Source organism: Podarcis cretensis, assembly GCF_951804945.1.
Source record: "Podarcis cretensis genome assembly, chromosome: 5".
Lineage (NCBI taxonomy): Eukaryota > Metazoa > Chordata > Lepidosauria > Squamata > Lacertidae > Podarcis > Podarcis cretensis.
In genome coordinates, this window is record NC_137174.1 from 7,776,943 (window position 1) to 8,267,200 (window position 490,258).

The 490,258-nt window shown below is 45.0% G+C and overlaps 15 protein-coding genes across 30 annotated transcripts; 7 read left to right on the forward strand and 8 right to left on the reverse strand.

Moving 5' to 3' along the window:
• Positions 1-15,154: 15,154 nt before the first annotated feature.
• On the reverse strand, positions 15,155-25,097 carry LOC307216106 (potassium voltage-gated channel subfamily A member 1). Its single transcript, XM_079975962.1, has 2 exons — positions 24,547-25,097; positions 15,155-24,012 (listed from the first exon to the last, which is right to left on the reverse strand). The coding sequence occupies exon 2, from the start codon at positions 23,293-23,295 to the stop codon at positions 21,814-21,816; it is 1,482 nt and encodes a 493-aa protein (XP_079832088.1). The 5' UTR covers positions 23,296-24,012; positions 24,547-25,097; the 3' UTR covers positions 15,155-21,813.
• Positions 25,098-84,285: 59,188 nt separating this feature from the next.
• LOC307216564 (potassium voltage-gated channel subfamily A member 6-like) lies at positions 84,286-86,001 on the reverse strand (the record flags this gene model as incomplete). Its single annotated transcript, XM_079976964.1, has 1 exon — positions 84,286-86,001. The coding sequence occupies one exon, from the start codon at positions 85,999-86,001 to the stop codon at positions 84,448-84,450; it is 1,554 nt and encodes a 517-aa protein (XP_079833090.1). The 3' UTR covers positions 84,286-84,447.
• Positions 86,002-95,230: 9,229 nt separating this feature from the next.
• NDUFA9 (NADH:ubiquinone oxidoreductase subunit A9) lies at positions 95,231-115,099 on the reverse strand. Its single transcript, XM_079975386.1, has 11 exons — positions 114,974-115,099; positions 112,891-113,055; positions 111,183-111,280; positions 110,937-111,028; positions 107,779-107,920; positions 105,011-105,113; positions 101,333-101,400; positions 101,113-101,189; positions 100,246-100,341; positions 97,769-97,835; positions 95,231-95,502 (listed from the first exon to the last, which is right to left on the reverse strand). The coding sequence occupies exons 1-11, from the start codon at positions 115,035-115,037 to the stop codon at positions 95,329-95,331; spliced, it is 1,146 nt and encodes a 381-aa protein (XP_079831512.1). The 5' UTR covers positions 115,038-115,099; the 3' UTR covers positions 95,231-95,328.
• A 2,436-nt stretch (positions 115,100-117,535) lies between these two features.
• AKAP3 (A-kinase anchoring protein 3) lies at positions 117,536-129,168 on the forward strand. 3 transcript variants are annotated; one of them, XM_079977337.1, is made up of 6 exons: positions 117,541-117,666; positions 118,842-118,956; positions 119,255-119,281; positions 122,281-122,373; positions 123,724-125,838; positions 128,857-129,168. In XM_079977337.1, the coding sequence occupies exons 2-6, from the start codon at positions 118,954-118,956 to the stop codon at positions 129,010-129,012; spliced, it is 2,394 nt and encodes a 797-aa protein (XP_079833463.1). In that variant the 5' UTR covers positions 117,541-117,666; positions 118,842-118,953; the 3' UTR covers positions 129,013-129,168. The 3 variants fall into 3 exon arrangements, with proteins under 3 accessions (XP_079833465.1, XP_079833463.1, XP_079833464.1); XM_079977338.1 differs by lacking the exon at positions 119,255-119,281; XM_079977339.1 differs by lacking the exons at positions 118,842-118,956; positions 119,255-119,281 and having other exon boundaries at positions 117,536-117,666.
• Positions 129,169-132,654: 3,486 nt separating this feature from the next.
• Positions 132,655-184,307, reverse strand: DYRK4 (dual specificity tyrosine phosphorylation regulated kinase 4). Of its 3 annotated transcripts, none has more exons than XM_079975139.1 (18): positions 183,808-184,307; positions 180,969-181,068; positions 177,500-177,584; positions 174,133-174,224; positions 172,269-172,406; positions 163,540-163,683; positions 160,040-160,189; positions 156,953-157,073; positions 153,992-154,155; positions 152,801-152,937; positions 151,570-151,710; positions 149,035-149,173; positions 146,226-146,313; positions 143,609-143,781; positions 140,880-140,940; positions 138,401-138,530; positions 135,978-136,141; positions 132,655-133,016 (listed from the first exon to the last, which is right to left on the reverse strand). In XM_079975139.1, the coding sequence occupies exons 1-18, from the start codon at positions 184,095-184,097 to the stop codon at positions 132,748-132,750; spliced, it is 2,586 nt and encodes an 861-aa protein (XP_079831265.1). In that variant the 5' UTR covers positions 184,098-184,307; the 3' UTR covers positions 132,655-132,747. The 3 variants fall into 3 exon arrangements, with proteins under 3 accessions (XP_079831265.1, XP_079831264.1, XP_079831266.1); XM_079975138.1 differs by having other exon boundaries at positions 156,953-157,076; XM_079975140.1 differs by lacking the exon at positions 163,540-163,683 and having other exon boundaries at positions 156,953-157,076; positions 183,808-184,305.
• A 1,658-nt stretch (positions 184,308-185,965) lies between these two features.
• On the reverse strand, positions 185,966-202,064 carry RAD51AP1 (RAD51 associated protein 1). 2 transcript variants are annotated; one of them, XM_079975496.1, is made up of 7 exons: positions 201,932-202,064; positions 198,830-198,885; positions 193,182-193,317; positions 192,753-192,862; positions 192,118-192,276; positions 190,595-190,705; positions 185,966-186,627 (listed from the first exon to the last, which is right to left on the reverse strand). In XM_079975496.1, exons 1-7 carry the CDS (start codon positions 201,949-201,951, stop codon positions 186,500-186,502), a joined length of 720 nt encoding a protein of 239 aa, XP_079831622.1. In that variant the 5' UTR covers positions 201,952-202,064; the 3' UTR covers positions 185,966-186,499. The 2 variants fall into 2 exon arrangements, with proteins under 2 accessions (XP_079831622.1, XP_079831621.1); XM_079975495.1 differs by having other exon boundaries at positions 190,595-190,735.
• Positions 202,065-202,773: 709 nt separating this feature from the next.
• Positions 202,774-227,270, forward strand: FERRY3 (FERRY endosomal RAB5 effector complex subunit 3). Its single transcript, XM_079975235.1, has 14 exons — positions 202,774-202,891; positions 207,214-207,403; positions 208,553-208,698; positions 211,149-211,330; positions 212,591-212,690; positions 212,768-212,886; positions 213,833-213,939; positions 215,348-215,545; positions 215,990-216,118; positions 216,428-216,502; positions 218,038-218,240; positions 225,216-225,273; positions 226,235-226,302; positions 227,013-227,270. Exons 2-14 carry the CDS (start codon positions 207,226-207,228, stop codon positions 227,103-227,105), a joined length of 1,656 nt encoding a protein of 551 aa, XP_079831361.1. The 5' UTR covers positions 202,774-202,891; positions 207,214-207,225; the 3' UTR covers positions 227,106-227,270.
• Positions 227,271-237,416: 10,146 nt separating this feature from the next.
• Positions 237,417-254,161, forward strand: FGF6 (fibroblast growth factor 6). 2 transcript variants are annotated; one of them, XR_013838609.1, is made up of 4 exons: positions 237,417-238,825; positions 241,734-241,837; positions 245,909-246,148; positions 253,961-254,161. XR_013838609.1 is itself a non-coding variant. In XM_079975483.1 (3 exons), the coding sequence occupies exons 1-3, from the start codon at positions 238,303-238,305 to the stop codon at positions 246,083-246,085; spliced, it is 804 nt and encodes a 267-aa protein (XP_079831609.1). In that variant the 5' UTR covers positions 237,417-238,302; the 3' UTR covers positions 246,086-251,398. The 2 variants fall into 2 exon arrangements, 1 of the variants encoding a protein (XP_079831609.1); XM_079975483.1 differs by lacking the exon at positions 253,961-254,161 and having other exon boundaries at positions 245,909-251,398.
• A 9,978-nt stretch (positions 254,162-264,139) lies between these two features.
• TIGAR (TP53 induced glycolysis regulatory phosphatase) lies at positions 264,140-295,552 on the reverse strand. Of its 3 annotated transcripts, none has more exons than XM_079975477.1 (7): positions 295,452-295,552; positions 294,259-294,296; positions 290,018-290,139; positions 287,784-287,861; positions 285,948-286,058; positions 285,019-285,222; positions 264,140-264,160 (listed from the first exon to the last, which is right to left on the reverse strand). In XM_079975477.1, the coding sequence occupies exons 1-7, from the start codon at positions 295,496-295,498 to the stop codon at positions 264,155-264,157; spliced, it is 606 nt and encodes a 201-aa protein (XP_079831603.1). In that variant the 5' UTR covers positions 295,499-295,552; the 3' UTR covers positions 264,140-264,154. The 3 variants fall into 3 exon arrangements, with proteins under 3 accessions (XP_079831603.1, XP_079831602.1, XP_079831601.1); XM_079975476.1 differs by lacking the exon at positions 264,140-264,160 and adding an exon at positions 281,470-284,488; XM_079975475.1 differs by lacking the exon at positions 264,140-264,160 and having other exon boundaries at positions 281,470-285,222.
• Positions 265,255-276,451, forward strand: FGF23 (fibroblast growth factor 23). Its single transcript, XM_079975498.1, has 3 exons — positions 265,255-265,934; positions 273,442-273,545; positions 274,739-276,451. Exons 1-3 carry the CDS (start codon positions 265,712-265,714, stop codon positions 275,135-275,137), a joined length of 726 nt encoding a protein of 241 aa, XP_079831624.1. The 5' UTR covers positions 265,255-265,711; the 3' UTR covers positions 275,138-276,451.
• Positions 295,553-300,594: 5,042 nt separating the features above from the next.
• On the forward strand, positions 300,595-308,886 carry PARP11 (poly(ADP-ribose) polymerase family member 11). Its single transcript, XM_079975541.1, has 8 exons — positions 300,595-300,661; positions 301,318-301,464; positions 302,501-302,621; positions 303,739-303,814; positions 305,139-305,211; positions 305,299-305,429; positions 306,953-307,104; positions 308,511-308,886. The coding sequence occupies exons 2-8, from the start codon at positions 301,321-301,323 to the stop codon at positions 308,822-308,824; spliced, it is 1,011 nt and encodes a 336-aa protein (XP_079831667.1). The 5' UTR covers positions 300,595-300,661; positions 301,318-301,320; the 3' UTR covers positions 308,825-308,886.
• A 4,708-nt stretch (positions 308,887-313,594) lies between these two features.
• Positions 313,595-367,751, forward strand: CRACR2A (calcium release activated channel regulator 2A). Of its 2 annotated transcripts, XM_079975195.1 has the most exons (19): positions 313,595-313,682; positions 329,286-329,393; positions 335,425-335,676; positions 335,826-335,937; positions 338,257-338,422; positions 340,294-340,440; positions 342,500-342,590; positions 345,323-345,418; positions 348,357-348,544; positions 349,634-349,705; positions 350,095-350,140; positions 352,346-352,434; positions 353,360-353,687; positions 358,426-358,558; positions 359,544-359,625; positions 360,362-360,476; positions 362,503-362,604; positions 364,768-364,844; positions 366,554-367,751. In XM_079975195.1, exons 3-19 carry the CDS (start codon positions 335,503-335,505, stop codon positions 366,642-366,644), a joined length of 2,109 nt encoding a protein of 702 aa, XP_079831321.1. In that variant the 5' UTR covers positions 313,595-313,682; positions 329,286-329,393; positions 335,425-335,502; the 3' UTR covers positions 366,645-367,751. The 2 variants fall into 2 exon arrangements, with proteins under 2 accessions (XP_079831321.1, XP_079831320.1); XM_079975194.1 differs by lacking the exon at positions 313,595-313,682 and having other exon boundaries at positions 329,005-329,393.
• Positions 367,752-375,495: 7,744 nt separating this feature from the next.
• On the reverse strand, positions 375,496-447,537 carry TSC22D1 (TSC22 domain family member 1). 6 transcript variants are annotated; one of them, XM_079975121.1, is made up of 3 exons: positions 444,706-447,537; positions 381,474-381,525; positions 375,496-376,863 (listed from the first exon to the last, which is right to left on the reverse strand). In XM_079975121.1, exons 1-3 carry the CDS (start codon positions 447,513-447,515, stop codon positions 376,606-376,608), a joined length of 3,120 nt encoding a protein of 1,039 aa, XP_079831247.1. In that variant the 5' UTR covers positions 447,516-447,537; the 3' UTR covers positions 375,496-376,605. The 6 variants fall into 6 exon arrangements, with proteins under 6 accessions (XP_079831247.1, XP_079831249.1, XP_079831252.1 ...); XM_079975123.1 differs by lacking the exon at positions 444,706-447,537 and adding an exon at positions 427,600-427,673; XM_079975126.1 differs by lacking the exon at positions 444,706-447,537 and adding an exon at positions 381,907-382,193.
• A 4,034-nt stretch (positions 447,538-451,571) lies between these two features.
• On the reverse strand, positions 451,572-474,513 carry NUFIP1 (nuclear FMR1 interacting protein 1). 2 transcript variants are annotated; one of them, XM_079975291.1, is made up of 10 exons: positions 474,333-474,513; positions 469,801-469,870; positions 467,408-467,512; positions 466,577-466,639; positions 465,522-465,598; positions 462,613-462,705; positions 460,546-460,787; positions 458,546-458,680; positions 457,546-457,781; positions 451,572-453,402 (listed from the first exon to the last, which is right to left on the reverse strand). In XM_079975291.1, exons 2-10 carry the CDS (start codon positions 469,858-469,860, stop codon positions 453,070-453,072), a joined length of 1,344 nt encoding a protein of 447 aa, XP_079831417.1. In that variant the 5' UTR covers positions 469,861-469,870; positions 474,333-474,513; the 3' UTR covers positions 451,572-453,069. The 2 variants fall into 2 exon arrangements, with proteins under 2 accessions (XP_079831417.1, XP_079831416.1); XM_079975290.1 differs by having other exon boundaries at positions 469,801-469,892.
• A 111-nt stretch (positions 474,514-474,624) lies between these two features.
• On the forward strand, positions 474,625-486,130 carry GPALPP1 (GPALPP motifs containing 1). Its single transcript, XM_079975414.1, has 8 exons — positions 474,625-474,778; positions 476,636-476,774; positions 478,850-478,942; positions 479,708-479,789; positions 482,838-482,969; positions 483,053-483,217; positions 484,857-484,955; positions 485,462-486,130. The coding sequence occupies exons 1-8, from the start codon at positions 474,700-474,702 to the stop codon at positions 485,675-485,677; spliced, it is 1,005 nt and encodes a 334-aa protein (XP_079831540.1). The 5' UTR covers positions 474,625-474,699; the 3' UTR covers positions 485,678-486,130.
• The last annotated feature ends 4,128 nt before the right edge of the window (positions 486,131-490,258 follow it).

The window sequence follows — 490,258 nt, forward strand, 5'->3', positions numbered from 1 at the left end:
AAGTCCGCAAAAGTGATTTCCGGCGTCTGTGCATGCGCAGAAGCGATTTCCAGAGCTGCAGAAGAGAGTCCCTACACCGCACTGTGCCAGTTTAGCGCAGCGCACGGGGACTCGCCGAGCAGGCGGCTCATGGGCCAGTTAAACGGCCTCCGTGGGCCGCTTCCAGCCCTTGAGCCTTAGGCTGCCAATCCCTGGGTTAGGGGTTCGCATGCCCCCTTTGCCCCCTTCTGCTCCCCAACATGCAACGCCAGGGAACGGCAGGGCTCAGGAGCGCATATGGAGGGGGCAAGGGACCAGAGGAGTGACCCAGGAGAGGGGACCAGTGATTTTGGGGATGTGACACCACCTGCAAGGCAGAAGCCAAGGGAGGAGGGCGAGTCAAGGCAGTCCGAGAAAGAGGAAGGCACACGGGATGTGGCAGAAGAAGGAGGGATGGGTCAGGCAAGGGATGGGTCAGTAGATTTCCCCACCTTCCCCCGCCTCACTGTTTTCTAGAACCAGGAGGAGCTTGGAAAGTGTTATGTACTGAGTTGAACAGGATCCAAAATGCAGCAGTCTGATTGGTCCTAGTACAATAGGATTCAGAATGCAGCAGTCTGATTGGTCCTAGAACAATGCAGCAGTATGATTGGTCTGCAGGAGCCACCCAATCCAGCTCCAGATGGAAGTGAATCTGCAACCTGATTGGCCTACAGGAGAATCCCGGAATTAGCCAATCACATGCAGCCCATTGTGGAAATAATGTATATAAAGCAGACGTTCTGGGGGAACTTCCTATTGCTGCAACTGGTCCATAGGCCACTGTCCTGTGGACAGCCGCCTCAAGGCTAGAAGCATGAGCTTGTGTATCCAGAGCGCCATGGAAGCTGCTGTGTTTGTCTTGCCCATAAAGAGTTTACTAGACATCTGCCTTCCTTATCTGGGAGGGACCACAACAACCCACTCCTCCTGTTCCTTTCGCCATCTATAATTTTTCAGGTTTTTTCCTCCTCCCCTTATATTCATATTTTGCCTATTCCCCCCTTCTCCTAATTTGTGCCAAGGTCTTACCAGGCAGTTTAGGAGTCTGTTTTCAATAATAAAGCTGAGCCTCAAGTATGGGAAGAAAAGTACTCCTGCGCCCGTGCAGAGTGCCTTTCCCTTAGGACTAAATAACTACAGTCTCCTGCCTTTTCTACACCAAATGCTCAAAGACAGGGGTCAGCAAACTTTTTTCGCAGGGGGCCGGTCCATTGTCCCTCAGACCTTGTGGGGGACCAGATTTATATATATATATATATATATATATATATATATATATATATATATATATATATATATATTGGGGGGGGGGGGAATAATGAACAAATTCCTATGCCCCACAAATAACCCAGATATGCATTTTAAATAAAAGCATATATTCTACTCATGTAAAAACATCAGTCAGGCCCCACAAATAACCCAGAGATGCATTGTAAATAAAAGGATACATTCTACTCATGTGAAAACACGCAGATTCCCAGACCGTCTGTGGGCTGGATTGATAAAGTGATTGGGCCAGATCCGGCCCCCAGGCCTTAGTTTGCCGACTCATGCTCAAAGACCTGGAAGAGCAGATTACCTCTGAGCAAACATAGGAATTTAAAGATAATCTTGCCTCTTATTCTTTTCCTCCACAAAAAAACCAGCATCCTCTTCTTCACTTCCTTCATTGCACCTGGTTCCCTAACTTTTGTCCCCTCCTCTCTCTCCTCTGGGAATGCATGAATGCCACTGAACAGTCACTGGTGGAAGAGATAAACATAGATTTCTTCTTTAACTGTTCTGGGAAATATGCTTCAATTATATTTTTAAAAGCTTCATAAACCTGTAATTTATTTTGTCAATATTTATGTAAATGTAATCAATTAGTTTATTGACTAATTAACTAGAATTACAGCTATTAATGAATTCAAAACGTTTTTCCCTCCTTATCTCTCTTTTCAAAATGTTTGTTTATTTTATTTTGCAGTATATCTCTCTTGAATACGGGGAGCAGGCAACCCTATTTTGTCTGCGCCAGTCATAAAATATTTTCCTGCAAGCTGTTTTGGAGGATTCTTGTGAGGCTAAAAAAATGTATTAAAATATTACTGTAAATAAACAAAAGGGAATTATGTCTATTTCACATAGACATAGGGAATTATGTCTATTTCACATCCTAAAACTTTTCAAGGCAATTCTGAGACCAAAACTTTTGTGTATTTACTTCACCGTCAATTTGCACAATATCAAATTTAGAGAAGTAGCTCTTCAAAGGGGTTGGAGGGTGGGTGTCTGTGTGAATGAATGAAACTATTTATATGGTACTATGAAGGGACATTAAACTACTTCTAGATTTCACAGCAGAAAGAAAAATATATAGCCAAACAATAGCATCTCCACAGAGACAGAATAATTCTCAGCGCTGTCAATGAAAGGCAATGATATGTGTTAGAAAGGATAATCATATATGATGCAACATTAACTGGTTGTCATCAGCCTTCTTAATTAATAATTAAGATTTCATACTATATTCCTTCAAAATATATTCCAATAACAATGGATATGTAGCATCTTTTCTCTAGAGCATTCCAAAAACACCTTATAGATATAGCAATCTTCATTTTTTTAATACCTCTTAAGAAATAATTGAAACAGATTGAAATTACAGAGGTGATCCCAAATCAAAGTACAGTATTATTATTATTATTATTATTATTATTATTATTATTTCATTTCTATACCGCTTTATATTTTCAATAAAAAATCTGAGTAGAAACTCAGAACAAAATTTATTCATCCAGAGTACCAAAAACCCATTGCACACTATTGTGCTTCACAGCAGATTAAGCGAGTCATTCATTTCAAGGAGAATTTCCAGAGCATGGATGTTGTCTTCGCAGCAGCTGATCATTTCAACAAATACACACCATCACATTCTCACACTTGTGAGAAAATCTAAATCAGCCCTGCATCTCATGTAGAAATTAAGCATCAGCTGCTTATACCGTCTTCCGACATAAAATGTTCAAAATTGCAAATACTTTCAAAGAACTGAACTAACCAGCGTATGCAGCCTAAGGAACTTTGAAATTCCCCACAATTGATTTCTCTACTCTTACTGATTTTTTGCCCTCACCCTCAATTCCCATGATTTCCAAAGATTTCAACTAAGCAGGAACCTCCACAAATTTCATTTTAAATGAAATCTGAGGGAACCTTTACAGCTAGATCTTCTCAGTTTTCCTCACTGAGTGCAGACCATCCTACTTAGTCCCAGAATTTCAACAGAATATCCAGTGGTGATAAGAAAGACGTGATATCTCACAACGTGTGAGTTCCAGATAACAATGAACAGACATGGCCCTCCTCCAGAGAATTTTTGCTGGTCTCATCAGAAATCTTCCCTTGAAATTTTTCATATATTTCAATGAAATATCTTTAAATATTCTATCATATACAGTATAACACTTCACATTCATCCTTAGATGTTGTTGAAGGTGAACCTGAGAAGTCTGCAAAACCAGAAAGTTCTATAGCAGTTGTAAAATATTTTACCAAATGTTAGCAAAATATTTGCCTGAAATAACTTTCTAATCAATTTTTCAGATGATTGGGGGGGGGGGGAGGGACTTTCAATGAATTTTGAGAGAAACCAAAACAAGCAAAACATCTTGAGATGGACACTTGTCCCAACATAATTGCCATTGGATTTCAATCCGAAACAAATGGAGAGGTTTCTGACTGGACACAACATATACAAAAATTCAAGGGAAGACTGATTAAAGGAGCTTTGATAAGACTGCTGGATTTTATTAGGAAGTCCCTCACACACCTAGCATAATGATATGGTCTTTCCTAAGAAGACATAAACTATCAATTTAAGCCAAAATGTATATAAAGGTAAAGGTAAAGGTACCCCTGCCCGTACGGGCCAGTCTTGACAGACTCTGGGGTTGTGCGCCCATCTCACTCAAGAGGCCAGGGGCCAGCGCTGTCCGGAGACACTTCCGGGTCACGTGGCCAGCGTGACATCGCTGCTCTGGCGAGCCAGAGCCGCACACGGAAACGCCGTTTACCTTCCCGCTGGTAAGCGGTCCCTATTTATCTACTTGCACCCGGAGGTGCTTTCGAACTGCTAGGTTGGCAGGCGCTGGGACCGAGCAGCGGGAGCGCACCCCGCCGCAGGGATTCGAACCGCCGACCTTTCAATCGGCAAGCCCTAGGCGCTGAGGCTTTAACCCACAGCGCCACCTGCGATATATCAGCTCATTTCTCAGCTCCTGCCACTTCTCTAAATGCCTGAGAAAGCAGCCTTCTGTAACAGGTAGCATTTCAAAGAACGCTTTATTCATTTTTCAAGATGCTGTTTTCCAGAAAGCAGTTCAGGCAATTACCACCCAGAAAACAAGGTCCAGCAAAAACTCACAGACAACCTAAGGAAGAAAAGACACATATTTTACAATCTGTTAACACCAGCAACATGATCACGAGATATCATCATGTTGTCTCTTCCGTCTCCATCGGATATGGAATGCAGAAATAAAACACAAGTCTCACTAGTGGGGGTGGAAATAATGAAATAAAGCAGCAATGGCATAACTAGTGATTTTTACAACCAGGCCAGGCTTCCAGTTCTCTGCATATGTTCCACCCAGTGCCAGATTTATGTAGCATGGTGCCTCGCAAGACAAAAAGAATCCGTTCCGCGATTCTCTTCGTCTAGCAGTTTTTTCGTCTTGCGAAGCAAGCCCATTGACGGCTTAGCGGATTAGCGCTATTAGCGGCTTAGCGGCTTTTAGCGGCTTAGCGGATAAGCAGATAAGCGGCTTAACGGCTTAGAAAAAGGGGGGGAGGGGGAAAAAGTCGGAAAAACTCGCAAGACATTTTCGTCTTGCAAAACAAGCCCATAGGAAATTCGTTTTGCGAAGCACCTCCAAAACAGAAAACCCTTTCGTCTAGCGGGTTTTTCGTCTTGCGAGGCATTCGTCTTGCGGGACACCACTGTATAGGCTAAGTAGGCTGAAGCCTAGGGCCTCTAAATCTAGGGGGTCTGCCCGCCGCCCCCCCCCCCAGTGGGCAGTCTCCCCTCTCCCCAAACTGCAAACCCAAGATTTCATGCGAGGGCAGGGCAACTTGGGCCCAGCAACTATGAGACTCAGGGCCAGCCAGTGGGGCCCAATTTGAAACTCTAGGGCGCAACTTGAGGGGGGGGAATTGTGGGGCCCTAGTTCACAGCCAAAGTCTGCAGAATCTTAGAGATATAAGTGTGCTAGGTCATTTTCACAAGGTCAGCAAAGCCCTTCAGAAAGCAGGCCTGTTCTTGAGTTCTTGTCCAAGCTTGTACAGTTCACTTCTGGGGTTTTTTTAAAGGAAAATTAAAGAAGATTTTGATGAGCTTGAGAACCAAGCAAAAGCCACTTTGCCAAATGTTAGCTACAACAGCAGGAGACAAATAGTGAGGGAACAGCAAAGAAATGACAGAAGTGCATCTGATGTCTTAGAAGTACTTTCTTCCAGAGATAAGTTTGGGATAAAATCCTTTATTCCTACATTAATGCATTTGAAGCCAATTTAAAAAGAAGTAGTACTGTGTACAGTGATGTTGCACAATTGTTTTCCATTCTTCTAAGCAAGAAATTCAGCAAGGTGTGAACTGTTGATGGAAGCAGACCCAGAAGATATTGACCTGAAACTTATTGATCAACTTTTGCACTTTCATCTGTACGTGAGACAAAGCCATAGGCTTACAGCAGAGCACTCTCTCTCTCATACAGACCTTTATCAAATAGTATACAAGGTAAAAATTCAGATGGCCTTTCCTAACGTGAAAGCAATCCTGCGGTTATTTCTTAGATTTATGGTCACTAACTGCTTGGGAGAGAGGAGTTTTTCAAGACTCAAAAGAATTAAAAATGAATTAAGGGCCGCAATGTGTCAAGAGAGGTTGTTCGCACTGAGCATTCTGTACACTGAAAGTGACAAACTGAGACAAACAAATTTTGACGAAGATTTCTGATGTCCTTTAGAGGAGAAATTGTGAATTGCAGAATTTTAAATACCCGTCATCATCCTTGGCTTCACTCAATTTTGTTTAAAACACTTTTCCATTTTCTTCTAGTCGTATGGGTGGGGGGTGGGGAGGGACCTCACAAGTGGAGTAGCCACTAGGGCCACTCTTCATCTAAATCCCGCCCTGGTTCCACATACATCCCTACAGCAACCAACACAAGCAAAGTCTGGTTGTCCATCAGGTTGCTCCATCTGGTACGCAGGCTGAGACCCTATCTGCCCGCGGACTGCCTCGCCAGATTGGTGCATGCTCTGGTTAACTCCCGCTTGGACTACTGCAATGCGCTCTACGTGGGGCTACCTTTGAAGGTGACCTGGAAACTACAATTAATCCAAAACGCGGCAGCCAGACTGGTGACTGGGAGCGGCTGCCGAGACCATATAACACCGGTCTTGAAAGACCTACATTGGCTCCCAGTACGTTTCCGAGCACAATTCAAAGTGTTGGTGCTGACCTTTAAAGCCCTAAATGGCCTCAGTCCAGTATATCTGAAGGAGCGTCTCCACCCCCATCGTTCTACCCGGACACTGAGGTCCAGCACCGAGGGCCTTCTTGCAGTTCCCTCGCTGCGAGAAGTGAGCTTACAGGGAACTAGGCAGAGGGTCTTCTCGGTAGTGGTGCCCTCCCTGTGGAACCAGATGTCAAAGAGAACAACAACTACCAGACTTTTAGAAGACATCTGGAGGCAGCCCTCTTTAGGGAAGCTTTTAATGTTTAATAAACTATTGTATTTTAACATTGTGTTAGAAGCGGCCCAGAGTGGTTGGGGAAGCCCAGCCAGATGGGCGGGGTATAAATAATAAAATTATTATTATTATTATTATTATTATTATTATTATTATTATTATTATTATCCCTGCTCAGAAAACAACCACCCCATTTTGCTGGCTGTTGGTTTCCAGCACCATTTATCACCAGTTCTCAAAGGGTAAAAATTCAACTTGGAGCAGCAGTGCTGCTGCTCTGCCTAAGCCGATACCCTCACTTGATTAGTCATGTCAGAAATGAAGGCATGCATCTTCGGGGTCAGGCCTTAGTGGCCCTTGCTGCAAATAGCAGGTGTGGAGGAGCACTGAGGATTGCAATCAGTACTGTAAGGGGTGTTAACCCTTTCACTTGCGCCTAAGCCCTAATCCATATCAGGCTCACTGCAGCTGCCTTTATTTTTGCTTCTCCCCCCCCCCCCCCGCCATCTGATTTGGCTCAAAGCTTCTGAAATCCACGTACCATCTTGAAAGCATGAAACATTATTCCACACTAAAAAGAAAACAATGCATGAGTTATTTGAACCAAGTATCGAAACAATATTTAAACCAGACAAAGTCAATACATCCCAGCATAAACAAACAGTAGACGAGGTAATGAATGCAATTGACAGATAGGACAATATGATGTGTTGCAGCAATGATACACAACAGCTTACGCAAAGTAAGCTCACATGGTAGCTAAAAGGCCGAAAATACAAATTTCCCAGTGAAGTTCAATCTAAGAATATTGTGGGTGAGATCTTCAGGTTACGTTTTATTTCATTGCTTCACCAAAACCAACTTCAAAATGAGGAATGTTTCATGGCTGGAAGCTGAAAGTAAACCAAAACTGTTTCTTAAAAAAAAAATAGGGCTTGTTCATACCAGAACAAAATGTGCATTTGCATCTGCTCTGCCTGCTCCCCATTAATATAGGGGTGTCCACATGACATTTTGCCCATCCCAGTGTTGCCCTGGAATTCCCCCCTCCACACCCTTTTAAGTGCAGGTGTTGTTATCCTGGTTGGCTGGTTTGGACTTTCTAAGGATTGAAATGGCCTGCAAGAAGATCAAACCTATCCATTCTTAAGGAAATCAGCCCTGAGTGCTCACTGGAAGGACAGATCCTGAAGCTGAGGCTCCAAGACTTTGGCCACCTGATGAGAAGAGAAGACTCCCTGGAAAAGACCCTGATGTTGGGAAAGATGGAGGGCACAAGGAGAAGGGGACGACAGAGGACAAGATGGTGGGACAGTGTTGTTGAAGCTACCAGCATGAGTTTGACCAAACTGCGGGAGGCAGTGGAAGACAGAAGTGCCTGGTGTCCTCTGGTCCATGGGGTCACGAAGAGTCAGACACGACTAAACAACAACAAGGATTGAAAAAGTCTGCATTTAAATAAGGGAAGGGACCAGGTCAACACCCAGGTGGGGGGGGGGGTCATGGAGATGCTTCCTGCACTCATGAGGAGACAGGCTGGTGTGAATCCAAAGCGGACAAGCCCACCATCTGACACTAATCATCCAAAGTAACAGAACCAGCAGAAATTCCCCCAAAGAGGTTTCTTATTCATAAAATTAGAAAATGCTACTAGCATAAAAGAATCACACAAAGCTGACTTTACAGGACAAGATGTGCGCAGAGGCAGAATGACTTGACTGTCCAGCATTTTCCAAGCAAGCGCCTCTAGCCTAGCTAGTAAACCATGCATGTGGGGAACTACAACTCCCATCATCCCTGGTCACTGGCCATGCTTGCTGGTGTTGGTGGGAGTTGTAGTTTGGCAACATCTGGAGGGCAACGAGTTACCCACATCTGCATTACTTCATCATCTGTTTCCCAAAAACACTTGGACTGGAAGAGCCCTGACAAAACCACTCAAGTTGGAAGTGAGGTCAGTTCCGCCCCTCTCTTGACTCTAGCATTTTCTTCATATGGCAAGTCTGAGGAGGAAATATTTCCAATTCTTTCAGACACGCTTCACACTCTGAATCTCTGAGTGGGCCCAAATCATGTCGAAGGCCCCTGATTCAATGGAGGGAAACATGGAGGGAGCCTTCTTTGAATGGGTGGCCATTCGTTGAGATTCCTGCTTTGCAGCAGTGGCCCTACAGCTCTACAATTCTATGATTCTCTACAACTCATGATTCTATGATTGAGACAAGCCCAGAATATTCCCACCAGTACCACACAATTCTGTGTGACAGAATATTTTAGCTTGCCTTCGATTTATGATGGTTAAGCCTTTCCTCCTTCCAGAGGGGAGGAGTTGTGAGCGGGGGCCATTTCCCGCATCAGCAGGGGGCATTCCGGCCCCTGCGTCTGCTGTCCCGGCTGCCACGTCGTGCCCCTCAGCGGCGTAGCGTGGGTTGTCAGCACCCGGGGCAAGGCAAGTAATTTGCGCCCCCTAACCCGGGGCAAGGCAAGTGATTTGCGCCCCCTAACCCGGGGCAAGGCAAGTAATTTGCGCCCCTAACCCCTAACCTGCTGCCGCTGCCAGCTTCTTCTTGCTGCTGCCTGGGCTGGTCGGGTGTGGTTCTCTCCCGCGCTCAGCGCTGCGCTGGGCGGCCGCTGCACTGTCCCTCCCCCAGCTAGTCCCTCCCTCGCTCTCTCTCCGCTCCGCACCACAACGCACGCCTGGCACCCTCCCCCTCCACAGTGGGCGGCGACCCGGCAGCTCGGATCGGATTCGCACAGCCAGCACTGCAGTGAGAGAGAGTGAGTGAGCCAGGTAGGGGCAGAGAGCTGCGAGTGCGAGCGCGCCCCCCCCCAAATGTTGCACCCAGTGCGGCTGCCCCCCCTGCACCCCCCACGCTACGCCACTGGTGCCCCTGGCCACCAACCAATCACCCTCCCTTTAGTTCATTTCTATGTTTTTGACCTTGCTATGGACCTGTGGTTGGTTGCCTTGGTTGTCCAAGGGGCCTGGTAAGAATTTTTATCCAACTGGCAAATTGGCAGCAGCCACTTCGTTTTTCGCTTACCTCGTAGAAAAACATCACAACTTTTGGGGTATTGGGGGTTAGGCACTGGAATATGTTTGTGTACTGGAGGGCAGAGTGTGGCCATTGCCTACCCCGCCCCATTTTGGGTATTTTGGTTATTCCGTTAAAGGAATCCGGCGGTCATGGATCCTGTCCAACACCCTTGCTAGTGGCTAGGGCCATGGCATGGCCCGGTGACATCAGGGGGAGCTTCCAGTTGTATTTGCATCAACAAGCTCCTCCTACTGGTGGTTAACCCTTGATAGACTCACCCCTCCCCAAGGGGGTGGAGTCACGCTCTGTTGTTTTATCCAGTGCCTAAGCCAATACCTCTCACATGCTGTAATCAATAAAGTTGTGGCCTTTTTTAGTCCATTAACCTAATATACTGTGTCCTTTCTTATCCTCAAGCAAGTGGCGGGCCCTCGACTCACAACGTATGTTTTGCTTTGTTTTGAACTAGCTTTTCCTTGCCACTACTGTAGCAAATAAACTAGAGTGGGGAGGGAAGCAGTACTGATCTGAATCTTGGATTGCCATGAATTTCTCAACATTTCGGGGGCTCATGAAGGAGCAGAAACCCAGCCAAAGGTGGGTAGGGAACAAGGATGTTTGAAAGTTCAGGAGAAACAGTACTTGCATACTATGATATAAGGCAGTTCAAGGCCTCTTCTATTTTCTTAACTGTAAAAGTGAGGCTGCAACACTCAGCTGATGCAACAAGCTACAACTACCCTCACCGGAAACTCCTAATAATTTCTCCACCTTCATTTCAAAGAAAGATCCAATGGGTAGCAGGACTTACCCAAATCTACCACCAGTACGACCAAATTATTACAGGACCGAACCCCATAGATCTCTCTCACACAAATCCCAATTCTTTTGGGATCAAGGAACTGTGGATTTTTACAGACCAAAGTTTGTATCCTTCCATTCTTATCTTGTGCCAGAAATTGTTCAGTGAATGAACCTATTTGATCAATTGCTTTTCTTCTCTGCGACTTTTTGCAAAATGTCTTGAACTGCGTTAAATGCAATATGTAAACTCTTGGAGAGATTGTGGCCTAGTGGTACCTAGTTTTTCCACAATACAATGATGCATGTCAAATTTCTAATTTAAGACAGTGGTTAAAATTGGAGGGTATGGAGGAATGTGAACATATTTGACCATATCTGTGTTTCAAGAATACAGTTATGGCATTTTGCTAGAGAGCCAAACTATCCATACCACAATCAGATTGATCTGTGCAGCCAATATTTCAAGTATGGGTTAGGTATGAAGCAAAATATGGATTATTGCCATTTACACCATGTGCACATTGTGGACAGATAACTCAAAGAGGAGGGCTCAACAATTTTCTGTTTTGTAAGACTACTTGGATTACAATGTGATAATTTCTTTTGAATCTGCAAATAATCTGTTCCTAAATTCTGTAAATATTATGAAGCATGCTGTGTTTGAAAATACTGATACAACTGAGGAATAAATGGATACATTCTTTCACTTGCAGATTTAAAAGAAATAATTACATTGTTGCCCAAATAATTGTTTAACACAGCATGCCACAGTTGCACTGATTTAAGAAATATGGTGCAGTAATAGAGGAGTTTGTTCATGTATTGAGAAGGAGGGGATTAATTGGGACTATATACAGGGCTTAATGAAATGCAACACAAAGGACCAGAGAATGATAAAAAGAGTGGGGGCAAGAGTTAGTATAATTATTTCAGGTGTAGTATGGAATTAAGGTATTAATTGCTGCTAAAGTAAAAACTTGTTAAAAATATGCATCAAATTATAACATTTTAATATTTCACATTATATAGATTAAAACAGGTAATCTGTCTCAGGATAACTGATGGAGTGGAGGAAAACCTCGTGCAGATTATATATGTATCTATATATAATGAGATCAAATGGCTTTGGTGGTAGATTATGCACACTAGATTAAATGAATAATGGGTACAGTATCTCATACAGGCTCATTTAGTGTAAAGAAACTGCCTAGAAGTACGGGTTGATTAAAAAAAAGATGTTGCATTTGTTCAGAAATTTATTGACAGTGGCAAAAATATCAACTGCCATACGTTGGGGGAAAACATGTTATCTGAATGATTTTATAGGCTCTGGGACACAGCTATAATGCACAAATTGCAGCTTCAATTTTATTGAGGCCTGCTTTATGCATGAAAATTTGTTAAGAAATGGTCAATATTCATTCAATTGCATCTTATAAAGAATACAATTGCTGTGGAGTAAGAAAATTGCAATCAGCAGCCTTAAGAAGAATATAGTTATAAGTAAGGATGAAAGAGTTCTGCCACTTTCAGTTCTCTCCATCTTTTATTTTTCCAATTTTCATTTCTGGCCCGCCCCCCCCCCCCCGCCCCCATTTCTGTAGCAACCTGTTATTGTTTTAATCCACATGAAAATTCTTTGGCATTTTAGTGTGAATTTCTCCTAATAAACGTATTTTTGCGTGCAGTTTTGACTAATGTACATTTTTTTGCAAGCAATTTCTAATTTACTGCATTTTTCTATGTTATTTTCTCTAATATATTCATTTTTATGCACATTTCCTCCTGAGGTGTTGTGGCGAATATTTAGCACTGATATTTAGCACTGGCTCTGTATTCAGAGTTTTTCCTATGGTGTTGTACTATAATGTAGGGTAGTCTGGCTCAGACTGGAAGGACATGAGAGACTGTCCTAAAGAATGCCTCGTTGGTTTTTTTAAAATAACCGATCTCATAAAGTGACTCATGGACCCTACAAATAAATCATGAAATCAACTGCTGAAAGTACAGTATTCAATATTCCTATCCTCCATGATGATGAATCCCTCTTTAATAAGAATGTAAGATCCCTGCTGAATCACACCAAGTGTCCATCTAGTTCATCATTATTTCTCGGAGGAGCCAGCTAGATGAACCTGAGAAGCTCAAACACAGGTCTAAACACAGATCCCTGCGGAACGCCCTCCCGTCAGATGTCAAGGAGATAAACAACTATACAACTTTTAGAAGACATCTGACATTGGAAAGTTTTTAATGTCTGATGTTTTATTATATTTTTCTATGTGTTGGAAGCCGCCCAGAGTGGCTGGGGTAACCCTGCCAGATGGGTGGCGTATTATTATTATTATTATTATTATTGAGGCTAGCTCTTATGATTGTCTTCAATGCCTGGTATTCAGAGGTAGCCTCTGAACATATGGACCAAAGAAGAAGCCTTCTGGGTAGGGCTGAAGTTCCATTCATTCAGGTATGCTGTTTCACATTCTGGCCAACCAGTTGCTTCCGGAAAGCCCACAAAACAGGCTACGTCTGCTCTTGCCCTCAAGGAACTGGTATATGGTGGCCGGCATATCGCCAGAGAACATGGTGTTCCACTTAGCAATCATGGTTTAATAGCCACAGACAGACCTCTCCTCCATGAAGCTGATTAAACCTTTTTCTAATGGCCCATCCTGACATTTTGTGGTATTTTTTTATCTATTTGCACTGCAGTAAAACATTGGAGTTCATTGAAGCCTGCAATAAAGATATGTTCCTCAAAGAAACTGCAGTCTAAGCAAAAGGTGGCAGACCATAGTTAAATATACAACAATGATGATGTCACAAAGTGACTGTGAGGGCATGAGAGAGACAACAACACAAAACTGATGACCAAGTTCATTGGTCTAAAGTACTTACTTTGGAATCATTCCAAACTTTAACAGAAATACTCGGGAGTAAAATGAACACAACATATAACCCCAGCATTGGGCCCTTAATTAGGGGCAATGACGGAAAAATGATTTTAAGAAAGAGACCATAAGAGACCACGGTGGGTAATAATTGCTATGTTGTTCTCTCAAATAAGGGACAATTATTGTTAGAGACCAGGCAGGTGAAGATGAACTAATTACACATAAGATTTCATTTATTATGGATAGGCCATAAAGACTATAAAATAGAATTTGAAATGGTTCTTATTTTACGCAGAGGAGAAATAGATAGCACTGTGACGCAAAGAACATAGATCATGGTTCAGACTTCATAAATGTTTGGTTTGGTTCTTAAGGAAAGTGTGTTCCTAGCCATGGTTGACCATTGATACTACTCCTCATGGGGACGCGGGTGGCGCTGTGGTCTAAACCACAGAGTCTAGGGCTTGCCATTCAGAAGGTTGGTGGTTCAAATCCCCGCGATGGGGTGAGCTCCCGTTGCTCAGTCCCAGCTTCTGCCCCAAAGCACATCAAAGTGCAAGTAGATAAATAGGTACCACTCCAGTGGGAAGGTAAACAGCATTTCCATGCGCTGCTCTGGTTCGCCAGAAGCGGCTTAGTCATGCCAGCCACATGACCCGGAAGCTGTCTGAGGACAAACACCGGCTCCCTCGGCCTATAGAGCGAGATGAGCGCCGCAACCCCAGAGTCATCTGCGACTGGACCTAATGGTCAGGGGTACCTTTACCTCATGGGTTACCAAAAAAATTAAATATAGCAGTTATTCAAACTATTATACACATTACTATAACCAAATATAAGATTGTCCCCTGATATCACAGGTAGGATCCAAAATTATTTGGAACAATATCGACTGAACGTTCCATATTAGCAGGTTAGGAATCTTCCAGACTTCAAGGAATGGTTCCAATGCATCTCCAAAAGCTTTAAAAAGTTTCAAATTTAAATGCCATATGGCCCAAAAGGTATTGTCTGATCCATTCTGTACCCTGCTCATCTCCCTAGTGGAACACAAAGAAATTACTTCAGTGTTTACTCTTAATATTGCCCATCTTTATCATTTAAATTCTAAGGAGCAAGGTGGAGGAGGAACACCAGGTCATCTGTGTCCGATCATATTACCTTATTTTGATTCAGCAATCATAGAGATTAAGATGTTACACTCGCACAGGAGCAAAGGACCAGTGCTTTTGTTTGATGACTGCAGATCTATCACAACCCAATGTTCTCAACCCCATCCATCACCTCCTGCAGCAGCACAGCCAAGTGCCAATCACTAGCACACACAAAAGCTCTTTTGAAAGAATATAGATCAAGTAAGGGGGGAAAGCCCATTTCACTTTTACTACAGGCCTGTAGTCAAAGATTTGGTATCAATATGCTGGTTGAAATCTCTGCAGGTCTTCACCACTGTACAGTTTTCTTCTCTGAACATGGTCTCCTTTCCCTCCCAGACTCCTCTCTCGCATTTTCCTCTTCCTAACATTTCCATGGTCTAATATCCCACCAATCTTGTTTTCTAAACCCCTTTTCTTGCCATCCATGTACTCCCAAAATCTCCCCAAGGGAAGGAACAGGAGAAAAACAGGACTCCAATAAACCAGTCACAGTATATCTGAATAAGATCCTTAAAAATTATCTTTAATAGATGCCAAGTATGAACAGATGATAAAAGTGACAGAAGCAAGTAAAATTGCATAGATGAAAACTATGCATTTTATATGTTTTAAATATAAACTCATAACATTTGCTGTCTCAAAAGTTGACAAACCAAACCATTTCAGCTATGGTTAAGTCAAATCAGCAGTAATATGACAATGAGGTACATACTTGACTCAAAGTGTAAGCAATTTGTAAATTACGGAAATCAATAGACCCATGTCAGCTTCCATGGTTTGTTGCCCTGATGGTGCACTTTTCTGCAAAGAACCAATCTGTGACCTTGTTCAACAGTAATACTGCATCGTTAAAATGAGAGGTATGTCAAAGAATCCATATACATTCCTACCCACAGCTGTTATTTACATAGTTTCAAACCAATGTGCTGGGGGGGAAGTGTGTTTAAGAAATGTCTTGGAAAACCAAAGTTAAGTTCTAATGTATTCTTCTTTGCTAAATTTAGTCACAAAAATATCCTCTTTTTTTTTTACTTTTGTACAAAAGTAAAATATACATTTGATTCCAGTCACATTTATAGAAATGCTACTGAAGCAACAATTTAATCAAATATAAATATACTCCCAAAGAATTCAGTTGTGTTCAAATGACAGCTGGACAGGGAAGACTTTAAAAAGTATAAATCATATATAGTACGACTAGAGGAGTGGAACAACTGATCAACATAGATATGAACAAGGATTTGTTTTCCCAACAAAATCGGAGTAAAAATCTCAAATTCATTACAATTCTTTGAAAAAAGGCAAGGCATGCTATTTCCTGATCATATGCACGTTTGTGGCCTAACTTATTCAGCACCCACAGAAAGAAAATGGGGGGGGGGTTACAGATATTTTTAAATCTGTCAATTAAAATAAAGACAGTGGTTAATTCTGATTTATATCTAGAAGTATTTCAGAATATAAAAAAAATTATGTCACCTAACTGTCTTTTAAAAAGAACTGTCCTGAAATTAAAATTTAATTTAAAAAGACCAACTATAGAATCGTCAGTTCTAACTGCATATGGAACCAAATGGTCCCTAACAAGGGAAGTGAAATTTAACTTTTAATATGATTTTACTTTTCTGGATTATGTCTGACAATACTACAGAAATTACACATAGGAGAAAGTGTTGTGTGTTCAGCTTATACCCTTTTAAAGTTTTTTTTTTAAAAAAAATAATAATATTGAAACCATAAAGAATATTCAGCCTTCTGGGCAAAATATTTTTTGTTAACTGACAAATTTCTTAACTCATGTAACAAAGTTTGTGACGTGTTGCAGGGCTTGCATTTTCTATCATATGAACTGTGGTTTGGCAAGATGTACTAAACGGTCCCTCAATTTTATTTTTAAATCGTACATTATGCCTCATCTTTCACATGTGCTGTAGTTTTAGTACCCCACAAAACACCCCAAAATCCTGCACTAATAAGTGAATGCATGTCTACAAAAAACTTAAGGGGAGAGGATAGAAGACATTGCTCCACTTGTCTTTCTCAGTGCGCTTCCCCAATAAGGACTGTAATGCTCAGCTCCAAATACTCCGTTTTGTAATTATTTACATGCCAGCTGAGAGCTTTATTTGTATGGTGGACTTGAACAGATAGGTCAGGACTCAAAAAAAAAAAACCTGAATAGGTATAGAAACCGCTATTAAATGTTTAGGGGACAGGACTCTGCTAGACTAATTAATTTGTTCAGGCCCCAACACCAGATATTTAGTATGAACAGAGGGCTGGCCTACCCAAACAGCAGGTGACATGGCAAAGCATTTATTTTCTGGACAGTTCCACGTAAGACTAGAGACAGGAGGAATCACATTATTATGTTTTGTAAAAAACAAAACAAAAAAACACAACTCCCTGCACATAGAAAACTAATTGTCGCCAAGGTGATAAACCTTGGCTTGGCTTCCAACTGTAGACAAGAGCTTGCATGATTCAGTGCTCCACCATGAAAAAGTAAATTCTTGGAACAAGGAAAACTAACATGTTAAGAAGGTTGTATTAGAAACTTTCTTCCCAATAGACTCATTTTCCATGTGCAGGGAAGGTTTGGGTCATTCAGCCATATGCAGACTCATTTGCAGCCTAAAAATGTACAGCAAGGTCCAGATATGAGAGAAATGGTTTGCAGCCATGTCTTGTCCCTGATAGATTGTGTAATGACATTGGGGGGGAGGGGAGGTTTCCAACATACTCCCTGCCCACACACAACTGTGACCTGTGGTCTGAAGTGGTATACATAGGCTCTGAGTGAGTTTACCTTTCCCCCTGCCCTTAGCACAGATCAGGCCAAGCAGTCATCAAAATAAATGGGTCTTTTAATGGAAATAATCGACAATATTCAATGTGAGTTGAACTCCACTTGGAACGAATAACACACATCCTCTTATTTCCATGTCACCTTTTAAAAGTATGTCAGTAATGGTCTCCATAATAACATGTGATAAGAAAATATACTGATTTCACAGGAGCTAAGGAGATAAGGACTCCCATTTCAATTAAAATTTGCTTTGGGGATTTTTATTTTGTTTTATAATAACAGTGATAGAATGTGGCCTTATGTACCTTTATCTCCAATCTTTCTATATGGCATTACACAGTTAGTTCTATTTCTATACGTGTTTTGGATCAGTATTTGGGGGGGAGTCACTAACTTCCCTGTCCTTGGAAGAGAGACTGCATTGTATCCCTGCAGTGTGTTCCTATTCAGTGATCTCCCGCTTATGTCGCCCAGTTGATTTTAGTTGCTTCCATGTCCAAAAAAGAGCCATTCCAAGCCTTTTTGGTATCTAAAGCAGAACATCCAAGCAGCCTCCCCCGCCCCCACAACGGGCACTAGCCTAGCGCTGGCCAGTTATCCTGCGCAGGCCACCCTGAAATGAATGGGAACAGCACAAGAGCACTGCAATGACCTTCCACATCTCTGTTCACTTCCATGAACTTTGTGTTGAAGAGCTTCCTGGTGAATCGTACTTCAGGAGTCAGCCCCTTCCTCTGCTCTTACTTAAAGGCCACCTCTGTACCAAGGTCAAGATTAAGGTAAGACCAATGTTAAGGAAACGCCCGCCAACTACCGTAATTCTAGGCCTTTGGAAACTTTGCCCTTGCCCTTCCTTGAATTAAACCTGCTAAGCCTACAGCCTGATTCGCACCCTTGCTGAATCAGCAAATAAATACTGAACAGCCAAGGACTGTGTCAGCACAACATCGCAAACCATGAGTCCACACCAATGGATGAAGAGACATTGCTACAGCACTGCAGTAACCAAATGCCAGCAAATCCATGAGGTTTCTTGCCTCTAGTTTGATTCGCCGTGTCCATTTTCAGATCACTCCTACTGGGGGCAAGCTACAGCCACTCACTTTTGAGAAACCATCAGTCACCAAAACAAAATATGGCAGAAAAGGAAATTAAAAACAAAAAGGTGTATTAAGAATCAGGCAGTAGTTTAGTGCACCTTCAGACCTACAAACACATTTCAGCACGTATTAGTGCAAAGGACTGAGTCTGATTTTAAGGGGAGGAGAAACCTTGCTGGAAGAAATGCATGCCTATGCTACATGAAGTTATTCCCTGCACTCCATATTTGCCTAGTCCCTTTGTTATAAATGAGTAAGCGACAATCATATTCCCCAAGCCACCCCACAAGCCCTAAAGATCACCTATCCCTGCCAAAAGCAAAAGGGGGAAGCCATAAACCAAACCGCTGCGTGGCATGCATACTTTCTCTTAAACATGCAGAATAAGGATCAGTCCAGCAGATAAACTAAGGTGAGGATAACCCAGCCAGTCAACACAGAAACTCACCAAGCTGCCCAACTGAGGCCTCATCCTCTCTCAGGTAGCACTTCCTGATCAAAGACCCCATACGGCACTGAGCTGATTATTGCTGAGATAACTACACACAAGGTTCAAAGTCAGTTTAACAGGCAAATACCTTCCCTAAATTTAGGAGTTTGGAGGAATCAAGGTAGACCACCAAATCTAGCACTCTAGCAGGGGAAACTGTGACTAAATTGGGGAGAAACTAGATACTGAGAATGGAAAATAATGTAGAGTTTCCTATCAACTACAATTTTTTTTCCTGAATATGCTGCAGTCAAGTATTTAAGAGGTCCTTCTGTTCTTCCTACCATTTTGAACCAAACAAGTCACAAAGTTGCATCTTTCTGTCTACCTGACATATCAGGTTTGGGCAAAGCTGCAGAATTAATGCTCCTTTTCCAATGTAAATGCTATATATCCGTAGCTGCTGAGAAATAGAATACTGAGAATGGAATGGAGGCCTGGGATCTATGTAATGGAAAAGAGGGTTCAGTGTATAAGGCCACATGCTAGGCGTGGAAGAAAGAGCCTCAACTTTGACTTTTAGAAGTAAAAAAAAAAAAAAAAAGATTAGTGCCTATATCAGTAAAAAAAAAAATGGACTTATTGATTTCTATGGACTATAGCTTCAAGACTTGCATAATTGCAGAAAATGCCTTCTCAGAAAATGCTGCAACCTTCAACCAACACAACAGTAGGAGAGTTGTTACAATGGATGGGAAAGCTTCAGGCGAATCAAATTTTAAAATCCAAGATAATTTGGGTGGAAAGGATGAGAGCTCCGTGGGAAAAGCAGAAGCCTCTAAGAGGAGCAAGTGTACAGATTCGACGTGCCTCCATCCAACCTGCTCCTTGCATAGCTAAGGCGACCGCAAAGGATGGCCCTTTCTTCCTCTAGTGTAGAATGCCAGGCTGCCAAAGTCCAAACCAGGGGAAGAATGGGCCAATACAAAAAAACAAACAAAACAAACACAGAGTGCAGCGAAGTCTCTATAAACAAACTGGGGGAAGACTGGGTCTTGCGGGAGTAGCATTTGTCAAAGGCAAATGTTAGGTTGCAATGTCACTCAGCTGCAGGGTGCAGAGTACAGGAGGAAATTAGGTCTGCAAGAGTGCTGGTAGTCTGTGCCCTCTTCTTCTGCCTCTCTGCTTTACACATTGTCCCTCTCCCTGGCTTTTTCTGCTGTGCCTGCATTTGGCATGGTTGAATCCTGCTATTGTCCCAATTGACTCATCCATGCCTACTCAGGTTCAGCTCTTTTCATAGAGGCACTTTCACCAGTCCAGTGGCTGTAAGGATAAAGGCACTAAGCAACTATCTAAAATCAATTGGTTGAGTCTCTTCAGCAAGTCCTAGGGGAATACAAAAGTCTCTAAGGTTCAAACAATGCCTGCGAAAATAACTGGGCTGCAATTTGGATGCATATAATCGATAAGTTTCATTTTACATTCTAAGAATGCACCAAAAGGCATGCTTCTGCACCTTTTTTCTGCTCTAGGAGATACAGAATATTTAGACATTGCTATATATAAACTGGACTTAATTTTCCATATAGCTTTCCCTTTAAGGGATGGGATATGTTACTTTCTATTAAGGCCTGGACAGAAGCCAACTCATTTCCCTGAGCAATGCAGGAAAACAACAAGTCTCTCTAGTATTCTCTTCCTGGCCTTCATCCTAACAAGCTTTTTTTTTTTGTATTTATTACTGAAACCATGCATTAATTAATGTTGAGTTACACCTTAGTCAAATAGGCCATAATGCTGAATATTTGAAACATGCTTTGATCTCCAAAAGTTATTGTTCCCATTTGACTAACATATGCACTTAAATACAGTACTTTTAAGTTACTAATCAGATACTTAACAAATAAAAAGGAGTGCACTTTGGTGAATGCAAAATGAAACAAAAAAAAGGGCCTATTATAAGAAGATCAATTCAAACAAAACCTTATCCCCTATCATCTGAGGTAATGTTCCAGGCATGCAGTTATAAAATAGATAGTATCAAAGTCAAACATGCTTATATTAAATTCTATTGTGCTATCTTGCAACAAAGGGGCTAAAAAGTTTTGCATCCATTTCTGAAGAAGGGAAAGAAGTATGTTGAAACCATCTGCACTTAAGAGACCTTAGCAGCATTGCAGATGTTCAGTCTTCCCCCCGACACACAGAATAATTCTTCGATTTTAATAGTGTATACAGCAAAAAACAAACAAAAAAAAAATCCTGGCATATTTTCATAAGGTGCTGTCTGTGAATCTGTAGATCAGAACTACAAAACTTTTCACAAAGGAAGGAAATGTATATGTCGGTCAGTCTAAAGAATGACAAATACTTACTGCACATTACTGCTGAATATTATTTTGATGCATTTTCTTGGATGCACTGTGCAGTTTTGTAGAAATGTTTCCTTGAATCCATGCATATTTTAAGTATTTTTTTTAGAGTCCCCTTGAGCTGATTTTTTAAAACGGTTGGAAACTTAAAAGTTATGGGGAAATGTCTAGGGCTAGAAGCATACAATTTCTATTTATAACTAGGCTAGTCCAAGGAGTTATAAGTAACCATTTCCACCACTTGGAAAATACCCTTTTAAAAGAAAACAAAAGGAAAAGTGAAATTCTTTCATGGATCCTGAAAGCTTATTGAATCGCTGAGCAAAAATTCGCAATGCAACAATGCATTTACGAGGTAAAGCATTCGAAGAGTAAAGCATCTACAAAGTGTGACTGCTGGTCACTTAAAGTCTTCAAGCTGCCAATGTTTCTCTTTTCTACATGTTTTTAAACATCAGTCAGCAGCTTGCTTTTATTAACACAGTTTTGGTTGGCTATGGTGTAGTTGCCAGTTCTGAGGTTAGCCTCTCTAAAATTGTCTATGCTATTATTCATATCCTCTTCAATTTCCATGTACTCAGATTTGCTGATTGTGGAGGAGCTACGGCGACTCAGATCACTGTCAGATGCTAAATTAGGAGAGCTAACTTTAAGTAACTGAGCCTGTTCTTCCCCTTCTGTTTCTCGGTGGTAGAAGTAGTTGAAGTTGGACACAATGACAGGTACAGGCAGGGCAATTGTCAGCACACCAGCAATGGCACACAAGGAGCCCACGATTTTGCCTCCAATTGTCACAGGGTACATGTCACCATATCCTACAGTGGTCATGGATACCACTGCCCACCAGAAAGCATCGGGGATGCTGTCGAAATAGGTGCCAGGTTCCTCAGCTTCAGCAAAATACACCGCACTGGAGAACAAAATCACCCCAATGAAGAGGAAAAAGATTAGTAACCCTAACTCCCTCATGCTCGCTTTGAGGGTTTGTCCCAAAATCTGGAGGCCCTTAGAATGTCTGGAGAGTTTGAAGATTCTAAAGACTCTTACCAGTCTGATGACTCTCAGGATAGCCAGAGAAGTGGCCTGCTCTCCCTTTTGAGGCCCCTCCTGCTCAGCCATCTCTGTACCCAGAGTGATGAAGTATGGGATGATGGCTACTATGTCAATGAAGTTCATGATGTTCTTGAAGAACTCGGCTTTGCTGGGACAGGCAAAAAAGCGCACCACCAATTCAAAAGAAAACCATATGATGCACAGAGTCTCCACCACGAAGAAGGGATCAGTAAAGATATTGGACTTGTAATAGACTGTCGAGTTGTCGCTGCGGTTTCGGGGTCCCATATACTCCCTGTCCTCTTTCAACGCTGGCAAAGTTTCCAGGCAAAAGATCACTATAGAGATGAGGATCACCATGACGGAGACTATAGCAATGATCCGAGCTGGCCCAGAGCTCTCGGGGTATTCAAAGAGCAGCCACACTTGCCGCTGGTACTCCTTCTCAGGCAGGGGCCTCTCTTCCTCTTTGATGAAACCTTCATCTTCTCGGAACTTCTCCATGGCCTCCTCTCCCAGTTCATAAAACTTAATCTCCTCCGAGAACATGTCTAGAGGCACGTTAACAGGCCTGCGAAGCCGCCCTCCAGACTGGTAGTAATAGAGGATGGCATCAAAGCTGGGCCGGTTCCGATCAAAGAAATATTCATTCCTCAGGGGGTCAAAGTATCGCATGCGTTTCTTGGGATTTCCCAGCAAAGTGTTGGGAAACTGAGCGAGGGTCTTCAGTTGCGTTTCAAATCTCAGGCCAGCAATGTTGATCACAACCCTCTCACAACATTCGTGGTCATCGTGGGCCCCAGGTCGATAACTGTCCTGGGGGTGACCTGGCAAAGCAGAAGTCTCGTCCATATTGTCCCCGGCCATCACCGTCATGGCAGCTACAGGGTGGGAACGACAGACTCACTAGAAGACGTGATGGAATGCGGAAGGAGAAGAGTTCTGGGATCAGAAGCCGCCAGAGCTGAAGGAGAGTGAAGAATTGAGGACTTCAGAGGAGACCGATACTGGGTATAGATGCAGAATCACAGCATGGAGAGGGGCTAAGGAGAGGTGAGGCCCTTGGTGTGGACAGCTCCCAGAGCAGGAAAACAGGATGGAGAATGGGGATTAGGGCTGGGAAGCTCAAGGGTAAGGGAAGAGAGGTAGGTTGAACGGCATCCAGGCTAGGCGGGGAAAGGACCTATAGGGCGCTGGTCATTGGGGAGGGTGGGAAGAAAAAAGGGAGAGAGGTTTTCCAGCTTCATCAAAGGACAAAGGGATGGCTGGGGTCTCTTAACACACATGCAACACAGCAGACTGGGGTCCCTTCGGAGCAGTTTCCTTCTGTCTTTTAATGCAGTCCTTTTGTTTTCCTCCAGGATGTGACCATGCTGCTGCTGCTGCTGCTGCTGCTGCTGTATTGCGGCTGCTGTCACACACTTCCCCTCAATAAAATAAATAAATAAGCACGGTGACTGGAAGGAGACTGCTTGAAATGCCGACTCAGCAATATCCGCGGACTTCTCACTTTGCTCTGGAATGGCCCCTTCCTCTTTGTTTTTATTTTATGTTTTTAAGGAATAAAGCTCACTTCGAGGCAACTGGTAGATACTGTAAAGGGACAAGAAGCAGATGCATAAAAACACCTCTCTCTCCCCTCCCCAAGACACAAATGCACAGCAATTCCAGCGCTGTCCAACATCATGCAACTCTTCCCAGGCTGCAGCCCAACCCTTAAAGCAGCAGTCCGGTAACGTAAATTAACATACTTCCATGCACACATGAATTTCGAATGGGTGCCCTTCACGAAGTCCTGTGTTCCTGCTCGTTGCAACTTCTCAATCCCTACTTAACAAGACTTCCTCCGCTTCGCAATTTTTGCCTTACAGCCCACATCCGCCTGAACGAGCAAAAAAACCAAAAAACAGAGGGGTTGGAATACCACGATCTTTCTTAAGAAGAACAGAATCCGGGGAGAAAAATCCTCTCCAAATATTTATTGGAGGAAAGAGCGCGCGGGAAAGAAAAGGCTTTGCAACTAGTAACTGTGCCACCGCACACACTTCTTTGAGCAGCGCCCCCCAACCCGAAGCCAACCCCGCGCTGCAAGGAGCAGGCAAATTGCCTCGGTGGAGCCTTCCTTACCTGGCGCGGGGAGGCCGGCGGGGGTCGTGGCAGCAGCAGCAGCAGCAGCAGCAGCAGCAGCGCAGGCGAGGAGCGAGCGAGCCCCGGCCGGAATGCGTCAAGGCGCTTCTTCGCCTTGCAGTTGCAGCAGCAGCAGTAGCATCCAAGGCGCAGCGGCGCACACTCGCCGCCGCCGCCGCCTCCTCCTCCTCCTGCTCCCTCTCGGGGAGAATCTACGGATCGCTTTACAGAGCCGCCTGCGAGATGGTGAAATATTCATACAGCGAAATATTCATTGGACTGCAGCGAGAGGAGGCTGGCAGTTCAGGAGGAGGCATGGGCAGGCAGCGCATCGAGGGGGTGGGCGAGGGGAGGAGGGGGAGGAGGAGGAAGAGGAGGAGGGACCGGGTGGTGGTGGTGCGGGGGGTCCCCTTCTTTTCTCCAAACCCAGCGGGATCCGGGAGCCTCGGCAGCCGGCTGCCTCTCCTCGCTCGCCCGTCCCGGACGCGGCTCAGGCGGACACTGGCCAAGGCGCATTGCTGCTCCTGCGCGCGGGTCCCCCCGGAGCACCGAGGGAGGGAGGGGCGGGGGCAGCCGCCGCCGCCGCCGCCGCAGGACACGCGGCACCTGGCAGGCCGGCAGGCGGCGGGGACGGCGCGCAACGGCGGCGGCCAAGGCGAGCCACCTCCGGGCGCACAGACCTGGGCGCAAGGCGAGCGGGCAGGCGGCCGGGGCGTTGCGAGAGCCGTCTGGCGCGGGGTGGGGGGGCTGGGTGGGGGGCGTCCTTTCCCCAGGCCACGCCAGCCGGCCGAGACCTTTGGCCGCGGGCTGGGGAGGCTCCTTCGCGCCGCCTCCCCTCCGCGACCTTCGCGCGGATTCGGCATTGCGCACCGGAGAGGTTCCCCCCCGCTCCCCGACGCAATGCAGGCAGCGCCGCCAGGCGCGTTGCGGCGCCGGACCCGAGGGCGCCCCCGCTCGAGGAGAAGCTGCCGCCGCCGCCCATCTGCCCTGCGAAGCCGGGGGGCGCCTCGCACGGCACCCCCGCGGAGCAAGCCCGTCGCAAGGACCGGGGGAGGGGCGGATGGCAAGGTCGGCGGCGGCCCCGGGTCGAGTTTGGGCGAAGGAGAGGTGCTTGGGTGAGTGGGGGGCCGCTTCTCCCCCACCCCCAAAGGGGTAAGCGCCTGTTGCCTCTGCGGACGTTTGCTGGAGACTTGCGGCGACCCCCCACCCCACCCCAATACCGCATTGCCCTGCTCCGGCGCATCTCCTGGAGCGGGCCCTGTGCCTAGGCGCGCAAGAGCCGCTCTCCGCCTTACATCCTCCCTTTTCTCGGGATTCAGAGACCCCCACCCCACCCTGCGGCACTTGGGCCGCCCCGTCGAGCGCCCCGTTAGCCGCGCTCGTTTGCAAGGCGCCCGTCTGTTTATGGGACTCTAGCTGGTCGCAGCATATAGGTTAGTGGGACATTCCCGCGTTCTCCGGCCCGAGAGCGACGGTGGGGGCGCCGTCAGGCCCGCGGCTGCTTCGGCTGCCTTCTAGCCGCTCCCTTGGCTAGTGGTTTCACGAGGGCAGGGAAACCTGCAGAGACTGCAGCAAATGCGCCTTCTCCCTCCCGCCGCAGCAGCAGCAGCAGCAGGCCCGGGCTGGCCAATGAAGAGGGATGCACCTGCAGAGCAGCTGAGCTGGTGCAATTCTCTGCGCCTCAACACCACCGCCGCCCCCCCCCCCCTCCCGCCTCCACTCCGGCAAGGAGCTGCTGCAATGGAAGAGCCGCACAGGAGCGCATGCACTCCCGCCTGCTGCGGGGGCTCCGCACAGAGGCATTGCAGCTAGATCGGATTCTGCCACGTCAGCCAAGAGCAGCCGCCAACCTGATCTCCACTTGGTGCTAGTCCGCGCTGTTCTCCTGAGCCGCCGACCACCTCGAATTGAGGTCATCGACTTCCAGCCTCTGAATCACGTGCTCGCTAATGGACTGCTTCCCTCCCTCAGGGACATGGCAATGGATTCAGTAGACTGGTGGATACTGGGGTGGGGGTGGGGGTGGGGATAGGTGGAGAATGACTTAATCCATAGCAGCAGCACATTTGAGGGGAAATTGCCTTTCTCATGCTGTCATATCATTTACTGAATTCATTGAGTCAATCGGATCATTTGGGTGGTACATGCGCTGGTTATCTCCCGCTTGGACTACTGCAATGCGCTCTATGTGGGGCTACCTTTGAAGGTGACCTGGAAACTACAACTAATCCAGAATACGGCAACTAGACTGCTGACTTGGGCCATATAACACCTGTCTTGAAAGACCTGCTTTGGCTCCCAGTACATTTCTGAGTATAACTCAGAGTGTTGGTGCTGACCTTTGAAGCCCTAAAGGAGTGCCTAAAAGAGCATCTCCACCCCCATCATTCGGCCTGAACGATGGACACTGAGGTCCAGGTCCAAGGGCCTTCAGGTGGTTTGCTCATTGTGAGAGGTGAGGTTACAGGGAACCAGGCAGAGGGCCATTGCAGTAGTCACACCTGCCCCAAGGAACACCCTCCCAGCAGATGTTAAACAGATAAACAGGCAGCCCTGTTCAGGGAAGTTTTTAGTGTGTGATGTTTTGTGTGTGTTGTTTCTTTGTTTGTTTGTTTTACAACCGTGTCAAATGGGCAGCATATACATAAATAAATTAGTAGTAGTAGTAGTAAAAAGGTAAAGGGACCCCTGACCATTAGGTCCAGTCATGGCTGACTCTGGGGTTGCGGTGCTCATCTCGCTTTACTGGCCAAGGGCGTACAGCTTCCGGGAGATGTGACCAGCATGACCAAGCCACTTCTGGCGAACCAGAGCAGCGCACGGAAACACCGTTTACCTTCCCGCCGGAGCGGTACCTATTTATCTACTTGCACTGGCGTGCTTTCAAACTGCTAGGTTCGCAGGAAGTAGTAGTAGTACACCTATATTATTTACTGTGCCATGGTGACTTGCTCCCCAAGTAACCTCAAATGGAAGGGAGATGGCAATTTCACAGGGTGACATCCATAAATCATCATTGTGGACTGCCAGTCTGGATTGAATCTAGGGGCCACTATGTTGTGGTTCCAGCCTTCCTGGAGGGTAGGGCTCAAAAGATGCTGCTAGACTGCAGTAGAATTCCATGGCTGTTACTTTATGGTCTACTGTGGGATGTGAAACGCAGAGCAGTCAAATACAACATTCCTAGAGTGGACATAAAAAGAGGATGTCTGGACCAGCCAGTCAGAACTTCCTGTTTCCTCCTGGGCTGGGACAGACTTCCTCTACATGTGACTAGAGGTGGGCGTGACCTCACCTGCACAGGTAACAAAATAGCACAGGGGAGGCAGCCAACTCTCTCTCTCTGACTCCATTCCTTGAAGAAGCAACATCTTCTTAGTCTGAGATGCTTTCTTGGCTTCCAGCCAAGAGAGGAGAAAGGAACTATCTCCTTATGGGATAGATTCCAGGTGTATATATTTTGTAACTTAAGTCTGCCTTCTGGGATCCATCTGTGAACAGAATGTGTGTGAGTAAACTCTTATACTTTTATACAAGACTGTGTCGTGTCTAATCTTTTTATGAGGGAATAAAGGTGACTTAAAGGTAAAGGTAAAGGTACCCCTGCCCGTACGGGCCAGTCTTGACAGACTCTGGGGTTGTGCGCCCATCTCACTTAAGAAGCCAGGGGCCAGCGCTGTCTGGAGACACTTCCGGGTCACGTGGCCAGCGTGACAAAGCTGCATCTGGCGAGCCAGAGCTGCACACGGAAACGCTGTTTACCTTCCCGCTGGTAAGCGGTCCCTATTTATCTACTTGCACCCGTAGGTGCTTTCGAACTGCTAGGTTGGCAGGCGCTGCGACCGAGCAGCGGGAGCGCACCCCGCCGCAGGGATTCGAACCGCCGACCTTTCAATCGGCAAGTCCTAGGCGCTGAGGCTTTAACCCACAGCGCCACCTGCGTCCCTCCAGGAAACTTATTTTAGAGGCTTAAACAAGCCTGGCAAAGACATTATCCACAAGTTTTAAAACGGGAATGTTATTCTGCTAAATTGTAGAACTTGTTAACACAAGTTGGGAAGGATATAATTAAACAATATATCCTCTCCTGCCTCCCTGAACATTCCCACATGTACCACACCCATGGATTGGGGTTGTAGTATTATCTAATTCAATACATCGATGATCATGATACATTGATTGACTGGCCAGCTAAACCAGATGAAAGTAGCCGACTGGTCTCAAACCCTCAGTGAGTTAGAGCCTGCATGCAAAAGGCAGGCACCAGCAGATTGAACGGATGAGACCAAGAGTGCATCCAAGAAGGTGGTTTCTGCACATGCTTACAGAGCGAAATGAGGGGCAGATGGGGCTCATCAGCCTGGGAAGGTAGCTTATCTAGGAGAAGGGAAGCTCTGGTCCTAAACCTCTGCTGCCAATCAAAAGGCTAAGGATTAAACCCTACACAAATCTGGAGTGGAATCCCAAAGACAATTGGATGGCACTTTGTACACCTCCTTCAAGTAACTCCTACAGCCAGGCTGGTGCCCGACGTATTACTTTGCTTCTGTCAGGGAACTGACATCAGAGTCAGAGGTGGAGGCAAGGCTCCCAAGCGATGCTGGAGAGGGGGCCAGCAAGGAGAGAGGGAGCTCATCGGCTGGGGAAGGGAATCAGCGCAACACCAGTAGAGAAGGGGAGCAGATGGGGGATTCGGAGAGGAGTCTCCAAGACTCTTCACCCGAAAACAGTGAGGAGAGCACGGGCACTCCTCTGCCCACTCCCTCCCTGCGCAGAAGACTACCGCGCAGGGAGAGTAGGAGGAGACTGGGCGTCAAACAACTTATTTGCTGGAAGAGGTTCAAAAAACGCCCACTGACGGATTCTGCTAGCGACTGAACAGCCACGGAGTGAAGGGCTGTCAGCCAGGACAGGCTAAACCAGGCAACCGGGCCCAGGAGTGGCGGTAACTTACCCACGAGCAACCCCTTATAACCATTACAGCTTCCTTTGGACCACATATACAAGGCTGGGCAGCCCAGGCCCTCCATACACACTGCCTAGGCTTGCACCCCAGGGAAGTCACTTCAGTGCTGCTAATGCAGTACTGATAGTCTTGCTTTCTCATTTGATGAACTGACAATAAATTGTAAGTCGGGAACAAAATCAGATGTGCTTAGAGCAAAGAAACATATGTTGATTGAGTGTGTTACATTTGTCGTCAAAACAGATACTTCTTGTCCCCTTCAACAAATGAAAAGAAATACCATATAAAAGGTGTTTTGCATACCACATTTACTGTGACATTTATCACAACACCACAGTGGGGCAACTTAAACAGCAAAAACGTGTTGTCATGTGTGGCATTTAAAACTTGTATTAGGACTCTGATATTTTCTTCTCTGGTATTTTAATCATGTTTAATCATGAGTAAGTTACAATGGAATATTTTTGACTGAGCCAGGATCGGGGACTTAATTCCAATGGGAATTTATTTATTTATGTAATTATTTATTATTAAATTTCTTTACAACCCCTCATCTGAGGATCACAGGACAGTTTACAATATAAAAACACAAAAAATACATAACATTATAACAAACAAAACAATAACATAGTGTTCTTCTTCTTTGGCAATCACTCATAGCAGAGTAAGATTGTCTTCCATGAAATGGCCTTAACAGTGAGTCCGTAAGTGAATGTGGAGGCCAATTCCGGATCCACACATCCTTCCACAGTGGGGACATAGGTTTCCAGGAAGGAATTGATCACGGTGAGGATTTCCCAAACATGCCTTCCTCTTAGCTTGTTTCTCCCTTTCGTCCTGAGTTCATGCTTCTTCAAAGTCAATGACACCTTTGGTAGAGGCTATTCTCCAATATAGGGATGTGGGTGGCACTGTGGGTTAAACCACAGAGCCTAGGGCTTGCTGATCAGAAGGTCGGCAGTTTGAATCCCCGTGACGGGGTGAGCTCCTATTGCTCAGTCCCTGCTCCTGCCAACCTAGCAGTTCAAAAGCTAGTAGATAAATAGGTACCACTCCAGCGGGAAGATAAACAGCGTTTCCGCACGCTGCTCTGGTTTGCCAGAAGCGGCTTAGTCATGCTGGCCACATGACCCGGAAGTTGTCTGCAGACAAACACCGGCTCCCTCGGCCAGTAAAGTGAGATGAGCGCCGCAACCCCAGAGTCGGTCACGACTGGACCTAATAGTCAGGGGTCCTTTTACCTTTTACTCTCCAATATAGTGCTCGCAGGCCAATGTTTCCCAGTTGTTGTTCTTCAACATCAACTTCGTTGGACTGGTCATGTTGTTTAGATGGCTGATTATTGTCTTCCAAAGCAACTGCTCTATTCCCAGCTTAAGAATGGAAAGCGTAATGCCGATGTACAGCAAAAGAGGTTTAAAGACGCTCTCAAGGCAACTAAAAAGTAAATAACATAGTGTACCTTGATTTCGTTAAGGCTTTTGACAACATCCTCCATGATGTTCTTATGAAGAAGCTGGTAAAATGTGGGCTGGATGAGGCAACTGTTAGGTGGATTTGGAGCTGGTCATTCAGACCAAACTCAAAGAGTGCTCACTAACAGTTCCTCATCATCCTCCAAAAATGGGGTGCTGCAGGGTTCTGTCCTGGACCTGTTGTCATTCAAAGTCTTTATAAAGGACTTGGATGCAGGAATTGATGGGATGCTCATCAAATTTGCAGATGACACCAAACCAGGAGGGGTAGTTAATGCCACAGAAGACAAAAATCAGCATTGCATACGATCTTCACAGATTGAGAACAGGCCCCAAGTTAACCAAATGAATTTCAATGGGGACAAATGTAAAGTTCTGCACTTAGGCAAGAAGAACCAGCACAATATAAGATTGGGGGGGGGGGGAACCTGGTTTACCAATAGTACATGTGAAAGTGATCAAGGAGCCTTAGGAGACCACAAACCTAACATGTGTGATGCAGCAGCAAAAAGAAAAAAAAGAGCTAATGCTATCCTAGGCTGCATCAACTGAAGTATATTGTCCAGGTCAATGGAAGTATTAATAATTCTGTCTTGGTCAGACCACACCTGGAGTCCTGTTTCCAGTTCTGGGCACCACAATTTTTTTTTTATTTGAATAATATTTATTCAGGTTTTAAAACATTACAAAAAAAAAACCCAACAGAAAACACAATACAAAAAAAACCCAAGACATTTCCAAGAAAAAATGCAAAACAAAAAACAAAAAACAAAAAAAACCAGATAAAAAGGAAAAAGAAATAATTAGAAAATACATACAATCAAAACAGGAAAAAAAACAAGTTAAACCTTTACATAATTTTCTTTCTATGACTTATTTCCTTGACCTCCTCACACCTCCCCTCTTTGTTTTCTAGTTCAAATACATATTTCAGCAAATCCTGCCGATGGCGCTAACCCGGAAGTCTGTGCCTACCATGGTGACCTGGGTACCAAAATTTAAGAAGGGTGTTGACAAGCTGGAATGGGTGCAGAGAAGGGCAACCAAGATGATGGAAGCCAAGATGATGGAAACCTAGAAGCCAAACCTTATGAGGAACAGTTGAAGGAGCTGGGTATGTTTAGCCTGCAAAAGAGGAGACTGAGTAACTCCATTAGCATTTTAAATCTGTCTGAACCAAGTTGCTGTAAATCAGGCTTCCTCAAACTTGGCCCTCCAGATGTTTTTGGCCTACAACTCCCATGATCCATAGCTAGCAGGCCCAGTGGTCAGGGATGATGGGAACTGTAGTCTCAAAACATCTGGAGGGCCGAGTTTGAGGAAGCCTGCTGTATATATTATTCTTCAAGACACAGAGTGAGTAAATGTTATTTTTACCTTTTACAAGACTTGTGTGTAAGTGGTTATTATTTTAAGGGTGAGAAAAGTGGATAATACCAGAAAAATCCAGCCTGCCTTGAAATATCCCGAGTTACTTAAGCTAAAAAGGCTAAAATGATCCAATCTAAGCTTCCCTTTTAAGCTACAAAGGGATAGCACTCTGCTGAACTTACAAACGTGAAGAAGGAAGGATAATATCTAATAGATATATCCTCTCCTAGCATCTAAGCAAATCCCAACATGGACAGGGTCATTAGGGTACAGGAAACCTAGTCCCAAACCACTTAGGGCATTAAGCATTGTGAACTGGGCACAGGAAGAAGAAGAAGAGTTCGGATTTGATATCCCGCTTTATCACTACCCGAAGGAGTCTCAAAGAGGCTAACATTCTCCTTTCCTTTCTTCCCCCACAACAAACACTCTGTGAGGTGAGTGGGGCTGAGAGACTTCAAAGAAGTGTGACTAGCCCAAGGTCACCCTGCAGCTGCATGTGGAGGAGCAGGGAAGTGAACCTAGTTCATCAGATTACAAGACTACTGCTCTTAACCACTACACCACACCGGAATGTATCTGTAGCCAGTGCTGCAGGCACAAATATGATGTTGCATGTTCAAACCTTTGTAGCCCTCATTAGCATCCTGGCAGCTACATTTTGCTACATGGTATTCAGAGGTCTGGGACGCGGGTGGCGCTGTGGGTTAAACCACAGAGCCTAGGACTTGCCAATCAGAAGGTCGGCAGTTCGAATCCCCGTGACGGGGTGAGCTCCCGTTGCTCGGTCCCAGCTCCTGCCCACTTAGCAGTTCAAAAGCACATCAAAGCGCAAGTAGATAAATAGGTACCACTCTGGCAGGAAGGTAAACAGCGTTTCCGTGCGCTGCTCTGGTTCACCAGAAGCAGCTTAGTCATGCTGGCCACACAACCCAGAAGCTGTATGCCGGCTCACTTGGCCAATAAAGCAAGATGAGCGCCGCAACCCCAGAGTCGGCCACAACTGGACCTAATGGTCAGGGGTCCCTTTACCTTTACCTTTATTCAGAGGTAGCCTCAATTAAAGCTGTTTTTCTTAAAGAGAATTTTAATCCCATCTATCATTATCATTATCATTATCATTATTTGTATACCACCCTGTAGCCGTAGATCTCAGGGTGGTACACAACATAAAATCGCAATATAAAAAAACAAAAAAATGCATAATAAAAACAAAAAGCAGAAGTATCTTTATCCAGATCAACAGATCTTCCAGCCGACAAAATTTCTATATCTTTTGGATTAGGTTTCAGAAGATACCATGGTCAAAAGCTACTAAGAGAGTTAGAAGCCCACCATTAAGTCTTGGGTGTAAGTATTTATCAGGGCTTCTAAAATGGTTTCTGCCCTTGCTCTGTTGTCCTCTGAAAGAGCTGCTTTACTACAGGTGAGATGACATCATTTACCACTACTGATGTATGGACATCCAAGTCTTCTACTCTCGCCTGGCTGCTTTTAAAAAACACAAGCAAAACCATGACCCAGAGAGCAGGTTATTTGTTTCAAACTTCCAAAGAGCTTATCTACTTCCTCAGGTTGTACAAGCTGTTAAAGATCCATAACAGTATAAGATGGTCCACAAGCTACCAACATCTTCAATCCTGCCTTAATGGGGGCTTCTAATTAAGTATATAGGCAAATGATGCTATCCACAAACTGCAAGGCAATCAAAGTGAGCTTTCAATGGTTCCACCACCTGCCCCACCAGATTGCTTGTGAAAAGGGCAAGTTCCCAGCAAAAACAGCTAATCTGGCCAATATTTCATAAGATGCAATGATATTGAAGTCCAATTTCTTCACCATCACAGACTGAGCATTCAGATGAGATCATACCTGTGATTGGTTATGTGCTTAGTGAGTCACCTGCGCTCTCGAGCTAGACCCATTTCGTTGCTTTCACTTCCTCTGAAAACCAAGGCTCTTTGATGTGGTCAAAGACACTTGGGAACTGTGGGAATGTTGAGTGTGGCAGGACTCAACATTGTTTATTAATATCCTTCCTAACTTGCGCTAGTAAGTTCCATTACTTAGCAGTGTTTACATTCTCCTTCTCATGCACAGCAGAAAACTAGTTGCAAACTCATGTGAGTTTCTTAAGACAATATGCAATTCAATCTGGCTTGTCCAGATTGAAATGTGTTCTAATATTTTCCTGGTAAGATCCCTTGAATCCCTCCTAATAGATTAGAGACACCACAGTCTTATTCATAAGCAATAAAAAGAAAGTTTACTCACGATCAGGCAGAGCACAGTGTGATACCTGAAGGCAGGCTTAAGGCTTAAAGTTATAAGCATATGAAAAAAGGCTTACCCCACATGTGGGCTGACCTAAGGACTGCAGTTAGCAGTCTGGGAAGTTCGCAGGACAAAAGGAGGATGGAAAAGGGAGTGGTGGCATTCCTTGGCCTTTTACCAGGTCTGGAAAGGTCATGCCCACCCACTAGTCACATGCAAGGAAGGATGCTCTAGGCCAGGAGGAACAGGAAGTTTCGACTGGCTGGACCAAACATTCCCTTGCATGTCCACTCTAGGAAAACAAGGAATGTTGTATTTGACTGCTCCCAGTGGATTACATCCCACAGGAACAATTGTGTCTAAGAATCAACTCATCTCCATGTTTCAGGCACAAACCTGGACCTCAACAGGATTGCTGACTAACTCTGCAAGAAAATCACCCCACCCCACCCCCCCAGGACTGCAGAAAAGCTTCAGCATTCATCAGCCTCTAGGGTTGGAACATTATAACAGGTCACAAGTAGTCAAAAGGCAGGGTTAAAGGAGCTGTTGCCATTGTCCATAGAAGTACCACCTCCTTTGACAGAAAACCTCGATCTTGGATAGGATGCAGTGGTTCTCAACCTGTGGGTGCCCAGATGTTGTTGAATTACAACTCCCATCATCCCTGAGTTCTGGCCTTGCTAGCTAGGAGTGATGGGAGTTGTAGTTCAACAACATCTGGGGACCCACAGGTTGAGAAAGGCTGGATTAGAGGATTTGCATTTGGTGCAGGGCCAGAGAGAGAGGCTGCTGGTATATCACCTTGATGTCCATCAGCCTTCATGGCTGAGGTGGTGTCTAGCATGGTCTTAGGGAGCCCCAGGGCAGTAGTTAAGGACAACTTTAATATCCAAGTGGTAGCTACTGTTGGGCTGGCTCAGGACTTCACACTCTCCATGGCAACCACAGGACTGACATTGGTCCAGCACAACAGGGAGGGCACACCCTGGATATAATCACCCTGAGGGATGTCAGGGATTAACCTAAGATAGGGGTAATGGTGGGATCATTACTGGGTAAAAGATGGATTGATTGAACCAATAATTTAGTGTGACAGCTCCCACAATCTGGAGCTCCCTGCCCATGGACATTAGGCAGGAACTTTCACTGTCTTCTTTTCTGCAAAAAAGTTTGCTGCTTATGCAAACCTACCCAGACATGTAATGCTGGTGTGTATTTTAATGCATAATTTTAACTTAAACTGTGTCCTTTCAACTGTTGATTTTGCTTTTCTTGTAAACTTGTTTTTAACCTTGATTTTTATTGACAGTTTTAATGTATATTGCATATTCTTTGTAAACTGCTAAGAGTACTCGCAGTTAAATGGTATACAAATTTTGATAAATAAATAATAAGGGTCTGATCTGATCAGATAATGACCTGTTTATGTTTACAGAAACATCACTGGCTCCCCTAACCGCAGATCTCTGTCCTTAGACTTGAACATATAACCAGATCAAGAGTGTGACCTGCCACATCTGTAAGGTCTGAAATTATATGAGGTAGGCCCATGGTTGTCACAGCAGCCATGTTGAAATTCCCCAAGAGCAACAGTGTTGTGGTCCTCTACGCCAGCCCTGAAGCTGCCTCAAGAGAGACTGGTGCTCAGTTCCACTAGCAGAATCCCCACCCTATCGCAAGACTCCAGTGCCATGTAAAGGCATTGGAAACTCGTAGGCTGCAGAATGGGGAGTCAGGTCAGGAGACTGAATCTCTGTAGACCAATGCTTTGGAAATTTAACAAATAAAATAAAACAAATAGATATTGCGCATGTTTAGCTTGAGGAAGAGGAGGCTGAGAGGAGATATGATAGCCATCTTCAAACATCTTAAGGGCTGTCACATGGAAGATGGAGGAAGCTTGTTTTCTCCTGCTCCGGAGGGTAGGAATCAAACCAATGGCTTCAATAGACAAGAATGGAGATCCTGACTACACATATGAAAAAACTTTCTGATGGTAAGAGCTGTTTGACAGTGGAACAGATTCCCATGAGCAATGGTGGACTGTCATACCTTGGAGGTTTTCAAGGCAGAGGTTGGATGGTCATGCCATGTGTGATCTAGCTGAGATTCCTGCATTCCAGGGGGTTGGACTAGATGACACTCAAGTTCCCTTCCAACTCTCTGATTCTATGATTCTATTTGGGCTAAGCGAGAGGCGGGTTCTGAGTCCAGTCCGAGGTCAAAGGTGCAGTATGGAGGCAGTCCATAAAAGTTGAAGCTGGGTGCAGGGCAGGTAGTCGAGTGAGGTCAAGAGCTCCGTCAGGATAGCAGGACAGGGTTCAGGCAGGAACTGACAACCCACGAACTTGCTCCCGCAACTTGGGACTGAGGCTGGCTGGCTTTTATCTGCCCTGAGGCACAGGGCGGCCCCGGTCCACAGGTGACTCGCCTCTCCTGGCCTGGAGGCGAGCACTCCTCCTGTGGGAACTTAGTTCCCTCCACCTCTCTGCCCTGAGCCTCTGCAGCTCAGGAGATGCTGGAGGGTCACCAGACCCAGAGGCAACCTCCGCTTCCTCTGACGGGGCTGAGAGGGGAGCACCTGCAGGCAATGGGTCCTCCATCACCTCAGGAGCCAGAGCAGACTCAGCTGATGTCTGCACCTGAGGATCCAGCACAGGTGAGGACCCTTCAGGCTCATGCCCCAGCCCCGGCTCAGCTGGTTCTGGAGGCGGGGAATCCTATGCAGGCTGGGATCCCTCAGGTTCAGCATCTGAGTCCGAATCCCAGGCCATCACACTATTATTCTTCCACACCCATCAACCTGTGGCTGTTCCTGCCCTTGATTAGCAAGGCATGGAGACAGTCACATCTCTACCTTCCTCCAACCATGTCTTAGTTGTACAAGCAAGATTAGTTCACTCTTCCTGGAAGAGATTATTGATGATAAATGTGTTTACATTTACTGATCTGGCATCTGTTAACAGTGCTTCAGGCCTAAGGGGCCTGGAGACCAGCCAGTGACATTACCAAGGCAGGGACAGGCATAAAAGCAGAATAGCAATGTCACTCCCTGATGCCTGAGTGACAGAAAGGAGGCAGAATGACAAGATGGTTTACACAAAGTACTAGCAGAGAATGCCTGCCACTGCCTGGAATTGTTTTGGCCAACCATCTTGATTCAAAATGGTGCACAATGTGCCAAGTTTGGATATGATATCTCAAGAGGCAGCTGAATCTATGCCCCAAAATGGACGAAGTCATGGCAAAATCACAACTTGGTCCACCATCTTGATTCAGAATATTGGCCGGCATCCAAATCATAGCTGTCAACGTTTCCCCTTTTTTAAGGGAAATTCCCTTATTCCGAAGAGGATTCCTCACAAGAAAAGGGGAAAGTTGACAGCTATGATCCAAATGTCAATGAAAACTGCTTTCTGGTGATGATATTTCATGAGGCATCTGAACAAATGGGCGGACAGACAAACCACTTTCCAAAATATGTCGTAGACTAAGGTAGTATTCAAAACTTAAGCACTTTAAAACCCCACTCATTTTTATTAGTGAGAGAGCACATGACAAATCTAAACCAGTTCTTTTGCCAGTTCCAGGGTGTTGGAGCAGGTAAAGAGCTTCCTGGAATCATCCAGGGTGCAGCTGTTGGGAAGATAGTGTTAAGGAATCTCAAAAGTCAACTGAAACAGAGTCACACACTGTCAAAGGCATAGAGAGATGCAGCTGCAACCCAGCACACTTACCATTGATTTCATGGGGCTTGCACCAAAAAACCTCCCAGTAACTTGTGCCCCCTGCTTGCATCTAACCTTTGTGCCAAAATTCCAGTTTTGGAATGTTATCTAGCTCATCTTTAATTCATGCAAAAATCTATTGAAGCAGAGTAATTGCTCCTGTGAAACAAAAAGCTCCTTGGTTGGTAGCCACATACTGAATCACTAAAAATTATTTCTGCTTCCCCAGGAAATTGAACACTGAAAGCATTGCTTGCAATGCAACATTGGTAGAAGGGAATCTCCTTTTGGTGAGCACACAAGTCGCCTTAAGAATGCCAAAGAGCATCTTTAACTCACTTTTTCCTTGTTGCTCACGTGAGATGCCTCATTAACCTGCCTTCTGCTCATACTTTGCTTTTTATTTTAAATAATAAATATTATTGGAGTTTTCAAGAGAAAGATGAATAACCAAAACAAACAAGAGCAACCAAACAAGAAATACTTATTAATACAATGGCTGATTAATAGATCTACATCACTGTGTATAATTGATTCATAAAATAGTCAAGTCAATATAAACAAAATAAGGTGAATTTTTTCTAGGATAACCAGCCACATATAACCAAAATGCTTAAGTCTAATTAATACATGAAGGGGTTAATGTCATAGAGTAAGCTGTCCTGCCAGGCTTAGGTAGGTCTCTCCCCCTCACCTTGAGAGGAAGTCAATCCTATTGTTTCCCTTAGTCTGTCATGTGACACCACACAGAGCCTTCTCTACCAGTTACATTTCTATGGTCTGAGTCTGCCTCTCAGCCATGTGGCCCTGGGGTCTTGACCCCTTCACATGCTAACTCGCAATAATATGCATTGTTAGATTTGGCTGCAAATCTCCCACAATGGACTAGATGGCCTTTGTGGTCCCTTCCAACTCTACAGTTCTAGTCTATAAACTTTTATCCTAAGATCATTTTCTGTCCTAGGAGGAACATAGCAGCTTGAACATACTTTGTCGGCAGGCTGCCAATGGAGATAATTATGTGGTGATTGATGATAGCCAAACATAAATCTTGGCTATGAAATTTACTCTGGGGAAAAAGAGTAAACAGGGGATTAACCTCTAATCAAGAGACTGAGAAGCTGTCTGCTCCTGGGAACCCTGACAACTTGTGAGTGGAGGAAACATATTACCCAAAAGCCATGTAAGAGTCCTGATGGGAATTTCTTACTTATTTCTGAGACAGTTATAACTGAGAGAGATTTCTCCATCTGCCGGTGGAAATTTACATTCCGTCAGTGAACTGCTTTCTGGCTTCAAGAAAAAGGCAAAGGAAGTCAATTGTTCAAGAACTAAAGACAGAACAAAAATCCTGCTTTTAATGTTTGACTCCATACAGTTTTAAACAAACAGGGGAGTTCTGTATCTTAAGAATTTTTATTTTCTTTATTTTTTGTTTTCTCAACAAAAGTGCTGCCTAGAAATCAAAAGCAACTCTGCCACTTGGTACTTCTTCCATGTGAAAGGAATGTGCTTACCCTAATAAGAGATAATGCTGTGAAGATCTTACGGTGGAGACAGGATGTAAAGGTGGTGTCTCCCCTTCTCATTAACACCCCGGCACAGTTGGCTGGATATTTACAGTTTTTATTACATATGTACAAGAAACAGCTACAGTTCAGGATTATGTGTCGGAACCTGTCGAGTCAGATTCAGGGAGCGGCTTCCTTCGATTCCCCCGCCAACAAAGGAGGCGGGGAAATCGCACAAGATGTCTTTAACCCTTACATTTCATTTCCCTGTCTGTGCTGATTTCAAAGTCTCCTCCCTTCCAGAGTCTGAGCTCCCTTCCCAGGCCTCTGGGCAGTGGAAGGGCTCTGCAACATCCCTGAGTCCTTCCTCCTCGTGGCTAATCTCCGCCTGCTCTTCCGCTTCCTCTGTCCCTGGGCAGCATCCCTGTCCACAGCATCCCTGAGTCCCTGTTCCGCCTCTTCTGTCACTTCCTCCTCCGAATTCTCCCTGACACAGGAGATGTAATGAGACTGAATTGCTCATAGGATCAAAAACATTCAGTATGGCAAGTACCCGTATTTTTCGCCCTATAGGGTGCACCGGCCATTGGGCGCACCTAGTTTGGGGGGGAATAAAGAAAAAAAATATTTCCCCCCCAGGCATGGGGCTGGGGCGGGGGAAGCCCGAGCTTCCCCCGACCCCAGCCCCCAGAACAGGCTGCTATCCGCAAGCCTTGCGGAGAGCTGCCTGAAGCCCGGGGTGCACTCCGCTGTGCTCCTCGGGTTTTGGGCTGCAGGCTGCTGTCCGCAAGCCTTGGGAGCCTGGCGGGAACTCCCAAGGCTTGTGGATAGCTTCCTGAAGCCTGGAGAACGAGAGGGGTCAGTGTGCACCGACCCCTCTCGCTCTCCAGGCTTCAGCAAAAGCCTGCATTCTTTCATAGGATGCACACACATTTCCCCTTCATTTTTGGAGGGGGAAAAGTGTGTCCTATAGGGAGAAAAATACGGTATATCTTTGGACATTCCACTGACTGTTGGCATCTTTTAGCAAATGTTTGGTGAGCAAATAAAATTGATTAGATAAAAGTTTGATCTAATGGAGAATGAATAGCTTAGTTGGTTACAGCATGGTGTTAAATAATGCCAAGATTGGAGGATCGATCCCCATATGGGATGGTTGCCTATTCCTGCATTGTAGGGGGTTGGACAAGATGATCCTGAGGGCCCTTTCCGACTCTAAAATTCTATGATTCTTTGATTCAAAAATAAACCAGAGAAGATTGAAATGAAAAGCAGATTCAAAGATGATACAGCAACTTCAGAGGAGAATATAGATAAAGGACTGGCAGAATAGGAGGGTGAAATGGAAAAGTCCATCACACATGTGGTTGGAGGAATAAAACAGCAAAATGGTGCTGTGCTGCTGGAGGAGTAGAATAAAGCTGTGAATTGAGAGATCTGACATCAATAGAGCTGAGACAGAAATGGCTCTGTGCACAAACTGGAGTGAATTCAGAGGGGAAAGCTATCAAATCTCTGGTGCTTTTCTTGGGAAAAGAATGGAGACGCATAAATAGAAGAGATCATTTTTAGATAAGGATGGACAACCACAGCAAACACAACAGGAAATGAGAATGGAAGATACATAATTAACAATACATAACAATAAAAGAACTATGGTATAATATCTCGCGGGTGGCAAGCCTCTTGGGCTTGCTGATCGGAAGGTCGGTGGTTCGAATCTCCATGATGGAGTGAGCTCCTGTTGCTCTGTCCCAGCTCCTGCCAACCTAGCAGTTCAAAAGCACGTCAAAGTGCAAGTAGATAAATAGGTACCGCTGTGGTGGGAAGGTAAATGGCGTTTCCATGAGCTCTGGTTTCCATGCGCTCACGGTGTTCTGTTGCGCCAGAAGCGGTGTCATGCTGGCCACATGACCCAGAAACCTGTCTGTGGACAAATGCTGGCTCCCTCGGCCTGAAAGCGAGATAAGCGCCACAACCCCATAGTCGCTTTGATTGGATCACAGCAGAGAGAGATATAGACAATGATGGAAAGATTTATTGTTTAATATGGATGAATGGTTGTTGAAGTTATTGGAGGCAAAGTTGGTATGCTTGATTAGAGTAAAACCATTGCTGACTTATAATAATTAGAGAACCCCTTGTGGATTTTTTGTGTGAAAAGGAAAATGAACCAGCTTGAAACATTTGGGTCTGAAGAATGGGAAAAGGTCGCTTAACAGAAAGTAGAAGAGTTGGATGCCATCCTTGTGTGAATGTTTTGAATTGTTTCTTTCAAGTAATGGACAGATAGAAAATCAGAAATCCTTTTTATTTCTCTTCTCTTCACTCCTACTTTTTATCCTCTTTCTTCTCTCCCCACCCCCTTTTGTTTTCCTTTGGTGTCCTCTCCTTTGAGCCATTATTGAGGTCCAAGGATTACACACACATGGAGGTGGCAGCTGGATGAAAGACCTCCCAAGGTGAGAGACTGGGAGAAGAAAGGAAAGCTCTCAGGTGAGAGCTGGGAGAACCCACCTCTTTCTGTGGGTGACAAGAGCTACCTCTAAGAGAGGACTCTGCATTTTCTTTCTCCTTCCTTCCTTTTGTTTTTGTTTTTGTTTAGATTAGGTTTTTATCTTACTGTGTTATGAAAAAGCGTTAATGGAATCTTGGGCGGTGGGAGAACGTTTTCCATCATTTTAGTAAACTTTTAATCTTAATTCAGAAAACCCTGTGGTCTCTTTCAATTTAAACCATCCCATATCTAAGAGCCAAGTTTCATACTACCTTGAGGGTTCTCAAGGAGGCGCAAGGAAGTTTTAAGCTGCTTGGTTAAAGGCAGCCTGGAGAAATAAAGTCGTTTAATCTGGTGGTAGCCAAAAAGGTTAATGGAAAAGCTGACCAAACAGAGGCACGCACTCTGTCTGGCTGGATCTCCCTTCCTCTAATGGAACCTGGCCCAGGTTGCAGCTGGGGGTGCTGTGACCCACCCATAGCACACATCTACAGGCATTAATCGATTTGCCTCAGGGTAAACATGTTCACTTGGTAGTTCTTCACAGGTGTGTGTTCTGACCATGCTCAGAGCTGTTTCCTTGAAGGCTACACCTACCCAGCTAGGGCTCAGGAGAGTGTTTGTTTCCCAAGCCACCTTGCTGGTTTGCTTCTTTGACTTTCTGGGACTTTTTGTGTGTTCACTGAACACACACTGTGCTTATCTTGTTTGTGAAATTAATGTGTGTGTTTTTTACTCATACCATTTTTTGTCCTGGCTCCCAGTTGCTGAAGAAGAAGGACCTGAAGGAGAATTCTTTCCAAAGGCATTAATCTTTAGGTTGCTGCAGCCCAAATGCTAATTGCCAGCTTAAGGCACTTCAGGCAATACACATAATCAATCCTAGATATAGCTGCAACAGGGGGGTATCTAATTCCCAAAGTTTTAGATGTTGATCTGACACTGGCACACACCCTTGCTATCTTTTACATAGGAATAGGGGAAGGCTCAGCTTGGTGCCACAAGCAATCTTCTCTGCAATCTCTCACTAAGCCTAGTAGGCAAAAGCAGTTAGCATAGCTATGATGGGGCTGGCCTGGAGTTTTGCCCTGAGTGAAGCCTCCAGAGGGGCACCACTGATTCTTCCAGCCGGTGTGTGTGTGTGTGTGCGTGCAAATGCATGTGGGGTGTGTGTGCACCAAACTGGTTCTTTGACCCAGGTGAAATAGTGCCACTTTCGCCCCTGGGTGTGCTGGTCCCGGGGGGTTTCTGTGCGGCGAGGTCCAAGTCCAGTCCGAGGTCGAGGGTGCAGTATGGAGGCTGTCCATCAAGGCTGAAGCGGGGTCCAAAGCAAGGAGTCGGGTGTAGTCAGGAACTCTGGCAGGATAGCAGGACAGGGTGCCAGCAGGAACAGGTTACCAACAATGTTGATCCCGCCACCTGGGACTGGGCTGGCTGGCTTTTATCTGCCCCGAGGCATAGGTCGGCCCCGGTTCACAGGTGACTTGCCTCTCCTGGCCTGGAGGTGAGCACTCCTCCTGCGAGAACTTAGTTCCCTCCGCCTCTCTACCCTGAGCCTCTGCAGCTCAGGAGAGGCTGGAGGGTCACCAGACCCAGAGGCAACCTCAGCTTCCCCTGACGGGGCTGAGAGTGGAGCACCTGCAGGCAATGGGTCCTTGATCACCTCCAGAGCCAGAGCAGATTCAGCTGGTGTCTGCTCCTGAGGATCTGGCACAGGTGAGGACCCTTCAGGCTCATGCCCCAGCCCTAGCTCAGCCGGTCCTGGAGGCGGGGACTCCTGTGCAGGCTGGGATTCCTCAGGTTCAGCCTCTGAATCCGATTCCCAGGCCATCACACTGGGCAAAACCATCTGTTTTCTCATCCTTTGGTGCCTCCTACATCTAGGTGATCAGAGAGGGGTCGATGCCCCCCTGCGTGGAACCCCCTCCCAAGATGTATGGCTACTCCCAGTGTTTGATGGTGATGCAGTGCTGTTTTTCTAGAAAAAAGAGGTGCTGGATCTCACCATGAACACCTCCCTCGTTCAGTTAGAAGAGCAATGGTGCCCATTTGAGAGATCCCAGAACCCACCCAAGAGGTGCTAGAACTGAGTTCTGGTGAGTTCCAGCTAAAAAAAAACCCTAGTGACAGCGTAGGTGAAGTGACAGGCACCATGAAAATGTCAGAGATGCTTCAATCGCTCTGGAGAGGGAGGTGGGGACAGAAACGGAGGTGGGGCTTGCAGCTCTCGTCTTGGAGACAGATGAGGCCAGAAAGCAGGATCACCCAGGATCTTCATTATCAAGCCACCCCCATTCTGGCAGACCTCCACATCCCACAGGGGTCCTCAGGTCCCTCTCTCCCAGGACCTTAGAACCCCTCCACCTGCCCGCCCAACTTCATTGTCCTGACTCAGCCAGCCACTAATGTTTTTGTTCATGTATGGGGATAGGGGGAAGACTAAAATCATGCAGCTGTTTAGCTTCATTCATAGTTCCCGGAATTAAAAAGTTACATGTTGAGACTGAGCGGAGGGGAGATTTTAAGCCTGCCCCATCCCAAAAGCTTGGGTGGGGTGACAAAATAAAACAGAATAAAAGAAAAACAGAATATAAACGGAATCACATTCTTTGTTACCCCGAAGTTTCCTGTATGATCTCGAAGAGGTAGATTCTACAATGCTTGCAGGAAGTGATTAGGCTTGGACTTGGGAGAGTCTGCAGTGGGAGGGTGTATGAGAAGGCTTCCCCTCCTTCTGGAGGAGAGGTGTTATGAGCGGGAGCCGGCTCCTGCGTCACACAGGGGGCGTTCTGCCCCCTGCCCAGCCATCTCCGCTGGCACGCCACGCCTCCCAGCCGGTTACCCAATTGGGGACACCGCGGGGGGCGTGGTCTAGCCATTCAAATGCAGCCACGCCAGCTCTCCCCCGCCATTGCCCTGCCGATTTCCATGAGTCTCCCACCCACCACTCCCTTTAGTGCATAGTTTCTCGCTTGACCTTGCTATGGACCCATGGTTGGTCGCCCTGGTTGCCTAGGGGGCCTGGTAGGAGTTTTTTCCAATTGGCAATTTAATTGGCACCGGCCTCTTGGTTTTTTTTCTGCCTACCTCGTAACAATCATCACAACTTTCTCAGTATTTGGCGGTTAGGCATTGGAATGTGTTGTTGGTGTATGGAAGGGCTGGGTGTGGCCATCGCCTACCCCTTCAAATTTGGGTATTCCGTTAAAGGAATCCGGCAGTTGTGGATCCTGTCTGATGCCCTGTGTGTCGGGGGGCCATGGCACGACCCCCGGTGACATCAGGGGAGAGCTTATAGTTGTATTAGCATCAACAGGCTCCCCCTACTGGTGGTTAACCCCTCGTTAGGCTCACCCCTCATCCTGAGTGGGTGGAGTCAATTGCTCTTGTCCAATGCCTAAGCCAATAACTTCTCACATGCTGTAATCAATAAAGTTGTGGCCTTTTCTAGCCCATTAACCTTATATACCGTGTCCATGTGTCTTTATTATTCCCAAGCGGGGGATGGGTCCTCGAATCACAAGTGGAGAGCACCCAACATAAATGCCTTTGCATTATTGCTTCCAGGATGTAAAAATATAAGAGCGCTTGTCAGGGAACTGACATCAGAATGAGAGGTGGAGGCAAGGCTCCACAGCGAGGCAGGAGAGGGGACCAGCAGGGGGGGAAGGAATTCAGCGTAACACCGGTAGAGAAGGGAGGGAAATGGAGGATGCGGAGAGAGGTCTCCAAGACCCTTCACCCGAGACTAGTGGGGAGAGCGCAGACACGCCTCTGCCTTCCCCTTACTTGCGCAGACGAGTTCCGCGCAGGGAAGGTAGGAGGAGACTTGGCGTCTGTCAGGGGCTCAGGAGCAGAGGCACAGGGAAGAGAGGAGATGGAGAGCGAAGGGGAAGAATCCGAGGGGAGCGTAGGAGAAGAGGACAGTGGACCGAGGGATTCCATGAGCCTCTCCAGCGAATCGGAAGATTCACAGAAGGGGGCGCCAGTGGCCAGGGGTAGGGGGTTCCCAAGGGGAATGCCCCAGGAGCAAGGGGGCAGCAGGGACTCCCAGAGCAGTAGTTGGAAATCAGGACCAGCTTCCCCACCAGAGCAGAGTGGGGGGGAAGAGTCCCAAGGATCGGGGCCAGTGCATTCCCCACCAGGGAGAGAAGATGAGGCAGGGCTGACCACGCCTCCATCAGAAAGTCGGACAACGGAGGGGAGGTCAGATCCGGCCAGTATCCCGGAAGAGGGAAGCAGTGACCGAAGTAGTGTAACGGTTAGGAGAAAGGTCACTGGGTTGGCGCGAGAGGCAAGTTCAAATGTACAGGAGCGCGGGACAGCAGAGAATGAGGATTGGGAACCGGGTCCTAAAGCCCGCAGGAGGCAGGGAGAGGAGCTAAGCGACTCAGCGTCGGAAGAATCCAGAAAGGGCAATGCCCCAGCGGGCAGGAGGACCCAGAAGAGGAGAGAGCAGCGGAAAAGGTGGAGCAGGGCTAGGATCTTAAACTGGTGTCAGAGGGGAGGAGACTCAGACGGGACTTCGCCGATCTAGGGTTTAAGATGTAGGGCTGCGCGCTGCGGCTTTGAAATGGAAATTGAACTTCAATAAAGACTTTTGTACATTACGACAGCCTAGCGTTGGTCCTCTGTGAGCTGGGACCTAGAGGCAGCTCTTATGCTGGAAGAGGTTCAAGAAACGCCCACTGACGGATTCTGCAAGTGACTGACCAGCCACGGAGTGTGAGCTGTCAGCCAAAGCATGGTTGGCCAGGCAATCTAACCAAAACTGAAGGCAACGTACGCACAAGTAACCCCTTACAACCCATTACAGCGCTCTTGAATCGGACAAAGGCCCGTCTAGTCCTCCATTCTCTTCTCACTGTGGCCAACCAGATGCCTGTGGATGCCCCCAAGCAGAGAGGGAGTACTATCCTGCTCCCTCCAGCAACTTCTTCAAAGGCATCTTGGGACATGTATTTCTATTTACATGGGAGGCAGATGGGGAGAAAACAAGACCAGCTGACCCCACCCCTGTAGCCTCATTGTCCAAGACTTCCTGATAGCCCTGCCAGGTCAAGTGGCCTTGAGCTATCACTGCAGTTTGCAGAAAGCCTAGTGCCAGTATGCCAAATGGATTATATGACAAGTAGCTTATGCACGCCAATCTTTCAAGATGTGCCACTGGAAACTGCTGCCTTGAAATGAATTTTTGCTGTATCGGTTCATACCACGCTTCTCTCTAGCCCAGTTTCATATTGTACATCTTGCAGAAGCTTTTCTATAGAAGAGTGAATTTCATCCATAATTGATGGACAATCCTCTCTGCAGCATGACTGTACATTTCCTACAAACACTATAACTCTCTGCAATATTTTCAGGCAGAGAGATAATCAAGCATTATGCTCCAGTGTACAAGATGACCAGCGTGCAAGCAGTAAGGAATTATTATTGCCTTCACCAATCACACAGCACTATATAATTGGCACCGGGGTAGAATTCAATATTGCATTGCTGTGCCAAACACCAGCCAGTGATCATGGAAGGAAATAACAATTTATGGCTTACTTTACAGATCTAACACCATGTTTCCTGTGTGTTTGGCGGAAAATATATGTGTGTTTTAGCCATTTGCTATTAGCTGTGTTTCTGCTGCACTCCCACTAGAATGGCAAAGAGGCACAGAATTCAGCTTCCTGAGAATTTCTGCTTTCAAGAAAAAGCTTCTATCCTTGATGGCTAAGATATATGATTGAAAGTGTGGACCATGCCTTCAGGACCAGAAAGCTGCCTAAATAAGATTTTCAGTGGTGTGAGGTAGGGTTTCAGTTCACTCCAGATTGCCTTGATCATCTCCACAGTTAGCAAAACTAGAATTATACAAAATCAAAATAAATTACATCATAAACAATGCAAAGATATGCAGATTTTTATTGATTTGCATAATTTATTCAGGAACCATTGAGATTTTCCTGCAGATAATTTTATTTTATAATTTTGTATTATTTTACCATGGACTAGAGGTAACCCCTGTCATAGTCATTTTGTTCCATTGTACAGAGTGAAGAGATGGCCATCTTAGCAGTAGTAGTAGTTGTTGTTGTTGTAGTAACACGGTGCCCATCTGGTTGGGTTTCCCCAGCCACTCTGGGTGGCTTATAACACATAAGAAATTGGTTGTTTATTTCCTTGACATCTGAAGATGTTCCACAGGGCAGGTGCCACTACCAAGAAGGCTCTCTACCTGGTTGCCTGTAACCTCACTTCTCGCAGTGAGGGAACTGCCAGAAGGACTTTGGAGCTGGACCTCAGTGTCCAGGCAGAACAATGGGGGTGGAGACACTCCTTCAGGTCTACAGGGCCGAGGCCGTTTAGGGCTTTAAAGGTCAGCACCAACACTTTGAAATGTGCTCTCAAATGCACTGGGAGCCAATGTAGGTCTTTCAGGACCGGTGTTATATATATCTCACCATTAGCATTCTTCCAAGATATAAGTAAAGGTAAAGAAGCCCCTGACCATTAAGTCCAGTCATGGCCAACTCTGGGGTTGTGGCGTTCATCTCGCTTTACTGGCCGAGGGAGCCGGCGTACAGCTTCCGGGTCATGTGGCCAGCATGACTAAGCCGCTTCTGGCAAACCAGAGCAGCGCACAGTTTACCTTCCCGCCGGAGCGGTACCTATTTATCTACTTGCACTTCGCGCTTTCGAACTGCTAGGTTGGCAGGAGCAGGGACCAAACAACAGGAGCTCATCCCGTCACAGGGATTCAAACAGCTGACCTTCTGATTGGCAAGTCCTAGGCTCTGTGGTTTAACCCACAGTGCCACCCACGTCCCTCTTCCAAGATATACTTCAGGCCAAAATGGAGGGATAAAAGAATGCAAAATACTCCTGGCCTTCAACTGTGCCCTTCGATTTATTTCTTCTGTGTTTATTCACAAACATCACAGCCACAGAACTGAGTTGCAGAGCACAGCACTCTAGCAATCTGGAAGTTTTCCCATACACAAACCCACATTACTATGGTGGCTCGCAGGCACGGCGCAGTAAGTCTTTTTCTACTGTGCTGCAAGCAACAACACAGTACTAAAAAAGCAAATCACCTGAATTTTCCCTTTCTTCCACCCAGCAGTGTGTTTCAATTACAGGGGAAAGCCATGGGAGAGAGAGGAGGGGGAAATGACCTCCATTCTCCCTGCCCACAACACAGTGAACAACCTATTCCAAAGCTCAGTGGCTTTGTTTCCTGCCCTGCATTTCACAGCTCTTTCCCCCAGCCATTCACATCGGCAGGGTATCACAGCCTCAGACTCATTTCTGTTCCTGTTCACACCAGCGAGCATGGATGGCCTGGGTAGGGATGATGTGACCCTACGCAGAGGTGCTTGAGAAACAATGCATCAAGCAGTCATATTTTGTTGTTTAAAAATGCATGGTACACATGCATTTTGGATCATGTAATGCAAACGCAGATTAAAAACAAGGAGTGTGCAGCAAATGAAAGCGTGAGCACAACCTACCAGTCTTAGGAGTCCAAACTCAACGAACTTTCGTGAATGTGGTTTCAGCGGTACACAGAGTATATGGTTACACGCACCCTCATTCTCCACAGCAGTGCACAATTCCGGGGGTCCCAGGGCCAGATTTAGATTTGATGAGGCCCTAAGCTACTGAAGATGTTGTTGTTGTTTAGTCGTGTCCGACTCTTCGTGACCCCATTGACCAGAGCACACCAGGCACTCCTGTCTTCCACTGCCTCCCACAGTTTGGTCAAACTCATGTTGGTAGCTTCAAGAACACTGTCCAACCATCACGTCCTCTGCTGTCCCCTTCTCCTTGTGCCCTCCATCTTTCCCAACATCAGGGTCTTTTCCAGGGAGTCTTCTCTTCTCATGAGGTGGCCAAAGTATTGGAGCCTCAGCTTCATGGTCTGTCCTTCCAGTGAGCACTCAGGGCTGATTTCCTTCAGAATGGATAGGTTTGATCTTCTTGCAGTCCATGGGACTCTCAAGAGTCTCCTCCAGCACCATAATTCAAAAGCATCAACTCTTCGGCGATCAGCCTTCTTTATGGTCCAGCTCTCACTTCCATACTTCACTACTGGGAAAACCATAGCTTTAACTATACAGACCTTTGTTGGCAAGGTACTGAAGATAATGGGGCCCTTTATATGTCCAGCTGTCCTTTGTCAACAACAAATTGTCGCTTATTTGTGTTGAATATATGCTATATGGTAATTTATGGAGCTAATAGGTACCTAAAGCCATTTGCACATAACAAAATATGCATTTTATCAAAGTAATTGTTGAACTGAAATACAATTAAGAAGAAGTATATTAATAGTGAAATGATTATTAAGCTCTAACTTAAAATGATTGGGGGCCCATTACTTACACCATAGGAGCCTACACAACACAAAACACTGTTGCTATATGTAGGTTTGATTTTATTTGTTTTTTGTCTTATATTCTGGAAATGTACATCCAGTGGTTTTTTTCCTTTAATTTTTTTTCTGGGGGGCCCAAGAGAGTGGGGCCCTAAGCTATAGCTTGTTTAGCTTATACGTAAATCCAGCACTGAGGGGTCCAGGTGTTTACCCAGGGTTCGTATTTCCTTTGGAGCTGTGGCACAGCGGAGACTCTGGTATCTTTATGATATGTGGTTTAAGGTAAAGGTAAAGGGACCCCTGACCATTAGGTCCAGTCGTGGCTGACTCTGGGGTTGCGGGCTCATCTCGCTTTATTGGCCGAGGAAGCCGGGTCACAGCTTCCGGGTCATGTGGCCAGCAGGACTAAGCCGCTTCTGGCGAACCAGAGCAGCGCACGGAAACACCGTTTACCTTCCCGCCGGAGTGGTACCTATTTATCTACTTGCACTTTGACGTGCTTTCAAACTGCTAGGTTGGCAGGAGCAGGTATCGAGCAACGGGAGCTCACCCCGTCGCGGGGATTCGAACCACCGACCTTTCAATCGGCAAGCCCTAGGCTCTGTGGTTTAACCCACAGCGCCACCCGCGTCCCTGATATGTGGTTTATTTGCACATATATACAACCTGAGCCTGCACTGGAGCTTTAGAGGGTTCCATGTCTCCTATTGCTGCAGCCTCCAGCTCAAACTGTCAGACCACATTGTGCTCTACTGCCTTCCACCAGCTTACTTCATTTAACGGGTGAACTATCTGTTTTTCCCTCCCCAACCCCAGTGGCATGGTGTGGGGGAGACCATAGGGGCGGCTGCCACAGGCACAATATTTGTTATGGGCGCATCTTAGGCTGTGTACATACTAACATATTTTCATGGAAAAAATGTCCGGGTTTGTCCTCAACATGCTGCTTTCAATCTAGATTTATTCTAGATCCTGCCATCCACAAGGGTGGGTTTGGTTTTACAGGTTGAACATTTGAAAACCCTCCCCTTGGTGGGTTTAAACCATAGCTGTCAACTTTTCCCTTTTCTTGCGAGGAATCCTATTCGGAATAAGGGAATTTCCCTTAAAAAAGGGGGGAAATGTTGACAGCTATGGTTTAAACCATAAAGAAGGCTGATCGCCAAAGAATTGATGCTTTTGAATTATGGTGCTGGAGGAGACTCTTTTTAAAAAAATAATAATATAATATTTATTAACATTTTAAAGACTGCAAAAGAAAGACAAAGAATTAAACAAAACAAAACAATACAATACAAAAACAAAAACACAACAAAACACCAACCCCCAAACATTAAATTAACAAAACCAAACAAACACAATTTAAAACACATCTAATAAGATCAGTATCTTAACTTTCATTTACTTGTTTCAACGACCTCCTCACACCTCCCTTTTTGTATTCCACTTTAATTAACTGTTTCAGCAATTCCTTTCCATCTTCCTCTGTTTTCCGTCCTGTAATTTATCTTAACATATTCTAACCTTATTTTTCCCTTTAATATATAATTGTCTTAACATATTTTAACTTTATTTTCCCTTTAAGTCTGAGAGCCCTCACAGTTTTAATCTCTTCTTGACCCAAGTCCCGGTCCCAAAAGTCATCAAATTCCTGTGTAAGGAAATCTATCAAACTTTCCTTCTCCAGTTCAGGTAGGGCTCTGATCCTCGAAATCTGATTTTCTTTAAACTCAATCATAGCAGGCATCAACTTTTGGTCATCAAATTGCATCTGTAAGGCTGGGACTCTCTCTCTCTCCAATTGTGTTACTTTAGGTTCAACGGCAATAACTTTCTCCCTAGCCTTCTCCGCAGTTTGCCATGTCAAAGCAGATTCCTGTGTCAGTTTCTGAATAGTTTCTATATTGGTGTTCACTTTTTGTCCCAAATTGTCAATTTTGGTAGTTACCACATCCACCTTTTTGTGAAGCTGTTCCAGTGAGTCACTTATCTTACATAATACAACCACTAAGGCCTCTTCTGTCAACATTCTTAACCGATTCAAGGTCCCCAGAATCTCACAGGTTTTTATCTTGCAGCTGGAAATTCCCCCAGCTCAACTCTTGTGACAGTTTCAAAAGCTTCTTCTACAGGGAAACAGTTCCTCTACAGGGAAACAGTTTCTATTTGTATTAGTCCTTTTAAACTCAATTCAAACAATAAAGTTAGTTTCAATTTTCTGTTACTTTTACTCCTTTTTAAACGCAGACGGAGACCATGGAAACAATGTATTCCTCTTATTTAACTAACTGTCAGTGAACGTTCTAATCACGGTCAGTCCTGTTGGTAGCCCGTTTCCAGGATCGGAGCGGTGGTATATTAACTCTGTTCGCTCTCTCCTGCAGGTATACTCAGTCCAAAACTTTCCCCCCTCTTCTCCTGCCACCAAGGGGGGTTTAGTATTTTTTGCTGATGGAAATTTAGTCCTTTACAATAGGCTTTCTGAGACTTCAGCTTGCATCCTCATTGCTTCAATCTATTTACAAAAGGGGAAGGTGTACTTCCTGTTTTAGACCTCCCCGTTTCGGCACCAAATTAAGACGTTTAAAAATCCAATTCTCCGCTCTACTCACGGGTAGTTGCTTTAAGATCAAATTGTCCACAGGAAAAAGTCAGCCCTCTCCGGCAACAGCTATGCAGCTTCACTCCGTGGAAGAAGCAGTCAATTCGAAGCACCGCGCCGCTCACCCCACGTCGCTCCGGATCCCCGAAACCAGGTTTCCCCGCAAGTAGGGGAGGCGCAAAAGGTGCCAGCCGAATCCCACGTTCACAGGCTTCACCCGCCTGTGATTTCTAGTGGGTCTCCCCCTTCGCCGTGGCGGCCAGACCTGGATTCCTACGAAGCAAATTCCTCCCGATCAGAGGAATTCCACCATTACCGGAGGCGCTAACCCGGAAGTCTCTATGGTGCTGGAGGAGACTCTTGAGAGTCCCATGGACTGCAAGAAGATCAAACCTCTCCATTCTGAAGGAAATCAGCCCTGAGTGCTCACTGGAAGGACAGATCCTGAAGCTGAGGCTCCAAGACTTTGGCCACCTCATGAGAAGAGAAGACTCCCTGGAAAAGACCCTGATGTTGGGAAAGATGGAGGGCACAAGGAGAAGGGGACGACAGAGGACTAGATGGTTGGACAGTGTTCTGGAAGCTACCAGCAAGAGTTTGACCAAACTGCGGGAGGCAGTGGAAGACAGGAGTGCCTGGCGTGCTCTGGTCCATGGGGTCACGAAGAGTCGGACACGACTAAATGACTAAACAACAACAAATGGTTTAAACTGCTTTCAAACTGTGTCTTAAATTGTTGAAACTCTCCCTGGTGCCTTAAAGTGAAGGACACTTATATTATTAATCATCATCATCATCATCATCATCATCTATATCCCGCCTTTTCCCCAGACCAGGACTTAAGGCCTCTTTCACAGATAAAATAGAAAAAGCTTAAACAAAACATAGAAAAGATCTTCTTTCAAAAGTAATTAAATGCTAATAGCACCAAAACAATATAGAAAATATCTGTTAAAAATACAGATAACAAAAAGTAAAAAATAAAATAAAGCCCACATCAAAGTACTAGCCCTTTCCAGTCAGATCCTAAAGGAGGTTGTCACCTGCTGGCAAAAGGAGAACAAGGAGCAGATTGTACTATTGTACTATTAGTAGTACAATAGTAATAGTAATAGTACTAATAGTACTAATAGTACTATTACTAATTTTAATAGTACTAATAGTAATAGTACTAATAGTAATAGTAATACTATTAGTATTAGTACTAATAGTAGTAATAATAATAATAGTACTAATAGTAATAGTACTAATAGTAATAGTACTAGTAGTACTAATAGTAATAGTAATAATGGTAATGGTAATGGTATGGTAATAATAATAATCTCTTCCATATGCAGAACTAAGATGCAGAACTAACAGTAACTCTTATTCAGCAAAACATTGTGGGAATCAATCTGTCATGCTATGGAAGCAGCAATCATTTTGTGAAAAGTGCTCCATTATAATGGGGGGAATGTACAAGATGGATTGAATGATCTAATAGACCTCACCTCTTCATTCTGTGATTCATCGGGTGCTAGAGCACTTCGAGTCTTAATTCCTCCCCCTGAGGCCTCCCTCTCATAATTTCTTTTTAGTTAACATCATCTTCCTAAGGTACATTAAAACAGAAATTATCCTACTGTTTTTAAAAAGAATTTTCTCAGAGAAAGTACATCTCAGCCAAAATGGGGGATGAATAATACTTAATAACTATACTTAGCATTTTATCTAACAAATTGTAAGTATTCCACATTTCGGTAACCTTTGCAACAACCTCGTATTATCATCCCCATATTCCAAGCACCACATTCACTCTGCTTTGCAATATTCAAAGTAATGTAGAAGCAGAGCTCCCCACCCCCACCCCTGTACAGAAAGTTTGGGGACTGAGTAGGCAGGGCTGGCGTACATGGGGACAGATCTTATATGCACATTCCTGTACCCATTCACATGTTCAGGTCAGTGGAGGCTGGTAGACTCTGGACCTGGTGGGGTGAACTGTGAGCGGGGCCAAGAGGCTCTCGTGGGCGGGACCAATGAGGTCACATGGGCTGGGGCCACATGGTTCTGGTTTTTGTCCCATCCTCCTCCCTTTGAAAGGTGTGGAGACAAAAGCATTGTGACTGTATAAGCACTTATATACAGTGGTACCTCGGGTTACAGACGCTTCAGGTTACAGACTTCTCTAACCCGGAAGTAGTACCTCGGGTTAAGAACTTTACCTCAGGATGAGAACAGAAATTGCGCGGCAGCGGGAGGCCCCATTAGCTAAAGTGGTGCTTCAGGTTAAGAACAGTTTCAGGTTAAGAACGGACCTCTGGAACGAATTAAGTACGTAACTAGAGGTAAAGGTAAAGGGACCCCTGACCATTAGGTCCAGTCGTGACCGACTCTTTGTCAATGGAGATTTCTTGGCAGGGATACTGGAGTGGCTTGCTGGTTCCTGCTCCAGGTGGATCACATTTGGTCAAAACTCTCCACTATGACCTGTCCATCTTAGGTGCCCTGCATGGAATAGTTCATAGCTTCTCTGAGTTATTCAAGCCCCTTCGCCACAGCACGACAGTGATCCATGAAGGGGAGAGAAGTACTATTATGGTCAAATAGTCTAATGATCTAATAGGGACGCGGGCGGCGCTATGGGTTAAATCACTGTGCCACTTGGGCTTGCTGATCAAAAGGTTGGCGGTTCGAATCCCCACGACGGGGTGAGCTCCCGTTGCTCGGTCCCTGCTCCTGCCAACCTAGCAGTTTGAAAGCACACCAGTGCAAGTAGATAAATAGGTACCGCTCCAACGGGAAGGTAAACGGCATTTCCATGCACTGCTCTGGTTTCACCAGAAGCGGCTTAGTCGTGCTGGCCACGTGACCCAGAAAAACTGTCTGTGGACAAACACTGGCTCCCTCGGCCTTTAAAGCGAGATGAGAGCCACAACCCCAGAGTCATTCACAACTGGACTTAATTGTCAGGGGTCCCTTTACCTTTATTATGGTCTAAGCCACAGAGCCTAGGGCTTGCTGATTGGAAGGTCGGTGGTTCGAATCCCCACAAAGGGGTGAGCTCCTGTTGCTCAGTCCCTGCTCCTGCCAACCTAGCAGTTCGAAAGCACGTCAAAGTGCAAGTAGATATATAGGGACCGCTTTGGTGGGAAGGTAAACAGCGTTTCCATGCACTGCTCTGGTTTCGGTGTTCCGTTGCACCAGAAGCGGCTTAGTCATGCTGGCCACATGACCCAGAAAAACTGTCTGCAGACAAACGCTGGCTCCCTTGGCCAGTAAAGTGAGATGAACGCCACAACCCCAGAAACATCCACAACTGGACTTTACTGTCAGGGGTCCTTTACCTTTACCTTTATTACTTCCCTTGATCGGGATGTTAAATTCCTTGTTGATGCAGCCCAGCCTAGCATTTTCCCTTTTTTGCTGCTGCTGCCACTGGCAGAGGAAGAGGCATGCGGGGGGAGCATACCGCCCCTGGCAGCACGATCCCAGCGGGGTGCCATTGTGGCTGCCCGCCCCCGCCCGCGCTGGGTGCCACGCCCCTACGGGCGCCACGTAATGCCCCAGGATGTGCACTATGCCCCTACGGGCAGCGCACCACGCCCCCAGGATGCACGCCAACCCTGCCCCCGTCTGCTCTCCGCCCCCCAGTGCCGGAGCATGAAGCTCCGGCACTGGCTGCTGCATCACACTGTTGACTCATGTTAAGTTTGTGAACTACCAAGACCTGTAGATCCTTTTCACAATTGTTGTTGTTTAGTCGTTTAGTCGTGTCCGACTCTTCATGACCCCATGGACCAGAGCACGCCAGGCACTCCTGTCTTCCACTGCCTCCCGCAGTTTGGTCAAACTCATGTTTGTAACTTTGAGAACACTGTCCAACCATCTCATCCTCTGCTGTCCCCTTCTCCTTGTGCCCTCCATCTTTCCCAACATCAGGGTCTTTTCCAGGGAGTCTTCTCTTCTCATGAGGTGGCCAAAGTATTGGAGCCTCAGCTTCAGGATCTGTCCTTCCAGTGAGCACTCAGGGCTGATTTCCTTCAGAATGGAGAGGTTGGATCTTCTTGCAGTGCATGGGACTCTCAAGAGTCTCCTCCAGCACCAGAATTCAAAAGCATCAATTCTTCAGCGATCAGCCTTCTTTATGCTGTAGCACAATTTCAGGGCATTAGCTACCCCACCCCGTATGATATCATCTGCAAACTGGATGAGCATCTCCTCAGTTCCTTCATCCAAGTCTTTTATAAAGATGTTGAACAACTCTGGGTCCAGGACAGAACAGTACAGCACCCCACTCGTCACTTTTTTCCAGGATGATGAGGAACCACTAGTGAGCACTCTTTGAGTTCAGTGAATCGACCAACTACAAATCAGCTACCACACACCTACTATCTATGTTCCTAAATTTGGTGTTTCCTAATTAGTAGTATCCTCAGCATCAGAGGATGGCTGCTTTTTCTCCAAAGAACGGGTCCGTTCTAAGTCTACTCACCCCTTTGGGGGCTTAAGCCCCCTCCGCCTATCAGGAACTGGATCCTAGCCTGCACCCAGCTTTGGCTAATGGCAATGTAGGCTGGGGACTTGGGCTGTGCCAGAGGGCAGAGCCAACAGAGCAGGTAGGCTTCCCTTGGATCCACCCCTTGCCTATTTAAGCAGCCCACGCTTGGGCCACTACCTGTTTGTTCCTTTGCCAGGTTTTTTCCCTGCCCACCCACCCTCACTTTAAGCTGATTGTCAGTGACTTTGCTGTGGCTATGGTGGTTGCCGTTCTTTAAGGGGCCGGGTAGAAATTTGCCCACCGGGCTAATGGGCACCACCCTGGTGGTTTTGCCTACCTCATAGCAATTGTCAGAACTGATTGGGCATTGGAGCAATCCTTTGTTTTGGATAGAGGGGAGGTTGTAGTCTCCGCCTGCCCCTCCAAACTCTGGGGTATCCCGTTAAAGGGATTTGGGAGGAGTGGCCGTGTCTGCGGGGCCAGGGCTGAAGGCACTCCCCCAGACAACAGTTCCTGCAGGGGTCACCCTAAGTCTTGGGAACCCCCACCTGAATTGATCATGCATCACTTCCGGCAGATGGGCCGGAAGTATTTAGATTGCTCCATGCCCAAGCCAAACCTCTTTCATCTGCATTCAATAAAGTTGTGCCCTGATTTGACCCCAAACCAGCTTCATTGGTCTCTTATTTGCATGGGTGGGGTAGGGGAACCCAATTCCTGGTCCCGCAAGGGATAATTTCCCTCTTTCTCAGAGTGGCATCCTCCTTCCCTGAGACCCTCATTCTCCCTCCCAGCAAGGGAGCTAGGACACAGCTATAACGTCCCCAAAGACCTCGTCCAGCAACCTCTCTGTGCCTCACAACTTTTCCATGTCAGACACCTTGGCCTCAAGGGAACAAACTCATCGCCAGAAAGCAAGAGCTCATTGCATTGCTAGGAAGATATCTGCACATGTGGCAGACAATGCAAAACACTGGGAAGCCTTCACCAACCCACTCTTTATGCTGGCTTTCTATTGGCATAACTGATTTATTTTTATTTATTTTTTAAGAGTTTATGGAGTTTGTTTGGGTAGAGGAGAAGAGAAGCAGCTGGGGGTGCCCAAGCCTCCTTGCCCTGCTGCCAAACTCTCTCTGCAATTTCCAAGGGGTTAGACTTCCATAAACTGGATGTTGTTTCGCAGAAGAAGGGATGTTGTGAGTTGGCCTGAGATAAACTCAGCCTGTTCTCCCCTTGTTCTTGTGAGCTGCCGCTGCCACTACTCCCTGCTTATATGCCTCATGATGAGCAGCTTTCATTGGAGAATAGAAGGAGGCTCTGGCAACAGCATCAATTCTTCAGCGAAGAGAATTGATGCTTTTGAATTCTGGTGCTGGAGGAGACTCTTGAGAGTCCCGTGGACTGCAAGAAGCTCAAACTGATCCATTCTTAAGGAAATCAGCCCTGAGTGCTCACTGGAAGGACAGGTCCTGAAACTGAGACTCCAATACTTTGGCCACCTCATGAGAAGAGAAGACTCCCTGGAAAAGACCCTGATGTTGGGAAAGATGGAGGGCACAAGGAGAAGGGGACGACAGAGGACGAGATGGCTGGATAGTGTTCTCGAAGCTACCAGCATGAGTTTGACGAAACTGTGGGAGGCAGTGGAAGACAGGAGTGCCTGGCGTGCTCTGGTCCATGGGGTCACGAAGAGTCAGACATGACTAAATGACTAAACAACAACAACAACTGGCAACAGCAGGTAATCCTGCTGGGACATCTTCAGTGGACATAGCTGTCAAGTGTCCCTTATTTGAAGGGACAGTCCCTTATTCCAGCGCCATGTCCCGCTGCTGTCCCTTATTGATGGATGTCCCTTAAATGTCCCTTAAATTTCAAAGGAAGCAGCTCCTCTCCCTCCCTCCCTTCCGGCCAGGGAGGAGGGAGGCTCCAACTGTGTTGCTTGGCTGTGCTGCTCACCCAATAAGAAGTCTAAGAACAACTGGGGGGTGGAGCTTGCATGCCTTGTGTGTGGCTAGTTAATGCAAGCTGAGGAGGTTTTTGAATGCTGGACACCATTTTGTTGCACGTGCTGCTGCAAACTTTGCAGTGCAAAGCCAGGCTGGGGAGCCATCTTAAGTTGAGGCTGCATAGGCCTTGTGGGGCATGTGATTCAGATTCTATTCAGTTGAACCTCTGGTTACAAAGTTGGTTGGACAGTGTTCTCGAAGCTACCAGCATGAGTTTGACCAGACTGCAGGAGGACAGGAAGACTGGAGTGCCTGGAACAGGTGAGGCTGCAGGTCCCTTATTTTGGCTGCTGGTCCCTTATTTTCAAGGCTGCTGGTCCCTTATTTTCAAATCTGTAAGTTGACAGCTATGTCAGTGGAAATTACATGACGGACATTCATTTCCAGGTGGAGATTCTGGGTCTGGAATCTCATAGCAGGGGATGTTCTGCCTGGAAACACCTGTTGCCCCTGCAACTCTGTCTTGGGATATGTTTGAGGAAAGGTCTCCTCAATTCTGATCCATTCTTTAAATCATTTCTCTGCCTTCTTTTATAATCTCTCTGCCAGCTCAAAATACCATTTTGAAAGCCTGTGGAGGTTTTGTTTAGTTGAACTTCATCCAACAATTCTGACAAAACCAGAGGAGAATGAATTATAGGAAGATTAACACAGGTTCAGAAAGTATTTTCCAGTAATTTTGTAAAGTGTAGGTGTGTAGTTATGTCCAGATTCTGAGTCAGCAGATACATCACTGGTTTCCAAAAATAGGCACCACTCTTCTATTTCACATGTGCTACACGTGCCCTATTTCTGTGCTTATGGTTTCCAAAAATAGTACTCATAGGTGATTGGCTGTCATGAACACACTCATGAGGATTTTTCTGTCATCTGCGCTGCAGAAGTAGTATTAGTGCAGGCATTCTCAAAATCTTTTTATAGCCTGTGCTCAGCAGGGAGGTTATCTCATTGACCATTCACAAATGCACTCTCCAGCCACGTGTGGTTGCATAACAGCCCGACAGCAATTGCAGCAAACGCTCACGTGGAGGAACACTGCTAGGAAAGCGTTTTGATGTTTTGTTTCATTGAGCAGCTGGAAGCTGAGCAAACACCACTGTTCCTGGGTGGCAACTGCATGTTCTCTGCAGTTGGTGATGCGGTCAGTGGAGATCTCTCAGAGGAGGGCGGGAAAAGACAATGAATGAATTAAAAAGGCTTTCGGCTTAGAAGCTTCCTTCTTCTGTGGTTGATCACACAGTCATAGAATCAAGGATTTGTAGAGTTGGAAGGGATCCCAAGCGTAACCTAGTCCAACCCCTGCAATGCAGGAATCTCAGCTAAAGCATCCATGACAGATGGCCATCCAACCTCTGCTTAGAAACCTCCAAGGAAGGAGAGTCCACCACCTTCTGAGCGAATCCGTTCCACTGCCAAACAGCTCTTAATGTCAGGAAATTTCCCCATTTGTTTAGTTGGAATCTCCTTTCTTGTAACTTAGAATAGAATAGAATCATAGAGTTGGAAGAGACCACAAGGGCCATCGAGTCCAACCCCCTGCCAAGCAGGAAACACCATCAGAGCACTCCTGACATATGGTTGTCAAGCCTCTGCTTAAAGACCTCCAAAGAAGGAGACTCCACCACACTCCTTGGCAGCAAATTCCACTGTCGAACAGCTCTTGCTGTCAGGAAGTTCTTCCTAATGTTTAGGTGGAATCTTCTTTCTTGTAGTTTGGATCCATTGCTCCGTGTCCGCTTCTCTGGAGCAGCAGAAAACAACCTTTCTCCCTCCTCTATGTGACATCCTTTTATATATTTGAACATGGCTATCATATCACCCCTTAACCTCCTCTTCTCCAGGCTAAACATGCCCAGCTCCCTTAGCCGTTCCTCATAAGGCATCGTTTCCAGGCCTTTGACCATTTTGGTTGCCCTCCTCTGGACACGTTCCAGTTTGTCAGTGTCCTTCTTGAACTGTGGTGCCCAGAACTGGACACAGTACTCCAGGTGAGGTCTGACCAGAGCAGAAGACAGTGGCCCTATGACTTCCCTTGATCTAGATGCTATACTCCTATTCATGCAGCCCAGAATTGCATTGGCTTTTTTTGCTGCCGCGTCACACTGCTGGCTCATGTCAAGTTTGTGGTCAACCAAGACTCCTAGATCCTTTTCACTCAAGCCATTGGTTTGAGTCCTATCCTCAAGAGCAGGAGAAAACAAGTTTCCTCCATCTTCCATATGACTGCTCTTGAGATATTTGAAGATGGCTATCCTATCTCCTCTCAGTCTCCTCTTTTCTGGGCTAAACATACTCAGCAACTTCAACCATTCCTCATAAGGATTGGGTTCCAAACCCTTGATTATCTTGTTCGCCCTCCTCTGCACACCTTCCAGCTTGTCAATATCCTTTTTAAATTGTGATGCCTAGAACTGGACGCAGTATTCCAGATGTTGTGTGCCCAAGGCAGGATAGAGTGGTACTGTTAGTTCCCTTGATCTGGACGCTAGACTTCTGTTGATGCAGCCTAGAATAACATTAGCCTTTTTTTATGGCTGCATCACACCGTTGACTCATGTTTGTGGTCCACTAAGACCCTTAGATCCTTTTCACCCAACTTATATTTGTGCAGCTGGTTCTTCTTGCCTAAGTGCAGAACCTTGCATTTGTCCCTACTGAAATTCATTGTGTTACTTAGGCCCCAGGTCTCCAATCTGTTAAGGTCATCTTTTTCTTTTCTTTTCTTTTCTTTTGCAGCATGGAACAGAATCATAGAGTTTGAAGGGACCCAATGGTCATCTAGTCCAGCCCCCTGCAATGCAGGAATCTCAACAAAAGCATCCATGGCAGATTGCCATTTATGAAGACATTGAACAGCCATGGGCCCAAGACAGAACCCTGTGGCATGTCACTTGTCACTTTCTTCCAAGATAATTAAGAACCGGGTGGCGCTGTGGGTTAAACCACAGAGCCTTGTTGTTGTTGTTTAGTCGTTTAGTCGTGTCCGACTCTTCGTGACCCCATGGACCAGAGAACGCCAGGCACTCCTGTCCTCCACTGCCCCCCGCAGCTTGGTCAGACTCATGCTGGTAACCTCGAAAACACTATCCAACCATCTCGTCCTCTGTCGCCCCCTTCTCCTTGTGCCCTCCATCTTTCCCAACATCAGGGTCTTCTCCAGGGAGTCTTCTCTTCTCATGAGGTGGCCAAAGTACTGGAGCCTCAGCTTCACAATCTGTCCTTCCAGTGAGCACTCAGGGCTGATTTCCTTCAGAATGGAGAGGTTTGATCTTCTTGCAGTCCATGGGACTCTCAAGAGTCTCCTCCAGCACCATAATTCAAAAGCATCAATTCTTCGGCGATCAGCCTTCTTTATGGTCCAGCTCTCACTTCCATACATCACTACTGGGAAAACCATAGCTTTAACTATACGGACCTTTGTTGGCAAGGTGATGTCTCTACTTCTCAAGATGCTGGTGGCGCTGTGGGTTAAACCACAGAGCCTAGGACTTGCCGATTAGAAGGTCGGTGGTTCAAATGCCGTGACGGGGTGAGCTCCCGTTGCTCGGTCCCTGCTCCTGCCAACCTAGCAGTTCGAAAGCACGTCAAAATGCAAGGAGATAAATAGGTACTGCTCCGGCAGGAAGGTAAACGGCGTTTTCGTGCGCTGCTCTGGTTTGCCAGAAGTGGCTTAGTCATGCTGGCCACGTGACCCAGAAGTTGTATGCCGGCTCCCTTGGCCAATAAAGCGAGATGAGCGCCGCAACCCCAGAGTCGGTCACGACTGAACCTAATGGTCAGGGGTCCCTTTACCTAATGTGCACTGAGGTAAAGGTAAAGTATGGATTCGGTCATTCAACTAGCTGCAAATCCAGCCCACATTTGACCATCTTCTCTACAAGAATACCATAGGGGACTTTGTCAAAAAGCCTTACTGAAATCAAGATACACTACATCCAACACATTCTGCTTTTCCATCAAGCTTGTAACTCTATCAGAAAAAGAGATGAGATTTGTCTGGCATGATTTGTCTTTGAGAAACCCATGCTGGGTCTTAATAATCACAGCATCCTTATCTAAGTGCTCACAGACTGACCATTTAATTATCTGTAAAAGATGCCTGCTTCTTGGGATAAAAGCAATGACAAACCTAGACAGCACCTTAAAAAGCAGAGACATCACCTTGCCAACAAAGATCCGTATATGGTTTTCCCAGTAGTGATGTATGGAAGTGAGAGCTGAATCATAAAGAAGGCTGATCGCCAAAGAATTGATGCTTTTGAATCAGCGGCGTAGCGTGGGTTGTCAGCACCCGAGGCAAGGCAAGTAATTTGCGCCCCCTAACCCGGGGCAAGGCAAGTAATTTGCGCCCCTAACCCCTAACCTGCCACCGCTGCCAGCTTCTTCTTGCTGCTGCTTGGGCTGGGGTATTTACGGTAAGGTAGCCACGGCGGCGGGTCCGTGTCAGGTGATCTGAGGCGAGTTGCCGCTGGTGCTGCCTCCCAAACGACGCCGCTTGCCTGGAGGAGGAGGGCAGAGAGGCGAGGAAAATACAACATGGCCCAGCAGCTGCAACAGCAGCGGCAGTGGGGCTGTGAGGGGGGGCTGCCTGGCGCGCCCTCCGTGGCCCTGTCGCCCGGGGACCGCGGCGAGCGCTGAGAGCCGCTGCCTGCCGGACGCCTTCAGCCCGGACGCGTGCACAGCTCGTCGGTTCCGCAAGACATGGGGCTCTGCTACAGCCTGCGCCCGAGGCTCTTCGGCGACTCCGGAGGCGGTGAGCGTGCCCCCCCCCAGATGTTGCGCCCGGTGCAGCCGCCCCCCCCTGCACCCCCCATGCTACACCACTGTTTTGAATTATGGTGCTGGAGGAGACTCTTGAGAGTTCCATGGACTGCAAGAAGATCAAACCTATCCATTCTTAAGGAAATCAGCCCTGAGTGCTCATAATTTTCATGGGGTCATGAAATTCCAAAAAAAAAAAAAGTGTCCCCGGATTCCTTGAAAACAATCTGGTAACCATAGGCTAGTCAACCTGCTCTGTGCCTCTTCTTCCTCCAAGGCAGGCCTCGGGTCATGGCCCAGCAGAATTGGCCCATTGAGAAGCAAATGCCAGGGGAACTCAAGATGAAGCAGTAGCAACTCCTGGTGGATCAAATTGCTCCTGTAAGCAGAGCAGACTGTTGGGGTTTTTTTTTGTTTTTAAACTACTTTTCCGTGTGGTTATAACCCCTGTGAGAAGGGTGAACTTGAAGGGCACAAGCTGCTTTGAAAGTGTGTGAGAGTGAGAAAGAGAAAAGTACCAGGGAGAGGGGGTTGGGGGGGAGAGAACAGGCAAGAAGAGAGAATTGCCAGTGCTTTCTAAATCCCTGCTTAGGTTACCTACCACCACCACCACGCTTTTGGGGCATTTTTAGAAACCATCATAGTAAAGTTTAATGAAACCTGTGTCACTGGTTTGTTGTCTGTTTGTGTGCTGGTGTTGCATGACACCCAAAATCCGAGAGGCGCAAGATTCGTCTGTCCTCAGATGTGGAAACAAACAGCAAAATGCAGCTTCCCTGTAGAAAAATATCAGACAAGCTAGCAAAGACATTAGAACACACATCATCTAAATCAGATATTAAAACACAACTACATTTTTAACCTGACACCCATTAGGTTTCCTTTCAAGCAATGTTTCCAGTCCTTCAGAATCTCTTGGGGCCTTCCTTTTTCGCCTGGTACACATTCCCTCGCTGTCGTTTTTCTTCTTCTGGCTGAAGGTCTCTCTTCAGAAGCTGCATCCACTCCATAATTTAAAGCACATCCCCTCAAATATCCAGGACACTGGATAGTTTGTTAAGCATTCCAGGAATTGTATCGCTGTAAAGGCCACGAAATTAAAAGACGCCTGCTTCTTGGGAGAAGGGCAATGACAGGCCTAGACAGCATCTTGAGAAGTAGAGACATCACCTTGCCAACAAAGGTCCGTATAGTTAAAGCTATGGTTTTCCCAGTAGTGATGTATGGAAGTGAGAGCTGGACCATAAAGAAGGCTGATCGCCGAAGAATTGATGCTTTTGAATTATGGTGCTGGAGGAGACTCTTGAGAGTCCCATGGACTGCAAGAAGATCAAACCTCTCCATTCTGAAGGAAATCAGCCCTGAGTGCTCACTGGAAGGACAGATTGTGAAGCTGAGGCTCCAGTACTTTGGCCACCTCATGAGAAGAGAAGACTCCCTGGAGAAGACCCTGTTGTTGGGAAAGATGGAGGGCACAAGGAGAAGGGGGCGACAGAGGACGAGATGGTTGGATAGTGTTTTCGAGGTTACCAGCATGAGTCTGACCAAGCTGCGGGGGGCAGTGGAGGACAGGAGTGCCTGGCGTTCTCTGGTCCATGGGGTCACGAAGAGTCGGACACGACTAAACGACTAAACAACAACAACAAAGGGTAGTTCCCAGGATTCTTTGAGAGAAAGTAATATGTGTATGCAGCCAAACTCAACTGCATGCATGCTTATCGTTATCTGACGAGGGAAGCCTTTTGACAAGACACTGCTGCATAATTTTATTGACTCTCGCAGTGTGATTTTGTGAACATAAATATCTGCAAGCAAGAGCTGATTGTACACAGCTGAGTCAGGTTTGAACGGCTACTAATCCACTTCACTTTACTCAAATGGGATTGAAAGAAGGGAAACCTTTTATTTTATAGCAACATCCTAACCGTGTCTGCTCAAAAGAAAGTCTTCCTGAATTCATGGGGCTTAGTTGTTTAGTCGGTTAGTCATGTCCGACTCTTCGTGACCCCCTGGACCAGAGCACGCCAGGCACTCCTGTCTTCCACTGCCTCCCGCAGTTTGGTCAAACTCATGTTGGTAGCTTCCAGAACACTGTCCAACCATCTAGTCCTCTGTCGTCCCCTTCTCCTTGTGCCCTCCATCTTTCCCAACATCAGGGTCTTTTCCAGGGAGTCTTCTCTTCTCATGAGGTGGCCAAAGTATTTGAGTCTCAGCTTCAGGATCTGTCCTTCCAGTGAGCACTCAGGGCCTACTCTTAGGTAAGTGGAATTAGGATTGAAGTCTTAACCTATTGAGAGGGAAACCTGATGGGAGTTGTAGCATCTGGAGGACCAAAGGCTCTCCAGCCCTGGAATAAAGGAACACCTGAAGACTTCTACTTCGAGTGCTCAGCTGGTGTCTGAGAGCAGGACTGGATGAAGATCAATAAACTGAAGCTTAATCCAGACAGAATGGAGGTGCTGTTGAAATATGTTTTGTCTGAGTGGGGAGGTGGTTCAACATGTCTTGAATGCTCCTGCCGTTTTGGCTGATTAACATTCTATGTTAATGTGCTTGTGGGAAAGGGGTCAAAGGTTTGTTTTTGTTTATGTTATTGTTATGCATTTTGTGTTCTCATTTTCTATTTTTATGTTGTGAATCGCCCTGTGGTCTTTGAATGAAGGGCAGTATACAAAATAATAATAATAATAATAATAATAATAATAATAATAATAATACTTTATTTATATGCCACCTATCTGACAGGGTTGCCCGGTCACTCTGGGTGGCTCCCAACAAAAAATAGTAAAAAAAAACCAAACAACACCACACACTAAAAACTTCCCTGAACAGGGTTGCCTGTTTATCTGTTTGACATCTGCTGGAAATAATAATAATAATAATAATAATAATAATAATAATAATAATAATAGCTGATTGGTCAACCTTGTTGCTGATGAGTCCCTAAGTCACTGAGAGTTTGAGGCCCATCAGCTCCCCTCACCTGGTTTAACAGACCAGTCAACGCCATTCCTGAGGTTTGGCCGCTGTTGCATGCTGACAGCTTCTAGAAGCCACAGGTGAGAGCTGAGTGCATGGTGGGGACCAATGGTGGATGACCAAAGGTGGACGAAATACCCTAGAAGGAGCATGATGTGTCCCCCACCAGAGGTACTGCCCCTCCCCTAACCCCCCATACACCCATCCTGTCAACAGCATATAATAGAATATAATACCTCTGCTTTGGAAAATGCATTGGCTGCCAATATGCTGCCGGTTTTGCTTTTAGCATTTAAGTCCAGCAAGTGCATTTCTCAGATATAAGTACTGTATGCTCCAAAGTCATGCTTGATTTTAGGGTTGTTGTTGTTTTGGGTTTTTTTTTAATTAAGGCTTTCAAAGTTGTGACTCCAGTCTCTGGAATAAGTTTCCAGTTGGAATTAGACAAGCACCTCTCATTCTTGGTTTTAGATGAAAACTTATCCTTTTCCCTGAACTGTGACTCAGCCATTTCATAATGTATACTAAAAAGTGTGCAAGTTAATGTGTTTAAGGCTTGCTTTTAAATAGTTTTGCATGTATTTATTTCTGCTATGTGATTTGTTTTTCAAAACCTTTATTGTGCATTACTTCAGGAACATTTTGTGGGGAAGCAGATCATAAATTATTCAAAAAGTAAGTAAATATACATTTAATATGGAACAGGCTTATCACCCCTCAGTTCTCCAATAGGTAGGGAAAGAAGAAACTAGAAGTATACTCCTTCTTTTCCTCTTGGAAGGTGTTCAGCTAGTAGCAGTAGCTTCCATAAATAGATACCTAGGTGATAGAGATAAATGGGAGAAGAGCTATGTCAGCAGAAAATAGACAGATTTCTGTCTGACCTTTATTTCCTCGGAAAGTCATCCCACTGCAAAAGTAGACTGCAGCATTAACTCAAATCTCATGCACATTCAAAGAACTTGCTTTCCCTCAAAGAATTCTGGGCACTGTAGTTTACTCCACATAAATTTACAGTTCCCAGCCAACCCTTAAACTACATTTTTGCTTCTTTGAAACATCACTTTCTTTTGTAGACATCTGCTTGCATGATTTCTAGCAGAACAGTTGCAGGGTTTCAGAATAATCCTTGAAGGAATAAAAAACATGAAAAGTGTAGCTTTAAGGGCCAAACATCAGAACTACATACTGAGGTTCAAGCTACATGTGATTCAAAAAGTGTGTTTGCGTGTCATATCACTGCTCAGTTTTACTCTTCCTACCCTGCGCATATGGCTTGATAGTCTTCCTGGATGGCTGCTTTCGGCTTGCCTCTTAAGTTTGTGTGGGGATGTTCAGGGATGCAGGAGAGGATATATTGTTTGATTATATCCTTTCCAACTTGTGTTAACAAGTTCTACAATTTAGCAGAGTCACAGTCCCCTTTTTAAACTTGCACAGCGGATGCGTTTGCTCAGGCTTGCTAAAGTCTCTAAAATAAGTTACCTGGTAATTTCCCCTTTGTTGTTGTTGTTTAGTCGTTTAGTCGTGTCCGACTCTTCGTGACCCCATGGACCAGAGAACGCCAAGCACTCCTGTCCTCCACTGCCCCCCGCAGCTTGGTCAGACTCATGCTGGTAACCTCGAAAACACTGTCCAACCATCTCGTCCTCTGTCGTCCCCTTCTCCTTGTGCCCTCCATCTTTCCCAGCATCAGGGTCTTCTCCAGGGAGTCTTCTCTTCTCATGAGGTGGCCAAAGTACTGGAGCCTCAGCTTCACAATCTGTTCTTCCAGTGAGCACTCAGGGCTGATTTCCTTCAGAATGGAGAGGTTTGATCTTCTTGCAGTCCATGGGACTCTCAAGAGTCTCCTCCAGCACCATAATTCAAAAGCATCAATTCTTCGGCGATCAGCCTTCTTTATGGTCCAGCTCTCACTTCCATACATCACTACTGGGAAAACCATAGCTTTAACTATACGGACCTTTGTTGGCAAGGTGATGTCTCTACTTGTCAAGATGCTGTCTAGGCCCCTTTAGTCCCTCATAACAGAGGGACTTTTATAGAAGACAACACAGTCTTCTATAAAAGTATAAAAGAGTTTACTCACTCACATTCTGTTCACAGATGGATCCCAGAAGGCAGACTTAAGTTACAAAAGTAATATACCTGGAAACTATCCCATAAGGAGACAGCATCTTAGGCTAAGCAGATGTTGCTTCTTCGATGAATGTAGTCAGAGAGAGAGAGATGGCAGCCAGTCCTATGCTTTTGTTACCTGCACAGGTGAGGCCACGCACACCTCTTGTCACATATAGAGGAAGTCTGACCCAGCCTAGGAGGAAACAGGAAGTTCTGACTGGCTGGTCCAGACATACCCTTCTTATGTCCACTCTAGGGATGTTGTATTTGACTGCTCTGTGTTTCACATCCCCCAGTTTGGTCCTGATATGTCAAGCCTTGCAACTGGGAACCGTGGGGTGATGGGCAGCTGAGTTTGGCTTTTCCCTTTCCTGATGTGTTCCCAATGAAAACCACCCTATCCCAGCTGCTTGTTACCCAAAAAAAAGCACCAACACCTGGGAGATTTTCATTTGGACCACGGCAAAGAAAAGAAGAGACCCCTGTTTCCCTGTATACCACAGTCCTCAGCAGTATTGGAATCAGGTGTGCTGGTCACGTTTTTCAGGGCTTTATATGCAGGTGAAGTGTTAAGTTTGCTCCAGAAGGAATCGGTCCAGCTGAACCCTGTTTTGGAGATGTTCTCTTCAAGGGTGCCAGAATGGAACTGTCCACACACAAGACCAAAGATGTAGTAATCTGTCTGGCAAAAAGCAAGTATGTTTGGGTTCAAAGTTGTTTGAGTACCAAGGTGTTTGAGAACCAAGGTACCATTGTAATGAGGTTCACCTCTCTAGGTGAGCTGCCTTTCTGGCAAGTTGGCGATGAAATGCTTTGACTGGTTTTGAAACATGGCAGTGATGCCCAACTGAGGAGATATATGGAGATTCCCCACTTACCTTCTTCAGATAGGTATGCCAACTACAACAAGCTATTCTTCTATTGCCGCATATTCACTAAGTGTTTCAAGTTAATAAAAGTTGTGACTTTTTAGACCATATTTTTGTTTCTCATTTTCATGCCGGGTATGGGGGCAACCAGTCTACCACTGCCCAGTGGCTATTTTTATTTGCTTTTTTGCCTGTTTCTTACCTGTTTCCAGCGCCCTGAGCCCTTTATAGTGATGAATGAGGTAAGGAAATGCCGCCACTCCTTTCAAGCCTTGGTGATAAGTCAGGATGTTAATCTAAATTATTTAATAAAGTTTTAAGAGTACTGCCAAGGTAGCTCTGTTCATTTTCCTCCCTGGATCCACTAAAGTTAACGGCAACAACAAAAACTGCAGCAATACAAGCTGGACAGGAAGAGAGGAAAAATTGGGTTGCAGCTGTGGGTATAGTAAAGACGTCATTGTACCTTTTGTGCTGTGTGATTCATCAATTACTGCAGTGGCATGTAAAACAACATCCAGGGGTTCTGATCACATGGTGCTCCATGGACTCAAGACCCCCTTGGGCAGGAGAACTGTGAGGGCAATGTTCCTTATGGGGGGGCAGCTATTGTCAGGGCTGGTTCAGCTGCAGGTCAGCACGGAGACTCAGAGAGGAGCAGTAAAATGGATTCTTTATTCAAGTAAACAGAATACAAACAGAGAAATCTATGGGCATTTGCCAGAACTGATGATCTGGGCCTCCCACTTCCCCCTAGGTCTCACCAGCTGTTTCCCCAACAGTCTTAAACTCCATTGGGGAAGGGGGTCTTCCATTCTCTATGCTCTTTGCTCTGCTACCTGCAAAACTATTGATGCCCTTGAAGACAAGGGAGGGCTTTATACAGTAGGACTGACAGGGTCCTATGAATCTGTTGCAACCTCAGCGCCCACCTCCTCTTCAGCTGCCTGTCCTATGTCTGCAGTGCCTTCTGCCTCTTCTTCCTCTCTCTCTCTCTCTCTCTCTCACTCAAACCTAATAAATAAATTCCTTCCAGTAGCACCTTAGAGACCAACTGTTTGTTATTCATAGGAGCTTACGTGTGCATGCACACTTCTTCAGATACACTGAAACAGAAGTCACCAACGAGAGGGTGGGGAGGGGTATTACTCAGAAGGGTGGTGGGAATGGGTGATTGGCTGATAGGTGTGGTAAACCTGTTGACGACTATTAAGGACTGCAATTGGTCTTACAGGAAAAAGCAAGGAATGAGATGGCCAAAAATAGCTTTTATCATGTATAATGAGATAAGAATCCAATGTCTCTATTCAGACCAGGTTTCTCCATGGTTAAAGTTTGGTAATAAGTTGTAACTCAGCAACTTATTTTTTTATTTTGTTTCGACTACGGCAGACCAACACGGCTACCTACCTATCACTCAGACCTGTTGCTTGTTCAGTATCCAACATTCTGCCCCTCCATCACCCTCTGACCTGTCTTCTGTGTCCCACCACCATTCCCCTGGCTCTGAGCCTTCCTCTTCTGAGTCTTCCCTAGGGGGTTCTCCTGCTGGAGTCTCCCACCACTCATCATTGTCCAGCCCATCCCTGACAGCTAATGACATACTTTTTACCAAACCATAAATAAATAAGTAAAAAATGTGGTTGGGGCTTGTTGTTTAGTCATTTAGTCATGTCCAACTCTTCGTGACCCCATGGACCAGAGCACGCCAGGCACTCCTGTCTTCCACTGCCTCCCGCAGTTTGGTCAAACTCATGTTGGTAGCTTCGAGAACACTGTCCAACCATCTCGTCCACTGTCGTCTCCTTCTCCTTGTGCCCTCCATCTTTCCCAACATCAGGGTCTTTTCCAGGGAGTCTTCTCTTCTCATGAGGTGGCCAAAGCATTGGAGCCTCAGCTTCAGGATCTGTCCTTCCAGTGAGCACTCAGGGCTGATTTCCTTCAGAATGGAGAGGTTTGATCTTCTTGCAGTCCATGGGACTCTCAAGAGTCTCCTCCAGCACCATAATTCAAAAGCATCAATTCTTCGGCGATCAGCCTTCTTTATGGTCCAGCTCTCACTTCCATACAAAACTACTGGGAAAACCCTAGCTTTTACTATACGGACCTTTGTTGGCAAGGTGATGTCTCTGCTTTTTAAGATGCTGTCTAGGTTTGTCATTGCTTTTCTCCCAAGAAGCAGGCTAATGACATCCTTTTTACCAAACCATAAAAAATAAGTAAAAAATGTGGTTGGGGCTACCAGGAGGCAAATAAAATTATTGAGGAGCTTGTTCTGGTCTTGTAGGCCACCAGTAGATCACCTCTGCTTTTACCTAATAGTGAAATTCTGTCTAAAAGACCTTGGATTCCTTTGTACCTCAGTTAAGAAACACTGAACTTGTATCCACAGTTGCCCGCCTGTAAATCAGGTGATCTGCCCCAATTTCTTGAGAAAATTAACATGGTGAAAATTATAAAGCATTTTCTGCCATAGCAAATCTGGCAATAAATTTAGCGGACTGCATTACTTTATGCTGCATTCGGTACCTGGTCAATTCATAATCATCATTATATTCTAAAGAGTAAATTGCTCAATTTGGTTTTGTTATATATTTCATGTTTGTGGTTTTGTAAGGACATTTGATAGCGTGTGCCAGTCCTGTGCGTTTCTACGATATCCTTGAGTAGACGGTATTGATTAGGCTAGCATTATAAAAGCAGCAAGCATTTACCAGATTTATTATTTATGCCACTAACCCTTTCCCTCTAGGCAGAAAAATAAGCTGAGCAAAACATTTTAAAACCTTCTGTTACGGCTCCTCCTAGTGGTACAAAAGCAAAAATCACCCATGAAAATTTCAGTAAGTGGTACCTCAGTTTACAAACTTAATCTGTTCCTGAAGTCTGTTCCTAAACCAAAGCCGTTCTTAAACCGAGGTACGCTTTCCCTAATGAGGCCTCCTGCTACAGGTGCCCTTCCACCATTCAGCTTCCATTTGTAGACCGAGGTAAAGTTCACAAATAGGAACACTACTTCCGGTTTTGCAGAGTTCGTAAACCGAATAATTCGTTAACAGGGCTGTTCGTAAACCGAGGTACCACTGTATACATAAATAACTAGAATTTTTCACTGAATATTTGGCAGATTGTTTATTTGCTAGTACTGTCCAGAATTTTTAGAAATAAAAAATGTATTTTTAAATAGTGTAATTTGTGACTAGGTGTGACCATTACACCATCTTGATTCAAAATGGCGCCTGTCACCCAAACATTGACCAAGGAACCCTCATACCAAGTTTAGTGATGGTATCTTGTGGCAGTTAAATCTATGCCAACAAAAAAAGGGTGAAGCATACCCTCCAACATTTCTCTGATGAAAATAGGGATGTCCCATTCCATAATGATAATTTAGCTATTTATACCCCTCACATCTTACTGGGTTGCTCCAGCCACTCTGGGTGGCTTCCAACATATATAAAAACATAATAAAACATTAAACATTAAAAAAAAATTCCCTATACAGTATTGCCTTCAGATGGCTCAGGTGTCGGATAACTCCATACCCTCCAACATTTCTCCAATGAAAACAGGGACATACTAAGGAAAAGTAGGACATTCTGGGATCGAATCAGAAAAAGGGGTGGCTCATCTAAATCAGGGATGTCCCTGGAAAATACAGTGGTACCTTGGGTTACATATGCTTCAGGATACAGACTCCGCTAACCCAGAAATATTACCTTGGGTTAAGAACTTTGCTTCAGGATAAGAACAGAAATCATGCGGCGGCAGTGGGAGGCCCCATTAGCTAAAGTGGTATCTCAGGTTAAGAACAGTTTCAGGTTAAGAACGGACCTCCAGAACGAATTAAGTTCTTAACCTGAGGTACCACTGTAGAGACATGTGGAGGGTCTGGTGAAGTCATGCCAAAGTGGTTTTTTTGGTTCCCCATCTTGATTCAAAATGGCACCCAGTGTCCAATCAGATACTAGATCTGCTGCCTCACCTGTTGTGCAGTGACAGTGGTGCCAGGGCTGGCAAGACAAGAATGACCCAGAGGAGGGCAGCAGTGGCTACTTGGGCTCCTTGAGGATTGGATCAGGACCCCTCAGCACTCTCGTGGAACAAGAAAAAGCACCAGAGAGGCTAGGGGCCTAGGGGCCAACAGGAGAGCAGGAAGACAACATGGGATACTAGGAGCACAGGGAAGAAGAGATCACAGAGCCCTCCAACACAAGGGGGCTGGCCCCTGGAGGAACCTGACTCCCCACCGAAACCTAAGGATCAGCAGAGGTGGAAGACTGCAGCATAGCTAGCCAGTGTGCAGCAGCCACCAGCCCTGACAATGTGGCTGAGAACATCTCCAGGGCCAGCACAGCACATGGTCCCAACATTGGCTCCCAGGACCCACTGAAACACACCCTCAGAATCCTCCATGCTATGTTTAGAGACAATATCTTAGGTAAAGGTAAAGGGACCCCTGACCATTAGGTCCAGTCGTGATTGACTCTGGGGTTGCGATGCTCATCTCGCTTTACTGGCCGAGGGAGCCGGCTTACAGCTTCTGGGTCATGTGGCCAGCATGACTAAGCTGCTTCTGGCGAACCAGAGCAGTGCACGGAAACACTGTTTACCTTCCCGCCGGAAATATTTATCTACTTGCACTTTGATGTGCTTTCGAACTGCTGGGTTGGCAGGAGCAGGGACTGAGCAACGGGAGCTCACCCCGTCGCGGGGATTCAAACCACCGACCTTCTGATCGGCAAGTCCTAGGCTCTGTAGTTTAACCCACAGCGCCACCCGCGTCCCAATATCTCCCAATATCTTGGGAGGCAGCAAAACCTATGCCGAATAAAGGAAGAAAGTCAGCCCTAATTCATGTTTCAGTTTGCCGTCTTGATTTTGAATGGCAGCCAGGGTTTCAATATTGATTAGGATTGCTGCCCCCCACCTCAGGAACCCTCGTGCTGGGTTTGGCAATATCTCAAGAGATGTCCGAATGCATAGAGAACAAATGAACAGGCATGCCATATTCTGTAATATATAGTGGATTGAGTAGAAACTAAAAATGTTGGCATCAGATTTTGCAAATACAGTGGTATCTCAGGTTAAGAACTTAATTCATTCTGGGAGTCTGTTCTTAACCTGAAACTGTTCTTAACCTGAAGCACCACTTTAGCTAATGGGGCCTCCTGCCGCCACCGCCGCCGCACGATTTCTGTTCTCATCCTGAAGCAAAGTTCTTAACCCGAGGTAATCTTCATGGGTTAGCAGAGTCTGTAACCTGAAGTGTATGTAACCTGAAGCGTATGTAACCCAAGGTACCACTGTATTCATCATTTTTAAAATCCAGTTTAGTGCGATGGTTTCCCTTGTTTGCTGCTTCCCCCTCTGGCCTAAATTAGCTACATAGACGATCTAATCTAGTCAGGGATACTGTAATAAACTGGGTAATCTGCACAATGAGATGAGCTCCTGTTGTTCTGCCCCAGCTCCTGCCAACCTAGCAGTTCGAAAGCACACCAGTGCAAATAGATAAGTAGGTACCACTGCAGTGGGAAAGTAAATGGCATTTCCGTGCGCTCTGGCTTCGGTCACAGTGTCCTGTTGCGCCAGAATCGGTTTAGTCATGCTGGCCACATTGTCACCTTTGACTGGACTTAACTGTCCAGGGGTCCTTTACCTTTTTTACTGTTACCTAATAAACTGTGTTATCTCATCATGCTATATTTCATGCTGTAATGTCATTGCCAGTGCCGGATTTACGTATAAGCTAAACAAGCTACAACTTAGGGCCCCACTCTCCTGGGGGCCCCAAAAATTTTTAAAGGAAAAAAAATCGTACTACTGAAGTTAATTCAAGATTAGGGCAAACACTTTCCCCCAGAAGTGCTGAAAAATCAGCCCCAATAGGAGGTGCTTGGGGCAGTGATGCTGAAAATATACCGTATTTTTCGCTCTATAAGACACACCCGACCATGAGACGCACCTAGTTTTTAGAGGAGGAAAACAAGAAAATAATATTCTGAATCTTTTATTTCTGTAGAGCCTCTTTTCAAAAGCTTGATTTTGCAAATGAACAGTAGAAGCATTTTAACAGGCATTAGTGCTTGGATTTCATTCTCTCACAGAAAGCCCCAGAAAAAAAATTGGATCATCTGGCTGTTTGGAGAGACAGAGGCACGTGGTTTGGGCAGTGATGGAATCCAAGACTGACTGAAGAGAGAAAACAAGAATAATGTTCTCCTGTCTGTTTGTCAAGCTGCTCAGGGGGCTAAACCAGGGCTATCACACAACCACCTCACAACAACCCAGTGAGGTTAAGGTGGCCCTCTGCGCAGCGCCTCTCCAGCGAAGCGGGAGGAGAAACGAAGCCCCTTCCGTTTCTCCTTCAACTTCGCTGAAGGGGCGCTGCGCAGAGAGGGGGAGCTGCGCAGCGCCATTCACTCCATAAGACGCACACACATTTCCCCTTACTTTTTAGGAGGAAAAAAGTGCGTCTTATGGAGCGAAAAATACGGTATGTTAAAAACCATGGTTGGGGGATGCGGGTGGCGCTGTGGATAAAACCTCAGAGCCTAGGACTTGCCAATCGTATGGTCGGTGGTTCGAATCCCCGCGGCGGGGTGAGCTCCTGTCTTTCGGTCCCACCTCCTGCCCACCTAGCAGTTCGAAAGCACCCCTAAGTGCAAGTAGATAAATAGGTACCACTTTCTAGCGGGAAGGTAAATGGCGTTTCCGTGTGCTGCGCTGGTGCTGGCTCGCCAGAGCAGCTTTGTCATGCTGGCCACGTGACCCGGAAGAGTCTGCGGATAGCGCTGGCCCCCGGCCTCTTAAGTGAGATGAGCGCACAACCCTAGAGTCGGACACAACTGGCCCGTACAGGCAGGGGTACCTTTCAAAACCGTGGTAGCTGAAATCTAGCAACTGATACTGCTGTTGCTAAGTTTCACACTTCCTTGCTTGGTATTGGCACCTCATCGCGCTCACTTCAAATACAATGCAAGTATTTCCACTCTGAAAGTTCTGGTTTGAGTGAGATTTCAATCCCAACCCCTTTTTGAGCCCCCCAGAACTCTCTGTACTCACATGTCCCAAACCTGCCACACCTTTGCTTTTGAATCAGAGTTTGACCAATCCCTACACGGGTGTAAATGCCATGGAAATAAATGGACTTGCATTTTCAAAATAGTTAAGAGTTGGGTTGCTGTAGGAGAAACGTAGACCTGATTGAAAAAGAGGGGGAAATCAGACACCAGGGTATCACAAAATAATAGTTCAGCACAAAAAGGGATGTTTAATGACCTGTACTGTTCAAAGTGACACTGGCCAAGGATTGGAAAACATCGTCCTTGAACTCCTTAGAAACCTGGAATATAACGCAAACTGAAAAATTAACCTACAAATGAAGAGTCATGAAGAGAGGACTTGAAAAAGACAAATTTGTGGCTACTTGGTATTGTTTTATTGATCCAACAAAGACACTGATTTTACACCACCTCAAACACATGGAGATCTTTGGGAAACTGACTTGTGATAACTGCTGTATGCAAGGAAGATTCCAGGAGAACAGTGGACTATAGACCAATTCCTCGTGTCATTCCAAAATGCATAAACTTTTTATTCCCCCGGATTATTTTGACTGGGTATAAGGAACTTTCCTATGTTCCTAACCAGTTTAAGCGTATAGAGTGTATATGCACACGAGATACAGGTTGCTCTCACATCAGGCATTATTATTGTTGTGGAATAGCTACACTTTATATGTTCACTATTTACAGGGCGTCTGCACAAAACAATCCGCTCCAGGAATCAACTGTAACTCTTCTCTTTCAAAGAACATTGCCTTTGTACCAGGCATAGGCAAACTCGGCCCTCCAGATGTTTTTTGGGACTACAACTCCCATCATCCCTAGCTAACAGGACCAGTGGTCAGGGATGATGGGAATTGTAGTCCCAAAACATTTAGAGGGCTGAGTTTGTCTAAGGCCGGCTTTATACCGTTTCCCTGTTTTTGTTTCCCTAAATTGAAGTGGGGGGAGATTATGATCAGGAATACAGCAGAGACAGAGACAGAGACAGAGACAGAGACAGAGAGAGGGGGGCGGAGATTTTAACCCTTCCTGCACACAGAGTTGTCTTCCCTCCACAAGCTGGCACAAGGAGGACTCATCACCTGGCCACAGAAAGTTAAAAGTCTGGAAGCAGAGTAACTATTACACTTCTTGCTTAAAACAGAACAGCAATGGCAGGGAGCTGTTACATTGTCTACATTTAGAAGAGCCCACAGATACAGCACCTGGAAATCAGTGACAAAATTATTCCCCTGCTGAAATAAATGAAATAACATGTACATTCTTTCAATGTCAAATGTCTGTTGCGTGCAACCTTGTACCTTTTCACATTTTATGGCCTCTTGAAACACAGCAACACATGCTGCTGTTCACATGACCACCAGCCAAACCTTTGTGATGCAAGATAAATTTTGTTGTTTAGTCGTGTCCGCCTCTTCGTGACCCCATGGACCAGAGCACGCCTTTTCTTTGTCCATGGAGTTTTCTTGGCAGGGATACTGGAGTGGCTTGCTGGTTCCTGCTCCAGCAAGATAAATTTATTCAAGCCCAAGTTGCATTTCCGTTCTATATTTCAAATTGTTCCTTTAAATGTTCTAAAGCGACTTAATCTCAAATTGCAATAAAACTGCAGGCTGGTCCAGGCTTCCCTTTGCGCTTTGAGGCATAAGTCCAGGTTTTTAAAGCTCTGTGCCTAAGTGTTCTTTCCTTTTCCCTGTCCCTGCGCTTTCTCTGGGAAAATCCGTCTTTTACAGCTGAATCAGAACAAACAGCAGTCAGGTTTTCTATGAATTGCTGTGTGCTCCGATTCAGTGGTAAAATGCAGGTTTTCATGGGAAAAGCACAGGGACCAAAAAAAAACACCACTCAGACATATAGCTTTAAAGCACAGATCTGTGTCTGAGAATTGCGGCGCAAAAAGAAGTCTGGATCAGCCTCAAATGGTTTTCTAGAACATACACCAGCTGAAAGTTTCCTTGCGCAAGCTCCCACTGCTGTCTGGATTTGATTTCAAAAGGTATGGCACAGGATAACTTTCTGCTGCAGTCCTGAATGCCCATGCAGAGATACAGCCTATTGAACTCAAAAGGCCTGGCTTCCAGGTAACTGTGCTCAAGATTAGTTTGTTGGTGCACATAAAAGGAAGAAACAGGGCAGAAATTATTTTTATCTATCACAACCTCTTTGGAGTAGTTAAAAGTAGTTGGTTTCTGGAAGCCGGGATGTTTAGCCAGCCCTTTCCTTGCTTGGAAGCCAGAGTTAGCAAGGTATGGAAAATAAGTCTGGGAGGTTGTTATGGAAACAGGTCCCTGAAGATGTTTTCTTTCCACAGACATTTCACAAGGCTGTACTCTGTCTGGCAGGCAGCTAAAAAGACACTTTGGGTCAGGATATTTTGGAAAGGACTTCAGATCCCACCAGCTCCATGGGAACTAAGAATTCTTAGGCCATGTTTCCCTAACACTCAGGGCAATGGGAACTGTGCTGTGTTACTGGCAAGCTGATCATCAACAGCAATCCTCAGACCTGTATCGCCTGAAAGTCACATTGGCACAAAGGCCAGCACCAGAGCCAGGTTATTTTTAATGACTGGAGGTATCGGGTAAAATGGAGTGGAAGCTATTTTAAGTCAGCGTGAAACAGAAAACGTCTAAATACAACATGCTATGTTAATTCTGGTTAATTTTGGTTGTTGTTTTTTTTAAATACTTTAATAGAAAAAATTATGTTGATTTTAAAAGGCGGGGTCTCTGGGGCATATCCCAGTGCTTTTGCATTCTTGGGGCAGAACACTGGAAAGTGGGAAGAGGTTTACTTCTTAATGGATAAATTAGATAAAATACTGATGGCACGTTTTGTCTTAACTCCCCAAGTAAACAGTCAATTTATTCAAGTGTTTCCCATAAAAGCAAAAAATTAAGATACCTGGAATATTCCTAAGGAATAATCCCCAGCCATTGGTTGTTGATGTTGGGGTGCGGGAGGGGGTTCAATTTCCAGAAATTAAAAAGGAAGAGCCAGGCAGACGGTTCCTATTTGCAGCAGAATGTCTAGTTTGATCCAAAGGTACAAACACACAAGGAGGCAAACTAGATCCATCATGTTCCTATTTGGCTTCAGTGAAAGCAAGATTACATTTTGTTAGGCCTCGGTTTCCCCTTGATAACCCAGACACTCTTATAAAAATCACCTAGAAGACTTCTTCCAAAATTCCTGGGATTTTTTTTCTGACAGAGTTCCTTGTTTTCCATCATCTGCGTGCTGTGCCCCTGCAAGGACAACAAGATCCAAAACACAACGTGCCCATGGAAATGTGGACTAGTATCATGATCCATCCAGTAGTGATGTATATGGAAGTGAGAGCTGGACCATAAAGAAGGCTGATCGCCGAAGAATTGATGCTTTTGAATTATGGTGCTGGAGGAGACTCTTGAGAGTCCCATGGACTGCAAGAAGATCAAACCTCTCCATTCTGAAGGAAATCAGCCCTGAGTGCTCACTGGAAGGACAGATCCTGAAGCTGAGGCTCCACTACTTTGGCCACCTCATGAGAAGAGAACTCTACCTGGAAAAGACCCTGATGTTGGGAAAGATGGAGGGCACAAGGAGAAGGGGACGACAGAGGATGAGATGGTTGGACAGTGTTCTCAAAGCTACCAGCATGAGTTTGACCAAACTGTGGGAGGCAGTGGAAGACAGGAGTGCCTGGCGTGCTCTGGTCCATGGGGTCACGAAGAGTCGGACACGACTAAACAACAACAAATCATGATCCATAACAAAATAGTGTGTTGGCAGGTGGTGGAGAGAGGGTTAAACACCCCCACCTCAGATACTGATGGCACTCCTGCTACACCCATCACTCCCCTCTCAAAACTGATTCTCCTAAAAATATTTCAAAATATATTTTTTAAATATTCACTTACAGAACAGGAAGTTCTCCCAGAGGTAACTAGAGCTGCGACGTTTTCATCTCTTGAACAGAACAGCAGCCTCAGAGGGGCTGCAACTCGCTCACACATAAGCACAGAAAGAGAGGGTCTCCTGTCTTGATAATAATAAAAAATAGTTTGGTCCACAATCCATACTTTAAATCTATATTCTTATCTCATTGTCAATACAATTAATAAATAGACCTAAATCAAAATAGAAGAAGGATTACTGCAATGTGTTCACTGTGGGCCTGGTTCGGAAGTTCCAACTGGTGCAAAATAACCTTTGCTATTGCTCATCTGCTAAGCCAGAACAGAGTAGAACTATTACTTCCCTTGATTTGCAGCCTAGCCTAGCTTTAGCTTTTTGCTGCTGCATCACACTGTTGACTCATGTGAAGTTTTTTGCCTACTAAGACCCCTCAATGCTTTTTACATGTACGAGTGGCAAGCCGGGTGTCCCCCGCCTTATATGTGTGCATCTGATTATTTTTTCCTAAAGAATAGAACTTTACATTTGTTTCCGATTTTAAATTTGTGTTCGTGTTTATTATAGATATACATAATGTTGTAAACCACTTTGGTATTTTTTATGATATAGTGGTAATATACATATTTTTATAAATAAATAAGAATAGTAATAGTATGGTATAGGGTTCAATTTTGTCTTATGCCCTTATCCTCTGCTAAACCACCTTAGACCTCAAGCAACACTGGCAGGAATCTACTCAGTTTTTTTCTGCTTTATCTCAATCTCTCGAGGTAGATTCTTCTTCCAAACCCGTGAATTTTTCAGCATTCAGTCAATTCTGGGTAGCTTCCTCAAAAACAGGCACAGGAGATGCGATAGCTGTCTTCAAATAGCTACAGGAAAGATGGAGGAAGCTTGTTTTCTCCTGCTCTGGAGGGTAGAACTCGAACCCATGGCTTCAAATTACAAGAAAGGAGATTCAGGCTAAACATCTGGAAAAACCTTCTGACGGCAAGAGCTGGATGGCAGTGGAACGGACTCCCTTGGGAGATGGTGGAGGTTTTTAAGCAGAGGTTGGATGGCCACCTGTCATCGATGCTTTAGCTGAGATTCCTGCATTAAAGGGGACTGGACTAGATGACCCTTGGGATCTCTTAATTCTATGATTTTCAAAATAATCTTTTCCAGTGTTCCAGTGCCTCTCTCAGTGATGAGCTGCAAAACCTCTCTCGCATTGTTAAATTATGTAAACTGTTTTGCATATTACTTATCTTAATGGAATACTACACAATGCATTATTTATGGTGTTTTCTGCTCACCTCTTTCACTCATACACTCGTTTTTTTGGGGTCGTTTGCCAGCAAACCACCTGGACTTCCCCCCCGAATGCGCACTCGGCACATGAATGTATGCTCCACTGAAGCACTGAAACCCTTGGCTCTCTCAGGAATACATGTATGGCACATGCATTTTCAAAAAGACACATGTGATGCTTTTTTAAAAAAAATAATGGTGTTTGGGTTTTTTAAAAGGTGGACAGTCTACTGGAAGCATGTCAGAAAGGGCAAGACTGATAATGCATGCCAGCACTCAGTTTGCTGACAGGCTATTAGCACTTTGGCACAGTGAACGAAAGGAGGGGCATCGCAGCAACAGGCCTACTTGCATTCATTATAAGGCCCTTTCCCCGTGAATACAACACAAAAGCAGGATTCCCGGGCAATTAGAGAAAGCTCCCTTTGGGAACAGTTGTGTACACAGGAACATTTTCAGACTTTAAAATGAATGTGCTTAAGTCCGGGGCAGAGCTTGCTACGGCAATCACTGTCACACAAACACACTGCATTCATTTGTACATGTCAGAACATCTGGGTGGTGTGTAGAAAACCCACTGCCAGCCTTCTTTCAATTTGCGTTGTGTTTTTCCTCCTGCTCCAACATACTGCATACAACCACTAACAGAGAGAATTCCATGTACATTGCATTCCAATTACTTTACTTTTTTCTTTTCTACTAGAAAAGAATCATCTAGTCTCCAACCATGTTTTTTGGGGGGCAGGAATGAAATGGGTTTGAAAGTTTTAACAGATGCACCGCTAATATTTTTTCAGTGTGCACCTGTTAAACTTTTAAACTCAAAGACCTACGGTGCTGATTTTCATCCACTCTTTCTCACAGGCCTGTCCCAGCAGACTGAATGGTGCTGGCAGCCCCTAGAAGCAAAATTCCAGCTACTCCGAAGGCACAGAAGGGCAGCTTGCAAAATTAACCTTCAGGGAAATCAGCAAAAATATCATGAGCTCCTCCTATTTTTAGACCAAGCATGGTTGATCATAGACTTTCGTCGCAAATATATTAGCTTCTCAGAGCTGTGTGTATTCACAAACAAGCACAACATGACACAACATGAATACAAAGGAAAATTTGTGAAATTGCATGCTGAAATTCTGGACGTCAGCTTTCGTTACTCAAAGGCATTATCCAGTGGTTAGGGCTGATGTGGCTGTAAGAAATGTAAGGCTGGCAGTAGAACTTGAGGGCGTAGCAATTCCTAGCCTAATTGCAAACTTGATGTGGCATATTGCTTTTGCTTCTGTGAGTAGATAAGATAATAAGTTCCATCCGCAGGCAACCGCTGGAAGAAAATCTTCTCCACCCCCCAGAAAAATAAATAAATAACGGATACACAACAGGTAACGCCCTGTGATTGGGGAAGGAAATTAAGCAACTTATTACAGAAGTCAATGAAGCAACATAAATGAGGGAGTCGGTGTCCAAATCACAGCAGTTTTTATTCCAAGGAGCACAAATCATTTCCATTCAGACAAACAAGTGTTGTCATTCTTCTCTCTTTCTCCAATGCGAAGATGATCAGCTGCAGTTTTCGTCTACACAGCTTGAAGCCAGCAGGTTCAACTGAGGGCGATGGAAGTGATCACACCTCTGTCAACAACTTGTTCTCTTTACAGGCGTGGTTGCTGGTTGGAATAAAGTTGGAGTATTTTGCAGATTCTAAATCTTCCGCCTCCAGGAAGTCTGATTTACTGAGTGTCCGGTTGCTGTCACCTTTCTTGGGCTCCGAAGAAGGAGACTGCTGCTGTCCACAAGTGACGTGAGTATAGCGGGACTGCTCCTCCTGGTCAGTTTCTCGGTGGTAGAAGTAGTTGAAGTTGGAGACAATGACAGGCACAGGAAGGGCGATGGTCAACACGCCAGCAATGGCACACAACGACCCCACAATCTTGCCCCCAATTGTCATTGGGTACATGTCTCCATAGCCCACCGTGGTCATTGACACTACTGCCCACCAGAAAGCATCTGGGATGCTAGTGAACAAAGAATCCGGGTCATCGGTCTCAGCAAAATACACGGCACTGGAGAAGAGAATCACGCCGATGAAAAGGAAGAAGATGAGAAGGCCCAGCTCCCTCATGCTCGCTTTCAAAGTCTGACCCAAGATCTGCAGCCCCTTGGAGTGCCTGGAGAGCTTGAAGATGCGGAAGACCCTGACCAGGCGGATGACCCTCAGGATGGCCAAGGACATGGCTTGCTGCTGGCCTCCGTTGCTGCTGCTGCCCTGCGACTGCTCCTTCTTCTGCTGCTCCTGAGCCAGCTCCGTCCCCAGCGTGATGAAGTAGGGGATGATGGCCACAATGTCAATGATGTTCATGATGTTCCTGGAGAACTCGGGCTTGCTGGGGCAGGCGAAGAAGCGCACCAGCAGCTCGAAGGAGAACCAGATGATGCAGAGCGTTTCGATGAGGAAGAAAGGGTCCGTGAAGAAGGGGCGGGCGCTGGAGGGTGGGCGCACGGGCGAGGGGGTCCCTCCGTCGGGCTGCGACGAAAGCAAGTCGTCCTCTGGCAGCAGGTCCCGGGGGGGCTCCTCTCCGTAGCTGCCGCCCTTGCTCTCCAGGCGGAACTCGGGCAAGGTCTCCAGGCAGAAGATGACGATGGAGATGAGGATGACCAGCACGGAGACGATGGCGATGCCCCGCGCGGGGCCCGAGCTCTCCGGGTACTCGAAGAGGAGCCACAGCTGGCGCTGGAAGGGCTTCGAGGGCAGCGGCTTCTCGTCCTCGGCGATGAAGCCCTCGTCCTCGCGGAAGGCGCCGATGGCCTCCTCGCCCAGCTGGTAGAAGCGCAGCTCCTCCACGAAGAGGTCGAGGGGGACGTGCGCGGGTCGGCGCAGCCTGCCGCCCGACTGGTAGTAGTGCAGCACGGCGTCGAAGCTGCTCCGGCTGCGGTCGAAGAAGTACTCGTTGCGCAGCGGGTCGAAGAAGCGCGCCCGGCGCCGGGGGTCGCCCAGCAGCGTGTCCGGGAAGGCGGCCAGCGTGCGCGGCAGCGTCTCGAAGCGCAGCCCGGACACGTTCAGCACCAGCCGCTCGCCCCCGACGCCCGGCGCCTCCGGGGAGGAGGAGGAGGAGGGCGGCGGCGGCGCCGGCTCCGCGCGGCCGGGGACTCCCCAGGGCGCGTCCTCCGGCCCCGCCATCGCAGCCCGCCGACCCAGCGCCCTCGCTGCGCTCTCCGCCCGCCCGCCCCGTCGGGGCTCCGCCCGCCTCCTACCTTGGCGCGCCTCCCAAGGATGCCTCGCCTCCTGTTGCTGCTGGCGGGCTCCGGGCGCGTCTGGCGCTGGCTCGCTCCTCGCTCCACGCTCCCCGCCGGCGCTTCTTCGGCTCCTCCTCCCGCTGCTCCTCCCCGCCGCTCTCCTCCGTCGGACCGGCGGCACTCCGCGCGCCTTTGCGCTGCCCGCTTCCTTCCGCGGAGGCACCAAAAGGCCATCTATTCGGACCCCGGCTCAGGATCACCCGATCTCCCCGCTCTCTCCCTCTGGACCAGGCAAGGCAGGTGAGAGCTGGGCAGCGTCGCTACCTTTCTTCTGGCAAAATACAGGGCGATTTTTTGTTTCATCTGGTGCTGAAGTGACTTTAAAGCAATCCATTACCGTCTATCGCAGCCTAACGGGATGACCCCTCTGGAATTTGTCGCGTGTGCACACACATACACGTGAATTTGTATTTACAGGTAGGTAGCCGTGTTGGTCTGCCGCAGTCAAAACAAAATTTAAAAATTCCTCCCAGTAGCACCTTAGAGACCAACTAAGTTTGTACTTGGCGAGGCGATTGTAAGACGAGCTGTTTGTACAAAGGTTACCAGTTGCGGAATGACCTTACTAAATGCAAACAGAGGCTCCTCACTGGTGAGGCAGCAGGTGCACTCTGTGCATGCTCATGCCCTTTATTTCTGAGGCTTACATTTCCTCCTCACGTCTCCTCTGCTCATGTCTGTGGAAGGAGGTTTGCAAAGAGGAGGCGTTTGCCCACCTGAGTGATGGAAGTGGCGCCTGGCAAATTCTCTCCTTTGCTAGCCCTCTCCCTTGCTGCTTTCCGGCCCACGGGGACAGGGCAAATGAGGGCACCTTGGAGGTGGCTCAAGAAGAAGCAGGGACTGCTTTTGTTTCTTTGTCCACCTGCCCTTTCACTCTAGGTCAGGCAGGGAGAACCTTCAGATGTTTTACTACAACCATCATCCCTGACCGTTGGCTCTGCTGCCTGGGCTGATGTCCAACAGCATCTGAAGACCACAGGTTACCCATCTCCTCTTCTATGAGGGGCAGAAGTAAGGGCTGGACCCAATAATCTGAAAGTAGGTGGGGAAGGAGATAAAGGGAGAGCGAGAGAAGCAGAGACAGGAGGGCAAGTATTAAATTGAAGCTAACTAAAGAATGAGGGGGGCGTGGGGTTAACCACACAGCCTAGGACTTGCCGATCAGAAGGTTAGCGGTTTGAATCCCCGCGACAGGGTGAGCTCCCGTTGCTCAGTCCCTGCTCCTGCCAACCTATCAGTTCAAAAGCATGTCAAAGTGCAAGTAGATAAATAGGTACCACTCCGGCGGGAAGGTAAATGGCACACTGCTCTGGTTCACTGCTCCGTGCATTGCTCTGGTTCGCCAGAAGCGGCTTAGTCATGCTGGCCATATGACCTGGAAGCTGTACGCCGGCTCCCTCGGCCAATAAAGCGAGATGAGCACCGCAACCCCAGAGTCGGTCACGACTGGACCTAATGATCAGGGATCCCTTTAACTAAAGAATGAGGAGTCTTGAGCAGAGATGAGAGGAGAGGGGCCAGGGCTTAGCAGGACATCACACTGAAGATTGGTTGGGTTCAGGAAGAAACAATGTGTTTCTTTAGCCAAAAACATGCCAGAAATAGATATGATTTTATACTGGACAAAATCAGTCAACTCTTTGGGGCTTTGTACACACATTGCCAGGGACGCAGGTGGCGCTGTGGGTTAAAGCCTCAGCACCTAGGACTTGCCGATCGAAAGGTCGGCGGTTCGAATCCCTGCGGCAGGGTGCGCTCCCGCTGTTCGGTCCCAGCGCCTGCCAACCTAGCAGTTCGAAAGCACCTCCGGGTGCAAGTAGATAAATAGGGACCGCTTACCAGTGGGAAGGTAAATGGCGTTTCCGTGTGCGGCTCTGGCTCGCCAGAGCAGCGATGTCACGCTGGCCACGTGACCCGGAAGTGTCTCCGGACAGCGCTGGCCCCTGGCCTCTTAAGTGAGATGGGCGCACAACCCCAGAGTCTGTCAAGACTGGCCCGTATGGGCAGGGGTACCTTTACCTTTACCTTTACACACATTGCCACTTGCTCTGTCTCTGGTGTGTTCCCATTGTTGATGTGCCAAGCAGACTACACATGACATTAGCCACGATTCATACGTACCCTGTAGTTTCTTGAGAAATGCTGTTGTTTGGAGCATTTGCCTTCAAGCCAGCTTCCATCCAATTTGCGCAGGTAAGTCACAGTTGTGCTGTTTGAAGCAGCCATTGCACATTTGCAGCTGACCCCTTCATTGAAGGGAGTTCTGTGTGGGGAAACAAATCAGGCAATTAATGCTCATTGGGTGAAAATTCCCCTGCTCCCTCTCTGGTGTGTACACCAATGTAAAAAACGGAGTTGATATTCAGCAGGAGGAAATGACCTTGAAGCATTTTAAACCAGTAATTTGTACATAGCCTTTTTCTCCTCCAGAGGGCATGGTTAGAGATACTCAGTCTTCTGTAAAGAGACTGAGCCATAGCTGGAGACAAGAGGGCTGAATATCCGGTACGTCATTGGAATAAGAGGACAAATATGTCAAGGGGTTGAATGTGAATTAAAGGCAGAAGGAGATAGCAGAAGGGGTAATGATTCAGAGAATGCCACTAGATCAATGGGATGCAGGTCACAGAATGAGCATGAAGCAGAAATGTTCTGTACATGAATGATGTTCCTTGCTGAAGGAGATGAGGCATTTACCAGACAGAAAATTCTGCATTAGAGGTCAGAGATGGCTGAGCAATCGATGAAGCCAAGATCCAGAGTGTGTGGGGGAGTCAGTCCAAAGTTGAAGACTGAAAGAGGAAATTATGGAGAGGGGCTGGAGGCAGCTGAGTGAAGGGATTCTCAACATTGTAGCTAATGCTGTAGAACAGTGTTCCCCAACCTTGGGCCTCCAGCTGTTTTTGGACTACAACTCCCATCATCCCTTGCTAGCAAGACCAGTGGTCAAGGATGATGGGAATTGTAGTCCAAAACAGCTGGAGGCCCAAGGTTGGGGAACACTGCTGTAGAAGACAGAATCGGGATTCAAGCTGACCTTAACAAACTAACAAAATTAATTACTATTGGGACAAAAGAAACGTTCTGCACTTAGGCAGGAAAAACCAGATGCACAAATATAAGATGGGGGGTCACCTGGCTTGCTAGCAGTACATGTGAAAAGGATCTAGGGGTCTTGGTGGACCACAGGCTTAATATGAGTCATCAGTGGGATGCAGCAGCAAAAAAAGCTAATGCTAGGCTAGGTTGCATCAACAGAAGTACAGTCATACCTCAGGTTATGAACACTGCGGGTTGCATGTTTTTGGGTTGCAGACCGCGCCGAACCCGGAAGTACCAGAATGGGTTATTTCTGGGTTTCGGCGCTCACGCATGTTCAAAAGCACAAATTGACATCATGCACAGAAGCACCGAATCGTGTCATGTGTGTGTGCAGACTTCAGTTCGTAGCTTCAGGCTACGAACGCTGCGGGTTACGAACGTGCCTCCCACACGGATCACGTTCGCAACCGGAGATATGACTGTATAGTGTTCGGATCAAGGGAAGTAATAGCAACATTGTATTCTGCCTTGGTCAGACCACACCTAGAAAACTGTGGCCAGTTCTGGGTGCCACAGTTTAAGAAGGATATTGACAAGCTGGAACATGTGTTGTTGTTTAGTTGTTTAGTCGTGTCCGACTCTTCGTGACCCCATGGACCAGAGCATGCCAGGCACTCCTGTCTTCCACTGCCTCCCGTAGTTTGGTCAAACTCATGTTGGTAGCTTCGAGAACACTGTCCAACCATCTCATCCTCTGTCGTCCCCTTCTCCTTGTGCCCTCAAGGGCAACCGCTCTTTGAATCTCCAGTTTCCAGAGGTTCCATGCTGCTCTTGAAGCCTTTGAAAACCAGAGGTTCAAGAGCAGTGTGCTTTCCACTTACAGAGCAAGTCCCACCCTCCCCAACTATCAGCTGATGGGCCCCAGCAAAGGAATAATCCGGAGCTCATTTTCAGTCCCCAGTTGTTCCCTTGAAGCCACAGCAGTACTTGCCCCAGAACTGATGTCACATGTGATGTCAAAGGTGGGGTGGGTATGGTTTGAGGGGAAAGGCCTTGCAGACCATATTGGACACCTGACAGGCCAGGTTTGGCCTGTATGGTGCTTTCCTGCATTGTAGGGACTGGACTAGATGACTCCTTCTATCCATACAGTTTTATGAGTCCAAGTTCCCTGGCCCTTGAGTTTGGCAGGGGGTGGAGACTAGAAGTGGCAGAATTTGGCAAGAAGGCCAATGCTGCAGCAGCAGCCTTTGGGGTGTGGTTTGTGGGAAGAGGGGCTTTCAACAGAGTCAGTAGCAATAGTGTCAGAGAACATGTAGCTGGGGGAAATATAACAGAATTAAATAATACATTATCCTGACTGTGTGAATGCAATGGAATAGCAGCTGAGGACTTTTTAAAAAGCCTTTGTTTACAGGGCAACTGGGCGCACTGTAAAGCACAATGCCAGTGAGATTGCATCCCCCTCTTATCTCAGTTTGTGGAGGTCCCAACCCATGTACATTGCCATGGGTCCTGTGGACACTCCAGAGCTCAGAGTAAGCCCTGATGGGAAGAGCCAGAGTCTTCCCCAGCCCCCCTACAAAAGTTCACCTAAATGTAAAGTAACAAATGGAAATTTGTGCCAGGGGACCAGTGGCGTAGCGTGGGTTGTCAGCACCCGGGGCAAGGCAAGTAATTTGCGCCCCCTAACTCGTGGATTTGCGCCCCCTAACCCTAACCCCCAGATGTTGCGCCCGGTGCGGCCGGCCCCCCCTGCATCCCCCATGCTACGCCACTGCAGGGGACTGTGCCCCAAGTCTTTCAAGTGCTTAGCACCTGAAAGGTGTCTGTCCCCTACAGAGCCCTCAGTGGAGAGCAGTGTGGAGAAGTCCATGCATGGAAATCCATCTTTATAGATCAAACCTGGAGTCCAATGACATTTGCACAAAGGGCAAGCGGCAGAAGTCCTCTGAGAATCATCTCTCATTTCATAGACACTCGTGACACCTGGATGCCAAGTAAGGAAAGCCAATGCTTTCAGCGAACTTTCAAAGACAAGAGGAGGAAATAGCTACAGATTGGTTTACAATTTAATTTTTATTTTAGTCCAAGGTTGAGGTCAGTAACAATGTGAAGATCCTGAGACAAGTCTCACTTTTGTGCCATGATAAACCTGCTCCTGTGCCTTAATGGGGAGACAGATGATATTTTCAGATGACTGGGATACAGCTCTACATAATTCATCCCATTTCTCTTGTAATTCCTTCCCAGAGCTTTGAGAGAGGGATTCTTGTGCCATAATGGAACTGTATTTTTTTTTTTAATATAAGAAAAACCCCTTAATCTTTTATGGGAGGAGCACATGTCAAATGGCTGGGGGCTGTTGCATTTTTAATGCAAACTGCATATCCCAGGTTTGCTTTGAAATATTGAGAATGGTTCTCATACAGTTCTGCAGGCTTTGTAAATAAGGGTTCCAAAATAAGTGTACTGTATCTTTCTCTCTTTGCAACGTTTAACCAGTGCATGGCCACTGCAGTTGTGGAGTAACCATTCTTCCATCTTCTTGTCTATATTGTGGGAATGTTGAGGGTGGCAGGAGAGGATATATTATTAATATCCTTCCCAACTTGTGCTAGCAAGTTTCTTCACTTAGCAGAGTGCATGCCCCTTCTTACGCAGCAGAGAGCTGGTTGCAAACTCATGTGAGTTTCTTGAGACACCTCAATCTGGTTTGCCCAGATTGAAATATATTCTAATATTCCTGGTAAGACCCCTTTGGATCCCTCCTAAAACAATAAAGACACAACAGTCTTATTCATAAGTACCTGTTTTTACTCAGGTTTACCCCATATGGGAGATAACCTGGGGGACTTGCCCTTTTATCAGGTCTGGAAAGGTCACGCCCACCTACCAGTCACATATAAGGAAGGATGCTCCAGGTGAGGAGAAACAGGAAGTTTGAAGGGCTGGACCAACACCCCCTGCATGACCACTCTAGCAAAACAAGGAATGTTGTACTTGACTGCTCCCAGTGGATTATACTGTATATATATTCCAGAAGTTAAGAAAAAATGACTGGAGATTTTGTATGTGATTCAAATATATCTGCATCTTCTTTTTGGCACTTTTACATGTATTCTTGCCATTGGTGTGAGATCCATGGGGGAAAGGCACAATGAAAGCCTCATTCTCCTCGATCCATAGATGCTTCAAGAAATGAGGTAACTGAAGACCATGCAAAATAGGTTATGCTAAAGAGGTTAAAGGTAAAGGGACCCCTGACCATTAGGTCCAGTCGTGACCGACTCTGGGGTTGCGTGCTCATCTCGCTTTATAGGCCGAGGGAGCCAGCGTTTGTCTGCAGACAGCTTCCGGGTCATGTGGCCAGCATGACTAAGCCGCTCCTGGCGAACCAGAGCAGCACACGGAAACGCCGTTTACCTTCCCACCGGAGCGGTACCTATTTAGTTACTTGCACTTTGATGTGCTTTCGAACTGCTAGGTTGGCAGGAGCTGGGACCGAGCAACGGGAGCTCACCCCGTCGCGGGGATTCGAACCGCCAACCTTCTGATCGGCAAGTCCTAGGCTCTACCCACAGCACCACCCATGTCCCACTAAAGAGGTTACTACACATTAAAAGGGATTCAAACAGGCCCTGGACAGATAGCTCTCTGTCCCTAGTCCCCTTCAAGGTTTTCTCTTTCTTATGGATAATATGACACTCCTTCAATAGCTATTGTACCCCCAGAATAGAAGACTGAGGCCTTCTAACTGAGGTCGTTTCTCAGTTGGGGTCCCAAGAACCTGGGTCCTAGTTCTGGTTTCCGGAGCACCTGCTAATGGGGAGGTGGGTATGTGTTAGCAAATAAAACCAGAATAATGGCGGGTTTCTAACATGGTGAAAACGTCAGAAACAAACCCAGGAAACTCCCCCCAAATCCATGGAAGATTTATTTGAAGAGAATTTTGGAAGGATTCCTACTCAGTCTGATTTTTATTTGGGGGGCAAAAACTGAAGGAAAACAAGTTTTGACTGTGATTCCCTGATTCAGGGTGGCATTGTTCTTTCTTCATATGCTCTTCACTGGAGTTAAGAGCAGAAAACACAAGTCAGTTTTAGACCAGACGTACCAATATGGACTGCAATGAAGTGTCTTCTCTTATCCAGGCTAAACCACTGTTCCTCATAAACTTGATTTCCACACCCTTTTCCATCTTGGTGACTCTCCTTTGCACATGTTCTAGCTTGTCATTATCCCTCTTAACCCGAAACTGTTCTTAACCTGAAGCACCACTTTAGCTAATGGGGCCTCCAGTTGCTGCTGCACCGCTGCTGCGCGATTTCTGTTCTCATCCTGAAGCAAAGTTCTTAACCCAATGTACTATTTCTGGGTTAGCGGAGTCTGTAACCTGAAGCGTCTGTAACCCGAGGTAGCACTGTACTGCTGTCAGGCCAGGTGTCCCTTATCCTATATTTGGGCATCTGACTATTCCTAAGTGCAGGAACTTAGTTGTCCCAATTGAAATTCATTTTGTTAGTTCTGACCCAGTTTCACAACCTGTTAACCTCATATCGAATCCCGATTCCATCTTCTGAGGACGCCAATTTGGTGTCATCCACAAATGTGTTGAACGTCCATCAATTCCTTCATCCAAATAACTGGTCAGATAGTATAGCAGGGCATCTGTTGCTGAAGAAATAAGGTTGCCTTCAATTTCTATATAGGAGAGCCAATGCAAATAAGTGTAAATAGTGTTTGACTTGGATCATGGAGGTTATGATTCAAATCCTTGTCCAGCTCAGTAGGAGCGCCAAGTCAGTCTCAGAATGGCTAAGGGAGCTGGGCATGTTTAGCCTGGAGAAGAGGAGCTTAAGGGGTGATATGATAGCCATGTTCAAATATATAAAAGGATGTCACATAGAGGAGGGAGAAAGGTTGTTTTCTGCTGCTCCAGAGAAGCGGACACGGAGCAATGGTTCCAAACTACAAGAAAGAAGATTCCACCTAAACATTAGGAAGAACTTCCTGACAGTAAGAGCTGTTTGACAGTGGAATTTGCTGCCAAGGAGTGTGGTGGAGTCTCCTTCTTTGGAGGTCTTTAAGCAGAGGCTTGACAACCATATGTCAGGAGTGCTCTGATGGTGTTTCCTGCTTGGCAGGGGGTTGGAATCGATGGCCCTTGTGGTCTCTTCCAACTCTATGATTCTATGAATTTAAGAAATGCAGAAGAAATGATATAAATGGGGGATCATCAGAGGTGTTGATGGAAGTCCAAAAGATTGTATAAGATGTGAAATTTTGTTGTATGTATGACAATTAATATGTTTTAAAATGAATAAAAATTATTTTTAAAAAAGAGAGAGATCATCCTCTGAGGCCCTTCTCTGTACATGAGAGATCCGGAGGATGGCAACACAAGAATTGGCCTATTCTGCAGTGACTCTCTGCTTGCAGAATTCTCTCCCCAGGGCATTCCTCTTCAACCAGGCCTTTTAAATGTGTTTGTGGGAGGGGGGTTACTGGTTTTTGTTCTTTATTCTTGCTTCATTATGCATTTTGTGTTTTTAAATTGTATTTTATGTCGTCAACCATCTTGAGATCTACGGATGAAGGGCGGTATACAAATTTAATAAACAAACAATGGCCGAAACTGTTCAGCATCGCTGGCACTGGTTTGGGACCAGTTGTAAGGATAAAAGAAGTGTAGACAAGCAACTGCCCTTGCAACCCAGCCTTGCTAATTCTGATACTGAAATCTGGAATTGCAGAATTCCACTGTATACAGGAGGAACAATGCCTTTGTCCTACACACTGATAGAATTGAGTAAAAACCACCACCACTCACGGTTAGGTATATGGAAGAGAAATCAAAGGCAGCATCATTTCTAAAGTATTGATCCTCTGCTGATCTGGAGTGCTTAGCTCAATATTTTTAACATTTCTGAAAGCAAGGGACACAGATCCAATAGATACATACTCTTGAGCTGGGGTCTAGCACCCTCATTATGAAAATCTACAAAGGGACAATACAGAATTTTCTTCACCTATCGTACTCCGGAATAAAACAATTGACACCAGTATCGTAAAGGTTACATGATTTATATAGGGTTTTAGCTTTGTATGTACAGATTTCTTCAGAAATGAGTGCAGTGTAACCAGTCTGAAAAACTCTCAAAGTAGATTACATGTCGGTAACAGGCTTGGCTATTTTTGCTTCCTCAAGCTCAGCTTCCAACCAGCGGAATGTGCGGTGGCGACGCAGGACTTCAATTGCTTTCTGTTCTATGGGAGTTGGGACAATACCTAAGTCCTCCAAGCCAGGAAGATCAGGGAACTTCATGTCTGTGGTATGGAACTTCAAACAAACAAACAAAGAAGAAATGAGTGAACAGTGAGCCATCTTATAAATCCATCTCTCACACAGCTGCATCTTTACAAATCAAGTATGCAATATTATATCTTATTTTTTGGGTGGTTCTTTGGATTCCAAAGAGTTCATTAAGATTTTCACATGAAACAGTCTGAAATCAAAAAGTTAACTTCAGCTACAAAATATACAATTAGATTTTCCCTATTTCAACATCTATCTCTTATACCCGGTCAGAGGCAAGAATATTTATTGAGTGTATTACCAAATGACAGTTTGGATTTTATTTTCCTATCTGTGATTAGACTAGAGTCACAATTGTGACAACTTTTGTGTCTGGATTTAAGCTCCTGCACAGCAGAAGACATACCTAAGGCTCTTTGCAAAGTTTCCACATTTTGCATTTATCATATGCAACACCCACCCATTCTTATTGTGGGTTTGCAAACAATAACTTCTGGGGAATACCTGATCTCCGGTGGACCCACCACCAGGAAGATGCATCCTGCTTATTAAGAAAAAAAGGAAGGGTAACGGGAGAGGAAGGCTTTAGAACTACACAGGTTCGAAAGACTAGAAAACAAGAAAGATGCAGGAAAGAAAACTGCACTAAAGGGGAGGGGAAAACAGTAGCTCTTTAGGACCCCAGGGATTCCACTTTTCTGGCATCCAAACAATTCTCTTGCTGATCACAGCTCTGACATTGCTCATTGGCTAGAACACCAAAAGGTGGGAGCAGCCAGGCAGATTCATCCCACAGTAATAGCTTAGAACGGTCTTTACACATTTGCTTTACAGTGGTGCCCCGCAAGACGAACGCCTCGCAAGACGGAAAACCCGCTAGACGAAAGGGTTTTCCGTTTTGGAGGCGCTTCGCAAAACGAATTTCCTATGGGCTTGCTTTGCAAGACGAAAATGTCTTGCGAGTTCCTGCAGGTTCCCCCCCCCCCCCTTTTCTAAGCCGCTAAGCCGCTTATCAGCTGATCCGCTAAACCGCTAAGACGCTAAACAGCTGATCCGCTAAGCCGCTTATCATCAGATCCGCTAAGCCGCTTATCATCTGATCTGCTAAACTGCTTATCAGATGATCCGCTAAGCCCCTAAGCTGCTAATAGCGCTAATCCGCTAAGCCGCTTATCATCTGATCCGCTAAGCCGCTTATCAGTTGATCCGCTAAGCCCCTAAGCCGCTAATAGCGCTAATCCGCTAATGGGCTTGCTTCGCAAGATGAAAAAACCGCAAGACGAAGAGACTCGCGGAACGGATTAATTTCGTCTTGCGAGGCACCACTGTATAACATTTTCTCTAGGACATTAAATACTTTTTTTAAAATGAAAGCTCAGAGTCAAGGCCCCCTGCTAGCTTTGGATCTGGTACATCTGTACCCCCTGCATCTACCTCTTGGCAGTCTTGAATGGACTCAACAGTCTGAAGCCGTCTTTCCCAACCTAAAGATCTCCAGATGTTTTGGACACCAAGCATTCCTGACTGTTTTTCATTATGGCTGGAGTTGTAAACAGAAACATCTGGAGGGCATCACATTTAGGGGGGCTTGTCTGAAAAAAGAGTACCTCTGCTTCCCCGCTCTCTACAAATAAGAAGTCTGCTTCAAGTAAGGCACATTTCAAGATTTAATTCATGGGTAGGCAAACTAGGGGCCGGATCCAGCCCAATCGCCTTCTAAGCATGTTTTTACATGAGTAGAATGAGTCCTTTTATTTAAAATGCATCTCAGGGTTATTTGTAGGGCCTGCCTGGTGTTTTTACATGAGTTGAATGGGTGCTTTTATTTAAAATGCATCTCTGGGTTATTTGTGGGGCACAGGAATTTGTTCATACCCCCCCCCAAAAAAAAATATAGTCTGCCCCCCCCCCACAAGGTCTGAGGAACAATGGACCGGCCCCTGCTGAAAAGTTTGCTGACCCCTGATAATTGATACGTTGCAACTCAAAAACTAAACACTGATTCCATCCCATTAATAAAATAAAAAACTACATACGTATGTAATGTTAAGAATGCATTCAACCCTAAAAATAACACTGAGAAAGAACACACACAGATAAACTTGTTCTGTATTCATATATATTCATATATATTCTGTATTCATATATATATATATAGAGAGAGAGAGAGAGTTCTTATATTGATTATCATTCTGATATTTTGTATTAATTTGCATTTTGTTCCATCTTAGCCACCTTAGGATTCGCAGGTGATAAGCAATAAATGAGATGAAAATGAAGGCAATCTTACCCGATCCACTTTGTCCCTTGTTATCCATGGCTCAAAAGGACTTATCTCAAAAAATCTTGCAAATAAGCTGTAATTCAAAGTGCCACAATAATTAATACCATGGCTGAACATAGGCAATGATCTAACTGCTCTTCTCTCAAATCAGCTAGTGAAATTTCACTAGCTTCGAATTGCTCCACCAGACAAAACAGACTACTTTGTATTTACTAATTCTATCAACCAAAGTAAAAGTAACTGTTGAAAGGAAAAGTTAACTGAAGCCACAAGAAGTGCTGAGAGAACTGAGCTGAGCTTGGAGAGGACGGGACTGGAGCGACTTATGAGCAGAATTTGGCAATTCCCTTAATAACGTTCATTATCTGAAACCTGAAAATGTTGTAATGGTAATTTCTGTTCTGCAAGTCTCATGGAGGGCATCCATCATGTTTGAGATGGTACCACCCTTTGGAGTACATATAAGCTAAAGGTAAAGGGACCCCTGACCATTAGGTCCAGTTGTGGCCGACTCTGGGGTTGCAGCGCTCATCTTGCTTTATTGGCCGAGGGAGCCGGCGTTTGTCTGCAGACAGCTTCCGGGTCATGTGGCCAGCATGAGTAAGCCGCTTCTGGTGAACCAGAGCAGTGCACGGAAACGCTGTTTACCTTCCCGCCGGAGCGGTACCTATTTATCTACTTGCACTTTGACGTGCTTTCAAACTGCTAGGTTGGCAGGAGCAGGGACCGAGCAACGGGAGCTCACCCCATCGCGGGGATTCGAACCGCTGACCTTCCGATCGGCAAGCCCTAGGCTCTGTGGTTTAACCCACAGCGCCACCCACGTCCCTGGGAGTACATATGGGCAGGGCCAATTCCAGACGACTTCACCAGGTGGGATGACAGATAAGGGATGAAGGATTATGAAGGATATGATTTGGGTCTGCTGCCCTTCCTGAGCTTATTATTAGAGTGGTCCTTGAATCCATGTCTGCTCTTTACTGGATGAGACCTGCCACAAGGCTCCCAATTTCCATTGATGGAAAGGGCTTCCTGGAGCTGCTAAGTCATCAAGTATCTTGTGGCTACTGCATAACCTAGGTGAGGGCCTCATATCCAGAAAGGTCAGGCCAAGGAATGAAGGAGGGAAGCCATGGCCAGGGTTCAAGGCACCTTCCCTAGGACGCCTCTGGAGAAAGCCCCTTTTTAAAATGATGGGGAGGGGGACTATTTCTTCTCAAAACGCATCACGGTTCCCTCAGTGCGAGAAATGGGGTTACCGGCAACCAGGCAGAGGGCCTTCTCGGTAGTGGCGCCCGCCCTATGGAACGCCCTCCCATCAGATGTCAAGGAAATAAACAACTATCTGACTTTTAGAAGACATCTGAAGGCAGCCCTGTTTAGGGAAGTTTTTAATGTTTGTTGTTTTATTGTATTTTTAATATTCTGTTGAGAGCCTCCCAGAGTGGCTGGGGAAACCCAGCCAGATGGGCGGGGTATAAATAATTTATTATTATTATTATTAGCCAGTTAAAAGCTTTCCTGGGAGCATTCTTGTTGCCAGTTCAAAGGGCCCAAAATAAGAGAGCCTACTGCACATGCTCTTGCTTAGGGCTCTCTTCACCTTGAGTGACGGAAGGCAGGCAGATTCTCCTGGCACATATTTCGAATGCCACCTCCCTAACTCAACATTCAGGCTGCAGAACCTGAGCCCAGACTGATTACGGCTCAAGCTACACATGACACCTAATGACGTCCAGTTCTCCTCACTCCCAAAAGCAAGCATACAGCAACTGCAAGCAAACTGACAGAGATAGTAAATAGAGAAGAGGGATGTCTTAAGTTTTTCTTCTTTTTTTTTTTAATAATATTTATTAAAGTTTCAAAAAAGTTACAAGAATAAGAAAAAAGAAAAAAAGAAGCAAAAAATACAAAATACAGAAAAGTAAAAACAATTAAAAACAAATCAACCTTTCCAGGTCTTGTCTTTCATTTGCTTGTTTCCCTGACCTCCTCACACCTCCCTTTTTTGTATTCTAGTTCAATTAGCGATTTCGGCAAATCCTTTCCATTTTTGCTTTTATCTTAATAATTTATCTTAATATATTATAACTCTACATTCTCACCTATTAACAATCCATTTTTACATACTCCTTTGTAACATTACTGCTAAAACCACATAACTTCATTCCAACATCCTTCTAACATTCCTTAATTTTACCTTAAGTTTTTCTTCTCTGCCAGCCATCTACCTCCCAAAAACATTCCCCATTCCCAAACTACTTTGGGCTTGTGGAGAGAAACAGAGGTGCCATCTCTCTTGCGTTCCCTCCACAATCCAGGCCTAGTCCCCTGTTGAAGAATGCAGTCTGCGCACCTGCTTTCAATGGCAGAGATGAACAGATCTGTGTTCGCACATAAGGGAAAAAAACCAAACAACCACCACAGGCAGTTAGAGCCTCAGAGTTAACAACTCGTCAACAAAAAAACATATTAAGACTTACTGATACAGAGGACGGGGCATAGGATACGGAAAGAAATTTCTGTGGAGTACTGAATAAGCATACTCTACGAGGTCGTGAAGGAGGTATCTGTTAGGGCTGCAAAGGAACAGACATTAAGTTGTAAATTTGAGAAAGAGGCCTTGGTCTAAAATGGGGGGCTAGTACCACCAGGAAGGATGTGTGGCAGCCTTTGTTTTAGCCACGGTGGTCACTCGTAATGAGCAGCGTTCACCAACCCCTCCCCCCAAACCTTAATTATGTAAAAATATAGCCAAAAGTATTGTCACAAAGGTTGCACGCCAATCTCTGCCGAGTGGTAGCAAGGGGGGTTCCAGGTGGTCATGTTTCCATAGGGAATCAAGAGGCAGTGAAGATGCTGCGTCTTTAAGAAATACGGTTTATTTTACACATACCTTGGTTCTTGAACTTCTCACAACTGACTAACACAATATTCTTGTAAAATTATGCAGACTTTAAGGGTATAATAAAATTAGGGGTTCAGGTATGTGAATAGGGAAAAGAGCATTCTCCCCAAATGCTTACACAACTGCCTTTTGAAACTGCAATTTATGGAAAGCAAATACTGGCTGATGTCCAATAAAAGAAGGAATCTGCAGTGAACACAAACCTTCCTCAAACTCGGCCCTCCAGATGTTTTTGGCCTACAACTCCCATGATCCCTAGCTAGCAGGACCAGTGTTCAGGGATGATGGGAATTGTAGTCTCAAAACATCTGGAGGGCAGAGTTTGAGGAAGCCTGATCTACATCCACTGCAAGAGTTTTTTAAAAAACAGCAGGGGGCCAGGAAATGCATGTAGTGATTTAAGGTGGTTCAGTAAAAATAATAATAGTAACCAACAACCTACCCAGTCAGTGCATAAGTTTTTCCTTTTGAATCGGGGTCCTTAATAGCACTAATTATAGCCTTTGCTACATCAACAACCTATGGGATAATATTTAAGAAAAATTAGCATATATTTTAAAGTTACCTTTTTCTAAGCAAGGTCAAAAATGTAATGAAATATATACAAAAGGAAAAGAGGTATGAAATATGTATCATAAACTATATTTTCCAACAATACCTACATAGATAGGCTGCTTCACAGTTTTCTTGCCCATAGCAATCATAGGCACGCCCCAGAACCAGCGCATGTCTGAATGAAGAGAGATAAATTATTGGAGGATAGAAGTGAGGCTGTTAAGAGGTCAAAGAGCAATAACAACAGTACTGGAAAGTAAAGACCTCAAATGCACCTGAAGGTGACAGGAGAATTGCCTGCACGAATCTCCTGCATCTGCCCCAAGAAAATGTAAACGCTTTAACTGAGGATGCTCAAATCTTTCAGCAAGCTAAAGCTCAGTCTTTGGATACCAGCTACTAGATTTGGCAATTGAACATTATTGTTTGAAAATCTTATGCCAATGCAGTGGGTGGCAAGAGAGACTGATCTATGAAGCTGGAAGTCCCTGATTCAAATCTTGTCTCTGCCATGAACATGAAAGTGGCCTCAGACAAGTCATTCATTCCTAGCTCCATTTCCCATCTGTACAATGGGTATAATCTGTGATAAGGGTTGCTGAGATAGCACTGATCACTTAAAAAGGAGATAATAATAATAATAATAATAATAATAATAATAATAATAATAATAATAATTTGTTTATACTCCGCCCATCTGGCTGGGCTTCCCCAGCCACTCTGGGTGGCTTCCAACAAAATATTAAAATACAGTAAAATACAGTAATGATTTTTCATATCAAACAGTGTCATCAATGCTATAGAAATTATCAAGGAGGAAAGCACTGTAACTTAATTAACAAGCCAATCCCATGAGCCTATCTGCATCTCCCAACTTTGCATTTCTATCGCTTTCACCACACTCCACTGCCAAACTCCTGGAAGAAGACTAACACTGGAATCCTATACAGTGGTACCTCGGGTTAAGTACTTAATTCGTTCCGGAGGTCCGTTCTTAACCTGAAACTGTTCTTAACCTAAAGCACCACTTTAGATAATGGGGCCTCCTGCTGCTGTCACGCCGCCAGAGCACAATTTCTGTTCTCATCCTGAAGCAAAGTTCTTAACCTGAAGCACTATTTCTGGGTTAGCGGTGTCTGCAACCTGAAGCATATGTAACCTGAAGCGTATGTAACCTGAAGCGTATGTAACCTGAGGTACCACTGTACATATGTAGTCAGAAGCAAGTCCTATTGATTTCAGTGGAATTTGCTCCCAGGTAAGCAAATACAGGACTGCAGCCTCAGTGAAAGAAAAGGTAAAGGTACCCCTGACAGTTAGGTCCAGTCATGGACGACTCTGGGGTTGCGCGCTCATCTCACTCTATAGGCCGAGGGAGCCGGCATTTGTCCACAGACAGCTTCCGGGTCATGTGGCCAGCATGCCTAAGCCGCTTCTGGCGAACCAGAGCAGCGCACGGAAACGCCATTTACCTTCCCGCCGGAGTGGTACCTATTTATCTACTTGCACTTTGACGTGCTTTCAAACTGCTAGGTGGTAAGAACTGCTAGGTAAAGAAACATAATAAATAAACCCATCAAAAAATTATAGTCATGTTGCTCCAAAGCTGCATACTCATAAGGAAACTATCAATAGGAAGCATATGTTCAGTTTATTTACTTACTACAAATACATGCTTCACTCACTGTAATAATCTGCAACTGTTGTTAATATTTGTAATGAAAATGGCTGGCATATATTTGTCTAGTACAATATAAAATAGGTAAAGGTAAAGGTACCCCTGCCCGTACGGGCCAGTCTTGACAGACTCTGGGGTTGTGCGCCCATCTCACTCAAGAGGCCAGGGGCCAGCGCTGTCCGGAGACACTTCCAGGTCACGTGGCCAGCGTGACATCGCTGCTCTGGCGAGCCAGAGCCGCACACGGAAACGCCGTTTACCTTCCCGCTGGTAAGCGGTCCCTATTTATCTATTTGCACCCGGAGGTGCTTTCGAACTGCTAGGTTGGCAGGCGCTGGGACCGAGCAGCGGGAGCGCACCCCGCCGCAGGGATTCGAACCGCCGACCTTTCGATCGGCAAGTCCTAGGCGCTGAGGCTTTAACCCACAGCGCCACCTGCGTCCCTACACTATAAAATACAAAAGGGTTAAAAGACACATTTTCTAAAAACACCTTCCATTTCAGAGGTCATCATGTTCAACACTTTAACAGAGTTTCCCCAACTTGGTTTCCAGCTGTTTTTGGACTACAAGTCCCATCATCCCATCATGAGCAGTGGTCAGGGATGATGGGAACTGTAGTCTGAAAAACAGCTGGAGTCCCAAGACTGGGAACCACTGTTCTAGAAGAGGAATTTGGAATCTTTTGCCAAATTCTGACTGTCTGAAATTCCATTTCGCCTGGGCTCAAGGAAATCTTAATTCCATTTCTAGAGTAAATAATGCAAACAATTCTATTACCTGGTCCTGCGTCTCTCTGTATGACAAAGATGGGGATAAGTGCGGGCGGGGCGGGGGGAGATCTACTTAGAGAGGAACTCAGGAATATGATTTCATTTAAAAAAATTAAAAATAAACCAAGCAAACATCTTCAGGAAGTTATACATATTCTGTACTGGCTTGGCATACTTTACACTCACAATGCTAAACTTAAGTCTCAGAAACAGATAGGATTTTCTGGTGGGCTGGAGCGAAATTAGTTCACTTAGCTATGCAAAGCCCATGCAAGACAATTAAGGTAAAGGTAAAGGTACCCCTGCCCGTACAGGCCAGTCTTGACAGACTCTGGGGTTGGTGCGCCCATCTCACTCAAGAGGCCGGGGGCCAGCGCTGTCCGGAGACACTTCCGGGTCACGTGGCCAGCGTGACAAAGCTGCATCTGGCGAGCCAGCGCAGCACACGGAAACGCCGTTTACCTTCCCGCCAGTAAGCGGTCCCTATTTATCTACTTGCACCCGGGGGTGCTTTCGAACTGCTAGGTTGGCAGGCGCTGGGACCGAGCAGCGGGAGCGCACCCCGCCGCGGGGATTCGAACCGCCGACCTTCCGATCGGCAAGCCCTAGGCGCTGAGGCTTTTACCCACAGCGCCACCCGCGTCCCTATATGCAAGACAATTAGGATTCTGCTATTTTACAGGAAAGCTCATCTGTTGGCCCATGAATACAACACATTTCCCGTGGAATAAAAGGTACAGTAGGCTAAAATCCAAACACAATCTTTCCTGGCACCATAAAGGTAAAGGTAAAGGTACCCCTGCCCATACGGGCCAGTCTTGACAGACTCTGGGGTTGTGCGCCCATCTCACTTAAGAGGCCAGGGGCCAGCGCTGTCCGGAGACACTTCCGGGTCACGTGGCCAGCGTGACATCGCTGCTCTGGCGAGCCAGAGCCGCACACGGAAACGCCGTTTACCTTCCCGCTGGTAAGCGGTCCCTATTTATCTACTTGCACCCGGAGGTGCTTTCGAACTGCTAGGTTGGCAGGCGCTGGGACCGAGCAGCGGGAGCGCACCCCGCCGCAGGGATTCGAACCGCCGACCTTTCGATCGGCAAGCCCTAGGCGCTGAGGCTTTAACCCACAGCGCCACCTGCGTCCCTATAACAAGTTGCTAATATCTGAAGCAAAAGCTCAAGGATGATTGATGAATAGATTTGAATAAGATCTTAATACAGATTTTCACAATTATTCTACAATTCTAATTAAGTACAAATGTACTTAATTGCATCCCTTGCTCTCTGATATTACTTTCTCCCAAGGAAACAAATTTTATGCTACAAGGAATGTACTTACTTGCATAATGGTTGAAAAACGTATCCTCTCTCCCGTACATTTCAGAAGGCTTCATGATGATGGCATCTGGAAATTCTTCCCTCACAACCTTCTCTCCAACGGCCTGCCATCAGGTCATTAGAAAGTGATTAATTTCCCATGCAAGTTCAAGATGCACAGTACTACGAAACTATAATAAAATTTAGAGATACCCTTGGGTTTCACATTACATACACTTGGGCTCTTTGGCATATTTTTTTTTTTTTTAAATCCAGCCTATGTTTACAAGAATATACAAATCTACATATTAACATATGGCAATGTAACAGTATTTTCTCTTTTCTTTTTTCATTCTCACACACTTTATTTTCTTTCATTCTTTCTTCCTCTTGCTCTCTTTTTATAAATGAAATTCTCTTAATAAAATATTATTATTAATAATAAAATGTTCCACTCTATCGGACAGAACACATATTTAGCACCATGAAATATGTAACCTTGGAAAAACAAGAATTAACAGCAAACAGAATGAAGTCCGTGCAGGCAGCAGGGTAACTACAATGAATGTAAAGACACAAAATCCATCAATGGGCTTATCTACACTTCTTTTTGGGGATGCGGGTGGCGCTGTGGTCTAAACCACTGAGCCTAGGACTTGCCAATCAGAAGGTCGGCGGTTCGAATCCCCACAAATAACCCAGAGATGCATTTTAAATAAAAGCACACATTGTACTTATGTAAAAACACCAGGCAGGTCCCACAAATAACCCAGAGATGCATTTTAAATAAAAGGACACATTCTACTTATGTAAAATCACACTGATTCCCGGACCCTCTGCGGGCCGGATTGTGAAGGCGATTGGGCCGGATCCTGGCCCCGGACCTTAGTTTGTCTACCCATTAGCTAGATGTTCCCTTACCACCTCTTTTCCTATCTTTTGCTGCCGCTCTCCCCTTGCATTGTTTAATCTGTTATCACCATGTTGGGCCCTGCTTTCCTTTAGGGTGAAGACCACGCAAGGAAAACCCAACAACTATTAATTCAACAAGGGATGCGGGTGGTGCTGTGGGTTAAACCACAGAGCCTAGAACTTGCTGATCAGAAGGTCGGCAGTTGGAATCCCCGCGACGGGGTGAGCTCCCATTGTTCGGTCCCTGCTCCTGCCCACCTAGCAGTTTGAAAGCACGTCAAAGTGCAAGTAGATAAATAGGTACCAGTCCGGTGGAAAGGTAAACGGCATTTCCGTGCGCTGCTCTGCTTCGCCAGAAGCGGCTTAGTCATGCTAGCCGCATGACCCGGAAGCTGTACGCTGTCTCCCTCGGCCAATAAAGCGAGATGAGCGCCGCAACCCCAGAGTCGGTCACGACTGGACCTAATGGTCAGGGGTCCCTTTACGTTTACCTTTTACACTTCCGTTTGCTCCAGCACTTTTCCCTAGGAAAACCCAGTTTAGGACTGAACTGGAGCAAACAGCAGTCAGGTTTTCAATGGATTGCCGTTTGTTCTGATTTATCGCTAAAGAGCAGGTTTTCTAGGGGAAAGCGGAAGGACAAAGGCAAAACTGCTCAGACCAGTACCTAGAAAGCACTGCTCATATCTTTGCCTTCTAGGCCCAGGACAAGCAGGATTGTGAATGAGCCCATAGACCATGTCTTTCCAAAATTCCTCTTTGCAACCAGTAAGGTAAAGGTAAAGGGACCCCTGACCATTAGGTCCAGTCGCGGACAACTCTGGGGTTGCAGCGCTCATCTCGCTTTATTGGCCGAGGGAGCCAGTATACAGCTTCCAGGTCATGTGGCCAGCATGACTAAGCCGCTTCTGGTGAAGCAGAGCAGAGCACGGAAATGCCGTTTACCTTCCCGCCTGAGTGGAACCTATTTATCTACTTGCACTTTTGACGTACTTTCGAACTGCTAGGTTGGCAGGAGCAGGGACCAAACAACGGGAGCTCACCCCATTACGGGGATTCGAACCGCCGACCTTCTGATCGGCATGTCTGATCGGCAAGTCCACCCGCGTCCCTTGCAACCAGTAAGAAACACTGAGCGATTCCGATTACTTAAATTTGTGTACACTTGCAACCAGTAAGTGTACACAAATTTAAGTAATCGGGGTCACTCAGTGTTTCAAAAAAAATATTTTTTTGAAATATTTTTCAAAAGCAGCCTTATGGCATCTAGGAAATCTATATGAAAGGTGCAGACATACACAATCACACAATCACACACACACAGACACACACACATAACTACAGATGACACTGTAATTAATCATAGCAGAAAGTGAACAGATTAGTGTTAGCCACACATAAGAAAGGACAAAAGACACTCAAATCAATAGTTAACTTTCCCTACAAATTTACACAAGAGTTTTAAAACTGTTCAAACACTATGCAAGCCTCATTTTCCTCTAGAAGAGTTTTTGGATTAGGAAATTCACTGAGTACCCTGAATCTATGTAATGACTACTTATGTGGAATATAGCGTCATATCTTAGCAACTAGAAAATCTCAGCAATAATTCTTGAAGAGTTTCTCACCCCAGAGGTTAAGAAGTCTCCATTCCTTACATCCCCTCAAGTCTTTTTGTCACTCTTTTCCTTGTCAAAACTGAAACAGCAACTATTGAGGGACCAGCAGGATTTAAATATACCTAATTGATATTTCGGCTTTAAATATACCTAATTCATATTTCGGCTTCCTGTTGGGACCATTTTGGGTTTTTTTGCACAGAATACCCTGAATATGGAATTGCAAAACACCAACATCTAAAAACAAACACAAACTTACTTTATTTCTAAGGTATTTTGAAGGACTTTTCATGTCTGCATTCAGATGAGAAATGTGAACAAAAGTTTCTATCCCAGCTTCCTTTGAGAGCTGGGCAATTTCCCTGGGAATATTAACAAAGACGTCTTCATACTTAAAGTTTCTGGAATAAAGCATAAAGAACAGAATAAGAACCAAGCTCCTTCCAAAATTTAGCAGGTCATCATATCACAGTCTTGATATCCTTGGTATTTACGGGACCATCTCTCCTGGTATGCCCTGCAGAGGACCTTTAGTTCCATGAATAACCATAGTTTAGAGGTCCCGGGCCCTAAGGAAGTCAGACTATCCTCCACCAGGGCCTTTTCAGTGATGGCTCCGACCTGGTGGAATGCTCAGTCCCATGAGACTAGGGCCCTTCAGGATTTAACCTCCTTCTGTCAGGCCTGTAAGACAGAGCTATTCCGCCTGGCCTTTAATTTGAATTCAGCCTGATCTTTTATCTCCCTTCTCTTCCCTCCCTCTCCCCTTTTATGAAGATTACCCGTTCTGAGACCCCACAGCTAATTCTCCCTTGGCCTCCTCGGTGGCCCAAGTAGGGCTAATTCAGCCAGCTAGCCCTGGTGATTATCTAATGCTTATTAGATGGATTTCCCCTAAACTGATTTCTGAACTTTGAATTTTGTTATTCATGTTTTTATACTGTATTTTATGCTGCTTTTACAATTAAGTGTTTTAAATTTGTTGTTAGCTGCCCTGAGCCTGGTTTTTGAACCAGGAAGGGCGGGGTATAAATAAAAATTGATTGATTGATTGATTGATTGATTGATGGTGAAGCAGAGTGTCTAAGGGTGCAATCCTAAAGGAGTACAAAACCCCACAACTTACCGGGTAGCTTAAGTTAACTCAGTCTCTTTCAGCAACAACCATGTGTGATTTGTGCAGCTCTGTTTTTGTTTGCTTTGCTCATTATGGCAAGTGTGCCACTGCCCTCTTGTGACCACGACAAACCTCAGCTTTCTTCTCAAAGTCAGTAGCTGGTCTTTATCTGCACAATTGGGGGATTACCTGGGGGTTATCCTCGCTGCGAGATCATGTTCACCCGGTGCTATACCAGCTGCACTGGCTCCCGGTGGGGTACAGGGTCAGGTTTAAGGTGCTGGTTTTAACCTTTAAAGCCCTATACAGCCTAGGACCCTCGTACCTACAGGACCGCCTCTCCTGGTATGTCCCACAGAGGAACTTACGGTCTTCAGGCAAAAACATCCTGAAGGTCCCAGGCCACAGAGAGGTTAGGCTGGCCTCAACTAGAGCCAGGGCTTTTTCGGCTGTGGCTCCAATCTGGTGGAACGCTCTGTCACAAGAGACTAGGGCCCTGCGGGACTTGACATCTTTCCGCAGGGCCTGCAAGACAGAGCTGTTCCACCAGGCCTTTGGCCAGGGCACAGCCTGACTCCCTCCTTTGGCAATCTTCACAGAACTTTAGCCTAATGGTTGCCATCAATTTGATTTGAATTAATTTTATAATGACATGATTTTAGAATGTTGTACTATTTTATTGTTGTTAGCCGCCCTGAGCCCGGCTTCGGCTCGGGAGGGCGGGATATAAATAAAATATTATTATTATTATTATTATTATTATTATTATTATTATTATTATTATCTGGCTGCAACTCAGCAGCACAGGGCCAAACCAGAAAATCAGCTGTTACCCTATCTTACCAAGGACAGCCAAAAATTGTGAGCTGTTGAAAAATGAAGGTAAGATATACTGAAAAGGCCTTCCAGGCTGTTGCAAACACCTGACAGAACCCAGTCCCTCAACATGGCAGAAACATACACCATCTCTGAAGTTGAGAGAGTACTAAAGAATGAGTCCTAAAAAACAACAGCAAATAGAAAACCACCCACCCCTCCTTCACTTTCCACCATGCTGGTACAGGATAATTTATTATTTATACTCCACCCATCCAGCTGGGTTTCCCCAGCCACTCTGGGTGGCTTCCAACAGAATATTAAACAGAATAGAACTTCAAACATCAAAAACTTCCTTAAAAACACCCTTCAGATATCTTCTAAAAGTCATAGTTGTTTATTTCCTTGACATCTGATGGGAGGGCGTTCCACAAGGCAGGTGCCACCACCAAGAAGGCCCTCTGCCTCTACTTCTGGTCCGCCCCCCCCCCCCCTTTTTGGACTTTTGGCTGGTTCCTAGATCTGGTTTACAGATTTCCACAGATACAGCAGTTTCTTTCATGCGCAAAAGATGAAGGAATCTGAGCAGACAAGAAGGTATGAGAACTGTACATGCTTACAGTATACAGGGTTGTAATTGCCTAATGCTGTCAATTTTTGTGTTCGAGAGAGGAAAGGGGCAGCTAAAGTCTTTTAAGTTTTGCCTCAAGAAGTACATCGCTCATTTTAGACTTCATAAGTGTGTTACAGTTTTCTATTCAAAAACATCTGTGCCAGGGGAATAAACTTTCCTCGTGCCTCCCCCCCTGGGTCTTCGTTTTGCTAGGTTGCATCCACAAAGAACATGTAAGGCATAAGAAACACGTTTTTTCTTTGGAAAAAAATCAGATTGGACCCTAAAACCTCATACGGTTTTAGTTTTCTCTTTCTAGAAGAAAAAATTATGATACAGTGGTACCTCTGGTTGCGAACGGGATCCGTTCTGGAGGCCCATTCGCAACATGAAAAGAGCGCAACCCACATCTGTGCGCCTGCGCACACGCGGGTTGTGATTCACCACTTCTGCACATGCGCATGACGTCATTTTGCGCTTCTGCACATGCGGCGAAACCCGGAAGTAACCCTTTCCGGTACTTCCAGGTCGCCGCGGGACGTAACCTGAAAGAACATAACATGATGGAAACTCAAGGCAGTAGAAACATAAGATGATTGGAACACCACTGAACTTGAAGCATGGGAAGCCCCAACAAAAATTTATAATTTGGCAGAATATTTGGACAATATGACATGTATTTGTATAATTTGGAATACTTAATGTGATTTGATTGGATTGTTAAAATGGAAAATTTAATAAACATTATTTTTAAAAAAAGAAAAAGAAAGAAAGAACATAACATGAAGCGGACGTAACATGAGGTATGACTGTAACTATCTTCAGTCTACGTGACCTCAATCTATCCAAGAGAGCCAAAGGAGAAAGTTACCTTGTTTCCCACTCTTTGCCAACAAGATTGATGACTACGTTGCTGTGCTCAAGAGCTCTTCGGGTAGAATCTTTGTCACGCGGATCCCATTCCTGATAGCCACAGCACAAATCAAAAGAGAAATGAAATAAAAGTACAAAAAGCCTTTCAGGAAGATGTTATTTATGGCCCATACCAAACTTTCAACTATTTAGCAAGTGAAGCTAGCCAATCATGAACCAGACTGGATTATTACAAAGAGCATACCATTAACAGGAGCTGTCCCAGGTCACCCATGGGTCGAAGGTACATGATGTCATAAGGCTCACAGCGATGTGGGACGATGACTTGGGAGCCGATACGCCCTAAAATTAGAAAGGGCTTTTAAAAGGAGAACTAGGGCATGATATTAATTGAGGAAGTTCTATTTTAAGCACTCGGAAAACATCAATGCTTGGCTATATAACTCTACCTGCTGTAATCAATACAATAACTTTAATTCTTTAATGGTGTTTTCAAAGGGGCTTCATGGAAGCCACAATCCTAACACTACATACCCTACAGCAGGGGTCAGCAAACTTTTTCAGCAGGGGGCCGGTCCAATGTCCCTCAGACCTTGTGGGGGGCCGGACTATATTTTGAAAAAAAAAAATGAACAAATTCCTATGCTTCACAAATAACCCAGAGATGCATTTTAAATAAAAGGACACATTCTACTCATGTAAAAACATGCTGATTCCCGGACCATCCGTGGGCCACATTTGGAAGGCAATTGGGCCAGATCCGGCCCCTGGGCATTAGTTTGCCTACCCATGCCCTATAGACATTTTAATTTTGGTTTCACAGCTTCCCACAACACAGCAAGCTACTCTGGAAACTGGGGGAAATTTCAAAAGGGAACAGGGGAAAGGAGCGGCTGGATCTACTTGATTGATTGACCTACTTAAAATGTTTTTAAAAGTCTGTTCCCCTGCTGGGAGTAACTCAAGTTCTTGAACACACTTAAAAGATGTCTGTTGCAAAACCAACATGGTGTTATTGGTTTTGGGGTGGGTGTAAATTAATAAATGGTAGGATTTTGATTATTTGATTATTATTAATGCAGAGGCATTAACATGACAAAAGGTTTGATGGCCCATTTTAGAGGTATCTTGGGCCTGCAGGGACAGAGGTTGCCACGGTGATGGGTGGGTAAGAGAAAGGTAACAAGAAAAGTGTATTTAGCAAGGTGTGCCTTGGACTCCAGAGCTGCACTGCTGTGGAGAACAATACAGTGCTGGAAGATCTGTAATCCCTCTAGACTGAATGTGTAAATATGTGAATAAATCGTATTTCTGAGGACAGCCTCCACCATATCTTGATTCTCAAAAAAAACCCCACAGATCCTGGGTGAGTGATCCCCCTGGAATCTTGCCACAGCTTGGCAGAGATTGAAGGTGGTATTCAACCTTTGTAAGGGGGGGGGACCTTTAAGAGGTGAACTCAGAGAAGAAAATCCTCACTTAGTACAGGTGATAAAAGGGTTGAAAACTACCATCTTGAACCATCATGGCTACTTGGGGATTTAGCCTGTTTCCCATCCCTATCTGCCACCAGCATCTTGACCGAAGGTCATTCATTTTTCATCGTACTTGAAATAGGTAACAGAAAGAAAAAAGAAGTTTGGTATTTAGGCACACAGTAACTATTGGGACATTTAGTGAACAGCAAGGCATGCAATCAGCTACAATGGGTTAAGACCTTCACATTTCAAATATGTGTAAGCAGTACAAGATGTTGAGTCCCAGGTCCCAGGGTCAAGCAAGAGTAGGAATCGTAGACCTGCAGAGTTGGAAGGGACCCAAAGGGTCATCCAGCCCAACCGCTAAGCTTTGTGAACTTACACATTGGTTTACATCTTGCAAGAGGCACTATGTCAGATTCATTTTCCTGTTAAATATCCAGACATCTCAAATTTAGTTTTGGAGAAAATTACCCAGGCGATTGACGACGTATCGTCCCAGGAAGCCTGAGGCCCCAAAGACAGTAGCGGCAATGCCACTGACAGAGGAGCGCCCACTCCTTCCATGAGGAATCACCAAGTGATGAACTTGACGGTCTTGCTGGACAACAGGAAATGCAGCTGGAGAAGCACCATAGCCTAAAATACAAGAAAATGGAAGCGAAACGTGAATAATAATAATAATAATAATAATAATAAATTTATTCCCCGCCCATCTGGCTGGGTTTCCCCAGTCACTCTGGGCGGCTTCCAATAAAACAATAAAATACAATAACCTATTAAACGTTAAAAGCTTCCCTAAACAGGGCTCCCTTCAGGTGTCTTCTAAAAGTTTGGTAGTTATTTTTCTCTTTGACATCTGATGGGAGAGTGTTCCACAGGGCAGGTGCCACTACCGAGAAGGCCCTCCGCCTGGTTCCTGTAACTTGGCTTCTTCCAGTGAGGGAACGGCCAGAAGGCCCTCGGCACTGGACCTCAGTGTCCGGGCAGAACGATGGAGGTGGAGACGCTCCTTCAGCTATACTGGACCGAGGCCGTTTAGGACTTTAAAGGTCAGCACCAACACTTTGAATTGTGCTCGGAAATGTACTGGGAGCCAATGTAGGTCTTTCAAGACCAGCGTTATATGGTTAAACCACAGAGCCTAGGACTTGCCGATCAGAAGGTCGGCGGTTCGAATCCCCGTAACGGAGTCAGCTCCCGTTGCTCGGTCCCTGCTCCTGCCAACCTAGCAGTTCGAAAGCATGTCAAAGTGCAAGTAGATAAATAGGTACCACTTCGGCGGGAAGGTAAACGGCGTTTCCGTGCACTGCTCTGGTTCACCAGAAGCGGCTTAGTCATGCTGGCCACATGGCCCGGAAGCTGTCTACGGACAAACGCCAGCCTATAGAGTGAGATGAGTGCGCAACCCCAGAGTCGGCCACGACTGGACCTAATGGTCAGGGGTCCCTTTACCTTTACCTTACCTTCAGTAGCTTAGGGCCTCATCAAACCAAAACCCAGCCCTGCCTCTGAGACTGCCCAACTACCCTACCAGACACCATTGAGGGAGTCTGGAAGGTTTTATTCGGATGAATAAAGCAGATAAACATGGGAAAGTTTTTTTGGGGGGGGGAGGGAAGGTATGTGTACATGCACAGTGGTACCTCGGGTTAAGTACTTAATTCGTTCCAGAGGTCTGTTCTTAACCTGAAACTGTTCTTAACCTGAAGCACCACTTTAGCTAATGGGGCCTCCTGCTGCTGCTGCGCTGCCGGAGCACGATTTCTGTTCTCATCCTGAAGCAAAGTTCTTAACCCGAGGTACTATTTCTGGGTAAGCGGAGTCTGTAACCTGAAACGTCTGTAACCTGAGGTACCACTGTGAATAAAAAGAAGCAAGAAGCGGCTTTCGAGAATTTGCCACAGAAGTGTCCCGCTGCCTCTCGCCTAGCAGAGGGAAGGCGCCTGCCTCCATAGAAGCATAGAGTCATAGAGTTGGAAGAGACCACAAGGGCCATCGAGTCCAACCCCCTGCCAAGCAGGAAACACCATCAGAGCACTCCTGACATATGGTTGTCAAGCCTCTGCTTAAAGACCTCCAAAGAAGGAGACTCCACCACACTCCTTGGCAGCAAATTCCACTGTCGAACAGCTCTTACTGTCAGGAAGTTCTTCCTAATGTTTAGGTGGAATCTTCTTTCTTGTCGTTTGGAACCATTGCTCCGTGTCCGCTTCTCTGGAGCAGCAGAAAACAACCTTTCTCCCTCCTCTATGTGACATCCTTTTATATATTTGAACATGGCTATCATATCACCCCTTAACCTCCTCTTCTCCGGGCTAAACATGCCCAGCTCCCTCAGTCGTTCCAGTGGCAGGGAGTTCCGAAGGGCAGGCGGAAAGCTTCCCAAAGAGGAGGGGGGGGACCTCGCAGGCTCAGAGCGCCGCCGTGACCTTCCCGAAGGGCGGCGGCGAGGAGACCCCGGTCTCTCACCAACCCCCCCACCCCCCGGTTACGAAGAGGGAGAGGAGGGGAGGGAGGGACCCCCCCCCCACTCGCTGCCCCCGCCGCCTCTTACCCGCCCTCGGAGGAGTCAGCAGGGCCCTGCAGGGGAGCCGGGAGACCCGAGCGGAAGCCGCCATCTTGCTCCCGTCGCTTCGCCCCGCCCCGCGACGGGTGCCGCGCGAGGCCAATCGAGGAGCGATCGAAGGGAAACGGCCTCTCCGAAAGCGCGTCGGGCGGGGACGACAAGAGCGCGCAGGAATTGATCTGCGGGATTTCGACAGGGCGCGCGGGCGGGCGAATCTGTTTTCGGTGTTGTTGTTGTTGTTTTAATAACAAAAACCGACGGAATTGGGGGTTAACTATTTTATATGAGGCACAGGTATCAAAGAAGGACCAGCATGTTGTTCTGTTTTGATATTATTATTATTATGCATTTTTATCATTAAGGTAACTGATGCACACGAATGATGTTAAGAGTAACATTTCTGAAAATAAAAAATGCAGAATACAGGACTATAAGGTGTTTCCTAACATTTTAATTGAATTTGAATCCAGTTTCAGAAGCGGGGGGTGGAGAATCAAAGACTCCCTCGCCATCAGGACTTTCTAAATTATTTACTTTCTACAAAAAATGACAAAACCTTAAGTTACCCAAAATCAAAGGGAAGTCCTTAAGACATGAGCATCGCAGAAGATGAAATAAAATAAACAATTAAGCAGCACCCATCGCCAGGTGAAAATGACAGGTGAATTTTATAAATAAATAAAAACCCCTATATTAATATTTTGATTCCAAATTTAGAACTACTTTTTTAATAACTACTGGAAGATGAACCTATTACAGGTGCCTGGTGGAAATCTAGAAAAATATTACTTTTGAAATCAGGTAAATATCCCAGTTGTATGGATTGTTGTAATTAATCAAGATGTGGAAATAGGTTTTTAAAGTTTGATAGGTAGACTAAGTCATATAGCGCCTAAGGTTATTAATTTGAATAATTAAATCAAGACAGATAGCTGACTCTATAAGGGGAGCATTAAATATAATTAATCACTGCAGCACTCCTACAGTGGTCCTTTCTATTCAAGCAACCAAGGCTTTTAATAAAGTTAATTGAGATTTTCTTAAAAGCTTATTAAAATTTCAGAAATTTTGCCCCCCCCCCAAATATAGGAATCATTAATCAACTTTAAAGCTACAATTTGGCTCATCTTCATAGCAATGACAGGGATTGTAATATTTTTTTCAAATTCTAATGGTATTAAACAAAGCCTTATCTCCACTTTTATTTGCTTTTTATCTAGAACCTCCTGCTGAACTATAAGAAATGACCCAGAAGTAGAGAACATCCAAATAAATCACACACAACACTGTATTTGAATATTTGCTTATTCTTTTATTATTAACAAATCATGGACAATCAACAAAGTAATCTATGTCTTTGATTTCGGATTTTGGCAGACGGTCGGGTCTTCAAATAAACTTAAAAGATATCAGAAACACTACGTTTTAACAGAAACAGTTGTTTTCTGGGAAAAGAAAACAACTTATGCTAGAAATTACATATATATCAGCACATTACAGTCATACCTCGGGTTAAATATGCTTCGAGTTGAGTGTGTTCGAGTTGTGCTCCTCGGCAACCCAGAAGTAACGGAGCGCGTTACTTCCAGGTTTCGCCGCTTGCGCATGCGCAGACGCTCAAAATGATGTCACACGCATGTGCAGAAGCAGCGAAAAGCGACGCGCGCGTGCGCAGACGTGCCATTGCTAGTTACGTTTACCTCTAGATGCGAACGGGGCTCCAGAACGGATCCCGTTCGTATCTAGAGGTACCACTGTACAAGTCAATAAAATATTTGGTAGAGATTCTCCCTAAAAAAAACTTGTAATGCTAGAAAAGACATGTGAGGGGATGTTTGGTCCAGCCAGTCAAAACGGCCTCTTCCTCCTGGCTGGAACATCCTTCCTTTTGCATGTGATAGAAGGTGGGCGTGACCTAACCTGTCCAGGTAACAAAAGGACGAGTCACGCAGCACCCTTCCCTCTTTTTGACTTCCATCTTCGTTTCACCAGCTATTAGCTAGGATTGCTCTGCTAGCTCTCAGCTAGAAGCAGCACTGGGATTATTCCCCCATACGAGGTAGATCCACATGTACATATTTGTAACTAAGTCTGCCTTCAGGAATCCAACTGTGAACTGATGTGAGTAAACTAATTTTATCATCTTTAAATAAGATTGTGGCGTCTTTATTCTTTTTAAGAGGGATTCAAGGGAATTTACCAAGAGCGTACAATTCAGTCTGAGACAGATTGAATTGTATAATAGTGAGAGGCTCACACGAGCCTGCAACTAGCTATCTGCTGTTCATGTAAGAAAGGGGAATGTAACTCTGCTGCATAAAGGAACTTGCTAGTGCAAGTTAGGAAGGATAGTAATAAACAAGATATCCTCTCTTCCCACATATTTTAGGAGCAGAGGGCTTCTCTCTTCCACAAGGGAATGATTAAAGGAGCCTTTAATTTCAGATCTCATGCCAGGCTTGGGCTAGCCTGGCCCCCTCCTTGCAGTGTTGACTGTTGCCATGGAAAAGCCAGTTTCTCCTGGTGCTTTGTGATGTCAGTCTGCATTCTGGCAAGTGGAGGGTAAGTGAGGAGACCACAGCGTGGGGAGCTTTCAAAGAATATCCTGGAAGTTTTGGCCAAAAATTCTGCTTTTTTGGTGGGTGGGAATTCTTTTGGATGGTCACGTTGATGTGATAGAGGTAGGCAAAGACCCTTGGTTCTGCAGTGAGCACATTTTGGGGGATTTAAAGGTGTGGAACTGGGTGGTGATAAGCGATATCTGCTGAAATTCCTTTTTCTCCCTGACCTCTGAAGGCATGTTCTCTTTTCCACTTGGTGACCCTACTGAAGAGAGCCCTTATTTGACCAGGGGGCACCCAGAGAAAAAGAATGAACTCATGAATTCTTACCAGCTGGGTTGTACTTTTCTGTTCATCCACTCCAAAGATCTATCCAAATGGCCTTGCTGCTGTTTCGTCTGTTGTGTAGTGGGCGTTAAGGATCAGGCAATTTTCCTTCTAGTGGGGCCCACCTAATTAATGAGAAGTGAATGAAAAAGAGAATATTTGCATTTCTTCCAGGTGCAACTTTAAGAGAGTAAAGGGGAAAGTTCCTGTTGCTCTCACTCTTTGCCCTATTTCTGAGGTCACATGGGGAAATTTCTCAGGTGTGCCTTTGTGTCAACCTAGCCCACAGATCTTGAATATTGAGCAGCTGTTATTATAAACAGCTCCTTCAACCATTCCTCAAAAGGTTTGATTTCCACATCCTTGATCATCTTGGTCACCCTCCTTTGCACACCTTCCAACTTGTCAATATCCTTCTTAAAATGGTGGCCCCCATAACTGATCACAGTACTCCATGTGTGATCTGTAAATTTCTTTAGCAAGTTAACAATAAATAAGCATTAGCTTTCGGGCACGAATGTGAATTCTGCATAGCAGATGGGGGGCACAGGAAGAGGAGAGGGAAGTTTTGTAGTGTAAGTCAAGGTTAATACACAGATCAATTTAATTAATAACTCTCTTCATCAAAATATCTGCATTTTATGTCAGAAAAATTCTTTGTGAAGCGAGATGGCTGAGATGCACAGGAAATACATGGGCAAAAGTGTGTAATTTTAGAAAATCTCTGCTGTTTCACATTCTCATTTTGCTCAGTTAGTGGCACTCAGAATTGCAAAGGACAATTCCATTAGAGTAAATGGGAGTTGCAGAAGAGCATCCTGGTACTTAATTTCATTTCAACGGGTTTGGAAAAGGATAATTCTCCAATGGATTATGCTCAAGGATATTTGCTGTACTGGATTTGATGTTAATGCCCTACAACTTAGTGGAGAGCTGTCAACAGCAATTTTCTTTTCCCTCTCTCATAGATTCTTTTATGTATATATATATATGGCAACTTATGGAAGCCACTCCTGGAAGTTGAGAGTGTCAGCAGCTTTTCAGAGACATCCCTTGGGCCTACAAATCATATGAAAAAGAATGGTGGGTTTTTAGAAAAGGAAGAAAAAGGACAGAAATGTTACCAAAGTATAAGAGACTGAAAAATAATATTGGCATTCGTGAAGATGGTTGATAACTTTGTTGTATTTTTCTGCAGCTATTCCTAATTAGTTCATTTTCTGCTGGGGTTTTAGGTAGCTAATTTTTCTAAAGTTGCTGGGGTATTGTGATTCATTGTTAGAGTGCTTTGATAAGTTAATAATGAGTTTTGTAGTTTCCTTGAATTATTTGCATTGCTGTTTTTGATATGGTTCTGCTTTGGTTTTGCTGTCTCCTTTAGGCTTTCTCCGGACTGGAAAAGTGGAATGTAAATATAGATCTTTAAGAGAATCTGCTTCAGACAGTGATTGTAATACTGTTTGTTTAACACTTTTTTATTATCCTCCAGGGACGCAGGTGGCGCTGTGGGTTAAAGCCTCAGTGCCTAGGGCTTGCCGATCGAAAGGTCGGTGGTTCGAATCCCTGCGGCGGGGTGCGCTCTCGGTCCCAGCGCCTGCCAACCTAGCAGTTCGAAAGCACCTCCGGGTGCAAGTAGATAAATAGGGACCGCTTACCAGCGGGAAGGTAAACGGCGTTTCCGTGTGCGGCTCTGGCTCTGGCTCTGGCCAGAGCAGCGATGTCACGCTGGCCACGTGACCCGGAAGTGTCTCCGGACAGCGCTGGCCCCCGGCCTCTTAAGTGAGATGGGCGCACAACCCCAGAGTCTGTCAAGACTGGCCCGTACGGGCAGGGGTACCTTTACCTTTACCTTTTATTATCCTTCAGAAGCTAAGCTACACAGGGCGGTATTCAGTGACACAATTCTGCAAAGTGCAGTGAACCTTCCAATCCACTCTTGTACTCGCTAAATCTGTTCTGGCGTCCCCGCCCCCCCCCCCCCCGTTCCCCTTCCCAACCCTCCATAGCAGATTGGGGGACACAGGAAGAAGAGAGGGTAGTTTTGTTGTGTAAGTGTACATTCTTTGCACTAGTGAAAATACTTGGTTACCGCCCAGTCAGAGTAGCTAGCTAGAGCATGCGTATTGTACCTAAAATAGCACAATTTCTCCCTTACATTTCCTTGTTATTTAAAGGGTTTGCAGAATCTAGGATGGCATTTACCAAAGCATAGTTAAATGTGATATCTTGAGCTATTTTAGAAGGTACAAAAATGGTGCATACCCAGTACTTTTTTTTCTTTTTTAAAAAAATGTGTAGGGGGTACTCTAATTTTGACTCAAGAAAATCACCATTTTATAGTTCAAATCGGGGGAAATAAATAAAGTAAATCCACAAAAGATTCACAAAATGTTTAGGGGTATACATACCCCTGCGTCCCCCCAGAAAAAAGCACTGTACATACCTGTTCTTGTGGTTTAAGATCTTGTGCATGTTAATATCCCTTGTGTAGAAGCAGCTTGTCTGGTGGAGCAAAGCTGCCGTTCTAGCTTCTGGCCAGGGGTCTTGCTGTTCCTTAAAATGAGGGATGGAAAGTGAGGAGGCAGAAAGTGGGGAGGAATTAAAGAACCTTTTATTGAGGGTGAAAGAGGAGAGTGCAAAATATGGTCTGAAGCTCAACATCAAAAAAGCGAAGATCATGGCTACTGGTCCCATCACCTCCTGGCAAATAGAAGGGGAAGAAATGGAGGCAGTGAGAGATTTTACTTTCTTGGGCTCCATGATCACTGCAGATGGTGACAGCAGCCACGAAATTAAAAGACGCCTGCTTCTTGGGAGAAGGGCAATGACAGGCCTAGACAGCATCTTGAGAAGTAGAGACATCACCTTGCCAACAAAGGTCCGTATAGTTAAAGCTATGGTTTTCCCAGTAGTGATGTATGGAAGTGAGAGCTGGACCATAAAGAAGGCTGATCGCCGAAGAATTGATGCTTTTGAATTATGGTGCTGGAGGAGACTCTTGAATTATGGTGCTGGAGGAGACTGCAAGAAGATCAAACCTCTCCATTCTGAAGGAAATCAGCCCTGAGTGCTCACTGGAAGGACAGATTGTGAAGCTGAGGCTCCAGTACTTTGGCCACCTCATGAGAAGAGAAGACTCCCTGGAGAAGACCCTGATGTTGGGAAAGATGGAGGGCACAAGGAGAAGGGGGCGACAGAGGACGAGATGGTTGGATAGTGTTTTCGAGGTTACCAGCATGAGTCTGACCAAGCTGCGGGGGGCAGTGGAGGACAGGAGTGCCTGGCGTTCTCTGGTCCATGGGGTCACGAAGAGTCGGACACGACTAAACGACTAAACAACAACAAAATGAGGGATGAGGCATTGTGCGAATGCGCCAGCAGAGCCAATACAGCACTCTAGCTCAGTGGGTAGAGCATTAGACTCTTAAACTCAGGGTTCGAGCCCCATGTCCGGCAGAAGGTTGGACAAATGACCCTTGTGGTCCCTTCCAACTCTATACCTCCCCTCCCTCTCTCCCTCCTGGTAAACAACATGAGACTCTGCCCTTATATCATATGCCAAGAGAACAATAAATGGGACAAATTTTTGGGTGGTATATTGAAAGTTTTGTCCATGAGACTGTAATGAATCCACATTGTGGACTTTTGTAGATATGTAACTTTGAAAACCCTGTGTTTCCTACCTCCAGTAATAGATGATAGGGATTATTATTTTTTTAAGGGAGAATGTTGCGTCTTGCCAGGGAGCCTCAGAATTTTAAGTGAACGCTTTGTTTTATTTAGGGTTTACATAATTTTAAAGGGATTGAATGTTGTGGTTTTGAAATCCAGAATTTTGCTTCTGCTTTTACAGAGTTTTATTTGAGTCTGTGTTTGTTTTTACTGACATTAACTTCTGTTGATTTTTTACAAGTACGTAATTCCCTTCTACGGGACGCAGGTGGCGCTGTGGGTTAAAGCCTCAGCGCCTAGGGCTTGCCGATCGAAAGGTCGGCGGTTCGAATCCCTGCGGCGGGGTGCGCTCCCGCTGCTCGGTCCCAGCGCCTGCCAACCTAGCAGTTCGAAAGCACCTCCGGGTGCAAGTAGATGAATAGGGACCGCTTACCAGCGGGAAGGTAAACGGCGTTTCCATGTGTGGCTCTGGCTCTGGCCAGAGCAGCGATGTCACGCTGGCCACGTGACCCGGAAGTGTCTCCGGACAGCGCTGGCCCCTGGCCTCTTAAGTGAGATGGGCGCACAACCCCAGAGTCTGTCAAGACTGGCCCGTACGGGCAGGGGTACCTTTACCTTTAATTCCCTTCTGATTTGTAAAAGGTCTGATGACTAGATACAAATAAACAAATCTGAATTACGCTGAATATGGCCCCCTGGAAATTTAACTCTAGTTGTAATTCCTCTTTATTGCAGATGACAGAGAGTATCGACTGGTTGCAGAGCCAGAGTGGATTGTGTAAAGTTGATCGTTACACCGCAAGTGATGAGGAGGACCAGAACTGGACAGTAAGAAATTGATAGTTATTTCGGCATAATTGCTTTCTGGAGACTAATCTTGTTGCTTCTTAATGTGCTAGGACTGAAGATGTGTTTGATCCTTTACGTTTGAGCTCAGGTGCCGACGGTATTTCCTGGGTTCGGTACACTATATGTGAATTGGGTTCTCTGACCCAGTGACAAAGAGCTCACAGATTTGCATAAAATGTGTTTTCCTTTGCAGGTGGAGTAGAAGGCCCCAAAATAAGCCAGCAGCCACAAATGTACAGTCATACCTCAGGTTGAATGTGCTTCGGGATGAGCGCGTTTGAGTTGTGCTCCGTGGCAACCTGGAAGTAACGGACCGCGTTACTTCTGGGTTTCGCCTCTTGCGCATGCGCAGACGCTCAAAATTACGTCATGCGCAGAAGCGCCAAAACGTGACCCGTGCACACGCAGATGCACGGACACGGGTTATGTTTGCTTCTAGATGCGAACGGGGCTCCAGAACGGATCCCATTCGCATCTAGAGGTACCACTGTAATGTCTAACAGACAGAATCTGAACTGGTGAAGCTTTTCCCCATAGTTCTGCTTCCATGTCAGAAAAGGCCTGTTGAATTCTGCCTGCCACAGGGGTGTTAAAGGCACAGGAACACAGCTTCTCCCAGTACTAGCTCTATGCCAAGGCCTAGGTTCCCATCCCGTATCTACTTATCTGGGAGTAAGTCCCATGAAACAGAAAGAGACTTCTATTATAGCCTAGTTGCATCACACATTGTGGTTACATTCCAGAGGCAGCACGTATACACGGAAATCATATATAGCTATTTTTTTGGCTGACAAGGGGCGAAAACCCCACAGGAAGCCCTACCCCGTTGTCTCCCCTGCCTTCCCTCACTCCTCCACATGCGAGCAGGGGCGGAGGAAGGGGGTGCAATGGATGCGGACCACCCCGGGTGTCACCACTGAGGGGGGTGACAAAATGCCGGACGGCACACTTTTCCTGGACCAGGCAATCAATATCCATTAGAATGGCACTTGTGACATTTCAGTGTTTCCCAGAATCAAAAGAGCAAGGACGTTGTACTTACTGACTACAGTGGTACCTCGGGTTAAGTACTTAATTCGTTTCGGAGGTCGGTTCTTAACCTGAAACTGTTCTTAACCTGAAGCACCACTTTAGCTAATGGGGCCTCCTGCTGCTGCTGTGCCGCCGGAGCACGATTTCTGTTCTCATCCTGAAGCAAAGTTCTTAACCCGAGGTACTATTTCTGGGTTAGCGGAGTCTGTAACCTGAAGCGTATGTAACCCGAGGTACCACTGTACAATAACCAAGGGGACTAAACCGTTGTCAAATTGTCTTTTGTTTGCTGTTTAGACTGACTCAGCCAAGCTTTTTCAGCAAACTGCCTCTGATCCGCTCAAAGTCTTAAGCTGGCTCCGAAAAGATCTGGAAAACTGTGCCATCGGAGTCCAGAACGTGTTGAATGCCAGTAACAACGCAGGGGGTGCAAAATCGAGGGACCCCTCCACGACGAGGCAAAACATGCCGCAGCGCAATGTGCGTTCCCCGGGCGGTTTCAGTGTCTGCGATGAGGAATTCAGTGTGAACGTCAGCTCCAACAGGGCTTCACCCACTTTTCACTTGTCCATGAAGGCTGCGTGTCAGAAGGAATCCAAGGATGAAGAAAGCGATGGCTCTACTTCACCAAACACAAATCCTGATCCGGATGACGTATCTTTTTATTGCAATAGGCTTTCCAACCTTGCCATAGCTATGGCCCGGAAAGAGATGAACGACCGGTCAGATGGCAACAACACATGCATACATAAGTCGCTTTATGGCCCTGCTGGGGACCACGGCCACAGGTCTATCGGAGTGGGTACGGAGGACATCAAGCACAATGTGCCACCCAAGATGTGTGAAGGTGAATATGAAGAAACCCCAGCTTCTAAGAAGAAGACCGCGTTTTATTACAAAGAAGAAAATGCAGAAATACCTAATAAGAGTGACCCTTACAGGGACGGGATCAAAGGCTGTAACCGCAAGAAGCGCTTTGGTCCAGACGAGTATGGCAACTCACTGAGCAAAGGCATATTGGTTTACGCCAACAACGTGGTTTCCGATATGATGGTCTCGGTTATGAAGACCATGAAGGTGAAGGTGAACGACTCAAACATCGCTTGTGCCGTGTTGAAGAAGGTTCTGCTGAAGCACTCCAAAGAGGTTGTGTCTGATTTCATAGACTCCTGCATGAAGAACTTACACGATGTCACCGGAACGCTCATGACCGACTCTGACTTTGTTTCCGCCGTGAAGCGAAGCCTCTTCACGCAGGGAAGTCAGAAGGCCTCTGAAATTGTCCAAGCCATGCTGAATCGGTTACACAATGCTTTGATTGTGCAGAAGCACGTGAGCGACAGGGGAAAGTCTCAGAGCATGGCCTTTGCCAGTGTCAAGACTGGGTCTGGACATGATGGAAAGTCTCAAAACATGAGGTTTTCTGCCACGAAAACAGAATCTTGTAAAGAGAAAGAAATGACCTGCGCAGAAACCGTGGGCAACCACATCATAAAGGAGGGCCTCACCATGTGGCACCAGAAACAACACGACGACTGTTCAAATCCCCAGTCATCAAAGGCTGGGTGGAATCCAGAAAACCAAGATCTTGCTAACCTCTCAACAGATTCTTGGGCAAGAGACCTGATTGTGACAGCATTGCTGCTGATACAGTACCATCTAGTCCAGCAGGAGAATGCATTGAAGGAAGCCGAATGTGGCAGGAGCGGCAAGGCAGGTGGCACCGGGTTCGGGTTCTTGTCCCAAGAAAAAGGTGGCAACGCCTGTACACTGCCTTTATCAAAACAGTTTGACTCATTGAAGCAAAGTGACGACGAGCAGTCAGAGACCAATGCCGAAAATGACATGTCAAGTGTCGTAGTCATGCTCATGCAAAAGCTCATCAATGAGACGGTCAACAAATTAGGAGGAAACGCCGGAACTTTGATGGCCGACGAGGCCTACAAGAGCACTTACAAATGCCCCGAGGGACCTGGGCCTTCAGGCGCTTCCGAAGTAGACCACTCCTACGAGGAAGCCATTTCTGGACTGACCAAAATGATTCTGGATCAGTTTGATGTCAACAGGAAGGAAGGAGGCAGCGGGCCCTTCATTGACAACCTGGTGGATACAGTGACCAAACTGTGTCTCATGATAGCCAAATACAGCAATCCTGAGTCAGGTCTGGGGGATATGGGAGATGGGGAAGACGCTTGCGGGCCTCTGTATGCAAAGGGCACAGATTCTGCAGAAAGCCGAATAGGGTCAGGGGAAGACACGGTGTCTGGCCGCAAAGTGGTTGTAACCAACCAGAATGCTCCGGAGAACATTCAGAACAAACAGCTTCAAGCCATCCTTCAGTGGGTAGCAGCCTCTCAGTTGAACGTCCCCGTGTTGTACTTCATGGATGATGATGAAGAGACCCTGAATAAGGTAAATGGGAAGAAACTAGTGGGGGCATTTGCGTGGGATAGTATTAAGTTGTGCGTGTTATTGCAAGAAGTTTTGTTGCCTCTGTATTTCCCTGATATATCACAGATAACCTTTCAGGGTTAGGGCAGGGGTATTGGGGAATCACCTTCCAATTTTGATTACTCTCCCTTTTGCCCATCCCCTTCTCTCATCTCTTTCCCTCCTGCTGCAACCTCTCCTTCTGCTCAGGCTGGTTTCATGCAGAAAAGAAAATTGTGCAAATGGAAGGAGCTCTTTAGAACCCCAATGATTCCAAATAATTCACTAATCATCAGTCACAGTTTTGACTTCTTGGTGAAAAACACTGAAAGGTGGAGCAGCCAGACGGGCCTCTTCTCATACAGACCACTTAGAAAGTTGCCTGAATGTTTTGCTTCCTAACTTTCTTTCCAAGCATGCTAGAGACTTTTTTTTTAAAAAAAGTGAAAGCACAGCATCTGGGGCCCCTTGCAGGCTTGAGCCCTGGAGCAACTTATCCAACTGCACCATTCTAATCAGTGCTATTTTTCTAGAAAAAGAGGTGCCAGAACTCACCGTGAACACTTCCCTCATTTTTTTAGAATAGCAATGGCATCTACCTGAGAGATGCAGGAACTGAGTTCTGGTTAGTTATGCCTGAAAAAGCCCTGCTTATAATGTTGCCATTGGATGAGTTTAATCTTGTTCAAATGGTATTTGGTACCATTAGTCACATTTAGATATTTAGTTGATACAGAACCACAGAACACAGTTTTCTGGTGGTTCCAGTTCTAGGTCTGTGAACGGTCCAAGAAGATGGTGATACTATTTTGCCCCATGGCCTTTGTCCTATGGGATCCCCTGTACTCTTTAATAGCTACTGGCAGTGGTCATCTGGGTTTTGCGAGAAACAAAGCAATAGTGGTGCCAATCTTCAAGAAAGGCCAACCCAGTGACCCAGAGAAATATAGACCCATTAGTTTGTTATCAATAAAGGGAAAAATTATGTCTGCCACCTCTGCACTAGATTGCCTGCCTTTCTGAATGCTAATAGCATCTTTACTGAGGCACAAGCTGCATTTAGAGAGAACTGTTCAACTTCCAATCGCTGTATAGTTCTATTCCACCTTGCCGAGAAATATTCAAGACCTCTACAAGCAAACTGTATGTAGCTTTTATGGCCCTAAAAATCAGCCTTTGATTCCATCACCAGAGCCAAGTGATGGGGAAAGTAGGAAAAGGTTCTGGTTGACAATAGACTTTTCTGCCTCATCAAGGCCCTTTATAGTAATAGCAAGCTATTAGTCAGATGTGGTACCCAGGGACAGCTCTCAGGTGAAATATCTATGTCTAGAGGAATCAGACAGTGCTGTATCCTTGCACCCTCCTTGTTTAACAGATTTATAAATGACCTAGAGGATGACTCACTTGGCCACATGCCCAAACCTAGGGTCAGGAGGACTCCATTACTACTGTATGCTGACGATGCAGCTATTCTGTAACGTTCCAGACCAGGAGAAACTAAGGAGGTTCATGTCTTATTGCGTACAGAATGATCTAAAAATTAACTTTGGGAAAACTAAAATCTTGGGTTTTGAGAATAAATTTTCCCAATGCAAATGGATACTAGACAGGCAAGCTTCCAATACCTGGGGCTGACATTCCATCACACAACAACATGGACCACCCATCGATCTGTGGCCCTCCAGAAAGTACAAGCTAGTCAGTTAGCCACTCTTTACTAAATATTCCACCTGCCATCAAAGTATTCAATGCCAAAGCAGCTGCCCAATTACTAGCCTCTAATATCTGGGGTGGAGGAATAATATTTGAGTTGAATAACCTCCAGGCTAAATTCTTGAGGCTTCTCCTCCAGATCTCCAGATATATGCCTAACACAGTCAATTTTCATGGAAACTGGGGAATGCCCTCTACTGACCAGGACCTGGTGGGCAGCCTTAAAATACTAACTTAAGGTCAATGTTTTCAAACTGGGCACAGGACTACTCCAACATGTAGCTCAGGACAATTTCGTAAGTTGCTGGTCCAAGCTCAACGCCCGAAAAGCTTCCTCAGTTGGGCTGTCCCCATCTCTTCTTGAACACTTGGGCTCTGAACCACAAAAACAAAACTGTGAGCCGTTGCGTATGGTGATCTTCAGGCCCATTCACACTTACCCTGCTCACCAAGAGCTGTGAGTTTACAGTATGTTGGGACACTTTACACAGCTGAATATCTAAAGAACTTGACAGTGGTCAACTACCGCAGACTTTTTACCAAGGACAGACTGAATATCTTTCCTTCTGAATTGCATCAAAGCAGATTTGTGGATATTCCTTACTCTGCTAGATTATGCCCCTCTACAAATCAGGTAGAAGAATCTATACAGCATATTCCACTGGCCTGCAGACTATACAAGCAGGTCAGACAACAAAAGATTATTCCTTTAATTGCAAACCCACAGAATTTTATGTTAGGCACCTATTAGACAATAGGATTCCAAGCATATCTTTGGCAGTTGCCAGTTTCTTTCTGAGGCGGTCACGATCAGAAAGCACTTTTTATTAGTTAAAGGTCTGGGACAAGCTTAGTTTTATCCGCTCAAGTAGTACGTATGTATTTTGTATTTTTATGTACTGGAATCTATTTGTGGGTCTTTGGACTGCACTAAAGAATTGACTGAATAGGCAATGTTCTGTTTCCAGATGTTTTGGACTATAACTCCCATCAGGCCCAGCTAGCATGAGTAACGGTTAGGGATAACAGAAGTTGAGCTTGGAAAAGCTGGATGACCCTATGTTGACTTACCCCTGTGCTGCAGTATAGCGGAAGCTGGGCCTGATTGTATAAACTGGGCTTCCATCTCGAGTAGAATATGATTTTGGAAATTGGCTATTGGGCAGGTGCTGCAGGTCAGTGGGAATGTGAAAGTTCTGGTGGGTGAATATGAACCAATACCAGCCCCCCACCCACGCTCCCCAAATAAATCGCACTCATCGCTGTCTTCCCCCCCCCCCACAGCTTCAGCAACTCTCCACAGTGGCCGTGGACAGGGGCTACAGCGTCGGAGAAGTGATGCAGGCAGTTCTGAAGTATGAGAAGGAAAGGCAGCTGGGCGAGGCCTTGGGCAACTTTGTGCGGCTGCCAGTTCTGGACTGGCTGCTTCAAAACCTGTGAACACGACGGCCTCTCCCTGCGCCCTGCCCTCCGAGCGCAGGCTTCTCTTCCGTCACAGCATTAATTTCCACAGCACTCATTTGTCAGATATGATGTTATGAGTTTTACTAAATCTTCCCCTGCTGAGCAGTCAAATGAATAAAAGGAAATACTTAAGTGGCGGAGCAGTCTTCATTCCTAGGCATTTCAACTAAAATGGGGCATTTGAGGCAAACTTTGGAACTTGCTCCTCCAGTGATGGCCACCAACTTGGATGGCATTAAAAGATTAGACAAATTTGTGGAGGAGAGGGCTTTTGGTGGCTATGCTCTACCTCAGGCTTCCTCAAACTAGGCCCTCCAGATGTTTTGAGACTACAGTTCCCATCATCCCTGACCACTGGTCCTGCTAGCTAGGGGTCATGGGAGTTGTACAGGGGGCGTGCAGGTGTGGGGGATTCCCTGGTCCTGAATGGGGTAACTGTGCCCCTGAAGGACCAGGTGCGCAGCCTGGGAGTCATTGTGGACTCACAGCTGTCCATGGAGGCGCAGGTTAATTGTGTGTACAGGGCGGCTGTCTACCAACTCCACCTGGTATGCAGGCTAAGGCCCTACCTGGCCGCGGACTGTCTTGCCAGAATGTTCCATGCTCTAGTTATCTCCCGCTTGGACTACTGCAATGCACTCTACGTGGGGCTATCGTTGAAGGTGTCCCAGAAACTGCAGTTAATCCAGAATGCGGCAGTAAGACTGGTGACTGGGAGTGGCCGCCGGGACCACATAACACCAGTCCTGAAAGATCTGCATTGGTTTCCAGTATGTTTCTGAGCACAATCCAAAGTGTTGGTGCTGACCTTTAAAGCCCTAAACGGCCTCGGTCCTGTATACCTGAAGGAGCATCTCCACCCCCATCGTTCAGCCCGGACACTGAGATCCAGCACCAAGGGCCTTCTGGCAGTTCCCTCATTGCGAGAAGTGAGGTTACAGGGAACCAGACAGAGGGCCTTCTCAGTAGTGGCGCCCACCCTGTGGAACACCCTCCCTTCAGATGTGAAGGAAATAAGCAGCTATCCTATCTTTAAAAGACATCTGAAGGCAGCCCTGTTCAGGGAAGTTTTTAATATTTAATGCTGTATCGTTTTTAACACTTGATTGGAAGCCGCCCAGAGTGGCTGGGGAAACTCAGCCAGATGGGCGGAGTATAAATAATAAATTATTATTATTATATTATTATTGTAGGCCAAAAACATCTGGAGGGCGAAGTTTGAGGAAGCCTGCTCTACCTCCACAGCTGGAGGCAGCAATGGTTCTGAATGCCAGTTGCTGGGAGCCACTGGAGGGAAGAAAAGTTCTTGGTTTCATGTCCTGCTCCATGGCTTCTCACGGAGATCTGGTTGACCACTGTGACAGCAGGATGCTGGACTTAGCTGGGCAGTTTGATCCAGCAGGCTGGATCTGAATTGTTTTTCTTGCAGCAGTTATTCTGTTGCAAATGTTTTAAATACTGCATTCTTTGCCACCAATGCAATTTGAATTATATTCCATCTCTTACAGTTTCTCTAGAGCAAAGAGGCTTATTAGCGAGGCTACAGAGCCCTTGAAGTCTTCCTGCACTAATGATTTATACAGTGGTGCCTCGCAAGACGAAATTAATTCGTTCCGCGAGTCTCTTCGTCTTGCGGTTTTTTCGTCTTGCGAAGCACCCCTATTAGCGGCTTAGTGGCTTAGCAGCTATTAGCGGCTTAGCGGTTAGGAAAAAGGGGGGGAGGGGAAAAAACTCGCAAGACGTTTTTGTCTTACGAAGCAAGCCCATAGGAAAATTCGTCTTGTGAAGCACCTCAAAAGACGGAAAACTCTTTCGTCTAGCGAGTTTTTCGTCTTGCGAGGCATTCGTCTTGCGGGGCACCACTGTAGTTTCACAGGAGCACAAAAGTTATTTGACGGAGGGACCAGCCATACCCTCAAGACTTCAAGTTGACACTGCAAGCCATCGTTTATGAATGCTTACAAAATTATGCGGGTGATCTGAGTTCAGATACCACTCCCATTGAAAGCATAATAATTTCCTCCTCTGAGCTCAAAATACTTTTTTTACAGAGTTCAAAACCACATGGCTCCCTCCAGTGCTTCAATTAGAAAGCAGTAATTTCAATATTATCGCAGCAATCAAGATTTTATGGCTACCTTAATCATTTTGCGACATCATCTGTGTTGTGGAACCTTGTGCTATTATGAGATTCCAACCAAGTCATGGCTAAACCAAATTTGGGAGCAAACCCCTCCCCCAGAATTGAGGTTTTCTGGTGAAAGGCTGATCCAGATATCGTTTTGTTCCAGGAAACTCACCAGAAACATAAAAGGTAAAGTTAAAGGACCCCTGGACAGCTACGTCCAGTCAAAGGTGCAGCACTCATCTCACTTTTCGGGCCACGGGAGCCAGCGTTTGTCCACAGGCAGCTTTCTGGGTCATGTGGCCAGCATGACTAAACTGCTTCTGGTGCATGGAGGACCATGACGGAAACCTGTCACGTGTGGTGACGTTTCTGTGGGTGGCTTCTAACACCAAACCCCTACTCCCATTTGCTTCTCACCTGAGCACAAGCTGGCCATTTTGCTTCCAGTGGCCTTGTGGTGTCAGTCGCTGGTTACAGAGGGTGAACTTGAGATTTCAACAACACATTTAGAAAAAGTTGTTTTCTCAAGATCTCTACACAATTCATGTGAGAGCTTATCTTGGAAACTGGAATGGTAGCACATATAAGGTAAAGGTAAGGGACCCCTGACTATTAGGTCCAGTCGTGACCGACTCTGGGGTTGTGGCACTCATCTCGCTTTATTGGTCGAGGGAGCTGACATACAGCTTCCGGGTCATGTGGCCAGCAGGACTAAGCCGCTTCTGGCGAACCAGAGCAGCACACGGAAACGCCGTTTATCTTCCCGCCGGAGCGGTACCTATTTATCTACTTGCACTTTGATGTGCTTTCGAACTGCTAGGTTGGCAGGAGCAGGGACCGAGCAACGGGAGCTCACCCCATTGCGGGGATTCGAACCGCCGACCTTCTGATCAGCAAGTCCTAGGCTCTGTGGTTTAACCCTCAGCACCACCCGCATCCCTATCCCATATATAACAGGCATTTAAAATGTGTGTGTGTGTGTGTGCGCAGGGGTCTCACACAATGCCCCTTTATCACTCTTGTGCAAATTATAGGGCTCCTATCAATTGAATTGGGGTCACAATGCAGAGCTCTGGTACCCCTATCTTGCTGCTCTGATTTTTTCTTTCTATTTTCTGGGAAATGTTTTAAGTTGTGGGGGTTTTTTAACACCTGTCGCTTCTGGTGTCGTTAACCACCCTGAGATCTATGGATATACGGCGGTATACAAATTTAATAAATAAAATACAATACGAGACTTTAAAAAAACCAAACCCCTGACTGAAATAACAGCCCATGAGCTGTGCAAGAAATGCCTTGGAGGTTAGACAGAGGTCCTATGTCTTCACCTTGCATTACTCACAAGTAAAATGATCAGCCACACCCTTGTTCTGATCAAAATTAATTTCTGTCCCTCAAGAGAGCAAAATATATTCTATTTGAACTGTAAAAGAGTACCCATTTCCACTCATACAGTCTTCCTCCACACCAAGAAATGTGCACAGACCGTATACAGACAGTTATGTTAAATTTCTGTTCTTGAACATTTTACAGCAAAAAAGTTACCTAAAAGCAGACCACAAATGATATGCAAAGAGGACTAGTCATTGCTTGTACTTGATGGGTGGCAAGACGCTTGTATTTTTGTGCATGACCTTCTCAGTCCTATGGTCTCTCTGTTCTCTTTTAACAGTTTTGTCCACCATGGTTTCCAGTTCTTTTTCTGGAGTTTCTTGCTTGTTGGAATCCTCCTTTTCCTCTTGGTTTGCATCTTGGGAGGTTATGATGGGAGATAATTTCTGAACCGCAACGGATAACTTTTCAGCGGGATCAGATTTTATTTCTCCGGCAGATTGGTGCCGTGTGGTTTCATCTGCAGAAAAGGGGAGACACAAAATTTAAGAGAAAATGCAAATCCAGACTTCAATAAATATAAAGAGGAGTGTTCAAGTAAGGTTTTGGCACCTGCTTAAAACACTTTTGTATCCAGCCTTGTGGATGCTGGCATAGTTTAGAATTGCTTTTAACTGTATTCATCCTTTTAATATTTCTTGCAAACCACTTATTTTATATAGAGGTTATATATCGGTTATATATCAAGCAGCATGTAATTTGCTCAGGGTTTGAGCCCCACGTTGGGTGAAAGATTCCTGCATTACAGCGAACTGGACTAGATGACCCTCTTGGTCCCTTCCAACTTGACAGTTCTGTGAATCTAAGTGTTGAAAGTTGCAACACACACAGAGGCCACATTTCTCCTCTCACCTCCCCATTCACAAAAATAAACGCAAACAATTAAGCAAAAACCTAGAAACATACAACTGTCCGCCACTGCTCTCTCTTGACAAATATTATAAAAACCAGCTATCGAAACTGACAACAACAGCCTTCTCCTGGCTAGCTGCAACGAACGTGCTTTGAGGTGTGGCCTTAGGGAAACCAGCACTGAGCGTGCTCAGACTGTTCTCCAAGGCAATCCTACTGGGCCAATACTGAAGCTGCTGTTTAGCCCTGGCAACAAGAGATAAGAAAAGAAACCTCCAGCAAACACATGCCTTTTTCTCCTCCTAAGACACAAATAATAGGGGCCTCTTTCTCAAAGTGCTGCTTTGGGATTGTGATGGGCAGAGAACAGCAGGTTGACAGAAATGTTTGCAGAGCTTTCCTGAATTTGGACAGAAGAGTAAAATGCATGTTGTACAGGGAAGACTGTGTGGCTCTGAGATTTGTGGGGAGGGCTATGCCTCAGGGAGGCAGCCTCTGCTAGAGATACCTGTACCTGCTTGAGGTTTCTGTGAGTGGTGCAGGTAGTAATATAATGATTTATAATAATTTATTATTTATACCCCGCCCATCTGGCTGGGTTTCCCCAGCCACTCTGGGCGGCTTCCAGCAAAACATTAAAATACAATAATTCATCAAACATTAAAAGCTTCCCTAAACAGGTAGAAGTGCAGTGGGCTGAAAGAACAGGAAGGTTGAGATGTGTAACAAAAACCAGTATTTCTAGTACACCACCCGGCCGGCCTACCCATGAGGCTGATGGAAGCCGCCATCTTGGGCGGCAGAATCCCATGAAGACCTTTGCTCACCAACCGCCAGAGAAGTAAGGAGAAATGGCGGCGGCAGCAGCTTCCAGCGAGATCTCAAGATAGTTCTGCGAGATGTCTCTGGAAGCTACCATCACCGTGCAAGTGGAGCCGAGAGCGTGGGACCTTCGCGTTTTGTCTCTCCACACTACAAACACGTAGCTGTCCATCACTGATGGACTCTCTCCACCTTAATAATCGATCACTGGGGAGATAATGCTTCCTCTGTTCTCAGTCCCTCCTTTCTCCCTCTCTTTCCACGGCAAACATAGGCGACCAACCTCTATCCCTGAAACAGCTGGTGGCGAGGGGGAACTGGGCTCAGGAAACAGACATCAAATGGCCGGTGTTTTCTTAGCAAATGCATCACAGTGATGGCTTCAGTAGCAGAAGACAGACTTCCTCCAACCCGAAAGCAAACAGCGTGTTTGTTTGTGTGTACATATCTTGACGTGGTCTCGGAACTGGAGGGCACACTCAAGGAAAATGATGTTTACATTTTCAGTTCATTCCACCTGCCACCCCACATCAGTCTGTGGGCTGACGGAGGCTGCTTTGACATCCAGGGAACAATTGCAATGGGCTGAGAGAATTTAGGAACCGGACGGTGGCGGGGACTATGCGGTGTCCTTTCCATGGTCGAGGGGCAGGCATGGACACCAGAGCTTGAGAGCACTTGTGATGTGGCAATTGCACGGCCCTCTGCTTTCCGAAATTGCCCACACAGGTTCAACTACTCCCTGGGGGTTACCTGAACAGAGAGGCATGGTCACATCATACTTTTTATCCTGCTCGCCACACTTTAGGGGAGCAGAAAACTGAGCTGGGTAGAAAGCAACAAAATGCACAGAAAGGTAACCAAATAGATTCTGTGAAATGTATAGGTTATGCAAATTCGGTAAATGTGCATTGTTTCTATTCTTTTGTAAAATCTGTTTTTCAAAACGCTATGCAATTTTGCAATAAATTACATGAAAAGAGTTTTATTTTTCATATTTTTCCCTGCTTCTGCCCATCATGGGGAAGGGCAAGGAGGCATATATTGTGCTGCAGCCCCACCGTACAATCATTGAAAAATCTTATGCTACAAGTCCTCTGGCACTGACTATTTCAAACATATCTTTTCGACCATAAAAGATGGAAACCTGCTGCTGCTGCTTCTTTATTTGGAGCTGGAATTCTTTGGAAGCTGGGTTCAGCTACTAGTATCCCATAACGTAGCCTTTCTGGTTTCCATAACATGCAAACTGTTAGGGTGTGAAACCTTAGACGCTGGCAGGTTAGCAATGTCATGTGACTTTAAGTAGTCAAGCTCGTTAAGTTGTTAAGTTGCTCATTATATAAAGAGTGTTTGTTTTCTCTGCCTGTGGGGCGTGAAGCAAAAATGTCTGAAAGCTCCGGAGGTGTTTCTGTTATCTTTCCGCAATAAACCTGTCTTTGGAAAGACAGGCTTCCCTGTGTCGTTATTTCTTTGCTGCTGAGACTCTGAAGCTTGTACTGCAACAAGAATCTCTGCAATGCTCTGCAAAGAGAACTGTTGCTGGTTGCGCAGTGGAAGCGTTTACTGGACCAGTACACAGACTCTCTTACAAACTGCCAAAGAGAAAGAAGCAGACCTCAAGATGCTGCTGAACTTGGCAGGGGCTTCCTGGTGTTTTGGTTTTGGTTTGTCTCCCCCTGAAATACCTATTTAAAGACAATTCATTGGGGGGGGGGGGAGAAAGAGCCAAGAACTATGAGTCCACCTCGTTCTGGCTGAGCACTCTTATGAGTGCTTTCCTTCTTCTTCTCTGCCTCGCCTGACTTCGTAGTAGCCTTGGGCTTTTGTTTTGCTTTATGTAACCATGGGTCCTGCATCCAGGAGTGGTGCATTGCATCTTCCGGAGTCATGCGCAAGGAAGGTTTCCATCTTGACATAAAACATATGGAGAACATCAGTATGGAGCATGATTGTATTATACACATACAAACCTATGTGCATATGAAGCTTATTACTCACATTATCCTACATGTGACAGCACATGAAACCACTACACTCATATGGTATGACCTTAAAAAGTAAAGGTACCCCTGACCGTAAGGGACGCGGGTGACGCTGTGGGTTAAACCACAGAGCCTAGGACTTGCCGATCAGAAGGTCAGCGTTTCGAATCCCTGCGATGCAGTGAGCTCCCGCTGCTCGGTCCCTGCTCTTGCCAACCTAGCAGTTCGAAAGCACGTCAAAGTGCAAGTAGATAAATAGGTACCACTCTGGTGGGAAGGTAAACGGTGTTTCCGTGCGCAGCTCTGGTTCGCCAGAAGCGGCTTAGTCATGCTGGCCACATATCCCGGAAGCTGTACGCCGGCTCCCTTGGCCAATAAAGTGAGATGATTGCCGCAACCCCAGAGTTGTCCACAACTGGACCTAATGGTCAGGGGTCCCTTTACCTTTACCTTTACCCCTGACCGTTAGGTCCAGTCGTGGACAACTGATCAGCAAGCTTCTGATCAGCAAGCCCTAGGCTCTGTGGTTTAGACCACAGCACCGCCCGTGTCAGTAATTGCATTTTCACAGCAGTTTCATCACTGCATGTCACATAATTTGCTCTGCAAAAATCTGAGAGTCTAATATATAGGCGCTGCATCCAAAAAAAAGGCAAAGGCCCTGTTCTCCTTAGAGCCTGAAAGGAGGCAAAATGAAGAAGAAAGATAGATGAGGGAGATCAGTTTGAGAATGCCAGAATGCATAGGTAAGTTTTAAACAGGCATTGAAAGGGGGGTCCTGGGAGGCAGAGCTTCAAGGGCAATAGATCTAACTTTAGCCACCTTTGCAGCCAGCCACCAATAACTCCCAAGGCACCAAGTGACTGTGGCCTTACACTTCTAAAATCATGTGTCAGGGACTCAGCGGGAGCGCAGGGAGGAGAGGAGATGGAGAGCGAGGGGGAGCAATCCGAGGGCAGCGTAGGAGAAGATGACAGCAGCCCGATAGATTCCATGAGCCTCTCCAGCGAATCGGAAGATTCACAGAAGGGGGCGCCGATGGGCAGGGCAAGGGGCGACCCAAGGGGGACACCCCAGAAGCAAGGGGCCAGCGGGGACTCCCAGAGCAGCAGTTGGAAATCAGGACCAGCTTCCCCACCAGAGCGTAGTGGGGGGGAGGAGTCCCAGGTGTCAGAGCCCACATATGCACCACCAGCGAGAGAAGATGAGTCAGGGTTGACCACGCCTCCATCGGAGAGCGAGTTAACGGTCAAGAGGAAAGTTGCAGGCTGGGCACGCGCGCCAAGTTCAAATGTACAGGCGAGCGGCACAGAAGGTAGCCCGGATAGGGAACCAGGTCCTAAAGCCCGCCGGAAGGAGGGGGAAGAATCATCAGGGTCAGCGTCAGAGGAGTCCAGGAAGGATGAAACCCTAGCGGGCAGGAGGGCCCAGAGGAGAAAGGAACTTAGGAAGAGGTGGAGCAAGGCGAGAGTCTTAAACTGGTGTGGAAGGGGAGGAGACTCAGACGGGACTTCACTGGTCTAAGGTCGAGACGTAGAGCTGCACGCTGCGGCTTTAAAATGGAAACTGAACCTCAATAAAGACTTTTGTACATAACTACAGCCTAGCGTTGGTCCTCTGTGAGCTGGGACCTGGAGGCAGCTCTGACATCATGTCTTTAAATCTGCCAATTCAGCTCACATGCTGACTGTGATCCCATCTAGTATCGCCCTAACCTAGTGGTTTTAAAACTTGTCTATCAACGAACCTCTTCCCTGCATGTCTGCCATGGGGCCCAAGCAAGTTTATGGAAAACATAGATAGGATAACTCTCCATTAGCGCATGGTGTGAACCAGCCACTTGGAACACGTCCAATATGTTCTTTAAAGTTGCACATTCTTTGGGGAGATAATGCAGGGGTAGCCAAGCTGCCTTTCAGGAAAGTTTGTTCACCATGACTGATATACTAACTGAGAAACCTCTGACAAACTTCCAAAGAACTCCTGGAGTGCCGTGTGAAATACGCTGCTTCCTTCCGCAAAACATTTTCATTACATACTCTGGCAATATGGGGAATTAGCAGATCAAAATAAACATTGCTACCATAACTGAGCTCCAGACATTTAACCAACACTTAAGGACAGAAAAGCAGGATTTAAGAGCCTATATATATGCAATGGGCAAAACAAATGAAAGGTATCTTACACAAGGCACTTTTTCAGAAAATCCAGAAATGCACCATCGTATGTTTTCAATACAGCGCTCAGTTCCCTGGTGTTCGGGTTTCTTATTCTCCCCCTACTATTTGTAAGATTCTTTGGAGTACCGCTGGAATCTTTAAAACAGAAAAGCAACATTTTAAAACTGTATACACATTTGCATAATATTTAAAGTTTTGATGCTGGAAGGGTAAGTCCACAGAAGACTTAAGTCTGCCCAGATAATATTTATTTAGAACAGGGATGTCCAGCGTTGTAATGTTGGGATCCACCCTATTCAATTGGAAGTGCATTTTGCCATAAAAACCGATTCCTGTAGCAAATGACCCCAGGTGCAACTTTGCTTAATTCACATGTACAGAAAAATACCTTACAGTGCAGAGCTTACATGAAGCTTTTTGCTCTGTGGGTAAACTTAAAACCCACCTTGATTAAAAGATTAGAAGAACCATCAGAGACCTGGGAAGATTTTGGCAGCACGACATCTGACTTTTAGACTAACAGTTTGCATCCCTGATCCAGAAGAGTGCCAATGTTGTTCACAAAACCAGTAATTTTCACTCTAAGAAAAACCTCTCAGAGATTAACGATTTAGTGCTTGAATATTTATGTATTGCAGCCAAAAGCTGCAACAAAAGCCTCAAGCAAATGAATAAATACTTAAAACACATCTCACCTTTCCATCTCTTCAAGGTGATTTACAATTCAGAATAAAACAATTACATTCAAAGCCACATTTTTTAAAAAAAAAAAACCCCAACCATCGGTCTAAATGTATTACGACAAAGGAAATTCAGTGCAACAGTAAACTAGCAATAGATACTTTATTATTGCTTTCCAAAAGCACAAGAGAGTAATTTGGTGCCTAAAGATAAAATAAATGATATTTCTGGGAGGCCTATTCCACAATCCACAAGGCCAACACAGAAATGCTTGATCCCCAGCCCATGTAATGCTTGAAGGGGCACCTGGAGTAGAGCCTAAGGAGATTTTAGAGGGCAACCACGTTTATATGGGAGCAGGCAGTTCTTCTGATTCCCTGGGCTCCTGGGTGCAGTAAGAGGTACTTTGAATTCAACCTGGAAATGCACTAGAATAGGAAGGGAGCAACTGGTTTTCTGTGGGAAATTTGTGTTCCAATACTAGGACATGGCTTTTATTGGAAATGGCGGACCTTGTTTTGGAAACCCCACTAAATTAGTAGCAAAATACTAATTTTATTTTATTGTAAGATAAAATACCTGGATAACTCTGGCAAATACAGCAACAATTAAAAGATTAAATATCCATCCTTGAGGGAAATGACGAAGGTATTTTAGGTACTCCCATCCAAGAAGAAAATGCTGAGTTGAACTATAAATGAATACTGTTTAGATGTTTGTGTCATGAAGGCAAAAAATAATAATCCAGGGGTGAGATTGCTGGTTGAAGTGAAGGGGGGCTGGAGCAGGGTTTCTGTATGTGTGGATAGTAATGCAGACTCTCAAATAGAGAGACAGCAAATAAATACTATTTAATTTGTGGAAGGGGTATTAATTTATAAACTGACTTAATTAAAGCAACTGCCTATAGTATTATGGAACATATAATATAGAAAGTTTTTAAAACAAACACCATTCTTCTTCTCTGTGCCATTTCTGTGTGCTGCGTGGGCAGATACCGTACTTTTTGCACCATAACACTCACTTTTTTCCTCCTAGAAAGTAAGGGGAAATGTCTGTGCGTGTTATGGAGCGAACGCCTGCGGGTGGCGGGGGGGATCTGCTGCAGTCGTGAGCAGAGGATCCATGGTTCCTCTTCCTTCCCTCCTCCATGGTTACAAAGCATGGATCCACATGGATCCTCAGGATTTTTGCATTGGGCTACTCCAAACTCACTGTCAGATCACATGTCTGTGGCCACAGCATGAACCACAAAAATCATATATCCACTATTTTGTTTAGAATCTTTTTTTTTCTTGTTTTCCTCCTCTAAAAACTATGTGCGTGTTATGGTCTGGTGCGTGTTATAGAGCAAAAAATACGGTAATTTACATTAGAGTTGACACTAGCCGCAACATTTTCAAGCTATAGCGTGATATTTTTCGGCTTGACAGACCAAAGCATGGCAACAGAGTCAACATGCCCACTATAGTCCGAGCCCAAACTGCAAAAGCAGGCTAAGCATCAGCCCAAACTCAGATGGTGTGATAAGAACGAGCACTAAATGAATGTAGACAAGCTGCAAGACCAATCCCTAGTCTGCACTGCTCTTGATTCCAAGGAAATGAAACCGAAGGCGTGTGCTAGCACCCTTGAAATCTCCGCCACTCAGAGGCTGGGGTGTGTATCTAGAGCAAATAAATATGCATTGTGATCCCTCTTGCACAAAGCACCATACAATATGAAGGTCTTTCTTCCACAAATGCCCTATCCACCATAATGATGGGCACTATGCGAGTAAGTCAATAACAAAAAGGGACTTACCAAAGAACGTTCGTCTTCTTGATGCACTCTGAATGAAATCAGCTGGTGGAAGACCTAGTATCTTTAACACACAAAAAAGTTAGCCTGAAGAGCACCTCTGTTAAGTATTGTCAGGGGTTCAGGAGCAGAAGCACAGGGAAGAGGGGAGATGGAGAGCGAAGGGGAAGAATCTGAGGGCAGCGTAGGAGAAGATGACAGTGGCCCAAGAGATTCCATGAGCCTCTCCAGCGAATCGGAAGATTCACAGAAGGGGGCGCCGGTGGCCAGGGCAAGGGGGGTCCCAAGGGGGACACCCCAGAAGCAAGGGGCCAGCGGGGACTCCCAGAGCAGCAGTTGGAAATCAGGACCAGCTTCCCCACCAGAGCATAGTGGGGGGGAAGAGTCACAGGTATCGGGAGTAGCGTCTCCCCCAGCAGGGAGAGGAGAGGAGTCAGGGCTGACCACGCCTCCATCGGAGAGTCAGACAACGGAGGGGAGGTCAGATCCGGCCAGTATCCCGGAAGAGGGAAGCAGTGACAGAAGTAGTGTAACGGTCAGGAGGAAGGTCACTGGGTTGGCGCGAGAGGCAAGTTCAAATGTACAGGAGCGTGGGACAGCAGAGAATGAGGATTGGGAACCGGGTCCTAAAGCCCGCCGGAGGGAGGGGGAGGAGCTAAGCGACTCAGCGTCAGAGGAGTCCAGAAAGGGGAATGCCCCAGCGGGCAGGAGGACCCAGAGGAGAAGAGAGCAGCGAAAAAGGTGGAGCAGGGCTAGGATCTTAAACTGGTGTAAGAGGGGAGGAGATTCAGACGGGACTTCGCCGATCTAGGGTTTAAGATGTAGGGCTGCGCGCTGCGGCTTTGAAATGGAAATTGAACTTCAATAAAGACTTTTGTACATTACGACAGCCTAGCGTTGGTCCTCTGTGAGCTGGGACCTAGAGGCAGCTCTGACAAGTACGTATATAACAAATTAATGGTCTTACACCTTTAACATGAAGGACATGTTGATATAATGGCTGAGCTCTTTTTTTATTCTACCGCAGAGTCAGTTGAAAAGAGGGGGAAACTACCACAAACAGTAAAAATAAATGTTCTGAGGAACTCATCAATGGTTCCAATCTAACTGGTGGTTTCTACCTGTACTGGAGCTGATACTCCTCAACACTGTTATCAACGCCTAAAAATGAAAGTTATGCCTGGCACAAAACTGGGAGGGAGAACTAACGTATCAGGAGACGGAAATAAAGTTCAAAACTATATTAAAAAAACTGGGCTGGAACTAATAAAATCTCTGTACATCTAAATCAATTTAGAAACTGACTTTTATAATCAAATGAGAGAGTATCTGTTAAATGGTACATTTTGAATTTCATGTTCTTCACAAGGAGTGCTGCCCTCCTTTTTCTGGGTCAACTCTATGGGCCTGTTGCATGCCATAAAGGGGCTTTTAATACTTGGAAGTTAGAGTGTTTAAATCACTTCACACCCACAATCTTCTTGTAATCATTGAAACACCCAACAAGTCTGTGTTATTATCCCACATTTCAATTTCCCATCACTGGGTGGTATTTTGGTCTTTGTGTTCTGGGTTGTATGAGTTCCTGTGGGGATATTAAACATTTTACAGGCACTCTAATGCCAGTGTAATGCCACTTGTATGCAAGTCATTTCTGAAATGCAACATTTTATTTCATAAGGACGTATTTTGTACAGAAAACAATTGTGTGTGTGCATCTTCGGAGACATACGCTAGCTAATTTGTGTTTAAAATGTTTGTGGTAGACATAATTTTTGTTTGACACATTGAATTCCTCAGACTTTAACAGAGGAGCACGGATAAAATTCACAGGTAATGAAAGAGATGCCTTCATTTCATGCGAACAAGCATGACTGAAACCTGGTGAGATGAGGGTGAGAACCTGTTCAAAAGGCATGGATCAAACAGAAAGGAGGAGGAGTAGTGTTACATGTAAATGATGTGTATGCCTGGAAGGACATTCATGACTTGGAGCATGGAAGGTGGGTTGAGAGTATGGGGGGGGGGGATTGTTGGAGAGGGTATGAACTGTGACCACACTTCCATGGGGTTGTGTCTCTGGAAGATTAAACCTCTGCATGGCATCTGATTCACAGTTGGAGGACCGATTGTCCCACCCCCTGGCTTTTTGCAGGAAACCCCAAGAGCATCTCTCACAGATGGCTGTCCAGCCGCCGAAGACCTCCATTTAGGGAGACTGCAGCACCTCTCAAGAGAATTGTTCCCATTGCCAAATGCTGTTACCTTTAAGAAGTTTCTCCTGATAGTCAGCTGAGATCTACCCTCCTGTACCTTAAGTCCACTAGACCTAATCTTGCCTTCTGGAGTAGTAGGCAACAAGTCCTTGCTGTTTTCCATGTAAAACCCTTTCAGATATCTGAAGAATGCTATCACCTCAGCCTTGTCTTCTCCAGGAGAAATCAGCCCAACCTTCTTTCAACCTTCCATATTTGTTGTCCTGCTCTGAACACTCCCAACATCTACATATCCTTCTAAAAGTGCACAGTTTTCCAGATGAAGCTGAACTAGTGAGGAATAAAGTGGAACTTTATGTGACAAATCTTAGAGGAGTTTTAAAAACTACTTGCGATGTTGCAAGAAAGAAAGAAATCCCCTTTGTGAGCATGCGTAAGTTCCTGTGTATAGCTAAACTTGTTCTTTAGAGCCTGGGTTGTTTCTGCACACCTGCTAGTATTAAAATCAGAAGTTACCTCCATAATGCATGCAAGCTGCTCCACTTCATTCTCCCCAGGAAAAAGTGGATACCCTGTGTAGAGTTCAGCCATAATGCACCCTAAGCTCCACATGTCAATAGGGGTTGCATAGGGGTGACCAAGAATCACTTCTGGGGAACGATAAAATCGACTCTGGACATACGTATACACTGGAATAAAAAGGCAGGAAAAAAACATTGGACGTGTAAATTATCTCCTCTTCCATTGCCACCGATCCTCGCCTCGATGCAAGTCCCTGAGCTCCTTATCTTAAGTCCCATCATTTTGGTCTTGACCAGAGGTTTCCAACCAATTTGAGTCCAAGGCTCCCTTGACCAACTACATTCTTTCTGCAGTCTATTTATTTATATATACCGTATGTTTCTAGAAGACAGCGTGTTGAACTATCAATATAGCGAAAGTTGATATTCTAGCTCACAGGTTTTCAACCTTTTTGGGTCCATGGTTCACTTGACCAACTACATTCTTTCTGCGGCAACCCTGTGGGGCTCAGGAGCCCCTTGACTGCAGAGCTGGCAGCCTCTCACTCCTTTTTGAACACCCTCCCTTATGGAGTGTTCCCTCAGCCTCTTCTCCCCTCTCTCTGGGAGTCCTCTGGGCAACAGCCACCACCGACCCTGGTCTCTGAGCTGCCCCATCCACCGCAAAGAGAGGTACCGCCTCACAATGCCCCTCAGGAATTTGGGAAGAGGATGCCCCCAGCCTCAGGGGTCCAACAGAGACTGGTCAAAGGTGAACATGAGGCCTGGGTAGGCAGCCATGGGCGCTGCCTAGCCTGCATGGTGGAAAAACTGCCCTTCAGCGCCGGGAAATCCGCTCCGCTTCCCAGTGGGGAGGAGTTGCAGTGGACCACGTGACCACCCGCTCCCCTCCAGGGGCAGGGGACAAAGTCCCGTGTCCCCCGGAGGTTCCCAGCCATGTCATTTGTCTGCCAGCCAATTCGCTGGCTGGGGGGGGGGGCGGCCCACATTTGAACTGAGGCGTGAGCCGGATTGGAGAGTGTGTGAAGGGTTGGTTGCAGGTGTGAGAGTATTTGGTGGCGAGCCTTGGGCTCGTGTGGCAGTTAGGCATTGGTTTGAAGAAGAGTTTGGATTTGATATCCCACTTTATCACTACCCAAAGGAGTCTCAAAGCGGCTAACATTCTCCTTTCCCTTCCTCCCCCACAACAAACACTCTGTGAGGTGCGTGAGGCTGAGAGACTTCAGAGAAGTGTGACTAGCCCAAGGTCACCCAGCAGCTGCATGTGGAGGAGCGAGGAAGCGAACCCGGTTCACCAGATTACGAGTCTACCACTCTTAACCACTACACCACACAGGCTCTGGGGGAGGGGAGGTGTGGCCATCACCTGCCCCTCCAAGCTTAAGGGTATTCCGTTAAAGGAATCCGGGGTGTGGATCTTGTCCAAAGTCCAGGACTGGGCTAGGGCCATGCCACGACCTAATGGGAGCTCCGAGTTGGTTTGCATCAACGGGGCTCCCCCTACTGGTGATTGACCCTTACTGGACTCCCAGCATGACAGGCAGGAGTCAAAACAAAATAAAAAAATTCCTTCCAGTAGCACCTTAAAGACCAACTAAGTTAGTTCTTGGTATGAGCTTTCGTGTGCATGCACACTTCTTCAGATACACTGAAACAGAAGTCACCAGAGCCTTCTATATAGTGAGAAGGTGGGGAGGGGTATTACTCAGAAGGGTGGTGGGATTGGGTGATTGGCAGATAGCTGTGATGAGCCTGTTGACGACTCTTAACAACTGCAATAGGTTTTACAGGAAAAAGCAAGGGGTGAGAAGGTGAAAAATGGCTTTGTCATGTATAATGAGATAAGAATCCAGTGTCTTTGTTCAGACCAGGTCTCTCCATGGTTTTAAACACGGCTACCTATCTGTAACTGGAACTATGGAAGGCAGGAGTCAGAAATAGTTGGGTCAATTCCAATGCCTAAGCCAATACCACTCACATTCTGTAACCAATAAAGTTGTGGCCTAAATTTGCCCAATAACATTAACTTAATATCTGTGTCCTTGTGTCTTATTCATCAACGAGGGGGTGGTCTCAGGGTCTTGACACGCAACTCAGCTTCCAGGCAGGCTCTGCACACAGTAAGCACAAGAAAGGCTTGCGGAACACCTGCTTGCCAGGTATCCCACTAGTTTGTCCATTCCCAACTGCAAGGACTGGCGGACTGGCTGGCTGGGCACCCTGGCCCACTGGCTTGCTTGCTTACTCCAAGGCCGCCTCCGCTCCCGGCACTCTCCGTCCCCCGGGCAGCCCCAGAGGCACCATTCAGCTGAGAAACTTATAGCCAGGGCTGCTGCAACAAACAGCCATGCAAGCCAATGGGGGACAGAGATGTGAAAGGGCATCAGAGGAAGGAGGGAAGGAAAGAGGGACAGAGGCCAGTGTTGATTTCCCTTTTTACTTTGAAAAACGATTTTAAAAATTCATTGTGCCTTTGTTTCTTACTCCCTTGTGAGCTGCCCCAGGATTATAAATTTATACTGAAGATGTGGAATATGAAGTATATAAGTAAATAAATCAAAAATTAAGAAATCTAATAAAGAAAATTACATCTACTTGACTTTTCTGCAAACCTCTTTGGTGTTCATAGCAGCTTGATCCAAAGTCGATAACTTTAAATGAAACCTGCCCAGGTTGGGGTTGGTTTATTAATATGTTCTCCTAAAATGAGGGAAAGCAAAGAAGGGGGAGAGAAAATATCAACACACATCTATCAGGTTAGCAGACTAATGGCAGAAACATTTTTACAGAGGAAAAACAACCAGCCTGCAAATATATGGTGGTGTCTGGTGAGAAATGCCAGCATCTTTGACCTCCTCTTTTAGGTGTGACTTAATTTGTGGATGGAGTGCTCATATAGGAACGCAAAGGTCATTCATTTGCTGATATATCAGCAAGAACTAAAACAATGCTTATAAATTATAGGTTGCCATTTTGCAGAAGTATTGACCATTCCCTAGCACGTGGGTAGGCAAATTAAGGCCCGGGGGCTGGATCCGGCCCAATCGCCTTCTAAATCCAACCTGCAGACGGTCCGGGAATCAGCGTGTCTTTACATGAGTAGAATGAGTCCTTTTATTTAAAATGCATCTCTGGGTTATTTGTGGGGCCTGCCTGGTGTTTTTACATGAGTAGAATGTGTGTTTTTATTTAGAATGCATCTCTGGGTTATTTGTGGGGCATAGGAATTTGTTCATTCCCGCCCCCCCCCCAAAAAAAAAGAGGGGCCACATAAACCTGCTGGGCCAATCTGGGAAGGAATTAGAAAAGCCTTCCTTTATGGGGGTCATTGCCACCAACTTCAGATCTCAGTTCTCTAACATTGAGCATACAGAACCCTGCATGAACAAATATGCATTTTTTAAATACACCGAATGGCACATTTAAGCCAGGCTAAGGGTGGCAGCAGACCAATTACAAGGGAAAGTACTTTTAATATAGACAGTGTCTCATAGAAAACAGGCCTTAATCAGGAGCCTGTACTAGAGGAAACTGAAATAAGCATCATATCTCTAACATAAACTAATCCTTTGGTGTATATATTTGGTCATTTGGAAAATTCACTGAATGGTTAAAGCTTTCCAAACATCACTGCTCCATCAACATAAAACAGCTATTGTGATGTTGAACGCTTAACCATATGAGAGTCATCTATACCTCAAGATTTCATCACTTCCTTTTACTTTCAATGAGGTCTAGTCAAGCTAGGTAAAAGGTAAAGGGACCCCTGACTATTAGGTCCAGTTGTGACCGACTCTGGGGTTGCGGCGCTCATCTCGCTTTACTGGCCGAGGGAGCAGGCGTACAGCTTCCGGGTCATGTGGCCAGCATGACTAAGCCGCTTCTGGCAAACCAGAGCAGCGCACGGAAACACCGTTTACCTTCCCGCCGGAGCGGTACCTATTTAACTACTTGCACTTTAACGTGCTTTCAAACTGCTAGGTGGGCAGGAGCAGGGATCGAGCAACGGGAGCTCACCCTGTCACGAGGATTCGAACCACTGACCTTCTGATCAGTAAGTACTAGGCTCTGTGGTTTAACCCACAGTGCTACCCGCGTCCCTTGGGTAGACCCGCATCCACCCAATGAGGTCTAGTCAAGCTAGACATAACATTAAATAGTGACAATGGGAGTTTTCCTTCCAATGCAAATAGCAGTTCAGAGGAACAAATATTTTTGCAAGGATAGAAATCAAGAAGATAAAGATAAACTCCCCTTTGCTACTTGCAGCAGTTATCACCCCTAGCACCTATTTGCATTTTTTTTTAAAGTGCATGTTAAATGCAAATACACACATAATGTCCCATTTTGTTAGGACCTAACTGACCCCATTCATTGAAATGAACTCATTACACAGAAATACACACACACACACACACACACACACACACACACACGGGGGGGAGTACTCAAATGCCATAGACTTAACCTCCATTTTGCAGTAGGGAGGCATGTTCTCAGTGTGGCTAACTAACCCACCCTTCTCTGACCTGGTCTCTGCCCTTCTGAGCCAAGCATTCAAAGGTGCTAGGTTAGGGGTCAGCAAACCTTTTCAGCAGGGGGCCGGCCCACTGTCCCTCAGACCTTGTGGGGGGCTGGACTATTTTTGGGGGGGGGTGAACGAATTCCTATGCCCCACAAATAACCCAGAGATGCATTCTAAATAAAAGCACACATTCTACTCATGTAAAAACACCAGGCAGGCCCCACAAATAACCCAGAGATGCATTCTAAATAAAAGGACACATTCTACTCATGTAAGACACAGAATATGAAACAACACAGTTTAAGGGGGGAGAAATGTTTACATATTTTTCTACTCCTTGGTGTAAATAACAATCCATAATGTGCATGAGAGTTAAAAATTAGCCACTGACAAGGGGCCCAGAAGATCTCAAGTGAGGGAGAGAAAAATAATGTTATGCAATTTTGGGAACAATAATCTTTAGTCTTGTCTAAAGACTTGGACTAGAGGGGCACGGGTGGTGCTGTGGTTTAAACCACTGTGCCGCTTGGACTTGCTGATCGGAAGTTCGGCGGTTCGAATCCCCACGATGGGGTGAGCTCCCATTGCTCAGTCACCAGCTCCTGCCAACCTAGCAGTTCGAAAGCACACAGTGCAAGTAGATAAATAGGTATCGCTGCGGCGGGAAGGTAAACAGCATTTTTGTGCGCTGCTCTGGTTTGCCTCATGACCCGGAAAAACTGTCTGTGGAAGCAGACAAACGCCGGCTCCCTCGACCTGTAAAGCGAGATGAGTGCCGCAATGCCAGAGTCGTTCGTGACTGGACTTAACTGTCAGGGGTCCCTTTACCTTTAAAGACTTGGACTATGCTTCATTACACAAAATCTGCAGTGATATATAAAAATGGTTGTACTTACAGGCTTTAGATCACAGTGAATAATCTTTTCTGTGTACAACAACTGTAAGCATCTTAATATACAGAGGGTGAATCTACGAATCAAACCCAGTGTAAAACCTTGGAAATTATTTTTCTTGATTAGTTCATACAAATTTATACTGCGGGATGAGAAGGGGAAAAAAATTACACATTATACTGTGAACAGTTTTAAACGGCAGAAAATATATAGTCCTTTATTCTACTTCTGACTGAAAGGATAAAATCTGAACACAAGGCACTTAAGTCCAAGACCATGTCAGAATATTTACATCCTTCAGAGAAAAAGTATGGCTATCTAGTTACCTCATAATAGTTTCAGCATCTCTAATGGCAGCTGCTGAGCACTGTGATCAATGAAGCACAGAAGCTAATGATGAATGGAGTAAAAACTGAAATGGGCAGTTACCATGCATTAAAGCTTTTCAAATGCCTGGATAGGTCCCCTTAATGACTTCTGATTTTTGTATAATTTATTTATTAAATTTTCACCCTGATCTTCCTTCCAAAGAAGCCCATGGCTGTAAATACCGTATTTTTCACCCTATAGGAGGCACTTTTTCCCCTCCAAAAATGAAGGGGAAATGTGTGTGCGTCCTATGTGGCGAATGCAGGCTTTCGCTGAAGCCTGGAGAAAGAGAGGGGTCAGTGCGCACTGACCCCTCTTGCTCTCCAGGCTTCAGGAAGCTATCCGCAAGCCTTGCAAGCCCGGCGGGAGTTCCCACGGGCTCGCAAGGCTTGCGGGCAGGAGCCTGCAGCCCGAAGCACGGGGCGCCCTCCGGAGGGCGCCCCGTGCTTCGCGCAGGTGTCCTTCTCCCCAACGCCAGCCCCACAAGCTCGGGGGACAGCGGGGAGGTGCAGCGCGCCTTCCCGCTGTTCCCCGACCTGGTTTGGAAGCTGCCAGCCCCACAAGCTCGGGGGACAGATATCCACAAGCCTGGGGAGACTGGCGGGAGTTCCCGCCGGGCTCCCTAGGCTTGCGGATAGCAGCCTGTTCTGGGGGCTGGGGTCGGGGAAAGCTCGGGCATCCCATGCCCCAGCCCTGCGCCTGGGGGAAAAATATTTTCCCCCCTTTATTTCCCCCCCAAAAAACTAGGTGCGTCCTATGGGCTGGTGCGTCCTATAGGGCGAAAAATACGGTACTTTGAAAGTTTCATCAAAAAAGATCACTTCCAAGGGATGCAACACTGGAACACCATAAATATCTTCCCGATAGGAAATTAGTTCTACCATACCAAAGCAAACCATACCAGAACAGCTTGGGTTCTCAGATGACAGAAAACCACCATCTTTCATTATGGTTATTTAAAAGAATAGAACCGTAGAAATGTGGAGCTGGGAGGGACCCGAAGGGTATCTAGTAAAATGCAGGAATCCCGACAAAAGGATCTATGTCAGATGGCCATCGAACCTCTGCTTAAAAACCTCCAGTATCAACTTCAAATCATTATCTTATGTGTATTCATTTTAAAGACATAAAAGTTGGAGTTTCTAAATATTTTAAGTGCTCATAATACATGCATTCCAGTCTACACAAAAAGAAGAGGGACAGGAGGGAGGAATTAGATTGTTTTTTAGACTCTGGAAATAAATTTTGCATGATTTACCAGGAGCGACTGGAAATGCCAAAGATGGTGAGAACCTGTTTCAGCGACGGGATATGCCTCAGGCCAGGCTGCTCAGAAGCTAGTGAGGCCCTAGCCCTAGCCCCAGCCTACAAAGACACTGAGACCAGGCTGAACTCTGGGCATCTACAGTGTCTCTCAAAAGAACCCCCCTGGGGAAAGTGTATAGGAATCCTCAATTAAAGCCAAAGGTACTGCACTATTATGAACCTTGCTAATAACTGGCACTCACATTTGGGCCTATTCCCTATGGAACCCATGGATCAAGGGACATCCAATGGACTACTCCCTCAGGATTGGCACAATGAACGATGCTTGAATGACCAGGCTCCATATAAGGCAGTTTCATACGTTCGAAAATTGTAAGTGGCTCCGCAATATGCAACTAGATACAGAGCAATGATCAGATCTCCATTATACTGCTTAAAGAGATGTCTATGCTTGTGGAATGGAAATGTGAATACAGTGGTGCCTCGCAAGACGAAATTAATCCGTTCCGCGAGTCTCTTCATCTTGCGGTTTTTTCGTCTTGCGAAGCACGGCTATTAGCGGCTTAGCGGCTATTAGCGGTTTAGCGGCTTAGCGGCTATTAACGGCTTAGCAGCTTAGCGGCTATTAACGGCTTAGCGGCTTTAAGAAAAAGGAAACAAACTCGCGAGAACTCACAAGACGTTTCGCCGTGCGAAGCAAGCCCATAGGGAAATTCGTCTTGCGGAACGACTCAAAAAATGGAAAACTCTTTCGTCTTGCGCGTTTTTCGTCTTGCGAGGCATTCGTCTTGCGAGGTACCACTGTACTTAGTGATTGCTTCCCCTCCCATGCCCCCAATTTGGGCATAAATATACACAACGGTTTACATAATTGTTATTATAGATAAGGAAAAGTTGTCTTACCCTAACAGTTCAAAGGAAATGCAGAAATGATTACGGAAGTAAAAATATTCTTTCATGTGGACAACATTGTGAGCATTGTCTTCATCCTTTTGCCGTAGAGCATTGAGGATGCTGACTTCTACCAAGGCTTGATTATGAAATCTAAGTGCAACAGAAGGGTTTTGGTTTTCATTTTTTTACACAAGCTGAAGCTAGATCATTCCCGTGTGTTGTTGAAAATAGCACTTAAGGCAAATTACTCTTAGTGCAGGCACACTACACAAAATACAAAGCAGAATGTGACGTTTCTGTTAAGTTGTGGGTGAACATATCAGACGACACAGCGATTCTTCAAACAGCTCTTGTTTATTCAGAGGCCAGAACAGAACTGACTGAAGGGCACAGTCAGCCTGCTTATACAGTGGTGCCTCGCAAGACGAAATTAATTCGTTCCACGAGTTGCTTCGTCTTGCGATTTTTTCGTCTTGCGGAGCGCGGATTGCCCGGGTATTAACGGTTTTACGAAAAAGGAAGCAAACCCGCAAGACATTTTCATCTTGCGAAGCAAGCCCATAGGGAAATTCGTCTTGCAAAGCACCTCGAAAAACGGAAAACCCTTTCGTCTAGCGAGTTTTTCGTCTTGCGAGGCACCACTGTATAGAGCTCCAGTACAACGTTACTGTAGCAACTTTCTAAACTATCCAATCACTGAACGTCACTTTCGATCCTTCATTTGCATAAAAACTATCCAATCACTGAACGTCACTTTCGGTCCTTCATTTGCATAACTATCTACAGTATCCCCCTGCTGGCCCAGGGTGAGAACATAACAGTACATAACAGCTTCTATACTTGTCTGATCACAGGAGGGCTTGTCCCATGTGCACTATGCGTGTTCCTCATCATGTGTTTAGTGTGAAGTCCAGAGGGGGCTTCTAACCATGCCAAGCAGTTAGAAACCTCCCCAAGATCTTCACACCAAAACCAGCCCTCAAAACAACTTACAATTTTGAAAACCTGAATATGAATTTTGTTTGTTTAGTCAGAAAGCTGTAACAATAATTTCTTCAATTCTTGTTAGCTGAAAAAAATTGTACAGGTTTTCTGGCTAAACACTGATTACAACCACTCCCATCTTCTGCTAAAATAATAAAACAAATCACAATTAAATAAAAAAAAATTCTTTCTATTCAACTAACATCTAACATTGTGGTATCTTGATAAAGTTTACAAAACTTTTGACATACCGTACCTCTTTTTGTTCCTTATTATCTTCACTGCTACTTTTTCACCTGTCTTGTGGTCCAAACACTTCACAACATGCCCAAATGATCCTTTCCCAATAACAGCCAGTATTTCATATCTGTATGCGATATGATCACTTAGAACCTACACAAGGTGACAAAAAGTGGGAAGCAAAAGTAGTACATGCCCTTGTATCTCTGGTGCTAAAAGGACCTAGGGTCCTAGCAGATCACAAGCTGAACATGAATCAACAGTGCAATGCAGCAGTGAACACTATTCTAGGCTGCATCAACAGATGTCTAGTGTGCAGAAATAGTACCTCTCTCTTCTGTCACACCTGGAATTCTTTGTCAGGTTTTTAGCACTACAATTTCAGAAGGATATTGACAAGCTGGGATGTGTGCAGAGGAGGGTGACCAAGATGACCAGGTCTGGAACCTAAGCCGTATGAGGAGTGGTTGAGGGAACTGGGTATGTTTAGCCTGGATAAGAGGAGGTCGAGAGAAGATGTAATAGCCATCTTCAAATATCTCAAGAGCTGTCACGTGGAAGATGGAGCAAGCTTGTTTTCTCTTGCTCTGGTGGGTAGGACTCGAACCCATGGCTTCAAGTTAAACAAAGTAAATTCCGACAAAACATCAGAAAGAATTTCCTGACGGTAAGAGCTGTTTGACAGTGGAACAGACCCCCTTGGGAGCTGGTGGACTCTCCTTCTTTGAAAGTTTTTAAGCAGAGGTTAGATGGCCATCTGTCATGGATACTTTAGCTGAGATTCCTGCATCGCAGAGGGTTGGACTAGATGACTCTCGTGGTCCTTCCAACTCTACAGTTCTGTGATTCTGTGACTCCATAAACAAAACACAAGTGCATGTTCCATGCATTCATCACCCGGTGACACGTGGGTAGAAGGAACGCAGGGATTACAATAAAGACTCTGGCTCAGATTAAAGTCTTCCTCCTCATTTTAGATCAAAATCCAAGCTGAAGAAGAATATAGGGCTGTAAATGCTCATCTCATATTTGAGGTGAGCATTATGAGTCCCCAGTATTCATATTTCTGAGCCAGGATTTATTAAATGCAATGAGAAAATTACTCTTCACTTCCTCTCATTGGACAGCTCTTACAGAAGATGAACACCAATAGTTCTGCATTGTTTCCACAGTCACGGATGCCAAAGCAATACTGCACTTACGGTACCTTTTTGTAGGAGCCATGATCATCATCATAGGAACTGTTGTTCTCTGCATCAGGATAGCCTTCAATCTTTTTAGCTCCCAGTCCAAGAAACCACAGCTCTCTATATTCCTTAATCTCCCGCTGTTCATACGTTGTTAGCTGGTTTTTAAAATGTTTCAAGGCTTCTGATTTGGAGACAAAAATCAAACACTGAATATTGTGTTTATTTATTTATTGCACCTATATATTCTAACAAGGAACCCAAAGCAGCTCATGATTTAAATACTAAAGCAAACAAATTGTACAAAATATTGATGGACCAACTTCAGGAGCTGGTGGCAGTATCTTCCTGGCCTGGACGTCCCTTCTCTGCATTCACATAACTTAACCATCATGCAGGTAATAAATAACTCGTTTCCTCATTCTCCCCATCTCTCAGAATATGCTGTTTAAAGCAGTTCCCCAAAAATGCTGGTTATGGCTGCTGAGAGGTACAGAATAAAAACATATGGAGACCACAGCGTTAGAGGAGGCTAGTTTAATATTAGTGTCCCTGCATCAGTGAGCTCAGTAAAGGTAAAGGGACCCTTGGCCATTAGGTCCAGTCGCAGACGACTCTGGGGTTGCGGCGCTCATCTCGCTTTACTAGCCAAGGGAGCCGGCGTACAGCTTCCGTGGCCAGCATGACTAAGCCGCTTCTGGAGAACCAGAGCAGCGCACGCAAACGCCGTTTACCTTCCTGCCGGAGCAGTACCTATTTATCTACTTGCACGTTGACATGCTTTCAAACTGCTAGGTTGGCAGGAGCAGGGACCGAGAAATGGGAGCTCACCCTGTCACGGGGATTTGAACCACTGATCTTCTGATTGACAAGCCCTAGGCTCTGTGGTTTAACCCCCATCACCACCCACTATTATTATTATCCCTGTAGTGCAAATTGGAGTGGGAAACTGAAAGGCTGGCCTGAGATCTGCAAGTAAGTTCACAGTTGAGATGTGGTTTGAACCAGGGTTCCCCCCACCCCATTTTATAGCTTATATATTTACCCACTCCAAGTCTCATTCAAGCAAGTTTATGCTTAAAATTCTACAAGGCAGGCTTAAGCAGTATGTGGACCGAGAACTCCCAGAAGTGCAAGCTGGATTTCGAAGGGGCAGAGGAACCAGAGACCAAATTGCAAACATGTGCTGGATTATGGAGAAAGCTAGAGAGTTCCAGAAAAACATCTACTTCTGCTTTATTGACCATGCAAAAGCCTCTGACTGTGTCGACCACAGCAAACTATGGCAAGTTCTTAAAGAAATGGGAGTGCCTGATCACCACATCTGTCTCCTGAGAAATCTCTACGTGGGACAAGAAGCTACAGTTAGAATTGGATATGGAACAACTGATTGGTTCAAAATTGTGAAAGGTGTACGACAAGGCTGTATATTGTCTCCCTGTTATTTAACTTATATGCAGAATTCATCATGCGAAAGGCTGGGCTGGATGAATCCCAAGCCGGAATTAAGATGGCCTGAAGAAATATCAACAACCTCAGATATGCAGATAACACAACCTCGATGGCAGATAATGAGGAGAAATTAAAGAATCTTTTAATTAGGGTGAAATAGGAGAGCACAAAATATGGTCTGAAGCTCAACATCAAAAAAACTAAGATCATGGCCACTGGTCCCATCACCTCCTGGCAAAGACTCTCCTCCCTGAAAGAGAGGGGAGTGGTTATGGGCGGGAGCCTGAACACCGCCCCTAGCAGGGGGCGTAGCCCCCTGCCTCTAGCTCACCTGGCTGGCGCTCACGCCCCCCCCCGGTGGCCGTCCAACCAGGTGCCGTGGGGGGGCGTGTCCAGCAGCCTTGATGCCGCAGCGTCAGCCTCTCCCGGTGGGTAGGTTAGGCATTGGAATAATGTGCTGTGGTGTGTCGAAGTGCTAGGTGTGGCCATCGCCTATGCCTTCAATGTTTAGGGGTATTCCGTTAAAGGAATCTGGCGGTCGTGTATTCTGTCCGATGCCTGCTTGGCAGGAGGCCATGGCACGACCCTCGGTGACAGCAGGGGTGAGCCTATAGTTGGATTAGCATCAACAGGTGATGAACCCCTGGTGAATAAACCCACTTGTTTCGCGATCCAATGCCTAAGCCAATACCTTTTCATTGCTGTAATCAATAAAGTTGTGGCCTTTTCTAGCCCATTAACCTTATATCACGTGTCCCTGTGTCTTCTTTTCACATCGCGGTGGTCGGGTCCTCGAACCACAAATAGAAGGGGAAGAAATGGAGGCAGTGAGAGATTTTACTTTCTTGGGCTCCACGATCACTGCAGATGGTGACAGCAGTCACGAAATTAAAAGACGCCTGCTTCTTGGGAGAAAAGCAATGACAAACCTAGACAGCATCTTAAAAAGCAGAGACATCACCTGGCCAACAAAGGTCCATATAGTTAAAGCTATGGTTTTCCCAGTAGTGATGTATTGAAGTGAGAGCTGGACCATAAAGAAGGCTGATCGCCGAAGAAGTGATGCTTTTGAATTATGGTGCTGGAGGAGACTCTTGAGAGTCCCATGGACTACAAGAAGATCAAACCTCTCCATTCTGAAGGAAATCAGCCCTGAGTGCTCACTGGAAGGACAGATCGTGAAGCTGAGGCTCCAATACTTTGGTCACCTCATGAGAAGAGAAGACTCCCTGGAAAAGACCCTGATGTTGGGAAAGATGGAGGGCGCAAGGAGAAGGGGACGACAGAGGACGAGATGGTTGGATAGTGTTCTCGAAGCTACGAACATGAGTCTGACCAAACTGCGGGAGGCAGTGGAAGACAGGAGTGCCTGGCGTGCTCTGGTCCAGGGGTCACGAAGAGTCGGACACGACTAAACGACTAAACAACAATTTACCCACTCCAAGTCTCATTCAAGCATTTGTCCAAATTTTGTCCTCATCAATTTGTTTCTGTTATATATATAAAAAAATAGCATTCAAAATTTGTACCTGCTGAAGTCAGAGGCAGCTTCAGATTGTGGCCTTTTTCTGTTTCTGTTTTGCTGGACAGAACTATAGCACTGTTTTCACGAGGAGCTGAAGGAAATGATTGGCCTGGGGCTCTGTTTTCCTGCTAAAGAGTAATACAGTGCTGTGTAAAATACTTGCCTTAAGTCCATACATCTCAGCCCCTTTTTCTCAGTCCATCTCTACAGTAAAATAATTTCAAACGAGTAATTCTCGTCTGATTAAAACAACAACAGAGGCCATCTTTAGACAGCTGTAAGAAAGGCAATGAAGAGCCTTCTGCATCCTTAGGCATATAGGCACATATGTATGGACAGGAAGTGGTATTTCTCTGCTGGGGGGGGTCATATTTTCCACACCTTCAGTTTTAAAACGACACACACAAACATGCCTCTAAACCCGAAAAAGATTTCCTCTTTCTCTTCCTGCTACTTCCACTCCTTGCCTCATGCTTCAAGTCTTAAAAATATTTTTTTCAAGCACCTTGAAAGTTTACCCAATTAAAGAAAACATTTTAAAACTTAAAAATAACACCAATTGTTTAAATTTTAACAATTGTTCCAGAGGAAGGTTAAAAGGAACTTTTTTCATGACACAAGAGCAAACCAGTATCTACTGTGTACCATCAGCCACCAGACCTCAGCCCTGCAGGGACGACTGTAAAGTATTGTTCCACTTGATCACGCTTACTATGTATGGGCTGTCAGAGCACAAACCTGTGCTCTAAAAGTGCTGGCTAGTAGACTGTAGGATATGGTAGAAACCCAACTACACCTTCATATCTTGAGACAGCAAAGCATCTCTAGGTATATGCCAGCACTAGGTAAAGAACCCCTGGACAGTTAAGTCCAGTCAAAGGCGACTTTGGGGTTGCGGCACTCATCTTGCTTTCAGGCTGAGGGAGCCGGTGTTTGTCCACAGACAGCTTTCCAGGTCATATGGCCAGCATGAGTAAACTGCTTCTGGCACAACGGGACACCATGACGGAAACCAGAGAGCATGGAAGTGCCATTTGCCTTCCCGCCGCAGCAGTACCTATTTATCTACTTGCACTGGTGTTCTTTCGGCAGGAGCTCGGACAGAGCAACGGGAGCTCACTCCGTCGAGCAGATTTGAACCGCCAACCTTCTGATCAGCAAGCCCAAGAGGCTCAGTGGTTTAGACCACAGCACCACCCATGTCCCAAGTATGCCAGCACTACTCCATTCCGGTGCATCTGCACCACTACGGTGCAGCTCTGCTAGGAGGGTGACCAAAGCAGGAGCAGACTTAGTTGGGAATGGGGAGCAGCGTATACATGCCAAACCCTGTATCTTATTAGGTCCTCTGTCCACCTCTGACACAAGTGCAACACTGAGAATCAGCTTCAGATGCACATTAATCTCCAATGTAGTCCTACGTATTATGAGGCTCACGGCTAATTGTGATTATGGCTAAGAGGTCACTACTTATCCAGAGAACTCCAGTTCCATCCAGCTGGAAGTTTAGTGTAGGGAGGCAGAGGGACCCCCTGATACCAACTATAATGGTGGCATGTGTGTCCCATCTCTCCCACCTGGAGGGCCAGGGCTCGACATTCCTACGCTAGAGGCAAGGGAATTTAGGCCACAACTTTATTGATTACAGAAATGAGTGGTTGCATAGGCTCTGGTTCGACTAGCTCCCTTCACCCTTGCAGGTAGCACTGACCCTTAGCTCTATCATAGGTCAGCCAAAGGCAAACACCTGAGGTGGGTGGAAAGCCTGGGAACGGACTATGTCCACTCCCCAGATGCTCCCCTGGACTCAGGCACGGGCACAACCCTCTCTCAAGGGTTGACCAAACCAAGTTGAGTCCCTGGATTCCTTTAATGGAATACCCTTCACATAGGGATGGAGAGAGTGTTCTCCCATCCCTATCACCTGAGCCAGAGCCTATCCGCAACCTTACAAGTTGTGACGATTTGCTACGTGGCAGGCGAAACCCAAATGGTAACAGCCAATCAGCCAAGTGGGGAAAATTCCTGCCGTGCCCCTGTCCCGACGACAGACAACAGATGATGGCATAGCAAAGTCAAGCGCAACAAGCCCTAAAAAAGTAGGGAGAGGTGGGCGGGTGTTCCGAATGCATGCGCCAAAAGAGGAAGCTCTGGGTCATGTGCATAGGTATATATAGGTCCTTTGGCCCGTTTAGACAGCTCCCCATTGGCCAGATTAAACCCAGCAACGAGGAACCTACCAATCAGGTGTTGTGGCTGTCCAATATACCTACCCACAACCAGGAGGTTGGTCTCCAGGTCTCACCGCAACACGTGCCCTCTTCTAGGGAGGACACACTCTACAGAACACACCCCATGTTTGTCTCAACCACCACATTCTCTTGGGGCCCTCTGTGTGTGTCTGTGCTCTTGTCTTCTGCAAGAGGGCACCACATCCTGGATTTGGAGGCGAGGGTTACTGTATATAAGGCCTGAGCTTTTCTACCAGGTTAGGTAGGGCTCCTTCTACAATCAACATAATCTCCATTTACTAAAGAACTCAGAATTTCCTCCTGCAGTTTTGAAAATCTTAAGAATGCCTGGTAGGTAAAGGTAAAGGTACTCCTGCCCGTACGGGCCAGTCTTGACAGACTCTGGGGTTGTGCGCCCATCTCACTTAAGAGGCCAAGGGCCAGCGCTGTCCGGAGACACTTCCGGGTCACGTGGCCAGCGTGACATCGCTGCTCTGGCCAGAGCCAGAGCCGCACACGGAAACGCCGTTTACCTTCCCGCTGGTAAGCGGTCCCTATTTATCTACTTGCACCCGGAGGTGCTTTCGAACTGCTAGGTTGGCAGGCACTGGGACCGAGCAGCGGGAGCGCACCCCGCCGCAGGGATTCGAACCGCCGACCTTTCGATCGGCAAGCCCTAGGCGCTGAGGCTTTAACCCACAGCGCCACCTGCATCCCTGAATGCCTGGTAAACGTCAACGTTTATTTAAAAAGAATTCTGACACCATGAGATGCACGCATCTACATACACGACATTCCGTAACTTTTCTAACCACAACAATGAAACGTAAAAACGTAGTACGAAGCTCTGTTCGGCTTACCTGATGCAACGCATTGACATTCTGCAAGTTCTTGGTGGTTATTTGCGGAAGGGTGGCATCTTGCTGCTGCGGCTTCACAGCACTTGAAACCAAATTGCTCTTAACTTGGCACTCCAGGTGAGGGAGCACACTTATGCTGCTATTTAATTTCTAATGGGATAAATAAAGTTAGCACAAAAAGAAATTGTTTGGATTTGGTTCCATAAAGTATTTAAAACATTAAAAAATAACTTTTGCGAGGTACAGTGGCGCCTCGCAAGACGAAAAGAATCCATTCAGCGAGTCTCTTCGTCTAGCGGTTTTTTCGTCTTGCGAAGCAAGCCCATTAGCGGCTTAGCGGATTAGCGCTATTAGCGGATAAGCGGATAAGCGGCTTAGAAAAAGGGGGGAAAGGGGGGAAAGTCGGAAAAACCCGCAAGACATTTTCGTCTTGCGAAGCAAGCCCATAGGGAAATTCGTCTTGCGAAGCACCTCCAAAACGGAAAACCCTTTCGTCTAGCGGATTTTCCGTCTTGCGAGGCGTTCGTCTTGCGGGGCACCACTGTATATGTAATCATGAGCAAACAGATTTACACAGCAAATTGATTAACGAGTTTTGCCTGCTACAAGAAGTGAACTAACTGCTTCCCTTTGTGTCCTTTAGTATAGGAAGATCCTGGATCCTGGACAAGCCAGAGGATTTAGAGGAGTGGAGTGTGTTTCTCCCGCCTGGCACTAAACAATAGGGCCACGGGGGTTGTTTAACCGGCCCCTGAGATGCCCCTGAACCGAGCCACCCTCTCTGTGAATCTCCGCACGCTGCACCGGAAATCACGTCTGAACGTGCGCAGACACCGGAAATCGTGTCTGCACAGATGCGTGTGATCCAGCCCAAGGAGGGATCTCCATTGGAGTGAACCAGCCCAGGCGAGGTAAACCTTGCAGACCCCTGCAATAGAATCTAGACCCTTCCCACAGAAGTTAGGAAAATAGACTGAGAGTGTGATAGACCAGTAAGTGATTTCCAGCAGCAACCTGAACTCCACATATGTGGAATCCTATTTGTAATATATTCAGGACAGGAAAGAAAAAAAAGATTTTTTCAGGAAAGGGGAAATGACAAGGAATGGAGGCTAATTTTTTAAACAAAGTCCCACAGTTTCTCGGATATTAATAGCCCAGAGACGGAAAAAAGACCAAGTCCCGACCAGAGAAGAATGGCAGATTAAGTTGACAGATTATGCCAAAATGGCAAAAATGACCGGAAGAATCAGAAACCAGGAATACCAAAATTTTAATAAGAAATGGGAGGAAATTATAATTTATCTTAAAAACCATTGCAAACAGTTAAATTTTTTAGTAGGATTGGAATAATATTTGTAGTTTAATGTTGAATTTTGAATATTTGGAGATGTAAAAGATTTGGATCATTATAAAAGATGCAGGAGAAAATGGTTAACAAAAGGACCCACAAAGGGGAGGAGGGAACTTCAGGAAATGCTTTGGAATCTTGTTTTTATGTTGGTTGTTGATAATTGACTGCAAAACTTTAAACTGAAAAACTAAATAATTTTTTTTAAAAAATTAAACAAAGTTTCCCTCTCAGTTTATTTCAGAGTTGGCAAGTTTGCTTGGCTTTGCTTTATTATATTGTCATGCAGTTTTTCTTTCAAATGAATCGCAAAGCGGTTTACAAACCATACATAACAATAACAGAACAGAACATCACAAACACAGCATAAATCTCACCAAGCAATTAACAAATCATCAGCGAAACAATTACAATCTACAAAATACCATTAACGAAACAACTAAAAAAGATAGCTAAACAGCACAATTGCAGCAAAAGTCATATTACAGGGTGAACAAATTAATACGGCATTTAGAATCAATAAAACAATATTAACAGATTTTACCAAAATAGCAACCCAAAAATAAACTAAGCACCCCCATAACTCATTATCTTTCACTCTGTTCAGTCCATTAAAAGACACAAACGCAGCACAGTAAAACCAACCGGTTGTAATGTAAAGCTGTTTGAAAGTGTGCTATATTATCATTGCCTGGAGATAGATGGAACTTGCCTTTTAGACTTCAGGATAAATAGACCTATATGTTTACTTGGATCGCTTGTCCTGCTTTAATAAACTCATCAAGTATTTCCTCCCTCTTTTTTAAAAAAAAAAAGTGCACCTTTTTCTTTTCTTCAGAAATCATAGTAATAGTAATTTAGGACATGATTTATGAAGAGTTTTAAAAAATGCTAAAACATACATTTCAGAAAAAAACAAAAAACCAGAAATGTTTTTATTAGGCATTTTAACAATAAACATTCTAAACGAAACCAAAAGACTGTTTCTTTATGCAGTTACAGCAGCCAGAATCTTAATAGCGAAACATTGGAAGAATGAATCAACACCAACAAGAGAGGAATGGCAATTAAAATTATGTGAGTACTTGGAACTCGCTAAAATGACGGAGTTAACGAGAAACAAATCGGTAGATAAGGTTGAAAAATAATGGGAATGTTTTAGTAACTATTTGCCAAACACGGTTCCAATAATAACACTTGGCTGTGTCTAGCATAAATTTCACAGATAGAAAAATGTTTTTTTTTCACCCCAAGGTGAGGATAAACAATTAAATACAGATTAAAATAGGACTAAGTTGAATTGAAACCGCAAAGAGTTAGACGGAAGTCAACAAAACAATAAACTGATAAGGGATTCAATCCAACACAAAGGATTTTGTGTACAAAATACCCTAGTATTGGTTTGAATTGGTTGAATATTGCTTATTGATCGATAGGAATTTTTAATTTTAACACTTTTCCGGTTGTTTTTCTTTTCAATGTTATTATAAGTATATATTTATATCTATATACATATCTTAGATTTCTAAACAATTTTACTACGTATATTGTAACATTCATCTTAGTCTAAGAATATCTACTGTAAGATTGACTTATCTTTCTCTTTTTTATGTTTTTCCACTTTTCTTTTGTGAAAATTTTGAAAATTAAAACTTTTTTTAAAAAAGTAATACAGTGGTGCCTCGCAAGACGAAAGGAATCCGTTCCGCGATTCTCTTCGTCTAGCGGTTTTTTCGTTTTGCGAAGCAAGCCCATTGACGGCTTAGTGGCTTAGCGCTATTAGCGGCTTAGCGGCTTTTAGCGGCTTATCAGCTTAGCGGATAAGCAGATAAGCGGCTTAGCGGCTTAGAAAAAGGGGGGGAAGGGGGAAAAAGTCGGGAAAACTCGCAAGACATTTCGTCTTGCGAAGCAAGCCCATAGGGAAATTCGTTTCGTCTAGCGGGTTTTTCGTCTTGCGAGGCATTTGTCTTGCGGGGCACCACTGCAGTAATTTAACTAAATCATAGCAGCTTCTACTTAACACAGAATATACAAGTTAAAATGTACTTCTTTTCCCATACTGTATAACACTGCAACAGCCGTATTATGAACCAACATAGACACATACTGTTTGCAGGAAAGAAGCAAAACAAACTTCCACAAGGGTTACCTTCGGCTGCACTCTGCGGTTCCTCCTCATTGGTAAACAACAGACGTTGAAGACACTGAGATCACAAAAGTTTGGGGCACGTCTTTCACACCCCATAATGACAGAGCTCCATGATTTAGGCCTGTCTCCATTAAAATGTTCACTCTGAAAAGTGAAATCCAACACCACTCTTTTTCTAATCCAAAAATGTCACAGCAAGATGGAATATATGAATAATATTAGTCAAGTGTTCTATTTAAAAAAACACAAAACAAAACAAAACAAAACAAAACAAAACAAAACAAAACATCAATCTTTAGTAGATTGATATTTTAATGTTTCTCTCAGAACATGAGCTCAGTAAACATGAAGGAAATTGTGAATATTAGCATATTCTGTATGCAGGTGTGTCAAGGAAAACTTGGAGAAGTTAACAGGAGCACGTTTGTCAGTGAGAATGGATGAATGAATCTTTATTTGTGTCAGCCATCAGTAAGATGCCAGTGAGATTCATTTCTACAAAAATGTTTCCTGAGAACCAATATGTATAATTTCTTCTCTTATTATTAAAATAAATATTATTCTGTTTCAAAAATAACAAGCACCACAGTCCAACTCGGCCTCTACAGAAAAATTATAGGATTAGAACAGAAACACATATGTGCCTTTTTATAACTTTTGCTGCTTAATTTTTTTTTTTAAGCAGACCTCATTGAAAGCTTCTATGAAACTTTCTCATTTTGCTATTTTAAAAATGTTTATGACATCAGGAACATAAAAAAATTCACATACACCAATGATACTGCTGCAGAACTGGGAAAAAATTTAGGATGAGAAAGCAAAAGACAAAAGAAAATTAAGAAAGTGTTAAAGGGCAAGGATGAGACAAAGATGAAGAGCAACATTATCAGAACATAAAATCAAGTTTGGTTTCAATTTTGTCACGAATATCCCAACCTCCTGAATATTTCAATGAATTTCCACAGCTATTTATTCAGTTATTTTAAAGCTGAACTGTTTTGCAGGGGCACTGTCACAAACTGGCTGGATGTAGAGTGGTAGAAGGAACTAGAATTTAGGAATTTAGGAACTAGAATTTAGGAACTAGAATTTAGGAACTAGAATTTAGGATGAGAAAGCAAAAGACAAAAGAAAATTAAGAAAGTGTTAAAGGGCAAGGATGAGACAAAGATGAAGAGCAACATTATCAGAACATAAAATCAAGTTTGGTTTCAATTTTGTCACGAATATCCCAACCTCCTGAATATTTCAATGAATTTCCACAGCTATTTATTCAGTTATTTTAAAGCTGAACTGTTTTGCGGGGGCACTGTCACAAACTGGCTGGATGTAGAGTGGTAGAAGGAACTAGAATTTAGGAATTTAGGAACTAGAATTTAGGAACTAGAATTTAGGAACTAGAATTTAGGATGAGAAAGCAAAAGACAAAAGAAAATTAAGAAAGTGTTAAAGGGCAAGGATGAGACAAAGATGAAGAGCAACATTATCAGAACATAAAATCAATGTTGGTTTCAATTTTGTCACGAATATCCCAACCTCCTGAATATTTCAATGAATTTCCACAGCTATTCAGTTATTTTAAAGCTGAACTGTTTTACAGGGGCACTGTCACGAATTGGCTGGATGTAGAGTGATAGAAGGAACTAGCTGGGGAACCCCCAATAAAAGAAGGCTCAGAGTCAGGGGGTTGGTGGTGGGATGGCAATGGGAAGTCAGAAGGAGAAGAGGGAGGAGGTGGTGTCAGAAGCTGAAGATGTAACAGGGTTTAGTGAGCAGGGAGAGTCTTCTTCTTTGGTGATCACTCATAGCCAAGTAAGATTGTCTACCATAAACACGGTTTTAACAATGAGTTTGTAAGTGATTGTGAAGGCCAGTTCTGGATCCACACGTCCTTCCACAGTGGGGACATTGGTTTCCGGGCAGGAGTTGATCATGGTGTGGATTTGCCAAGCGTACCTTCCTCTTAGAATGTTTCTCCCTTGCGTCCTGAGTTTGAGTGTCTTCAAAGCCCATGATAATTTTGGAAAAGGCTGTTCTCCAACTGGAGCGCTTGCAGGTCAGTGTTTCCCAGTTGTCAGTGTTTATACTACATTTTTAAAGATTTGCCTTGAAACAGTCTTTAAACCTCTTTTGTTGACCACCAGCATTACGCTTTCCATTTTTAAGTTCGGAATAGAGTAGTTGCTTTGGAAGACAATAATCAGGCATCCGCACAACATGACCATTCCAACGAAGTTGATGTTGAAGAATCATTGCTTTGACACTGGTGATCTTTGCTTCTTCCAGTACACTGGCATTAGTTCGCCTATCTTCCCAAGTGATGTGAAAAAATTATTGGAGACACCGTTGATGGAAACTTTTGAGTTGAAGATGACGTTTATAAGTGGTCCATGTTTCACAAACATACAGTAAGGTTGGTAGTACAATAGCTTTGTAAACAAGCATTTTGGTTTCCCTGAGAATGTCCCAGTCCTCAAACACTCTGCACTTGAACCGGGAGAACTTTCAGAGCTCAGGAATTGCTGGCTTTCAACATCAGTGTCGGCCCTTGTGGAAAGATAACTGCCCAGGTAGGAGAAGTGATTGACATTTTCCAACATCACAGAGAGCAGTCCAGAATCAGAGGCAAAAGTAGAGGAGGGCTAAAAGGCAGAGATAATGCAGGCTGATGAGGAAGCCAGGTTGTCTCCCCCTCCTGCTGTGAACAGCTTCACACACACACACACACACACACAGAGTCTCCCAGGACCAGAAGAGATATGAAGAAGACAGACAAGGTGACAAAGTCTCAGATTGCTTAGGAAGGACCTGGGGAAGAAGGAGACTTCAGGAACTGTGGCAAAATTCAGATTTGTCAAACAAGCCTGAGTATTTGCCACACAGCACCATGCAATTAAAAATAGAAATTTACACCTCAGACAAAAGCAGCCATCCCAAAAATTCTAATGTAAGGTTTGAAGATTAGAGTTCTGAGGTCCCATGTGGAATATCAATTTGCAGAGACACTTTAGATTAATAATAATAATTTTATTATTTTTATGCTGCCCATCTGACTGGGTCTCCCCAGCCACTCCAAATATTAAAAACACAATAAAACACCAAACATTAAAAACTTACATTGACATTTCCTTGATGTCCGATGGGAGGGCATTTCCACAGGATGGGCCCCACTACTGAGAAGGCGCTCTGCCTGGTTTCATCTTATTATTTAGGCTTCATATTTTAACCACATATTTTAAAAATATTTAGCATGCGCTTTACGAAAAGGCACCTACACAGAAAAGGGACAACAGGGCAGTCTGGTCTTGAAAGTCAAGGGGGAAGTACTGAAGAGATCTGGTGTGAAACTAGGGGAGCTTTAAGACAGAGATTGTAAGTGGGTCCTGGGATAGGAAGAAGTGACCATCTGTCTGTCTCAGGAATGACACATAATTTACAAAGGAGAGGTATAATTTGCCGCATGTGTTCTTCTGCTCTGCAGGTATTTTCCATTAGTTGCTTGTGCTGCTATGCTTAAATAAAGTGATTTGTGAACTTCTAGAACAAGAAGGTGTGGTTGCTCCCAGTTTGATTGTGGCTGCTCTGATAGCTTTCCGAAGGGCAATGGTGTCCACTCTGCAAAAAACATCTTCTGCGCTACGGTAATGTTGACCAGTTCCTAGGCAGCTTATCATTGAGAAGCGCCTTTGATGTGACAGTCACCACTGGTGTGTTGACTTTGGGAACAGCTGGAAGATATGTCCTTAGGTAGATGGTGGAACTTACTGCAGAAGACATGAGTAGCTTTTTGAAAGTTTATGCCATCCTTTGCATAGCAGCTTGTGGAAGCATATCAGAAACAGAGGTGTTGTGGAAGGAGGTGCTGCTGAATAAAGTAGATACTATCTTTGCAGGCTGGATGCTGACTGTGTAGCTTCTTACTTTGCCAGCCAGATTAATCCAGCCAGATATTTTCCACTACCCAGCAAGAAGCCTGGGAAGGTCTGCCCCCGAGTAGTTCTTCCATGACCTGCTACTCCCCTGAACGCTCCTCTTCCTTTCTGGGATCCAAGCACAGCTGGAACTGAGGAAAAGTTAGAAAGGTGTTGGATCTTCCCCAGGTTTTTCCTTTTTCCTGAGCATGTTCATCAGGATCCCTGCCTTATGAGGACGATTTTGTGGGTTTTCAGGGTTCCTCTGTTTTCTGGGCAAGTTAAAAGGTACACGGGACAGTTCTGTTGGATAATGCAAGCTCTGTGCTCACAGCATGGTCCAGAGGCCTGGAAGTTCTTTGGTTTACTGCTGGTTGTCTCATGATGGTGTCTGTTTCCGGAACCTGATTTAGAAAGGCTACAAGATTGCTAAGTTCTTTTTTTTTAATTTTTATTGATTTTAATATATAAATTATAAAATGTACCACAAAACTTATCACTTATACAATCTTTTTAGACTTCCATCAGCACCTCTGATGATCCAATGTTTTAACCACTTCTTATGCATTTCTTAACTTTATATTGCCTTTACATCTCTTAACAAATCATCTTTCCCCTTCTCCATTTTTGCAATACTTCCAATAATACTCCTCACAAAACTTACAAACGTCGTCTTATCTTCACAAATACTTTTCAAATAGTCCGTAAATTTACTCCAGTCTTCCGTGAATTTCTGGTCCCGCCGGTTTCGAATCCTTCCTGTTAGTTTATCTAGCTCTGCATAGTCCATTAACTTCATCCTCCATTCTTCAATCATCGGTAATTCTTCTTGCTTCCATTTTTGGGCCAATAATATTATTGCTGCTGTTATTGCATATAAAAAGAGCTTACATTCCTTTCTATTTATATCACTCCCCACAATGCCCAGTAAAAATGCTTCTGGTTTCTTTATGAATGTATATTTCAACATTTTTTTCATCTCATTATATATCATCTCCCAGAAGCATTTCACCACAAGATTGCTGAGTTCTAACCGCCTGTTCTGTGCCTACAGGGTGAGCAGTTTTCGGGCAACTCCTGCTCCCACTCCTAGAACAGCCTTCTGTTAGGGGATTTAACTCATATTCCCTTTGTTTTGTCTTCAGGTGTAGTATTTGTTTGAGCTGATATGAGGGAAGCACTTGTCCATTGGCAGCTTCCAGCCCTCACGTTCTTTTAGTCACTCTGCTGGTCTCGGTTGAGAGGGCCAACTGTGACATGGGGTGGCTGGAGGTAGATGTTGGAGGTGAGCCCGTTTGGAGCTTGTCTCTGGCAAAGAAGGCATGAAGTCCTTTGGGGAGCAAGGGAGAAAGCCCTTCCACATCCAGTTTTATTTCATAAGATTGTTCTCCCGATCCCAGGCAAATGGCCTTTCTCCCATGCTAGTTGTCCTCCTACAATGGAAGGGAAAGCTACCTCTGAAATCAAACTTCTACATCCAAAAAATCAAAGTTAGAAACAGAACTGTTAGAACCCAGCTCTAAGATACTTTCAAGAATGTATAACTTGCTGTTAAAATGGAATACACAGGATGAAACGGTTAAATCAGCCATGATAAAATGGGCACAGGACATAGGGTATAACATCATGTTTGCTGACTGGGAAAAGTTATGGACCACAGGTTTGAGATTTACGGCATGTAATGCCTTGAGAGAAAACATTATGAAAATGATATATAGGTGGTACATGACTCCAGTCAAGCTTGCAAAGATATACCATGTGTTTGATAATAAATGTTGGAAGTGTAAAGAAGCTGAAGGAACATTCTTTCACCTCTGGTGGACTTGCCCTAGAGTGAAGGTTTTCTGGGAAATGATTTATAATGAACTGAAAAAGGTATTTAAGTATACCTTCCTTAAGAAACCAGAGGCCTTTCTCTTAGGCATTGTTGATCAGAGCGTGCAAAAGAAGGATCGAATCTTTTTTATGTATGCTACAACAGCAGCAAGGATACTCATCGCTAAAAGCTGGAAAACTCAAGAATTACCCACACTGGAAGAATGGCAGATGCAACTGATAGACTATATGGAATTGGCGGAGATGACTGGCAGAATCCGAGACCTGGGAGAAGAACTGGTGGAGGAAGATTGGAAGAAATTTAAGGACTATCTACAAAAACATTGTAAATTGTATGAATGTTAAGAAAGATGTAAGATTAGCAAAAACATGGCTTCAACAAACTAGGTATAAAGAATACAAATTTAAATTCAATTGGAAGACGAAAAGATAAATTTTGGATAAGTAACATTTTATGATTAAGTTTCAATAAGAGTATGTTAAATCCCAAAATTTGAGATATTAATATTGGAAAATTATATTATATGAATTAAACCAAGTTAATAATTTGCTGGCAAAATTTATGAGTTTAGAAGGCAGGAACAAGGGTTGTGAGGAAGTCCAAAGATGAATATGAAATGTGGATATTGGAAAAGATTGTGTTATTATCTATGTATTTTATTGTTAAACTAAAATTTAATAAATATTATATATAAAAAAAAATGAAATCAAACTTCTACATCCAGCTTTTGAAAACTGCTTGTGGAAAACGTAGAAAAGGAACAAGAAAAGTGGTTTGAGGCTATGTTGAGTAGACTGTTCTGTGGAAGCAGGCAGAAATTCTATGTCAGTCAGAGCATAATGGAACTCCACTGCGTTGGGGCACCCTGCCTCTTTAACCATGCAGTCTAGATTGGAATATAGAATTTGTGCAAATGCTTTGTTTTTCAAGAGATAGAAAATAAAACAAATCCAAATTCCGCTATATAAACTGAAAGTGAATTCTGCTTCCATCTCTACGGTCTAAGACCAATTACAGTCCTAGCCATGTTCTTCATAATGGCAGAGATGTGGTGGGAACCCAAAGGGGAAGGATGGTTCAGGTATGGAGCACTTCTGCACTCAAGGAAAGGTTAAAGTTTATTATGGTTGCATAGCCAAGGACACGTCCACAAGTCGGATGTGAATATGAACATAGATTGCTGTTTCTGCACTTTTATCTGCCCTGGTTCACACATAAGCACTTTCCATTTTATGCCTCCAAGATTTATCTAATTGTTTCCGATCCACACTAGTGGATGGTACTTGATGTGGAGCTTTTGTGCTGTATGTTTTTTCTTTCCCTCAGTTAGTGCTTCCCCATCCTCAATGAATTCTGGAAGAAGAGTTTGGATTTGATATCCCACTTTATCACTACCCAAAGGAGTCTCAAAGCAGCTAACATTCTCCTTTCCCTTCTTCCCCCACAACAAACACTCTGTGAGGTGAGTGAGGCTGAGGGACTTCAGAGAAGTGTGACTGGCCCAAGGTCACCCAGCAGCTGCAGGTGGAGCAGCGGGGAATCGAACCCAGTTCGCCAGATTACGAGTCCACCGCTCTTAACCACTACACCACACTGGCTCTGGAAGCTTGAGGCCCCTTGTTGGCATGCACAGATATTTATTTATCTCTGCATATGCTCCTTGTTTTTTCTCTCTAAAGTCTAAAAAAAAATGTACAAAGTAAAGTTTAAAAAATGGTCATTTTTAAACAGCAAGTTGAAAATAAAATGTGCATGTGTGTGTCAGAGAGCAAAGAATAGCCAGGCGTCAAGATATGAGCGGCACTGATTCACTCACAAAGGAGAGAGCAGAGAACCGATTGGGTGGAGGCAATCCAGGTGGATGTTTTCAGAAGTTCCCTCCTTCCCAAAGTTTTCCCATTCTTACAGCTGTTTATTCCTAAGTACATTCCATTGAAGCGAAGCTTTACTATTTTGATGCAAGGGCTGCCTTTTCCATTGCAGCCTAATCTTCTCCAGCCGGCTGTTGACCTTGAAAGCTGTTGGGGGCATGGTGACAAACAGCAAACACCACCAGAACCCACCTACCCAATTTTATGTTGAATTACCGTATTTTTCGCCCTATAGGACGCACTTTTTCCCCTCCAAAAATGAAGGGGAAATGTGTGTGCATCCTATGGGGCGAATGCAGGCTTTCGCTGAAGCCTGGAGAGCAGGAGGGGAGAGCGCACCGACCCCTCTTGCTCTCCAGGCTTCAGGAGAGCCCCACCGCCAGCCCCACAAGCTCGGGAGACAGCGAGGAGGCGGAACGCCACCATCCCGCTGTCCCCCGACTTTGTTAGAAGCCTGCTCCTCCCCGTCACCAGCCCCGCAAACTCGGGGGACAGCGGGAGAGGCGCAGCGTGCCTTTCCCGCTGTCTCCCGACCTGGTTTGGAGGCTGGCGGAGGGCTTCCCCCTCCCCCAGCCCCACAAGCTCCCAGAGCGATGGGTCCCATTCTGGGGGCTGGGGGAGGGGGAAGCTCGGGCTTCCCCTGCCCCAGCCCCGCGCCTGGGGGGGGGAATAATTTTTTTCCTTTATTCCCCCCCCCAAAAAAATCTAGGTGCGTCCTATGGGCCGGTGCGTCCTATAGGGTGAAAAATACGGTAACTTTGCTTAACAAATTTTGCTTGGGTCTAGTTTACTGTGGGAAAAGTGGGGGCTGCCAGTCGAATGAGGAGGATGCCATGTGGACAATACCAAAAATATTGAGACACAAGCAACTGAAAATCTGTGAAGAAGCAATCTACCTTAAAACACAGTGAACTAGGGTCTCTTCATACACACATTCCCACCCACCTCTGGAGTGAGATCAACTTCCTCAAGATGCAATCCCATGCTCCTGAGGAAAACACCAGCAGCTCTATTGCAGGACCAATCAAACCCAGGTTCCCCCTCCACTGCAATCTGATCAACAGGTAGAGAGTGAAGTGCTAAAAATAAATTAAACCCTATGTATCTCACCTGTGGATGCCGGTCTTTATGATTTGTCAGCCCTAAGTTTCCTTTCTTGAATTTGTGTGTCAGGGATGTGTTTTCTTGGGGAATTAAATGAGGTACCTCCCGTTGTCTTTGGATCACGGCTTTGGGATCAGGTAGAGTCTGTAACAGCAAACCAAGAAATTATGAGCAGCTTCCCATGGTGCACATTCTAAACCCTGAAAAGGTAACTTTGAACATTTCCCGGTCAGATGCTTTTGAATTATGGTGCTGGAGGAGACTCTTGAGAGTCCCATGGACTGCAAGAAGATCAAATGCATCCATTCTTAAGGAAATCAGCCCTGAGTGCTCACTGGAAGGACAAATCGTGAAGCTGAGGCTCCAATACTTTGGCCACCTCATGAGAAGAGAAGACTCCCTGGAAAAGACCCTGATGTTGGGAAAGATGGAGGGCACAAGGAGTAGGGGACGACAGAGGACGAGATGGTTGGACAGTGTTCTCGAAGCTACCAGCATGAGTTTGACCAAACTGCGGGTTGGCAGTGGAAGACAGGAGTGCCTGGCATGCTCTGGTCCAGGGGGTCACCAAGAGTCGGACACGACTAAACGACTAAACAACAACAATAAGACATAAACAAGCCTTGGGGAAATGTGCCCATTTCAACAGTGGGAGAGAGAGTACGTGAGCGACAAAGAGGGAGGGAAGGAGGGAGACAGGGCAGGTGAATGGGTTTGGTAGTTAATCTTCCCTGCCTCACACACGTCTTATTAATTGTAGTATTCCCTCCTGCCAAGCGGCAGAACCGTGGGGAGTAGGAGAGAAGATGTGGCTGAGCCTGTTTTCCCCTGCTGCTCAGCTCTAAGGAGGGAAATGAATACAGGTGACCCTTGTTTTGTGGGGAACGGGGGTGGGTCCTGTTCTGGACCCATGTTCACATCAGCAGAAGAGCACGTAAACCCAACCCACCCCACCCCTTTGGCATGATGGGGGCGTGTGGTCGATCACACATCATTCAGACAGTCCTAAAACAGGAGCTACCTGTACAGGAGTATAGGAGGAGGGCTTTTCATTGGCCAAAGGAAGGGAGCATAACTGCAGGTATTCTTATCTCTTTCTCCAGCCATGATTCCCCCCCCCCAGCATTCTTAGCTGTTTGACCACTCAGGGGTCAGCAAACTATTCAGCAGGGGGGCGGTCCACTGTCCCTCAGACCTTGTGGGGGGGCCAGACTATATTGGGGGGGGAATGAATGAATTCCTATGCCCCACAAATAACTCAGAGATGCATTTTAGATAAAAGGACACATTCTACTCCTGTAAAAACACCAGGCAGGCCCCACAAATAACCCAGAGATGCATTTTAAATAAAAGGACACATTCTACTCATGTAAAAACATGCTAATTCCTGGGCTGTCCGCGGGCCAAATTTAGAAGGCGATTGGCTGGATCCGCCCCCCGGGCCTTAGTGTGCCTACCCATGGCTTAGTTCTATGAATAAATAGGTGGCAGTGATACAGACCCCTGAACCCCCAATCTATTCATATACACACCCTCACACGTCACCCCCACCTTTCTGTTCATACAACTGAACACACTACTAATCCATTCACTGGGTGTGATGCGTTTGAAAAGGAAGATATTGTCATGATTATTAATACACACATTTTCACCCTATGGGACTCAAGGAGGCTTACAGATAAAAAACTAGAGCCACTAAAAATACAGAGAAATCAGTCATTCAAAATCAACATTCACACACAAATGTATTTCAACTTGCCTTGAAATTTGCATTATTTGTAGCTATGAAGATGTGCAATTTACAGTTTAGCAAATGAATTGTTTATGTATGCAATGGATCATTATAAATAATTATAAATTGACTGCTTACCAAAGGTAATTGGGCATAAGCTGCTTCAGTTGATGCTAGATCTATCTTTGTTTTGCTTCCTGTGTGGCATATGTCTCCCTTAGGAGTCTTCCCTATTTAGAAAAATATAGGTTAGGAGTATTTCTACACAGGAGGCATATCCAACTTTTACTGGGCCTGTCACTTAAAGATAAAACTCACTGTGTTCAATGAAACTTACTCCTAGGCAAGTATTCACAGGTTTGCAGACCATTGTTCTAACTGCCAAAGCATTCCTTAAGCAGGAAGAGTCAAAACTTTGCAATCTTGAGAGATTTTATTCTCCAGATAGTGACCCAGGGGCCAGATGTGTATTGTTGTGAGTTTGGGGGGGGGGATCCAGGGAGCGAGTGACCCAGGAGCTCAGCTGCAAGGCATCTAGATGGCAGGTTATCCCACACTAGGAACTTAGGTAAAGGCAAGCCCTAGGCTCTGTGGTTTAGACCACAGCGCCACCCGCATTCCATACTAGGTGTTAAGTTGTGGGTGAACATATCAGACGACACAGCGATTCTTCAACAGCTCTTGTTTATTCACAGGCCAGAACGGAACTGAACTGAAGGGTTCAGCCAGCCTGCTTATACAGAGCTCCACTACAACGCAACTGTAACACTTTCTGTAACTATCCAATCACTGAACGTCATTTTCAATCCCTTATTTGCATATGTGGACCTGAGTGAAAACTATCTACAGTATCCCCCTGCTGGCTCATCTATCTACAGCTGGCTCAGGGTGAGAACTTCAGTACCTAACACTAGGAACTTAGGTTGGGTTTTTAAAAAATAAATAAATAAAGATGGGAATCTATGCATTATGGTTTATGGTGGGGGGGGGGCAACTGCAGGTGAGACAGGCACCCATGAAAACAACTTAAGGCTGCAATTCTAAATCTTATTAACACAATCTAAGTACACTTACCTGGCAGGCAGTCATACTGAACTCACTGTATTGCACTGCTAGATAAAAGCTGCAGTTGCGTGGCAAGACCCCAAACCCGCTCCCGCCTTTGTTGGAATAAAGACACTTGACACCAGTATTTTATGTTAATAGGCTAAAAACCGGCAACTGTATTGGTTACAGAATGGCTTAGGCATTGGAACTGACTATATTCTGACTCCTGCCCGCCTGCAGGCGTCTTGGAAGGGTTAACCACCAGTAGGGGGTGTTACTATAAAGAAGCAATGCAGAAGAAAGAAGCAGCAGCTAAGCCAGCTGCTGGTGGCTGGAAAGCCAGACAGGATGTTTGTGACTGTTACCATGGCAATAAAGGGGCAGTCCATTCTCCGTATTGAGCACCGGATGTGAGCTCAGTGTGTGTTATATGACCTGTACAGGATGTACAAGGGTGGAGTTTTGATTCTCTCTGTTGTTTGTGAAGAGTGCAGACATCTTTATCTGCATGACTGCTAAAGACAGGAATAAAAGCATGTACATTTCTGTCTGAGTCTGATTCCCCTCCCTGGGGAGCAGGGAGGAGGGAGAAGCAGTGGTGTGTTTTTCTCACAGTCTGGGAAGAATCGCCGATACAGACCTCGCACGTTTACCTGCCGGGAGTTGCAGGGGGAGGTCAAAGGAATTCAGCCGGTGCCTGGAGTGGTAGGCACATTCCTCTGACCGAGGCAGAATTCCAACAGGGGGAGCCCTGCTGATGCACATCAACTAGAAACTCCCCCAGGGTCACCACTAGGGGTCATGCCATGGCCCGAGCCCCCCGTCTGGACTTCAGACAGGATCATGACCCCGGATTCCTTTAATGGAATACCATTGAAATAGGAGGGGTAGGTGATGGCCTTGACCTCCCCTGCCCTCCAATCTAATACTCCAATGCCTAACCGCCACCCGAGCCAAACTGCATGAGCGAGAACCAGAAAAAGGGGCGGGTTCCCACTAAATAGAGCACGCCACACCCCCTGGCCGCCCGGATTGGTCAGTCTGGGGCGCGATTCGGAGAAGACTCCCTATGACGCGGGGGCTAGCCACACCCCGCGCACGGGGCGGGCTCGTGTCCAGCCCCACAACTCCATTTCCCTGGGAAAGGAAATGGCTTTATCTTCCATTTGGAAGACATCTGAAGGCAGCCCTGTTTAGGGAAGTTTTTAGTTGTAATGGTTCTGGGGTTGCTCGTGCGTAAGTTGGCGCCACACCTGGGTTACCTGGGTGAACCCTTTCTGTCCGGACAGCCACCCATCCGTGGCTGTCTCAGTCGCTGGCAGAATCCGTCAGTGGGCGTTTCTTGAACTTCTTCCAGCAAAGAAGTTCTTTGACGCCCAGTGTCCTCCTACTCTCCCTGCGCGGAAGTCTTCTGCGCAGGGAGGGTGTGGGCAGCGGAGGACCCGTGCTCTCCCCGCTGGTCTCCGGCGAGGAGTCCTGGAGCCTTCTCTCCGATTCCCCCATCTGCCCCCCTCCTCTACTGGTGCTACGCTGATTTCCTTCCCCAGCAGCTGGGCTGCCTCTCTCCCTACTGGGACCCTCTCCGGCATCCCTCGGGAGCCTTCCCTTCGCCTCTGGCACTGATGGCAGTTCCCTGACATCCGTGTTTGAAGTTTTATTCTGTTTTTAATGTTCTGTTGGAAGCCGCCCACAGTGGCTGGGGAAACCCAGCCAGATGGGCGGGGTAGAAATATATTATTATTATTATTATTATTATTATTATTATTATTATTACTATTATTATTATTATTATTTCCTTATGAGGTGGTTTGTCTATCATCTCAGGTGTGTGGTCCATCTGGTAAGTTTTACTTAAAACTTCAAGTAACCATACAGCTCGTTTTGTTTACCCCAACTCCTGCCTGCCCCACTTTCTTGATGCTACATAGATGCTGTTACGTACTGAAGTTCTCACCCTGGGCCAGCAGGGGGATACTGTAGGTAGTTCAGGTCCACATATGCAAATAAGGGATCGAAAGTGGCGTTCAGTGATTGGATAGTTACAGAAAATGGTTACTGTTGTGTTCTAGTGGAGCTCTATATAAGCAGGCTGGCTGAACCCTTCAGTTCAGTTCTGTTCTGGCCTGTGAATAAACAAGAGCTGTTTGAAGAATCGCTGTGTCATCTGATATGTTCACCCACAACTTAACAGATGCCTCATAGACATATGAAGATTAACCAACCAGCTCTTCAATAGGATGCAAATTCTGGCCTTACTCTCACATGTATTGGTCAACTGCCCAGAGATCCAGCTCAATCCTATATGCTGTTTGTTGAGTTCTGTCAAGCGTGCAGTGAGCAGATTCACAGGAACCTTTGCGGTTTTTCTGATGTTGACCTAAGCTGTTTGACAAAAGCTCCTACGGAGGACAACTTTCATTTCAAAATAGAAGAGGCTTACAACCTAAGCTTTGCTTACCACAGGGATCGGGCTGGCCTGATCCAATTCTAATTTTTTCTCCATCTTGCTTTGAGCCGTGAACAACAGCACTCCGTTCCCTTTCCTGTAAGAAAGAACAGGGAGAAGGAATGTATAACAAAGCCAGAGATTTCCTGTACAGTGGTGCCCCGCAAGACGAATGCCTCGCAAGACGGAAAACTCGCTAGATGAAAGAGTTTTCCGTTTTGGAGGTGCTTCGCAAAACGAATTTCCTATGGGCTTGCTTCGCAAGACGAAAATGTCTTGCGAGTTCCTGCGGGGTTTTTTTCCTTTCCCCCCCCCCTTTTTCTAAGCCGCTAAGCCGCGTATCTACTTATCCGCTAAGCCGATAAGCCGCTAAAAGCCGCTAATAGCGCTAATCCGCTAAGCCGTCAATGGGCTTGCTTCGCAAGACGAAAAAACCGCTAGACGAAGAGACTCGCGGAACGGATTCTTTTCGTTTTGCGAGGCACCACTGTATATGTGAATGTTCTCCAGTGGAAAAGTAACAACTGATCAGGCAAAAACACTGGTGCAACAGAATTTATTTCGCTAATTAGCACAAGTAGACCCTATTCTAGCGCCAAACAGCCTGAGAGCATCGTGTAGAATCATACGACTGGAAGGGACCTCAAAGGTCCTATAGTCTAGCTCCCCGCCAGTGTAAGAAACCCACTGATAGGTGGCCATTCAGCCTCTGCTTAAAAGCTTGCAATGGAGGAGAGTCTTTCTGAGGCAGCCTGTTCTACTGTCAAACCACTCACATGGCTAGGAAGTTTTTTCTAATGTTTAATTGACCTTTCTTCTTGTAACTTGAACCTGAGAAGTGGTGATTAACTCTGTCCACACACTTTAGGTCCTAAGGAAAGAGCTGCGTTGCCATAGTACAGTGGTACCTCGGGTTACATATGCTTCAGGTTACAGACTCCACTAATCCAGAAATATTACCTCGGGTTAAGAACTTTGCTTCAGGATGAGAACAGAAATCGTGCTCCAGCGGTGCAGGAGCAGCAGGAAGCCCCATTAGCTAAAGTGGTACTTAAGGTTAAGAACAGTTTCAGGTTAAGAACGGACCTCTGGAACGAATTTAGTTCTTAATCTGAGGTACCACCGTACTAATCTTGGAAAGGCAGGGAGTCCTTGCCTCATAGCCATGTGATGGTAAGTAATGAGATGCATTCTTTATTCTGTGAGTTGGGGTTTTGGAATGCCCTGTCACCTGGAATTCCCCTTAGTACATTTCTGGGCACCCTTGCAGCTCATGAGGCATAGCTGTCCACTTTCAGATTTGAAAATACTGAAATACCAAATAAGATGGATCTCCCTTGCATTTTGCTTGCCTTCTCTCCCCCGCTATTTGTAAGGCCTCATTGGACAGCCACTTTGCTTTCTTGCACAAAGGTCCATATAGTTAAAGCTATGGTTTTCCCAGTAGTGATGTATGGAAGTGAGAGCTGGACCATAAAGAAGGCTGATCGCCGAAGAATTGATGCTTTTGAATTATGGTGCTGGAGGAGACTCTTGAGAGTCCCATGGACTGCAAGAAGATCAAACCTCTCCATTCTGAAGGAAATCAGCCCTGAGTGCTCACTGGAAGGACAGATTGTGAAGCTGAGGCTCCAGTACTTTGGCCACCTCATGAGAAGAGAAGACTCCCTGGAGAAGACCCTGATGCTGGGAAAGATGGAGGGCACAAGGAGAAGGGGGCGACAGAGGACGAGATGGCTGGACAGTGTTTTCGAGGTTACCAGCATGAGTCTGACCAAGCTGCGGGGGGCAGTGGAGGACAGGAGTGCCTGGCGTTCTCTGGTCCATGGGGTCACGAAGAGTCGGACACGACTAAACGACTAAACAACAACAACAACAACAAATAAGATGGATAACAATGTGTAATAGAAAAAGAAGTATGAAATTAGGTTAAAGGTGTGTGGAAGAAAGTAACAGAAGTGGAAAGAAATTGCAACTGAGTAGATTGGAAGTCTAACACAAAGGTGAGCTAAGGGGTGCTGGATGGTGATGGGAAAAGGAATTATCTGTGGGATTGAGTGTAGGTATGTTTGAACACTTTTAAGGATTGTATGAAATGCATGTTTGTATGCTTGTATATTTGTAATACATATGTATTAATGCTGAATTATTTTAACAATAAAAACTTTTTAAAAAATTTTAAAAAAAGAAAAAGAAATTAAAAAAAAGAAAAAGAAAAAGAAAGAAAAAGGAATCAGCAGCATAGCTGTCAACTTTCAGATTTGAAAATAAGGGATCAGCAGCCTCACCTGTCCCAGAGACAGTCTACAGGATATCTAACAATCCAGGATAGCAGCGGGAAGCAGTGGGAAACGGCGCTGAAATAAGGGAATTTCCCGCAAAAAAGGGAAAGGTTGACAGCTATGTCATGAGGAATAGAAACATATTTTGAAAAAGGAGCAGGCAATTTTGGAAAAGGGGTAGGCAACCTAAGGCCCGTGTGCAGGATGCGACCCAATCGCCTTCTAAATCCAGCCCACGGACCGTCCGGAATCAGCGTGTTTTTACATGAGTAGAATGTGTCCTTTTATTTAAAATACATCTCTGGGTTATTTGCGGGGCCTGCCTAGTGTTTTTACATGAGTAGAATTTGTGCTTTTATTTAATTTTTTAAAAAATAATATTTATTAAGTTTTCAACAAGAAAAAGGTTACAAAACAGTAAAAGAAAAACACAAAAAATACAAAAACCAAGAGTAGACATAAAAAGAGGGGGGGAAAAGAAAATCCCTCTTTCTAATATCTTACCACTCATTTACTTATTTTCATGACTTCCTCACACCTCCCTTTTTTGTATTCCATTTAAAAATTTGTTCCGCAAATCCGTACCCTCTTAGTTTACCCTTAATTGTTTATCCTCACATATTATAACTTCAAATTTTCGTCTAGTCAATCCATTCTTACATACTTATTGCTAGAACGACTTCGTTTCATTCCAACGTCATTAACATTCAATAATTTTACAGTATTTCTGTAGATAGATTTTAAATTTCTTCCAATCTTCTTCCACCAGCTCTTCTCCCTGGTCTCGGATTCTGCCCGTCATTTCCGCCAATTCCATATAGTCCATTACTTGCATCTGCCATTCTTCCAAGGTGGGTAGGTCTTGTGTCTTCCAATGCTTTGCGATGAGTATTCTTGCTGCTGCTGTAGCGTACAAAAAGAAAGTTCTATCCTTCTTTGGCACCAATTGGCCGACCATGCCCAGGAGAAAGGCCTCGTGGGTTATTTGTGGGGCATAGGAATTTGTTCATATATTTTTTTCAAAATATAGTCCAGCCCCCCACAAGGTCTGAGGGATACTGGACCGGTCCCCTGCTAAAAAAGTTTGCTGACCCCTGGTGAAGAGGCTGAGGATCCATAATCCTCACTTTTGTTATATATATTGTGCTAAATGGGGAAAATAAAAGGTATACAACTGCTGCAACATTAGTTTTGCTTACCTTTTGGTAGGCATTTGTTTTTTCTCCAGGCTTCAGTATAACAGGGAGCGCACTTGATCTGCCTTTTCTTATTTTTTCAGCCTTGGTGACAATCTTCTTCCTAAAGAGTAAACATGGAGATAATTAATCATGCAAACATTGTAGGAACAACGTTATTCTAAATTTAGAAATATAAGCTGAAATAATTTGAGGAAATAATTTGTACTGTACCGTGCTTAGAAGAGTTTTTTATTGTAGAAAGGATAATATATATTAAAAGTAGAATATGATAAGAATCAGTAGCCATGTAGCCAGCTAGGACAATAAAAGTTTAAGTAAAAGGAAAGAATACTGTGCAGGAACAAAGATTATATAGTCTGGGGCATGTCAGGAAATAAGGATAGGGTGAAAAGGAAAAGGATCAGTTGAACTTACACATTTTCACTGATGCTTTGTTCTTTTTAGTAAGCAACTTGTTAAGTTGTGGGTGAACATATCAGACGACACAGCGATTCTTCAAACAGCTCTTGTTTATTCACAGGCCAGAACAGAACTGAACCGAAGGGTTCAGCCAGCCAGCTTATATAGAGCTCCACTAGAATGCAACAATAACCATTTTCTGTAACTATCCAATCACTGAATGTCACTTTCAATCCCTTATTTGCATGTGGACCTGAGTGAAAACTATCTACAGTATCCCCCTGCTGGCCCAGGGTGAGAGCTTCGGTACATAACACAACTGGAAGTGTCCTTCCTATTATCACTGTTAATATTTAAAAATTAAACTTTGTTATCAATGCATGACCAGCAATAGTTCAGAGCTCACCAAGAAAACCAGGAAAACGTGGACCATTCTATGATTCAAATGGCCTTTTCCCTTCCTCAATAATGGCCTTTAAATCAGCTTCCTACACACTTTAATTCAGTTTCCCTCATATTTTAGAAGCTCACATTCTCCTTCTCAGGTGAACCCTACCCTCCAGCACGTCCACAACACCCCCAATGCAGATCCAAATATGTTTAAGGGGGGGGGCTCAGTGCTACTCTTTCCTTGCTTGCTGCCACGATTGAGACTCAACAGCAGGAAGCGAACAACGCCTTCCTCCAGCTGCTGTTGGGACAAATCCTTCTTGGTATCTCAGAGACAAATAATATACCCATGGGTACCAAGGGGGGATTAACACCGCCATGCCATTATCAAGGCGTTCGTTCTTGGGAATGCAGGCCTTACCCACGTAAATGTTTCTATTGGAAGCAGGAATAAGAAGTCAGCAGAAGTCAAGAGGAGGTTAAAGGTAAAGGGACCCCCGACCATTAGGTCCAGTCGTGGATGACTCTGGGGTTGCGGCGCTCATCTCGCTTTATTGGCCAAGGGAGCCGGCATACAGCTTCCGGGTCATGTGGCCAGCATGACTAAGCCGCTTCTGGCAAACCAGAGCAGCACACGGAAACGCCGTGTACCTTCCCGCTGGAGCGGTACCTATTTATCTACTTGCACTTTGACGTGCTTTCAAACTGCTAGGTTGGCAGGAGCAGGGACCGAGCAATGGGAGCTCACCCCGTCGCGGGGATTCGAACCGCCGACCTTCTGATTGGCAAGTCCTAGGCTCTGTGGTTTAACCCACAGCGCCACCCGCGTCCCTAGTAGCACCTTAAAAACCAACTAAGTTAGTTATTGGTATGAGCTTTCGTGTGCCTGCACACTTCTTTAGTATATGTTAGGGGTACTGTTCGTAACAACTGGCCGTGGTGAGCATTTAGCGAGTCTTGTGGAGAATGTGCACATAATCTATTCCACAAAGAAGGAATTGCGCACATCCTCAGCCAATATAGGCCTTGGAGAATGGACATAGCTGCATTTTGTACGTTCTCCAAGAAATAATGTGATTCCGCCTCCTCTATCTCTACTTCAGAAGTGTGCAATCTGCAACACCTGGGTTGCTTCTGGCCCACTGCCTAATCTTACATGGCACAAAAGATCAGAAAGAGGGAGTGGGGTCCAAGGAAAAGGATTCATTCTGCCCCGCCCCCTTGAAGTCTAGTTTCCTTTTCAGCACTTTCAGCTGTTCCCCAGTCAGCTGAGCAGCACAAGGGACATCACAGGGAGCGGTAAGCTTTATATTTCCCCTCTCATAAGCCTTATGGGATTTGCCACCCATGCTGCTCTTAAGCCTGGCGCCAATTGTCACAGGAATCACATGGGAGGAATGAGTTAAACTGCTGATCAAAGGGAGGAAAAAGATGACTCAGAATGTGAAGGACTTCTGGTCTCAGCTACCAATCTGGGAAGCCCTCCTGAAGCGATTTTGCATGCCTCTGCCTTACCCTGGCCAGTTTGAAATATCCTCAGTTCTACTAACACGTTGGGGTGAGTCTATTACTGTGTCTGTGTTACCATTGCTTATAATAGGACATTAACGAATGAATCTATAGAGTTTTGCCCATTTTAAAATTCCTGTTCTGGAATGAAAGTTTGTGAAAGCCGGATAGAAAACAGAGGAAGATGGAAAGGAATTGCTGAAACAATTAACAGAAGTGGAATACAAAAAGGGAGGTGTGAGGAGGTCGTGGAAATAAGTGAATGAAAGATAAGATATTGAAATTATTTGATGTTTTTTAAACTGTTTTTGTTTTGTTTTGTTAGTTTAATGTCTTAGTGTTATGTAGTGTCTGTGTATTGTATTGTATTGTTCTTTTTTATTTTTTTGTAATGTTTAAATTGTTGGAAAAGTAATAAATATTATTTTTTTAAAAAAAGAAAGTTTGTGAAAGCCGTACAAAATGGATGGTTTAGGAAAAAGTATGCCATTGTTTCCCTGCCCCAGCCAGTAACCTAGAAGCAATGAATGAATTTTCCTACCTCGACAGAACTGGCTGAGATGTTATGAGCTGAGGAACCAAGGCATTCATCTTGTTTTCCGAACATTCCTCCATTGACCTTAACACAGAGAGAAAAGTCTTCCATGAGATTTCCAACGAATCACCAGTTTCCACACTGGGAGCCCCAGAGAGACTCAGGTTGCATGGAGTAGGGCAAGCAACGGTTCTCGGGGCGCCAGTTCTGTCTTGATAGTCGCCTGTCTCCAACTTGTACTCAGCAGCTCTTTGCTTGTTTTGCTCAATGAGTGATAGCTTCTTTTTCTGTGGCATTCCCACTACGCTCAAGAGCTCATCCCAAGAATGGCAAACGTCAACGAGGCACCAGAATGCCAGCTACCAAGTGAACTCGGCACGTACACAAATCAAAGTAGCGGCATCCTAATGTAACCTTTCGGTTTTGCCAATTTTTCTTTCCCCCCACCCCCCAGTATTTATAGCTTCCAGAGAGAACAGTGGGATATAGAGGGTACATGACAGACCAGTAGAATTTTACAGTGTCTGTGATGTAACAGTGTCACACATGTAAGGTTGGAATTCCTGAAGATACGGTGATCGAGCTTCACGAAACTGCCCAGGTGTTATCAACATTAGACATATGGCAGGGCGTGGGCAGGAAGAGAGCCAGTGTGGTATAGTGGTTAAGAGCGGTGGATTTGTAATCTGGTGAACCAGGTTTGATTCCCAGCTCCTCCACATGCAGCTGCTGGGTGACCTTGGGCCAGTCACACTTCTCTGAAGTCTCTCAGCCCCACTCACCTCACAGAGTGTTTGTTGTGGGGGAGGAAGGGAAAGGAGAATGTTAGCCACTTTGAGACTCCTTCGGGTAGTGATAAAGCGGGATATCAAATCCAAACTCTTCTTTTCAGTAGTAGCACACCTGAGCAGCCTTACTGGGGCTGCTTGCCTGGCATGTCTGGGTGCCAAGTGAAGATCTTTTTGTTCATTATTAATAATAATAATTTATTATTTATACCCGGCCCATCTGGCCGAGTCTCCGCAGCCACTCTGGGCGGCTTCCAATCAAGTGTTAAAAACAATACAGCATCAAATATTAAAAACTTCCCTAAACAGGACTGCCTTCAGATGTCTTTTAAAGAGAAGCTAGCTGCTTATTTCCTTCACATCTGAAGGGAGGGCGTTCCACAGGGCAGGCGCCACTACCGAGAAGGCCCTCTGTCTGGTTCCCTGTAACCTCACTTCTCGCAATGAGGGAACCGCCAGAAGGCCCTTGGCGCTGGATCTCAATGTCCAGGCTGAACGATGGGGGTGGAGACGCTCCTTCAGGTATACAGGACCAAGGACGAGGTACAGGGAGCCAATGCAGATCTCTCAGGACCGGTGTTATGTGGTCCCGGTGGCCACTCTGTCACCAGTCTAGCTGCTGCATTCTGGATTAATTGCAGTTTCCAGGTCCCCTTCAAAGGTAGCCCCACGTAGAGCACGTTGCAGTAGTCCAAGCGGGAGATAACTAGAGCATGTCCCACTCTGGCAAGACAGTCCGCAGGCAGGTAGGGTCTCAGCCTGCGTACCAGGTGGAGCTGGTAGAAAGCTGCCCTGGACACAGAATTGACCTGCGCCTCCATGGACAGCTGTGAGCCCAAAATGACTCCCAGGCTGCTCACCTGGTCCTTCAGGGGCACAGTTACCCCATTCAGGAACAGGGAGTTCACCTAGACCTTTAAATAATTTAGGTCACCTAATGTTCCATTTCAAATTTTATATGGCTCCCCAGCTCCTTGATGGCTTTGTGTTTTACCCTGTGTTTCAATTGTTTGTTTTTACTTTTTTGATTGCATGCCACACAGAGAACTTTATGTTACGACAGAGGTGAGGCTGTTTCAGCCAAGCTGCACTCACACTTCCTTCACAGGCCAAGGCAGGGCTTGACAACAAATAGCATACAATGTGGGAATGAACAATTGCGGTGATCCAGCACACATGGCAACTGTGATCAGAGATCAGCTGGAAGGAGCTGGGGGAAATGGCTTCCGTTAAGTGCTTGATGTTGTGATCCTTGGCCATTAGGACTTTTCTCCAGCTCAAACTGAAACTGAACCAGTTGTTTCGTGCATTTTGTTTCGTGTATTTTGCTCAAGGTGTCAACAAGGAAGACTTAAAATGGCTAACACAAACAGCTCTTTGCTCTTTATACAGATATTTTATTTCACTTAAAAGGGACAGAGATACATAATATACATTTACCAATAAAATCCACACATCAAACATCAGAAAATAACAGCATAAATTTCTGAAAATATGTTTTCTATCAAAAGGATGGTAGAAACTTCAATATTGCTTTTAGCAAAATATCCAAGTTACAAGTGAACTGGTCTTCATGATGATTCAAAATGCAGCATCTAAAAACTGGAAACTAGCCTGGATCACAATTGATTTCTATGAAGTATTAAGCCAGCCAATGATCTGAAGATTTCAGTGTGTGTGTGTGTGTGTGTGTGTGTGTGTGTCACAACAACACTGGAGTTTAAGTGCTGTCAATACCTCACACTTTACACTTTTTGAGAATGAAATCTTTTTTAAAATGCATCAACTTTATCTCATTCAGAATGATAAATATATATTGCCTGAAACAAAATCTGCAATTTTAAAAAATTCTACAGCACACCCAAAGTATTTAATTTCAATTTGCGACCCTCTGAAGACATCGCAGGTACTCAGGTACTGGCAAAACTCGGGTGCAGTGATTTCACTCTTGCCAACCTAGAGAGGCCAAGCCTGAGACCTTGTGTGGGTGATTTCCCATGGGTTCTTCCCAGCTGTATGGCACTGCTTCCAGATGTAGCTGAAAAGATTGTTGGAGAGGTACATTAAGAAAAATAAGTAGACTATAATAATAATAATAATAATAATAATAATAATAATAATAATATTTTTTTATTTATACCCCGCCCTCCCCAGCCAAGGCTGGGCTCAGAGCGGCTTACAAACAATAATAAAAACAAGAATGATTACAACTTAAAAACAAAAATAAAATACAACATTAAAATAATGGAACATTAAAATATTAAAATGTAGCCTCATCGCAGGAGGAGAAGGAAAAGAAAAAGAGGGGGGGGGAGGGAATCAAATTGGCTCCAAGCCAAAGGCCAGGCGAAACAACTCTGTCTTACAGGCCCTGCGGAAAGAAATCAGATCCTGCAGGGCCTTGGTCTCATGAGGCCGGGTTCCACCAGGCCGGGGCCAGCGTTGAAAAGGCCCTGGCTCTGGTTGAAGCCAATCTAACTTCCTTAGGGAGTTAAGGGACTAGAATATTGTATTCATGTTTCACTGCCTGCATAACAGTGAACTCTTAGTGTTGTACATGCAATTTTGTGTAAGACACAAGCTCATTTCTGGCACATACTCTTCCTCAAGCTCATTTTATCTCTTTAGAGGCTTCAGAAGAAGTATTTAGAGAGGAATTCAACAGCATGTTTTGCAAATTGTTCTGTCAGTCCAAGCTTTTCAGCTTGCACAACAGAACCATTTCCCCTCTCCTCCCTGAGCACTGTTTGGGGGGTTCTCCAGACCTCATCAGAGCCAATTTTGGGGGTGAAGGAAGAGATGGAGGAATTGTTGAGCAAGCTCCCACTAGTGCATCTTCTTAATTAAATCCAGCCCTTAACTATACAAATGCAAGAGGGCTGTAAACTTTAAAGGACTCTTTGCATGACAACGAGTCCTCAAATATATCCAGTCTCCTATTAAGTGGCAACCTCACTTAAAAAGTCTGAGTTTCAAAACAGTGGGAGACGGGGAAATATGTGGGGTAACCCATGGTTCAAGTAATCTACAAGATGCAAGAAACTCCAGTGAAAGAAACAGTGGACAAACTGAACCAAGTAGCATTAAATACCACATAATGCACAATTTCTAGTACATAAAGGGGTATTTCTGTTGTTGTTAGATCATCTCCAGTTTGTGCCAATGTTTCCATTTTGTCTCTGAGATTCCACCTTGTCTATTAGTAGCTGTCAAGGTGAAATGGGGAGGGGGGGAAGGTATCCTTGACCTCATTTATTCTGGGATATGGAACCCTTCAGCATCCTAAAGCCAACATCCTCTCCATCCCAAGGCAAGTGCTTGGCAATACAGTGGTACCTCTGGGTTGCGGAAGGGATCCGTTCTGGAGCTCCGGTCGGACCCCAAGGTTTCCGCAACCAGAGGGACTGCTTCTGCGCATGCGTGCGTGGCAAAACCCGGAAAAATACTTCTGGGTTTGCCACATACGTACAGTGGTGCCTCGCAAGACGAAAAGAATCCGTTCCGCGATTCTCTTCGTCTAGCGGTTTTTTCGTCTTGCGAAGCAAGCCCATTGACGGCTTAGCGGATTAGCGCTATTAGCGGCTTAGCGGCTTTTAGCGGCTTATCGGATAAGCAGATAAGCAGCTTAGCGGCTTAGAAAAAGGGGGGGAAAGGAAAAAAAGTCGGAAAAACTTGCAAGACATTTTCGTCTTGCGAAGCAAGCCCATAGGAAATTCGTTTTGCGAAGCACCTCCAAAACGGAAAACCCTTTCGTCTAGCGGGTTTTTCGTCTTGCGAGGTATTCGTCTTGCGGGGCACCACTGTATCCTGAAGGATATGTAACTGGAGGTGAACGTAAGTAGAGGTACTGCTGGAATGAGTCCTGTGTCCTTTACAACCTCCCACTTAGCACTAAATACATCCATCCAGCATCTATTATGCCTCTTTTTGAAAAATAGCCTTGGCATCTCCCTTTTCATTTCCACAGAAAACCTCTTTCAGCAGACACGGTGGCTTTTGTCTTCTAATACTGTATAACTGTTTGCATCCTTGACTTAAGTCTGCTTTTTTGGTGAATGGTCATCCTGGAACCCACACTGTTCTCTCTTGAAGCTTCCAGTAAATGCTCATGCTGAACCTCAACCCCTGCAGTTCTGCTCAGTGAAACTTCTACTAATATCTGGAAAGGCTTGATATTTTTTCTGGGGTTTTTTGTGTGTGCATGTTTTCCAAAAGCAGTCCAGTAGAAGCCCCAGCCTGGTGCACATTCTTGCATCCCATCAGCCTGCCAAATGAAAGCTCTAGCATGGCATGGGAAGGCAAATTCTCCCTGCCATTGGCACCTATTGCCCAGCCACAAGAATCCATCTTCCCCTTTCTCCCTCCATGTGTCTCAGCAAACTCTAGAGCAGGAGTGGCCAACTCCCAAGAGACTGCAATCTACTCACAGAGTTAAGTGATCTACCCCCTTTTGCGGGGTTCAGGTCAAAGTTGTTTAGCTGTTTTTAGGAAGGAGGAAGACCCGTTTGGGGTTCAGGTCAAAAATATTGAGCTTTTTTTAGGAGAGCCAAACTACTTGAGCATCTTTGGGGGGGAGCCAGTGATCTGCCAGTGATCTACCAGAGACATCCAGTGATCTACCAGTAGATCACGATCTACCTTTTGGACGTGCCTGCTCTTGTTTTGACTTGTGCCTCCTGCCTGATCTTGCAGGTCACGTTCTTCCCTTTTTCTCTTCCTTGCTTCAGAGAGAGCATGTGCCACAGTGCAGTGTGCAGCTTCAGCTCACAACTGCTCTTTCTCCCTGCCCTTGTGGGTAACTTGACTATGCTGTTTGTGTCTCTGAATGCCTTTTAATAAACCCGCTCTTCTGGGTAAATTACCCAAAGTCTCAGTTCCGTTTTCCTTCCAAGAAACTTTAGGATGACAATTCAAAGCAAAGACCCAAATGTTTTTGAGGACAGGGGCGGGCAGGTGTGGAGGACTCCCTGGTCTTGAATGTGGTAACTGTGCCCCTGAAAGACCAGGTGTGCAGCCTGGGAGTCAATTTGGACTCATGTGGAGGCGCAGGTCAATTCTGTGCCCAGGGCAGCTGTCTACCAGCTCCACCTGGTACGCAGGCTAAGACCCTATCTGTCTGCAGACTGTCTCGCCAGAGTGGTGCATGCTCTGGTTGTCTCCCACTTGGACTACTGCAATGTGCTCTATGTGGGGCTACCTTTGAAGGTGACCCGGAAACTACAAGTCATCCAGAATGTGGCAGCTAGACTGGTGACTGGGAGCGGCCGCTGAGACCATATAACACCAGTCCTGAAATACCTACATTGGCTCCCAGTACATTTCAGAGCACAATTCAAAGTGTTGGTGCTGAGCTTTAAAGCCCTAAATTGTCTCGGTCCAGTATACCTAAAGGAGTGTCTCCACCTCCATCGTTCTGCCCGGACACTGAGGTCCAGCTCCGAGGGCCTTCTGGTGGTTCCCTCGCTGTGAGAAGCCAAGTTACAGTGAACCAGGCAGAGGGCCTTCTCTGTAGTGGCACCCGCCCTGTGGAATGCCCTCCCATCAGAGGTCAAAGAAATAAGCAACTATCTGACTTTTAGAAGACATCTGAAGGCAACCTTGTTTAGGGAAGTTTTTAATGTTTGATGTTTTATTGTGTTTTTAATATTCTGTTGGGAGCCTCCCAGAATGGCTGGGGAAATCCAGCCAAATGAGCGAGGTATAAATAATAAATTGTTGTTGTTGTTGTGTTATTCACACCACACTCCTTTTAATGCAGCAAATTGTCCTAGGCCAGCAGCCTGTCTTCTGGCAAAAATAGAGCCAGAGGCTACTGAGGAAAAAGGTTAACCTGAGAGACCAGATTAATATATTTTTCATTATCCATGGTTCCTAAGGGGCTTTACCTGAACATGGAAAATAGGTGGAGTTAATGATTATATTTTTATCCTGGTTTTCAGACAATGATTTTGCATAGATATAGGTATCCTAAGCTACCATATAAACAGTGTATGCATTGAATATACCTGGTGACGTGCAGTTAGGCTTCTTGGCCAAAGAAGGGCTAGATGCTGTCAAAGGCTGTCCAATCTGTTCTAGAGAACTTGACAAATTCTGCAAAGCTGGTTCAGATTTGGCTGGAAGTAGTCCCATGGTCCCATCACCTCCTGGCAAATAGAAGGGGAAGAAATGGAGGCAGTGAGAGATTTTACTTTCTTGGGCTCCATGATCACTGCAGATGGTGACAGCAGCCACGAAATTAAAAGACGCCTGCTTCTTGGGAGAAAAGCAATGACAAACCTAGACAGCATCTTAAAAAGCAGAGACATCACCTTGCCAACAAAGGTCCGTATAGTAAAAGCTATGGTTTTCCCAGTAGTGATGTATGGAAGTGAGAGCTGGACCATAAAGAAGGCTGATCGCCAAAGAATTTATGCTTTTGAATTATGGTGCTGGAGGAGACTCTTGAGAGTCCCATGGACTGCAAGAAAATGAAACGTATCCATTCTTAAGGAAATCAGCCCTGAGTGCTCACTGGAAGGACAGATCCTGAAGCTGAGGCTCCAATACTTTGGCCACCTCATGAGAAGAGAAGACTCTCTGGAAAAGACCCTGATGTTGGGAAAGATGGAGGGCACAAGGAGAAGGGGATGACAGAGGACGAGATGGTTGGATAGTGTTCTCAATGCTACCAGCATGAGTTTGACCAAACTGCGGGAGGCAGTGGAAGACAGAAGTGCCTGGCGTGCTCTGGTCCATGGGGTTACAAAGAGTCGGACACGACTAAACAACAACAAAGTCCCATGGTTAAAAAATAAGAAAAAATAACTTTGGGAAATCATTTTTAATGGATGGATGATACAGAACAGAGGCTATATTTAAGAAATATGGAAGTCACCTCTAAATAGCAAATTAATTTGATAGCTACTGGGGAAAAACAAGCACATTCCTTTGACATATACTTCAATGGAGCAGTTAACAAAAAGTTTGTCCTAATAAGTTGCTAAAAAAAGGGTAAAGGACCGCTGACAGTTAAGTCCAGTCGCAAACGACTCTGGGGTTGCGGTGCTCATCTTGCTTTACTGGCCATGGAAGCCGACGTTTGTCCACAGTCAGTTTTTCCGGGTCATGTGGCCAGCATGACTAAGCCACTTCTGGCGGAACGGAACACCGAAACCAGAGCTGCGCACAGAAACGCCATTTACCTTCCCGCTGGAGTGGTACCTATTTATCTACTTGTACTTTTTGGCATGCTTTCAAACTGCTAGGTGGGCAGGAGCAGGGACCAAGCAACGGGAGCACACTGAAAATAAGGTGTTTAAATTGTGCACTTGCACACCTCTAACTTTCTCAGGATTGCACTTCAGTATGGAAACACGGGCCTGGGAAGTTGATTTCATAAAACACTCCTGTGAAAAGGCCTGGAGCGCAAGTTTCACTTAGCTTTAAAATAAGTGCTATTTTATGCAGACCACACACGCCTCTGAAAACCAGATGCAAGAAAGCTTGGCACCAAAATGGGACCAAGGAAAGAATCAAATGTGCTTACCTATCGAATCCCTCTCTGATTTGGAATCCTTCTTTTCTTTCTTTTTGCTTTCATAATTTCGCTCCCTTCCATCTTTTCTGTTTCCTGTAGCTTTCTTCTTCACAACGAATTCAACATCATCATCTTCACCGAAGCTGGAATCACCTTCAGATTCTTCAGCTGAGACCAGAAATGGGAAACAGTCAGGTACAAAGTAATGGCATAAAGTTTAGTAGTAATAGGCTAGGAAAATTAACTATCTTTCTACCACATTATTAAAAAAGAAGTCACACTGTGAGAACTTTACTCCTGAGTTAGCAGACTGTGGCTGTACAGTGCAATCAGAAATGAGCAGTTTTGAACTTTCACCTTATTCCCAGATACAGTCTCTCTTTTTTAAAGTTATCAAAATAATTAACTGAACTTGGAAGGTATTTCACTCTAGTTTTTGTGGCTGAATTTCAGAACTTCTACATTTTGTGATTTTCATCAACATCAATATTTCTCAAATAGCTTATTGGTTAAAAGAGAATTGTGAATGCCTTTTATTTCTGGTCCTAAATACATGTGGGACTGCAGCCCAAAATGTCAACACCACTTTAAGAGCAGCAAAAAGCACAAGACAGAAATGTTTCTATTGAGTCTTCAAGAATCACCTTGTTTCTGTGAATCTTGTACTTTATGGTCCCTTCCAGGTTGTTCATCCATTGATAACGCTAAGGCAACTTCCAAATCTCTCTGGTAAAGTCTATGATCTAAGGGAAGTCTGAAGCAATTTGAAAAACAGTTATGGAAAACTCATTATCAATATGTTTATTAACCTCAGTGCCAACACAAATTAAAAAAGGAAGAAAGAAACTATTTCATGCTCTGAAACCAACTTTAAATCCTGGTTTTAGATTTTATAATGGTTAAGATCAGTTCCAATAAACTGATCTTAGGTAGACAAGGGGAATTCGCTCCACTCCAAGGGAATGAACTTATATCCCCAAAGCCAGCTACCTGTTTCTTAACCACAGCTAGGAAAAAACCAGTGTTGTATCGCAAACACGTAAGTAAATTTAAAATGAATGGATTTCTCTTACCTTTTGTTTGGTGAACTCTTTTGGATCTGAATCTCCTGTTTGTGTGGCTTTTGCTCAATCTTTTTCTTTGTCAACTCAGAGCATGTCCTCTTTAATTTTTTGCTTGAAGGTGCAGTTATATTTGCAAAATCTTCATCTGTTTAGCAGAAGCACATTAGACGCACTGTAACAGTGCAAGTTCTTCCAGTTGTTTAAAATTCCCCCATTTTAACAATATGTTCAAAGCATGTATTGTAAGATATTCTAGAGCTTTAGATCTTCTGCAGTAATCCAGGATGATTTAAAACAAAATACAGTGGTACCTTGGTTTTCAAATGCCTTGGTATTCAAACAACTCGGAACCCAAACACTGCGAACCCGGAAGTGTTCCGCTTTGTGAACTTTTTCCAGAAGCTGAACATGCTGTTTTGAATGCCACACTTCTGTTTTGACTGTTACACTGAGGTCTGTCTGTTTTTGCTATTTATTTTGCATTTTTGTGGCTTTTTTGTTTTGTTTTTGTGACTGTGTGGAACCCAGTTCAGCTACTGATTGATTGTGTGACTGCAGTACATTGTTTATTCCTTTCATTTTATGGATCAATGGTCTCGTTAGATAGTAAAATTCATGTTAAATTGCTGTTTTAGGGGTTGTTTTAAAAGTCTGGAACGGATTAATCCATTTTGCATTACTTTCTATGGGAAAGCGTGCCTTGGTTTTGGAACGCTTTGGTTTTGGAACGGACTGCCGGAACAGATTAAGTTTGAGAACCAAGGTACCACCGTACAGGGAGATATTGGAAATGGGGACTTCATCTCTCTGCTTAACACTGCCTCCTCCTGAGTGCCACCCAATGCAAGGTGTGAGCAAAGGAAGCTGAAATGGGGTGTGTTTGCCCCCTTCCTTTGCCACTGTCCCCGTTTCTCCTTGCAACATGTCAGCTGAAATGAGGGAACGAGGAGGTTTGCTGCATCCAGAATTAAGAATGCTATCTCTTCAGCACCCCAAAGACAGGGAGCCAGGCAACAGGTTATGCTTATTTCATATGAAGCAGCCTTGCTGTGTGTGTTCAGAACTTTGTTAGGAAGGATTCTTCAATGAAAGCTGGAGGGTATTAAAATCAGATTTATCGTATTTTTCGCACCATTGGACGCACTTTTTTACTCTTAAAAAGTAAGGGGAAATGTCTGTGCGTCCTATGGAGCGAATGTGTGGTCCCTGGAGCCAAATTGCCCGAGTGCGGCACACTCTTGGACTGGTCTTTGGTAGTGGTGGTGGAGCCGCGCTCCCTTGCCGGCAGCCTCGGCTTCCCCCTGCAGCCCCGGGAAGCTTTGGAGCCAGGGGAGGGCTGTGCGCCCATGCCCCGCACTCCTGGGCTGTTGAATGGGGGCGGGGGGGGGGGAAGCCTCGCTCATCTGCCGGCAGCCTCGGCTTCCCCCTGCAGCCCCGGGAAGCTTTGGATCAACGGGAAGGCTGTGCGCCCATGCCCGGCACTCCTGGGCTGCTGAATGGGGGTGGGGGAGTGCTGCTCTGCCAACAGCCTGCCCTTCCCCTCAAGGTTTGGAGCAGCGGGCAGGCTGTGCGCCCATGCCCGGCACTCCTGGGCTGCTGAATGGGGGTGGGGGAGTGCTGCTCTGCCAACAGCCTGCCCTTCCCCTCAAGGTTTGGAGCAGCGGGCAGGCTGTGCGCCCATGCCCGGCACTCCTGGGCTGCTGAATGGGGGTGGGGGAGTGCTGCTCTGCCAACAGCCTGCCCTTCCCCTCAAGGTTTGGAGCAGCGGGCAGGCTGTGCGCCCATGCCCCACACTCCTGGGCTGCTGAATGGGGGTGGGGGGTGCTGCTCTGCCAACAGCCTGCCCTTCCCCTCAAGGTTTGGAGCAGCGGGCAGGCTGTGCGCCCATGCCCCACACTCCTGGGCTGCTGAATGGGGGTGGGGGGGGTGCTGCTCTGCCAACAGCCTGCCCTTCCCCTCAAGGTTTGGGGCAGTGGGCAGGCTGTGCGCCCATGCCCCACACTCCTGGGCTGCTGAATGGGGGTGGGGGGTGCTGCTCTGCCAACAGCCTGCCCTTCCCCTCAAGGTTTGGGGCAGTGGGCAGGCTGTGCGCCCATGCCCCACACTCCTGGGCTGCTGAATGGGGGTGGGGGGTGCTGCTCTGCCAACAGCCTGCCCTTCCCCTCAAGGTTTGGGGCAGTGGGCAGGCTGTGCGCCCATGCCCCACACTCCTGGGCTGCTGAATGGGGGTGGGGGGTGCTGCTCTGCCAACAGCCTGCCCTTCCCCTCAAGGTTTGGGGCAGTGGGCAGGCTGTGCGCCCATGCCCCACACTCCTGGGCTGCTGAATGGGGGTGGGGGGTGCTGCTCTGCCAACAGCCTGCCCTTCCCCTCAAGGTTTGGGGCAGCGGGCAGGCTGTTCACTGAGAGAGGGGAGGAAGAAGACGGAGAGGAGGGGAACCAAGAAGCTGGGTGAAGGGAGATGAGGTACCATAGGTTGCCGTGAGTGGAGAGTCATGGTAGAGGGCAAAGGAGAGGGAGAAGTGAAGGGGAGAAATTGTAGCCGTCACCTGAGGAGTTTGGGTGAAAGGGATGGAGAGGAGGAGGCTGGAAAAGGGGACTGTTCTGCTTGGGGGGGGGGAGAAAAAAGTGGGGAAAAGGAAGGCCTCCCAAGCCTGCCGCTGAGAAGCTCTGCTTGGTTGTTTCTTGACTGTAATTCAAGTAAAGGGAATGTTTGCGAGCAGCTGGCAGGCTGTTCGCTGAGAGAGGGAAGAGGATTGAGAGGAAAAAATGTGGCATTAGCAATGCTTTGGATGGATACGAAGATGGTATTTTACATGAAGATAGTGAAGAAAGTGATGTCAGTGACTGTGAGCAACTGAGCTTCATAAATTCTGACTTTAGCAGTGATGAGTTCTTGGGGTTCACAAAAGACTAGAAGAGTACTCAAACCTTAAAGTCTCTCTTCATTTGTTAATGACAGTGATGATGGTTCTTAATGCCATTGTTGACTGCTGTTCACTTTACATGGCTGTAATGTGATTCTGATATACCGGTTGTTTATTAAATACAGTAGTTTATACAACATTTGATTCAGAATATTTTTTCCTTGTTTTCCTCCTCTAAAAACTAGATGCGCCCTATGGTCGGGTGCGTCCAATGGAGCGAAAAATACGGTACTGAGGAGGAGACATCAACCAGCTTTCTCCTTTTTCTATTTATTTTTGGTGATCTATCTATCTCATGTACCCAGCCAGTCTTTCAAGCTTGTCCAGCTTTCATTACCCAGAACATGGTATGTATCTTCTGTAACTAAAAACCGAAAACTAGTATGTTGTAAACTAAAATGCAATCTAACTACTATGTGACACTGGGTAAGGATATCCAGACAGTAAAAAGGTCCATTAGGTCCAGTCGCGGACAACTCTGGGGTTGCGGCGCTAAGCTCGCTTTATTGGCCGAGGGAGCCAGCATACAGCTTCCGGGTCATGTGGCCAGCATGACTAAGCCGCTTCTGGCGAACCAGACCAGCACACGGAAAAGCCGTTTACCTTCCCACCAGAGTGGTACCTATTTATCTACTTGCACTTTGACGTGCTTTCAAACTGCTAGGTTGGCAGGAGCAGGGACTGAGCAACGGGAGCTCACCCCATCGCGGGGATTTGAACCGCCAACCTTCTGATCGGCAAGTCCTAGGCTCTGTGGCTCAACCCACAGCGCCACCCGCGTTCCCTCAATGAAAGCTAGAGGGTATTAAAATCAGATTTACTGGGAAGGAGACATTGACCAGTTTTCTCCTTTTTCCATTTATTTTTGGTGATCTCTCTCATGTTCCCAGCCAGTCTTTCAAGCTTGTCCAGCTTTCATCACCCAGGACATAGTATGTACAAAACTATCTTCTGTAACTAAAAACTAATATGTTTTAAACTAAAATGCAAACTAACTACTATGTGGCACTGGGTAAGGATATCCAAGCAGTAGCGCTGGGCAATATTTCGATACTTTGCCTGAAACAAGTATGAAGTCCAGATTGTAAATACAGTTTCAGACAGGTTCAGTAACAGGAGGAACAACTGACTGGAAGGAAAGCAGCAGCCCATGTCACTTGCTAGGGCGAAGAGGCAAACACACAAACAGGCAGTTAAGAAGGTGGAGCACCTTCAAGGCTGGGCTGTGGAGGGAGAGGCCAGGAGGTCCTTCGCCCGAGCAAGTGGGCAGTCTTCTTCCCTTCCTCTTGGTCGTTCCTTCCTTCCTCCACAGCCCAGCTGCTTTTTCAGATGTTATTTTGGTCATTGTGATATATCACTACATTGTGATGGTTAGCTGGTGATATATCACGATGCTGAAAACCAGGTATCGCCCAGAATTTGAAGTGCAGTGTCATCAATATACGAATGATATCCAACTCTTATTTCTCTTTTCATCAGATTCACGTTAAGCTGTCAGAAGTCCTAAACCGGAGTCCAAGATTATTAATGGACTTGATGAAGGCTAATAAACTGAAACTCAATCCAAGTAAGAGACAGAAAGTGCTGGGGAATGGGTCATCCAAATTTGAATATTGTATGGCAGTGTACATGGGCTACCCTTGAAAACCGTTCAGAAGATTGTTTGGAAGTACAAAATACCGCAGCTATGATATTAATTGGGAGCAGATGTACAGAGTGTACCTTGCCAGACTTAAAACAATAGCACTGGCTTGTAGTATGTGCTCATATTTAAATGTACAACAGGTTCGGGAAAAGCTGCGATAAACCTTTGTAGAACCAGCGCAAGCAAAGCTTAAACACAATGAACTTTTCTTCTAGTTGCACTCATATAAAACAGTTTTAGAATCATAGAATCATAGAGTTGGAAGAGACCACAAGGGCCATCGAGTCCAACCCCCTGCCAAGCAGGAAACACCATCAGAGCACTCCTGATATATGGTTGTCAAGCCTCTGCTTAAAGACCTCCAAAGAAGGAGACTCCACCACACTCCTTGGCAGCAAATTCCACTGTCAAACAGCTCTTACTGTCAGGAAGTTCTTCCTAATGTTTAGGTGGAATCTTCTTTCTTGTAGTTTGGAACCATTGCTCCGTGTCCACTTCTCTGGAGCAGCAGAAAACAACCTTTCTCCCTCCTCCTCTATGTGACATCCTTTTATATATTTGAACATAGCTATCATATCACCCCTTAACCTCCTCTTCTCCAGGCTAAACATGCCCAGCTCCCTTAGCCGTTCCTCATAAGGCATCGTTTCCAGGCCTTTGACCATTTTGGTTGCCCTCCTCTGGACACGTTCCAGTTTGTCAGTGTCCTTCTTGAACTGTGGTGCCCAGAACTGGACACAGTACTCCAGGTGAGGTCTGACCAGAGCAGAATACAGTGGCACTATCACTTCCCTTGATCTAGATGCTATACTCCTATTGATGCAGCCCAGAATTGCATTGGCTTTTTTAGCTGCCACGTCACACTGTTGGCTCATGTCAAGTTTGCGGTCAACCAAGACTCCTTTTCACATGTACTGCTCTCAAGCCAGGTGTCACCCATCTTGTATTTGTGCCTCTCATTTTTTTTGCCCAAGTGCAATACTTTACATTTCTCCCTGTTAAAATTCATCTTGTTTTAGCAAGCTTCCATGTTACTTTCCCACTGAACCTGCCCCCTTTTGGCATGAAGGAACCGCGAATGACTTACCATCATCATCTTCATCCACACTGCCAAACTGAGAATAATCAACTGCTTTCTTATTCCTAGAAGAATAAAACATGCAAATGCATAAGAGGGGTCATTTTTTGTCTGCCAATGGAACCATTATGCATATGTAAGCAGTTGTTGTATTTGAATCAAAATATTCATATTTAATTGCTACTGCTTCATACAATGATGATTCTGGGAAACATGTAAAAGTAAAATTAATTTAGGAACCGTACACTTGACTCTTCTTAAGATACTGTAGCAGCCACACAATGCCCAATTATATTTACATTACACACACACATATATACGTATATGAAACAATTATTCACTGTATTTTTTTACTAATTATTTTGCTGTAGTAGCTTCTGTATAGCTGGCTGCCTCTGAATTTTTCTCACTAATATTTCTTTCTTTCTTTTTTTTTAAGTAATATTTATTAAGTTTTAACAAAAAAAGAAAAAAGGGGTTACAAAACAGTAAAGAAAAACACAGGAAAATACAAAATCCAAAATTAAACATAAAAATAAAAAAAAATTTAAAAAATCCCTCTTTCTAGTATCTTACCGCTCATTAGCTTATTTTCATGACTTCCTCACACCTCCCTTTTTTGTATTCCATTTAAAAATTTGTTCAGCAAACCCATACCCTCTTAGTTTACCTTTAATTGTTTATCCTCACATATTATAATTTCATATTTTCATCTAATATCAATCCATTCTTGCATAATCTTAATTTGCCTTATTGCTAGAACCACTTCGTTTCATTCCAACCTCATTAACATTCAGTAATTTTACAATGTTTCTGTAAATAGATTTTAAATTTCTTCCAATTGTCTTCCACCGACTCTTCTCCCTGGTCTCGGATTCTAATATTTCTTTCAACAAGAGCATTAGAATTAGTTTTACTGAAATAAATTCGGGGCAGCCAGCTATACAACAAAGTGCAATCCATGAATAAAAATGTAAAATAAACTAATACATTTTAGATTTCTCTTAATAGATTTATGTTGCTGTAGTTTCTGTTTCTGAATCCTAGACTGCTAAAAGAAAAATATGGATAAAAATGCATGTTTCCCTTTACATATCTTCAGGCGCCAGGCAAAAGCATTCAATCAGTCCATGGCCTGGCTGTAAAAAAACAACCAACAGCCTTTTAAGCGTGTCTGTGGGAGGGAAGATATTGGCTTTTTGTTTCTTTGTTATGAATTTTGCGTTCTCACTTGGGTTTTTTGTGATCTTCAGGGGAAGGGTGGCATACAAATTCAAGGAACAAACAACATTCCCACGTGTCAAAAAAGACTATTTATGTATGCCACTACTGTGTATTTCATTATCCCAAAAATGGAAAACGAGCGAGGTCCCAACCAAAGAAGAGTGGCAACTTAAGTTGTCAGAATACGCGCAGTTTGCAGGCTTAACATATAGAATAAGAGAACAAGAAGAAGATACATTTAGAGAAGACTGGAAAACGTTTCTTGAATATATGGGGAGTAACTGTGTACAGCTGAAAACACTGGCAGCATTGAGATAAATTCAACAGTGTAAATAAGTTGTGATGGATGTAATAATGGAATACTGAATGGTATTGTTTTTGTAATATATGCAGGCGTTTGTGATATGCAAAATGAACCACGGGAAGAGAAGAAGGGAAGTCACTGATATCTTAAGGATGTAAAAATGAGTACTTTAAACTGTAAAACAGAAAATTTAATCATTTAATAAAAAATTATACACAAACAAACAAACAACAGCAGAATTCTAATTACAAAAGTTTGGAAGGAAGAGGATATCCCATCTAAGTCAGACTGGCAAAATCAAGAAAAGAGTACGCCGAACTGGCGAGATTATCAGCAAGGCTAAGAGACGTTACAGATGAAAAAATGTTCAGAGTGGGATATATAGAGAGTCTATGTAAAAGAACACTGTCAAAAGATCGATCCGTTGGCAGGTTTTGACTGAGCTTCAGTGTGCAAATAGGATAATTGTATAAAATAAAATTTATAGTAAGTCAAATAATATGGAGAAAGCAAAGTTTAAGCGCGTATTTAAGGGATGCAAGAGGAAGATCGGAGGGCTTGACAAATTTAATCACAAATGGATGTACAAAGCAAGAATGAGTTGAACGTTTATTTTTTCAATTTCTCATTTTGCCTGTAATATCTATTGTACACTCCTGTTATAAAGTTTTCAAACAGTAAAGCAGTCAAAAGCAAAAGGGGGAAAAAGAGAGAGATAAATTCAACAGTGTAAATAAGTTATGATGAATGTAATAATGGAATACGGAATGGTGTAGTTTAATGAACCACGGAAAGAGAAGAAGCGAAGTCACGGATGGAAAAAGGAGTACTTTAAATTGCAAAAAAAGAAAATGGATGTACAAAGCAAGAATGAGTTAAAGAATGAACAACCGTTTATTTTTTCAATTTATCATTTTGCCTATAATATCTATTGTACACTCCTGTTATAAAGTTTTCAAACAGTAAAGCACTCAAAAGCAAAAGGGGGAGGGGAAAAAAAAGAGATAAATTCAACAGTGTAAATAAGTTGTGATAGATGTAATAATGGAATACTGAATGGTGTTGTTTCTGTAAAATATGCAGGCGTTTGTGATATGTAAAATGAACCACGGGAAGAGAAGAAGCGAAGTCACGGGTATCTTAAGGATGGAGAAATAAGTACTTTAAATTGTAAAAAAAAGATACGATGAAAATTTGAAGTTATAACACGTATGAATTTGTTGAACCAATTTTTAAATGGAATACAAAAAGGGAGGTGTGAGGAAGTCAGGAAAATAAGTAAATGAATCACAAGAAATTAAAAAGAGGGATTTTTATTTTATTTTTTTCTTTTTCTTTTATGTTAAATTTTGATTTTTGTATTTTTCTTGTGTTTTTTTTTGTTTATCGTTTCGTAACTCTAATAAAATGTCATTTGAAAAATAAATAAATAAATAAATAAATTGTAAAAAAAAAGAAAAATTTGATAATTTAATTTAAAAAAATAATTTCGAAAAATGATAACACAAGCAAACGACAGCGGCCCAGGGGCCTCCGGCGGCCGCCCCCCCCCCCACTCGCACAACGCTCCTGCCCCGGCTCACCTCCGCGACGGCCGAGCCATCCCGGGGCTCCGCTTCGGCCCTCGGCCGCCCGGCCGCCCGTTCGGAAGCCGCGCGCGGAGAAGAGGCCGGAAGTGACGGCGACAGAAGGCCGGAAGTGACGGCGACAGGAGACCGGAAGTGACGGCGCCAGGAGACCGGAAGTGACGGCACCCGCGCCCTCGCTCGCTCTCTCTCCCGTGAGGAGAAAGTTGAGGGGGACAGAAAAGTGGGCGGGGCGCGTCCTGGCCGACGCGGGTTACTCGCGTCTCGTGGGAAAGGGGGCATTCCGCCGAAGGAGGGCAGCGCGCGGGTTTTGAGGAGCGGGTGAGTTTGTGGGGTTTTTCCTTGCGTTCTCCAAGGCAGACGCGGACTCTCGGGCTGCTTCCGTGTCGCCTCAGGCGAAGGCCGGGTTGGGGAGGGAGGGGGGGAGGGAGGGAGACTCTTTCCCCTCCCCCCAATAATGTTGATTAAGTTTCTGACACATATAACACATACTGTAAAACAAATGAAAGAAAAGTTAAAAAAAAAGAACAAGGGAGAAATAAAACAAATACAACAAATAACTACCAAAAAAATGTGAGCAATACAAATTGACTAATCAGTTAAACTTCCAGCCTCATCAACATATCGCTTGACTTCCTCTGGTCCTTCCCATCTGAATTTCCTTGTAACTGGAGGTAGCAGTTTTCCAACATCATTATTCAAAAACAATATTCTAATTATAATCAAACTTACTAACTTTTCTTAACATTTTAGGTCTCATTTATTTAATTAAATCTTAATTTAATCCTAGGCCTAATTGGTACTTCCCAGTAATTTTTAATATTACAATATTTATTCAAATAGTCTTTCGATTTCTTCCAATCTTCTTGATATTCCTCTTCTTTCTGGTCGCAGATTCTTCCAGTGAGGTCAGCCGGCTCCATAAAGTCCATCATCTTCATCTGCCATTCTTCCACAGTTGGTAGTTCTTGTGTTTTCCATTTCTTGGCCGTTAAAATTCGAGCAGCAGATGTGGGAGGGAGGGTGATTCTTTGCTTAGACGAAACTTTGCTTGTCCAAAAGAAAAAAGAACCCGAGGATGCCTGCAGTTTTGGTTTGCTGTAATGTGACGGGTGTTATAAACGCGTGTCGTGGGGGCCGAGACCGGGGAGGGGAGACGGTGAAAGAAAATTGGGAATTTAAAGTGTATATATTGAGATTTTATTTTTATTTTTTTAAAATTGCTTTTAATGAGAGATGGAGAAATCGTGGAATGGAATTTTTATGACCCTAGGGGAAATGTTTTAAGAGAATAGGTTTAAATATATCAGTTTTAATGAGAAATAAGATTAAATAAAGTAAAAGTGGTTGGCTAATTGGTGAAAGAGAGAATGGAAAATTACAGTATATTAAGATAAATTATTAGGATAAAAATAAAGATGAAGGATTTGCTGAAATATCTATTTGAACTAGAAAACAAAGAGGGGAGGTGTGAGGAGGTCAAGGAAATAAGTCATAGAAAGAAAATTATGTAAAGGTTTAACTTGTTTTTTCCCCTGTTTTGATTGTATGTATTTTCTAATTATTTTTTTCCCTTTTTATCTGTTTTTCCTTTTTTATTTTCTGCATTTTTTCTTGGAAATGTTTTGTTTTTCTGTATTGTGTTTTCTTCTTTTTTTTTGTAATGTTTTAAAACCTGAATAAATATTATTCTAAAAAAATAAAAATAAACGCGTGTCGTGAAGGAGGAAGCCAGGAACCGCGTCTGGTTCCCCCTGCAGGCAGGGCGGGGGGGGGGGGGAGATGGACTTGAATAAAATATTTGGGGGCCCAGGCAAGACCCGCCCTGCACAATTGATTGCAAGATGGGGCGCCCCCAGTGCCAGATTTACGTATAAGCTAAAGAAGCTATAGCTTAGGGCCCCACTCTCTTGGGGGGGGCCCAAAAAATAGAAAGGGGGGGGAAACACAGCAACAGTGTTTGTGTGTTGTGTAGGCTCCTGTGATGTAAGCAATGGGCCCCGCCTGCTAGCCTGCTCCCTAAAATATCACTGCTTTGCTCATTTCTATAGGAACATTTGTTATTGCCAAATGCCAATGTGTTTGCATTGTTAAGTTTGTTATGAATAAAAAATCATGTTAACTTAGAGCTTAATAATTATTTCACTATTAATATAAAAGGTAAAGGGACCGCTGACCGTTAGGTCCAGTCGTGACCGACTCTGGGGTTGCGGCGCTCATCTCGCTTTATTGGCCGAGGGAGCCGGCGTACAGCTTCCGGGTCATGTGGCCAGCATGACTAAGCCGCTTCTGGCGAACCAGAGCAGCGCACAGAAACACCGTTTACCTTCCCGCCTGAGTGGTACCTATTTATCTACTTGCACTGATGTGCTTTCGAACTGCTAGGTGGGCAGGAGCAGGGACCGAGCAACAGGAGCTCACCCCGTTGTGGGGATTCGAACCGCCAACCTTCTGATCAGCAAGCCCAAGAGGCTCAGTGGTTTAGACCACAGTGCCACCTGCGTCCCACTATTAATATACTTCTTAAATGTATTTCAGTTCAACAATTACTTAGATAAAATACATATTTTGTTATGTGCAAATGGCTTTAAATACCTATTAGGTCCATAAATTACCATATACCGCATATATTCAACACAAAAAAGAGCCACAATTTGTTGCTGACACAGCTGGACATATAAAGGGCCCCATTACCTCCAGTACCTTAGGGGCTCATCAAACCTAAATCCAACCCTAGGCGCCCCACTTGAATGGCAACACCCTCTGATATTTTATTGGGGATGCCCTCCCTTTGGCCCTGCAGGATCAGGCCAAAGGGAGGCCCCTCTATCCCACCACCCTCTTCTCACAAGGGCCAACCAGATGACCATGGGGGACCCTTGGGAAGAGCCCTCCCTCTGTCCCCCGCCAGGGGTCTCCAGCAAATGATCATACAGAAGAATTGATTCTCTCGGGACAGAGACCAAGATACACAATGTCCTGTGTGGTATTGGGGGGGGGGGTTTCCTGCTCGTGGATCTCTTGCTGGCAGGTTCCTAGTGCCCCACTAAGCAGCTGCTACTTTTCTTGTGAATGATTCTGGCCAGGATAGACCATAAGCAAACTTAATTCAATTGTCAGTTGGTTTCTGAAATGTAAAATATTGTGTATGGGGGGGGGAGAGTTACAGTACTACTACTACTACTAGGGACGCAGGTGGCGCTGTGGGTTAAAGCCTCAGTGCCTAGGGCTTGCCGATCGAAAGGTCGGCGGTTCGAATCCCTGTGGCGGGGTGCGCTCCCGCTGCTCGGTCCCAGTGCCTGCCAACCTAGCAGTTCGAAAGCACCTCCGGGCGCAAGTAGATAAATAGGGACCGCTTACCAGCGGGAAGGTAAACGGCGTTTCCGTGTGCGGCTCTGGCTCGCCAGATGCAGCTTTGTCATGCTGGCCATGTGACCCGGAAGTGTCTCCGGACAGCGCTGGCCCCTGGCCTCTTAAGTGAGATGGGCGCACAACCCCAGAGTCTGTCAAGACTGGCCCGTACGGGCAGGGGTACCTTTACCTTTACTACTACTACTAATAATAATAATAGTAATGTGTTTTATTGTGAGGGGGCTGTTGGGTGGCTTTTTTTGTTTTTCTTGTGTATTTTGTGGTTTTATATCTTGATTTTATTCTGTGAACTGCCCTGAGACCCCCGGGTATAGGGCAGCATATAAATTCAATTAATAATAATGATAATAATAATAATTATATATATATATATATATATATATATATATATATATATATATATGCCAATACACTTTCTTCTACATGCACCCTGCCTCCCCCCCCCCCCCGTAGGCTGGAGCCATCAACCCTCCTTCAGGTTCCATATGTTTAAAAGATGAGGTCACCAAAAATTGGGGTCTTAAGATGCAGCAGCCCTGTTGTAAAACGCCCTGTCCAAACAGGCCTGCCCAAGCAACCTCTTGAGCTTGTACATATTTCCTAAAATGTATTTAATTTCAGAAGCTATTTGAAAGGCTTAAAGAAACACATAAAACTATGTGTGTTGAAGTGGTTTTATATGTATTAGAAATGGAGCTTACAACAAAATGTTGCTGCGTATTCTCACCCCTAACAGAAATGTTTCCATTTAAAATAGTAGCTAGTTGTTCCCTCCTCTAAGATACTACAGTGGTGCCTCGCAAGACGAAATTAATCCGTTCCGTGAGGCTCTTCGTATAGCGGTTTTTTCATCTTGCGAAGCAAGCCCATTGACAGCTTAGCAGATTAGCGCTATTAGCGGTTTAGCGGCTTTTAGCGGATCAGCTGATAAGCGGCTTAGGGCTTAGAAAAAGGGGGGAGGGGGAAAAACCCGCAGGAACTCGCAAGACATTTTCGTCTTGCGAAGCAAGCCCATAGGAAATTCGTTTTGCGAAGCACCTCCAAAACGGAAAACCCTTTCGTCTAGCGGGTTTTCCGTCTTGCGAGGCGTTCGTCTTGCGGGGCACCACTGTACATATTTCCTAAAATGTATTTAATTTCAGAAGCTATTTGAAAGGCTTAAAGAAATACATAAAACTATGTGTGTTGAAGTGGTTTTATATGTATTAGAAATGGGGCTTACAACAAAATGTTGTCGCGTATTCTCACCCCTAACAGAAATGTTTCCACTTAAAATAGTAGCTAGTTGTTCCCTCTAAGATCCTAAAATCTTTCTCGGAAGGTTGTTTTAAACTATTTTGTAGAAGTTTTAATTCTATTATGATGTTTGCCTTCCTTGATTCCTTGAAGGAGTGTGTGAAGGAAGTTGCAAAGACCTCAGTCCATCCCTTTTTGTGACTTTTTGGGTAACTTCCGGGTTCAGTGCAATGCACGTGTGCACGGCCACACACGTATTAGATGTGCCTAAAATAGTGTCTGTCTGTACCTTGTTTGTAAACTTCATTTTTTAACTGGAGGTTGCAATTGCCTTATCAGATCTTTAAAAGAAAGAAAGAAAGAAAGAAAGAAAGAAAGAAAGAAAGAAAGAAACAAAAAACCCACCACTTTAAAAATAAACAACAGCGTTGCTATTCTGTGAATGTGTCCTGTTTTAGTCCAGGGGAAACCTGCAAATCTTGTTTACTGCAATATTAATTTCTGCAGGGTGAATAAAATAAGAAAATACCTTATTTTTTAACAAATGTGAATGTCTTCAATCTCCTTTTTTGTTTTACTTTTTAAAAATTCACTTACTGGCTCCCCTCCCCTTTCTGTGTGTTTGTGTAAAGATATAACGGTAATCGCATTCTCCTTTTGCTTCAGTACAGGAAGCCTTTGAAATGAAGGGTGACCAAGGAACAATCTGTAGTAAGGAGAGAGGGTTTCTGTATGAATTCAGGGCTGGAAACCAACATTTTGTGCTTACAGTTCCTCTGAAATTCCCAGTTCAAGAAAGTGCTACCCATTTGCATAGGCATCTGATGCGTCCTTACAACTTGCCATGCTTCATAGAAAATGGTAAGGATTTATTCTATACCATCCAACATAGACTTTCTCACAGTTGCATAGGGCCTCTAAAGAACTTGGATTTCACCTAATGCCATCTGCAGACGTCGGAGGGAGATACATAGGTGGCCCACTGCACATGCAAAACTCTGTTTTTGGGTGTAGGGAAGTTGAGACTATAACTCATAGCTGCTTATTTTCCCCTGCAGATCCAAGGGTGGTGGTGGGGGGAAACTCCTGTTGCGTATTCAGTCACATCATTTGGATAAAATGACCCACAAGATACTGTGATCACTTAAAATAATGGAATAATCACTTTAAAAGGGGCATTGTTTGCCACAGTGGCTAATAAACTGTGTGCTTTATAGACATATTACAGTGGTGCCCCGCAGGACGAATGCCTCGCAAGACGAAAAACCCGCTAGACGAAAGGGTTTTCCATTTTTCGAGGCGCTTCGCAAGACGAATTTCCCTATGGGCTTGCTTCGCAAGACGAAAACGTCTTGCGAGTCTTGCGAGTTTTTTCCCTTTCCCCCCCTTTTTCTAAGCCGCTAATAGCGCTAAGCCGCTAATAGGGATGCTTTGCAAGAACGAAAAAACCGCTAGACGAAGAGACTCGCGGAACGGATTATTTTCGTCTTGCGAGGCACCACTGTATCTAGATGGCATGGGATACATTCATGTGATGAATTGCACTGTGTTTAGCCCAAGACAGAGACATGGGACTGGCATTTGTTGGAGTTCTACTCCCTTGTGCTTGGTTTTTTCCTTTAACTCTGCCTTTAATTTTTGCTTTAATTTTGATCTCAGATAATTTGCTTTAATTTTGATCTCAGATTTCCTCCCCTCCTCTTTAAAAAATCAGGGGGGGGCTTCCTTCCTTCCCTCCCTCCCTTCTCTGAACTCTTTCTCCTCCCTTCTTTCTGCTGTGGGAATGATCCCTCCACCTGTGAAGCAGACCACCAAACTGTAATGCATAAAAATATTAAATCGGATATGAGGGATTTGAACACCAAATGTGTGGAACTTACAACCTTTCCTATGAATGTCCTCTTAGTAACCATTAAAAAATTGAACTTACCCTTTATAATGACTATAAATTAAAAATATAAGCATTTTAGTTGATGGATGACCCCCCAAAAAACCCTGCCATTATTTCAGATTTAAAAGAATCCCTGAATAGATTCATTGAGGAGGAATCCATAAAAGATCATGATGAAGAAGCAGAAGCAGCCCTAGAAGCTGTAAAGTCGGGCAAAGTAGATTTACACCAACTGGCAAACGCTTGGGCCAAAACTTATACCGAGGTAAGGAGTCTCCATAGTATTATATATGCTTCAGAAGATGATGCTGGAACTTATTTTTGTAGCATACTCATTCTTTACTGGATATTTCACTCTCTGATTAGAAATACATGAACCAACTGCTGTTGTTTTGTCTCTATCGGGATCCATGCTCAGAGAATGAGTTTGCTTTTCCACTGTTCAGTTATTTGCCTTATTCCCTTCTCTGGCTCTAACAAATGATGGTTAATTTGAACACAAACTACTTCGCAAGGCATTACCAACTAATTATTGCTAGAAGGCTGATTGAGTTTTCATCTTTGGCTTATGCCTTCCTTTTTTCTGCTCTTACATGAATTGCTTTTTAGTTTGTTTGCTTTTTTCCTTTTGTAACAAACACTGGCAAAAATGTTATTAATGCATTATATATTAGATACTTAAGAACTGTGTGTGCTTCCACAGAATCTTTTAAGTACAGTGGAACCTCTACTTACGGACATAATCCGTTCTGGAGGTCTGTCTGTAAGTGTTCAGGCGCATTCGGTGGCAGCGCACTTCTGCGCATGTGCAGACGGCGGCAGCCACTTCTGCACGTCCACGAATCGCGGCAAACCCGGTATTTACTTCCAGGTTTGCCGTGGTCGCGACTTGGATCGGGCCCAAGTAGTGGCGGTCGTAAGTAGAGCTTCTACTGTAGTTGGTAGCACATGAAGGGATTTAAGTTATTAACAGATAAAAAAGATAGGTGGTACTGTGTTTTTCTTTCTGGGACTGATGGGAGTTATAGTTCAGAAGCATCTGGAGGGCTGAAGTGCCCCACTCCTATCTGTTTAAAGGTATGTGGTACACTAACAAACGTAATCAAATTATCTGTAGTCTACCATATTGCATTAAGTTTGCATTGATCAATAAAATCACTTGCACTAGGAAAGTACTGTTAAACACTGACAGTCTGAGCCATTGATATTACAGTGGTACCTCAGGTCAAGTACTTAATTCGTTCCGGAGGTCCGTTCTTAACCTGAAACTGTCCTTAACCTGAAGCACCACTTCAACTAATGGGGCCTCCTGCTGCTGCCGCGCCGCTGGAGCACGATTTCTGTTCTCATCCTGAAGCAAAGTTCTATTTCTGGGTTAGCGGAGTCTGTAACCTGAAGCGTATGTAACCTGAAGTGTATGTAACCCGAGGTACCACTGTATTTAACATACTGTTCACAATCTTTAATGCAGATAAAGAACGTTTTAAAGTTATCTTACTGCCTTTTCTAAAGATTCTTATAAACACAGAACATCAGTAATTATTCAAAACAAATGGGGTTTAAAAGGAAGAATGATACCGAATAATTTTTTGTACCTCTGTGGGATTATTTATATTCATTTGTAAAAATATTTATATACTGTTATTCCTAAAAAAATATCAAGAGTGGTTTACAAGAATTGTACATAAAACCCATGCAATGAAAGTAACATATAAAATAGTTAAGATCAGAAATCAGCTAACTGTTGTAGAAAGATGTATTCTTAATTGCCTAAATAAGCCTGATGGAATAGAAACTTTTTCAACAGAAGTTTAAAAGTTGAAACAATGCAGAACAATGGAACGAAAACCTCCATGGTGTGATTGGGGTGTGTTCTCAGATTCTGGTTGGCAGTGTTTCTAACTGGCATATGCTCATCAATCATTTTCATATCTTCATAACCTTATATAAATCTTACATAGCCAAATAGTAGGATACTGAATCGAATAGTGAATTGTAGCTGTCTTGTATCTCAGATTAATTTTCAGAAATCCTGTATCTTAGGGCATTCCCAATAAATGTGATACATATCCGCTGTTGTTGAGGCACATACCCAGCAGTTGTCATTAGCCACTGGATCAATCTGGTTCAATCAGTGGAGTCAAATATCAGCTAACAGGAATTTATGAAAAGTTTACATAGAGATGATTCTGCCATGGTGTCCCCTGATCAAATTCAAGTTCTCACAGATTCCTTTCATAAATCTTGTTTCTCCAGGGACTATGGGCATCAACTTCCAAATTAAGAATCATAGTTCTGAATCAAAGCCCCTTTTTGACGGATTACCTGAGATCAGCATCTTAAAACTATGTGACACCTCTTGGGAAACTATGGCCCAAATCAGGGATCACCAACCTTTTTTCGGCCAGTTGGCAAAATTACTGAAATGCCTTTTTTGCGCTTAGCATCTTGTTGGAGCATTAAAAAAAACCGCTTTATTTGAGTTATTGACAGTTGCTATACAAGAATGAATGACGGAGAGATCAACAGTTTGCTAGTTATGGCTGCGTCTCGTCCATAGCAGTTGTCAGCATGTGGATTCTGAACCATGGAGGGAAAAACTTCAAGGGAAAAACCCACAAATTTTATCAAAACAAAAATGTCCCACTGGCAACCAATCAGTATAACAATAAAATAATTTTTTTGAGTTTTCATCATCATTTTATAATTTTCCAGGCAACATTGGAATATGCAAGACCTGAAGACCCAAGCTGGGATGAAGATTTTGCAGATGTCTATCATGATCTTATCCATTCTCCTGTTTCTGAAACGCTGTTAAATCTGGAACACAATTATTTTGTTAGCATCTCTGAACTGATAAGTGAAAGAGATGTGGAACTGAAAAAATTACGAGAAAGGTAAATTTTTTTAACTTGGCATTTTCTGTTAGTCCTAAAATTATTATAAAGAGAGAAGAAATTAATCTGGCGTATGTTATTTTTCTAAAGAACTACCAGAGATTTAAATACTGTAAGGAACCGAATCACAGACAGTTGATTTTCTTTTTTGAACGCACCTCCTTTTTTAATGTACTGTTCCCGCTGAAGACAGTTTTTGAAGTTTACCTTTGCCAGAGAGTTGAGTGTGTGTGACACTGTTGATTAAAAACAAATTTGCAGTCCTTTACAAACTTAAAAGTAATAGCCATGGAAGGGTCTTAATAAGCCTCCTTATGAAGTTGATAGAACTAGTTTTAGGGTCATAGTTCTTTGGATCCTGGCCACTAGCTGTGTAGTATGGAATTTTCTTGAAACACTTCATGGGGGCAGGTCACTATTTCACACATTTAACTTGTGCGATCTCAGCTTCACACACTTGGTGGCTGGGCAGCTGATACTGCACGTATAAAATTCACGCAAGGTAGACAGTTTAAAAGCTCTTTCTGTGCCCGGTTTTCCCCGCTGGGAAGAGAGAGCTCTTAAGCTTGTCAGATTTGCTTCCTGGGCTCTGTAAACCTCCCTACCTTTTCAAAGAAAGGAAGAAAGCCTATGCTAAATGGATACTGTAGCATGTAAACTGCCCTGCCCCATCATTTGGCCAGGCTGGCTGTTGCAGTTCCAAACATCTGGAGGGCAGCTGACATAATGGCAGTGATAGGAGACAAACCTTTTCTGGTAGCAGAAACCCTGTCACGAACTTCCCCCCCCCCCCAAGGAAATTTAACTTCCCCACGCTTTGTGGTTTTTATTCCACCAAGCCTTTAATGGTTTTTAGTGCTGATTGTCTTTTATGCTCTTCTTAAAGATGCTGTTTTTAAGATACAGTGGTACCTCGGGTTAAGTACTTAATTCGTTCCGGAGGTCCGTTCTTAACCTGAAACTGTTCTTAACCTGAAGTACCACTTTAGCTAATGGGGCCTCCTGCTGCCGCTGCGCCACCAGAGCACGATTTCTGTTCTTATCCTGAAGCAAAGTTATTAACCTGAAGCACTTTCTGGGTTAGCGGAGTCTGTAACCTGAAGCGTATGTAACCCGAGGTACCACTGTATTTATTCTCAGCTTTTCTTCTATTGACATATGCTTATGGTGCGGGGGGGGGTCTCTTGTCAAGGCCAAATTGTGATGCATAACTATTTTTTACAAACGAACAAAATTTTTCTGACTAGATTTTTATCGTAGGCAAGGTGCTGAAATGGATAAGGTGATGCAAGAACTGGGAAAGTCATTATCGGATCAAGACGTAAACATGCTGGCAGCACAACACTTTGAATCCCAGCAGGTAAATGAAGTACCTGGTTGGAATAAATTGGGCAGCTCATTTGTTAATCAATTGGCTGACTCAATGTCTCCTTTTAGGCTCTGGAGAACAAGTGGAACAATGAACTGAAGCAAACTACAGCTATCCAAAAACAGGAGTATCAGGAATGGGTGGTGAAGCTTCATGAGGATCTGAAAAACCCCGGCACTACTCTCGGGTACCCTTCTTTCTTAGTTTTCTTCTAAACTTACTGATTAGGGATTATATCTGTTAGTTACTAATTAGAAGGAGCAGATTAGGAATGTTGGGGTCCGTCGCTTCTTCTGGCCAAATGTTGAATCCAGTCCTGGATTAATTTATGAAACTGTTAATTCCATAACTGGATTAATTTATGGAACTGGAGCAGCTGGAAGCGGCAAAGAGGGAGATCCCAGGCCGCCCCTGCGTTAAATGGAGCAGGCCACGCCCCCCAGGCCAGCCGATTGGCTGGCCAGGGGATGATGCGATTGGGATTCCCTCAATCGCGCGAAGGCTGAGAGCCAGCCCCCCGCGCAACTCCACCTCCTTCTACATCGGAAGTGGCTTTCTGGCCAAATGTTGAATCTAGTCCTGGATTAATTTATGGAACTGTTATTTTATTTTAGTGTAGAAAATCCACACCCTAATGTGGACTAAAAACACACAGGAGGTGGAAGAGCCCCCGATAGGATGTTACTCTGTCACAACAAAGGGGTCTGCTCGTGTTGCAAGATCAGCACCAGGGACCTAAATATGAAGGCGGCAGCTGCTTGCCTGTTGGCTAAGTTTCTCTGTGCCATGCTGTTTGTTTTAACAAAGTGCTCAAAGGGGTGAGCACAGCGCTTCCCCTACCCATTTTGTCATTGCAACAACCCTGTGAAGGTAGGTTAGGCTAAAGGGCAGCGTTTGGTTCAGGATCATCCAGCAAGCAATTACGGTTTTGTGGGGATTTGAACATTGGACTCCCAGATCCTAGTCCAATACTCTTAACTGCTGCACCACACAGGCTCTCTGTAGCTCTCCCCTTGAAGCTGTTGCAGTTCACATGGTTAGGGTAAAATGCCTGTTCCTGTCAAATTAATAAATATGGAGGCAGTGGGGGACCGAAAGCTTAGTCTAGCGTCATTTTCTCTGTTTTATTTCAGTGATGAAATAAATGTCCAACCCAATCAGTGGAGAGAATCTGCAGAAGGCAATGGGAGGCTTTTTGAAGACCAGAGACAGCTGGAAGAAAGTTTCACTATTCATCTGGGTAAGGGAAAGATTGAACGTCTAGAGCTTTTTCTCACAGCCACTTTTTCATTCATTTCCAGATTGAACATGTTTGTCCGCATATCCATATTCAATGGCTTAACACAAAAACAGGCCACAAATTACCAAAATTTGAAACATGTCTTAAGTTGTGATCTAAACCTATCTTGGTAACCACACCAATGAGTAAAACTTCATTGAAAAGCTTGGCTGGTATTGATTACAACTTATGAAAAAGGTTGTGCCAAGTGCAGATATTCCATCACTAAGTTTACTTAGTGTAAAGAAAGTTTCGTGCACCAGCAAAAGTAATTCATTTTGGAAATCGCATCAGTGATGACTGATGTGTCTTCTCTAATAGCCCAAATGATTTTCTAAATACAAATGGACCCAAAATGGGTTTATTTCAAATAGACAGATGCTAAAACTGTCTGATTTCCCCTGAAGTCAGATTATTGTTTTCTAGATATTTTTGTATTCCACCCACCTCGGCTATTTATTGAGTTGCTTGATATTGCTGCAATATTAGCAGACTTGCTACTGATATCTCTCTGAACTGGTGTACTTTGCCTTCACCAGAACATTGCTGCACTATGGTTAAGTAAATTTCTATTCTGAACTGGGGTGAGTCTACTGGGCTTATATCACTACACATGTCTATTCTTTCACAAGTTACTAAGAGAATATATATTGTCAGGGAACTGCCATCAGCTCAGAGGCGAGAGGTGGAAGGGCAGTTGTGTTACAGGGAGCCTCTGAAGATCTTGCGAAGCAGTTCCTCCTCTGGCGAGGAGGAAAGCTCCGCCTCCAGTGGGGAGGGGTTGCAGGGACCAGAAGATGCTAGGGAGAGCCCCAACACCGAGCCTGAGCAAACCGGAGAGGAGGGAAGTCCCCCTTTGCCAGCGCCCACTCTGCGCAGGAGGTTTGGGCGCAGAGAGGGGAGGAGAAGGATGGGGGTCACATGACTGTTATACTGGGGGAGGTACAAAGACCAGCCACGCCCAGATTCTGCTAGCGACTAAGTGGACATAGACTTGCGACGCTCTGCACTGTAAATAGTTTGTATTAATAATAAAGCCTGTTTGCTCTCGAGCTACCACACCAGCATCTGACATATATGTTCACCTTTGGGGAAAGAATGTGCGTGGTTAGATATTAAAAGCTAACAGTAGTTAAACATCTTTAAACTGAGACATACAGTATAGCTCTGATCTTTGCTATTGCTCCCTCTATATGTGGGATCAGATAACTGGTTTTACGGTGTATTTTAGATTAGCTTTAGCCCCAGCAGTAGAGTATCTGGACATGCTTATATAATTCACTTTTCCTGAGGTGATTTGAGCTCCTTTTGATCCTTCTCCCACTCCCTGTCTCTTTCAAACACATCTTACTTTTTTCCTCCTGCCTAGGAGCCCAATTGAAAACGATGCATAACTTGAGACTGCTGAGGGCAGATATGCTGGACTTCTGCAAGCACAAGCGCCATCACCGCAGTGGAGTCAAACTCCACAGGCTTCAAACGGCACTGTCGCTTTATTCAGCTTCTCTTTGTGGCCTGGTCTTGTTAGTGGATAATCGCATCAGTTCATACAGTGGGATCAAAAGAGGTAAGTCGTCCTCATTGAATTGGATTCCTTCCTGTTCAGTTCAGGTCAAGAGTTATATGACTACTTCCTTTTTTTGCCCGAACTAACATACAATTGATCATTTGGCAGCCGCCTCTCATTCGATATAATGAAGTGCATCACACAGACAAATAGTTGTAAGGCCCACTTGTAAGAATGAAAAATGGGATAAATAACATTCTGTTTAGCTGTAAATTAACACTATTCAGTAGTCAGGTTTGCACCCTTTTTTCTTTGCTGGTTTTAAATCATTGGTTTTTAATTTAAATCGAAGCCCTCCTGCATGCTAGAACCTTTCCCCGACACCTAGTCTTCTATGCAAAAGGAATGTTTTTACACAGAGAAGTATTCAATCATGTGAACTTCTGGCTCATAAACTAGGTTCTTCTCCACTGAGATCTACAGTCTTGCTTTCATTTCTTCCAGATTTTGCAACAGTTTGCCAGGAGTGCACAGACTTCCACTTCCCTGGGATTCAGGAGCAGCTTGAAGTTGTTCAGCAGGTTGTACTTTATGCCAGGGCACAACGCAGCAGTAAATCCAAGAGACTGCATGGTCAGTACTAGTTGTAGTTGCTTTCCTTCAAATGTAAACTGAAAGTGATTTCTAGTGCCCTTGCCAGTAAAAACGAGGGAAATAAGCATTTCAAGAGTGTCATTTAAGAATACATTTCTGCACACAGAATTTTTGTTTTAATTCTCAAGTTTCAATTGATCGCTGCTGCTTGAGTTATAAATGTTCCAGTTGCTTCTTCCTTGTTTGTGTAGAAAATAATTTGATCTTTCCTTGTGTGACATAATACATAACCAAGATACATTCAGTTACATATGATGTGCTAATTTTTTTTATATATATAATCTACAGATTCAGGAAACAGAAACAATGGCAGTGAAGATAAATCTAAGAACATAGAACAAAACCTATCAAATATTTTGCCTGGTACGTTTAGTTGTGCAGTTTCTTCAGTTAGATGCGTTCTTTGCTAGAATTCATATTGCAGTCTTTTTTAAATTCCTGTGTCAATTTATCATTCAAAGCTACTTGCCAAATATGCTTTAACTGAAAGGCACCCCAGAGTTTCCCAGTGCTAGGCAATTTTGAGATGGGTCGCAACCAGTAACCTAATTCAGGTCTCTGTGAATTAAAGAATGATTTGTGTCATCTTGAAGCACAAAGGGAAGAAAAGCTAACAAAGGATCTGGTTTAATAGGTTGCTGTGTGATTTGGGTAAATACTATCTTCCAAGAATCTGCCAGAGAGACTCCAATGAATATAATTCAGGTGAATTGGAGTCCTGTGCCATCAGGCTAGTCTCCTGTACTTTAGCAGAGATAGAGTGTAAATGAGGTTGAGATCACATAGCTTTCCATTCAGCTTCAGTAATTTTAATATTCACATCCTTCCGTAGCTGACAAGATTCAGAGCAGTCTGGATATTGGAAATACAGCAACATTTTATAAATTTCCACAATCGCCCCCTTATTTCTCTAAGGTAGTGTCTCCCATAGACTTTCAAACATTGTCAGAGATTGAGGAGGAGCATAACTGACAGAGAAGACTTGGGCTTTCTGAAACCAGGAAACTTTTGTACCTTATAGTAAGGAATCCAGCATTTTAGCTAAAATTTGTTTGTTTGGTCAAATAAATCTTTCTACTGTGTGGTGCCCTTTTCCTTCCAAACCAGAGAACTGAGAGTAGTTATCGGGTTTTAAAATTTAGGTGGTTTTTTAAAAAGTAGAAGTGAAGATGAAAAAGGACTGAGCTTTTGGCCCATCTCTTCCGTGTCGTGTCAGACTCAGGAAAGAGTTTTTAAAGTGAAGCAGAGATGACAAGGCAAAGAGGCAAGGAGGAAAACGTGTCATTTCCATTGAAACACACAGGAATTTTTAGCATTACAAGTCAGTACTTGGAATAGTTGACCTAATTGACAGGAGTCAGAATAAAGACTAATGACATTCCAAATCTCTTACGCTGTTCACTATAGGATTCAAAAATATTCTGTCACTTTTAAAAAGTAGAATCAGATATATACCTGGGAAGAATTTAGAATTAAAACATAAACTTTGGCAGAATCATTGTTTTCAAGGCTGCTATATGCCCAAGCCAATATAAATTGAGAGTGGTCCAACTTATAATATCTTTCTCAATAGAAACTGCCAAAGAAGTAAAATTGTGTTTCACAGTCAAGAAGTTACAATCTCAAATGAATTTGTAAGTCCACTGTTGCACTACCTTGTTTTGACAATGTTCTGTTTGTCCACACATGTAAATGTTAAATAGCATGGGGTACATTTTTACACTTTGCCATGTAATCTTGCCAAAAGACAACATGAACTATATTTAATTCTTACCTAATAGAATACATCTGATATCCAGAATTGGGATGTAATGCTAAAGTACTTTCCGACATTTTACTCCTTTCATAGGTTTGGTTTTAAATTTATCACTAAACTTATTATAACACTTTTCCCTTAGGAGAATTTTACATCACCCGTCATTCAAATCTCTCTGAGATTCATGTTACTTTTCACCTCTGTGTGGATGATAATGTGAGGTCAGGTAATATTACTGCCCGGGATCCTGCAATAATGGGCCTACGAAATATCCTCAAAGTGTGTTGCACACATGACATCACCACAGTTAGTATTCCTCTTCTGCTGGTACACGATATGTCTGAGGTAAGCAACTTATCACCAGTGACTGCTTTTTCCTGTTTAACAATATTGTGGCTGACCCTGCTAGTCTAGACCTGCTAGTTTCCTAAAGTAGTGAGCATCAACCCACAGTGAATAAAGACCTAGGAGTCTAGAGGTTCCTGGAGTAGAAAAGCAGTTTACAAAATATAATGTGAAAAACCTAATTGGGAACTGTAATCTTCAGAAATAAAGGTCATGGGCATATACAGAATACATCTCCCTTGCTACTGAAAAGCCTCTATATTTAACAAGATTCCACAGTGCAGCAGTGTTCTCAGACCATACCATATTGCTTTTTAAAAAAAGTATACAGGAGAAGAGTTTCAGTTTTAAAACCATTGTGAGGTGTGTGGGGTTTTTTGCAGTATCAAAAGAAAAATTCTTTATTTCCTCCAAAGATACAGCTATAAAAGTAAGCTGCCTTCTGGAAAACTTCAAGGAGCTTTTAAAAATGCTTTAGAGCTTGGCTTCAAAGCTACATTCCCCCCCCCCCATCCCATCACCACAAACACATACTTCAGGCCTCCTTGCTGCTGCTTAACGCCATCATTTTAAGAAGTTCTCGACACCGTTTGAAAACCTATGTTAAAAATGGGAGGAGGAGCAAGCACTCTCTCCCACAATTATTGTTTCTCCAATCCCAAATGCAGTAGGAACATAAGTAAAATACTCACATTTTGTTCACTGGTATTCTGCCTCCCTCTCCCTGCTTGCTAGAGTAGCTAGCCTAGCTAGTACACACATTCATGGGGCTCTGCAAAATGTGGTGTGTTCTGTCGCTCGGTAGGCACATCCTGCGAGGAAATAGCTCTGGGCACCATCAGAATCTAGAATAGATTCTGATTGACTTATTAGGGCTTGATAATTCCTGCCCTCTCTGGTTTATTACAGTGGTGCCCCGCAAGACAAACGCCTTGCGAGACGGAAAACCCGCTAGACGAAAGGGTTTTCCGTTTTGGAGGTGCTTCGCAAAACGAATTTCCTATGGGCTTGCTTCGCAAGACGAAAATGTCTTGCGAGTTCCTGCGGGGTTTTTTTCCTTCCCCCCCCCCCTTTTTCTAAGCCGCTAAGCCACTTATCAGCTGATCCGCTAAGCCGCTTATCAGCTGATCCGCTAAGCCGCTTAACAGCTGATCCGCTAAGCTGCTAAGCCGCTTAACAGCTGATCCGCTAAGCTGCTAAGCCGCTTAACAGCTGATCCGCTAAGCCGCTTATCAGCTGAGCCCTTAAGCCGCTTATCAGCTGATCCGCTAAGCCGCTTATCAGCTGATCCGCTAAGCCGCTAATAGCGCTAAGCGGCTAATGGGCTTGCTTCGCAAGTCGAAAAAACCGCAAGACAAAGAGACTCGCGGAATGGATTATTTTCGTCTTGCGAGGCACCACTGTAATAGGATTTTGTGCTGTGTGCTCATTCCAGTATTGTGATTGGCGTGATTATTAATAGATGGCAACTTCTGCTATTCAACAAACACACAATTCCCAAGTGTTCATTGGCTCTTATCTGGCAGTATGTTGCATCATGATCCTAAGAAAAAATGTCACCAGTATTCACAAGAATACAGTGGTACCTCTAGTTACGGTCTCGATCTGTTCCGGGGTACCGTTCGCACCTGAAAAAGTCCGCAACTAGAGCGCCGCTTACGCGCACAGCGCGATAAAGCATTTTTGCGCATGCGCGCGTGGGGCGAAACCCGGAAGTATACACTTCCAGGTTTGCCGCGTTCATATCCTGAAAAAACGCAACCAGAGAGTGACGTAACGAGGTATGACTGTACTCGAAAATGGGATTTCTCTGTTAGCCTACTGACATATGCCCATGTGTGTGATATGTGAAAATGCATATCAGAATGATGGGGGCCCTCCTGAGAAATGGGGAAAATTTGTGACCCCTCCTTAAGAACAACTGTTTTGGTGTGGAAGGAGGGGAATTTGGTTTTCACCCAGAGATGTCTCCACTCACCCTGATATTGGATCACCCTGCTTTTAGACTCTTGGATAATATCAGTAGTTCCAGGCCTGGGAACCAATGGGAGTCTATAGAATGGGTGCCATTAAGGAGGAGGTTCTAATTGCGTTGCTAGAGAGGACCCTATCATTCCTCCTGCATGATAGGGTCACTGGTTTGGGCTCCAGCTCCACCTGGTGGACAGGCGGGAAGTGGGTGTCTCCTAATCAGCTTTTGCTCCCACCTGAGGCATTCTCATCACTCTTGGTCGGGGGTCGGCAAAGTTCTTGTGGCTTGGGCCAGTTCACGGTCCCACAGACGCCGCAGTGGGCCGGAGTGTGTGTATGCGCCCATGCGCAAATGCTATTTCCGGCGCTCCTTCCAGCATGGAGGAGACGTGCGCAGTTTCCCATTGGCTGCAGGAGCTTCCTGCAGCCATTGGGAAGCCGGTCAGCGTCGCGGTTTAGAGTGGCACATGGGAGCCGACAGAGTGGGCAGCGGGTGTCCATGGGCCAGGTAAATGACCCTCATGGGCTGTTTGTGGCCCATGGGCCTTAGGTTGCCAACCCCTGCTTTTAGTTCTAGCTTTTTGTACATTTTTTCCCACTCCTCTGAAGCCCCTCTCCACCCACCTGCCCTCCAGATCTTCCAACCTCCCTCCATTTGGAGTGGCAGCTTCCTCCCACCCTTTTCCACCTCTCCTAAACATTTTTTTCAGCTTGTTTAGCTAAAAAAAATGAAGAAGAAAGGGCTACCCCTCTTTCTCCTTCCTTTTCCTTTCCCTGCTCAACGGACTGTATTCGGGGAAGTGCCCTTGGATTATAGCCTGCCCGTGACCCATAGAGCTGTTCCACATGGTTCAGAGCACCTGATCAGGCCCATGTCTGTCTTGGGTGTGCATGTCTGTAACAACCCTTGCCTGCACAAATTTCTACAGGGCAGCAACCTCCAGCACTTTTCAGCAACTCAGGACCCCCCATTAGGCCACAAGCAAGATACAGTACCTTGACTAGGTATTGATACATTGCCCAGGACTGGTTTGAGGGCCAGAGCACGGTGGCGCTTTCACCTGGCGGTATATCATGGGTGAAACCACTGCTGTCAGGTGTAGGCATCATCACACACTGCCCCTTAAACTGAGGGGGAAACGAGGCGCAGAGGAATGAGTTCCATTGGCCCTGGCCCCATGGCCGATGGAGCTTCTAGCTCCCTCTGTGCAGCGGCTGCAAGTGCCACATAATGCTCATTCCTCACTTGTAAGAAAGCCTCTCCTCTTCCCAGACGGCAGGTGTTGTGAGGGGGAACCATTCCCGCGTCGGCAGGGGGACGTGTTTGGTCCCCGGCTGCTGCCCCGCCCTGCAGTGGGCCAGCTAATAGGGTTGGCCTGGGGGCGGGGTTTAGACGTACTCGAGCAGCCGCGGCAGCCTCCGCGCCTCATTCTGCTTCCTGGAAGATGTCGTATCACCCGCCCGCCCACCCTTTAGGCTAGGTTTATGCTCTTGACCTTGCTATGGACCTTGGTTGGTTGCCTGGGAGCCTGGTAGGAGTTTTTGTTCATTTGGCTAAATTGGCACCAGCCTCTTGCTTTTTCGCCTGTTGTTGTTTAGTCGTTTAGTTGTGTCCAACTCTTCGTGACCCCATGGACCAGAGCACGCCAGGCACTCCTGTCTTCCACTGCCTCCCACAGTTTGGTCAAACTCATGATGGTGGCTTCGAGAACACTGTCCAACCATCTCGTCCTCTGTCGTCCCCTTCTCCTTGTGCCCTCCATCTTTCCCAACATCAGGGTCTTTTCCAGGGAGTCTTCTCTTCTCATGAGGTGGCCAAAGTATTGGAGTCTCAGCTTCACGATCTGTCCTTCCAGTGAGCACTCAGGGCTGATTTCCTTAAGAATTGATAGGTTTGATCTTCTTGCAGTCCATGGGACTCCAGCACCGTAATGCAAAAGTATCCATTCTTCGGCGATCAGCCTTCTTTATGGTCCAGCTCTCACTTCCATACATCACTACTGAATTGCCTACCTCGTAGCAATTCGTCACAACTTTTCCGATTTTGGTGGTTACTCATTAGAATCTGTGTTGTGCGTTGGGGGGGCGGGGTGTGGCCATCACCTACCCCGCCCCATTTTGGGTATTCCATTAAAGGAATCCGGTGGTCGTGGATGCTGTCTGGTGCCCAGGGCCATGGCACGACCCCCGGTGACATCAGAGGAAGCTTCCTGTTGTATTTGCATCAACAAGCTCTTCCCACTGGTTGTTAACCTTCAAATGACCCCCCGCTGCACAGGTAGGTATACCTGATATAGGTAGTTTGATCCAATGCCTAAGCCAATACAGTGGTGCCTCGCAAGACGAAAATAATCCGTTCCGCGAGTCTCTTCGTCTAGCGGTTTTTTCGTCTTGCGAAGCATCCCTATTAGTGGCTTAGCGGATTAGCGCTATTAGCGGCTAAGCAGCTATTAGCGGCTTAGAAAAAGGGGGGGGAAGGGAAAAAACTCGCAAGATGTTTTTGTCTTGCGAAGCAAGCCCATAGGGAAATTCGTCTTGCGAAGCGCCTCGAAAAACGGTAAACCCTTTCGTCTAGCGGGTTTTTCGTCTTGCGAGGCGTTCGTCTTGCGGGGCACCACTGTAACGCTCACATGCTGTAACCAATAAAAGTTGTGGCCTGTTTCAGCCTGTTAACCTAAAATACTTGTGTCCATGTCCATTACTTCTCCACTACACGGGTTAGGGTGCTCGACTCACAAATCATTGTTTCATTGTGGCAGCACCTGTGCTTTGGGTCTCCTTCCCTCTTGACTTCAGGCAGGTGCCTTTGTTGTACTTTTTGCCAGTTGTTGAAACGTTATGTTTAGACAAGCCTATCCAGACACATTGACGTTACTGTGTTTTAATCTCTCTTTAGTCTATTGTTAATTTTAATTGTGTTTTAAATGTTTTAGGCTTGATTTTTTAAATCTGAGAATTTAAATTGTTTTTTAAATGTTTAGACTTGATTTTTTAAATCTGAGAATTTAAATTGTTTTTTAAATGTTTAGACTTGATTTTGCCTGTTTTTTATTTACAATTCTCAGATTTCTTGTAAACCACAGTGGTGCCCCGCAAGACGAATGCCTCGCAAGACGGAAAACTCACTAGACGAAAGAGTTTTCCGTTTTGGAGGTGCTTCGCAAAACGAATTTCCCTATGGGCTTGCTTCGCAAGACGAAAATGTCTTGCGAGTTCCTGCGGTTTTTTTCCCCTTCCCCCCCCTTTTGCAAAGCCGCTAAGCCGCTTATCCGCTAAGCCGATAAGCCGCTAAAAGCCACTAATAGCGCTAATCCACTAAGCCGTCAATGGGCTTGCTTCGCAAGACGAAAAAACCGCTAGACGAAGAGACTCGCGGAACGGATTCTTTTCATCTTGCGAGGCACCACTGTACTTAGAGCTTTTATTACAATTCAGCAGTGTATAAATTTTGTTAAATAAGATAAACAGACCGTACTGTTCCTGAGAAGATTAATTTTATAGATTTAAATTCTGTGCTGTTCTCTGTGCCCCAGCTTATTTTTATTCTGTGCATACCCAAAATGACAAGTACACACGTTGTCATCCAAAGCAGTCATCATCCAAGTGTCACATCCTGTTTCTTCCAGAAAGCCTTTTATGGCATCATCTCGTATCCTCACTGACTGCCAAATGTGCTGCTAATTTCCCTTCAGAATAACAGGACCTTCCTTTTTAGAGTCTGGTTTTTATCTTTGCCAAGACGCAGATCAAAACCACCGGCAAACACCCACGTTGCATGTGAGCAAGAGAGCGTGTGGGCAGATGAAATTACAATGGAGATCTAGTATTTCTTCCGCTAAGCCTGAAAAATCCCTATATCTGTATTCCGTTATCCCTTGCTACTCTTTCTGATTCATATATTACATAACCCCAAGGGCTAAGTAAACAGACGTTAAGGATTTGCATCATGAGAAAATTGATTCTAAATGTTTCCAGTTTACAAGATGTTTTGTGGTTTTACCTTCAGTCTGTATTTTATACATGTTCACTGAATCTAGGTATTTTAGTCTTGCTATCCTTGTAGGACATGGTGGGACAGATTTGGCTGCTTCCATACAATGAGTCTGAAATTTAACCTGAATTTAACAGTTATTTGTTTTATCAAATGTAAGCTTCGACTTTCTATACTAGGTCCTCAAGGTGGCTAAGTGAATAACGTCGAAAATACAACGTAAAACAAAAACCAGTAAAAAGCACAGATAAAGCAGCAAGATAAACGCAGTCATTAGCTGATATAAATTGGTGTATTTTGAGAACCAACCCAAGAATGAATTTACAGAGCTTATTTATTAGCAGGCTTATGAAATGATTGGGACCCTTAATGTGCTTTCGCAGTATGATGACATAGTGCATGGCAGGGGAGCAGATTTAATCACAGTATAGTTTGACTGTGGCATAATAGAATCTGAGTCGGAGAGGATCTTTTAGGCCATGTAGTGCAGTGTTCCCCAACCTTGGGCCTCCAGCTGTTTTTGGACTACAACTCCCATCATCCCTCGCTAGCAAGACCAGTGGTCAAGGATGATGGGAATTGTAGTCCAAAAACAGCTGGAGGCCCAAGGTTGAGGAACACTGATGTAGTGCAACTCCGACTTGATAGAGCTAGATCATCCCCAAGGTGGCTCTCCAGCCTCTTGAAGACCTCTAGAAAGTGAGAACCCACAGACCTTCTAGAGACTTGGTCCCATTGTCTCACTGTTAAATGAAACGAGACTTGTATAAATAAAGATATTGGGGGAGGGCAAGCAACAGGCAGTGGTTTGGGGCGGGGATTGAGTGAACATAGCAGCCATATATTCCATAAATTTGAGATGTTAAAGTTGGATGAATGAAGAAATGGTGACAGTTAACTTGTTGCAATGGCTTATTAACTTGAGTCATTTGCTGAGTGTCTTGATCTGTATATAAAACCCCTGCTATTTAATTGATAATTAATCAATTTTAATTTTTGTTCTTTGTTTTAAGGAAATGACTATATCCTGGTGTCTGAAAAGGGCAGAGCTTGTATTTAAGTGTGTTAAAGGTTAGTAGTGCACAGTCATAGTCTACATTTTTTGGAAATGCCAATTTCAAGAGTAATGGGAACAGCCTTAACTCAGTGAGCGCATGCATTGCAAGCAAAAAGTTCCAGGTTCAATCCCTGGTATCTCTGGTTACAAAGCTCAAATAGTACACTTCGGAAAGACCTGAGACCTTTGATAGCACTAGACTTGACTAAATCAGCATGAGTCAACTTCGTATGTTCAACTAAAGTAGTGATTTCTGAACCGTTTGAAAACTAGACTTAACTACTATGCAAATGTGTGTGGAATTGCAGCCTGAATCATACTGCATATCAATATTATTATTTTCTTCTGAATGGAGTATCCATCATAAAATCCACTATGCCAAGAGCTCTTTGTCTTATTGAGCTTTGGGCCTTCCCGTTGAGAATACCAGATAGACACCATAAACATAGAAGAAACTGCTCTGCATGATCTAATAATCATACATTAGGTAAGACCATGTTGACTTGTTTCTCTGCACTAAGAAATCTAGCCTGCCTCCAGTCCCAGCCAAGCCTTGTACGAATAGCAACATGTTGCAGGAAGCTGTCCTTGCTTTTGAGGTTGTGGGGAGATAGGAATTCCTCTTCCAAGGATGTTCCTTTCCAATTCTATTCCACATTGAATTGTACTAGCAGAACCACTGAAAGTCTACACTCAATAATAATAATAATAATAATAATAATAATAATAAAAATTTATTATTTATACCTCGCCCATCTGGCTGGGCCTCCCCAGGTGGAACTTGGGCAAAAGCTTGTATGCTTGACTCAAGCCAGTTCCTTTCATGTTGTGATGTGAAGCTGTTGTAGAAAACTGGGAGCGCCTAACTGGCTTTGCTCAGCCAAGTGGCTTAATCACAGAAGCCAGGTTCTATTATATACAGTCCTGGTTGGAGCCATGACTTACAGGGTCGCTGTATTTTTGAATTCCTTCCAGGATTCATGATGGAAATGGCTTCATGGGATGGAGGGATTTCTCGGACGGTTCAATTCCTGGTACCGCAGGTAAGTTAATGAAGACACACACACACACTTTAAATTTTGTTATGTTCTAGAACAGAAATTTTGATAGGTTCTAGAACAGAAATGGTTCATAGATTGCCCTGAGTGTTGTTGTTATTTTTTAAAAAATAAAATTAAAATCTATCAACTTTATGCCAAAAGGCACCTCCCAATCCCATGGTTTTGTTAGTATTTTTTTTTAAAAAAAATAGTGTGGTTTATCAGATGGAATGCCTGCCCTGGATTCGAATCTCAGTTCAGCTTTGGAACTCCCTAGTTTATACCCCAGCTTACAGATTCATTGTACAGATAAAATGGGGACGGTCATCATATATGTTGCCCTGAGCTGCTTGGAAGGGAGGGTGGGATAAAAATATAATTAAGTGGCTGCTTGTAGCTGATAAACAGAACTTTGCAAATATGTGGCATAGATTCACACATTTTGTAAAATAGCTGTTTGTATAAAATAGAGTTTATTTTGTGAAATGAGAGGCGTGTTTTATTGCTGGAATGAATCTGAATAGCTGAAAATTCCCTCTCCCACTGGATGTGTAGAGTGCCCTTATGAAGCTTTTTTGGGAGGAAGAGCTGGATATAAATTAAATAAATAAAAATTTAAAAGTTGCAAGTTAAGCTCGGAGGCTTAATTTGTGTTTGAGTTAGAGAGAACAAGAAACATATTTACTCTTTGGCTCTCTTCCTTTTTATTACAGAGTATTTCTGAAGAAATGTTTTATCAGCTGAGTAATATGTTGCCACAGATTTTCCGTGTCTCATCTACGCTCACTCTGACATCCAAACACTGAGTGCAATCAAATACTCTGAAAAGGAAATATAGGAAGACAACACTGGATCCATTTTAATACATTAATCATCTCCTCCTTAATGATAACCACCTGAATGTGATTATGGTGCAAATTCCTTGAAAAAGCTGGGATTGAAGACATACTTTAAAGCTTGCACGAGGGGAAGTGGGTTGGTGTGTTGATTTCCCGCCCCTCACTTTTGTCTGCATGCCCTCTCACCATATTATGGGATGTTTTGGGTCCTCCAAGCTTCAGAAGCAGTGGGGAGAGAGGGGCAGTAGGGAGTGTGGTAGAAAAGGCAGAAGCTCAGAAGCCTAATTGCTGTGTGGAATACCACAGTGAAGCTCTGGGTCAAGCCCTAATGTATTTTCCTGTACATAAATATTGTCAAAGAGATATAAATACTTTTAAAAAAATGGATCTCTTGACAAATGTGTTGATACTTTGTATGGAGTGTAACGTTGATCCCATGTACATTGTTGACATTTGACATTCTTTGCATTTATTGATATGTGCAGAAATGGCTACAGCTTGCTTCAGCGCACAGGTTGCAGTCATAAGCTTATGGAAGCTGGTGGCCGCTGCTGGGCACGGTGGTCTATAGCATTTTCGTCATGCCCCGCCCCCACCCCAAAAAAAGTTTCGTACAACTTACCTGTGGCCAGATACCATGGCTTTGTGCATTTGACCTGTTCACATTCCACATCATTGGCTGCTAGGAGCCAGGGAAATGCACAGTTTTAGGAAGCCAGAATATGGGTTACCAAGGGGAAGGGATTTAGACATAATACTGCTGTTTTAATTTGCAGACATGTGTATATTGTAGCATCTGACCTTGTTAAGAAGCAAGTTTGGCGAGTCCACTGCAACTTCCTTCCAAGCGGAGTGCTGGCTTAATGGAGCGAGATACTTTTCTGTTCCTGCATTATAATACTTGTTCCGTAATACGTAGTAAAGCATGAAATATGATGCGTAAGCCCTTTAGTAATATGATACATTTAAACAAAATGAGAGGAGAATCACTTTCCTTGCAGTTAGCAAATGAAAAGTAATGATCATTTCTCACCATCCTAGATTCGTGCCACGAGATTTGTGTGGTGTGGTACAGTTCTGAGGCCTAGGTCACGTTGTTTCATTCTTTTACTGATCGTTCTTGTAATTGTCACCCATTTCTAGAATGGAATTTTCCTTTCCGAGGTACAGTGTTTTGGTGTTGGGCTAAGATATGACATATCAGCTCCTCTGCTCTCCCACCGCTCCATTCCTCTTGAGAGCCTGTGCACAGAACTGCTCTGGAAGATAAAACTGTCTTTTCTTTCATCTTAACCTATAATACTAAATAACCTGAAACACTTGAAGAGCGTGACTCAAATAAACCATGACAAGCATCAATAGCACATGCTGTGGGACAAACGCCATCTTGTCCTTGTCTTCAGACTTCACATCAAATGAATGGATCAGTGTGCAGAATCTAGCAACTTTATTTGTGAATGGCTTGAAATGAAATGAAATGAAATTTATTATGGTCCCAGACCAGCTTCACATACCGTACTAAGCGAACATAAAACACAATAGAATTAAGTTTGAATTAACAATTGAATATAACAATAAACAATACAAATATGACAGCCATTAGAAATGTGGTTTAGGTCTTAGTCTCTAAAATATTATCTAGAGTTTGCATCTGAGGCCTTAGTCTTTGTAATAGCACAGCTTGTTCCCTGAGTTTCAATGCAGCCGTGCAAAATTTGACCACCCTTAGCGTGATCTCTGGATCATTATCCTCTATCGGGGATTTTAAGCATTGAGGTTCAGACCCACTTGGAATTTTCTGTATAGCAGAGGTGATAAAGACTGAGCGTATATCCTCATAAGAACGACCTCGTAGCAAGACATGAGAGACAGTTTCCACCTCTATCAGCTCGCTCTGCATATGGTTCACCCACATATCTGCTCTGCAGTAAGGTAGATGGCAGCATGTTGAATCTAGCAAGGGTGAACGGCCATCTTTTAATTTTGACAGATATATTGCTGGGGTAAAACCTCTCCTATTGTCTTTGATTGATGGGTACTTGTTCATCTCACTCACATGACACTGAAATTCTGCATCCCAGATTCGTTGGGTGAGTGGCTTTGTTTTGCTTCCAAACCGATAGATCCATCCATGCAGTTTTAGGTGAATTATGTCGTAAAGGTTAGGCCTCTCCACAATTTAAAATGTAACTTATTTAAGTAAGGATCCTTCGCTTAACCCAAAGGAGGACCTGCCTTCTCAAGGCAGGAAGCAAAAATTCCAAGCAAGTTGGAAGATCGGTGGGAGTTTGGAGACCCTGGGGAGGAGAATGGGAAGCAAAATTAAAAGGGTATATGAACCTGATGCTTATAGAGCATGCGTAGACAAACTAAGGCCCAGGGGCCAGATCCAGCCCAATCGCCTTCTAAATCCGGCCCACGGGCAGTCCGGGAATCAGCGTGTTTTTACATGAGTAGAATGTGTCCTTTTATGTAAAATGCAACTCTGGGTTATTTGTGGGGCATAGGAATTCATTATTTTTTTTCAAAATATAGTCCTGTCCCCCACAAGGTCTGAGGGACAGTGGACTGGCCCCCTGCTGAAAAAGTTTGCTGACCCCTGTTATAGAGTAATAACGGTTATGTTAACAAACTGCTCCTTTGATGTGAATAAGCACACTTTATAAAGAAAATTTAAAAAATTGTCCAACAGCACCTTAGAGACCAACTAAGTTTGTTCTGGGTATAAGCTTTCGTGTGCATGCACACTTCTTCAGATACTATTTTGTAAAATAGCAACTCTGCCTCTGTTTTTTAAAGAAATAATATGTGGTCGGCAGACAAAGAAGGACAAGAACCCAAGCAGCTGTTTCCCATTAGAAAGGGACGATAGGGAAGGACTCTTGAGAAAGTTTCCCCATACAAAATCATAATAGTATTTTGCTGTCTCCATTTAGTTCAGTAGTCCAGCCTGGATCTCCAGGTGACCTTGCATTAGTTGCTTAAGCGTTGCCCATTTTTTGCTAATCAACCCTGTTCCTTGCAGACTGCTGTACCCCTTCTCTTACCCAATAACAGCATTTTTTGTTTGGGGGTGTGTGTGAAAGGGATTGCAGCAGCAAACAAATAGGAGAGCTGTGTTCCATATTTGCTCATATTTGGCTTTCCTGTGTCGTTACAATACACCATCCATTCAAATAGATTCTGCTTCTAAAAACAGGATTTTAGCAATAGTGACCAATGTGATCATAGACAGATTAGTCCTTTCTCTCTTTTTAAGCCACCTAAGCTAGGGGTGGCGCTGTGGGTTAAACCACAGAGCCTAGGACTTGCCGATCAGAAGGTTGGCGGTTCGAATCCCCGTGACAGAGTGAGCTCCCGTTGCTCGGTCCATGCTCCTGCCAACCTAGCAGTTCGAAAACACATCAAAGTGCAAGTAGATAAATAGGTACCACGCTGGCGGGAAGGTAAACAGTGTTTCCGTGCGTTGCTCTGGTTCGCCAGAAGCGGCTTAGTCCTCCTGGCCACATGAACCGGAAACTGTACGCCAGCTCCCTTAGCCAGTAAAGCTAGATGAGTGCCGCAACCCCAGAGTCGTCCGCGACTGGACCTAATGGTCAGGGGTCCCTTTACCTTTAATCTAGTGGACAGTGAATGCCATCATAATGGATTGTAAGGCCATTGTTTTTGCCTCGTGAACCTGCTGTAAGTCAACTTAATTGGAATGGCCTGAGTTCCCCAATTATTATTCTGTAATTGTTTTACAATCTGGGTTCTTTTCATCGCTATGTAAGGGGAAAGGATGGGCTGAAGGAAGACAGCTGAGAGTTGCATCTGGGGATGTCAGTTTCGTTTCTGGGCAACCATTTTACAGCTGCTGTGAGTCTGAAGCTAAAGGTCAGCAGAGAGACGCTGCAGAAGAGAGTTCCATGCACATTCCAGCTGTGAACACATGGCTGCTGCTTGTCTGTTTCGGAGGAATTTTCAGTGTACCCTCGCATGCTTGCCTTGACCTCGCTCCATGCCTTCCGTCTAGTGCGAATCAGGCAGAAGCTATTCTCTAATCTCACGTCAAATAGGCATTCTGCACAGGAGATGCTTTGAATAGCTGCATATCATCATTAGGACGGTGGCTATGAATGGATCTCATTTATCTTTAGCCCAAGGTTTGCATCCTATTTGCAAGGGCCTCACGGGATCATCAAGATCAAGCTTAAAAACTCTGGAATATTGAGTAATTTATGGAATTCATTGACTTCTAAATAGGAGGAATGTTAAGTTCCTTTAAAAATAAAGGTTGGGCCAAAATTATCTCATTTTCGGATCATTTTCATGTGTCAAAAAAGCTCCCCCCATTTTTGGCAGTTTCCTGCACTTGTTACAAGCATATTCACATTGTTTCCATACTGTTCCTCTTGGGGCCATTTTGTCAAGCGATCACCTTGGCAGCATATTTCACATTGTGACTGCAGAAACTCCGTTTGTATCACATCACATTTATCTATTAAAAATTTTATCCTGCTTTTCTCCCAGATTGAATCATTTAAAATCAAATTAACAGCGCAATAGCACACACGTATACACAAAAATAAGTCCCACTGAGTTTAATGCAACATTTTCCTGGGTATTTGAGTGCAGGATTTCAGCTGTAAAGGATTAAATAACTTATCATAATAATCAACTATGGCTCTAAAACTCAGTACAGTGGTGCCTCGCAAGACGAAATTAATCCATTCCGCGAGTCTCTTCGTCTTAAGGTTTTTTCCGTCTTGCGAAGCACGGCTGTTAGCGGCTTAGCGGCTATTATTAGCGGCTTAGCGGCTATTAACGGCTTAGCGGCTTTAAGAAAAAGGAAACAAACTCGCAAGAACTCGCAAGTTGTTTCGTCTTGCGAAGCAAGTCCATAGGGAAATTCGTCTTGCGGAACGACTCAAAAAACGGAAAACTCTTTCGTCTTGCGCATTTTTTGTCTTGTGAGGCATTCGTCTTGCGAGGTACCACTGTACATATTTTTGTTCATGAGTTTTCTAGGTAAGTAAGTAAAAGGAAAGAGTTTGGAATATAATTTTGCAAAGCCTTCCTGCCTCTCCTCCATTTAGTTACATGGTTTGCAGTCTCTCCATTCATTGCTCACATATAAGTCCAGGGATCATTTCCTTGCAAGGACCCTGACCCACAATGCTTCAGCCACAGGGTCCACAGGGATGGAAGGAAAGGGCCCTATTAAGCTCTGGGCTAATCGTTTGTGCACAATTCTACCATTCATTTGTATGAATAGATATCTAAAAGATGGACGGTTGAGCAACTACAAATCTAATCTGTTGAAACACTTCGCTGTTACTGCTTAAGATAATGATCTGTTTGTTTATAATTAGACTTTTTTATATGGCACAAGTTGAAGTCTCTACAGCTACAAAGGCTTTCGCCAGCTAGAGGACATACTTTTGTAACATCAGTTGATAAAAATAAGACGGTCTTTTTAATAGAACAAGTTACTTACATTTTATATTTAACCACTGTCAGTACTATTATTTCAAAATACTTTCGAAATCTGATCTTGATCTTGCATATGTTAAGAGCTGTCACAAACAGATGCCTTCGCTCTTTGGCAGGGGTCAGAAACCTTTCCAAGCAGGCACACCAGACCCTGACGTCCCCCACCTTTGGCAGCCAATTTGGCAGGTTCCCCACCTGTTAATCACCTGACATCACGATGACATCAGGCAACCCATTTTTCCTTTGCAGCACTTTTCTAGACTAATTTAAATCTGATTTCTCAACTTGGACATACTAGCTTTTAACAAATTATTCCCATTTCTTTGGCTGTGTAGGAGCTTTAAAAAACCCCAATCCAAACAAGAAGGAATAATAGCAAGGCTTAGGAGAAACTCTGGAATCCGTATGCTCAATTGGATCCACTTCAGAGGGAATTCTAGGTGTGTAAATAGAACTTAATTCGTTCCAGAGGTCCGTTCTTAACTGCCGCCCCGCGATTTCCATTCTCATCCTGGGGCAAAGTTTGTAACCCAAGGTACTACTTCCGGGTTAGCAGAGTTTGTAACCCGAAGCATTTGTAACCCGAGGTACCACTGTATACTTTAATAGGATATAGCTTTAACCCACAGAGACCTGTGCCGCTATCAAAGACAGTGAAGAAAGTAATTCCAAGCTGCTAAGGACATTCTGTAGACCAGTGTTTCCCAACCTTGGGCCTCCAGCTGTTTTTGGACTACAACTCCCATCATCCCTAGCTAGCAAGACCAGTGGTCAGGGATGATGGGAATTGTAGTCCAAAAACAGCTGGAGGCCCAAGGTTGGGAAACACTGCTGTAGACAACGGCTCACAAGGCTGGGAGCCACATATCTCTTGCGATCCATACTGAGAAAGACATGAATGCAGGAAGCTTATTTCACTAATAGAAAATAAGACAGCAATCACCACTACACCTGCTGACAGTAACATCGATTGTCAAGGTGGAACACAACATGGACTCCTCACGTTTGGTTTGCAGGCAATGATGATAACTTGTTGCAGCTTACCTAAAATTAACACATTTGGGGAGCTCGCTGGTGTATTTGTTCAACTGAAAAACACAGGATCAATATTCAAGTTAGCTTTGAGGGGGAGGGCAGATACCAATGAAAATCCATGCATACCTCCACACTGTTGTATGCTAAGGTTACCAGATTTTTTTCAATGAATCCAGAGACACTTTTCAACTTCAATGGATTTTGTATGGGGACTGATTTGCAAATCTGGGGACTGCCCCCGGGAAACGGGGATGTCTGGTAACCTTATTGTAGACAGGTTGTCCTTCCTGACAAATACCGTATTTTTCACCCTATAGGACACACTTTTTCCCCTCCAAAAATGAAGGGGAAATGTGTGTGCGTCCTATGGGGCGAATGCAGGCTTTCGCTGAAGCCTGGTGCGCACCGACCCCTCTCGCTCTCAAGGCTTCAGGAAGCTATCCGCAAGCCTTGGGAGCCCGCGGGAGTTCCCGCCGGGCTCCCTAGGCTTGCGGATAGCAGCCTGTTCTGGGGGCTGGGGTCGGGGGAAGCTCGGGCTTCCCCCGCCCCAGCCCCGTGCCTGGGGGGGGAATAATTTTTTTTCTTTATTTCCCCCCCCCCAAAAAAAAAACTAAGTGCACCCTATGGGCCAGTGCGCCCTATGGGGCGAAAAATACGGTACTGTAATTAGGGAAGCTTCCCTGTATGCCTGAGAATAAGCCCTTGCTTGCTTTGTTTCTCAATTGATATATGAGACCCTCAATGTTGTCGTTGCTGAAGGATTCTAAGGTGAAAGCAACATGGTGCCAATTGGACTATTGATGTTATCCAACTTCAGGAAGCTCAAGAAAAGGCAGACTCTAGAATTGCACAGTGCACAGTTAACAGCTATGTTAATGGGCACAGAGACATTTCTTTCCTTAGTGCACCACTTCTGTGCACCAAGTGGGTTGATTGCTAAAGGTAAAGGGACCCCTGACTATGAGGTCCAGTCGTGGCCAACTCTGGGGTTGCGGTGCTCATCTTGCTTTATTGGCCGAGGGAGCCGGCGTACAGCTTCCGGGTCATGTGGCCAGGAGGACTAAGCCGCTTCTGGCGAACCAGAGCAGTGCACGGAAATGCCGTTTACCTTCTTGCTGGAGCGGTACCTATTTATCTACTTGCACTTTGATGTGCTTTCAAACTGCTAGGTTGGCAGGAGCTGGGACCAAGCAACGGGAGCTCACCCCGTCGCGGGGATTCGAACCACCGACCTTCTGATCAGCAAGTCCTACAGAGCCACCCACATACATGTTCCAGTCCTCAGACTTTGCAGCCAGCATCCTGTTCGATGCTGCAATAATCAAACACGAAGGTGAGCTCTGCATCGGTGTGCTTGTTTGCCTACCAAGCAAGCCGGTTGGTGGGTTTTATACCAATTTTAAAAATAAAATCATCCCTCTCTCCTGCTCTTTGAGTTGTCTGATCTCTCTCTATGGTTTCTGCCTGGAAATGGCTGCCATCAACTAACAAAGCACAAACAAGTAAGGCAAATACTCTGTCTGTATGGATAGCTGAATCAGCTGTGAGGGTCTGTCTTTGGGGGATTTGGTTGACGGATGGAGTTTGATTGGCAGGTGGAGATCTCAGAAATGGGTGTCCATCTCCTCAGGAGGGATGGGGGGTGGCGGCAATCAAAACAAGAACAGTCAAAACAACTTCTAGTATCCACTAAACTACTTGCTCAGAATCAGTTTACACTACAATGACTAACACTCAGCCTTAAGTCTTCCTCCTTGCTAACTGAAACTCAATCCCTCTCAAGCAGAGATTTCTGCCCATCCTCCCGGCTTTGCTCTTTGAAAACTGAAAACTAACCTTTTCACAAATCACCGTATTGGGCCAAGATCATACAAAGTTAACACAATGCAAATAGTAACGTGATCAAAAGACAAATTGATAACAGAACAGTATCTAGTAACCTGGAATACTTACTTGCATCCCGTAGCTTTGGAACTGTTAAAATTTGTCTTTCACATAACTAGCAAGGAACTGACTGCAGTTTGTTTTGAGCTGCAGTGGAGTATCAGAACAACAGACGGCCAGGCACTCGATATTTGGGAAGAAATCAGAACCTCTGCCTTCTGCAACCAAGCTGACACCTTCCTGCATCATATCAAGACTGCTATATGGCAAAGTGCAGTTATCTAATCCTATGAGCTGTACCGGAAAAAAGGTCTCACTCCCCATCCTTATAATATTTCATCCTTTCCTCAGGCTTGTCTTGATGTCATGGTGTGAGGTTGCAAAACCAGCTGTTCAAGAAAGTACAATTACCATGCAGAAATGCTTCTTTGGTGCTACCTGTGTAAATGTGGATTATTCCCTTTAATTGTTCTGTCCTTCTGTGCATTGATTACTTCTTTCTTAAAAGCTTTTGTGGCATATTAAACATCTTCATAAGTTAGGGTTGTCACATTTCAGAAAGTTTTTTAAGGCAAAGTTGTTGATCCTTTTCCCCCGAGGTTTCTCCCCAGAAATTGAGCTTTCCCCCCAGAAATTGCCAAAAATGGCACTTCCAATATGGGTTGCCATACAGCCGAATCCTGGGTATGTCTGGAAAAATTCTGGACATATGGTAGCCCTATAGCCATTGCATTGCATTTTAATCTGATATATCTCATATTAGCCTATAAGTCATGCAAACCAGACAAAAAACATTGGGACTCAGTTTGACAGATGATAGATAAAAATGATAGATAGATAAATAGATAGATAGATGATAGTTAAATAGTTAGAGATGATAGATAGATAGATATAGATAGATAGATAGATAGATGATAGATGATAGATAGATAGATAGATAGATAGATGATAGATAGATAGATAGATAGATGAATGATAGAGATGATAGATGATAGATAGATAGATAGATAGATAGATGATAGATAGATAGATAGATAGATAGATAGATAGATGATAGATAGATGATAGATAGATGATAGATAGATAGATATAGACAGATATAAATTTCAGCCAGCATAACATTTAATTTGTAAGTGACAAAGAAAAATTCAAAACATTGTTCTGTTTCCAAATTCAAATTCAAATTCAGTTCTGTAATTCAAATTCAGTTCTGTAATTCAAATATTTTATAGGGCAAGACAACCTCAAAGCACTAATATGGTTTACTGATATTATATGGGGGCTTCAAAATTGATTAAATGAACGGATATTGTGGGACCCATTTGTTATGTGTATTGTTGTTTTTATACACTCCCGAAACCCCCAATTAAGTCGCTGAGTTTCTACTCTCAAGATCCTCCTATACTGCCATAGAAACAGAACCCCTGGTTCAAACCATCTTGGAAACCATTTTGAAATCTAGCCTGTTCAGTTGAGAAATCAGCTTAGGAACAGTGATTTTCAGAAGCAGCATGGGGGTCTCGTTATGCTAGACAAGCGATTTACCAAAAATTAATGAAAAATGCTTATTAAAAGGCCATAGATTTGTCAAAACCTGGGAGAAGAGGAATGTTTTATGTTTTATCTTGTATTTTTATGCTATGAGCCACCCTGAGATCTTCTGATGAAGGGTGGCATACAAATTTAATGAATAATAATAATGTTTTTGCCTGGATCTAAAAGATATGTAGCAAAGGCTTCAAGTGAGCCTCCCAGGGGAGAGCGTTCCACCAACAGGGAGTCACCACAGAAAAGGCCCGTTCTCATTTTGCCTCTCAAGATTCACCTGCTGTAACAATGGAGTCAAGTCCTGGTGATGTAAGTGATTTTAGCCTCAAAATGCTTTGCAAAAAAACAACAACAGCAAGATACCGTCAGTCCCACCACCTCCAGGCCAGACTATAAGAAGCCCCTCACTCCCTTGAAAGCTCTGCCAGATGGCATATTGAGGATGCAATGGAAGCAGCAAAGTTTGCCTTCTTTACTGCCTCCACTGCCACAAGTGAAGCCCTCAGCAGCGTTCAATTGCATTCGGCTGGAGTTTTCTCCACTCGGCTTTGAGCCGTCTCCCAGCTTGTTTCCTTGCCCTAAACTCTGGATTATACCAGGGAGCCAAGCGGACTCCACAAAGCGGGAGAAGGCACTCTGGGCAATGGTGTCAACCGCCCGAGCCATTCGGATGTTCCAGAGGATGGCTGGGGCTTTGACAGGAGCATCAGTCATATCAGCTGGGAAATCCCCCAGTGCTGTCTGGAAACCTATTGGAATTTCCAATTATTATCATCCTAATAGCTCTCCTGCCTCTACAGATGGGAAACGGTGCTGAAAGCCTAAATCTCAGCTCATCTGTGAAGCTCCCTGGGCTGCCTTGGGCGACTCACTGTCAGCCTACATCTCAAGGTTGATTATTTTGATCAGCTAAGCAGAGAAGATGGGCAGAAATATTGAGGAAGCCTCTCAGTCCGGGAAATGCTTTAATACACTGTAATGCCTGAGCGGCAAGAGACTGGACCATGGCTGCGGAGGTTTGGGGGGACTAGAATCTTTGTAGGGCTATACCCCACTTTACTCAACAGAGGAGCTTCCGCTGATTAAGGGTTACATGGATGTAACCCTTAGGCAGAACACTGATGCCAAATCGATACTGCAGGGTGGGGTCTCCCTTTTAACATAATGATAGATCAATCAAATATAGAACGCTGCCGACTGGAGAGCAGGAAGCATTCAAAACATGGTCCCCACCAGGCTTCTCGTTATTTCCCTGACCCAACTGCTCTTGGGCTTTAGTTTCATGTCCAAAATCTTCCTCTGCTTTCCAAAAATAAGCCACTGCCACCATGCTGAAGGGAGAAAAACAAGAAGGGTGGTATTTTTAGGGCCATTAATTCTGACCACGTGCCCAGGAGGTGAACGGATGGCTATTGCACAAAGGCTTCTCATCACTATGTCCTACGAAGCCAGCATTCACTTGACGTTCCCTGCTTTTGTTCTCCTGGGCTTTCTGGCTGAGATTCTCTTTTCCTACCCAGTTGTCGTCAGAACAAATGGCACCCTGTTGGACAGAGGATGGGAGTCTATCTTATCCAGGTCCCTTGCTGGAATGTCAGGGGAGAAATCTGAAGTCAACTGGGAGACTGACTATTTGCTAGGAATCAAGAGGCGGCGGAGGCTTTACTGCAACGTGGGCATTGGGTTTCATCTCCAGATATTTCCAGATGGACAGATAAGTGGTATTCATGCTGAAAACGAATACAGTGAGTTGCAAACTGCATCACAATGCAAAATGGTGGAGTTAATATCACTTTTTGACTTGATTTCTAACACCCTACCTAAAACCTGAAAGCTACTGCTTATTATTATTAGTCTTAAGTACTTCTGTGGCCTTTTTAAATGTTTCAGGTTCAATCGGCACCCAAAACCTCCAGGCTGAAACATGTCCTGAATACTTGGACAAAATTAGATACCAACTTATTTTTAGTTGGTTTGACTTTACAGCCTTGAAAAAGCAAAGAGGTTGGGATCTCTCTCTCTCTCTTTTTAAGATGCTCTTCCTGTTTCCCCCCTGCCCCCCTTTTTTGCAGGTAGATGGACTTGCAGCCTGTATGTACGGGATGTTTGGGGAAAGGTTGGGAATACTGAGAAATCTTAAAAGACGGCTTTCATGGCAAGAATATAGGTTGTTGATTTTAATCCAGAAAATTAAAAGACTGCTTTGAAAAATAATGCCAGCAATTGGTTACGAAGTATAGAAAATGACTTCATCATTCATTTTGTGATCTACATTGTGGAGATCACAGTTCAGAGGGTTGGAATTCAAAGAGCTGAGTGGGAATTATATTTATGGTTTGTTTTAAATGCATTGCAGCAAGTTCTGAGCTTGCCAAAAATGCAGAGAAGGCGGGGCTTGCTGGCTCTCAACCAGCAATTACATTACGACAGCATCGCCACAGATAAAACAAAATAAAAAAATTCCTTCCAGTAGCACCTTAAAGACCAACTAAGTTAGTTCTTGGTATGAGCTTTCGTGTGCATGCACACTTCTTCAGATACACTGAAACAGAAGTCACCAGACCCTTCTATATAGTGAGAAGGTGGGGAGGGGTATTACTCAGAAGGGTGGTGGGATTGGTGACTTCTGTTTCAGTGTATCTGAAGAAGTGTGCATGCACAGGAAAGCTCATACCAAGAACTAACTTAGTTGGTCTTTAAGGTGCTACTGGAAGGAATTTTTTTATTTTGTTTTGACTATGGCAGACCAACACGGCTACCTATCTGTAACTGGAGCCACAGATAAAGAGAGGGATATTTGTTCATTAAAGCACCTATTATCACACCAAGAAATCACTGCTTAAGCCTTCCATTTCGTTCCTCCTGCTGGATAGAGTGTGTATATGTTCTGGGACAATATGTCCTGTATCAGATGTGCTACTAGATTGAGAACAATCATTTCCTTCTTTCTTTTAACAAATTAAGAATGCAAAAAAATAATCTTTTATCTCACAATGGATCTGATCGCACTAGCAGGAAATCTGCCACTCAAACACATTGAGCCACATTTACTGTCTGGACAGATGGCTTGGGAGGGGGAATGGAAGGAAAACCAGTGTGCTAGTAGTCTGAATGTCTGTGTGTACCTGTGTACTAGAGATAAGATGCACACACATGGAGCGCTTTTACATCTAGAGACCTGGAAGAAGGGGCAGAAACCTAAAGAACGTGTACATTTATGTACATGCAGACATTTTTTTAAATGTTGCTCAAAAGGCAATACACAAATGAGGAAACAGTGCCTAGTTATGGACAGAAAATAGTCTGTGAACAAGCCAAACAGGATAGCTACCTATCACACACCAACTGGGCTGGGTTTTTTTTGGGGGGGGAGGGGTTACACTGCTGCCCAGCTTCAGTTATGTTAAAATATTGAATTACTCCATTGATTTCTATGGGCAACTCTCACTTCCATCCCTGGGAATATTTAAGAATAGTTTCTCAGTGAGAACCCGGAAATTACCTAGCCAGACAATAAGATTGTGCGCTCTCTCTCTCTCTCTCTTTCTGGCTCTCTTCTTCTTCTCCTTCCCAGCCATTCCGTTCCATTCCCTCTCTTCCCAAATTTTCAGCCTCCTCTTCCAATAATAGAATTGTAGAATTGTAATAGGAGGCGGTTAGCATTCTGTTAGCACTATTCACGCTCAGTCTTCAATGTGTTGTTCTGGGGTCTCTTCTAAGTGGAATTGCCCTCTGGTGTGTGGCACACTCTTGTATAGACGCACAGAAAAGAACTAGAATTGAAATAGGGTGGTGATTTAGTGCACAGTCCAGCCACACTTAAACATATGTGTGTTCCTTTGTGAAATATACTCAGAGTCGCAAAGTGATTTCATGCTCTTTATTCAGCTCATAGTGGTGAGGAGGAATGAATGAAAGTCCCCTCAAGGTATCTGCTTTATATACATTATTTACACAATGGGCTGCACATGATTGGCTAATTCCGGAATTCTACTGTAAGCCAATCAGGTTGTGGATTCACTTCTATCTGGAGCATGATTGGGTGGTTCCTGCCAACCAATCATACTGCTGCATTGTTCTAGGACCAATCAGACTGCTGCATTCTGAATCCTATTGTTCTAGGACCAATCAGGCTGCTGCCTTTTGGATCCTATTGTTCTAGGGCCAATCAGACTGCTGCAGTTTGGATCCTATTCAACCCAGTACATAACACTTTGATTAAGAATTAAGCTTAGGCCTCCCCCTTGAAATCAATGAGAAATGAAGGTGCTTAACTGTTGGGTTCTAAATTCACAGTGCAATCCTATATATGTCTACTCAGAAGGAAGCTCCATTCCTTTCAGTAGGACTTGCTTTCTCAGGTAAGTGTGCAGAGGATTGCAGACGCAAATGATTTAATTCCTCATCTAACTGATTATTCACTTATAATAGGCAGATCGACTAAAATGCATTTATTTGTGGACCAGCCTATTTCTGAATTTTTTAAAATTTGGTTTTAGAGTGCAGTTTCTTAAGATGAAAAATCTGTTGCACAAAAGTTATTGTTTTCTATTAAATTTTGTATAACTTTTAAAAATAGGGGTTTCTATATTTAATAATGTTCTTTCAGCAGCTATGAAAAAAGCGGCTTTCAGTCTCTATCTGCTTCTTTAGGTCTCTTGGAAATATCAACAGTAGAGAGAGGTGTGGTTAGTCTGTTTGGTGTCAAAAGTGCACTCTTTATTGCAATGAACAGCAAAGGGAAGTTATACGGCACGGTGAGTAGTCTTACAATCTGGTTTTCAGTCAAGGAAATGCTAATACGTTGCTATGCGTTTTACTGAGAAATCCTGAATATTTCCACCTTTGAAAAAGTATCACTTCCTGTCAAGATCTGCATCCACTGGCATTCCAAAATGTATGAGATAAGTTGGTCCAAATTACCGTATTTTTTGCTCTCTAAGACTCACTTTTTCCCTCCTAAAAAGTAAGGGGAAATGTGTGTGTGTCTTATGGAGTGAATGCAGGCTGCGCAGCTATCCCAGAAACCAGAACAGCAAGAGGGATTGCTGCTTTCACTGCACAGCGATCCCTCTTGCTGTTCTGGCTTCTGAGATTCAGAATATTTTTTCCCTTGTTTTCCTCCTCCAAAAACTAGGTGTGTCTTGTGGTCTGGTGCATCTTATAGAACGAAAAATACGGTAACTGTATTTATTGTGCAAGATATAGTCTGTGTAACTTTAGGACTGATTCTCATGTAGCCTTGTAGGCAATTTTCCCATCTCTGTATGTTGATGGCTTTTACTGTACAAATGATGAATCAGAGCTGCATGTGTGAGCTGTTTCTCAAACAGCGGCCACCAATGCCACTTAAAAACCCACTTTCAAAACCATGGGGAGTATCAAAACATATTTGTGATGCATAGCAGGAACCTGCTGCTCAAAGGAAACTGGTGTTGGTGTGTTTTTAATCTATGGTGCTCACCCAGCCATCAGGAGATACAGAATTTTATCTGTGACGTTACAGCTATGATCACTGATTCACACATGCAAGTTACCTTGTTGGCTGTATTAGCCAACAGGGGTTGGCAAGGTTTACCTCGCCTGGGCTGGTTCACCCCAGTGGAGATCCCTCCGTGGGCCAGATCGTGCGCATGTGTGAGCACACGCAGCCGCGATTTCCGGTGTCTGCATCTGTGCAGACGTGATATTCGGCATCTGAGCATGCGCAGACGCGATTTCCAGCACCACAGAAGCGAGTCCCCACGCTGCACTGTGCTGCGCTGGTTTAGCGCAGTGGGTGGGGACTCTCCAAGCGGGCGGCTCAGTTCGGGGGCAGCTCATGGGCCGGTTAAACAACCCCCGTGGGCTGCTTGTGGCCCATGGGCCTTAGGTTGCCTCTCTGAAATATACTCAGAGTCGAGAGTGGATTTCATGCTCTTTATTCAGCTCATAGTGGTGAGGAGGAATGAAAGTTCCCCCACAGTATCTGCTTTATATACATTATTTACACAATGGGCTGCATGTGATTGGCTAATTCTGGGATTCCCCTGTAGGCCAATCAGGTTGTGGATTCACTTCTACCTGGAGCTGGATTGGGTGGCTCCTGCAGACCAGTCATACTCCTGCATAGTTCTAGGACCAATCAGACTGCTGCATTCTGAATCCTGTTGTTCTAGGACGAATCAGACTGCTACATTTTGGATCCTATTCAACTCAGTACATAACACTACCCCTGTGCCAACCATTGGTCTGTTTTTTGCACTCACGGGAACCGTTAATTTACATGGGCAACGGAATACACGAAGCCACCGTTTTCTGATTTATTCTACGGCAGGTCCAACCCTCTAGAGACTGCAATCTACTCCCAGTATAATAAAACTGGCAGTGATCTACCCATTGCCATTGCCAAGAGGTGCTATAGCTAAGGCGGTGCTATAGCTAAGGCTCAAATCCAGGGCCCTAACTCCAAATGTTCAACCAGAGAATGGGAGCTGATGGGGGCAGAGGTGTACCTAGGGAGTGGCAAAACTGGCCCCTGCTTAGGGGTGCAGGCCCGGGTACCCCAGAGGTCATCAAGTCCAACCCCCAACAATGCAGGAATCTCAAACAGATTGTGGAGTGTACCCACATATATGCGTGTGGTGATGTGTTGTGGCCAGGGGCGTAGGAAGGGGGGGTGCAGGGGGTGCAGTCCAGCCCTGACAGGAGGTGACAAAATGGCGGGCCTGCAGTGCGCATGAGGTACACGTCTCAGTGCCCGCAGGCTCCGCACTGTCCGCCCACTGCCTCCCCCCCCCCAGCTGTAGGGCGGCTGAGGCCCCATGGCACGCCCCGTCCCTAAGGGCACCAGGTGTCCTGTCCCGTCCCTCTCTAAGGGCGCCATGACTATGGGCACCCTGCAGCCCCTCCCTATGGGTGCCACGTGCCCTGTCCATCCCTATGGGCGCCACACATCCTGTCCCTATGGGTGCCGCGCCCTGTCCTATGGGTGGTTCCCCCCACCTTTGGGCATGCTGCCCCAGGTGCCCCAGAGGCTTCCTTTGCCACTGGCTGCGGCTGCCACGGCAGGAGAAGCTATTGGCAAAACCTATTTGCTGTTTCGCAACTTTCTGACTAGTCGCAGGACCTTAGCCAGAGTACTAGCAGAGTACACGCAGAATCCACGGAAGCAATTGGCAGCTTGGCTGCAGACAGGATAGACAAAGCAGGGACCAGGAACTTGTAGTTAGGTGTTTATTATATACAGTTAGGTGTTTATTATATACAGGATCTTTTGCTAGCTCTCTCTGACACAACTCACAACTCCTACACTCACTGACACACTGAACCACTGAGCTCTGAACACATCCCAGTTAGTAGGCCATATCACTCGCTTGAAAGAGCTTGACCAATCATGGAGCTGTCTCCATGCCTCTGTTATCACCAGGCAGACTCACTCCTTCAGATTGCCTTCTGGCTGTCTGCCAAACCTTAACTGACTCTGTGTGAGTAGCTGCACGTACAGTTTCCCAACAGAAGCTTCCCATGCTGCTTGCACCATGGCAGAAATGGAAACAGAAACAGATCTTGCCAAGGGTGCAAAGGACCCTAGGTGTGCCTCTGGGTGGGGGCAGTGGCAAACAGGCCCAGGATTGGCACCTGAGCTAGCATGGGCATCCCAGGTCCCAGCAACCCTGACACTGGTTGTTTCGGCTTCCTTTCTTCTGATTTAAACAAACAAAAGTGACAAGTGGGGTGCCACAGGGTTCTGTCTTGGGCCCATTGTCGTTCAACGTCTTTATAAACAACCTGGATGGAGGAATTGAGGGGATGCTCAGCAAATTTGCAGATGACAGCAAACTGGGAGGGGTAGCTAATGCCTCAGTAGGCAGAATCAGGGTTCAAAAAATGACCTTAGCAGACTGGGGAACTGGACCCAAGCTAACAAAATGAATGCCAATAGGGACAAATGTAAGGCTCTGCACTTAGGAATAACCAGCTGTGTCAATATAAGATGGGGAACACCTCACTTGCCAGTTTTTTCATTATTATTATTATTATTATTTTATTTCTATACAGCCCTATACCCGAAGGTCTCAGGGCGGTTCACATTAAAAATCACTTACATAAAATCAAAACAAAAACCATATCTCGCCCCCTCCCCCCTGAAAAGGCCCTTGTTGAAGAGGAATGTTTTTGCCTGGCGCCTAAAGGTGTATAGTGAAGGCGCCAGGTGAACTTTCCTGGGGAGAGCATTCCACTGCAGAGAAGGCCCGTTCTCTTGTTGCCACCCTCCTGAGTTCTCGAGGAGGAGGCACACAAAGAAGAGCCGCAGAAGATGATCTTTATAGGTCAAAACCAGCACTTTGAATTGAGCCCGGAAACTAATCGGTAGCCAGCACAGTCAGACCAGGATTGGTGTAATATGCTCAGACCGTCTTGCTCCTTGTTGATACTTCTGCATCAAGAGAAGTATAGCGTTCAAATCAAGGGAAGTAATTTTACCATTCTATTCTGCCTTGGAAAGAACACACCTGCACTCCTGTCAGAATATCATTTTTGCTATTTCTACCTTCTCTGTTTGGAAGGAGTATTTTCAGGAGAGTAGCAATAAAGGTATGGACCACAGGAACTGGCCGTTTACCTTTCTCTCTTTCACACACACCCATTTATTTAATTAATGTATACATTCCCATCGATTCATCTATCTATCTACCTGTATTTAATGTATACACCTTGAAACAATATGAAGCAAAACAGATTAAAGGTGGTATTCCAGAAATGAAGGGAACTGTACAGGCAACATGTAATGACGAATGTGAGCAGATGTTGCAATCACACTGTGTTTCTTTCTTTTTTCTATTCAGGCAACTTTTCAAGACAAATGTAAATTCAAAGAAACTCTTCTTCCCAACAACTACAATGCTTATGAATCAGCCATGTACAAAAGCTTTTACATAGCACTCAGCAAACATGGGAGAGCCAAAAGAGGAAGCAAAGTCTCGCTTGTTCAGACTGTCACACACTTTTTACCCAGATTATGAAGACCAGAGTAAAATGCATTTAAACTGCCCTATTTCAATTTGCACATGAGAATCATCTCCCAGGTAAAGAATATATATTCACTCATTTGTTACTATATATATGCATATATAGGTGAAATCATTTGTACAGGATCCATTACACTAATTTTTCTACACCGATTTTAAAACAACTCCTTTCGAGATAGGAATTATTTATCCAAAAGTTACTACTTTGTCTAATTATGTTAATGGTGAAATTTTTGCATTTACATGAAGCAAACAATGCAAATAAGCGTTGTAGCTGCAGAACTGGGGTCTAGCTGAGTTTGGATACTTGCCACAACCACTGCTCTCTCAGTGTAACTTCAACAGAAAACAAACATATATCTGAGATTTTTAGTAGTGTGAGGAATCGTTTTTCAGTTACGTCCCACTTCAATCATTCTCATAGATCAAGCTCATTATATTAGGTTTCCAAATTGTGTTATCAGGAGCCCTGGAGTTTATTGGACCTTTATGAGGGGTTTCTTAAAGGGAAGACTTGCTATGTTTGCAACTCTAGAGGTTTGCTGGTTGTGCTGTAGGATCAATGTGGTGTTCAGAGACCCGGGACTCTAAGAAATAAGAACTTGATTTAGGCTGAACTTTGCAGAAGAACTGGTTTATTGTTAGGGTTGCCATATTTCAAAAAGTAAAAAACCACGACACCTCGAAAGTTGTTGAGCTTATTTTAGGAAAACCCAAATGCTGTTGAGCTTTATTCAGACAAGATCTTGACTTGCCTAAGATCCAGGGCAAAGCACTGCCTTTCAGAAATCTCCACCACCCCCCACCCCCCGGACGTCAATTCCACCTTTGAAATCCCGGACGTATGGCAGCCCTGTTTATTATAGAGTTCAGCTGCATGCAGGCTGGTGTTCTTCCTTGTAAAATTCCCCTTGCCGTGTCCATCTATTGTGTGTACATCAAGGCTGTGTTCACAGTCAGTTTTCTTTACACTCACTGTTCCATTGTCAAGTTTTTAATCTGTGCTTAGCGTAAGCATTCTGAAATCCTGGTGTGGGTCTACCATAATGGCCCTTCTGTGGCGCAGTGGGTGAGTGTGCCTGGCTGTTAACCAGAAGGTTGGAGGTTTGAGCCCCAGGGATAGCTGTAGGCAGGATTGCAGACTGGATGATGGTTGGAGTCCCCTCGAACTCTACAGTTTTATGATTCTATAAACATAACATTAAATAACTTAGTTTTCTGCAGGGCTGCCAACTTGAACGAAATATTGCAGGGGCCCAGGTAAGCCTCACCCTGCACAATTGATCACATGACGCAATGCACACACACCATTTGAATGGAAATGCCCATCAACTTTGTGCTTAAATATTTTATGGTGGGGCCGAAGCCCCCCACAGCCCCTAAGTGTTGCTTCTATGATTCTCTGTAATAACTGAGTTGGACATGCCCTGTCCTATGGCTTAATGGTGGATTTCAATAATCATTTGTAATGTGGATCCATTTGGATCTGTGCCTTGGATCTATGCTTTTGCACCACAGCAGTACCGAAAAACATTGGACCTGTCGGGGGGGGGGGTTTACAATCTGTCCAAAGACAGAGGAGAGATGTGATTTGATGGTGGGCGAACATGTAAAAATATTGAGTGGTATCAAGAGGATTTATTCTACAAAATTGGATATGTGTGCATGAGTGCACATGCAGTAATACGTGCCCTTTTTCCTCCTGACTCTTGACACAGCCCCCTTCTTCCCCCTGCCCCAGTCTCCCAGAACCCTCCTGGTCCTCCCTTCCCTCTTGGTTACTCCAGCTTAAATCCAGCTTCTGTGGTCCCAATCAGAGTTTTGAAAAGCACTCTGCTGGGGAAGCCTTCAATCGTGCCATCAAACAAGCATTTCCACTTGCTTGTGGGTACAGTCTCCCCTCTCCTCCGTCCATCTGTTGTTCTGGGTATTCTCTAGACCCCTGGAGCCAGCTGGGGGGGGGAGCAAGGGAGGAAGAGGGCGATCCTGTTTGGACTTGTGGGGCACTGGCTCCCACCTGCTTAGTTGAATCCAGCCCATAGAGCTGAAACACAAAGTTGGGAAGAACATAAGTCTCCCACCTTCCTCCTTCTCAAGTGGTGGTAAGCTACTCTCACCACTTAGAATCATAGAATCATAGAGTTGGAAGAGACCACAAGGGCCATCGAGTCCAACCCCCTGCCAAGCAGGAAACACCATCAGAGCACTCCTGACATATGGTTGTCAAGCCTCTGCTTAAAGACCTCCAAAGAAGGAGACTCCACCACACTCCTGGGCAGCAAATTCCACTGTCGAACAGCTCTTACTGTCAGGAAGTTCTTCCTAATGTTTAGGTGGAATCTTCTTTCTTGTAGTTTGGATCCATTGCTCCGTGTCCGCTTCTCTGGAGCAGCAGAAAACAACCTTTCTCCCTCCTCTATGTGACATCCTTTTATATATTTGAACATGGCTATCATATCACCCCTTAACCTCCTCTTCTCCAGGCTAAACATGCCCAGCTCCCTTAGCCGTTCCTCATAAGGCATCGTTTCCAGGCCTTTGACCATTTTGGTTGCCCTCCTCTGGACACGTTCCAGTTTGTCCGTGTCCTTCTTGAACTGTGGTGCCCAGAACTGGACACAGTACTCCAGGTGAGGTCTGACCAGAGCAGAATACAGTGGCACTATTACTTCCCTTGATCTAGATGCTATACTCCTATCAGTTGCTGATATTGTTTCCAAAATATGCAGCCTTTCATTAAATATACAGTTAATCCATAAATATCTAAGGAGCGCCCACATTCTCAAATAATATTAAATTCAAAACATGAGAAGGGTACAAAAACCCCCACAACAATGAAAGTAATTTGCACACTGCAGCGATAATGTATTTTCAATTCAACCAACAACTCCTACTAAACCGAGTCTGTCAAAATCATCTTAAATACAAGTGCTTCAGCTTAAGTGTGTTATGGATGGGGCTGTAGACAGCCAGCACTTAAGTGGGGAAGCACATTGAGCAGGGAGTGAGACTCTCAGAGGCGTCACGGGCACCAGAGGAAGCCGTCAAGGGCAGCAATGCACCCACAGCTGCCCCCTGGCTCCCCCAGATCTAGTCCTTGGTCCAGGGGACAATTTTGGAAGGCCGGCTGACGTACTCTAGTTATGCATTCACCAAAATAAGGCCACCATACATGCTTACCAGTGAGTAAGTCCCACGGAAGCCAGTGATGCTTATTTCTAATTAGATATACATATGACTGCACTGCTAGGACATTGTTTGTGCTATGATACCGTGCTGTGACACATTTTTGACAAAATTTGCCAACTTTTGGATATTTGTTGGAACACATACTGACGGAAGCAGATAAATGATATATCGTGCCACTTGCACTGTTCATTCCTTTAAGCATCAGAATATTAGCCTGCAGTATATAACTGATAACATGTATAAAACTAATATACACAGAGAAGTGTTTTTCGGACTTCCTACTTAGCATACATTATTAGCCACTGCCGTTTCTGCTGTGGAATCAGCGCATGTTGCAGAAGATTCTGAGGCATATTCTAGCTTGTTAAAAATCCCAGAGGCAGTCATCTTATTTTAAGTCATTGAGTGAAATACGTTTTACTTTGAAGACCTGTAGAGGCCACTCAACTTTACTCATCTGTTTATATAACCTTTCTCCAGAATGCCAGTCATGCCACATCCTTTTAAAAAGTATTTTAAGATACCCTAAGTCAATAGACACTATAAATATCTATGACCAGAAGCCTTGAGATACCTGACTAGAGGGGGGTATTCCTAAATTTGAAACATCATTTACAGTCCAATCCTAACTGTGTCCACTCGGATGCAAGTCCTACTGAAATCAAGGGGTCTTACTCTCAGGTATACGGAATGTGAAGCTATAATCTGTTATCGGAACACGAGGAACTGAATCATATTCCCAAGGGAGATGTTTGTTCCGTCTCATCTGCAACCAAGAGCAAAACTAGTCTTTTCTTTTTAAACTGTTTTTATTGTCATTTTAAAAAACCATAATGAAGAAGCGACAAGAAGAGAGTCACTCTATAAAATTCAGAAAGAGAAACTGATAAAAGACTCACTACAGATACACCAGAAGTTACAGACTAACAAGAAACATCAAAATGAGAAGGAAGCTGAGAGTGGCTTCCTGTCAAAATCCGCCTTTATTAACAAAGCAGAGAAACAGGTGCCAGATCACCACTGAGTTGCCAGAGTTGGTCCCCCACCAGTACTGGAAGCTTCCCTGCATTCTTGTGCCAATTTCTTGCCAAGGGCCAACTGCCATAGCCCATTATTACCAGTATTTCAGCGAAAGGTATCCAGTTATTCCCCCATTTATGGCGCTGGCACAAACAGTTTTTCCACCGGGGGGGTTGTAACATCTGGGATTTGCCAGCCCTGCTCAGAAAATGGAAAGGAGTGCCAATGTCAGTTCTGGGATAATCACTTGCTTAGTTACTTACCCAGTTATCTTAAGCCAGAACACCTACTCTTTTTTGCAATCTCACCAGAGGTTTCACATCCAGCAAAGTGAGCAAGGTGAACGCTTAGCTCTAAGAATCACGCATACAAAAGAGGCGACCTGAGCTACATGGAAGCAACTGAAGCATAGGATGGATTAGAGCTGTCTCACTTTAGTAGTAGCTTATATGTGTAGCCTTCTATCAGTCTTCAAGGTGTCCATGCAGAAGCTGCAAGCTTGCCAAGTATACATAGATTTTCTTATTATTATTTTTTTAAAAAAACCCTTTGTTGCATTTGTATATCCTGAAAGGAATTCAGACATTTAAAGTCATATCTTGGTTTTCAAACAGCTTAGTTCTTGAACGTTTTGGCTCCCGAATGTCGCAAACCCGGAAGTGACTGTTCCGGTTTGCGAACTATTTTTGGAAGCCGAACATCTGATGGGGCTTCCATGGCTTCTGATTGGCTGCAGGACCTTCAGAAGCTGCGCTTTGGTTTTTGAACGTTTTGGAAGTTGAACTTCCAGAATGGATTCTGTTTGACTTTCAAGGTCTGACTGTATTTATTTTAACCCAGGCATGTCCAAAGTCTGGCCCGGGGGCCTAATCCGGCCTGCAGATTGGGTTAATCTAGGGTTACCTGCTGTCCCCGGTTCCCTGGGACAGTCCCTGGATTTGCAAATCTGTCCCCGGACAAATTCTGTCCCCGGAATGTCCCCAGATTTACAAATCTGTCCCGGGAAACGTGGCAGCGGCAGCCTCAGCAGCCTGTTAGTACAGTTGGCTCTGGCTGGCTTCAGGAGCTGCTCACTGCTGTGGCACCCGCCATTTTTCCTGCTCCACGGCAGCGAGCATCTCCTGAAGCCAGCCAGAGCCAACTGCGCTACCAGATTGGTCCCTGGGCACCTTTGACTCCCGAGCCTCCCCTGATCTGTCAAAACAAAGGGAGAAGGGGGAAGGAGATCAGGGGAGGCTTGGGAGTCATGGGAGTACACCGTTGCCCAGTTTTCAGTGGCGCAGCGTGGGGGTGCAGGGGGGCCAGCCGCACCAGGCGCAACATTTGGGGGGGGGCGCTCGCACTCGCAGCTCTCTGCCCCTACCTGGCTCACTCACTCTCTCTCACTGCAGTGCTGGCTGTGCGAATCCGATCTGAGCTGCCGGGTCGCCGCCCACTGTGGAGGGGGAGGGTGCCAGGCGTGCGTTGCGGAGCGGAGTGGAGAGAGAGTGAGGGAGGGACTATCTGGGGGAGGGACAGTGCAGCGGCCACCCAGCGCAGCGCTGAGCGTGGGAGAGAACCACACCCGACCAGCCCAGGCAGCAGCAAGAAGAAGCTGGCAGCGGCGGCAGGTTAGGGGCGCAAATTACTTGCCTTGCCCCGGGTTAGGGGGCACAAATTACTTGCCTTGCCCCACACTACGCTGACAACCCACACTACGCCGCTGCCAGTTTTTTAAAAAAAACTCTGCGCATTTATGTTTCACAGGGTGCGAAAGAAGGGCTTTGCACCTTTATACAATATGCATGTGTGCTTGGGCCCAGGGTCTTTTGCCTCACCATCCCCACTACTCACTCCCTGTTGCTACTCGGCTTCAAAAGAACAAAAAAAGTGTCCCTGGATTGATTGAAAAAAATCTGGTTAATCTGGCCCCTGCGACAGTTTATTTCAATCCTTAGCTCAACAACTTTGGGGGGAAATCTAAAAAGAAGCTCAACAACCTCAATCCCCAAAAAAACACTCAAGAACTTCAACCCTAAAAAAAGGTCAACACACATGTTCACTTCATCAAATCTGACCCTCTTTGAAAAACGTTTGGACACCCTTGTTTTAACCTCCTATCCCTGTAAAGCTGTCAACACTGGGATAAAGTGACTTGAATTATCAAGCTGTGGCCAGGAAAATACTTTCTGAGACTTCAAGGTGATATGGTGGAAGAATTGTTGCATGGAGCACACATACTGTTTTAATTAACGTGTGTCCTGCAGGTAACAGCATCTCTTACTGCTTTTGAGTCTCTGAATACTAATCATGTAGCTTGGAAAGGAAGCTGATGACAAAATTGTAAATACATCCAGTTTTTATCATGCAGATCCACAATTAACACCATCTGAAAATTTGTCCCCTAGATTTGCTTAGATGTGTACATCACCCCACATTATCATTATACAAACAATCTATTTACAAAGGGTGCTCTGTAGGTAGTTGCTTCTGCATCAGATATTTAACGAGGATTTCTGAATTGTTCTATGCTTATCTCAAATGTCTCTGAGCATGGAGCTTTTTGGCTTAGCCTCTTGAGCACTGAAAGATCCTGTATCTCTCACCAACTATGTCCTTCTCAGCGAGGTAGACTTGAAAGGCTCGGATGTATCTTGCATTTATTGCATAGTCAATTGGTAAACTTATTGCTTCTGGTGAATGTAGAAGAAATTCAGACGTTTTTGAGAAGGCAAAGGGTGAGAAATAAAATGGTGTCTCGCACTTCTCTTGTTTGAAATGTGAAAACCAGCATATTATGCATCACGCAAGGGCCAAATGGGATAATATCCTTCAGTGTGAAACACAAAATAATAAATCTAGGATTTAAATACAGTGGTACCTCGGGTTATATATGCTTCAGGTTAAATACGCTTCAGGTTACAGACTCCGCTAACCCAGAAATAGTGCTTCAGGTTAAGAACTTTGCTTCAGGATGAGAATAGAAATCGTGCGGCAGCAGCAGGAGGCCCCATTAGCTAAAGTGGTGCTTCAGGTTAAGAACAGTTTCAGGTTAAGTACGGATCTCCGGAACGAATTAAGTACTTAACCTGAGGTACCACTGTACACAAATGAGGAAACAGTGTCTAGTTATGGACAGAAAATAGTCTGTGAACAAGCAAAACAGGATAGCTACCTATCAGACAGCACCTGGGCTGGGTACACTGGTACCTTGGGTTAAGTACTTAATTTGTTCCAGAGGTCCGTACTTAAGCTGAAACTGTTCTTAACCTGAAGCACCACTTTAGCTAATGGGGCCTCCTGCTGCCACTGCGCCACCGGAGCCCAATTTCTGTTCTTATCCTGAAGCCAAGTTCTTAACCTGAAGCACTATTTCTGGGTTAGCGCAGTCTGTAACCTGAAGCGTATGTAACCTGAGGTACCACTGTATACTCTTCATAAAATCATTGAGGGGGTGGTGTAGGTCAACCTCCTGCTTAGTGCAGGAAATCCAGAGCTGGAATATCTCCAACAGACAGCTGTCTTGAAGACTTCTAGGGAGCAAGAAATCCTTCTTTTTTTGGATGGCTCTTACTGTTAAGAAGTTTCCTCTAAGGCTCAACCAAAACAAGAGTTTTGCAAGAGTCCTCCTCAACCTTCTCTTCTCTGGCCTTCCCAAGCCCCTTCCATCTTTCTTCACAGGACTTGTTTCCCACACCACTGACCATCTTTGTTTGCCTTCTCCGATCCCATTCCAATCTCCCCTTCTTAAAATGTGGTGCTCAGAACTGGATACAGTGCCCCAGATGAGTTTTTACTGCTACAGAATAAAGCGGAACTGCCAAATATACCTCATATGCCGACTCAATATGAACTTAACAATGAAACTGTACATTTGTAGGAAACAAAACATTTGTGTCTGTCAAGTATATGCTTTTATTTCTCATATGTATGTGCTGTGCACAAGTGTCATTTTAATGTGTTGTTAAATAAATTACATTTTATGTTCCTTGTAGCATTCGGAGTCCAGCTTCCTATAAAGTTTGTTTCTTCCTTACTCCAGAGGTGCTGTATTGAGTAAGACAAATGTCTGTGTTGACTTTATTACCACACTGTGGTTTGGGTTCCGGGAAACTGCATTGCCAGTAGGTCAAAGCAACAGTCCCATCTTGCTAAGCACATGCAAGTGTATTGACTGGCCAATGCATGCATCCATATCTTCACACACTCAAGTACAAACAGGCAGCTCCATTACTCAGTCTACTATCCTTGAACAATGGTTTAACAGGCATGGCCGTCTACATTTGAAGACCATAAAGGGAAAGTTTTGTTAAAATAGATACATGGAAAAGAGTTAAACTGGCTTTTGGGGGGGGGGGTAACCTACCTCTAGGGCTGCTGGAGATAGTGGTGGCATGATGTTAGCAAGCCTTCTTTGTAAATACTCCTGTGTTTCCCATACATAAAGGTAAAGGTAAAGGTACCCCTGCCCGTACGGGCCAGTCTTGACAGACTCTGGGTTTGTGCGCCCATCTCACTTAAGAGGCCAGGGGCCAGCGCTGTCCGGAGACACTTCCGGGTCACGTGGCCAGCGTGACATCGCTGCTCTGGCCAGAGCCAGAGCCGCACACGGAAACGCCGTTTACCTTCCCGCTGGTAAGCGGTCCCTATTTATCTACTTGCACCCGGAGGTGCTTTCGAACTGCTAGGTTGGCAGGCGCTGGGACCGAGCAGCGGGAGCGCACCCCGCCTCAGGGATTCGAACCGCCAACCTTTCGATCGGCAAGCCCTAGGCGCTGAGGCTTTAACCCACAGCGCCACCTGCGTCCCCTGTGTCCCATACATAGGTGCTAGGAATCTTGTGAAACTGGATTTCTAAGGAGTGGCGGTAGTGCATATTGGTAGATTTACGCAGTAATATATATTTGCACATGTCTTAAATTGGGTTTTTTTATCGCACACACAGCGAGAATAAAAGTACACATTTTTCAATGGGGAAGAGCTCAGCAACAATACATAGATATTTATTTATTTTCAAAGAAGGAATTTGATAATAAATTTTAACCATGAGTAAGCCAACACATACACACACACACACAACAGAATGGATTGTTTTGTTTATCTGGAAAAGAAGCCCAAAGGAGAATCATAAGACTTAGATGGGTGTGTGGAACCTGTAGGTGTGGAGGCAACAATTTGTAGAGAAAGCACCAGACAAGACAGAGAACAAAAAGCAAGATTTTCTGCACTCTGGGCAATAAAAATGGAAAAAGCAGAGCTAGGACACATTGAAAGTCGCAAGAAAACAGTCCGCAAGAGGGAGCCCTTAGAAGGACTTCTTGGCAGTTGCGGCCAGGATCTCTTCTTCAGCAAGCAGGGATCCAGAGAAGCGGGGTTAGGGAGCAGAGCTCTGGAAGGGGCCTTTGCAGCAGCTGCAGGAATTGGGGGGGGGGGGTTCCAGAGGAACAGGAAGCCATGAAGGAAAAGCAGGTGAGGAGGACTGAGTCAGTCCACGGGTTCTATCTAGTGTAAGGGATGTGGGTGGCGCTTTGGTCTAAACCACTGAACCTCTTGGGCTTGCTGATCAGAAGGTTGGTGGTTCGAATCCGCACAACAGGGTGAGTTCCCATTGTTCTGTCCCAGCTCCTGCCTACCTAGCAGTTTGAAAGCACACCAGTGAAAGTAGATAAATAGGTACCACTGCGGTGGGAAGGTAAACAGCGTTTCCGTGCACTGCTCTGGTTTTGGTGTTCCACTGCACCAGAAGCATCTTAGTCATGCTGGCCACATGACCAGGAAAGCTGTCTGCGGACAAACGCTGGCTCCCTCAGCCTGAAAGCGAGATGAACGCCGCAACCCCATAGTCGCCTTTGACTGGACTTAACCGTCCTGGGGGCCTTTACCTTTACCTTTTTACCTCTATCTGGTGTGATGGGATCCAGCAGGAGTGATTTCAGGCAGCAAGTGAGATGGTGCAATAAAACTATTCCATACCCACCAACATTTCTCTGATGAAAATAGGGATGTCCTAAGGAAAAGTGAGACATATTGCAGGATCTAATCAAAAATCAGAACAGTTTCTGAAAATCTGGGACTGTCCTTGGAAAATAGGGACACTAGCAGGGTTTGCGTATTTTTGCTGTGAAGCCTGGGGTTTATATAGGTAAAGATAAAGGTAAAGGTAAAGGGACCCCTGACCATTAGGTCCAATCGTGACCGACTCTGGGGTTGTGGCACTCATCTCGCTTTATTGGCTGAGGGAGCTGGTGTACAGCTTCCGGGTCATGTGGCCAGCATGACTAAGCCGCTTCTGGCGAACCAGAGCAGTGCACGGAAACGCCATTTACCTTCCCGCCAGAGCGGTACCTATTTATCTACTTGCACTTTGGCGTGCTTTCGAACCGCTAGGAGCAGGAACCGAGCAACGGGAGCTCACCCCTTCGTGGGGATTCGAACCGCCGACCTTCTGATCAGCAAGTCCTAGGCTCTGTGGTTTAACCCACAGCGCCACCCGCGTCTAGCCTCTAACAAATGCTTCAAAGCAAATTCCAAATATGATTGGACAGAAGGCGGCATCATTTCCAGTACCTTGTATGGTTCTGTGGTTCATGGCAGGATGGAGCAGGTCTCCACCCTGAGAGTATTCCCTTTAGTTTCTTTATTCCTTGGTTAGCACAACTGGATTTGGATTCAAACACTGGCTGCATCTCCTATTGCCATGGCAGCCAATTGGATGGCATCAAAAAGGTCAGGTCATAGGAATATGACTTGCAACATCATCTCCATCCGAGGCCAGGGGTGGTGGGAGGCTGCTGCCTGGAAAACACCCAGGGAGAAGGGAAAAGAGAGGAGGCTGAGGGTATATTCCCCAGGGGAGGGCATTCAAAAAGGGGCAATGGGCTGCCAACCAGCTCTGCAGGAAGAGGTGACATAACTAGGCTCCTGAGCCCCACAGTGGACTTGCAAAAAGTATGCAGTAGGTCAAGGGAGCCGTGGACTCAACAAGGATGAAAACCTCTGCATTAACTATTGGTAATGTATTGTGTTGTCTTACACACACACACACCCCGATTCAGCTAAGCAGTCTTCCCCAACGATACGTTGGACTTTCTGTCTTACTAGAGTATCCCCTCTTATTATTTTTCAAAGCCGCAAATAGAATTCCAGGAATTTTTCTAAGGTAACAGTTCCACACTTTCAGGAAAACATGCAAAAAGACCACAGATTATGCATTTGGCATTGCATATATTGTGGATTTAAGCCTCGGTGGATTGTGTTGACTTGATTTGTTTCATGTAGTTAAGCTGAGCCAGGATGTTTTCTGTGTGTGGGTTGCATGACAAAGACAGGCTGTCCCAAATACAGCCACTGCAGGATGTGCGATTTAACAACTTTTGGGCTAAGATCTGTGGTGAGAAATGCACGCGTAATCCACAGTACATGTTGTTGACTTGGTCTGTAATTATTCCTGGAATATAACTGCTATAGAATAAACAGCCCACCTTCGTATTTCCACTCACACACTCATGTACTTCCTAGGTCCCATGATTATAATGATGCTAAAAAGGAACAGTGGTGACTTTTGTTTTATGTTAAAAATGCTCACCCTTCAAAATCTTTCTGACTATCCAGAGACATTTATTCATCTTGGAAATTATATAAACTAATTTCTTAGTTTCGTTAATAATCCAGGATGTGCATGAGCTCTGTGTGCTTGCATGAAGTCCCTTTGCTCTTCCCTATGTGAGCAGAGAAACAAACAAGGAAGCCCATTATGTCCAAACCAGAAAACGATTGTTAATGGTTTCCAAAGGAGCGGAAATATGAAGGGATCATTTAAAGTTGGCTTTGGAATCCTGGCTTTGGAATGCTGTTAACTGGTTTGAAAGTAACAGGAAGCTATGGTTAACTGGGGCTTCCTGGTTTTCCTTGAGGAAGTAAATGAGGCATGATGTGAGAGTCACAGGGGCTGTGGGTTGGTGCACAAACCTCATGCGTATCTTGGCTTTTTAAGCCAGGATTTGATAGTCCTAATGCAGCCATCTCAAGTATAAAACTGTCCTGCTTATCCTTAGAATACTTATGTAAATTTATGTTCAGTAACCTTAATTTTATTCTATGAAAAAGTCCCTGTTTGACTGTTTCTTCATCAGTTCCTTCCCATTTTAAAGAACAGTATTCCTGACTGATGAGACTCTGTTGTCCAATTAGTTGTTACTGCATCGGTGACTGAAGACAGTAGATAGTAGCTTATGCATTACTAGGGACAATAGCACTTCTTCTTCATCTTCTTTGGCAAATCCTCACCATGATCAATTCCTGCCCAGAAACCTATGTCCCCACTGTGGAAGGACGTCTGGATCCAGAATTGGCCTCCACAGTCACTTATGGACTCACTGTTAAGACCGTGTTCATGGAAGACAATCTTACTAGGCTACAAGTGATTGCCAAAGAAGACTAGGGTCAATAGCACAAACTCTCTATGTAGAAAGTTACAACATCAATCCCTCGTTTCTCCATTTAAAAAGTATGAAGGTGCAGAAGATGTCAAAGACCTCGGCCAGACATGCTGAAGAGCTGTTGCTGCTGCTTCAGCAGACAACACAGGGTTAACTGGGTGAGCAGTTTGACCTGCTGTAAGGCAGGTAAAGGGACGCAGGTGGCGCTGTGGGTTAAAGCCTCAGCGCCTAGGACTTGCCGATCAAAAGGTTGGCGGTTCGAATCCCTGCGGGGGGGGGTGCGCTCCCGCTGCTCGGTCCCAGCGCCTGCCAACCTAGCAGTTCGAAAGCACCTCCGGGTGCAAGTAGATAAATAGGGACCGCTTACCAGCGGGAAGGTAAACGGCGTTTCCGTGTGCGGCTCTGGCTCTGGATCTGGCCAGAGCAGCGATGTCACGCTGGCCACGTGACCCGGAAGTGTCTCCGGACAGCGCTGGCCCCTGGCCTCTTAAGTGAGATGGGCGCACAACCCCAGAGTCTGTCAAGACTGGCCCGTATGGGCAGGGGTACCTTTACCTTTACCTTTAAGGCAGGTAAGGTTCCTACACTGCCTACAACAGGAGTTAGAAACCCTTTTAGGCCCATGGGGACATTTGGATCTTTGAGAGAATGCCATGTGTCCCTTCTGCTGCTCCCCTAAGACCTGAGACATTAAGTGAATCCCTACACACTTCACTTTCCCAAGGGATCTGTGCAAATTCTAGAAGAATTGGAACTGTGCTTTGAAAAGCAAGGGAAAGTGGAAGACAGTTATCACTCTTCCCAATGTCTCCTTCAGCTCCATGTAAGACTTCCCATAGTCTCAGAAGTGCAAAGGCTACGTGGTTGTCAAGGAAAGACCACCCCAGGGCAGCACTGATCCTCGCTAGCACATCAGATTCAGCTGAATTGTGTTGCTTTTCCTCTGTCTCACCCATGTATTTTACATAAAAAGGAATAACGTGTTTCCCTGCCTCTTCTGTTGACAATAATTTAAATACTAATAAATATAATTTTATTCCCAACACGCAATTTAGGCTGTGATCCTGCCTCTTACGTGGTTTGTAATCACCACTGGGATTCACTGTTGAGAAAACATGCATAGGATTGTACTGTTAGTCACCTTATTCTTTTAGAGATTACAGTTGGAGGCAGGATTCTCTTGTGTGGATTGTGAAAAGATCAATTGCGAGAGGGCAATATATTCTGCTTCATCCTGGATTTATATATATATATATATGCAATTTGTGCTTTTATGAGAGACCTCCGTTGAACCCAGCGAGTCCCCGGAAATAAATGCCTGAGAAGTAAAGTACTCGAGTCAAGGGAGTTCTTGTGTTTTTATGCCAGTGTAAATAAATCCAAATTTGTATGGATGTTTTGCGTCGTACCAATTGTTTACACCCGCCCCACTGTGCCAGTTTATGCTCCCAGATAAGCACATACACCTGTGTACAAGCCTGTTGCGTTCCAACACCCATGGTTCAGTTCCAAAAGGACACCTGTGTAAATGACAGCACCTCTCTTTGCCCTTAAAGGTGAGAGCATGAGGTACAAACCCAGGCTGCAATCTTACGCAAGCCTACTGCGAAGGCTTTCCAGCTTTTCCCCTTCAGGGAGCGGTTCTTCAACAGAGGCAGAAATTCCACAGGTCCAGACTTCGCTATGGCATGGAGAAGCAATGTAACAACTGAATTTCTGCCCAGCACACAGCTTTTAAAAGCACTGAATTACAGCAAGAAAAAAAAGGTAGCCAGAGGATACACAGAAATCAGAGAGATTGATGGCTGAGTCTAACTTTTCCATGTTATGAGGATCACGCTTACAGACTTCAGATAAGATTAAGGAGATTTCAGGGCAGTAAGAGAGGGTCACCCCCTACTGTACATTGTTACAACTCAACAACAGGCGAAATCTTAAATGTTTCTGTATATCAGTGTAAGAAGCAAAGTTCTAATTCATAAAGAATTGGAATTTGTCTGCAAGTCCAAGCATTGCGTTAACGGTACAACACCTAACCAGTCCCCCAAGATTTCTCCTGGCACAGAAGCAAAGTATTTTCTCCCCCATCCAAACAGGGATCTTTCACGGCAGGGGTCAGCACACTGTTTCAGCAGGGGGCCGGTCCACTGTCCCTCAGACCTTGTGGGAGGCCGGACTATATTTTGGAAAAAAAATATATGAACGAATTACTATGCCCCACAAATAACCCAGAGATGCATTTTACTTAAAAGGACACATTCTACTCATGTAAAAACACGCTGATTCCTGGACCGTCTGTGGGTCAGATTTAAAAGGCGATTGGGCTGGATCCGGCCTCCGGGCCTTAGTTTGCCTACCCATGTTTCACGGCATACATTTTGGGAAATGTTCCTAGGGTCAGTGTTGCCTGTCCTAACTTTGCTAAGCTGTGTTTGCTTAAGTTTCAAGGCTAAAGTAAATTTGTTTAAAGACTTTGCTGCCATATGGTGACTTTGAAGGTCTTTGTTGTTGTTTAGTCGTTTAGTCGTGTCTGACTGTTCGTGACCCCATGGACCAGAGCACGCCAGGCACTTCTGTCTTCCACTGCTTCCCGCAGTTTGGTCAAATTCATGCTGGTAGCTTCCAGAACATTGTCCAACCATCTCGTCCTCTGCCATCCCCTTCTCCTTGTGCCCTCCATCTTTCCCAACATCAGGGTTTTTTCCAGGGAGTCTTCTCTTCTCATGTGGCCAAAGTATTGGAGTCTCAGCTTCAGGATCTGTCCTTCCAGTGAGCACTCAGGACTGATTTCCTTAAGAATGGATCGGTTTGATCTTCTTGCAGTTCATGGGACTCTCAATAGTCTCCTCCAGCACTTGCTATCAAACTTCCCCCCTTTTAAAATCAGAGTGTGTGTTGTCTGGGATTGTTAACACTTTCCCACCAAGCCACTGAGCCTCTTGGGCTTGCTGATCAGTAGGTTGGCGGTTCGAATCCCCATGATGGCGTGAGTTCCCGTTGCTCTGTCCCAGCTCCTGCCAACCAAGAGGTTCGAAAGCACACCAGTGCAAGTAGATAAATAGGTACCGCTGCGGTGGGAAGGTAAATGGTGTTTCCGTGCACTCTGTCACGGTGTCTCATTGCGCCAGAAGCGGTTTAGTCCTGCTGGCCACATGACCCGGAAAGCTGTCTGTGGACAAATGCCGGCTCCCTCAGCCTGAAAGCGAGATGAGCGCCGCAACCCCATAGTCACCTTTGACTGGATTCAACCGCCCAGGGGTCCTTTACCATTTTACCTTTACTGGTGTTCTGCAGCCCTGTAGAATCAGGATCTATTACTGGTGTGTGTTTGGTGTGTTAAACTTCATTGGTTTTCAGTGCAAAACTCTTCAGCCATCAGATACCCAGGGACTGTATCATAACTTCAAATGTCAAACACGCCAATTCTGCCTGGAAAAGCATGTTTTGGGGGCAATGACCTTCTCCCATGGTCTGCCATGTTTTCTGTTACAATATTAACAATTTACAATATTCCATTTTTCTATTTCATGGGTGGGCAGAATGTATAATGGGAAGCAATGGCAGAACTCATACAATTTGCAGCACCTCAGTAAGAGTTTCTGATTCACAATGGTTTAACAAAAACAAGATGAGAATCTGAAAATCAGAATTAGGTTGCTGAAATGAAAGAAAGCAAGGCAGAAAGAACCAGGAGGGGTTTTGTGGGGGAAGGGATTGTGAGCTCTGTTCTCTTCCTTTTCGGTTAATAATTATATTAAATTTCATCAAACTGGTAAATTGAAACTGGTCAAGTTCATCATCTAAAAACTTAAGAATATACAGACATAGCCAGAAAAATGAAGATGACATCTCAGAAAGTACAGTAAATAAATCCCACTCCAGAAAAGAGAAAAGTAAGATTTCTAAGTTACAACATCATGTAAATAATTTTCCCATAATAAGGAAATAAAAGGTGCAACAGTTCTTCAAACAATCATTAACCAAAGAAAATCTATATCACTGAAAAAGATGTAAAGGGAACTAGATGGGAGAAAGCAACACTTTTGAAGTGAAAAATGCCAGAAAATGAGAGAAAATGAGAGGATCATAAGGCATGATTTCTTACCTTCTCTGCTGTTGAAGATTTCCTGCTACTTTCTCTAAACCTATGTGTTTCTCATGTGCAAAACTGAGCATTGCTGCTGTGCAAGTTTGCTTACCTGAGGATCCTTGGCTTTCCAAACATTCAATTGTAAATGTTTAGTAATAGTGACATGTGATAGGCAGCTTCCTGTAGCTTTGCTAGAGCCCATGCAGCTGAAACCTATCTAGTTATTACAGTTACAAAATTCAGCATACAAATAGGAATCTGAGGGAATGTTCCCAGCCGCCTGAACCCCAAAACATCTAAAGGTGCTTCTATTTGTTTAAATTCCCATCCTGCCCTTTCCTCCCAATGGAGACCATGGCAGAAAGCAACACAGTAAAATGCATTTAAAAACAATTGAGGGTGTCAACTTTTTAGGGACGCGGGTGGTGTTGTGGGTTAAACCACAGAGCCTAGGACTTGCCAATCAGAAGGTCGGCGGTTCAAATCCCCGCGACGGGGTGAGCTCCCGTTGCTTGGTCCCTGCTCCTGCCAACCTAGCAGTTCAAAAGCACATCAAAGTGCAAGTAGATAAATAGGTACCACTCCGGCGGGAAGGTAAATGGCGTTTCCGTGCACTGCTCTGGTTTGCCAGAAGCGGCTTAGTCATGCTGGCCACATGACCCGGAAGCTGTACGCCGGCTCCCTCGGCCAATAAAGCGAGATGAGCGCCGCAACCCCAGAGTCGGCCACGACTGGACCTAATGGTCAGGGGTCCCTTTACCTTTACACAAGAACTTTTTAAAACAACCACACACAGAGAAAGCTATAATTTCAAGGTTACAGGTGCCAGCTGGGCAGCACTCAGCTTATGTCATCAAATTGCACCCCTATTTTCCCTGTGATATTCTTAAAAAAATAAAAAAGCAAATCCGAATGGAACAGAAGTGTAATCTCCACAAGTCTGGATCTAATTGGCACCGTTCTTGTGTCTTTTCAAGAAGTGTAGTTTTGATGTGTGCAGTAGCATATCGGGCAGCAAAGTCTCCATGCACCTTTAACTTTCCACACCTTCACTATTGTCTTCCCAGCTCACTATTGACATTTAGTTTTTTAATGGCCTCCTTGAGTGCTTTGGGCTACTTGGAATGCGTCCTTCAACTGTGATACGTCTTTTACTTGCCTTGATGGAGAATGGAGAGGTGTGTGAGTGGAAAGCAGCCAAGTGTATCAAGGTAAAAACAGCATCCTTTGCCACACTCCTTTTTGCTTCTTGCCCTGCCTGTTTTGCCTCTAACCTTGGTCACCTGCAGGCAGTTCCCAGAAGTTTACCTGTGCAGGGATGCAGTCCTCAGCTGGACAGAAGATTCCTTATCCCTGCAACACAGGACCAAAGAATAGGCAAGAGGTTTTTCTCTTAATCCATCTAAAGTCCTCTTCAGGTGAGGGCCAACAGATGATCAGAGGTGGGATGGCAGGCCTAGTGCGCATGGGGACATTTCAGGCAGGACTGATGAGAGCATCTCGCCACACTTTTGTCCTCCTGTGTCCAGAACAGCTGAAGAGGACAAGTTGCAGACGAAGCAAGGTCTTAGGGTGTTGAAAACTCCAATGTACACGTTCCAATTGCTCATCTGGATTCTTCGCTTCATTTCCATCTCATCAGAGTCTAGACACCCACAGGGGCAGGAATGGGAAATCTTGTTGGCACCAAGGGCCCTACTTGGTAGTGGATGGTGAGTGAGAAGCTGCACATGCTTGGATACACACACACCTCACACCTATGTAGGCAGGAAAGCAGGAGGATCTCAGCAATCACACTGTGTAATACCCCTTTCTCAGCTGCCTAACTGATTGGCTCTGGGAATTGCTGAGAAGCATGATGATCTGGTGCGTGCTTCTGCTCCAGAGCAAGGGGGAGCGAGGGGACCACCGTGAATCCACCAGCAGTGGGGAGGTGGGATGGGTAGCCCACTCATCTCTGATATAGAGAGGCGAATACCCATATGTCTAGCCCCTTTGAGGACATCAGCTTCCTAGCTCATAAATGGTTCAAATGATGGTTTGCTGGAAGTGCCTTGGGCCATAAAGGCAAAGGGACCCCTGACCATTAGGTCCAGTCGTGGCCGATTCTGGGGTTGCGGCGCTCATCTCGCTTTACTGGCCGAGGGAGCCAGTGTACAGCTGGTCATGTGGCCAGCATGACTAAGCCGCTTCTGGCAAACCAGAGCAGCGCACGGAAACGCCGTTTACCTTCCTGCCGGAGTGGTACCTATTTATCTACTTGCACTTTGATGTGCTTTCGAACTGCTAGGTTGGCAGGAGCAGGGACAGAGTGATGGGAGCTCACCCTGTCACGGGGATTCGAACCGCCGACCTTCTGATCGGCAAGTCCTAGGCTCTGTGGTTTAACCCACAGCGCTACCCGTGTCCGCCTTGGGCCATAGCAGAGTGTCAAAAAGGGTCTAACAAGATATTCAGATTTTGTGTCTGACACCACATATTTACAGAATCAGTTGCACGGAAAGGTGGGGAGAAATGAAAATATCCTTCCCTTACAAAGAAATGGGTTGATCCCACCAGTGGGAAGTGTTGTGATGTCAGAGGCTTTTTCCAGATAACATTTGAACATGTCATTAGTGCCCAAAACCTTACTTTGGAAGCGGCGTAACCTCCCCTAAGAAACCTACACGCATTCCTTTTTTCTTTGCCCCCGCCTGGATTTGTTGAGGTCTCAGGACACTCCCAAAATATTGCTATTACAAAACAAAAGGGATCCCGTGTCACCCAGCTGCCCTTTATAAAGCTGCGCAAAAATTGTAGGGAGCCTATCTGAGGATTCACTCTAAAGGAGAGGGAGACAAAGGCGAAGGGAGGAACAGATTAACGGATCGAGTTTCAGGTTTCAGCCACTAAGAAAGCAGAACCATGTGCCCGGTCACTCGCTGCAGCTTCCTGAGGTTCATCCTGCTGGCCGCGTGTGGCTGGAAGACAGCTACTGCTTTTCCCAACGCTTCGCCGCTACTCAACCAGAACTGGGGAAACACAGACAGACTCTTGCACCTGTACACGTCCACAGCAAGAAACAGCTTCCACCTGCAAATCAACTCCAATGGCCATGTGGATGGAAGTCCACACCAAACCGTTTACAGTAAGTACCACTGAAAGGTTGAGGGAAGGGGGAGATGTGTCTCTCAGTTTCTCATTTTTCCAATAATAAATTCAGTTCACCGCATTACTACGTTGCTTGCCTATTTTAAAAAATAAAGTCCTGGTGAAAATTTGCCAGCATTTTAATCTGCATTTCTCCCCATCCACACATTTCCCCAAGCAATTATGCCTAACACGATTCCTTTCTGTATGTTATTTTCATTTCATCTATGCATTCTTATGGAAACTAAACCCCTAACTGCTTTGGGGTTTTGTTCTTTGTTTCTTTTACAATCGAAAGGCATATGAACTTTACGAAATAAATTGATGACAACATAAGCATTTCCGTGCACGTTATTTGCTTGGGGAACTGTGTTGCAAAGTTTGGAGAAGTACGGATTGTGAAGGGGAGATTTCTTTTGAGTTTGCATATAGTTTGGTAAGGTGTGAATTGCAGAGGTTTGCAATAAAAATGTGACCTAAAACGACATTCCCCTCCATCCTGCCCTTCCAGAGGAAGAATGTTGGGAATTAACAAGGGAAAATGGGCTATCTTCATTTGCTGTTAGTGTCTTCCTAGAAGTATTATTGTGACAGCCGCATTATCCAGTCCACTATTAATCCCATTTTAGGTGGAGAAACATGAAGCCCAGGGCTGCTCTCTAGTCCTAATGTTTAATATGGAGCTTTAATATTTCAATATCTATAAAAGTGGCAGACTTATTACAAAGAGAACGTGCCCATGGTTTGTTTCCATTAAGAAAAACCAGAAACTGAGCTCTAATTAAAAGCACGATTCAGTCAAAAAATAAACATCAACTGCATCGTGCCTTAAATTTCAAATATATACAGAATCAGATTTATTCATTCCTTTCACTGCAGAGAAATTGAAGCACGGCTTTGCATACAGGACTGGGAGCGTTTCCTGGGCACGTCTACATTTTCCAAATTTTAGGGGAAATTAGAACCTATATTTTGTAAGTGGAAATATTCATTCCACAAGCGGGGACCCACGACAGAAAAGGGCTGTTCTCGTGTTGTCTCCAGACCAGGGGCCTTGGAGGAAATTGGTTTTCTAGATCCATTTCAACTGGGGTTTAGGCCTGGTTTTGACAGAAGGAAGCACACAAAGAAAAGCCCCAAAGGATGAGTGCAGGATCTGGGCCGGTTCATATCATGAGAGGCTTGGGTATTGCTGTCCTGAGCTATTTATGGCTTTATAACTCAAAACCAGCACTTTGAATTGGGCCCGGAAACTAATAGGCAGTCAGTGCAGTCGGGCCAGGATTGGTATAATAAGCTCAAACAATCGGTCTAGAAAGATACCATAGTTGATGGTATCAAAAGCCGCTGAGAGGCTGAGAATTAACAAGGAGACGTTTACCACGTCTCTCCAGACAGAGGTTCTCATACAAGGTGACCAAAGCAGGTTCTGTGCCAAAGCCAGACCTAAACCCCAATTGATATGGATCTAGAAGACCAGTTTCCTGCAAGACATCTGGATCAGGTCCACAACCACCTCCTCAGAAACCTTGCCCAAGAAGGGAATATTGGCAAATGACCAGTAGTTACTTAGATTTTCCAAATCTAGGGAAGCTTCTTGAAGAATGGTTTTACCATTTCAAGCATACACACATACACAGATTGGGGCAAAGGTATTGTTTAGGGGTTTTTGTTGGGGGTGGGAGTTGTTGATGTTAATTTTTTATATCTTTATTTTGGATCTTATGATTTATGTGAAAAAAATTCAATTTGGTTGTGTAACTCTATGTTCTGTTCATGACTACTTCTGTTACATTTATAGTTACGTAATTTTGCGTGTGTTATAAGCCGTCTTGAGCATGGTTTGAACTTTGGAAAGGCGGCATACAAATAAATGATTGATCCTTTGCTTTTCCACGGGGTCTAGCAAAAAGGGAGATGTGGCGTGAGGCCTCTTTAAGATCAATGAACCACTTGCCAGAGCAGGTGAAAAGTTTTTAATCAGCCAATCACTTTTTGCCTTAGCATTCTTTCGCTCGATATGTACGTTCATACTTATCTTTGGATAAGTGAATAATAATAATAATAATAATAATAATAATAATAATAATAACTTATACCCCACCCATCTGGCTGAGTTTTCCCAGCCACTCTGAGCAGCTCCCAATCAAGTGTTAAAAACAGTACAGCACTGAATATGAAAAACTTCCCTGAACAGGGCTGCCTTCAGATGTCTTTTAAAGATAGGATAGCTGCTTATTTCCTTCATATCTGAAGGGAGGGTGTTCCACAGGGTGGGCGCCACTACCGAGAAGGCCCTCTGCCTGATTACCTGTAACCTCACTTCTCGGAGGGAGGGAACTGCCAGAAGGCCCTCGGCGCTGGATCTCAGTGTCCGGGCAGAATGATGGGGGTGGAGACGCTCCTTCAGGTATACAGGACCGAGGCCGTTTAAGGTTTTAAAGGTTAGCACCAACACTTTGAATTGTGCTCGGAAACGTACTGGGAGCCAATGCAGATCTCTCAGGACTGGTGTTATGTGGTCTCGGTGGCCACTCCCAGTCACCAGTCTAGCTGCCACATTCTGGATTAATTGCAGTTTCCGGGTCACCTTCAAAGGTAGCCCCACATAGAGCGCATTGCAGTAGTCCAAGCGGGAGATAACTAGAGCATGCGCCACTCTGGTGAGACAGTCCACGGGCAGGTAGGGTCTCAGCCTGCGTACCAGGTGGAGCTGGTAGGCAGCCGCCCTGGACACAGAATTGACCTGCGCCTCCATGGACAGCTGTGAGTCCAAAATGACTCCCAGGCTGCACACCTGGTCCTTCAGAGGCACAGTTACCCCATTCAGGACCAGGGAGTCCTCCACACCCGCCCGCCCCCTGTCCCCCAAAAACAGTACTTCTGTCTTGTCAGGATTCAACCTCAATCTGTTAGCTGCCATCCATCCTCCAACCGCACTTATATGCTATATGCAGTTATATGCTGTATGGGAGACTTAGAATCATAGAATTGTAGAGTTGGGAGGGGCCATGAGGGTCATCTAGTTCAACCCCCTGCCATGCAGGAATCTTCTTGCGCAACGTGGGGCTCAAACCCACAACCCTGAGATTAAGAGTCTCCTGCTCTACCGACTGAGCTATCTCCAAAGCATCAGTCAGGACCAGACATTACAATGGTTGCCCTGCACTTGCAACATGTATAGCTTCCCAGTCATCAAAATACAATACAGTGGTACCTCGGGTTAAGTACTTATGGTAACTCATTCCAGAGGTCTGTTCTTAACCTGAAACTGTTCTTAACCTGAAGCACCACTTTAGCTAATGGAGCCTCATGCTGCCGCCGCGCCGCCAGAGCCCAATTTCTGCTCTTATCCTGCAGCAAAGTTCTTAACCAGAAGCACTATTTCTGGGTTAGCGGAGTGTGTAACCTGAAGCGTATGTAACCTGAAGCGTATGTAACCCGAGGTACCACTGTAGTTACAACCAAGCTGGTACTCCAGTGGCAACATGAATCTAGCTATCCAATTTATTCAAGCTATCCAAGTGTGTAACCAAGAACAGCTCATCCAGGGGCATCTTACCCATAGAGGCTAGTGGCGCAGAGCGCTGGGGCGCCAAGTTCTGGAGGGCACCAGGGCTGAACGCGGCACCTCCCAGCATCAACTCACAATCGTCACCTGCCTCCGCCATACAGTGCCGAAGCAGCGCCACACCAAGAGCCTCCATCTGCCGTGGCCACTGCTGCACGAAGTGGCCAGCTGAGCCGGGAGGCGCCGCGTCCAGCCCTCGCCTCTTCCCCTCTGGAGAAGCCACCCTCCAGCCGCTGCCCACCTCCTCCAGCCCCAACAGTGCCGTCCTCCCTAAAAAAACTCTGGGAAACAGGGGCGCGCCAGAGGGAGCTTTGAATCACGGCGCCGGATATGCTGAAGACGGCCCTGAGCTCATCTAAGCTCCCACAAAAGTGGCTGCTCTCCTCAGCACTCCCCTCTCACCAGGCAGCTAACACACTTATAATAATAATAATTTATTATTTTGTACCCCACCCATTTGGCTGGGTTTCCCCAGCCACTCTGGGCGGCCTCCACGAAAACCAAAAATACACTAATATGTCATACATTAAAAACGTCCCTGAACAGGGCTGCCTTAAGATGTCTTCTGAATGTCAGGTAGTTGTTTATCTCTTGTGACATCTGATGGGAGGGCGTTCCACAGGGCGGGCGCCACTACCGAGAAGGCCCTCTGCCTGGTTCCCTGTAGCTTTGCTTCTCGCAATGAGGGAACCGCCAGAAGGCCCTCGGCGCTGGACCTCAGCGTCCGGGCAGAATGATGGAGATGGAGACACTCCTTCAGGTATACTGGACCGAGGCCGTTTAGGGCTTTAAAGGTCAGCACCAACACTTCCTTAGACTTTGTCGTCAGGGGAGACCCATCATCTCCAGAAGAGCAGGAGGTGGTGCTGGGGCCTCATTGCTCCCTGCAGGGAATGACACCAAAGGAAGTTGGCTGGATCATACCCATTTCAAAAAAAATTATATGGGAGGCTTATAAAAGGAGAAAGCTTGCAAAACATGTAGCTAATGCAGGCAACACTGCCTGTTTATTCCAACACAAAGAGTATTTAAGGGCATAACTAGATAAGGCAACAGAGATCTGTGACTGGAGGCGGGGACTGCTGGGGCATTTCTCAAACTGCAGGGGACCTGCATGAAACGAGTGGATGTTCAACCTGAGTATGGCTATCAGCTATCTGATCTGAACCTTCCATGTTCTTCCTTATTTATTTACTTTGTCAAAATATATCTAGAACACACTTTCTTATAAATATTGCAAGAAGACACACAACCCAAGAATGCAATACGGTGGTAATCTAGTGCCACTGTCTTCTGCTCTGGTCAGACCTCACCTGGAGTACTGTGTCCAGTTCTGGGCACCACAGTTCAAGAAGGACACTGACAAACTGGAACGTGTCCAGAGGAGGGCAACCAAAATGGTCAAAGGCCTGGAAACGATGCCTTATGAGGAACGGCTAAGGGAGCTGGGCATGTTTAGCCTGGAGAAGAGGAGGTTAAGGGGTGATATGATAGCCATGTTCAAATATATAAAAGGATGTCACATAGAGGAGGAGGGAGAAAAGTTGTTTTCTGCTGCTCCAGAGAAGCGGACACGGAGCAATGGATCCAAACTACAAGAAAGAAGATTCCACCTAAACATTAGGAAGAACTTCCTGACAGTAAGAGCTGTTCGACAGTGGAATTTGCTGCCAAGGAGTGTGGTGGAGTCTCCTTCTTTGGAGGTCTTTAAGCAGAGGCTTGACAACCATATGTCAGGAGTGCTCTGATGGTGTTTCCTGCTTGGCAGGGGGTTGGACTCGATGGCCCTTGTGGTCTCTTCCAACTCTATGATTCTATGATTCTATGATTCTATGATTCTGTGTTGAACGGCTTGGCTCCGGAACAAATCGGCTCCCGAATGTTGCAAACTTGGAAGTGTTCCGGTTTTCAAACGTTTTTTGGAAGCTGAACGTTCAACGTGCCTTCTGCTTGAGTGCAGGAAGCTCCTGCAGCCAACTGGAAATCGCGCCTTGGCTTTCAGACAGACTCCCAGAACAGATTAAGTTTGACAACCAAGGTACCACTGTACTAAAAGCAACATAAATGCCAAACAGACCCTTAAAAGCAGGCTGAGTGTTTTATTTATTTCTTCTCAGGTGGAAGAAGCCGCCCTTTGTGGGCCATTTTTTCCATTCATTCATTCATTCATTCATACATAAAGGTAAAGGTAAAGGTACCCCTGCCCGTACGGGCCAGTCTTGACAGACTCTGGGGTTGTGCGCCCATCTCACTTAAGAGGCCAGGGGCCAGCGCTGTCCGGAGACACTTCCGGGTCACGTGGCCAGCGTGACATCGCTGCTCTGGCGAGCCAGAGCCGCACACGGAAACGCCGTTTACCTTCCCGCTGGTAAGCGGTCCCTATTTATCTACTTGCACCCGGAGGTGCTTTCGAACTGCTAGGTTGGCAGGCGCTGGGACCGAGCAGCGGGAGCGCACCCCGCCGCAGGGATTCGAACCGACGACCTTTCGATCGGCAAGTCCTAGGCGCTGAGGCTTTAACCCACAGCGCCACATACATTCAATTTGTATACTGCCTTTCATCTGAAGAACACAGGGCAGTTCATAACACATACCATCGACCCTATTGTGGGGAATGTTTTGTTGAGATGTCATTGGTGTGAATTGCTAGGGGTTTTTTGACAGGTAGGTGAGACCCTCCTCTCCAATCTTAGCACTTAAGAGATCTAGACTGACAATAGGTTTGGTTTGCTCAAAATGTCCTTATGGGCCAAATTCAGAGACCTGCCAGGACTAATTAGGGTGGAGATACAGAAACTCTGTGGGTTAAACCACAGAGCCTAGTACTTGCTGATCAGAAGGTCGGCGGTTGAATCCTCGTGACGGGGTGAGCTCCCATTGCTCAGACTCCCTGCTCCTGCCAACCTAATAGTTGGAAAGCACATCGAAGTGCAAGTAGATAAAAAGGTACCGCTCCAGCGGGAAGGTAAACGGCATTTCCGTGCGCTGCTCTGGTTCGCCAGAAGCGGCTTAGTCATGCTGGCCACATGACCCGGAAGCTGTACGCCGGCTCCCTCGGCCAATAAAGCGAGATGAGCGCCACAACCCCAGAGTCGGTCACGACTGGACCTAATGGTCAGGGGTCCCTTTACCCTTTACCTTTACAGAAGCTCCACATTGCTGTCCTATAGCCTTGGGGCTGTTCTGTTCTTCAGACGGTCTAGAGCTGGATGCTGATTAGGGGGTACATACTGAGTGCTCTGACTCCATAACCAAGTTGACTGATTGGCATCCGTCTGTCTCAGGAGACAATGGAGGAGTGTGCCTTTGGAAGTGAGGTCAAACTGTTGGCGGGTTACAGTGCCTGCTGTGGCTGTAGAGATGGGATGTAGGCGAGACATGTTTTGTTGCAGCCAGGGCAGAGGAAGGTGCCTGGATGTGCTGCTGCAAATGCACCATGGTGCTTATTCTCTCTGCGCTCTTCCCAGTGGTCATTTCTCTTCTGGTCACTGCTGTAGAAGCATGACTTGACTGCCTGTCTCCAGGCACTGCGGTCATCTGCAAGGCATTCCCACATGGCAGGGTTAATGCTGCCAGCCTTAATCTCACGTTTGCAGACATCTTTGTAACACAGAGTTGGTTTGCCAATTGGCCAGCTCCTCATACGGCACGTGGACAGAAGTATAGCATTACATATAAATATTAGCATACATATTGTAAACCAAATTCGAAATGAAGTGATAGCATGACAGAATACACTATCATTTCTTAGAACTTTCCTCTTCCGATTAAAATTGTGGGCAAGCTTTTTTGTCATACCTCAACTAAAAAAATGGAAGGGTTAGCCAGATAACTCTTAATACTTTGGGACTGGATCTTGCCCTATGGCCACCAGATGGTCATCTTTGGTTTACGGCATTAAATTATCTCCTAATGTTTAACCATTAAATTTCAGGTGCCCTGATGATCAAATCTGAAGGTGCAGGCTATGTGGTGATAAATGGCGTAAAAACTGGGCTCTTCCTCTGTATGGATATTAATGGCAATATCTTTGGATCGGTGAGTTCTCATATGAATTTTTCTGGCATCTTTCAAGTGGTGCCACATGCCACAACAGCCAAAGTGTGATTCTATAACTTGGAGATGCAATAAGCCAGTTCTGCTGCACTTCTAAGGAAACCATTGTCCTTTACCCTTTCGCTTATGCCTGGGATATCGTTTTCCTTCAGGCCCCTGCAGTTCTTACGAGACACAATGATTGACGAAGGGTGTCCCACATTTATTTCTGACTCCACAACACCACCGGCATGCCACACCTGTGCTACAGACAACACAGAGGGCTGCACAATTTGCCCTCTTCGGTTTGATATTGTGAAACCCTGGGCTATACATAACTGTGAGGCTGTTAACCTAAGAATAGGTAAAGGTAAAGGGACCCCTGACCATTAGGTCCAGCCGTGACCGACTCTGGGGTTGCGACACTCATCTCGCTTTATTGGCTGAGGGAGCCGGCGTACAGCTTCCGGGTCATGTGGCCAGCATGACTAAGCTGCTTCTGGCGAACCAGAGCAGCGCACGGAAACGCCGTTTACCTTCCCGCTGGAGCGGTACCTTTTTATCTACTTGCACTTTGATGTGCTTTTGAACTGCTAGGTTGGCAGGAGCACGGACTGAGCAACGGGAGCTTACCTTATCACAGGACATATAACCATTTGATAAAGCTTAGTTATCACACTTTAAAAAAAAAGATTTCATCACTTCCTTGGAATTCTGATTCCCCCCCCCCCCACCCAACATTATTTGTTTTGAATGTGGTATTTTTCTTTGCAGAATCTGGATTTATTTTTTATTTTGTGTTATTTTTGGTAAAGGTAGAAGGGTTATCACTTGGAGAAAAAAATCAGTAAAAACAAAGAACCATTGACTATGCAATGGGAAAGACTAATAACTCACGAGTTCAAATGTTTTAGATGTGAATGTTTTGGAAGGTACCAAACATCTCACAAGCTGTAATCTGTCAAATAGTAACACTGTTATCTATAAAATACTGCCAATGCTAATTCCATTGCACATGCAATTAAAAATACTAAAATATAAAATGTTGAAATCAAGTATCGTAAAGACATTTAGACATACCAAATATGTGGTAAGAACCCGGACACCATTCAACATCTGTAGCAGAGAATTTTGATGAGCATTTCCCACTCAAATTTTAATACTGTTCTGATTGTGGTTCTTGTTTCTTCCTTCAGCACTTCTTCAGTTATGAGGACTGCACTTTCAGACATTGGACCCTGGAAAATGGCTATGATGTCTACCAGTCTCCCAAGTACAACTATCTCATCAGCCTAGGAAAAGCTAAGCAACCTTTATTCCCCGGTATGAATCCACCACCGTACTCCCAATTCTTGGCCAGAAGGAACGAAATTCCTTTAGTCCAATTCAACACACCAAAACCTAGTAGACATACGAGGAATGCGAGTGCCGATCCCTGTGGCAGTATCATATCAGCCGGAAACATCTCTGACAACCCAAAGGCACAATCATCCACATATCATGATGTAGATGATTCACATGCCGAAAATGGAGACCCCAACGGTGCAACGTTCAGCAGGTGGTTTTCAAGCCCTAGGACTGATATCAAAACCTGAACCACTTTCTAACAGTAACCTGTTTTCTGTCCTGATGCGGACATAATCTGAACAATTATTTTAAAGTATTTGAAAAAATGCTTTAGGACACTGATAACAGTTCACAGTATCAGTTTAGAATAAGGGTTTAAGAAATAATTTATATATTTTTTTTAATTCTGGAATGTTTAGGCGTTTTTGTCTATAAAAAAAAAAAACCTTGGCAACTTTTGGGGTTTTACATTTTGAAATATGGCAACTCGAGGCTAAACAGTACTGAATCAGAATAACCCATGGTCTGACAATATAAGGCAGCTTCATGTTGAGAACTTGCCTTGGAAACAGCCATAACTCAAACACATGCCTAGCACTTAGAAGGCATAATTTTGTAATGTCCAGTATCCCCAAGAGTTGTTGCCTGACAGGTAGATAGATATAGCATGGGGTAAGATGGACCAATGGTCTGATCCTGTGTAAAATACATCACTTGTTTTCCTCCCTTACTTCTCTCCTCTACTATGCTGCAACTTTTACTACCAATTGTGCACTGTGTTTAACCATCACTTAATAAGAGCAGAATAGGTAAAAGGTAAAGGGACCCCTGACCATTAGGTCCAGTCGTGGCCGACTCTGGGGTTGCGGCACTCATCTCGCTTTATTGGCCGAGCGTACAGCTTCTGGGTCATGTGGCCAGCATGACTAAGCCGCTTCTGGCGAACCAGAGCAGCGCACGGAAACGCCGTTTACCTTCCCGCCAGAGCGGTACCTATTTATCTACTTGCACTTTAACGTGCTTTCAAACTGCTAGGTTGGCAGGAGCAGGGATTGAGCAACGGGAGCTCACCCCGTCGCGGGGATTCAAACTGCTGACCTTCTGATAGGCAAGTCCTAGGCTCTGTGGTTTAACCCACAGCGCCACCAGCGTCCCTTGATTAAGAGCAGAATACAGTATAACAAATATGAATATGCTTCTCTCCTGCGGAAATCATTGCCATAATGTAAGGGATTATTTGAATATTCCCACAGGAAATGAAGCAGTGTAAGCGTGGCAGATTGGCTACTAAACCATTATAGTCTGAAACGGACCAAAACTTGGAACAACTTCAGCCACAGCTGAATCGGAACCAGGAAACATAGCAAATTGACTGCCTGGTTCTGTCTGCAAGGACCAAATTTTTCTTGACTGAAGCTGTGGGTGAATATATAAGCCATAGAAGCCATGGATGAGGAAAATAGAAATAAACATCTGTCTGGGGTTTTAATAATACTTGGCATGTGTATTGGGGGGGGGGGGCAGAGATACCAAGCAAATACATTTGTTTCAGCCCTAATGTTTTTGTAGCCTTTCAAGCTCTGATAATCCTTTACATAATCCTGCTGAGCTCTAAGAAACGAGCCAAGCTACATGATCAGCAGAATTATATGCCAGAGCTCTTAGTGGAGACAGTATCACTTCAGACTGCAAGTTAAAAATTACATGTTTGAATGTTCATCCACCATTTAAAATCTGTTAACATATCCCTTGCTCTTTGACTTATAGCCAACTGTCATACTTGAAGCAGAAACACTGAAATCTGTAGACTTTAGTCAAGTCCACATATTTCTGTGGGCAGGCTCCTGAGTGGGACTTAATTGGATGCCACCCTTTATATAAGTGAAACAAACCCAGAACCTCCACATTTGATGTACACATTTTGTCCATCTCTGCAAAAGCTGCCCCAGCAGCTCCCATGGGTTGCTTCAAGACTTCAAGCTGATTCTCTTCCTTTCTTCAAATCTCTTGAAAGTGCAAGTAGGAAAATAAACCTACAATACGCTGGAGAGATTTCACACTTTTCCTTTGTTGTTGTTGTTGTTGTTTAGTCGTTTAGTCGTGTCCGACTCTTTGTGACCCCCTGGACCAGAGCACGCCAGGCACTTCTGTCTTCCACTGCCTCCTGCAGTTTGGTCAAACTCATGTTGGTAGCTTCGAGAACACTATCCAACCATCTCGCCCCTTCTCCTTGTGCCCTCCATCTTTCCCAACATCAGGGTCTTTTCCAGGGAGTCTTCTCTTCTCATGAGGTGGCCAAAGTCTTGGAGCCTCAGCTTCAGGATCTGTCCTTCCAGTGAGCACTCTTAGTTAATTTCCTTCAGAATGGAGAGGTTTGATCTTCTTGCAGTCCATGGGACTCTCAAGAGTCTCCTCCAGCACCATAATTCAAAAGCATCAATTCTTCAGTGATCAGCCTACTTTATGGTCCAGCTCTCACTTCCATAGATCACTACTGGGAAAACCATAGCTTTTACTATACGGACCTTTGTTGGCAAGGTGATGTCTCTACTTTTTAAGATGCTGTCTAGGTTTGTCATTCCTTTTCTCCCAAGAAGCAGGCGTCTTTTAATTTCGTGGCTGCTGTCACCATCTGCAGTGATCATGGAGCCCAAGAAAGTAAAATCTCTCACTGCCTCCATTTCTTCCCCTTCTATTAGCACACTATAATGACCTATAGTGCTTTTCAGAATGGCTTTTTGTTTGCACTGAACTCTGAACTCTTCAAGATACTAGACCTTATTAATAACGAGACAATTGTGCTGACCTGTTCTTAGGATAAGGGTGCCAGACAATCATGGTCATATTTACTCAGAAGTAGGTCCCACCATAGTCATTGAAATTTACTCCCACAGAAGTATGTGTGATTGTGGCCCCAATGCTGAGTTCTAAGGAAACATTGATATTATACTGTCAATTAACTAAGCCGCAGGACTGGCTCCCTGCCTAGCACTATTAAGATGGTATACAGAAGATGTATGCTTTCCCTGTTATGAATGATTATTTCCCACACTATTAAAACTACAGGACTCTTACGTCACTGGAAAATGTAAAATGGCTTTCTCCATAGTTGGATATCCCCAATCCCAAACAACAAGGGAATTGTTGAAAAAAGAGCCCCTGGATGTTTCCTAGCTAATAGGGAAAATGTGGTTTAATGCATTTTATGTTGTTCTATTTATTTATTTATTTGAATTCTTTACCGCATTTAAGAGTATTTATTAATATTTATAATGATTATGTATACCCACCATTTCCAATTTGTAATGAAAATGCAAATAAACTTTCTGAGAAATAAATCATGCCTTGTTTGGTTTTTTCCTCCTGTGGTTTAAAAATGCCCCTTTCCAAGCCTATCCAACGTAATGATTCCTAAGCTGTGAGCCAGGGCATCTAACTGGACCACAAGAATTAAGTTAACTGAAAGGTCCTGGGGTCACGGGCACACCATACATTTAAAGCATTGAAAGTACATCATGGGTACGTAAAGTGGTATCTTAGTGGTGCACTGGCTCCCGGTGGAGTACAGGATCAGGTTCAAGGTGCTGGTTTTAACCTTTAAAGCCCTATATGGCCTAGGACCCTTGTACCTACGGGACCGTCTCTCCTGGTATGTCCCACGAAGGACCTTACGGTCTTCAAATAAAAACATCTTGGAGGTCCCGGGCCACACGGAGGTTAGGCTGGCCTCAACCAGAGCCAGGGCTTTTTCGGCCGTGGCCCCGATCTGGTGGAACGCTCTGTCACAAGAGACTAGGGCCCTGCGGGACTTGACATCCTTCCGCAGGGCCTGCAAGTCAGAGCTGTTCCACCAGGCCTTTGGCCAAGGAACAGTCTGACCCCCTCCTTTGGTAATCCTCACAGAACTCTAGCCCAATGGTTGCCATTAATTTGATTTTGAATTGATTTTAGAATGAATTGATTTTAGAATGCATTTCAATTACGGTAATTGATTGTGATTTTATGTAAACTGTGCTACTTTTATTGTTGCTAGCCGCTCTGAGCCCGGCTTCGCCTGGGGAGGGCGGGATATAAATAAATTATTATTATTAAATATATAATATGAACATGGCCTTGTAAGCCTAGCAATTAAGGAAGCTATCCTTTACAGGGACGCAGGTGGCGAAGGGACGCAGGTGGCGCTGTGGGTTAAAGCCTCAGCGCCTAGGACTTGCCGATCGAAAGGTCGGCGGTTCGAATCCCTGCGGCGGGGTGCGCTCCCGCTGCTCAGTCCCAGCGCCTGCCAACCTAGCAGTTCGAAAGCACCTCCGGGTGCAAGTAGATAAATAGGGACCGCTTACCAGCGGGAAGGTAAACGGCGTTTCCGTGTGCGGCTCTGGCTCGCCAGAGCAGCGATGTCACGCTGGCCACGTGACCCGGAAGTGTCTCCGGACAGCGCTGGCCCCTGGCCTCTTAAGTGAGATGGGCGCACAACCCCAGAGTCTGTCAAGACTGGCCCGTACAGGCAGGGGTACCTTTACCTTTACCTTTTATCCTTTACATCTTTGCATCATGTCCCTCACTGGCCTTGATACCTTCTAACCAGCTGTTACTGGTGACGGGCAATTCTGTTCTTTCTACACTTGGAGTCACAGGAGCGATGCATCACTCCTGAAGAAGCCAAATTTCTGAGAGACACAGATCTGGGTTTGACTCCTTGCATGTACCTGCATGTTCTAGTACTGATCCAGCCTGAGTCCTGCCTAACCTCTATAAAGTAAAGGTGGGGAGACAAAGCATAGCAGGAATGGACAGGAACTCTTCCACCCAATCTGTTACTTTAACACACCCTAACTGTATTCCAGACATTTTTCTCGTGTGAGGGGTTACTTCCAGTTTCAGAGTCAAACTGTAGATCAGCTACAACCTTCTATATAGCAAAAAGTGCAGGCAAAGCCCAACTCCCTACCATGTCTGAACTTTCTCTCAGGTTAGTACTAGAGATGGGACGGTCTGGGGGGGGGGACCCAGAAAAATTGGGGAAAACCCAAGCTTTTCCCCAGTTTTTCCCAAAGCCTTTTTTTTCTTGAAAAATTTTTTAAAAGAAAGTTTGATATAGTTGGAATATTTTACACACTTTTTTCAATTTTTCTGGGGGAAAATGGCTTTGGGGGGAAATGGGGACGGGACGGGTTCCCCCCCCCCATTTCCCCCCCAGGCCTTCCCATCTCTAGTTAGTATTGATCCTACAACAGCAGCCTATAACTAGTCCTAATGATTTTCTATCCTATATACATAAAAATGTAATGCTGTCATCAGGCAGCCCCCATTGGAGGATTTGTGGCACTGCATCACAATCCTGGATTTGCACAAAGTCAGGGTGACATAAGGGAGTAAAAGAGAATGCAACCTGTGGGCATGGCATGGGAATGAGAAGGGAGAGAGACTGATGCAGAGGGGGATAGTGGTTTTAAATAACAGCAGAGGTTTGAATCAGCAGGAACGGAGAAAACTGGGAGGGGAAAAGTAACAATCTTAAACAGTGGCAGAGGTCTGAGTAGAACGAGCAAGTGGTGATGGCAGTTTAAAGCAAGGTTTGAGGACCCTGGGAAGGGAGCTGGGTTCTGTTGTATTAATCAACTTTCTGTGTTGTACCCATCTCTGCTATTTCTCCTTTTTAAAACTGGTTGATCTCTCTGCTCCACTTTACTCAAATGTCTGTTGTTGGGTGAACGGTGAAAAATGAGAAACACTGAAGGGGGGGGGGGGGGAGCTGACCAATGAGGAATTTATCAGCAAATGGCAGAAAACCATGGCTAAAAAAGCCACCTCTATCTGTCTGTCGCCCCCCCCCCAACTGTATTACCTGGGTTATGAAGGCGCCCAAAAGATGTTAAAGCAAAGATTATGGGATAACGCACACAGTGACTTGCGATCTCGATCACACGCAGCCTGTAGTCCGCTGGCAGTAGGAGTACAATATGGGCATGTCTTTAAGTTAACATCTTACATTAAAAACCTGACAGTACCAAACTATCGAAGGCTTTTCACCAAAGCCAGACTAAACGTCTTTCCTTCTGCAGTGTTGGATGGCAGGTTGAGAGGAGTTCCCTACCAGGACAGACTTTGCTCGTGTGCTCAAGACATTGATTCCATAAAACATATTTTGTTGCACTCTGCAAAATACGAGCAAGCCAGGGCTGATCTGATACTACCCTTGGTGGTACCTTTCCCGGGAAAATCAGAGGCTCACTATGTCAGGTTCCTATTGGAAAACCAGACAAATGCTAGAACATTAGCAGTGGCAAAGTTTATATCGGTGGTTGCAAGAACCAATGATCCCTATATTCTGAACAAAATGCTTGTTTAACCTGGAGGTAGGCTGTATGAATTGTGTATTGCTTTGTAACGATTTGTTGGGTCTCTGGACTGTAATAAAGATTATTGTTGTTGTTGTTTAAACTTCTCCCTCCTCCATGGCTCAGCGGCATCATGTGAGAGAGATAAAGGATGCAGAGCCCTCAAATATTCCATAATACCTTCCCACAATCATGGATTTCACTCTTGGTACTGTGTGTCGCCTATAACAGGAAGTTCCAGATTCAATGTAGAACAGATACTTTATTAACAAGCAAACATCCATACATGTACAATATTGAAAAGTTGAACTTAACATTCTCTGATTGAGCTGACAGCCTTAAGAGTCTATTCAACTTAAAGATACATACATACATACATACATCAGCTTGGAGTGCATGTGCCAAGGGGACTGCAGAATAGAGGAGAGGGGGAGGCACAGAACTGGAGGTGGTCTGTGAGCAAGGAGGAGGGAAGGGAAAAGGAGTGAAGGTGCCAATGGTGTGTGAAAAGGGGGCTGCACACTAGAAGAGCGGATGTGTGTAAAAGAGTTGAGAAAAGCAAGAGGAAGGAAAAAGTCAGTGCAAAGGGAGTTATAAAAAAGGGGGAAGTGGGGCTGAAGTCGAAAACAGCGACATGAAGGGGTCTGAAGAATAGGAAGGGATGCAGGCTTCGTATTTGGGTGGAAGGTGAAAAAGGCGCTTAGCTGCAATGTGTGGGCATTGTTTGTGTGCAGGGGGGCTGCACAAAAGGAGCAGGGACGGTGCAAAGTAGGACTGTAGAAGAGAAGAATTGGCTTCAGAAGGCGAATGGTTGGGTGAATAATGAGCTCCCTAGTTGCATGGGGTGGGAAGGGTAATCTCTAGGGAGCTGATATCGGGGGAATGGCAGGGGGTTGACAAGCAGTGTGTATGTGTGCGTGTAAAATTCCTTAGACTTGATTCCTATTTCTGTGGGTCTCATCCATGCAAATGGAGATATTGAAATTATGGTATTTCCACGGGAGCGGGAGGACTGAAATTTGGTATACTTGTAGTCCAAAAGCGGAACACTTTTCGGACCTCTCCCTAGAAGGGGACTTGCTGTGTACACCAGAATGTGCAGCCCACACGGCAAACTGAAATTTAACACACACATCTCCTGAAACACACTGGTTATATCAAAAAAGACTGAAAGAGGACATTTCTACATCTCCCTTAAAATGAGAAGCATGATTTTTATCTCCCAGTATAGGGCAAAATGCATGCTCCTTTACTAGAAAGGGGATATCTGAGACATGCCAATTGTAAGTCAGATAAATTTAATTCAGATTTTCATTTGCTCTTCGAGGTGGGGGCGTGCCATGAAGTTGGAATAATGCCCTCTCAATGAGGCATTACTGACTGCTGTCAATGGGACAGCGCTATTTTGATTAAATTAACAAAAATCTTTGGGTTTAACATGTTGTGTTAAATGCTTTCCATGTCAACTGCGCACTTAACAGGTGAATCATTTAGACAACACTGATATGTTTTGGTATCATATAATGCGCTGTGGTTAGTTGCAACCCTAATTCATAACTTCTTCCATCTTTTTTCAAAAATGCATTCGTTGCTACAGCTAGAAAAGCAGTGGTAGCCAGCAGAAGTTGACAAACCCATAAAGGATGGAGAAACCTGCTTAGGGAAAGGAGATGGCAACTCTTATTTCAAACCTTATTTCGCTTAATAAATGAGCTGTTTGTATCTGGGCCACTGGAAGAGCAATGAAGTGCTTCACTAAACTTCTCCCGCCACCCCCACCCCCCCACTGATAGGAGGTAGTCATGTAAACACCTTTGCTATCATCTTTGCTATCATAGAGAAAAGGAGCCTAAAGGATATAGCATTATGTGTCAGGTGCTCTACACTAAGATGCAACATTGGGGGAAATTTGCTGGGTCCACTGGTGTGAACTATCCAAGACAACTGCTTGCAGAGGAAAGAGGATGTATTCTCTCCACTGTGTGTAGGCCCTGGTGTCGATTGGGGCTGGTGGGGTAGACAGGAGGTGGCATAGGGGGCACTTGAGCTCTAAGAGAAAGGAAGTCCTTTTCGCCCAGCCCAGCCACCAAAAGGTCTTCTCATGGCTCCCTGCCCCTACTTTAAACCAAAGCAAGCGACAAACCTGCTTTCTGCTGACCTACTCCTTCCACTGTTTACCACCTTGGATACGAGTTAGCATTGCCTAAACTTCTCCCAGCTTCTCTGTCTCAGAACAGAACTTCGGAGGCAGCAGTGACTGGTTGGAAGCACTCAGAATGAACTACGACTGGTCCTGGGACACTAAATTGGGGGGGGGGGATTGGAGAGCTTGCAGTGGATTGGGTGTGGCACTGGTCTGTTTTCAAAAAGTGCACTAATGCTCTTTTGCTCTTGGGCTGGCAACTGGCCCTAGAGGTCTCCAGTTAATCCTTTGTATATAATACACCCACCTAATCTCTGCAGCCTGCAACTTCATCTAATGTTAGTTGTGACAAGCAACATGTCAAGATCACATTACATAACCATCAGATTCCAAAAACACATGAGGACATTATGCATTGTTACCAACTCTGTTCCGGGATCTGCTACAGGAAGAAAGCAATTTGGGGTGGGGGAGTAGCTCTTTATCAAAGGCAAGGCAACCAGAACATCTCCGACGCTGGGCAGGAGTTGTTGTTCTTCCAGACAAGAGGAACTTGTGCTGGAGCTTTCTTTTCCCTCTTCCCTCCCCTTACTTTTTCCTCGTGTATCATGTCTTTTTAGATTCTGAGCCCGAAGACAGGGACTGTCTCAATACTGATTTTTGCCATTCTGAGAGCCTTTCTGACAAAAGGCCAGGGCGTGAACGTCTTAAAGTGAGTTAGTACAAAATAAAATGAAATCCAATCATTTACTTAGTTATACAAATTAAATGTTCACACAGCAGAGGAAAAATGCATGCTCAAGGGCATCAGAATGGCACGGCTCTCTGTAGAACTGGGCTACGCATCTGAGTGCTACAGTGAACAAGTTGCTGTGAGCCACACGTATCCAGGTTTAGCCATTTTAAGTCTTCATGCAGCAGAAATAAGAACAGGGCAGTGGGAGGAAATACGAGGCCCCCGCTCCATGTTTGCTCATGCTCCTTCATGCATATTGAAACAAGCAGCCATGTTTAGAATGGGGTCAAAATGGCTCCAGAGGGTGAATCTTGCTTTGCAGAAGAGCCACCACTGACAAATAATCCTCTGGTAAATACATGGGGTAACCGTATAGAGTTCTCTGTGCACAAATAGAATGTTTTCAGTTAATACTGCAGCACTTGCTAAAACGTTAAGGTAATTTCAGCCGCGTATATGAGTAACCAAGTGCTCCTTTCCATTTATGCAATACTGGGCTGTATGGCATGCTACCAATAAGCAGTTGCTACAAACTTTCCAAACTGAATCAACTCCATTTTTTCCCTCCTGAGTAAGAAGACCTTTGCCTTCCAACAGGCTAGTCCACTAAAATACTTTCAAAGAAAATATGCTTTTACAGACTGCATACATAAGCTTTGTGATTTTAATGTTTCAGAGCTCCATGTTCCCAGCCATCATCTTCTCGCCTAAATGATCATCTCTATTAAGAAAGACGCAGTGGATTTTAGGTTTACTGTCCTCTCTCATCTCTAGGGTTATATTGAACCGACTAATTCCAGTATTAGGACTCACAGAAGACAGCTCAGTCTTTGACAAAGCGCTTGGCAAAGTGCACGCCAGGTCGGAAATGAAATAGCCCACCCAGCTTCTCATGAATGCCCCATGACTCACAACCAGTATGTTGGCATCCAGTATTTCAGCACCTCGGTCGGAATTAAATTCCAGTCTGCTATGGTGGTTGGTCAATGAGCTGGTAGAACTTCTGCCTGCCATTTCTGTGCTACTTCCTTCTGCTTCAGCTTTATTTTCTGGACATGCTTCTTGGGCAACAAGACAGCAAAGGTGTTCAAAAAAATCCTTGCCACGTGCTTTTACCTAATGCAAGGGGGAAAGGACAGTGTAAAGTGGTTGCAAATTATTTCAAAAACGCTTTACCTTATTAAGGGGCACTGTTTGCTTCTTTTGTGCCAGCCGTATATCACCTGTCCCTCCTTCCTTCTTTTTAAAAGTTAACTTAAAAAACAAGCGAACTTTTCTCTCAGGGTGGCTGGTTGCACTACAACACACAGTGCCAGCCACATGCAATCTTAAGTTGCTTTCTAGTTGTGGCACATGTTGTATTGCTCTACGGTTACTTCCTGCAGCCAATCAGAAGCCGCGCTTTGGTTTCCGAACGTTTATGGAAGTCAAACGGACTTCCAAAACGAATACTGTTCAACTTCCAAGGTACGACTGTATTGACTTGCATACAAAAGAGTGAAAAACATGCACACAAACCATAAAAGGGACCTTGTGGGGTGACTTTCTGTATATGATAGAGCTCATCTTCCTAAGCATTTTGGTATATGTTATACTTTTGCCACATTCTTTGAGGCTAAGTACATTTCTGAACCAGACCAACTTCTCTGAATGGCAACTAGAGACCCTTCAGAGATGCTACCACTCTGCGGCATTAGGCAAATTCCACTAAATAATAGTTCTGGTGAGATAAAGGCTGGACTTACAGTATGAAGATATATGCTACTGATACTGTATAGAAAAGTTTTTGCATGAGAGCCAGGTATACTGGACAACAAATCACTACGAAAAGTACTGCTTACTTCTTCTAGTGTTTCTCCTCCAGGAGGTGTAAAAGACGGACACTGCTCCCCTGCAGCTTTTGCCATTGTCCTGAGATCACTCAGAGGCCTTCCTTCTGCCGCTCCATATTTCTGTAAAAAATAGTAATAGGGCTGTATTAGGTGATGTTGATGCAAATCAAGTGTTGAGGATGCTAGAAGGCATCCCTTGGGGAGAGAGCCCTGCCAAGGTAATTTACAATAAAAGTCTTGTGGCTAGGAAAACTCTTCTGCCAAGCATCCAATATAGTAAAGGTAAAGGGACGCCTGACCATTAGGTCCAGTCGTGGCCGACTCTGGGGTTGCGGCGCTCATCTCGCTTTATTGGCCAAGGGAGCCGGCGTACAGCTTCCGGGTCATGTGGCCATCATGACTAAGCCGCTTCTGGTGAACCAGAGCAGCGCATGGAAATGCCGTTTACCTTCCCGCAGGAGCGGTACCTATTTATCTACTTGCACTTTGACATGCTTTCGAACAGCTAGGTGGGCAGGAGCAGGGACCAAGCAATGGGAGCTCACCCCGTTGCGGGGATTCAAACTGCCGACCTTCTAATCGGCAAGTCCTAGGCTCTGTGGTTTAACCCACAGCACCACCCGCGTTCCTATAGTGGGCCTGAAAATCCAGTAAATGCCAGTTTCTACCAGGTTCTTCCCATGTCCATAAAGATATACTAGGCTTCTTTAAACACACAGACACACACACCAGGTTCTGTCCTGCAGAGACCAGCACTTAGGGAATCACTGCACAAAGGCGCATGCTGAGGAAACAGTTCTATCCCCTGCTGTCATCTTCTGCATGCCCCGCTAACTCCCCTTAAAAACAGAGAAGTGGTAAGCAATGTAGGAACTGCCAAAGAGCCGCCCAACAGGGGAAATATGAATCAGGCCTATGTTGCATAACAGAGAAGACAAAAGCAGACTTAATTCATATCGCTTGGCGACTCGGCTTCCTCCTCTTCTGCTTTCAAGGGGGCTTTTGCTCTTGAATGCTTCTTGTTCTTTCCATCCTTCCTTTGCTTTTCCCAGGGCATGAAGGTCCTTAGTTTGATTTTAGTGGGAGTGTTGGCAGTTGTAAGAAATAGCAAGCAGTGAGTAGTAAGGAATGAGATAGGTTTTAGGTTATGCTATGCTTCTAATAGGTTGTGTTATATTCTGGATTATGTATGTTTTAATAGATTATGTCTGAATAGGATGAGAGTGTTGGAGATACGTGCAAATGTGTATGTGAATCCGGTCTTGGGTGTTTGATTTTCGTTGTTGTGTATATTGTGTATATACGGACAATGACAATAAATTTATCTAAATAAATCTAAATCTACCTAATTACTGACTGCATACGGGTTCCTTCATTTTGACATTATTGGGGGTTACTTCTGGCACTTAATTGAGATAAATTTGGTAGATGTGGATTGCCTAATTGTGGGGAGGGGGAGGTCCTGCCTTAGGTTGTTAGTTTGGGTGGGCTTTAGATCAAATAGAAGTAAACACAAATAATAAATAGAAATAAAATACATTTCATGGCATAATTTTTTTAGTTTATCATAATTTTTTTAGTTGCAGAAAACAATTCAAAGGCTATTAAAACTACCTCCAAATTATCTTCGCCCAAGAATTGGTACACTGCCATACATATTCTCATCCTATCTAAAGCCAATTTGCACACATGAATTCTGACATGGACAGAGACCAAGGCATCTTATGCATGAACTGGGAGCCCAGCGCATCAAGACTCTGACTCAGATGCTAAATATGACGTACGTTACAGAATCACAAATGCTGAAAGAAATGTAACAGTAGAAATAATAATTTCTGTTCTTACCCGCTCTCTGAGTCTTGCATCATATTTTACAGCAACATCTTTGCAGAACTTACTCTTCTTTAGAATTGCGGCCGTTGTCTGAAACATTAAGCAGGCAAGTCATGCTTAAAAAACACACAAATACTATGAAAGATAAAGGGCTTAAAACTTGAAGTTCAAACCAGGCAAGACAGATATCACAGAATCATAGAGTCGGAAGGGACCGCAAGAGTCATCTAGTCCAACTTCCTGAAATGCAGGAATATTTTGCCTAAAGTGGAGCTCAAACCCCATGACCCTGAGATTAAGAGTCTCTGATGCCCAACTGAGAGATATGATCCCTTCTGTTTGCCACTGGTGGCTTCAATGGTTTCAGCAGATCTTGGATGGACTGCGGAAGCAGTGGAAGCATCACAACCAGATACAGTGGTGCCCCGCAAGACGAATGCCTCGCAAGACGGAAAACTTGCTAGACGAAAGAGTTTTCCGTTTTGGAGGTGCTTCGCAAAACGAATTTCCTATGGGCTTGCTTCGCAAGACGAAAATGTCTTGCGAGTTCCTGCGGGGTTTTTTCCCTTCCCCCCCTTTTTCTAAGCCGCTAAGCCGCTTATCAGCTGATCCACTAAGCCGATAAGCCACTAAAAGCCGCTAAACCGCTAATAGCACTAATCCGCTAAGCCGTCAATGGGCTTGCTTCGCAAGACGGAAAAACCGCTAGACGAAGAGAATCGCGGAACTGATTCTTTTCGTCTTGCGAGGCACCACTGTACTTAAAAGCGGTGGTGGTGGCACTGTAGAAATTGGAAGTAACAAGCAGGCAAAAATCTTCAGAGTTCCCATACAGCCCTGAACACTGAAGTAAGCTACAGCTGAAGTTTCTGCATAAACATGTTGATGCGGGGTGGGGGAGTAGGGAGACTGGGTTCATAAGCACCTGAAACTATCTCTGGCAGAATTTCAGGATGTACGCCAACCTCCCCTTACTGATCAGGTGGCGGTGGTTACGGAATGGCAGGCTCATCTAGAATCATTCATTATTTGATGACTTGAGAGAGAATAGGGTTGCTGCTGGCGTACTGCCCATGATGCAACCCAACAGCCACCCTGACCAAGCTAGTGATGACTGTCTCTGATACGGTGTTGGACGGAGGCTCCCTCTTCTGTGGTGCTGGGGAACTTCAACATTCATGCTGAGACCTCCTCTAGTGTGCCAACATGGGACTTCAGTGCCCTCCCTGCATGAGAACCAGGGATGTCTCAATACATCAGTCACAGCACATATGATTGAACCTGTTTTTTTTGCCATGGAGTGGGCTAGTACCAATCAATATATGATTAGGGAGGTTGATGGCAAGCCCATTGTCATAGACTGTTAATTCTCTAGGGAGACTGAGACTGTCAGTGGCAGCGCCCCCTTAGAGTGCCCAGAAACATGTGGAATGGCCGGGGCTCCTTGTTGGAATACTCGAGAAGAAACTTGTAAATGGTCTTGAACAAGTTGCTAGGCAATGGGAAATTTCCCCAGCAACAGGTGCCCTTATCAGGGCATGCAATTAACTAAGTCTGGGTCAGTGTAAATGCGTATGTGAATGAGTCAGCATTAGGTCTCTGGCCGGATGGCTAGAAAGAGAAAAAGATTGTGCTGCTTTATTTGTTTTCTTTCTTAATGACCAGTGTAAAGTTTCTGTAAATAATAGACTCTGAGAAACAGAACCAAATGGTGTTTATTCCTGTAATGGGAATTTCACTAAGAGATAGCTGGAATACTGCTGATGCTATAAAGAAGTAAAAGGTGCAGGAAAGCGTTTTTGTAAAAGGAACTCTGCTGTAGAAAGAAATGAAAACCAAAGAGTAGATGCTTATGCACCAACACTCCTGTAGAGACTTTTGTCTTGCTTTGCAGAGCCAACTATAAAACTGCTCTCATGCGCCCTCATCAATGTTGTGGAGACCATGGAAAATCAATGGGACTGATCACTGGGATCACTGTGCATCTGATCAGACACAGGTGAGAACATAATATTGTGCCTACCATCACCACTCCATCTTTTTTGAGTGGCAAGTCAGTGAGTAGCATCTGGACTGAAGGAGAAGATAAGGGTACTTTGAGTCCTGCTGTGAAAAATTTGAGAGGCACTTGGACGATAAAATCTCTCATATTCACAAAGAATTAGATGCCTCACAAAAACAAATTAAACTGAAGTTACAGAACGTCTGATCTTGCATAATCCCAGCTGCATCCTATACAAGCTTACCTGCTTTGCCCGAAGAAGATCGCTTGTGAAGACATGAGTAAATTTTATATTACTGAGATACAAGCCAGCTGCATTGGCTTGTCTGAAGCCAGTCTCTGAGAGGGGCTCATCTATACCTTGGCCTATAGGAGTCGAAATAAAAATAGGCCAAATTATTAAGGAAAGCCTGTTTTACCAATCATCAACTTATATACAGAAATTTGTGCATGTATCAGATCCCTCCACTGAAATTACTGAGAATCCTTTAATATGCAAAAACCCCACTCATGAAATCTTTGGCTTGACCCCTTAGTTTGTAGACAGAGAAAAATCAAAATTGTACTAGATTCATTCCATAGCCCTTGTCTTTTCCCAATCCCAATCCCAATTCACATGTTCCAAACTCAGATGCAATCTTGTCGGAGCAGAGACCTAGCTTTTGCTTTTGTTACATTCCTCTCAAAAGTACCGTATTTTTCGCCCTATAGGATGCACTTTTCCCCCTCCAAAAATGAAGGGGAAATCTGGGTGCGTCCTATGGGGCGAATGCAGGCTTTCGCTGAAGCTTGGAGAGCGAGAGGGGTCGGTGCGCACCGACCCCTCTCGCTCTCCAGGCTTCAGGAAGACATCCGCAGGGCTGTCTAGGCTGCAGATAGCAGCCTGCTTCCCGGAGCGCCGGGCGCGCTTAAAGCAGAGCGCCAGGCGCTTCGGAAACACATCCGCAGCCTAGGCAGCCCTGCGGGAGTTCCCTGCAGGGCTCCCCACGCTGCAGATAGCAGCCTGCCGCCAGGTGCGATAGGCGCCCTGAAGCAGAGCGCCCCTTGCGCCGGGCAGACATCCGCAGCGTGGGGAGCCCTGTAGGAGTTCCCCGCAGGGTTCCCCACGCTGCGGATAGCAGCCTGCCGCCCGGCGGGCACGACGCACTGAAGCAGAGGGTCCGGCGCGCCGGGCAGGCATCGGCCAGCCCCACAAGCTCGGGCGACAGCAGGGAGGTGCAGCGCCGCCATCCCACTGTTCCTCGACCTGGTTCGGTTTCCCCGACCTGGTTTTGGGGGGGAAATAAAGGGGGAAAAAATTCCTTTATTCCCCCCCCCCAAAAAAACTAGGTGCGTCCTATGGGACGAAAAATACGGTACCAAATACATGAATGGCACGGTAGAATTCACGTATGCTTCTGAAAATTCCATAAATGTCTGCCTCTTCCCCCTCCCGCTGCCTTTCTGAATTCCACAGAGGGGAAAATTCTTATTAATTTTTGCCTACTCTGCTAATTTGAAAGGGTTTAATTGCTTTAAAATAGCTCTACACAGAATGAACACATCTGTCTGCTTGCCCAGGTAGAACTGCAATTCTCCCAGGAAGGCTAGTTATTAATTTCTGGTTTTGAAAACTTGAAATTGGGTCACCCCAATCTAGTCTTTCTTGTGCTCTAACCAACGATCCACAGCAGTTACACTGCTGGAGATATCCAATAGTTATTAAATTTGTTCCTATGAAGCCTTCACTGATAAAAAAGTTGTCACACAGAAAGATGACCAGATTTCAAGGTATTGCTGAGCCGTGTTAGCAAAGGCACTTAAAGTGAACAGAGTCTAGATAGAAGATAAATCCTGTTAACAATCTACTGAGGATACTAAACGAAAACAGTGTATAATTTGAGAAGGAACAGAAGAGTTTTTATCTTTCTTGCACAGCAGGGAGACAGTCAACCAAACATACAGAAGAAAACTCCCTCAGAACTGCACAGCCAATCAGAGCATGTGCTACCTCAGCAAACACCATGCCACTCTGGTTTTAAGCAACACTTCTACCCCTTCAGTTGACTTTAACATTAACAGAATTAACCCTTTAGCTGCACACAGAATAACATTGCAACTCCAACATTTACTACAAATGAAAGATCTTCATTGGCTCCCAGTATGTTTCCGAGCACAATTCAAAGTGTTGGTGCTGACCTTTAAAGCCCTCAACAGCCTCGGTCCTGAAACCTGAAGGAGCGTCTCCACCCCCATCATCCAGCCCGGACTCTGAGGTCCAGCACCGAGGGCCTTCTGGCGGTTTCCTCGCTGCGAGAAGTGAGGTTACAGGGAACCAGGCAGAGGGCCTCCTTGGTGGTGGCACCTGCCCTGTGGAACGCCCTCCCATCAGGAGGAAATAAACAACTATCTGACTTTTAGAAGACATCTCAAGGCAGCCCTGTTTTAGGGAAATTTTTAATGTTTGTTATTGTGTTTTTAATATTCTGTTGGGAGCTACCCAGAGTACCCTGTGGAATGCCCTCCCAGCAGATGTCAAGGCAATAAACAACTACTGTATTTTACTTTTAAAAGACAACTGAAGGCGGCCCTGTTTAGAGAAGTTTTTAATGTTTGATGCTGTATTGTTTTTAATATTCAGTTGGAAGCTGCCCAGAGTGGCTGTGGAAACCCAGCCAGATGGGCAGGGTATAAATAATAATTTATTATTATTATTATTATTATTATTATTATTATTATTATTATTAATCATCTTGCAAATCTTCACCTGATGTTTGAAAAAATGCAGGGCAACACAGAGATAAATAATATCTGAGACCACTTGGTGATGGACTTAGTCTGTTCTCAGGATACTGAACGGAAAAATGTTTCTGCCCTGCTTTTTCAAAAAACATAAAGGTAAAAGGTAAAGGTACCCCTGCCCGTACGGGCCAGTCTTGACAGACTCTGGGGTTGTGCGCCCATCTCACTCAAGAGGCCGGGGGCCAGCGCTGTCCGGAGACACTTCCGGGTCACGTGGCCAGCGTGACAAGCTGCATCTGGCGAGCCAGAGCCGCACATGGAAACGCCATTTACCTTCCCACCAGTAAGTGGTCCCTATTTATCTACTTGCACCCGGAGGTGCTTTCGAACTGCTAGGTTGGCAGGCGCTGGGACTGAGCAGCGGGAGCGCACCCCGCCGCGGGGATTCGAACCGCCGACCTTTCGATCGGCAAGCCCTAGGCGCTGAGGCTTTTACCCACAGCGCCACCCGCGTCCCTCAAAAAACATGCCCAATCTAATTAGGGCTCTGTGTGCACAGAAGCAAGCTTCTATGGGCGTTTATCAGCTGTTTAAGAAAGTGTATGTACCAACGGGTGCCTCTGTGTTTCTCCAAGCTGAAAAGGCTTGGGAGTCAGAATTACCTGGATCCAGCCACCCACCCGACCTGGCAAGGTACTGCATGCTGCTTGAGTTCTTTAATACCTTTTCAGCCCAAGGAGCTGCCCAGAGTGGCTGTGGAAACCCAGCCAGATGGGCAGGGTATAAATAATAATTTATTATTATTATTATTATTATTATTATTATTATTATTATTATTATTCATCTTGCAAATCTTCACCTGATGTTTGAAAAAATGCAGGGCAACACAGAGATAAATAATATCTGAGACCACTTGGTGATGGACTTAGTCTGTTCTCAGGATACTGAACGGAAAAATGTTTCTGCCCTGCTTTTTCAAAAAACATAAAGGTAAAAGGTAAAGGTACCCCTGCCCGTACGGGCCAGTCTTGACAGACTCTGGGGTTGTGCGCCCATCTCACTCAAGAGGCCGGGGGCCAGCGCTGTCCGGAGACACTTCCGGGTCACGTGGCCAGCGTGACAAGCTGCATCTGGCGAGCCAGAGCCGCACACGGAAACGCCGTTTACCTTCCCACCAGTAAGTGGTCCCTATTTATCTACTTGCACCCGGAGGTGCTTTCGAACTGCTAGGTTGGCAGGCGCTGGGACTGAGCAGCGGGAGCGCACCCCGCCGCGGGGATTCGAACCGCCGACCTTTCGATCGGCAAGCCCTAGGCGCTGAGGCTTTTACCCACAGCGCCACCCGCGTCCCTCAAAAAACATGCCCAATCTAATTAGGGCTCTGTGTGCACAGAAGCAAGCTTCTATGGGCGTTTACCAGCTGTTTAAGAAAGTGTATGTACCAACGGGTGCCTCTGTGTTTCTCCAAGCTGAAAAGGCTTGGGAGTCAGAATTACCTGGATCCAGCCACCCACCCGACCTGGCAAGGTACTGCATGCTGCTTGAGTTCTTTAATACCTTTTCAGCCCAAGGAGCTGCTGGGCGGAGGCTTGAGGTATTATTTTAAAATAATACACTCAACATCATTTGACTACAAGACAAAGCCAAAAATATTTGCCAAAATATTTCAGTGTTTAATGAGAGTGCAGAACTGAAGCTAAAGGCAATTGTGACTTGTTATGAAGCATGACTTATTACTCTTGCTGCAACAAAAGAGACACACACCTTGTAGAATCTTCTCTTTGTTGTATCTTGTTTCCCCACTGAAAGAGACAAAATATTTTCAAAAAAAGAATTCTTATTTATGGAGACAACTTACATAACACAGAGGAGGAGGGTAGAGAGAAAGGGAAGGGGTAGAGCCATGCTGGAAGTCGCCTCACCGTAAAATTCAGGTGTTTATTTTCCTTACTGGTCAAATTGAAAAAAAATATGGTTCAGCAGATTGTGGCTGAAGCAGACTGTGCATACATACCATCTACAGTGGTACCTTGAGTTAAGTACTTAATTCGTTCTGGACGTCCGTACTTAACCTGAAACTGTTCTTAACCTTAAGCACCACTTTAGCTAATGGGGCCTCCTGCTGCTGCCGCGCCACTGGAGCACGATTTCTGTTCTCATCCTGAAGCAAAGTTCTTAACCTGAAGCACTATTTCTGGGTTAGTGGAGTCTGTAACCTGAAGCGTATGTAACCTGAAGCGTATGTAACCCGAGGTACCACTGTATTGCCAACCCCAGACACCAGTCGACACACAAACACACGTACATGCATGCACTCCCCAAAGCATTTTTTAAAAAAAAGAAAACAAGTGAATTTATAAATGCATGAACATTCATATAATAGCAGACAACCCACCTGAAGCAAGGGAATAAGGGCAAGGCTCATAACCAAGTCAATACTTAATTTGCTGCATGCACATTTCGACAGGGAACCTGGGAGGATGCCAGGCTCATTCCTCGGCTGAGGAACATACTGCAAGCTATTTTTAGATATATTCTGCCTCTCTTTAACAGATCTCAAAGCAGCATATGAATTATTTCCCTGGGGAGGTCACTTTGGTGCAGCTAGCACAATCCATTGTCTCTGAAGACAGACGGATGCCAACAAATGTCTGAATTTTTTTGTATTTATTGATATTATCAACAAGTTGAATGAATACAACTTAAAAACACATTAAAATGTTAATTTATGGAACCTCATAGGTATCTGAAGCCATTTGCACATGCAGAATGGGAGCCTACACAACACAAAACACTGTAGGTTTTATTTGTTTTTTATCTTCTAATTACGTCCCCGTAATTAGCATGTTTAGCATATATGTAAATCCGGCCCTCCCTAAGGTTCCCGAGAGGCTCTCTCCCTCCCACCCGCCCGAGCCAAGGGCAAAAGGCGGCCGCGTGAGGGGCGCCGTACTCACTGCCGGACGACGGTTAAGCCGAACGCGGCCGGCCTCATCCTGGCCATTCGCCCGCGCTCCGAACCCGCCCCTCCCCCAACCCAACCGCCGGCCGGCTTCTTCCTCCGCCGCCGCCGCCGCCGCCGCGCGCGGAGATGACGTCACGCGGCGCGCCAGCCAAGGGGCGGGGGAGAGTTAATGGTTCCGGACCTGAGCCGGGCGGGGGGGGGGGCGGAGGACACCCGCCGGCCACCTTCGTTTAAAGCAAAAGTTCTGATTTGGGCAGAATAAAGGCTCGCGCTTGCTCAAGGCTCGCCCTTAACGGGTGAACAAAATCCCCGCTTTGGTTTCCCACGTGCCTCTTAATTTGGTTTCCCACGTGCCTCTTAATTTGTTAAAAGAAAGAAGGAAATGATTGTTCTCAATCTAGTAGCACATCTGATACAGGACATATTGTCCCAGAACATATACACACTCTATCCAGCAGGAGGAACGAAATTGAAGGCTTAAGCAGTGATTTCTTGGTGTGATAATAGGTGCTTTAATGAACAAATATCCCTCTCTTTATCTGTGGCTCCAGTTACAGATAGGTAGCCGTGTTGGTCTGCCATAGTCAAAACAAAATAAAAAAATTCCTTCCAGTAGCACCTTAAAGACCAACTAAGTTAGTTCTTGGTATGAGCTTTCGTGTGCATGCACACTTCTTCAGATACACTGAAACAGAAGTCACCAGACACTTCTATATAGTGAGAAGGTGGGGAGGGGTATTACTCAGAAGGGTGGTGGGATTGGGTGATTGGCAGATAGCTGTGATGAGCCTGTTGACGACTCTTAACGACTGTATGGAAGTGAGAGCTGGACCATAAAGAAGGCTGATCACCGAAGAATTGATGCTTTTGAATTCTGGTGCTGGAGGAGACTCTTGAGAGTCCCATGGACTGCAAGAAGATCAAACCTCTCCATTCTGAAGGAAATCAGCCCCGAGTGCTCACTGGAAGGACAGAACGTGAAGCTGAGGCTCCAATACTTTGGCCACCTCATGAGAAGAGAAGACTCCCTGGAGAAGACCCTGATGTTGGGAAAGATGGAGGGCACAAGGAGAAGGGGGCGACAGAGGACGAGATGGTTGGATAGTGTTTTCGAGGTTACCAGCATGAGTCTGACCAAGCTGCGGGGGGCAGTGGAGGACAGGAGTGCCTGGCGTTCTCTGGTCCATGGGGTCACGAAGAGTCGGACACGACTAAACGACTAAACAACAACAACATGAGCTTTCGTGTGCATGCACACTTCTTCAGATACACTGAAACAGAAGTCACCAGATCCTTCTATATAGTGAGAAGGTGGGGAGGGGTATTACTCAGAAGGGTGGTGGGATTGGGTGATTGGCAGATAGCTGTGATGAGCCTGTTGACGACTCTTAACGACTGCAATAGGTCTTACAGGAAAAATCAAGGGGTGAGAAGGTAAAAAATGGCTTTGTCATGTATAATGAGATAAGAATCCAATGTCTTTGTTCAGACCAGGTCTCTCCATGGTTTTAAGTTTGGTAATAAGTGAAAGAGAAGCTGTTGGAGAGTAATTAAGTGGTTTTCAGCTGTAATGTTTAAGAGATAGGGAAAATAAGGATTTGAAATAATTAAAAGAATTAGTGGAGGATTTGTTGAACAAACAATTGGAATGGGAATATAAGAAAGGGAGGTGTGAGGAGGTCGGGAAAATAAGTTAAAAGAAAATAAGTGGATGGAAATTTTATGTGTTTTTTAAATTGTTTTTATTTCTGTATTTTTGTATTTTTGTTGTTCCTTTTTTGTTTGTTTTATTTTTGAAAACTTTAATAAATATTTCTTTAAAAAAAGAAAGAAAGAGAAGGTAATGGGGCCCTTGATACGTCCAGCTGTCCTTTGTCAACAACAAATTGCCCCTGTTTCTTGTGTTGGATATATGGTAATTTATGGACCTAATAAGTATCTAAAGCCATTTGCACATGCAGAATGTAGGCACCCTATATATAGAATTGAGCAAACCAGTGATATTTTAGGGAGCAGGCTAGCAGGCGGGGCAAATGACTTACATCATAGGAGCCTACACAACACTAAACACCGCTGCTATATGTAAGGTAAAGGGTAAAGTGACCCCTGACCATTAGGTCCAGTCATGACCGACTCTGGGGTTGCAGCACTCATCTTGCTTTATTGGCCGAGGGAGCCGGCGTACAGCTTCTGGGTCATGTGGCCAGCAGGACTAAGCCACTTCTGGCAAACCAGAGTAGCACACAGAAACGCCGTTTACCTTCCCTATTTATCTACTTGCACTTTGACATGTTTTTGAACTGCTATGTTGGCAGGAGCAGGGACCAAGCAACGGGAGCTCACCCCGGCGCGGGGATTCGAACCGCCGACCTTCTGATAGGCAAGTCCTAGGCTCTGTGGTTTAACCCACAGCGCCACTTGCATCCCTATATATAGAAATGAGCAAATCAGTGATATGGTAATTTATGGACCTAATAATAATCTAAAGCCATTTGCACATGCAGAATGTAGGCACCCTATATATAGAAATGAGCAAATCAGTGATATTTTAGGGAGCAGGCTAGCAGGCGGGGCAAATGACTTACATCATAGGAGCCTACGCAACACAAAACACTGCTGCTATATGTAGGTTTTGTTTTATTTGTTTTCAATCTTATATTTTGGGAATGTACATCCAGTTTTTTCCCCCTTTGAATTTTTTTTTTGGGGGGGGCCTAGGTTATAGCTTGTTTAGCTTATACGTAAACCCGGCACTGCCTGTTTCATTCACAGACCTGTTGCACATGGTGTGGCGGAGTGGCGACCTGAGAAAGTGCTTTCTGCTCCCCTGTGCCTGCAGCATTCTCGGGATCGCAGCCTTTCCCACTCTCCCCCTGGCAACAGGTCTGCCCTTCTCTGCTGGCGGCAGCTGCCGCACGGCCCGCTTTGCACTGCAAACAACCGACCAGATGCTGCCAGGGGAGAGAGAAACGCATATTAGCGCAATGTGGCATCTTCGTAAACGTGCCTGGAACGGGAAGCGGTCCTGCCGCTTGGGCCTTAGGCAGCAGCAGCACGCGACGGGCCTGGCATGTGGAGCGGAGGTAGTGGCACGCAGTCGGCGGTGCCCTTCAAAGGCACAGCAGGAAAAGCAACGGGCGGCACCTCCGGAGCGCCCGAAAAATCGCAAAAGCGAGCTCGCATTCCCTTGCAGGCGAGTCACTCTACCACTGCTCAGTGTTGTGGCTTCGTGGGCTCTGACCATAGCTGTGAACCGTCCCTTATTTGGTGGGAAACTCCCTTATCCCAGCACCGTGTCCCACTGCTGTCCCTTATTGATGATGTCCCTTAAATTTCCCAGGTTTCATGCTCGCCCGGCTCGGGAGAGAAGCAGCGGCTCGGGGTCCTCCGCTGTGAGAGAGAGGGGCGTGTTGTGAGGAGACGGGTGGCGGCGGGCGGGCAGGCAGCCCCTCTCTTGCGAGACTTCTGCTGCGCTGCCAGGGGAAGCCGGAGGCGGCAGCGGCGGCTGAGGAGGCGGCCTGAGGGAGGAGGAAGAGGAAGGGATGGGGAGGGATGCAGAAGGGCGGCCATTCAGCGGCCGCCATGGGGCTGCAACTGCCTCATGCCAGGCTCACAGGTGGCATGGGCGAGAGTCTCTCTCCCTCCCTCTCTCTCGGGCGGGGAAGGGCCGATGGAACTCCTTGCGCCAGGACGCCAGGACTACGGCAGCCCCGACGTGCTGCTTAGCATCCCCTCCAACCAGTGCAGCATCTTAATGTAGTCATTTCCCCCTCTGCATCCTTTTCATAACTGTATTTTTTATAATTCATTTGTCCATCCATAGTTCAAATTTTTTCTACATGTTTTCTGTCAATCCTACCAACGTATGTGACTCTTGACAATAGCTTTTCAACTAAATTATAAACTTTCCCCATTCTTTATTAAAGAGGTCCTCTTCCTGGTTTCTAATTCTGCCTGTAAGCTTTGCCATCTCGACGTCGTTCATCAGTTTTGTCTTTGGTGGGAGCTGTAGACTTTTAGGATCATCTAGTCCAACCCCCTGCAAAACACAGTCAGTGGCAGCAAAAGCAGCATGGCTCCATCAGTGCCAGATTTCTGTATAAGCTAAGCCAAAATCCCTTATTTTGGCTGCTGATCCCTTATTTTCTTTTTCTTTTTTTAATAATATTTATTAAAAATTTTAAGGGTTACAAAAAACAAAAGCGAAAACACCATATTAAACAAAAACAAAACAACACATCACAATAAGGAAAAAAGAAGAAAAGAAAAAAAACCCACAACTCATCTTCCCATAACTTATCTTTCATTTGCTTGTTTCCTTGACCTCCTCACACCTCCCTTTTCTGTATTCTAATTGGGTTAACTATTTCAGCAAATTTCCAATTTTTGTTCTGCAATTTATCTCAATTTATCTCAATATGACGTAGCTTTACTTTCCCTCCTTTCACCAATTAACAGTCTATTTTTTCCTAAACCCTTATAACACTTCTGCTAAAACCACATAATTCGGTATTCTAATTCGGTTAACTATTTCAGCAAATTTCCAATTTTTGTTCTGCAATTTATCTCAACATGATGTAGCTTTGCTTTCCCTCCTTTCACCAATTAACAGTCCATTTTTTCCTAAACCCTTATAACACTTCTGCTAAAACCACATAACTCCATCCCAACATCCTTCTGATCCCTTCTTTTCCAATCTGTCAGTTGACAGCTCTGGCTCTGACAGCTGAGAGGCGGCGGAAGGGGCGGGCACGAGAGGGCGGAAGTGGCGGGGGGGAGCCGGGGGCGGGACGCGCGCCTGTCTGTCCGTCCGTCAGGCGGGGCAAGCCACGCCCCCTCCCGCCCCCTGCCTGAAGAAGGGAAGCTCCGCCTGAGGGGCCGCCAGGTGGCTCTTCTTGCCTTACCTGTAAACAAACGGCCCCGTTTGGCGGCCGTCGGAGCTGCCGGCTCGGCGTGAGGAGAAGCCGGGGGGGGGGGGAATCCCGTTCTGCCCGCCCACCGCGGCCTCTTCCCTCACGGCGGCTCCCTGGGCGAGGGAGAAACCCGCACTCTGCACATGCTCTGGGGCACCGCCGCCGCTGAGAAGGCCAGAGCAGCGGATAGCGCTGGGGAGGCTGGCTGCCTTGGGGGTCGGGGTTTAGCGCCGAAGAGGCGCCTTCCCAGCAGGGGGGGCAACTTGAATATGAAATATTGAGGGGGCAGGTGAGCCTGATCGATCACACACAATGCCCCCCAACTTTTGGAAGGGAATCCCGCCCCCTTCAAATATTTTATTTGGGGTGGGGGGAGGCAAAGGGACCACGTCCCCCCCCACCCCACCCCAAGAGCTGGCTCCGATGCTTCCCGGTTGACTTGGGGACCACTTGTTCCTCCCCCCGTGGATGTTTGCAGGAGAAATTGCAGAACAAGGGGTTGGGAGTAGGAGGCAAAAAGTTTGACAGGACACCACCGGGAGTGTCATCAAAGGGCTTTTCCCCCTGTGATTCCAGTCCTCTATGAGGATCTGTAAGAACTCTGCATCGCTTTTAAACTTTGGAAATGTTTTCTCCCCCCCTCCCCCCCCCCCCGGCACCCACCCCAAGAATTGCAAGCCAGCGAAAGCTTCTTGTAAATATTTTATTAAGGGTTTTCTTGTTTTACAGTGTAAGTGTAATGCCTCGTATTTTTTTCCCCCATGTAACATTTTTACAAATCCGTTTCGTTTGTTGAGGCATTAAGGGGAGAAGAAAAAAGAAAAGAAAAGAAAAAAGAAAGGGGGTGGAGGGAGGGGAGATGGATGGGGGTGGGGTCGGTTAGCGGTGTTTCTAAAGCTTCTTGTGACCAGAATTTCACTCGTGCGACTGCTCTGATTCTTTCAGGAAATGTCCGGACCGTTTCAAGAGATGTCTCAGGGAGCAGATGAGCTCTCTCATGATATGGCAGAGCACCTCGAAGAAATGGACACGTCGGATACCCAGTGGGGTTGGTTTTACTTGGCTGAATGTGGCAAGTGGCATATGTTTGAGGTAGTCATTTCTATAGATAGCCCACCCTGTTCAACATTCTGTTTTCCTGTCCTCGCACTCTGCAAAGTAGGTTGTTGTTTTCATTTCACAGATGGAAAAATGAGGCTAAGAATCTCTTGCAAGTTGTAGTATATTTTATAAATTTTATATTAAAATACATGAATGAACAACAACGTGCTCTGCTGGAAGTATCAGAGGGTTCAACTTTTATACAAATCTATGCACAATTGGAAAACAGTTTTAGGTGTTAGTTTCAATACCATATTTTGGTTTACAAAAATCAGATAACTGATTGCCAGTTCTTCACATCTCCGCTCCTCTACATGCAGCTGCTGGGTGACCTTGGGCCAGTCACACTTCTTTGAAGTCTCTCAGCCCCACTCACCTCACAGAGTGTGGGGGAGGAAGGGAAAGGAGAATGTTAGCCGCTTTGAGACTCCTTCGGGTAGTGATAAAGCAGGATATCAAATCCAAACTCTTCTTCTTCTTAGCAACCTTTTACATTATATTGTTTACTCTTGTCTTCACTTAATTTAGATAGCTTTGCTTATTGCCATGCTTTCTTTATCAATTCTTTTGTTGTAGGAAATTTTGCAGAATGCCAGTTATTTGCAATAACTGATTTTGTAACAGTGGATAAATCAATTCCTTTGACTTCAGTGGTGCTTACTCACGTCCAGTTGTGTGTAGTATTGCAGTTCAAAACAAGGACATTGTTCCGATTAATAATAAAGGTTGAAGGAGACCCCAGCCTACAGCTTTTGCAGAATTAATTATGCTGGGTTTATTAGGTGTAAGATGCCGTGAATGCAAAATCTCAAACAAAGAATTTTCGAAAATTTAAATGATAACTTTGGCAGTTCTTCTGTACTTCCAACATTTACAAAATCTTGTAGCTGAAAGTATTAAAACTACTGAGGCCCCTCTGCATTTATTCTCCTAAATTCTTCTAAAATTCACTCTAAAATGCTGTGCTAATAATTATTGGGTCACTTGTTTATCACCTTTAAAAGTGTGCTTTTCATTTGTTTTGAAGACTGATTCTACTAGCCAGTGTTCACTTAGCAGTGAAGACATTGAAGGGATGTTCAAAATTAATCCACAAGGTTCCATTTCTTTTACAACTGCAAAATTCGACTATGTGCTGGACTTTTCAGGTATGTATATCTATTTACTAAGAAGGTATAAGACGTTTATAAGCCAGGGGAAATATCCTATGTTGTAATTGGGAAGTTTTCTGATTGCGTGGGTGAATAATTAACAGAAAACTTTTACTTGTAGTAAGGCATATGATGCAGTAAGTATGTTGAAGAGAAGCACATTTGTATGGGTTACTGCCTGGGAGACTTACTTGATTGATTTTTATCACATTATCGGTGGTTTACGACATTTTAAAACACAAGTTTAACTTATTCTTACACCCTTATTAAGTTCACAGTACCTTAGCATTGGGACGCAGGTAGTGCTGTGGGTTAAACCACAGAGCCTAGGACTTGCTGATCAGAAGGTGAGCAGTTCGAATCCCCGCGACAGGGTGAGCTCCTGTTGCTTGGTCCCTGCTCCTGCCAACCTAGCAGTTCAAAAGCACGTCAAAGTGCAAGTAGTGCAGCGGGAAGGTAAACGGCGTTTCTGTGTGCTGCTCTGGTTCACCAGAAGCAGCTTAGTCATGCTGGCCACATGACCCGGAAGCTGTACGCCAGCTCCCTCGGCCAATAAAGCGAGATGAGCGCCGCAACCCCAGAGTCAGCCACGACTGGACCTAATGGTCAGGGGTCCCTTTACCTTTACCTTTTACCTTAGCATTTGGTATGGCTTATTCTGTGAGCTGTCCTATGTGTCCTGCCCAGAGGTCTTGAAGACAAGATAGGATAGAATGCAGTAACTCAGTATAAATATAGTGTGAATAAGGAGTGAGAGCAGGATACTAACAAAAGGGAAAGTTGTCCCACCGCCCCCAGTGTGTGTTTCCTTAAAGCTTGTAAGAAAGGGCAAGAGCCATATTTGAACATATCAAATCAATTTACCTACAATAGATTTTGATTGGTTTGTGAACTGATCATTGGTGCACTTTTATGTGCTGTTAACTGAAATTCCCATGAAAGAACACTGAAAAAAGTGCTCGGCAAAATTCTGTCTGTCCATTTTCTAGACCAGCTTTTCCCACCCTGGTGCTCTCCAAATATTGGGACTAAAACTCTCATTACTCCTGATCTGGAGGGCACCAGCGTGTGGCAGGCTGATTTAGATTTTGGCTAACTCTGGTTTTTTACACAGGGATGAAACAAACTAACCAAACAACTGGAAAAGAACGTCCCATAAAAAGAGCTCCATTTTCTATCACTGCCTTCAGGTAACAGTCACTCACATTGTCCTTGTGACATAGTTATTTTTTTCTTTAAAATGTTTTAGTGTCCTGTTAGGTCAGGCTTCCTCAACCTCGGCTCTCCAGATGTTTTTGGCCTACAATTCCCATGAGCCCTAGCTAGCAGGACCAGTGGTCAGAGATGATGGGAATTGTAGTCTCAACATCTGGAGGGCCAAGGTTGAGGAAGCCTGTTTTAGGTTAATGCTGATAGCCTTCCCCCCACCTTGAGTATATTAAAATGCAAAAGACAGATGAAACTATATTCACAGTTCATCACTTGGTGCACCTCAGACATTGTGGAAACAAATTATCGTAGCCATTTTGCAATACAGTGGTACCTCGGGTTAAGTACTTAATTCGTTCCGGAGCTCCGTTCTTAACCTGAAACTGTTCTTAGCCTGAAGCACCACTTTAGCTAATGGGGCCTCCTGCTGCTGCTGCTGCTGCTCCGCCGGAGCACAATTTCTGTTCTCATCCTGAAGCAAAGTTCTTAACACAAGGTACTATTTCTGGGTTAGCGGAGTCCGTAACCTGAAGCGTCTGTAACCCAAGGTACCACTGTATCTGATGCAATTTATACACCAGCCCTATATTTACTTCATTTCTATTTTTTTTCTTTTTAACTTTGCATCCCTGAAAACTTTCAGTTTTGAATGAGCTCTTGCAGTCCGCCGAGGAAAAGTTATTTTGTTCAAGCCTCATTGAATAGAAGCTGTGCAAAGTACATTATTTATTTCCTTGTTTTCATCTCTCTTCCTCCTTTGATTAACTTCTTGATCATCTAAACAAGTAAGATATTCAATAAGGAAAAAGGAATGGGTTGGTGAATCAGACTTAATTACTTCAAGGGAAAGAGCAGCACTGAACTAGATGGGCCAGTGGCATCACTAGGTTTAAGGCAGCTTCCTAACCTTTCCAGAACTTATTTTTAAAAATAATCTAAGATCATTTCCTCTTCAGGTGATCTCTTACATTTTCTTAGTTTTCTGGGTTCTCCCTAGGACAAAGAAGTGGGAATAAGTTAAGTAACCTCTGCCCATTGTAGGAAAATTGGAGAAAACATAACTAAATAGGCACATCTAAAACCTTAAACTTAAGGTTCTAATTCAGCAAATCATTAAAGCACCTGATTGACTGATTATTTTCTTTTTATTCTGCCCTTATTGTTCAAAAACAAAATCTAAAGAGGAAACTAAAACTCTTTCCAATCCTTTACATTTTTGTAAATGTACATTTTGCATTTTGTGTACTATTTCTGTCTTGAGTGGGGGATGTGACAGCGTACTGACTACTCCTTTTGTGCTTAAAGTTTCATCTGTGAAAATCAGTCTATCCCCATGCCTTCACACTGGGAGAATGTAAATTCAGAAGAGCCATACCAGGTAAGACCTTAGTAGGTTATTTTGAAAACGTTAGAAGCAAAGGACTTAATGCATCTGGGTAAAGTTCCTTGTTTCTCTCTCCTTCAGCTAATTACTTTGCATAAGCTGACAAATGAATATAAGGAGGTTGCTAGCCAGTTTGGGAAAACAATGGATAGTAATCGGATTAGAAGAATTCAGAGAATTCAGAATCTAGACCTGTGGGAATTCTTTTGCAGGTGAGACTATTTTTAAAGTGGTTTTTGTGCTAAATAGCATCTCTTTTAAAGACAGATCATTTTAGTATTTACATTGACTTAATTTCAAACTTAAAATTCATGTTTCCTTCGTTTCATTCTGAATCAGACCTGTCTTTATCGGCCTTGCAGTGCATGTCTTGCATTCTTTTCTCTTTTAATACATTGTGCACTGAGCCCCAAACTACATAAATGGCCAGTGTCAACCCATATCTCCTACTAGCTCACCCTGGTAATGTTTTAATTAAAAGATAACATTGTTATTGTGGTCCTGACAGTTGACTCTACAAGTTTTGGTTGTTGTTGTTTTAAAAATTCTTTCGCGCTCTTCATCTGAGGATCAGAGGGCAGTTTACAGTATAAAAACACAAAAATCCATCGCATAATAACAAACAAATTCAATTATTTAGGTTTAACTGACTTGAGTTGGCCTGCTCAAATGTCACATTTCAATTCAAAGTCCCCAAATATTGTTGTTGAAGGTTGCAGGAGTTGAAAAAAACTGGACCAGTCTGCACGTTTTCTTCATCACAGAAATGCCACTTGAAATGTTCTTTGCATGATCTTTTTACATAACATTGACTCATCATGATTTTCCCTTGATCTGTTTTGTATTTCCATGCCAAAATATATCCATGTCATTAATGTGCTAATTCATAAAGTGCTCTGGCAGCAGAAACCTTGTCGAAACCAGTATGATTTATTCATCCTTTCAATTAGACCTGCATAACTTAAGTAGCCTACCTGCCAGAGGAAAACAAAAACAACTTTTCTGAATCCTCCCTGCCTGGTTATCTAGAAACATGTCTTAACACAGGCAGCTGGGCAAGTGTCTGCTTACATGCCTGTAAAATGTTTTAGAAATTGCCGTTTTAGGGCCTCTTTAATCCGCTTTTTTATAATTAGTTTCCTAGCTGTATGCAGATACTTACAGAAATACATTAAGCAAAGATCTGCTATTTGTTTTGCGTAATGATTTCTCAGCCAAGAACCCCACAACAGGAAATTCACTGGTCTCCAATGGTTGCGCCGAAACTATTTTATAGGTCAGCATCAACAATATTTGCTAGCAGTAGATCAGTTAATGGGTTTTGCATGATGAATTATAGTGATATCCCAGTGTTGGTTTTTTGAATTTCTTTAGAGCTCTGATTTATAAAATATCAAATTTCTAATGTGTGTGATTGTGTGGTAGAAAGGACTGTATTAGTTCATGCAGCTGGTGTATGGAGAATATTATTTTTGAAATGTTACCTTGTGTAACTAAAAAAGCCACAAAACATTTCTGCAAGTAGAAGACTAGTTTATCAGTGATCTGGCCTAGGTCTCCCCCTGCGTTGACAAGTGCAGTCTCCTACCTGCAGTCTGCAGTCTATTTTTTAAATACTACCTCTTCAACTGTGAGATGGCAATGGCTTTCCGACCTTGGCTTTTGCTTTGCCCACATTTTTATTCTAGTAGCGTATTACCATTACAAATTGTTTGTTATTTTGTCCTTTTGACAGGAAAAAGGCTCAGCTAAAGAAGAAAAGAGGTGTCTCCTTCATTAATGAACATATGTTGTTTCATGGCACCAGCAGTGAATTCGTGGAAGCCATCTGCATTCATAACTTTGACTGGAGAATCAACGGCATGCATGCTGCTGTATATGGAAAAGGCAAGGGGCTGCATGAGATATCTTTTATGGGTTTGCATACACATTATGTTCTTGCAGCTTTCTCCTAGTTAAATGTTTTACCACAAAGTAGTTTCATGCTGCCCTTGTGAGCATCCCTTAATTAATCTGAAAAAAAGTCTTGCTAAGGGTCAGAATTGAGAGCCATAAATTAGAGCTAATCCCAGAAATTAGACCCGCGGCAAATCACCAACAAGTTCCCAAGCACACCCACTAGTCCTTGAGTGAGTGATGTTCCTAGGAAACGTAAGCAAGGACTGGAATTGGCGCACCATGATCTGGATTTCTCTGGAAGCTTTCCACATAGTCCCAGCAACCAATCGCAGAGCAGGTGGTGCATATACTGCTTCCACTTCCGGCTGCTATCCAGTGGTGTGGGTCAGGAAGTGTGTGACATCATTATATTTTATCGTGTGTTTCCATTGATACATGTTTCAGGCCATGGGTTGGCAAACTAAGGGCCGCGGGCCAGATCAGGCCCAATTGCCTTCTGGATCCGGCCCTTGGACAGTCGGAATCGCCGCGTGGATCGCCAGTGCGTGCGTTCTTTTCCTCTCCCTCTCCCTCACACAGTGGTGGCGCCTCCTCCCTCCCTCCTCCTGGCTTCTCTCCGCCCTGCCTAGAGGAGGAAGGGGGCTGGGCTTTGTTGGTGCCAGCGGCAGCAGCAGCGCTCAAGCAGCTGCCATTTTAAGCAGCCCCTCTCCAGAGCCCTTTTGCGCACTGGTCATCATCCCTCTGCCGCTGCCGCCAGCCCCTGCTGCTCGCAAGACACAGGTAAGCAGCCACCAGGGCTCGTGGTGCTCTTGCATCATTTTTTTTTCCAAAATATAGTCCAGCCCACCACAAGGTCTGAGGGACAGTGGACCAGCCCCCCGCTGAAAAAGTTTGCTGGCCCCTGTTTTAGGCGATAGGTAAAGGTAAAGGGACCCCTGACCGTTAGGTCCAGTCGTGACCGACTCTGGGGTTGTGGCGCTCATCTCGCTTTATTGGCCGAGGGAGCCGGCGTACAGCTTCCGGGTCATGTGGCCAGCATGACTAAGCCGCTTCTGGCGAACCAGAGCAGCGCACTGAAACGCCGTTTACCTTCCTGCCAGAGCGGTACCTATTTATCTACTTGCACTTTGACGTGCTTTCGAACTGCTAGGTTCGAGCAACGGGAGCTCATCCCGTTACGGCGATTTGAACTGCCGACCTTCTGATTGGCAAGTCCTAGGCTCTGTGGTTTAACCTACAGCGCCACCCGCATCCCTAGAAGTGGGGATTTGACACGGTTGCCATTTTGGGCAGCAATCCCATGCCTTTGATCATGTGTGATTCCACCCTCAGGCTTCAGTAAGTAGGATGACTGTATTTCTGGACTATGCTCAAGCACTTTTTTTTTTCTGTAGGGACGTATTTCGCAAGGGATGCTTTATATTCCAGCCGCTTCTGCAAAGATGATTTGAAGCATGGCAGCACATTACAGATTCATGGAGTTGACCTGCAACTTCAGATGTTTTGGAAGCATAAAGTGATGTTTCTCGCTCGTGTATTGACCGGGGACTATGTTAACGGGGACTCCAAATACGTGAGACCACCTTCAAAGGATGGGAGCTTTGTGAATTTATATGACAGCTGTGTAGACAGCACCTGGAACCCGAAGATTTTTGTCATCTTTGATGCCAACCAGATCTATCCAGAATATTTAATAGAGTTCAGCTGACTGAGCTGAGTGGCGGTATTTAATTTGTTTGCTGAAGAAAATAAAACTTACTTCGTGGATAAGTGTTTGGCAGAATGGAAGTATGAAGCTTGACTAACTTCAAATTTCAGATCATTTAAATTTCAAATCCTACAATGCTTCATAAGCACGGTTATTGATCGTGCTACATTACATATGGCCATTAATCTTGGAACCTGGGCCAAATAGGAATTGAAAATATCAGGGCAACAATTGGTTCAGCTTGCTTACTTCACAATCTGTCACCTGTCAAAACTGGCTGTATCATAAAATTCAAGTAACCGGCAGAGCTGGGTGGTTCTTCAGTAGGCTTGTAACATCCAACTTAAATTTATCCCTGTGATAAGATGATCAGCCGATTTGGCTAAAAGTGAGATATACTGCTCATATCCAAATGGACATTTTATAAAATGCGAATTAGGTTTGGCATGTTATAAATCCTGCAGCTTTCCTACAGCCACCAGTTCAAAGTGTTGCTGCTGACCTTTAAAGCCCTAAACAGTCTCGGCCCAATATACCTGAAGGAGTGTCTCCACCTCCATCGTTCTGTCTGGACACTGAGGTCTAGCGCCAAGGGCCTTCTGGCGGTTCCCTCCCTCCAAGAAGTGAGGTTACAGGGAACCAGGCAGAGGGCCTTCTCGGTGGTGGTGCCCACCCTGTGGAACACCCTCCCATCAGATGTCAAAGAAATAGGCAACTATATGACTTTTAGAAGACATCTGAAGGCAGGCCTGTTTAGGGAAGCTTTTAATATTTGATGTTTTATTGTGTTTTTAATATTCTGTTGGAAGCTGCCCAGAGGGGCTGGGAAACCCTGTCAGATGGGTGGTTTATAAATAAATTATTATTATTATTATTATTATTATTACTACTACTACTACTACTATTATTACAGCCACTGAAGTGGAACGGGGGCTCAAGTCCAAAGGGATGGTAGGCATTATGGAGTAGAGCTAATCGTCAGACCAAATATTTATGGTAGCATCTTGTTCCAGTCTCAGTAAAACCAAAAGCCTACATTCGCACAGGAATATGAGAATAGGTACATGACAGCATGAACCAAGGGTCATGTGATGAGGGCTCTACCCTGTGTCTGAACTTCTCTATAGTGGGGTGGGAGAGCTGGGGGAAAATTCACACCTGGCAACCCATGTGCCCCTTTGGTTTCAGATAGTACATGGTTTAAAAAGCCCAGGGCACAAATGTTGACGACCCTCTAGCGGCTACGATGGCTCATTTACCAGAAGCAATGTATTTAGCATTAACTCTGGACGTGTATACGTGATTCTAACCAAACTAAGCCTCCTAAATCAAAATATACATCAGGATTAACCCCCCAAATATATACACAGTGGTGCCCCGCAAGACAAACGCCTCGCAAGACAGAAAACCCGCTAGACGAAATGGTTTTCCCTTTTGGAGGCGCTTCGCAAAACGAATTTCCCTATGGGCTTGCTTTGCAAGACGAAAATGTCTTGCGAGTTCCTGCGGGTTTTTTCCCTTTTCCCTCCCTTTTCCTAAGCCGCTAAGCCGCTTATCAGCTGATCTGCTGATAAGCCGCTTAACAGCTGATCCGCTAAAAGCCGCTAAGCCGCTAATAGCGGTAATCCGCTAAGCTGTCAATGGGCTTGCTTCGCAAGTCGAAAAAACCGCTATACAAAGAGCCTCACGGAACGGATTAATTTCGTCTTGCGAGGCACCACTGTATTAGAATCGTAGAAAGGGACCCCAAGAGTCATTTAGTCCACCCCTGAAAATAACGCCCGTAAAACCTGTATTTACTCAATTTAACAGCATCTCATCTCATGATTCACGCTGTCACTAAAGAAAAAATTATAGATAAGCTGTCTCCTCTGGGCCTGAGCGTTACATTATTTTCAGCTCTCCCACCCAGCACCAGCCCCATATTTAATGCACTATTGTGTGGCGGATGTAGCCAGGTGAACTAACACCAAGTCCCACTGAATTCAATGATATCTGAGACACTTTTCTGTGTTCTACTTAGGGCTTGCCCACATGCCTAGAAAGCAGGGACCCGAGAGGTTTTCCACTTGCCTCGTACTTTCTAGGCACAGGTCTGAGCGGTTTTGCATTTGCCCTATGGATTACCGTATTTTTTGCTTTATAAGACTAACTTTTTCCCTCCTAAAAGGTACGGGGAAATGTGTGTGCGTCTTATGGAGCGAATGCAGGCTGCGCAGCTATCCCAGAAGCCAGAACAGCAAGAGGGATTGCTGCTTTCACTGCACAGTGATCCCTCTTGCTGTTCTGGCTTCTGAGATTCAGATTTTTTGTTGTTGTTGTTTTCCTCCTCCAAAAACTAGGTGCGTCATGTGGTCTGGTGCGTCTTATAGAGCGAAAAATACAGTATTACCCCCTCCCCCCCGGAAAACGTGATGTTTACCACTAAATTGGAAGAAATGGCAATCTGTGGAGCCTCGATAAGGAAGCTGCTGTTTTTAGAGGAAGCACTGTGAGGAAGCACTGTTCATCAGGCAATGGCTTTTCCCACCTGCCTTGCTCCCCCCACCAGCCCTAGGGGCCTTTCCCAAACCATGACTTTAGGAACAGCAGAAGCAGCTGAGAAGAGAGAAGAGGTCAGGGGTATTTATTTTTTTTAAAAAAATTATAAGTTGTGTGTCTTTGCTTCTCAATTTGTATTGCATTATTTTATGCACTGTTGACTTGCTGTTATTTTTATGGATTCTAGTTTCAGAAATTATTTATTGTAATTGTTAAGAGTGAATTTCTGTTTAATGTTTGCTGATATTTAATTTTATTGTGTGCTATTATAATCTAATGGATTATTTAATATTACATTTTTTTAGATATACGTTGTTTATTTTAAAGGTTTTTTTTATTATGGCATTTTTGTATTGGATCAGATTGTGTGGTGTGTGGGATCTTTGTTGTTTCTTCAGCTTGTAAACCACCTAGTGTACAGTAGTATAGAAAGACGGTACAGTGGTACCTCGGGTTAAGAACTTAATTCATTCTGCAGGTCCATTTTTAACCTGAAACTCTTCTTAACCTGAGGTACCGCTTTAGCTAATGAGGCCTCCAGCTGCTGCTGCGCAGTTTCTATTCTCATCCTGAAGCAAAATTCTTAACCCGAGGTACTATTTCTGGGTTAGCGGAGTCTGTAACCTGAAGCATCTGTAACCTGAGGTACCACTGTATACGAATTAAAAGTGAAATGAAATGAAAGAGCTTCAGCTGGCTGGCTAAACCAGGTGAGGGTAGCCAATGGGTCTTGAACCCGGGACTAATAGTGGATCCAACGGTCAAGGTGGTTTCTACATGATTCTATGTGCTGTTAGTGGAAGGGAGGGGCAGATGGGGCTCATCAACCTGGGAAGGTAGACATCTAGGAGAAGGAAAACTGACCCTAAACTTCTGCCGCCTTGTGAGATACCTTTCAGAGAAGAAAAGGCTAAGGAGCCTACACAAGTCCAGAGTGGAGTCCCTAAGGCAGTTGGACAGTGCTTTGTACTCCTCCTTCCTGTAACTTCCTGTAACTCCTGCAGACGTACAAGCTGGTGACAAAGTGTATTGCTCTGATTTACTTTGGACACATCAGTGAGTTGGGTTGGGGGGAGTCTTGTCGTCTGGGCAGCCCAGGACGTCCAGAAACACTGCCCAGGTTTGCACCCTGGGGAGGTCACTTCAGTGCTGGTAGTGCAGCAAAAACACTGCAGGATGCAGCTGTTACCAACCAATCAGCTTGACATTGATACCAGGAAAGGTACTGGGGCAGATAATTAAACGGTCAGTCCGTGAGCGCTTAGGATGCTGTGGTTCCTAAGCTGCAGCCTGGAATAGCGTTGGCTTTTTATGCTGCTGCATCACACTGTTGGCTCATGTTAAGCTTGTGGTGTACTAAAACCCCCAGAGCCTCCAAAACTCTGGCTAACCTCGCTCAGCAGTTTCATGTAGATGTTAAATAGTATAGGGGATAAAATTGAGCCCCAATAAATCCCACATTGAAGGCTCCATGGGGCCAAAGAACACTCCCCATGCTTCGCCTTCTGGAAATGACATTCCAAGGAGGACCAGAACCACCGCAAAGCAGTGCCACTCATCCGCAACTCGTACAGCTGCTCCAGAAGGATTACCAGGGTGAAAGTTGCTGAAAGGTTGTGGGAAATTAACAAGGACGCATTTCTGTGCCAAAACAGGGGTCTAAACCGTGATTGAAATGGGTCTACAAAATCAGATTCCTCCAGTGCCTGGATCTGATCCATGACTCAAGAACCTTGCCCAAGAAGGGGCGATTTGCAACTGGCTGGAAAAGGTACCCCTGACCGTTAGGTCCAGTCACGGATGACTCTGGAGTTGTGTGCTCATCTCGCTCTATAGGCCGAGGGAGCCGGCGTTTGTCCGCAGACAGCTTCCAAGTCATGTGGCCAGCATGACTAAGCTGCTTCTGGCGAACCAGAGCAGCACACAGAAACGCCGTTTACCTTCCCGCTGGAGCGGTACCTATTTATCTACTTGCACTGGTGTGCTTTCGAACTGCTAGGTTGGCAGGAGCTGGGACCAAACAATGGGAGCTTACACCGTTGCGGGGATTCAAACCACCAACCTTCTGATTAGCAAGCCCTAGGCTCTGTGGTTTAGACCACAGTTACTTAGATTTCTCAGTCCAGGGAGGGTTTCTGAAGGACTGGTTTCACTACTGCCTCCTTCAAGCAGGCATGCTAAACATTTGAACTTTCCGGTAACCAGAGCGGTTCAACAGTGAAACAGACTCCCACGGAAGGTAGTAGATTCTCCTTTACTGGTGTTTTTTCAACAATGGTGGACTAGGTCTCTTCCCACTGTACAATTCTATGATAAGGTAAGTTAAAGGAATAGGATTACACACAGCTTCCACCAACATCGCTGCTCCCCTGGGTTTTAATGGGGCATCAGAACCTTGACATTTGAACGTCAGAACGTCTCTAAGCCAATGAGAACATGCATTTCTTAACAAGCATGAGGAAAGTACCTCATTAGTTTTCACCAAAATCAGAAATCCCCATTTAAATGAAATAAAAAGGGTAAGTATCCGTTTTAACCTGCTGTACCTTTGGCAATTTTTATTGGATTGGGCCGAAAATCGACACATTTTATACCATTTGTCTGATAATAAATGTTGGAAATGTAAAGAACATTCTTTCACCTCTGGTGGACCTGCCCTAAAGTGAAGGCCTTCTGGGAAATGATATATAATGAGCTGAAGAAGGTATTTAGGTATACCTTTACTAAGAAACCAGAGGCCTTCCTTCTGGGTATTGTCGGCCAGAAGGTGTTAAAGAAGGACCGAACATTTTTTATGTATGCAACAACGGCAGCAAGGATACTCATCGCTAAGAATTGGAAAACTCAAGATCTACCCACACTGGAAGAGTGGCAGATGCAGCTGATAGACTATATGCAACTGGCAGAGATGACTGGCAGGATCCGAGACCTGGGAGAAGAGAGGGTTGAGGAGGACTGGGGGAAATTTAAGACTTATTTACAGAAATACTGCAATTTGGTTGAATGCTAAGAAGGATGTTAGATCATAAATAATTGCCTACCATTGAATTAGATTTGATTTTGATGATAAGTGAGAAATAAGGAAAATATAAATTTATTTTGGAGAATTGTTAGATTTTACCTAAATGAGCGGTGATAAATATTGTAAACAAGTGGGTAATTTGCTTGGAAAAAATCTTTTGCAACGATGTAAGTGGGAGCGGGAGATGAGAGGGAGTCCAAAGAAGAGACGAAATTATGTTATGATATAAGTAATTTTTATTTATGCATTTGTATTCAAAAATCTTAATAAATACGAAATTAAAAAAAAAAAAACGAAAATCGACACATTTGTAGACCATGAAAGCCAAGATTCAAGTTTTTAGGTCAACAGGTATAATTTTTTAAGCAGCATAATATTGAGGCTTCTAATGGTGGAACTATTTGTGGGGTGGTGGTTGTTGTTTTTGCCACGCCCCTATAATAAGGAATGAAGATGCTATTTGCCTTTCTGTTTCTTGATATGGGATAAGTATAATAATTAGGTTGCTGAGGATTTTATTGTTTTAGAATTGTAGTATTCTGTTGCCATTGCCTTATAATGATGGAATGCCTTGAATAATGTGGTTTGCAAATGTCTCAGGCCTTGATAACCTTGCCCTTCTTGAATTTATGTAAGCCCTGTTCAAATCTGCCCAAGTTGATGAATGTCGCTACGTGTTGTGGTAATGAATTAAGAACATAAGGAGAACCTGCTGCTCAAGATAGCTTATCACCAAAGCCAGTGTGGTGTAGTGGTTAAGAGCGATAGTCTCGTAATCTAGGGAACCGGGTTCGATTCCCCGCTCCTCCCCATGCAGCTGCTGGGTGATCTTGGGCCAGTCGCACTTCTCTGAAGTCTCTCAGCCCCACTCACCTCACAGAGTGTTTGTTGTGGGGGAGGAAGGGAAAGGAGAATGTTAGCCGCTTTGAGACTCCTTAAAGGGAGTGAAAGGTGGGATATCAAATCCAAACTCAAAGTCCACCTGTGACAAAATATGTGTGCTATATGAAGTACCTCCTTTTTTTTACTTCAGTTGGTGACACCTGCCTGCTTATAATATTACGAAAAAGGGAGGAAAATGTCTCACCACAGGGGCCAAGGTCCCTTTGTGGTCCTCCCCATAAAATATTTGAGGGGGCCGTCACCCCCAAGCTGATAGGCATTGCTATTCAAATGGTGCATATGCGCTGTGTCATGTGATGGATTGTGTGGGGTACGGCTTACCTGGCCCTCCCCCAGTATTTTACACAAGTTGGCACCCCTGCGTAGAATCAATAGAATTGTAGAGTTGGAAGGGACCCCGAGTGTATCTGAAGAAGTGTGCATGCACACGAAAGCTCATACCTAGAACTAACTTAGTTGGTCTTTAAGGTGCTACTGGAAGGAATTTTTTTGTTTTGTAATTTGAAGTCATTGGTTCAAGTCCTAGCCTCCAGAGCAGGAGAAAACAAGCACGTTCTGTCTTCCATGTGACAACCGTTGAGATATTTGAAGATGGTTATCATATCTCCTCTCAGTTTCCTCTTTTCCAGGCAAAACATACGCAGCTTCTTCAACCGTTCTTCATAAGGCTTTGTTATCAGACCCTTGATCATCTTGGCCACCCTCTTCTCTGCACACATTCCAGCTTGTTCACATCCTTCTTAAATTGTGGTGCAAGAATTGGACACGGTATTTCACCAAGACCACCAAGTGTGGTCTCACTCAGAATAGAGTGGTACAGTGTTACCTCGGGTTAAGTACTTAATTCGTTCCGGAGGTCCGTACTTAACCTGAAACTGTTCTTAACCTGATGCACCGCTTTAGCCCGATTTCTGTTCTCATCCTGAAGCAAAGTTCTTAACCTGAGGTAAAATTTCTGTGTTAGCGGAGTCTGTAACCTGAAGCATATGTAACCTGAGGTACCACTGTACTACATGTTCTAGTATTTTCTTCTTTGAGCTGGCTACCTTTCGCTGCTTAGCTTATCTGCTAGATCTCTTTCCAGGAAAGGCTTATGTGTTTGGCACACAGACAATTGGCAAATAGCACCCCAGGAAATGACATAGTTGTGCTTGCTGTGAAATAAGAGAAAGGGCTTCATCCCTATTCCATCACAACACAGTCTATGGTGCAACTACTCTTGAAATACTGCATTCAGCTTGCTCCATTTCATGAACAATATCGTAGAGCAAGAAAAGAAAGGGCATGGCAAAAGATCAAGGGCTGGAGCGCTCCTCTCCTAGGAATGGCTATGACATTTGAGGGGTTTTTTTGTTTAGAAAAACAGTGAATATGATTGATGAATACAAAATCATGATGGGGTGACTTGGATGAAGGAACTGAGGGGATGCTCATCAAATTTGCATCCCCTGGGAGGGGTAGCTAATGCCCCAGAAGACAGAATTGAGATTCAAAATGGAGAATTGGACCCAGGCTAACAAAATGAATTTCAATAGGGACAAATATACTGTATTTTTCGCTCTATAAGATGCACTTTTCCCCTCCTAAAAAGTAAGGGGAAATGTGTGTGCGTCTTATGGAGCGAATGCAGGTGGGAGGCTCTGCTCAGCGCTCCCTTTAAAGAGTGCATGGAGCGTGTGTGTGGCTCTTGGGGGCTTTTACCTGAGTGCTCTTTAAAGGGAGCGCGGCTCTTGGGGGAGCCTTCATCCCGCTGCCCGGGAGAGGCTGCGTGTGGCTATGCCATAAGCCAGAACAACAAGAGTCTATCCCAGAAGCCAGATCCCTCTTGCTGTTCTGGCTTCTGGGTTTCAGAATATTTTTTTCTTGTTTTCCTCCTCCAAAAAATAGGTGCGTCTTATGGTCTGGTACATCTTATAGAGTGAAAAATATGGGAAGTTTCTGCACTTAGGCAGGAAGAATCAGCTGCACAAATATACAATGGGGGACACCTGTGAAAGGGATCGAGGAGTTTTATTAGACCATAAGCTGAACGTGAGTTAGTGCAGCTGCAGCAAGGGGGAAAAAAGCTAATGCTATTCTAGACTGCATAAAGTGTCCAGATCAGAGGGAGTAAAAGTACAGTGGTACCTCAGGTTACATACGCTTCAGGTTACATACGCTTCAGGTTACAGACTCCGCTAACCCAGAAATAGTGCTTCAGGTTAAGAACTTTGCTTCAGGATGAGAACAGAAATCGTGCTCCGGCGGCACGGCAGCAGCAAGAGGCCCCATTAGCTAAAGTGGTGCTTCAGGTTAAGAACAGTTTCAGGTTAAGAACAGACCTCCAGAACGAATTAAGTACTTAACCTGAGGTACCACTGTACCTGCAAAAATGAACGATGACTAGACCTCAGCACAACAAAATTGCACTATCACTGAAACCTGCCAGCCCTGCTCATGTAGCTGGTCTTCTCTAAAAGGCTGGAGGCCTGCATATTTCAGTGCAATCCAAATTGCTGCTCACATGTCAGAAAAAGGGAGCGCAACCCAGTGGCCTAATCCTTATACAACCCAGGTAGCAGTGTGTTGCCAATACTGGATGTTGAATAGTGGGTAGACATGACAGACGACACAGCGATTTCTCCAAGCAGCTCTTTATTTTGTAAGCTGGAATAGAAACTGAATAGCAAACAGCTCAGCCGGCCTGCTTTTATAGGCAGCTGGCTGTCAAACATTGTAGCAAGAACAACCCAGGGTTTCCCGCCTAAAATAACTGACGTGGACCTGAGTGAAAACTACATACACAATACTCCTGGTGGCCTGAGTGAGAACTTCAATACATAACACCCCTCCCCACCGAGATAAGGCGTTAGTTACGATCGTAATGGTTTCCTTATATACAGCACTACACGTAATGGTTCAATTAGGCACAAAGCATATTGGTTACATTTCACATTACTTCCATTAGACCAACAGTGTTACATGTCCAACAACATAGTCCTTTAAATACGGTCTACTGGCCTTGTGGATTTCCTGGGCGGAGAGTTCAACAGCTTCTGAGGCCACGGCCTCCTCAGTGGCTTTCTGCAGCGTGAGGTCTGGCATGGCGAGGAGATGCCGTTGCAGACGGATGTCCCGGACCCCACAGATGATTTGATCCATCAGGGCATCATCTAAGTCTCGGAACTCGCAGTGCATTGCAGCCTGTCAGAGGGGGGGGGGTGGTGTAGTTGTTGATTGACTCCCCCTCTGCCTGGTTCCAGTGGTAGAACGCATGGCGGGCAGCAATCTTGGACGGCTTTGGTGCGTAGTGGTTGCGGAGCTTCTCTTGAATCGTGTCTCAAGGTGCTGCCTGGACTGCTAGAGGCGCAACCAATGCTCGGGCCGTCGCGAACACTTCGGGGCCACAAAGGCTGAGGAGAGGCCCCGCTTCTGCTCTACAGACCCTCTTGTCAGCTCATTTGCTTGGAGGTAGCAGTCAAACCGAGCGAGGTAGGAGTCCCAGGATTCAGAGGCTGGAGCAAACGGCGGTAGAGGCACGAGTGAAGCCATGGTTCCGATGCCGACGTGGAGGCGATGGATGGTACACTGTGCTCTAGCCAGAACGGTCAGCTCTGAATTGGTTCTGCTCCGTGATTTCGCTCAGAGTTTCAGCTCCGTGATTCAGCTCATCTCAGAGGGTGGCCGCGTCTGGCTGTGCTCTGATGTCCATCGATCCCATCCTCGTCGCCAGTGTTGAATAGTGGGTAGACATGACAGACGACACAGCGATTTCTCCAAGCAGCTCTTTATTTTGTAAGCTGGAATAGAAACTGAACAGCAACAGCTCAGCCGGCCTGCTTTTATAGGCAGCTGGCTGTCAAACATTGTAGCAAGAACAACCCAGGGTTTCCCGCCTAAAATAACTGACGTGGACCTGAGTGAAAACTACATACACAATACTCCTGGTGGCCTGAGTGAGAACTTCAATACATAACACTGGACACGGTCCTGAATATGTAAAGGTAAAGGTACCCCTGACCATTAGGTCCAGTTGTGGACGACTCTGGGGTTGCGGCACTCATCTCGCTCTATAGGCCGAAGGAGCCGGTGTTTGTCTGCAGACAGTTTTTCCGGGTCATGTGGCCAGCATGACTACACCGCTTCTGGCAAACCAGAGCAGTGCACAGAAACGCCGTTTACCTTCCCGCCAGAGCGGTACCTATTTATCTACTTGCACTTTGACATGCTTTCAAACTGCTAGGTGGGCAGGAGCAGGGAACGAGCAATGGGAGCTCACCCCGTCGTGGGGATTCGAACTGCTGACCTTCTGATCGGCAAGTCCTAGGCTCTGTGGTTTAACCCACAGCGCCACCTGCGTCCCCAGAGTTAATGCTATACATGTCCAGAGCTATACACTCTTCGTGACCCCATGGACCAGAGCACGCCAGGCACTCCTGTCTTTCACTGCCTCCCGCAGTTTGGTCAAACTCATGCTGGTAGCTTCGAGAACACTGTCCAACCATCTCGTCCTCTGTCGTCCCCTTCTCCTTGTGCCCTCCATCTTTTCCAACATCAGGGTTTTTTCCAGGGAGTCTTCTCTTCTCATGAGGTGGCCAAAGTATTGGAGCCTCAGCTTCACGATCTGTCCTTCCAGTGAGCACTCAGGGCTGATTTCCTTCAGAATGGATCGGTTTGATCCTCTTGCAGCCCATGGGACTCTCAAGAGTCTCCTCCAGCACCATAATTCAAAAGCGTCAATTCTTCGGCAATCAGCCTTCTTTATGGTCCAGTTCTCACTTCCACACATCACTACTGGGAAACTATACGGTACCTTTGTTGGCAAGGTGATGTCTCTGCTTTTTTAAGATGCTGTCTAGGTTGGTCATTGTTTTTCTCCCAAGAAGCAGGCGTCTTTTAATTTTGAGACTGCTGTCACCATCTGCAGTGATCAAAGTCCTCTAGACTCCGCTATCTCATTGTGCCCTCACAGCTCCACCCACCTAGCTGGATCTGTACTGTTTGTGGCAAGATGGGAGAGAAGTAGATTTAACTCTCCTTGGAGGCCTCAGTTTAGTGGTAGAACCTGCTTTGCAATGCAGGTCTCAGGTTCCATCTTTCCTTGGTGCCTCCAGGTAGGGTTTTAAAGACTTCTGTGTGAAAACTTGCAGACTGTAGTCAACAGTACTGAGCCGAATGGACCAATGACCAATGGTCTGATTCAGTGTAAGGCAGTTTTCTGTTTTCATGTAATGCGTAGAACACCCCCACCCCCCTTCTTACTGTATATTTCTGTAGGGACAGCTACCTTGAAAGATACAAAACAAAAAAATTTTTCCTTCCTTCCAGTAGCACCTTTGTTAAGTTGTGGGTTGACATAGCAAACGACACAGCGATTTCTCCAAGTAGCTCTTTATTTTGTAAGCTGGAATAGAACTGACTGCAAACAGCTCAGCCGGCCTGCTTTTATAGGCAGCCGGCTGTCAACATTGTAGCAACAACAGCCCAGCGTTTCCCGCCTAAAATAACTGACGTGGACCTGAGTGAAAACTATCTACAGACCTGAGTGAAAACTATATACAGTATCCCCCTGCTGGCCCAGGGTGAAACTTCACTACATAACACCCCTCCCCACCGAGATAAGGCGTTAGTTACAATCGTAATGGTTTCCTTATATACAGCACTACGCGTAATGGTTCAATTAGGCACAAAAGCATATTGGTTACATTTCCCATACTTAGACCAACAGTGATACATGTCCAACAACATAGTCCTTTAAATAAGTTGGGCGCTTGGAAACTCTGCCAGACCGCCGGGGACTGGTAGCCAAGTCCAGAGGGCCACACAGTTCTTGCTGAGGCTGTGGTGCGACCCTAGGTGGCGTTGGAACCAACTCCCCTGGATCCGCTGCTGTGGGTGGAGCCTCCGCAAGTGGAGTGGTCTGAGTCTGTGGTAAGTCTGGCAGACCCTCTGAAGCGGCTTGGTTCGGCTCCATGCTGGCAGTTTGTGAGGGAGGTGTAGGTGGGGCCTCGCCATCTGTACGTGTCTCTTCTGGAGCCGCAAGCGCAGTTGGGGGCACCACGGTAGTGTCCAAGTCCCCAGCCCTGCGCCTAAGCTGGTCTATGTGCCACAAGCGTCCGTCTTCGAGTGCCACCTGGTATGAGCGAGGTCCAGTGACTCCACTACTGTGGCTGGCACCCAAGGAATGTCCCCCACATAGTTCCGGGCAAAGACCTGGTTTCCTGGGACAAATGACCATGGCGCGTTGGCACAGCCTGGGGGTTCAGCCACGGCAAAGTCCGGGTGTAGCCGGTCGAGCGGTGACCTGAGGCGGCGGCCCATAAGCAGTTCAGCAGGACTCCGCCCTGTGGCCGCATGAGGGGTGATGTGTTGCACGAAGAAGTATTCGGCGACCCGCTCATGCCAGTCTCCCCGGTCCAGGCGCGCCAGTGCCTCTTTTGCCGAGCGCCCCATTCTTTCCGCTTGCCCGTTGCTGGATGGATGAAAGGGTGCCGTTAGGGCATGGCGGATGCCCAGTCCCAAAAGATACCGCTCAAACGTGCCTGACGTGAACTGCGGTCCGTTGTCAGAGACAAGGACATCAGGACACCCATGCGTTGCAAACAGGCAAGGACCAACGGCTTGGATTCACTGTACTGTACCAGCACACTGTCTGATGAAAGGAGAGCCTTGACCGCGTTGAAGGCCGCCGTCTCCCGATGACCCCAGGCCCAAGGCGTCTTTGTGCTAAGGAGTCGGTGAAGAGGCTCAGCCACTGTGGCTTTGTGGGGCAGGAACATGTTATAAAAGTTCAGCAGCCCCAGGAACGCCTGCAACTCCGTCTTGTTCTTTGGGGTGGGGGCCTGCTGGATAGCGCGGATCTTGGATGTGGTCGGGTGAAGGCCGGAGGCATCGATAAGATAGCCCAGGAACTCTACCTGTGGAATGGCGATCTGGCACTTTTCCCTCTTTACCTTGAGCCCAGCCTCTTGGAACCTGGTCAGCACGGCACGGAGGCACTCGAACAGCTGCTGATGTGAGTCTGCAGACACCAAGACGTCATCAAAATATGGTACCACGCCCGGAAGCCCTTGCAGGAGACGCTCCATAAGGCTTTGGAAGATGCCAGGAGCCACACTCACCCCGAACTGCAACCGGCGGCAACGGAATGCCCCCCGGTGGGTGACGATCGTCTGGGCTTCAGCAGTGGCATCATCGACGGGCAGTTGTTGATAGGCTTGGGCAAGGTCCAGCTTAGCGAAGACCTTACCCTCACCCAGGGAATGCAGCAGGTGTTGGACAACAGGAACCGGATAAGTGTGCTGCTGAAGTGCCTTGTTGATCGTGCACTTGTAGTCAGCGCAGATTCTCACCGACCCATCTGGCTTGACAGGCGTGACGATGGGGGTTTCCCACTTGGCGTGGTCAACCGGCTCCAAAACTCCTTGGGCGATCAGTTTGTCCAGTTGTTCGTCCACCTTAGCCTTGAGAGCAAAGGGAACCCGGCGTGGCTTTAGCTTGATGAGGGCGACTTGTGGATCAAGGCTAAAGGAGATGGGCGTACCTGTATACTGCCCCAAGGTGCCGTCGAAAACCTCGGCAAAGTCTTTGACCAGACCCTCAGTCTCTGCGTTAGAGATGCAGTTGATGCCGGTGACTTCCAGGCCGAGGGCATCAAACCAGTCTAGCCCTAGGAGGCTTGGCCGCTGACCTTCGACCACCACCAACCGGAGCAGGCCCAAAAAATTCTTGAAGGCAATCCGGAAGCGGCCAACACCTACCACAGGAATGTCGTTTCCCTGGTAGTCTCTCAGGTGTACGCGGTGAGAGTCGAGTTGCCTTTTGGACACTCTGGGTACCAGTCTTTTGATGGTGCTCCATGACACGATGGACAGGGCAGACCCGGTGTCGATCTCCATGTCACATGGAGCTCCTTCAATGAGCACCGTGACGTTCAGCTTGCGTCGCGTAGGTGAGTCGGTTTGGCCAATCGTGGTTCCAGACGGGCAGCGGCAGTTGGTGAGAGCGAAACAACTTTCCTTGGCAGACTGGAGTGAATACTTGGACTTGCGAGTCGATGAAGGGGGGTGTCAGACGGAGCCGATCGGCAGACCTTAGCAATGTGGCCCCTTCTGGAACACTTCCTACAGATGGCGTCTCTGAATCGACACGGCACGGGAATGGTTGCCTCCGCAGCCGGCACATTCCGGTTGGCCCTTGGACTTCTGTTGGAACTTCCTGCGCTCCCGCTTTGTCTGGTGCATGTCATCGTCTTCACTGGAGGATGCCTCATCACTGCTGGCCTCTTCATGATGCACCGGAACTGGCTCCCTAGCAAGACGCAGGCTGCTGGACTTGCGGATCTCCTGGGCGGAGCGTTCAGCAGCTTCTGAGGCCACAGCCTCCTCAATGGCTTTCTGTAGCGTGAGGTCTGGCTTGGCGAGGAGACGCCATTGCAGATGGATGTCCCGGACCCCGCAGACGATTCGATCCATCAGGGCATCGCCTAAGTCTCAGAACTCACAGTGCATTGCAGCCTGTCGCAGGGCGGTGGTGTACTTGTTGATTGACTCCCCCTCTGCCTGGTTCCGGTGGTAGAACGCATGGCGGGCAGCGATCTTGGACGGCTTTGGTGCGTAGTGGTTGCGGAGCTTCTCTTGGATCGTGTCCCATGGTGTTGCCTGGACTGCTTCAGGCACAATCAATGCTCGGGCCGTCTCAAACACCTCAGGCCCACAGAGGCTGAGGAATAGGCCCCGCTTCCGATCCTTTGATACTGCTGTCAGCTCGTTGGCTTGGAGGTAGCATTCGAACCAAGCGAGGTAGGAGTCCCATGATTCAGAGGCTGGCGCAAACGGCGGTAGAGGCACAGGTGAAGCCATGATTCCGATGCCGGTGTGAAGGGCGATGGATGGAACACAGTGCTCTTAGCCAGACCAGTCAGCTCTGAATTGGTTCTGTCCAGTGATTTCGCTCAGTGATTTCGCTCTGTGATTCAGCTCAGTTCAGAGGCTGGCCGCATCTGGCTGTGCTCTGATGTCCATCGATCCCACCTTCGTCGCCAGTGTTAAGTTGTGGGTTGACATAGCAGACGACACAGCGATTTCTCCAAGTAGCTCTTTATTTTGTAAGCTGGAATAGAACTGCCTGCAAACAGCTCAGCCGGCCTGCTTTTATAGGCAGCCGGCTGTCAACATTGTAGCAACAACAGCCCAGCGTTTCCCGCCTAAAATAACTGACGTGGACCTGAGTGAAAACTATCTACAGACCTGAGTGAAAACTATATACAGTATCCCCCTGCTGGCCCAGGGTGAAACTTCACTACATAACAACCTTAAAGACCAACTAAGTTAGTTCTGTTGGGGTTCAGAACTTACTGGGTTAAGTTCTGTTCTGAGTTGTGCCTCCCATTCTTCTGACGTTTTGGAAGGAGGGAGGAGCTCTACTTGTTGTTCTCTCTGTGTCTCTGAGAGAGGACATCATGAATGCTAGCAGTCCAGGAGGAGCTGAGAAATGCTGAGCTGTAAATATTTGCTGCAATAAAGAACTGTTGAATTTGGACAAACACAGTGCTTGGTGTGTTTGGATCTGAAGCAGACTGCAACAGGTTTTTGATCCGCTGTGTTTTTACTCTGCAAGGCGAAACCGGAGAAGAAGAAGGTCTGAGAGCAGCTTGGCTGGGAAGCGTGCCGGACCGCATTATGCTGGGGCTAATTGGAGCCATAAAGTAATTAGCTGGCCAGTGCAATTAAGATCTTATCACAGTTTCGTCACAGGTTATGGGGGACCTAATTACCGCTAATAAAACTGTTGCTAAGAGTCTGCCGGTGAGCTTTGAAGTTTGAAGTCAGCTTGGCAATAGCTGGAAGACGCTACTGAAGCGGCAGAGGTCTGCGTTCTGTGTTTTGCCTGCTTCTAAGAGGCAAGAGTTGCTGAGGCAGAGAGCTGGGAAAGCAGCTGAGGAATCGGGTGCCGGAGAGCTGACTGGTGAAACGTGAGTACAGCAGCTGGGGCCCCGGGAAAGAGGAGAGAATGGCAGACAGCCAGGTCTTTGAGGACGTGCCGCTTGAGAAGCTCACTTTAAGAAGTTGGGCAACCTGGTCCAGAAGAGTAAGGGGTTGGTTTCTGGTTACTGGGCTTTGGGATGTAAGCCAGAGAGAACCACTTCCCTTGAATCCAGGTCCTGAAGGGGCAGACATTACAGGCTTTGAGGCTGCGTTGCCTGAAGAAAGCCAGCAGAGAATGCAAAGAGAGCTTGCTATGCTAAAAGCATGCGTACATGCATCACTTTTGCCCAGTTTGGAGGGCGTAAAGTCAGCAAGGGCTGCCTGGGAGGTGCTGAGAAGTTTGTGTGAAACTTCAGCAGGAGGCCAGGGCCCTGGAGGAGTCAGGCAGAGCCTGGAAATGGCTGAAGCCCCAGTCCCTGAGGTGCAAGTCGGGGGGGCTGAGAATTCCAAAGGCAAGTTTCAAAAGTTTTCCACTGTGAGTGCTGAAGTGGAATGCAGTTTCAGCGAGGGCAGGGCTGGCACAGAGGGCTCTTCCGGAAGAAGGGGGGCCAGGCCAGCTGAAAGGAGCCCTGGGCAGTATTTTTCCACTGGGGATCGTCGTCAGCCAAAGTCTGGGAAGCGGCGTAGAGCTAGGCGCTTCAAGGTCGGCCACCTGGACAAAGTGAAGATAAGGCCTAAAGAGTCGCGTGGGAACGCAGAGGCCAGGCCGGTATCCAAGGCAACGGAGGAGGCTACTTCTACGGAAGCTGCCAAGGTCCTGAGCAAGGGGGAGTTGGTTGCCAAGACAACCAGAGAGAACTGCTGCAAAAGCCCAGAGAGAGGGGGCAGCGGGACATTTGTTGCCAGTATGGCTTTGTTTGAGGACAGCTCTGAGAGACACACTGATTTTCGCTTTCTAATCGACTCAGCAGCAAACTGCAACCTGATCCCAGAGACCCCTGCAGTCGAGATGTGGAATTGCAAGGCAATTCCGGCTGGGAAAACTGTTCAGTTTGCAAGTGGGGAAAAGAAAAATGTGAATAACATTGCAAATGTATTGTTTTCTGTTTTGCAGGAGCAGATGGAAGTTTGCATTGTGCCAGGAGTGCAACACTGTATTTTATCTGTGCCTTATTTGTTGAAAAAGGGGTTTAAGGTTTGCTTTGAACACGATGTTTGTACAATCTCCAAAGGAGGGAAGCAACTGGTCAGAGTTGCAAAGGGGCAGAATGATCTCTTCATTCTTAAAACGTCTCTGGAGGGTGAGGGGAAGGTTGAGAAAGCACAAGCCCTGCGTGCTACAGTTCCCACTCATGTTTCATGTTCTTGTGTGTGGCATAAGAAGACAGCCCATGCCTGTCTTGAAGAACTACAGGTGCTACCTGAGGTTTCCAAAGGCTGTAAAATTGAGGAATGTGCAAGAGTCCTAGATTGTCAGGCTTGCAGACAGGCAAAGGTAAGAGGGTGCAGATACCCCAGGGTGGAGAGGGTAACCACAAAACCTTTTGATCTTGTGCACATAGATCTGTTGGGTCCCATGAAGGAACCAAGTCTGGGAGGGGCCAGGTTTCTGCTGACGATGCAGGATGATTTTTCGCAGAACACCTGGACACATGGTCTCAAGTCCAAGGAAGATGCAGCACAGCTGATTAGACGTTGGATTGAGGAGGTGGAACTAAGGTTCTCCACCAGAGTCAGGGAAATTGCTAGTGACAGATACGCACAGTTTACTGGGTCTGCTTTGCAGAAGTTCTTTCACAAGAAAGGGATAAGTCACACAGTGACTTCTCCTCAACAGAGGGGGGTGGCAGAGCTCAGAAGTGAGGCTCTGGTTAAGGCTGCACAGGTGATGCTGTCAGACTCTGGGTTATCTCCGAGGTTTTGGATGGAGGCAGTTAAATATGTGAGCTTCACCTGGAATCGGTCCTACAATTCAGTGGTAGGAGACACACCGTTTTTCATGCTTCACGGGAGGAAGCCTCAGGTACACTTCCTCCGTGCGTTCGGATCAACGGCCTTGCTGCCGGTGCCTGAAGCTTTGCGAGGGCCAGGTGAACCCAAGTTCCAGAAAATGATCTTCTGTGGGTATGAGCCAACGGCTCGTGCATGGAGGTTTGCGTATCCGTCAGGTGATCAGAGTAAGCTGCTGATCAGTAAACACGCTGAGTTCTGTAAGCAGGAGGAAAGGTCAAAGATCCCTGCCAGACGCGATATTCTTTCAGAATGTCTTTCCGATTCAGAGCAGGAAGGTTCTGATGAGGAGGAAGGAGAGCCAGGGGCTGAGTCTGCTGATGACGATCAGCTCACTGACCAAAGTCAGGAGCAGGATGGGGCATCTCCCCAAGTTGTAAAAAGGGAGCCCAAGAGTGAGCCTAGTTCTCCTGTGAGGGTAATTCCAAGGGTTCGAAGACGCGTTAAGTCAGAGGGGGAATCCCAGGATGCAAAGGACACACCTGCTGACCACAGTGAGTCAGAGGAAGTGCCTGAGTTTGTACCCAGGCGGTCCAGTCGCACAACGAAGGGAATTCCACCTGAGAGGTATCAGGCCACAGGTGCGTGGGTGAGTTTCGCACAGTGCGAATCTGAGAGTTGTGAAGATGTTCCACAGATGCCTGACAGGAACGCCAGGAGAGGGCGCAAGGCATTGGGGAAGGGATTGATCTCACAGAGGTCTGCAAAGGTACATCCACAGGTCTTGTCAGGAATGGAGGCAAGAGGGGGTGTTGGGGTTCAGAACTTACTGGGTTAAGTTCTGTTCTGAGTTGTGCCTCCCATTCTTCTGACGTTTTGGAAGGAGGGAGGAGCTCTACTTGTTGTTCTCTCTGTGTCTCTGAGAGAGGACATCATGAATGCTAGCAGTCCAGGAGGAGCTGAGAAATGCTGAGCTGTAAATATTTGCTGCAATAAAGAACTGTTGAATTTGGACAAACACAGTGCTTGGTGTGTTTGGATCTGAAGCAGACTGCAACAGGTTTTTGATCCGCTGTGTTTTTACTCTGCAAGGCGAAACCGGAGAAGAAGAAGGTCTGAGAGCAGCTTGGCTGGGAAGCGTGCCGGACCGCATTATGCTGGGGCTAATTGGAGCCATAAAGTAATTAGCTGGCCAGTGCAATTAAGATCTTATCACAGTTTCGTCACAAGTTCTTGGTATGAGCTTTCATGTGCATGCACACTTCTTCGTGTGCATGCACACGAAAGCTCATACCAAGAACTAACTTAGTTGGTCTTTAAGGTGCTACTGGAAGGAAAAAAAATTTTGTTTTGACTATGGCAGACCAACACGGCTACCTATCTGTAACTTGAAAGATACAGTTTGTCCAAAAGATGCCCTGGAACTCTGATGAGTATAGCTATATGATCCACATGTTTGTGTAATTTCCACATTTTTTAGGAGTCAACTAAACCACAGAGCCTAGGACTTGCCGATCAGAAGGTCGGCGGTTCGAATCCCCGCAAAGGGGTGAGCTCCTATTGCTCAGTCCCTGCTCCTGCCAACCTAGCAGTTCAAAAGCACGTCAAAGTGCAAGTAGATAAATAGGTACCACTCTGGCAGGAAGGTAAACGGCGTTTCTGGTTCACCAGAAACGGCTTAGTCATGCTGGCCACATGACCCGGAAGCTGTACGCCAGCTCCCTCGGCCAATAAAGCGAGATGAGCGCCGCAACCCCAGAGTCGGTCACGACTGGACCTAATGGTCAGGGGTCCCTTTACCTTTACCTTTACCTTTAATGAAGAAGAAGAAGAAGACCTTAAAACGTGTGTTGAGTGTCTTTAAAACTGTGAATTCCAATACCAGCTGTCATGACTTAACTACTGTTACTCGAGGATTCAAGCAGCAACCGCATATAAAATGAAACTACTCTTGCGGCAAAACTGCATGTATATGTGGGTTTGACAAGATGGGAGGAAAAAGAAGAGGCAGAACAGGTTAGACTCGCTCTGTCCCGCCCACAGCTTCTTGTATAAAATTCATGTTGACTCAGCAATGTTTTGGAAGTGCTTTGCCCCCTCTGATTCGCTCTTCCTTCTTCCTCTATGTGCACACAACTAGACTCAGAAAACAAGCTTAGGACTTGCAGCCGGACGCAGCTGAGCGTGTTCCTTTGCACAAGAGCCATCTGCGGATATGTATTTTGTTCTACCAGGGAAGTGAGCAGAGGTAAGTTGCCGGGGTTTTTTTTTTTAAATAAAGTACAAATAACTGGCCAGAAAGCAAGCAGAGTAATGTTTAATGACACATATGCAGAAGCCAGAGCTAGCTGAAGGAATGAGCCTGCCAGCAACCACTGGAACATGTCTGTTACTGAAGCTGAAGGGCATCGGTTTCCACTTCCTCTGTCTTTTATGTGTTGAAATGCGGCAAAGCCATAACCTCTTTCCTGTGTCGAAGATCCAGTGTCTAAGCCCCCCTTGCTTAGAGTAAATTCAAAGGATGTAAGCGTCACTCACTGAAGATGAGAAGATAAGTAATATGTCACTTCATCCTAGGTGCTGTTAAGGAAGCAGTTGGACTTGGTGGGGTGTCAGGGGAGGAGAACAGATATTCAGAACAAACTAAAAGTTATGTAGATTTAGTTGCAATCTCAACCTGTTCTAATAGCATCGGTGGGTTTGTTTCTCTTCCTTTTCTCCTTATAACAATATAAATATTCCAAACCTGATCAAATAGGCACCCTTTCTTTAAGCAAAGGGTTTTTTGTTCTCTTTGACGTGGGCAGCTAGCATGTAGGCCCATTTTAATGTGTCTACTCCAGAGTAAGTTCTACTGAATTCAAAACTCAATAGATCTTACTCCCAGGTAAGTGAGTATGTGATTGCACCCTGAATTGTTTGTAACTACAAGAATTTGTGATGCAGTGCTCGGGGATCTCATTTAGTGGGACTTGTTTACAGCTAAGCATGTGTAAGATCAACTAAGTTGTTGAAGCATCTGAAAAAGGATGCAATTCCAGGGTATGGTGTGAAGGTGCATGAGACCATCACCTTGCTATGGCTAAACAGGTCTGGGTCCGGTCAATGCCTGGATGGCTGACTATCTGGGAATTACCGTATTTTTTGCTCTATAAGACGCACCAGACCACAAGACGCACCTAGTTTTTGGAGGAGGAAAACAAGAAAAAAAATATTCTGAATCTCAGAAGTCAGAACAGCAAGAGGGATTGCTGCGCAGTGAAAGCAGCAATCCCTCTTGCTGTTCTGGCTTCTGGGATAGCTGTGCAGCCTGCATTCGCTCCATAAGACGCACACACATTTCCCCTTACTTTTTAGGAGGGAAAAAGTGAGTCTTATAGAGCAAAAAATACGGTACATGCAAGCTTCTTGGGTTCCATAACAGAAGAAAGGGGGGTATATAATTATTCTCATGTAGTATATGCAGTTGTTAAAACCAATACATAAAAAAACCCATTTCTGGGGCAAACCTCCAACTCATCCCTGAAAATTGCCAATACCAGTTCAACTAGACAGCATAAAAAATTTAAGGCAGTGGTTTCATCATCATCATCATCAATTTATTATTTATATCCTGCCCATTTGACTGGGTTTCCCCTGTCACTCTGGGCAGCTCCCAAGAGAATTAAAAGCACAATAAAACTTTAATCATTAAAAACTTCCCTAAACAGGGCTGCGATTCCCATATTAGCAGGGTGTATTTAAGTAGGCTTAGGTAAATGCACTTAGAATCTTCCCTTTGCTTGGGACTCCACTGTAATTATTATTATTATTATTATTAACATCATCATCATCATCATTTATTTATACCCCACCTTTTATCAAGAGTTGATTTTATTTCTTTTATTTCATAAAACTTATACACTGCGTGAGTGCAAAAACATCAAAGCTATTTTACATAAAAAGTTTCCAGTTGCAGGAATGGTTTTAAGTGAACCCCTACCTTCTCAAAATCCCCTGTGCATTTGCCCTTAATGTCTGTGGAATAAAAAGTTTGGCAATGAATCAATAGATAGATATAGGTTCAAACATAGATCAGCAACCTGAGATTATTAGGACATAAGAACAGTGGAACAGATTCCCATGGAAGGTTGTGAACTCTCCTCCCTTGGAGGTTTTTATGCAGAGATTGGATGGCCATCTGCCATGGGTGTTTTTTGAGATTCCCACATTGCAGGGGGTTGGACTAGATGACCCTTGGGGTCCCTTCCAGCTCTACAATTCTATGGTTCTGTGAAAAGCCTGCTGGATCTGGCCAATGGCCCACCTGATCCAGCATCCTGTTCCCACAGTGTCCAACCAGATGTCTGTGGAAAGCCTGTAATCAGGTTTCGAACCCAAGAACATCCCTCCCCTCCTTAGTTTTCCAGCTGCTGGTACAGTGGTACCTTGGCTTAAGTACTTAATTCGTTCCGGAGGTCCGTACTTAACCTGAAACTGTTCTTAACCTGAAGCACCACTTTAGCTAATGGTGCCTCCCTCTGCCGCCGCGCCGCCGGGGCACGATTTCTGTTCTCATCCTGAAGCAAAGTTCTTAACCCGAGGTACTATTTCTGGGTTAGGGGAGTCTGTGACCTGAAGCATATGTAACCTGAAGCGTATGTAACCTGAGGTACCACTGTATTTAGAAGTGTTGCTGTGAAGGCAAAGCATAGCTCTCATGGCTAGTAGCCATCAAGAGCCCTTTCCACCTCCATGAATTTGCCTAAATGTTTTGTAAAGCCATCCAAATTGGTAGGATCGAGTGCCATAGTTTGACCACGTTCTGGGTGAAGAAGGATTTTCTTTTCAGGATTTTCCCGAATCTTCCAATATTCGGCTCAATTGGATGTCCATGAATTCTAGTGTCATGGCATCCTCTCACCAACTTGAGACAAAAAAACACCAAAACAAATCAAAAATCAAATATGTGTGTAGAAATATCTCTCTCAACTAACACTTCATTTGCTGTGTTGAGGAGGGTCAGCTGGAGGGGGGAGTGAGAAATGTCCGTATTTTCATCTGAGGAACATTGAAGAGTATGTGGTTATGCTTTGTGAAGGAAGGAAAGTCTCAGTACCCAACTATAGGTCAAGGAAGGTTGCTAATATTACCCCAGATAACAGAGGACACCCCATTACTCCCCCATTCTTTTCAAAGCACTTCTATTTTTCTTGCTCACTCCCTGTATTTTTCATTTCCCCAAATTTCCTGTCTTCCTTCCTTCCTGTGTTGTTTTCCTTCCTTCCTCCCTCCCTCCCTCCCTCCCTCCCTCCCTTCCTTCCTTCCTTCCTTCCTTCTTTCCTTCCTTCCTTCCCGTGTCCTTCTCTGTTCATTCTTATTTTCCCTTCCACCTTCCGTGTTCTTTCTTTTAGTTACAAAAAGTTTGGGGGTGGGTGAAAATGCTCAGAATGAACTCACCCTTGAAGTGGCCGTTATGTTTCCTGTGGTCACACCAATTTCATCACCCACCCACCCCCACTTAACTTAGACATGCTACAGGCACATGTGAGTTTCTGAACCGACAAGGGCGCATGCTTGCGAGCCACAGCCACTTCCCACAAATGAGCATGCTAGCTCAAAGCTCATGTCCTTAGGTACTGCTGCATAATGTTGCCTGCCACCCTAGTCTCTGAGCGGTGCAAAATTCCAGCAGTTCCAGGCCCCTTAACCCAGGATTTGGTTCCCTTCAGAATGAGGAATAGCGGAAACAGTAGTGTCTTTATGATATATGGTATACCCATGGCATCCTTCTTGATGGCACTGCTCTCCCCAAGGAAGTTCACATTATATACCTTTAGGCGCAAGGCAAAAACGTTCCTTTTTAACCAGGCCTCTGGTTGACCTGATCGACATCCTATACCCTTTTAAAATGTGTGTTTTTGGTTGGGGGGGGCTATTGGGTTGTTGCTTTTATTTTAATGTATTTTGTGGTTTTACATCTTGATTTTATTCCATGAACTGCCCTGAGATCCCCAGGTTTAGGGGGGTATATATAAATTTTATTATTATTATTATTAATAATAATAATAATAATAATAATAATAGCCTAGTTCTGTCTCCCAGCTGCCCAGCCTGCAGTCTTGTCAGCTTCCAGGTTCTAGCTCATTAAGTTCAACTCTCAACTCTAGTCTCTCTTTCTAACTACTAGTGAGTTGAGGAAGACCCACCTATTTGATATCTGGCACAGAGCCACTTCCTTTGTTAGCTTAATGGCCCATATTTAGAGGGTCATTACCTCACCAGGAAACAAGTTTTTCTATACCAGGAATTGAATAGGTGCTGGATCCAGGAATTAGAAAGGGGCTGAGGCATACAGCTGCCCCAACTCATAACAATATTATACTATATTAACTATTAGGAATTATAAAAGAAACGCTAGTGAGTTTATGGAAGTGGAAACCACCCTAAGTAATTATTTGCTAGTGCAATGTGTTGGGAGATAAGGCTCTTAAGAGTTTATTCTCTTGTCCTGTGACTCAAGTGACCTGTGTTTACACTTTTATACAAACAGGATCTAACACGGGACAGAGAAAAGCAAAGGTAATAAAAAGGGAGGAGCTTCTGTTTAGTTAAGTCTGATATATTACCAGGTAATGGATGAAAAATTGTGCTCAATGCATTTTTGCATTTTTACATGCTGGGTGAAATGGTCTGAAAATTGTCAGTGAACATTTAATGTTCTCCCACCTGCACATCCTACTCTTCCTGTGAACTATACGTGGAAAAAAAGGGACGCGGGTGGCGCTGTGCTCTAAACCACTCAGCCTAGGAGTTGCCGATCAGAAGGTTGGTGGTTCAAATCCCTGCGACGGGGTGAGCTCCCATTGCTCTGCCCCAGTTCCTGCCAACAGAGCAGTTCAAAAGCACACAGTGCAAGTAGATAAATAGGTACTGCTCCAGCGGGAAGGTAAACAACTACCAGACTTTTAGAAGACATTTGAAGGCAGCCCTCTTTAGGGAAGCTTTTAATGTTTAATAGACCACTGTATTTTTTTAAAAGAATTTTTTTAGACCACTGTATTTTAATACTTTGTTGGAAGCCACCCAGAGTGGCTGGTTAAACCCAGCCGGATGGGCGGGGTATAAATAATAAATTCTATTCTATTCTATTCTAAATGGCGTTTCCGTGCACTGCTCTGGTTTCGCCAGAAGCGGCTAAGTCCTGCTGGCCACATGCCCTGGAAAAACTGTCTGCTGACAAACGCCGGCTCCCTCGGCCAGTCAAGCGAGATGAGCGCCACAACCCCAGAGTCGTCCGCGACTGGACTTAACTGTCAGAGGTCCTTTACCTTTAAACATGAAAATACATTGAGTTCAGAGGACAATATTGCAATGACATAGATTAGAACTAAGGAATTAGAATAAGGGAGGGCTTCTAACTACAGTTCCCATCATCCCTGACCATTGGCCATGCTGATGGAAATGGGAGTACAGTAACATCTGGGAGGCCACAGATTCCCTAACCCTATAATAGGGGAAGATTTTGTTGCACGCAACCCCAAACCCTGAGTTGTGCAATATGTCAGGGGTTCCAGGCACTTATCCAGCATCTCTGTTTCCTTTTGGGAATGAGGCACAGAGGAGACTGTGGTGTCTTTAGGATATATGGTTTATTTACACATATCTACAGCCTGAGCCTATGGTGGAGGAGCTCACAGCATCAACACCTCAGAAGGGTCGTGCTTCTCCTATAGCTACAGCCTTGCATTCAAACAGACATCAAATATCATTCTGTGCCTATCTGGCTTTGTAGCTTGTTGCTTTCCTTCTAATTCACATCACATCTTACTAATCTCTCTACTCCAAACTCTGGTTTAGAGGGGAGACGTCTCACACCGAGCCCCTTGATCCCTTGTTCTTTTAATGGCCCATCACCCAGGCGATCACCTCAAAACAGGAAGGCAGCCCGTCTTAATTAGCTGTTAACACTTCCTGAATCCAGAGATTATAACTGTCTGGCACCCACAAATTCATAACAGTATTAAAGGTAAACATTCTGTGTTTACCATTTTTGATCAGGCTGGCTTTATTTTTGATATAATTTCTAGATGTGCTCCATCTTCCCCAGCCCCACTTTTCCATTCATTGACCTATTTGCAGTTTGAGTTGTTCACTCTATGAAAGGAAGAGATCTTGGTGGCCATTTTGTTCAATAAAAGAGACCCCTTCCTTCTGCTGTGCTTCAGCAGCTACCTAAAAAGAGGTGGTTGCTAAAAGATGAAGGAGAGCAATGTTGAGGTATGTTTTATTTCTTTCAGATTCAGGTGCGGGGCCGAAATTGGAGACCAAACTATATGGTTGCTTCCTGAAATGCTTCTGCAATCAAAGCGGTGAAGATGGAAAGAAAGAAAAGAGTCATTGCTCCTTGTGGGACACAAGAAAATGCAGAAAGCAGCAAAGCAGCAGATGTGAATTCAGGAGCACAACTGGATATGTTAGCAAAAGCACATGAGTGCTTTCAGATCTGTGATGTAGAAGGCAAAGGATTCATTGCTCGTTGTGACATGCAGGTAAAGTGTACAATGCAGCTTTGTGGAGCGTTGTGTCATTTAGTTGACCAGGCAATCTTCTGCAAATCTAAATTATTTGTTGTTGTCTAACTTTAAGATTTACATTAACTGAAATTCATTTTTATACGAGGAGCAATTTGTCATTTCAGAGGCTTCATGGTGAGCTACCTCTTAGTTTGGAAGAGCTGGAGAATGTATTTGATACTCTGGATGCAGATGGCAATGGTTCACTTACTCCAGAGGAATTTTCCACAGGATTTAGTAAGTTCTAAAATGAAAATGGTGCTTCAAAGACCTTTCAGATGATGATGATGATGATGATGATTCATTTATTATTTATACCCCGCCCATCTGGCTGGGTTTCTCCAGCCACTCTGGGCAGCTCCCAGCAGAATATTAAAAACACAATAAAACATCAAACATTAAAAACTTCCCTAAACAGGGCTGCCTTCAGATGTCTTCTAAAGTCAGGTAGTTCTTTATTTCCTTGACATCTGGTAGGAGGGCATTCCACAGGGCGAGCGCCACTAAGTAACCTTGCTTCTTGCAGTGAGGGAACCACCAGAAGGCCCTTGGAGCTGGACCTCAGAGTCCGGGCTGAATGATGGCGGTGGAGACACTCTTTCAGCTATAACAGGGCCAATAACCTATTAACTGATCTAAATAGCCACACAGCTAATTTGGTGGTCTCGCAGAGCACACCCATTCATTCGTTTAGATTACCCCGTCGTGGCTTGGGGAAGGGTGGAGCTCCTCTCCCTGCCACTGGTCTCACTGCAGTTTACCTGGACGGGACAAGGGTGGGGCAGGGCAGTTGCAATATTGTGACTGTGCACCTGCCAGTTCCAGATTGACTTGGCCAGTTCCGCCCCGACCTCAATGCTGCTCTGCTCCACTCCTGCCCTGTCCAGGTCTGCTGCAGTGATGCTAGTTTCAGGTAAGTGGCTCCACAGCTCTGCCATACTCACCAACGGCTGTCGATTTTATTGTTGTTGTTTAGTCGTTTAGTCGTGTCCGACTCTTCGTGACCCCCTGGACCAGAGCACGCCAGGCACTCCTGTCTTCCACTGCCTCCCGCAGTTTGGTCAAACTCATGTTCATAGCTTCGAGAACACCATCCAACCATCTCACCCTCTGTCGTCCCCTTCTCCTTGTGTCCTCCATCTTTCCCAACATCAGGGTCTTTTCCAGGGAGTCTTCTCTTCTCATGAGGTGGCCAAAGTATTGGAGCCTCAGCTTCAGGATGTGTCCTTCCAGTGAGCACTCAGGGCTGATTTCCTTCAGAATGGAGAGGTTTGATCTTCTTGCAGACCATGGGACTCTCAAGAGTCTCCTCCAACACCATAATTCAAAAGCATCAATTGATTTTACCCAATGGAAATTGAATCATAGAATCATAGAATCCTAGAGTTGGAAGAGACCACAAGGGCCATCGAGTCCAACCCCCTGCCAAGCAGGAAACACCATCAGAGCACTCCTGACATATGGTTGTCAAGCCTTTGCTTAAAGACCTCCAAAGAAGGAGACTCCACCACACTCCTTGGCAGCAAATTCCACTGTCAAACAGCTCTTACTGTCAGGAAGTTCTTCCTAATGTTTAGGTGGAATCTTAAGCATTCCATTGATTTGATTTTACCCATTGATTTGATTTTTACCCTATTGATTTTACCCAATGGAAATCTGGCCCTGCAGATGCTGTTGAAGTACAACTTCCATCATCATCCATCCATCACCAGGCTGCCGGGAACCAATGGGAGTCCTACAACATTCCTCTTGTAGAATCTGGGACACGGGTGGCGCTGTGGTCTAAACCACTGAGCCTCTTGGGCTTGCCGATAAGTAGGTTGGCGGTTCGAATCTCTGCGACGGAGTGAGCTCCCATTGCTCTGTCTCAGCTCCTGCCAACCTAGCAGTTCAAAAGCACGTCAAAGTGCAAGTAGATAAATTGGTTACGCTGTGCTGGGAAGAAAAATGGTGTTTCTGTGTGCTCTGGTTTCTGTAACGGTGTCCCGTTGTGCCAGAAGTGGTTTAGTCATGCTGGCCACATGACCTGGAAAGCTGTCTGTGGACAAACACTGGCTCCCTCGGCCCGAAAGCAAGATGAGCGCCGCAGCCCCATAGTCACCTTTGACTGGACTTAACCGTCCAGGGATCCTTTACATTTACCTTTACCGTTACCTTGTAGAACCTAGTTTTGAGAGTTGCGTAGTTTATTTTCCAGGCTGTTGTAAATCAATATTTTCAATCCTTGGAATTATCCTGAGGGCCAAACATTTTATCAGATGAATGTTGGGAGTCATTCTGCAAAGAAACGGTAAAGATGTTTGTAACTTTAAGAACTGTTTCCGTGAGTTCTGGGTGTGAGCTCTGGGCAGATTAGGAACAGCTGGTCATGACTACAAAGGGAGGAAAAGTTGCAGTTTGAATTTTGCCTGAAGAGAAAACACCCACAAGCTTTGTTGTTTTTGTAATAAAAACTTTATTTGATTTATTTTACACCAGTCTTGTGGTGTCATAGTTTCTGTCATCTGCCACCAGAGGAAAAACCCCCTCTATAAATGAACTCTTTTTAATTTGTAGGTCAGTTTTTGTTGGGTCGGACGGCATCTGTTTCCGACACACAAGAATGTGAAACTGAAAATGTGTATCAGTCTGAATGGAAACAAAACAGCATGGAAAGCAATGAAGAGGAATATCAGTTCTCGAATCTTATGGAGAGGCTTGGCGCTAACAATATCTTAGAAGAGTAAGTGTTGTCAAAAAACAACCAAGAATCACAAGGCGCTGTACTTTGGGGGCTGTACCATCTCAGGTCGTATGTGCAGTATCACCTATCTGCACCTGCAAGATAACTGTGAAAAAGACACAACACAAAGAGCGACATTCTTTAGGATTTCCACTTGGCAATTTGGACACCAAATCTCTCAGTGCAGCAGAAAACAAGAAAGCTGTGGTTCCTCTCAGTGCTGTTGCTTACCTTCTGTGCAGCCCTGCAGTCCTAAACTCTACATTTCTTTGTCTTGAGGTTTCACAGAGTTCTCCGTTTCAGTACATTAAGCAGCTAATTCAGAGCTAATTTCACAGGTTCAGTCTTTTTGGAGCCTTCCTATTCCCCTTTGGCCTGCTTGGACGCAGAGAAGTGAACCATAAGTGCCATGTTCCGCCCGACTTTTGGGGGGCTGTCACATGTGTGTGATGTCATGCATATGATGCGCATGTGTGACGTCACACAGTGGGAGGAGGCCACGAGGCCCGCCGCAGTTGCGGGAAGGTCTGGTGTAGCCATGGGTAGTGCCACTCCTCAGGCAAATGGGAACAGATTCAGAGGAGGACAGCAAAGATGGCCAAGTCATGCAAAATAAGGTCCATGAAGAACCAGTACGTTTAGCATAGAGTAGGTAACTCTGCGAGGGAGACATGATGGCAGTTTTCAAACACCCGAATTATTGTCACAAAGACAAGTACAACGAATTGTCTTCAGCCTCCCCAGAGGGCAGGACTGCAGCTAATGAACTTAAGCTACAGGGGCGTTGTTCAGCCAAGGGGCAGAGGTTGTTTTTAGATAGGGACCCAAAACACACCAGGCCAGTTGTTTAAGAAACAGGTTTTATTAATAGGATGAAGTAATAAAGAACAGAGCAAAGCAAAGACAGTCAGCTTAAGTCCCTTCCTTTGGTTGCTGAAAGCTCCACAGAACAGCATCCAATCTCTGCTTTAAAGCAGGTTGTAATTTCAAGCTATTTGTTTCTGTCCTACCCTCCTGAGCAGGAGAAAATGATAATAATAATAATAATAATAATAATAATAATAATAATAATAATTTATTTATACCCCGCCCATCTGGCTGGGCCTCCCCAGCCACTCTGGGTGGCTTCCATAGAAACCAAAAATACAGTAAAATCACACGTTAAAAACTTCCCTGAACAGGGCTGCCTTAAGATGTCTTCTGAATGTCAGGTAGTTGTTTATCGCTTTGACATATGCTGGAAGGGCGTTCCACAGGGTGGGCACCACTACCGAGAAGGCCCTCTGCCTGGTTCCCTGTAGCTTTTCTTCTCGCAATGAGCTTTTTCCATCTTCTATTTTTGCACTTAGTCATTCTGAGACTAGCAGATAAACCTACCAGGTGGCACCACAGGACTCTGCTAAAATATGACAAAATCTCACCTTCAATTTCTCCTTTTTTCTGTTACGTTTTGGATGAGCATAAAAACTCACCTCAGCCCAGCATCGGGAAGTTTTTTTAATGTCTGGTGTTTTAGTATGTTCTGATATGTGCTGTGAGCCACTCAGCATGGGGAAACTTAGCCAGATGGGCAGGGAATAATAATAATAATAATAATAATAATAATAATAATAATAATTCCTTGACCATTCTTTCTTTTATAATTTTATCAAGCTATCATTCCTCTCACAAGGTCAATTATCCCTGCCAACTTTCATATTGATAGGATACATTGTCCTGATTTTATAATTTCATTGTGGCGGTAAGCATATAATAGGCCTCATGACTGCAATAGTGATGTGATTTTTGCTTTGCAATACACAAATGCTACAACTTTTGCTGCTACAGGAACCACGCAAGTAACACAGATTCCTTTTTCTTTCTTTCTCCAGCGAGAGTGACATAAAGCAGCTATGGTCTCACCTGAGGAAGGATGAGCCACATTTACTGTCTAGTTTTGAAGAGTTCCTGACAAAAGTTTTCTCTCAGCTTCAAGAAGCTGATAATGAGAAGAGTGAATTGGAGCGTGTCCTGAATAGGTTAGTGCTTTTTATGATATAATATGATATAATATGATATGATATGATATGATATGATAAATGCTGGGGGGGAGCAGATAGGAAGTAAATAGCTGGTGCAGAAGCACCCATAGGTTTTGTCTTGCTCAGGGTAGCAGTTTGCTTTGAGTAGCACTAAGGTAAGTACTTACTTAAGGTAAGTAATCACTATGGTGCTGGAGGAGACTCTTGAGAGTCCCATGGACTGCAAGAAGATCCAACCTCTCCATTCTGAAGGAAATCAGCCCTGAGTGCTGACTGGAAGGACAGATCCTGAAGCTGAGGCTCCAATACTTTGGGCAGCTCACGAGAAGAGGAGACTCCCTGGAAAAGACCCTGATGTTGGGAAAGATGGGGGGCACAAGGAGAAGGGGACGACAGAGAACGAGATGGTTGGATAGTGTCTTCGAAGCTACCAGCATGAGTTTGACCAAACTGTGGGAGGCAGTGGAAGACAGAACTGCCTGGCGTGCTCTGGTCCAGGGGTTCAACAAGAGTCAGACACGACTAAGCGACTAAACAACAACAACAACAGCACTAAGGTTCTGTGTAGCACTTTGTCATCACAGATTTGGGGATGGAGGTGGACCAAACTATGTGTGGGGGTGTGAGAGAGAAAATCCTAACAGTTTCCAGTGTTTTGCCTGGAAAAACAGTGACAAAAGCACCTGCCTTTTCTGTTTTCTTTCTTAAACAGTTTTGTTGCTGCCACAAGAGGCAGCTACTTCCCTCCCATCCATCTCTTAGATATGCTGGGCTGTTTCCACTGCAAAACTAAGTTTAACAGTGCAAGTGGTGCTGTGGTCTAAACCACTGAGCCTCTTGGGCTTGCCAATCAGAAGGTCAGCGGTTCGAATCCCCGCGATGGGGTGAGCTCCCATTGCTCTGTCCCAGCTCCTGCCAACCTAGTAGTTCGAAAGCACGTAAAAAAGTGCAAGTAGATTAATAGGTACTGCTCCGGCGGGAAGGTATACTGCATTTCCATGTGCTCTGGTTTCCATCATGATGTTCTGTTGCGCCAGAAGTGGTTTAGTCCTGCTGGCCACATGACCTAAAAAGCTGTCTGTGGACAAATACCGGCTCCCTGGTCCTGAAACCGAGATGAGTGCCACAACCCCATAGTCTCCTTTAACTGGACTTAACCGTCCAGGGGTCCTTTACCTTTAACTTTACCTGCTGGGCTGTTCCCGCTGCAAAACTAAGTTTAACAGAGAATGAAGGAAGAGCTGCTACTGCTGGTGATTTTCTTGGCAACCATCCATCACTGGAAACCACTATAACCTATTTCTCCCTGCCCACTCGCCCCTCTCAATTACTGAAATGGTTCTCAAAAATTGCTCCGTCTGAGTTAAGAGGTCAAAGTCGGGGGGGAAATATTTACTAAAACACCTTGCTTCTCCATCCATGTATCTTCCTGTCCTCAGACTTCTGTTTCGGCTCTGGGAGAACAGAGTTCTGGTAGCCCAAAGGACCTGGTTTTCACAACTTTAAACCTTTTAGGAGGAAAGGGTCGGGGGGGCATTACTAACAAGTGCACTTAAAAGGTTTTTCTTTTTCTTTGTCACAAACCACCAATTGTAATTGGTGATCAACAACTTGCAATAATTTATGGGGTACCAAAGTTACAGCACTCTCAACAAAGTCTCACAGGCAGCACATTTGTGATGGCTGCTCTGACTCTCGGCTTTGCACATAGTTTTACAATAAAATGAAAAGGAAGAGAGGAGAAAATGAGGTTCTCACAGCTCTGAAAAACAAGGTAACTCTGGCTGGTGGGTAACCTACCCTATTTTCATGATTTGTAAGCCTTTTTTGGCTGAAGAGCTGAATAAAGATAAAAAACGGAATGAAGAAATAATTGCACGAGGGACAGAATTTAGCACAACACAACTTTTATTCAGAAAAATCTTCCTCCTCCCACTGAAACACACACACACAAGTACTCAGAAGTAAAAATGTGGGATTGGCTCCTTATATATGAATCTAAATGCCACTACTGCAGCAAGAATTTCACCTGATGTACTTTTCTCTTTCTGTCTAGGAAGATTGCCGCCTATGATGAGGAAATCCAGCATCTCTATGAGGAAATGGAACAGCAGATCAAAAATGAGAAAGAAAAATTCCTTTTGAAGGCAAGTTCCTTATTCGCAGCATTTTATCATGGATTTCTTCTCAGCTGCTGTAATGTAATAATCAACGAAAATGAAAGAACTCACTCTGAAACTCACTTACAGGTGGTACCTAACACCAAGGAAACTAGCGCTAATACACCCAGGAACCTCACCAAAATGCTGGAGAGGGTGTACCTGCACAAGCACATACCTCTGTCGGAAATCAAGCCCATATCAGGAGAAATTGGCAACTCTCCCAGGCACCCGGCATGATTCCCTGTTGACCTCCCTGGCTGCATTCCCCAGCAAGATCCAGGCTAGGTCGCAATAGGCGATCCTTCTCAGCATGAGAAGAACACACCCCTCTTTCCTGCCCCCCCCAGCAGGGGAAAGAGATAGACAGAAACGTATTTCCATGCCTTTATTTCTGTCTTTGCAGCATTACAAAAAACGTGACTGCTCTCTTCAAACTCCAGCAGTCTAGTGACTAACACTTCCTGGACAGGAACAAACGGAAGAGCTCATATTACACTCTGAGCTAATTCCGGTGCTTCGCACTGTGAATTGACTGTCCCTCTGATTCCCACGGGCAGTCCCAACATTCCCATCATGTTTACTTTTCAAGCTAGCACTTTGCAGCTGCATTGCATCCATATCGTAACAACCTCCACATGTAGTGGGAGTGCCCTAAAATCCAGTTATTCTGTACAACAACCATACGAGAAATATGTAAAATAACTAAGCAAGTATTAGAAGTCACCCCAGAACTGGCCCTACTAAACATCTTCCAAGATTATAATGCCCACTCACATCACAAAGAGCTCATAACCCACCTACTCTCAGCAGCCAGAAACACCATAGCCAGACACTGGAGAGACCTGTCAGGAGTAAGCATGGGCCAATGGTACCAAATAGTATGGGAAACAGCCCTACTAGAAAAATTAACCAATAAACTGAAACTGACACTGGCACAAATCGAAGAAGACACCTTCACCCCGGTATGGCTCCCCTTTATCAAATACACAGCCCAACAAGACAACGACAAGAATCCACCAACAGTATACAAATCAATATGGCTGACCTGACTCAAAAACACCCACCCTACCTCACCCCACCCACTCACACATGCAAACAAAGTTCACCACAGCCAGTCACAAACAAACAACCACACCCTAGTCCAACCCCAACCTCTCTCACCACCAAAGGAACACAAGCAAATAGTAAAGAGAACCCGCACAAGCGACGCTGACACAAAATTCCACACATACATTAAGTAAAATAGAAACAGCGCCAACCCACCCCACCCCCACTCACCGCGGCCCCCTCCACCTCTTCCCCCCTTTCTTCCTAATGTAACACTAAATGTCTCAGCAAATGCAACTGATCTGTAGAAAATGTAACTTGAAAAAAGAGACATGGTTCGTACTTTTGTAAACCAAGAAATCTTTAATAAAAAATATGTTAAAAAAAATAAGGAGAGTGAAGACACAAGTTCATTTGCACAAAGAGGATAGATATGAGACACTGATTTAATTGATTTATCTCAAGTAGGGAGAAGAGACAACAAAAAAACCATGCAAAGTGAAGTAAGCTGATATTTAATGCACACATCCCTTGCTCATATTCTTGTACGATATGCTTGTGATATGATAAAGTCAAAGTTAATGTGGCCTTGAAAAATCATTTTGTTAGATGTACCATATTAAGAATTTGGACTAGAAATAAGTATAAAAGGTAAAGGTAAAGGTACCCCTGCCCGTACGGGCCAGTCGTGACCGACTCTGGGGTTGCGCACCCATCTCGCTTAGGAGGCCGGGGGCCAGCGCTGTCCGGAGACACTTCTGGGTCACGTGGTCAGCGTGACGAAGCTGCTCTGGCGAGCCAGCACCAGCGCAGCACAGGGAAACGCCGTTTACTTTCCTGCTAGAAAGCGGTCCCTATTTATCTACTTGCACTTGGGGGTGCTTTCGAACTGCTAGGTGGGCAGGAGCTGGGACCGAAAGACAGGAGCTCACCCCGCCGCGGGGATTTGAACCGCCGACCATGCGATCGGCAAGTCCTAGGCACTGAGGTTTAACCCACAGCGCCACCCACGTCCCTTTAGAAATAAGTATAGGTTATGTGCAAAGATACCCTTATGGATTTCAACACAAGAACCATTTCCTAGAAAAGAGGAGACAGGCAAAGAGAAATGGTTAACTTATCAAGAGTTATTAGAGCGGAGTCAAAGAGACTGTAAAATTAAAACAAGGAAACAGTTAATAGCAGTTTATGGCCTTCAATTGTTTTTTCTCATTTACAATTAACAGAGAGATTTAAGTTGGATAAAGAGACCTTTGGTATAGAACGAAAAATGATATTTCGAAACCAACTGTGTACAGAGGACGAATATGTTATTGCAAAAATTTATAACCGTTTAATGTGTTCTTGCATTTCAAATTTCAACAAAGAATGCATTATTAAATGGGCAAAAAGTGGTTATAATATACACATGGAATACTGGGAACATGATCACATGCCTTTTTTGTTGTTGTTGTTTAGTCGTTTAGTCATGTCCGACTCTTCGTGACCCCATGGACCAGAGAGCACGCCAGGCACTCCTGTCTTCCACTGCCTCCCGCAGTTTGGTCAAACTCATGCTGGTAGCTTCGAGAACACTGTCCAACCATCTAGTCCTCTGTTGTCCCCTTCTCCTTGTGCCCTCCATCTTTCATACCCTGGTGCTCTTACGGTAATTTCTTCTAATTTTACAGGACACAGAAAGGTTTCAGTCCCGAAGTCAGGATCTGGAGCATAAGCTTACAGCAAAAGAGCAGGAACTGGAACAACTGGCTCAGAAACAGAAAAGAGTAAGTGAGATGCAGATACAGAGAAAAATTTGTTTGTTTGCTTGCTTGGCAAAACTTGACATGTGAGTGGGAGAATTGTAATTATATTTATTACAGCAGGACACCATTTTGTTTTTTGCTTTCTTGGTAAAGCAGCTCTCACATCCTAAATCATCAAGAGGCTGCTTTGTGCTGTTCTGTCTTCATCTGTTTGCAACTATCTTTGAAAGAGTGCATTCCTGATACGTATCCAATGGTTTCTTTTTGAAATGTTTTGATTTTTTCTTTAACCTGACATGAATATAAGTTATGTAAATAAGTAGCATAACTTGCGTAAACTATGTTAAATAGCTGACAGCAAGATGAATAACTTAGCATTCAGCAGAAACTGAACTGCAGTCGAACAGAAACAGCGCTGATTGTGACAAAGGAAAGTCAGAATGAAAGGGGCTGCCATCTAACACAAAACTTTGTTTCTTTTTGTTCTTGTCTGAACAAGACTTCCATTTCCTAAATGAAGTTTTCTTGCCTCTAATAGCTTCATTGACTTTAGTTGTTAAGCACACTAGCATCTTTTTGTCTCTGGGTTGCTTTCCTGACATGCATTATACATTTCAGCTGAACTTTTAATACTGTGTTTTTAAACAGCTCCCTCGCATTTTGGAGAGATTTGACTCCCTTGGCTTTGCTGTTCCTTTCTTTTCCAATCACTTCATTTGCGCAAAGTTTCCTCTTATGAAGTCAAGTGTGACCATGTTGGATTTCCATCATAATTTGCATACACACACATAAACAAATTTAATAGCACTACGGTTGCTGTTCCCAATCCATTCAATTAAAAAATGAACTTGACTGACTTTTAAAATACATTTGTTGTTGTTTTTTAATGAATATTTATTAGGATTTTCAGTAACAAAACAAAAACAAAAATAGACAAAAAAATGACAGAAATACAAAAATACAAAACTTAAAAACAATTAAAAACACATAAAATTTCAATTGCTTATTTTCCTTTAACTTGTTTCTCAGACCTCCTCACACCTCCCCTTCTTGTATTCCAGTTTAAATTATTAGCTCAGCAAATCCTTATTACTTATTTCTCAACTTTACTTAATAATTTATTTTAACATATTATTATTTTACTTTTTCTCTTTCTTCCATTTCCTTAATTTATTTTTGCAAACCTTATCTTCATTTAGTTTAGACCATTTTAGAGACCAGTTTTAACTTATCCAAACTTAAACATCAATACTTATACATCAGTACTCATTCTTAAACATTTTTCCTAATGTCGACCAAACTTCCCTTCCACGACTTTCCCAATTTTCATACCAATAGCAAAACAATATAAAAACAGAACAAATTATAATTGTATACCCTTTGGATTCCCAAACTCCACCCACCCCCTTCCCGGTTTCAGTACCCAGCAAGTGTCCATCAGTCTCAATTTAGTATTAGCCTGGAGATCTCACATCCGGGGCTCTTAAATCTCTCTCAGTTCCTCTCTGCTGGTCTTTTTGATAGTCCTTAATGTTAAACCCCAAATCTCGGAGAGGCTCCGGCCCAACAGGATCCATATTTCTTCCAGCCAGACCTCCATACTTAAAAATGAAGCCTATGGGGTATTCCAAATCTTGTTTCATACTCCTTTCAAGTCCAAATGTCCCCAAAGCTCCAGCTTCCACCTTAATCAAATTTATAATCCTTCGGTCTTCAGATCTCCACATAAGGAGATCTCTCAATTTTCCACTCTCCAATTCTGGCCAGACTTTCCACATCAAGTTTTTATTTTGCTTTGTTGCCATCATGTCAGGCCTCAAGTTACAGCTCTCCTTTAACATCTGCAAAATTACAGCTCCTCCTTCCTTTTCTTCAGGGGCAACATATGTTTCCTTCTCCATATTTTCAAAGCTCTCAGGTTTCTCTATTTGCCCAATTGTATAGGCTTCCTGTTTCAAATCCTTATCAGATTCAACCATGTTATTTACTGTTAAGTCCAGAGTTGTGACGTTTATAGCCAAAACATCAATTTGGCCTTGTAACTTTCCCAAGAGAACAAATGCTCTGTCCAATTCAGCCTGGATTTTCCCTCCTCCAGCCATTCTTGTAATGTCCCTTAACTCCCTCTAGGGGGATTTTGGTTCCTTAATGCTCCTTTCAGCTCAAATCCAAAAATCAAGTTAGTTTGTATCAGCCCTTCCTTATTTTCAACAAATTGTAACAAATATAACCAGCAGAAACAGAAACAAAGTTCTCTTTTCCCTTCTTGACAGCTAACTTGACAGCTGTCAAACTCTTCAGTACTTCATCAACAGGCTCTCTCACGGAACTCTCCCGGGTCCGGGGGGGGGGTGACACTTCAGCTCCCAAAATTAGTTCTTTATCCTCCAGTAAGATTTCTTGTAATATCAAGCTGTGAAGTTAAAATCTTTTACAAAAAAGAAAGAAAGGATTCTCTCGACCTTAGTTAGCAGGTCCTTTGCTTTAAATTATTTACAAAGAGGGGGGGCGGACTTCCTTTTTAAACCTTCCCCACTCGTTCCTAATTCATCAAAATTTCCTTTAAAATTCCAATTTCCGTACTACTCACGGGTTGTTGCTTTAGAGTCCAATTGTTCAAAGAAAAAAGTCAGCGCTCTCCGATAATGGCTTGCAGCTTCACTCCGCAGAAGAAGCAGTCTACTCTCAGCACTGCGCCGCACCCCGTCCCCGTTCCGGAGCCTTTAAAAAGGCTCCTTCGCAGATTGGGGGGGCGCAAATGGTGCCCGCCGAGTCACCACGCTCACAGGCTTCCGCGCCTGTGATTTTTAAGGGTCCCCGCGTCGCCGCAGCGGCAAGACCCAGTCCTGCGGAGCCGATTCCCTCCGGAGCTCGGAGGGAATCCGCCATTAGTCGGTGGCGCTAACCCGGAAGTCTTAAAATACATTTGTTTGTTTGTTTGTTTTTCTTTCCCACCCAGTTAGAGGGACAATTTAAAGAGCTGCACAATGACAAGCAGGAGACCAAAGTAGAAAATACCAAGCTGAAGCTTACAAACAAAGGGCTGCTGGAAGAACTGGAGAGAACATCCCAGGAGCTCCTCATTGCGCAGCAGCACTTGCAGATGCTCCAGGATGAGGCCAAAAAACTGCAGGAAGAAAAGGAAATGTGAGTGATTCCCAGAACTGGAATACAGCAGAATGTGTCTGAAATATACTCGGAGTCGAGAGTGGATTTCATGCTCTTTATTCAGCTCATAGTGGTGAGGAGGAATGGAAGTTCCCCCACAATATCTGCTTTATATACATTATTTACACAATGGACTGCACATGATTGGCTAATTCCGGGATTCTCCTGTAAGCCAATCAGGTTGTGGATTCACTTCCACCTGGAGCTGGATTGGGTGGCTCCTGCGGACCAATCATACTGCTGCATTGTTCTAGGACCAATCAGACTGCTGCATTCTGAATCCTATTGTTCTAGGACCAATCAGACTGCTGCATTTTGGATCCTATTGTTCTAGGTCCAATCAGACTGCTGCATTTTCGATCCTATTAAACTCAGTACATAACAGTGTCCAATTTGCATTGCTGGCACAGGCGCATAACAGGTGAAGGGAGGGCCACAAGAATGAACACAGGGGACTGGTATTGGGTTGAATTAGGCCACGACTTTATTGATTACTGGAAAGTTTGGCTAAGGCATTTGCCATGTATCCCACATCAGGCAGCCCTCCTGCTCCCTGATAGGAACCTGGTGGCGTCAAACTTTTGCTGGGGAGTCGCCCCCAACATGGATTGGGTGCCAAGATCCTGCACAAGCCGCTGTTGGGAGAGGTGTGTTAGCCCAGACAGAGTCAACCCTCCTGGACACCTCTAACGGGTACCATGACTAAGCTGCTTCTGGCGCAACGGAACACCGACACCAGAGCAGTGCACGGAAACGCCGTTTACCTTCCTGCCAGAGTGGTACCTATTAATCTACTTGCACTTTTTGGCGTACTTTCAGACTGCTAGGTTGGCAGGAGCTGGGACCGAGCAACAGGAGCTCAACCCGCTGTGGGGATTCAAACCGCCGACCTTTTGATCGGCAAGCCCAAGGCTCAGTGGTTTAGACCACAGAGCCACCTGCGTCCCCAAGGTTGCCGGTTATTGTTACAAAAACCTGAACACTAGATCCAGAACACAGATCCCAGTTCTCTAAGAATGGTTGTTATTGCTAGGTTTTATTGTGATGATTTTTATTTGTCTCCTTCAGTGAGGTTTACAGAGTGACAGAAATGCTACAGAGGGAGAAGTCAGGGCTTCTTAAGCAGCTGGACTTTTTAAGGTAAGAAAATAAGGTGCGGCAAATCCATCCCTGCCAGCAGCGGAAACCAGAGCAAATATTATAAAACTTCAATACAGGCAACTCCCCACTCGCATGCAATCAGCATGCGTATGACTGCTGACATGCATGCCATTCTCAGCGTTGAAAGGGGGTGGAGCAGGGCGGGGCAGACTCGACTGGACTTGTGTACATCCTGCAGAATAGAATCACCGTGCAAGCTGGGATTCCCCTGTAATAAGGTTTGGTTTAAAATCCTCTCCGCTTTCTTACCACAATACCTTATCAATTTCTTAACAAACTGGACTCCCCCACTGATAAGCGGGCAGAGTTGGAGGATATGTTGTAAGTTCTATGTTGTTTTCCTTTCTTTTCGTGCCCCACCACTGCAGAGAAAGGAACAAATATCTGAGAGATGAACACGACGAATGTTTACAGGTGAGTGGGCTGCCCCAGACTACCTACTCATAAAACGTGTGTTTTTTTCTTAGCCTTGACAGATTCTTAACTATATTGTGGCGACACACCTCTGTAGTTAAGTGGAAGAGCACCTTCTGTGCATGCAGAAGGTCCCAAATTCAAATCCCGACATTTGCAAGTGGGGCTAGGACAGTTTCCTGCAAGAATCCCTGGCAAGTTGTTGCCTGTCTGTTCTGAGCCAGGTGGACCAGTTGCCGGACTTTGTAGATGGCAACTTCCTGTGTTACTGATTCACAAATGTGCACATTCATTATCGTCAACTTATTTGCACCCAGTTTTACCACAAGTGCTGACAACATCATCAAAAACCAAATACAATACCGTATTTTTCCGTGTATAACACGCCCCTGTGTATAAGACAATCCCTATTTTTGGGGACTCTAAATTAAGAAAACGGGGGGGGAGATTGCCCAGAGTTGTTGAGCCTTTTTTGATTGCCAAAAATCGATCACCCGCCTGACCGACGCTGCCAATCGCACGCGTCGTTGAAGCCACCAATCACCCGCCCAATTGCTGCCACAGCAGCCAATCGACAGCAGCCCTTGCCACAGCCACCAATCGCCACTGACAATATGCTGCTCAAGGCTGCAACCAATCGCCCGTCGCCCCTCTGCACTATCCATGTATAAGATGCCCCCCAATTTAATTATTTTAACATTATTTTATAATAAGAAAACATCGTCTTAGACACGGAAAACTACTGTACTTTCAGATGATTTGGGACATTGGTTTATTATCAATAACAACAATTTGGGCACAAGCTCCTCTCTTCCAAAGATCCTTGCATATTTGTTTTTCTTTTTTATATATATATAATTTTTATTAGTTTTTTTAACATATCATTTTCAACAGTAATTAAACATACTTTTACATCTTATTCAAGTTTTAGACTTCCATCAATCCTGTCTGAAAATTTTCCAATCTAATCTCTCAGTCTGCATTTCTTATTTTCCCTATTACATTTCAAACTCATAACCAAGATCTCTATCTTTTTCTACTTTGTAACACTTCGTATATTTCTCCTTACAAAACTTCTTGTAGTCCTACTAACGTAATTTGTTGATTACAGTTGCTCTCAAATAATTCATATACTTCTTCCAATCTTCTGTAAATCTCTGGTCCCGCAGGTTTCAAATCCTTCCTGTCATTTTGTCCAATTCTGCATAGTTCATTAATTTTGTCTGCCATTCTTCTTTCGTCAGAATTTCTTCTTGTTTCCATTTCTGGGCTAACAATACTCTTGCCGCAGTTGTTGCATATAAAAACAATTTAACATCTTGCCTATTAATGTCCTGACCTATAATACCAAGTAAAAATGCTTCCGGTGCATATTTGTTTTTCTGATTATTCCCGATCCCACTTTTGGTTTTCTGTTTTCACCTCCTTCCCTGCACCCAGTCTCATCTTGGTGCCTTTAATGCTCATGTGGTTGAAATGCCGTTTCTATTTCCTCTTGGCGCCCAGATATTCCAAAGGTTGATATCCCCAGGCCTTTCTAGGGTACATCCAAGAACATTAGCCCCCAAATCTAGCCCTAACAGAACATCTTTTGTCAACTAGCTAAGGGGTGGACCAAGAGACAGGGAAGTTTCCTTGCTGATGTAGATCCAGAACACAATTTATGGAAAGTTCTCATGTGCAAATGCCATTGAAATGAATGGCTGTCCCACAGGAGCACATTAGGATGCTTGTACAGTTCCCACCCTCCTCATACACTATTTAAATGACACCTTCACAGGAGTATAAAAAGGTAAAGGTACCCCTGACCATTAGGTCCAGTCGTGACCGACTCTGGGGTTGCACGCTCATCTTGCTCTATAGGCTGAGTACAGCTTTCAGGTCATGTGGCCAGCATGACTAAGCCACTTCTGGCGAACCAGAGCAGCGCACGGAAACGCCGTTTACCTTCCCGCTGGAGCGGTACCTATTTATCTACTTGCACTTTGTGCTTTCGAACTGCTAGGTTGGCAGGAGCAGGGACTGAGCAACAGGAGCTCACCCCATCGTGGGGATTCGAACCACTGATCGGCAAGTCCTAGGCTCTGTGGTTTAACCCACAGCCCCACCCGCGTCCCTTCACAGGAGTATACTGCTCTGAAAATAGTGTTGAGTCTGCCATTTTATGTAACTCATTTTGAGGCAGTTTCTATAATATTTCTACAGAAATGTAAGAATGTTCCAACTGCAAGGTGGAAAGAAAGATCGGGCTCGATCATCGGCAAATATATGGAGAAAAAGGTTTTGTCGAAAAGGTAAGGTCCTAGTTTTGCTATTGTGCACATTTATTCTTAATGTAGGGTGCAGAATGTACTGTAGTTAGATACTATTCAAATGAGTGTAAGAAATAGTTCTTTATTGAACTACAGTGGTACCTCAGGTTACATATGCTTCAGGTTACTGACTCCGCTAACCCAGAAATAGTGCTTCAGGTTAAGAACTTTACCTCAGGATGAGATCACAAATCGTGCCCCACGGTGTGGCGGCAGCAGGAGGCCCCATTAGCTAAAGTGGTGCTTCAGGTTATAATAAATAATAATAATAATTTATTATTTATACCCCTCCCATCTGGCTGAGTTTCCCCAGCCACTCTGGGCGGCTCCCAATCAAATGTTTAAAACAGTACTAAAATAGTATTAAAAACTTCCCTAAACAGGACTGCCTTCAGATGTCTTTTAAAGATAGGATAGCTGCTTATTTCCTTCACATCTGAAGGGCGTTCCACAGGAAGGGCGCCACCACCGAGAAGGCCCTCTGCCTGGTTCCCTGTAACCTCACTTCTCACAATCAGGGAACCACCAGAAGGCCCTCAGTGTCCAGGCTGGATGATGGGGGTGGAGACGCTCCTTCAGGTTAAGAACAGTTTCAGGTTAAGTACGGACCTCCGGAACGAATTAAGTACTTAACCTGAGGTACCACTGTATTTATTCCCTGCATCTATATAGTTTTTCTCCATACAGAAATACAGATTGCTTTTATATTTCTTTGCTGTCCTGTTCAGATAGGGATCATATTCAAAACATATTCAAAATATGAACCCAAATTTCAAATTCAAAGTTCTGAATTAAATTTGTACAGGCATCCAACGTGATATAGAGATGTGATACAGAGAGTTTAAATGATACACAGATGTGGTATAAGGAGTTTAAAATATGTTATGTTTGGTAATGCTTTTTCTAGCCAGTCTTCAGAAGACGACGATACATTTAACACTGAAAGGAGAAGAAATTCCACTGGTTTGAATGGGTATCTTTCGTTTGATTCTGATTCTGCTGCTGGTGAGGGACTGACTCAAATAAGGCCTCTACAAAGACTAATATCAATTGAAGAAGATCACCTGCCCCAGCTTCTAAATAGACCGGGAGAGAGGACGCTAACCAAATGGTCTGAAGAAGATGAAACTAACTTGCCAGAACTGGAAATGAATGAGATCCAAACAGAATCACCATCTGAACAAACACCTTCCTTTCCCAGGGGACAGCCAGTAGGAAAAGAAACACTAGCAAATGTAAGAAACAAAACTGCATTGTTTTTATTTTGGAGGTGGATTTTGGCTAATTTATGGCTATCTCCGCTGTGTGCATTACATTAATAATAATAATAATAATATTTATTTATTTATACCCCGCCCTCCCCAGCCACGGTCGGGCTCAGGGCGGCTAACAAGCAATAATATAAACAAGTTGAGTGAATACAACTTAAAAACAAGATTAAAATACAACAATTAAAATATTGAAACATTAAAATATTAAAATGCAGCCTCAACACAGGAGGAAAAAGGAAAAAGAAAGAGGGGGAGGGAATCAAACTGGCTCTAAGCCAAAGGCCAGGCGGAACAACTCTGTCTTACAGGCCCTGCGGAAAGAAACCAGATCCCGCAGGGCCCTGGTCTCATGAGGCAGAGCGTTCCACCAGGCAGGAGCCAGTGCTGAAAAGGCCCTGGCTCTGGTTGAAGCCGATCTAACTTCCTTAGGGCCCGGGACCAATAGGGTGTTGCTATTTATGGACCTTGAGGCTCTCCGTGGGGCATACCGGGAGAGGCGGTCCCGGAAGTACGAGGGTCCTAGGCCGTGAAGGGCTTTAAAGGTCAAAACCAGCACCTTAAATCTGACCCTGTACTCCACCGGGAGCCAGTGCAGCTGGAAAAGCACTGGGTGAATATGCTCCCATGGCAGAGACCCCGTGAGGAGCCTCGCTGCAGCATTCTGCACCCGCTGGAGTTTCTATTTGTTTTATTGTTTTTGTTTTTTTGAATTTGCATTTTATTTATTTGTTAACATTCTTCTATTACATCGGTAAACGTTGTTGTATTACATTACAGGACTTACTATAATATAATTTCCAACATGTATACAAAAATGATATACAAATTTTATATACCTAGAAAGAAAATGAAACAAAAAGAAAGAAAGAAAGAACAAAGAGAAAAAACAAAAACAATTCCCCCCCCCAAATCATATACATGCCAACACACTAGACTTCCTGTCTATCCCGTTGTCTATTCTTTTTTTACAAATGAATGTATATGTCTTATTATTGCATATTTCTTTACATTTTATCTAATACATTCCTATATCAATATGTGCTCTTATTTCTCAACTCAGTCTCACTCCAACGTCAATCAAATGCTAGCATAGATAGCAAACCTTTACTGTATTTTTGAACATATGTTTTATTTCTATCCCACTTTTCCCACTATTAAGCCTATTTGAGCTATGTCAACAGCAAAAAAAAATCATAGTGAGTGTGTATTGAGGATACAGCAGGGAAAGAGCCAGTGTGGTGTTTTCTCCTTGTTTGGGGCATTCCTCTCAGCCCCAGCTAATCTGACCAACACTCGTGGATTATGGGAGTTGTAGTCCAAAAGATCTGGAGGGCACCATGTTGAGTACTGTATTAGAACATGTATTAGACAGCAGAGCTGCTGCACAATCGTAGCCGGAGGCATAGCAGTGGCAGTTTGGGTTAGTTTTGTCTAATCCTCCTTTAAAGCTATCCTAGTGGTTGGCCATCATAACTTTTTCTGGAATCCAATTCCATAGTTTACCTCTGCACTGTGTGAACAAATACCGTATTTTTTGCTCTATAAGACGCACCAGACCACAAGACGCACCTAGTTTTTGGAGGAGGAAAACAAGGAAAAAAATATTCTGAATCTCAGAAGCCAGAACAGCAAGAGGGATTGCTGCGCAGTGAAAGCAGCAATTCCTCTTGCTGTTCTGGCTTCTGGGATAGCTGTGCAGCCTGCATTCGCTCCATAAGATGCACACACATTTCCCCTTACTTTTTAGGAGGGAAAAAGTGAGTCTTATAGAGCAAAAAGTACGGTACTTCTTTTTGTGTATCCCAAATCTCCCAATATTCAGCTTCACTGGATGGCTCTGAGTTCTGTTGGACTGAAAGTTTCATCCATCCGTTTTCTCTGCACCATGCATGATTTTATACACTTCTATTGTGTCCTTTTTTCTAAATTAAAAAGGCCTGAATATGTTTACCATTCTTCATAAGCAGCTGTTCCACCCCTAGATAATTTCCATTACCCTTCAGTATCCTGCAAAGCATGGCAACAGAACTGTACCTAGTTTTTCATGTGTTGATTTGTTTAATGGCATTATAATGGGTTTTAAATTTTCAATCCCTTTCTTTCCCAAGTGGGGAATTCACCCTTTTCACAACCACCACACATTGGCGTGATGTTTTCATTGAGCTATCCTGTATGGCTCCTAGTCAGTCGCTGTTAATTCAGACCTCATGAATGTACTTGTGAATTTAAGATTGATTTATTGTTCCAATGTGCTTCACTTTATTATTATTCTTTTGTCTTACCACTCTGAACAATTTGGTGTCACCAGCAAACTTAGCCACCTTACTGCTCATCCCTAGCTCCCACTCATTTAAGAACAAGTTAAAAAGCGTTGGTTCAGCGTGAGAACTGTGCGTTTATTCCTGCTCACTGTTCTTCAGCCACTTTCTGGTCCATCGTTGGCCTGCCCTCTTATCTCATATCTGCTAAACTCAGGAGTCTTTATTAAAACAGCCTCGGTCCAGTATACCTGAAGGAGCGGCTCCACCTCCATCGTTCTGCCCGGACACTGAGGTCCAGCGCCAAGGGCCTTCTGGCAGTTCCCTTGCTGCGAGAAGCCAAGTTACAGGGAACCAGGCAGAGGGCCTTCTCGGTAGTGGCGCCCGCCCTGTGGAACGCCCTTTCACCAGATGTCAAAGAGAAAAATAACTGCCAAACTTTTAGAAGACATCTGAAGGCAGCCCTCTTTAGGGAAGCTTTTAATGTTTAATAGATTATTGTATTTTAGTGTTTTGTTGGAAGCCGCCCAGAGTGGCTGGGGAAGCCCAGCCAGATGGGCGGGGTATAAATAAATTATTATTATTATTATTATTATTATTATTATTATTATTAAATGTTTTTGAAAATCAAAGAGCACGATTTCTAACATTATAGAATAATAACGAAGCACCTTCAAACACATAGGTGTGGACCTCTACCTTCTGTATGTCCTTGCATTTTGCCTCTAGTGCACATAGTGAAATATGGACCGAGCAATCCTAAATGGGGAGTGGGGCTGCTTCAGGCATGTCCAAAGAAGACCGTTCCAAGGGACTAATCCGGCCCCTGTGGCAGTCTATCTCTTGGGGTAAAATCGTAAAAAAAAACTCAACAACTTCGGGCTAAAATCGTAAAAAAAGCTCAACTCAGCTTTAGGTCAACAACTTTGGTCAGCCATCACGCATGTTCACCTCATCAAATCTGGCCCTCTTTGAAAAAGGTTTGGGCGCCCCTGATTGTAGCTGTTGAGCTAAAGGGCTCTTTACTGGGATATGAAGAACAGTAGGAGACAGATTCACTCCTCAACGCTCTGCCTTCTGTAATGTAGCTAATAGAAAAAAGACAGTCACGGAACTGAGAAATTGCACAAAACAAATGAAATACCATGCAAATCCCTGAAACGAGAAGTAATCGACTATAAATATTATCTTGTGGAAATCAACTGAATAATAAAAATCAAAAAGCTTAAGGAAAAAATTAGAAAAACCTGAAACAGAACAAAGCCTTAACGGGATGCCGGCTACAAACCTCGTTTCACCGAACTATTCAGTTTCCTCAGAAGGAAATAGAAAAATCATAAACTTTAAATGACCAAAATTCAAACAAGGGTAGAACCGTACAAAATAATACAAGATAAAGCTGTTTTATATTTTGAACAAACTCAAGCACAGGGCTGAAACACTCCCATGGTCTTGATGTTCCTGCTGATGTTAAAGACTGATACTAGGTGTTTAAAACAGATTTATCTTGTATTCCTTTCTTTGAATTTGTGCCACTAAGGTTTTTAAACCTTCTTGTAAAAGCAGCATTAGAATTTTCACAGTTGAGTCCTTAACCCTTTATTATTGTGCTTTGCTTTCTTCAAGTTGAGCTTTGTTTACAACTTGCTATTTAGGTTTTCAAACCTTTTTTGTAAATTTAGTATTAGAAACTGTACTTTTGAGTCCTCAATCCTTTATTACTGCGCTTTGCTTTACCTAAGTCCAGTTAGGATTATAATACGTCAGAATTTTGGGGGTTCTACCCTTGTTTGAATTTTGGTCATTTAAAGTTTATGATTTTTCTATTCCCTCCTGAGTAAACTGAATAGTTCAGTGAAATGAGGTTTGTAGCCGGCATCCCATTAAGGCTTTGTTCTATTTTAGGTTTTTCTAATTTTTTCCTTAAGCTTTTTGGTTTTCATTATTTTGTTGATTTCTGTAATATAGCTGGCTTGAAAAGAGCAAATTACAAAACTCTCTAACACAGGGATTAAAATTTATCTCACTGGCCAGCTTTCTTACAAGATGAGGAGATAAGTTTTCAGCTGCCTGCAAGAAGACTGTATTGTTTTTATCTTTTGATGTCAAGAGTCTCTTGCAATGAGCGCGGCGTGTTGGGTTTTTTTTGTTATTGTTTATTTGAATTATATAAGCCAATTTTGAAATACTATCAGACTTAAGTCAGTTGCCCTTGCGTGTGACTGAAATCAATTAGAAAAGCTACTGATATCAATTGATGTAAGTGGAACCAAAATTTACCTTATTTATTCTGGGTCCAGCCCATAGTACTGAAGAATGGATATAAATGTATTAAATAAATAGATATTTTATTTCTAAATATCTCCTCACCTCAAAAAGCAAAATGATTTAGCAGTAGGTGCAGTGCAGCTTACTGAACAATTTGCACTTGTGTTTGTTTGAAGGATGAACAAGGGTACTTTGCTCCAAATGGTTTATTCAAGATTGTCATCGTAGGCAATTCAAGTGTGGGGAAGACTTCCTTTTTAAGGCGTTTTTGCGAAGACCATTTTTTCCCAGGCACTGCTGCTACAGTCGGTAAGTAAGTTAAAGGAAAAAAAAACACACAAATCACATTTGTCTGGGCCGCTCATACATATCCAGACTTGGTGACCCACACTTATTTCCATTGTTTATACGTGTCCTTGTATTTTCAGTCCTCACTAAACACTGGCTTTTTAAAAGATGTGTCTCATTTCTCTTATTCTTTGGAATTGTTTCTAATTATACCATGGGTAGTGTTAAGTTGTGGGCGAACATATCAGACGACTCAGCAATTCTTCAAACAGCTCTTGTTTATTTAAAGGCCAGAACAGAACTAAACTGAAGAGCTCAGTCAGCCTGCTTATATAGAGCTCCAGAACAACGTAACTGTAGCAGCTTTCTAAAACTATCCAATCACTGAACATCACTTTCAATCCTTCATTTGCATACAAACTATCCAATCACTGAACGTCACTTTCGATCCTTCATTTGCATAACTATCTACAGTATCCCCCTGCTGGCCCAGGGTGAGAACTTCAGTACATAACAGGTAGGCAACCTAAGGCCCGGGGGCCAGATCCAGCCCAATCGCCTTCTCAATCCGGCCCACGGATGGTCCGGGAATCAGCGTGCTTTTACATGAGTAGAATGTGTTCTTTTATTTAAAATGCATCTTTAGGTTATTTGTGGGGCCTGCCTGGTGTTTTTACATGAGTAGAATGTGTCCTTTTATTTAAAATGCATCTCTGGGTTATTTGTGGGGCATAGGAATTCATTCATTCCCCCCAAAAAAATATAGTCCAGCCCCCCACAAGGTCTGAGGGACAGTGGACCAGCCCCCTGCTGAAAAAGTTTCCTGAATTATACCTTTAGTGACGTCAACTGATGGAAAGGTGGGTGTGGTTTGAGGGGAACAGCCTGGCAAGGCAAATTGGATTCCCTTGTGGTTCAAGACTGGCCTGCAGGCTGTAGGTCCTGTGTCCCCCGTCCCCCCCCCACACACACACCTGGAGATAATCTAAGCTGTGTTCCTTTACAGGTGTGGATTACAGTGTAAAAATGGTGCCAGTGGATAACCACCAAGTACTGCTGCAGTTCTGGGACACTGCTGGGCAAGAAAGGTGAGGCAATGCCCTTACGTCCTGCTGCAACACTGGCAGGGCTGCCCTTTGTTTATTCGAGCCAGGCATGGGGGTCTGCTGGAGGGCTAAGGTGGGGGCAGTTGAAGAATCTTTATTTGCATCAGCCACTAACCATAGCGATAAAATAAAATAAAATGTACATCCCTAGCTAACAGGACCAGTGGTCAGGGATGATGGGAATTGTAGTTCCTAAACAGCTGGAGGGCCTTTACCTCAGTTAAAGGAGTTAAAACTCTTGCCTATCTGCTTCCTGGTGGTTTCTACCTGTAGCAATCCAATAACCCTTATGCCAGGGGTGAGAAACTGAACATATGCTATGCCCTGCTGTGAATTGTCGTCATATCCTGCAACCTTGGGGTCACCCTATACAGTGGTACCTCGGGTTAAGTACTTAATTTGTTCCGGAGGTCGGTTCTTAACCTGAAACTGTTCTTAACCTGAAGCACCACTTTAGGTAATGGGGCCTCCCGCTGCCGCCAGGCCACCGGAGCACGATTTCTGTTCTTATCCTGAAGCAAAGTTCTTAACCTGAAGCACTATTTCTGGGTTAGCGGAGTCTGTAACCTGAAGCGTATGTAACCTGAAGCGTATGTAACCCAAGGTACCACTGTATGGTCAGATCATCTGTTTTCGAGGCTTGTTGTTCTGTTGGCTTTATCTGCTGTATGCTTTTGGTGCTAATGACAGAAGATTCATAAAGAGAACTGATTTTCAGGTACCGCAGCATCACCAAGCAGTTCTTTCGAAAAGCTGACGGCGTGGTTGTGATGTATGACATAACAGCAAAAGAGTCGTTCACAGCTGTGAAGCAATGGTTAGTGAGCATTGAGGTAAGAAGGATTGAGAGTGTGGCTCCAGGGATGTGGGTGGCGCTGTGATCTAAACCACTGAGCCTCTTGGGCTTGCCAGTCAGAAGGTTGGCAGTTTGAATCCCCGCAGTTGCTCTGTCCTAACAGCTCGAAAGCAGGCCAGTGCAAGCAAATAAATAGGTACCGCTGCGACGGGAAGATAAATGGCGTTTCTGTGGGCTCTGGCTTCCATCACGGTGTCCCGTTGCGCCAGAAGTGGTTTAGTCATGCTGGCCACATGACTCGAAAAGCTGTCTATGGACAAACGTTGGCTCTCTCAGCCTGAAAGCGAGATGAGCGCCGCAACCCCATAGTCGCCTTTGACTGGACTTAACCGTCCAGGACATAGCTGTCAACTTACAGATTTGAAAATAAGGGACCAGCAGCCTCAAAAATAAGGGATCAGCAGCCAAAATAAGGGATTTTCCCAGCACAGGTATGTTCAGAAAGCCCAGCCAGCAGCCAAATGAAGCCTTAAGCAGTGGTTCCCACAGTGCAGCAACCTGGCAAAGGGGATGCAGCAAGGAAAACCACCGTCACCTCTCCGCTGGGAAGCGCTGAGCAAAGGCGAATCCCCAGGCAACGCGGCCGATTTGATCAGCACAAGGCATGCAAGCTCCACCCCCCAGTCGTTCTTAGACTCCTAATTGGGTGAACAACGCAGCCAAGCAACACAGTTGGAGCCTCCCTCCTCCCTGGCCAGCAGGGAGGGAGGGAGAGGAGCTGCTTCCTTTGAAACCCAGGAAATTTAAGGGACATCATCAATAAGGGACAGCAGCGGGACACAGCACTGGGATATGGGAGTTTCCCACCAAATAAGGGACGGTTGACAGCTATGGTCCAGGGGTCATTTACCTTTTACCTTTACCCTGGCTCCCGCACACTTCTACTGCTCGTGTTTGAAACAGGACATTAGCCACAATCCAAGGTTATCTTGTCTCTTCGTGAGAAATTCTGCTGTTTGGTGTGCTTTCCCTCAAACAAGCTTACATTCAGTTAGAAAACAGAAGCCACGGTTAAGCTGAGATGCGTACAATTCAGGCAGCTCTTGGGCGTGTGAATGACAGCATCAGTAATTTGGAGTTCAGCGTGAGGGTCATCCACACACACTTCTCTGGTGTGAACAGCAACATAAAAAAAGCACTGGAAACGCAGCCGTTGGTTCAAAACCACTAATGTGTACGTAGTTAAAATAGGGATGTGGTTGATTAATTGTATTACTATGTCACTTTTCACTAAAATTACTCTCAAAGTGGCTTGTTGTTGTTGTTTAGTCGTTTAGTCATGTCCGACTCTCCGTGACCCCCTGAACCAGAGCACACCAGGCACTCCTGTCTTCCACTGCCTCCCACAGTTTGGTCAAACTCATGCTGGTAGCTTCGAGAACACTGTCCAACCATCTCGTCCCCTTTGTCCCCTTCTCCTTGTGCCCTCCATCTTTCCCAACATCAGGGTCTTTTCCAGGGAGTCTTCTCTTCTCATGAGGTGGCCAAAGTATTGGAGCCTCAGCTTCAGGATCTGTCCTTCCAGTGAGCACTCAGGGCTGATTTCCTTCAGAATGGATAGGTTTGATCTTCTTGCAGTCCATGGGACTCTCAAGAGTCTCCTCCAGCACCATAATTCAAAAGCATCAATTCTTCGGCAATCAGCCTTCTTTATGGTCCAGCTTTCAAAGTGGCTTACAAACAATAAATCACAATAGCATATTAGAACATCACAAATACAGCATAAATCATACAAAATAATTAACAAACCACCAATAAAGCAATCTGTAAAACACCATTAACAAAACAGCAACTAAAACGTAAGCTAAACAGAACAACAATAGCAAAAGGCATATTATATTATTAATAAATCAATTAGGCATTTATAACAGAATATTATAACCACAATGTATATCTGGAATATTGGGTGCACTTATTTTTGTGTCTGCTTGCAGTGCCGGCTATGAGCTTTCAATGCTCTCAGGAGAGAACCCGTATTTTAACTGCTGTTCGTTATCTTCTAGGAAGCAGCAGGGGAGAATATTCCTGTCCTCTTGCTTGGGAACAAAACAGATAATGAAAAAGAACGGGAAATCCCCAAGGGATTAGGAGAGCATTTAGCCAAGGTACAGTATGAAGAACATACAGTTCTAAAAACAACCAGTAATGTACATTTAACAAAACTCCATGTTCCTCTTGGGAACAACTTCTGTGATAACAAGGTCAATGAATATTACCCATCTGTGGCATGAAGTCAAATATTTGATTTTGTATATCTCATTAAACTGAGGCCTTTGAAGCTATCTCATTACGACTGAAGAAGGGCTTGCTTTCACAATGTGATGATCAAGTTTCAAGAAAAAATCCCTCTGAATTGCCTGTTTCAATTAGAGCTGGTTTACTTATCCTCTTCGTGAGGGAGCACCTTTCTTTGAGTACATCGATTTCGTGATCCTGGGTTCAAGAACAGCTTTCCTTTTGATGAGAAGGCACTATAGATGGATGGGAATCTATGGGCAGCTGCAAATTTGCCCTGTGGCCCTAGAGAAGAGGAGTAAAATACCATATTTTTTGCTCTATAAGACGCACCAGACCACAAGACGCACCTAGTTTTTGGAGGAGGAAAACAAGAAAAAAAAAATTCTGAATCTCAGAAGCCAGAACAGCAAGAGGGATTGCTGTGCAGTGAAAGCAGCAATCCCTCTTGCTGTTCTGGCTTCTGTGATAGCTGCGCAGCCTGCATTCGCTCCATAAGACGCACACACATTTCCCCTTACTTTTTAGGAGGGAAAAAGTGAGTCTTATAGAGCAAAAAATATGGTACTTCTCCTCATCCCTGGCACCAGCAGTTGCATCCTCCACCTTGGTTTAAAGGTGAAAGTCACAGCTCTCTCATAGTATATAAAGCTGGATACTACCAAAATTAAGCCGTGCACTACTTTTAAGCACGTCGAAGAAAGAGCCCAACTGAAGCAGAACCAACTTGACTTCTGCAAGAGGAAAAACCCAATAGATCTTACAAACTTATCAGAATTCTTTGAGAGTGTCAACAAGCAGATAGAGGTAATCTGGTTGACATTGTGTACTTGGACTTCCAAAGAGCTTTAGACAATGTACCTCACCAAACACTGCAGAGTAAGCTTAGCAGTCAAAAATGAAAAATGACACTCAGGACAAGGGTGATTCTGGTTTGAAGCCTATATAGTGGTATCTTGGTTCTCAAACTTAATCCGTTCTGGAAGTCCGTTCCGAAACCAAAGCGTTCCAAAGCCAAGACATGCTTTCCCATAGAAAGTAATGCAAAACGGATTAATCTGTTCCAGACTTTTAAAAACAACTCCGAAAACAGCAATTTAACATCAATTTTACTATCTAAAGAGACAATTGAGCCATAAAATGAAAGCAACAATCAATACTGTACTATAAAATAAATAAGACAGTGTTGTAGATGATAAAAATTAAAATTACATTTTTTTCCTTATCTGCACTAATAATAGTTATTGTTTTTATTGTTTTATTATTATTTATTATTTTATTATTGCTTTTATCAATTTCTGCAATCACACAATCAATCAGTAGCTGAACTGGGTTTCACACAGTCACAAAAACAAATTAACTGAAAAAGCCACAAAAACGGAAAATAAATAGCTAAAACAAAAGCACCAAACTTAATCTGTTCTGGAAGTCCATTTGACTTCTGAAATGTTTGAAAACCAAGGTGCAGCTTCTGATTGGTGCAGGCGCCCTGGAAACAATAGCTGACAGCTGCATCGGACGTTCGACTTCAAAAAAAGTTTGAAAACTGGAACACTTAACTTCTGGGTTTTTGGCGTTTGGGAACCAAGGCGTTTGAGAACCAAGGTACCACTGTACCAATGATGTATTATTGATCGATGTGTCAGAAGGAGCTCTCCCTGCTCCTAAACCCAAAGGAAATGTCGGGGTATTTAGATAGCCTTCAAAAGGGCCATATGTAAATCTCTTCCAGCAAATCCAGGCCTTAAATTATGTAACTATCGGTGTGTATCATCTCATTATGAAAAGTGATTGTCTCAACGCAATACATGACTACAGTGGCAAAATTATATTTTAAAAAATCTAACCGCCACAATGCAGCAATAAAGGAAGTCATAGTGGCTGTTACATAAATACAAATATATTTTAGGGGACAGCGGATGCTTTTACAGTGGAATGAGATTCTTGAGATATATGTATAAATTTAGATTTAGTCCCCAAGGGTGCTTGTTGCTAAATGATGTGAGCAATGCTTTTTTTCTTTTCTATGATAGGATTACAATTTAATCTTCTATGAATGCAGTGCTCTGTCAGGTGACGGCATAAACAAGTCTGTCCGACACTTGGCCAGGTAAGGAAAAGTGTTAAGGATGCTTTGCAGACTAGGGTCCATCAAGTTTTATAAATGGGTTCCAGTGAACGAGTGTGTTCATGATGTTTGAGTGGTCCTGGTGTTGGTGTTGCTTCTCATACCAGGAACTCAGTGAAGAAAACTATTATGCCACCATCAGTAGGAGAATTGTATACCAAGTACACGAGTAAGATTTGAAATGGGAAAAGGAGCATTCAGCATGAGTTGGGAAAGTGAACATTGGTGTAGCTTCTATTTGGAATTGTATATCAGAATCATTCTTTGATGATCTATGGCAAATGGTTATGAGTGTTGGTGTAGCTCTTCAATGTTCATAAGTGTTCATAAGTGTTCATGAGCAATATTTCATTATCTTAACTGTGTTTCATTGTCACTTCGAAAAGGGTTCTTGGCATGTAAGTAGCCTAGCTTAGTTTAAAAGGATAATTCGTCAAAGGTAGATCCAGAGATGAAATGGGGGGAGTTGTGAGGCCGGTTGCCCCAGGGTGCAAAATAGTTGAGGCAAAAAAATTTGACCACCTGGTGCTGCCTATTGTTGTAAACAAAAATCTGTCCTTTTTCCCTTATGGGGTATCCAAGAGCCCATATAGAGTCCTTACATAGGTTCCCTATTGGTAGGAGAAAATAACAGAGGCCAACCAGAGAATTTTGAGAAGCAAAGCAGCTAGTGAGCCTGATCTTTATTGATCTGTTGCAACAGGGTGCTCCCCTCACACGCAGGAAAGGAGGAAGAACCCAGAACAATGGCGTGCAAGGCCTTATATGGACTTTTGAAATTGTCACCCTGTAGATCAAGACCACTCCCAGAAACATCATACATACATCACAGAAGGGGTGTAACCTAAGACCACCCCCCAGATACATCATACCTACATCACAGAAAAGGCGGTCTGAAACAGAAATTTGAATGTTGTTTTTCTCCTGTCTTTGTTTATCTCCTGTCTGGCAGGTTATTTGATTGGATTGCCTGGGGAGCCTGGCCAGTCTTTTGTAGTGATAAATACATAGTTCTTGGGCCATGTCACAGGCTCACACTCTATTCAAACATACCCTTAAGACAGGATTTATGAAGGAAAAGACAATGGGGAGGCTTTTCCATTTTCCTTTGCCCTTGCAGAGAAAACATTTGCTCAATTTGGGAATCAAAATGGTTTCAGGTCAGTCTTCCTGTGCTGATCTATGTACGTGCTTGGTTGGTACACTTATGAACATTTAACATATATCTAAAACCTCAAAATTCCTATCACACTCTATACAGCTGCACACTTCCACTTCAAACAGCTTCACCGTGCGAACCAGGAAATGACCTCTCCAGACAACTGGGCAACTCTTCTTTTCCTATCTCTGTGGCTGTGATCTGCTGGGTAATGTGGATGCCATTGGGCATGCATACTATGTCCAGTTTTCACCCACCCACCCTCTGTGCAACCCCGGGGGCTGGCAATCCATGCTACGCCACTGGTTAGATCTATCAATGGCTATTAACCCAGATGGTTAACAGAACATAATATTCACATTCATAGGTCAAGAGGTTCCGTTTCTGGAGAGAAAGCACAAGGTGGTGTTGGGGGCCTTCCACACTCAAGCTTTGTTTAGTGGGCTTCATAGATGCATAGAACTAAGTGTTGTTGTAAGCAGATGGCCCTTGAGCCAATTCTACAAATTAGTGTTTATGTTTCTTTCTGTAGGGTTTTAAAAGAACAAGAAGAAAAGGTGAAGGAAAAGACTATTCAGCTACATCAAGCCTCCAAGAAGAAGACTTGTTGTACCAAGCAGTAGGGGGCGTTTATGGCTTATACACACTTAACTTTTGCCTGCTCTTTCTAGCCACTGTTCTGCGCTTAAAAGGACTGTGGCCAAGCACTGGGATTGGGGTTTTTTTTAGCCTTGGAGCTTTCCGTGTGAAAATCTTCTCTTTAGTGCTCATTCTGAGCAAATATCAATTCAGGTTTTCTTCAGATTGATCTTTCCTCCGTTTGAGTGCTAAAGAGCAGCTTTTCGCAAGGAAAGCTCTGGGACAAAAAACAACAAAACCCGCTCAGACACAGACCTTTTAAGGAAACAGTGGATGAAGGGTAATAATTGTGGGGTGTGAAATACAGAGCAGTCAAATACAACATTCCTAGAGTGGACATAAAAAGGGGGTGTCTGGGGATGTCTGGACCAGCCAGTTGGAACTTCCTGTTTCCTCCTGGGCTAGGACAAACTTCCTCTACATTTGACTAGAGGTGGGCGTGACCTTACCTGTGCAGGTAACAAAACAGCAGAGGGCAAGACAGCCATCTCTCTCTCTGACTCCATTCCTTGAAGAAGCACCATCTCCTTAGCCTAAGATGCTCTCTTGGCAGCCAAGAGAGGACAAAGGAACTACTGTATTTTTCGCTCTATAAGGCGCACCAGACCACAAGACGCACCTAGTTTTTGGAGGAGGAAAACAAGAAAAAAATATTCTGAATCTCAGAAGCCAGAACAGCAAGAGGGATCGCTGCGCAGTGAAAGCAGCAATCCCTCTTGCTGTTCTGGCTTCTGGAATAGCTGCACAGCCTGCATTCGCTCCATAAGACGCACACACATTTCCCCTTACTTTTTAGGAGGGGAAAAGTGTCTTATAGAGCAAAAAATACGGTATCTCCTTATGGGATAGATTCAATAATAATAATAATAAGAAGAAGAATTTCTATTATTTATACCCCACCCAGCCACTCTGGGCAGCTTACAACACATCTAAAAACATAATAAAAACATCAATCCTTTTAAAAAAGGGTAAGTGTAGATAGGCCCTACATCCATTTTTTCCTGTTAATAAGTAAACTTAGTCTTTTCCCCTTTGCATAGAATACCACATCTGCCGCACAGTACAGTCACCAGCAAAACCTAAGAAAACATCTGAGGAGCACTAGCGTACTGGATTATGCTAACGGGTATTTGGTTTCTGCTGGGCTGTAAATTATTCCAGGTGAAGCCCCACTTCTGTTGGCGAGTGCTTCCTTTCGAAAACCCTTTTCTCCTACAACTTCCTGCTGGTTTCTGGTACTTACTCTCCTGCTTCCTCCTCTTCCGGGGATGGAGTTTGACATTGATAAGTTCAGGGCTTATCCTCACAGCCTTAAAATCCGCCTTGCCACTGCCTGTTTCCCTTAACTGGAGGTAAAGCCAGCCTTTTTGCCTAATCAATATTAACATGAACAGGTGTTTTTTAAAATTAAAATAAATGCATTCAGTTGTGCCATAAAACATTCGTTTGCTACATCATGGTTTTCCCTGCTTCCATACCCCACATCCTTAAAGGTAAAGGGACCCCTGACCATTAGGTACAGTCGCAAATGACACTGGGGTTGCAGCGCTCATCTCGCTTTACTGGCCGAGGGAGCCAACGTTTGTCCACAGACCGTTTTTCCGGGTCATGTGGCCAGCATGACTAAGCCGCTTCTGGCGAACCAGAGCAGCACACAGAAACGCCGTTTACCTTCCCGCCGGAGCAGTACCTATTTATCTACTTGCACTTTGATGTGCTTACAAACTGCTAGGTGGGCAGGAGCTGGGACCGTCACGGGGATTCAAACCGATTTCATTGTTGTTGTTGCTGCTGCTGAATTCCAGGTGCAACTTTCTCTCCTCCTCGGATGGATTTCCCAGGCAGGAAGTCCCTTTTCTCTCATTGTGGCTTACTTCTGAGTTGGAGTGCCTCTCAGTTGCTAGCACACCAGGCACAATGCCCTCTCCTCTCTCCATAGTCTCTCAAAGGGCAAAAGCTTTGCTGCCCCCTCCTTGCTTCAATGTGTGTTGGCAGCCTCGATGTTCCCCAGCAGCCCAGACAGCTGCATGCAAGAGCCAAGCTGGTAGCAAGCAGTGCAGCAGCTAGACTGGTCACTGAGAGTGGCCGCCGGGACCACATAACACCGGTCCTGAGAGAACTGCATTGGCTCCCAGTACGTTTCCGAGCACAATTCAAAGTGTTGGTGTTGACCTTTAAAGCCCTAAACGGCCTCAGTCCAGTATACCTGAAGGAGCATCTCCACCCCCATCGTTCTACCCGGACACTGAGATCCAGCGCCGAGGGCCTTCTGGCGGTTCCCTCATTGTGAGAAGTGAGGTTACAGGGAACCAGGCAGAGGGCCTTCTCAGTAGTGGCACCTGCCCTGTGGAACGCCCTCCCAGCAGATGTGAAGGAAATAAGCAGCTATCTTCTTTTTAAAAGACATCCGAAGGCAGCCCTGTTTAGGGAAGATTTGAATATTTAATGCTGTATTGTTTTTAACACTTGATTGGAAGCCGCCCAGAGTGGCTGGGGAAACTCAGCCAGATGGGCAGAGTATAAATAATAAATAATAATAATAATAATAATAATAATAATAATAATAATAATAATTATTGTTATTATTATTATTATTATTATTTGTACTGGATAGGATTTACTCCTGAGGAGGAGGAAGTGCCAAGTGAGCCGTGCCCCTTCACAGCCACATCCTTCATGTTGGTGGCAAGTAGGGTTTGGTGAAGTGAATAGCCCAAGGTTGTTGGTTTATTTTCTTTGCACAATCTCCAATAAAAAAATTGAAGTTTTTGAGCTATTTGAATGGAAAAACGACACAGCCGACAGGGGTTGCCTATGTCCAGATTTCCCCAGACATTTAAGCTATTTCTGCCCAGACACTGCTTCTGACAGCTGATTGCCGGCTATGTCCAGGAGTGTCTGGACATATGGCCACCCAAGTGGTAAGGGGAAAAATAGGTATATAGAAAAGAGAATTCCTGGATGCAAATGTCCAGATTTGGATGGCGCTGTGGTGTAAAAACCAGAGCCTAGGGCTTGCCGATCAGAAGGTTGGCAGTTCGAATCCCCGCGAGGGGTGAGCTCCCGTTGTTCGGTCCCAGCTTCTGCCAACCTAGCAGTTCAAAAGCACACCAGTGCAAGGAGATAAATAGGTACCACTCCAGCGGGAAGGTAAATGGCATTTCCATGCATGCCCTACTCTGTTTTCACCAGAAGTGGCTTAGTTATGCTGGCCACGTGACCCAGAAAAACGGTCTGCGGATGAGCGCCACAACCCCAAACTCGTTTGCAACTGGACTTAACTGTCAGGGGTGCTTTACCTTTTACTCTTTGGTGAGAGAAACCACCGCCCCCCGAGATTTAATTGCTTTGTGATTATTCCAGATAAATAGAAACCTTTTCCATTTTATTAGCTGATCATTTGTTGTTTGATTTAGAATATTCTGAAATGAGATTCATTTGGGAAATAATACTTTTAACTGCTGAAATGAAAGAAGAGTTTTAAACATTGCTTAATAAATTCATTGGAAAGTTGTTCATAATTATATTTATTGTATTTATATGAATATTGAGACAAAAAGAAATGAGTATGTTTTGTTAAAAATATATTGATTTATTTGTTCCATTTTATTTAGTTTTTGTAATTATTTTAAATAATGTAATTCAATCACCTCTGTTTTTCTCCATTTGCCTAACTACTATAAAAAGATCAAGGCTGTGTCTGAATTAGTTTGATTCACTTTAACAATTGTGGCTGCAATCCAAGGCCCAGAAAGACAGATAAGATTTTTTCCTGTTTTCTTCCAGTGGCTTTGTTTATATTTTTCTTTTAAAAAATAAACATTTTAAATTATGAAATATTTTATGATGATGAATAACATGTTTAGCACACTGTGTTCATATATTTACTCTCCCAAAATGATTTCTGTGTAGTAGGAATACTTTTGTATAATACCATGTACAGTCTCGGATCATTACAGTTCTTACACCAAATCAATATGAAATGGTAGAGAAGCTTGTTGAAATCCAGGCTTTTAGAAGTCCATGATAAACATGATGACAAGTATGAAGAAATAAAAACTGATAGGAGCTCAGAAAATGAGATTGACTGAATTTCATGTCATATACACATTGATGGTTTCTTCTTTTGACCCTCATCCCTGTGACAGGGTGAGCTCCTGTTGCTTGGTCCCAGCTCCTGCCCACTTAGCAGTTTGAAAGCATGTCAAAATGCAAGTAGATAAATAGGTAACACTCCAGCATTTCCGTGCGCTGCTCTGGTTTCGCCAGAAGCGGCTTAGTCATGCTGACCACATGACCCGGAAGCTGTCTGTGGACAAACACCGGCTCCCTTGGCCAGTAAAGCAAGATGAGCGCCACAACCCCAGAGTCGTCCATGACTGGACTTAATGGTCAGGGGTCCCTTTACCTTTAAAGTAGGAAAGCCAAAGAGATGCTAGGTTCTTGCACTCCATCTGCTTGTTACATAACCACTTCCTCATCTGCAGGAGGACCTCTCCTCTTATTCCATAACTACACTGGTACCTCAGGTTACAAGACACTTCAAGTTACGGACTCTGATAACCCAGAAATAGTGCCTTGGGTTAAGAACTTTGCTTCAGGATGAGAACAGAAATTGTGCAGCAGCGGCGCAGCGGCAATGGGAGGCCCCGTTAGCTAAAGTGGTGCTTCAGGTTAAGAACAGTTTCAGGTTAAGAATGGACCTCCGGAACGAATTAAGTACGTAACCAGACGTACCACTGTACTAAGCTTTACACTTTGTCGAAACCTTTTTGGAAGTCCATGAAAGCTGCCTCCATCTTCAGACTTGTTGACTCTCAAATAGGTTAGTGAGACAGGACGTATTCTTGACCGGTTCCATGTCAGCAAGGCTTGCTCAATATGCTTGGCTATTTTATCTGGCAGTGCTTTGCACCAATTTTTCTGAAACAAATATTAAGCCAGGGGTTATCAATCTGGTCCCTATCGCCCACTGTTTCAGGATTCTAGGTGGGCGATAAGGGGTTCTACGGCACAAGCTGAATCCTCCTTCCATCGAGCACTGGTAGGCGGTAAGAAGATTTCACCATCAAGAAAGATGCATTAGTGGGTGGTAGGTATAAAAAGGTTGACTACCCCTGTATTAGGGATGTGGGTGGCACTGTGGGTTAAACCACAGAGCCTAGAACTTGCTGATCAGAAGGTCGGTGGTTTGAATCCCCGCAACAGGGTGAGCTAACGTTGTTCGGTCCCTGCTCCTGCCAACCTAGCAGTTCAAAAGCACATCAAAGTGCAAGTAGATAAATAGGTAAGGTAAACGACGTTTCCGTGCGCTGCTCTGGTTTGCCGGAAGTAGCTTAGTCATGCTGGCCACATGACCCGGAAGCTGTACGCCAGCTCCCTCGGCCAATAAAGCGAGATGAGTGCCGCAACCCCAGAGTAGGTCACGATTGGACCTAATGGGCAGGGGTCCCTTTACCTTTACCCCTATATTCAGCTAACTAGCCTGTAATTTCCAGGATCCCCTGTATCACTCCCTAAAATAATTGTGTTACCTTGGCCAAGTTCCAGCTATCAGATACTGTACATATAATACAGAAGCCGATCACAGGAACACGTTACATATTTTTGTTAGCAGATCAGCAATTTCGCATTTGAATTCTTAGGTGGATGTTCTCTGGGACCACCAACCAGTCAGTTTTATTTTGCCAGATTGTTGCTGTTTTGGCGCTTTCCACAATTTTTGGAATTTCAATTTCCCCTGACTCACATTTTTTTCCCCTGACTCACATTTTCACATTTTTTTCTGAATTTTTGGCTTTTCTTACAGGCAGGTCACAATTTTTTTGCTATGTTGGATAATTTTTTATTCTCCTGACAATTTTTCACTCTCTCTTTTTGTAATTTTTCATTTTGGGAGCATTATTTATTGTGTTTTTCAGAGTTTTTCCAGATTGGCAGCTTGCTATTTTCTTTCTTTCTTTTTGACATTTTTTGGAATCTTTGATTCTCCAGACCATTTCCCACATTTTTTTGGATCCCCCCCCCGACATGTGGGTCAGTATTTGGGGTATTTTAAACTTTTTTGGAATTCTTGTTTTTCCTGGTCACAATTTTTTGTGTTTGGTGCTTTAATTACTCCCCCCCCCCTTACGAGTTTTTCACATTTTGAGAATTTTTTCAGTTTTTCTGACCCGCACATGTATTCTCACAAACAACTACAAAGAAAACAAATATTGCTATTTCATTGGTTCTACAGAAGTTTGTTTCTCTCTATGTCAGTTCCTGTCAGGCCTCTCAAGTCTGAAAATAGAGGGAGGCACTTTTCTGGTTATTATGCAGCCTGATATGGAAAAAGGTAAATAATAATATTATAATAATTTATTATTTGTACCCTGCCCATCTGGCTGGGTTTCCCCAGCCACTCTGGGCAACTTCCACAGAGACCAAAAATACACTAAAATGTAAAGACTGCAATGTGAAGTCTTCATTTATTCAGCTTCCAGATGATGTATTTTGATGTATGGATGTGAATCCTCTGAATCTGGTTTGTCTAGTGCTGAATGTGGAAATATATCTGGTGAAACTAGGAAGGACTTGATATCCTGATTCTCCATTTCCAAGTCAACCAATGTATTTTAAATCACCATTATGAATAACATCACAAAGACCTTGGACATAAATGCAGGACGCGGGTGGCGCTGTGAGTAAAACCTCAGCGCCTAGGACTTGCCGATCGTATGGTCGACGGTTCGAATCCCCGTGGCGGGGTGAGCTCCCGTCTTTTGGTCCCAGCTCCTGCCCACCTAGCAGTTCGAAAGCACCCCTAAGTGCAAGTAGATAAATAGGTACCGCTTTACAGCGGGAAGGTAAAAGGCGTTTCCGTGTGCTGCGCTGGTGCTGGATCGCCAGTGCAGCTTCGTCACGCTGGCCACGTGACCTGGAAGTGTCTCCGGACAGCGCTGGCCCCCGGCCTCTTAAGCGAGATGGGCGCACAACCCCAGAGTCGGTCACGACTGGCCTGTACGGGCAGGGGTACCTTTACCTTTACCTTTAAGGGCTACAGATTCTAGCAGACGATGTTTTCAAATTTGACTTGTGGTTCTGCTGCTTGTGCACTTAAGAGCGTAAAAATGTAAGAGCGGCAGCGCTTAAGTATGACAGCCATAAATTGATGTTTTAGGCCAGTGCACTCTCTCTTGAATCTCTCGGCAGCTAATGAGCCAGGAAGTAATCTTATTGTCTGAAGGTCCTTCGACCAGACTGCTGCTACTATTTTTGAAACTGGTCTACCTTTAATCCACTTAGCCAGTCAAAACCTCACCCTCTTTTGTTCACACAGTTTATGAGTTTACAACCTTCGTGTATATCTCTTTCTTCGCTTCAGAAACAAAAAACATTGCATGTAGTGGATATCAAATTGTTCTGTTATTTAAAGGCTTAAAACGATCCACCTATTTATTTAGTGGTGGGAAGAACCAGCTTTTATCTTTTTCAACCGAGTCACCTTCTAACTGCTGCCAGAAAATACCTGTACTTGTTTTTTTACCAACACCATCCAGGTTAGACCGAGTATAAAACCAGCCACATTTGTATAATTAAATAAAAGTAACAATATATCCTCTATTAATTATAAAGATCTGCGAAGGCGAGTTCAGTTTGATACAGTTTCTTTAAAGCTTAATAGTAATAAGGTTCCTGTCGCACACAGTTATTATTCCCTGCGCTATTCAAGAGTCGAGCTAACCTAGTCTATTTCTGCAACCTCTTTCCAACAGTGGCCCATCAAGATGTCTCTGGGAGCTCATGAGTAGCAAGTAAAAGTCGCGGCCTTGTTCATCTCTTTGTTTCAGCATCAGAGACATTGCTTCTGTATGTATAGTTTCCATTCGGTTCTTGTAGCCAGTGACAGACCAATCCTGCATGAATTTTGTTGCTTTCGTGCACAAGATGTGACAAGTCTTTTGGAGTCTTATGGAGCAAAAAATACGGTAATTATGCAGGTATTTTGTTTATTCTGTTCTAAACAGCTGAAACAATTTGATGCCTACAATCCTATTGAGGGTTGTTCTGGTTTTTTAATTTGTTTAAAAAAATAACTATTACTGTATTTCTTGTTATCTAAGAGAGGATGTTGTGTCATAGATCTCATTAGATGCATAATCTAATGAGATTATGATAGACACATAATCTAAGGAACTAAGGCTGAGAGCTAGTGTCCCAGAGCAAATATTCATGGATTTTGAGCTACATATTAGTCTCCCGTTTGAAACTCAGCTCACCTACTCCCTGGGTGACCTTTAGCATGCAACTCTCTAGCACCAGCTGAAATACGGGGCAAGAACAAAACTGATCTACCTTACAGGATTTACACCTTTGAAGACATCAATGTTAAGCAATGTTATTTCAGTGAGTCGAAATCCAGTCCGTCTCTAAATGATCTGTTCAGGAAACTGCAGCCGCAACTTCACTTTCCATGCTACTATGGACAAACATGCCATTAGTCACAAGGCAATGCAGCTAGTTGGTTGCTAAGGAACGGCTCCTGTTGCTTTAACTCAGTGGGGTGGTTGTTGATCCCAGCCAGCCAAGGAGCTTTCAGCTTAAGAGACACAGCAGAAGACAGTCACATTCTGTGTAGGAATGAGCTGCCTTTTACACCCTGACGTAGAGGGCAGGATTAGTAACATCCTGGCCCCCACCAACACCCTTGTGGTTTATAAAAGGAAAATATTAAAAAACACTCTTGACATAAATTAACCCCCACTGTACATATTTCAAAATATCAAAACCAAAAGGCTGTGGGATTTCACCTGGAGGCAGAAGAGGAAACAATTTTTCTCCTCGATACACAGCTTCTAAATCAATGTTTTATGCTTTATTGGAAGTTCAGAAGTGCAACAGTTAAATATACTGACATTTTACAATTTTCCTTTTCCCTCTCAAGAACATGCACAGGAACATATGCATAGTACTATACAGATCATATGCAAAAAAGACTGAGTGAGAAACTGTTTCTGATTTTGTGAATTGATTCCCTCTGAATGAAACTGAATTGTAGTGAACAGAGTTTGATTTCAAGGTATTCGGCTCCGAGGAAATGTTCAAAACGTACATAAACAGCATCAGCCAGTTTCTGAAGAGCTGAATAGGTGCAAATCTTATTCACGCAGCATCAAAAATAAAATTAAAAAAACCCTATCCAAACTTGTTCAGTTCATTCTTTAAATTCACACTGTACAACTTAATGAGTAGTTACAGTTCCTATTTTACAAAGTAATTACACTAAATACACAAATATACATGAAGCAAATAAGCCTTCATTTTTATGATCCTATGTCACAACGATGTGCCACCTACCTGTTCTCCTTCTAGAAATACAACTTTTTGTACCCATCCTTGGCTACAGAAAACAATGAGTGCATTATCTGCATTTTAAGGTTGCAGGCGTCGAAAGCCAAAATATACTGGTCTCCTGCAGTCCTTTTTTAATCAGTCCTTACTTTGGCTTCTTCATTGAGTGCTGGAGAATGGGTCTTCACCCCATTACCCCAGCGGTTTTTCTTCATATCTCCACGATTCACAGCACTCGCATTCACTGCAGCGCCACATGGAAAAGTCTTAAGGGAGAAGACTTTAGGCACACAGCTCCATGTGTCTTAGCAGCCAACCAGCCACCTGTGCAAGCCACTGACGTCCCCAGTGCATTTGTGCTAATTCCCTGAACATTTACGAGACGCTCCCCCACTCAACTTGAAAATATATATAAAAAAAGAAAGCTCGGCTCTCTCATTCCCGATGGACAGCTAAATACAGGAAAACAAAACATTCTGTGGCTATGGATGCAGGGGCACAGAAGAGTCTTCGTGACTGGGGAACAGCATGCAGGATGGAATAGGCAACGCTGGATTCCTGGCAGTCCTGCCATGGCAGAGTCCAGAAACCTTCTGAACGAATCGCTGCAGACTATGCTGACGGTCCTGATCCTTGTGATGTTGGCTGGGAAGGCTGCGGAGTTGTCCCTTGCGGCTGGGAAGACGCAGGCGAAGGACTCGTCTGCAACTGTGCTTGGAACTGGGCCAGCTGCTCTGGACTGGCCAGCGTCTTCAGGAGGTTGTTTTCCTGCTCTAGTTGGTTGTTCTTCTCAATCAGCTCTTTGATCTGCTCTTTGAGAACCTCCACTTCCTCTCTTACAGCATACATCAAGTGGCTCTTTACGAGATCCTGGAGGGGGTAAAAGAAAATGTCAGGACTGGAGGAGACTGAGAGGTGATAAGAGAGCCATCTTCCAATATCTGAAGGGTGGCCACATGGAAGATAGAGCACGCTTGTTTTCTGCTACCATGGAGGCTAGGATTTCAGTGGTAAGAAAATGGTGCATGCTCTAGTTATCTCTCACTTGGACTACTGCAATGCGCTCTATGTGGGGCTACCTTTGAAGGTGACCCGGAAACTACAACTAAACCAGAATGCGGCAGCTAGACTGGTGACTGGGAATGACCGCCGAGAGTTACATTGGCTCCCCATACGTTTCCGAACACAATTCAAAGTGTTGGTGGTGACCTTTAAAGCCCAAAACAGCCTCGGTCCTGTATACCTGAAGGAGCATCTCCACCCCCATCGTTCTGCCCAGACACTGAGGTCCAGCACCGAGGGCCTTCTGGTGGTTCCCTCACTGCAAGAAGCCAAGTTACAGGGAACCAGGCAGAGGGCCTTCTTGGTAGTGGCACCCGCCCTGTGGAACACCCTTCCACCAGACGTCAAAGAGAACAATAAGTACCAAACTTTGAGAAGACATCTGAAGACGGCCCTGTTTAGGGAAGCTTTTAATGTTTAATAGGTTATTGTCTTTTAATATTCTGTTGGAAGCTGCCCAGAGTGGCTGGGGAAACCCAGCCAGATGGGCTGGGTATAAATAATAAATTATTATTATTATTATTATTATTATTATTATTATTATGCCTGAACATCAGGAATAACTTTCTGGCAGTAAAAGCAGTCTGACAGAGGAGTGGATGATCTTGGAAAGTGGTGGGCTCCCCTTCAATTGGCCTTTTTTTTTTTGAGCTGTGATCCCTGCATTGCAGGGGGTGCGACTAGATCACCCCTGGGGTTCCCTTCCAACTCAACAGTTCTGTGACTCCAGGAAGGGAAAGCGCATCAAGGCAAAATGGAACGGCAAGCAATTCTCATATGCATGCCAGAACACCACTGAACAGTTTCGTCCACATTCCATTTGTTGAATCTTCCATGGAATGCTCATGTATGGAAGGTTTTAGTGCAGACTCAGTTAAAAAAATAATAATTCAGTGCCTGTAAACGTACTGATGGTTATGTTTTAGCAGAAGTGAAAAACATAAACCAGAACTGAGCCCCTTTAGAACAGAGTCAGCAGTCACACGAGGAATGAAGTCACCGTTCCTCCTGCTCTCTTGAGTTCTGCTATCGCTTAGGGTCCTGTTATCTCAAGGAGTGCTGTGTGGGAACCATGAACTTCCCAATATAGGGTGGTATTCAACTATCACATCCCATCAGTGCAAGGACTGCCACTTCCGTAACCGGACTTCCCCTCTCCTCCTAATGCACACCTTCCCAAATCTGCTCTTGGAGGTTGGAGGAACCCTCAGAACAAATTTAGTGGGGCACGCATGGTGGCGGGGAGCCCCACTCCACAAATGGAAATCCTTGCTAAGTGTTTTCCCCCATTGTGTTTGTTCAGGTATCTATGTGCAACCCTGGATGGGTTGCACGCAGCTGTACTTTGTGAAGGAAAGGAGCTCACTAGCATGGCAGTTTGTTTACACAAGCAAGGTAAGGAGCAGCTGAATATATCTTACATATATCTAAGTAGCAGGTAAAAGGTAAAGGTAAAGGGACCCCTGACCATTAGGTCCAGTCGCGGACGACTCTCAGGTTGCGGCGCTCATCTCGCTTTATTGGCTGAGGGAGCCGGCGTACAGCTTCCGGGTCATGTGGCCAGCATGACTAAGCCACTTCTGGCGAACCAGAGCAGCACACGGAAACGCCGTTTACCTTCCCGCCGGAGCGGTACCTATTTATCTACTTGCACTTTGACGTACTTTCGAACTGCTAAGCGGGCAGGAGCAGGGACCGAGCAACGGGAGCTCACCCCATCGCAGGGATTCGAACCGCCGACCTTCTGATCGGCAAGCCCTAGGCTCTGTAGCAGGTAAATATATCTAAAACATTGCATTCAAAAGTTCACATTCCTGGAAAAGGACCGGGAAATGGTGCTGCCACCATTAGATACATCTAATATTTCTTGTTATTCCATAAAAAGATACAAGGGATACAAAAGAATCAATGTCTCAGACTGTGTCTGATTGCACTACTGTTGAGAAAAATGGAAGCAAGCTGATCAGTTATTTTTACAGGAGTAATGTGTTTTAAATGTGCTGGTGGGAGGGAAGTTATTGGTTTGTTTTTGTTTTTATTATATTCCTTGAATTCTCATTTTGTATTTCTATGATGTGAATTGCCCTGTGATCTTCAGGCAATGGGTGGTATACAAATGTTAATAATAATAATAATAATAATAATAAATACTGCTGTACCAGACACAGATTCAGCAAGGGGCTCAGGCTCTGAATTTTAGCAAAATAGCAAACAGCAGGCCTCTAGCCCTCGCAGAATTAAATTTGCAAAGCAAAATGTGCAGGCACCATGAAATGCAATTGTTTTGTGAGATGTGAACCTGCTCTCAACTTTCAGCATCAACACATAAGCAGAAGACAGGAGGAGGCCGTGCTCTTTCTAACTCAGATTTTATTTCATGCAAAAACGTTGTACGCCCAACCCCCACTGCCTTTATATAATCCGAATTTGGGAGGGGGGGAATACTATGATTTAAAAAGATACTATGGTTAAGAGTGAGGTATATAGGGTTGCTGTGGGGATTAAATGAGTGGGGGAACCTAGTATAGTATAGTATAGTATAGTATAGTACAGTGAAATCTTGTTGTGTTTTAGTCAGCTTCTTGGATTTTGTTTTTAGGAAATGCAGTTGGTTGTTATGTTTATTTTTTTAACAGCCACTGAAGCTGAAGGGGATTGCTTTTCCACCTATTGGACAAAATAGGGGAATTCTTGGGTATATTTATATCAAAAGCTCAAATCCTTTTTGCTCATGGAAAAATAAAAGTGTGGTTGCTTGAACTGGGCTGTATTTCAGTGTTGCAGTTATGATGACACACATAATCCTAACAAATGGTTGAGGTTATTTATGTACTGCTTGCTTTTAACGATTTCAATCTGAATTTGGTTTAAATCACTTAGATTTGCCCTCCATCTGAAACATCCCAGCCATGGAATGTAGCGCCAGCAGCCCAAGATCAATACTGGAGATCAATTGGCAGTATTGTAGATCAAGACCCACAGTAACAAATGTGGTTTATAGGTCATTAGATCTGAGTTCTTTGCTTCTTTGAAGATTGGCAATGAAGAGCAGCAGGGCTCTTTTGCTGTCAATAGCAAAATCCTATGCTATTGGTGCTATTGGGTTGTTGTTTTTATTTTTATCATGTATTTTGTGGTTTTATATTTTGATTTTATTCAGTGAACCGCCCTGAGACCCCTGGGTTTAGGGCATATAAATTCAATAAATAATAATAGCCGTGCAGCAGCAAAAATTCAACAGGTTCAGCAGTTCCCTAGTATAGAAATACAATTACGGGGAACTCTTCACCAGTTAACATTCCTGTCTGTCAGATGTCTTGCTACCTGGATGTGCCGCACACGATTCATTTTGGGGGCTCTCCTTACCACCAGCGAAAGCAAGAGATCAATTTACACAGAACCCAAAACCTTTGCACGTTTTGGGCAAATCTGTGCGTGCAAGTGGCCAGAGAGCCCAGGAAAAACACTGTTGGCATCCCTGAGCTTGCCCGCCCATCTTATTTGCCATTTGCCCCCCCCCCCTTTGATGGCTCTGATTTTGAGACAGACCCCCCTCTCTCCAGTCCTGCAGCAGCGGCAGCTTCTCTTGCATTCTTGCAGTGGCTCTGCAGAATCAGCTCTCCATCACCTCTGCAGCAGTCCTTTGCTTGCCTGCCTGCCTGCGCTGCTCTCTTCCCTCTCTGCCTGCATCCCCAAAGCCCCGCCTCCTCGGAGCACCGGCTGCAGCTGGCTGCTGCTTCTTAAAGGGCAGGGTTGATTGCCGCATTCCCCTCCCCACCAGCCCCCCCTCGCTGACGTCAGGCCCACCCGAGGAGCCCGCCCCGATTCGGAGCCTCGGCCAATCCCAGGCCCCGGGTTATTTATAGCCACGAGTTATAGTTCAGTTTGCCTAGCAACAGAGGAGGAGGAGGAGGAAAGGGAGACGGGAGAAGGTGAGGATCCCGTGAGAACAGTTCTCCAGCAACAAAGCCCAAAGGCGGGCCGGGGGGGGGGGGGGGAGGAAAAGGTACCCGAGTGTGCGCTAGATGTATTTCTTTAAGCATCAAACCAGGGGCTTTGGCGCAGAGAGCCAACCCCATTCGCCTGCTTGGGGTTTTGGCTGCCCCTCTCCAAAAGGGGGGGGGGGAGAAAGGCCTCGATCCCTGAACAATGACGGCGTTTCCTAGCCCACCTACCTGCCCGTGCCCCTCCACCCCCCCCCCCCCCAGCATTTGAGCACGATGCCCCAGCGCCATGGAGAGGCAAGGAAACGGGGCGCGCTGCCCCCCTGCTTTTAAGGGCGCGCTCCGATCCGCCGCCTCGGGTGCAGGAAAGCAGCCAGCAAGCGGCTGCAGCCTCCCGATCTGCCCCCCCTCCGCTTCTTCCCCGTCTCTCCCGCCCCCACCCCCCGCCCCCGCATTCCTCGGACGGGCACCTACCATGGCTTGCTCGATTTTGTTGTCGATCGCTACGACGCTGGCACCGGAGGAGCTGCAAGACACAAGCGAGAAAGGAGCGCGTAAGCGGCGGCGGCGGCATCGCGCACACGGCCAGATCGACGTTTCCAAACACCCCCCCCCCCGCCCTCTCCGCCCCGCCACCCCCTTCTCCCGCTAAACCAGGAAGATGGCCTCGGGATTACATAATGCGGGGAACTGCAGCGGTGCAAAGCCGGAGGTGTCACGCCAGATCTCTCGCCCGCAGGACAAAAGGAGCCGCCGACACCGCGGCGAAAAGAAAAGAAAACACGCCCGCGATCGGGGGTGGGGGATGATGGAAAGCGATCTGCGACCCCCCGCCCCCCCCCCCGCCCCAAATCGCGGCTAGTGCACAACAAGACATCGAGACCCGGGTCTGGCGGCGCGCATTTACCTACTGTCGAGCCTCAGGGCAGAACTGTCGGTGCCCAGCAGCGATGATAAGAAAGAAATGGAAAAGTGCCTGAGCTGGTAGACGCCTAGATCCATCGCCACCTGCGTCCTACACCATTGGGCAGTCATGCAATGGCAGGGAAAGGGAGGGGTGGGGGTGGGGGCAAAAATAATAATAATAATAATAATCCTCGGCTGGGCTTCTGGAGCGCCGCAACCCGGGGGGGGAAAGGGGGGTGCAAGGTCTGGGCAGTGGGAGAAAGGGCGATGCAGCTGCGCAAAAACAAGCGCCTTCTCGTCGTCGTCGTCCTCCTCCTCCGTGTAAGCAGCGCTTCCCTGCCTGCTCCGCCGATGGAAAACCTGGCGGGGGCTCCGGGCTCATTGCATAATCCATGCAAAAGGAGCCGGCGCCCATTGGCGGGCTGGAGGCTTGGGGCCCCGCCCCCGCCCCGCCCCACTGGCCACAACAGCCTCGCTGGAACCGTCAGAAGCCAGTTTGGGCAGGAGCCAAGGCGGTGCGCGGAGACGTCAGAGGGGAAAAGGCAAGGGGCGCGCGGAAAAGAGCCTCCGATCCTCCCAGGGCGCGCTCCAGAGCCGCCTGCCTTGGGGATCGCGCGGAACGAGGCGCTCCCCGTGCCTATAACGCCGCTTGGGGAGACGATTTTCCTAAAAAAAACCACACACCTCCCTTGCATTGCTCCAGAGGCCTGTTATTGCGCTGCTTGGGCAGCCCCTCCCATAGCGCCACCTAATGACACATAAAAGGCGAAGGTGGGGTGGAGGGGAAATGACTAATATTACTTTGAAGGGTCTCGCTAGCCAAGTCTGCCAGGGCGTCCTTTGCATGGAAAGTGGTTGCCAGGCCTTTTATGGTATTTGTTTGTTAATTTGTTTATTTCGCCTCTTTTCATCTCTGGATTGTAGAGCACCCCTTTATGACTAACATGCATAAATTTCCATAGGACAGAACGGCGAGATGCTATCTTACGTACAGCGGCGTTAATCGCAAAACCGAAAGCGTAATTTGATTATCAGGGTGTCTGTCCCAACAAATCTTTATACACGCTGGATCATTCTAATGAGGCAAAACACTGGATCCAGTGTGCACCCAGGATTATTCTCCTATTGGTTCCAATCATATGATCCACTCCCAGCAGGAGCAGCCAATTGCTTTGCCAACCCTCAGCCACCTTTTGCTTTCCCTAGATGTTGCTGGAATACAACCCTCCCATCTTTCTGTGCTGGCTATGCCTGAAGTCCAACAGCTTCTGGAGAAAGTACCTGTAGCAAAACAAAAGTTAAAGGAGTGCACAGGCTTGAAGACTTCTAGCAACTGCTAGAGGAGTAAAGCTGTTATTAGCCAAGCTATTCAGAATACCCACACTATACTGATATGTGTGCAACTCTCTATCACCCTGTTCTTGGTGTTTGCAGCTCTCATTTGCTCTGCCAATGAAGATTTTAGCAATATATTCTTGATTTCCCATACACAAGAACATGCCAAATGTTTTCATCAAGTTTGTCTTCAAAGGTTAAGTCTCCTTCCTCCTCCTGTAAATTTTCTCTTTGTATGTTGGAGATTAAACCACATACACCACAGTACACATGTATTGCATGTGTGTGTGTGTGTGTGTGTGTGTGTGTGTGTGTGTGTATATATATTGGTACAAAGGCCTTTTGTAGCCTTCTAGACATTGGACTCTTAAGTCTGATCAGCCCCAGGCAGCATGGCCAGTAGTCAGGGATGATAGCAACTGAAGGGCACATGATTTCCCCATCTCTGCCTTAAAGAGATTCAGCCGAAAAAAAGAAAAAGGAGCAAATGGCAAAACAAATAGGCTATGATAAGAGCATTTACTTCAACAACAATCCTTCTATGGATTGGGAATAAGATTCACAGCTTAGGGGCATGTGGCCCAGGCAAGCATTTAAAGGAGGGTAGAACATTGCTTCAGAGAGCAGTCTGGTTTCAGGCAATGGCTGGCTGGGTGGGTGGAGCTGGGAGGAGAGGGAGAGGAGAGGATTGAGCAAGCTGTGAAAGGATAGGTGAGGGGATGGGTGAGGTGTAAAGGGAGGGGCTGTCAGGTGCGGTGGAAGATTTGGCAAAGGGATAGATGCGGTTGGCAGGTGACGCAAGCATGGACCCTTGTAGATTGTCATAGATTCACAATTTAAATATGAGCACGATTACAATAACCCAGGAGTGGAGAACCCTTTTAGCCTGAAGGGATCTTTCCATCGCTTACCGAACCCAAATTGAATCCTTGCGTCTCAGAACTTGTGTCTTGAAGCTTTGCCACTTAACCTAAGGGCTGTGAGGAAAGTACTACAGATACTTGCAGGCTCACTGAAAACATACATGAGGTGTGATGTGTTAAGTACAGCAACAGTGAAGGACTAGCACAGCAGCCACAGACAACTCTGATCAATTTTCACTTCAGCCACGAATTTACTCAGGGCCCTCAGGGGACCCTTGAAGTGCAATTGGGAACAATATGACAGGGAGTTGAAAATATGACCATAATGTATGTGCAGTGCTTGGAATGCTTCAAATGCATTATATTCGACAGTAGGCGTTGTTATCAAAGTAGTGAGTCATTATGAGCAAGCTACATAATAGTAGTAAACATAAGTCCTAACTTTATACTTATTTACTGGATTCCCTTCCTGCCTAAGGAGCCCTGTCTGTAACGCTAGGAATATATAACACTAAAATCCTTACCAAGGAGATGTCTTTAAAATTGCATGGATAAAACAATTGAAACCAGGCCATAAATCTGTTTGATCTACATTCCTTCCATGAAGAAGCTGTGGTTATAAGTATATATAAATGTGTGTGTGTGTGTTCTTGCCCCCTGCCCCCAAGCAGTTCACAGACAAACAACTAACTTACAAAAACAGGAAAATCATAAAACAAGTTTGAGGATCAAAAAGACCTCTGCATTGCAGGGGGTTGAACTAGATGACCCTCATGGTCCCATCAAACTCTATAGTTCTATGATCAGACAGCATCAAAGGCATGTTTAAATAAAACGGTTTTAACAATCTTTCAGAAGACCCAGGGGCTTAGGTGCCACCTCTGAGAAGACCCTGTCCCTCACATTACAGCACATACAGTACGTGGAATGGAGGATCCCCAGAACATTTCAACAGGTGCGTTCAGGCAGTCCTTCAGATATTCTGGACCCAAACCATATAGGGCACAACTGACACATTGAATAGGGTTCTGAAACACATGGCAAGCAAAAGGCAACCACAGAATGTACCACAATACAATAACCAAAGCATGTGATACAGCTATGTAATTAACTACCCCTTCCCCTTTCCCATTCCTGACTTAATTTTTATGTGTGCATGCATGTGCACACATTAAACAAATTCCACAGCAGTCCTTTCTATGCAAACTACAATTTATTTTTAAAACACCCTCCAAGTTCCAGCAACTTGCCTGCTCCTGAAGTAATTAGACAGAGGCAGAAGATGCAAAACGATTTAAGATGCTCACGTGCAAATTACCAGCTACAACTCAAAAGATACGATGTTGACTATAAGTGAAGAAGGATGGTCTAGAATGGTGACTCCCAGGGGAGGGATGGTGGTGGGCTGACCATCTTCATCAACTGGGGGCTGGCCAAGAAAGTTGTGTGGCGTTTAATGATAGCCAGACACAAGTAAATCAGATGAGGCATTTGGCTGGTGGAAGGAGACAAAAAATGACGTGGTCTGTCTGACAAAGTGGTTTTGTGGGATGAAGGCAGACTTTAATGGCACATGTCCAGGGAATGCCATGCCTTTTTGGAGGTGTGAACTGGAAATGGGCAGAAGGATGGAAGAATGTGCTCTTCTTGCTGACAGTGGAATTGGGAAAGTATCTTTGTAGGAAGAAGAAGAAGAGTTTGGATTTGATATCCCGCTTTATCACTACCCGAAGGAGTCTCAAAGCGGCTAACATTCTCCTTTCCCTTCCTCTCCCACAACAAACGCTCTGTGAGGTGAGTGGGGCTGAGAGACTTCAAAGAAGCGTGACTGGCCCAAGGTCACCTAGCAGCTGCATGTGGAGGAGCAGGGAAGCGAACCTGGTTCCCCAGATTACGAGACTACCGCTCTTAACCACTACACCACACTGGCACTGGTGGACTGATATGAAGAATCACTCTATCTCAATGGAAGATGCAACAATGCTGCACTGCTGAATGTCCTGAGCATACTCTGCCCAAGGAGGACAAACAGCTGGTGGTTTAATTCTTTACTGACAGAGCCAGCTAAGATATAGCAAACACACAGAACACACGATTCTGGTGACTAAGTAGCTGGCATCCCCTCCCAAGCCTTGCACTCTCAGCTGGACGGTTGGAGCAACAGCACGGCCATGCCTCCACCAAATTTAAGTACCCATACGTCACAACATGCACACAAGCAGCCTGCAACCTCTCCTATATGCAAGTTGCCTCTTCCAACCCCTCCTGGTCCTTGGGAGCAGTGGGGAAGCGGACGGAGGGAATTCTACCAGAGCGCAGCTCAGGAACAGTCTCCTCTACTCCTACTGCGTTCTGCAAAGTAATGAGTCTTTAAACACTCTATATAACTCTTGACTTCTGATTCATCACTCCACTCGTCATCACTGTCCTTGTAAGGCTGATGGTGAGAGTCAAGGTCTTCGGAGTAAGTGGAACTCATGGGTTGGGGTCGAGTTCCCCTATCCTGAAGCTCAGGGGAAGCAGAGCCTCTGGACTGGGACTGAGGACCTTTGTGGGGATACAGTGGTACCTCGCAAGACGAATGCCTCGTAAGACGAAAAACTCGCAAGACGAAAGAGTTTTTCATTTTTTGAGTTGCTTCGCAAGACAGATTTCCCTATGGGCTTGCTTCGCAAGACGAAAACGTCTTGCAAGTTTGTTTCCTTTGTCTTGAAACCGTGCATTCAGGGGGTGCAGTTGCGACTTGACAACTCATAGCACGCGGTGTGGTAGCCTTTTTTTGAGGTTTTTGAAGACTTTGGTGATTTTTGAAGCTTTTCCAAAATCCGTGCTTCGCAAGACGAAAAAAATCGCAAGGCGAAAAAACTCGCAGAACGAATTAATTTCGTCTTGCGAGGTACCACTGTATTTGAAACTTGAAATATTTGATATTTCGTCTGAGACGGAGCTTGTTCCTTGTCTAGCGCTGGGTGTATTTTGCAGAGGTGCAACAGATTGCCTAGGAGCTTCGGAGATGCTGTGGGCATAACCCACCTCTCTTGCTACACTAGTAGAGCCTCCTTGAGGCAGTGTAATAGATCTGGGTGAGTATCAGGAGCCAAATAAGCAGTGCTGTCAATCTGAGTAGGACAGCTGCTGGATTGCTCTGGGAGACGTGAGAATGCCAGTCTGAGCTTCCTGCATTACATACCCTGGAGGAGATGGGGAAAGTACGACAATTTCTGTGGAAGAACAGCTGTCTTGATGCTGATCTGAAGGCTGCCTTATTGGTTCCTTTCTTCATCAGACTCTGGTTTGCCTATCTCCCTTCACTGAGCGCACTCATCCAGCAAGGCAGGGGTTAAGCCACCTGAGGACCTTCTTTGTAAATCATCCCCTACTGTAAAGAGTAGGGGAAATTCTTAAGGAAATTCTGAAGGAAATCAGCCCTGAGTGCTCACTGGAAGGACAGATCGTGAAACTGAGGCTCCAGTACTTTGGCCACCTCATGAGAAGAGAAGACTCCCTGGAAAAGACCCTGATGTTGGGAAAGATGGAGAGCACAAGGAGAAGGGGACGACAGAGGACGAGATGGTTGGACAGTGTTCTTGAAGCTACTAACCAAACTGCGGGAGGCAGTGGAAGACAGGAGTGCCTGGCATGCTCTGGTCCATGGGGTCACAAAGAGTTGGACACAACTAAACGACTAAACAACAACAACAACTGTAAAGAGATTGGGGAGAAGTCAGAGGGACACCTGAACTGGCCCTCAGACCTATTATTAAGGATTTTGCTTAATGGGAGGGAGGGAGACTCCCCTCTCTCCAAGTTCAATATGGCAGGTGGACACCATTGTTTTTATCGCTGAGGAACTTGCAAGAGGGCAAAGCCCTGGTTTGCAAGGGTTGGAAGTTTGGCTGCTGTTAGCCGCTGCTTAAGGGTGGAAGTAAGACTTTATAAGAGTTTTCCGTATGTTAAAACATAATTTAATGCTGCAGGAAAAGATGCAGCATTTGAGAGGCAAATACAGCATTAAGGAAGTGTTTGTGGGGGGAGCTCAAACAGAACAAAGAGGAAGAATAAAGGAAAAACAAAGGCAGAGAGGGGACAAGAAGGGGCTCTAAATTATGCACTGGGGGTGGGGAGAGGACATAGAGGAACAAAGGCCCAGAATGGGAAAAGGCTGAGGGGAAAAGACGTGAGAGACAGACATTTTTCTAAATGGTTATAAACGGATGCAACACAGACAAAAGGAGGCGAAATAAGAAAACAAGGAGAACCAGAGGCCTGAAAGTTGAAGAGGAGAAGCCAGGAGTCTCGAGAAAAACAACTGCTTTCTGTGAGGCAAAGATAAAAAAAAACTGGCTCAAGGTGTGCGGGGAGGAGCCAAGATGGAAGTTTCCTCTTTGTTTATTTTAGCTTGAAATGTTGACTATTGACCACCAGATGGTGCCCGATTCTCAATCAGGCTACAGCTTCTCGCAGGATCTCAGAAATAAAGGGATCTCTACATCACGTACAAAGGACTAAGGAAGACAGACCTCCCAACGTTATCCAAAAGGCGCCCAAAACTGTACAGGGCTTTAAAAATATACAAACAAGCACAATGAGGTATGTTTGGGATTGGACCACCAGCCAGTAGAATTGTAGACCACAAGGGTCTTTGGGTGCAACCTCTTGCAATGCAGGCATCATTTGCACAACGTGGAGCTTGAACCCGTGACTGAGATATGAAGAGTCTCATGCTAACCCAGTGTGGCAGCATTGCTGTAAGCTGCTCAGAGTGGCTTGGGAAACCCAGCCAGATGGGTGGCGTATAAATAATAAAATTATTATTATTGGTGGTAGTAGTAAGATGTAAGATGTATGGAAGTGAGAGCTGGACCATAAAGAAGGCTGATCGCCGAAGAACTGATGCTTTTGAATTATGGTGCTGGAGGAGACTCTTGAGAGTCCCATGGACTGCAAGAAGATCAAACCTCTCCATTCTTAAGGAAATCAGCCCTGAGTGCTGACTGGAAGGACAGATCCTGAAGCTGAGGCTCCAATACTTTGGCCACCTCATGGGAAGAGAAGACTGGAAAAGACCCTGATGTTGGGAAAGATGGAGGGCACAAGGAGAAGGGGACGACAGAGGACGAGATGGTGGGACAGTGTTCTCGAAGCTACCAGCATGAGTTTGACCAAACTGCAGGAGGCAGTGGAAGACAGGAGGGCCTGGCATGCTCTGGTCCAGGGGGTCACGAAGAGTCGGACACGACTAAACGACTAAACAACAACAGTAGTAGTAGTAAGAAATGTTCCAGTGTCTGGTCCCTGCTTGTAATCTAGAAGCAGCACTTTGGACTAAGTGCACTTATCGAGTCTTCAAATGGTAGCCCCATGTACAAAACAGAACTCAAACCTGAATGCTATTAGGGTGTGGAGAACCAGGCTCTTTCTGCCCAGAAGCTGTTGGGCCTGCACACCTTTCTAAACTGTGACCTCATGCCAGCTTAGTTTGGTCACATCCATGAGCCCTAATAAACTGTGAATTATTCTTCTGAAAGTAACATCATCTAGAACTGGCTGACCACCACATTCTTAAACAGATGAGTGCTTCTATCTGCAGTCTCTGGGAGCTTGTGTCTAGGAGCTCATGACCAGGACTTGTAAAATGGGGATGTTTGTAAGGGCAATTTGTAATTGAAATTTTACTCAGCATTGATCCAGAGTATATTCCAGTGTATAGTTAGCAGAGTAAAAACTTAAACACACTGCAGGATTCTCGAAAGATAGACCAAAGGCAATTGTATTTCATCCAGCAGAGCTTTACTGCTACTGAAGGTGAATGGTCACAGACCCAATATATTCAGGACTGGCACTGTCCATAAGAAATCCAGTTGCAGCAGACTTAATTAAACTTACAATAATTTACAATACAGTCAGACACTTCAGGTTGCATGTTTTCGGGTTATGGATGCACCAAAACCTGGAAGCACTGGAACGGGTTACTTCTGGGTTTTGGCGCTCGCGCATGTGCAGAAGCACTAAATTGCACATGTGCAGAAGCCCAGAATCACGACCCGCGTGTGCACAGATGCGGTGCTGCAGGTTGCGAACGTGCCTTCCGCACGGATCACGTTCACAACCCAAGCATCCACTGTAAGTCTAAACCAGGCTTCCTCAACCTTGGCCCTCCAGATGTTTTGAGACTACAATTTCCATCATCCCTGACCACTGGTCCTGCTAGCTATGGACCATGGGAATTGTAGGCCAAAAACATCTGGAGGGCCGAGGTTGAGGAAGCCTGGTCTAAACCTTAACACTTAGCATACTATGGTTAGTGATAGTGTTTTCCAGAAGGAAAAGAGATAGAAAGAGAAAGTGAAACCCAGACTCCTTCTGGCCTTACTTTCATAGTCAGCATGCCCTTGACAGAAAGAGATAAGAGAACCAGTTTAAGCCAGCTGTACTCGGCTTCTCTGAAGGAATAACCGGAACATCATGAAACTTCTGCTTGTTTCTTTCACACAGAGAAGCATCCAGGACCTTCTTGAATTACAGTGGTACCTCAAGTTAAGAAATTAATTCGTTCTGGAGGTCCGTTCTTAACCTGAAACTATTCTTAACCTGAGGTACCACTTTAGCTAATGGGGCCTCCCGCTGCCACCGCATGATTTCTGTTCTCATCCTGAAGCAAAGTTCTTAACCCGAGGTACTATTTCTGGGTTAGCGGAGTCTGTAACCTGAAGTGTCTGTAACCCGAGGTACCACTGCAAATGGAATAGGGAAGATCTCTACACATCGGATCAATACTTTCTGCACGAAGAAATGCAAACTGTCAGTTTGTAAGGGCGATTAGTGTGGAAGGCAAGACGTGCTGCCCCACGGTGATCGAGAAACATGGGCAGCAAGGGAGCTGCGTCAACACCTGTGCCATGCTTGCCTTCCTGCCTGAGAAAGTGAGAAAAAACACCTGTAGCAAGGGCAAGCTGGCTGCCTTGCAGGAAGAGATGGTCCACCAACTGGAGGCCCACCTATTGACACTTCGAATCATCAGGCAAAATGAGGAATTTATTGAGAGAGCAGAGGGGATTGTCCTGAATCAGTGACATGGGGGTGGGGTGCCTCTAGGGAGAAGGAGGATTGCCCAATGCAGGAGAGAAATCTCTGGAGGAATATGACACACGGAAACAGGACTGCCAGGAGTCATGTTGTGTGACTGGAACTGCAAAATCGACCTTGGACACTGCTTCTGGGCCAGAGGAGCAAGGGCAGCCATTGCTGACCTCAGAATACACCCAGGTGGCTGTGGAAGGGGCAGCAGACAGAATGATTTCTGCCTCTTCCCCAAAGGAGGAAGAGACGTCTGTTGGTGGTAGGTGGCTCCTTACTGACAGGTGAGCCGAGATTTAAGAAGGGCATGGATACGAAATGGAAGAAAGGGGAAATCATGAAGTTAGAGTAGCCAACAGCTGCAGGCTAAAGCTCAGAATGAGATCTTGTTTGCGAGAGAGGTTAAAAATAATAAAGGGTTTCCCCCCTGGCTATGCTCAAACCAAAAGGGAAGAACATGGAAGTAGTAGGTCCTCTGCGTGAAGACAGAGAAATGCTGTTGGATGACAAGAGAGACGGTGGAACTGCTCAACACCAACTTTACCTCTGTCTTCACCTAAAAGGAAAGCAGTGCTCAACCTGGTGATAACAGAATAACCGATGCAAGGGCGGAGTTGTAGCCCAAGATAGGAAAAGAGGTGGCAAGGGAACTCCTAGTAAAGATAAAGGGACCCCTGACAGTTAAGTCCAGTCACGGACGACTCTGGGGTTGTGGCACTCATCTTGCTTTACTGGCCGAGGAAGCCGGCGTACAGCTTCCGAGTCATGTGACCAGCATGACTAAGCTGCTTCTGGTGAAACCAGAGCAGCGCATGGAAATGCTGTTTACCTTCCTGCCAGAGTGGTAGCTATTTATCTACTTGCACTTTGACGTGCTTTCAAACTGCTAGGTTGGCAGGAGCTGGGACCAAGCAACGGGAGCTCGCCCCGTTGCGGGGATTCGAACCGCCGACCTTCCAATGAGCAAGCCATAGGCTCTGTGATTTAACCCATAGTGCCACCCGCGTCCCATGTAAGGGAACTCCTAGCTACTTTAAATTCATTCTTATCTCCAGGGCCTGATGAGCTGCATCCAAGGATACTAAAGGAGTTTACAGATGTAATCTCAGAGCCTGTCTATAATCTTTTATACTTCTTAGAGAACAGGTGAGGTCCCTCCAGACCGGAGGTGGGCAAATATTGTCCCCATCTTCAAAAGGGAGAGGGAAAAGACCCAAGTAACTACTAACTGGTCAGCTTGATACCAGTAAAGGTCCTAGAACAAATAATTAAGCAGCCAGTCTGGTGAGCACTTATAAAAGGATGCTGTGACTACTAAGACCCAGCATGAGTTTCTCAACAAGTCATGCCAGAGTTACAGGCTTGGTGGATTAGGGGAATGCCATGTACATAGTATATTTTGATTTCAACAAGGCTTTTGCTAAGTCCCCCATTACATTTTTGTGAGGAAGCTGGTAAAATATGAGCTAGACAAGGTAACTGTTAGGTGGATTTGTTGCTGGTTGACTGACCCAACCCAAAGAAATCTCACTAATGGTTCCTTATCATGCTGGAAAAAGTGACAAGTGGGGAGCCACAGGGTTCTGCTCTGGGCCTGTTGTTGTTCAACATCTTTATAAATGACCTGAAGTAATTGAGGGGATGCTCATCAAATCTGCAGACTTGGGACGGTAGCTAATACCACAGAAGTCCGAATCAGAATTCAAGATGACCGTAACAGTCTGGAGAACTGGGTACAAAAGGAATTTCAACAGGGACAAATGTAAGGTTCTGCACTTAGGCAGGAAAAACCAGCTGCACGAATATAAGATGGGGAACACTGAAAGCTGCAAGATAGAAACTGAGGGTAGTCTGTGTCCCCTTATGCCAGTGCAATAAAATAATTTGTCCACAAAATATTGTATGTCTGTATGTATGCCATCTGCCATGAATGCTTTAGTTGAGATGGAGGTTCCCTTCCAACTCTACAATTCTATGATTCTAGGTGCATTCTTCTGGGGAGGGGGTCCATAGCTCTCATCATCAAAGGGGTTCGCAATGCAAAAAGTTAAGAATGATCGCCTTATGCCTACTGATAAGATAAAACTCAGAAATGGGGCTAGTGACCAGCACAATCCCATTCGCAAGCAGGACTGGGCTTTGGAAGTGAAGTCTATTAGATTCAGCACAATTCAGAAGAGATTAAAAGTACTGGTTTTAATGATAATACACAGCTATAAATAACACAGAATTTCTTTAGCTAAGTCAAGACGTTCTGTTAAAAATAATAATAACTGCAATTCTGAGCTAAGCAGCCCTTATCACAGTGGTTCTCAAAGGGTGTCGCAGGAGAGGGTAGCAGGTATGATAGAAAGATTCCAGGACAATCAAAGAAACATTTAAACATTTCAGTGGAGCATAGTATCAAAATATTTTTCTTAATTTACAGAATATGGATAGATATCCTTTCAAAACCAAGCACTGCTAGGAGTTGTCTCTTTTTGTTTTCCAATGTATTTCTTAGCAATAAAAAAATTCGGCGTGGTGCAAGCAAATTTTTATTCTGAAAGTGTGGCCGAGAAAAAAAAAAGTTCAAGAAACCACTGCATTGTTTTATACAGAGAAAGCAATCGGGCTTCCAGACAGGGCTTGCTTTTTAGAAAACCGTAACAAGAGCTTATAATTCAACAAACATAATTTTACAGTTACCTCTTAAGATGCTGCTCCAAGTCCAAAAACACTTTCATGACTATTCAGTGGAGGACTTGACCCTGGAGAACTGACAGTTACATCAATCTCTATTTTGTGTCCATTGGTTAAGTGACTGTACATCCAGACAGCAAAATAAACATGTAAGCATGAATGCATTTAGAATTAGCGGTTATCATACAAATTGAATCTGGCAGTGCCTTATTTTAAAAGGAATCTTTTTAAAAAATGCCTGCTAGATGCTTCTATTCAAAATTTGCCGGTTACGGCCAGCAGAGAGAAGAAGAAGTAATGCCATCCCAGAGCTTGAGATCACGTGTTACCCTCTTACATAAAGCATCAAGAGAGATTAAAAATCTTCCTGATCAGCATTCCACCTCAGCAGTTACATCCAGCAATTTTCCTTAACTCCAGTTCTGATGAATCACTCTTCTCAGCATCAAAGACACACGCTGATTGTTCCTGCTTGCGTTATTTCACAGAAAAGGGTTTTCAGTTGGACTGATCTCTCGTCAACGTGTTTTAGAAGGGCCAACAAAAGCTCTCCTGCCCTCATTTCAAAACAATCTACATGCTCAATTCTCTTTTCTGAAACAGAGAAAGCTGGAATGGGGAGGCGACAGACAGCTGAACTATCAATCCTGCATTACTGGAAGAGAGAAAGATGAATCTCCCCATTGTTTCTCAAGGACAACCACAAAGACAGGATTAATTAGAAAAACCCTTCCTCACCAACTTTTATTGTCTGGTCATTAGCCGACACTGCCGTAAAGCTCTTTCAGGGGCTTTGGTTGGTTGGGAAGAAGCGTACGACGTTAAGAAGCTTAACGGTAATAATAATAAGCAATGCCAATTATACTCTTTTTCCGGACAGAGAGTATCATATCAGCTCAATGAAACTAATGCAATAGCATTCGCATTCTAAGACAGTTCTTTCAATGCAGCTTTCTGTTGGCACTGTTGTTTTTTAAACTTAACTTTTGATAACCCAACTAACTAGTCATTGCGGTTAACGTTCATTTTCTCCATGGAGTACTGCAGATCTAAGGGGAAATTGGTAAGAACATCATATAGGCTTGTTCTGCAGTTTGCAAGTTGATGCCACGCCGTGTTTTCCTCTCTCCCCTGGAGGTCCTTGCATTGGATTTGGAAGAAACAGCAAATAACCCAGAGAAGGGAAATTTTCAACACTGTGTATGTAGCTTACTGATTTTCCCCTTACGGTTGGCAGGGACAGAGGTCTGCCTAATAATAATAATAATAATAATAATAATAATAATAATCTTTGTACTCTGCCCATCTGACTGGGTTGCCCCACCCATTCTGGGTGGCTTCCAACGTATATGAAAACAACCACCAGACCAAATATATCAGTTGGAAAATGGGTCTGTGTTTACAGTGTTTATTATATATTATAATTCACTAACTGTTAGCAGCCCAAAAGAGAAAGCTTTAAGTTTTAGAAATGGGTTCCCTAAAGGCTGTAACACTAAACATAAGAAGGAATAGTGATCTGATAAAAAAGAAACACCCAGAATATGTGTGTGTGTGTGTGTGTGTGTATGTGTGTGTGTGCAATGAAACCACAAATTGCCTTTTTACAAGAGATACACAAACCAGCTATAGAAAGCAAAGTCCTCAGTGCTAGTTGGTTTCAACATCAATTGACAGCCCCCAGGTTCAAAGGCTGGGGATAGCAGTCATTTTTTACAAAAGGAATAAACTTTAAAATCCACTAGATACTGAAAGACATTAATAGTACAGATTTTTTTTTTTAATTAAAGGGACAATGAATGGCAATTAAAAAAAATAACTGAAGCAACTTGGCTTTATTCAAAAGGTGTAATGCAAATTCAATGAATTTGCTGAGGGAGAAGATATGGGGGGGGTGACTTCAACTTTAATGTACAAGGGCGCCACCTGGAGGAACTTTTTAAAAGATAAAGACAAAAAAACCACAAGACACATACAAATTACTTCTCAGAATTTGCCTCCTTTTGTTCTAAATTATATACCTTGCAATCCCCAAAAATTTTTTTAAAGAAAGTTTACCTATGCTATCATTTCTGGGTTGTTTTTTGGTTAAAAAAAAATCAAGGAAACATTTTTATCATACATGGTCTGCCTATAAAACAACCACTCTAAGATTGTAAGGTAAAGGTAAAGGTACCCCTGCCCGTACGGGCCAGTCTTGACAGACTCTGGGGTTGTGCGCCCATCTCACTCAAGAGGCCAGGGGCCAGCGCTGTCCGGAGACACTTCCGGGTCATGTGGCCAGCGTGACATCGCTGCATCTGGCGGGCCAGCGCAGCACATGGAAACGCCGTTTACCTTCCCGCTGGTAAGCGGTCCCTATTTATCTACTTGCACCCGGAGGTGCTTTCGAACTGCTAGGTTGGCAGGCGCTGGGACCGAGCAGCGGGAGCACACCCCGCCGCGGGGATTCGAACCGCCGACCTTTCGATCGGCAAGCCCTAGGCGCTGAGGCTTTAACCCACAGCGCCACCCGCATCCCATCTCTAAGATTGTAGAGATGCAGACTGTAGATTGTAGAGATTGTAGAGATGTAGATTGTAGACTCTAAGATTGTAAGCTGTCCCTAAACCATTCAAAGATTACTAGAAGGTAGAAATTTTTCAGCCAATCTCTCTGATTAATCAGGATGATAAACCATTTACGTCAGTGCTTGTCAACAAAATTAAGGTATTTTCACACAAACTAACAAAGCTGGTTTTGTCCCGTTGAAACATCACTGAACCAATTAGAAAACATTTAAACAAAATTGAACCGAGTAAACAGAGCTTAGGATTTCCTCAAGGCTCTGACTGCCTAGAAGGGGACTTCTTGCTGGCTGTCCTATCTAAAATGCAATTTGCCCCATGATTCATACACATTTTGAAACAAACATACTCCGAAGTTTTGGCCACAGTAAGAACAAACAATATAAATTCATCCCCAGAGAGGATTTGACAGGGGACAAAGCAAGGCTGTCCATTCTCTCCCTTTTTGTTCATCCTAGCTTTAGAACCATTAGTTATATTCCTCAGGACAGTGCTGGACATCAAGGGAATTGGAAAACAAAACTATAAGATTGGACTATTTGCTGACGATTTAATGGTTAGGGACACCTGAACCTTTGAACACGGAAGCAGCAATAGTTCAAAACACCTTAACACCTATGCAACATTATCAAGCCTGCAGATGAATCCAAAATGCATTCACAGAACTCAAAAAGGCATTAGACTCTATCACACAAAGCTTATATATTGGGGAATAAATAGAACAAGAAAACCTTAACGGACACTGTTCACAAACCTATCCCCCTGTGTGGCAGACAATTCTTCAAAATTTGAAAAAAAGAAAGAAAAGAAAAAGAGAAAAATCCCTTTTTACCCTCCCAGACGGTAAAAATTGTGATCCTACCAAAACCGCTTTTTTTTCTATTCCAATCACTCCAAATTTGGATCTCACTGAACGAGATATGAAAGTGGAAGAAAAAACAAATTCATCATTTTTTTTCTGCAAAAGACCCAGAATAAATGCCAAACCCCCATCCCTCCCAAAGGTGGAAGGAGGCTTGAGCACCCCAAACCTTGAGCCATAGTTTATTGCTAATTAAGTAAGACAAGTCATCTCTTTTATTTTGAATGATGCCTCTAAACTTCATCTCAGTGACTTGAGTTTTGTTGTGCGATGTGATTAACATTCCTTTCTCGTATGATCCCTTCTTCACCCAGGTGGGTTTTCATGAGGTGCAAGATAATGTCAGCTTCATTGTCAAGACCAAGGTTGTGGGTTTCCTTTGAAACTATTGCTCATATTTCTCCCCTTTAGATCGCACATTTCAAAACTAGTGACAAACTTTAAATTGACCTATAGGTGGCACTAATTGATAGATTACACACACGAATCAAGGGGGGGGAGAGAAAGAAAAAGTACTTTTTCAGTATCTCTCAGTCTTTTCAATTAAAGCAAACTTTCACTTTCTGTTTTGGCAACCACTACTTTCCATTCTATTGTAGACCTCCTGTATTCCTCCTTTGTACACAGAGAATATATCACCCAATTCAAACTACTCAGTAATCTCCAACCTAGCTCTCATTTTATTTTTCATAAATGACCCCGCTGACAGTAATAGCATTAAAGAAGCGTCCCTAATTAGAATTAAGTGAATCCTATGTGATGATCAGACGTTTGTAAGTTTTCAGGAAGTTCTGTGAAAATCAAAAGGAGAAATATTGTATAAAAAATAAGGTAGACTATGATGTTATTATGGGACGCGGGTGGCGCTGTGGGTAAAAGCCTCAGCGCCTAGGGCTTGCCGATCGAAAGGTCGGCGGTTCGCATCCCCGCGGCGGGATGCGCTCCCGCTGCTCGGTCCCAGCGCCTGCCAACCTAGCAGTTCGAAAGCACCCCTGGGTGCAAGTAGATAAATAGGGACCGCTTACTGGCGGGAAGGTAAACGGCGTTTCCGTGTGCTGCGCTGGCTCGCCAGATGCAGCTTTGTCACGCTGGCCACGTGACCCGGAAGTGTCTCCGGACAGCGCTGGCCCCCGGCCTCTTGAGTGAGATGGGCGCACAACCCCAGAGTCTGTCAAGACTGGCCCGTACGGGCAGGGGTACCTTTACCTTTACTATGATGTTATTATAGTGCAATATTAAGGAATGTGTAAGAAGTGATTAAGACGGAGAATTAGCAGACGAGTTGATGGAAGTCCAAAAAGATAATGTTGGTGATAAATTGGATGTTATGTTTTGTAGAATGTTATATTTGAAAATTATATATATATATATATATATGAATGAATTAAGTGAATCCAGAGAGGACTAATCCTCAGATCTTCAGATATTTCACTACTCTGCAGACAGTGAAATAACTGATGTCCTGTCTAAAATACTGAGGATCGGTACTTTTTAATTTGTTAATTTAAAAGTACGCAATATTTGTATTAAGCAGGTTCTGCTGCAATGCATGACAATTGCACATGGAACTGTAGCGAGTTTCTAAACCAGGCCGACAAATGAACTTCAGAAGACAGAGCATATTCTTGCTGCCATTTCACTGCTGTGTGCTACCGGGGGGGGGGGGGGGGTGTTCCAGGCTAGCACTACTTTCAGAATGACTTCCAGCTGCTCTAGATATTGGAGAAGCAGGCATCCCTTAGCTGCACACCTGCTTTTTACTCAAAACCTGAAGACAGGATGCCTCCATCTTGCTCACAGTGGAATGCATGTGCACCAGAACCAGCTCATTCAACTCATATATCTCACAGCTGCATCTTGTAAAAACAATCATGCAGAGTCCTTTTTTAGTCAAGCTGTTGGACGCAACATGTGCAGTAGGAGAGGTGATCGTGTGCAGTCAGGTGGGGGGAACTAGACACATCAGAGGCATCTGTTTAAAAATCAGGTCCCTCAAAGCTATGGACTCAATACTCAGTAATTCATCAATGAAAACAGATTTCACAGCCTAGGACCCTCGTACCTACGGGACCGCCTCTCCTGGTATGCCCCACGGAGAGCCTCAAGGTCCATAAATAGCAACACCCTAGTGGTCCCGGGCCCTAAGGAAGTTAGATTAACTTCAACCAGAGCCAGGGCCTTTTCAACGCTGGCCCCGGCCTGGTGGAACGCTCTGCCTCATAAGACCAGGGCCCTGCAGGATCTGATTTCTTTCTGCAGGGCCTGTAAGACAGAGTTGTTCCACCTGGCATTTGGCTTGGAGCCAATTTGATTCTCTCCCCCTCTTTCTTTTTTCTTTTTCCTTTCTCCTCCTGTGATGAGGCTGCATTTTAATGTTTTAATGTTTCAATATTTTAATTGTTGTATTTTAATCTTGTTTTTAAGTTGTATTCATTTAACTTGTTTTTATTATTGCTTGTTAGCCGCCCTGAGCCCGGCCTTGGCTGGGGAGGGCGGGGTATAAATAAAAATTATTATTATTTATTATTATTATTATTTACTTTTGCTTTATTGGAGGAGTGCTACAAGTCCCCTACCAACACAAACACAAGACAGAGAGCACTTCAGCTGGGAATGAGGGGCCAAGGAGATCTGCTTAGTGGGCCAGATAGAGAGCTACTACTAATTATTACATTACTTTTGGCTTTGCTAACTAAACTCCTCCTTCTACTAGTCAGGCCTTTCAGATCGACCAGAACAATCACTGGCCTTGACTGAATCCAAAACAGACTATCTGTTTTTTTGTTTTTGTTTTTAAAAAAGCTTTTTAAAAAGCTTCATTCATTTGTGACTAGATTCTGCAAACAATACAGAGCGGCGGGAACTAAGCAGAAAATCCTGCGGATTGCAGAGCAAACTGAACACAACTGCCACTCTGACTCTAGCTTGGCACTAATAATAATAATAATAATAATAATAATAATAATAATAATAATAATATATTTATACCCCGACCATCTGGCTGAGTCTCCCCAGCCACTCTGGGCGGCTCCCAATCAAATGTTAAAAACAGTACTGCATTAAATATGAAAAACTTCCCTAAACAGGGCTGCCTTCAGATGTCTTTTAAAGATAGGATAGCTGCTTATTTCCTTCACATCTGAAGGGAGGGTGTTCCACAGGGCGGGCGCCACCACCAAGAAGGCCCTCTGTCTGGTTCCCTGTAACCTCCCCTCTTGCAATCAGGGAACCGCCAGAAGGCCCTCGGCGCTGGATCTCAGTGTCCGGGCTGAACGATGGGGGTGGAGACGCTCCTTCAGGTATACAGGACCGAGGCCATTTAAGGTTTTAAAGGTTAGCACCAACACTTTGAATTGTGCTTGGAAACGCACTGATCTGGTGCAAAACTTATTGCTACTTTGATGCAATATGTCTCATTTGAAGGTATTTTCAGAAAGCCTATATTTCTGTAGATCTGTTGAGATTTTAGTAGACCAGGCGATATCGGAATACGTTCAGGGCACAACCTTCCTTCCACCTCACTGCCCTTCAGTTTGCCTGGAGACCTTGGACGCTGCTTCAGCCTACAGTGGTGCCCCGCAAGACGAACGCCTCGCAAGATGGAAAACCCGCTAGACGAAAGGGTTTTCCGTTTTGGAGGTGCTTCGCAAAACGAATTTCCTATGGGCTTGCTTCGCAAGACGAAAATGTCTTGCGAGTTCCTGTGGTTTTTTCCCCCTCCCCCCTTTTTCTAAGCCGCTAAGCCGCTTATCAGCTGATCCACTAAGTCGCTTAACAGCTGATCCGCTGATCCGCTAAGCCGCTTATCAGCTGATCCACTAAGCCGCTAAGCTGCTTAACAGCTGATCCGCTAAGCCGCTAAGCTGCTTATCAGCTGATCCGCTAAGCCGCTTATCAGCTGATCCGCTAAGCTGCTTATCAGCTGATCCGCTAAGCCGCTAATAGCGCTAAGCCGCTAATGGGCTTGCTTCGTAAGACGAAAAAACCTCAAGACGAAGAGACTCGCGGAACGGATTCTTTTCGTCCTGCGAGGCACCACTGTACTTAGTTCAGTTGGTTGGGCCAAACAGCTGTCAGTCTCGGAGTCTCTGAGCTTGCTATCCATTGAAAGAATAGGGGTTGGAGAAAGAAAGATGAGGAACCTGGAGGCCCTGAAGAACGAGTTGAGGTCTGTCCTTTTCTTCCCTCCTAAACTGATGGAAAACTAACGGGATCATCATAAAAAAATTAGGAGAACCAGGGCGGAAGAGCTGAGCAAGAAGAAACTCAAGGTCAGAGGAAAATAGCAATTGCTGGAGGTAGTTTTTGGACTTCCTTTCTGGCTAAAACAGAAAGCAGAAGCCAAGGTCTGTGCCTGACACTGTACAGGGATGTTTTTAGTCAGGGGTAAAGGACATCAGAAGGTCAGCGGTTCGAATCCCCGTGACGGAGTGAGCTCCCATTGCTCAGTCCCAGCTCCTGCCAACCTAGCAGTTCGAAAGCACGCCAGTGCAAGTAGATAAATAGATACCACTCCGGCGGGAAGGTAAAAGGCGTTTCTGTGCGCTGCTCTGGTTTTGGTGTTCCGTTGCGCCAGAAGCGGCTTAATCATGCTGGCCACATGACCCGGAAAAACTGTCTGCAGACAAACGCCGGCTCCCTCGGCGTGTAAAGCGAGATGACGGCTGCAACCCCAGAGTCGTCAGCGACTGGACTTAACTGTCAGGGGTCCTTTACCTTTACCTTTTAAGGGGCATACAGGGGAGTAAAAAGACCGCAGAAAGTAGGTTAATCACTCCCTACTCCTGGTACCTAAGAGTACAAACACCCAAACAATAATACCATAAAGTGTGAGGAAAGCTAAAAACAGTTCTGAAACTAAAAGTACTGAAAACTAAAAACAGCCAATACTCTTGAGGTGTTAGGGGAGAGGTAGTACCTCTGTTGGGGGATGCGGGTGGTGCTGTGAGTTAATCCACAGAGCCTAGGACTTGCCGATCAGAAGGTCAGAGGTTTGAATCCCCGCAACGGGGTGAGCTCCCGTTGCTCAGTCCCTGCTCCTGCCAACCTAGCAGTTTGAAAGCACAAAGTGCAAGTAGCTAAATAGGTACCGCTCTGGCAGGAAGGTAAACTGCATTTCCATGTGCTGCTCTGGTTCACCAGAAGCGGCTTAGTCATGCTGGCCACATGACCCAGAAGCTGTACGCCGGCTCCCTCAGCCAATAAAGCGAGATCAGCGCCACAACCCCAGAGTCGGTCACGACTGGACCTTACGGTCAGGGGTCCCTTTACCTAGTACCTCTGTTGGGGGACACATCGTGCTCCTTCTGGGGTAGTTTGCCCCCTTTCCTTCCCCACCCTACACTCAGCTCTCACCTGTGGCTCCTAGAAGCTGTCAGCATGCTACAGCAGCCACACACCAGGAAACTCCTTCAATTGGCTGGCTAAACCAGGTGAAGGTAACTGAAGGGTCTCAGTTAGCATGCGAAGACAAGTTCCAGTGGGGTTGAGCAGGTGAGGCCAACAGTGGGTCCAATGGTCAAGAAAGCAGTTTCTGCACATGCTGTAGAGCAGGCCTGGCCAAGCTTGGCCCTCCAGCTGTTTTGGGACTACAACTCCCATCATCCCTAGCTAACAGGACCAGTGGTCAGCGATGATGGGAACTGTAGTCCCAAAACAGAAGGACGGCCAAGTTTGGCCATGCCTGCTGTAGAGCAGTGGCGTAGCGTGGGGGGGGGGTGCAGGGGGGGCCGGCCGCACCGGGCGCAACATCTGGGGGTTAGGGTTAGGGGGCGCAAATCCACGGGTTAGGGGGCGCAAATTACTTGCCTTGCCCCGGGTGCTGACAACCCACGCTACGCAACTGCTGTAGAGGGATGTGAGGGGCTGCTGGGGCTCATCAAACAGGGTAGGCCATCGAGGAGAAGGAAAAGTCTGATCCTTGCAGACTATCTTGCAGAAGAAAAGGCTAAAGAGTCAACCCTAAACAAATCCAGAGCAGAGTCTCTAAGTCAGCTGTTTGACATCACCCCCAGAGGCGCACTCTATTGTCTCCCAAGTCCCACAGGTGGCAACAATTGAAACACTGCACTTAGGAGCACCCTACTTACTGGAGTATAAAATGGGCTGCTTTAAGCTTCCAGCTGAGTTGCGCTTAACCAGCAATCTTGGGCGAGACCTGGAAAAGCCCTGTGTTTGAGAGGTACAAATTCTGGCAGCGCAAGTTTGATGAGGCAGCAGGAAAATATAACTTTCTGGATGGCCATGATGATGATGATAATTAAATTTTGTGTAGTGTCTGCTACCCACGGGTCTCAAGGTGGTTCACAAGATGAAAACATCAAAAACACAATAAAAACAAAAACAAGATCCTTAAACCTGACTCCAAACTCTACTCTCAAATGTAAAGAGTTTTCTTCTTGTTCTCAGCAGCTAGGCTAGTTATTGCCCAACAATGGAAGAAAGCTTCCAAAACACAAATTGAGGCTTGAGTCAACAATATCTCTATCAGAACACATCACACATCACAATGGGCAATTATAAAGGCATTTCCAAAAAAGATACCTTTGACACAGTTTGCCTCCCCCCCCCCTTTTACTGATGAAAACCAAAACATTTTACTCCCATCATCATCATCATCATCATCACAAGAATTCTTATGGACAGGATATACTGATTTGAAATTTAATGAACCAGTGAGGTATGGATTGAAAACATTTAATGAGCCAACGTGACAGTAATGTATAATTAATGCTAATTATGATAATTTTGGGACACGGGTGGCGCTGTGGGTTAAACCACAGAGCCTAGGACTTGCTGATCAGAAGGTCAGATGTTCAAATCCCTGCAACGGGGTGAGCGCCCATTGCTCGGTCCCTGCTCCTGCCAACCTAGCAGTTTGAAAGCACAAAGTGCAAGTATATAAATAGGTAAGGAAGGAAGGTAAACGGCGATTCCATGCGCTGCTCTGGTTCTTCAGAAGCGGCTTAGTCATGCTGGCCACATGACCCGGAAGCTGCACGCCGGCTCCCTCAGCCAATAAAGCGAGATGAGCACCACAACCCCAGAGTCGGTCACGACTGGACCTAATGGTCAGGGGTCCCTTTACCTTTAATTTATGATAGTTTTATAATATTGTGCACAAAGTTATTCTACAACCTTTAATTTTTTAAAAGTTTATTATTATGACTTGTTTAAGAAAACAATAAATATATATATATATTTTAAAAAAGTGAAGCCGTGGTTGTTAACAATACAAGGTTCGTAATTTCGCAGTGGTAGAAAAAGCACAGCATTGCAATTACGCACCATCTGACATTACTGACATTCTATGTCAAAGCCACTGATGTGGTGGTTTCTAGAAAATCTTTTTGAAATAGTTTTTGCCTCCTCTGGGTTATTGTTGTTGGTGTTTTGTTTTGAACAGGGGGAAGCAGATGCACTTCTAACAGGCTTCTGCCCTTTTATTTTTTAAAACGTATGTTTTTATTGAAAGATTTTCCATAAGTAATTACAATCAGTGTCTCTGTTTTTAAACGGTAGAAGTTGTGCCCTCTGATCTTTCGCTCCGCCAGCAAAAATAGGACACCTGTCCATGTCATGTTGACAAAAAAAGCTCCACTCATATACTATGCAAAGAATGAAAGTTTCCCTCCCCTCTCCACTTTTCCTCCTAATTTTCTCTTTCTCATGTTTCTCCCCACCTCTCTTTCCCCCTCAACCCCACTTTGCCTACAGCAAAAAATGTCTCAAACTGACTGTGTAACATTTTATTGTCATCTAATACAAATTCCCTTCCTCTTCAGTTGTTAAGAGCTGCAACCAATATGGCAACAAATGATCCATTTCTGCCAAGAGCATCATTAATATAAAAAGTGATGCAAGCAAATTTTTTGTTCCATCTGCAGAGATGGAACCAACATCTTGCTAGCTCAACCATTAATGAGGCTAGCGTTTGGGTTTCTCTCTGCTAGAATAAAATCAATCCACCAAAGCAGAGACCAACCTACCTACAATTTTGGTGGACAAATTGAATCTGTCATTAGCAAAAACACACAAATAAATAGAATTTTTTTGCTAAATATCCTTGGGAGAATTCAGGAAGACTGAATGCAGAGCGAAATGAAATGTGTCTAATCTGTGCCAGAGAAGAGGTCCAGTATTTTTTCACATCCTGCTAAAAAATGAAAACAGATGGCAACAGGGATATCAGAGAAAGCACCCTGTGGTGTCCCATACATCCTTTATTCTCTGAACCAACACAGACCTCTCTGAACCGCTTTGATATTAGCACTTTCTCTCTGATCACTCCATAAAGTATGCACTCAGTTCTCCCTTCCCATTTTCTTTGTTTCGTTTCCCTACATTGTAAGTGCACTCCTAACCATATCTACTCAGAAGTAAGTCTTACGTAATTCATTAGGGGTAACTCCTAGGTAAATAGGGGGACAGAGCTCAGTCTCATCTTTTAGCAACAGTGCACAAATCTCTCTGCCACCAAAGAGTGAAACTGTTACAGGAATTCCGAGTAAAAGGAATACTCGGGAAACAAACTAGATATGCCACCATTCACACAAAATAGCAGGGACAGCCTAACTTCCATCGTCCATGCTCTGGTAACCTCCAGTTTAGATTACTGCAACGCGTTAAGACATGGGGCTGCCTCTGAAAATTTTTCGGAAGCTTCAGCTGGTACAGAATTCAGCGGCCAGGTTGCGCAAGGCAATCTGAGATTTGGCCCAACTGCCCTGGCTGCCAATTACGTTTCCAAGCCCAATTCAAAGTGCCAGTTTCAACCTCTAAAGTCCTAAATGGCTCAGGACCACAATAGCTCCACCTCTCCTCATATGAACCAGCCTGGACCCCAAGATAACCCTCCGAGCCCCTTCTTTGTGTGTCTCCTGCACAGGTCCAGAGGGAAGCAACATGAGAGCGGGGCCTTTGCTGCAGTGGCTACCCATTTGTGAGATGCTCTTTCTCCAGGGAAATTTGCCTAGCACCTTGGTTACGTATATTTCGGTGCCAGTCAAAAGCATTCCTCTTTTTCCAGTTCTCTGGCTAATTAAACAATTTATGGCCTCTTAAATTGTAGGGGTGGGTGGGTGTTAACTGCTTTTGTTTGTTACTGTGTTAAAGATTTTTGTGGTTTTATATTGTAAACCACCCTGTGATCCTTGGATGAAGGTGGTATAGAAGAAATACCGTATTTTTCGCTCTATAACACGCACCCGGCCATAACACGCACGTAGTTTTTAGAGGAGGAAAACAAGAAAAAAGATATTCTAAATGAAACAAGTGGATGTATGATTTTTGTGGTTCATGCTGTGGCCACAGACATGTGATCTGACAGTGAGTTTGGAGTAGCCCAATGCAAAAACCCTGAGGATCCATGTGGATCCATGCTTTGTAACCATGATTTTGCACCACTGCAGCCCCAGGCAACAGTGGGTACATGATTTTTTTGGTGCAAGATGTAGCCATGGACATGCTATGTGATCTGATGGTGAATTTGGCATGACCCAGTGCAAAAATCCTGAGGATCCATGTGGATCTGTGCTTTGTAACCACGTCTTAATTGGGGAGGGAAGGAAAAGCACTCAAGGGACAAGGAGCACGCGTGGGGTGGATGGAGAAGGATGCTGCTAATAATGCAGAATAGGGGTTTAAGGGGAGAAGGAGCACACGTGGGGTGTGTGGAGAAGGATGCTGCAATAATGCAGAAGAGGGGTATAAGGGGAGAAGGCTCCTCTCCTCTCCCGCTTTGCTCCTTTAAAGAAGCAGGCTCTCTGTCCCTCTCTCCTCCCCACTCAGTGGCTCTTCTCCCGCTTTGCTGTTTCAAAGCGAGCCACGGAGGAGGGAAGGAAGGGGAACCATGGATCCTCTGCTCACGATTGCAACAGATCCCCCCCCCCCCGCCACGCGTAGGCATTCCCTCCATAACACGCACAGACATTTCCCCTTACTTTCTAGAAGGAAAAAAGTGAGTGTTATGGTGCAAAAAATACGGTAATTGTAACAAAAACAAAACAATAACAGCAGCAGCAGCAACATCAACAACAATAATAATTCGGACAACCCAGATCACAGACCAGGGGTTGGCAAATTTCTTTAGACGCGGGCCAGTCCACTGTCCCTCAGACCTTGTGGCAGGTCAGAGAAGCGGCACCGGGGGGGGGGAGCTAGAAGGAAAGGCGAGGGGGGCAAGTAGTCCTCTTCCCCACCCCTCACCCCCAGCCGCTGTGCTTACCTTCCCTGGGGCTGCCGCCACCACCACCACTACCGCCACCGCCGCTTCTCGTGGGTAGGCATAGTGAGCTCATCCTGGCCCACAGGAGCACCAGGGCAGCCGCAGTGGCAGCAGAGGGAAGACAAGTGGTGTGAAAGGGCTGGCTCCGGAGAGGGGATGCTTAAATTGGCGCTCACCCAGCCCCCTTCCTCCTCTAGGCAGGGCGGGGAGAAGCCAGGAGGAGGGAGGGAGGAGGCGCTGCCACCGCAGTGTGAGGGGTAATGGAATGGCACAGCCCGAATGAGCAGAATCCCTACCCCGATCCAGGGACAGTCCGCGGGCCGGATTCTGAAGGCCATTGGGCCTGATCCGGCTTGTGGGCCTTAGTTTGCCGACCCGTCACAGACCTTTATAGGAAGTCAGGGAGGAGCTTCAACAACTTGCTCACTGACATGGTACTGATTCAGATCAGGGACTTCATTGGAACAAATGAGAACTCCCCCCCTCAATCATCCTGCTATAATGCACCCAATAAGCAGTTTTCTACACTAAATGAAATACAGTGGTACCTCAGGTTACATACGCTTCAGGTTACATACGCTTCAGGTTACAGACTCCGCTAACCCAGAAATAGTGCTTCAGGTTACGGCAGCAGCAGGAGGCCCCATTAGCTAAAGTGGTGCTTCAGGTTAAGAACAGTTTCAGGTTAAGTACGGACCTCCGGAACGAATTAAGTACTTAAACTGAGGTACCACTGTACTTCTTTTTGTGCCTTGGATCTGTCATGCTATTCTTCGCTTTGACTTGAAAAAAATATTGGTGCCAACTGTTCTAAGGTAAAGGTAAAGGTACCCCTGCCCGTACGGGCCAGTCTTGACAGACTCTGGGGTTGTGCGCCCATCTCACTTAGGAGGCCAGGGGCCAGCGCTGTCCGGAGACACTTCCGGGTCACATGGCCAGCGTGACATCGCTGCTCTGGCCAGAGCCAGAGCCAGAGCCGCACACGGAAACGCCGTTTACCTTCCCGCTGGTAAGCGGTCCCTATTTATCTACTTGCACCCGGAGGTGCTTTCGAACTGCTAGGTTGGCAGGCGCTGGGACCGAGCAGCGGGAGCGCACCCCGCCGCAGGGATTCGAACCGCCGACCTTTCGATCGGCAAGTCCTAGGCGCTGAGGCTTTTACCCACAGCGCCACCTGCGTCCCACTAGCCAACTGCATTATGTTTCTATAAATCCAAGGGTAGAAGAGCAACGTAGTGGGAGCGACTTGAGCAGCCCTTTTACGTTCCCACAAAAATGTGGTCAAGGACTGCAAAGAATGGTATCTGCAGATTGCGAGCACATGCGATCTGCCCAGTGAGATTTGCTGGAGTTGTCAAAATAATCAGAACGAAGCAGAACTGCCTAAACTTGTCAATTAGTGATGAGCCAACTTATTCTGATGGCGAGCTTTGCTTTCAGTTTTCCTCCCAATTCATTTTGTCAAGTCACCCGCAGTTTAATGAGGTGATCCTATCAACGCTTGGAGGCCTACAGAGCAAAACTGTAGCCGATTCAGTTACTAAATGGGAGGACTCCTGCACTTCCAAAACCACCGGGAGGAATAAAACACCAGTTCTGTGTAGCTGCTCTCAGTCTCTGGGAGCTGGCAAACAGGGCCAGTAAACTGGGGCAATTGAGAGGGATTGGTCGAAGAGACAGAACAAACTGAGCTTGTGCCTTTGGGAGTAAAACTGGTTGCTTATCTAAGCTGTTTGGAGGGTTGCTTGTGTACTTTTGTGTGCGTCATGTTCTGAGGGGGAGGGACTACTGCTGAGAGGAAGTAAGTTGGTGATCTGGTTAGGGGTGGAAGTAGCAGCCCCCAGTTCTACATTGCTGGGAGACAGCAAACAGAGGTGTTTGCAAGGGTGTTTAGCAGGGGAGAGCTGGAATACTGTTTCAGGAGTACACAGGTGCAAGAGACATGGACAGCCAGACCTGTAACACCCATGTTTGTTTGTTTTCCTACCTGAGAAAGCACACAGCTATGCCTGCAGCAGGCGTCAGCTGGTTCCCCACTGGAAGAGAAAGTACAACTGCCTGACAAAGTTGAGCTATCAGGGAAGACGTTCTGGCAGAGCAGAGCAGGCTGTCCTGGGAGGGCAAAAGATGGGGAAGGGGTAGGCAACCTAAGGGCCGTGGGCCGGATGCGGCCCAATCGCCTTCTCAATCTGGCCCGCGGACGGTCCAGGAACCAGCGTGTTTTTACATGAGTAGAATGTGTCCTTTTATTTAAAATGCACCTCTGGGTTATTTGTGGGGCCTGCCTGGTGTTTTTACATGAGTAGAATGTGTGCGTTGATTTAAAATGCATCTCCGAGTTATTTGTGGGGCATAGGAATTCATTCATATTTTTTTTCCTTCAAAATATAGTCCGGCCCACCGCATGGTCTGAGGGACGGTGGACCGGCCCACAGCTGAAAAAAGTTGCTGACCCCTGCTCTAGGGAGAAGGAAGATCACCACATGGAAGAGGTGTTAAACACGTGTAAGAATGCGGCGCATGGAAGTAGGACTGTCGGGAGCTGTGCTGTGTCACTGGAGCTGCACAATCCATGCCCTCCCTTTGAATGCTGATTCTGGGCCAGAGGAGCAAGGACAGCAGCTGCAGGCCTCAGAGAGCACCAAGGTGGCTACAGACGGTGCAGAGCATGGGATTCCTGTTCAATTCCTTGAGGAGGAAGAGACATGTGGAGGTGGTAGTAGACTCCCTACTGAGGAGGACAGAGAGAGCAGTGGGTGGAGGTAAGAGCATGTCCAATGAGGTCTTCCACGTGCAAAGATTCATGATGTGACAGAGAAGTTGCCAAGACTTATGAAGCCCACTGACCACGAGACTCCTTCTGTTTCATGTGGGTACAAATGATACTGCCACACACAGCCTCCAATGTATAAAGGTAAAGGGACCCCTGACCATTAGGTCCAGTCGTGGCTGATTCTGGGGTTGCGGTGCTCATCTCACTTTATTGGCCGAGGGAGCCAGCGTACAGCTTCCGGATCATGTGGCCAGCATGACTATGCCGCTTCTGGCAAACCAGAGCAGCGCACGGAAACACCGTTTACCTTCCTGCCGGAACGGTACCTATTTATCTACTTGCACTTTGATGTGCTTTCGAACTGCTAGGTTGGCAAGAGCAGGGACCGAGCAACGGGAGCTCACCCCGTTGCGGGGATTTGAACCGCCGACCTTCTGATCAGCAAGTCCTAGGCTCTGTGGTTTAACCCACAGCGCCACCCGCGTCCCAGGGTGTGGCAGTATCATACAAATGATACTGCCACACACAGCCTCCAATTTATAACAAGAGACTATGAGACTCCGGGAAGGAAGCTGAAGAGCCATGGGGCACAGGTGGTCTTTTCATCACTCCTTCCTAAAGTCATCACTGAGGAAGAGAGGGGTGGGGGAATACTGGAAGTAAACAAGTGGCTGCACAGATGGCGTGGTCAGGAAAGCTTTGGCTTCTTGGACGACTGGTCTTCCTTCCATGAAGAAGCAGTTCTGGCAAGAGGTGGGTTGCACCACACAAGCAGTGGACAATAATGTGTTTGCAAAGAGTCTCACCATCCTGGTCAGGAGGGCTTTGAACTAAATCCTGAAGGGGAGGGAGACAGTATTTCAGAGGACGCAGGGACACCAAATACTGGGGACAATATTGATTGTCAGGGACTGGCTGAAGACCGAGGAATGATAGTTGGATACTGACAAGTGGGCACTAGAAAAGGGGTTGGAGACCGGCTTGGAAGAAGGAATCGGTAATCGGGGGGTGGGCTGTAACAGCCAGGAGACGAGAGTGAGCCACGTGGGAATCCCTTGCAGTTGAACACAGTGCCTGGAGACAATCAGTCCGGCCCTGTATCTACCGCAGAATGAGAAATAACTGATGGAATGCGCGCAGAAAGAAGAAACCCCAGGGCACACCAGCTCCAGCTGCAACAAAACACGTCTCTCACATATTGGTCACTACAGCCACAGAAAGCTGTAACTTTCCCAACAGTTTAGACTTCACACCGAAAGACCCACTCTTCCATTGTCTCCTGAGATGGACAGATACCAACCTACGTGTTATGTAGTGAGGTTTCACCCTGGGCCAGCAGGGGGATACTGTATATAGTTTTCACTCAGGTCTGTAGATAGTTTTCACTCAGGTCCACGTCAGTTATTTTAGGCGGGAAACGCTGGGCTGTTGTTGCTACAATGTTGACAGCCGGCTGCCTATAAAAGCAGGCCGGCTGAGCTGTTTGCAGTCAGTTCTATTCCAGCTTACAAAATAAAGAGCTACTTGGAGAAATCGCTGTGTCGTCTGCTATGTCAACCCACAACTTAACACTGGCGACGAGGATGGGATCGATGGACATCAGAGCACAGCCAGATGCGGCCAGCCTCTGAACTGAGCTGAATCACTGAGCTGAATCACAGAGCGAAATCACTGAGCGAAATCACTGGACAGAACCAATTCAGAGCTGACTGTTCTGGCTAAGAGCACTGTGTTCCATCCATCGCCCTTCACGCCGGCATCGGAATCATGGCTTCACTTGTGCCTCTACCGCCGTTTGCGCCAGCCTCTGAATCATGGGACTCCTACCTCGCTCGGTTCGACTGCTACCTCCAAGCCAACAAGCTGACAGCAGTATCAAAGGATCGGAAGCGGGGCCTATTCCTCAGCCTCTGTGGGCCTGAGGTGTTTGAGACGGCCCGAGCATTGGTTGCGCCTGAAGCAGTCCAGGCAACACCATGGGACACGATCCAAGAGAAGCTCCGCAACCACTACGCACCAAAGCCGTCCAAGATTGCTGCCCGCCATGCATTCTACCACCGGAACCAGGCAGAGGGGGAGTCAATCAACAACTACACCACCGCCCTGCGACAGGCTGCAATGCACTGTGAGTTCCGAGACTTAGACGATGCCCTGATGGATCGAATCGTCTGCGGGGTCCGGGACATCCATCTGCAACGGCGTCTCCTCGCCAAGCCAGACCTCACGCTACAGAAAGCCATTGAGGAGGCTGTGGCCTCAGAAGCTGCTGAACGCTCCGCCCAGGAGATCCGCAAGTCCAGCAGCCCGCGTCTTGCTAGGGAGCCAGTTCCGGTGCATCATGAAGAGGCCAGCAGTGATGAGGCATCCTCCAGTGAAGACGATGACGTGCACCAGACAAAGCGGGAGCGCAGGAAGTTCCAACAGAAGTCCAAGGGCCAACCGGAATGTGCCGGCTGCGGAGGCAACCATTCCCGTGCCAAGTGTCGATTCAGAGACGCCATCTGTAGGAAGTGTTCCAGAAGGGGCCACATCGCTAAGGTCTGCCGATCGGCTCCGTCTGACACCCCCCTTCATCGACTCACAAGTCCAAGTATTCACTCCAGTCTGCCAAGGAAAGTTGTTTCGCTCTCACCAACTGCCGGTGCCCGTCTGGAACCACGATTGGCCAAACCGACTCGCCTACGCGACGCAAGCTGAACGTCACAGTGCTCATTGAAGGAGCTCCATGTGACATGGAGATCGACACCGGGTCTGCCCTGTCCATCGTGTCATGGAGCACCATCAAAAGACTGGTACCCAGAGTGTCCAAAAGGCAACTCGACTCTCACCGCGTACACCTGAGAGACTACCAGGGAAATGACATTCCCATGGTAGGCGTTGGCCGGTTCCGGATTGCCTTCAAGGATTTTTTGGGCCTGCTCCGGTTGGTGGTGGTCGAAGGTCAGCGGCCAAGCCTCCTAGGGCTAGACTGGTTTGATGCCCTCGGCCTGGAAGTCACCGGCATCAACTGCATCTCTAACGCAGAGACTGAGGGTCTGGTCAAAGACTTTGCCGAGGTTTTCGACAGCACCTTGGGGCAATATACAGGTACGCCCATCTCCTTTAGCCTTGATCCACAAGTCGCCCCCATCAAGCTAAAGCCACGCCGGGTTCCCTTTGCTCTCAAGGCTAAGGTGGACGAACAACTGGACAAACTGATCGCCCAAGGAGTTTTGGAGCCGGTTGACCACGCCAAGTGGGAAACCCCCATCGTCACGCCTGTCAAGCCAGATGGGTCAGTGAGAATCTGCGCTGACTACAAGTGCACTATCAAAAAGGCACTTCAGCAGCACGCTTATCCGGTTCCTGTTGTCCAACACCTGCTGTATTCCCTGGGTGAGGGTAAGGTCTTCGCTAAGCTGGACCTTGCCCAAGCCTATCAACAACTGCCCGTCGATGATGCCACTGCTGAAGCCCAGACGATCGTCACCCACCGGGGGGCATTCCGTTGCCGCCGGTTGCAGTTCGGGGTGAGTGTGGCTCCTGGCATCTTCCAAAGCCTTATGGAGCGTCTCCTGCAAGGGCTTCCGGGCGTGGTACCATATTTTGATGACGTCTTGGTGTCTGCAGACTCACACCAGCAGCTGTTCGAGCGCCTCCGTGCCGTGCTGACCAGGTTCCAAGAGGCTGGGCTCAAGGTAAAGAGGGAAAAGTGCCAGATCGTCGTTCCACAGGTAGAGTTCCTGGGCTATCTTATCGATGCCTCCGGCCTTCACCCAACCACATCCAAGATCCGCGCTATCCAGCAGGCCCCCACCCCAAAGAACAAGACGGAGTTGCAGGCGTTCCTGGGGCTGCTGAACTTTTATAACATGTTCCTGCCCCACAAAGCCACAGTGGCTGAGCCTCTTCACCGACTCCTTAGCACAAAGACGCCTTGGGCCTGGGGTCATCGGGAGACGGCGGCCTTCAACGCGGTCAAGGCTCTCCTTTCATCAGACAGTGTGCTGGTACAGTACAGTGAATCCAGGCCGCTGGTCCTTGCCTGCGACGCCTCACCTTTTGGCATCGGTGCTGTCCTTAGTCACCGTTTTCCAGACGGAAGAGAAGCACCGCTCGCCTACTTTTCCAGGACGCTATCTCCGACGGAACGGAATTACAGCCAGCTCAACAAGGAGGCACTGGCACTTGTGGCTGGAGCGAAGAGGTTCCATGAATACCTCTATGGCAGGACTTTTGACCTCATCACTGACCACAAGCCACTCCTGGGCCTCCTCACCGGTGATCGTCCAACTCCACCGGTCCTCTCGCCACGCATGCTGCGATGGACTGTTTTCCTGGCTGCCTACCACTACCGGCTCATCCATCGCCCGGGGAAATCAATGGGCCATGCCGACGCCCTCAGCCGTTGCCCTCTTCCAGCATTTGTGGAAGACCCGGCTCCAGCTTCATCGCTCATTCTGATTGAGGATCTTCCGGCAGCGCCTGTATCGGCTGCCACTGTGGCCTCCGCGTCTGCCCAGGATCGCACCATCAGCCGGGTGCTCAACTGGGTGTGGAGGGGGTGGCCACAAGGGCCTTTTGCATCGGAGTTCCAGCCCTTCGCAACCAGACAACATGAACTCTCAGCTCATCGCGGCTGCCTGCTGTGGGGAGACCGCGTCGTGATTCCCCAGGGACTCCGTCAGCGCGTCCTGGAGGCTCTGCACGTTGGCCACCCGGGAATTGTAAAAATGAAGGCGTTGGCTCGGTGTTACGTCTGGTGGCCTAATATGGACGATGCCATCACTGCCTGGGTGTCCGCCTGTCAAGCGTGCCAAGAGTCGAGGCCTGCACCACCGGCAGCTAAGGGACACACCTGGGAGACGCCAAAGACACCCTGGTCGAGGGTGCACATCGATCTGGCTGGCCCCTTTCACGGCCGGACCTTTATGGTAGTGGTGGACGCCTATTCCAAATGGCTGGAGGTCGCCCTGATGCCCTCCACCACTACCGAAGCCGTCATCCGGGTGCTGTGAGGCCTGTTTGCAACGCATGGGTGTCCTGATGTCCTTGTCTCTGACAACGGACCGCAGTTCACGTCAGGCACGTTTGAGCGGTATCTTTTGGGACTGGGCATCCGCCATGCCCTAACGGCACCCTTTCATCCATCCAGCAACGGGCAAGCGGAAAGAATGGTGCGCTCGGCAAAAGAGGCACTGGCGCACCTGGACCGGGGAGACTGGCATGAGCGGGTCGCCGAATACTTGTTCGTGCAACACATCACCCCTCATGCGGCCACAGGGCGGAGTCCTGCTGAACTGCTTATGGGCCGCCGCCTCAGGTCACCGCTCGACCGGCTGCACCCGGACTTTGCCGTGGCTGAACCCCCAGGCTGTGCCAACGCGCCACGGTCATTTGTCCCAGGAAACCAGGTCTTTGCCCGGAACTATGTGGGGGACATTCCTTGGGTGCCAGCCACAGTAGTGGGAGTCACTGGACCTCGCTCGTACCAGGTGGCACTCGAAGACGGACGCTTGTGGTGACGGCACATAGACCAGCTTAGGCGCAGGGTTGGGGACTTGGACACTACCGTGGTGCCCCCAACTGCGCTTGCGGCTCCAGAAGAGACACGTACAGATGGCGAGGCCCCACCTACACCTCCCTCGCAAACTGCCAGCATGGAGCCGAACCAAGCCGCTTCAGAGGGTCTGCCAGACTTACCACAGACTCAGACCACTCCACTTGTGGAGGCTCCACCCACAGCAGCGGATCCAGGGGAGTTGGTTCCAACGCCACCTAGGATCGCACCACAGCCTCAGCAAGAACTGTGTGGCCCTCTGGACTTGGCTACCAGTCCCCGGCGGTCTGGCAGAGTTTCCAAGCGCCCAACTTACTTAAAGGACTATGTTGTTGGACGTGTATCACTGTTGGTCTAAGTATGGGAAATGTAACCGATATGCTTTTGTGCCTAATTGAACCATTACGTGTAGTGCTGTATATAAGGAAACCATTACGATTGTAACTAACGCCTTATCTCGGTGGGGAGGGGTGTTATGTAGTGACGTTTCACCCTGGGCCAGCAGGGGGATACTGTATATAGTTTTCACTCAGGTCTGTAGATAGTTTTCACTCAGGTCCATGTCAGTTATTTTAGGCGGGAAACGCTGGGCTGTTGTTGCTACAATGTTGACAGCCGGCTGCCTATAAAGGCAGGCCGGCTGAGCTGTTTGCAGTCAGTTCTATTCCAGCTTACAAAATAAAGAGCTACTTGGAGAAATCGCTGTGTCGTGTGCTATGTCAACCCACAACTTAACACTATTAAATCCTACTTACAGGGTGGCAGCTATGATATAATAAGCATTACTGAAACCTGGTGGGATGAGACTCATTACTGGAATGCCGTAATTGGAATGTATTAATTCAAAAGGGATAGATCAAACAGGGAGGAGCAACAGCAGTATATGAAAATGATGTGTACACCTCTGTTAAGGTGTTATTGTTCTCTTTAACAATCAAGTGCCATGGTTAGGATCGTGTTATGTAAGGAATGACTAGGGATTTGCACAAAGTTATCCACAGCTTGTTGTGAACTGCTCTTGTAAACAGCCATGCTGGAGATTGGTCAGTGGAGAGTGATCAGGCTGAATGCTCATTAAACAGCCATTGTATCTGCCCAAGTTAGAGAAAACACATTCAAAACCTTACATAGATAATATTTGACCCTACAAAAATGTCATCTGATTAATACCCAAACATTACTGCTGTGCTAGAGAAGCCAGGGTTTCTATATGCGATAGACTTGCACTACGGTTTATAGAGTCTGGATTGCAGTCTTTCAGTCTGTTTGATGTATGCTACAATTGGTTTTACAGTATAACCTATTTTAATAAATTAACAGAATGACCAGCAAGAACTGATTGCATTTCTACTGGTTGCAGATCATCTACTGATTGTTCAGAATTGAAAGGATTTGGATAATTTGCAGCTGTCTACTTGGAGGGACACGGGTGGCGCTGTGGGTTAAACCACAGAGCCTAAGACTTGCCAATCAGAAGGTCGGCGGTTTGAATCCCCGCGACAGGGTGAGCTCCTGTTGCTCGGTCCCTGCTCCTGCCAACCTAGCAGTTCAAAAGCACGTCAAAGTGCAAGTAAATAAATAGGTACTGCTCTGGCAGGAAGGTAAACAGCGTTTCCATGTGCTGCTTTGGTTCGCCAGAAGCGGCTTTGTCATGCTGGCCACATGACCCGGAAGCTGTACGCTGGCTCCCTCGGCCAATAAAGCGAGATGAGCGCCGCAACGCCAGAGTCGGCCACAACTGGACCTAATGGTCAGGGGTCCCTTTACTCTTTACCTTACTTGGAGTTTGGCTCTTATGGAAAAACTGACCAAAAGTATTGAATGGACAACAAACAAAAGTGATTTTGTAGAAATATGGTATGCCTCTATAGCATACGTATCAGGAAAATAATTCCAACATGCAACCTCTGGCCACATATGCCCAGTTGTGGCGGGACATGTTTGGCTGATGTCCGTGCTTTGCCCTCATGTGGGATGTGGAGATGTTTATTGTACGGAGAATTTTCTGTTATGTTATAAAAACTAAAAACACATTACATTCTTGCTTGTTCAGAAAAACATAAAGAAAAAACATTTAACGGTTCACAGAAACACATGGCATTTACATCAACAGGCAAGTTAAGCTATGCAGGTTTACCTGTCTGATATATAGGGCAATTTAGGAACATGAGCGTAAATCGGATTAACTTTCCCTAGTGCTTTACACAGAAACACACACACGCAATTTATTCCCCAGCCTGTGTTTTAAGACATAAAAGCAGTGCAAGAATAGGTGAATGACTATGTAGCTTATGACACCAGACAATTTATTTACTTTTAAAAAACAAACAAAGGGGGCTCAGGAAAATGCTCAGTAATACGTAAAAAGGAATTATTTAGGATTTCGTGTTTTTAAAAAATCTAACCCCAAGGGAATTTAATGAAGACAAAGATTTTTTCCCCAGTGCAAACATATGCCAGATTTGTTGCAAATGAACCATTTGGGCACAAATGTGAAACTTGAAAATTAGAGTATACACTGAATGCAAATCAAACACTGGTTTTTGTGTGTGTGTTTCTTGGGTTTTCATTCGTAAGTAGCAGGAGGATCAGGCTTTGTATTGTTTAGGTAATTGCTATCAGTCCCACAGCTGAAACAGGCTTTTTCAAATGATTTCCAGTAATTTACTTACTATCAGTAACTTTACACATACCGTTGGGAGTACTACCCATGCCATTCATTTCAGAGATGTGTAAAAAAAAATTTTTGCATATGCCCTCCCACTGAATTATGGCCTCACCTTTGTACAAAGAAACTAAAAACATGAGAGGTACAGTTGTGCCCCGCAAGACGAATGCCTCGCAAGATGAAAAACTCGCTAGACGAAAGAGTTTTCCGTCTTTAGAGGTGCTTCGCAAGACGAATTTCCCTATGGGCTTGCTTCGCAAGACGAAACGTCTTGCGAGTTCTTGCGAGTTTTTTTCCTCCCCCCCCCCTTTTTCTAAGCCGCTAAGCCGCTAATAGCGCTAATTCGCTAATCCGTCAATGGGCTTGCTTCGCAAGACGAAAAAAACGCAAGACGAAGAGACTTGCGGAACGGATTAATTTCGTCTTGCGAGGCACCACTGTACTGCAAAACTATAAGGGACTGAGAAAAGATAAAGGGAAAAAGGGAAGTAGAAAATAAAAACAAGGACCAAGACAACTAATAGACTAGAAAAACTACAATATATTTGCACTTGTTCTAAGTAAGACACACATCTCTCTGCATAACAATTTGCATATGAATCATGAAATTTGATAATTTGTAATGTTGAGTTCCTTCTAGCTTGATTCAGCCTTGAGCACATATTGCTATTACATTTTCAAACTTACCTGCCGTTTGAAACCGTAACTACTATACTCTCAGGAGCAAAGACAAAAGCCACAAGCTAAGTAGCAACAAGCCACAGAAAGCCACAACACTGCACTACCGGATCTGGTCTTCACAGAACACAAAGCACAGGCATAGTCCATCTCAATCCCTAACCATAATTCAGAAGTTTTGGCCGTATTTGCCACATTAAAGCTTTGCTTCAAGTGAAGATTTACACTGGATATCCACATTCTACCTGAAGCAGAACGAAGATAGATTTTTGGAGTACAGTCGCACCTTGGATGTCAAATGGAATCTGTCCATTTGACTTCCAAAACGTTTGGAAACCAAAGCGTGGCTTCTGATTGGCTGCATGAAGCTCCTGCATCCAATTGGAAGCACCATTGGACATTCAGCTTCCAAAAGAACGTTTGAAAACCGGAACATTCACTTCCAAGTTTTGATCGTTTGGGAGCCAAGGCGTTCAAGATCCAAGGTACGACTGTAGTTTGCCACAACCTCAAGTAGCTTTTGTCAAAACTTCCTCATGGTAAGCCCTAAATGCTCTTGCAGCTGAGCAATACAGAGACATGAAGAATTATGGAATTGCAATGTCCTCTGAATTCAGTTCCAGTGAGAAGCATCTGAAGGCCTCTACAAAGGTCAGTTGCATCGTGGTAGATGACTGGGGGCTGTATCTGCAAAGACCTTAAGAGGCATCTTGGTACTGGCACATACCAGCATCCAAGTGTTTCACTATTCAGGCACACAATGAGCACCCAACCCTCCCTTCACAGATTCCAACCTGCAGTTCATAAACCAAACAGTGAAAAACAACATTCTCAAACGTAATTACAGTGGTACCTCGCAAGACGAAATTAATTCGTTCTGCGAGTTTTTTCGTCTTGCGGTTTTTTTCGTCTTGCGAAGCACGGATTTCGGAAAAGCTTCAAAAATCACCAAAGTCTTCAAAAAAGGCTACCACACCGTGTGCTATGAGTTGCTCCTCGAAGTCAAGTCGCAACTGCACCCCCTGAATGCACGGTTTCAAGAAAAAGGAAACAAACTTGCAAGACAAAGGAAACAAACTTGAAAGACGTTTCCGTCTTGCGAAGCAAGCCCATAGGGAAATCCGTCTTGCGAAGCAACTCAAAAAACGAAAAACTCTTTCGTCTTGCGAGTTTTTCGTCTTACGAGGCATTTGTCTTGCGAGGTACCACTGTACTACGTAGACCAGAGTAATTCCGCCTGGAACAGAATCACCAGAGAAGTTGCCCTAAACTAGAAAGCCTGGAATAGCTAAGGAAACAGAGGCTTGTTAAACAGAATTCAAAATGCAACAAAACAGCATGCAAGTATTTGAAATAAGTGAAAGCAAGCTAACAATACCTTTGAGATTTTAGGAAACAAAACTATGGTTTCAGAAAAGCATTTACCAGTTAGAAATACTTTGCACGACCACGTTCAAGGACAGCAATGAGAGGAGCGTAAAAACCTTTCAGATCCTACAGTTTCCCCTAATCTAGCACTATCTGAGCATCGCACATTGATGCTTAGGTACACAGGCAGCAACTGCTTAAGGCGCGCCCAATATGAGACCTTGGAAAGCTACTGCCAATCAACCCTGGGCTTAGATAGCCAAGGAAATGACTAGTATTGTAGAAGCTAATCCAGAGCCTGCTAAAAACATTCCTGTTTTGACAAGCCTGTCCAAATGCTTAAAACAGTTAAGGTCATTTTAATCTGTTTTAGTATTTTATCTTTCGTATGTTTTAAAGTTGGGTTGTAATTTTTTTTTAATTTTACTGTTATATCTTTTGTAAACCACTTTGAGGTTTTTACAATCAAGCTGTGAATAAATAAAAATAAAAATAAAATATCCAGCGAAATCATTATTGAATCCTGCTGAGCAATGGAGTCAAAGAGCTTTAAACCTGGACTATAATGCATGTAAACTATGATTCAGCTGTGTCCACCCCATGAATATTAACACATGGAAACAATTTTTTCATATTATAAGTAAACCGTATTACAGGCTCCTGAAGCCAGTACATACAACAAAATAACAAATCTCAGAATCTGTGTGTGCCCCCCCCTTCATTTATAAACTAAGGGTTGTATTTCACACTGTGTAAGCGATATACTGCTCACACAACTGAATTTGCCCTTCCTCACCCTGCATGCTCCCAAAAACTGTTCCATATTTTGAGGTTGCATGGGGAAAGGAGAGGGGGATTTCTGTTGCACAAGCAGAATGGCAGCAATGGATACAACCCCATGTCATATAATCTTTTAGATGAACTAATAATAAAAGTTCCTTGTAAAAAGTTAGTCAAGTAAATTTTAAGTTCTTCAAATTTATTCTTATTCAACCCCTTATGCAAAGCCAAGCACCACCTTCCAAGTTTAAGTGCGCCAAATTGCAAATAAAACCACACAGCTCTACAGGCCAACCAAAAAGCATGTTTTATCTGGCTTTAAATATTTATTAGCAGTAATCCAATTACTCTGGTAGTAATAACCTCTAGTCACCTTGCACAAGTGAGAGCTCATTAAGTATTTTCAAAATGTTGCTTGGAGTAATAAAATAATCTTCCACTCCCAAACAGTGGCAAGCATGAAACACTGCTTAAGACATTATGTGCTTTGTCCAATATTTAATCTTATTTTGGACGATAATAAAAACCATGATGCTATTTGCTTTGGAGACTAAAAATGGGATCCAGAAGAGACAGATTTCTTTAATTCTTCAGCTGTTTGCCATCCTCGCTGTTCTTCCATACAAAGGTCCAAGCCCTTCAGGACTTCAGTTCTGCCTTTACTTATTTATTTCTGGTGTCATTTTCCCCCTAGTTCCAGGAAGAGCAAAACATTTAAGGAAACCTGCTCAGTCATTCTATCAGTATTCTTCAAATTGGATTTAGCAGATTCGCTATTGACTCATTTTATCCCATGTTCTCCATAACTTCTTCAGATGGTTATCTTTTACAGAGAACTCAAATAAAGTAAGTGATGGTGAAATGCAATCAGAAATGCTCCAAAAAATAATTAATTCTAGCCAGATGGTACACGTCCACTGAAGAGAGAATAGTATCTTAATTAATATGTACCTGTTCAAGAATACACATATTCTAGTTCTAAACAGGGGCTGTATAGAAAATGGCACCATGATACTTCATAAAACAATTTGTTTTGGACAAGCCTAGCTTTCTAACAGTAACTTAACATCTGAACAGCAGATTTTACATTGGAGATCACAATATTCCCTTGACGTATTTATTTACCACCAGAACAGACTGAGAAAGCTAAGCCATGACTGAGTACACTATTTGAAACAAGAAAATGCCGTGTTATTCCAATGGATGTACTAGCAATGCAAAGTTACAAACTGAAACATCACATCAGAGATAAATCTGGGAGATAAAAGCTCGTGAAACTGGGAATCTCTGCAACTGATAGGAAGTTCAGAAATACTGTTGTTCTTGAAAACAGTGATCATCTCTTGCAGAGAAGGCTTCAAATATTTATACTGTCATCGTTCAGAGGATGACCACAATTCCATGTTACTGAAATTTTATTTCACACAAAATTACCTCTCCTATTGATAGTCTTCAGTCTCTGATCTCTAGCTGTAGTCTCAAAGCAGATTAGTGATCTAATCACACATTCCCTGAATATGATATACTCTTTGATTTACTTGAGGCTGAATTTTATTTCCATGCATATGTACAGTAGTATACTTTCGTGAAATGCCAAACTGAAATGCCTGTAAAAAGAGGAGCCACAAGTTCTAGAACCACTGCTAAGCATACAACTGAATAGTTTGTGTTTTAAAGGCATATCATTATGGCATCCATAATCGTGGATTCTTCTTGCTAAAGGCCTACTAAACTGGCAAAGCCACATTGCGCTCCTATAGAAGAGGGGTGTTTTGGGAGTGGGGAAAATATAAATCACAAATATAGCTGCAACAATACGTAAAGGGCTACTCTGTCCTTAGTAAATCACCTCTAGAGCGATTCTGTGGTTTTTGCAATACTGGTAATCAAGTATGTGTTGGCTTACATTATTTTGTTTCACAAACAAAGCATCTTTACCTACCTGCTTGGCTCAGCCAGACCGCCCAGATTTTGCTCTAGACATAATTAACTTTGGCCATGCCTCTTCATGGGCATACTAGAGAGCAATATTAAGACTCAGTCACTCTGTATCTGTTGAAATATTAGCATTCATTTTAGATCACAAAAAACAAGGTTACAAAAAAAACAGAATGAGGGGAAAGAAATCAGAAACAGAAAGGACTAAAGGCCTAGTTCAGATCAAGAAAACACATGAAATATTCCCACAAACTTGAGAGCCAGCATGTTGTAACATGGCAAAAATGTTGCATGTAGGTAATCTGGGTTAAATACTTCTTCACCATAAAACCCACTGTGTGACCTAGGAAAAGCTCTTCTCTCAGCCTAACCAAGGTCTACTGCAAAAATAAAGTGGGACAACCCCACGTATATCACCATGAGATCTTTTCAGAAAGGCCAAGATATAGATCTAATAAATCAACTATTTACTTAATGACCCCATTTGATTTTGGCTCGAGAGTCCGTTAATTATAAAAAAAATATATTGATTTCTCTGGATCTCTGCTTCATATGCAAATTATTTTGAGTATATAAACCAGAGAAAAAGTAGTTCAGTAGCATTTTATGTCTGCACACCTTGTCTTTGGCAAAGTCTAGAAAGCTTGCCATGATAAATCAGCTACAGAAAGACACAAAGAGCCTGGTGGTGCCTTAAAGACTAACAGATTTGTTGCAGCACGACTTTTTCTAGACCAAAAGCCACTTCACCTGATGCGTGTCTGATCCAGAAAAGATCCTGCTACAACCTTAAAACCTTTGGGAGCCACAAGATTCTTGTTATCAGGACCATACCAGCTCCCAGGAAGCTATAGGCAGGTGACCCCAGGCCCAAATTTCTCAAAGTGCCTCCCCACCAAAGCCCCATACTCAGCCTGCAGGAAAACCGACTCAAGAGGCTGAAACACCTTGCTACTACAGTGATGCCTCGCAAGATGAAAAGAATCCGTTCCGCGAGTCTCTTCGTCTAGCGGTTTTTTCGTCTTGCGAAGCAAGCCCATTGACGGCTTAGCGGATTAGCGCTATTAGCGGCTTAGCGGATAAGCGGCTTAGAAAAAGGGGGGGAAAGGGGGAAAAACCCGCAGGAACTCGCAAGACATTTTCGTCTTGCGAAGCAAGCCCATAGGAAATTCGTTTTGCGAAGCACCTCCAAAATGGAAAACTCTTTCGTCTAGCGAGTTTTCCGTCTTGCGAGGCATTCGTCTTGCGGGGCACCACTGTATTTCCAAATGACACATAAGCAGCGCAATGGCAGCTACTAAGAGGGTAAGGAGGCCTAAGAAGTAAGTGTGAGAATAGAAGACTTTCCATCATACACTGTTAGGGTGCTCAGGAAATAAAAGGAAGGCTAGCCGAAAAGATCCTTCACAATCCCCATGTTCCTTTAGTCAGTTTTCTGATCAGCCTTTCAAGACCTTCTTCCAATACACACATATACCACCATTCATCGAAAGCCTTTCAGAAACAGGAGCACATCTCTTTATTTTAGAAAAAACACACAATGGAAAATTGAAGAAGCATTGCTTAAGACCTAGTATACAGTGGAAAGTAAATTTATATAAAGTAAATTGTATATATGCAGCCTCTCACAAAGTAAAATTTCCCACCAGCCATTTACTGCTACTGTGCGGGAAACAGGGTACCCATGATAACCCCTTTTGAATCTCTGCTGGATGTAATCGTGGTATACTTATGTAGGAACTGCCTCTGTACCTTGACTTCTGATTTTGTTTTTGTTTTTTCCTGCTCTGCATGCTTTTGGGGGGTGAGTGGGGTTGTCGTTACCTGTTTTGGAACCATAATAATAATAATAATAATAATAATAATAATAAATTCCCATCAGCGACACTAATCAAAATTAAACAACCGGTTCTGATATGCCTGCCACTAATGCCTAATCTAAAATTCAAAAACATTAAGTAAAGTTGGGGGAGGGGGACAATCACAGAACTCAAAAGGAAAATAGATATGTGGTGCTCATTGTCTAGAAGACACAGCAAGCACACAATTCACTATTATCTGCAATTAAAGATAGCTGTACAAGGTCAGTTACTTCCCATGTATCCTTTGGAAAAAGCAGAATCAAGAGTCCCTTAAGTGGAAGGGTTATATACTAGGATATTAAGCAGGAAACTCTGTCAACTTTAGTTTTGTAGAGCTAGTTATTTGTTCATGCACATCAGATGTTACTGTGGGATAACCAGCTTCATATAACCAATATGCTGAAGTCTAATTAATGCCAGAAGGGGTTAAGACCATAGAGAAAGCTGTCCTGCCAAGTTCAGCTCACCTTGGGAGGGACTAGGTAATCAAGCCTTTGTTCCCCCTTCAGTCTACCGGATGAACTCGGCATGTGCTTAAGCTGGAACTAAGCTAAACTGGAGCAACATGGCCCTCACAAGCAATTATTGTGTTCCTATACCAATAATCTCAGAACTTTACCACTTCCTAAGCCAAGTTTTACAATCTATGCAACTTTTCTCTGTGATGTATTGAAAAGCACATGAACCTTACCTTTGGAGAGTTTGTTGGTAAACAATTTTTAACTTATTAACATGTTGGTTTTTCCTATGCTGAGGGAAGAGGGGACTATTTGGAACTCACTTGGAAAGACATATTTTAAAGGTCTAACAGCCTATTTTCCATGCTTTGCTTTACTGCATATTTTGTGATTTTCAACTTGCATCTTAGCATCCAGGAATTCTCCTTTTATACCTATATATTTTCCTTGAACCAGCAGACACAACATAACTTTACCTTGTATGATGAATAAAGCCTGTAATGAACAGAGATCACCAGCCTATTTGAAGAGACAATTGTGGCTTCTCCTAGCCTTCTCCCGACCAAAGCATTTCACAAATTTACTTGGATCACAGTACAAAAGGTTACATTCGTTATTAAATATCCATCATGATTATTCTAGATGTTGCAGATTCTTTTGAACTAAAATTTCCAGTACAGTTACACTTGCGGAGTTTCTAATTTTACCAGTTTCAGTTACCTGATTTTTTAAATAAATAAAAATAAGCAGGCAGAAATCTGTAGTTTTTATCAGAAAGCAATGTTTCTCTTCAGAATATGTGTACTAAAACACAAAATCCTCAGTTTGAAAATCCCAAAATACAAATAACAAAAAGAAAAAGAAAAAGAAAACATGGGGGGAAGGAGCAAACTAGGATTTTTCTTTCTTCATGTTTTATATGAGCTTACAATGAACAGGAGTGGGAGTATTAGGACACTCAAAATAATTCCCCAACCAAAAAGCTATTTCTATGTATTGGAGAAGTCAGACAATTGTTACAAGGTACCTTTCATGGCCACAAAAAGGGTCAATCGCCACTACCATTTCTTCTTACATGAAAAAATGTTAAATATTAGTTTTCCCATTGATTATACCCCACCCCATACTGGTGGGAGGGAATGGGCGGAAACAAAGAGAGCACTCCTCACGCTCTGAAAGGCAAGTTATCAATATCCACTCCCTCTTTCAATTCTAGCTGTGCCAATGTTATATACGAAGTACTTTTTTCTTTTACTAACAAGTTCACCAGGTTTGATGTCACCGGTGCTGTTTTTCTGGAAAAAGGAGCTGTCGGAACTCACCATGAACTCACCCTCTTTCTTTTAGAATGGCAATGGACCCACCTGAGAGGTACCAATATATTGGCCCTGCACTTCGAAGTCTAAAAGACATCTGAAGACGGCCCTGTTTAGGGAAGTTTTCAATGTTTTAATGTGCCGTATTTTTCCATGTATTAGACGAGGTTTTTTGACTCAAAAATCATTTCAAAAAACAGGGAATGTCCAATACACTGAGTGTTTCCTGCCCACAGCTGCATGGGTGGGTGGGTGGGGGGGAGAAGCTCAACAACTTTGGGCCACCTCCACTATTTTTCTTTAAATTGAGTTGCTAAAAATAGGGGGGTCTTATACAAGGGGGCGTCTTATAGATGGAAAAATACAGTATTTTTAATCTCTAGTTGGAAGCCACCCAGAGTGGCTGGGGAAACCCAGCCAGATGGGCTGGGTATAAATAATAAATTTATTATTATTATTATTATTATTATTAGCCATCTGCAAAGGGGAAGGTGCATCATAATCCACGAACTTCTCTGTTCAAATTTTTCAAATCTCTACTATACTGTTGAAGTATCGCAATATTCCCACTGGGTTTTTTCCAGACACTTGCCTGCCATTAAGTTCCAGATTAAGTAATCGACACGGTTATAGTTTGCTTTCTGTTAACAACATGAAGCCAGTGTTTGTTCTCAAACTTAAGCACAGTTTGATACACACACACCTGTAAGGATGTACGGCTGTGTTCCGCTTTGCATTCAAGTTATGCAATGCGTCCTTCATGGCAGTCTCTAAAGTCAGGGGAAAGTGTTGTCTGTTGCCTCTGAAGAAGTTTCATTTCTCCACTCATTTCTCCAGTCAGAAGTTAAGAGAGTTTAGCAAATTAGAAGAAACAACTACAAAAGAAAAATGCAGTAGAAACATAAATCCATTTTTATGTGTATGTCACGTTTTTGGCTCTCACAGTATCCCAGAAACAAAAGATAAAGTCAAGTAGATGTAAAACTCAAACATGCTCTATTTACAGAATACATTAAGATCTATATAACCGAAGCAGCGCACACTGTGGTTGAAAACAAGGTTAAAAAGAAGTGGCACCAGCCTAGGAAATCAGTCTCAATGCAATAAGAATGCAGGCAAATGGGAGATATATTTTATTTTATATCAACCTATTTTATATAAAATACCCCCCCCCCCAGTACACCCACCTTCAAAACACAACAAATTATTCCCTTTCAGTAGGACAGTCGTTTGCTGATTTTTTTTTTGGTTCATTGCTGTACACCCTGGTATCAAACATGTCTGAACACACAAAAGCTGCCTGAACTGACCATACTCATGCGTTGCAGAATATGCAGAATGGAACAACTGCCTCATGTAGCGTTTCAAACATGAGATTGGCATATTAGGATTTTTGTTTCTTTTGTAAATACCGAGACACTTTGATCCATTGTTTCTGTCGCCATAATTGTAATGTGCAGAGACACCACAAGAACCATCCTTCAAGGAACCTCAACTCAACCTAGTCATTAGAATACCAAGTGAGCTGGGAAATCCATCTCTAGCAAACCAACAACGGGGGGGGGGGGGAGGGACACACCAAGGTGTGGATCACTGAGACAAGAATAACCAGCTAAACAAATATAAGATGGGGGACACCAGGCTTGTCAGTACTACAGGAGAAAAAAAAATCTAGGGGTCTTAGCACACCACAAGCTGAACATGAGTCAACAGAGTAATGCAGCAGCAAATTAAAGCTAACTGCAATTCTATGCAATTAGCAGGTGTATAGTGAACTAAGCTGGACCCTGAGATCATCTGAGGTCCGTTTTTGTGTACCACCTCTGCAAGAGGAGGAGCTAATTCTGCAGAAAACAGAATCAGGATTCAAAATGGAATCCTTAACGGATTGGAGAACTGGGCCTAAGCCAATAAAATGAATTTTAATAGGGACAAATGTAAGGAAGAACCAGATGCACAAATGTAAGATGGGGGGGATACTTCACTTTATACATGTGAAAAGCATCTAGGGGTCTTAGTGTACCACAAACTTAACATGAGCCAACAGTGTGATGCAGAAGCAAAAAAGCTAATGCTATTCTAGGCTGCATCAATGGAAGTATAGTGTCCAAATCAAGGGAAGTAATAGTACCACTCAATTCTGCCTTAGTCAGACCACACGTGGATATCTGTGTCCAGTTCTGGACACCACAATTTAAGAAGGATATTGACATGCTGGGATGTGTGCTAAGGGGGCGACCAAGAATATCAATGGTCTGGAAACCAAGCCTTATGAGGAATAACTGAAGGAGTTGGGTATGTTTAGCCTGGAAAAGAGGAGCCTGAGAGGAGATACAATAGTCATCTTCAATATCCAAAGGGCTGTGTCAGGGAACTGACATCGGAACCAGGAGTGAAGGCAGAGCTCCCAAGCGATGCCGGAGAAGGGGCAAGCAAGGAGAGAGGGAACTCTTCGGCTGGGGAAGGAAATCAGCGTAACACCAGGGATAAAGGGGGGGCGGTCGGGGGAATCGGAGAGGGGTCTCCAGGACTCTTCGCTGGAGACCAGCGGGGAGAGCACTGGTCCTCCTCTGCCCACACCCACTCTGCGCAGAAGACTTCCGCGCAGGGAAAGTAGGCGTAGACTTGGCGTCAAAGAGCTTTTGTGCTGGAAGAAGTTTAAGAAACACCCACTGACGGATTCTGCTAGCAACTGAACAGCCACGAAGTGAAGGGCTGTCCAGTCAGGAAAGGTTTGACCAGGCTAACTAGCCAGGCAGGGTAGCAACTTACGCACGAGCAACCCCCATACATTCATTACAGGCTGTCACAAGGAAGAAGGCACAAGCTTCTTTTTTCCTGCTCAGGAGGGTAGGACTCAAACCAATGGTTTCAAGTTGCAAGAAAGGGGATTCTGACTAAATATATATCACTGAAACCAAGTATGCTTCCTTTTACTGCCAACACAGAACACAGGTGGGAAGAAGCAAGAGATGTTGAAGATTAATTGGTTCTTGAGTAAGGTTTTTTTTTTATATAGATGTATGGAGCATATGTGTTTAAGAGGCAAACTCCAGAAGGTGTGGCAAGTGGCTTTTACACCAACATCTAGAGACTCTTAAATACATGCACTTCCCAATTTTCTACATGCATCACTTCCAACACTATGACAAAGACTGGTCCCAATTCCAGCTTTTAGGAGAATAGTAGACAATAGAGAAGGCTGCTGCTGAAAATAATTACTCCTAATTGCTGTGCAACTGAAGCTCCCTGGACAACTCCTGAGATGCACAGGCCATCATGTCATTGCTAAAGGTGGAGCTGGGATTACATAATTTACTTTCCTAAATTTCCTGTGTTACAGCCCTGTGATCCCTGGATGAAAGGCAGTATAGAAATTTAATAACCTAAAAATTAACCATCAACTTCACCCCAATACCACTGCTGCATTTCCATAGGAGAAAAGACAACAAACCAAGAGACTGGATATCAATAACCCTCCAATTGTGAAGCGCACAGTGATTATTTCTTTCCACCCCCCTGCTCCACATTGTGAAAACAACAGCAACAAAATATTGGGGCAACTTGATGCATATTAAAATCCGTAACTGCATAATTTATAATATAGCACGGGGGGGGGGGGAGAGAACACACACAAAACCGGGAAAGCAGGCATTCCCCCTCCAAACTTTGATTTGCTACATTCAACTCCTAATGTTTGACAGCAAGAGAAACAAAAACCAGTTTGCCAACTTCACACACTATGAACATATGCTGTTCCACATTTTAAGCTCACCTAAGTCATTGTTCTTTTTTCTTCACTTCCTCTCATGGTCCACTCAACAACTCTCAGGCAAACCTGCCTGTTGTAAGGATATAGGAAGTGGTACAAAATGCATGAAAAGGCACCAAATTTTGCTTCCTTAAACCAAAGTGATGCATCTTTGTACAGGGACAGGTTTTGTTCTCTGCCTATCCTCCCAAAATAGCAAAATGCTTACAGATTTATTTTTTTCACAAATGCTTCCCCCCCCCCATGGGGTGGAGAATTCTTTAACAATCCTCTACACTTACTGTGTAGTGAAATCTGCAGAAAATGAGAGTATCTGATCTGAAATCAAGATTGCAAAGAGACAGAAGCCACTGGCCAGAAATGAAATGTAAAGGAGGGGGAAACTGCAGCTTTTTAGGATTCCAGGGATTCCTGGTGTCCAGACAACTCGCCCATCAATCACAGCTCTGACTTTATCTATTATCTAAAAGGCAGGAGGAGCAAGGCTGGCTTAGCCCACAGAAACTGCTTTAAAAGTTTTTTGTTGTTTTTTTTTGCTTTAGGGGTCTGATAAGACAAGAAAGAAAGAAAGAAAGAAAGAAAGAAAGAAAGGAAGGTAAGAGTCTGGGGCCCTGCTGGCTTCGGGCTTGGTACATGTACACCCCTCTCTCAAAAGCCCTGGCTCTTGGATTCTAAAGCCTCAAGCAGCTTCTGTAACCAGCAACATTTAATGCCCAGGTACAGCCACTCCTATACCTGGACCATACCTGGAGAGCTGGACCTTAAAGAAGGTTGATCGCCGAAGAATTGATGCTTTTGAATTATGGTGCTGGAGGAGACTCTTGAGAGTCCCATGGACTGCAAGAAGAACAAACCTCTCCATTCTGAAGGAAATCAGCCCTGAGTGCTCACTGGAAGGACAGATCCTGAAGTTGAGGCTCCAATACTTTGGCGGCCTCATGAGAAGAGAAGACTCCCTGGAAAAGACCCTGATGTTGGGAAAGATGGAGGGCACAAGGAGAAGTGGACGACAGAGGATGAGATAGTTGGACAGTGTTCTCGAAGCTACCAGCATGAGTCTGACCAAACTGTGGGAGGCAGTGGAAGACAGGAGTGCCTGGCGTGCTCTGGTCCATGGGGTCACGAAGAGTCGAACACGACTAAACAACAACAACACAGCCACTCCTGGACCAGCCTGGCCTCAGTTGTCCATGGTCTAGTGGCCACCTGCTTAGGCTAGAAAAATGTAATCTATTAAGGTACTGCCCTGTAAGATGGGCCGCAGGCTGAAGCTAATACAGATAGTAAGTGGGGCAGTCTAATGGGACCACATGTCACTAGCTGTCACAGATCCCACCTCACTAGCTGCTCCCAATTCAATATAGCGGGCCCACCTCACTGTCTGCTAATTAAATGAATGTCTACAATTTGCCACATGCTATCTGGAAGTAGAAGACATCTACTTCTGCTTCATTGACTATGCAAAAGCCTTTGACTGTGTCAACCATAGCAAACTATGGCAAGTTCTTAAAGAAATGGGAGTGCCTGATCTCATCTGTCTCCTGAGAAATCTCTATGTGGAACAAGAAGCTGACAGATGATTTTTCGAGGAACGGCTGGGTCTTCTCGCTGAAACAGAAAAGCGAGGCGGCGCAACTGATCAAAGACTGGGTTGCGGCGGTGGAACTACAGTTTTCCACCAAGGTGCAGAGCTTTCAGAGTGACCGAGGCAGAGAGTTCACCAGGTCTGCTCTGCAGTTTCTTCTGCCAGAAGGGGATAAGTCACAGGTTGACGGTTGCTTTTTCTCCTCAGGAGAATGGCATAGCGGAGCGCCGGAACAGAATGCTAGCTGAGGCAGCTGACGCTCTACTATTTGATGCTGGTTTGCCTCAGCGCTTTTGGGCCGAAGCTTGGAAAGCTGCCAGCTTCACGTTGAACAGGTCCTATAGCTCTGTTGTAGGGGACACGCCCTATTTTCTGCTGCACGGCAAGAAGCCCAAGGTGCATTTCTTCCGTGTGTTTGGTTGCGAAGCTTGGGTGCTTGTGCCAAAGGCTCAACGCAAGAAAGGTGACCCGAGGTCCCGGAAAATGATCTTTTGTGGGTACGAGCCTGGGACAAAAAGGTGGAGGTTTGCCTATCCAGAAGGCGATCAGTCCAGGATTCTAGTAAGCAGGAGTGCTGAGTTCTGTGAGCAAAGTGGGTGGTCAAGGATCCATGCAAATCCTGACATTCTCTCAGAGTGTCTGTCTGATTCTGCTGAGGAGGGAGAGTTAGAAGCTGAACCTGTTGATGAGGACCAGGTCTCTGACCAGGGTCAAGAACAGGGAGGGGCAGCTCCACAGGTTGTTAAAAGAGAGCCCAAAAGTGAGCCTTCATCTCCTGTTAGTCAAGTGCAGAAGGCCAGAAAATGCAGTAAGTCAGAGGGGGAGTCTTCTGATAACAAGGACACACTTGCTGGCCCCAGTGGGTCAGAGGGAGCACCTGAGACAGTGCTCAGACGTTCCACATGCACTACAAAGGGGGTACCACCTGAGAGGTTTGAGGTCACCAGCGTGTGGGTTGGTTTAGTGCAGTGTGAACCAGAGAGTTTTGAGGAGGTTCAACAGTTGCCTGAAGCGGAAGCCAGGAAGTGGCAAGAGGCAATGGGAAAGGAGTTGAACTCAATGAGGTCCTTAGGTGTGTTCTCCACCACAAAGCTGCCAGAGGGCAAGCAGGCCGTGAGCTGTCGTTGGGTTTACAGGATTAAGCCCACAGCGTCTGGAGAACCTCAGTACAAGGCGAGGCTTGTAGCCAGAGGGTTCACGCAGAGAAGGGGGCTGCATTACACCGAAGTGTATGCTCCTACATCCCAGAGTGAGACTCTGCGCGTGCTTTTAGCAGTAGCTGCTCAAAGAGGGCACCAAGTGACCACTTTGATGTGGATGTGGCTTATTTGAACTCAGATCTGAAGGAGGATCTGTACATGCTACCTCCTCCAGGGTTTGAAGGCAATAAGCCAGGTGTTGTGTGGAAGCTACACAAGTCAATTTATGGTTTGAAACAGTCAGCCAGAAATTGGAACATGTGCCTGAATGAAGCTCTGGAAAGTTTGGGTTTCCGGAAAAGTCTTGCAGACAGTTGCCTGTACCTGAAGGGGTCAGGAGAGACACAGGAAACGATTGTAGATGACATTCTGTACGTGGCACAGACAGGTAGACAGGTGCAAGGTTTTGCCAAAGAGCTTGGTAAGAAGTTTAAGCTCAAAAACCTTGGTCCCGTTCAGGTTTATCTAGGCATTAGGATAGACAGGCCTGAGAACGCGAGTTTCTTGCTCAGTCAGAAAGGCAAGATTGAGCAGTTGCTTGAGAAGTTCCAGATGTCTGACTGTGCAGGGGTCAAAACGCCCATGGAGACCAACTTTGTGAAGGACAGTCAGCTTGGGGAGCATTCTGAGTTCCAAAACCCTGAGGTGTTTCAGTCAGCGCTAGGGAGTCTGTTGTATCTCTCTCAGTGGAGCAGACCAGAGATAGCGTTTGCTGTGAATCCGCTCAGCAGGGAGGCTACAAAGCCCAGTGTGAATGCCTGGCAAGGCATCAAGAGAGTGTTGAGGTATTTGCAGGATACCAAAGATTTTTGCCTCATGTTGTCAGCTGAAGGTGACGCACGGCTTACGTGCTGGAGTGACAGCGATTGGGCATCTCTTGGGGACAGGAAGTCTGTGTCTGGGCTGGTGGTAAAGTTCAGGGAATCCCTGGTTGGGTGGAAGTCCCGGAAGCAAAGTCTTATTGCCCTTTCTTCCACTGAGGCTGAGTTCAGTGCGTTGTCGGATTTGTGCAGGGAGTTGGACTTCTACCGGTGCTTGATCCAAGAGATTTGTGGGGATTGTTGCTTGCCCATAACTGTTTGGGGAGACAATCAACCTTGTCTTAGGTTGGCAGAATCTGGACAGTTCAAGTCCAGAACCAAGCATTTGGACATACGTTTCCAGAATGTATGTCAGAGTGTCCAAGCAGGTTGGATACGGCTCAAGTATTGTTCGAGCCGAGAGAACCTAGCTGATGGGTTTACTAAACCCTTGACCTTCCAGCGACATGGGGAGTTCTGTGAAGGGTTGTGTTTGGGGTGAGTTATACTCACAGTTTCCCTCAGGATGTGAGACGAGAGGGGGTGTGAGGAGAATCAGAACTTACAGGGTTAAACAGTTCTGTGTGACGTCTCACATTCTGAGGCGTGGTTATGTTCACATACGGGAATCTTTCTTTGTGTGTGAGTTTCCTTTTGTTTTTGGCTGAGAGACGAAAGGATGATTTATGGTGTTTTTCTTCTCATTAAAGGCTGTTGGAGATTAGCAAGAAGCCTGCATTCAGTCTGATTTATTATCCACACACAAGGCAACACTTTCTACCGCTGCAGACCTCTGCTAAGAACTCTGCTAAGAGAGCTCAGGTTTTTTCTATTGGCACAGGCATCCATCGGCACAGGGGAAGTGTGCCGGGCGCCATCTTATCTCAGCAGGGATCGCAGTCAACACTTAATACTTTGTCGCAGTTAGTTAACAGAATGCGTCCCCAACAGGCCAACTCACGACTCGCATAGATCTACATTTCAGGTAGGTGTCAACCATACAATCTCATGAAGTGGGGGTTTGACTGTTGGGCTGGACAACAGCTAATCCCAACTAGGGCAGGACCCTGACTGCAATTACATGTGACAATTAACACGGAAGGACCAGTCCTTATGACCACTCAGTCTGAGTAAAAAATGCATAGATCGCGTGCCACGGAAAGCACTGAAATCAGAAACCAGTCTGGCTGTGGTTACAGACACTATAAAATGGACTTTGGGAGATATGAGCCTTAAGGATGTTTTGTGCAGCGACTCAATCAGTGGCTTTTGAACAGCAATCAGGATTTTATGCAGGTCCCATGTACGGAAGTGGTGAACAACCGGTGTGGGCCGCAACCTTGCTTCACACAGGGACCTTTTCAGCAGCAGATGAGCAGACAGAAGGCTACAGTCACAGTTGGCCAAAATTGATGAAATAGCTGCTGTTTGTGTTAGACTTCAGACCCTGCTCTAAGCAAGATTGCAGAAACTTAAGTCCATTGAGATTCGCACCACTCAGGAAAGATCTTCCAGTAAACCTGGTGTATCTTCATTGCAGACAGTCACCTGGAGTGTAGCATGATTTAAATTACTGGTGTGAATAGGCCCTGCTTCTTCAAACTGCTCCACTCAAATGCTTTGCAGTCATCGTGAAAGGATGCCTATCCTGGGCATATATAAACCCTTGTTATTTCCATAACTGGAATGTATGTAGTCTCCTCTGTAAAGATTTAAGTCACATCTGTTGTTCTGTCCACTTTGGATATATCCACCACTGCATTGCAATCCCTGGAAGGTTACCAACGATAAAAAGTGGCCCTTGGTCTGTAAAGAAATCCCCACACCAGACTATAACACTGACGACATCAAAATCACAATGGCTCTTGTTTTATCCATACTTGGCATTGGTAGCCGTCATTTCACAAAAAAAAAAAAAAGCAGCCCTAATGCAGTGCAGCATCCCTTTTTGCAGCGTGGCCAGCCAGGTGGCTCTGGGAAGCAGACACAGGCAGGTTTTCTGAAGGCTACAGCCTGTCTTTCCGCCACACCCAGTTAGTTGTCAACTGATATGCTGAAGAACAGCACTTCTTAGCCTAGAGCAGGGGTGCCCAAACTTTTTTCAAAGAGGGCCAGATTTGATGAAGTGAACATGCATGAGGGCCGGACAAAGTTGTTGAGCTTTTTTTACTATTTTACCCCAAAGTTCCTGAAGTTGTTCAGCTTGGGAGGGGGGGGCGTTACCCCAGGAAATAAAGTGCCACAGGGGCAGATTAAACCGACCAGTGGGCTGGACTAGGCCCCCCAAATGGACTTTGGACATGCCTGGCCTAGAGGTACTTTTTATGCATTACAGGTGACTTGCATTTTACACTGTATACACATCACTCCAAAATAATTCTAAAAATTTAAGAACAATGCAAAAATGGTGCACACAGGAAAGGAAGTAAGAAAATGGTGCACGTGGGAGGAAAGGGAGCCGGAGAGAAGGGGGAAAGGGGCAGCAGCCCTGGAGTGCTGAGGAGGTGTTTGGCAGAGCTTCAGACTGCAGAATGGCCCAAAAACGTAAGCCATAATCATTGTCCTAACCAGCTGCTCAGAAACGGAGGGTGGCTGCCACGCTGGAAGAGAAGTTGGCTGGGCTGGACCGCTTGAGAGATGACAAGTATGTGTGTACTGTGGCACACAAATTTGGCTGGAAGAGGCCCAGTATCTGTGCCGTCAAGGTGCGTGAAGAGGAGATTGGTGGGGCTGTGGCAGCAAGTGCACTAGTGACTGCAAAAGGTGCACGGCAAGGCTTTGGTGACGATGGAGAAGTCACTGAACTTGTGGCTGAAATACATGAACCAGAAACATGTTCCTGTGGATGGCAACATCTCGCATCAAAAGGCTCTGAGCTTTGATGACCACTTCAAACCTTCCACCACAGATGGGGACCAGCCTACCAAGGGATTTAAAGCCAGCTCAGGTTTGCTTAACAGCCTTAAGCTCTGCTTCAACCTGAAGAATGTCTGAACGATAAGGGAGGCTGCATCAGAAGGCAAGGAGGCTGCAAAAAACCTTGCACAACTAAAGTGGCTGCTGAGTGTCATGGCAAATCTTCCAAAGCAAGTCTTCAACACAGACGAGACTTTTCTGGAAGTCCTGAACGGACTTATATTGCCAAAGCTGAAAAGCAAGCTCCTGGCTTCAAAGCTGCAAAGGACCGAGTGACTGTGCTGCTCTGTGGCAATGCGGCTGTACGCTTAATAAAGCCAGGCTTGCTGTACAGCCCTCCAAAACCCCGTGCCCTAAAAGGCAAGAACAAGAATGTGCTCCTGTGTTTTGGCAATCCAACAAAAAGGCCTGGGTGACTTCATCATTTATGGGCTTCATTCCAGAGATGAGATGTTACCTGGAGGAGAAACACCTGCAGTTTAAAGCGACGATGCTTGTGGTCATTGCTCCTGGGCATCCCAATGGGACTCCACTTTGCACACAGCGAGGTGGAGATTGACTTCCTCCCCTTCAATACGACCTCCCTCACCCACCCACAGGACCAAGGTGTGATTTGCTGCTTCAAGGCTGCTTACACGAAGCTCACCTTCTCCTGGATGATCACAGTGATGGATGCTGTTCTGGATCTTGACCTCACCGCATACTGCAATTCTTTTAACATTGCATGTTGCATCACCTACATCAAACAAGCAGTGGATGCAATCAAGGCTAAAACAGTGGATGCATACTGGCAGAACTTGTGGGAGGAATGTATGCCCAATTTCAAGGGATTTCCAAGCATTGCCACAGAGGTAGAGGACATTATGCAGATGGCCAGGCAAATGGGTGGTGATGGCTTTGCTGACCTCATCCAGGAAGAAGTGGTAGAGATGGAGTCATAAAGCACACAAATGATTTGATTGCAGAGTTTGACCCCTCCATGGAACGCAGCTTCACAATCAACCATGGGATTACAGACACTCTTGAGAATGTACAAGGAAATGTTTGATGAGTTCAAGAGACAACGGCAGCAGCTGTCAATCATAATGTTCCTCACAAAGAAACCAGCAGCACCAGATGTGCCGAGGAAACCCACCTCTGGATCTGAACCATAGCCAAGAATTTTTCTCGCTACCAGTCAACCCCACACCCTCCTTATATCATCTGCAGCAGCATCCAGAAAGGGGAAGAGGAAAGAAGACTAAGCAGAAGATTTAGAGCCACATTTGTCTCTCACCATTAAGCGCAGTGATTTTTTAAAATGGTTTTTAATGGTTTTCTGGTTCTTTTTACACATTTCCAGGGGGCATTCTGGCTTTTGTTTATATGTGTGATGATCGAGAACATAACTCCCATGTAAGATGAGAGATACCTGCATAACCAACAGCTGTTGATAGAGCTACACTTAATGGACTTTTTAAAATCCCTTTCAAGCCACCCTAACTGCAGACACATCTTGATGCCAGGAGAGAAAAGCAGGAAGGCAAGCAGCACCACACAGCCTGCTCTAGCTAGCTAGGATTGTCCCCTTCTCAGCAGGGTCATCTCCCACCAACTGGTCTCTGGGAACTCCTATATTTCATTTAAATAAATTGTTATATTTTATTTATTTTTTTAAAATGGTAAAATGCACTGGAATGGTTTCCAGAAAGGCAGGGTATAAGTACAGTGGTGCCTCGCAAGACGAAAATAATCCATTCCGCAAGTCTCTTCGTCTAGCGGTTTTTTCGTCTTGCGAAGCATCCCTATTAGCGGATTAGTGCTATTAGCGGCTTAGCGGCTTAGAAAAAGGGGGGGAAAGGGGAAAAACTCGCAAGACTCGCAAGACGTTTTCGTCTTGCGAAGCAAGCCCATAGGGAAATTCGTCTTGCGAAGCGCCTCGAAAAACGGAAAACCCTTTCGTCTAGCGGGTTTTTCGTCTTGCGAGGCATTCGTCTTGCGGGGCACCACTGTAGCTGTAAAAAATAATAAATCTAAAATTTGTGGCAGCAAATTCCATAGGTTGTTTAATGAGGTTCCTTCCGTCTGTCTGCTTCACTTCACTCCAACAGACTATTTTTTTGTTTTAATATAGCTGCGTATTCAAATAGCTCGTTTCAGTACCTGGCACAGAGGAGTCTCACTCCTCCTTAGTTGATAAAGCACTTCAAAATGCTCAGAGTGTGACACATACTTGTTATAACCCTTGCATAAACCCTGTTAAGGCAAGTCAAGTGTTTTGCAGATGGAGGACCGAAAGCACTTGCGCCACCAGCGACTGGTTTTCAGAAGCAACATTCTCCAACTGTGGAGGAAGACCATAGCTAGCCTTACCCTCCATGATTTGCCCAATGCTCTTTAAAAGACACCCAAGTTGTGGTTCATCACTACCTCCATAGTTTAACTATGCACGGTGTGAAGATATCCCAACATGAACCTTCACTGAATGTCAGTGAGTTCTAGAGTTACAAGAGAGGAAGAACAACATTTTTTCCTAGCCACCTTCGCCATGCCATGCATAATTTAAGTACTTCTATCATGTCACCTCTTACTTGTCATTTCCCTGGACTAAAAAGTCCCAAATGCCACAACCTTTCCTCAGAGAGCATCTGCTCAATCCCCTTGTTCAATCAGGATGTTGTTTTCTGAACCTTTTCCAGCTCCTTTTTGAGGTGAGAACTATATACAGTATTCCAAAGGCAATGGCACCATAGATTTGTAAAATGGCATTACGGTACAGTGGTACCTTGGTTTACGAACTTAATCCGTTCCAGAAGTCCGTTCTTAAACCAAAGCATTCTTAAACCAAGGCGTGCTTTCCCACAGCAGAGGGGGACTCAATTTACAAACGGAACCCACTCAGCAGGAAGCGAAACATGTTCTGCTTCCAAGGCAAAGTTCACAAACCAAAACACTACTTCCAGGTTTGCAGCGTTCTTAATCCAAGTTGTTCATAAGCTAAGCTGTTCTTAAACCAAGGTATCACTGTATTTGCATTTTATTTTCAATTCCTTTACTAACAATTTTGCCTTTTTCACAGCTTTTGCACACTGGGTCAACATCTTCATTCAGCTTCACTGAGCTATCCACTACAACCCCAAGGCCTCACTTCTGGTCAGTCACTGCCAGTTCAGACCCCATGAGCGTATAATGTGACATTATCCCCAAAATACATCACTTTTCACTTGTTTACATTAAATTGCCATTGCCATTTTACCACCCATTCACTCAGTTTGTGGAGGTCCTTTCAGAGCTCTTCAACACTGAACGATTTAGTATAACCACCAAACTTGGCCACTTCACTACTCACCCCTAACTCTGGATCATTTGTGAACAAGTTAAAAAGCACAAGTCCCAGTGCTGATCCTTGGGGAGCTCTTTACACCCCCAATTTAAGGCGAACAGGAGAAGCAGCCTCCTTGCTCTCACTGCAACATTTCAACGCCTTGATGTTTATAGCAAAATACCAAATCGAAGAAACAAGCGAAAAGGTTGCCAACTAAATAACAAGCAAAAAATATTCTATTCACAACTTTGGTAGCTGAACTACCTCGCAGGGGTATTGTGAGCAGAAAAGGAGAAAGGTAAAGGCAATGTTCACAGCCTTGAGCACCAGGGGGAAAACCAAGCTACAAATATACAACAACGATCAACAATCATGTGAAAATTCTTAACTCTCAGCAATATACACAAAACATTTTGGCCATGTCCTCTTGGGATTCATTATACAGAGGAAAGGGAAAGCTGGAATGCACACTATGGACTTTAAGAAGGCTGATTTCAAAAAAAGTAAGAAACCACTGGGTGAAACCCCATGGTCAGAAATACTCAAAAGAGAAGGGAGTCCAAGATGGATGGGAGTTTTTTTAAAGGTGAGATACTGAAGGGACAATTTCAAACAATTCCAACCAGAAAGAAAAGTGGGAGGCATCAAAAGAAGCCAGTGTGGCTGCATAAGGAGCTTACTACGGATGAACTGAGATTTAAAACGGGCTTGTATAAGAAATGGAAGGGGCAACCCGCGAAAGAAGAGGGCCAACATCTGCAGGGAGAAGGTCAGGAAGGCTAAATCTCAAAAATGAGCTCAGGCTTGCAAAAGATGTTAAAAGGGGGTGGGGGGGGCTATGCTCAAAGCAAGAGGAAGAACAAACAAGTACAGTGGTTCCCCGCAAGACGAATGCCTCGCAAGACGGAAAACCCGCTAGACGAAAGGGTTTTCCGTTTTGGAGGCGCTTCGCAAAACGAATTTCCCTATGGGCTTGCTTCGCAAGACGAAAATGTCTTGCGAGTTCCTGCGGGTTTCCCCCCCTTTTTTCCCCCTTTTCCTAAGCCGCTAAGCTGCTTATCAGCTGATCCGCTGATAAGCCGCTTAACAGCTGATCGCTAAAAGCCGCTAAACCGCTAATAGCGCTAATCCGCTAAGCTGTCAATGGGCTTGCTTCGCAAGACGAAAAAACCGCTATACGAAGAGCCTCACGGAACGGATTAATTTCGTCTTGCCAGGCACCACTGTATTTGGTATGGAAGGAGGAGTGTAAGTAACTATTCTTATGTCTTGAAATAGATAAGAAAACCATTCTGGTCTAGTTCTCGGTTCTGGTCTTGCCCATTTGTGACAGCGAGTGAGATTTACCGGAAGCGTGTTTGCTTTTTGAACCCAAGTCTGCAGCATGAGACAGAACATCTTTCTAGCCTTTTCTGGAAATGAGTTAGCAAAGTCTGCTGATGACACCAAGTTCTTCGAGGTAGTTTTTAACTAAAAGAGGCTGTGAGGTGCTCCAAAAGGATATCTCCGTACTGGATGAATGAACATTAAAATGACAAATTAGGCTCAGTGTTAAAGTAGCTTGATGTTTGATTACCACCCATTTTCCTATCTTGGACTATAACTCCCTCCTTGCATCATTTATTCTCCTATCACCAGTTTGGCCACTGCTTTCTTCTTGGGTGAAGATTAAGGCAAAGTAGGCACTGAGCAGTTTCACTTTTCTGTCACTCAACAGCATTTCTTCGTCTTCTTAATGCTACAGTGGTGCCTCGCAAGACGAAATTAATCAGTTCCGTGAGGGGGGGGGGAAGGGGGGGAAACCTGCAGGAACTCGCAAGACATTTTCATCTTGCAAAGCAAGCCCATAGGGAAATTCGTTTTGGGAAGCGCCTCCAAAACGGAAAACCCTTTCGTCTAGCGGGTTTTCCATCTTGCGAGGCGTTCGTCTTGCGGGGCACCACTGTACACCATCAGATACAAACTTCGGAATGGGCAGATACACAGGGAGGGCCCCCCCTGCTGCAAAAACCCTCTTTTTGTCATAATTTCCAGTCTTCTCTCCCCACCTCCATGCTCAACCTGTATTCCTAGGGGAGGGGGGGGAATGATGCAGCAGAATCTAAAGGGGGCAAACCATTATTCTTCCAGGCAAGCCAGAAAAAATATTATTATGAGAAGAAATGAAAGGCAAAGCAAGAAAAGAGGCGCATCTTTACTGCTAGAGCCATTTCACTTTTGAGAAGCGAGGTCACCATTTGAAACCCTTAAATAACCAGCCAGCACAGGAAATCAGAAGCCCCACAAGTAAAACTTGCAAACCACAACATGTCTAACACTGAAAGACTGTTTTGAGTTTCTACCTGCAAAGTTAGCTGTTCTAAGGGGAGGGGTGGAAATCAGCCAATCTCCTTGGCCCATTAGAGAGCTTTTTCACAGCTTGTTTGCTTCCTTTTGCAAATCCTACAATGGAAAGGTTATCAACAAGCTTCCTGGGGCGCAGGCCGAAAGGCAACACTTCAGTCAGGGATGCTGCCTGCAGAGGAGATTTCGGTCACAAACCTCACAACAGGTATTCTAAAATTGGTGACAAGGGGGCGAGCCTGAGCCGCAGAAAGCGACTAGCGACCAGGGAATTTCGAACACTGGGGTGGGGATGTGTACATACAAGTTTGCTCTGAACTCCTTAAAAGAGAACTAGATAAAACTGTAACAAATAATGGATCAACCCAGCCATATTTTTATATCTCTGACACAGCAAGCTCAGAACCAGAGAGATGAGATGCACTGAAAGTCTATGGACCTGTTTGATTCCAACTGAGTACTTTGAGAAGACAAGTGAAAGGGCAGAAGATTTGAATTGACAAGAGATATCATATTCCTGGATTCCTTGACGTGGCACATCCCTCAATGCTCCCTGGGCTGCACCGGGCACAGCGCAGGCCTCCAGTCACTTCACCCTTTCCCCCACCTTCCTCTGATCCCAATACATTCAACACTGGAAAGGAGAGGACGAGGTTGGGGGGCAGCTGGGGGCCTTGCACGATACCCTCTGAAACGCTTTAGACAAGCAAAAGAGATCCCAGCGCACTATTGTCTAGCGAACTTGGGAGTCAGTGCAGCAACTGGGGGGTCTTTTGCACTAGATGTTTTATTTTTGAAACTGCGCGTTTCGTCAGCTTCAGTTTGTCTGAAGGAGGTGCTTTGCCTTTTCTTTGGTTGTGTGTTTTACCTGTTTTGGAGCATCACCAGCTTTTACTATGTGGTGCTCAAGACGGCTTCTTAGACTTCCAAATGTGCCCCTGGGCCCAGAAAGGTTGGGGACTCATGACCTACCACCTGAAAAACCCTTTGCCAACACCACGAACCTGATTGTACTGACAGCTTTTCATCACTGGTAGTTTTTAACTAGCACCATGATGGCTGTAAAGAAGAAGTCTAGAATCATCTATTGAAGTCAAATGATTAATGAAACATGTAATGCAATAGCAAGATTGCTCCAACAGAGAGTGACACCAGCACCACACCATTTGTATGTCAAGCACAACATCACTTTCAAAATGTTTCAAACCTTATGTAGCAACTGGTTTCTCTGTAAAAGAAAAGCAATGAGCACCACCTTAAAATATATATATTGAAGTTACAAAACAGAAGTAGGGAGCATAATGGAAAAGAATACTGGAAGTGTCTGGGCTGTGATGAACATCTGCAATATCTCATTCCATACACAGGAGAAACCGGAAGCGATTCTGAGCCAAAAAAATAAGAAAACTTGTAAGTGAAAGTGTTTGGAAAGTAAATGCTTCGACAGCTTCTTTGAATGCATTCAGGCTTATCTAAATGTAAGTTAAGAGATTGCAGTAGCCTTAGCTTGGATCCAAATCTTGCTGATTATGCTAATGTTTATGTTTCCCTTGTGTTCTTGAAATCAATGCACTTTCTAGATGAAGTAGCGTAAAGAGACAATAAGGAGACCCTAACTCCTAGAAAGAGACAATGACTGTGAACTATGATTCTGGGAGTCTTCCTAGCTTGAAGTTTCTTTCCCTGCCTCAAGTCTCCCATGTTCGTCCTTTTGGCACTACTGCTAAGGATTCATAGCACAAGGTAACTAACAAAAGCACCAGAATGAACAAACACAGTTTGTGCTAACATCAGTTACTAAAGCTCTTTACAAAGCCCGTATCTGGTTGGGAACGGGTCTGTGCAGTTGACAACAAGCTATCACAACATTTTTACTTGGCATGATCTTACCTCTCATCCTCACCATCAACAAGTTGCACTGTCAGCGGAAGTGCCTTCAGGGGGAAAAGAGAGGCGGCCATGCTGCTGCCTCCATCTGACATGGCTGATGATGCTCCAGCGCCACTTTCTCCACTGGTGGTTTGGGGCAGGCCAACCAAGGTGGGTTCCGTAGAGCGTTTGGAATCTTCACTTCGGGTTGTAATTGACTGAACAAGAGACTGGGCAGAAAACTGGGCAGAGTTCAGTGGTGGTACCTGTTGTGGCACATTTTGGACTGCGGGCAAATTGATGCTAGTAGACACATTTTGGACCAAGTTCCCATTTTGCGCACCTGATGATGATTGTGCTATGTTCTTTGAAGGAGGCAAACTCATAGGTGTGGGCAACACGTTTGAAGCAGACTGGCATGGGACAGAAGCAGCACTGGCAGAAGGTACAGGACTAACAGCAGGCAATTGTTGACCAGCCATTCCTGGAACAAGGGATTCTGCTGCTTGCACAGGTAACAAAGTACTCTGTGGAACAATAACCAAGGGCTGAGGAAGGCTTGATGTGCTACCTTGCAACCCAGGATGAACGACGCCTGCTGGAACAGGGGGCACCACATGGGAAGATGGAGGAGGAGCGCTCTGTGCCACCACCGAAGGAGCAATCGGATTTGCAACTGCTGGCTGCTGCACCATGGGAGGTACACTTCCTTGCTGTCCAACATTCACTGTTTGAGCACCAGCTCCTGAGGTCAGCATTGCTGTCTGAGCATGTGCAGCAGGCTGAGAGGATGCTACAGCCAGGTGTGCTTGTACAGAAGGCTGCATACTTGGTGCCTGAGCAACAGGCGCAGGCATAGCCGTTCCTACCATTGTAGGTCCTGCCTGCATAGAAGCTGGAGTCTGAAGCATTTGCTGCTGTTGTACGTAATCTGGCATAGGCCCTGTGACAGAATTCTGATTCACTGGTTTAACATGCCCTGGGGCCATCTGCAGAGGTACCTGCTGTTGTTGTTGTTGTTGCTGCTGCTGCTGCTGCTGTGGTGGCGGATGCTGTGCCTGTCCTTGCCCATACGGCAATTGGTGCAGTTGTGGCACAACCGGAACAGGTGGCCCAGGCTGCGTTGATTGGGTGTATGGTAGCTGCTGTGCCATGGCAGGCTGTTGATGGCCACCTACTATATTTACTGGAGGAGGGACAGCTGATGCAGGAGGCTGGACCCCTTGCTTTTGAGGAGGATAATTTACATCTTGAGGATGAAGCTGTGGCTGTGCAAGCTGTGACTGAGAAACACTCTGGGGTATGCTGGGTGCTGGAGCAGGTTGAGGGCCGGTGCTGCCAAAATCCAACTGCTGAGAACCTGCTGCTTGAAATGGTGGCGGCTGTGCCACCGCTGGTGCTCCCATCTCCCCACTTCCCACACTTTCCGTATAGTGACTCAGTGTGCTTACGTTGCTACTAACTGAGCTCCCACTGGTGCTCTCCCTTTCAGAAGTCACGTCAAGTGAATTTTGTTTGAGAGTGTCTAACGCTTTATTTACAGCTACTCCTTCTGCAACTGGCACGAGGTTCTCTTTGTCGTAGAACTCTGTGCATGTCCATCTACCCTTCTTGAAAGGTTCTGAACTAGAATCCAGTTTCACAACTCTAAACCTCGAGGTGCTGGCTGCAGGTTGCAGTTGACTATATGTTCCTGCTGCTGCAGCAACTCCTCCTGCACTGGAATGCCCAGCGCTAGAGGAAGTACTCGTGCCATTGCCAAGCCCACTCGAGACCGCCACATTAACACTGCCACTAGTTATGCTACCAGTACTTGTGAAGTTACTTAGATTCACATTAACGGGACCAGGCATGCTGCTCACCCCACTGGAGCTACCACTCGTCTCGCTGCTTAAAGTGCTGGTCGTAGCTCCGCCGGCTGAAGTGACCCCAGGTGTACCAGCAGCGTGGAAATGAGACACAAGAGCGGCCACAGGCATACCAGCAGATGATGCAGCAGAAACGGGCACGGCAGCTGCCACAACGCTATCAGAGCTTGCAGCGGTAGACAGTTTTCTAAACGAAGGGCTAAACGGCGGTCCTCCGGGAGCCGCTGGGCCGACCATCCCGGAGTGTGGCGCATGGTGATGTCGGTGATAATGATGTCCCTGAGAAGGGTGCATGCTGCCATTGATGGCCACACTCTGATGTTGAGAGGGATGTGGCAAAGAGGGGTGGTGCTGCTGCTGCTGCTGCAGAAGGCGAGGCTGGTTGGGGGAGACAGCGCCGGGGCTCTCGGCCTCCTGGAAGTTGTTCAGAGTCTCTTCCGAGGAGCTCCGCTCCGGTTCCCCCAAGTCCGTGGCCCTGGACAAGGAGACGTCCAGGATCTCGGAAGAGGACAAGTCCTCGGTGTGCGACTCGTCCAGGTCGTCGTAGCTCTCCGTGTCCTCGGCGATGCTGTTGTTGGAGCTGAGGCTGGCCGAGATCTGGGCGGGGGTCACGCTGGTGATCTGGAAGCCGCTTTTCTTCTTCATCTGGGCCCCTGCCGGGCCGAGGGGCTGCGGCGTCGAGAGGAGGGTCAGGCTCTGCGGAGGAGGCAGCCCGGGAGAAGACGACGGCGCTGCGGAGGAGGAGGAGGAGGGAGGCGGCGGCGGCGGCGGCTGAACCAGCAAGGGCGGCGGGGAATCTTCCAAGCCGCCACTGCTGCTGCTGCTGCCTCCGATGCTTGCCGGACACAAGGCCGGCACCGCGACGCTGCTGCTGCTGCTGCTGCCGCTGCCCCTCCGAGGAAGCATCGCCGGGTGCGCCATCTTCCCGACGCTGGTGTCTGCCGCTGAGTCAGGCTGGTGCATTGAACGAGCACTATTTTAAGGAGCCCCGGACGGAGAGCGAGCGAGGAGGGAAAGGGAGCGCGCAGGCGGAGGAGCCCAGACAGAAAGGGAGCGGCAAGCAGACCCACCAGAGGCTTCTCCAGCCGGGCAATGTGACACTCAGGCCCCGGCCCCTTCGCCGCCCCCGACCAGATCACAAAGCCCCCGGGGCTCCCGGCCTCGCCAATCCTCCCGGCGAAACGGAGCAGGGTTCGCCGACGACGACGCAGCAGCAGCAGCAGCAGCAGCCGGCTCCGGAACGGCGGCGAGGCTCGTGCGCGCAGTCCCGGCGGGGCCGTCGGGCGCCGGGCGCTTCCCCATCCAGGATGGCGAGGCGGAGGGAGGCGGGGAAGCTGACGCAGCCCGGGCAGCAGCAGCAGCAGCAGCAGCCGCCCCTCTCTCGCTCCTCCGACGCCTCTCCCTCCGCGGAAGGAGCCGGGAAGCTTCGCGGGCGAGACGCCGCCGCCGCCGCCGCTCGCTCTCTCTCCCTCCTCCTCCTCCGGCTTCCCTCTCTGGCTCTGTCCAAGGGAGGGGAGATGGGGGGGAGAAAGATGGCGCTGGCGGCGGCGCAGGCGCAACCGCAGGCAGCGCGCAGACATAAAGGAGGGCGGGAGGGAGAAGAAGAGCCGGGGAGTTACGGCTCTGGCGGCCGGAGGTTGCCGAGGCGGCCGCCAGGGCAGACCCGCAAGACGGCTCGGCCCGACAAGATGGCGGGGGCGTCGGCCTGGCGCTCCGCAGTTTTCTCCTCAGGCGGCCGCCTGGCGAGAAGGGCGCGTTTTCCCTCAGGAGCGGCGCCCTTCTCGCCAGGCGGTTTAGAGCGGCGGCTGCTGCTGCTGCTGCTGCTGCTTCGCCCCTTGGGTCTGGCTGGCCGTCAGAACGGGGAGGTTTAGACGCGTGTCAAGACCAAGGCGGGCTTTCGGGCGGCGCGTGGACTCGGAAAACGCCCCACGCCCCTTCGCAGTTCTTGGTGGGGGTGACCCTCTCCCCATAGAGAAAACGAGCAGAAGCGCCCTAGTAACGGGGGGGGGGGACTTAATACAAAGCACCACATTCAGTCTGCACGTTCATTCGGGCCGAATATGCCAAGCGCTTCCCCAGACGGAACACAGCCTGAAAACACTCCCAGGAGACTGACAGAATCTCCACCCGAGTACAGCGCCTGCACCTTGAAAACCTGCCTGCCTTCTATACCTTCTGCAAGTGAAGTTCTGTTCTTCTGTATATCTCCATGCTTGAAATAAAAATTCCCCCGGTTGGTTTTTGCATACTATGCCACATTAAACCCAACCAGGAAAAAGTAGCATGTACCAATAATCTGGGAACTTTTGCCACTTTCTAACTAAGCCAAAATAAATAAATATTTTTTTTAAAAAAAATCCAGTAGCACCTTAAGAGACCAACTAAGTTTGTTCTAGGTTTAAGCTTCTGTGTGCGTGTGCACACAATTTTTTTTTAGTTTTTATATTTACTTTGACTGCGTCAGACCAACATGGCTACCTACCTGATTAAGCCGTTATACATCTGACGGACGTATGGAAGAGCATATGAACCTAATTTCTGAAGTGTTTGTAAAATGGCACCTGCTAACATACCAAATTGGTGGCCTTTTCCTATGCTGAGGGAAGAAGGGTGGTCATATCTCACAAGGGCGTGCCTTAAAGGTCTAACACCCTACATTTCCACACTTAAATTTGCTGCATGTTTTGTGATTTCAAACCTCCGCCAGGGTTTTCTCACCCAAGAGTACTTGCCCCAAACTTGGATCTTGGCATCCAGGAATTTTTTCTATATTTTATACCTATTTTCCTGAACCCACAGATTTGTCCTCTCATTCCACAGAAAAGCAGTGGAGCAGACAAATGTAGGAGAGATCTTGCAGAGAAGTGTCTCAGTACAGAAACATTTGCAGCTAATCTGCTTATTTTACAGACTTACCCTACTTAAAAGGCTGAGTTTGAGGAAATCAAAGATTTGTTGGCTTTGGCTCATAATCTTAGTTTTTGCTGCTTTGATGATAATTACTCCTGCTATGTTTTTAAGTGTCCATGAACACGAGCTTAGCGAGTGCAATTAGACCAAGAGACCACCCTGTAGCAGCCTAGCATACAAAGCTCACCAAATGCCATCAAAGGTGAGGGGGAAATGGGCAGGATCAGTGACTGCACTCAGCAGCTGTGAAAAAAAGACCTATTAACTGCATGTCTGGCCATTCCAGCTTCAAAGATTCTCCATTTTCTCTGCACCAACATAAACTCATGTGCTAACATAAACTCGCATGGTTTGTCAACAAATTCTGGGTGTGGAAACTCATGACTTCGGGGTAGGCCAACCCTTGTTGTTTAGTCGTGTCCGACTCTTGTTGACCCCCTGGACCAGAGCACACCAGGCACTCCTGTCTTCCACTGCCTCCCGCAGTTTGGTCAAACTCATGTTGGTAGCTTCGAGAACACTGTCCAACCATCTCGTCCTCTGTCGTCCCCTTCTCCTTGTGCCCTCCATCTTTCCCAACATCAGGCTGTTTTCCAGGGAGTCTTCTCTTCTCATGAGGTGGCCAAAGTATTGGAGCCTCAGCTTCAGGATCTGTCCTTCCAGTGAGCACTCAGGGCTGATTTCCTTCAGAATGGAGAGGTTTGTTCTTCTTGCAGTCCATGGGACTCTCAAGAGTCTCCTCCAGCACCATAATTCAAAAGCACCAATTCTTCGGTGATCAGCCTTCTTTATGGTCCAGCTCTCACTTCCATACATCACTACTGGGAAAACCATAGCTTTAACTATACGGACCTTTGTTGGCCAGGTGATGTCTCTGCTTTTTAAGATGCTGTCTAGGTTTGTCATTGCTTTTCTCCCAAGGAGCAGGCGTCTTTTAATTTCGTGGCTGCTGTCACCATCTGCAGTGATCATGGAGCCCAAGAAAGTAAAATCTCTCACTGCCTCCATTTCTTCCCCTTCTATTTGCCAGGAGGTGATGGGACCAGTGGCCATAAAATCACATGGTTTGTCAATAAACTCTGGGTGTGGAAACTCATGACTTCGGGGTAGGCCAACCCTAGTGAGGATATAATGCTTTAAACCATGGATGAGCCAGGTTCTTGGACTAGTGTGTTTTCCATCCCCTCTGACATGGCCGCAAGAAGAAAACTTCCTGGTTTAACAAAAGCAGAATTTTGTATTACATCTTAATTGTGAATTCTGCTTGGCTGAAACAAGCTTGACCCTGGCACAATAGGTGGATGTGGGAACAATTTTGCACCTAGCCTTATTATCCTGTATATAGCTGGAAATCAGTGAGTACAGTACTGTGACTCCAACCATGATGTCAAACATAATAGGAAGAACTCTATCACCAGGCAGGGTCCAAGACTTGAGATTTCGTTAAAAAAATCCTTTAAAGTCTTGAGCTCTTCTAGGAAGAACATTATGAAGCAAAATGTGCAGGTAGCCTTCCATGTGATTTCTGTGAAATGAACCAGCCTGGTTGCTCCCACCAGCCAGTGAATGAAGTCGTAACTGTGACAGATTAGAGTTCTTGGATTCCAGACCACTGGAAGCCCTGGGGTCCTAAAGAGCTGGTGTTTTCCTTTTTCCTTTAATGCACATTTCCTGTTGCCAGACCTAATCTCTGTAGATTTCCCCTTTCCCCCAGCAACCAGGATGCATTTTTCTTGTGGTGGGTTCATTTGAGATCAGTTATTTTCTTCAAACACTATTCCACAATAAATGTGGGTGGATGCTAAATGCAAATTGTGAAAACTTTCCAAGAGGCTTGAGCAAATCTGCTGTGCAGGACCTAAAGCAACTCGTTTAAAATTCATTGTACCTTTTAGTACCATGGTATACATGTCTACTCATACGTTTCTTTGTATTTAATAGGGCTTACTCCCAGGTAAGTGGGTACACAGGGCAGTAGCCTAGGCTTTGGTTTAGTGTTGGTATTGGGGGGAAACTGGGTTCTTGTCTCTTTAACAGCTATATGGTAGAAATTCAACAGGTTAAGCCTTTTCTAGTATGTAAATTCAATCATGCAAAAAACTTCACTGGTTCACATTGTCTGCAGACATTTTATTACATGTGCAGTCCCTGATTTATTTTTGCACCCTCCATTCCCACCTGGACACAAATATGCATATGCCACAAAACATATGTAACTTTTCTACAGATCTTTTCTTTGTGTGTCAGGAGGTCAAATTCATAAACAGTGCGCTGGGGCCAGAAAATCTTTTTGGCACCCATGAGTGTGTGTGAATGAGAAATGCATGTTTGTGGGCTAGTCATTTTATTTCAGCAGACCTTTGGCCTGCTAGTCTTCTTAATTTTTGATCCTCTTGGTTCCTGTAGCACTGCTGACAATGAACCATCTGGATAAAGATTTTAAAGAAATGCAGTGGAAATGTGCACAATTTCTAAGTTTATTCCTGCTACTTTTAGACTAATTTTGCAGTGCAATGGAGAATTACTTCCACTTTTTTTTGAGAGTACACCTTTCTTCCACATTAATTCACATGTCAAAAATAATCCAGCGTTTTTCACTATGCCATCCCAACGCCTCGTAGTGGCTCTACTGTATCATGGACTGCCTTAACCAGACTGAAAACCAAATTTCCAAATCAAACTAGGGCAAATAGACAGTGAGTCACTGCAACTGCACACAATTTCAATGTATTATTTAAAATCAAATATAAAGTGTCTGCTTTTCCAATACCAAGTGATCAATTTATGCACCAACTGTTTATTAAGAATGTATTACATTTGCAGGACAAAAGTGGGAGTGTGGGAAGGAATACAGTACATATTTTTGTAAAAAACATACTTTTAATCCAAGCAACTTGGTTCATATTGCTCCACTAATAATTAAAAATATAAAGCTTTTTCAAATTGTACCACATTGCTGGGGACAACCGTAATAAAAATAAAACAATCCAAGTTGGTCAGAGGCAGGTAGGGAGATAACGTGTCCTTCAGCCTGCTGCCCAAGACAACAAAACTAGTGTTAAGATTGGATAAATATTTGCAAGGCTAATTTTTAATGTTCCATCTTTCTGATACTTCAGAAATTAAGATACTCTAGTGGTCACATTGGGCGCAATAGTGGCAGCAGCCACATTTCATGAGTATCCCATTCATGTATAAAATGGGAGGATGAGATGGGGGCATGTCTAATATTAACATCGAAAGAGCACAGAGGGGAGGAAAGCCAAACCCTCTTTCTGCCTTCCCTTCCTACAATCTGTCTCCACGGCTGTTACACTTTGGGGAGGGAGAAAAGTGCCTGAGACCATAGGGCAACAACAATGAATGCTGCTGTCATGTCTATAATAGAAATCACATGAATATTGATTTAATGTGGTTAATGTCCATTTAAACTCCTCAGGCATAAAAATAAAACCCTCAAGGGGAAAAAATCTACAAAATCAAAATAGTAACAGGATATGGATGTCGATGCAGGTTTACATTAGAAGGGCTGATTTAGTTCTGTCAAAATATTTTGAGCTCCTATATAATTTGCTGACTTTCAGAAAGAATCCCAAAATAGGTCTGGTTATGTAGAACTATCAAGTTCGTTTTCTTTACAGTGTATTTCTGTGGTTTCCCAAATCTCCTCATCAACAGCGTAAGTTTGTGCTGTGCAGGATACAGATGCCTCCTTACTTTGACCTACAAGTAATTCATTCTGCTCTGCTAATTTATTGTCAAAACTATGAGAGCTGTTAGATTCAGTTTGCCTGCCTTTCGTATCTTGAGAAGTCTGTCCAGTCTCCATGCATGCTCTCGAATGAGTCTGTGAGTACAGTCCAAAGATATCATTTTGGAGAATATAGCGAATGCACTGCAGAATCACATTCCTTTCATGCCGTATGTCCTTTGCTAATAGCTAGAAGGAGAAAGACAGAATGAGGCATATTCCTACAAACATTCTATGCAAACAGAACTGCTTACACAGCGATACAATTATGGAGTAATCAGCAAATGGGTTTCCAATATATATTTGGTTTCTTGTCTCTGCTAAAAACCAGGCAGAAATATATACCTCAGACATTTTATAAAAAATGGAACTACGGATTAATCACTCTGATCGGATGCCCCCCCCCCCAATTTATTGTGGGGCTTGAGACTCAACTATGAAACTGTGATGAACTAGAGAAATAATGTGCCTGCTTGCAAAAATATTATAAAACTAATGCCCGTGTAAGGAGAACCATGGAATGACTTTGGAGCTCAAGAACCATCCCAGTAAGATAGCATCCTCCTAAGGAAGTCACCCCCATGAAGAGGGACACATATTTATTTAAAATATTTATTTGCGAAGCCTGCGGACTTGGTGACTCGGTGGGCACCTCAAGCGCCCCCCCCCGACCCACGAAGAGCCTTTTTAAAGGCTACGGAGAGGGTATGGAGAGTGGCGTGGTGCTGTGAGTAGACCGCTACTGCAGTGGAGCGAAGCCGCGAGCCATGGCCGGAGAGCGCTGACTTTTTCCCCTGAAATTTGGACTTGAAATAACCCGTGAGTAGAATGGAATTTGGAGCTCCTTCGAGAACTGAGGACCAACAAAGAGGGCTACCAACCGGCAGAGAGAGACTGACAGAGACTTGAAGGCCTCTGATGTGAGGAATCCAGGCTAAGAACTGTTTTGTGGACACTTATTTGGGAAGGGACAGAAACCGGGGTAGGGAGGGAGGGGAGAACAGAATTTTAAAACTTTTATTACTTTTGTGTTTGGCTATTATGACCTACATTTAATATAAAAAGGGGGAAATTCGTGGAAGGGAATTTGGGTCGACCTTAGAAAAGGACTTAATATTTATAAGAAAACTGGATAAGTAAAATTTGGCCAAGTAATAAGAATTAATTTTAAAAACAACAATAATATGTTAAAGAAGAGAGATAAGAACCTGCTGAGCTAATTATTGGATTTGGGATGTATGAAGGGGGGGTGGGGGGAAGTCAGGGAGTGGGGTTAAGAAAGTAAGGTTATGAAATTATACATGTTTTGTTTTTGTTTTGATCTGTGTGTTTTTTAAAAAATGTGAAAACCCAATAAAAATTACTTTAAAAAAAATAAAAATAAAATATTTATTTGCTTTGCAGCCACTGAAAGGCCCAAACGGAAAGTGGGGAATGACTAACGTGGAAAATATTCTCACTTCTGCAGCCACTTTAGGCAGTTTCCAGACACTGAAACAGGCCCTATAGCTGGTTTTCCTTAGCCCAAACAAGTAAACTTATAAAAATGGATATAATCTACGGTAATTGCAGAGCTGAACGGGACCACAGGGATCATCTAGTCAAATCCCCTGCAATGCAGGAATCTTTTCCCAATGTGCTTGAACCCATGACCTTGAGCTTAAGAGTCTTATGCTCTACCAATTGAACCATCTCAGCCATAGAAGACATCTTTCTATTTTAGGATATGTAAGGGCCCCCCAAACCTTTTGGGCTCAGAGATAAAGGTAAAGGACTCCTGGATGGTTAAGTCTAGTCAAAGGCGACTATGGGGTTGTGGCGCTCATCTTGCTTTCAGGCTGGGGGAGGCAACATTTGTCCACAGACAGCTTTCCGGGTCATGTGGCCAGTAGGACTAAACTGCTTCTGGCGCAACGGAACACCGTGACTGAAACCAGAGCGCATGGAAACACTGTTTACCTTCCCACCACAGCGTTACCTATTTATCTACTTGAACTGGTATGCTTTTGAACTGCTAGGACAGAGCAACGGGAGCTCACCCAATTATGGGGATTCGAACCTCTGACCTTCTGACCGGCAAGCCCAAGAAGCTCAGTGGTTTAGACCACAGCGCCACCTCCATCCCACTCAGAGGTACACATGAAAGCTAAGGAAATGTGATGGGCACCGTGTAATATGAGGTATGGTGTAGTCCAGGGGTCAGCAACCATTTTCTGTCCCTCAGACCTTGTGGGGGGGCCGGACTATATTTTTGAAAAAAAAAAATGAACCAATTCCTATACCCCACAAATAACCCAGAGATGCATTTTAAATAAAATGACACATTCTACTCATGTAAAAACACGCTGATTCCCGGACCGTCCGCAAGCCGGACTGAGAAGGCCTTTGGGCCGCATCCGGCCCCCGGGCCTGAGGTTGCCTACCCCGATGGAAGTGGTTAGAGTGCTGGATTATGACCTGGAAGACCAGAGTTCTAATCCCTACCCAACCATGAAGTTCACTGGGTGATCCTGGGTCAGTCACCATCTCTTAGCCTAATCTACCTCGCTGTTGTGAGGTTGTTGTGAGAATAAAACAGGGAATTGGATAACCATGTGCACCCCTTTGAGCATCTTGGAGGAAAAGGTGAAATATAGATGCAATAAATACATAGAATAAAAACTGCCAATGCTCAGAATACACCCCACCCTGTACAAACCAATAAAAACACTGCGAAGAAACCAAAGAAAAACACTGAGCAGAAAAAAAACACTGAGAAGGCAATCCTGCTCACAGAAAAAGAGGTGCGGTGCTCAAGCATTGGACACAGGGTGTACAGAAAAGGAGAGAGATGCTATCAGCTTCAGTGTTTTCTTTTTTGGTTTACCCTGCTTAATTAGTATATAACTTTTTATTATTGAAGCCAACTGCTGAACCTTTCTGAAATACAGAAACCAGTATTCAGATAATACCACAATGATATAATTGAGTTCTTGCAGGCCTTAAAACTCTATGGGAGCGTGATATAGGCATTGATATGAATGAAACTAATGGAAAAACTTATGTCTTCTATCTAAACCATACAAACTGGTGTTTACCTATGTGAAGATATTACACAGGCAACACTGCACACCAGTACAATTATCTCACATGACTTCAGGGTTGGCATTTGATTGCTGGCACAGATTTGGTGCCAGGGTGACATACATCCATTTATGGCAGGAGTGTCCATTTGTTCAAAATTTTTGGACTGAGGTATATTAGGAGATGGCTAGGATTATTGAGACTGCTATTCAAATGATGCTGCAATTATGATTTACAATTTCCTTTTAGGTACAATACGTGGAATCTGGAGCACTGAGAAAATAACACATAACCCAGAACATTCCTACACCAGGAATTTATCCCTGATGTTACTGCAAATGATTTGCAAAGTTCTTTGCCTGTAACAATGAATGAAATGTGGACCTCATAACTGATTTAGAAAAAAAATAATACTCTATTGATCTCATTCAACTGTTAATAGTAATTGAGTGCTATAATATGACAAAACAAATATTCTTTGATATACATCCCCTAATTGTACTTTTTTTTGTATAAGTCAATAAAATCTTAAATTAAAAGAACATAATTTCACAATGAAAGAACATTCACCAACTACTATTGAATCTGACAGTTACCAACTCAGACCTTTGTTTTCTCACTCTCCTGTAACAAGTGGAGATGGCTTTGGTCAGCTAAAGCTTAACTGAAGGGGATAAACTGTGTGGCCAGAATTAGTAGGGAACTCACTATGGACACATGGTTGCAACTGACAGAGAACACAATGGGAAGAAATATACCCATGTCCTCACATTCAAGGACCCTACAAATGATGAATCTATGCTTAAAGCAGTAAATATTTTAACAAACTGATGTTTTTAGTTATTTGTCTTTAAAGGGTTACAGGACTCTTTGTTTTTGATGCAATAGATTAACCCAGTGACCTGTCTGCTTCTTCCTCCAGTATTAATTCAATTGTCTTATTCCATCTCTTAGATAGCCTAACTGCACTTCTCATTTAATGGCAAGCCAATTTTTTCTCACATATTAAGTTTAGATGGATTTAGGATATGATGGATAGAAGGTATTGGGAATCTTGTTTGGCATTGCCAGCAGAAGAGAAGATCTCCATGCATATCTTCTTCACTGTTTTGGAACAAACACAGCAGGTGATCAAGCAGCACTTTATTTTGCCTTGTCTAAGCCTGCAGTACCTGACAAGGCTACCTAACCTCTTGCAAGCACCAGCCTACAATCATGAACCCACAATATTCTATTTACCAAGCAGAAAATACTGGAAGGGCAGTTTACCATTTCCAGCAGAGTTGGATGACGGCGTGGTAATTCAGAAAGTGATTTCCTCTGTCTGTTCAGACTCCTGGAATGTACTGCATGTGAATCCGGCCTCCCCGATGCTGCGTCTACATAATTAGCAGCTTCTTTATGGCCTGTGTCTTTAAAGCTCTGGGAGATGCTTGAAGATGGAGGGACATTTCTGAGAGATGTCTTGTTTTCATGAAACACTTTTGATGTGGTCTTGATTGGTTCTATTTTTAAAAAAGAACAAGCGGTAAAATAAGGACAGTGGTGCCCCGCAAGACGAATGCCTCGCAAGACGGAAAACTCGCTAGACAAAAGAGTTTTCCATTTTGGAGGTGCTTCGCAAAACAAATTTCCTATGGGCTTGCTTCGCAAGACGAAAATGTCCTGCGAGTTCCTGCGGGTTTTTTTTTCTCCCCCCCCCCTTTTCTAAGCCGCTTATCCGCTTAGCCGCTAAACCGCTAATCCGTCAATGGGCTTGCTTCGCAAGACGAAAAAACCGCTAGACAAAGAGACTCGCGGAACGGATTCTTTTCGTCTTGCGAGGCACAACTGTAGTGCTGAAAGCACTGATTGGGTCAGGCAACTGATTACTGCACAAGACAGATTCAAACTGAAATTACTTAAGAAATGATACGGAATGTTAAGAGCACTGTGCACAAATAGTATGTCTGTATCACTTAAACCAAAACACAATTATGATTTAGAAAAGGGTTTCCCAAACTTGGGTCTCCAGCTGCTTTTGGAATACAACCCCCATAATCCTCGACCACTGGTCCTGCTAGCTAGGGAGTTGTGGTCCAAAATCAGCTGGAGACCCAAGTTTGGGAAACCCTGATTTAGAGCATTAATGCAATAGCCTCTGTTCATTTAGTCACCTACCAGCCCTATAAGTAGCAGGGCATCACTAACGAGCCACATATTCCATAACTGCACCTTTACTGCTAACTGTATATACATAGTTCAGCTTAGCTTAAATTAAACATCTTACCTTCTTGTTCACTCTCACTTTCCGACATGCTGCCATAGTTGGCCACTAGTGAGCTCAGAGCCGAAGTCACCTGCTTTGGAACAACAGTCATCGCCAAAGCTGCATTTTTTTCAGTGCACCCCTCTTTGTCTGAATCTGGAAGGAGGCAGAAAAATCACATCATTATCGGTCAGCAGGGCCTACAACCAGCTCCAGGCTTCACCAAACTGACCCTCTGTGCCCCGTATAGCTACTCCCTCACATCCACCACAGAAACTTTCTGCCCTATTCACAGATGTGTACCCATCCACACTGCAACAATAAAGGGTTCTGAATAACTTGATACAGGATACAGCCAATTCTAAATTAAACATGCAAATTAAATACATTTATTCAATACAAGCCGATTACTGACTGTAATGCTCTGCATAGTCTTGGCTGCAGAAGTTTTCAGTAGTGCTGGGGATGAGCAAACTTGTGTGCTGTCAGCCCCTCATATATACCATACTTTTTGCTCTATAAGACTCACTTTTTCCCTCCTAAAAAGTAAGGGGAAATGTGTGTGCGTCTTATGGAGTGAATGCAGGCTGCGCAGCTATCCCAGAAGCCAGAACAGCAAGAGGGATTGCTGCTTTCACTGCGCAGCGATCCCTCTTGCTGTTCTGGCTTCTGAGATTCAGAATATTTTTTTTCTTGTTTTCCTTCCCAAAAACTAGGTGCGTCTTGTGGTCTGGTGCGTCTTATAGAGCGAAAAATACGGTGCCTAGTTTTTTCCAGCAATAAATCACACTCTGATAAAGAGTACCTAAAAGGTAAAATACACCTCTTCTTCAATTGTGAGACAAAAATATTTGAACAATTACACAACACCAAAAGAGATTCCTTTTTTCCCCGTAGGTGGTATCCATGTAAACAGATGAGAAGCTCTCTGGAAGTGGCATCCCATAGAGAACTTGGACTATTTACCTGAAGGAAGACATAGCAGAATGGGCTATGGCCCAAAATACTTCAGCTTTAAGCTCAGTACTGGAGACAGAAAAGCCAACAACAAAAGTGATTTGCAATGAGCAACCAGATGCAAATCTGAGGCCCCAATCTGGCCCATGAAGCCACCTCTAAGGGTCTCTGCCAAAGTTAGGCCTTTCCTGCATCCAGAGTCAGCGATGAACCAGTCTAGCCTCCTTTATGGGGCCTGCATGGCCCCCTCTTCTTCCTGTGTGCTTTAGATGAGCAGATAAAACAGAACCTACTAAAAACCTCTTCAGGATCCTCCTGGCTAGTGGCCAGGTAACTGGCAAGTTGAAGGAGGCTAATATCAACCCTAAAAACTTCACAAGTGGTGGCAACTGCTCCAGAATCCTGCTCAGAGCAGTTTTGGGGAACCAGTGGATTGGGTAAACCCACTGAGTGCAGTTATTGCAAAAAGGGGGGTATGTAAATAAACCTTATTTATCTCTCCATGATCATCAGAGGCACCAGGGCCAACTCACTAATTTGACCAATTCCAACCAATTTGACCAATTCCAATCCTGAGGAGGGCAGCAGGGACCTTATGCTGGCTGAGGGAAACTGGGCTTGACTTCTGCTTAGTGAAGCCCCTCAACAAAAACAAGTTACCGTATTTTTCGCTCTGTAAGACGCACCAGACCACAAGACGCACCTAATTTTTGGAGGAGGAAAACAAGAAAAAAAAAAATCTCAATCTCAGAAGCCGGAACAGCAAGAGGGATCGCTGCACAGTGAAAGCAGCAATCCCTCTTGCTGTTCTGGCTTCTGGGATAGCTGCGCAGCCTGCATTCACTCCATAAGACGCACACACATTTCCCCTTACTTTTTAGGAAGGAAAAAGTGAGTCTTATAGAGCAAAAAATACGGTATTCACTTGGCAGGTTTTGGGGGAGCGTGGAGTCACTTCTACCTCCACAACCCACTCGCCCACATTTGTCTAAGGGCAGTTCTCTTACTGCTTTCTGTTGAACATTTAATTATGTGAAGAAACAGAACTCAGGGGAAGGCCTCACCAGGATCGTTTCTGGCCAGAATGCTCAGGGGATCTACATCTCTCATAGAGGCATCTGCTTCTCCAGAAAGCTCTTTTCCAATTTCCTTCTCAGTTCCATGGTTATTTGGACCAGTCACAGCTGCAGCGAGAGCCTTCAAGGGATGATTAGATTTGTTCCAGCAGCCATTTGTCTGCCTTCTTACTTTTCCTCGTTGCCTAGAAGCCACAGCTTGAGGAGGTTTCCACATTCCTTTCATCTTGCTGGGAGAGAAAAATGCATAAATGTTTGTTCCAGGTCATTTCCTGTCTCAGCCATGACACAGATGCTGCTCCCCACATATATTCTTATATACGGCTGATTCCCAAATCATTCATTTATACCTCAGCATTACCTAGGTATCAAAAGTTTGGGAAGACGACCATCCATCCTGTGTAAAAAAACCTTCAAGGAAGGAAAGGCCAACAGCTTCTGAGGAAATCCATTCCACTGTCAAACAGCTTTTACTGTCAGACGATTCTTCCTAAAATTTAGGTGAAATCTCTTTTTCTTATTTATTTATGCACCACCCTTCATCCCTGGATCTCTTTCTTGCAATTTGGATCTATTGGTTCAGTTCCCACTCTCTAGAGCAGGGGTCAGCAACCTTTTTCAGCTGTGGGCCAGTCCACTGCCCCTCAGATCTTGTGAGGGGGCTGTACTATATTTTGAAAAAGAAAAAATGAACGAATTTCTATGCCCCGCACATAACCCAGAGATGCATTTTTAATAAAAATGCACATTCTACTCATGTCAAAACACCAGGCAGGCCCCACAAATAACCCAGAGATGCATTTTAAATAAAAGGACACATTCTACTCATGTAAAAACACCAGGCAGGCCCCACAAATAACCCAGAGATGCATTTTAAATAAAAGTGCACATTCTACTCATGTAAAAACACGCCGATTCCTGGACCGGCCAGATTTAGGAGGCGATTTGGCCGAATCCGGCCCCCGGGCCTGAGTTTGCCTAGCCATGCTCTAGAGCAGCAGAGAACAAGCTTGCTCCATCTTCCATGGGACAGCCCTTCAGGTATTTGAAGATGGCTACCATACTGTCAGAGAGGTTGTAGAATGAAAATTGAAATGTGTGTCAGAAGGGCTGAGCAAGTGACTGGAACGTGAAGGCTGTATTTGCAGAAGAACGATGGGAGAGGGTTGGAGGGACATGCATGTGGGAGCTGCTACTAACAACTGCTGAGGAACGAGGAGGGAAGGAAAGATAAGCTGCTATGCCTTGTAATAAAATCAGTAGAAGCCTAATTTTATAGGTCTGCTGGTAAAAACTTAGCAATTGCACAAATGCCGGTGGCGATGGCTAATCCCACGCTCAGGCAAGCTTGGTCACTGCACACATCTAGACCAGAGAATGGATTGAAAGTGCTCAATATAATTAGGTATGTACCAGGCTGGGACTGGACTAATTCCTGGGTGCAGACTTTCTGGAAATCTCATCTGAACATATTAGAGAAAATGAATTAATCTTTAATAAATGATAAGGAAAGAGAAAGACTCCATCTTTGATGGTACCAACAACATATATAGATATAACGTATTTTTCGCCCCATAGGACGCACTTTTTCCCCTCCAAAAATGAAGGGGAAATGTGTCTGCATCCTATGGGGCGAATGCAGGCTTTCGCTGAAGCCTGGAGAGCGAGAGGAATCGGTGCGCACCGACCCCTCTCGCTCTCCAGGCTTCAAGAAGCTATCCGCAAGGCTTGTGAGCCCTCCGGAGGGCTCCCCGTGCTTCGGGCGAGTGTCTGCAAGCCTTGCGCGCCCGGCGGGAGGTCCCGCCGAGCGCGAGAGGCTTGGGGCGGCAGCCTGCAGCCCGAAGCACGCGGAGCCCTCCGGAGGGTGCCCCGTGCTTCGGGCAGGTGTGTGGAAGGCTTGGGGCGGCAGCCGCAGCTGGGGGGGGGGAAATAATTTTTTTTAATTCATTTCCCCCCCCAAAAAACGAGGTGCGTCCTATGGGCCGGTGCGCCCTATAGGACGAAAAATACGGTATATAGATATATATAGATACACACACACACACACACACTTACCCAAACTGAAGTGTTTTCAGTATTCCTCCTCTTTGCTCCTTTTCCACCTCCAATGCTTTCTTCTTTTCAATATTTGCCAAAGTAGGAAAATTTCTAGAGCAACGTACATATGAAGTCTTATTAATACATCTATGGCACTGAAGTGTTTTGCAAGCCTTAATCGCAACATTCCTAGCAAGAATTGGTGGCTGGGAAGATCCAGTGCTTTCAACACTGTGGGCTGGCAGGCAAACCACTTGTCTTCCATGGCTAAAGGCTGGTGTGTTCCTAGCCTAGACCATCAACTAGGGAGCGGAAGAATGGGAGTGAGACTCCTCCAGGCCCTGACATCCGTAAGACCCCAGCACACAACAGATATGCTATTGCTGCCACAGACCCCCCCTTTCTTCTGCCTGGAGAAAGCTGGGGCTGGCTAGCTGCTGTTTTCAACTGTTGTAAGGCCTGGGTTGTCTCCCTGCCTGTGGCCAGAGCGTGGTTTTGTAGCACCTGCATCATAAGTTGTTCTGCGGTTGTTATTTTGCATATAATTTTACTGCAATTCTTTTTACAATAAATACAATGACATTCCTTGTTCTCAACCCTTTGTAGGAAACCACATGCATCACATGCGATATAGCAAATATTTCTGGGTATAACTGCTGGTCCATTCACTTGCACACCTTAATTTGGTTGTCAGTATCTATCTCGAAAGACAAAGGAGTGCGCCTCAAAGTAATAATAATAAAGATAATTTTATTATTTATACCCCGCTGGCTAAAAAGGGAAAGTCAAACTGCTGGAGAATCACAGCACCTGCTCTCCCTGCAGAGACCTGTAACATATGAAAAATATACAGGAACACCAAATTTTTATGACACTATCTTCTGTTGTTAGTCTCCTAGTTATATGCCTATGGTACACTATATTTCACATTCCTGTATGGAGTAGCCCACACTTGGTGGTGCTGTGGGTTAAACCACAGAGCCTAGGACTTGCCTATCAGAAGGTCGGCGGTTCGAATCCCCGCAACGGGGTGAGCTCCCGTTGCTCGGTCCCTGCTCCTGCCAACCTAGCAGTTCGAAAGCACGTCAAAGTGCAAGTAGATAAATAGGTACCACTCTGGCGGGAAGGTAAATGGAGTTTCTGTGTGCTGCTCTGGTTCGCCAGAAGCGGCTTAGTCATGCTGGCCACATGACCCGGAAGCTGTCTGCGGACAAACGCCGGCTCCCTCGGCCAGTAAAGCGAGATGAGCGCCGCAACCTGAGTCGGTCATGACTGGACCTAATGGTCAGGGGTCCTTTACCTTACACTATATTTCACAGTCCTGTATGAAGTAGCCCACCCTTGCTTTCCTGTGCTTAGCCACAGACTATTGCTAGCATCCTTGAAGCTAATTTTCTTCTGGTGGAATTTGTTTAGGATCCACAAGGGACAGCAATATTCTGGTACAATCCCTTGCTTCTGAAATAATTCCATGCAAATCCAGCCAGAATTAATGCACACCAGGACACTATAAATCGCAAAAAAAGTTTCCCTTGCCCTACACTCTCTTTAGCATTTTTGCGGCATTTCATCATTATGTAGTACCTTTTCAACAGGGTATGTGCCACCCGTGTGCTGATTTCTGCACTAATTTTCTGACCCTAAACTGATATAGTATGGATAGGTTGCTTCTGCATAGCTTATCATCTTGCTTGTTGGGTTTCTGAACCCAAGAGTTTTCCCCAAACTATTTTTCACTCTAGTGTATCTCCATAGAAATCTGACTGCAATAATGAGTAAATGGAAGAGGTTGCTCCCTTTGCTCCCCAAGACTGGATTCAGGAGTTATGCTAGTAAGGGATCTTAGTGACCCATTCACACCTTTCTAGCTGCCTTTGCTACCTGAAGTTATAACAGCCAATTCAGTCGGTGCTCCCTACCTTTTTCTGGTTATCTGAGCTACACTGATTGGCTGCCTCTTAGTTAAGAGCCTATAGAGTTCTCAAAACTCCTAACTTGAAAACTATTCATGATGTGTGAATTGTGGGGAACTTGGCAATAAAGATGGCGTTGTTTTAATACCCGAAGAGTTTTCACAAAAAACGAGCACGCAAGCCACTTTACTAGCAAGTTTTTGCGTGGCAGAAATGGAATAGCTCACTGTGGGTTCACCAGGTAGTATCTCCATCGATGCCCTTGATACATTCAGATTCCCAAGAACACTAAAAAAAGCACTACTTTTAATACTGATCACATTTGCCTACTGCCTCACCTTCAAGTCACTTTATTTGTCTCTCTCTGCGACAACCAGGCATTTCAATAACCATTCCCTTTCAGGTGGGAGCTGTCCCCCCCACCCCACATGCACGCCCATGCAGTTCCTCTCTAATTAGTTAATATTTAAATATTTTATTTCCTTTGGGAAATTATCCACTGATCAAATAAATAGAGGTAACAAACAGCTTACTCCCAGCCTTGCTCCTACAATTTTTAATTTATTATTCTACATCACTTTGGGATCTGTGCTATGAAATAAAATATAGAGAGAGCTTGAGCCAGTCCTACTGTAAACATAGCAAATGTGTGTGGAGGGATTCACACGGGTTATAAGAGAGCCCCTTGAGGAAGTCAAGAAATTTGGGAAAGGTAGACAGCAATACAGGAGTGGGCACAGGCCTCCCATTCCTAACCTCGAAAGGTGCCTGCACAACCAAGCCAAGAGAGGAAGGAACACAGCTCTGTTATGCCTTGCAGAGCTTTATAGCTCACTGTCAAATGGATGGAGTCAATAGTATGTTCTAAACTAAGATGGAAGAACGGAGCAGTGCTCATCAGCAGCCATGACAAAGAAGGGGAAGGGGAGGAATAAGAGAAAGTTGTAAATAAGTTTTGGGAGGGGAATCATTTTCAGTCTCATCTGGAGCCATGGAAATTAAACATCTACTCACTTTCTTCTATCCTCCCTCCATTTAGCAATTTCATCTGGAGTATCTAACTTGATTTGCTTGGCACCAGGAGAATGCATCTATGGAGGGGGAAGGGGGAAAAACATTGTGAATTACGGGTGTTAATAGTCTTTTAAAAACTATGTTTTTAGTGAAGACTAAACAGAAAAAAGGGAACAAACAGTGACGAAAATAATCCCAAATTCAACAGCACAACCCCTGAAAAACAGCATTATTAAGAACAAACAAGACCAACCAGCTGATCCAAGGGCTAAACAGAGTGAAAATTGTAGATGGGAGGGTCATTCCAATTGGCATAAAGGGCCTGCTCCTCACCACAACTGTCTAATTTAACAAAGCAGCATTGGTTTTACAGTTCAAAGTGGAAAAGAGTACAGTGGTGCCCCGCAAGACGAATGCCTCGCAAGACGGAAAACCCGCTAGACAAAAGGGTTTTCCGTTTTGGAGGTGCTTCGCAAAACGAATTTCCTATGGGCTTGCTTCGTGAGTCTTGCGAGTTCCTGCGGGGTTTTTCCCCTTCCCCCCCCTTTTTTCTAAGCCGCTAAGCCGCTTATCAGCTGATCCGCTAAGCCGCTTATCAGCTGATCCGCTAAGCCGCTTGTCAGCTGATCCGCTAAGCCGCTTATCAGCTGATCCGCTAAGCCGCTTATCAGCTAATCCGCTAAGCCGCTTATCAGCTGATCCGCTAAGCCGCTTATCAGCTGATCCGCTAAGCCGCTTATCAGCTGATCCGCTAAGCCGCTTATCAGCTGATCCGCTAAGCCGCTTAACAGCTGATCCGCTAATCCGCTTATCAGCTGATCCGCTAAGCCCCTAAGCTGCTAATAGCGCTAATCCGCTAATCCGCTAAGCCCCTAATAGCGCTAATCCGCTAATGGGCTTGCTTCGCAAGACGAAAAAACCGCAAGACGCAGAGACTCGCGGAACGGATTCTTTTCATCTTGCGAGGCACCACTGTAGTTTCCTTTTCCTTGCAGTTCAACAATTCTACAATTCATTTAAAATCAGATTTCAAGCTGAACTAGGGAAATACCTACATTTTTCCAGTGAATCTGAACCAATTTTTCATGTGCACTAAAAGTGCAGCCATCTTCTGTACACTGAAAGAAAGAAGAGTAGCAACCACTTTTAGAACTGGGTTGTGTTTGCATGCCTAATTAGCAAAGGGATCAACAATAATGACAAGCTGCAGTTGCGGCTGAACCTCCTGCTTTTTGTTCTCTTCTCACTTTTATTTTTCTTCCTCTGCCTTTACCTTATCTGCTTCCTTAGCTGGTGATGCCACTGGCCTATTGCTTCTTATTTCACCAAGGGCCTTTATTGCCCCTGCGAGGGACACAGCTGCTTTACCCTAGACCTGATTAAGGCTATGCAACACAGAGGAAGACATTTATTCTGAGTTCTGACTATTTTAGGATAACCTGAACCCTAGTGTTCCCTCTAGATTTTCAAATGATACATTGCAACCATATAACTAGCAACTGAGTATTAGAACAATTTTAGTATATTTCAGAGAAACCTGAAAGTTCCTTCCACCTTTAAACCCTTTCAGGAACACAGACAGCAGCTTTATATTGAGCCAGGCCACTGACTAGTTTAGCATTGTCTTCACTTTCCACGGTTACAGACAGGGGTATTCCCAGCCCTATACAATTTGAATGATTTACACCTAGGAAATTTTGACATTGCATGCAGTTGGATGGGAGACAATCCTAGCTGCATGAGACAATCCATGTCAGTATTCCATGATCCCATGACAGCGTAACTGAAGAAGTGCTAAGCTAGGTAACTAATGAACTCAAGAAATCATGCTATTAATTAATTGCCAACCAAAAGAGAGAAAAATCTACCCAACTATTAAAACATACCTGCGTGTGCTGAGAGACATGTTCTTCATATTTCTCCTTGTTTTTAAAGCCACGATCACATGTATCACAATAATAAGTATAAACTGGTTCTTTTCGCTTCCTATTCTGCAAACAGAGCAGGGAAACATTAACTATAATCACTTACAATTATATTTATCCTGACCAACACAGTAATTGTCAGGAGCCATTCCACTTATGCAAAATATTGTATCAGATACAGGTGCTAAATCTGCCAGATCCAATTGCTAGCCGGTCAATTTGCAGAGCCTACCTAAAAACTGCATTTAATCTCACAGACACTGCATTCGGACATGACAATAAATCATGGCTTATCATTGGAGGAACTAGAGCTGTGTGTCTTTAACATTTTGCTGACAACATACTCCAGAACTCTGGAAGACTCCCACTCAATGTTTTCATGTAGATGTTAAACAGTGGGGGGGGATAAGACTGAACCACAAGGAACCCCACATTGAAAGGCCCATGGGGCTGAACAACATGCCCCAAACATTACCCTCTGAAAATGATCGTCCAAGTAGGACTGGAACCACTGCAGAACAATGCTTACAATTGGGATGAAGTGCTGTTTCACAGTATTTTAACTTTTATAGCTAAAAGAATGACTGTGACGTGACTGAAATAATGGAGCATTAAATGTCCCAGATTCCAATTTCAGGTTAGCTGTGGACTGAATAGTACTGACTTGTGTTTTATGTGGCAAGCAAGTTTGCCACATATACCACTAGGGTACACAGCAGGAGAGATGCAAAAATGCAGTGGAGCTGTTTGATATTATTTAAATTTAAAAAGCTCAGCTTACATTTTCCATTTGAATTTTCTGTTCTGCATTTATAACGGAACTATTTTATCTATTTATCAATGTGACTTTTTAAAAACAGAATTAGGATTGCTTTGTGGAAGTTTTAAATTGTTTTCACACTTGTTTATGGTTGTAACTTTGTGCTGTTTTATACTTCTATAGTTTGTTTTATAGTTTAGTTTTCACTTCCATTTTTTATTGCAATCTCCTTATTGTTATGCCAAAGGAAGAGAAGGGATGGAAGAGCCCAAGGTCTGATGCAACTAATTACTCTAATAAGCCATGATTTATTGTCATGTCTGAATACATCTAACTTCTGTTTTCTATGCTCTGGTAACCTCTAGGTTAGAATACAATGACAGGTTAAACGAGGGGCTGCCTCTGAAGACCGTTTGGAAACTTCAGGTGGTGCAGAATTCAGCGTTCAGGTTGCTCACTAGGGCTAGGTGGTCCAGACATGTTAAAACCAATCCTGGCCCAACTACACAGGCTGCCTATTACCGTATTTTTCGCACCATAGGGCGCACCGGACCATAGGGCGCACCCAGTTTTTAGGGGGAGAAATCAAGGAAAAAAATATTTTCCCCCCCAGCCCCAAAGAGCAGCGTACAGGCCGCACACCACCTCTCCCTGCCAGAGGGGTTGCGCGCAGCTATGGAAGAAGGCAAGGCAGCGAGCGGGATGGATCCCGCTCGCTGTTTTGGCTTCCCCTTTAGCCCCGTGCAGCCTCTCCTTGCCCGGAGACGCTGCGCAGGGCTAAAGAATCCATAGCCCCGTGCAGCCTCTCCCTGCCGGAGGGGTTGCGCGCGGCTATGGTAGAAGCCTGCATTCGCTCCATAGGACGCACACACATTTCCCCTCAATTTTTGGAGGGGAAAAACTGCGTCCAATAGAGCGAAAAATACGGTAAGTTACTGGGCCTCATTCAAAGTGTTGGCTTTTACCTACAAAGTCTCATATGGCTCTGGACAGCCATAACTCAAAGACATCCTCTCCTCATATGAAGTGACCTGCACCACACAATCATCATCTGAAGCCCTTCTTCACGTGGCCCCTCCACAAGAGGTCCAGAGGGTGGCAACACAAAAACAGGCCTTTTCTGTGTATCTGAAGAAGTGTGCATGCACACGAAAGCTCATACCAAGAACTAACTTAGTTGGTCTTTAAGGTGCTACTGGAAGGAATTTTTTTTGTTTTGACTATGGCAGACCAACACGGCTACCTATCTGTAACAGGCTTTTTCTGTGTTAGCTCCCCATTTATGGAACGCTCCCAGGGAGGCTCACCTTGTGCCATCATTACATATCCTCTATGATCAGGCCTCTGGCTCATTAAGCAATCTACAGCCTTTTAAATGTGTTTGTGGGACCAGGGTTTATTGTTTCTTCTTGTTTGCTTTTGTTATCATATTAAGCAATTTGTGTTTTCATTTTGTATTTTTATGCTCTAAGCTGCCCTGTGATCTTCGGATGAAGAGCGCTATATAAACTTAATAAATAATAAATATATGAAATAATAAATATGCATAAAGGTTGACATCAGAATTTATTAACCCTAATTTACAATTAAATACCTTCTGTTTGCCATTCCTGCCTTGACAGGATCCAGCACGTGGCATTCCAGCTTGCTCCATTTGCCATTCTCTACCAAAATGGAAATTTCTGCCTTTAATTAAAAATCAAAATAGTTACTGATATTTATTTGCATCAGCCATTAGGACACTGCAATTTGTGTATGAAGTAAAATTACTTATAAACTCAACTAAATAGTTAAAACTGCCAGACTAGGGTCCCATCTGCATTACCCATTTAGAGCAGGATCATACCACTTTAAAAACAATCATGGCTTCCCCAAAAGAATCATGGTCACAATAGTTTGTTAAAGGGGCTGAGAGTTGTTAGGAGACTCCCCATGCCCCTCACAGAGCTACAGTTCTCAGACTGAACAACCCCTCTTCCTAGGGAACTCTTCTATTCCAGGCCATTTGCTGAATGTTATTCTTCTGCTCAAGGGACGTGGGTGGCACTGTGGGTTAAACCACGGAGCTAGGACTTGCTGATCAGAAGGTCGGCGGTTCGAATCTCCGCAACGGGGTGAGCTCCCATTGCTCGGTCCCTGCTCCTGCCAACCTAGCAGTTCGAAAGCACGTCAAAGTGCACGTAGATAAATAGGTACCGCTCCGGTGGGAAGGTAAACGGTTTTCCGTGTGCTGCTCTGGTTCGCCAGAAGCGGCTTAGTCATGCTGACCACATGACCCGGAAGCTGTATGCCGGCTCCCTCGGCCTATAAAGCGAGATGAGCGCCACAACCCCAGAGTCAGCCACGACTGGACCTAATGGTCAGGGGTCCCTTTACCTTTATTCTTCTGCTATGACCAAGTGATAAAACCAGCAAGCTAATTTGGCATGTCTGCGCTTTATGCTCCAGTGCTAATATATGAAAAGTCTGATCACATGGATCTGAAACCAAGCCCCATAATTACTTCCCACACCAGCATCTGGCACCCCAAGAGAAACATGGGGTCATCACTGGCAGAAAACTTATGGTATAACAATGTGGTGAGTTTCATTTAACTGGAAAATGAAGTATGAAGAATTTAAACAGGCAATGACTGATTAATAAGCATTCAAAAGACATGTGATCATGCATGTGCGCACAGGTAACCAAAAATATAATGAAAACTGCATAACAGAGTGTGATGCACTTATATGCGCTCCGCCGACATGTGGGGACCAGGAACTAAACCCCCGCAAAACAGCTGTCAACTGTACAATCAGATTAGAAAATGAAAAGCAGCCCTGCAGATTTCAAATTGTTTAAATTGCTGTTTTAACTCCTAACTCCTGTCCAATGAGCTTGGCTTTACTGTGCTTTTTATACATGGATGCTAATTTAAATGTTTCAATGAAATGGTTTTATTCTGCATTAGAATGGAGGTGGAAAAGTAGATTATTTGGAAGAGGGGCTGTGAGAAGAGGGAGGGAGGGAGGGGCAGTAGAAATATAATTCTAGGAGCAGTTCCTCCTAAATAATGGGGGGGGGGGTAGGGAGAGAGGAGGTCCCAGACCGTTCCAAAGCAGCCTTCCAATGCTCATTACATAAACAAGAATGGAATACAGTGGTGCCTCGCAAGACGAAAAGAATCCATTCCGTGAGTCTCATCGTCTAGCGTTTTTTTCGTCTTGCGAAGCAAGCCCATTGACGGCTTAGCGGATTAGTGCTATTAGCGGTTTAGCGGCTTTTAGCGGCTTATCGGATAAGCGGCTTAGAAAAAGGGGGGGAAAGGGGGGGAAAACCCGAAGGAACTCGCAAGACATTTTCGTCTTGCAAAGCAAGCCCATAGGAAATTCATTTTGCGAAGCACCTCAAAAACGGAAAACTCTTTCGTCTAGCGAGTTTTCCGTCTTGCGAGGCATTCGTCTTGCGGGGCACCACTGTACCCACAAATGGAACCAAGAAAACTTGAAAATATAGGTGTCAAAAAACAACATCAGCAAAGCAACACCCCCAACTCTTCCTCGATTCCCTTCTCACACTAGCCATGCCTGCTAGCCTTTCTCTCTCTCTCTCTCTCTCTCCTTGCTGAAACACCCTTCTATTCTTTTTCTTCACATCTGAAATAAGGGGGTGGGGTGATGAAGAAAGAAGTGGGAGTAGGGCAGTGACAGATTTACATATAAGCTAAACAACCTATAGCTTAGGGCCCCACTCTCTTGGGAGTCCCCAAAAAATTTAAAGGGGAAAAAACTGGATGTACATTTCCAAAATATAAGATAAAAAACAAATAAAATAAAACCTACATAAGTGTTTTCTGTTGTTTCGGCTCCTATGCTGTAAGTAATGGGCCCCACCTGCTCCCTAAAATCTCACTGGTTTGCTCATTTCTATATATAGGGTGCCTACATTCTGCATGCCTGGTGTGCTCTGGTCCATGGGGTGACGAAGAGTCGGACACGACTAAACAACAACACCACATTCTGCGTGGACTGGTTGCATGGCAACATGTGCAAATGGCTTTAAATACCTATTAGGTCCATAAATTCGACAAAAAACCCAGCGACAATTTGTTGTTGACAAAGCACAGCTGTACATGTAAAGGACCCTATTACCTCCGGTAGCTTAGGGCCTCACCAAACCTAATTCCGGCCCTGGGGGAGGGACACACACCAACCCACCCATTTCCAATTTGCCAAGGACGAAATGAATCCGATAATATTGCGGCTCCATACTCGGGCTCAGCATCTTAAAAAGCAGAGAAATCTCCTTACCAACAAAGGTCCGTATAGTTAAAGCTATGGTTTTCCCAGTAGTGATGTACAGTGGTGCCTCGCAAGACGAAATTAATCCGTTCCGTGAGTCTCTTCGTATAGCGGTTTTTTCGTCTTGCGAAGCAAGCCCATTGACAGCTTAGCGGTTTAGCGCTATTAGCGGCTTTTCAGCTTAGTGGATCAGCTGATAAGCGGCTTAGCTGCTTAGAAAAAGGGGGGAGGGGAAAAAACCCGCAGGAACTCGCAAGACATTTTCGTCTTGCGAAGCAAGCCCATAGGGAAATTCGTTTTGCGAAGCGCCTCCAAAACGGAAAACCCTTTCGTCTAGCGGGTTTTCCGTCTTGCGAGGCATTCGTCTTGCAGGGCACCACTGTATGGAAGTGAGAGCTGGACCATAAAGAAGGCTGATCGCTGAAGAACTGATGCTTTTGAATTATGGTGCTGGAGGAGACTCTTGAGAGTCCCATGGACTGCAAGAAGATCAAACCTCTCCATTCTGAAGGAAATCAGCCCTGAGTGCTCACTGGAAGGACAGATCCTGAAGCTGAGGCTCCAATACTCTGGCCATCTCAGGAGAAGATAAGACTCTCTGGAAAAGACCCTGATGTTGGGAAAGCACAATGTTGGGAGGGCACAAGGAGAAGGGGAAGGCAGAGGACGAGATGGTTGGACAGTGTTCTCGATGCTACCAGCATGAGTTTGACCAAACTGCGGGAGGCAGTGGAAGACAGGAGTGCCTGGCATGCTCTGGTCCATGGGGTCACGAAGAGTCGGACACGACTAAACAACAATATATAGGGTGCCTACATGCAGCATGGACTGGTTGCATGGCAACATGTGAAATGGCTTTAGGTCCATAAATTCAACAACAACAAAAACTAGCGACAATTTGTTGTTGATAAAGCACAGCTGTACATATAAAGGGCCCTGTTACCTCCAGTAGCTTAGGGCGTCATCAAACCTAATTCCGGCCCTAGAATCATAGAGTTGGAAGAGACCACAAGGGCCATCGAGTCCAACCCCCTGCCAAGCAGGAAACACCATCAGAGCACTCCTGACACATGGTTGTCAAGCCTCTGCTTAAAGACCTCCAAAGAAGGAGACTCCACCACACTCCTTGGCAGCAAATTCCACTGTCGAACAGCTCTTACTGTCAGGAAGTTCTTCCTAATGTTTAGGTGGAATCTTCTTTCTTGTAGTTTGGAACCATTGCTCCGTGTCCGCTTCTCTGGAGCAGCAGAAAACAACCTTTCTCCCTCCTCTATGTGACATCCTTTTATATATTTGAACATGGCTATCATATCACCCCTTAACCTCCTCTTCTCCAGGCTAAACATGCCCAGCTCCCTTAGCCGTTCCATAATAAGGCATCGTTTCCAGGCCTTTGACCATTTTGGTTGCCCTCCTCTGGACACGTTCCAGTTTGTCAGTGTCCTTCTTGAACTGTGGTGCCCAGAACTGGACACAGTACTCCAGGTGAGGTCTGACCAGAGCAGAATACAGTGGCACCATCACTTCCCTTGATCCAGATGCTATACTCCCTGGGGGAGGGACACACACCAACCCCCCCTTCTCCTATTTGCCAAGGACGAAATGAATCCGATGCCTATTGCGGCTCTATACTCGGGCTCCGCAATAGAGCTACGCTGCGGAGTTTCCACGAGGCGGGCGGGGAAGCCCTGAGCGCGGGGCCTGCCGGTCCTTGGTCCCCGAGGACTCGGGCGCCGCGACAAGCAAGGCCCAGCCCCGAAGGCAGGCGCAAGAAGGCCCCGAGCGGACCAGGGCCGTCACGAGGCGGCGAGTTCCGCACGTGCGAGGCCGGCCGAAGGCGACGCACCTGGCGGCTGGGACCAAGGAGGAGGCCACGGCCCCGGAGGAGGAGGAGGAGGAGGGGAAGGAAGCCAGTGTCCTTGCGAGGCCCAGTCAGGAAAAGGCGGCGGCGGCGGCGGCGGCACCCGCCACACGGACGCATCCATCGCCTCAGCAACTCCAACGGCGCGCAGCATGGAGGAAGCTGCGCGGCGCACCGGAAATTACGTCACCTCGCGACCGCGGGAGGAGGAGGAGGAGGAAGGAAGACCCGCCCACTCTGTCCGCGAGCGCCGGAAGTGGGCGGCGGAAGGCCCTGAGGGGCGGAGAAGCCCGGGCGGAAGGGAGCAAGCGAGGGAGGCCCGGCTAAACAAGAGGCACTTCCGGGTGCTGCCATGGCGTCGCGAGGAGCCGCGGGGCCCTCGCTGCCGGCGCAACCCGACCGAGCGGAGCCCGGCGGGGACTTCGGGCCGGGTGAGGAAGGGGTCCGGGGCAGGAGGGGATTTCGGCTCCTGCGAGGTTTTAGACGCAGTGAGCGGGGAAGGCTGGCTTGGACGAGGCGTCTCAAACCACCTGGATAAGAATGCTGTATATTATTGTACATTGTATATATAAGAATATATATATTCTGGCATATATTTAAATATTATATATGTGTGTGTGTGTGATGTACGTATAAGTATATCGAATATATATACAGTATTATCGTATGTATGTGTGTGTGTCTGTTTGTGTGTGTATATATATAGAGAGAGAGAGAGTGTGTGGTACCTCTGGTTACGTACTTAATTCGTTCCGGAGGTCTGTTCTTAACCTGAAACTTTTCTTAACCTGAAGCACCACTTTAGCTAATGGAGCCTCCTGCTGCTGCTGCACCGCCAGAGCACGATTTCTGTTCTCATCCTGAAGCAAAGTTCTTAACCCGAAGCACTATTTCTGGGTTAGCGGAGTCTGTAACCTGAAGCGTATGTAACCCGAGGTACCACTGTATGTGTCTGTGTGTGTACAGTGGTGCCTCGCAAGACGAAATTAATCCGTTCCATGAGGCTCTTCGTATAGCGGTTTTTTCGTCTTGCGAAGCAAGCCCATTGACAGCTTAGCGGATTAGCGCTATTAGCGGTTTAGCGGCTTTTAGCGGATCAGCTGATAAGCGGCTTAACGGCTTAGGAAAAGGGGGTGAAAAGGGGAAAAACCCTGCAGGAACTCACAAGATATTTTTGTCTTGCAAAGCAAGCCCATAGGGAAATTCGTTTTGCGAAGCGCCTCCAAAACGGAAAACCCTTTCGTCTAGCGGGTTTTCCGTCTTGCAAGGCGTTCGTCTTGCGGGGCACCACTGTATATATATATATATATATATATATATAAACACTCCGCCTTTTTTCCTGACAGGGTTCAAGGCAGCTTACAGGTTAAAAAAAAACAAGAATCACGAATGCAATAATACTAAGTGCAATGCTACTATAATAATTCTATCAATGTTTAATGATTTGTTAAAGGTTGTTGCCCTCCGCCCCACCCCCAGGTTTTTTTTTTAGCTGTTCTTATTCTAGCTGCCCAGGTTTTGAGGAAGATGCATTTTTGCATTGCTTAACAAATTATTACTTGATGCTTAATTGTTTATTATAATACTCTGAAGTAAACCATTAATACCTGGAGTCTTACACTTTTTCAGTTGTTTCACTATGTGAAATAATGCTTGTTGGGTTTTGATGGTTTTCCATCTTCTCCACAGTTAAATTAGGAAAGTTAATTTTCTGCAGATTTCCTTGATCTTATTTTTTGCTGGACTTTCAGAAGTGTAAAAGTTGTAGGAATCACAAATGATATTGGCAACTGTTACTATTTTCTGTTACACCTTTAACTGCGTAGCTATGCTATTTATGTTTTTCTTAATTGTAGGACTAATAATTTATCAGGTATGTTTCCTTTCACAACTGCAGAGCAATTAAGTGTTTTCAGTCATTTCCTGGTTGCCTCAAGTCTTTTGTGAACAGGTTCCTTTATGTAGTTGCTCCCAATTTTTAATTTTGATTTATAGCTTCTCTTTAAAAAAAAAAAAGAAATGAGGACTTTTGAATAAATATACCTCCAGCTGTTGCCTCATGAGCAGTGCAACCTGATCTGCTGTTGAGCCATTATTTAATTGAAAATGTTTATTCTGTTCAACTGTTTTAAGAAATTTAATCTCCACAATATTTGAGATGGTTATCTAGATTCCGTCTAGACATTCAGTTTTGTATCAGTGATGTATTTCAAAACAATTGCTAGCTGTAAAATATATTATTTGGATAGTTTAGTCTAAATGTAAATGAGAAACTGTTAACTGTTTAGTTGTAGGGCCAGCGTTGCCACCAGACTACTATAGTAGTTCCGAAATACATGGTTGCGATAAAAAATGTGCTTCTCCTAATGCACCCGGAGGAACAGTATGGGATTCTGAAGATGACAAAGATTCAAGTCCAACGCCCAGGTTAGTGCATTAGTGTGAACATAGGAAATTGCCTTGTATTGAACTATGGCCATTAAGAGCTGTAATTTCCCAGCATTTGGGGTCTCGAGTGAACATTAACACAATCATTTAACATATCGCAATCATTGGACAGACATACAACCATCATGCAGTCACGGCATTAGATCAGAGCTTTCCAAACTTTTTCATGTTTGTGACACGCTTTTCAAACATGCATCATTTCACAACACAGTAATTCAGTTTTACTAGCAAACCAGCAATTTAACCAGCCCTTTTCCAGTCCCAGGAGGAGCGCGGGGAGCGTTCGTGTAACACACCTACACATTGCAGCTGACACACTAACGTGTCGCAACACACAGTTTGGAAAGCTCTGTATTAGGTGGCAATGGTATGTCGTGACTTCTTTTTTCAACTTCTGAACCTTTGGCAGGCAAATGCTATGGAGGATTTACTTGTTTTGTTTAAAGCTGTGCTTTTCAAAAAAAGTTACAGATTTCCTACAGCTTCTTCATGGTGTGATAGTTAAATACGTGAATCTTTGGGGGCTGGTCACAATCTAAGGCACTAAGGCTACAATAAATCATAAAGTAAAACAATTCAGAATAAAACATTACGGAAGAAAGTCAAATGTAAAGTATATATTCAAAGCAACATAATTAACAGGAAACTAAAATATCATCATAAAGGTTTCAAAATAAAACATTACAAAGGAAGTCAACTACAGAATGCACATTTATCACAGCAAAGTAACAGAAAAAAGTTATCTTAAACATTTCAAAAAAAAATTGCTAAAGGAAGTCAAGTATGAAATGCAAATTCAAAACAGCATAATTAGCAATATAATAATTTTATTAATAAAAAATCATAAACATATCTAATACTGTTGAGGACCAATCCTGCCAATGGTGGTTCATGGTGAGCAGCGGCTGTAGGAGCTCAGGCTTGATGACCAGGGTCTGCACTGACAGCCAAGATGGTCTGGTCTTTTCAGCAGCCTCAGCTTTTGTAGTTGGAGTCAGTCAGGGCCCTGCCCTGTCCTCCCAGGCCAGGTAGAAAAAGGCTTGCAAGACACAGAGCAGGTCTCGCAGCCATGATGGTCTGTTACATAAATGATTTCATTTAGTATTAAAATTGAAAAAAGATTTGTTTTATATGTATATATTGATCGAATGTATATATTGATCGAAGCATATAAGTTGTAAAATTAATATGGATATGCAGGACATCATGGATATGCTCACAATTGGCAAATGAATTTTTTTAATCTGGTAAGAACCCCCACCGTTCTCTGAAGTCTAGAGAAGGTTAAGGAGAGTCTCAGAGAGACATTGAAAGCAGTCAGATCTTTCTTGTTGATTTCCCAGTCATTTCCAGACTCCCCTCAGCTAGGGAGGCGGGTAGCAATTTGCCTTTGCATTTATTCTGCACTGCCAAAGTTTGTTCAATTCATGCACACTGATGTAAAAAGTAAAGGACCCCTGGACGATTCAGTCCAGTCAAAGGTGACTATGGAGTACAGTGCTCATCTTGCTTTAAAGCTGAGGGAGCTGGCGTTTGTCCACAAACAGCTTCCAGGTCATGTGGCCAGCATGACTAAACTGCTTCTGGTGCAATGGGACACTGTGACATAAACCAGAGTGCACGGAAACACTGTTTACCTTCCCGTCATAGCTGTACCTATTTATCTACTTGCACTAGCGTGCTTTCGAACTGCTAGGTTGGCAGGAGCTGGGACAGAGCAACAGGAACTCACCCTGTTGCACAGATTCAAACCGCCGACCTTCCAATCAGCAAGCCCAAGAGGATCAGTGGTTTAGACCACATACCTTTACACTGATGTATCTAATAGTTGACTCGGCTGCTTAGTTGGGAATATGGCTTACTATATAGGCGAGCCGTTTATATTATCGAAGTTGCTCTGAACTAATAGCTTTCCAGTGCTACTACCATGGACATAGAGGACACATACAGGATATGAGATGCAGTTCTTGAAATAATTTCAGGCTTTTCTTTTCAAAGTGTAGGTAATTACTGTTCACATTTTAGTAAATTAAGTGCTTTCATTATATTTGCAGAAAACACAGACGCTATCAGGAAGATGACGATGATGGATTCTTTGGACCCGCTCTTCCTCCTGGCTTTAAAAAACCAGATGAATCCCCAGAAAGGTAAATATCCCCCCAAGAATCCACCGTGCCTGGAAGACTGTTTGCTCTTCCTGTTCAGAATCAGACTTTAGTGAGTTAGCAGAACGCTTTATGATTTCTGTATGTAAAACAACAACAACACCCCAATCAGCAACTTAAGTGTTGAAAACAGACTTGAGATTGGTTACTCCAGGAAATGGCTTGTCAGGAAACAGACTTGCCATTGGAAAGGTCTTCAAAGATAATCTCATCCAACTTGGTGATGCAGAAATTTCATGGCTGCACCCTCCCTGACAGGTGGCTGTCCAGCTTCCACTTTCAAACTTTCTGCAAAGAAGGGCCCACCACCTTTGAAAGTAGTTTGTTCCATTGTTGAATATCTTGTGCTATCGGGAAGTTTTTCCTATGGTTTACTTGAAATCCCCCCCCCCCTTTTAACAATTTGAACCCATCGGTTTGAGTCCTGCTCTCTGGAACAACAGGGTCCAAATTACTCTCAAGTTACTCTCATCATTATAGCCTTTCAAATATTTATAGATTGCTATCAGAATTGCAGAGAATAGTTGTGTCAAATGGATGGGAGGAATTTGGAATAGTAAAGGCTCTGAGTGAGTAGCACTTGCCACCGCAAGCTCCTTGTTGATAACGCCAAAATCAGAAGAGAAAATGTTTTTAGGACCATTATTAAGTGTACTTTGTACATTGTAGCAACTTTCATTATTTCTCTGCTTTGGAATATGACTTTAAATTAAAATGTAAAATGATTTTTTTTCCCCTCTTCACGAGGCCTGTTATAGGTCCTGCCTTACCACCTGGCTTTAAGCAATCATCAGAAGCTGCTGAAGAAAACATATATTATGCAACCCAGGTGTGTAGAAACAATAATCGTGAAACAACAGATCCTGCTTTTTATTTGTGGAGCATGTTTGGAACAATGCACACACAGACACACACACACACACACACACACACACACACACAGACACACACAGACACACACATGCATATACGTACACACTCAAAACCTAACCCCCATTTATTCATCTGACAAGGTTACATATATGTTAACTCTGTAACACTTTGATTTGCAAATGCCTTGCTTGTTGAGTAAAGTTATATACACAAAATTTGAAACACAAAGGAGCAGGTAAAATAGAAGTTTCACAAGCTTTAAGATGCCACAGGTTCTTCATTCTCTTAAATGTAAAATTTCCTGAAAACAAAAATATCTGGCAGATATAAAGATAGTTGTCTCTAGTTCCATTCAGATTATATCATGGCCTTATAAAGAAGAAAAACAGACTGCAATAGAGCACTGCTCCCCCCTGAGCACAGCTCATGATTGGTGTGTGCTTTTCCTTCCCACCCAAGCAAAGGATGAAGCTCAGGAACTCTGAAATCAACACACCCTGTGTTACCCAGAGTGCAAAGGCAGCCTACACTCCCCAAATCCCTCCCAGATCTCAGAAGAACATGTCAATCTCTTACCACTCAGAACCTAAACTTTCAGTAGCAAGAACTCCAAGAACTGTCTAGGCACATGGAAATTCTGGAATCCCAAGGTTGGCAAGTGCACACACTTGGTCAAATTATGAAACCATATTAGAAATAAAAGTTAGGGGGAAAGCAGGCAAAAGGTTAAAACAAAATGCAAAATAAACCAGAGCACTGTGGCTCTAAAACTGGCTAATCTTCGCCTTTCCACTGCAATGTAATACTTCTAGTCTATGAGTAGGCAGTGAGAATGTTCAGCTTCCCAGTGGTACGCAATACCCAGTGTGGATTCTGATGCAGGAGCAACTTAGCTATTTAAAGCCTCTCCAATGTCTTTTGAGGGAGCGACCCCACAAACTTTCTGACTGATGAGGAGCTGTGGTGGCATAGGTAGACATCTTAAGCACCCTTCTTTCACTGAAGAAACCTAGAGGAAGATACGTCACAGCATGACTTAGAGGAATGGTGGGGGCAGGAGATTCTTGCTTCACACTCACAACCTTGGTTGTCAGAACGCTACATACAGGCAGAGCAATATCAGCCTGGAGAAGAACCGTGTTTGTTTGTTTGGGGTTTTGCTATGGGTAGTTGTACTTCAAGAAAGATCTGTGGAGTTTGTAAACTTGGATAACTTTTAAAGAGTGTGTGTGCAATTCTGTTTGGCAGGTTTTATTTGCACAGGGCCTAGGACTTGCCAATCAGAAGGTCGGCGGTTCGAATCCCCGCAATGGGGTGAGCTCCTGTTGCTCGGTCCCTGCTCCTGCCAACCTAGCTGTTCGAAAGCACGTCAAAGTGCAAGTAGATAAATAGGTACCACTCTGGCGGGAAGGTAAACGGCGTTTCTGTGTGCTGCTCTGGTTTCCCACAAGCAGCTTAATCATACTGGCCACATGACCCGGAAGCTGTACGCCGGCTCCCTTGGCCAATAAAGCAAGATGAGCGCTGCAACTCCAGAGTCGGTCACGACTGGACCTAATGGTCAGGGGTCCCTTTACCTTTACCTATTTATTTATTTATTTATTTATTTATTTATTTATTAATTACACCTCACCCGTCTGGCTGGGCCTCCCCTGCCACTCTGGGCAGCTTCCAACAGAATATTAAAAACACAATAAAACATCACACATAAAACACTTCCCTAAACAGGGCTGCCTTCAGATGTCTTCTAAAAGTCAGATAGTTGTTTATTTCCTTGACATCTGACGGGAGGGCATTCCACAGGGCGGGCGCCACTACCGAGAAGGCCCTCTGCCTGGTTCCCTGTAACCTCACTTCTCGGAGTGAGGGAAGCGCCAGAAGGCCCTCGGCGCTGGACCTCAGTGTATAAAACTATACTTAAATTTACCACTCTACAACATCTTCAAAGTAATACACAGTGAAATAATGAAATATAAAACTCTTTAAGAAAATAAATAGCAAGATTGAAACACCCTGTTCCGAAAGGATTGGTGTTTCTGCTGAGTAGTGCTCTGTGACCCTGGAGGGTAGCAACAAGGAATTATGTCTTTAACCTGTCCTGTGGAAAAACCATTGCAATGCTTTGAGACAAGGATTTTGCTCCTGCACAGTGGGTCACTAAGCTCTAGTGATGTTACAGATTCCACTAACCCGGAAGTAGTACCTCGGGTTAAGAACTTTGCTTCAGGATGAGAACAGAAATCGCATGGCAGTGGCACGGCAGCAGCGGGAGACCCCATTAGCTAAAGTGGTACCTCAGGTTAAGAACAGTTTCAGGTTAAGAATGGACCTCCAGAAAAAAGTAAGTTCTTAACCCGAGGTACCACTGTAAAAGCTCAGCAACTTGAACCCTAAAAAAAACTCCACAACTTTGGTGGAAAATTGTAAAAAAAGCTCAACAACCTCCGTCGGCCCACACACATGTTCACTTCTTCAAATCTCACCCTCTTTGAAAAAAGTTTGGGCACCCCTGCTGTACGCCCAGGGATGACTGGGGAGTCAGGAGAAGCATGGCTTCAAATGTTTAAAGATAAAATTTCTGTTCCTTACGATTGCAGAAAGGAAACTATGTCTTCTCCAGAATTCAAAGCAGATATTGTGTTTTCCACAGCAGCTGCCTAAAATTCCCTCATACCTTGTAAACAGGTTTGTCTGCTGGTATGTTCTTTATTCCTTTCACTTGTGCAACACTTTTCATTAAAATAATAATAACGAAGAAGATTTGGCTAAAACCCATACATTTGGCTTTTAAACAAATACGCAAATTGAGCTACTTAGAGTAATTCATCATTTTGCCACATCTTGGTTTCTGGTAAAGAGAGTTACATTGGCCTTAGGCGAAATACATGGTAAGTGAGAAATGTAACGAATGTATTAAGTAGACGAACAAGATACAAAATAAGTATGTTTATTTTGAGAAATACAGGGTTGATGAAATTTATTTGTATTTCATGTTGTAATAAAGACTATGGATAGCAGCGAAGAGGAGGAAGACATGATTGGCCCAATGCCTGCCAAAGGACCAGTAGAATCCAACACAACTAGAGAGATTGAATGTCGAGCTCAGAGAATGAAAGATAAACTTCTCGGTAAAGATGTGAGTTTAATTCCTGATTGTTTTATTTTTAAGCCTTGTCAGCTTTAGGCGTGCTTCTAATTTTGTTGGTCTACTGTTTAAAGGATGGACCCAAACAGGCTAAAAGAGAATCTTGGATGACGGATCTACCACCAGAACTCAAAAGCTTTGGGCTCGGTCCACGGACATTCAAAAGAAGAGCTGATGACAAATCGGGAGATAGATCCATTTGGACTGATACCCCGGCCGACAGAGAAAAGAAAGCCCAAGTAAGCCTTCGTTTGCCCCCATGTCCTCCTATATACACACCACTCTGGTGTACACATGGGACTCTTTGATTGTGTGAGGGGTTCTTTAATCGCAAAGAGACAGCTGCACAGTTGGAGGAGCTGCATGTGCATATTGCTTTGGAACCATTCCGCTTCGTAAAGCAGAACATTTAATTAGGCTCAGGGCCCAGGATGCAGGTCTTGCCAGCATTGCCGAGGTGGCAGCTGCTATTAGCAGTGCAACTTCAGTACAGGGGGGAAGCCAGGCAAAGGGCTTTTGAGGGACAGGGAAGGCGGCTGGGTTGCAGTAGAAGGATTTTGTCTTGCTTTTAGACACATCCAGTTTTGCCCCTGCGAAAGGCTGAGCTGGATGAATCCCTAGCCGGAATTAAGATTGCTGGAAGAAATATCAACAACCTCAGATATGCAGATGACACAACCTTGATGGCAGAAAGTGAGGAGAAATTAAGGAACCTTTTACTGAGGGTGAAAGAGGAGAGCACAAAATATGGTCTGAAGCTCAACATCAAAAAACGAAGATCATGGCCACTGGTCCCATCACCTCCTGGCAAATAGAAGGGGAAGAAATGGAGATGTTGGGAAAGGTGGGAGGGCACAAGGAGAAGGGGATGACAGAGGACGAGATGGTTGGATAATGTTCTTGAAGCTACTAGCATGAGTTTGACCAAACTGCGGGAGGCAGTGGAAGACAGAAGTGCCTGGCGTGCTCTGGTCCAGGGGGTCACGAAGAGTCGGACACGACTAAACGACTAAACAACAAGTTTTGCCCCGCTTGCCTTACCCACGGTACCACGGTAGCTGTTGTGAAATAAGTCCTCGGCTTGGGTCGCATTTGCTACGAGATGCAACTGTAACATGGCTGCTCTCACAGAACATGCCCCAAGAGTCCTGTACTTTGTTCTCAGTGCTGTGTGGGGAGTCCAATGTGGTGTGTCGACTCTGCTTCTTTGCCAGCCTGACCAGATGTAAACAAAGTTGGTCTGGAAGCGGCACGGAACACTAGCAGCCGGGTGTCTTGACATTGCCACACTCCTAGCTGTTCTTTAAGCTACAGAGGCTGGAGAGAGCGGAATGGAGGAAAGGAGGAGGGACAGAGGCTGGACAAGAGTCATTTGTCTGGGCTAAATAAGCCCAGTGGTGAGCCAGAAACCCGGCAGCCTTTTCAGGATTGCAGAAGGAGCGAGGAGGATTGAGGACTAGGGAGAATTGCAGTGTGAGCATTTGCACTCTAGATGACACTCCAGTATAGCATTACGTGAAAGGTAAAAAAGGGGTAAACAAGCGTAACAGAAAAAGCAACATCAGAGATAAGAAAAATGCCAGCGGCCCTATTATGAGCAAGGCTTCTTGCCTCCTGAAGTATGAATAGAAAATGGAACCTTGGCACCTCCTTATTCTGAAACGAGAGAGCTGGGGCTTGCAGCATTCTGAGAGTTTTAAATGGGAGAAGTATCCCAACCTGTTAATCTAGATCGGGTGCTCTGCACTTATACAGTGAACATGCCTGAAAAGCACGGCTGGTAATTTCCTTGCTTTAAGAAGCAGGTTTGTGCTCCAGACAGATCGATTTAAGTATAGATAGCCTTTGGTGCCTGCTAACCAGTTGTTTATTTGTCAGGAAGCGCCAGATGCGAAAAAGTCCATCGGTAAGGATGATGCAGAAGTTCTCCTGTCCGAGAAAGACAAAAGACTGGTTGAGCAGTTGTCTTCATACAATGTATGTATCATTTCACATTTCCCCTCTTCCTTTTTTTCTTTAGGGACGTTTCTTTCAATGGGAATATATCTAATACAACTTTGATTATGAGGTGGCATAGAAATGCCATTTATAAATAGGTAGAGAAAGACCCTCAATGATCTTTTATCCTTGTGTGGCCCTTAGAGGTTTGTTAGAAATCCTTATCAAACAGCTTGTAGAAATACAACTTCTTTAAAGGGCGATCTTGAAATTGGAATGGAGAAATGGCAAAGGAAGGATTAACCTGACGTTCATTTGGATTCTTGGTACTTATTTCCTTTGGTTCTATTTTTAAAAATTTATAAGTGCAGTGGTGTCCTATACATGTCTACTCAGGAGTAAGCCTCAGTTCATAGGTGAGCGAGTGTAGGATTGCAGCCCTTTGTTAAAAGGTCTCCATTCTTATCTCTACTTTTCTTCAGCCTGAATAATTATTGTAATAGTTTCCAGCTGAGTTGTTGTTTTTTCTTCTTCTTCTTATCAAGGACTCCCAGAGATCTGAATCTCTTATGGATTTGCATCAGAAAAAACTGAAGAGCAAAGCTGCGGAGGAGAAGAAGCCGCAGGAGAGGCGACCATTTGACCGTGATCAGGATCTCCAGGTCCATCGCTTTGATGAAGCACAAAAAAAAGCTCTCCTAAAGAAATCTAGAGACTTGGGCACTAGGTTTTCCCATGGCAAATGCAATATGTTTCTGTAATGTAAGCAGGCAATGATAGTGAAGTATAGTTGTGTGCCATTTAAAAACATCATGTAGTAGTACTATATAATAAAACATCTTTTTTGTATATACAATAAATGTATAAAAAGCTTTTTAAAAATAGGTCAGAGTTTTATAGCTTGTTCAGGACCCCTTGGGTTTTTTCCCAAAACGTTATTGAAATTAATAGGCCTGTTATGATCAATCAAGTTTTAAATAGTCATATGCACTCTCCTATGTGGATTTCGAGGGAAGTAATTGGCTGAGATTCCTCATTTGTTTATGGAGCCATTCAGATTTAATTGACAGAAATATGTCATATTTCAGAATTTGAAGTTTGGGCCTGATAATGAGAAATGGAAATTGGCAGATAATGTGAATATTGCCATAATTACTTACGTGTATATTTGACAGGAGAGTAAGTAAAGCATTCTGTCTTTCTATACCCAAAAATGTCTCGGCCTATTGTATTTTATAGAATCTTCCATTCTTGGATGAGGTAAGCAACTGTGGATAACGGGGACAGATTTGTTAATTAGACTGGAATTTAGTAGAAAAGGTAATACCAGGGCGTTATGCTTCTAATAGATGGGTGAAAAAGATGTTTAGCTTTTCCTATAATTGTAGTGCACTTTTCAAACTTCTCTCTGGATCAAATACAGTGGTACCTCGGGTTAAGAACTTAATTCGTTTTGGAGGTCCGTTCTTAACCAGAAACTGTTCTTAATCTGAAGTAGCACTTTAGCTAATGGGGCCTGCTGCTGCCGCCGTGCGACTGGAGCACGATTTCTGTTCTCATCCTGCAGCAAAGTTCTTAACACGAGGTACTATTTCTGGGTTAGCGGAGTCTGTAACCTGAAGCGTCTGTAACTTGAAGTGCATGTAACCCAAGGTACCACTTTATTAAAGGTAAAGGGACCCCTGACCATTAGGTCCAGTCGTTGCCGACTCTGGGGTTGTGGCGCTCATCTCGCTTTATTGGCCGAGGGAGCCGGCATACAGCTTCCGGGTCATGTGGCCAGCATGACTAAGCTGTTTCTGGCGAACCAGAGCAGCGCACGGAAACGCTGTTTACCTTCCCGCCAGAGCGGTACCTATTTATCTACTTGCACTTTGACGTGCTTTTGAACTGCTAGGTTGGCAGGAGCTGGGACCGAGCAATGGGAGCTCACCCCGTTGCGGGGATTCGAACCGCCGACCTTCTGATCGGCAAGCCCTAGGCTCTGTGTTTTAACCCACAGCGCCACCCGCATCCCAGTACCACTTTATTAGGATCCCCATAAAGGAGGCAATGGAGCAGAATTTCAATCCCATACAGTCTTCTTAAAGATAAAGGTAAAGGTACCCCTGCCCGTACGGGCCAGTCTTGACAGACTCTGGGGTTGTGCGCCCATCTCACTTAAGAGGCCAGGGGCCAGCGCTGTCCGGAGACACTTCCGGGTCACGTGGCCAGTGTGACATCGCTGCTCTGGCCAGAGCCAGAGCCAGAGCCAGAGCCACACACGGAAACGCCGTTTACCTTCCCGCTGGTAAGCGGTCCCTATTTATCTACTTGCACCCGGAGGTGCTTTCGAACTGCTAGGTTGGCAGGCGCTGGGACCGAGCAGCGGGAGCGCACCCCGCCACAGGGATTCGAACCGCCGACCTTTCGATCGGCAAGCCCTAGGCGCTGAGGCTTTAACCCACAGCGCCACCTGCGTCCCATCTTCTTAAAGATACAGAGGATCTAACTGATATATTCCTTCTGGGTATGAAACACATGCCATATGAGTGTCTGTGCAACACACTTATATGTAAATAGAGAAAATACTGAAATTGATTTCAAAACAAATTAATTCAATCTGCGAGATGACAGCAGGAGACTCGGCAAATATGCACCCTAAATGTTAGCGAAGTTGGAACAGTCATCTGGGCCAAGATGAGGAGACAGTCAAGAAAACTGAAAGTGGTAAGGCTTTCCAAACAACCAGCAAAGTATTAGAGCCAATTCTCTTTCTCCAAAGGGTTCGCTTCCTTCTCTGTCAACATATCTGCACAACATCAATATGGATTCAATAAATCCCTTACTTCATGGGTGGGGGGAAATAAGGTCTAGTTCACTAGCACAGGGACGCAGGTGGCGCTGTGGGTTAAACCACAGAGCCTAGGACTTGCCGATCAGAAGGTCGGCGGTTCGAATCCCCACAACGGGGTGAGCTCCCGTTGCTTTGTCCCTGCTCCTGCCAACCTTTTTTTTTTTTATAAATATTAAGCATTTTTTAAAACAATCAAAGACATAGGTAATAACATAGTTTTTTCAAATATCCATGTTTCATGCACCTCCTTGGACTTCCTCACAGCTCTTGCTCCTGCATTCTAGACTTATAAATTTTGCTAGCAAATTATTAAATTAGTTCCATTCATATGATAAAATTTCCCCAAATTCTCCAATTTCGGAATTTAAAATCACACTTATAAAATACTTAATTATAAAATACTGTTTAACCAAAGTTTATCTTTTCTTCCAATTACGCTTAAATTTATGTTTTTTATGTTTGATTTGTTGAAGCCATGTTGTTACTAATCTTACATCTTTCTTAACTTTCATACAATTTACAATATTTTTGTAAATAGTCCTTAAATTTGTTCCAATCCTCCTCCACCAGTTCTTCTCCCAGGTTTCGGATTCTGCCCGTCATTTCCGCCAATTCCATATAGTCCATCAGTTGCATCTGCCATTCTTCCAGTGTGGGCAAATCTTGAGTTTTCCAGCATTTAGCGATGAGTATCCTTGCTGCTGTTGTAGCATACATAAAGAAAGTTCGATCCTTCTTTTGCACACTCTGGCCGACAATGCCTAAAAGAAAGGCCTCTGGTTTCTTAGGGAAGGTATACTTAAATACCTTTTTTAGCTCATTATATATCATTTCCCAGAAAGCCTTCACTCTAGGGCAAGTCCACCAGAGGTGAAAGAATGTTCCTTCAGCTTCTTTACACTTCCAACATTTATTATCAGACACATGGTATATCTTTGCAAGCTTGACTGGAGTCATGTACCACCTGTATATCATTTTCATAATGTTTTCTTTCAAGGCATTACATGCCGTAAATTTCAAACCTGTGGTCCATAACTTTTCCCAGTCAGCAAACATGATGTTATGCCCTATGTCCTGTGCCCATTTTATCATAGCTGATTTGACCGTTTCATCCTGTGTGTTCCATTTTAACAGCAAGTTATACATTCTTGAAAGTGTCTTAGAGCTGGATTCTAACAGTTCTGTTTCTAACTTTGATTTTTCCACCTGGAATCCTATCTTTTTGTCCAACTTGAAAACTTCTTTAATCTGAGCATAATGTAACCAATCTCGCACTTTATCTTTTATTTTCTCCAAACTCTGCAACCTCCAATTATCTCCATCTTTTTCTATTATTTCCCAATATTTTGGCCATTTGGCCTCCATATTGAGTCTTTTCGGGGCCTTAGCCTCCATTGGTGATAACCACCTTGGGGTCTTGTTTTCCAATAAATCTTTATGTTCAACCAGACATTAAACACTGCTTTTCTGACAACATGATTCTTGAAGTTCTTATGTATTTTAACCTTGTCGTACCACAGATATGCATGCCAACCAAAAGCATTGTTGAATCCTTCCAAATCCAAAACATCAGTGTTTTCAAGAAGTAGCCAATGCTTCAACCAGCAGAAAGCTGCTGATTCATAGTACAATTTTAAGTCTGGCAGGGCAAAGCCCCCTCTTTCTTTAGCATCAGTTAGTATTTTAAACTTAATTCTGGGCTTTTTGCCCTGCCAGACAAATTTAGAGATATCTCTTTGCCACTTCCAGAAACTTTCCATTTTATCCACAATCTGCAAAGTTTGAAACAAAAACAACATTTTTGGCAATACATTCATCTTAATAGCAGCAATACGTCCTGACAAGGAAAGTTTCAATCTTGACCAAACATCTAGATCCCTTTTGATTTCAGACCAACATTTTTCATAGTTATCCTTAAACAAGTTTCTGTTCTTCGCTGTTATATTTACCCCTAGATATCTTACTTTTTTGACCACATTTAATTCTGTCTCTTTCTGAAACCTTTCTGATTCTGAAAAAGTCAAGTTTTTTTCTAAAACCTTGGTTTTTTGCTTATTAAGTTTAAATCCCGCCACTCGACCAAACTCATGAATCAATTGCAAAACCCTTTTAGTACTAGGCTCTGGCTCCTGTAAAGTCAATACTAGGTCATCTGCAAATGCTTTCAGTTTAGCTCCTGCCAACCTAACAGTTCGAAAGCACTAAGTGCAAGTAGATAAATAGGTACCACTCTGGCGGGAAGGTAAACGGGAAGGTTTCCGTGCGCTGCTCTGGTTCGCCAGAAGCGGCTTAGTCATGCTGGCCACATGACCCGGAAGCTGTACGCTGGCTCCCTCGGCCAGTAAAGCGAGATGAGTGCCACAACCCCAGAGTCATCCGTGACTGGACCTAATGGTCAGGGGTCCCTTTACCTTTACCTAGTTCACTAGCACAGCAAGTGACCAGAGAAAATAAAATGCAGAGCAAGAAAAAGTCAATTAAGTGCTGCCGAAATTGTGTTGCTGAG

Bases quoted from the DNA above. Each gene is read 5' to 3' on its own strand.
- NDUFA9 (XM_079975386.1), bottom strand. From the start codon at position 115,037: ATGGCGGCTTCCGCTCGGGTCTCCCGGCTCCCCTGCAGGGCCCTGCTG. The intron at 100,342-101,112 runs GTAGGTTGTTGG...GTTCCTTTGCAG, and splicing joins AAAACTTATGCACTGACTGG to CCCTAACAGATACCTCCTTC. The intron at 95,503-97,768 runs GTAAGATTGCCT...GTTTGTTTGAAG, and splicing joins CAAGGGACAAAGTGGATCGG to TTCCATACCACAGACATGAA.
- FGF23 (XM_079975498.1), top strand. From the start codon at position 265,712: ATGTGCCCGGTCACTCGCTGCAGCTTCCTGAGGTTCATCCTGCTGGCC. The intron at 265,935-273,441 runs GTAAGTACCACT...ATTAAATTTCAG, and splicing joins TCCACACCAAACCGTTTACA to GTGCCCTGATGATCAAATCT. The intron at 273,546-274,738 runs GTGAGTTCTCAT...TTCTTCCTTCAG, and splicing joins ATGGCAATATCTTTGGATCG to CACTTCTTCAGTTATGAGGA.
- LOC307216106 (XM_079975962.1), bottom strand. From the start codon at position 23,295: ATGACGGTGATGGCCGGGGACAATATGGACGAGACTTCTGCTTTGCCA.
- TIGAR (XM_079975475.1), bottom strand. From the start codon at position 295,498: ATGGCCAGGATGAGGCCGGCCGCGTTCGGCTTAACCGTCGTCCGGCA. The intron at 290,140-294,258 runs GTGTGTGTCTCT...CGACTCCTATAG, and splicing joins CAAAGAGAAGATTCTACAAG to GCCAAGGTATAGATGAGCCC. The intron at 285,223-285,947 runs GTAAGCAGTACT...CCCTTGCATTAG, and splicing joins GAGGAGAAACACTAGAAGAA to GTAAAAGCACGTGGCAAGGA.
- FERRY3 (XM_079975235.1), top strand. From the start codon at position 207,226: ATGAAGGGTGACCAAGGAACAATCTGTAGTAAGGAGAGAGGGTTTCTG. The intron at 216,119-216,427 runs GTCAGTACTAGT...TATAATCTACAG, and splicing joins TAAATCCAAGAGACTGCATG to ATTCAGGAAACAGAAACAAT. The intron at 218,241-225,215 runs GTAAGCAACTTA...CTTTGTTTTAAG, and splicing joins TGGTACACGATATGTCTGAG to GAAATGACTATATCCTGGTG.
- FGF6 (XM_079975483.1), top strand. From the start codon at position 238,303: ATGGTCCCCACCAGGCTTCTCGTTATTTCCCTGACCCAACTGCTCTTG. The intron at 238,826-241,733 runs GTGAGTTGCAAA...CTGCTTCTTTAG, and splicing joins TCATGCTGAAAACGAATACA to GTCTCTTGGAAATATCAACA. The intron at 241,838-245,908 runs GTGAGTAGTCTT...TTTTCTATTCAG, and splicing joins AAGGGAAGTTATACGGCACG to GCAACTTTTCAAGACAAATG.
- DYRK4 (XM_079975138.1), bottom strand. From the start codon at position 184,097: ATGCCACAGAAAAAGAAGCTATCACTCATTGAGCAAAACAAGCAAAGA. The intron at 181,069-183,807 runs GTAGGAAAATTC...TTTACTCTTTAG, and splicing joins TCTCAGCCAGTTCTGTCGAG to GAAGAAGATTGTCACCAAGG. The intron at 133,017-135,977 runs GTGGACTCATAG...CCTTTTCTGCAG, and splicing joins GAGTGCTCAGCCAGAACGAG to ATGAAACCACACGGCACCAA.
- TSC22D1 (XM_079975121.1), bottom strand. From the start codon at position 447,515: ATGCACCAGCCTGACTCAGCGGCAGACACCAGCGTCGGGAAGATGGCG. The intron at 381,526-444,705 runs GTAAGATCATGC...TGTGTCTTGCAG, and splicing joins GTTGATGGTGAGGATGAGAG to CTCCTCCGGTGCCAGCGTCG. The intron at 376,864-381,473 runs GTAGGTGCCCGT...TACCCCCTCCAG, and splicing joins ACAAAATCGAGCAAGCCATG to GATCTCGTAAAGAGCCACTT.
- CRACR2A (XM_079975195.1), top strand. From the start codon at position 335,503: ATGGAAAGAAAGAAAAGAGTCATTGCTCCTTGTGGGACACAAGAAAAT. The intron at 342,591-345,322 runs GCAAGTTCCTTA...CTAATTTTACAG, and splicing joins AAGAAAAATTCCTTTTGAAG to GACACAGAAAGGTTTCAGTC. The intron at 362,605-364,767 runs GTACAGTATGAA...TTTCTATGATAG, and splicing joins TAGGAGAGCATTTAGCCAAG to GATTACAATTTAATCTTCTA.
- AKAP3 (XM_079977337.1), top strand. The intron at 122,374-123,723 runs GTAAGAAATTGA...TTTGCTGTTTAG, and splicing joins AGGAGGACCAGAACTGGACA to ACTGACTCAGCCAAGCTTTT. The intron at 125,839-128,856 runs GTAAATGGGAAG...CCCCCCCCACAG, and splicing joins ATGAAGAGACCCTGAATAAG to CTTCAGCAACTCTCCACAGT.
- NUFIP1 (XM_079975290.1), bottom strand. From the start codon at position 474,501: ATGCTGCGCGCCGTTGGAGTTGCTGAGGCGATGGATGCGTCCGTGTGG. The intron at 460,788-462,612 runs GTAAGTGTGTGT...TTTCTCTCCCAG, and splicing joins CTGAAAACACTTCAGTTTGG to CAAGATGAAAGGAATGTGGA. The intron at 453,403-457,545 runs GTAAACTGCCCT...TTCTCCTTCTAG, and splicing joins ATCCAACTCTGCTGGAAATG to CTATTAGCAAAGGACATACG.
- GPALPP1 (XM_079975414.1), top strand. From the start codon at position 474,700: ATGGCGTCGCGAGGAGCCGCGGGGCCCTCGCTGCCGGCGCAACCCGAC. The intron at 478,943-479,707 runs GTAAATATCCCC...CCTCTTCACGAG, and splicing joins CCAGATGAATCCCCAGAAAG to GCCTGTTATAGGTCCTGCCT. The intron at 482,970-483,052 runs GTGAGTTTAATT...TACTGTTTAAAG, and splicing joins ATAAACTTCTCGGTAAAGAT to GATGGACCCAAACAGGCTAA.
- RAD51AP1 (XM_079975495.1), bottom strand. From the start codon at position 201,951: ATGGCTCGGCCGTCGCGGAG. The intron at 193,318-198,829 runs GTAAGTCATTCG...TCTGCTAAACAG, and splicing joins TGTGGATGAAGATGATGATG to ATGAAGATTTTGCAAATATA. The intron at 192,863-193,181 runs GTAAGAGAAATC...AAATTGCTTCAG, and splicing joins AAGAGTTCACCAAACAAAAG to ACTTCCCTTAGATCATAGAC.
- PARP11 (XM_079975541.1), top strand. From the start codon at position 301,321: ATGTCCGGACCGTTTCAAGAGATGTCTCAGGGAGCAGATGAGCTCTCT. The intron at 301,465-302,500 runs GTAGTCATTTCT...TTTGTTTTGAAG, and splicing joins GCAAGTGGCATATGTTTGAG to ACTGATTCTACTAGCCAGTG. The intron at 305,212-305,298 runs GTAAGACCTTAG...TCTCTCCTTCAG, and splicing joins ATTCAGAAGAGCCATACCAG to CTAATTACTTTGCATAAGCT.